The sequence below is a fragment of the Candoia aspera genome, chromosome 10 (genome assembly GCF_035149785.1).
Source record: "Candoia aspera isolate rCanAsp1 chromosome 10, rCanAsp1.hap2, whole genome shotgun sequence".
NCBI classification, from domain to species: Eukaryota; Metazoa; Chordata; class Lepidosauria; order Squamata; family Boidae; genus Candoia; species Candoia aspera.
In genome coordinates this window covers 14920119-15496834 of record NC_086162.1, presented here as the reverse complement: position 1 = coordinate 15496834, position 576716 = coordinate 14920119, and the positions used below count along the sequence as shown (strand labels likewise).

Sequence of the window (576716 nt, the reverse complement as noted above, 5' to 3'; positions counted from 1 at the left end):
AGCAGGAAGGCAGAGATTAAACCAGATGGATGGATTAGATAAACTAGAGGGGGGAGGGGAGAAAGAGAGAGATCATGGAAGCCAATAAAAGTTAGATATCTAATGTGGTCACTCGTCCTGATGGAGACAACCTCCTGACCCAATGCCACCATCATTTTGATGGGCGGCAATGTGGGGCTGGACTCATGGCTTTCTACAGTGGCCCTCATGACATCCATGAACAGTTCAAAGAGTATGTGGTACATGACAGATGGAACATAGACCATGTGGATGGGCTGGCTGGCTTGATTAGCATTCACCTCCTAGATCTCCAGGTCAGGAGATGCAAAGTAGAACTTGTCACATAATAGTTTGGCCATGTCATAAGCATCTCTGACTATGTCTGATACATCGCAGTGGGGATCAATGCCGCTAATATGCTTGGGATGGGCTGGATTGGTGCTGCTGTCAAAAATCAAGGTGTGTTGGTTGAGTAGCATGCAGATAGAAATACAGCTAAAATAAAAACAATCAAGGAAGTACTGGATGTTTTAGTTGGAAACCAGGTCATCACCATACCTTTAAAGCCCTACATGGCATGGGTCCATGTTACCTGAGGGACCATCTCATCCCCATTACATCGACCCATCCCACCCAGTCAGGCAGAAAGGGCATGTTGCGGGTCCCATCTTCAAAAGAATGTTGACTGGCGGGTCCCAGGAAGAGAGCCTTCTCTGCCATTGCCCCCGCCTTATGGAATACTCTTCCCCCAGAGGTGAGGCGAGCCCCCACTCTCCCGGCTTCCAGAAAGGGGTAAGGACCTGGCTCTGCCATCTTGCATGGGGCACGAGGAGGGGTAACCAACCCTGGGTGTGGTTGGTGCCCTGAGGATGCTCCCTGGAAATTAAATTAAGAACTTCTGACATCTACCTCTTGGAACATATTATTTATTATAAAGATTGTTTTTATTGTATTGTTTTATTGTATTTTAACTAATATTTTATCCCTGTTTTATGTACACCACCCAGAGTTGCTCTCTGAGTGAGATGGGCAGTGAATAAATTTGATATATAAATAAAATAAATAAATAAACCTCCCTATCAGTTAGATATCTAACTGATCCCTAGCTAAAGCTTAGACCAACCAGAACCCAAACAAGCATTTCTATGCCAGAGGAAGTTCATTTCCAGAGATGAATTCATTAGTTTTTTGCTGTTGTGGCATGAGTTTCTAATATTGCCAGATTTAAAATAGGCGTTTTCCTTCCTTGCTTGAATATTCACCAAGGCAAACATAGCTTTCATTAGCAAATTTGTTGAGAGATAAAACACAATCCTCCAATTATGAGATCAAATCAGGAAAAAAATAATTAAGACAGAATGACTCAAGCTGTTCCATAGTTCTAGCAAGCAGTGGCAAGTATCTGTTTTTCCTGCATTTGTATCTGAATATTGCTGCGGCACAAGTAAATACCTGACGTCTTGTACGCATTCCTTCAAAATAAACATCCTTTCGGCTTCAGCGCCACCTGTTTTCACTGTGGCCAGGAAGCTTGGAGACCACATTTGCACAAAAAAGAATCAATAACCAAAAAACAAATATAAAACACAGTTGCTGATCTGTGAAACTGTGTACAACCTGGATCTATCAGGAGTAAAACAGAACTGCAAAACTGTGACTTCCCAAAGCCTCACAGCCCCTCCAAAATTGCCATCAAATTGCAGTGTGGAAAAAGGGAGTGATTGTTCATTAATTATACTGAATATAATTCAATGTAAATGTCATCAAGTTTACTTTTGTCCTGACTTCTGGGGAGGAAATGGCGAACTGAAGATGGCTCCGCACAACCACGGCGGAATGAAGAGCCGGCGAGTAGACCGGCTCTTTGCAATTCCTCTCCAGACAAGGAAAGGACTTGAGATCATCCACAAGAACTCCAGACAGTTGTTCCTCATGAGGAGCCCACAAGACAGTGGTCTCCAGTGGGTTTAGAGATCTGGGAGATGAGGGAATAACTAACTTGCTGAAACCACAGTTGGCGCCTTCAAAAAGGACACTGCATTTACACAGTTCCTATTCTAATCACTTTTGGAAACTGCTTATTAACTGCTTTTCAGTTATTAGGAACCTTTGGATCAACGAGTCTGAAAACACCAAGTGAGTTTCCTTCAATCTTTAGCAAAAGAAGTTTTAAACACAAGGTTAAGGACTTTTTTTTTTTTGGAATAAACAGCAAAAGGGTGATTAGAACTTTGATTCTGGAAAGTAATAAATGAATTAATGGTCCAGATGGATTTGAAATAAGATTTTGGAATTCATTATAAGAATCCTTCCCATGGGAAAATGCTTTTGTTTTGAATTCTTTAAAAAAAACATGATAGGATGGGACTTTGAAGGTTGAACACTAGAGGGAACTAGGAGGAACTAAAGATTACAATTAAAGGAGAAGAACACTTAAATTTGACTTACAAATACAGAATGAAGCAAAATATTTTAACATTGGGTATATTGAGGGATACTGACAACAAAGATCTGCATAGTTAAAGCAATGGTGTTCCCCGTAGTAACATATGGCTGCAAGAGCTGGACCATAAGGAAGGCTGAGAGAAGGAAGATCGATGCTTTGGAACTGTGGTGTTGGAGGAAAATTCTGAGAGTGCCTTGGACTGCAAGAAGATCAAACTAGTCCATCCTCCAGGAAATAAAGCCAGACTGCTCACTTGGAACAATATTAAAGGCAAAACTGAAATACTTTGGCCACATAATGAGAAGACAGGACACCCTGGAGAAGATGCTGATGCTGGGGAGAGTGGAAGGCAAAAGGAAGAGGGGCCGACCAAGGGCAAGGTGGATGGATGATATTCTAGAGGTGACGGACTCGTCCCTGGGGGAGCTGGGAGTGTTGACGACCAACAGGAAGCTCTGGCGTGGGCTGGTCCATGAAGTCACGAAGAGTCGGAAGAGACTAAACGAATAAACAACAAATATTGAGGGATATTTTTGAACAATGGACCCAGAAATTAAGAGTGTCTGCCTCTACAGATAGACAGTGTTTTAAAGATGTTATGGAAAAGGAACAAGTTTTACCTGACAAGATTGAGACTGATCTGAAAGTAGATTTGAAGATGAGAGGCTACAAGAATGATATGGAAAAAGATGCCACACTGGACATATAAAAGAAACTGGCTGATGTCTTAATAATTAAGAGAGATATACAAATAACAAACCAAGAGAGTGACCTGGATAATTTTCCTATATTGAATTTACAAAAGAGGCTTGTTAAAGTTTTGAAGAATTTTGTGAGAAGAAGCAAAGAAAAACTGAAAAGAAATCAAGTTCTAGGACATTAATTGAGGGGACTAAAGCTCAAGATTGTTAAAAGTAAAAGGAAGGAAAATAAAGTTGGTTTATTTGATCAAGGTTAAAATAGATACGCAGTTATCTTTGGTAATCCTTAATGGACTTTTGCTGACATTGGGACTGAAATGACAAAATTTTTAAGGATTTGTTTGTAGTTAAGAGATGGGATATGGGAAGAAGAGATATTTTTGTTGTATTTTAAGAGAAGGTGGTAAGTTACTAAAATTGTTTATACTTGTTCTGACAAAGGGGGAAGTCATTTCTTTATTCTTATTTTTTTCTTTCTTTTCTATTTTTCTATTTTTCTCTTTTCTGTACCTTCTACAGTACTTTTTCTTTTTATTCTTTTATTTTTTTAGTTCGTATTCGTTTTTATTGTTGCAATTATAATTTTTCATAAAAAACTACTATAGATTTTTTATTATTTAAGGTATAATTTGTATCCACTGCTTCACACCATCTTAGAGTTGCCTGATGCCTTTTCTAGCTACTGTTTGATTGGAAATATAACAAAAGGAGCATAAACCATAACTACTTGCAAGACAAAAAAAAACCTGCTTTTGTCCCATCACTTTTTTTTTTAAAGAACAGCCTTGCACAATCAAAGAGTTTTCAACTTGAAAAAAAGACAAAAAGAAAAAACTTGAACTGGACAACTATCTCTATTTATTCAGAACATCCTCCGAAGCCTGGTCAGAGAAGAAGCATGAAGGAGGAGGAGGACTCAGAGCTCAACATCTGTATTTACACGGTGGCCAACTAGAAAGCCAAGGACCTTCTCAGTCACATTTTCTGCAACTTAACTACAGTTGGAATCATGTACAGTGGTAACCCAGAATATTTCAAACCAGTTTGTTTAACAAGCCATAATAACCTGGTTCTCACATAAACTTACACCATAAGACTACACTTGGACTGCACACACAGCCAAGGAAGGAAGAAAGGAAGGTAAAACACATTTGGACTTCCGTACACCTACCCTGAATCTCCCTCTCATCAGTTTTGTTAGATGAGCCTGGGATTTAAACGTGAAAGGGAAGAAACTCGTTTCAATCTCCTTTTCCCACAATACGTGAAGGTGTATCCATCTTGATGGTGCCCTATATTTCTTCTTCTAAATGAAAGATTTCACATGACATATTTCCTTGCAGGGGTTTTCCCTCACTTTTAGAAGCTGGGTAGAAATGACTCACCAGACTTCAACCCTGCCACTAAAAGCTTTGGAGCTCCCCTCTTAGGTGAGAAGATGATTTGACTTGATCTCGTAATACTGCATCCTTGGTAAAACATTCATTAAAAAAAAACATTGCAAGACATCATGGATCAAAAAGATCCCTGAGATCCAAATTGGCAAGATAGTAGCGTTTGCATTTTCTGCACTGAATGAGGAAAGCGCATCATCCACCTCCCACCCTCCTTACTTTCTATAGAGGCACTATAGAGAGTGTGTTGCCCAACTGTATTTCCATCTGGTTTGGAGGCTGCAGTGCCTCAGATGGGAAGTCGGTGCAGAGGGTGGTGAGGGCAGCAGAGGGGATAATTGGGATTTCACTTCCTCCCATGCAGGATACAGCACATGCACGCTGTCTGTCCAGAGCCTGAAATATTGTCAGTGACCCCTCCCACCCTCATTATGGCTTGTTCTCCTTGTTACCCTTTGGGAAAAGGTTCCGCTGCATTCGATGTAGAACAGCTAGATCAGGTAATAGTTTTGTCCCCTGGGCTATTAGACTCCTGAACTCTTAATAATCCCCTCTTATTTCATTGGGGTACCTGTTGTATGCAGGACTGTGATGTTTATTGGGGATAATAATTAGGGGAGTCAAATGGTTAAGAATATATATTACATATTATAGTAATTATTTTTTGTGAGCCAACTGCAATGAAATTTCATTGTAACATGCACCTTGGTGTATATGGAATGACAATAAAAGTTTATTCCATTCCATTCCATTCTGTCCTTGTGGTGACAGGAGAAGCCAAGTCTGGTTTCAAGGGTATTTGGAGCCCCCTAGTGTGGCAGGAATCCCTGTTCCCATGGTCTAGGTTTCTCCATCCTTTGGTGGACTTTGTAGGGAGAGCTGTGTTAATCTACAGGGAGAAAAAAATCTAGCATCACCTATTCTGACTAACAAATATTAAAAGGCATAAGCTTTCATGAGTGGCAGCTCACTTCCATCAGATACACAGAGGGACTAGAATCAGGCTTATGCTTTTTAGTAACATTTTAAGTCAGAAAAGGTGCTACCATATTCCTGATTTTTTTCCCCATCCTCTGGTGTATTTAGTTTTACTTTTTGACTTTCTGATTTGCTTTTTTTCATTATATTAGTGTGTATTCAGCTGAAGAGCAAGCATTTGTGTATCTTGAAGAACCTCTGATGCAAAAAAAATGGTACATAAAAATAACACATGCTTACAACCAGCTTAATCTGCCAAGTAGCAATTTTTATATAGATAAGAATGACTACATCTGTGCACAAGACAGGTAATATCAGGGTTGAGGAAAGTTTATCAAGGGACAGAGAAATTTTTAAAAGCTCTTAGGAAAGAAACTTCAATGGAATGGCCTTCAAATCAGCATAATGGAAGCTAAGCATGCTTAACCGTCAGTATCCATTGGAAGAAAAGAAAACATGGGGAACTAGGGGAAAGCTGACCCAGGGTGTGTAACAGGATATTCTTGAAAACAGCATAGCCTGCCAACCAGTTGGAACATCAACCAAGAATCTACCATATTGCAACATTTGGTCCCTTTCATTTTATCTTCATTAAAAAATAACATTGCAAGACATCATGGATCAAAAAGATCCCTGAGATCCAAATTGGCAAGATAACAAGCTTGCATATTTTTAACTAGTCTGGAGCCTTCTTCCACCTTTGACTGTTCATGTGGCTTCAAATCTTTTTTTTTTTAGAAGACAAGTGGCACTTAGAGGGGTGAGCACTATTTCTGTGGTCGTAAAAGCCACACTAGACCATGTGCAACATGTCAAGGGCCACACTTCAAAACAGGGACAGAAGACTGTCCTGAAACATTAGAATGTAGAATATATTTGCTACCCATTAGTAATGATTAATGTGATTGAAGGGGAAAACATATTCCATATATGACTGTACAGTAATCATGTCAGCAATAATTAATTAAATTAAAATGTAAATGAAATGAAATCAAGTTTAGTTTTTATTCTCAGCCCCTCTACCATCTCAGGCAATTTCCAAAATTAGTGGCAGAGGTTTTGAGACAGGAAAGTTTGAGACAGGAAACTTTGGCATAAGCCTTAAAGTAAACTTAACGCTTTAAAAAAAAGTCCTCTAACCAGCAGAAAAGCCCAGCCTTATTTACATGTGCATATCAAAAGTATTAACAACATCCCTACCAACAAAAGATAGCCCATCCTGTCTTCCATTTTACAAATTGGACAATAATGTTAAGTAACAGATTAGGCATATATAGTCAACAGAATCCAGTTTAGATATGATTGGAATGCATATTGACAAGACAGAAAATATTTTCCTAGTTACTTCTTCGCAAAATATTGCTTGGTCCCAATAATAGTCCTTGTTCTGGTGTTACTTAGACACACAAGTAAATTACTACTAACTGGACAGTGCTCTTGAAAGAGCACCATGAAACTTTTAGCATCCACAGAAGCAACTATAGAGTGCAAGTTCTAGGAGCAGGGGTCAAATCTCAGCTCTTCAGCACCTTGGAGAGCTCCCCACAAAGTCAGAGGTTGATCTAATTGGGTCCAAAGAACTTAAGGTACCTTTAGTAGTAGAAGTGGTATCAGCTTCCTTTTCGGGCACCAGGCACCATCTCACTATGGCATGGTCACTGCCCCAAAATACATTTTAAAATTGCCTGAATTTTTGAGAGACCATCAAAGGCTATGTGAGAATCAGGAACCTGAGACTTTAAAAGCTTTTCATTTAATTTTGGACTCTCAGAGATGTCATTTAAGAGTGTTGAATACCTCCTGCCATCTCTACACAACTTTATATTCTCCAATCCAGTCTTAAGTGGATTTGCAAGTAAGATTAATCAAGAAATTAAAATGTCAAGCTTTGTTGTATGTTCTGTTTAGAGACCAAATGAGAATGGTTTGCAAACATGCATCAAAAGAATTTCTAGCAGAAGATGATGAAAGAATTGGTCAATTAACCAGTCCTCTACCTTATCCATACTGAACTGAAAACATGAAAGAATCCCATACATTTGACACACTAATGATTTTTTCTCAAGAGTTTATAACAGGCGAGAACAATCCATCAACTACACGCAGCACCTCAGTCACTTTTCTGATTTCCGAAATAGGCTAAACCAAAATTCTGAAAATCTTTTTTACATTAGGTGGGGATTCTAGAAAGATTTTAAGTAAAAATCCTTCTAAATCTCCCCAAAGTGTTTAAAAACTCAAATCTGAAAATGCTGGTCTCACATTTGTTGATGTCAAAACATCTCCCACTTTATCTTCTGCAATCTCCATGCTGGACACAAACAGGAAATGTAGTCCTCAGACTGAGAAAAACCCTCATCTCTCTATAAGAACACTAAAGGGCAGGAAAAAGCTATACAGAAAAGCATCTTTCCATTTTTGCTCAGTTTGTCTAGGTGGGATTATTGAGAATTGCAACATTTAAGAAGAATTCCAGGAATTGGCTTTAGCAATCTTGACTGGACTGCAACAATCAATTCAAAAGGAAAAATCCAAGGCCATGGTGGAAATAAAAGGAAGAGAGGATTTTTTATTTATTTATACTTTTTTTCTGCTTTTAAGGGCCTTCAGAATTGATTTGGTGCAAGGCTATCTCCTTTTTTTTTTTACTCAGCTATCCTTTTGCTGTGCAATTAATCTGACTCACTTAAGTGAGACAAATACTCTCACCAAATAAAAGGGAATCTTACATTTTTTGCCATACAAAATAATTACCCCACCAGAAGCATCCTTGAAACAGTTAAACACAGACTTTATGACCATATGCCTATCATTATATTTTTAAAAGCTAATGCATCCCTGTTTTTAATCCTACACTGATCCAAAATCTGAAGGCACCAACCCATTTTGAATTCTGTCCACAAATATCAATATCACATTTCTGGGTTTCCTCACAAAATGGAAATCTTCAATCCAATATTCTAAAATCCTATTAATGCTCTCCCTACCTATCAATAGAAGAATCCAGATTTGCTGAGCTTTGCTCCTGGTGTTGCAAATGCTGTAAGTGTATACATGACTAAATTTGAAGAATTTCTTGGCAAACCCAATGCACTGAATGAGGTCTCTGCTATCTTCCTCATATAGGAAGACACAGTTCTTTGAAAATCCCTCCTCAAAATTCTCAAAAAAACATCTCTACACTTACGGTTAAGCCTGAAGAGTTATGACCATGTATATGTGAATAAAGAACCATGAACGAAAGGGTTGTGCCTTATGCTGATCCACTGCTGATGTCCTGGAAACATTTCTGACCTATCTTGTGCAGCATCCTGAATGTCTTAGCATTTAGTACTATTCTCCTCTTAATGAACAAGGATCATGGAAAATCCTCAAATTGAACACCAAGAGGAAAACTTAGATATTGTCCCTTTTTTCAGCAACTACAGGAACAGGAAATTGGGTGCCTTCTAGATGTTTTGGAAGTCAATCGCTATAGTCTGGCTTGGAGTAAAAGGAGTTGAAATCTAAAACATCTGGAAGGCATACATCATCGGCTTGCCTGCCTTGCCCCAACAACTTTGACTGCAACTTCTCAGCCGTTTTTTAGTCAATGCGTCATCTCCTCTAGAATGGGAGAGCCTGTTTATTCACTTCAACACTTCAAGCCAGTTCCATTTTAGTGTGGAAGCAGTTCAAAATGAAAGGAACAGAAGCAAACAGGCACAAGAGAGAAAATGGGCATGGTGGTGTTGAAATAATTTTAAAGAATTGTTTTCAGGTGGAAATTTGGCAGTTCCCTCTATCTACACTTTAAACCGCAATAAATAACAGAAATCTTGAGAGAAAATAAATGGGTAAGAAGCATATGTATCCGTTTTGGTGCTTTATGACATCATTTGCCAAACTGCTTCACACTGGAATCTAGTAAGCCACTTAGAACTCCTGCCACACATTCCTGGGCACTTTGACAAAACGTAAAATGAAGTAAAAAGAATATTATAGAAAAAGCACTTTTTCCCCTGACACATAAAATCCCATTTCATCCGTGGTACATAATGCTGAAAACACATCTCCCATGATCTCAGAAAGTTAATTTTTTCATTTCATAGGATATGCTCTCAAGCTTTTAAATGGCAAAGGAAACCCATGTACACTAGTTACCATTAGTTACCAATACATTATACTTGCAATAGAATACATTATACATGACAAATAATGTTATGAAAATAATCTAGAGAGAAAGCAGTTAACCAAATTATTTTTAAAAAAAACATTTCCCAGAACCAGGTTGGCTGAGTATCCTGAGAGCTATTTTGCTGCAGTTCAGTTTCAAGGAACAGTGAGATTTCAAGCATTTCCCCAACCTTTTATTGAATAACTCCTTTCCATGTTATATTAAAAAGAGTTTTTAAAGCTTTTTCCTTACAGTGTTCTTATCACACAAGATGTGAAAATGCGTACGAGGAGGGAGAAAGTTAAAACTCAAAATCACGAAAAGGCAGTCTGATGCCTCTTAGATATGTTGAATCATGACCACCATCTACTGATGCTCTTTAGAAGTTTTGGCTTCAACTGCCACAGCCTGTTGTTATTGGACATTCTTGCTGGGATGTTCAGAGAAAGGCCAAAACTTTTGGAGGGAAAGTTCAACAATCCAATTTTCAGTTCCATTCAATTCCTTGTAAGAAAAGTAGAGGAAAATTACAGCTTTAACTAGTATGCAGAGTCCATTTTCCCAGAATTACTAACTGGATGACTGTCAGAAAATCTCAAGTGGGAAATGGGATGGACATGTACAGCGAGGGCAGAAAAACATCAGACTTCAGTTATAAAAGAAAACATTCTGATAAGGAAAGACTACACTTTTCTTCCAGGTCCTACCTGTAATAAAACAGCATGAATGAAACTAAGCAGGTGTGGTCTGAGGGAGAACATCTTACAACCCAACGGTTCAGCTCACCCCACCTTCGGAGCAGTAGATCAAAAAAAGTATCTGGCCAACAATTACTTCATTCTCTAATCACTCTGCTTTTGCTCACTCAAGAACACCAACTAAATTCCTAATTATGTAATACAGACCCTTCCCCCACTCCCCCTGAAGCAAAAACCAACAACTTAGTGCTGAGGGACTGTAAAATATCACTGGAAATCACTGAGGAATATCCACAGTTTGTTTGAGAACATGATGAAATATGCCAAGACACAAAATCCACTTCATTTATTCCCTGAAATGTTCTTACGTTTCTGGCATTTGCATCTTTAGCTGAATAAATATGAGCTATGCCACCGTAGTGTGGAAACAACAGCAGAGAGAGAAAGGGAGACCATACAATTCCCACTTGCTCAGTGCATGTGTTTTTCCAGACAACTGTATACATATGGCCAATCACACATTGGTAAAGTGATAATTAGTGGCAGACTATTATGAATATTTCATTCTCTTTCTTCCTCTACCCCCTTAAAGGCCTGTGTCAATTAAGGACAAACTTCTGAACATCTAGGAATAACTAGAAGGCTCTTGTGGAAAAGAATATTTGAACAGCAGCAGCAGCAGCAGTTAACCCCTCTTTTTTAATTCCTCTTCTAGACACTGAAAGAGTACAAACACTGCATAGGAAAGCAGGTAACCATGCTGAGATCCAAATGAAGAACAGCAGCAGGCCATCTGGCCTGCTTAGGTAATGGTGTTGCAAGTCCTTATCATGCAGTTAGCCTATCATTTTGCCATCGCCTCACACCTTTCTCAAAGGAACACATCAGAATAAGATCCGAAAGAATCACACATTCCTTTCCACATTGTCCTCATGATTTTGAGCACACGGTTCCTCATTCCATGAAAAGCACACTGAACTTACAAAGCAGAGCCAACATTCCTCAAATAGCTGGAGAACATCAGCAAGGAAGAAAAAAATGATGGTCAAAACTTTTGGCCTCAGAAAATGGCCATAACATAGGGTTGTCTTTGGAGATGGCCCAAGAACTTCGGTTCATTCAGCCTTCCAAAACCTCTCTACTAGAGCTCATTCCCATGCCAACACCACCATGGTCATTTCTTCTTTCTTTCAATTTTATTTATTTATTTATTTATCATATTTATATGGCCGCCCATCTCACAAAGTGTAAATGATTACCCAAAAGAAAAAATAAGAAAATGAGAAAAGACAGAATGGATGGAAAATAAAATATCACTAAATACAATTTACAATTGTCATTAAAATTTAAAATTCACTATTTCATTGATTAAATAACTAACTGAATATATAAAACTAAACCCATTATATCATCTTGAGAAACAACTGTAAATCACTGCAAAACTCTAAATGTTAAGATTTGTTTTGACATCACTGCTGTCATTATCTAAAATAAATGCATATGATCTTATAAAAAAGAGAAACATTTAAAAAAATAAATATTAAAAGCAATATTAAATTTCAGATTCTCTCCCATTACACCCAACTGTGGATTACATCAAATTAGTTATAAACATTAAAACCATACTCTGTGTATCTGAGTTTGACTTATTGTGTGACTAACATATATGGAAGCCATTCTTGGTTAAATTTAGTCAGACTTCTATTCTGGATGTATACCGTTAATTTTGCCATTTCTGCCAGTTCCCCAAGTTTGGTTTCCCAATCTGATATTGTCAGCAAAAGTATCTCTTTTCCAACATTTGGCCAAATTTTTCCTTGTAGTCATCAGCATAAATCTTAATAGATTGTGATATTATTTATTTATTTGTTCTGGGAAGATTCCTAGTAGGAAAAAAAAAAAAGAGGTTTCAATTCAAGCTTTGTTTTTAAGATTTTTTGAATAATGCTGTGTATTTCTTTCCAGTGCTTTTGGATTATTTTTTTAATATGACCACCACATATGATAAAATGTTCCTTCTCTATTGCAAAATTTCCAACATTATTATATGATTTGTCTATTTTTGCAATGATGGAGTTATATACTATCTGTAAAACATTTCATACCAATTTTCTCTTAAATCATAGTCAGGGTAAATTTGATTGAATTTTTCCATAAGTCCTCTCATTGTTGCAATGTAGTTATTTTTTAAAAATTTTGCAATCACTTTATCATACAGCATTTTATTTGCTCTGTCTCCATGTCACATTTTAATAGCAGTTTATTTAAATATGTTCTAATAGGCAGTCCTGATTCTGTACAAGTGTTTCAAACCACTGTGATTATTTCAACCATCAATTCCTTCATTTCTACTCCACCAACCCCTAAAACGTAACAACCTGTCTGCCCCCCCAAAAAACATTTAATAACAATAACTAACATTCAATTCCCCCCAGTCACCATCTTGAATATGAATGAAAGAATGTATATTAATTTACTATAATATGCATCATTTATAAGAATATATATGTGTCTGTGGGTGTAATTTTTAATTTACTATGCTAATATGCATCATTTATAAGAGTGTCATCACTGTGAAGTCTTACAGCAAGAGGCACCTAGTTGACCTTTGTTGATCTCAAACAACTATGCAGGCTCTGCTTTGATTAGTAGTTTGTTAATTTATTGATTAGTTGACCGACCATATCAAGATACAACATAGCATTGGATATAAATATACCAAAGTACAGAATATTCAGGAAAGTGCATCATCTTTGTAGCAGATCCCAATCTGTTCTATGCAATGGGCTCTCAGCTGAAGAGCTTTGACCATAAACTTGGTAGTTCTGCTGACTACATATTTATTAGTGCCCTGAAGGAAATTGGACAATCTGTTGTTGAGGTACCAATAGGCTGTTCTGTCAAATAAGGATTCTAAATACCAGGTCCTTGCTGGGGCATATAATTGGCACTCAAATAAGACATGGGCAATATCTTCTATGTCTGGAGCTCCACACACACACTTCCTGTCATAGTATGGCACGTGGGGGAATTACCACTTTTTACCATGAAGTCCAACAACTCAAACCTTTCTCTGTAAAGGGCTGTTCCTTGATACTGTGTCAAACCCACCGTCGGGTGTTTTTTTATCTGAAGTATAGTTTTATTTCTGGCCAACCATTTTAAAGATCGGATGCTTGCATTTTAAAGATTTGATGTTTGTGATATCAGTTTGGGCACTGATATCCAAGATTCTCTGTTTAAAGATTTCCTTGGCCTGATATCCAGCCGAAAGTAAATAGTGAGTTGATACCCCGTGCTGTGAAATACCTTTAATAAGTTGGCTTATCCAGGTGTGGGCTGACCCATAGCTATCTGTCCTTCTAGGTACATTTTGGAAAACCTTAGGAGAATCTTTCACCAGTAGTTAAAGATTTTAATTGTTGAGTAGCTATGTGTGGGATAGATTTATTTACTTATTTACTTATTTATTCGATTTCTATAGCCACCCATCTCACAGGTGCCTCTGAGCGGCTTACAACAATAAAAACTATAAAACAATTAAAACAATTTCAAGTAAAACAATTAAAATACAAAATAAATATACACAGCCACCAAGTAAGCAATGCATGGATGTCAATATAACCAAGAAACAGGACCATTCACACACTTGGGACCCCAGGCCCGGACACATAACCAAGTCTTCACGGCATTACGAAAGGCCAAAAGGGTCGGGGACATCCTGATCTCTGTAGGGAGAACATTCCAGAAGGCAGGCACTACAGCAGAGAAGGCATGCCTTCTAGTCCCCCCCAACCGACATTCCTTGGCTGACGGGACCTGCAGCATACTTCAGATCTTGCTGCAAGGGCCAGTGTGTTCTTGTCGATTCCCAGGATACTTCTGAAGAAATGGGTCAGGTTTTGTTCAAGTATATGGGCCTTTGACAGGCTTCAGTCTTATTCAGAAGGGTTTGGCCTCCATCTTGCCCACTATTGGTTAGTGCTTGAATGGGAAAAGAAAAGGAAATCTCAGTGCTCCAGAGTAGACTGAGTAGGAAGTTGAAACAGTGTTCCAGAAAAAGCCAATGGCAAAGTACTTCCATACTATTGCCAAGAAAACTGAGTGCCACACAAAGAAAGGTTTATGTTTTAATCCACTGAGAAATTTCATGTTTCTTTCAGAGTTTTTAAAAGGTTCAGGTCGGTCCTACAAGTACGGAAGCTGATGATTCTGAGCCAGTCAGTATTGCTGAGGCCAATTCACCACAGGAGTTGTGGTTGTGAAGAAAAGACAAAGGGCCATGTCCACTGTCTTGAACTCTTGGGAGGTAAGGCAGGACAGAAATCTAATAATAAGGAAGCATAACATGGTTCATTTGTTTCTCCTTAATGTGATGTGTGAAACCAATTTCCCTTAGCTTCAAATGCTATGGTCAATGCAGGATTTATTTCTGCATTAGAAACTAGTTCGAACAAAAGCACTTTTCACTTCCTCGGGCAAAAGAATCCATTATGCCTCTTCTCTGTCAATTCCAGTGATCTGCTTAAATGCAACTGTTAAGGATGAAGCAATTAGAAAATGCTTTAAAAGTCTTAACTTGTCCCCTAAGAGTTCCAAACTTGTATGGAGAAAGCACTTACAAGTAGGAATTAAAACAAACTAACAAAAAAAAATGCTACCCAGAGCTTGAAGTGGCTTCAAGGAGCCAAGATAAATAAGGGACTTCATCGTTAGCAGATGAAGATAACCACACAAGCAAATGGAAAACCCATGGGTACGCACACACAGTTCTCAAATACAATCCACATAGTCTCCATTGCCTTATCCATCCCTGCCACCAGATGCAACAATTGGCTGAAAAGGAGGTCAGAGAAGATGCTGAAATGAGCTAGATTTGCCAGGATCTGCTACCATGAACCCTTCGCATTCCATGACTGTTTACTCTGGGGATCCTCTTGCAGGAGAAGAGCATCAGGGAAGCTCTTGAACAGGATTTGTGGTAGGAGGAAAACAGCTCTACAAGTACCCCTAATTTCACCTGTACAACTTGGAGGCTATGACATTAAATAACAAAACCCAAAACTGTTTGTAAACTTCTTTTAGAATGGAAACACGAACTATTTTTTTCTCCTTTGGTGCGGAGTGGGAGCAATTTGAACTAGCAGCAAAGAAGATGAATGCTATAAATCAGGGTTCCTCCACCTTGGCAACTCTAAGCTGTGCGGACTTCAACTCCCAGAATTCCTCAGCCAGCAAAGCTGGCTGAGGAATTCTGGGAGTTGAAGTCCGCACAGCTTAGAGTTGCCAAGGTGGAGGAACCCTGCTATAAATAATGCATTTGTGTATTCAGAAACTTTCCCAAACCTTAAGTTTGTGTGTTATTCCCCACTATCTTCACTATTCCCAAATACACAACTCTAAACCTAGACAATCTTCCTTCTGGAAACATGCATTTACCTTGCATGCTTCTGAAATAGTGCTTACATCCTGCTCAGTGAACCCAAAGCTCTGCAATGCTTGTGTTTATAGTTTCCTCTCAAGCTCAACCTCTATGCACCTTTGGCAAAAAAGAATGGCCTATGCCACAGTCAAAAACATTGTGCATGCCACCACACTTACCCATCATATGATTTATTTGGTGATGATTTAGCATATTGTGTGAAGACAACCACTGTGGTTTATCAACCATGATTGATGGCAGGGAAAGTTGGGATCAGCAGGCACTGTTTCACTTATCTTTTTTTTAGACATTATTTTGATTTTAAAAATTAAACTAAACAGAAACCAGGTAAGATGTCCCTAGCCTCAGATTTACAAGAATGCTTTCAGATTCCACAAATATCTCCTTAAGCAGGCAAAGAGGGCTTAATCAGTTTATGATGAACCGGTTGTGTCTATCAATACAGCCTTTTTTATGAAAGCACCTACCCAATGTTTTCAAAATTCACATGTGCCACTGGCCCCTCTCAGATTGTCCACCCTTGATTTATGGCTTGAATGTGGTGTGTGATGTGCAAATCCTATGATTACACTTAATTCCAGCAGGCCTGGAATGGGAAGGGGACTAGCCACTCCTGGGGATGGCTAGCGCATAGAATGATTCTAAAAGGGCCCATTATACTCACAGATTGACTGAGAACTTCTGCCATCTAGATTCTTTTTACTCTTATTGTATTAATTGTATTTATAATTGGCTGAATTTTAACTCTGTTTTTATTGTAAACCACCCAGAGTCCCTCCTTTGCGGGGGAGATGGGCGGTGATAAAAATTTGATAACTAAATAAATAATTCAATAAAACATAGTGAAAGAATCCATGACTCAATATAGAGTAATGTGTGAACTTGCCACCCTACACCCTCATCCATGCTTTTACTTTGAGCAACAGATGAAATGGATGAAATCTGGTCGTTCCTAACTCCAAAAACAAGGTGCAATCACTAAGGGACATGCATATCCTTCATACCTGAATGCTGCAAGATTGCTCTACCTTCCTCATAGTAGTAATCATTACCTATTGATTTATAAATATAAACATTTATACCCTGCTCTTCAGCCTGAAGAGCTCAAAGAATGGTTTGCATTATAACAACATCTAAGCAGGCATGGCGCAAAAGGAAAGGGAGATGCAAAAGGAAAAGCAGAAAACTCGAGAGATGTCTTAACTGCTTTGTGAATTTCAAAATGCCCTTCAGCAAGGGAAAACAGAACTGCTTGCAGCACAGGATAATGTTAACGGCAATGCTATTTTAGCCATCTATCTACCATGGGCAAGCACTCCATGCTAATCACAGCCAGTGGACAAAGCCACCTATTTTATTCTAGAGATAACACAAGAAGCAGAGAATACTTTTGCTTGAAACGTGGAGCAGACATACGTGTTCTGGAAGTTCTCCTGAACTATTTGGGGTTAGACATGGTTCAGCAGCAACAAAATAAAATCCAGAGGAATCACAGATAAATTCTGCAAGGTGAGTAAACCAAGGCTAGTGTGCAGTTCCTCAGCCTCCCATCTTCCCCTTAGCAGCCACCAGCATGGCACAGCCCACCAGCCGAACGAACCATTCCAATCTTCCCAGCCCATTTCCTTTCATTCCTTCCCTCAGTCACTGCTGATGACCCAGCATGACATAGCTCACTGAGATCCTGCCCTTCATCTTCAGAGTCAGAAAGCACATTTCTCCCCCACTGCCTTTACAGCCCAAGAAACTAGGGGGGGGGGTCCCTTCTGAGATGTTTGCCACACCCACATCCTTCTGTAGGCTAAGCTGCTTCTTGTCCAACTGCTCCTCTGGCTGAGCCTCTCCCCACTGTCTCCCAACGTCATTCCCACATACCATTACACCTTCTTTCTATTCCCTCACCCATCAATGTCCTTGGCTTTTCTGCACTTCCCCTCTCCAAGCCACTTCTGCTTGGAACATCCAAGTTTAGGCCCACGGTCAGAACAAAACAGCATCATTCTGTGGTGTGCATAGACCCAAACATCCATATTTTGGCTCAGACATAGACCACCTAAAACCAGCTATTCTGCGCATGGAACAATTGCTGCACAAAGCATTTTGTGCATCCCTATTTTTCTTGTCACTACCTCTCCAAGTGGATGACACTAGCAGCTCCAGCAGAATCTATGGTACACTTGTACAAATCTTCTAAACCCCCAGATATCTGCTATTCTGAATTCAACTCTTGTCAGCCCAGGTCACCCAGGCCAATGACACAGGATTGTAGAAGTTACAGTCCTCAACATCAGAAGTACACTGGGTTTCCTAACCCTGTTCTTAAAATACAAGCAAGAGAACGGGCAGCATAGAAATTACTAAGCACCACAGAGACCAGTAACCAGTTTTGTTGTTAGCAACTTCCAGCAGAAGATCTTTAAAGAATGTAAAGCAACAGACATGATGATCTTGGAGCTGAGCCTTCAAGATAGTCCCACGCAGAAAGCAATGGAGAATTTCTTCCTTAACTAGATTAATTTCCTACATTTCCTTCTCAGAGCTAAAGATGCTTGTAGCTTCTCCATTCTCTGAGCCCTTGCAAAGACTTAGAATAGCAATGAATTCTGAATATTGCACCAATTTGTTTAAAGCACAAGGGCAACCCTTGGCATACTATGTACCAGGACATTCCTAAGAGAGGGCTCCACTGAGCTATATTTTTCAAGAAAACAATAATCAAAGCTAGTCACCTCCCTCCCCAACCTTTCCCCTTCCCATCAAAAGAGAGAAAGAGAAGCAATAAGGTTCCATGGCTGGGTTCACACATCACACCTAGGCATAATCGTTTTACCCATGGTTTCTTGAACAAGCCACAGTTGTTCAATTATTCACATATTACAGGAAGCCATAAATCATAATCTACCAATTACAATTGCTGGGTTTGTACATTATGTTATGCTAAAACCAGACCAACTAACATCATACAAGAAGAAAAATGAGTTCAATTATAAACCACATATTAGTACTCAAAAGACAAGATATACGTTTCAGGATCTCCACAGACTCTTTGCTATCTGTCAGTCAGTATTTCCATGATCAGATCAAGACCCACTCTAAATAACTAGTTAATCCAATATTTCAGTCTAGATTTCCTGAAATATTCCATGTAGCATAAGAAGGGGGCAGTTATCAACACAACACTTTCAGAAATGATACAGATTTTATCTGCTTATGTAATTCTCCTTTTGTGAGTGATTCCAATTTTAAAATAAGACTACCAAACCACTGGCAGTAAATTTAAGTACAACATCTCCTGCCCAAATTAGGGATACATTCTAAATCTGCCCATCTCAGTGTCACATGTCACAGAATATCCCAGTTTTCCAGTTGTTGTTTTATGGTTTTCTTTTAAAGCAAAACCTGCATTTGTCACAATAAAAATCTTTGTTGTACATAAAATTCCCCAGTGCCTTTAAAACTTTAAGTTAAACTCACATAAGTGGCTGAGATAGAGATAGAGATACACACACATATATATATAGAGAGAGAGATAGGTGAGCAAATATTCCAACTTAAAAAAAATCTTGGGGGAGCTCTCTAGACATCTCCTCCTGCAGATTTCTGAAAATTTCAGAGCACACAATGCCAGATGCTAAGAGAATCTCTATACTGGTAGATTCCATTTTGGCAGATCATATCATTACAATCTATAGCAGACTTCTTTTACTGTCATAATGCAAGTACAAATTAAGCTTAGTTATAAAATCTTACTGAACCACACAACATAATTACATGTTTTTCTGAAATAAACCAGTATGTATCTCTTCAGACATCATCAAGGGGATGGGCATCGGCAGTTGTCTTTTGCTTCAGACTTCAAGAGGTAAGTCAGTATGGCACCCATGGGCACAAATGGCCAAACCTCTTTTGGCATCTTAATTTATTTTAGATTCTTTTAATTTAAAAAACAATTAACGGGTAGTTGACATGTTACAAAATAAAGCATCAGCATCTAGTAAGCTTTATTAGTCACAAGAATGCCTCTGGGCCCCACATAAGCAGTCTTTGAAAATAAAACTGGTGCAAGTCTCCAGCCCAGAACTTTGTTCAGAACTATGCCCACCTGTATCACCCAAATGTCGGGATACACTGCAATGACTTGGGCAATATTTTGAATTGAAATATTTTCAGTATTTCAGAATAATTATTTGGACATCCACATCATCCATTTGTTCAAATTAGGAGTGTCTGTCATGGATACTTTAATGTAGCTTTCAATGAACAGCTAATAAACAATTTTTGGGGATCAAGCACCTACAATATACTTAATTTTTAAAAATTGCTAAGTATATCATACCACCAAGCTTACCAAACATTAACGTTATATCCTTGATCGGTGCAAAAATGATTTGCTTTAAAGGCTCTACTCTTGTCTATTGTTCTTCCTCAAGAGGGAGACGCAAGATCTCCAGGGCTAACCTTTTTGCTGTGATTCTTCAGAAGGAAAAGAAAATCTTTTCACACATTGATGACACACTGAGTTTAAAAGTTTTAGGCCTTTAAAAAAAAATTAAAATCTGAAAATATACTGTACCTCTGAATACCAGGTTACAACCCTGAGAAATATCACTAGGAAGAAACAAAGTCTGCTAAGAACACTAATGCTAACACAAAAACAAAAAAACCCACCACCACTGATAACAATAATTCAAAATCAACATGTCAATATCTTTCATTGTGCAGTGAGTGAGTCCTGCATACTTTTGCAGACCATGTTGTTTTGTGCACAGCTCAGGGAATGGCCAAGATGCAAAACATCTCCACAGTGGTTTATTTTGGGTCCTGCTCAGCAGTGAAAGTTCTCCAGAAGCATCTGCCCTTGGCCCAACCTACTTGAAGGCCAACAATCAAGACAGCAAATAGCAAGGGCAGAGACCACAACATCTACAAGATCATTTTATCTCAGCCTAGCCTGACTTGCCTCCCGTTCAGATCACAAGGAGAGTTGTAAGCCAAGTGGCCTGAACATGTGCTAAAGGAGTTAGCAAGCAATTAAAAGGATGATTTAAAAAAATAATAATAATGTGATGGTGATTTTTTTTATGTTAAAGTACACATCTGCCTCCTAACTCCAATTTCTCCAATTTCTTTCTTCTTTTCTTGGCTAAACCCCAACCATGTGCCACTTTCTGTCATCTCAAGAGGCCTTCAGGGTTGAAAATGTGAAAACCCTTTTGTTAGAACGGTGGGTGCTACAAAGCGTATAATTAAAACAAAAGCAGATTGGATTTATGCCCCATTACTGTACATGCATTTAGCTATGTTTGCACAACATGCTTAGCCATACATTCACCACCCAGACTGGATCCATGGAACACACAAGGCTAAATGGTGGTCAGTTAGTTTGTAGTCTGTGCGCTTGACAAAAATACTAGTTTATAGGTGTCCAGTAAAAGCCATGTGCCAGGATAGCATCAAGCAAACTAATGTGCTTGCATTGTTTTGCAAACAAACAATGCAAGTTTATAAATGAAACATCTGAGGGACTGCCTCTCCTTGATTGTGTCTATCTATCCCATCAGATCCAGCAAGAGGGCATGCTATGCATCTCATCTACTTGAGTGCCATCCTCCTCCAGAGGAAACCACACCCCCACCAAAACTGGCAGGGCAATTTACTGTATATAAACAGGGAGCAAACCCCATACTCCTTTGCCCTGTTGATGTTACCTAGTCAGGTAATGAAACGTCTGCAAGCCAACAACCAAGCTCAGAGAGCACCAAGGACTTCACAGTTCAACCCTGAGCTACAGATACTCTCTTCTATTAGAGTTGTGGGAAAATAGGAGAAGGGAGTGCTATATATGCTCCTCTCCAAAGGGCAAGATAATAAATATGTATTAAAAATAAACAAACTATAAAAACCAGTGAGGTTGTAATCTTATGCACTCTTTCCAAGTAGCAGACCCTAGTAATGACCATACTGGATAGGTCATGCCATGTGCTAAATCCAAAACACTCGTTGGGTTTACGGACATCTAGAACCCAAACAAATAGGCCAAACTGTAATTTATTGTGATGGACTGGTTCATAAAACTTATTAAAATAATAGCGGGATTGATTTCCCACACAGCATTGGACCACGAACCTCTCCAGTCCTGTTTTAGCCTAATCTAGCATCCTGTGCAAAACCAACCAGTGGGATTGACTTCCAAAAGAATCTGCCAGAAACAGCACTTCAAAAATTCCATTCAAAGCAGCAGTTACCCCACACAAGGCTAGAACTAACATCAAGAGCAACAACAGAGGGAACTCCAGGGTTTTTCAAGATAGACAGACAGACAGACAGACAGACATTCTCATTCTAAGTAGTACCCTTTGCAATAAGCTGCCTGCCAAGGAGGAAGCAGAAGTGCAGGAGGATTCCTGTAAAAAAGACCAAAGCATTATGTGGCCCAGCCTCTGTCGGCAATGACAAACATCTCCTCATGGAAAGCCTGTGCATATAAGAGCGGGGCCCAAAACAATGCTTTTATTGTCTGGCACAGGAAATGTGAAAGCCACAGATAGGCACTCCCTTGTATTTGTTTTTCATCGCTTTGCGCCCTTTCTAGGCAGCTTCCGATGATCCACTTTAGAAAGCATCCTATGAAATAACCACAAACCCAGCTGTCTTGTAGCACAGGAGAAGTCCCTAGTGATTCATTCGGATTATGGCCTCACCTCCCAGGACCCACGGGGTGCCCTCTGGTTCTCACCGAAGGCCAGCCTCCTCCTCCTTAGATGATGGAAGAGATCTTCCCTTCACTACACCTTCCCCCCAAAGGGGCTCCACTGAAGACCAACAGCAAGCCCAGCATCTGGCATCCATGTGGCACAGGCTCCACTGGGTTCCCTCCTCTTCCTACGCTAGGCCACACAGTCAACTTGCTTCTCTTCCCCTTGAAGAGGAAGGGCAACCTTCCTCCCCACTAAGGGCTGCATTCCCTTGAGAGCAGCCTGGAGAAATAACCCTGCCCATGGTGAATGGGCTTGGGCAAGCAAGCAGGAAAGGCCAGAGCCAAAGCCAGTGGGCTATCCATTCTGGCTCTCACCTCTGCTACAGCAGAAATGGACAATCTTTGCCCTGAGGCTGCCTGTGGTCCTCCAAGGTTTGAAGGACATCTAGAGGGCTCCTGCAACATTAGCACTACGTTTCTATTTTGAATGTGACCGACAGGGAAAATTATTAAATCAGCAGCTCCCAAACCGTGCGCCACAGTGAACTCACAGGGGCTCCATAGGATATTTTAGATTTCTGAGGGAAACAGCAACATTCAAGATTAAGGATGCGAAGAACCAAGAAAATTTGGGAACCTCTGCATTAAATATATGGGATGAGAGCCTACTTACTGGATGTAGTTAAATTAATTTAATGTAATTCTAATTAAATATATTCAAGCTGAATTGACTATATTTTTTCTTCTTGTTCTACCTATATTTTGGAGTTGTATCAGCATGCCACCCAAAAACTAGTGGTGGCCTTTAAATCCAGAAAAGTGTGTGCTCCTGTTCTATAGGTGTCAAAACGTTCTCACAACAGGGAGTACTGAGACCACATGATGATCATGACAATGATTTATCTATGAATCTGCTTCTCACTGACCTGGATCACACATTATGCTAAACCATAGTGTGCTTAGCCACAATTGGTTGAACATACCACAACTGGCAGGGTAGACACAAAAACAATAACTGATGGTTTAGGACCCACAACATCTGGATTCACACAACACATTCAGTGAAAACTAAACAGACCCAGTTATAGCTCAGCAATATATGTGAATTTAAGCCAAGAGTAAAAATGTGGAAGCTTACCTTAAAAGCCAGACAAGTTCCTACTTTCTCAGATGAATCTGTCTTTAAATCATGTACAGGTAGTCCCCACTTAACGACCATTCATTTAGTGATGGTTCAGACTTACAACAGTGCTGAAAAAACTGACTTGCAAGCAGTCCTCACACTTAGGACCATCACAGCATCCCACAGTCATGTGATTGCCATTTTCAACCTTCCCAGCCAGCTTCCAGCAAGCAAAATCAATGGGGAACCGAGTGATTCATTTAACAACCATGTGGTTCACTTAATGACCGCAGTGATTTGCTTAACAGCCACCACAAAAAAGGTTGTAAAATCTGGTCAGGTTCGCTTTATGACCACTTCACTCAGCAACCAAAATTCCGGTCCCAGTTGTGGTCGTTAAGCAAGGACTCCCTATAGAAGGCCAAAATTGGCATGTTACAGATCAAGCTTAGAAACTAGCTAGAAGCTGATGCAGGTGGAAGATCTCAGATACCTACTTAGCTAACCTTGACTCCAGTGAAAGCCACAGATCTATTATGACTAAATGATGGAGAGCGATCTGAGCCACAGACCAGAAGCTACAGAACAAACAAGTAGTTAAGACCCGAGGAGAACCCGGAGGTGATCTGGAAAGCTACTCAGAGCTCAATGAAAAAGCAGATAGGATTGAGCAGCAAGCAGAAGAACAAGGATAAGAGAATCCACCAAAGGCCAGGAAATGGTTGCTCCTTGAACAATATTCAGGAAGAACTGGAAATGCTCATCTACTCCTTCCTGTTTGGGAGACTCCAATGATGGATGGGCTAATCCAGTCCAGCCTTGAGGGTACTTCACTGAGACTTTGTCACTCACCATCAGGGGCTCACTATGTACTGTACAGGGAAATTGTTTTGAGGTAGTCACATAGAAAATCCTCCCCCTCTCCCATGCAGGACAATCTCAAGAATTACCTGGGCAACCAACGTGCACACCTCCACTCCATATCATTTATGCCAATCTACATCAGCACAGAATGTTCACCTAGGAGAGCTTTAAAAAAAAAAACTCTATGGGCAAGAGTTTTTTTCGCTTCCTCACTTCACAACTCAAATGAATGAATCATGACGTGCCAACTTCCATCAGGCTTCAAGGTCTCAATGTACCAGACATCATGTGACTACTGTCTGAAGAATTACAGTACAAAGGTGCCCACTAAACTTAAAACTGCCTTCATGCTATGCTTTCTAGCCACCAAAACTCAGAAATGAGGTAGAGAGGGCTGGGGGACTGGGGGACTGGGCAAAACACCAAAATCATTTTGTGTCCAGGGCAACTGGACTGTACCAGGGAATACTAGGACAAGCAGACAGCAGAAATGTTCCCAAGCTGCAGCGTGCCCAGCGCCTGGCCAGTTCTGCAGTTTGTTAGCTTGCCAAGCAAGCCAGAAGGATCTTTTGTTCTCTTCCTGATAATGAAACTACTCCAGTGCCAAGGAGAGGGCAGAAAAGACTAAAGCAGAATCTCAGCCTGGCCCTGAAGGACTTGTTTCACCAGGGATAGCCAGAAAAAGACAGAGAAAAGCAGCCTATTTGCTAGCACAGTGTTTCTCAAGCTTAGCAGCTTGAAGATGAGTGGACTTCAACTGCCAGAATTCACCGGCCAGCATGGCTAGCTGGGGAATTCTGGGAGTTGAACTCTACCCATCTTCAAGCTGCCAAGCATGAGAAACACCGTGCTAGATTCTAGCAACTAATAGGAAGATCCTGCCCATCAGGACAGGACAGTAGCAATACTTCAAGGAGGGAGAAGCTGAATTGAGTGCTAATATGTGAGAGAGCCAGTTAGTCTAGTGGATAAAGCACCAGGCTAGAAACTGGGAGACCGGGAGTTCTAGTCCCACCTTAGGCACAAAGCCAGCTAGGTGACCTTGGGCCAGTCACTCTCTCTCAGCCCTAGGAATGAGCAAATGAGCCCTAGGCAATGGCAAACCACTTCTGAAAAACCTTGCCAAGGAAATTACAGGGACTTGTCCAGGCAATCTCCGAGATTCAGGCACAACTGAACGGAAAAAAAAAATGTGGGAGAGACTATGACAGTAGAAGATGAGCACAAACAGGCTATATCCCATGGTGATCTTCTAATTTTTCTTTTTCTTTTTGTAATATGATCTTATGTTTAAAAAAATTAAAAAGAAAAAAACTAATACAAACTAACAAAGGAAGAAAAAAAGAAGAAGGAAATTGAAGAGAAAGTTACAAGTGCAAGAAAGGGAAAAAGAAAAAGAAAAACAGAAAAAAAATCTGTTTTTTCTTCTCTTTTCTGATCTTCTAATTTTTTCTATTGATTATAAAACATTTATCACATTCATCTGTTCAGTGGGTTTGCAGTGCAGACTAAGCTACGCTTAGGGTTTCATGTAAGCCTAGCCAATGTGGTTCTTAAATTATGGCTCATGGTTTATTGTGTTGTACTAACCTGGTCAACTGTAGTTTCTTTAAAAAAAAACTCCAGCCGAAGAAACCAGGGCTCAGGGCAATGTGTAAAGCTTGTCATGCTTTCTAAAGAGAATTTGGATTCAAACTGTGCCAACTCTGGGAAGAAGTGAACAGAAATTTCATGAGATGCTTGGAAGAGCTGTTGCCTCTCCAGGGACTCCAGCATCCCATAGCATTGTTCTTCTCAGATGTGTTCACCATCAACTACCAAAATGGGAACTGACATCCCATTCTGAACTGACCTGGAAGGCACCAAACAGGACGAGGATTCGAAGCATGAGCTAGACTGACCAGTCCTTTGAACTGACCCAAGGCAGCTTCCTTTTGGTTCTTAAAAGGAAAAACTGGGACAGTGGCAGAGAGTGTGCTGGATCCTGCTAGAGAAAAAAACAGATCCAAGTACAGAGGAACTCACAAACTTGTAAATTCAATGGCTGTCGCCCAGTGGGCGATTGTATTTTTATCCTGTGGCTTTCTGTGTTCCTAGACTCCTTCCAAGAGAAACAACACACATGGCCAAAGGGCAGTGTTTATTTTTAAGGGATATAACATTTTTCCTGAGGGTGAAATTCAGGGGCTACAGGAAGCAGAAGAGGAGTAAGGATCTTCTGCAGCATCCACCCACGGGAAAATTTGTTCCTTCTCCCCCACTCTGAATAAATATTTAACACAAACAGAGAAATGGATTCTTTTGTCTTGCAAATGTCTGTTCTTTACTGGAACCCTCTTAGTCCTAAGCACTTGTTCAGTGGCACCAGGAGCAATGGTAAGCCAGTGGAAGAGAAAGAATAATGGTTTTTTAAAGAGTTATTTTTCCCCAGGCCTCACAAAAGCAGATCTATCAAAAAGGAAGGGCCGTGCCCATCAGAACAAGAAATCAACAGCTTGTGGGCTAGATGATGGCTGTATTTATACAACACACTAAATCATGGTTTGCTTAACTTAAGCCATAATTGGCTGAGTTCACAGTACATGCTAAGACACAAGCCACAATATGACTCAGCAAACTGTGTGAACTTGACTGACATATTGCATTAGTCACACTTAAGGGCAAGATGTGTTTCCTTACATTAACCAGGACACAGGCCATTCTTGAGAGGGTATCAAGGCTTAAACCTTTTGCCCACCACTTGCACAACCCTCAAGTCAAGAGCAAGAACACAGAGTTTGACTGCAACCACAACAAAGGGCAAAGAATTAGCTCCATCCCTGTTCCCCAGCATTCCTCATATGTGCATTTGTGCAAGAAAAATCCATCTGCCTAACATAGTATATAATTGCAGTCTGCGAACCAAGCCTCTGTTTCCTATTTGCATGCACGGAGAATGAGCCAGTTCAACTCGCAGACTGTCAAATAGAAGGCTGCCCACCAGCTATCCACCACAGCCTGCCAAATTGCAGACATGACCACAGTCTGGTGTCCTCCAAATGGCTACCTTGGGAGTACACTACCAGCATTCCCAACACAGAGATCCAGAGAGCATCCTGTTCAGCAAGGCCAGAATATACAATCAAAACTAGAACAGATAATCAAGTATAGCTGGGATAACCAATGTAACTTTGAGAGGACCTTTAGAAAGATGCCTTTTTGGAGGTCACGCCACCCTGCTCACTGGGCCATGCCACCCTGTTCACTGTCCTGGCTGCCAAGAAGCAAAACTTTTTCTCTCTCTCACTACCCACCAGGCCACTGACCTATTCCCCAGACTTTCTATCTGATCCTCTCCAAGCTTGAGGCACTATCCAAAGGCTTAGCACACAGTTGAAGCTACTATGGACCCAACCGTCTTCCCTGCTTGGGTCAATTTCTTTTTCTTTTCCTCAGTGCAACTTCCCTTCCTTGGATTGACGTGGGGAGCTAAACCCAAGATGTGTCTCTTTCAAGCAATATATTTTAACAGAAGACTGACAGCCACCTTCCTGCTTCCTATAGTCAAGTAAACTATGGAGGGAAAGCTTTGATTCCCTCCTCTTGCAAGGCAAGTATTTGGAACAAAAACAGCCTTAAAAAAACCAACAACTATCTTTCACAAAGCCCAGGGCAAGCCCAGTGCAGCACCAAAAATGTTGCACACGTAAAAATCCCAGCAGGCAACGAGTTCCCCAACTCCAAATGCTGGTTAGGAAAGCCAAGTCCCAGCTCCCACCCTGCCTTGCTGAATCCCAGTGGTGAAGCTTTGGCATTCCCAGTTTCTGCTGCCACTCACTTTGTTCCCTCCTTCTGCAGCCAACTACTGTTCCCGAGACACTTTTTCCGCCAGCCATAGGGGGCCGAGCACCACCGCATGCAGCGGATCAGCGAGCAGGACGCTTTGATGCAGAGGATGCGAAAAGCAGGAAACTAGCCAACCGGGCAAGCTGAGGGTCATGCTGTTCCAGGACACAAGAGCCTACGGCTCACCTAAATGCTTGTTGGCTCATGGCCCACAGATCAAAGTCGGCTTGTGAATGCAGATCTCCTCTCCCCCCTGCCCCCAGACCCTTTTGGTCTTTATGCAGCCCACTGCTGCCCTGGCAACAGGTTAGCCACAATGACAACAAAACAAGCTGAACGAGAGACTCCCACCCCTTTCGGGGCTGTTCCAAGCACTGCGCAAAGCACCGAGAAACAGCATTCTTGAGAAAAGTGACTGGAACTCAGCAAAATGTGATGAAAAGAAGCTGTACGCTGCAGGTTACAAAGCTCGGCGTACTACTAATGATGCAATGGGTTAACAGCAAGGCACATCAGTCTGGGTTCACAGACCATGCAAAGCCTTGGTTTGTTTTAATTAGGGTTCACTGAGCAAAGCACAGCTGACACAGTAAGCAGTGCATTAGACACAACGGCTGGGTCCATAGAATATATGAAGCTAAAACCAATCAAACTGCATTATGGCTTAATAATGCCATGTGTGCCTCCAATAAACATTTCGGGGTGTTCCTACAATCTCTCAGCATTCTGTAGGTTTGGACCAGCTGGACTGCCATTTACATATTTTGAAGTCAAGTGAATCTCCTTTCCCAAATTCCAAAATAAAAGAAGATTCCATAGCAGTTCACAGAATCACAGCCAGTATGGATTTGTTCTTTAACATGGTGTGAAAAGTCCATCGGAACACTGTTGGCCATGGCTCTGGTAACTCATGCTGTCATTAAAAAGGGCTCTGCTTGAAAAAAAAGTTTTAAAACAATAGGTCTAATGTATTGGGCCAAACGTCTATCCGGTTTACACTGTATTTCTCAACCTGGGCAACTTATCAAATATATGGACTTCGACTCCTGGAATATTCCTGCAGCATGGCCACTGCTGAGAATGCTGGAAGTCAAAGTCTATACATTTATAGGTCCTCCAATTGAGATATACAGCAGTAATGCCAGGAAGATGAGAGTTTCAGACAGAGTTCCTCCCAGCATGAAAGAATTCAGATAGAATTTCTTCCCCGTACAGTAGGATGGGCTTTGCATATTCTACATTACTGTTAGGTCTGACACTCTACGAATTCTCTACCCATATGTCAACTGCAAGTTCAAGGACCTGTGGTTCAAACCTATCTGGAGGGTGCCAGGTTTGAAAAGGCTGACCCAGTCCAAATTCTTGGTTCCAAACCATAGACAAATTGCTGCATCTGGGAAGTCCATCATCATTTCATAGGATCGTAGAACTGTGGAGGTGGAAAGGTTCAGAAGGATCATCTAGTTCAACCATCTGCAGTGTGCAGGAAAACCAACTGAACAATGTTCAGGTGGTGGCTGTCCAGCCTCTTCTTAAAAATCTCTAAGTGAAATCCAGATATCTGCAATTCGTAGCCACTATTTCTGGTCCTAGTTCTTGTGACAATGGAATATAGCCATGGACCATCTTCCCCGTGGCTCCCTTTTATGTACCTGGAGACTCTTCCCATCTCTCCCCCATGTCTTCTTTTCCCCCAACTGAACTTCCTAAGTTCCTTCAGCCTGTCCTCAAGTCCTTGCATCATCTTTGTCATCTTCCTTTAGAGCTGTTCTAACCTGTCAATATCCTTCCTGAAATGTGGTGACCTTCTCCCTAACACTTACTGCTCTTCAGAAAGGAGGTGCTCCTCAGAACAAGCAGAGGCAATGTTTATGTTTATATATACTGTGTGTGTGTGTATGAAACTTTTAAACAAGAGAAAAACTAATACTAATATAAAGGAAGGAAGAAAAAAAAAAGGAAGAAACCAAAGAAAAAGCAAAAAGTGCAAGGAAAGAAAAGAAGTTGAAGAAAAATAGGAAGAAAAAAGATATAAAGTGGATCCCGATATTCTTCACAACAGTTATAAGTACAAATATATTTTAACCTCTTTCTCTAAAGTTACATATTACTCTTCTTTCTATAATCTATCCTAAGCATCAAAATCATAAATCACAAGTTTTTTTTTTCATTTTTACGCAAAAAGTCCCTAAGACGCTTCCAGTCACCAATAAATGTAGATAATAGATCTTTTCCCTAATCATAATGTTTTCTTTTTTTCTGTTGGAGACCCTGGGGATTGGGGGGGGGGGGAATGGCAATTATCTTGAGACATTAAGGCAGCCTTTCTCAACCTTTTGACCCTGGAGGAACCCTTGAAATATTGTTCAGGCCTTGGGGAATCCCTGCACATTCAGGCTCAAAGAGAGGCCAGAAGTTACAAAATTATTATATTTGTTTCCTGTGTGGGCCTGTGTATATGCATTAACAGTGTTCTTAAGCTAAAAATAAAGAATGAAACTTACTTCTTTAATGTGAAGTTGCCTGAATTTGAAGTAATTTTTTAAATAAATCATGATCTCCCAGGAACTCCTAGTGACCTCTCACGGAACCCTGGGGTGCCACGGAACCGTGGTTGAGAAACCCTGCATTAAGGGGACAGGAGTCCAGAAGCAGGCTTTCTCCACTGTAGCCCCCTTGCTCTAAAATAGCCCACCTCCTGAAGTCAGCATGGCCCCTTCCTTACAACCATTTAGGAAGGCTGTGAACAGTGTCCTTTCTCAGAGGGCCTTCTCAGGAAAGTACACAATATGACTGATGGCAGTTCTTCAAGCAGGGGGTTGGACTGTTTGGGTGGACTTATTTCTATTTGTTTTGTGTATATTGATCGCTTTTATTTTACATGAACCAATAGTCAGATGTAAGCCACCTAGAATCACTAGATGAGGCTGCATACAGATAAAAGTACATAAACTAATACTATATAACTTGATACAGTACTGTATAAATAATAAAACCAGAAAAGTCCAGAACAACTATAAAAAGGTTTAGAACCACTTTTGAAGGATGGAACTCCCATGTTAATCACTTTTCACCAACTGATTCTCCCAGTCGGATACATTTGACTTGAATCAACCAGCTTTATCAGATAATCATCTTTCTGTGATTTTGTTTTTACTTTGTTATTATTTTCCTTTAAACCACACTTCATTTTGCACTGGTTTTAAGTGGTGTATATGCACTGGAAGGATGGGATATAAATTGTCATGTAAATAAATAAACCCCTTAGATCAGTGTTTCTCAACCTTAGCCCTTTTAAGATGTGTGGACTTCAGCTCCCAGAATTCCCTAGCCAGCAATGCTGGCTGGGGCATTCTGGGGGTTGAAGTCCACACATCTTAAAAGGGCTAAGGTTGAGTTCTGGAAGTTTAAGTCCACATATCTTAAAATGGCTAAGGTTGAGAAACACTGCGTTAGATAGTTCCCATAATTGCTAAAAAAAATTCACTCCCCCCAATAAATCAGAATTAGCAAACATGTCACAAATTTGGATTTGCAGGAGGATAGTTTGCAATGCTATTTGTTCACCACTATGCTACTTCTCAGTGCATCTGACAAAAACAATCAAAGCACATTTCTATCCTGGTTTGTCAAACTCCATCGACGTTTTAAATGTATTTGCTACGAATGTGGGGGGGGGGGGGCTGCTCTTCCTCCTGATTCTAAAGCATTCCAGGTTTCATTCAACTGCAGAGCATAGCTCACACAAAATATAGGCCATTCGAGTAACTGTCTGTTTGCTCCTCCAATCACTCCCGCATAGAAGTCTGCAATAAAACAATTTAGCATTCAAATCAGAGCACCCCAAGACAACCTGTGGCATGGGTATTAAACACTTGCACCTTCTTATATTCTGCACAAACCTTAAATGCATCCCTTTCTCTTTCAGGTCATCCTTAACCCAGAAGTCAGCAGCAAACATTTAGCAGCCTTCATATGCATGACTAAAAGCAATCTCTTTTTCCGAAAGTCAACAAAGTACCTCTCAAACACAGTAGGGACTTCCTTCCATCTGGCCAGTTTCAGAAACACATGGATTCTGGAACAAACGGCATAGATATTGTCCCATAAGGTGGCAAGAAGTTTTAATGCCAAAGCAGTGGGATTTCTGCATAAGATGCTTGTTACTAAGTGTAGTTCAGAATGGAGTCTACTCTTGTAACTAATTTGCAAGCTGCTTTATACTGTAGGGACTTATTATCTACGCACTCAATATTGCCTACATCTGGAATCCTCCACATGGTTTAGCCACAATTTCCATCAGCCCCCAAAATTGGCAAGGCTGACTGGAACAGGCAGTCCAAAATATATGGTGGATACTGCATCATTTTTCCAGATTAACACTAAAAAGCAGAACCACTCCAAGAGCAGAAACAGAATTCTTTACCATCCTTTATTTCTACCCCCAAAACCCCTGGCTTTCTAGAGCAGAGATGTTTACAACTCATGGGCCCCAGATGACGCTGCCAGACCTCTCAAAAAGAAGCTAACAAAAAATATGTTTTAATGTGGGAGAAGGAGAAAACTATTCAACACAGGACTGGAAAGCAAGCATATTCACTGGATTTAATTTTAATGGGTTGCAAATAGGATAGGATCAAATGTCCTGGTTTCACCCATTAGTTGTCATATTGTGGCCCCCACCATTACAGGTTAAATGCAGCTTTGGCCTCAGAAAAGTTGCATACCCCCAGCTACAGGGCCTCAAAATATCTTTTCCATCATTTGCTTGATTTATGACCTGATATCAGAGTGGTGCAGTGCATTGGATTCAAAGGCAAGCAGTTGCTTTGGAGAACCTGGGCAGATGTGTAGCAACTGGGCAAGAATTACACCAACATCATGACTTTAATTCTTGAATTAGAGGTAAACACTGAATCTAGGAAACTTCAGGAATTTCCAACTGCTGAGTTCACAAAGGTAGAGTCCTTTCAACTGTTCCTTTCAGGGCATCTGGACTTGGTTGCTGTTTATGAGATAAGCTATCAATGGACTCCCCACTTTCTCTTGGTTGTTTACATCTAACAAGCCTTCCATTGCTCTCCCAGCCTCCCCACAATCTCTCACAGCAGCTACCTATGTGCTTCCTGGCCAGTCACAAAACTCCCATGTCACATCACTGCTGGAGGTGTACCAGTTGCTTGCATGTTTCCAAGTGCAATTCCAAGTGCTGGTTGATACCCTGAAAGCATTATATGGCTCTGTGTATCTATAGAATCTGAAAGCAAGTTCGGTGTAGTGGTGAAGGCACCAGGCTAGAAACTGGGATACCGTGAGTTCTAGTCCCACCTTAGGCACAAAGCCAGCTGGGTGACCTTGGGCCAGTCACTTTCTCTCAGCCCTAGGAAGGAGGCAATGGCAAGACACTTCTAAAATCTTGCCAAGAAAGCTGCAGGGACTAGTCCAGGCAGTCTCCGAGAATCAGACATGATTGGATAAAAAAAAATCTATAAAATCTACCTGTCTGATCTGGACAGCCAGAGAGGCCCTACTAAGGATCCCCATCTATTAGAAGGCATGGTATCAGGCAGGGCCACAGCAAGCATTCACTCCCATGGCCTTCCAGAGACTGGAAAACCCTGGCTTTTCCAGAATGCCTTTGGGGACTGACTGTGAAGCTATAGGCACCTATATACTTGTTTTAGTTTTAATTATTTAATGTAATGTATTATTATTGTCACTATTACGATTATCGTTTTTTTTTTTTTACCTGTAAACTGCATAGAACCCTCTAAGATTGAAGTGGTGGGCCAACTGCAGTTTAAACAAATAAATAATCCTGGGAAAAGGTGTGGCTGCTTTAATGAGTTGCAGACAGGTGCGCCACACACTCCTAGCACTCTCCGCAGCGGCTTTTTGCCCAGGAATCCAAAACGCTGCACATCCCTACCGGTTATACCAGGGGAAGAAGCAGAAAGCTTTAGCATGCAGACCACACACAGCACTGCAGAGCGATGGCCCTTTCCCTGCACTGTTGTGATGACATGTCTCAGCCAAAAGAGCAACAAGGGAAATGGAAGCACGTATCAACACCAATGTGTCCCTTTGTTGCCAAGATCTTACTGGAAAGTAAATTCTGCTAAACCCACTCCCAAATAAAAAAGCTTATGATTAAAACACTAGAAATCACATACACGGACTGAGACGAAATGGAAAACTGATGTCAATAAATTATTGCCAACTTTTCTTGCTGTTCCACTGACTGATTTCTTTCAGAGGTAGTGAAAAAAAGTGAATGGAAATTTCCAGGGTTTCACAGTGCTTCTGTAACACAATTTTGTGGCTGCTGCAACCAGCCCCTTCTGCAGAAGCTCGTCCAACACCTTTGTGATACCTCAAATGCAAAACGGGCAAAAGAAAAACTAGTAAGTCCTTGCCATATATTTTAAAAAGAGCACAAGGTTTCTTGACGAACAAGGCCATGAGGGAAAAAAAGAATCATATGCAATTTTCATTAATTAAATCTGTGTAAGCTACCATGTTTAAAAAGCTCCTTGTTTCCCCAAAGTGCAGACTTGGAGGCAAGCATCTTAGAGAAGGCACCAGCATCCTTTTTTCACTTGCCAAATTCAGCTTAAGTATCTGGAAATAATATTCAGAGTAAGAACGCTTGAGGTTTAGGTTTAAAATCAGGGACGCCCATCTGATGTACCAAACATTTGGGGAACAGTTCATGTCGCTGGTCAAAGCTCCACCTTTGAGCCATCACTGGCATGTTTAAGCTGCTGCTTTCTGCATTTTGCCTTTTCTCAGCCCAAGCGTCTTTTCTGGATGCAGGCAGGAGGCCTTCTACAACTGTACATCCTTGACTCTGCTGCCGTTGTCAACTCCTAACCGAAAACATGTGTCTGCAGTCAGCAGCACCCAACCATCTGCCTCCTCCATCCAACTGTGTAAATGGGCTTTGACTTTTCAAAACCCCTTTGCTACAGACCCACAGAGGAAAGAGCCTTTCAGAAATGCCTTCCTTTCTTTTATGTTTTGAATTCAAATTACCCACTCCCCTAAGAATAAACCCATTTGTATTCAATTAGGCTCTAAATTCCTACCTGGAAAAGCTTTTTAGCGGATAACAAGCCCACTGATGAAACAGGCTAAGACAAGACGAAAAATTGCGGGTTAAACCGCTGAGCTGTCGATCGGAAGGTCGGCGGTTCGAAACCGCGCGGCGGGGTGAGCTCCCGTTGCTCGTCCCAGCTCCTGCACACCAAGCAGTTCGAAAACATGCAAATGTGAGTAGATTAATTGGTACCGCTTCGGCGGGAAGGTAACGGCGTTCCGAGTCGTCATGCTGGCCACATGACCCGGAAGTGTCTATGACAACGCCGGCTCCAAGGCTTAGAAACGGAGATGAGCACCGCCCCCTAGAGTCGGACACGACTGGACTTTACGTCAAGGGAAACCTTTACCTTTACCTTACCTCATACCTTCCGCTTGGATCCAACAGCTCTTACCCTGAACTGAGGAGTCCTGATCCTCCAATTCTACTCATATGAGGAGCTGGCCAAGACCAGGATTTAGCACAATGCGCAAAGCAAGCCACTATCTGCATCTTCATCCTGTGAGTTAGGAGCAAATGCAGGAACCCCCCCTTCAGGAGATCCAGACATTGTAATGGTTAAAGAAGAATCAGCTAATTCAAGTAATGGGTGGAGACAACAGAAGTCTGGAAAAATCAAATGCCGATAAGCTAACTGGAAGCGTGGCTTTTCCCTCTTTGGTAGATTTTTCATAGCCTCATAAGAGGAGAGGGCAGTCTCCATTTTTGTCTTTGGCCTCTGTGTTTTCTCTTCTGAGGCTGCCTGAAAGCGAGGTAAGGGCCAGGCCTCCAGCCAACAGCAACTGGGCTGGAATCTAGAGAATTTGGACAGTGAGCTAAGATCAGTAGAGATGGTTGCAGTATAGATTCTGTTTTATTTCATAGCCTGAGATCTGGACTGGGTGAATTTGCTCTCCAGTGGGTATTGATATGAGCTCATGGGACCAAAGGAACAAGTCCTGAGCTTATGGTGACTACAGTCAACCTCTTTAGAAAACCATTGTTCATTCTTTCTTCCTTTCATTTTCCTTTGCAATTTTCTCTAGGTATATCTGTGTTTCTCAACCTGAGGAACTTTAAGAAGGGTGGACTTCAACTCCCAGAACTCTCATGGCTGGCTGGAGAATTCTGGGAGCTGAAGTCCACACATCTTAAAGCTCCCAAGGCTGAGAAACACTGATCTATAAGAAAGATCTAGAATTAGATCTCTTAGAAAGATCTAATAGTGCTCATTCTGGGACAAGGCTCTAACCTTTCACACATGCCTCCTGCCATGTCAGGCTACTGAAGAAAAAGGCTGCCACTTATCTTTTCCCTGGTAAACCAGTGGCAGAGAGGACTTCTCTGGAGTAGAGTAGCTGGTGGCAGCATACCAAGCCAGCTGTCCCCAGAAGCTTCAGGGAGAGAACCACAGCTGTGGGAGGAGGGCTTGGAGACCCCTAGTGGGAACCAGTGAGGGCCCAACCGCCATTAGGTAAAGGTAAAGGTTTCCCTTGACATTAAGTCCAGTCGTGTCCGACTCTAGGGGGCGGTGCTCATCTCCGTTTCAAAGCCGAAGAGCCGGCGTTTGTCTGCAGACACTTCCGTGGTCATGTGGCCAGCATGACTAAACGGAACGCCGTTACCTGCCCGCCAAAGCGGTACCTATTAATCTACTCACATTGGCATGTTTTCGAACTGCTAGGTTGGCAGGAGCTGGGACTAGCAACAGGAGCTCACCCCGTCACGCGGATTTGAACCGCCGACCTTCCGGTTGGCAAGCTCAGCAGCTCAGCGGTTTAACCCACAGCGCCACCACGTTTTCCAACCGCCATACCCGCACCCCATTACAAGGTTGATTATGCTTCTAGTTCTTAAAAGAGAGAGGGGAACAGGGTTTCAAGCCCCAGAATTAGCCAGCTTGGCCAGTGGAGGTTGATGGGTAGTTTTGAAAAATTAAACACATGTTTCAGTTTAGATACGTGATCTACAAGCTTTAGCTCCGTTTAAGGTGCTTAGAAAACTCTAAGCCTTTATATTGTGACAAGCTGTTTAACTGATCTGTGGATTTAAGGCTGGCTTAAGCAGCTTAAACAACTTCAGGGCTTGGACATGATTTAATACGCTAAAATACGATCTGCTCCCCTCCCTAAAACTCTCCAAAGTTTAGGAGAAAAAAAAACTCACAAAGCAAGGGAATCCCAAGAACAGCCCAACACGGAGCGATCCAACCCATGTATTCATTAAACATACATGGATAGTTCACACATCATGATTTATCTAACCATGTTTCAGTGAATAGGACACAATTGGTTTGGTTCACACACACCAAGCCATAACAAAAACTAAGAGCAAAATCTCTGTGTATGTACTACATGAAGCCAAGATCAAACTAACCACAGTATGGTTTAGTAGTGGGTAAACTGAGTCTATATGCAATGTGCCTACTGCAATCATCCACAGTACAGTCTGCTTGATTTTCACTTAAGTGTATTTGTAAATGGCCATTTATGGCTTAGCACAATGGATGAATGTGGGGAGTGGGGAGGGGAATGCTATGCAGATCCTGGAAAAAAGAGAATTCTGTATTACAACATTGTGGTGCAGCTCTTTACCTGATCTATACTAATGTCTGAAAAAAGGCAAGCGTGTTCTAAAATGATGCCCAATGTCTGAAATAGCAAAGCACATCTTTGTGAGGCTTTGAGACTTTCTAATTGCTAACCCTGTTGAAGTTGGATGACCCAAGGAAGCCTTTCCTCCACATTTCAACCCAATTTTCTTGACTGGCCAGTATAGCCCAGCAAAAAAACTATGGCGGAAAGGGAAAGGGGACAACGCTTTCTGCAAAGCTTATTGGATGAGACTGAGTTAATCAGTATCTCTCAGCCTAATCTATTTCACGTGGCAGTGGTGAGGACAGAAGAGAGGAGGATTATATACATCACGGTGAACTGTTGTTCTCCTTTTTTTAAGCGTAACAAGCCATTTTTAAATTTTCTCATCCATAAGGACAAAAACACGCTCTTTGAATTAGCACTGCATTAAAAAATGTTAGACATTTGTAGGGTAATAAAAGAAACTGAATTAGAAAAGATTAGTTTCCAAACTTTCAAAATCACATTCCGGTTAAGTCTTTAGAAAGGCCAGCCTGTCATTTTTCTTGCATTATTGGGAAAACTTAATGCCTGTGATCAAATGAGGGGCTACACCAGACAGCAGATTTTAAAAAACAATAGGAAGATATGGGATTTGTTCTGCTTCCTATTAACTTGAGCATAGTGGTCACCATTCAGATGTTCCACCACTAAAATATCTTTGGATCAAAGCCAATCCACTTCCTTTAACCCAGACGGATTTTTTATTAGAGGTAGTCCTTGATTTACGACCACAATTGGGACTGGAACTTCCGTCGCTAAGCAAAGGGGTTAAGTTACTCATGCCTGATTTTACAACCTTTATTGCTGTAGTCATTAAGTGAATAACATGGTCGTTAAGTGAATCTGGCTTCCCCCATTGACTTTGATTGTTGGAAGCCATCTGGGAAGGTCGCAAATGGCGATCATGTGACCCTCACGATGCTGCAACCATCATAAGTGCATGCCTGTTGCCAAGTGCCAGGATTTTGATCACGTGACCACAGGGATGCTGCAACAGTTGTAAGTGCGAGAACCAGTATTTTTTTCACTTTTTTCAGCACTGTCATAACTTTGAATGGTTGCTAAACGAATGGTCATAAGTTGAGGACTACCTGCAATGTAAACTTGATCAATGTAGAAGATGGAGAGGGGGCAGAAGTAATAAAAACAAATCCAAACCCAGGTATATTCAGGCTACAGAAGACAGGCAAAAAAAATTATATATAGCTTTCCCCAGCCTCACTACATCTTTCCAGAATTAATTCCCAGCATTTCCCAGGCATTGCTAAGGATCCTATGAGTTCAAATCTTCTGGTGGGAAAGAGCCCAAGGTGACTGGGGAATTCTGGGAGTTGAAGTCCACATAACTTAAAGTTGCCAAGGCTGAGAAACTGGTCTAGCGTGTTCTCAATTTTTTGAGCACAGTGGGGATCTGCTCCAAAAGTCTCAGCAGACCACCTAAGAAACTTCTTAACTATCAGTGTGATTTACAGCTAAGGATTTAGTAACCTGCAATTCAGCCAAAACAATTATTCAACTTTTGGTGGTTGGGCACCACCACCAGCATGGATGCCAGCAGCTCCTTGCTGGAATAAGGCCAGTTTTTTTGTCCCATGCAATTTCATAGCAATTTCTGCTGTCCTGAGCCTCCAGCTTTCCCTAACCTAGTGACCCCAGAAGCTTGACATCACCCTCAGACTGGAGACAATGGCTATTTTTGTTACTATGACCAAGGATGAAGTAGAATCTGGGTCTTTCCACTCCTAGCTCAGCATCTTAACCACTACACCACATAAGCTCTCAATTATACTCCGATGCATAAAAGGCACTTACTCAACAGGAAAGGCTCTGGTAGTCACTGATCTCACCAGAACAACCTAAATAATTCTACCCAAATCCTCCTATACTGGTTATGTGATGCAGCTACAACAAGCAACAGAGCAAAACAAAAGTTCTCAGAAGTTACCAAGAGCACAAATATGTGTAACAAGGGCGGTGGCAGTGTAATGGCAATGCAGAAGACCATTGTATTGTGTGACATCTTTTGATTTCTCCTTCTTATTAAGAAAATGCTTGGAGTTTAGAGTTCGTTCTGAGCTATGTTTAACCTGCTTGTTTTTCACCCTTGCTTGAAAAGTTGGGGGGAGAAGAGAAAACCCAAAGATTGTTTACGTTAGCACTATCTTATCTGTATAGCTCCTGGATTATGTCATAAACAGGTGCCCAGACCTTGGGAACTTATCTAGTCAAGGTCGAGTGCTGCAGTCTTTGTTCCATGGAAACAGGGTCACGTGGTTTTAGGGCCAGACTTTGATAAAAACCTTAGGATTGACTCTTGAGTTTGGAGCTCGCTCCCAGACCCTGGTACTACTGGGTGCTGTGTGCAAAATTGGCTTGGGAACCTTCTGCACAGACTTAGGGCTGAGTACTCTGGAAATCGAGCTGCCCTGGGGTATTCTGCTGCCATTACTGGGGGCTCCTGACAGCCATTGGGAGATTGGATATTGTCTGGCTTGGTATGTTATGGTTTTTCTTTATATTATGCTTTTTTATGCTTCTGTTTAATCTGCCTAAATTGCGTTTCTGTTAAATCTGTTTGCTTAAGTTAATAATAAAGCTTAAAATCTCCTTACTGACTGGTGTGGTCATTGCCTCTGGATCTAAAAGAACCAGTTGTCTGGGCACCTGATCAATGCCTGGACACTTGGCAAAACAGGCGAGGAGAAAAATGAGCAAAACGGGACAGACTTTACCCCAAAGATGAATGAGCCAGGGGAAATGTTCTACATTCTTCCCTCCTGAACATGAATAGCCACACATTCTAACTTTCCAATCAGATGGAAGTTATAATAAATATGGCAGGATAATATTATGAAAGTGAAGTTGCTCTCTTGTTCTTTGCCCAACAAGAGAAAAGAGAGAACCTGAAGAGCCAACTTTTGCAAGGTTTGAATATTTGGCCATTGGCAGTAAACCTTACTAGCCCAGTCAACCAGACGGAAGCCTGGGCATGAGTCTTCTCCATTCTCATTTATATCAATTCCCTTTCAGCAGTGAAGTCAACTAACAGCTGTGGCCCCTGAATAATATGTTCTAAATAATTCCTAGTCAACCGAAGAGTGCACGGATCACGCACAGCACAAAGCTATGCTTTAGTTAAGCACTGCGGGTGAACCAGCTACCGTGGTTGGTAAACCATAGTTTATGGCCTAGTGTTACGCATAACCTAGGTCACTATGGCTTGTTCATTCATCCATGGCATAGCTTGATATGGGGTAGAGAGTAAGGAAGATGACCTTGATGGAAATACGTAGGAACCGTTGCCTACACAAAAGGGGCTAAAACATTTTTAAGTTTCAGAATAGTAAGATAAAATTTGGAAGATGCTTCTGTAATTCCCTGAAATATAAGGAGGAGGAGGAGGAACAGCACAGCAAGATTCTGTTATTACTTTATCTCAATAAAAGTAGTTTTAGCCTTCCTGTGGAAGTCTGGTCTTCCTAGTGCAGTCCTTCTCAACCTTTTGACCCTGGAGGAACCCTTCAAATATTTTTCAGGCCTCGGGGAACGCCTGCACATTCAGGCTCAAATATAGGCCTCAAGTTACAAAATTATTATATTTGTTTCATGTGTAGGCCTGTCTATATGCATTAACAGTGTTCTTAAACTCAGCATAAAGAATGAAACTTACCTCTTTAACGTGAAGTTGCCCAAATTTGAAACAATTTTTTAAATAAATCGTGATCTCCCAGGGAACCCCTCGTGACCACTCGCACAACCCAAGGGTTCCACAGAACCCTGGCGGAGAAACCCGGACCTATTGGGACTGACATATGTGGATCTAGCCAATCATGCTGCATAAATCCTTTTCCTCAGTAAGAAAAATACATCACCTGAAGACATATGACCCAATCACCTGGTTGAACCTTCTTGTGGTCTGCATGCAAAACCATCCAATAACTCAAGTACACTAGCCAGTTTCCTGGGGCAGCAGCAGATATGTAGGATATAAATGCAACAGATTCACAAATAAACATCAACATCATTTCTGAAACCACTTCATAGAGCAAATCTGTTGAACACCAATCTGAAAGGTATGTTAACAGAGTAGCCCAGAAACAAGTACTCAACTTACAAGGATCTAAGCTTCAAAAGGAATGTAGAGAGCTGCATTACCCCACACAAGATTATGTCTGGATTCTCATGTCATGTTAAGCAATGATGACTTGTGGTCTCTAATGTTGTGGAATATGTAATCCAAGCAACTATGGTTTAATCTATGATTAAAACCAATCATGACGTAGTATAACATATGGATCCATCAATGCATGGAACATCACTCTTCCTGCTAGAAGTTCTCCAGGGTTTCAGGCAGGTATCTTTCTCATTACCTACTACAGACTCCTACTTTAAACTAGAGAAGCCAGAAAGTAAACTGGGATTTGTGACCATGAAGTATGCTGTCTACCTCTGCATTTTCCATGGGCCTTGATCACTTAGCACAGGGTGGGGCTTGAGGCTTTAATCTGAAATTAAAGCAAATTTCTAAACTGCAATTAAGCGTGCAATGTTTCAAAAGTTGCAGTGCAATTCTTCAATCAAAGATGCATTCCTAACCAATAACCTGCCTGTAATAACAAGGCGCACATGTTATTTATAATGCACACACAGGCAATAATGCATTAAAGCATCCTTGTGGTAACACAATCAGTAGGCTAAACGGCTTATAAGCACATGTACTAGGTAAAATTGCATATACAATGCAAAGAGTCATGTACTCAGAAATACATATTTTGACCTAATAAGTTGCAAGTAGGTGACCAAACAGAAGAACCAACATTTCCAAGTGAGAAATGAAATATTTGACAATATTTGTTCATCCCTATCTTTTCCAGAGATCATCAAAGTGCTAATACTCTTTTCCTTTTCTAGCAAATACAAAACAAAACAGGAGAAGTCCTGCCACACATTTTTCCAGCACTTCTGGGAAGTTTTGGTGACAGTGTCTCAGTTGGTGACTGCAAACAATAAGAAGCATTCTTGATGTTGCTGTTCCAACCCCACCAGGGCTAGTTTCACACTTCACACTAAGCCACAAAGTGGCTGGTTTTGTTTCAGCTTAGCAGGTTGTATGAACCCAGCCACTGTGGTTTATAGTTTAGTATGAGATATGAACCTAGCCAAGTATGATTTGTTCAAGAAACCATGAGTAAGCAAACCATGCCATAGTGTAATACATATGAACCAGGTTATACTCCTCTTTCACCACCAATATTCTGGCCCAAAACCATATTAGAAAGTTCTTCTAATCCCTAGAAATAATTTTCTAGGGGTAGAAAAAGCATCACCAACTTTTTTCTACCAAGAGTTCAACCCTATATTATTAGCTAATCCATTACATCAGTATCAGATAAATGTTAAATATTCTTTCCAAAATTAATATAAACATGAAGCACAAATAGATAGCAACTGGCTCTCTAGGCCAGTGTTTCTCAACCTCCCCAATTTTAAAAAGTGTGGACTCCAACTCCCAGAATTCCCTAGCATGCTCCCTGGGGAATTCTGGGAGTTGGAGTCTACACATCTTAAAGCTGATGAGGTTGAGAAACACTGCTCTATGCCTTTAGCAACCAAAAAAAAAAAAGATGCAGGTTTAGAAATTAGCAGATTTTCCTCTTGTCATTCTTCCATTACATAACACGGCAATAAAGAATCAAGATGTACAAAGCCAAAAAAAAAAGTCACAGCTAGTACTTTTTTCCAAATCTGTCATGACATGTTTGCTTTTGTTAGCAAGCTGCATTCCAAGCAAATGAAAAGCACTGGGAATTTTGCTCTTTTCCCAGTGTTCCTTAGAAAACTGGGTTTCCTGGGACATGCTTGAATTAAAGAAACATTCCTCACATTTTTTGTTTTTTTTCTTAATTGCTCAAGTGGCCACTTCCTTTCCTCCACGCCTCCCCTGGAAGGCTGACCCTCTCAATGAGCCTTAGAAATTTAGAAAAGAAAAACAAAAATAAATGCACATGTCTGGCATGAGGGAATGCAATCAAGAACTGAAGGTCAAACAAGGTTCCGTTTCCCCATGTATTTGTTTCTTTGCAGGATACACATCAATTTACCAGAACTGTACATTTCTCCAGTAGATCTGTCACCTCATTTTGAACCCAATGAGCATAACAAAAGGCTCAGTACAATACCTTTTTCTTCCCTTTCCAGTTGTGACTTTCCCCTCCCCCTCAGGAACCTGTCAAGATCATGCCACCAAAAGACCTCAAATCTCCCATTTATGGTGGGGCAATTGGCCTGGTCATGGAGAAAATCTATCTATATGGTCACCAGGAATCAAAAATGACTTGATGGCACATAATCAATCAATCAATTGGCCTGGGATTTTAAAAATAGAAAATATGAGTGTTTTGCTTGAAAACAAAATTCCAACACTCCAAAACGCAAAAGAGATTTCCACCTCCTCCAACATCATCATCATGTCCCCTGTGGGCCTTGTGGTCAGGGACGGGCAACCTGCAGCCCCAGAGCTAATGCAGCCATGAATTTCCTTTTTCCAGATTCGGATATTCTCTCAGTCCACGCAATTGGTGAAGAAGCCATTTAATTGTGGCAGAACAAATATAATCATTAAATGAAGAAGAACTGGCATGGTTTCTTGGCATTTTGAGCTGAGAAACAACACAAAAATTGTAGCACCAGTCCTAAAATGGCCTTAACATAGTTTTAAAAAGCAATGGAAACCACCAAACTTCTCTTCTCAAAAGATAGTCCCAGAAAACCTGAACGTCTTTGTCCTAGCCACATACATGCTTTTTACTTCCCCAGTCTGTCACCTGCAGTCTTGCGCTTTCCCAGAAAAAGCTGTTTAGTCCTGGAACAAACCTGCAGACCAAACAATTTCCTAGCCTTCTCCCTCCAAACAAGAGCCCAAGATGTAGGTAGACCTCTAGGCATTTTGATGGAACTGGAATAACTACACCATGTCAAATTGCACTCATACAAATTCAGGAGCACCTGGTGAAAGGAGAAGACAGAACTTGCTTGGGGTATGAATTTTGGTTTTACAGGGATAAAGCCAAGACCCATGTTTGGGACTAGAGAGGGGATTGCAGATCCTCTGGACCTCCAGGAGTGAGAGGAGGATTGGGAGATATCTCATTAATCTGAGTTCTGATGAGTGAGCTGGGAAAATCCTGGCTGGAACACAAGTCTCCTTAGAGGTGAGGTGGACTCCTGGTGACTTCATGGACACAACTATGCAGTTTTATTGGAAGCAATACAAAAGAGGCTTGCCACTAGATCTTCCACAATGTTCCTTCCCTTTTCCAGCCTGGCTAAAGGCCTGGGATTTTCTCCTGATGGTCTCCTATCCAAGTACTACACTGACCTAATTCTGCTTAGCTCCTTCAAGATCAGCTAAGGTCAACTAGGTGAACAGCTGGAATAAGAAAGATTATGAAAGGCAACAGAAGAGACAGAAAACAGAAGCACTCCATCCAGCTTCTCCCTCCATCAAGGGCCCACCAAGCAACAGCCCTTCCATCAGCAGCAGACATGGAGCCAGAAATACTCCATCAACTCTACTAACCAGCTGACTGACTTTGGTCCTCCTTCTCTCTGAACTTATTTTTTTAATGTCATCTAGTTCTTATAAAAATGTTGGGAACTTCCAAATGAGGTGGTTATTTATGTTGCCTCATCCTGAATATTACGGGTATGTATACATACAGTACCTGTAAAAATGCCAGGGTCTTTTGTCTGCAACCTTCCTATCTTTTCCCCGCTCTCCGTTTTTCCCCTTTTAGTGCAAAACTTCTGTTAAGGTGGAAAAGCTGTGCAAAAAGCTGGCTGGTAGCTTTAGGAGAATACCAACCTGTAAGTACCTTGTGCAACATTAAGTCTGTGTTCACACAACGCACAGGCTAGAAACCAGGAGACTGGGAGTTCTAGTCCCGCCTTAGGCAGGAAAGCCGGCTGGGTGCCCTTGGGCCAATCCCTCTCTCTCAGCCCAAGAGCCAATCAGGCGTGGTAGGAGAGTTCTAGTCCCGCCTTAGGCATGAAAGCCAGCTGGGTGCCCTTGGGCCAGTCCCTCTCTCTCAGCCCAAGAGCCAATCAGGCATGGTATGAGAGTTCTAGTCCCGCCTTAGGCATGAAAGTCTGCTGGGTGCCCTTGGGCCAGTCCCTCTCTCCCAGCCCAACCCACCTCACAGGGTTGCTGTTGTGGGGAAAATAGGAGGAGGAAGGAGTATTAGGTATGTTCCCTGCCTTGAGTTATTTATAAAAATAATAAAGGTGGGATAGAAAATAAACAAACAAACAAACTTGGTTACTGAATTAACTTATTTTCTGGGCTTGTACAAAACAAAGAGTCATAAACAAACAAAGCTGTTAAAAACAGCTGAGATTCACTAAATTTAGCATGTTGTGCAATCGCAGGGTAGGTAACTATGAGAACAAAGCCTACAAACTGGAGCTAAAATTTGCTAATTTTCTTCTTGCCAATCTCACCCATTTTTCTTTTTTTTTCCTTTATTATTTTTCTTTTCTTTCTTTCTTTCTTTCTTTCTCTTTCTTTATTTAATTTGTCCCCGCCCATTTCCTCCAATCGGGGGACTCTGGGCAGTTTACAATAATGGATTAAAACCACCTTTTTTGCATTTTACCTTTTAGCTTTCAAGCCTGCAGGCAGGAACCAGCTTGATTTTGTTAATATGATGCAATTATTATTGCTAACCATTACTCTCATTTAAGAAGAATGAGGCAAAAATACTTTTCATAAATAAACTCGCTCAGGAGCAAATACAGCAGTAATGCAAACTTGGGACTTCTTGCTATAAGCACAGCCTGGAGGACAAAGAAGATAATATATAAACGTAATAACACAAGTCCAGTATTTGAAACCAGATCACCTCCTATATTAGGTTAATGGTAGGGGACTCCAGAGTGACAGGCTTTACCTGGGTTTTAGTTTCTGATATTTTAGGGGAACTAGACATGCCAGATCTAGACTGCAAAAATCCAGAAAATCACTAGATGGCATTAAAGAGATGCAGAAAACTCAGTTGCTCTCTAGGGGTGGCCTGGATTCTTGCCACCCAATCCACCAACCAGAATCAGGGGCAAAATAGCAGCTGGTAATGGAGGATAGTGTGCACAGAAGCCTGAAGGCCCAGCCAAGTCTCCTTTGCATACATGCATATGCCAATACAAAGTTTGCACACTTGCAGATGGCAATAAAAATATATGCTAATCCAAACTCAGACTGCTTTCTTCCACATTTGAGTGAGCACAGCCCAAAACTCTGACACAAGGCCTGCTTTGTACCACCTTCCCTACCCTGATCTATTCAAGATGTGCCCATTTACAATGCCCACCTTTCTGCAAACAGTATTAAGAAAGGGTGGTGGCTTGAGCTGCACTTCTTTAAACAGGGAGTGACCCACTGCAAGAACCTGAACTGGATAAAACAGCCTTGAGGATTTACTACACTTTTTAATTAAAAGGGTATCCATAACATTTTGGTAGGCTAGTGAAAAAACTAGAACTTCCACAGGCCTAAGCAATTTGACATTGCATGGTCTCTTCTGGCAAAGAGCTGAGACGCCTGGGAACAGAGGCTTCCCCGTGAGATTCATGTTTTGGGGCACAACAGGCCAGCAAGTCTTCCTGACCCAACCAAGCCATTGCCAAAAGGCTATTGCTGCCAAACTCCAAGACACACAAAAATGCAGCCTGTGATATTGTGCAACCATGTTCAAGTTCACATTTTCCTAATGCTTCAGGGAACAGAATGCATGCCCAGACAGCATGAAGCAAAATCACTGTAATTCTATCAAATATAATAACAACAACAACAACAAAAAGAAATTCCAGCCAGGGCCCAATCCACCTCCAACTGAAGTCAAGACTCCCCTTGTTTGGCAATGCCAGGTGAACAAATATCATCATTAAAGTTGTTTCAGACATTGTGCTAAGCTACAGAGTGGCTTGTTTCAACCAGGCTTAGCATGATCCAGCCACTGCAGTTTAAACCATGGATTATAGCTTATATGCAACAGAGTCAACTGCAATTTGTTGAAGAATCTACTGCTTATCAATCTGTGATTTAGTGTGTTGTGTGAACCCACCCAATAAAGCACATGGATGTTCAATGCATGGCTACTCAGCAATTCCCCTTAATAGGAAACCTTCTGATTGTTATATTATAATATGGAGCTTCAATTCCTTAGAGCTAATTCTACCTACTGTTGCCATCTGTGATTCTCTGCCAGGGTCCAGCTGATCTTTAACAGTTACATGACACACAGAAATACTAGTAATATAAGAAACTACATTGCCACACTTGCATCTGCCATGCATGAAACAAGGCTGCTTATTTATGAGATGTATCTGCCATGCAAAATGCAAGTTGCCATGCATGAAGCCCAGATGATTAACTATGAGATGCATTACATCACACTGGCTCTTGGATTGAGAAGGAGTGATTGGTCCAAAGATTCTCCAGAGAGCTTCTGTGGCTGATGGGAACTAGAACCTGGGTCTCCCCACTCCTATCTAGCACCCCCTAGGCCACAGCACAAGGGCTCTTGGGTTGAGGAGAAGGACTGGCCTAAAGTCCCCCAGGGAGCTTCTGTGGCTGATGGGGGACCAGAACCTGGGTCTTTCTGCTCCTGGTCCAGCACTTTCACCAGTATATCACAAAGGCTCTTTGGATTCAGAGAGAGGTACTAGCACAACATCCTTCAGAGAGCTTCTGTGGCTGAAGGGGGACAAGAACCTGGATTTGCTACTCCTAGTCCAGCACCTTCCCTATAACTGAACGCTGTTTCAGCTCTTTGGCTGAAACAGAAGAACTGGCCAAGTTACCCCATGAGTTTCCCCTTGATCTTGGCTCTCCCTGACCCTAAAAAGCAACACCAGTCTTATGAACCATAAATCATATGATTCAACATTTCAGAATTTTAGTTATCTTCACATGGAACTGATTATTTTTAATGAAGATTATATCCCTATCCTCCCAACAACACCTTGAAATATCTAAACTGGAATTTTTCCAGTTGGCCCAAGGATACCCACTTACCTTCACTGTTGAGTAGGCATTCAAATCTTGATCAACTTAGCATTTAAGTAATTTCCATATAAGTGACTTACAGTGTTTTCAAAGCATCACCCAACCAAGGGATATAAAGCTGGTCTGCATTACTGTAATTTTGGCACAACAATGACTAGATGGCTTTAGAAGGCACAAGAAATTGCTACTGTGGAAATGTTGTCTTGACCCCACATTCCACAAAGGTTTTGGGATAGCACATCCCAGCATTTCCAGAAAACATGAATTTCTAGTGGGGATTGCATTCCAATGCTAGATACACTGCATAGAATTCTAGGATAGTCTGGTGCAATATTTCCCAACCTGTGCACCTTCCAGATGTACAGATTGCAAGTCCTGGAATTCTCAGCAAAGTCACTGTAGGAATGCTGGTAGTTGACATTCACATTAGGGTTTCCTAACTTGTGCACCTTCCAGACAATCTAGGGTCCTGATTGAGGGACTGAGTGCCAGCAAGTCATTTTTGACTCCAAGCAACCACATAGATACATTTTCTCCATGACAATTTATCCCTAACCTGTTCTTTCAAGTCTCCCAATGGTGCGCTCATCACCACTGTAATGGAATCCATCCACCTTGCTGCTGGTCGTCCTCTTCTTCCCTTTCCTTCCACCTTTCCCAGCATTAGAGCCTTTTCCTGCCATATATATAAGACTAGAGAGATTAATTTTTGCTAGTGTGATGCTATGTCACTACTGAATCTGATTTGGGCCTCTTTTGGTGAAGAAAAGAGAATATCCAGTGTAGCACAGATGCTCACTTAGCGACAGCAACGTTAAGTATCTCCCATGGCCTTAAGCGACCAGCATCAGCAGCCAGAAATAACAATGAAGACACACCTGCTAGTCCTACCTCTATCAAAAATGTGTTTATTTATTTATTAATCAAATTTATATGGCCGCACATCTCACGAAATTGATTCTGGGTGGCATACAACGATTCAGTAAAACAGTAAATACATAAACGATCGTTACCTAAAAACCATAATATAATAATAATTTTAAAACATTAAAAATGATAAAAGCAGAACTTTTAGAAATGATGGCGGAAGAGGTAGGAAGCGCAGGGATGCAAAGCCTCTCTATGGGCATTTAAAAGGCAAGCAAAGAACAAAATATTACATAGAAGGAGAAGGTAAAGAATTGATGAATGAATTACTCCCCTCCTTTCTAAGAACTGAGGCCTACAGACATGTGAAGGCTCACAGAAAAATTACGTGATAATTGGAAGAAGAATTGGGGGGGGGTAGCATTTTTCTCCTAATATTCGTCTTTTTTGTGGGCTTTCACAACTTTAGGCACAATGTAAAGGAATAAGAGAAGGATTTGTGTGCAACTTTTGTCCACCAATTGGGCTGGCTTGGGGTATAATGCATTTTGACGTAAGGGTTCCACTTGCTACCCAGCCTGGGAAAGCAAAATGTTTTGGCCAGGCCTGAGACACAACCAAGCCAGTGCCCAAACCTTCAAGTGAAAAATATGATTAGGCACAAGAAATGACTGTTCAACTTATAGGAAAGGCAGGCAGTAAGTGTAAAAGCTTTTGGAGACGCTATAAAGTAGGGGTTCACAAAGTCTGGGATGCAAGCAACTTAGAAGATGGTTGCAAACGTTTCTTAAAACTGATTATGCCTTCTTGAGCAAAGGAGAGAGAGCAAACTCAGACATGGGTTGTGAGAGATGACTAAAACCATGGTTCTAGACATCTACCAAAACCATCTTATACCAAAACCAAAGTCCCTCTTTGAAGGGAGATGGGCTGTAGTATAAATCTGAGAAATAAATAAATAAATAAATAAATAAAATCTTCTATCTGTTGGCAACTTCTCCATAGCATGTAGCCTTTGTAGGGTCAGGAGAAGTACACACAAAATGCAGTGTTTGAAGCCATTATTTTAGATTTCTAGCCTTTCTAAATGGAAATATTTTTGTTGCATGGTTAGACGAGGTGAGCAGTCTATCAATGCTCTTGTTAGAAGTAACTCTAAGTCATGAAAGCATGATGAAAATTATGTATCATTAGGTTTCACAAGTGTTTGTGTACCCCAAAAATGACTTCAGTGTGTTATTTGTCAGAAAGCACTGTCCACTGAGAGGATGAAGCCAAAGTTATATCATTGTTTAATTGGTGATATAGATGAAAATGTAATTTTTAAAAGAAGAGGTATAGTTAGTTAGTAGTTGTCCCACCCTAACCCCAATGACAGCATTCATTTTTTTCACGGGGTTGACACACATTCATTTCTTGTTTGGGGGGAGTAGCATCACAAAATTTGAGAGATTCTGCTCTAAAGGGATTTTAAAATTATAATATTCCCCTAAAGAAGGGGTTTGTTCAAAAGCCAGCCTTGGAATTCATTGAACATGGCTGCCCTTAAAATCATTCACTAAGCAGCATTAGAGCATTAGCAATTACACCCTTATTGGCTGTGAAAATTTCACACTGTTGAACATCCCTCTCTTCCCACTGTTAACAAGCAATTCCCTATCTCTAAGGCATCAACACAGCAATTACAAACACTGCTAACCATTGCTGGATTACTTGGTCACTGAAATGTTCCAGCCAAAGAGCAGCTTTAATCCATCTGAATGTCACACTCAAGTAAACAGCATAAAATCCATCATCAATAACTTGTGCAAAAGCATATTCTGTTACTACAAGGGCCAGTATGTTCCCAGTAACATCTGACACCTTGGCAAGGAGAAAAATCATACTGTATGAACAGTTGTAAACTTTCAAAAACATGCAACACAAATTCTTCTTACTAAATATTTTAATGGATGAGGGTGATATTAAACATTTAAGTATTTTGAACTGCCCAACAGCTGAATACAGCTTGCAAAATTCCTAATGCCATGACGAAAGCTCACACACAACCCTTGTACTTTCCCATTCCCAAGCAGTTGTAAGAGTTGGTAGCCTCTGCTCTTAAATTAATCCAAAACTGACCACCTAAACTGTGCTTAATTTGAACCACAATTTGCTCCATCAGGCTAAAGATTGTTGCAGGAAACCGAATTAGCAACAGGTACAATTTATGCAGGCCAGCGATGGAACCAGACCTCTGAAACACAACTAAAACCTTTCAAATAACTGGCCGCCATGCTAAAAGTAGAGGCAATGGTGGAACACCCACGTGCATTAGGGCTGGTTCTCCAAAGCCCAGTTTAGCGATACTTGCAAATCCGCTCCCTTTCTCTCGCTCAAGTTTTGCACCACTACCCAGTGTGGCCCTTGTGCCAAGACGTTTACTAGCACTCTCCTGGTTTACCAGAAACACAAAAAAATGCTGGAGCAAGACCAATCAATGAATCACATGAATTTTTTCAGATCCAGGTTAGGAAGACACAAAAGCCTAGGTCTGGAAACTAAAGAAATAAGAGACTTATAGGGTGGTTCATTTTGCTAGGAAGTTTTCCAATGTGAAACAGTTAACAGACGGGGGCGGGGGCGGGCGGGGGGGAGACGGGGGACCCACAGAATTTCCTATACAGAGAGTCTCATTAATTCAGTAAGTGACAGTTCAACCCTAAAGTTACATCTGCCTTGACTATTGTTACGCAATCAAGAGACCAATTATCACCCAGAAATTGACCGGCCAGATTGTATACTAGGGCGCCCTTAAGACTTTTTCTTTTTTTCTTTTTTTTTTTCCTTTTTGCCTCACACAGAGAACAACCCTCTGCAGTCAGTCTGCTACAATCAGAACACTGCAGCCACCTTGGACCGCAACAGAAAAATCTCAGTGTGGATGGCTAAAGATAGATAAGGCAGGTATTACAAGAGATGGGGTTGCTAAGCAAAAATTCCCAGGCACTAGCTGGGGTGGGGTGGGGGGCTTGGAGGTCCTTTGCCTGCAAAGTAAGATGCTGGAATCTGCCTCCCCACCCCCGACCCCCAACTCCAAAACCTAAATGCCATCTAAATGTCAGTCAGCTCTCATCCATGGAGGGGCTGTAACTGGTAAAAATACAGATAAGCCCACTGAGGCACAGGAGACATGCTGTTCTGGGCATCTGATGTGCAGGGACATCTATCGGGAGCTGATGGTGCCATGCTTTACAGCTAACCACATTCTGCCGCAACCCAGAGCCTTTAAAAGGGGGGGGGGATGCAAAACTAGACGGAAATGCCATTGCTCCATTCAGTTCCTCGCATTCAGTGCCATGGGGAGGAAATCATCTTTAGCTCCCTCCAAGAAGCAGACCAGAGGTTTCACTCCCCCCTCCTCTCCACCTGGACACCCCCCCCAGATGCAAAGGCCTCTTTCTGATCGATCAACTAGCAAAACATAGGTTAAAATTCTGGATGCACCCACTGGCGATGCTAAATCCATGTGTGTCTCTTTCTGGCAACCTCACTGGAAAGAGCACCGCAGCGGTGAGCAGGCTCCAGGCAAATGTTATTTTTACCCGTTCCCCCCTCACACTCACACACACACAAACACTCCACCGGACACAACTCGCAAGACCTTTGGAGCCCGGGGCAAGTTTAGCAACAAAGATACAGATGCAGAGCTGTTATATCCAACCGCTCAGCCCTCCCGCAAGTTAAAAGGCCTGCACGCCATCCTCTTCCAACCAGATCGCCCCGGAGATCCCCTTCCCCACCACGCAGGCCTTCCGGCAGCAGCCCCAATTGCAGGAGGCAGTGAGAGGGTTAACCGCCCGCCAATTGACACCGCAAAGGTTACTTCAGGCCCTGAGCAAGGCTGGATCCCATCAGCTGTGCAGCAAAACCCACCCCAGGGAATAGCTTCTCTACACACACATCCCCAGAGCGACCCACAGGCAGGACACCCCAGAGGCAGAGCGCATTCCCAAATGACACCCCCACACACACACACACTTCTTCACTAGCAAAATGGAATCTGCCCCTTTGGGATTCTTCCCGAGCAGAAAACAGCCATCGCAATCGTGCAAACACACCAGCACAGCCCCAGCAGGAGGGCAGGCAGAATAAACAAGAAAGCACCGCTCAGCTCCGTTGCCTTACCTTTGCTGTCTAGCCGCACACAGCGCCTTCTCTGGCATTCTTCCCCCTTGCTTTTTTTTGGGGGGGGCGTTTGCTGCCTTGTTCCCCCTCCTTAAGGAGGTATGTTCCCCTGATCAGGCGATGCTATCTCCTCACTAACACCTGTTTTGGGCAGGCGGGTGGGGGGAGGTCGGAGAACAAAATTATTGTCAGCTTGCTAGAAGACGAATAGACGGGTCGCTCTGGCTGGCTGTTAGAGCCGATTCAAAACAAAATCAATGCAGGGGGGGGATACCGGGGGAGGGGTGGAATCTACAGACAGAACCACAACAGCCCAGCCTGCTTCATAATGGGAGATCTCGCAGTTTGTGAGCATGCTCCAGCTGGAACCAACCCTTGGCTGTTATTCTTCGGAATAAAAATAATCCACGCCGCTGAAGCAAAGGAAGGAGGGAAGCAAGCGAAAGCTTCCTGACGCTGCTGGACAGCAGGGAATCAATCCCGCCCGGAACAGCCGCGGCATAATTGGATCGGCCGGTTGCTCTGCCTTTTTTTTTTTAAAGAAAAATAACTAATAATTTTAATTGTCTTGCTTTTTCGGTTGTTATTCTAGAGGTGATGGTGACGGTGATGATAGCAAGCCTTTGCACTCTGTTTCTCCCCCCCCCCCTTTCTGTGCTACTTAGGCCTTTGAAACGTGGTTGGAGCCTTTTAAAGCTACAGTACACGGATTCGCGGGAGGGGGGGTCTGCTTTAAGGGGAGGGAGAGCGGCTCGGAAGAGCCAAGCCAGCGGGCGCCACGAAGGGCACCGTGGGTGGTGAGGGGAGGAGTCACCGCTCGGCCCGCCCCCTTGGGAAGTCCGTCCCGCAGATTCCGAGGCGACTTTTCCTTTCTGCTGGGCGCTTCCCGGATCGCGGGCACTGGGTTTTGCATCCGCCGTCCCTCTTCTGACCGCTCCAGCACCCTTTCCTTGCCACACTGGTTGCAACTCTACCCAGCAAAGGCCTTGACGGCCTTCCCGCAAACACGGTCAACTCAGGGGCTGCCTTAACCCCAGATACTGAAACACAAACGCATCAACCGAGTGGTTCACACGACACTCTAACCACAGAAAAGCACCCAAGGGGGAAACGAATGGAGTTTCTCATGGAGTCCGAACGAAGCCGCAAGTTTTGTAACGTGTGAACGCAGACCCTGACCTCGCAGGGGATTGCTTTCCCGGAAGAGCGGGGCGTGGAATCGCACGCTGGAAGCAGGTGGACTATGTCACCTCTTATCTCGGAATAATTCCCATGCGGTTCAGGCCAGGGGCCACATACACACGATCCTGTGGTGCTTCACAGATTAACATGGGTGTGGGCTACTCGCACGCGCCCAACTCCTTTTAAAAACTAAATATTGTGGCACATATTTGTGAACTGTAGGCACCAAAATTTACGACACAACCAGGCACAGTCCCCCATCTACCTATCGCCCACTGCATTTAACGTAACTGACTCCCAAGAAGACATACACAGGAACCCATTATTATATCTGCAGGTCTTCAAGGTGCCGCGGGATCCTGCCTTAACCACACTTAGCAAGGCGTAAGTCTCACGGCGGGCGGCACGACTTCCCACTTCCAAGCAGAAGCGCCAAGGCTCGTTCAGACCAGCCGCAACCGCACCGCGACTACCTGCCTACTCTCCGTACTGCGCATCACACCTTACTTCCGAGTAAACACCCATATCTGATACAGTCATAATAACCCTGTATTTCTGGAAAGGAAGTTTTGCTGAGCATATTTGCAAGAGATCTCATCTGGCATGACAGCCTTCCTCCCAACACGTCATTTTTTTTCTGCACACCTTGCAGTCCGACGGGGCATGTCCACTCAAAAGTAAGAGCCCATCAGAACTCAGTGGGACTCCCTGGCAGCTAACCAGGCGCCTGAGGACTAGCGCCTTACGAACAGCTTAGACCACGATCTAGCGGACCGACTCGTCCGCGGCACGCGCAGGACCCTGCCTCCCACGGCACGCGCGGAAAGAAGTGGTTCCTAAGCTACGCGCGGGGACGCTACGGGGTGGAAACACCCCATACACACCGCCCCTTCCCCCCATTGTCCCCCAGACCAGATCTCGCCACTTTTCCTCTCCCCTCTTCAGGGAAGGGGCTCCTTTCTTTAGCCAACCGGATCCCGCTACTCACCGCGTCCAAAAGGGAGGCTCGGAGAAGCAACCGGCCACGCTGGGCGTCCGGCGCGGCTTTCTCCCGCCCCTTCGGAGAAGGAGGAGAAGGCGCCGCCGCCGCAGCGCTCCAGACGCTCCCAGTCTGCGGGCCGGTCCAGCGAAGAGGCTGGAGCTGCGCTTCTCCACCGCGACCCCCGAGGCGCGGGCTCAGCGCTCCAGAATAAGGCCGGGGAGGGGCGAGCCCACCAGGCGCTCGGCCGCCGGGGAAACCTGAGCGGAGTTGCCGGAGGAAACCCTCTGCCGCCGCCGCCGCCGCCGCCCCGCTAGGGCGGGCGCCTCAGGAGGGCAGCCGCGTCGCCCTCCCCGCCGGGAGCCGCCGACCTGCCGGCGAAGAGGAGGCATCCTACATCTAGAGGCCGCTTCAGCTACCGCCCCTTCCAGGTGCCGAAACGCGGCCCCCCAAGCTGTCGGGGGGAGACGCCTCCTGAGCACGTGCAGAGCGCGCCGTCAGCCTCCGAGCTGCTGCGCGGGCAAGCTAGAGCGCGCTTCCGGACGAGCGCTCCCTCAGCCCCAGCGCCGGGAGGCTGGAAGATCCCCCCCAAGGACCGCTGGACCGGGGTCCGAATCCGTTTTCGGCTGGGAATTTCGTCCCGGGAGGAGAGCCGAGACAGCGGCTTCTGGGCGCGTGCAGACTGCCCAGGCCGCCACCCTTGCGGGGATGAAACCACCCCGCTGCGGAGCGAAAGCCCCGCCCCTCTCGATCGCCGAGCGAGCCCGGCTGCCGAGGCTCGCTCGGCGATCGAGGATGCCGAGCCGGGGCGACCGAGCGGCCCCGCTCTGCCCCGACCCTCCCGCCTCCTGCAGGGAAGCGGCGCGGGGTTGTGGAGGGGGGGGAGATTATCCTATTTCGCGTCTCGTTGCTCCGGCGAGCCGGCTGCGATCGCCAATTGGCTGGCCGGCTGCAACCGGAAATGCCACCAGCCTGGGCTCTGCTGCTGCCCGGAGCTCAGCAAAATGTTGGCACCGCCGCTCCGCCTCTGGCTCACGCGACAACGCCCTCCCCCCGCCCCCGTCCCCGTCCACACAGGCACGCACCGTCTCGCTTGTCTTCCTCTCGGGTCCGCTCAAGTCCGGTTGGTGGGTGAGTCCAAACGGGGAAGAGATGATCCAAGCGCAGGGCTGGCTAAAGCTGCAGGAAACAAGGGGGAGTTTTTGAAAAAGGGGGGCCATCAAGTCCCTCCGACAACCACCTCCCCACTTCCCCGCTCCACTGCCGGACAAGATTTGGGATTCTGCATTAGCCAAGGAATCCCGAGTAAACCAACGTCACGGTGCTGGAGGCAAAGCTTGCGAAGTTGCGCTTGTTCCCAACTGAGGTCAAACTGGGCAAAGCTGCATTCACCTCTGCCTAAACCGCGATGTGAGTTGGGTTGGGCTGTGTGTGTATTGGGAACCCACTCCCCCATCACAGGTAAGTGAGCAAATCAAAGCTGAGCATCAGAGGTGAATAAAGCATACGGATTAACAGGGTGAAGAGCTTGGCTGATCTCAAAAGTTTAAGCCAGGGTTTCTCAACCTTGGCAACTTTAAGACAGGTCTTAAAATTGCCAAGGTTGAGAAACACTGGTCTAAGCAGTGTAAAGTCTGGTTGGAACTTGAATGGGAGAACTAATTTTAAAATCCAGAGTGAAAACAGTAGCTTCCCCTTTCTGTATTTTGCCAAGAAAGCAACATGGTGCTTGACGTAGCTTGCACCCCTCTGTGCCCACCCCCCAGTGCCCTGACTTTACCTAAGAGCCCCAATGATTAAAGATTGAGAAAGCATCAGGAAAAGTGACTGCAGCTTCAGATGAGGAACAACTTTTAGTATTGGCAAGGGTGCCCACAGGGTATGATCAAGAAAGTCAAGATGGCAGCCACAGGGGTGGCAATTAAAGCTCCACCTATTTTCAGTTGCACTGTGGCAGGTGCCATCTTGACTCTTTTGACCATACCTTGTGGACACCCCAGAATGTTGGAAAGATCATGCGGTCAGGACCTTCAACTATGACTGGAGGAAAACGCTTCGGTTCTGAAGCTGGGGAGGGCAGCCCTGTTAGGGTATAAGGAGGAAAAGGAGGATGTTACAGTTGGTAAAAGAAGGGAGGGGGACAAGAGAGGAGCAATGGCAGCAGAACGAATGTGGCCTTCCCAACAAATTATATACAGTAAATATGATTGATAAATAAATAGTTGAAACAAAACTGTTAGCTTGAAGGAAGTCTAATAATTCCCAAGGGAAAACCATGCACAGAGCATCTTGGTTAATGAATGTGTTTCAGGTGTCAGTCAGAGTCAGCTTTGGAGTCTTTGCTGAAATCCACCCTGCTTTTAATGTTGGTTGTGAGGCACTGAGCAAGTTCTTGAAATGGACATGTAGCAATCAGTGAACCTCATCCTAATTTGCAGCATAGATTTGGTCTCTCCTTCTGAGTTCATCCTGGTTTAACAACCTGCCTTTCCCAATGGTATTCCATAAGTCATTGACAAAAATGAGGGCCTGATTCTTAGCAGGCTGGGGGTAACAGAGAGAGACTCTGGGGGAGACCCCAGATAGTGGTAAGGATAGATTGTTGGAGAAGGGACCTTTCAGCCCGCAACAGACTGGATTCATGACACACACAAAACCAGAATACAGGGTGGGGCTTGTGAAACAGCACACTGTGTGAACTTGACAACTGTGGTTTCCAGAGGCTATTTATGGCTGACTGCTGTCAACCCAGCCAAGTGTGGTTTAATGCATATGTCAAGGAGGAGCTATGATGGCATGTGGGAAAGACCTTGGGAGACAGGGCCAAGAGACACTGCCTAGGGAATGATCAGATTAGGGACAGCATAGCCCGCAGCTGGATAGTGGGAGGGGCAAGAGGCTCAGAAGGGACCCTCCATAGTTTCTTGAGCTGTAAAGGAGATGGCGGGAGATTTGTACTTTCAGACTTGCAAGTTTCTGTTAATGCAGGTTATAATAAAGTAGAATTAGCTTATCTGATTGTGTTTCCTGTCTAGTTTATCCTGTGAGGCTAACAGGAGCAAACATAATCTAAGATGTATGTAACTGCATGCACCCAGTACTTTTGCTAGTTTTGTAGAGTCTTAAGATTGAAGCAATCGATAAATTTCATAAATAAAATAAACATAACTGGAATGTGACATAAAGCAAAGCATCAAGCAAGCCATCTTTTCCTGGCCTCTCCAGAAGCTGAAGGGGTAGGACATGGCAACTGTATTTATAGAGAAAGTTGGCTTAATTGTGGTTTATTGAAGAACTGACAAGATGCTGAGCCAAAAACCATTGTTTAACAAATCACCATAGCTAGAATCACACAATATGCTAACCCCTAAACATGTGAAATATATTTTGCCTTACAGTACTTTGTGAGCCCTAACTCCTGAGTTTCCTTTTAAAAAATTTTTTTTTATTTATTTATTATTCAAATTTTATTACCGCCCATCTCCCCCAAAAGAGGGACTCTGGGCGGTTTACAATAAAATTAATACTGTAACAGTAAACATTAAAATCCCCTAAAAACTAAAAACATTACAAATGAAAAAAAAAAACAATATGAATAAATATAGAATCCAAGTGGCATTTTTAAGAGTAGTGTACTGCTAAATTTGGGAGTTGCCCAGAGCTCTGGATCTGCATTCAGAGCAGAAATTCACAGTCTGAAGCAAGTGGGTGGCCTCTGAAAATTTTGACTGTGGTGCCCAGAGGCCTCCCCAATTTGTAATTTTTAATTTTTAATATGACAGAAGGGAAAAATATTAAAAGCATAATCACATATAGTTTGAATAGCTTTTACCCCAGCCCAATAATCACTTTTGGCTGCCAACATACCACTCACATCCCAGTGCTACCAATCCAGGCTCTTGCCATTTACTTGCCTAAAATGTCCACTTAAGGGCATCCTTCCCTTGCTATGCCCATTAGCTCCGAGTAGGTTCTGTTGGGTTCATACTTTGTGCTAAGCTAGGGTTTGGGTTGTTGTTGTTTTTTAAATGGCTTGCTTATTGACTTCAGGACAGAACAGCTGGATTCATACATGGTACTAAGACAGTTTGGTGTAGTGGTTAAAGCAGCAGGATAGAAACCAGGAGACCATGAGTTCTAGTCCTGCCTTAGGCACAAAGCCAGCTGGGTGACCTTGGGCCAGTCCCTCTCTCTCAGCCCTGGGAAAGAGGCAATGGCAAACCACTTCCAAAAAACCTTGCCAAGGAAACTGCAGGGACTTGTCCAGGCAGTCTCTGAGAATCAGGCACGATTGAATGGATTAAAAAAAAAAAACTAAGACATGAGCCAGATTTAGAAACAGGTTGGATAGTAAATTCCATTTCAGGAGAAAAAGAGATGAAGCCACCAGAGACTTTATAGCTCTGAAAAGTGGCCTATGAAAGAGTCCTTGAACACTCCCACTGTTCTGGGTGGACACAATCCGACATCATGCATGGAAATACACTCCTTAAGGTCTGTGTGCCTGCACACACACTCCCATTTCCCACCGAGTTTTTGGATGCTTGATTAACAAAGCACAAACACTCAGAGATGTCATGTAAGGGCAGTGAAAAGCTTATCCAGGAGTTTCAGCTATTTAGAGCAGAGGTCAAAAAGTTTGAACACTCTCTCCCCTGCCAGTCCAGTAGATGATATCAGATTTCACAATACAAGAAGCTGCTTGATAAATGTCAGAGCATCTAGCTTATTGGTCTCAGCTGCAAGCTGCTCTTCCAAAGAGCCAGACCAAGTGCCCGGGATCCTTTACCTAGAAATATCAAGGTTTGCTCCAGAGTGTTTGCATCTACAAGCAAATCCACCTTCCCCAGAACTAAGGGCCTTCTGCAAACAGATGCTGATCATCTGATTAATTTGGCCCCCAAGCCAAAAGAGGGTACATGTTTCAGGTCTGCCTCTTCTAGGAAGATCATCATGCCTTTGCCATAAACCTGTGGCTCTTAGAAATCCTAACAATGAATTAATGTGCCCCCTCCTGCTGTACAATGGCTGGCTCTTGGTTTATGGCTTGGCACACTGGATAAGTCCTGCCAAGTGTGGCTTATGCAACAAACCATGGCAGAATCCATTGAACAAACCCAGCCAATATATTAAAAGGGTAGCTGAGGGTTGAAACAGAAGCTCCTTTAAACATATATGTTGGTATGAACTTGGTCTGTGCCACAAATATCTCTAAGCAGATGCGGGTAGGTGTAAATGGCCTAATTCTTTTCTGATTCTTCCAAAACTGCCAAGGCCAGTTAATGAGTTAAATTAACCTGAGTTACCACCTTCCTCTCCTAGGTCCCTAGTAAAGAAAGTTTGCTCAACAGAACAGTAGGGATCTTTTGAACCTCCTCTCTGAAGTCTGCAAAATCTCAAGCTGCCAAGATGCAATTTAACCACAATAATTCACCATGGAACTTGGTCCCCCTGACACATGCAGGGATCCTTGTTTGCACTGAGCTATAACGAGCAAGTGGTTCAGGCCTGTAATCAGTTCCAAGAAAAACAACCCTAAAAATTAAAAGCAAAACTACTTTAGCACCCAGGGAGGCAATAAAGCATTGTGATTAAATAGTACAAGGCACAAGCTGAATCAGGCTGGAAATAAAATTGTATTACAGAATATAGAAACAGTCTGAGCTTCCTTATTTCTTCTCATTTTCTTACTGCGATTCTTTGGCAACCTCAAGGAGAAATTCCAGCCTTAACACTTTGTCAGAAATGTAGTCAAATCAGGCAAGGAGGTTAGAGTAGAAAGGGAAGTTTCAAAAATTGTAAACCAAAAGAAATTCAAATGAATTTAGGAAAAAAATACTATAACAAAGGATGCATATTACCCTTCCTTCCTCATAATATAAAGATTGCAAACCTAGATATATTTGGGACTAAAATGCTGGGCATGGAACAATACTGACTTCTGAGTAAATGTGCCTAGAATTGCACAGTAGGATATTTTCAAAACACTTTCCTCAAGCTGTTCTGGATATCAACTTAAATTCCTAATTAGAATATAGTGCAACACCCTACTCATTTAGACATTTTTAAAAAATGAACTAGTAAGGTAATAAAACTACACACTGCCAACCTGGACTGAGCTAGAGATGCAGTGTAGGCCTGAACTGGTGCCTGGAGGATGTAATGATCTGGATGGGGCAAAAGTAGCTCAGATTAAATCATTCCAAAAAAGATTACCATTTGTCAGTAAACATCTTGGCACTGTGATAACAGATGTCAGACCACCCACTCTTGATCCTTCTAAAAATTATGGTTTGAGACTTGGGGGTCCTCTTGGACTCTCACCTCCTGCTGAAGCAGCAAACAGAAGCCATGGTCAAAGGGCTCTTTGATGGGCTTTCGTTAGTGTGCCAGTTAAAACCCTACCTTGACCAGGATGATCTAGTCCCAGGTATTCACGCCCTGATCAGTGCCAGAGTAGAATACTGTGACACAGTCTGCATGGGGCTGCCTTGGGAGACGACCCAGAACCAGCCACTGGTACGGAACTGGTCCATCAACAAGACTGTTGATGGGCTTGCCCCATCAGTGTAGAATAATACCTGTTATTCTGTAGGAGAATATAGAATATACAGCATATAGGAGACTTCTGGACCTAATTCAAAGCATGGTTGTTAGCTTTGAAGCTCTTCACAGTGTAGGCCTGGGTTATATCAGGCAACACTTTGCCAAAACAGATGGAGGGTTCGTTCCCCATCCAGCCCCCTCTTCAAGAGGTTTATGGGTTGTGGACAAGGTGAGAGGGCTTCTCAGTGGTGGCTCCCACAACACCTTATCTTTGGAAGCATGGGGGCCTCCAACCACCCTTCCTTTCTGGAAGCAAGTTAAAGCAACACTGTTCTGGTGAGCTTTTGGTCTATTGTTTTGTTTGAATGACCATACAGCTCCCAGTTGTTCTGTCTAAAAATGTATGTCTGTTGCCATTAGCCTTCTTCAATTCAGCAGTATAGCTCAGGGTAGAGATGGGTGGTACTGAAGCGAGGAAATATTTGGGATCATATCTTGCATTAAGCCATTTTTAAATCAACAACAGTTGACTGGGTTTTCGCTATAAGCCAAACCATAAAAGTTGGTTCATAGGGCACAAAGTTTGGATAGGGCACCATGTTTAGATTCATGCCCTACATTACACCAAAACCCATTTAGCCACATTAGTGCCAAAAAGCTAAGGTAAAACTAAAGAAGCCAAATTATAAATTAGTGCAAGATAGACACCAAGCTGTGCCATAGTGAATGTGGATTTTGTTGCTATTCATCTGAGCGAGCCATAAATTCTTTGGTGATCAAGTGGCAATCAGGCAGAAATTTCGCTCTTTTCCATATTTGATCCAGAGAGATGACCTGTATATATACATAATTCAAAGCTTCCATGTGAGATTTGATTGCCCTGCTTTTATTCAAGAAATCTTAACACAGGCAGAATGTGGCTTTGCAACTCTAACCTTCCTGTTTTCTCCCTGCTTCTTGCATCTTTTTCCTTCCCCCTTTCCAGAAAAAGACAGTGATTGGGAAGGGAAAGAAAGAACTTTTACACAGCATATTTGGATTGCGAGGGCCTGGAGACCCCTATCCGGAATCACCTCCAGAAAAGCTGGCCCAACTCCTTCCAAGGCATACAGTATTTCAAATAATGTTCATGTTCCTTTCCTTTTGTCCCCCTCTCCCGCCCGCCACCCCCCAGCGAAGGGCAGGATTCCAGAACAGAGCAGAGAGACCAAACATAACTTGGCGTGGGAATCCCATTTTCCCTTCCTGCATTTGAAACAGCCTTGTGGGATTCTCCCTCAGGAACCCTGAATGGGGTTCTTTGCTTGTAGAAGGCAAAATAAGATTTTGGCATGTGCACACAACATTCCTGCTTTCTTTGGTAGTATTATTTGGCTTTATCTCTGGGCCAAAGTTGGAAAAAAACAACCACCCTGAAGCTGGAAGTGGTAAATATATATTTTCCTCCTTTTCCGTTTCCTCTTTTTTTCTTCTTTTAATCAAAACCTCACTCCCACTCCACCCTCATGCAATCTTTTTGCTGGATCAGGAACTGCAGATGTGAGTTCAACATACATCCAAATAAGAAACAAGTCACAAGAGGAACCCAGCTGAGTCAGACTGAAGACTTTTCTGCTCCAGCATCCTGTTTCACACAGTGGCCAGAGAAAACCTACAAGCAGGATGTGAAAGCCATCATCTTCTTCTGCTGTTTTGCTCTCCAACAACTGGTATTCAAAAACATCCTGCATCATGCAGCCTGCCTTTGACCCTGGAAATTCCTCTCCTAAACAGGAGCTAACAGTCATAGGTAAGTATCATGCCAACACAAGCTGGTTTAAGCTAGGTTTGTTAAATATACCACATGCAGCTGGGTAGGTTCACTCTTGAATGTGAACCATAGGTGCACAAGCTTCTTTTCAGGCAGGACAGACTGTGGATGATGGTCCAAAAATGAGATGGAGTGATACAAGAAGCTAAATCAGATTCCATTTACAATCTCTATGTCACTAAAATTAAATGTAATTAATCAAGTACAACTGATAAGTTCATTTCCTCTTTGGGTCACATGAAGAACTGCACTTTGGAAGTGACTGTTGAAGTGGCTCTGAGCAGGTTTATCCAAGGTTTTTGAGGACCACGTGCCTTAAACTAAGGGTCTGCCACAAACCATGATTTCCAAATAATGGCCTAGTACATCCAGTATGCTAAGTCACCAATGAGCAAGTCACATTATGAACCTAGTTGTCTTCTCCTTGTTTAAAGGTGTATTTTAAGATGACAACAATGGGACTAGGTGGATCTCAGCTTCTTTTCACCACTTCCTTTTCAAACACCTCTCTTCGCTTTATTTTAAACAAGTGGCACCACACCAGGTACCATTCTTCACTTTTTAAAACATTCTCATCTGTCTTAAAACTCCCGATAGTCTCCAACAAAAAATACTATACTATACCATACATTATATTATTATAATATTCCCACTTGAGGCACAAATGACCAGGCTCAAAACAAGATTGGCCAGCTCCTGTAGACATCACAGCTGATGTGGGTGCACACAGGAAATGCACACACTGGGGACAATGCGTACAGAAGGACATATAAATTTTGTGTAGGCATCAGCTGATGCAAAATTGCATCAAAAATGCAACATCAAGCAAGCCAGCATGGACAGATTTACCCCTCCCCTACTTGAAGTATGGAGCTGATAAATTAAACCTACTCCTAGACTGAGCATTGATTCTAGTTGCTTCATTTTCTTGTGCCTGAATGCAAATATTGCAGAATGTCCAGGATGCAATGCTACAGCTGCATATTGAGTTCAATTTGACATCTCTGCCTGGGTCAAGGCCTGCCGGAGAAACTCATTTTCACAATAGGCCTATGGCTTCGTTATGTGCTGCTGAGACACTAAACCAGGAATGGACAACCCACATACCTTTTCTTGGCCCTTTGAACCACCTCTTGACTATTTACCGTTCCTGAAAATTGGCAGTACAGTTTCCTGCCACTTTGAGATACAGAACACGACAGTGATATAAAGTAATCCTTAAAATAGGCTTAATGTGGTTTTAAAAAAAAAAAAGCAGTGCCTTGCAGATTTGCCCAGCCACTCTGACCATCAGCCATGGTGGTTGAGAAAGGATAGGATGGTATCTAAACAGGGATTTACCAGGCTGATGGATGATGGGAATGGAAATCCAAAGCAATTGCAGGATGCCAATCTGAGAAAAGATGACAATAACATAACTCCAAGTGATTGTCTTCCTCATGTCTTCCTCAGGAGAAGTCTCATGGGCCATTTCAAGGCCTTAGTGCACCACCTACCCAGTATTTGAATACGTGTCATTCAATCACCATCTCTTGGTAGCTTGGATGAAGATTCCACATATAGCTATATTGGCTCTGATTTGATGAAACATTCAAAACCATTCCAGCCTCCGTTGACTTCTCCCTCATGATATTAATGCAATACAATTCTTCCTATGTTGATTTCTGTTTGACTAGCAAAATATTATGGTCATGCTCTTATTTATTGACAGGTCAATACAGAAACAGTTTGTGTGCCATGAATCACCCAGCCATCCCCAGTCAATGGACTGATTTTTATGTACCACCAAAGGCCGTGGGATAGGAGGACAGAAGGATTGAAATGACCGCCAGAAGGGTGTGCCAAGAGAGACCCTGTTTTTGTGGGGCCTCTTCAATATGATCACAGATGGGTCTTTTGCAGAGATTGTTTAATTTCAGGAAGAACCAGATCTATCTGAGGCAAAATCTATCCCTTGAGTGTTAACTGGCTTGGCCCATTAATTCAGTTGGGAGCTAGACTGAAATGCTAAACCCTTGCAATTGGTTTAAGCAAGCAGGTCATGGAAGCAGCACCCAGGCCACCAAAATCTGAAAGGACAGGGATTTGGGACCCTGAAAAGGATGAACGTGTAGCCCAGCATAGAGTAATAGTGCAGCTGGTTGGTGATAGCTACCAACTTGGACTGCTTTAAAAGCTGATTTGACAGTTTCATGAGGGAGAAGATTCCATATGGCTACTCACTGGGATTAGAGGCAGAGGCCTGATTTGTACAAGATGCATGGCTGAGTCAAGGATAATCTTACTGTGCTGGGCAAACCAAGACACTCAGGCATTACCCCCCAAATCCCCTGAGTACCAGGATTAATTACAGGATAATTCACCCTAGCCAGGCTTCCTAGTATTATCTGCATCCGGAAAAAAGACAGTTAACTTGAGGTTAATTCTCCCTTCCAGTCTCCAGATATGAGCAGCATTAAAACAAAATCTGTTATAAAAGAAGAAGAAAAATATCTGACTCCAGCTTCCAAACTTGATGCTGCTGGGGCAGTGGAAAGATGCTGGGTGGAGGACAGAATGAGCTGAAGACAAGTCAACAGCCATCCATGCTCTGTCTTCTCATAAACATGACAACTTTAACATAAACTGTCAGACAACAACACATTGCATACATGACACAGTCAAACAATCAACTGAAAAACGGTAATCCATTCATTCAGAGTTGAGCAACATTTTGGTGGTTAGGGAGTGTGCAGTTTTTGGGCCGGGTGGCTCTATAGGAGAGGCCAATCTTCTTCCCACCACACTGGATAGAGAGAGAGAGAAAGAGATGAGAGACAGAGAGAGTGCAAGAGAGCAAGAAAATGATAAAGATAGATTTTATTTAATTTATTGATTTTATTTTTATCCCGCCTTTATTATTTTTATAAATAACTCAAGGCAGCGAACATACCTAATTCTCCTTCCTCCCCCTATTTTCCCCACCACAACAGCCCTGTGAGGTGGGTTGGGCTGAGAGGGAGGGACTGGCCCAAGGTCACCCAGCTGGCTTTCGTGCCCAAGGCAGGACTAGAACTCAGAGCCTCCTAGTTTCTAGCCCAGCACCTTAACCACTAGACCAAACTGGCTCTACAGATACTACATTAATGTTTCTGCCAACTCCGGAACAGGAGAAAACCATGCTTCCAATTTTCAGCAATTATTGCTAGAGGTTGTTTTTCAGGCCACAAAAGGGGGCTAGGATAATCCATGGCCCTTCAGCCTCAGGTCCTCCATCTCTCTTCCATTCAGTCACCACCCATAGAATTACAGACAGTTTTTTGCACACAAGCAGCTGAGCAAGTGGGGGTGGGGGGAGCCCAGGGAAAATGACTTCTGCACAGCTGTTTGCCACTACCAAATCATCAGCGTTTAAAAATACACTAAGCCACCCTCAGCTTTAGCTCACCAAGGTCCATCTGCATTCTGATCGTTTACTCCGCCATTTCATTCCTCCTCTGTGATCCAGAAAACCTTGGAACAGAGAAACAGCACTTCAACTGCAAGGATGGAACGATTTTTAAAGACAGAGAATGCCAGAAATCTGTGAATGAAGCCAAAAAAAAAAAAAAAAACCCAAACCCTAAACTAAACTATCATCAATAGTATTTGGTTATTGTTGCTATTGTTATTTATACACAATCTTCCAGATAGTTCTGGATTTGCTACTTTTAACTACTGGATCCTTCCCAAGGATCTAGGATTAAAATATGGTCATAATATATCTGCTGTTTGTTGCAGGTAATGCAACTTATTGTAACTGCTGTGTTGAGATTCTGTCCATTCCTATTGTGTCCAAGGGATTTTCCAGGTGTTCTGGTGTGCCACTAAGTGCACCAATCACTATTGGCATTTGATCAAAAAAACCAAAAACAGAGATAAAATTATGCTGCAAACCAAAGGAATATCAAGCTCACTTTCCAATGCTATACAAATATTACCTAGCTATTCTGAATTAGTAATCTTATAAACAGCCCAGATATCAAATGCTATAGCATGATAGTATCAATCAGAGATAAAACGCCTCCAGAAAATATGATCAAATTATTTCTTTTGGCCGTACAACAGACAGACCCAAGAATCAAATTGACCTTAGGGGAAAAACAAAGAAACCAACATCCACCCCCTTCATTTATGACCACACTGATTAACATTAGTCTCCCATCTTTTCATCAATTACAGTAAGATCTGATTAGTTTCCAGCTTAATCTGATTGAAGCCTATACAGTAGGTCTAGGTGAAATTGAAGGGAAAAAAAATCAGAGTAAGAGTGCTACCAGTAACGCTAGATTTTCAGGCCAAAGAGCCAGTTTGGCGTAGTGGTTAAGGTACTGGGCTAGAAACTGGGAGACCATGAGTTCTAGTCCTGCCTTGGGCACAAAGCCTGCTGGGTAACCTTGGGCCAGTCCGTCTCTCAGCCATAGGAAGGAGGAGGCAAGGGCAAGCCACTTCCAAAATCTTGCCAAGAAAACTGCAGGGACTTGTCCAGGCAGACTCGAAGAATCAGACATGATTGAACAAATTAAGAAAAAAAAAAGGTATTGAAGGAACTGCAATTGGCTAGCGTCACACATAGTACATACTAAGCCATGATCTGAGTGAGAATGGGCACAGTGAAAGTTTTTTTCTACCCCAGTCTAGATCCATCCCATCTATTTTGCTAATATATGGAGCTGCCACCCACCATATATTTCTGTCCCCGATGGAGAGTAACTCAACTGTAGAATCATGCCTGTAGCATACTGGGGTATTATTGGGTTAGTAGCCTGCCTGTGATCTAGTATTGTCAGTCAGTTACCTCAGACTGTGTCTGTATGTTGTAATTCCTGCAGAGTACCTGGAGTGAATTCTTTTACAGCCGTGTTTCTCAACCTTGGCAACATTAAGATGTGTGGACTTCAACTCCCAGAATTCAGTAAAGCAAGCAGCAGAAAAACATACTGATTATCTATCTATCTAATTTGTCCCCTCCCATCTCCTCCCATTGGGGGACTCTGGGAGGTTTTCAGTAATCAGTTAAAACAACAACAATAACATCCACAATATAAAATTACAATAATAGATAGTATAAATAAGAATAAAAAATAAAAAAGTCCAAGTGGCAAAAGAATCTAAAGGGTGGGAGGAGCGTTTCTTAACCTTGGCAACCGGTATAATCAGCTGGCTGGAGAATTCTAGGAGTTGAAGTCCACACATCGTAAAGTTGCCAAGGTTGAGAAACATTGGATTTTTGTTGCTTTTTCCTTTTTTTCCTTTTTCTTCTTTTTCTCTTATACACAATGCTATTTTTTTTTCCTTCTAAGTCAATAGGTATTGATGTATATTTGCTGGTACAGATTAGTACCATGCTGAAAATTTCTCCTGCATTTTTTTTCTGTCAATACTTACTCAGTTTGACCAAAAAGAAGTGCTTTGGAAATTTCTTTCAGTGGAGAAGACAATTTCAGTGACATTTTCAGATGCAGTGTTGTATGCTTACCCTGATTTAATTATAATTGTGTGTTTACTTCCTGCTTTTCATTGTAGTTGCTTACTTCCTTAAGTTCAATTCCTAGTGAAGACATGAGGAAGAAACTTCTCCTGATGGGCTTTTTCAGATCCTAAAGCTGGGGTGGTGAGGAAGATTTCAGACTGATAGAAATATGTGTAAGAGAAAACCACTCCCTGCAGTGGCACCTACTGCCATCTACAATAGATTAATAAAGGCAAAACAAGAGAAATTCGGAAGAAATTCTCAAGCATCCTGAAAATGAACTAGAAAAACAGAAGCCTCTCTTACAGAGGAATGTTATTCTGAAAAAAAATGCAAGGAAGGTTTCAGTCTAGTATTACTGCAAATGAAAAAGCAGCTGGGAGTGGGGCAGTGTGATCTGGAAAATGACCAAGATAAAAGGATATGGACATCCCACTCCAAGCTCTGATCAAATCAGAGCCATCGTTCCAGCAGCTGCAAAAAGGAAAAATAACAGTCAACACTATCTTCCATCTTCGGCCAGCATGACTTTGAAACCTATTCATTGGAGGAGTGAGTTCCATGGCAGAAAAGGGACATTCTAACTTGCATAACATTTTGAGGTATTTTACCCTAATGGCAGTTGTGGGCTGGATGACAGCCAAGACTCAGCAAGTAAACTTAAAATAACAAAAATTACAGATCAAGTGAGAGGAAAACACCTAGCTAGTGCTCCAAACATTGGCATCAAGTTTTGTAAACATGCGACAAGGGGGAAATATTAATATTACTTAATATTGGTTGCTTTTCAGAAGACAAACGGACAATGCATGCATCCCTTCTAGCATTTGGAACACTCAATGCAGCCTTCATTACTATGGAAGGGATGGAAGGAGGATGGTATAGTCCTCCAGGATACCTATATTTGAATGCTTCTCCAATGATGATGATGATGATGATGTGTGGGTAATCTACAGTTAGATTCACATCCTAAGCCTGGTGGAAACTTAATAATTCAAGTCCTAACCAAGGACCTAGGAATTATTAAGGTAGCTTCTAAGAATATAGGCAGTTCCAAGCAAGGTAGGTTTTTTGTAAAATTAGTGTTCAGGTCCAATAAATGCAACATTTCCAGATATCGAGGGAGTCCTTTAGGTATTGCTCTGAGGGCTCCAGTCACAACTGGTATGTCAATGGATTTCTTTTTCCATAGGTGTTGAACTTTGACCTGTAACTCTTGGTATTTTATTATTTATTTATCAAAACAAACAGGGTCTAGTCCAGGCAGTTGCCAGGAGTCAACATTGACCCGAAGGGACCAAAAAATAATTTAAAAATTAGAGAACCAGCTGAGAGCATCTCAACCAAGCTATGGACTTCATTATTTTAAGAACAACTCCTCCCTCAAGTCCAGCTCAATCCTTGGTGACTTCATGGATACATCCATGTCATTTTCTGGACAACAATAAGGATGTGGTTTGCCACTGCCTAATTCTGGGATGGTTTTACAACTTCCCAGTCTAACTTACAGCCCTGCAATTTCCTGGTGGTCTCCCATTCCAAAACAAATTTGGTCCAAAATTTTTACATTGGGAAGGTGCAAAGATACCCTTATGTTTCCAAGCCTTTAAGGACTACATGAACCTTATATATTGATATGTGTATATGTATAATTAGATTTTGATCCTGTCTTTTCTCCAGCAACTCAAAGCAGCTTACTGGGGGTAGGTGGGTGATCTCCTTCCATTCTATTCCCCAAACAGCCACCTGGGCTGAGAATACCTGGCTCAAAGTCACCCAGTGTGATTTCATGGCTGAAGCTGGATTTTAGTGAGAGCTTCCCACTCACATTCTCATGGATGTCAGGCTGTGACTGCCAGAAGCAACATCAAGACCAAGAATCTGAAGACAGCAGCAGTGGCTGTCAGGGTCCACATCTTCAGCACTCGGCTTTGCTTGGGAGAAGATTCTCAGACATGAAGTGGCTAAGTTAGACTCTTCACCACAGCCAAAAATGAACACTTAACATGAGATGCTTGCCCTCTGCAAAGAATTTAGTGCCCTTATATATCCATGTTTCAGAGTTGACCCTCAACCTTTTTTCTCTCAACTTCCAAATCAAAGGAATCTTGGAGGTCTGCTTGGTAGCCTTGGGTTGGCTGAGCTATCTTCATGGGACCACCATCTCTTCCACTGGGTTCCGTACAGGTGCCTGATGATGTCAACTTCTGAAGATGATTTTGGAAGGAGGCAGTTGAGATGGTACAAGCTTGTTTCACAGCCCCCAAGAAACACAGAGACATGGCTGGTTATGAACTGATATTTGCTGAACTTTGTGGGGTTGATTTTTTTATTCTGTTGGGAGGATCGGTGTTTCTGAAGAAGCAAATTTCCTATTTAGTAGAGTTTTGCTCTCCCCTCATGTTCCATCTAGGAGTATGAGTGAGCTGCACACATTCCACTCTGGGTCATACAAATGACCCAAGGAATGGACCCATTGCCAACATCTTGAGCCACTGCCAAACCGCCCCTCCTGTAGGGCTGCATTGGAGGATTTTTCCCCACAGTACCCAGCTAGATGGAGCCCATTTTTAAAGCTGGATCTTTCTCTCACCACCCCAAATTTCGTCCCATTGGGTTCCATTTTCAGACTATTATCCTGCTGAGCCCTGAGCCCTGTATATAATTTATTTACAAATGTATTCCACTAGGTTGGAAAGAAAAGGAAGTTAGCAGCAGGTAGATGAATAATTACCAGGCATTCGTGACCTCCTATATGCTGTAGCAGATGACTTGGTGCACCCATCTCGATGAGCTTTAACCACAATGGACGGAGTTACACATTGTGCTAAGCCATAAACCATAGTTTAAAAACTACAGTAGCTGGAATTGCATGTTCTGCTAAGTCGGGGGTTGTAGTCTAACATAAAACCAGCCAATCATGGCCCAAATGTCCAAACAGTGGAACCTCCTTCCCCTCCATATCACTTTCATTTCCCAAATCTAGTAAAGCAGTGTCACCCCAATCCATGTTTGTCCTCATCGAGCCCATCTCAAAATGCCAGGCTTCAGCATTTCCCCTTGAAAACAATCTTCTCAGTGATTTCTTCTGCACTACAGCTGAGGTGGTAGCGAATTGATTCACCAATTCAGCAACAACAAGCATATGGGATAACACAGGAATGGAGCAGATCTGGGAATGGCCCAAATGCACGTGTGTGGGGGCCCCTACTTCGCCAAGGATGGATTTCTCTGTCTGCAAGAGAAAATGGCTACCAGATAAAAGAGCAATCAGCATCGGGGATAAGAGAATAACATCAGATTGATCTTGCCTGTACATTTGATGAGAAAGTAAGTTACAGAGCAAGGAGAGGGAAACTTCCAAAGTCCAAAGTTACTGTGGTGGTCTACATTTTGGATCTGGGCCCATGCAAGCAAGGGGATTCGTCCAAGGCTGCAAAAACAGGAGAAAAAAAATTGGCAGCAGTTTCCTCTCTTTAAGCTAAGAGCCTGCACTTGGTAAAAATGGCTAGATTTATTCCTTAAGTCTATTAAAAAGTATCAATTGTCAGAAATATCTTTCAACTCCTTTCTGAAAACCTGGTGTTTGTTACTAAATGTAATAATGTAGCCAAACCCTTATCTTCATTAATAGCCCTTTGTAAAAAAACATCCCTGGGAACACACAAATGCACACTTTTGCACTTGCCAAGAGACCACATGAACAGACAGTCTTAATTTGCAAGGGGACCCATTTTAATTTTCCAGCTAAAACAGTTACATTAACCTAACTCAGCTTCCCCAAAGCTTTGATGCCTCTCCTGTCCTGCAGCATTAACTTTTAAACTCGTCTTGATGCCAAATTTTCAGTGATGCTCATGCTACCTTCAAAGAAAGGAGTTGCTTTCTGGTTTGATCATGGCTGTTGGGCCTTTTTAAAAACATTTCCTAATTTAAGCAACAGAACAGTGATTTCCCTAGACAGTTGGGGGGGTGGGGAGAACCAGGGACAACACAGAGTAAGGACCGCCAATGAAACCCACCAATCTGTGATTGGTGGGTTGGTTCTCTGTGCCATGGCAGCACATAATAGCGTTCCAGTAGCCATGGCAGCTTCTGTCTTGCCTCACTATAAATGAGATGCAATTGGGAAAACCTTCCAAGTTGTTTCTCAGTTGCAGTGTTTGGGCCACAGAGCCATCTCGCTCAGCACCAAGGAGCATCTTATTACACCAAAGCAGTCTGTCACGCATAGACACTACACATTGCATCATTATAAGAAGAAATTATTGCTATTGCTGTGGCTACTGCTAGAAAAGTATTTAGAAAGAAGTCTAGAAGCCCAGCCCTGCAGACCTTCCCTCCCATGTTTCCTAGTAGAGAGCTGAGGGCCCAACCTTACCATAATGGATATTGGTAATTAAACTTGTTGGATTTCAAAGCCTGAAAGGACTTTTTCCTGTGAGCTCCAAGCTAAACCACCTTTGGCTGGGTTCACACATTACTATACACCAGGATTTACAAGCCACAGTAGTAAGATTTGGTTCTCAGACTGATACAGATTCAAAGAAATGTAAACAGCCAGCTGTGAGCTTACCCATTGTTAGTGAACCAATCTGTCTCCCTGCCAGATTGAGGAAGGCTGTTGGAAAGAAAATCAGAAGCGCTTTGCCCAACGTACAAAAGGATATATTGGTTCTAGATGAGGAATAGTTCAGCTGCTTGAATTCTTGCAACCCCATCCTATTCATCTTAATAAATCCTGCTAAGGAGACCCTTCTAAGAAGCATATTTGGAAAATAATCATGTTTGGTTTTAGGCAGCTGGAAAAGAGCAAAGGGCATGACATAATGGCTGGGTTCACATGTTGCATTTGAAATACGGTATACCCTTCTATTTTTCAATAAATCATTTCAATGCCAATAATCTTGACAACTGCCAAGATATAATAATAATAATCTTGGCGAGTAAAGTATTAATATCATACTAAAACTCTACTAAAACAGCCTTTGATGTTAGCCTAACTGCTAGTTTAAAATCTATTCATACTAACCTGGGTAGCATTGGACTCAATAGGAAATGTTTCTCAATTAATATGCATGGGATCTATTATTAGGACAAACAGCACCAAAAAAAGGAAAAACCAATGACTTGGATCATACAATGGACCAAGGTTAGTCAACATTAACAAAAAATATGCTATTGTTAACCAAAACATAGGACTGTTCTTCCAAGCACACTAAGTGATGGACTTAGTTCTTTGCATGCTTTTGAGCCATCTACAGAAATGCACTGTGGTGTTCTTTGGTTGATCTAAATGTTTCTTCAATTTTAGACTTCCTTTTTGGCCCCCTGATGTTCTTGGGGGAAAAGAACAAATGACTGTATGAATTAACAGTCATTCATTATTATTTAGAGATGAATACTGTGATGCTCAAGAGCAGCAAGTGATAAAACCAAATCATCTTTGTTTTCAGACAGCTCCAAATGTGCCCAATATGTCACAGGGACATAATTCAGAGTCACATTTGTGTTCCGCATGCCCTCCAAAGGAGCATGGACTTCACTGAACAAAACTGCTGGGAGGCATACTTCTGTAGTAGGAGATCTCTGCTTGAATCAGGAGCATCTCCAAGGAGATGATGTCCTAGTGGCAGGAGTGGAACAGGCTCTTTGCTCAACATTTTGAAGACCCAGTCTGCCAAAGATGACAACCCCAACTATGACAGACCCAAAAACATTGCTGTGTGGTGTGATCCTCTTCCAGAATACCACATTCTTTTCCTACTTCTTCATCCCACCTTCTATATTAGGCACTCAGAAGATCATCGTGAGAATACTAAGTCCTGGGTTTTCTTTTGTTTTTTGGTGGGGAGATCACCTCCTTTATTCACCCTCTCAATATCTAGCTTTAACTTCAGTATACCATAGGGTTTCCTAAGAATATTTATATTATTATCTGAAGAGCAGGCATACCCAACGCCCCTATGCTGGGTTAAAAAATTACAAACTGAAAATCAAAGTACTTTGATAGATATAAACACAATGAGTATCAGTTGTCCTGTTCCCCATAAAAAGACTATGCACATGCCTAAGAGCATGTTTTCATGTATCAAGGGCTACACAGCTCCAGGTAAACTGGGAGCACCATCAAACAAAAGCTTTTGTTGGATGCTACAAACCACCTCCTTTTGACTTGTCTTGCTGCAGCTCCAGCAACATGCAACATTTCCATAGTTGTTTCCAAGAACAAGAATTCCAAAAGCAGAGAAGCCATTAGACGCAGCAGATGCATTAGAAGTTTGAAGGAGGGTGCACATAAGGATAGCGACCAGCTCCACCTTTGTTCTGGGCCATCGTCCATTTAGCGTCTCTCTGCATTTGTCAGAGCAGCCTTGTTATTACTAAATCATTCCAAAACCAATGTTTGCTCACTTTAGTAAGCTAATAAAGGACAGTCCTGGCTGAGCAGAAAGAGGACAAGAGGGAGGGAGGGAGGGGGAGAGAAAGAGAAAGAGAAAGAGAAAGAGAAAAAGAAAATGTAATAGATTGGTCCATACTTATGCCACCAATTGGATTAGGGACATAATCCAGCTTTAATTAATTAACAAATGCGATGCTTCCAGCCAAAAAGAAACTAAAGGAAAAAAAAACTTGTGGCTTTAGAAGTACTGATGCTCCAGCTCCAAGTCATGGCTCCAACCTTTTAGAAAAGTAAATTCTCCTATTTGGGGGAGAGGAGACTCAACATATTTTTAATCTTTGGAAACTCGCTTTCCAGAGATAATATGCCAGTGTTTGGGGGTGGAGGGGGTGGGGAACAATTTTACAAAGTCCACCAATAAAAACTTTTATAGCCAGAAAGGAGTTTCTTGAAAGAAAAGCAGACCTTTTCACAGAAATTCAGGCCAGAGTTTTTTAAAAATACATAAAAAGCTGTTGCCATAGGCAAGCGTGCTTGGGCACTTACCAGCACTTCAGGATTTGCATGGATCCCTTCACCCAAAGTGCACTATTATTTATTCATGGCATTTCTATTTCAACTGTTCTCTGAAAGCTCAGGGCAGTTTGCATGAAGGTCTTCCCTAATTTTAGCTCAACAACTTCCCCATGAGATAAGCTGGGCTGAGAGGCAGCAACTGGCCCAAAGTCAGCCAGTGATTTTCCCTGCTGAGGGTGGTTTTCCCAACATCCATCCAGCATCTTGACCACCACACCATCCAGGCTCTCTTAACCACTGCTACCATTTTTATTTCCTGCAAAGTAACTAAGAACATCAGATGGAGACCTGCAGTCCCTCCCCAACCTAGTACCCTCCAGATGGGGTTGGATATCAATATAGCCTAATCTATATTGGCCATGCTAGGTAGGGATTCAGGAAGTTGAACTCCAACACATCTGAAGGCACCAAGTTGGGGAAGGTTGGCTTGGGGGCCCTGGCTGAGGATACCATGATCCTGAAGTTCCCCATGAAGGCATCTCTCTTGTTCAGTAACTCTAAAATTAGATTACACAGATGTGTTTTATGCTGATTCCCAATGATTCAAAATGCCACTTCTTGAGTTGGCATGACACTCCAATATTGCTTGATGTTCAAGATGTTGCCTTTTTTTTTCTTTAAAACCCTAAAGGTCCTTGGGAAAAAAGGATACAAGGCAGAGTCACAGAACAAAACACTTGGTGTCCCAGAAAAATAAATGAATAAATAAATGGAATGGAATGGACAACAAGAGTTGATGAAACAAACCATGGTTTGAGAGAGGTGATTCCAGCAATTCAAAAACAGAACATCTCCCTGTGCCTAATGGGTGATTTGCCACTGAGTTTTGACCACCCTCTGAATTACACAAAGCAACCCAAAAGAGCATCCTGGAGAACCACACGTGGCCTGGATTAAGCACAATCTGAAGTCTAAGGAGTGGAAATTTAAAATCTAAGGGGCGAAAAGCAATTCATTATTTCCCCCCTCCAAAAAAGCCCCCTCCCCACCAAAATAACTTGCCATGTGCTGGCCAGCTGTTGGAGAAAACAAAATGAAATGCAGGAAGGGGTCAGGAAATGGATCCTGCCCTGGTTTGCGAGGCATAATTTGAATCTTTTACTAGAATCCTCCTCCTCTGTTTTGTTGTTGTTTTGTTGCCATTGTCTTTGAAAGAGAGAGGGGAGGAAGAGAGGAAATCTTGTTAGCAGCTAATACCCATGAAGTCATCCAGGCTGCCTTCTTGAAAGTGCTGTAAAAGCAATAATCCACTTAGTACCTTTGACACAGCCTCCAAATCAGGAAAAACACATCATCACAGGCTGCCCCAGAAGTCATCATCCTGGGAGCACTTTAATTCTCCTAAGCAGCATCTCCACATGGAGGCGGCAAGAGGAATGGAAGACATCACTCAGGGCTCACTCCCCGAGCAGGCAGAGGAAGGTTGTATCTCAAGCAAGACGGAACCACACAGAGGCTCTGCTCCAAGGGCCTTTGAGTCCAAACATAAACAGGCCTCTTTAAAAAAACAACAACCCTCAACTCTAGAACCTCTCTCCTGTGGTGTCTTCTTCACTATCCTTTCATTGCTGGACAATGCCATTCTTCTCCTAGGCATTTTAATCCATCGATGAGTTAACGTTAATCTGGTTTTAATGATCTGAGCACCTGCATGTGCTTTAATTATTGAGTATTTTATTTACTGAGTCGTTTAGTTGTCCAGGATCATACCTGATGATTTGGGCCAGGGCGTGTAGGACAGCTACACATTTTTAAGAGTGAAAAAAAAATCAATGAACAAGCAGCAAATAAGTCATACTGGTAGGTGTGAACTGTTAGCGCTGCACTCACACATCACGCAAAGGCCTGATTTGCCAAACCATGGTTTATTGAATAAACCACTCTTGGCTGAGTTATTTCAGTGTGCTAAGCCATAAACTAGAGTTTATAATCCACAATAGTTGGGTTCACGGCAGGGTTACAAGAACCAGGCTGCACAAATCCAGAAGTTTTCTGCAGCTCTTAACTGCCATCTAGTGGCCATCCGGGAGTGTTGCAGCCCAGATCAGTAGCTCTAATTCACATGTTGCTCCAGCACCAAGGACATTGAGGCTCAGAGTGGTACGTGAACACAGGAATTGTATCATACTAAACATGAATGCAATTAAAACCTGACATTCTTGTTTCAAATAGCTGTGAAGGAGCCAAGCAGCCTAAGTCAGCAAAGGGTAGAGAAGCAGAGGTTAACTTTTCCTTCTATACCATTTTCAACAGTACATTTTCAACATTTATCTGTTTCCCAAATTTTCCCATGTTTTTTTCCTATTAAAAAAGGCTTTTGCTTTTTTTACTTTCATCTTGACCTGCTTAATTTATTTAGCTCTGATTCTTGAGAGGAGGAGGGGTAGAGGGGCAATTTTAAGTTAGATCCCAGGTCATAATTTTGAAATACGTTCGGAATAATGATCAAGGTACTAGTTGTTGGCAGGAAGTGCTGCTGGTGACCTCACCCTTTTTAGATCTGGGTAACTGCATTCTGCTCCAGATAATTGCAGGAGACTTGTGGCAAGACCCCAATTAATCTGCAGAATTCGGGGTCCTCAAAGAAATGCGTTGGTGGTAGGTTCAGGACAAGCACGCTAAAAAAGGAATCTTTTGAAACACAGCTTATTTATGGAATTCGTGCTCTATGCATGCCTAGCTTGGTTATCCATTGGCATACATCACTTTCAGTAGCATTAAAAAGGATGAAAAAGGGGCATCTGCCAGGAAGGTCAAAAAGTCAAGATGGTGGCCACAACTGTTCTATCGAAGCCCCCTTTTTATTTGCATTGGGACACATGCAAAAAAGAGATGGGCCCTTTGATCACATGCTTGGGGGTTATCATCTTGACTTATTTGACCCCAATGCCCCTGGGATGAGGGGTCTTTCACTGGCTGGCTCAAGACGTTGCTCTAAGTCAAAATGAGACTTCTTCTTTTTAGCACAATCTATGAACCCAGCCTCTGCAGGATTAAGCTCAGCTGAATTATCACAATCCTCGCAAGAAGTCTGCAAATGCTCTCATTGTCTATTTCTATTTTTCTACTTCTCCACCACTCCCCAGTTTTCCTGAGAAGAAGAAGATGGGTTTTCTCCTTTACTCCATGTACCATCCCAGAGTATTTTACCAAAATGTTCTTCTTCTTAGGAAGAGGAGGAGGAGACCCATTACTTGTCCATAAAACGGGAGAAGGGAACAAAACGCAGGAGAAATTTCAGGGCAGCAACAGTCTTAGCAAAAAGGATAAATACAGCTTACTACTTTTTCTACTGTATTGTTAAACAAGAACCAAAAAGTGCTGCCCTCTGTTGGATGCTAGAAAAAAATAAAGCTTTTGTTAGGTGTGTTTCAGCAAAGCTCCATGCTACTTCTTGATCACAACTGCAAACGTCTAGACCAGTGTTTCCCAACTTTGGCAACTTGAAGACATGTGGACTTCAACTCCCAGAATTGCCCAGCCAGCATGACTGGCTTGGGAATTCTAGGAGTTGAAGTCCACATGACTTCAAATTGCCAAAGCTGAGAAATGCTGGTCTAGGAGGAGAGCAGCGTTGACCTATGGTAGCAAAAATTCAGAAGGGGTCTGGTAGCACCTTTTCCAACTAACTCATTTTATTCAAAGGCATAAGCTGCAGCTCCCAAAAGCTGGTACCTTTACATAAAATGTGTTAGATGGAAAATTTGGAACAAAATCTGTTAGTTGGAAAATGACAACATTTGTTTGTCATTCTGATCAATCACAACTCATGTCTGGTAAAGAGAAACAGAGTCTAAAGTAGTCTAGGAGGCTGATGTGATTTTTCTAGTACATTCAATCAACCCTACCATATGTGGAATTTCTTGCCACAAGACACAAGCATTTGTCACGCGTCTGTGACTTAAACGCCGGAGTGAGGCACTTTTCCCAGAGCATGCTATACCATGGTTTAACCATGGTTTAGTAAATAAACTGTAATTGACTGGGTTGGGACAGAATGCTATATTAAAATCAAACCACATCAGGGCTTAAAACAAGATAGAATCTATTGTTGCTTCAAGTGGCCCAATGCTCTCTTCCAGCAAGTCTGGATATTTAATTCCCATTTTGCACCACATGCCACCTACTCTGGAAATTTTTCCATGAACAATCCCTTCTCCAAACAGAAAACACACCCCAAAGTTAGAGCTGAATCCTCTCCAAGTGCCACCTTATTAAAAACAACTTCGCTTTCAGAAGGCTGTCCTAACCCAGCCACTTTTACAATGATGGTCTATTTCTATGCTCAACATTCATCTACTTCACGGAAGGATTTTTAGTCCACTACCATCAGGTTCCATATCAAAAAGAACAGAGATTTATTTAAAAGGCTCCACGTAACAAGGCAAAGTGGTGAAGAATTCCTCTGAACCACTACTTAAAAAAGAACACATACCGTTATTCCTATGCCAAATATCTTTTTAAAGAAGATGGGCAACACCGTGTAAGTTACTCAGGTATTTCACAATATACCTGGAAGGCCATTAGCGTAAGGAAAAAAAGCTGGGCACACATCCTCCACCACAAATGCATGTCAAGTCTTGCACACGTAAGTGGATTAAACCAGCTTCACAATTTTTCTTAGAAATTTTTAAGAAATGAAGGCACAAAAGTGGTAGATTTGCCTGAATGTAAGACAGGGGAAAGAGAAGGAGGCTTGATCACTTCTGCATTCATAAGCATGAGAGCCCACACCTACAGTTCAAACCAGGAATAGTGATCTTGCTTGCTTATTTCTCATGGCACTGTGTAACTCTTCCACTTGGGAGGTATGGCACTCTTGAGAAGTTTCAGCTGAAGTCACGGTTTGGAAGTGCAAGTGGGGCAATCAAAGTCCAGGCATAAAGCAGAAGCCCAACCCAGCTTGATGAAATCTTCACCCAGACAGCAGTCCATGGGCTGGTCAGCTCTTGACGGCTTTCATCAGGCCTGGGAAAAAGACACATGAATATCAGACATTCAGCTAACAGACTCATAAAGATTCTTCCTGTCACTTGCCCACCATATCCAACCTTGCCCACCATATCTGTCCTAACAGCCAGGAACCACGCTGAGACAAGGAACAGGTCTCTAGTGTTTTATTGCTGCTGCATAACAGGAAAATCCTAACAAACTGAAGAAGCGTGGGAAAAACCCAAAGGTTAAGGCGGGCCTGATCTGTGTCTCTTGGAATGGCCACCTAATTCCTCAGTGCTACGCATGCGCTTTACAGCCTGGATGGGAGCCCCCTGCTCGCCATCCTTACTCATGACAATATCCAACCTTCTGTCAAGTATAGATGTTCCTCAGGGTGACACATATGGTTCTCCCAATGTTTAATCACAGCAATCCTCTGAGGTTGGAGAAAGTCTGACTCTAGGACAGCGGATGGGTTTAAATCCATGTCTCTCCCATCTCCTAGAGATGACACATCTACCCATACTAGGAAACTATCATTCCCAACTGTTCAAGCTCACATTGGAGCTGAAAAGCCATGTGCTGGCACACCAGCCAAAGAATCTTTGTAGCTTCTAAGGCAAAAGCATATATGCAGAAAAGAACTCTATGCACAGAACAAAGCACATTAAAAGGAGTTGTTTCATGCACCAAGCATGAATGAAACCATCTTCAGCAGGCTGCAGCCAAGTCTGCTACAGAAAAGTACATTGTTCACATCCGATTATTTGCTGTGTTCTTCTAGGGTGCAGCTAAAACAGAAATCTATTTGTTCCAGCATCTGTACACAGCTGGATAGCAACTGCTCTCTAAATACAGCGCTGACGCACTATCGCTCATCAGATTCCCAGGCCCACAGAATGCAATGGTAACTTGTACTGGAGACTCATACATCAACTGTAACCTTCATGCTCAGCTCAGACGCCTGTTCTTCCAAGTCATTCCCTAATGCCTTCACTGCTACACTAACACAGATTATATGGAACTACCATTTAGAACAGTGTTTCCCAAATTTGGTAACTTTAAGACATGTGGACTTCAACTCCCAGAACAATACATTTAAGTCCACATGTCTTAAAGTTGCCAAGCTTGAGAAACACTGATTTAGAAGCTTTTGCATTTTCACTCTTGCGAATACAGTAGCTCAAATCGATTAATTGGAATTCTATTTTCCAGTCACACTAGAGCAGGGTTTCTCCACCAGGGTTCTGTGGTTCCCTAGGGTTCTGCGAGAGGTCCCAAGGGGTTCCCTGGGAGATCACAATTTATTTAAAAAGTTATTTCAACTTCAGGCAACTTCACATGAAAGAGGTAAGTTTCATTCTTTATTTTTAGTTTAAGAACACTGTTAGTGCATATATACAGGCTACCCATGAAACAAATATAATAATTTTGTAACTTCTGGCCTCTCTTTGAGCCTGAATGTGCGGGGGTTCCCCAAGGCCTGAAAAATATTTCAAGGGTTCCTCCAGGGTCAAAAGGTTGAGAAAGGCTGCACTAGACTACCACACCAGTTATAATCCCATTTCATATCAGCCAAAAGCTATACTACCAAGAGACCTATTCTAGCAGAGTGCTTTTTTCAATTTGCTGATGCATTAAACTGGGCCTTCTCAGTAGCCACTGTATAACTGCCATCGAAAACAGACCTGGTATAACCTAGTGGTCTTCCATCCAAATCTTAACTAGGGCCAACTCTAATTACTTGTGGTTGTTGTTTTTGAGATTATCTTAGGTCATCTAGATGTTAGCTAGGAGAAGCTTAAAAAAACAAACTGTACTCAAGTCCACCAGGCATTTTACAATTCCCTCCCTCCCACTGTCACACACAAACACACACCGCTTTAATACAGCACACTGCATTCCACCAGGATAGATGTGGATAAGATTGCACACATTCAGCATTTATTAATCCTAAAAACAATTTCAAAATTCCTAAGCATGCAACTCCAAACGAGGCTGGCTTTATTCATTTAGTCGCTCCTTCAGAAGAGAAAGAAAAGCCCATTCAAGGAAAGCTATGAGGCCTGGAGCTGCTACACGCCTCAAAACTCACGGTTCCAAAGCAAACATCCAGGGCACTCCAACTCACAGAGCACAGCCTGTGTCCTCAAAGGCCTCCTTGGAAGTCCAACGAAGGGGAAACAAGTATGGGAGAAGGGCCATGGCTCAGAGGCAGAACACCAGCCTTGCATGGAGAAGATCCCCTAATAACTCTAGGGGTGGAAATCTCCTGCCAAAACCTTGGAGCGCTGCTGCCAATCCATATCCATTAGACTAGTCTAGAGCAGGATTTCTCCACCAGGGTTCCGTGGCACCCTCAGGTTCCACGAGAGGTCACCAGAGGTTCCCTGGGAGACCACGATTTATTTAAAAAATTGTTTCAAATTCAGGCCACTTCACCTTGAAGAGGTCAGTTTCATTCTTTATTTTCAGTTTAAGAACACTGTTAGTGCATATATACAGGCCTACCCATGAAACAAATATAATAATTTTGTAACTTCTGGCCTCTCTTTGAGCCTGAAGGTGCAAGGGTTCCCCTGAGGCCTGAAAAAATATGTCAAGGGTTCCTCCAGGGTCAAAAGGTTGAGAAAGGCTGTTCTAGATGGAGCACATCATGCTAAACCAACCTGTGGTTTGTTTGTTCCTGCCTGTGCTTCTGCTGCAAACCCAGCCGCTGTGGCCTGTAAACTGGGGCTTGGCGCCTAAGCCCAGCCAAGTGGAATTTATTCAGGTAACCCTCAGTTAAACAAGCCACAGCTTAGGGCAAGGTGGGAACCCAGCCAAAGCCTTGGTAAATGAGTAACCGCCTCCCGGAAGACTTTTTCCTGCCTTCTTCCCAAACAAACCCAACCCAGTGGGGGAGGCAGAAGGGCCTCCACACAACCCGTGGGGCCTTGCTGACCCGCACCCCAGTAACGTGGCAAGGCCAGGCCGTTCCCAGGGCCGTCTGCACAGTAGCAAAACCAGCCTGCCTGTGGCAGAAGAGCCACGGGGGCTCTTCACCCCACTTGCAGCACCAGGCCCATTCCTGGCCCTTCCCTTTTTTCCGGCCTGGCTCTTGCAGTTACACACTAAGCCTGACCTTGTACACGCTCTCCAAGGGAAAGCAAAGTCAAGAACACAACCCCAGTTTGGCACACAAGCCCTTCTCTAGTTTGTTTTCATTTGGACAGGGCAGTGGGAGCCAAGAATTTGGCAGGGCAGCCTGGATTTTTGGTCAGAGCAGTGTCACGGAGCAGACCACGTTCCCTCTACACACACACCCTCCCCGTCAACCCTGCTGAGGCATCAGTGGCCAACGCCAGCCCACTGCAGAGCTCCTTGGCATGGCTGCAGGTCTGGGGACGCGACAGCAAGTCGTGCGCTAAAAATAACCAAAGGGCTCAGAGATAAACTTCTATGCAAACGAGTATCGTGGTCTTCAGCTCCAGGAAGAGACAATGTTGTTTGCAACCACCGTCTCGCCTCCCCTGCATTCCCCCCCCCCATGTCCCTCAACCCAAAATGCTCCATTCTAGGCACGGCTTGCCAGCTTGTAAGCAGCACCTGCCCCTGCTCCCCCAGACACCGTTGAGTTCATCTGAGGAGAAAGCGTTTTTCTCTTCCCAAAGCTTGACTTGTGCCAAGCTGACACATCATGCTGGTTTCCCAGGCAACAGGGAGAAGGCAAAGCAGGAACACTGGAAACCTGAAGGAGCATGGAGCGTCCTAAGAAGCCAGGATTTTTTCTTAACAGTGATTAGTGGAATAAGGCATAGCAGGTTGATTCGCCCAACATGCTAGGTTATGCTGTGAGGGTTTGCACCTCACATGAAGCCCAATCCAACCAGATTACGGTTCGACATCTTCTGGGTACCATGCCTCTCTGTACATCCTTTTCCTAAGCTTAGGAAAACCCATCCTATTTGGGTTCTAAAGAGTCTGTTTACTGGGAACGCTCAGTCAGGGCCAGCTCTACAAATGACTGCCTCTGGAAGATTCTAGATCAGGGTTTCTCCACCAGGATTCCGTGGCACCCTAGGGTTCTGCGAGAGGTCACTAGGGGTTCCCTGGGATATTTATTTTAAAAATTATTTCAAATTTGGGCAACTTCACATTCAAGAGAAAAGTTTCATTCTTTATTTTCAGTTTAAGAACACCGTTAATGCATATATACAGGCCCACCCATGAAATGAATGTAATAGTTTTGTAACTTCTGGCCTCTATTTGAGCCTGAATGTGCAGGGGTTCCCCGAGGCCTGAAAAATATGTCAAGGGTTCCTCCAGGGTCAAAAAGTTGAGAAAGGCTGTTCTAGATGCAGGAAGGCAAGGAGCTAGAAGAGGGAGGCATATGCTATGCTGCCTGCTCTGCAACCTCTACATTACTCTGCTGCTTATAGGAGATGTCCAAACCTCAGTGTTGAAGGAAAATTCCATCTTAGGTGGCTTTCACACTTGGAATAGAAAAGAGCACCATCTCAAGGAAGCAACATCTCTTCATCATTATTTTAAAAACTGACAAGTTCATACTCTGGATACACACTGTTGGGGCCGTATCCAAAACCACACTAGAAGTCCACAAAGAGAGCACTAGCTAACAGGTGCTCAAAAGGCTAAATCCCAGAGCATAATGGTTCTGGACCAGTTGACATTTCCAAACAGCCTTCAGATAGCAACCCCCCCACCCCAAACACAACTCAATTAAATTAAAGTTGAAAGTTACTTGAAACAGATGGAACTGGAGCAGAGGAAGGACAGTGCCAGTTGTACGCACCTATACCAGTTGGTAAGTGTCATCATGATGTAGAGGGAGGCCAGGAGAAGGCAGATGTGGAAAAAAGTATAGTTGTAAGGCACTCCATCCTCTTCGTTGTCATAAGCCCGGTGCACCCCACCTTCAATGTTCGTGTTTCCACCCCCTAGCATAGCTGGGCTTTCTTCTGTTAGCATCATCTTGTTCACTTGCTCATGGTCTGAGGAACGGAGGCTAAAATCAAAACAAATGAGACCTAGTAGGTTTATCTACAGTCATCCCTCCTGCTCACCCTCCGTACAATCCATTATGCACTTATCAATGGAGAAACTCTTCGGATCCATTGTTTTAAAGCTTATGGACTCTTTTAAACCCAGCTTTGTCAAGAGGGTGTCATAGGGCAAATGAAGTTCCTATTGCCTGCTTTAGAAGCAAGTATTTTGGGGCTGGTGGGGACATTTGGTATTTTGAAAATAGCTCATGGGAGCTCTTTTGAAATTGCTACCAAGGTGGATCCAACCGGTCACCAAACCTCCATTTACCAGAAAGCAAACACACATGAATAAGGATGTGTAAAACTCTCAGAATTGGGAACAGAACATTCTGGAGAACTTGGAAGTGTTCCATTTCCAGGCTATGCCACTCCAGGGGTGATTTGATGGTTTCTAGAAGTCAATCCTCCAAACAAGAAGCTATGTGTGGTGTACTGGAGGGATCAACCCCAAAACAGGACTGTAGATCACCTCAAACCCCTTCCAGTTTGGAGGCTTTACTTAAGACAACCACTCCTGGAATGGCTAGGTCTGGAGGAGATTCAGTGTAGTCTGAAGGGGAATCTGAACAGTCCAACCTTCTATAGAATGTTCTATTTCAGGATCTGTGAATACTGTATATCCTTACAAATGAGACTGATCATCACCAAAATTCCCAAGTCACACCCCTGGTAACTCCATATCACCATCACCTCTTCAGTTTTTCTTTGCCTTTCTTCCTCCTGGACAGGTTGACATTTCCAAAGCCCCAGGCTACATCCCACCATTGCTATTTCCAAAGAATGTCTATAGGGACCATGCCAGGTCCACAGGCATTCTTGTCAATAAAGACAATGCTAGAGTGTGAGAATTTATAGCATGCCAACTTCCCATTTCATTATGTCTCTTTCCTTTTTTTAATCTGTTCAATCGTGTCTGATTCTTGGAGACTGCCTGGACTAGTCCCTGCAGTTTTCTTGGCAAGGTTTTTCAGAAGTGGTTTGTCATTGCCTGCTTCTTAGGGCTGAAAGAAAGTGACTGGCCCCAGGTCACCCAGCTGGCTTTGTGCCTAAGGTGGGACTAGAACTCTCAGTCTCCCAGTTTCTAGCCTGATGCCTTAACCGCTACACCAAACTGGGTCTATCTCATTAAGTGTATCTAAAAATAAATGGCAAGCAGATGGGGCATGGAACCAGGCACTCCCCTGAGATATCACAGTGTGACCATCAGTGTTGTATCTGCACATCTGTCTCACCCCAGAGAGAGGAGGATGAACATCTAGCTCAGTAGAGGAACCACATGGGGAAAGAGCACAAATCCCACACAACCTAGTTTTGCTCCCATATCAATAAACACTTCATGTGATACAGTTTTGTCCTCGGCTTTTATTGAAACGTGATTAGATGCACCAAGAGAATTGTCTTTATAGGGCCAGCATGTAAAAAGTATAAATACCCACCAGGTTGGTTAAAGTTTTACTTTCAGGGAAGAGACTACAAGGAGATTGTCTTAACCATTTTAAACCCTTTCAAGTCCCTACTCTTCCAAATAATCTGTGCTTAAGACTGCTCGGAATACCATGAATAGCCAAGAAAACAAACAATTGGATCACAGAGCAAATCAGTCCAGAATTTTCACTCAAGGCACAGATAGTCAGGCTCAAATTTTGGACGTATTATGCAAAGACCCAGCTCCCTTGAGAAATCCGTAATGCTGAGAAAGGAGGAAGGAAAGAGAAGAACGCCAGCAGCAAGTAGATGGACTTGATCACAGTGGTGATGGTTGCACCATTGGAAGACCAGAAGGATCATGTTTGGGGACAGATCATCCTGGAGAAGGTCTACCTATGTGGTGGCTCAGAGTTGACATCGATTTGATGGCATATATTCAATCAATCAAATCAACGTAAGCAATTTATCCCTCATGACCAGCAGAGGGAGTCCTCAAGCTGAAACAGAGATGCTCAATGTACAGAAAACATCTCTGCAACGCATTGTCAGGCACTGAACAATATCACGCTTAGCCACAATGTGATTTGTTTGGTTTGGCTTAGGATGCAGACATGCTGATCTGCAAACTAGTTGATGGATTAGCACATTCTGTGAACCTAGTCAATTTTGCTATATTCAAAAACTAATGGTTAAGCAAACCCAGGCTTAAATTCATGCAGGTCATTGGATCAGGATTCTCACCTTATGAAGAGGGTGCAGAAGACAAATATGATTAACCCTACAATGCTTGGGGCATCCCACCATTGAGTTGGTTGGCCATTCACAGGTTGAGCAGCTGTACCATTCCCTGCCGTTCTTACCAAGAGAGTTGGATTGCAGTGTTTGTCTATGAAAAGAAGAGAGAGAAAGAAATCCAGTGTGCATTTCATTTCAAGCATGACAGTGGTCTGCTCCTCAAATACTCCCAGGCTTGCTGCTTGACCAGGTCCTCCTAGGGAGTGAGGTAGGAATGCTTACCCACCTACAGGACCAAGTGTAGGCTTAGCCCTTTTCTCTCCCTCCAGCATGAATCATGCCCCCTTTGTGAGATACCTTTTTTTTTCCAGAATTGGGCACCACGTCTGAATGTAGATGACACAAAACTGGCAAAAACTAATGGAAGATGCTTAAAAGTCCAAGAATCCAGGAATGTCTTTTAGAGGAATTAAATGAATTAAAACAGGTTCTCCCAAGAGCCAAGGCCATGAAGATTGGAAAAAGACAGATGGTTGGTCAAGAGTCTCTTACATTCTAGAGTCCTAATTTCATGGATGGGATCACACTTTGCACTAAGCAAATTGAGGAGTTTTGGCTTAAGAGTACTGGTAAACCCTCTCACCGTGGATTGCAAAACACAGTTTACCACAGGGTAAAATCAAACAACTATGGTATATTCTACAACTGCAACCCATGGTTTGGCACAATGTACACAAATGTGGTCTAAGGGAAACAGGCTGATGAACCAGATGAATCTCTTCTCTGATCCAGCAAGGACCTCCTTAGATTCTTCAGCTTATGAAATAAAGAGCTGGGCAAATGGCAAATGGAACTCAGGGAAAAGAAATTCAGATCCTGGCTTCACCTGTGGCATTTAGTCATGATTTAATCATGGTTTATTGAGCAAACCACAACATACTAAGCCCAAACAGAACTACACACATTATAGCTGGGCCCAAAGTGTTAAGCCAACTACAGAAGTCAAAGCAGAGATCAAGCATATGTTTACTTGTGGCTCCACAATGACAGAAGGCTCTCTGAGGTTTAGGCCCAAGCTTGTTCTGCAATTGTCCAAGCATTCCACTGATTCAGAAGATAATGTTTTACAGGGTTGATGAATTCTCTTGGCTTGATCACGTACCATGTCAGACATTTTTATTTCAGAAGCAGGTTCCATCTCAAAAAAGGCATGAAACACTCAAAAAGGAACAGAGCAACACTGTTTACCTGGTACGTTGGCCAAAGCCGACCATGTGACATACATGGTGTAGAGGGTAATGATGGAGGCTTGGAGAAGGCCAGAGTGAGGCTGAGCATCCTGTAGAGAAGCAGCAACTCTTGTTACAAGTACTGAAAAGCAGATTCAGGCCAAACCAGGGCCAAACTGGACATGACAATGTAGGTACCTTTGCACTAAGATCATAGTTACTTATTTATTTGCTCTACTTGCTGTCAGCTAGCAACTGAAGGATCCCCACCTACAAGGAGAGAGCCCCATGGTAGGCACTCTTAGTGATACCTCTTCCTATGGAACAGCCTGCTCCCTGTGGCAAGGATGGCATTCCATTCTCATGGTCTTCCAGAGGCTGGTAAAATCCTGGTTTTTAGAAGGCCTTTGGCGATTACAATGGAGCTCCTGGTGCCTAAATCTGCTGTATTACTTTTAATGATCAAATGTAACCTGTATGATTTATCACTGTTATTTTAAGTGTCATTAATATCTGAAAACTACCCTGAATCCACTTACAATTAAGGTGATGGAAAAAGAGACAAATAAATGGTTCGCCATACTTTCTGAGCACAAGATCTTACCTGGACTTTGGGCAGTATGGAGACCACAGACACCACAATGCAGAAGATGAGGTTCAGGCTGATAAAGACCTTGCTTTCGGTACAGCCATCTGGTTTGGTGTAATACACGTAGAGTAGCACGACAGCAGCGATGGAGACAGCATAGAACAGAAAGGTGAAGAAAAACAAAGCTAAGGAAGAGGAGGAGAAAAAGAAGAACCATCAGATTGGCAATGTAGAACTTTCTGAAATATTTACTCAACATGCTGAATACTCATCCTGATTCACCCTTACTTCACAATTGCTGGATTACACCATCATATCAATCATTTCTTTGTTTTTAGCTTAATGGGTTGTGTGAATGCCACCATCACGGTTCATACATCATGGTTCAGGCTTAGCAAAGGGTGTACAACCAAAGCCCACAGCTCCATGCAGCCCCTGAAGACCTTGGATGTGGGGACCCTACAACAATTGTCTTTGATATTTAATGCGGCAGAAGGGAGAAGGTGACTGAATACCAGGGAAAGAGCCAGATTAACAGCATTGGATTAAATCAGTGCTTCTACCTAATGCTTTTTAGTAATATAGGAAAGATGTGGACTAAGCTGCTGTCTTAGCCAGGGGAGCATTCCCTGCTAACAGTAAGGATAGTACCTTCCAGTTTGGGGGTACTGGGGGCAATACGCCACAAGTGCAACCATACCCTACGTCCTTAGTTTTACCCTAAGCATGCCCCTGCTATTCTATGCAAGCTAGGTTCACTAATCTACAGTTTACATTGCTAGCCAACATTCTGTTGCCTTCACCCCAACAGCTAGGAGGTACATGCAGTGTTAAACACCCACTTAAAAGTTTAGTTCAAGCTATGTCCCCCCGCCCCTTATCTCATGCCTTTAATTTCTTTGGTATACTATTTCTTATTCTTTCTCCATGCTATATGTAGAATTACTCACAACAGAGAGAATAACATGAAGGACATGCATTAAGTATGTAACAAAACCCAACTGAGTTCAGTTTCTCTCCTAACCCCACCCACTCTGTCCTGGCCCCTCTTACAATTCAAATGTAGCCCCCAACACTGCATTCAAACAGCACCTGTAACCCTTTGCCTGAAAATCAACTTTGCATCCTGCTTAAATTTCCCCCACATCAGGCTTCCAGATGTGCTGAACCAGAGTTCTCTCCTCTTCTCCCAGCACATCTGGCTTTTGTCCATATTAGCTGAGTATTTGAGGAACGCCAGTCCCAGCAGATCTGGAGCATCATGGTGGGGAAAGCCAATTCCTTCCTTCAGCCATCCACACTCGGAGCATCTATTTTCAAACCCAAACGAACAGGTGTAATCTGTACAGACCTGCATACCAGGACTTGCTGTTGCCGTCATCCGCATTGCGCAGCCAAATTTGACTCCAGGAGTGAGCAAAATCAATCAAGAGGATGAGCTGGATGAGGACAAAGAGGAAGGAACCAACCACACCAAAGTAGAACCAGACTTCATTGGGGAGAAGCACAAGAGACACAAGATCACTCCTCAACATTCTCTCAAGCCACGATCCATCAGTGAGATAACATAGCCCACAAGGAAGTTTAAATATATCACAAAGGCCTGGGGGATGTGCAAGCTTTAAAAATAATTTGGAAGCAACGTGTCAGCCTTAAACAAATTATAACTTCTCTCAGCCTTAATTTCTCCTGTTCCCTGTTCCCCAAATTGGCGTACACTAGGCCTATACAACATGTGGGCCACCAAGCAGCCTTGAGTGGCTTGCCAACATTTTTTAAAAAGTAGTAAATTTAGAGCTGCCAACGGAAGAATAATGAAATTCCTACAGTGGAGGAATGGATTGTGAAAATGTCAGAATTTGCAGAAATAGCAAAACTGACCTGTTTGGTCAGAGAACCAACAACAAAAACTTTTTTGAAAGATTGGAAACCTTATATGGACTTTTTGCTGAAAGTAGACAAAAATGAATTGATGATTTATGGATCTGAAGATTAAGAAAGATGCAGACTAAATGAGGGGGTGAGGAGATTTGTAAAATAGTTAAGAGGGAGGAGGGACAATAAGATTGTAATTATCTGTTGAACAGAAGGTCAGAAGTAATTTATATAGTTCTTAACTTTAGTTTTGTTTCTTTTCTTGCACTTTTTTCTTTTGATTCATCTTTTATTATATGAAAATTCTTATATATATATAAATTTTTAAAAGAGTAAAAACCATATAAATTTTGAAAGAAAAAAGGAAGGAAAGTAAAGTAAAGTAATAAATAAGCAAAAAAAAAAAGTACAAAGATAGAAATAGAGACAAGGAGGAAAGAAAAAGTTATAAAGAAGCAGCTTCTGATCTTCTTAACAGCAGTTACAAGTACATTCATATTTTGTCTTCTCTATGGTTACAACATAATTTCCTTCTTTCCATAGTCTACCCTTCCTAATCACCAAACCCATAAATCACATTCCTTTTTTTTTTAATCAGAAAGTCCATAAGGGGTATATTTTTTCTAGTCACCATTTTTGTATCTCCATACATCTACAAGCTCCATCATATAAAAAAAAACTTTTGGCAATTTACTTGTGTGACCTTAATATCTTTCTCAGAGGTTCTATTTTTTTGTGGGTAAACCACTCTGTTCCAGTCTCCCATTAGGCACCAATTTTCATATGGTAAGTCCAGTAATTTAGCCATAAGTCCTTTATAAAATGTTGCTTTATTTTCATCTGGGGCATAGATCCTGAATAGCAAAGTCTTAGCCCCATGTAAATTAACTTCCACCCCCACATATCTACCACAGTCATCAGTAAATATCAATTCTAGTTGTAATTGAGAAAACTTGTAATCATTTTTTTTAAGCAAATTTAGAGCTGCAGTTGCCACGTTGCCACCACTACCTCCACCTTCTAGCAGGAAGTCTGTGGGACTTCTGGTATTTCTTTGTGGCCCACAAGGATTTTTAATTCATCAATGTTACCTTTTCCCCTCAACAGTTGTGCTGGCCTGGTGTATGCCAACCTAGGACTACTCTAAGAGTTGCTAGTGGAAAATGTTTACTTATTTCTTTGGAACATTTATATGACCACCCAATCCAAGCAATGTGACTCTGGGCAGGGTACAAAATAATTAAAAAGAATTACAACAAACCACTAAAATCCATACGTACCACTAAAGCAAATTAAAACAATTAAATGACACTCAGCCAACCATATATCAAGGGAGAGATCATTCCAAACGGCTTTGCCACTGGTATGTCAAAAGGGATTTGTATATCAAAAAGGGCTTGAGCATTGATATGTTACTCCTCAAAGTATTTTAATAATTGCACAGATTCATTTTCTGCTAGATGTTTTTATGCAGTTTTACAGGTTACACATTATCTCTATCTCTGTATATATCTAAGAGCCAGTTTGATGCAGTGGTTAAGGCACCAGGCTAGAAACCAGGAGACCGTGAGTTCTAGTCCTGCCTTAGGCACAAAGCCAGCTGGGTGACCTTGGGCCAGTCCCTCTCTCTCAGCCCTAGAAAGGAGGCAATGGCAAGCCACTTCTGAAATCTTCCCAAGAAAACTGCAAGGACTAGTCCAGGCAGTCGCCAGGAGTCCACACTGACCCAAAAGCACACATGCGCATACACACTATATCTAAATTCAATTTAGAGATGTATTAGGGACATCTATACCAAAGTCCACACCAATCTAGAATGCAAAAAAATGCAGCCTGCCAATATCTCTTCTGGGGTTCCTAGAGTGGATCTTTAGGACCCCTTTTTCTGGCATTTGGAGAGGGTTAAAGGAGCAAAACAGGGTCTTTAAATTCTTAGAGATGTTTAATCCTGTCTTCCAGCTATGAACAACACAACTGAATGGGGAAGTGTACTTTAAGACAAAATAAACCTGGGAATGCCCTGGGTTAAAACTGAGCCTTTTCTGCTCTACTACTAATTAAGTGTTCAACTTTGCACAAAATATCACCCTTGACCAGTTAAGTGTGTCATGCTTACAGGGCCACAGCCTCACCTAAGCTATCTAAGAATTAGCCCAAAAATACTGATATTGGTAAAAGCAGGTAGAGGCACTTAGTCCCTTCTCTTAAAATCCAGAGCTAGTCTTAAACACCATCATTCATCCCTGAGACTCTCCCTTTAATTAAGACAGTGCATGCCTATAAACAGAATTTTGCATCACAAATCTATTTTAATAGAAAAAAATGCTTTTTTTTTTTTTACCAGATGTGAATTTTCCATCAGGAATATAGAAGGCTCCCACAGTTATTCCAATCAGTATCAGGAGCTTGAAGAACCAAAACCTGAAGTTGGCAGCAAGAAAATTTATCTTTAGATTTGTAGAAAAGCTAAGTCAACCACGGTTAAGGCACCCAACCAGCAATCATGTCCTATATGACACAGAAAACCACCGCTGGCTGTGATTTGATCAGTATCTCAGCATCCTTTGCTCTCACTAATACTTCCTGCTTTATTTTTTCATTTTCCAGTAATGTGCAACATCCACCTCCCGGACCCAAACAAATCCTATTAGATTTGGAGCTACTGCATGTTGGGCAAGCAAAGACTAATCCTTCCTTATTTTTACACCTCCCCTTTCATTCCAGCAGGTGTGAAAAAATAAACCCCAAGGAGCCAGAAATTGCTGTAAGAGCAACGCTTGTTTTGCAGACATTCCTAACAGTATCATTTTCCTAGAGGACTAATTATGATTTAGCCTTGAGTTAGCCATCACTCCAGGTTCACACCACATGCCAGAACTGAATTAAGTCAAGCTAACCTACCACAAGCCATTAGTTCCAATTTCAATAACATACCAGACTATATTTAAGGCAAGCTGTAAGAAAACGTGATTAAAGACTGTGCTAAGGAACAGCCTGGGTTCAGAGACTAAATTGAACGATAGTATGAGCTAGCATGCTATTAAACCAGGTCACTGATAAAGCAAGGTTACTTTATTTTGAGAGATGATTTATTTATAAAGCTTACATGGTCCTATTTCAGGGAAGGCACGAAGACATTTAACACTGCCTTCCTGCAAACTTGTACTCTAGATTCACCTCTGAAGCAGCACCTCAACAGGCAGTGCTATAAAATATGGGAACTAGCGGGGAGAAACAAATTTCAACACACAAAAATACATGGAGAAATAAGTGTTTAATCAGCCTTTCAATTCCGGGTTCCAATTGGGGGGGAAAAAAGATTCTGTAAAATAGTCCATTGATCTAGCTGTTTTTCATGAGCAGTTTATTTTATCCTGCTTAGAGTTTTGAACTGAAGTTGACAATACACAATAAAAATTGACCCAACTGTCTGTACAGGGAAGGCCAGCTTCAAAAGATGAAATGTTTTTATCTATTTCTTAGAATTCCAGTCAAGAAGAATAGAGATCTAACAAAGATGGTCCTGGCAACATCTAGGAGAGAACAACGCTTCATAAAATGTTTTTTAAAAAAATCTATTAGAAGTTTGGAAGGATCAGTGGAGAAAGTTATGGAATAGGGGGGTGCCAGCAAGAAGATGGAAGTAGAAAAGCAATGTTTCAGATCCTGAGGTTAAAGAAACATGTCTGTGTTTACACACATGGTGATCCTATCACGTTCAGCTTAATGTCCTGAGATGACAGCTACAGAAAGACAACCTTTGGAATGATGCCCGAGCAAAAAAATAAGCCCTTGAATCATAGTCAAAATCAATATTGGTTCTGCGGCTTCATTTCCCATTTAATCATAGACAAGCAAACACACAAAGTGAAATTGCAAGTTGAATCAAAGGAAGGCTCCCAGAATAAACTCCCAGATTCCCTGATCTGGTTTGCTGTCTGGGACAAGATAAAACCTAAGTGTGAATAGCATCACCCATGCTAATGGCCTCACCCGAATCAAATCAAATCAGATCAAATCTTTATTACGGTCAAAGACCAGCATAAGGACGACAGAGTACAGTCAGTTAAAAGCATAGAAAATACATTAAAATCTAAAGAATAATATAAAAGCTAATAAAAAATATCCCTTCTCACCTCTATGGGTGGTATGTGTCTTCCTCAACCTCGGGTCCTCTGCCAGAGGCCTGGGAGTTGGAGAGTTCCGCACAGTATCTTAGCTGTTCCTAGCACTGCACTCTTCTGGACAGAGAGCTCTGGTGTGCGCGCGTGTGTGTGTGTGTGTGTGTGTGTGTGTGTGTGTGTGTAGAAGCATTAGATGAATATAGGGGAGCATAAAGGTTAGTATGTCTATCAGTACAGAACATTCTAGCGTGACAAACTAGATGCTCATTAAGACTAGTTTATGGCACTGGTCATCATCTGACGAATTCTGAGTGCTGCTGTGCAGAACCTGGCAACACTGCGTGTTGTAGCAGGGTTGGAATCTGACAGCAGCAGGGAGGTGTAAAATTGACCTGAGCACCCTGGGTATTTATGCAATAATGGTAAGATGAGGCCAGTGCAAATGTCTCTATAATACAGGCACTGGAGAAGCACATGCTCTGTGGTTTCTATGTGACCAGAGTCACCGGGGCCTTGTCTCCAGGTAAGGAATCTTCCTGTATTGGCCTTCAAGGACAGCTGAGGGGAGGGCATGACATCATGCCAGAGTATTCAATTTCTATATCAACTTCATGGTGCCCCCTCTCCACGACACGAACTTTCACTCCCCCAAACTTGCCGGAAGACACAATGGCCTCACCCGTTCTGTATCGAAGCTCGGGGGTCCTTGCTGCTCCTGACACAGATCATCAACAGGGCAAAGAGGAAGAAAAATGAAGCTGTGGCAAAACACATGCGGTACACTGATTTGAGACCCAGGAAGGCCTTGCAGTCAACTTGGATGCCCGCAGGCGAGTTGGTTCCTGCACAGAATCCAGGAAGCTGGTCAAAGGAAAAAGAGACTTTAGACAAGCCCTAAGCTTTAACACAACAGCTACTGATTATTACCTTGCATGTTTCTCAATGTTATTTTTCAATTCATCAAGAAAAGAACTATTTCAAAGGACAACATTATAACATTGGTAAAATTCCCCATATTATGTTATGGACAATACAATGGCATATTTAGAACCAGAGAGAGATTCACATTCGGACCAACTACACATCCCTCAAATTATCACTTAAGAGAAGAGCCTCTTTCCCCATTCTCACAGGAGCCATGAGTCAGAGATGGAGAAAGTCTCCAATTTATGAACCCAGGAGGTAAACTATATCCTAAAGAGGGGAAACAATCCAGGTGCTGAGATTTCTGTAACCTCATCCTATCCCCTTTCAATAAATCTTGTTAAAGAAACTTGGGAAGGCTCTTGCTTTTGGTGGAGGTGAGGTGGCCAAATTACACCATCATTTTTCCATCTTTCCCTGGCACCTTGCCCTTCCATTCAATTCCAAAGAACAAATTCAGGAGGGCACTCCTCCTCTGGGCTTTTTCCCCATTGGGAAATCTGGGCAGCCAGGAAAGCTATGGGGCGATGAAGAAATATACAACCCAAACCAGAAAACAGTAGCACCCTTCACCCATTTGTTGACTTTGGCAATAAAGGTAGCTCAAAAACACCACCAGGAGAAACTCTAAAACACAGCAAGAATGGGATGGCAAACCTCAACCATCGTTCACAGGGAAGAAAACACTCCTGGAAATGGCAGCCAGATTCTCATGCTCTTTTTAATAGTAAAACCCAGCCAATGAATAGATGGCCCCACAAGGAAGACATCATACAAACCACTTAAAGAGCAGACGAACAGATCACAAATGGGCTTCTTTACCAATTTCCACTCCCGTCTGTTAGGAAGCTAAAACTAGAGCTCGGCACCCTATAGCAGGTGAGTGGAAGGTTAAAGGACCAAGAGGCAGTTTGCATATTTCTTGGAGCTGTTGAAAGCCCCAAGAAGCTTATTAATGGCATAAGGAGAAAGCTTTATGAATTCATTAGCTTAATAAGTATCATGTGTACATGCATGAGGGAAGGGGAGGAATCATTATGGTCAATTCTCAGTGCTTGATTTGTGACACCTTTGAATTGTGGTCAGAGCAGGTCAAGGAGCAAGGACACCTTAGGAGTAGACCAGCTTTTGATAGCATCAGTCAACACTGTGCCCTCCAGGTATTTAGAATTTCCCATCCTATAATCCCTAGTTAGACATGCCTACATTCAAGGTCATCATCAGTTCTTTGAACAGGAGACAGAAATAAATAGGAGAGGGCAGCTATCTCAGTAAGGGAACTGTGTGCTCTATATTCAGCTCCTGTTAACTCATAGGGTCTGGCATTCTAATTTAAGCTGTCATTTCCAAACACTCTTCAAAGAAATTCCTATGGGGAGGGAAGTGCAATATCCCAATATGAAGTAACTAAGGTTGTCTTCAGCTATGTTCAGTTTAATGCAGAAGTTATGGTGCCACTCTCGGACTGGGAAGATCCAGAGAAGCTTCCATTCAACCATGGAGCTGACTGGGTGACTTTGGCAAGACCTTTTCTCTCAGCCCAACCAACCAACCAACCAACCAACCAACCAACCAACCAACCAACCAAGGGGCTGTTGTGGAGATAAAACATCTAGAGTTCCCAAAAAAAAGACAGGATATGAACATTATGTACAAAGGAATTACCACCAGTGGTCTGTAAGACCTTTCAAATGCACAATGCTCCATTCCAAATACCGGAAGTATTCCAACACAGCCAACCATTCCTAAAGAATTCTAGAAATATTATGAAATGGAGTTGTCCGGAGCTCAAACCATTTCCAGAATTGAAGCGAATACAGTATCTGTAGCTCAGGGTTGAACTGTGGAGTCCTTGGTGCTCTCTGAGCCTTGTTGTTTTCTTGCAAACACTTCATTGCCAGACTAGGCAACATCTTCAGTGTGAACAGAGAGCAAGGCCCTCTCCCTGTTCGCACCAAAGATGTTGCCTAGTCTGGCAATGAAACGTCTGCAAGAAAACAACAAGGCTCAGAGAACACCAAGGACTCCACATTTCCAGAATGATCAGAACAGTGTTGGAACCTTCCAATAATGCTGGAGCGATCCATTTCAAACTTGGAACAATGGCTACAAGGTCAGAATGTCTCACACGGCCCTAACGATTATTATAACTGTTAAAATTACATAGTATGAACTCAGTTGAATGAGTTCACCGTGCGCCACTCACCTTGTGCAGCTCTGCCTCCACTCCTGGAATTATCATTATGATGGACACCAACGTCCCCAAGAAGAGGAAAAAGGTGAAGCTCAGGCGCGTTATAGTTGAATTCTTCGTAGAGGGGCAACAGCCACATAATAGACAAGGAGCTGAACCACAGAGGCATGATGCCTGCCGAGAGGGAGAAGCAGCCACGTGAGAAGGCAAAGAATCTTTTTTTTCTTACAAGATCACATGCATCTATTTCAGGTATCATGATAAACTGTGGTGATATCAATATTACTGTTAATATTCAGAGTTTTGTTGTGATTTTCAATTATTTCTTGAGTAGTTGCATATACTCAATTCATAGTTTAATCAATGGAATAATGAATTTTAAGTTTTATGACAACTGTAAATTCTCTTTACGATATTTTTATTTTCCATCCACTACATACTTTTCCACTTTCCTCTTTTTTTCTTTTATGTAGCCATTTATTTTGTTCCTCAAATGTTTTAAAATAATCCAAATAAATAAACAGAGACGTGGTCATGAAAAATGAATAATTTTGAAAAGGGACTCCACAGAGAAATTATCACCGTTATTTTGTTTTTGCTTCTAGGATAACAAACCTCCCAAAGCTACTGGTAAGCAATACAAATTGTGGTAAATAAAAATGCCCAGAATATAATTTAGAAACAAAAATATTTTTTCTTTCCCAGTTGGCGGCGATGTCCCTGTGGAGAGGAGGGAAGAGTTGAGGGAAAAGTCCAACTAAACAAGCTGGAATGGTCTTTGCGTGGCTCACTGTGCATCTTGATCCTTTCTGCTCTTCATGACTTCAAGATTACGGGCATGTAGGCTTGATTCAAACACCACTTTAACCCTTACTTTAACTATGACTTACTGAATGGGCTCACAGATAATGCTAAGGCACAGCCCGTGGTTTATAACCCACAATGGTTGGCCTAGCTTAGTGCCAAAACCAAAGTCACCTGCAGAGCTTTGCAGACTCTGCCAAGCAAGAGTCTGCAACTAGCCACTTCCTTTTTACATACCTCCAGCTGTATTTCCTGAGAACTCATTAACCAGCTTTCCTCATCTTCATGCTCATCAGATGGGCTAGACTACATGTTATGTCACTAGCCCTCCCAGGCAAGACATTATGGAGCAATTGCTCAGCACATGGGGTACATCCCAGGCTAAAGACAGCAGGTACACTAACTGCATACTGAGTCCACCAAGTGACATTCATCATGTAACCAAAATGGCAGCATCCATGTCCAGGAGGAAAGTCTTAGCTGAGGGGCAATGCCAACCTCACACATCAGTTGGGCCTCAGCCCCAAATCTTGCAGTAGGCGACCTGCTCAGAAAGTGACCTGGTACTGGGTTGTTTTCTTCGTTCACCGTGAGCCAATCCAAACTTGAAGGGTACCCACGAGGAGACAACCTGGTGACTGCAGAAGTATCTGAGAACTAGCAATCACAGGGTCACTGCCAATTGTGCTGCTGGGTTTGATGGAGGGGCTATGCAAGGTCTGCCTGGGGAGTCCCTTGGCTCCTTTGCAGAAAGGCAATCCATAGGCATCGTCAACAGCACAGTCCCAGGGGATGGGTACTGGCAGAATTTCCAAGGAGGCCATGGACGGGAATTCCCCTCCTTTCCCCAGCCGAGCACACATTAAATGCAGGAGCTGTTTCACTGGCATCACGGAGTGCCAGAGCAAAGGGGCACATAGCCATGCTCTCTAGATAAGTCTGGTTAAACAGCAACTCCGCAGGATAAGTCACACAAAATGCCAGTAGTTGAATCACACAGAGTAACTAAGACACAGTGAAAATGCTTCTTCTTATTCCTTTATCTTTCTAAGTTTGCTGCCTGTTGTGTTCCTAGATAGGTTGAAGATATAGTGTAGACCCATGTTTCTCAACCTTAGCAACTTGAAGATGTGTGGACTTCAACTCCCAGAATTCCCCAGCCAGCTTGCAGTTTTCTTGGCAAGATTTTGGAAGTGGCTTGCCCTTGCCCCCTTCCTAGGGCTGAGTGTGTGTGACTGGCCCAAGGTCACCCAGCTGGCTTCCTGGCTAAGGCAGAACAAGAACTCATGGTCTTCCGTTTTCCAGTAAACTGGCTCTCTAACTCTTACTAAACTAGCCTTAAATATCTTCACACTAGCCATCCAGATTTTAGCCTAGTGTGTTGTGTGATCCCAACCTGTGTGGTTAGCTTGTGGTTCAGCGGATCATGCAACCTTGGAAAAACTACAGCTCAGTTACCCCCAGACAAACCTGTCCTATGAACATGGCCATGATGTGTGAAGATACCTAGCATTTAAGGAAACCCTAAAAGGGCCGAATTTAAAATGTTATATATTTCAGCACTTTTAGGATTTCTCTTTGTCTTATCTTCTATTTGCTGCATTTTTTAAAAAAACTGCTCTGCTCTTTTATTGCATTTTACACTTCTTATTACTACCATTCTGGCCCAAATGGTTCACTTGCTTTGCAGAGAAAAAAGCATGAATGTTTTTTACTCAAATAAAATACAGTCAAGTGAGAAATGGCTGGCCTAAAATGCCACATAGTCCCCATTCGATCCTGGGACTTTTTTTTTCTCCATATGCTTGACCTAGGTGCACTCCTCTGAAGCATCTACAACAGCCTTTCTCAACCCTTTGAACCTGGAGGAACCCTTGAAATCTTTTTCAGGCCCCAGGGAACCCCTGCACATTCAGGCTCAAATATAGGCCAGAAAAAATTATATTTGTTTCATAGGTAGGCCTGTATATATGCATGAACAGTGTTCTTAAACTGAAAATAAAGAAACTGACCTCTTTAATGAAGTGGCCTGAATCTGAAACAATTTTTAAAGTAAATCATGATCTCCCAGGGAACCCCTAGTGACCTCTCGCAGAACCCTAGAGTGCCACGGAACCGTGGTTGAGAAACCCTGATCCACAGTGACATTCTTGAAAAACAGGACTGACTCAAGATTATATAGCTAAAAAACTCAAAATGTCACTTGTAAGTGGTGAATGCAAACAGTTCAGTGAGGCTGAATCCTTTTCAGGTTCTTTTCCAAGACAACAGCCATTAAGGGAACAAGGCCCAGCACTGCTTGAACCGGGCCATTTTCATATTTTAACACTTTGGAGGGTTTAGATATAGTGCAAAACCAGAGTCAACAAATACTTGGCAAATTCTAACTGACATATATGCTCCTTTCAGGCTCACACTTCCCACTGAGTTACTCCAACTTTGACCATATAACAGGAACAAAACCTTTGTGCCATGCTATATTTCTAAATAGCCAGAATTCAGATCCTTTTAATTTGCTTTTCCCCTTTTTTTTTTCTACTACTGTTTAAACCATCTAAATGTTTTATTTTGTATTTTTGGATATCAGTTTTTTTCCAAATTGTAAAGATTTTTTTTAATGTCAGCTAGAGCTTATTAAGTAATAGTGTGGATAAAAATGCTTTAATGGACTCCCAAAAGTTCTCCAGGTTGTGGCATTCCACTTCGTTGTTACTTAACAGCAAATTATTTTTTGCATTGGTGTTACAAGAGTTCAGGAACTACGTATGTCCTCTCTTGATGCTTCCATACAGCACATCCTCAAAATAGTCACAGGCACGCAGCAATTTCATTGCCTTGCCTTTCCCTTTACAAACACTTTCAATGCAACTGTCTTAGTCATAATTTAGTATATTTCTTAACCCAGGAAAACATACAAGATCCTGATTGGTTCAGTCATTTTAGCCTGTCCACAGTTGCTTTTAAAGAAACTTCACAAGTTTCCCACATCTCCTAATCACACCTTTTGCAACACAACAGACTTTCAATCAGCTGATACATTTCTATCTCTGAATTGTCCAATGCTAACACACATTCGGAGCCAGTTTGGGGTAGTGGTTTGGGCACCAGGCTAGAAACCAGCAGACTGTGAGTTCTAGTCCTGCCTTAGGCACGAAGCCAGCTGGGTGACATTGGGCCAGTCACTTTCTCTCAGCCCTAGGAAACAAGCAATGGCAAACCACTTCTGAAAATCTTGCCAAGGGACTAGTCCAGGCAGTCGCCAGGAGTCAACACTGACTCGAAGGCACCCCCCTCAAAAAAAAAAATGTTTAAGAGCTTTTCACAAAGCCTTTATCCTTCACTGATTTCAATATGAGGACATAAAACCATTCACTCCCACTTCACTGAGACTTATTGCTGTATTCTGGGTACAAAGAAGGACAGGTTTGAATCTCCTTGCTTCTAACAGGATTCAAGAAAAATGAACTGAAGCAGATCTCTCCCACTGCTTTTGAATCTTATTTGGCCAACATAGCTCCCCACTTTGAAACATGCATGACTGGAAAGCAGAGGGCAATTTTTTAAAAAAATGAATGCATGCAATTGGTACTAGAAAAAAATCCTTCACAATTTGCACAGAGATGATCCCTCATTTATACCACAAACCTGGCCTCTTCAAAGACAGAACCCAGATCCAAATCCACCCTCAACTACTAAAGCTTTCTAAGTGACTCTATCAACCCACAAGGTTGCTGTGGGGAAAAGATTTGGAAGAAGTGTAACCTATCTGCTCTTATTAGAGAAAGTGCAGCATATAAATCTGAAAACAGACATCAGATCAATCTGTTTGAACAAGCTGAGATCTGACTCTACAAACATGAATCTTGCTAATAATTTACTAGTAATAATAATCTATCACCAATTAATATACATGAGGCTTCACACACCGATCATGCCACAGTCTTACACAGATTTTGTCTAATTAAATTTTAATAGATTCTTGGCAACAGGGGTGTGCGTGTGTGCTTGCGTGTTTTAAAGGGCTTTTCCTGGAAGCTTTGGAATATCCACCAATTAAATGCTTCTAAAGTTTGACACCAACAGCACATTTATTCAGAAGTCCATCCCACTGAATTCAATTCGGTTCACGCCCAGATGACTTTCTGTGAAGTCATACCCTAAGTGTGCCAACACCGTCAACCGCCTCCTTATAACGTGGTGTTGCCTCATACCAGTCTTCTCAATTCCACTCTCGGTTTTGGTTTCCAGGGCACTGTCAACATCCCCCCCCCCAATCTTCCAACAACATCACTGCAAAGATTACCATTCACATAAACTACATTTCCCAAATGCCAATTATTAGGGCTTTTTAAAAAGGGTTCCTGTACCATGGACTGGGGGAAGAAGTTTCAGAGGGATGAGCAAAGTAGCAATCTTCATGTGTCCATTGTTTCCCCCCCCCCCCCATGTTAGAGAAGCAAAACACAAAAGGTCTGTGAAAGACGCTTTTAACTCATTGCTTAAAAAAGGAATGTTTGTAGGCATATCCTATTGACCCAAGGAAAAAAGATCATACCTATTAACATCATTGTACACCTACTTTCTCAAAGATATGCTGAATATCTTCAGCCTGGTGGGAATTTATAGTACAGCAGTAGCAAGCAGCCCACCTCAAATTCTACTTGATGCTCATTAGACTTTACATCAGTGTTTCTCAAGCTTGGCAACTTCAAGCTGCGTGAACTCAATACCCAGAATTCCCCAACCAGCACAGCTGGCTGGGGAATTCTGGGAGTTGAAGTCCACACAGCTTGAAGTTGCCAAGCTTGAGAAACACTTCACTCAACCCACTACAAAGTTATTGAGAAAATGGACATCCAGGGCACCTTTGGATTCAGAAGGGACTGAGGTCTGAAGATTACACTTTTATCACCCCAAAGCTAAGGATTTGATTGCTTTCCCACCTAACCACCTTCAGAATCCAGAGCCCTAAAATGTTTGGTTGGAGCGGAGCAGGGAGTACAAGCCTACAACTGTGGTTCATTCAAGAAACTACAATTAAGCAAACCATGGTTGCGACCAATCTGGGAACCCAGCCTCCGCATTCATCCACTTCTCCAAAATAAAGAGACGTCAGGGAAGACACCACGGAGCTCTCCACAAGCCCCGAGTCTCCAGCGGTCGAACAGCCTGCGAGTCTCCTGACTCGACACGCAAAAGGAACTAACCAGGAAGTATCGCTTGGTCCTCGAAGCTCCACTTGCGGGGCTTCGTCTAACAGCCACACCGGTTGAACTGCTTCCTTTGAGTTACTGAACACTGAAAAGGACCCTGCAACCTTTCTCCGTGGGGCGTGAACGGAGTGGGGGAGCAGGAAACACTATTTCAGGAGGGGGAAACCAGGCAAAAGAGACAACTTCTAGCCGGCTTCCGAGTAAACCCGGGCAGGATCAGAGGGGGACCCAAAGCAGCGGGCTCACGAGTAACCGGGCGGGGGGCGAGAATGGCGTCGGTCTCAGATCCCGGACTCTCCCTTCCCTTTTTCTCCCGGGCCAACCCCCGCCCGCCCAAGATGCCTGCAAGCAAAAGGGACCGAAACGACGCGCCGCCGTCTGCCCGAGAAAAGCTTCGGGAGGGTCGGGCTCCCCCGACGGAAACAGGGACACTCACGCAGCTCAGCAAAGAGCAGACCCCCAGGCACGCTCCCATGTCGCCGGCCGCGCCCGCGGAGACCTCCGCCTTGCAGACTCAGCTCCGTCCGGTGCAGTTCCTGAAAGCGATCAAGTTCGCGACTCGGCGTCGCTCCGACAGCAACCTGCCGAAGCCACTCGGCAATCTTCGGCTGCCTTCGCCTCCCTCCCACTCTTCGCTGCTGCTGCTGCTTTCCAGACTCGCTGACCCCGCCCCCTCGCTCTGGGGCGGGGCGCATAATTAAACAGGAGGGGTTACGTGGCGAGCCCAAGCAGTTGCAGGAAGGCGGAGAGTGGTCTGATGATTCGGCTGCTTGGGAGGCTTTAAATGTAGACCTGTCAGTCAGAGGGGCGTGGGAGTCGTGACGTCCTTGGTCCGCCTTCCCTGCCGGGCGGGGTATGCGCGATTGGCTTGGAACGATGCCTCGGGCGGTGGCTTGTTCGGGGTTGGTGCTCCTCCGGTGCACGTGCGCCGCAGCCCCCTTCCGGGTGAGGATTTCCCCCACCCACCCTCCCTAAGCACCGCGGAGTAAAGGTGCTTTTTAAAGTTTGGTCTGTCCGTTGCATGAGTGAGTGGCCTCTTTGCATAGGACACCTGCAGATAGGAAGCGGCTCCTGGAGTGATTTGGGACCACTGGGTGTCTTCCAGCCCCATCTCACAGGGTTGTTGGAGATCAAAATAAGGACGGCTGCGGTTGCCACTTTATTCTGAAGGAATAGCAGGATGAATGTCTAATGAAAATAACCAAATGGCAGTAATACTTTGGAAGAAGAAAAGTGGGTTTTACTCTATGTTGCCGATTGGCAGGGTACAGACATCGTGCTATGCCATGGCTTGCCCCATCAGTTCATACCACTTGTTAAGTTGTAAATGATGATTGGCCAATAATCTATGCTGAAACCAAACCATATCATGGTTTGTGCAACGTGTGAGCCTAATTGCTCTGTGGGAATGCAGAGAGTGAAGACAAGGTGGAAGCCATGATCTGGTCAACTGAGTTTGGGCTTAATGTGTGATCCTAACCAATTCTGATTTGTAAACTATGTATTTGGTTTAGTGGGATGTTCAAAGCCAGACAACTCTGGTTGATTCAGTATACCATAGTTCAGCAAACTATGGCTTAATAGAATGTATAAACTCAGCCTGGATGGTTTTCATCTGGGATGACTTACGTATGCATTGTGACATACCAATTGCTGGAGGAAGCAGAATCCTTGATGTAATTCACACATCATGCTAAGCCTTAATGTAGTTTGTTTGGAGTTAGAAGACTGCTGTTGTGGCTGGTTCACATGACATGCAAGACACGAGGGACAACAAAGTGCAATTGCAGCATTCACAGAATATGCTAAACTCTGACAAATATACCATGACTTAACATGAAATTCTAGTTCCCACAGTCCATTATGCTACAAACTAAAGAATTAAGACTCCTTCAAGCTGAGTTCAGCTCTTGGTATCTTCACGAACACATCCATGTAGCCAAAGGTGGTTTGCCATTGCTTTCTTCTGTCCAAGTTCTAAAGAGATCTAACCCAGCCTTCTTTTCAGGAGCAGGAAAATTTAGCTTGGGGGTTGTCCCCTAGTTCTGCAGATCACAAACCACCCAAATCTCTTTTAGCTCAGTGCAATGTATTGTGTGGATCCAGCCTGTCTGTAGGCTGTCAAGCCATGTATCTAGTAAGATAGAGCTATTTTATTTGTTTGTTTGTTTATTTAATTAATTTATTCACCGGCCATCTCCCCACTACAGGGGGACTCTGGATGGCTTATCGTCCTGCTTTCCATAAAAGGTTCTGAAGAAAAGAAAAGTTGACCCTTTGACAATGACAATTGAGCAATGCCATACACATCCTGTTTAGGAAAATCATCTCTGGTGTTGGCACCATAGTAGAAATAATAATTTTTGCTTTAAGACAATGGTATTTAATATTTTGGGGGTTGCAATACTGCATTTCTGTGACACCCCCCCCCCCCCAGTGAATTATTTTGTTTGCCTTGTTTGGGCAAGAACTAAATATGCTACTTACTTTTAATAATTGTTAACCTACAGGTAGGTTGCAATTTGTGCAAGTTCAAATAGTGTGAAATTCAATTTAGTGCAATTTATAAATTGATACCAGGTCGCATTTAATGTGAGCCAAAATTCAGCTAGTGTGAGGCTAGCTCGTGTGCAGTTGAGGCTAGTGCATGCGCAGTTGCCATTGGGTTTTTAGACACTAATTGCGCATGCAAAATGGAGGAAAAGAAAGTTCCATTCAAGGAAATCTCAAGAAGAGGCTCATTTTGAAGAACTATAGTGGAATACAGGAGATAGGTATGCTTTGGATATGGGTTTATCCTCTTTTGCTGTTATACAGTTTTTCATTAATGTATTAAAAGTTATGTTTAAAAAATTTTCATTGCCTATTTCTGTCAAACTGGAGCCATGGAAATACCACTTTGAATAGTGCAAATTCAAATAATGCGACCATTTCATGGGATTCATTAACCGCGCTAATTGAGACCTACCTGTATACAGAGTTCTCAGACTTTACAGTATAGCAATTGCTCACTATGAACTTGCACATCTGAGAGTTACTGCTCACAATGATTAAAGGGATGTGAATTATCAAAGGAGAGAGCCAGCTTGGTGTATTGGTTAAGGCATCAGGCTGAGAGACCTTGGGCCAATCCCTCTCTCTCAGCCCTAGGAAGAAAGCAAGAAAACTACAGGGACTTGTCCAGGCAGTTGCCAGAAGTCAAGACTGACTCAAAGGTACCAAAAAAAAAAAAAGAAAGGAGTGAACAGATACAAATTGTCCTTCTGTCACGCAGAGGAGCACCTTCACCCTTACAGAAATGTTTAAACCTGGAAGTTACTCTTACAAACAGTCCTGGTGAACCCAGCCCATATTCTTGGACTGGGTTCATTTACAGCTTTCAGGGTTTGTTTTACATATAATTTGTGGAACAAGTCCTGATGTGCACAGAATGCTAAACCCCAGTTGGCAAACCAAAGTGGCTGGGTTCATACACTGCACGGAGCCAGAACCAAGCAAACCCCATCATAGTGCAGCAGAAGGGCTGCCTTGTACAGCCATAATGCAGGTTGGTTTTGCACGGTTTGCGAGCCGAGCCATTGTATGGATTTGCAAACCAAGGATTATTCTTAACGTCCTGTGTGAACTTAACTGCAAGCTGTTTGCTATTAAACCCAACAAAGAACCGTGCAAAAATTAGTTACAGTCAGGCTGAGCAACTGAAGACTGAATCAGAATGGGCAAAACTGATATAACAAGAAAAAATGCCAGGCTGAAAAAAAAGAAAAAGCAGGCAAGGATTTCATGAGCAACGTGAGTTGCTGAAATTAAATAAGATTGCAATAGAACTAAGACTGCAATAGAACTGGCCCAGAGAGTGCTGATCAAGCCCAAATCCAAGTCCTTTCTCTCTCCTGCATAAGACTTCTCCCTGCAAACTGCCCCCAAGATCTCTTCCACAGCTGCTGGTGCACAGCCCCCCAAACGCCAGGCTGCTAAGTGAATTCTGCTTAGCTGCTGGGACTATATTTAGAGTCCTGTGAAAGGGGTTAGTGAGTTGCCTGGAGCCAGCACAGTATCTAAAGAGGATGTCAATATAACAGCAGCAGTCAGGGATGAAAAATAGCCAAGAGCTTTAAGTAAATCCTTTGGAATGAGCTGGGCTTGGGGAGGGGGATGTTGTGCTCTGCAAAAATCGCAACCAGGACTAGAACAGTGGGCTGTGGGTTGACTTCTCTGAAGAGAGGGTGAAGACACATGCGCGGATGGGTCCCAGAGGAGGAGGAGGCAGGCTCCAGCCATCCCTGTCTCTATTACCTTGCAGAACGCACAGCCAGTGGGAAAAGGAGATTTGGAGCAATAACTCACTCACTCATTTGATTTATATCCTGCTTTTCCTCCACTCACAAGAGCTTGTGCCTCTTAATAAAATGTGTTAGTCTGAAAAGGTGCTATCAGACTCCTCCTGATTTTAGGATTTTTTAAAATGTTTTTAAAAACATTTTAAAACATTTTTAATGCTCGCATTTTGGAAATCATAAAAGACATGGGATAGCCTCTCTCACTGGCAGCACTACTTATAGCTAGTGTGAATTCATGCATAAAAATACCCAGAAAGGCCAAGAACAAAAAAGCAGTTTCAATGTTTTACCAGCTGACTACCAGGATATTAACAAACCAATAGCTGAAAAGTGGGATAACCTTCAATATTGCTCAGAACCAAGCAATACTTATGCACTGACTCTTTTGCGTCTTGAATATGGTATATATCAGTTTTCTTCAGAGGTGTTTGGGCTACTGATCCCTAGACTCTCATTCAGATGTTCCTGTTGGCTGGAAATTTTGAGCATAACAGCCCCCCCCCCCGATATCTGGAAGGACCACACCAGGGAAACTTTGTTGGATCCACACATATTGCTGGGCCGTAGTTGAGCTTAACCTCCATTTATCAAATAAACTTTTGTGACCTATAAACCATGGTTTACAAATCACAAGGCTGGGTTCACACAAGGTGCTAAGCCAAAACCAAACAAACCATGTGACAACATAGCACCATGTGTGAACTGAGCCATGCAGATGTGTTTGGAATTTCAGCTTCCACCAACCACAGCTTGAAGGGCCAAAGGCCAAGAATTGTGGGGAGCTGTGGCCCAGAACATCTTGAGATCGCCTGCCCTTCTTCTAAAGGAGAAGTTCTCCTTCAGGACCTTGGACAGTCCCATCAAAGCAGCCACTAGGTTTGCCACATGATCACTCTTAAGTGTAGCTCCAGGATTTGCTGCTTTTGTGCAATGGAGATACTTTAAAGGCAGGCCTCTGGCAAGAATACTACTTAGCGGACTGATTACACTGCCCGATTTCATTCAGGCTCAGGAAGTCATGGTGAGAGTGTCATAGGCAAGGAGCCCTTTGATTGGGTCAGCCCCAGGGACTGCAGTCACTGCTGGTTCCAGGTCAGAGGCCTTGGGCCTGGCGATCTCTGGTCTCAGGGCCCATATCTAGTGCAACTAAAAATTGCTCCCTTGGCTTCCATGATGCCTCTGTCCTTCTAAATCAGGATCCTTTTTTTTCTGGAAGTCTGGGTCATGGCAAGTCCCATTTTATTTAGTTAGTTAGTTAATGATGAGAACCAGTTTAGTATATTTCTTAACCCAGGAAAACATACAAGATCCTGATTGGTTCAGTCATTTTAGCCTGTCCACGGTTGCCTTTAAAGAAACTTTACAAGTTTCCCACATCTCCTAATCACACCTTTTGCAACACACCAGACTTTCAGTCAGCTGATACATTTCTGTCTCTGAATTGTCCAATGCTAACACATCTTCTGAGCCAATCTGGGGTAGTGGTGAAGGCACCAGGCTAGAAACTGGAAGACGGCAACTTCTAGTCCTGCTTTAGGCACAGAGCCACCTCGGTGGCCTTGGGCCAGTCTCTCTCTCTCAGCCCTGGGAAGGAGGCAATGGCAAGCCACTTCTGAAAAACCTTACCAAGAAAACTACAGGGACTTATCCAGGCAGTCTGAGAATCTGACACAATTGAATGGATGTTTTTAAAAATTACCCATTTCATCCAAGGGTGCATGGTGGCACAGATAGCACTCCCTCCTCCTGTTGTTGAAGTCCACTCGTCTTAAAGCTGCCAAGGTTGAGAAACACTGGTTTAAAGATTTGTAGTCCCAAGGACAGTCCTCGAAACCTGAATGCAAAGATTAAACCCAGGAACTGGGAAGCTCCAGTGGTATCCTTCCAGGAAATTGCCCTCCTCCCTTAAGAAATGTTCGTTTCTGCTCCTCTCCGCCCTAGAGCAATTTTGGAGAAGCCATGGGGCCATCCAGCAGCTGCTGCGCGGGCCCTGTGTGAAAAGAACATGGCTGTGCAAAAATAAAAATCGATAACCTGTTGCTCAGTAATGACAGTGGGGCAAAGCAGGGGGTGGGTTTGCTGAGGAGAGAAGCAAACTAAATACAGCCTTGGAGATTAGGAAGGCTGCTGCCTTGCATCAAAATGCTCCAGCAGGGAGGTGAATCTACCCCCCTGGCAGCTGAAAACAACCATGTGTAGCAGAGGCAGGCTCCCAGAGTTGTGCCAACTGAGAGGCAGGGCAGGAGGAAGACCCGAGAGGAGAAAAGGGGAAGATTTATGCAAGGCTGATGGGAAGCCAGGAATTCAGCTTTCTTCCTTTGAAATAGAAGGGGAGGAAAAGGCAGGGGGGCTATGCCAGCTCAACTGGCAAAGGAGAGCAATGAAATGCATGCATGCCTCCCTCCTGCACCCCCTTCTAAGCAATTGGTAGATCCGGCAGGCGTTCCAGGCAAGCAACTCACCGCCGTCTGCTGATACCCAAAGCATCTTGCAAATTGAGGAAGAGGGATGTTTCAGGAGACCATGGAGACTGACTAGGCATGGTGGATGCACATGCTTCGAGGCAGATTACATGAATTATCGTTCTTCTCCGACTCCTCAACCTTGCCTGAGAGCCCTCCTTGGAGATCAGCCCTTCCATTTCTCCACAACTCCCTTGGTAAGTATGTCAGCTTGCTGCTGTGTCTTTGGTGTGGAAGGAGGAGGGTGGACTATGACATACACTTTCCATGTAGGAAGGAAGGGTGGACTATGGCAGGGTAGGTTACAGGTAATTCTCAACATTATCCATCTGGTTGGCTAGATGCATCAAGGAACCAATCTGTTGATAAGCCAGGTAGTAGGGTGTTAGCATCCTTAAGGCTGGAAGAACAAAAGAGGATGATGAGACAAGGTGGGAAAGAATAGGAAGGGCTTCTCTGGAAAAGCATGGGTGTGTAACACAAGGTAATGAAACTTTCCAGAACACAGCATTTGACTCCCCAGCTGCATCCATCTCGGCGGCCTGGGTGCATTACGAGGTTTAATGAGCATTCTGTAGAGATTCCAAGCCGACATGCTGCAATTCCCAAAGGGAAGCAGGGAAGGGCTGCAAAGCCTGAAACCTCTTCAAGGGTGAAAGGGAGGGAATGGAAGGTTTGGGCACGGTGGGCAGGGTAGATTAGCAGGGCTCATCTGTTGCTGCTACCCAAAGGACATCAGAAGCAGGGTTCTTGTGACACCTTAAAGGCTAACCATTTCTAGTGCCATGAAGATGGATTGAGAGCATCAGCTAGGCAAGGCTGGGATTTGCTTGGCAGACAATGGCAGATATCCTGTTGTATGGGTCAGTGTGGAAAAATGTCTCCCTGGATGCTTTGGATTCACCTCAATGGGCTTTTCTGCAATTGGGTACTTGATATTAACCAAAGGTTGGAAAGTTGGGGCAAATTGAGAAAGAGAGACCATTGTGTGAGTTCCAAAAATTAGACAGGTAGCATTTGATATCAAGTCCAGGATATTTTGTGATGATATGTAAAAAGGCAAGGCAGCCAGTCAACAGAAACTTCTCATTTAAATCTCAATTCTTTCACATATGTACACCATGCAGGGTGGGTTTACACACTGGAGTAAGCCCACCATATAGCTTATCCATTCTTGGCTTGGCGTGCTGTGCTGTGCTGTGTGAACCCAACTGTAATCTCTTGCTCTCTTACCAACAGCCAGCCTCTGGGAGACTCAAATGATCCAGCACCCAGCGCTTTTCATCCCATAAATGTGCATTTCAGAAATCCGCCCTCCACCCACTCGTGCCCTACTTAAGCACTTCCAATTTCTTCCTCACTTTCCAGCTTTTCTGCTCTAGATCTGGAAGGGAAGCTTCAATTGCAATCATTAGAACAGTGCTGACATATCCAAGCCTCTCCTTGGGCAAAGGAATTTGCTCCTTCTCCTCATCTTCCTGAAATTGAAGCCCACCAATTAAATTGCATAATCCAAATCTATGACGATGCCACCTGGGTCATAGGTGATAGGTTTCATCTCTGGCAGATTAGCTTTTAGAGTGCAGGGTGGGTATGGTTTCTTTTCTTTCCTTTTTTATGTCTGTCTGCAGGAACTGTGACCTTTTGCTGCCCCCAAGGACCTTGTAGCAACAAACCACTTTAAAATCAGATCAATCAGTTGCAGGATGTTCAGACAGCAGACTCAAACAGCAGCTAATAAAAACGAAACACCCTGCTTTGTTCACAGAATTTTACAAGAGTGCCAGGTGATGTCACCTTTCATTTGTGCCCTTTTGTATTTCCCACCACTTCCTTCTTTTTTCCTTGTGCTTATCAGAAAAATCAAATTAAGCAGAGAAAGATGGAACAGCAGCCCAGCCTTTTTGATTGCTGGCACTAGGGGCTATCTGTAGGAAAATGCCAGCAGTTTTTGCTGTCCTCTTAAACCTAGACCAAAATGAGGCTATGATGACCCCTCCCAAGACTGAGTTCCACAATCGGGGTGCTGACACAGAAAAGGATGTGATCTGTGGCCCTACCAGCTTTAGCTCTCATGTCAGCGGAGGATCCTGAAAGGGCCTGTACAGTATAGGAAGGTAGCAGTACCTAATTGGCCTTGGCTTTTCTAGAAAACTAAGTGGAATTGGACCTGGTTAATATTTGGAGGAGAGACCACTAGGAAATCCCCACCCTTTAGATTGGAAAGTTGTGGGAAAGTGTCCTGGAAGAAGACAGTGGCAAACCACTTCCATAATGTTGCTGTGAAAACTGCACAGAAGTGCCTATGTAAATCACCAAAAGCTCAATTTGAAGACATTTTTCCTGTATGGAAAGAAGTGACTTCTCACTTATCTTGCTGACAAAGGATGTATGGCTTTATAAAGAGGGATTGGCACACTGAATAGGACTCTGAAAGAACTTGGAAATGCAAAAGCCGCTTGGCTCAACTCCCTGCAGGTGTAGGAAATCAGTTGGTGCAGCATCTGGGATAACAAGGGATCACCTGTCCTCTAAGTTTTAAAGAAGGAAAACCCACAAAACAGTGACTGGGATGACAGATTGCATGAAGCCTTATGAGTCTGTATGTTTTATTTTTTGTCTTTGGCTTAGCCTGTTGGGTCAAGCCAGCTATAGTGGCTTAGAACCATAGATTATACTTTAGGTTTTGGGGGAGGGAGGGTGTGCCTTCAAGTCAGTTTTTGACTCCTACCTGGACAAGTCCATGCATTTTGCTTGGCAAGGCATTTCTGGGAAGTGGTTTGCCATTGCCTCCTTCCTTGGGCTGAGAGAGAGTGACTGGCCCAAGGTCACCCAGCTGGCTTTGTGCCTAAGGTGGAACTAGAACTCACAGTCTCCCAGTTTCTAGCCTGGTGCCTTCACCACTACACCAAACCAGCTCTCCTACTTTTATACTACATGCAGATCAAGTCCCTGTGGCTTCCTGAGCAAAACAAGGTTAAAAGCAAAAATATTGCTTAGTACAAAATGTGATCCCAGCCATTTATTCCCCTACTTATATCATGTGAATCTCTTCCCTTGTGTTTGGTCTATATCCTGCTTCTTGCTGTTTGACTCTTGAAGTGGAGAAGACACATACGGCTTGTGATTAGTCAATATTTCACAACTCTTCACCAAAAGTGTGAGTTCTTTCCATTGACACCAAGTCATGTGAAAGATCTATCAATAAACATTCATCTCAGCTGTCTTCTTCACTCATCGCAAAGGATGTAGAGAAACCAGAATAGGTTCAGAAAAAGGCCAATAAAGATGATATGAAACATGGGGGGGGAGGGAGGGGGGGATCCTATGGCCTGGAGGAGAGGGAAAAACACAATCACATTCTTCCAACAACCACCAGATGTCACTGCCACATTGTGTGATGACTGGAACACTTGACTCCCACTAATTACAACTCGTATGCTTTTGCAAAGAAACCTATTTAATGGTGCAAAGTGTTCAGTTCAAGGGGAAAAGTTGTGAATGAATATTCTGGCGCTTTTCTACAATTAAACATTCAGTGAAGCGTTATCTCCCTCCCCCACTCCCCATCTCAGGTATTTGCCCCCTCCCTTCTGTGCCAGTTGGTGCAGATATGTGCAGATGTTTCCAGAGGCTCTGCAAGAGTAACCTTGGTATTCAACAATAGCCCAAACAAGATGATTTCACACTCCAAGCATGCTCCCCCTCCCTTGTGCCGCTGACTTGCAAGTTGACACGTGTCGGTGAAAGACACATGGCTGCGATTCCGATCAGGTGTTCTGGGAATGTTTGATTGGGGAGCTGGACACATCGCCATTTATTCTTTCCACTCTCCCCAGTGAACTGGCAATCAATCCGGTGAAGACACCTATTTCTCTTTAATGCCACAATCACTTCCTGGGCCAAAATTAAGGGAAGGTGAACAAGCAGGTTGCATTCATGAAGAGAACAAGCAAGTCCATGTTACATTTCCCACAGTGAAGTTCTTGGTGCTCTCTGAGCTTGGTTGTTTTCTTGCAGATGTTTCATTGCCCAAGTAACATCAGTGTCAGTAGCATCATCGTCTCACACTGATGATGTTACCTAGTTGGGTAAACATCTGCAAGCAAACAACCCAAGCTCCAAGACCACCAGGAAACTTCACAATTCAACCCCGAGGTACAACTATTCACTTCTGTTTCCCACAATGCCCAGACTGCCCATGAAGCATCACTCAGGAGCATCTTCTTAAGCAGTAGCATCTCTGGGTGCAAAATTCTCAGACTCCAGCACAAGCAGGCCCTGTTAAAACGTGAGGATTTAAGAGCTGCTTAGGTAATGCAAAATGCTGGTATGGACCTTTGCTGGTATTTCAAAATACTTTTAAGAAGACTTTTTTTGAAAAAATTGACTATACAACAGGAAAGTAAGTGCTAACTTTTTAAATGGACACTGGGCATTTGAGGAGTAGTCTGGGAAATCTCAGAAAAGACAAAGTCACCAATGGCCATTACAGCCAAGGGCTTTGCCTCCTGTGGCACAGTCCCCTTTCATGAAGCTGTTAAAGACACACTTCCTTTGTCAAGAGAAAAGGGGCAACTTCCCTTGGAACATTAATTTGCAGACTACAATTCCAAGCAGGGCTTTAACAGCATGCCAAAAGCAGATGGTAAAGTGCCTAGAAAAGGAGGGGGGTCGAGCATCTGTAGGACTGTCTGGGGAAAGAACAGCTGAAGAGGATCTTCTTTGAAGTGGTGGGTGGCAGCAGCTGGCAGAGTGATCCTTCAAGGTTTTCCCTTCAGCTGACTACCCCAATTATCTAGTTTGGGAGCAGCGATTAGAATGCCAGCAGTGCACACACTCACTCACTCACTGTTAATAGGACTATATCACAGAAAGCTCCCATATTGTATCATCTTCTGGGTCTGTCTAGCCCAGCATCATCTAGATCGGTGTTCCCAACCTGGCCAACTCTGTGATGTGTGGATTTCAACTCCCAGAATCCCCCAACCAGCATGGCCATTATTAAGAATTTTGGGAGCTTAATCCACACATTTCAAAGTTCTCCAGGCTGGCTAATAGTGATCTACACAAAGGTTGAGAAACGCTTGGTTCTCCAGATATTATTGACCCCCAGTTCCCACCACAACAGATGGTTTGGGAGGTAGGATGTTTTTCAGCTTTACTTAGAGGTGTTGTTGCCATTAGTAGAAGAGAATTAGGTTTAGATCAGGTGTGGATAGGTTCCAGAGTGGAAAGATCTACTTGGTTTTCATTAAAACCATGAGTTCCTCCAACCAGAACAAAGGGTAATAAGAGATATAGGGAGGCAAGCATGCACCAAAGGAAGCCATGGTTTGCCTATGAAGTTTTAATATAATGGTGTGGGATTCAGGTCCAACCCAAATCAAATAGCCAGCTTGATTCAGAAAATTAATTCAGTTCATATCAACTGACTTCAACAAGTCATTTAATTTGATTAAATAAACCAAATCATCCATCCATATCAGAATGTTGATTCAATCTGGAGGTTTGGTCAAATCACTTTTCCAATAAAATCTCCCCAAAGAAAGGCTTTGTATTGTCCTAGCTTTTGAAATAAATTACCATTGGCTGACTTAATAAAACATGTTAAGCCAAAACTGAAGAAACCACATACTAATTCAGGACAAAGTTCCTCTTTAACAAGAGCTGTCCAACCCTAATGGGCATGCTTCAGATGTGTATGGCTTGGGTGAATGAAAACTTTTTTTTTGGCTGGGTGGGTGGGATCTGCTTTACAGCTACCTTAGCTGAGATACTTGACCAATCTAGAGTTCCTGATGTCATTTCAGGGGAAGTATGACTGAGGTGGAGCCTGTGCTGGATTTTGCATCATCAGGGCGCACTGGCCGAAGGAACGCCTTGCCAGACATCCTGGGCTCACCAGCTGGCGTCAGCCCCACGGACTTGCCCTTGAAACTGGCAGAAATGTCTATTAACTCAGGTAGACATCCAGCTTATTCGCTTGACTTCCCATATCATTGGAGCTCTTTGCCAATGGAGTAGTTCCCTGTTTCTTCATGTGCAACATTTTTATAAATGTGCCATTTCCTGGACTGGGAGGCCTTGCTCACAGTCACTCATGCCTTGCTCACTTCCTGTTTTGATACTTGCAATGCGCTCTACACAGGGCTGCATAGAAGATCACCCAGAAGTTACAACTGGTCCAGAATGCAGCTGGCATGCAGTGTTGGGCACCCCTAGGTTTGTCCACATTACTCCCCTGTTCTATAAGCTGCACTGGCTCCCAGTTGCTCTCTGTGCAGGGATACATCCTCATAAAAGAGTTTCCATCTCATTACCAGCCTGCTGCTGAGGCAGGCCAAAGCAGGCCAAGGTGTACTGGCTTGAAAGTAGTGTTTTCCCTGGGAAAAGAGACCCTCCCGACCAGAGTTCTAGATCACATGGAAGAGTCATCTTTGGACATCAGTGGTTTGCTGGGGTCCAGCTAGCCTGCTGCAAGACTACCTTCTTTTCTCCAGTGGCTGGGCTCTGTGCCTCTGTGGCTGTTTGTGCTTCAGCTGCTAGAAATTTACCCAGCAGCAACTTATTTGCGGTTGTGAGATTTGGTACAGAGACAACTGACCTTATGAAAGACTGAATGTGTGTCCTCTGTGGGGTTGGTATTCCCTCTGGTAAGGAGAAAGCAAGAACAGTGGCTGATTTGCTCTATCCCATCCTATGCTTAGGACTAACCATCAGTGGCAACAGCAAAATAAGGCAATGCAGTTGAGCAGAAGTGGTGAGGGCAGCAGCAGAGCCCCCTCTTCCATTCTCACTAGGGCAAAGAGCATGGGAGGTGCTTGTGGCTACCCACAGAGAGCCATGGAGGTGGCCTTCAAGGGAATATTCTGAAGCCATTACAGAAGCAAGGGCAGGAGCATTTCTTGAGCTCTGGAAAAGGAGGTAGAATTTGGAAGACAGTTAGGCTGGCTCCTCTCTAACTCAGTGGGATATAAGAGGAAGGGAAGGTAAAACACAAGTAGACTTGCAAGATTGTGGTACTTTAGCCCAATGTTCCCCAACCTTGGCAATTTTAAGATGGGTGGACTTCAACTCCCAGAATTCCCCAGCCAGCCAAGCCTATCTCAATAAAGCCTATCTCAATAAAGCAGTGTTTCTCAACCTTGGCAACTTTAAGATGGGTGGACTTCAAGGCTGGCTGGGGAATTCTGGGAGTTGAAGTCCACCCATCTTAAAGTTGCTTAGGTTGAGAAACACTGCAATAAAGTATAGTTCTAGTCTTCCTGTGGAGTTGGTTTCTTGATCTGGTCCACCTCATAGGGCAGACCCTATCCTGCATGGAGCTCAAAAGCCTTATGGTCACTTGACAAATTAACTATGGTGGCTTCTTCTTCCCCTCTTCCTGTTGCTTAGGAATTCAGCTGGGGGATGGAGGCTACTCTTAGCTGTTCCCTGCCAGCAGCACAGAATGCATGGGGCAGTGGTGTGATGACCTTGGCTGTGTTTCCAGTTCTGTGTAATAGAAGAAAGTGCTCCATGTTGCCTAGTCAATTTCACTGGAGCCCCTTCCTCTCATATAGGGAAGAACAAACAGCAGACATGTTGAAACTGACCAGGCTAGAAGGTGGCAAGAGCTGCTTAGTGTGGACAGCAGCAGTGACAAGTCTCATTGATGAAGCCTGGCGAGGTTAGGCTGTGAGGGCAGCCCTTTTCATGTCTAAATGCTTTCCACCCACTTCAAAAATAGGAGAAAAGCCCATTTACATTGTGATGTGGGTGAGTTCTGAGCTTTCTACCAAATACATCTATTGCTGAATATGGGTTACACATCTGGAGAGCCAAGATTCATGGCCAAGGGCTCCCTGGAGCCATCTCTGGCATAGTGTTTTGTGAGCACTTCACTAACTGCAGTTGATCAATAAACCACAATTAAACAAGTCATGGCTTAGCACAATGTGTGGACCAAGTCAGTAGTGTCATCTCCTAGTCACCTACTAATACTCTTTATATTTCCCTGCCTTTCTTTCCTCAGACAGATCACAAGAAATGCAGTCACCAGCCACAGAGCTGCCCCCACCAGCACCCCAAAGTCCAGAGTTGAAAGATACCTCTTAACCCTTCCTCCTGGAAGTCAGCTGAAGAAGGAGAAGGTTCCTAAACATCCAAAGAAGTTTGCCTGGAGTTTTATGGGGTTGCCTGGCAAAACCTGTCTTACCATCCCGTGGCATGAAGGAGGGACACAGGAGGATGGAAAAAATAAGCAACCATACATTTTATAAAGACCTGGGTAGGACCTTTAGGGACTTCTTCTTCAGAGGGGACTTGAGGAATTGCAAGACAGAATGGAACGGATTGTTGTTACAGAGTTAAGTTTGTTTCCACAGCTCGGATGAAGAGAGCAACAGCGAGCAGGAAGTCCCATCAAGTTGTCTGGGGTCATCTAGTTCAGAACTGTCTTGGTTGGAAGCTGCAGGTTCCCAGAGTTTCAGCCAGGGGCTTTGTTGAAGCTCATCTGGAGATCCCCAGAATTGGGCATGGGACCAGCTGTGTGCAAAACAAAGGCTGTTCCATTGAACTTCATCCTTAACTGTGCATCTGCTATGGATTTGGGGATCCCAAACATTATTCAAAGATCCATGGGCTGTTTTTATTTCTTAACAGTTGTGTGCATTTTTCACAGTATGCATCTGTCACTGTGATGTTTGGGGGCAAAGCCTTCCTTTTTAGGAGATTCCACATTGGTTTCACCACCAGGCCTAGTGGTCCTTTCTACAAAAACACTTTAGAGGCAATGTTTCAGGTGAGAGGTCAGTGCCCCAGCTCCTCCCACCCTTGTTGCTGAATCCCTTTCAAGGGGGGGAAGTTCTTTCCAAAATGATCTGCCTATTTTGGAAATTGCTCTGGCTTGTGGAATAAAATGAAAAGCATCTCCTGTTAAGGAAACCAATGTGGCAGTTATTACCAAAGGTGCTTGTCATAGCCTCACCTATGAGATTTTCAGGTCAGTACATTCCAAATATAAAAATTGAACAAACAACGTATATTATCTTAAGAGACCACTTAGTTCTCACTGGAATTAGATTACTGAGTTTCGTACTTTGGGAGGGGTGCTCTTGTAATGGAATTCCAACTGATACCTTTTGATGAACAAAGTTTTCAGTTAATAGGTGACGAAGAAAGGTCTTCCATCTTGCTACTTGCAGCAGTCTTCTAAGTTACTATTTTTAGAAAAGAGCGGGGAATGGCACATATGGATAAAATAGCTTTTGCTAAAAACCAAGCACCATTGGAAGACCTGAAAGACCAGGATAGGGATAGATCACCATGGAGAAAATCCATCTATGTGGTTGCTAGGAATCAAAAATGACTTGATGACACATAATCAATCAAACCAAACCCCCTACTATTTATTTACTTATTGAGGCTTCTACTCCCAAGTGACTGAGTGGCTTCTACTCCAAGATGCAGTAACAGGATTAAAAGCGCTCTGTCATAGCCAGTAATACTCCCGAACAAATGAATAATAGATGCCTCTTCTCCAGAAGGCAATAGGTGCACTGTTGGAAGACCTGAAGGACCAGGTTGGGGACAGATCATAATGGAGAAAATCCGTCTGTGTGGTTGCTGAGAGCTGACACCAACATCATGGCCTATAAGTGAGCAAGCAATCCTCCCCAGAAGGAACCCAAAATCATATTGATCACTTGGGTGAAGATAGGTCTGATAAAGTATGGCAGCCACCAGTAAACAATTGAATTGATGAGAGCGAAGGTGACGTTTTCAGGAGTTGAAGATAAACGAAGCACAGAGTTTGTACAGTCCCAAGTTTTTTTTATAGCTGCTGCTTCTAAAGAGGAGCGGCATTTATCACCATCAGGTAGGCATTAAGACAGGATATATTTAATATATCTCATTCATAATGGAAAATAAGTGCAGGAGAAAAAAAAAATCCTAAAAAATCAACTGTGTTCAAAATCACAACTTAACTTTTTGGGGGAGGATGGGGAACGCACATTTGCCCATTCTCCTGGAGTTAAAAACCATCCATGTCTAGTGAAGATCTGTTTGTGCAAACCATACTCATTAAATGTCCACCATTCAGACAACCCTCTGCTTTTACTATCTTAGTTCCAGTATGAATCTTTTTGACAAGGCCAGATACCATGTTAAGACAGGCTACTCTGCAGGCCACTTCTTTTCATTGTTGTAAGCACCTTTACTGCAAATTCAGGATGTAAAATACTGCAAAGATTTGTATATTCACGGACCTTCTGCATGAAGTGTTGCTTGGCTCAATCTAAGTGATTTTCTGCAGCAGCTGTTTCCCAACCTGGCACTGTCTAGATATGTTGGACTTAAAAACACCTCCAAGAATCCCCAGCTGCGCATGCCAGGTTGGAAAAGCAGAATCTAGATCAGCGTGCTGGCCGGGGAATTCTGGGAGTTGAAGTCCACACATCTTAAACTTGCCAAGGTTGAGAAACACTGATCTAGGGCTTATTTTTATCCGTTGAGTAGAGTAATGTGATGACATGGCATAACAAATAGATGGTGCTGTTCCTCAACCACTTTCCAATGACTTGACACAGTTGGGACAACCTGGTGTTTTGTCTTTCTTGACAAAAACAACTTTTAGATTTTTAATATTTTGGATTTTGTTCTTAATACTGATTTTACCCTGCCATCACTTAAGGCTGTTAATCTTAAAACTGTTAAGCTTAAGGCTGTTAATCTTCAGATGTGGGTGGAATGCAATTCCCTAATTTCTAGTTAGCATATCATGCCTGTATCCTGTTTAATCATGTTTCATTCCATTAGATAAAACTGGCTGTGTTCAGGCCACATGCTAACCCATATTCCATGTTTTGCACACTGCACAATCTGGGTTCACTCAACATGCTAAGCCAAGACTGCATTAATGTTGAAGGATATGGGGTGAACCAGGTCAATATGGGCTAGTGCAAAGCGCAAACCCAATTGCTGACTATACTTGCAAACCCAAAATGTCTAGCACACATTTTCATCCACCCTCTTCATCCTATTTAACCAAAGCTCTTAGAGCTTTTTCCACTGAGCTGCAGTGCTCTCCATTCATCCTTGAACCAGCAGAAAACTAAAACAGCATAATATTTCTTGCTGCTCCCTGTCCTGCCTCCATGGCCACTGTTTCAAGTCCACATAGTCACCTGAGTTTCCCTGCAGGTAAAGGGTAATAAAGCCTAATTGGTTTGACACACCTTTGGGGTCACCCTTGAAATAAGGGGAGTTAGAATAAGGGGGGGAAAGCTACTGTGACATTGATACAGTTAAAGGTGACTTAAGTGTATTCTCCTGGGCTGGGTATAAGATGAAGGCAATGACACAAAGACACAGAAGAAAAAAGTTGTCACCCTAGTTAGGTGAAATCAGTAATATGCCCTTATGCTTCCAGGGTCATCCTAACTGAGGTGGCCAGTTGATGGCACTTGTAACCAAAGTTTCTATACAGGTTGTCCTCACATAACAACCATTTGTTTAGTGATGGTTCGGACTTACGATGGTGCTGGAAAAAACTGACAACCAGTCCTCACACTTACGACTGTTGCAGCATCCCCGTGGTCACATGATCAGAGTTTGGGTGCTTGGCAAACAGTTTGCATTTATGACCGTCACAGTGTCCCATGGTCACTTGATCACCATTTTCTACCTTCCTGGCAGGTTTCTAGTAAGCAAAATTAATGGGGAACCATGTGGTTCACTTAATGCCCATGGTGATTCAATTAACCACTGCAAGAAGTCATACAATTGGGTCAGATTCACTTAATGACCACTTTGCTTAGCAGCCAAAATTCCAGTCCCAATTGTGGTTGTTAAGTGAGGACTACCTGTAATCACAGGATGGCAGCTGTGGGGGATTTTGGTGGCACTGCAAGCAGTGGGAGAGATGTGTACATTTTCATGCAGCAGGTTGCACAAGCAGAGCTTTGGTTGCTGGGGGTGGCTTGCACGCAGAAATTAAGTTTTTTTGCTTGACTTAAGGTCTAGAAACATGAGTGATGAATGCAGGGATACAGCTGCAACCTGCTTGCTAGTCAATGTGCGTGCCTGGGAAATAGTGTAGTTAAAGAGCAACAGGTGAGGTAGAATGTAAGACATCACCCCATGTGTGCTCATTAATCCATTACAGAGGCTCAACATTAAAACAGACATCAGTGAATACTGAGCCATGAACCAGTTTTTCCAGTGAGATGCTGTGACCCAAAGGCCCTTTGAGTCTTCCCCCTCCTTCCAATTACCAGGTTAGTTGCTGTTCAGATTTATGCTCAGGCAGCAACATTGTGTAATCAGCTTGTTCAGGAGAAGTGTGTTAAAAAGTAACCATGCTGGAAGACTCGGAGTAGTTAGGAGCTGGGGAGAGGAAATAAAAAAGCTCTGCCTGGGCTTGCCAACTTAGCTGTGCTTCCCAACCGAGGTAGCCAACATGCTCCTACCGAAACCTTTCCCAAGCAGGTGTCCCCCAGACGTATTTCTCTCACCAGTTCCTGCAACATGCAAAGGCACAGATCCTAGGGCACGTTACTTGCCCAACAAGGTCGCTTTGTACCACTGACCTCCCCATGGGCTGTTTTCGCAGGCCTGGCTCCAGGCCTGTGATGGCTCGGGAAGTTAGATGGCCTCTCCTGATTCCTTCCCCGGCAATGTCCTTTAGCAGTTCCACTCCAATCAGCTGCAGAAAGAAGCTCATTCTGCTCAGGCCAATATTCACCTGACACAGCACATTGGTTTGCATTAAAAAAAAATTTAAATTGAATTTAAAACTTCCACTTTTGGCATTTAAGCCTTAGCTGTGCAGGAGCAAGGTTTCATGGGGTGTATTTTATGCAGTGGGAGCACCCTGAATCTTCATGAACTGAAGCTGGAATAGCTCCAACTACTGTAATACCATTTTTTCTCTGCATTGTAGAAGCAAGAAATCGGAGATTTTGAGCCAGCGCCCTTAGTAGCTGAGCCCAGCGAGAGTTCCAGCCACAAATTTAGCTCTGGTTTCTCAAGGAAAAGAGATAAATTGAACCAGAGGGGCCCACTGGTGATGAGGCAATATTCCATAGCAGGCAAAATAATGGGGCATGTGGGAAGCACATGGCAGAGCTCCTGATAAAGAAGGCATCTGGAAGTTGGTTGGAATGTAAGCTGACCTTCTCTTCTGTCTGCCCAAGGGACAAAATGTCGAGCTTCGAGGGCACCAGGGCAGCCACCATCTTGACTTTTCTGACCACACCCTGGTCAACTCAAGTAACTAAAGAGAAGCCTCATATTCTGAGCAATAAGCCATCTGAACCGCATCTAAACCACAGCAGGTGACTTTGGAGGTTACAGTGAGACACAGGCCTACTGCCAGCAGAACCCACCTGCGTTGCTGCAAAAATAAAACTGGATAAGGATCAAAGCAAATATACCAGTTACGCTCACCCCCTGCAGAGCAGCATACAGGGCAATTATTCAGTAGAATAAACATCTAGTGGTTAAGGTGCTGGGCTAGAAACCAGGAGTCCATGAGTTCTAGTCCAGCCTTAGGCATGAAAGCCGGCTAGGTGACCTTGGGCCAGTCCCTCTCTCTCAGCCCAACCCACCTTACAGGGTGGTTGTTGTGGGGAAAATAGGAGAAGGAAGATGAGGTATGTTCGCCGCCTTGAGTTATTTATAAAAATAATAAAGGCGGGATAGAAAAATAAAATAAATAATATTACGTGGGGCCCTCCAGATACCACCACACTACAATTCCCAGCAGCCCAAACCAGCATAGCCAGTGGCGCTGGGAATTATGACCAGCCATTTCCCCCCACCCCCCCGCTTTGGCCCTTCAGAAAAAAGCGCCCACTGCCGCGTTACAGCCCCCGTACCCACTCCTCCCCTGTTGAATCTCAGCCCGTTGTCAAACAGGCAGGACTGCGCCGGCGAGTTTCTGAAGCAAGGAAGGAAAAAAAGCGGCTGCACGGTTAGAGAGACGCGGCCGCAGCTTTCGCCAGGGTAGGGCGACGATCCCGCGAAGGCGCCGGCGGGCTTGGCAAGACCGCGGTCGCATCCCGAGGCGAAGCAATGCGGCAGATTCCCACAGCCCTCGCTCGGGCTATTTAAAGAGACCGGCCGCGCCTGGGGGGGCGGCGGCGGAGGGGCGGAGGGAGGGAGAAATAAAAGGCGAGCCCCGTCGGAAAGCGCGCGCGCGCGCAAGAGAGAGAGATCGAGAGACAGAGCTTGAGAGCGCGTGCCTGGCCCGCCCGCGATCGCATTCCCGAGCAAAGACCCATCTTCAGGATCGCCATGGCGGAGGCTTTTGCAGGCGTCTGGAAGCTGGTCGAGAGCGTCAATTTCAACGACTACATGAAAGCTCTCGGTAAGGGCAGAGATTTGGGGCGGGGGGGGAGCGCACCAGACCTGGCCTTGGAGAATAAAGGTCGCGCTGGTGGACGGCAGATGGGGTGGCGCCTGGTCGCGGCGCGCGCTAGGGTCCTGCTAGGATTGTGGTTCTCGTGGTTATTGCTGTTTCCACGGGGGAGATGGTCTCCGGCCGTCGCGGCGTTCGTGGGCATTTGTGAAAAAACGGGGTGCGGTTTGGCAACGGGGGGGCTGGGTCCCCCATTTCGGGTCCCCCCTCTCCGCCCCATAGCCCAGCGCATACTTTCAGGTTCGTAATTATTTCATTATTTATGGGAATCGTCTCGGTCCGGAGACTCTCGGGGACGTGCAGATTCCAATGGAAGAATAAACTCCCTGCTTATCCAAGGAATTGTGGTGAATGCAATTCATACAACGGATAGACAGGTGCTCCTGGTGATGATGGCACCACAGAGGTCAGCCCCCAAAGCAGTGTTTTCTCAACCTCGGCCGCTTGGAGATGTGTGGACTTCAACTCCCAGAATTCCCCAGCCAGCCTTGAAGTCCACCCATCTTAAAGTTGCCGAGGTTGAGAAACATGGCCCCAAAGGGCTTCTGCAGAAGCTGGGTTTTGACAAGCCTTTGCAAGGCCATGAGAATGGGAGCCACCTGGGGGGGGGGGGTGAGTATCCCAGAGAAGGCGAGCCCCCACCATCAAACCCCTTCCTAGCAACCTCCAAAATGGGAGTCTTCCTTTTTGAAATGGAACTGGGTGGGCAGAATCTGGAAAGCTGGGCTCTTTGGTGACAGCCAGCTCCTTGGGTTGCACTTGGAAATACTCCAGCGGCCAATGCAACAGCTGTGGGGTATCGTGGTAGTCATGAGCCTGACCAGTAAGCCCCAGGGGCTGCTGTGCTTTGCGCTCCACCCAAATGTTCCCCAGGTGGTCTTCAAGGCAGTCCCACGTAAAGTGAATGAGAAATGACAAAGGCATGAGTGACCGTCCCTGGTGTAATGCCAGGCATGTGGATACAATGCAATGACACCTTGGGATTTTCCATTGCTCAGAGACAAAGCAGTTAAGTTTGTTGGGTTGGATTTCAGTACCTTAGGACTTCGCATTACCTTAGCAGTGAGTTTACACAAGGAACAACTGTGTGGCAGATTTAATCTGAATCTTCCTTTTGCCAGCCAAGTGCCTGGGGATCTCTGATTGCTCCTCCCCATCCACTCAGCATCTGGGAGCAATTTTGCAGGAGAAACCGCATGAGTGCAAAGCCTGAATCTCACTGAAGGAGAGGGTGTGTTGCAGTGGGGTGAGCATTGGGATGTGTCCTTTTCTGCCAGAAGCTGATTTGATAGGGCAAGACACTGAGCTGCTTCCTCATGAGAGCCCTGGAGGGCTTTCCTGCAACTAAAGTGCTTAGGGGGCAGATGTGCTCAAGTGCTGCCTGAGCAGAGGGTTCCATGCTGTGAGAGAAGAAGGTGTGGGAGCCTTGTGGGTGTTTGCTTGTGGAGCTGGCCTGGAGCCTGGTACAACTCCCGCCCCACCCTGGCTATCTGGGCCTGATCCTGCCAGAAGCAAGAGTCTTGTGACCTCTTAACTCCTGCGTAGCCTTGGCTTTAAGCCAGCTTTGTCCAGTGCCTGCCGTGGGCGCGGTTTTCAATTACTTTTGCAGATAGAAAGGATTAAAATTCCAGCATCTGCCCCATTTCTTGTATGCTGAGTAAGCGATCATTAACCAGGTGGTCCCTGTATGGTCAACAGACTCCATAGACCTTATTTCTGCCTAAAACAAATATAGGATGGTTGTGGAACAATGAGGAAACATTTCCATTCATCCCAAATTCTCTTTGTTACATATGTATCCTGTCTTCTGTTCAGCAGCTCCAGAGAGGAAGCAGCCTGTTTCTTAATTTTAATTTTTCCTGATGATACTCTTGGGAGGTGGGTGGGATAGAGAAAGAATGACTGGCCAAAAGACCCTCAGGGAACTTCTGGGGCTGAAGGTGGACTAGAACCTGGGTCATCTTGACCACTCTACTGCATGGTCTCTCTCTCTCAATTTTCATAACTGAAATGTAACTCTTCTTATCACTCTACTCTGGGTAGCTCCATTAGCTCCCACTGGTGCACTTGGCTCATTTTAAATTCTGCATTTACACAGGGAGGGGAGAAGCTTTTAGCTGATCATGCACATTCTTTTATTAAAATTTAAAAAAAAGGAAACCAAACCTACTGCCATAATATAACTAGATTTTTCCATTAAATTCTGCTGAGTGAACCTAGACATCTGCCAGAAACTGCTAGGGTTATAGTAGAGTTCACAAATAGAGCAATGGGAATGATTTATGATGGGGAGGTATTTGCAACCTGTCTGAATCTGCAAGGAAAACGCTGGCTATCCATCAGGATCTATATGACAGTTGTCATTCCTTTGTGTCTTTTCAAGCTTTCATGAAGCAGTCTATGCTAAAGCTTTAAATGGAAAGTTTACTTGGCAGTCATGCTATATAGGTAGCATAGTAGAAAAGAAATCTTAGATGCAATGACAAGGAAGCATACCCTCTCACTTTTATGAATCATAGTAACTGACAAACAGTAGGTTAAACTGTGAGAGGGGAGGGAGCTTGCTTGAATCTGTGACTTTTCTAGGACTCAGCCTCTGAGGAGTTCCAGTACCAATGTATGCACCCAAATGTTCAGAATTGCACTTATGCTACCTCACAAGCGATCTCACTGCTGACGGCCAGGGAACTTCATGGGTTTATTGGTACCTTCTCCAGCTGCCCAGTGCAGGGAAGGGATAAAAATTGGCATTTCAGCCAGCATGCCCTCTCCCCTATTTGTACCCATGGAGATGGAAGCCTGTGCTGGCAGTGCTCCAAAAGAAATGCCACAGTATTGTCTTTGTAGGGTTTCCTCGATACCAGCAACTAAGCCAGAAGTCTGTATTTATAGCTTATTTTCAACAATCTTGAATGTGGATCCCTTAAATAGGGCTGCACAGCCAAAGCAATAGGAATCTGATGGCTGTTCAGTGTTTGCAGGCCAGATATGGTAGCCCTGTATTAGCCAGAACTTGGAAGATGAGATGAGCCATCCTCCAATTTGTATAGAGCAGTGTTTCTCAACCCACGGTCACTTGAAGATGTATGGACTTCAACTCCCAGAATTTTGGGAGTTGAAGTCCACTGGGAGTTGAAGTCCACACGTCTTCAAGTGGCCATGCGTTGAGAAACACTGGTATAGAGTCTACATGCACACTTCATCTCCACCAATAAGAGGTAGGCCATACTTCCTTATCTGGTGCCTTCTCTGCATTATTGGATTTCATTGCTTGTAACCCTCAAGAGCAGCATTGGGAAGGGATATTGCTCAATGGCAGAGCATCTTTGCACGTCAAAGATTCCAGGTTCAGTCCTCAGGATCACCAGGTAGAGCGGTGAAAATCATGCCAAAACCCTGGGAAGCTACCACTAGTTGGTGTTGCCAATATCAGACTGCATGGACCAGCAGGGTGAGACAGCTTATTATCCTGGGCTATGGGGGGTACAGTTTGAGAACTGAGATCTAAGAGCCCCAGTTGGAGAAGACTGGACTAAACTTTTCTCAACTTTTTTCTAATGGGATCTGAAAAGTCAGGGGAAGGGCAAGCTGCTACAGGCCATACTGAATTATGTTTCTGGGCTGCTTCTGCTCCCCTCACTCAAAAGCATTTGGATGTTCTTTTCTGCCTGAAGGGCAAAGGAGAGGACATCAAGAAGATGGGTCAGAACCTCCAATATACCACCTTGGGTCACTTAGCCGTTTCCCCCCCCCCGGTTGATGATGCTGATTAGCCTCTAACGAAGGACTTGCCCTTCCCTTCTGTCATGGAATTATTTTAAGCAGGGATACAAGGGAATGGCTCTGGGGCTTTGGGCCTGCAAAGCCAGGGTTCTCCTCCTGAGCTTCACGCCTTCCACAATGATGATCTGTGGTTTTTAGTTCTGGAACTGCTGTTGCCTAAGGAAACTTCCATTTCAATAGCAAGGCTGACACGTTAAAAAAAAAAAGCAAAGATACTTTCTCCCTCTTTGGTGAATGGAGAGGTCAATCCTCCTCATAGTCAGTGTCCTCCCCTAATTTACAGTACTTTGTTACCCTACTTTTCCTCTGAAGTGGCATCAAGTGCTCACAACAAACACAGGTCAAAGTGGGAATTTGCGGGAGCCGAGTGGGAATTTGAACTTGGATCTCCCCCTAGTCAGGCTCTTGAATTGTGCCCCTTGCTACTTATTGGCCTAGAGAGGCTGTGGGCCCTAGTAGCGTAACCCTTATGAGGGTTAGAATACTGAGCATTTATCAGTGAATGGGTAGAGTCACATACATGAGATGGGTGGCTCTATAAATTGAATAAATAAATAAATAAAGGAGCATGAAAGAACAGCTACTTCCTGCTGAATAAATCCTTAGATCAGGCAGCAAAATGCAAGAGGGCAAGTCCACACCAAAGGAATACTAAGTACTATAAAAGGGCCTTTACATTCATCCAAAGAGGCTCTCTAGATCACACATCTTGCTCAAAGAGCTTATATCAGATAATTATATGCACACACAGAGACAAGATGTCTCTTCGAAGCTCTCTCCATTAAATGGTTCCATGCCAGGAAAAAAAAATTGGCTTGGCAGCTGAAAGGCAGTCCGCTTTCTTTGGGTGATTCCTTTCTGCTGCCTAAAATAATCTCCACCTTCAGTTCAGCTCTGCTTGGATCCTGACAAACAAAGACTTTGCTTTTGAGAGAGGGAAATATTTTTTCAGCTTTTCAGGATCTTCAGCTTTGCATCAAGAAGGTGAATTTGACATTACAATTCCCTTACTGAAAAGTTAAGATTGCTGTTGGCTGCTTTACACATGCTAAGCGATGGTTTCTTTCAACTATGGTTAGATAATCTAGAATGGCAGATTTACCAGCCAAACCCAAAAAAGCCATATTAGAGTTTAACATATTATGAGAGTCAAATTATTATGGCTTAGGGCAATACAAGAGCCTAGTTCCTATGTTCTGTAATCATGATTTATGATTTAGTCAAGCCATAGTTAACAAAATCATGGCTGAGTATGGTATTTGAGGCCAACTAGCTGCAGAAAGATCTCCCTAGATAGACCAGTTGGGTTCCTTTTTTTAAAAAAAAAATTATAGAATAGCTAGGAAGGGACACTTCAACCTAATTTAAGTAGAGTTGGACAACTCTGTGATTAATTTGCAGTAGTTAACAATGTACCCCAAGAGTTCCATGTTTTTAGGCTGCCGAGTATTTGGTTTTTACTGTTGGCCTCTTTTTCCTTTCTTGCAGAAGTGAGCTTTGCCACAAGACAGATTGCCAATTTTACCAAACCCACTACCATTATTGAGGTGGATGGCAAACAGTTTACCATCAAAACCCACAGCACTTTAAAGAACACAGAGATCTCCTTCACGCTGGAAAAAGAATTTGATGAGATAACAGCAGATGACAGGCATGTCAAGGTACAGTCTGGTCACTAGGAGTCTGAGCAGTGATCCTTGCCATGCCCTTTAGGATCTACTGATAGTCTAGACAAGAACATCAGCATCTGCTTTTCACCAGGACAGATTGTTATCCATCTAGCTTAGCACTGACTGCTCCAATTAGTGATGTTCATGTGCTCTTTTGCCTTATGGCCCTTCCCAAAGAATAGTGGTGATTGCAAAAATTCCCTGCCCCACAGCACCTCAAGACAGCTTACAAATAAATTGGAATACCATGCACTATATTGTATATATTGTGCTTATCGTATTGTTATTATGTGCCTAAAATGCATAATACAATAATGTTTGGGGAAAGTAAGATCTTTGTTGGTAGATGAAAATTGTCACGAGGCACATCTCCCTCTGTATGAGCTTTCCCCAGGTGGAGTACAACTGAGAAGACCTTCTCCTTGGTTGTCCTTTGTCTTATTTTAGAAGACAGGATACCTGGAATATAGTATCCAATTATGGCTTTGATGATAGATGGAAGACTGAGCTGGGGCAATTTGTACTTCTCTCTTTTAAAACCAGGAGATGAGATCAATTCATGGAGGACATGGCTAGAAACAGTTCTTCTCCATGACAGTTTTTTTTTTAGAGGTAGTGCATGATAAGATCTCAAACTTTATTATTTTCTTATGGGCTTCAGGTTGGCTGGTGCTAAAATTGAAGGCGCTAGTTTAGATGAATGTTTAGCCTGTTCAGAGTTCTGTTCAGCCTTTTCAAATCTAGATTGATGGAGTATTGTGCTGTGAAGCTTTGTATGTAGGGTTCCTTTCTATAAAGTTGCAGCTGCAAGAACGATCAAGCAGTACAATGTCTGTTTACTGAAGTCTGAAGCTGTAGCCCTTGGTGCATTTTATCTGAATGTCCCGGGGTATTATATGCCCTTCCTGGATCAAGGGTTTATTCCTAAATAAACACTGAAACCAATCTTAACTTGGATACCTATTCATGAAACTGAGCTGTTATCAGAACTTAGATAAACTAAGCCCACCCATATGGCTTCATGGTCCTTAAAAGGAGCTTGTGCTACTGGTTTTTTAAAAGTAGTTCTAAATGACAGCCTGATATACCAAAATCTTGTAATGATTATTTTTACTGGCTTAAAAGCATAATTCCAATCTCAAACACTGCATAGCTGGAACTTGACAGAAGAATCTTCATTAGTGCTCAGCCTTGCCAGGGTATTTAAAATGGTGCTATAAAATATTTTTAAAAATTAAGGTTGCAGGAGGCCATAAAGGCTTATGTTTTCAGCAATAATACATTATTGTATACAATAAGAAAGTCAGAAAATAGTTTCAAAGTAGTTATTCCTTTGAAATAGTAGCCTTTTTACAATTAAATTGCATTCAGTATCTCACTAGTTCCATTCTTCTGAAAAGGCATATGTATCAAGGACTTGCTAAAGTGCATTGTTAAGTGGTAGACAGCTCTTTTGAGAGCATGGGTGTTAATGGAAGTATCTTGTGGGCGTACTGGCTAGGGAATTCTGGGAGTTGAAGTCCACATGTCTTAAAGTTGTCAAGTTTGAGAGACACTGAGCTAGAGTGATGCTATAGAAGTATGGTTCCCTGGGAGATGTGGCTGTAATATAAAGTCCAGTGAGCGGTAGTAACTCTAATCATCTAACTTCCAAAACGACATTATATGCTGCAGCTAATTGCCATTATTGTGGCAAATGAAAGGGAGGGGAATAGTGGCTGGATGAAAAAGGGTTTCTTGTAGGGAGAAGGGGTTATAGCATTGTCTCATGAATCCCTCCTCCAAGCCCTTCCATTTCTTCTAAGGATCCTTTGACTACTCATGGAAAGTTTTACTTCCTTAGCTAATCCTTTCTATTGTGTATTGCTGCAGGATCTGCAGCAATTCTTTTTCTGGTAATTGCTCCATCTTCCACTGATGTAAAAGGAGGAAAGATTAGTGAGCTATTGAAGTAGGGAGAGGCTTTTAGATGGGTTCATGGCAGAAGAGGAAGATATTTATTGTCCTCCTCAGATAGATAATTGTGTTTCCAATCAGGCGTCTCTGAGGCTGTTTTTTTAAGTTAAGAGTAACCCAGTTACATATCATTTCATACAATATGCAGTTTGATCCAAGCAGCCACTTATAAATATTCACTAATCTAATTGGGCTTCTGCTTTAAGAAAATGATATGCTATAAATGATTAATGCAAATACAGGCAGAAAGATGGGCAAGTCACAACTGAAGACTCAATTGTACTTTTTAAACCTTGCATAATCCCTTTTTCCATTCATAATGCCCAAGTTGTCTGGCTATCAAACAAACATGATTGTTTCTTTCTACAGTCCGTTGTGACACTAGATGGAGGGAAACTTGTTCATGTGCAGAAATGGGATGGAAAGGAGACCTCGCTTGTTCGAGAAATAAAGGATTCAAAACTAATTTTGGTAAGAGTCTCAACATATCTTTTCCTTTCTTGCCAATTGGTGACCTCTATTGGAGGAGGAGGTTCACTTGCGAATTGTTCAATTTGGTTGTATCAGTGATGCCAAAGCATTTCTAGACAATGAACAATCAACTAGGATTAACTGGAGATTCTGAATTCTTTCTCCTTTTGAGGGAAATGTATAAACCATCAAGGGGAATATAAAACCGAATACTGCAGCATGGAGCACCGTTTTACTTACCTGGCAATTCCCAATTTCCAGATATTTCAGAAACCTGTAGTGTGCAAAATGCTTCAAAACATCTGGTTTTGAGTGATAAGCAGGTTGTTTAGCCCATTTTAGAAAGTGTCTGGACACCCTTTCAAAGTGGTCTGATTGAATCTGGGTCTTTTTCACTTGAAAAGCGTTTCAGACTTGAAACCTTTTTCACACTCCTGCCAGAAATGTCTTCAGCATCTAGGAACACTTTTGAGCACAGAATCAATAAACTGTTGATTAACAGAATTGATCAACTCTGCGCTTAGAAACTCTGGGGAGGAGAATATAGACTTCTTGCAGAAGGAACTAGAGTAAATACTCTTCATACCTAGACAGTTTTTATTCCACTACAAAAAAGGCAAGGGACGATCCTTTATCCATGGAGAAGTACTGCCACAGGGCTGACCCAGCCCTCTATACCATAATTTGGCTTATTTTGATTCAGTTTAGCACGCAGAACAAGTCCATCTCATTTTGGTTAGCAAAATAATGGTTGATGCCTTTGTAGATTGGACAGACCAAGCCTGTAATGATTTTTACAGATAAGGTGATAATTATCTTTCCCAGAGGCAGATTTTGTCTTCCAGAATTTTTTATCAGGTAATTGTCTTATGTATCATCTTCTCTTTCAGACGCTGACAATAGGTGATGTGGTCTGCACTCGCACGTACCATAAAGAGAATTAGAGTTTCTACCTCCTTCCTGCTACCAATTTTTCACTGCCAAATTGCCAGTGGGGTTTCCCCCCCCCCCCGTTTCGTACACTTACTGACATTTTGGAGACCGTTCAGTCTCTTCACAAGTGTCAATCACTTTGCTCTTTGTGGAGGTGTGGGTGCACACTTTTAATACAGAAGAGATCTTTAAAAAAAATGGTAGAGAATAATAAAGTGAAGCAGTTGTTACCTAAAAATGCCTAGTTTAGTTTCCATCTACTTGTTCTGGTTTTATTGGGATTATGACTATGTTTATTTAAAACCCCACCTTTCCATCGAAATGGAAGGGTAGGGCCTACATATCTACCTCACTGAATATTTCTTGTAATCTGTTAAGAGTCCTTAGGGATTTGGCAGTCTATAAATATAATTTTTGTCAAGGGAGGCAAACCTTCATAGCTGCTCTGCAAATCAGCAGCAGAATGCACTTTGCTCGAACCTATATTCAGCAAAGTGCCCCTTCAAAGACTTAGCAGCTCTACTACAAATCCCAGTTTAAAAACTTTATGCGGCCAAGTTAAACCTTATAAGCACACACTACTTCTCGTACCAGAAGAGCGGACAAGGTTACACTCTGTAGAGGCTCATGTCATTGATGCCAATCGCAGAGTAAGAAAATACGATAATACACTGGCAGTGGTTCGCTATGAAGAACTTCCGAAGGCACTATAGGCACGAACAATTTTTTTTGGCAATTACAGTTCTTGGAGCAATTGACAGTTACATTTCTGAGAAATGGTATGCTGGAGGCATGATCTGAACACACTGCAACCTTACATAATCTCTGATCAAAGGAAGGTTAGCTACATGCCTTATGTAAATTGCCTAAGATTTCCCAAAGGCAGAAATACAGGATGTAACAAAAACATAAGCTTCAGAGTTGCCAGGAGAATACAGAAAAGCTGCCACTCCAACAGTTATGCCACTGGCTACACCCCTGCAGCCTTAGTAGCTAAAATAATGTAATGGGGGGTGGGGGGAAATGGTAAAGTCTCCTTCAAGTTAAATTCAACCCCTGGTATTTCATGGACTTGTCCATGTAGTTTTCTTGCCAACAATAAGTAGTCACTGTATTGTCACTAATAGGCTGCTGCCAGGCTGTTCTTCAACTTCCCAATCTAGCCTAGGGCCCTGGAATTGCCCAACAGTTTCCCATCTAAGTAACTACGCCCTAAAGTATAATGGCCAGTATAAGGGAAGCATGCTGCCCCCAACTCCATTTATGTGAGCCCCACTTAGTGATGCAATTCCTTCTTTCTCCTTTCCCCTCTCTCCCACTTTCCCAAAATAGTTCTATTAAGGCTCACTGAGGTCTGGAGTCTATATTTCACCCCTTAGACCCACCCAAAGTATGGGAAAAATAAGTTGCAAAATGCAGCATCATCCACTCCAACAGTCATGTCAGTGATGACACCCTTGCAGCCTCAGAAGCTAACTCAGTATAATGTAAGTGAAGTCCCAGCCACAAAAAATGCTGCCCACCTTTGTTTTTAAAGCATCACAGTAGGAAATTAAGACAACTGGAAGTCCTCTTGATTTATCTCTGCCCCTCCCCAAAAATCCAAACCTACAATAAAAAAACCCCACAAACAAAACCTTTATTCATTGTTCAAAGGTAAACACTTGGCTCATTTCTCAGTTTTTATGACAAGTGCTCCTGTACCTGAGTTCTTCCTCCTACAGCATTACTGGACAAATAGGACAACTGAATGCAGTGGTGTGATTTGTTCTTCAACAATGAGTCCCTGTCAAGCCAGAGGGTACATCCACAGCTGCTTCTGCTGGTAGGCAGACACTAACTGGCAGATGCTGAATCAACACACAGCTGTTTCCCTAGTGAGGAAATGCACTGACTGCCAACCCCATACAGGTTTCTGCAAGACAGCTCTGGGTTGCTCCAAAGAGGCTGACTGAAATCCAGGCGTGAAGAAATGAAAGAACAGAGTAAAATTTAACAAGAATAAAGCCAACTTCTGGGTGAAGGAACCACCCAGTGGCAAGCGGCTCCTTCCTTTCTACGTTATGGGAGAAGACTAGCCATCCTTGTGATAAGCCTTGAGAAACAAAGTTGATTTTCAAAGAAGGAAAACCATTTTATCCTAACACATCCTACTGGTTCAGCTCTTTTTCCAACTAATGGCCAGAGGAAATGGAAGCCACAACCCGCAACACCCGCAGCCCAGAGTCGGATCCTCATTCCTTGTGCTTTTTCTTATGATGCTTCTTTTTCCTCTTCTGAGATGGACTGGTTTTTAACTTGTGTTTTGCTTTCTTCCGAGCTGGCTGATTCCCGCTGTCGGAATTGGTGCTGTCAGAAGCCTGCAAGTCTGCATTCTTACGTTTCTTTCTTTTCTTTTTATCCTGTTCGGGGGAAAAAAATCTCATGTGGATTCTGTGCGACAGATTATGAGCAAATGTATCACTATTATGGAGCTACTTTTCTTTGCAGTAATAAGGTTTCTCCCCCCAAAAGCTAAACAGAATAGAAGCCACTGATTGTTGCATAGAACACAAGCTAAATGTTATGACAGGGAGGGATCTGGGCTTAGAGTACTTTTAAGTTCACTATGCATTTGCTGTTTAGACAGTTCTGTTACGTTAGCTGGTTCTTCAATAGGATATCAGCTACACAGAAAGCAGTTTCAGCTGTTTCATCTTCTCCTTTTGCTAAGGGAAGTTCAATACCATACATGTATTCACACTCATCTGAAAGTATTTGAACTGAAGATAATAAAATATAAAGGAACCATCTCCTATTATAGCAAGGTGTTGTTCTCCACATGCACACTGCTTCTTGTTGTGGGGAAAAAGTGGAAGCAGAAGTGTTATGTAGGTCACCTTGAGGTCCTGAATGAAATGTGGGGAATAAATACATAAATATTAAGGCACTGGCCTTCCTTCATCTGAATGTTGGACACGCTGCAGCAATTCCAAGTCCTTTCAGTAAAGAACTGCGTCTGAAGACAAACTTTTCATGCATGTGCACGATACATAATGCATTGAGGGAAAAACATAACTAGCACCTTTTCAGAAAGTTATAGATGAAGCATTCAAAAATTATTAGAAATACTGACTTAAACTCACTGCAAACTGCCTGGGAAAGTCATAAAGGTATCTATTGGAAGCTGACACAATGTAGACTGGGGATTACGCTTGTCCTTGCAATGCTTAGTTTCAAACAAGTCATTTTCTCCCCCTTTGAGTCACGAGGAAGCCAAAGACACCTTCTATTTTAAGTCAAACAGCCTATCATTTCCAAAATCTAAGTATTAACACAGATAACATTAAGTTGTAAACAAGCCAGCTTCAGCATAGTGATTATGAAGTGTGTTGGGTTCCACAAACCAGATTTCTGATTAAAGACACCTCCAATGCTGCTGATATCCAGCATTACTTCAGAAATGTAAATCCCCTTTTAAGTTCTATCAAAAAAATCCAAGCATGCCTTTTCAAAAATGGCTCATTTTATTTGGGAGAATTGTATTGAAAAAAAACGAAGAAATATATTCTGGAGATATGGAAAACTACATATGAAAACGTGTTCTAGATTTACAACTGTCATCTAATTATAAGTTAAGCAAGCTCAATTTGTGTACAGAAATTTCAGTAGATACTTCATAGCTTTTAAAGTTGGGGCTCTGGAAATGCTACAAGTTCTTATCTATTCAACTGCATAGCTCTGTCAAGTCACAACTGACATGCAGAGTTTTAAGAAAATGAACTTGGTACCTTTTTCCTTTTCTTCACAGAGTGGTGGGCTTTCTTCTCATCTTCTGCAGGGACTGCTTCATCTTCTGGTATAAGGGTATATTTTGTCCCCCCTGGCTGCATGAAGCAATCTTTGGCAAAATGACCTGCAAGAATTTATTTATAGATAATAGATAGAGCAAGGCAACCTTTTTTAGATTCCTCTTCTCGTTTTCCTCAAGATTTACACATGAACTCAAGGGGCTATTTATAATTAAGTACTTAAGTCTCATTACATTTATGTTCTTCAGTTTCAAGGAGAAGGATATATTATCATATGGGATAAAAATACTGCATTATTGTTGTTTATTCGTTTAGTCGCTTCCGACTCTTCGTGACTTCATGGACCAGCCCACACCAGAGCTTCCTGTCGGTCGTCAACACCCCCAGCTCCCCCAGGGACGAGTCCGTCACCTCTAGAATATCATCCATCCACCTTGCCCTTGGTCGGCCCCTCTTCCTTTTGCCCTCCACTCTCCCTAGCATCAGCATCTTCTCCGGGGTGTCCTGTCTTCTCATTATGTGGCCAAAGTATTTCAGTTTTGCCTTTAATATCATTCCCTCAAGTGAGCAGTCTGGCTTTATTTCCTGGAGGGTGGACTGGTTTGATCTTCTTGCAGTCCAAGGCACTCTCAGAATTCTCCAACACCACAGTTCAAAAGCATCGATCTTCCTTCTCTCAGCCTTCCTTATGGTCCAGCTCTCGCAGCCATATGTTACTATCATATGGGATAAAAATACTGCATCCCCACAAATAAAGTTATATCTCCTTAGTTTCTCAACTTCTTTTAAATCCCTACCCACTAAAAACCACTGAAAATACACAAGAAACAAAAAAATAAAATTTTAATCTCAACATACCTGGACAACCACACTTCTTACACACTGTGTTCAAAACAGCTTCTAGGGTGATCTTTTGACTGGTATAGTCTTTAAATGTGGATTTTTTCCGTGCATCTTGACTATATGGAAACACAAGAATTTTCAAAAACAAACACCATTAGTATTGGTAGGGAAAAACCTTGGTTCCAATAAGAACAATTACCACATTCTAATTGACTTTACTCAATTAGAATTACAATACTCTAATTGGTATTAAAAGATAGCTTCCTGAATTGTCACTGTTTATGATTCCATCTAACTTATTGTCCATAATCAGAAATCCATGCAATCACAAAATTATTACAGCAACATTTATTTATCACCCAACTTCTCACAACTCAAGGCAGTTTACATAATAGAAAAGTACATTTCATAAAAGCATACTAAAAATTATAAATGCAGCCCAGGACCACTGTCTACACTAGTGTTTTTCAACTTTGACAACTTTAAGATGTCTAGACTTCAACTCCCAGAATTCCCCAACCAGCACATTTTAAAGTTGCCAAGGTTGAGAAACACTGGTCTACACAAAAAGCCTGCCGCAACAAGATGGCTTTCACTACTTTGCGAAATCCGTTTCTTGTGTAGTTAGACCACCTATTTCTAACAGAAATAGTGAACTCATTTGCCAACTAAAGACACTTAAATAGTTGAAATGGCATCATTTATACACAACAGTGTGGAGTCCCACAGTCTGCATAACTACAAAAAACTCTAAAAATCATCCAAAGGTGGGAAGAATCCAACAACTTAGTGTGGTGTAATCACACTTGTTAAACATAAAATATTGACTGGCTGTTGTAAGGGTGGGCAAAAAATCAGCAGAAAGGGAAGTGGAATGAAGTGCTTTACAAGAAGGCTGGATGAAATATTGAACATGAATCCTCCACACATTTGGTTGCGGGGCCACTTGGTGATCTCTTCTACTGAGCTCAAAGCAACTGTTGGATTTTTACAATTTCTTATCCAACTTCATGATAAGCCATGCTAGAAGGACCTTTGGGATAGAGAAGAGAGAAAGAATAAAGGAATGCAGATTTCACTTACTCAAGAACAACATTATTGGGATCTAAATCCTTTCCAGTTCCTTGATTAACAACTTTCATGGAAAGAGATAGTTTCAGTTTGTCATCCTTCTTCTGAAAACACAAGGCAATACATTTTGATTTTTGTTTAACTCCCAGACATCCAAGACAAAAATTGATGTAGAGGTTATGACAATCACTTTGAGGTACTGTTCTTTCATCATAAATACATATTAATATAAATACAAGATAAGCTATTCACAATGAGTTTTGGGATATTATCAACCTATCTAAGATTTAAGGCAGAAGTTAACTAGATACTTCAGATTGGATATTTTGTGAAGTATGCAAACAACTTTGACATTCTGAGTTGCATATAGCTGAAATAAATTTAGAGAATGGCTCAACTGCCTATTTTGTCCAATACTGAGTAAGTTTGTTGCAAAGGTCCAGAGTAGAATGTAATATCCAATAAATATTTTTGAATTCATTTAAGTTGTCTTGTAATCATAAGTCAGCATCAATCATAAATCTCAAACTAGTTTCTCAATTCCACGTTTATTTAAAATTCCAATGAAGAAAATAATAAGCTGAAATTCTATGTGTACCTGGGACTAAACCTTATCCTATTATTATTATTATTATTTTGGTAAATGACCTCCAAATTTAAAAAAATACATCAAAGTAAAATCTAATAGATAAAATACTAGCATAAAAAAGATAACACACAAAAATGTGACATACACTGCTATAATGCTGCATTAATTACTTGTGCAAGTGTAAATCTAAAATATTAAAGTAATTTACTTCATAACGTAAAATATATATGTCATCTAAAAATAAGATAGCTAGTATGTATTAAATCTAAAGTAGAAGACTGTGGTATCATTCCTCTTTAATAAAAATATATGTATAGTTTATGCTAACTGTGAAATCTTTATTTTGTAGACATTCATAAATGGAGCAGCAAATTTACCTCTTTTCCTATAAGTTTCACCCACACCTTTTCTCCAACATCTACCATCTCTGAGGGGTTGTCCACTCTACAGTTTGACATTTGGCTTTTGTGAACGAGGCCTAAGGCAATAACATAATAGAAAATTTTATTTTCTGGTAGAGATCAATAAAAGAATCTTCTAAAAATACTGCCTATGTTCTACAAAGAAACTAACATTTCTATTCATTTTCCCATGATATAAGCTTTGTGTAAGCCAGCAAGGCCATCTGGGAATGGGTACCCTTAACACTTGTAAATGAAGAAGTAACACAATTCACTATGCTAATAAAAGGATTTTAACCAAATAGCCACCATACAATTAATCAAACCTTGTTTTTGAGTTCCTGGAATTTTTATAAATGCTCCATATTCTGTCACAGAAGCAATCTGTAAAAAAAAAAAAAAATACTACTCACAAATGAAGCAACATTCATTAGAATATTGTCTCCCTATCCTGCTCCCAGTAACAGCAGCCAGCACAACATTGTGAGTTCTGTCTATCTGATACTAGATAGATAGATCTCAAGAGGACAATTGATCTTTTAATTTGGAAATATCAGAGGGAACACTTACACAAAGATGGCTCTACTACTGTGCTCTCTCTTTCATTGTATCTTATCCATCTCAAAGTCTATTTCTGTATTCTTTAAGCTGAAATTCTATGTATACCTGGGAGTAAACCTTATCCAATCTAGCATGTATAATTTCTGAATATATTTGTTATTTATATTAAAAAAATATAATATTCAGCACCAAACCACCCCCTGCTACAATTCTGCAGTATTTCAAAGATGTTATTCAACATTACCAAAGTCATTTATTTTATCTAAGTTCCTAAATCTATGAATTAGAGACATCCTATTCATTTCTATGGAGGATTTTTTAAACAATGGAATCCTGTGTGTGTTCACTGAAAAAAGTGCCATTACATTTACTAAGCTTACTATCTACTCAACCTATTTAGGCTTAAAACCTTGTTAATTATGTTTTGACAATTAATACATTTTTTCTAAAATGTGTTCCATCTTATCTGAAAATTAGCTGTTTGGGAACAAACCTCTCCTTGGAAAACAGCATAGAGTTCTGGAAGCTCTTCCATTGCTTTCAACTACCACAAAAGGAGTTAATAGAAATCTTTGGGTCAAGTTTCGTCTTGTATATTCTATATTATCCCTTGGCAGCTCTTGCACTGAAACAGAAACAAGCAAAAATAGTGGAAACACATTACAGCTAACACACAGTCAGTCTAAATAGCAGCTATGCATGTTCTAATTCTTTCAATATTTCACATGGTGATATTTCATCAAAGTCCTAAACAAAGGTTTGCAGAAATCCAATTTGGTCTCAGTTATCACACCTTTCCTGCACTGGGGGGGTCCAGCTTCAAGCCTGGGGATATACTTATGGTCTAAAGAACCCCAGGTGCAACAGACCCACACTGAAAAATAATGAATTGCAAGAAATTGGAAGTCCACATTAAAATCTCACATCTCCTGAGAAATAAGACTGAATGTCAGCTGGCCTCCATCCCAAATTAGTGCAACCATGATGAAAATTTAATCCCCAAGAAGTATGTCCCTGTGAGTGGATCACTGATCACTGAGTTGACCAAATATCATCATCATGATCTGGACTTATTGCCTGATTAGTGGGACTTAGGAAGATATGGCTGTGAGCCAGGCAGGAGGAAGTGAATTCAGTGGAGTTCACCTGTCAGATGTAAGCAAAACCATACACACAAAGTTGTGAGTAAAGCTCACCAAGCCAAGGAATAGCTGTGTTTATTTAGAGAGCCAGTTTGGTTAAGGTGCTGGCCTAGAAACCAGGAGAGGGTGAGTTCTGGGCCTCCCTTAGGCATGAAAGCTGGCTGGGTGACCTTGGGCCAGTCCCTCACTCAGCCCAACCCACCTCACAGGGTTGTTGTTGTGGGGAAAATAGGAGGAGGAAGGCATATTAGGTATGTTCGCTGGATAAAAAATTATCCAGCTTTTTTTACATATAACTCAATATAACCTTGAGTTATATGTAAAAAAGGCTGGATAAAAAATTTAATAATAATAAATAATAATAATTTGTGCTCCTAACAAAGCAGAGGACAGACGCAAAATACAGCAAAAACTGAAACAGTAACGTGGCAGTCTTTAAAAGTAAAGGCTAAAAAGCCTTTACACTACAGTAAAAGGAGCCTTACCTAATAATATATTATAATTATTATAATTGAATAAATCTATACATTAAAAATGACAGGTGAGGATTAGTTAAACCCACTTCATTGGAAGCCATGAAAAAAGTATTTTAAGAGCTTTCCCAAAACTCGATCGGATCCCAGAACCAGGTGAAAAAACGCTCTGAATCCGACACGGCTCCCGAATGGCGGGGTCCAAGCTCTTCTTTTCCATTCCAGTCAACGTTTACCTTGCTGCTCAACCCGCTCCCCCGGCAGCGGATGATGGGAGCCGTCCTTCATACCAGTTTCTGGTTCACTATTGGACTACAACTACCATCACCCCACCAGAAAAACCGTGAGGACAAAATGACGGGCATTGTAGCCCATCCCCTAGAGAAGGAGCCAGCCTGAAACAGCCTCCCCCTTCCGTCTTGCCCCGACTCGCATCTTACCGCCGTCAGGATACGGATCCAGCCTCCAACGCAACCGCCGTCTCCCTTATCCGCCGCCCTCAGATTCCAGCGGCCTTCTTCCCACTTTCAGCCAATGGGGAGACAGAATGAACCTAGGGTCGAGCGAGAGTCTCGACCATTCAGAGTGCTCCGTGTTAAGTATGTGTCCTCATCGTCTATGTCATGGCCCTCCCTCTTCTCCAGCGTCTTCCACCAACCGGCGTCGGGAAGGGGGTGTGCGCTTTGCATGAAGGCGCCAATGGGGACGAGGAGGGCGTGGCCTCGGCTCTATCGGCTCCTCTCGGCGGCGGTGAGGGAGACGATGATCGACCCGCAGAAACGGAAGGCTCCCGGGCCGGATATGGCTTTGGTGGCGGCGGCGGCGGCGGCGTCTGCCGCTAAGAAACCCCGCCATGATCTCATCTTGGGGCCGGGTCCCGGGGCTGGGCAGCCGCCTCCGGGCGCCTTGCTGCAGGCGGTGAGTTTCGTGGGGGGGGGGTGGCTTTTCCCATAATCGTTTAATTAAACGGTATTTCCTAATTCTTATGTCTTTCTGCTAGCCGTTTTAGAATTTTATTTTGCATTATTTTCAACTTTATTTTTTTCTTAAAATTAGGTTACCCAGCTGCTGCATTTTTTGGTGGAAGATATAAAAATAACAACAGTGTATTAAACTTGTATGCCTCCCGACTCCGAACGATGACTCTCCTTAACCTCATTCCTCTATTAAACATGCTAACCGGTTTACACGTGTATTTGTTGCTCTTTCCCAAATGTCACTGTTCAACTTCCTGCGTGTGAGGTGTATTTATTTATTTATTTATTTAGGATGTTAATGCACGCATTAAAAGCACGGTGGATAATATAAGCAAACGGTTAAAAAAACAGTGAAAGGTCTAGATTCCATTTTAAGTTATTTTGCAGTTATTTTTCATCACTTCTGATAAAAAGAATGAATCAATATGAATATATATATTGTATTCTGTATAATAAAATACAATATATGTATTCTGTATAATAGAATACAATAAAGTATTCTATTCCAAATATGACAGTGTGTGGGAAAAGGGTTTCCATCTGGTGACGTTAAGGCTTTCCCCAGAATGGGTCCCTCAGTTTGATATAATGTTGGCACTGGGTAGAGCCATTTCTTATATTTAAGATTTAGAGATTCAGCACTCCTAGAAAGTCATTGTGTCTTTAACAGAAACACTGTTCTGTTCGCTGCAGGAATCCAAATTCAAGCATTCTAGATGGGTGGCTGTCTGGCCTCTGCTGGAATGCATCTCATGAAAGGAAGCTCACAATCTCTCTAATTAATTGGTTTCACAGTCAAACTGCTTTTATTCTTTAAAAGCTTTTTTCCCCCTAATATTCCATTGGAATCTGCCTTCCTGAAAGTCATGTTTTTATTCTGTATCTTATTCTCTGAAATGAAAGAACTGCTTTTGAGCTTTTTCTGTGTGATGCAGAGATGTTGGTATTAATAAATGTGTTCAGATTTTTTTAATGCAGTCTTCCCTAATTCATTGTCTCCAGATGTGTTGGACCTGCAGCTTCTGCTACAACTTTAGCCATAGCTGAATGTTTGCATTTTCTAATGGCTACAATATTTATCTTGTTTTCTTAGCATTAAGTAAGAGATCTCTGAGCCATTTCAAAATATATAGATCAATCTTCTTCCTGACTTAATTTTTTTTCTGTCAGCAGTTCAGGCTTATTTATATCTTTTTTGGACGTGTTGCATTTCCCTTCTATTTTAGGGCCCTCCAAGATGTTCCTCCTTGCAAGCACCCATAATGTTACTTTCTGGGCATGAAGGAGAGGTTTATTGTTGCAAGTTTCATCCTAATGGAGCCACCTTAGCCTCAGCTGGGTTTGACAGGCTGATACGTAAGTCGATACTATGATTTTTTTTAAAATGTAATAGGCTTGTTAAAGTTGCAGATTAAGTTATAAATTGTTTTCTTAGAAGAGCCACTCTGTTCTAGTGAGAATAAATAGACACATGCCTCTTCTGAGATGATTTGTACCATCAGTAGTTTTTAGCAGACCCTTCTTTTTTGTCATTTACAAAAGAACACTTGACCTTTTTCATTTGTTAGATTAACCAAAATTTTACTTTCTCTGTGCTTTCATCTGTTGCTAAATATGTCAGCTTGGTACAGGTGTTAACAGCATTTTCAATACTTGTACTCTGACGTGTGATAATACCTGCCTAACCACAGACTGTGTGTCTTAAAAGCCTTTGATTTGAAATGGTTGTTTGATATGGTCCAGCTTTTCAGGGGAAATACTATGCTTAGGCTTGATCCTCCCTCTCATTGCAGTCCTATGGAATGTATATGGTGACTGTGATAATTATGCCACTCTGAAGGGCCATAGCGGAGCAGTTATGGAATTACATTACAACACTGATGGCAGGTTGGTGTTTAATATTTTTCTTTTTTTACGTTTTGTAGAATATGTCGAAATATTTCACAACTTTTGAAAACGTGTAAGTAATCAACTCCGTGATTTGGCTAAGAAAACTCAATAGGAAAGCAGAAATCTAGCTTCACTTCGTAGTTATAGGCTGTGTTTTACTGTTTCCGTGATTCGCTGTTGCTTTTCCTGTTTCCTTTGAAACAGATCCTTGAATTTTTTTAAAAAAATTCTTTGTTACTTTAATCTACAAATAGCTAGAAAAAAAGAGAAAATACAAAACAATATATATTAAAAAAAACAGAAAAGAAACTAAAAAAGCACATGTATGTACATTACAATCCCCACACACACATGTTTTGCAATAAGTGACTCAGTTTTTAAACAAATTAAACCATGCTCATAGCAAATCATGTTCTTCATTGTTTACATTGGGTTGATAAACAGCCAGTTCAAAGGCTGAAAGAAAGTACATATTTTCAATACGGATTTTAAGCCAGACTAACTCTTAAATCCAAAGTTGTTCATAGGGCAATAAATACCAAGTTTCCATTCAACTTGGATAATTCATCTTAACATCTTTAAACCTGATTTCTGTTCTCAAAATTATATTAATAATGCTTTGAATATCAGCTTAAAACATGACTACTATAAAGACAAGCCAAAAGCATATAAGGAAAAATTTATTACATCTCAAGCATGAAGAGCTCGAAACGCGTTCTTCATAAACTCCTACGGTAAAAGAGTGCTACATAAGAGATTATATTCCCAAAGTTTTCAGTTGTTAGGCTTTACTTCCTACCCATCATCTCTTGTGTAACAGTTGCTTGTTGCATGGTTACCTACAATTTTGAGCAATTGTAGCAAAAGATACATGACTGCCTTTTCCTTCTAATACTACAGGCAATATTAAGGTGAGTCCCCAAAGATTTTTGTGTTCCTCTCTAGTATTTTTCTCTTACCTAATGGGCAATTTTTTTTAATGTGATAAATAACTTTAAGCCTTGAGAAGCACCAGCTTTATAAGATTCATAACCATTGCCTTCTTTCTCAGCATGCTGTTCTCCGCCTCCACGGATAAAACAGTAGCAGTATGGGATAGTGAGACAGGAGAGAGAGTGAAAAGACTGAAAGGACACACTTCATTTGTCAACTCCTGCTATCCAGCAAGACGTGGACCTCAGCTGGTCTGTACAGGCAGTGATGATGGGACAGTGAAGGTCAGAATTGTTATTATACTCTTGCAGAATAATAGTGAGAGCCAGTTGGTGTAGTGCACTTAGCATGTTTATGTATAAAACAAAACCTTTTTTTTTCCTTCTCAGCTCTGGGACATCAGGAAGAAAGCGGCTGTTCAGACTTTTCAGAACACCTATCAAGTATTAGCTGTGACCTTCAATGATACTAGTGATCAGATAATATCTGGTGGTATTGACAATGATATCAAGGTCAGTTGACTTGGCCCAGTAAGTCAAGCCCCATAGATCTGAAAACTGATTTTTTCCCCCTCTTTCATTTATGACTGTAAAATAAAACCGGCAGCACCAGGAAAAATGTGTTAAAGGCATAGATGGTATGGGGGCTTTCTAATTTCCTCTGGCACTTGAAATGTAAATTCTTTTGTGAGGTTAAGTAGGTGGTGCTAGGTCTCTCTGTTATTTCAAGTTTTTTCTAACAGCAGGAATAGAAATAGGTTTGGCTAGGTGCCCCATATGTAGGCCATGAATAATGTTCTGTGCGGGAGCATCACTTTTCACACCTCTAAAACTGTGTTTTGGATTTTGTTCCTAAACATGTGATTTTTTTAAATAGAACCAATTATTTCTGTTGGTTTTCCCTTTCAAAAGTAAACTTTAATCCAAAATAATGTTGGAAGGAAATCCCTGTGTCTGGAACATCGGTGTAGGCGAGGCTCTTTTTACTACAACTTAATGTGACACTTTTAAGGTCTCATTTTCGTTATGGTCACTACTTCTTCATTTCTGGGATGTCTTTCAAGTGTGAAATGCCTGTGTTCACATTTCTTAAAGGTATGGGACCTTCGTCAGAACAAGCTAACTTACACAATGAGAGGACATGCGGATTCTGTTACGGGTCTCAGCCTAAGCGCAGAGGGCTCTTACTTGCTTTCCAATGCGATGGACAATGCAGGTAATTACTTCTTTCTTATGCTCTGTCCTCCAGGCATGGTATGCTCAGCAGTTGCTCATTAGTGGCAAGCATAGGAAAATGTTGTACATTTATTTATTTAAAAGGTTTATAAGGCTGCCCGTCTTGTGAGCTGCCCAGAGTTGTGTTTACAACAATAATAAAACCACAAATAGTAAAAACAAGAAAAAACAGGCACCTCATCTATCATCACCATCCATTCAACAATACAATTCCTGGGCTTCAACCTTACTGTCTCAGTGCCTGGGGGAAAAACCAGCACTTAGGAAGAGGTTCCTAGGCTTTGAGTTACAAAGTACCAGAACAAAGGACAGTGTTTCACTCATATAACCTGAAGCTACTGCGTCTTTATACTGGGTGTATTCTTATTTCCTCCTTTGGAGCTACTGGAGTAATAGCAGGTAATCTAACTATCAGAAGCTGATTTGCAGATACACTGTTTTCTGGGCAACTGAATTTTCTATGCCATTCTTATCATCTTAGCCAATTTTGGTTAGAAACGTGGGTGCTGCATGTATAATAACATAGCCATGCTAAGTAGCCAGACCAACAGCACCCATGGTTTAAAGGCAACAATGGTCTGTGGACAAAAATTAAGAATGAGAGATAGAATTGAGGGGGAACTTTCTGATGGTATCCAAGGAACAAAAGGAAAAAATAAAGAGCAGTTAAAAAGAGATAACCCTGCAAAGTTTGCTATGCGACTTCTTGGCTCAAAGGAGAAGCAGTTTTAAATTACCTTCTGTCCTAACAGTCAGGAAACCACGCTGAGACGAGGAATAGGTCTCTAGTGTTTTATTACTGCTACATTAGACAGAAAATCCTAACAAACTGAAGAAGCGTGGGAAAAACCCAGACAGATAAACCCCAAAAGTCAAGGCGGGTCTGTTCTGTGTCTCTTTGAATGGCTGCTCAACTCCTCAGCATTACGCATGCATTTTCCCCCCTGGATAGGGGCCCCCTCCTGCTCACCATCAGTGCTCATGACATCTTTGATTGAACGTTTCCTACAAATAAGAATGGGCAAATCAGAGAACGGATTAAATTCGGCTCTAGTGTTAGATTTGAGTACTTGGCCTTAAGATTTCCTCACAGGGACCCTTAATCTTGGCTGTCAGGGAAAATTGGGATGATGATCTAGATGTTGTAATTTTGGTTGATGTTATTGTTATTGCATTAAAATTACAGTTTAGCAGCTGGCTGGCAATTAAACTGCATTGTGAGCCAATATCTAAATAATTAGCTCTGGTTGCTACATGTTGGTTTGACTTTGTTCTAGTTCGTATCTGGGATGTTCGACCCTTTGCCCCCAAAGAGAGATGTGTGAAGATACTCCAAGGGAACGTGCATAATTTTGAGAAGGTAAGTGAAGTGCTAGCTGAAACATTGCTTGTTTATGACTGGTACTTGAAAGTTGATTGATGAATAAATGGCTTTTAAAATTCAGAATTGCTGCAAACTCTTCAACACAAGGCCTGTGTTGAAGATTAATGTGTGGGGTGAAATTCCAATTAGAGCTGCTGCAAAAGATCTTCCTTCCCCCCAATGCAGTTGTAATTGTCTATAAATTAACTATCTTGACATTCACCATCTATTTCGTGTAAGATAACAAGATGCTGATAGTTCTGGCAATCAAATATGCTATACTGTATAACTGCAAACTAAGGTTTCACAGGAAAACCATTCCTGAAGTATTGCTAATGTCGGAAGCCCTGGTAGATTTCGTTTCAAAAGAAAAAAAAAACATGAAATATGCCTGGAATTGGACCATGGTTTTTGTTTGTTTGTTAGAACCTTCTGCGATGCTCCTGGTCATCAGATGGAAGTAAAATAGCTGCTGGATCTGCAGACAGGTAAAAATCTGCTGGTTCAACCTTTTAACATTTAAAAGCCCCCCTCTTGTTGACATTCAGGAGGATGCTTAAAACTGAGCTGTTCCAGAGAGTGCTCTGGCCAGTCTCAGTTATAGTGGCCACCTTTATTTTTTTTCTATATTTTATTCAGTTACTTGGCTTTTGTGGTTTTCTTTATTTGGTTTTCAACCAATTTGTTGACTTCTTATGGATGTTTTAAAGTTTTCTATATTACATCAGGTAACCTGCCAAGAGTTGCTGGATTGCAGCAGGATTCCAGTTCATGGAATGAATAAGTAAAATCATGAATCACTTTCACACGCACTTGTTAACCCTCAGCTCTAAAAGTTAGAGCTAAACTAGGCATGACATCAATAAATCCATTGTCAGGATTTAGCATCCTTCCAGTATATTGTAGTGATAGGTATTGTAGTATTTTTATTAGCAGACTCTGAGTAACTAAAGACCAGGTTCATCACATCCATGATTTAACCTTTTGGTCACTGTGGAGAGTTACCATAGAAGAATACTTATAAAAACCTATAAGATGCCTGTATATTTTCCCTTCTGTCACATTTACACTTATGGCTGAGACTAGAGTTGAGAAAAATACTCACTGATACTACAACCTGTTTTGGGCCCTCATTGCTATTTTTAATTTAGGGGAGGAAAATAAATATAAGATTCCATGTACATCAGTGCAGGGCTAATTTTAGGAACCCCTTCTACCAATCAATTGCACCTTGTCTGTCTGTAATTTTCTGCTGTATAGGCAGGATCTTTAAAAAAAAAAAAAACCTAGCAGGGCAGTTAACAGTGATAATTAAAGTGAAAGGCTCTTCAGCAGCTGAGAGTAAAAAATTGAATATACTGCAAAGATGATAAAAAATTGAATAAACTGCAAAGATGATAAAAACAGTAAACTGAGTTAGCATTTAAAAGCAACAGGTAAGATTAAATGGTCTTTGCTGATATCGAAAGATCGTGAGTGCAGGCATCAGGCCTTCTTAGAAACAGCATATCCAAATTGAGGTCTTGCTTACTGTCACCAGCCCAACAGGAGAAAGCAAGATTGCTTATAGAACGACTTTTGTGGCCTTACTGATTTTGAGCTGGTGTAGATGCCTCACAGCAGTTTGGGATCTGTTGAGAATGTTTCAGAAACTACTGGAATCTGTCCATAACATTCTGCGATCCAAAATTTGTGTAGTTGCAGTTAGTGTGTTCTCTAAAATAATTTGTAGTGACTTGGCTAGATGTGATGGTAGAGTATGAATATATTTATGTATTTATCAACTTCTATGCTACCTCAATCACCAGGGTAACTCTAGGCAACTTAGGATAAATGTTTTAGCCTACTTCATTAGCTTGGAATTGGCAGTTTAGCTTGGAAAGAGTCTCGTGGTTTGCAGATGAGTTTGATCTCATATTTTTTCTGCATTAATGAATCAATAAAAAAAGGGAACTTAATTGCAGAATCTCCTACTAGCCACGATGAACTCAGCCTTTAGGTACAGGGCTACATGTGGCCCTGACAAGTCCTTGCAGGTAGCCTCTCAAGCCCCTTCCTACCAAACTGTAAAGTTTAATGTGACAGAAGGGAAAACAATTTAAATAGGTGGTGAATAATCATCTATGGATTTCATTAAGTAGACTTGCATTTCGGGTTTTATCTTGGCTCTGTCCCTTTCTTTGTCTCTGCCCCATTCATTTTTTTTGCAGTGTTGCACTTGGCACATTGCCTCATTTGTACCCTATAACAGATTTTTTTTTTTGTAATTTACACAGTAGCACAATTGCTAAAGTAGCAGACCATACTAGAAAAGAAAATTACTGAAACATTTTGTTAGTAAACGTGTATGGGTTGCTCTTATTTGAAAAGACTCAGTTGCTTATTTACAAAAAGTTACACAGTAACCTTCCTTTTAATTTGTGTGTGTGTGCCAGAAGCACCTACCAAGGGCGCTTCTGTATTGAAAGGATTTGCCGGTGATGTCACTGTTGCCCGGGGGACACCCGAGGGGGCTCCTTTCATGTCCTTGTTATTTTCCTTCGGAAGTGGTACCTATTCATCTACTTGCATTTGCATGCTTTCGAACTGCTAGGTTAGCAGGGGACAAGTTGACGGGAGCTCATTCCGTCACACGGCTCAGGCTCTCGGGTTTCGAACTGCTGAGCTGCTGACCTTAATGGGCCTCTGACTCAGCGTCTTAACCACTGAGCCACCGTGGCCCGTCCTTTTGATTATAATGCACATGATTATGTTTTGATCTGCAGGACATAAAATGCATAACAACCCATATACCTGCAACAATCTTGCAGCAGGACATTTAGATTCTTTGATTCCAACTCCAATTACACAGGATTGTGTTAAGTAGCTGTAATTCACTGGCCGGAAGTCAACTTCTGAGTTCAGCAGGTTAGGGTCATCCTGGAAACAGCTTAACTTTCTACTAACATGGCAAATTAATACTAAAATGCAGATCTTAACATTTTTTTTAAAAAGGATTCTATACTGCTGTTTAATGTGGATAAAACAGCATTTCTCTACAGTACGTACGCAGCAGTTTCTGTGTTGTGTATTCTTTGAGATTCAGTTAAAAGGGAATTGATCTCTTACATGTGGGGAGGCTTTTATTTCTGTTTTGTTGTCATACACAGGTTTGTTTATGTGTGGGATACGACCTCCAGAAGAATCCTCTACAAACTGCCGGGCCACGCGGGTTCAATAAACGAAGTGGCGTTTCATCCAGAAGAACCAATAAGTAAGTCCTTCCTATGCATGGCCAGTAAACTTGAAAATACATACTGATTTTTCAAAATTGTCCTTTTTAATAGTCAGTTAAGATACCCTGAGGGAGCCCATCTTCCCTGCCGTCCCCCTGGTTCATAGCTCTGTTAGTTGTGCCTTGATGCTTATGCTACAGATATTTAAAGAAGTACCTTAAACACAAGATATTTAAGGTGGGAAAACACGAGCCCAGAATGATTAAAATGCAACCTTTCATTTTCCTTTAACCATCAGTACTTTAACCATTGTATTCCTTTCCATCAGTACTTTCTGCGTCTAGTGACAAAAGACTGTATATGGGAGAGATCCAGTGAGGAGGAGCAGAAGAGGGCCATGGATTAATTCTGAAGATTTGCAGAACTGGATTGCTTCCAACCAATTTGAATTGCTCTACACACACACAAAAAGAAGGTCCATGAAGAGACTGCAACAGTAATGTTTCCTAGGCAGCGTTAAATAATCAGCTGCAAGATCCCTCCTTGAATTCTTGACCCATCTTTACAGACGCCTGAAACACACGGCAGTCCAGATCCATTATGTTTGATGGATGTACGGATTCTTTATTTTAGCTTCAAAACATGCTCATTTTTTAAATCGTTTTGACCATTGTAAAGTGGGGGAAGAAGCATTTAATATTGCGCTTCCCTAAGATTCATATGTCATTTTTATATTAAAAAATGAAATGCCTTGTAAAACTGAAGGTGGAATTTATTGACATATGCGCCTTTTGCCAATATATAATGGTCCAGGGGCAGAAGACAGGGCGGGATGCGGCGAAGTTACTATACAAAATAACTTACAGTGGGTAGAAGTATGCTGGTGATATTTCATACAGATCTAATTAAGATTGTTTTTACTGGATTTTTTTCACTCAAGGGATAGCTTAAACTGAATTGCAGAATCACTTGTCTGCTCAACAGTGAGTATAACCCAGCATAACCCATTCAGAGAATGATTAATTGATAACAGCGATGAGAGATAGTGGTTGTATTCATTCATTTTGGTTCTTTTTGAGTAAACTGCCTTTGCTCTTTCAATTACGGAAAGGGTGGGAAACTTCTTTGAGAATGTTTTGAAATATCTTTTTAGAAAAGAAAAGGCTTATTTGACAGAACACATACAAACACATATGCCGGTGTATGTTTGTTCTCACAACACCAGCTTTGGAAATTATGCTTCTCTTGAGAATGTAAAGATACAAAGGAGACATAGCTCCAGATTTCTTGCTGAAAAACAGTTGCTTTTTCAATCGCTATCTAATTCAACCCAACTTGACATGATTAGATCGACAGTGAACTGAATGAAACATCCGTGGGGCTGAATCTGTTTTCTGCGTAGCAAAGTAAGTTGTCTGTCCTGTTAGCTTATGGGCATGAACCATCTTTTCTTAATTTATACTTGTTTATGAGCTGCAGCCAAATTGGGCCACCGATTTGTGCGGGAAATCCATCTTTTTTTTTTCTTTTTGGCATGGGGAGAACTTGTGCACTCTTGCAACTATTTTCTCTCGGCTCCCAGGATTTATAGGGCATGTTCGGTGCTTGAGTTATATATTAAGAAGGTGGGATAAAATTATTATGACTATTGCTTTTGTCTCTCTAGCAATTCTGCCTCACGTGTGATGCCCTTATGTCTAGAAATTAGGTAGAAAGGGTCTCTGTTTTAGTGCCCTGAGTTTACATATGGTTTCTTGCCATAGTTTGTTTACTGCTGACTTATTGAGTAAACCACAGCTGGTTTAGTTCAGACAGTACGTTAAAGTGTGAACCATGGTTAGGATCACACAATGGGATTATTCAGTTGCTCATGCCCAATGGCTGGTTCCACTGTCGAACTGTTTTTGTTATTAGGACATTTGCCTTAACATTCACCTGGAATCTGCCTTCCTATAACTTCAAGGATATTCTACACTCCAGCACGGTAAGAAGCAGCATATGGCTGCCTTGTGTATGACACCTCTTTCAGATACTTGAAGATCATACATTTACCCCCAATCTTAACTAAATGTACCAAGGACCCTCTATCTTTAAGAGTTAGTTTCCAGGGGTCTCGTTGCCTTTAAACCTGTTTCTGTTTGTCTGAATCTGTTTGAAAGTTCTGTCCAGAATGGGACACAGCATTCAAAATAAGGTTGGACCAATGAAGATTAGATGAGAACCATTCTCAAGGTATGGAAAAAGATCTATTGAAGGCAAGATAGATGATGATGATGATGATGATGATGATTGCTGCTTGTGTTGATCGTTGAAGAGCAAGAGTGGGTCTCCTGGGGTATGTGACTAGAGCAGAATTGGGTTTGTGGGTTCTTAAATTATGGGTAAGTCTTTTTTGAGTTCCAGTGCATGCTGGGGGGCTTTGGGCCCCACTGGCAATTCCCCTTGCAAAGAACAGATGTTTGTTTCTTAAGGAAGAATTACATCCTGTCCTATCCTTACAGCTACAGGGCATCCACTGATGTTTCTCTTGCCTTTTCTCGATAAGAAAGCATCCAAAGGGAAATAAGGATGTAGTGAAAGAGCCTCTTTGTTAATCATCACCCAGTAGCGGGGCTTTAAAGGGGGGTGGGTGGGAATGTCCCTTGCAGCTCCAGACAAATGAGTGAAAAAGGCAGGGAGTTTGATGTTGATCAGAAATGACAGTGCCACCTAGATAGGCTGAAGCATTGCAGCTTCCTGGGAGCTTTTTCGCGTTACCAAGAAATAACACCCAAGGGAACATAACTAGTTTGGAGTATTCGTACGTGGAGGAGAAGGCTGCTGCATAATTCTAATGGGAGTGATATGCTGATGGTGTTCAAGTGGTGCTTTTTTTAGCAACCCTTCAGAGGTGGCTTTGGGAAGTGCAAAAGGGAGGCTTATGATAGATAATGATAGAAGAGAAAAAACTGGAGAAAAATCACAAAATATAAAGACCTGCAAATAGAACACCTGTGGCAAAACAAAGCAAAGATAGTACCCATAGATTACTATCTATTGGGTGCAATTCCAAAACATCTGGAGCACCACTTGAACACCATCAGCATTGACAAAATCAGTCAATTGCAAAGGCAGCTTTACTTGGAACAGCTGACATCTAGCAACGATACCATTAATATTATTAAACAACAGCATCTGCCCAACCCAGGTCCTTGGGAAGGACTCAATAGGTGGAAAAAAATACCAAATCCAGTCTAAACATCTGGCTGTGTGACCAACCGTAGTAGTAGTAATAATAATAATGCATATGATAATACTTTGATTAAACAACGCCACCTATCGGGGTCCCGGAAGCGTGCCTTCTCTGTAGCACCACTTGCCCTCTGGAACGAGGTTCCCCCCAAGATTCGAATGGCTACCACCCTACTGATGTTTTGAAGGGCCCGAAGACATGGCTCTTCGCCCAGGCCTTTGGTGAGGATGACTGACACCCCTTTTCTTTTTCTTTGTTCCCCTCCAGGTTTGTTATCTCTGCCATCTTTGTTCTGTTTTTGTTTTGGGCAGCATATAAATTAAATAAATGAAGGAAGGAAGCCCCAAAGCCTCAAGTTTCCTGTCCCCAGACGAGCCAGATGAAATGGGGTCTGCAACAGAAGAGAAAGTGATGTCCCATCTTTGAGAGGAAGGGGAAGGCCCATTTCTTCACACCCCGCTTCTTATCCTCAGGGAAATGATTCGGCTGGGGTGTCCTTGTTAGTCCCTTTGCCCACTCCAAAGTGGGGGTATGATCAGTGCTGAAATACCAGCTCTGCCTGCAGCTTTATTCAGTTTCATTAGCTTTGCTGCCAGAGCGAAACCCAGGAGACCAGCTCCTTCCTTTGCTAGGGTACCCTGGCAAGGTAGCTGCCTTTCCACATAATTAACCAATATAAAAACATAACAGCCAAACAATAAAATGCAGGCAGTGTGCATCTTATTAATTAAATCACCCAGACAGGGACTGCTGGAGTAATTAACTGCTAAACAGCAGAAGGAGTTTGTGCTTAAGCAATTTGTGTTAGGAGGAGAGTCGGAGTGTGCTCAGCGTGGCCCAATCCCATGGCAGGATTATGCCGAGGCTGTGTTGGGCCTCAGTGGTCATGCAGGGTGAAGGGGATGGGAATTGTAATCCAACACAATTTGGACGTGACCAGGTTGGGGATAGCTGCACTATAAAGTTGTAGATGTCCTGTGAGTGAGGACATTTTTGCTCATTTGCAAAATGCTGTTGGTGCAATCAGATAATGCTATATAATACAACAATAAATGTGACCTGCAACAAAATGTTACAGCATAGAGTACTGGCATACAGTAACTGATAATAAGAGCCTAGCAATTTCCCACTCCCCGAAGCAATTCCAGCTCCACATTTCAGTGAACTTAACAGCTGCATTCACACATAAGCCAGGATTTATTTTAAATGCCATTTGTTAAAAAACTAGGAACAAGAAAGTGCCAGTCTTGCAAACAAGCAAACCAATCAGGGCCAGGGGGAAAAAAATTCCTGCTTTGTTTTCTTCAAATCAAATAGGCGTAGCCGGAAAGCATTATGTCTTCGGTATGTTTGTTTTTAATGTGATTGCTGTATCAGATCCATGCTGTAATACCATTTAAAGTCCCTTTGTAATGGGTGTGTCATATCAGCTCGGAAGGAAGGAAGGAAGGAAGGAATCAGACAAGGCTTTGAGGATTTGTCATCCAACCAGGGACCACGATTTGGTATTATTGTGAAAAAGGAAAAGAAGGAAAGCGTAAAACTACAAAAACATACTACAGGTAGTCCTTGCATAACAACCACAATTGGGACTTGGTTGCTAAGCGAAGCAGTCATTAAGCAAATTGACCCAATTTGATGACATTTTTTGCAGTGGTCATTAAGTGAATCATGCAGTTCCCCATCAATTTTGCTTGCCAGAAGCTGGCCGGGGAGGCTGAAAATGGCGATCACGTGACCATGGGTCACTGAGACGGTCGTAAATGCAAACCGGTTGCCAAGCGCCCAAACCGTGATCCTGTGACCACAGGGCCACTGCAATGGTTGTAAGTATGAGGACTGGTTGTAAGTTGTTTTTTCCAGCACCGTTGTAAGTCTGAACCATCACTAAACAAATGGTCATTAAGTGAGGACTACCTGTAACACATTAGGGCTTCCCCTTAGGTGCTCAAACCTCTTGATGTCAAAGCACCCATGGATTTTAATGCCAATAAAGTCTATGTTTTCCACCAACGTGTGCAGCTGACTGTTACTGTTGCAGCAAATGGTGTTTTGGAATGCAGTGCCCTATTTCAGTTACCAAGATGAGCAACAGTTTTCACCGGACTTCCGTGAACCTGTGTGCTTGTCATGAACGATTCAAGTGCTGGGACAATTGTGGGAACAGAATGAACCACGGATGAATGCAAGACTAGACACTTGCTGATTGCTGCAGTTTTTGACAGATTTCTTAGCAGCATTTATTTTATTAAGCCCTCCTGGGACCCCCAGTTCCTTAGAAGGTGGGGCAACCTTTCTCCTGTCTTCAGTGCTGTTTTCTCTTATTCAAAACTTAGAAGGGAGAAACAATACAAGCAGCCTGGTTGCAGAGAGGCGTCTTGGCTGTTGTCTGAAAAAACAGCCCAGGAAATCTCCAGGGCTTTACATCAATGTGCAATCCCGGCACAGAGAAAATTGTTTTCTTAAACAGCTGCGTGGTATGAAAGGAGCCATTTGCTTAAGACATTTTCCACTCTAAATTAAATCTACCCAGGGATCTACATAAACTGTGTTGTGTCAAAAAAAAAATTTTTGAGTGGCAGCCTAACGGATCCTTGGGGTGTGGTCAAAAAAGTCAAGGTGGTGGACATGATGGTGCAATCAAAGTGTTATTTGTTTTGTTTGTGTGCTGTGCTTTGATCACACCATCACAGCCACCATCTTGACTTTTTCGACCACAACCTGCAGACACCCTTGTTGTTGGCTTGCCTCTTTAGGAAGGGAGTGACCTGGAGCCATTTCTGCCAGTGGCTATCACCCCATCTTGTGGTGGGGAATTCCCCTGGTCAACACTGCCTGTGTGCCATGGGCTCTTCCCTGCCTGTCTGGAACCTGCTCCTGAATGCCACTGGGCAGCCCTTCGCTGGATAGCCCTTCCTCTCCAATCTAGCCGCGTTCTTAATTAAATGGTGCTCCTGTGAGCTCTTACTCAGCTTTCCTTCCTAGATGAAAGCTCAAGACAGGAAGGAGCAATCAATCACCCACTGGCCTGTTTGCAGCTCCCCCAGCCCTACTTTTATGACCCTGGAGCACCCCAAAATTGTGCTGCCAAACAGTATGATAGTTTTTAGAGGCTTCAAGCCATTTTTAAAGCATTTTAAGCAATTCCCTGCATCTATGATCATGCCTCTGAAAGATTTAACTCACAATCCCCTTCTCTTCCCCTCTCTTCCCCTCTCTTCCCTTCCCCTCTCCTCCTCCTCCCTTGCCCTCCCCTCCTCTCCTCTTTGGTAAAGACTGCCCCTTTTCCAAGCCAGATGACTGGACCAGGGTTTCTGAACCTTGGCAACTTTCAGATGTGTGGACTTCAACTCCCAGAATTCCCCAGCCAGCCTCAGTTCTGGGAGTTGAAGTCCATGCATCTGAAAGTTGCCAAGGTTCAGAAACACTGCTCTAAACAATGGCTCGTAAGCTACAGTGGCTGAACTCACCTAACAGAAGGAGAAGGTGAAGGAGGAAGATGACCTATAGGCAGGCTAGAACAGGGTTTCTCAACCAGGGTTCCATGCAACCCTCGGGTTCCGTGAGGTCACCAGGGGTTCCCTGGGAGATCACGATTTAATTAAAAAAAATATTTCAAAATCGGGCAACTTCACATTAAAGAGGTCAGTTTCATTCTTTATGCTTAGTTTAAGAACGCTGTTAATGTATATATCCAGGCCTACACATGAAACAAATAGAATAATTTTGTAACTTGTCTGTATTTGAGCCTGAATGTGCAGGGGTTCCCCGAGGCCTGAAAAATATTTCAAGGGTTCCTCCAGGGTCAAAAGGTGGAGAAAGGCTGGGTTAGAAAACCATGCATTTAATCCAGTTTGTTGTTTAGTGGATGCCTTGTCTGGAGTATTTCAGAGACCCGCTGTGGATGCAAATGCGCATTTAAAAATTATCTATTGTCTAACATCAAGACTGAACAAAAGGAATGGGGAGGAGGGGATCCAGACAGATGGCACTGCTCCCCGCCATGCACATGTGCCTTCTAAACCAGCCTTGTGACTACTCATATGAGCAATATGGAAATGAAATTCTGACAAAAAGAGGTTTTCTTCAACAAGCCAATGAACAAATCCAGTCTAGAGCCCTCTGAAGAGCAGGAGCAGACACAGGCTGTCCATCAACGGTGGTCCCCAAGGAACTAGCACACGGAGCAGGCACTGCACAAAGCTAGACAGGTCAGCTTTTATTGTCTGAGAGTCTGCACAATGAAGCCTATGTCTAAAAAAAGGAGCTTCCACCCCACCATGGGGGGGAAGAAGTGGGGAAAGGGGACAAACAGTAGGATGCCCCCGTGCTGAAGACATCTAACAGATGGTAGACCTGGAGATATCCTGGCCAGAGATCTGCTAATGGACAAATGCAATGCAAGCATTAGCGCACTGCAAACATCGGGATGCTCCAGGGACACTCGGGAGATGGTGTCTTGAAGTCCCTGTGAAATCAGGTTGGCAGCTTATGAAAGATGGAACTCCATTTGCACATGGGCCTCTCTCTCATTCTCTCTCTCTCTCTCTCTCTCACACACTCACCCAAAAGTGAAAGAAATCAATGCAGTATCTCATAGAAATGAACACTCTTTCTCTGCTTGCAAACACAAAATCCCTGCTTGTCTGTCCATCAGGATTCACAAGACAGCTTAACAGCAAAGTTCAAAAACACACACGCAGACACACACCATGTGCAAGAATGTTGTCTAAATTAGGCCATAACTGGTTCCAGTAATGATTTCAACCCCCAGTGGTCTCCTCAGAAGGGCTCCATGAGCTGCCTTGGGATTTACCCCCAGGAAATACAAGTGGGACTGGTAAAGGTGGCTTCTCATCCATTCTCAAGGACAGAGGGTGGCCAAGTCCTCTTTCTCTCTCTCTGGTTTGCTTGTCATTCAGACTCCCCCTCACCAACTTTTCCTTTTTTAGGTGATCCTGCAAGCCTGAAGTTGCACCGGCAATCCTACTGCAGACCACCAGTGTTTTTCAACCTTGAAGACTTTAAGATGTGTGGACTTCAACTCCCAGAATTCCTCAGCCACTGCAGAAGACCATTTATAAAAATAATAAAGGTGGGATAGAAAATAAAAAAAATAAATACAATAAATAAATTTCTGATTTGTATTTGCACTACAGAGACAGGAGAAGAAAGCAGCAGGCAACCTACACTTCAGGTTCCCATTTGAATACCAGCCAGAACCCCAGGCCTGAGTAGAGAGAAGGTCACTTTCCCACTGATTCTCCAAAGGGCCACAGCATCAAGCACTTGCCAAGGTGTTATGGCCATCTGAGAACTTGACATGTTCTTCTTCCTTCCTGAAGTCATTGTGCCTTCATGTCTGCTCTAGAGCAGAGCCAGGAGTGGGTTTTGAAAGATGGTTTTTTCCAGACTGATAAAGATTCAGGAGACTGTTACATACACAGTCAGCTGCAAGCTTATCCATTACCAGCAAAAGGTCTTGCCAGTTCTCCAGTTAGAAGACAGCTGTTAGAAAATCAGAAAAACTTGTCCTACTATACACAGGAATAAATGAATGTGTGTATATATATATACTGTATATAGTCTAAATTTGAAGAGTTCAATTGTTGGATTCCTTGTAAGCTCATCCTATGTATCTCAATAAATCTTGTTAAAGAGAACTTTGTGAGAATCGTGCTTGGAAAGAATTATACAGGTATTCCTCACTTAACAACACCAATTGGGACTGAAATTTCTGTTGCTTGCTAAGTGACGCGGCCATAAAGCACAATGTCACATGAAGGTGCTGCTTAGTGACAACAATTCTAGCAGTCCCTGGTTACCATTGTTAAGCGAATCACCATGGGTTGTTAAGCGAATCACCATGGGTTGTTAAGTGAGGACCTCACATGAACTTGACTTGCAGTTTCCTGTCAGCTTCCCCATTGACTTTGCTTGTAAGAAGCCGGCAGGGAAAGTCACAATCACGTGACTGTGGAGTACTACGATGGTTGGAAATACAGGCCATTTGCCAAGCACCTGGATTGCGAATGCATGACTGCAGGGGCACTGTGACAGCCAGAACTTCAAGGACTGCTCATAAGTACCACAAACTAAAGATACCCAGGCCAGCGGTAGCACTTATGAAAGCAGGCCCAAATCAAGAAAGTTTGGTGAACGTTACCTATCTTTAGGAAGGGGTACATTTATTTCTGCCCAACCCTATCTCCAATTAAATAATTGGCTTCATTGATCATAATCATAACCAATGATTCATAACTCATTTATGTATCATTTTAGATGGTCCTGATATCACCAAGTTCGAGAAGCCTTTTACTAAGCCATACTGTGATTGCTTAGTTTCAGTCTGGCATGCTATGCAGGCTCAACCATTGTGATTAATTCAATTAACCATAGTTTACTGCAATATGTGAACCCAGCCAGAGAGTTAATGATGCTATATGTTGCTATCAGTGGCATTCATGTTACTCAAAATGTGATCTTTTCACGTTGATTTTCATTGAGATCTAAGAAAACTACACTGACCCAAACTCATAAGGCCAGGGAACAAATCATGGGTTATTTTAACATAGACCAGATTTAAATGTGGTTGGATAATTGGCTCAGCACATTTTAGGAAGGTCAGCCTTAACATATGTGAGCCAGGCCATCACCCAAAGTTGTAATGTGATTGCTAGGGGCATAATACAGTATGTAAAATGAATACAAAAATTCTATTTAGTTGAGTCAGGTGTTCTGTGAACCTAGCCGTGGCCAATGATTTTCCAACTGTTGGAAATCACAGTTTTTCAACTTTTGAACTATCAATGAGACAAGTTTGTCATGAAAGGGAGTTCCAGTACGAAGGCTCTACCATTTATATTCCTTTTCTTTCTCCCAAGAAACTCCTCCAATATTCTAATAATAACAATAACAATCTTCTGAAATAGATGGGCTGAGAGAGACAGAGAGATGGAGAAGGGAAGAGAGATAGCAAACATTTACCACCCAGTGAGGGCTACTGGATTTCAGCTGCAAACATATGGGTGACCACAAAAATGTCAGCAAAGAGTTCAGTTTTCTGTAGTCCAGATATGATGGCCCTAAGCTTCGCAGCCTAGCGGGGATTTGAATCTGGACCTTCCCAATCCACATCTAGCACTCTGCTGTACCTCAAAGACAGAAATCTGGCACACAGAAGTTCAAGGAAGTTCAGGTGCAGCCAGTTCACAAGAAAACTGGAGCGTCAGCAGGAATATGTTAGTTCTAAATCTGAAATAGTTCCGTGGCTGCATTTTTTTTGTAGCCTCATCCCCCTTATCTCAATAAATCACTCATGATTTTGTGATATGTCCAGTTCTCTCGCTTACCTGCAAGATCTTGGAATCGTGCAATCAAAGATCTGCCTATGTTGTCTTACTGTGGTTGAGTCTGACCAATTCTGTTCTGATGGAATCCATGATTCCCCCAAATTTCCATTCTTTATCTCGCTATTGTTGGCTACTCGTGTCCAGGAGCTGTTACACAGGGTGGGACGGACACAGGGTCTGGTTTTTAAGACTGAAGCCTCTGTCTTCATCTCCTGTGGCTCCCCTAGTCATTGCTCATCCAACTTGATAAGAGTCTGGCTGCACATTGTCCTGACAGCTGTGGCAACACAGTGCTGAGTTAATGGAAAGAGGGCCTGGTGGGCGCCCTGAAGATCTCTGGATACTGAAGGGGTTATGGAATTTCCTGGCTCCTTTTAATTACTTCCTCCTCGCAGTCAAGTGGCAGGCACTCATTTGCATAGGTTTACTCCATGCTGACTTGCAGAACAGGCAATAAATAAATAAATATCTCTCTGCAGCCATGGTAACCCAAATGGCCAGCTTCCCATCTGAGCTGCCTTTCTCCAACAACATGCCAAGATGAGCTCTCTCCCCACCCCCATTTTGGAAAAAAAATCAGGTTGGTGAGCCGTGTAGCCTCTGCCAACCCTGCCACAGGGATCCTGAAGATCATCTACACATTTTGGAGGAGAGGCATCTAGGGCTTCAGGGCCGGCAATGGAATGGCTTCAGGATGTCTGCAGGGTTTCTTCTTTGCTCTTCAGCCATCTTTTCTTGTTTTCCTTTATTTTTTATATTGTGTTGTAACTATGTTGAAATTGAATAAAGTTCTTAATTTTAAAAAAAAGGATGTCTGCAGAGGGGTCAGAAAAAGAAAGACGGTGGCCACATCGGCAGGATCACAGTCCTACCCCTTTTTAATATGTGCTGCATGCACAGTGCATGTAAAAAAGCTACGGGGCGTTGATTGAGCGGTCATAGCTGCTGCCTTGACTTTTCTGACACCCTTACGTACAGATGGCACATACTTTTAGGATTTCTAAAAGCAATCTGATGTCTCATATCTCCTTCTGAACTGGTCTGAAATTTCGCCTTTAGTTATATGAGATAAAATAAATAAAACTGGTGCTAAGCTTTCAGGGAAATAAGATCATCCCTGTCATACAAAAATCTAGATGTTTGGCCTTTTAAGCTTAGTCCTTGCAAACAGATTTCAGGCTTGCAATGGGTGATCCAATTTCAATTCAGTGCAGGTGGCTGTCCATTGCTTTCCATGTGCTAAGAACACAAACTGTTCATTTTCCCCATCAGTGCATCCATTACTTCCATCAATGGCCTGGCCATTAAAACTTATTGAGGGAGCTCAGCTCTGCATAACAAAACAACCCCACTCAGCATAATATCCAGCTTTTACCTGACTTCCTTTACTGTCAGACCAAGACCAGGGTCAGCATCTGCCAGTGCCTGTCTGTCTGCCAGACCCTCTCTCCCATACTGTTGAGGATTGCCTATCTTTGATCGAAAATACTGGGTGTTGGTTGTGCAGAACCAGAGAACAAGGAGCTAATGCATCTGGAGGAACTGAGATATATGGCAGTTATTCTGAGATTCATTTCTTCACACCCACTCACAAGTTTAACATGGGGATGTATTTGCCATATTTTTCTTTATCTGCAAGGGAGATGCAGTTTCTGCATGTGGTTTATTTGGCTGTGGTGATTTTCCATCCTGGGAAAGAGGGGGAAAAAAACACATGGCAATTGTTTTGAGCAAAGCAGGCTTCAGAAGAAAGCACCAAGAATGATAAGGTTTTTCTACGCTAGAACCTGGCAACACAAACCCTAAAATGTATAGAAGTAAAAAATGAGAATTGCCAGGGTACTTGAAAGCAAGTCACAATAAGAGGCAGAATTTGCACTGTGTGTTAAAAGCACCCGATGCCAGCACCAGAACCAGGATCTGACAACAAAGCAGAGTCTTAAGCCAAGAGAAAACCTTTGCTTGATCAAAACATATCCAAGTTCTGAACTTATAGGGCCAAATTTTCAAAGCAATCCATGATCAAGTGAGGACCTAGCCTTGCCAATTCTAATTCATATTTCCCAAGACAGACATCTTAGAGAATTAGGAATGTACTGTGGCATAAACCAGCATTCCCCAACCTGGCACCCTCCAGATGTGTTGGATTATAATTCCATAATTCCCAGGGAGGATTAGATTGGCTGGGGAATTTTGGAAGCTGCAGTCACAACATAGCTGGAGGGCACCGGGTTGGTAAACCCTGGTTTATGCCACAATCAATTCCTAGTTATCTGAGATACTCCAAATTGTCTATTGAAGACTAAAAATGGCAGAATTCACGTGCCTTCCCAGTCAAAACATGCTTGTTTGGCTTAGGCTCAGGGTGTTGGGCAAACCCAACCAACAGTGGGTTTAATCATTAAACAGGGCCAAGCAAACCACAGCTTTGAGTCTAGCCAATCTGTAACTAAAACAACAGCAGACAGATTCTTTGTTTATCCTTCCTTCCTTGTCATTCTCACTTTGGGCAGGGAACTTGTTCAAGGTGCAGCAACAATGTTCTTTTTCTCTGGTGTAACGATGGAACATGTGCACCTGTATGTGCATGGTTCTGCTCTCCTTTGCTCTTTGTGGCACTGTAGAATGAGCAGTGTATGCCCTGCTGTGGGTCATGGGACCCAGAGCCAGGAGGCTTAGACTGGACCAGTCAACTGCACTCGAAGCCACTGCTATAGGAATGAAATTAAGAATTTCTTCTAGACTGTTTTCCTCTGAAGCCCTTGGCCAGATCCAGCCCATTTGTGAATCTGATGTTCTTTGGCTGACTTTTTTCACCACACCAAATTTGGTCCCATTCTGTTCAGTGTTTGGAGAAATATCACGCTGACAGTCAAAAAGAGTCTCCCACCGACCACCAACCCTGGCAGGACAAGCTACGGTGTATAAACAGGGAGCAAACCCCTCACTCACCAGCACTGATCATGCTGCCTAGTCGAATCATGAAACATCTGCAAGCAAACAGCCAAGCTCGGAGAGCACCAAGGACTCCTCCACAGTTCAGCCCTGAGCTACAGAAATTATCTTCTATTGCAACAAGAAACTCATCCTTTCTTTCTGTCCTTGGGGAGGTGGGGGGTGAGAATAAAACAAGTAGAAAAAGAATTTGCAGGGTCTCAAGGCTTGAAGCTGCAACAAGGTCATTTACCAACCTAGCAGAGTACGTTTAAGTTTGGTTAGTCATCCTTTTTGACTAGGTCCTTGGCAATGCCTTAGGACAGGGTTCCTCAACCTTGGCCACTCTAAGCTGTGCAGACTTCAACTCCCAGAATTCCCCAGGGAGTTGAAGTCCGCACAACTTAGAGTGGCCAAGGTTGAGGGACCCTGCCTTAGGGTGTTCCCAATTCGGAAAGACTGGGGGCACCGGGACTCCCACCACTTTCCCAGCTGTTGGGACGTGGAGTCCCAACCCATCCTACAGGCATCCAGTTGGGCAAATCCAGCCAGCGCGACTGCAAATGTGTTGGTGCTCCAGCTGCGCCCTCGACCCGCTGCGTTTTCTGTCGAGGGAAGCCCGGGACGCCCACTGCCCAGCCTTTCCTCCTTCCAACTTCGCCCGACTCTGCCTTCGCGGGCTGGGGGACCCGCCGCTGCCGGGAGGGCGTGGCCTCTGGAGGCCCAGCCCCTCGCTCCGCGGCGTCCGCCTTCGTGACTGGACCGCCGACGAGAAGAGGCGGGGAGGGGCTCGATCCCTCGCTTCCCCCCCGCGCCGAGGGCGCAGCTGGGGAGCCACGTGGTGGGCCGTGGGTGGGCCGCTCCCCCCGGCCTCCCCTCTCCCGCCCGATTGTCCGCTGGCTGCGGTGCGGCTCCAGGTTGGTGCGACGCCGCCTTCCGAGCCGGCAGCGGACCGCTGCCCGCCCACTCGGAGCGGCGCAGCCCGTGGGTGTGTCGGCGGAGGAGGCGGAGAAAACAATAGAGCGGAGGCTTTGAGCGAGGCGGCTCTTCTCCCCCGCAGGCAACGCGGGGCCAAGCCCGGGCAGCGCGGGCCGCCCCCCGCCCCTCCCCTCCCCTCCCCCCCCCCCCACCCGGGGGACGGAGCGCGGGGGCTGATCCTCGGCAGGAGGACGGCGCTTCGGCGGGCGCGCGCACGATGGAGCAAGGGTGCCGGTTCCCGCGGGCTGGGAAGCGCCGCGGCGGGGGGAGATAGCGCCTTCCGCGGCTCGGCTTTGCCCGGCGTCGCGCCCGCGGTCCGAGGGTTGGCGGCGGCAGCAGACAAAAGGCGGGCGGGGACGAGACGCGCGCGAAGGGACCTCTCCCGCCCTTTCGCCCCGCAGCGATGGCACCGGCCAGCCGGCCGGTGACGCCGCCGCCGCCCTCGGATGCCCCCTGAGCCGGGGTTGTCCCTGGCAACGAGAGGCGCGGCGCTGCTCCCGACGGTAACGGCGAGAGGCGGCTCCGGCGACCCGGCGGCGACCATGGGCAGATGCAACGGACGCTGCACGCTGGTCGGCTTCTGCTCCCTGCAACTGGTGAGCCGGGCGGGGGCCCGTTGGCGCTGGGGCGGGGGTGACCTTGCTGCCCGGCCCGGTTGGCAGGAGAACCGAAAGAGGGGAAGGTCTTCGGGACGGGGCGGCCTCCCCCGCCGGCCCTTTGTGGAGACGCGCGGTTGGGAGTCGGGGTCGCCCGAGGGGACGGCGGGGAGCATCTCCATCGGGGGCGCGGGGCCGGCGCTTCGGCGACGGGGCGAAGCCTTCCCGTCCTCGGGCTCAAACTTTCAGTCGCTTCGACGGGATTGTGGCGGGCGGGGGCGCCCCTCCCCCCGCCTCCAACTCGGTCGGGCGAACTCCGTCGCCGAGTTCGCCAATGACAGAAGGTCACCGCGGTGCAGAAATGGCCCGCTTGGGCTCTGCGGGGGAGAAAGCGCCCCGTTTCTCTCGGCCCCGCCCTGTTTTGATTGATTGGCTGGCCAGAAATCCAGTTTCGATCAGGAACCGAAGGGGAAGGAATGAATCCGGGAACCAGAGAGGAAGAAAGGATATTTGAGGATTTAAATTTAAAAAAAAAGCAATCGTGAGGACACTCTAAGATGCTCATACAAGTCATGATGAGAAATCAGGATTCCAGGGGAGAAGAAAGTGTATCAGTATGTTTAATGGCAAAAAAGCTGCCCATTTTTCTGGGGTTCCTCCTGACCTTTGTCTCCGCTTTCCGTCCCCCGGGTTGAGTTTTATATTGTAAGCTGCGCAGGGCAGAGATCCTACCCCGTGATGCTTTTTATGCAGCTGCGTTTCCTCATAGCAAAGATCTCCTGATGAAGTTCGGCCTATCTTGCACAAAGCAGGAAATGGGAATATTCAAAATGTGTGGTGGTCTCTTTTGAACTGCAGGTGCTGGGCTGTTTTTAGCTTTTATAAGGGCTTCTATTTAAGAAACAGTTCAGGATGCTGTGGTTGAAGATGACTAGGAGAACTGATCTTTCTCTTTACAGGAAATTTTAATGCGATGCTCAGGGTCAGTGCATCTGCCAAAGTGGTTTTGTTTTTGCTATTTTGAAGAATGCAGATTAGAATAGGCTCACATGAGTAATTTTGTACAGAGATCCTGAAAAGAAATTACAGAGGAATAACCGAAAAACACCGCCCCCACCACCAAAAACAAAACAAAACCCAAGAGCAATAAACAAACAGGTCTACAATTATAGCGGATTGCTATACTATATTGCATAAAAGTTAACATAAGAGTTATTTGCTGCTTTGGGTCATGTTTCTACTCTCCAGTTTTATTTGTGTAGCAGGTTAGCTTGAAAGAGAATGTAGTGTAACCCTAATTCCATACTGTAGTGTTACATTCAGGAGCATTTTGGGCATAGCTTTGGTGTGGCTTCGAAGAAACTAAACGTGGTTATCTGCAATTCTCATCCACTGTATAAATTGTGAAAATTAGCGCCCTCGGGTACAACAGTAACCCTCTGTGTTGTAGGCATTCTCCCATCAGTCCAGCTTAGCACATGGAATGCATGCTCTTCCCCGTGCATTTGTGACCAGGGTGCTGTTGCCACCATCCCTGAATGTATCCATGGAGGCGGAATGTCCAAATGCTACTTATAACCATACACTTGAACACCCACTGGGAAAAATCACTGGGTTGGTTTTCCATGTTTAGGATAAACACTGTGCCATAGCTCAGTGGTTGAAAAGGTATTTTGCCTGTTGATGGACCTGGACTCAAGACCCAGTGTTTCCAGGTAGGGTTTGCATAGACATCTGTGTGAAATTGTGCAGAGCTCTTGCTAGTCAGGGTATGATGATGATCAGTAGAAGCCGCAACATCATCTCATGCATAATGATATCATTGGGCAAATGATTTGTTCAACTTGTTTTATGTGATGACCTCACTGTGCATATGCCATCACTTGCTCACCTCCACCCTTATATGTTCATGGGCCAGAATATTCAGCATTGAGTAGCTGGATCAGTCGCTGATTCACTGTAAGCCTTTTTTTTTTTTTAATATTCCTGGTCACTGCTGTACGGTTGGTGGGTTCAGACAGAACATTAAACAAACCAATCCAAATGCAGTATGGCTTAACAATGTGTGAACCTAGCTTGTACATGCTTTGTAAATCAGAATCAAACCGTAATAGTCTGAACAAGCTCTACGATTGCCTCATCTGTATCTTAAATAGGTTGCAGTATTAAAATTACCTCTAGATTTCTGGATTTCATGGAAACTGCACTCTGAGGATGAGCAAATTTTTATAGTTTGCTTCTGCTATTATTCCAATCTCTAACCCAGTCCACACAACATGCTAAGTCATAGTAGATGGCTTGGCTTAGCATGTTGCTATTGCGGCTTGTAAGCTATAGCTTTTGCCTTACCACGTTTTGTTAATCTGGATAATGTGGAGGTGTCATGAAAATTTTACTAATATGTATCCATAGATGTTTGTTATTAGCCATAGTGACATCACATATATCATGATGTCATCATGCAAAGGACATTAATTATATAATTTGTAACAGCTGTGATTGACACAAATGACATAATGTACATCATTTGCATGGTGATGAGACAATGCACATGACATTCTTTCCCTGTCCCGTTATGGACACCCCTTTATTTTTCCTGTAAGTCTTGAGTGCACAACATTTTTCAACCTACCCTTGGCCTTAGGAATTGCACTTAAAAAAATAGGTTGGGCCAGGACAAAAACTATTGAATCTAACTAAAATTAAATTAATGAATTATAAGGTAAAGGTTTCCCTTGACATTAAGTTCAGTCGTGTCCGACTCTAGGGGGCGGTGCTCATCTCCATTTCAAAGCCGAAGAGCCGGCGTTTGTCCGTAGACACTTCCTCCGTGGTCATGTGGCCGGCATGACTAAACAGAACGCCATTACCTGCCCGCCGAATTGGTACCTATTAATCTACTCACATTTGCATGTTTTCGAACTGCTAGGTTGGCAGGAGCTGGGACTAGCAACGGGAGCTCGCCCCGTCACGTGGATTCGAACCGCCGACCTTCCAAACTGCAAGCTCAGCAGCTCAGCGGTTTAACCCGCAGCGCCACTGTGTCCCTAATGAATTATAGTTATGGTTAAAATATAGTTAAAATCTAAAATGAATGAATTATAGTTATTTTGTTTTACTTTCCTTTGTATTGCCCTTTTTTATCCTGCTGTATTCAAAAATTCCAGTTCAGCATAAACTTTTGAAAGGGATCTGATGGCCGTATCCAAGGATTTGGGAAAGGAGGGCTACATGCACCCCTGAAGTAGGTCCAGAGACTCCAGACGAGCAGAATGCAAATGCGAGAAGACCTCTTGTATTACAGCAAGAGATGCTTTAAAATGCAACGTGTTCTGCACACTGTTGCAAGAGTCTTAATAGGGTGAAGTGACTGTTAGGCAACTCATGTTTTATGCAGTTGTTCTCTGTGGATTCTGCTTTTAACCGTTTTAAATTCAGACTGGCAAGGTGGAGAAAATACATTCTATTCTTTGCCATGTTTTTCTTTTTTTTTGATGGCATGCTTCAGTGAACCAGTACAGGTTGGCTTTGTTCCCAGGAACCAGCTAAAGGAAATGGCCATAGCAGGCATGGACTTGATGGGGATGTGTTTGTCCCAGTCAGCAGCCTGTCATCCCAGCACCCACTTTTCTACAGTCATCAACCAGATGGCTCTGGGGAAAACAGCAAGCAAGGCACAAAGAGCTTGCTTTCTTGTACAACTGATGGCCAGGGAAAGTCAGATTTACACATTACACCAACCCCAATTTACAGAATAAACTACAATTGGTTGAGTTTGCACAGGAAGAGAAGTCCAAGGAGGCCACTTGTAGTCCCAAGGGTGTAGGACTACTCTTTTTCTTTTTTGCAGCCCACCTAACTTCTGCTGGTTGCATCACTGAATTTTAGTTTCCTTTAATTCTGAGTTGATGAACAGTGAAGCTTATGCCAAAAATAGACTTAACATGGTTAAGTAAATAAGTCCTACCCTCTCTGAACACCTTCCCCCTCAATCCCTGCTCTTGTACATAACACTATCCTACTCATGTTGCATCATCAGTATACTGCTTGTGGTACTCAGCTACCAAGAAGTTAGCCACCCCCTCATTAAGTCAGCAACAAACAGGACACATTTTGGCTTAGTGTGATCTGTGTATCCAGCCCGTTTCCACCGTTTGCATACAGCTGTCACAGCTCAGAACCCATGATTGACTGCTGTGGCAAAGCAACTCCATGCAGGGCTTGTTATATCTGCTGTTTGTAGGCTTAAGGCCATTCTCTCACAAGTACCGTGGGAGGAGCTGGTCCCACTGCAGGCTTTTCACAGCTTCTTTTGCACCCCCTGTTTATCAGTGCAGCCCCACTTTCACAGGATGTCAGCTGTGCTTGATAATTGGATCTGTCTCTTAATGTGAGCCTCTTCTCTGACTCATGGGTTGACTCATTCTTCAGGTTTTGGAGCCTTATGGAAGGCAGCGGAGGCTTGACAATGCTCTGCTTGGCCTTGATGCCTTTGGGGGGAATTGTAAGAAGTTTACATAAATGTTCCCAGTTTGAACTTGAAGGTTTATCTTGGTGCTGGTGGGTGAGAGCATGAGAAGTATCTTTTGAGGCCAAATTTGGATCCAGTTTAATTTAACATTCTCTGATTGCACACTGGCTGACAAGATGCATCTGAGAAACAGGAAAATGAGGGGAGAGGACAACAGCTGTCTTCCAGGGTGGCTCCCTTGCTGCTGACACTGGAAGGATGCTCTGATTCTGGGGGTAGCATGCAGCCATCAAAATGAGTAGTAATAGATTGCTTGATCATCTACTCATTTGTCTGCTGTCCATTTAAAAGTATCTAAATTGCTGACCATCGTGGTGTCTGGTGTTAATGAATTGCATAGGTTAACTACATGTTGTATAATGAAATAATTTGCAGATTGCACCATCTATCTTGTAAATAGGCTATGAACCTTTTTGCTCAACCAAGACGTGGCTGCTCTCATTAATGCTTTTGTTAGCTTGGCTACTGTAACACATTCTTTATTGGGCTTTTCTTAATTATTATTCCTAAGTATCTATTTCTCTTTGGGATAGTACCCAATACCTGGAATGAAGCTAGTGTGAGTAACTCTAATGGATATTTGGTTTTTAACACTGGCTAACCTGGAGAACAAACTTTGTCTATTATGCATTTAAATACCATGTGAGTGTGTTATTAACTTAAATAGCGCTAGGAATGATGATTTGGCCAAACGCTGCTCAAAGAGCATCACAGTGGCTGGTCTGCATACTGTATTGCCCTAAACTGCAGTGTGGTTTGTTTGGGTCTGGCTTAGTGTCTTCTGCAAACCCAGCATCTGTGGTTTGTAAATCATGCATTATGATTTAGTGTGCCAGCCAATTGTGGTTGACTCAGTAAATCATGAATAAACAAAACATGCATTAATGTGAAACATTTACCCAATCATATATTAATTGTGATCTTAGTTCTCTGAGTACCAGCCTTTCTGTAGCCAAGAGGGCATCATGCTGACACAAGAAGGAAGTACCAGTAGACTGGAAAAATTGTTCCAGAATTTGTTGTGTTTGCTTCTGATTCTGATTTTTGGTGACTGATACATGATGTTCATCTCTTAACAACCTAGCCTGGTGTTTCCCACCTTTGGCAACTTCCCAGTGTGTAGATGAAGTCCAAGCAGCATAACTATTGCTGAGAATTCTGGTAGCCAAAGTCTACACATCTGGAATTTGCCACAATTAGATAAAAATGATCTAGCCTGTCCTGTGCATGAAGTGGGTGCTGGTTTGCTTTAAATAGGACACCTCCCCTATGAAATCATCCATCTAGGCAATAGTGGACTGCATTTATCACTCTCCTCCTTTTTGCCTTTGAGTAGGTTCTAGGGAAAGAAATGAGAAAGGAGAAGAAGTTGACAAATTCATGTTGTGGTTAAATTATTAAACGTACAAGGTGGTATTGGGGGAGTCTGTCCATCAGTTTCTCCTTCACTCAATAAATGACTCCAGTGTGTTTCCAGCCACACAAACTTCTGTTTCTACAACAGCTTTCCAGTCAGTAGCACTTTCTGGAACGCCAGGTGACATCATGATACAGTCACAGGACCTTCTAAGAAGTTGCACAGAGAAGGAAGGCTGTGTAAAATTAATATGCAAGGGTTTTTTGTTTGTGTGTCTTATTTAAGATCTGTATGATGTAAAAAGAAACAAGCTGTTAAGATACTTGAGAATGTTCCATTAGAACTCACTTCCAAGTAAAGTTTGGAGTTGATATAATCAAATACCTTAAGCAACTGTATATGGCCATTTGCAAAGGCTTTTCAGATACTCATGGGAACATTTAATATTAACATAATATCCTTTTTTCCCCCCACAAAAATCACAAAGGGTCAACTTTTCAAATTACATCCACTTATGTCAAGAAATGCAATTATCAGCAGTACCTTTAACAAATCAACATCCAACAGTCAAACTTGCCTGGAATGATCTTTCCCCCATGCTTATTGGTTTAAAATGTGGTGGCATCATCCATGAACAATGGCTTCATCTGTTGATGTCAGATGTGTCTATCTTTACTTGAGTAAAATTATAAAACCATTCCAATTTCCACTTCATCAAAAACCAGAAAATTGAGTAGAAGAATACAGTCTTGCTCCACACTACATAAGCTGTTGTTCAGTCCTCTGCGGAAGGTCTTTAAAGTCAGTCATGGCCGAGGAAGGATATGTCTAGGTAGACAATGAAGTGGTACAGCTTTCCCAATCACCTAACTGAGGTGTCCCAATGAAATTATGCCTAATGGGTCTGTACATGCAGCCTAATGCTTCTCCCAGATTTCCAGCCAATGTAATAGCTCTGCAGGCAGAATTTCAGCCAATCCTCTATCCCTCCACAATCATTTTTGGTAGATATTCCTGAGGAAGGAAGAGCACTAAAGAACAATCTCTTCAAATTGGTGCTAGTGGTCAGGAAGAGAAAGTTGGCCAAGTTCAGCAGTTCAAACCTCTGAATGGAATCTGATCCCCATGACTTGGAATTTTTAAATTGGATCCCTTTTCCAAAATGAGTTGACAATTCGAATCAGGTTTCATGTGATTAACAAAAGACTCCCGATTTTCTGTTCTGATCTCATGTATGGAGCACAAGTGGGATCCTCTTTATACAGACATCCTCACACCCACACCTCTATGTTGATTTTCAAATTACAGTCTGTAGGAGATTAAGGTTTCTCAACCAGATTCAGACCCCAAATTAAAATGGGCTAATTCAGTTGGCCAAATTGGAGGAGACTCCCATAGAGGTTGCCATATTGATCAGGGGGCAGAAGGCGGCCTCTTGGCTCACTGTCTTTGTGAACCTCGTGAAAGCTTCTGCATCAAAGTGGATGGGTGGGCCAAGAGATCATGAATGTGGCATTACTAGCTTTGCCTCCTAGCTTGTGGAAGGAGGGGAGGAAGGCAACTCTCTATTCTTCTATATGTGAATTTTCAATTACACAATTAAATGCACAATTAGGTATAATTACTAGTGCTCAGGAACCGCAACTACTCGTAATAGGCATGTAATCTACTGCAGTCACTCTTTATACTGCCTAGCCCCTCTCCCTAATGATTATGGAATGCTTCCACATTTGCATTGTTGCTATGGAAATCACGTTTCTGACAAACGGCATTTGGGTTGGAAAGCAGTAGCATTTCTTTGCCGGGGACCAGAATTTTGCAATAATGAAAAGGGCCACATTGGGCTCCTGGGAGGTATCTGTAGCCACAATTTCATTTCAAGGACTAAGTTCATCTGTAGCTCTAAGTTATGGCTTGCTTAAGCATGGTTTCTTGAATAAACCACAATTGGCAGGACTCGCATAGAAGTCTAAGGCTGACATAAGCAACCTTTGGGTGATGGGGAACAGAAGACTGTTTTGGGAGGGTCAGGATGGTACTGGGCAAAGTGATAGTGGTGGCTAGGACTGGCATTTGTGGGCAAAGCCATGATTCTCTAGTCTGAGGGCATTTTTGAAGCTTTGTTTTCACCATGCTGAGTCTATTTTAGTGTTTAATATAGAGCTGTCATGTTGTCCTGCCTCAATATGATGGGAGATAATGCCACTTACTTTTCAGACCATTGTGGTCAGAGAAAGCTGTACACTTGCAAAAAATGGATTTGGAGGCCACATGGCCATGGGCCCTCAACTTGCCCTTCCCCATATTAAACTATAAACAATGATTTATAGACCATAATGGTTGTGCTCATACAATATGCTAAGTCAAAACCAAACAAACCACATTCTGACTGAGCTCAGAGTATAATAGAGCTGAAGCACTAAGTAGAATATACAACTCACTCCCCACTGAAGATGAAGGCAGCAGGCTAGCTAGGGATTCAAGCTATGCTGCCCCACATGTTGTTCTCATGCTGTGGCTTCCTAATGTTTGTTTCTTAAGATAAATGCTTCACTGTGCCTAACGGTAGGGCTGGTCCGGAGAACAATTGCTTTCTGAAAAATCCTCAAGGAAACAAGTATGCTGAGCTGCCCGTAATAATCATCCCAATTTAAAAAACAAGTAATGAATCCCATATACTGAAAAAGTTAATTAAGAACTGCTTTCCACTCTTTAATGCAGAGTACCAACTTCTAGAAGAAGTATATAGAACAGCTGAAACCTCACAATTATGACATATTCAGTTTGTCAAGAGAGAAAAGGACATTAAAACAGATCTCAAAAGCTTTGACTTTTCTTTTAAGTTACAATATGAAGGACATTAAAAAACTGCCTTGTGCTGCCTCTGGCTGTTGTGTGAACCCAACCATTTGTGAAACCAGAATGAACAAATCATGATTAACAAAATGTTTGATAAATTGGAAATAATTGATAGCTGTTCCTGGCATTTTTTTAACTGAAGTAAAATAAAACCAAAAGGGTAGTGGGATGATACATATGATTTATTTATTTATTGTGGGGCAATTCAAAAAAGCCTTTGCAAACACAGAAGTGATTTGAAGGGCTGAAAAAAACATTCAAAGGGAAATAAAAATACAGAAAATAAAGAGGAAATGCTGATCCTACTGCAAGAGCTTCACATTTCTGAAAAAAAGGCTCATTCTTGCAATTATCCTGCTTCTTCTGATGCCTTACTTCTAGGTCAAGGGTCCCCAAACTCTTCAGCTCATCAACCCCTTCATGAAGTTTCAGATTGTTCATTGACCCCCCAAACATCTATTATATGAAAATAATTTAATAAATACTACTTTAATAGTACTACTACTACTAATAGACACAACTCAAGGCCATTCTTGCTGGTGATCCAACCCTGAGTAACACTGTCTTGCCGTTAACCACCTCACCTTCAGGACTAGGGACTGGCGTGGAGCTCTACAGAGACCCCAAAAGATTAATTGACCCCAATTGACCTTCCATCGTTTATCAACCACCTATTGACCCCCCACAGACATTTACTGACACCCTTTTGACCCCCAGACATTTCTCAGCCCCTTGGATAGTCACATCAACCCTTGGGGTCGATATTGACCACTTTGGGAACCCTCTTCTAGGAGGTAGCATGGCACTCATTCAGTCCCGGGTGACCGTATAAATTCAGCTCCTTGCAATGCGCTTGAGTAATGTTATGTTAAGAGGCATCAGGATGTCTATCCAGCCCTGTGCCTTTAAAAAAAAAAAAAAGATGGGATTTGGAATCTTATAGCTGCCTGAGGATCTGTATCTGCAGGTGAGAGTTATTTGAAATAGCAGAGGTTTGTGGTTACTTGACTTTTATGAGAAGGAGGTTGAAGTTTGACCCTGACATTTAACCAAGCAATCCCATTCCCGTGAGTTTAAAGGCCAAGAGGCTGACACTTTAGCTCCAAGCGAAGAGGGGTTTTGCCCCTTTTAATGTCCAAATTCTAAGGGCAGTTGTGTTTTATGTCTCTTCTTTGTGTGCATCTGTTTTTTAGTACATAGTTTAAGCTGTCTAAAGAATAAGGTAGCACTGAGTCATCTCTGCCAATGGCTGTCATACTTGTATGGGAGAGAGCAGGAAAAAGTTGAAGCCACTGAAAGGAAGATTCTCTAAGCCTTCTGGAGTAGAGATCGTGTTTTACCGCCTCACTTTTTTCCCTTGAGCAAAATTAAACCAAAAGTTTTAATGCAACGTAGTGCAGATGTAATCCTGTGATATTGCCCCCATGTGTATTTTGGGGGAGATGGCATTCTGACTTTGGAGCATGAGAACCGATTTCTTGTGAGATTTGATAATCTCCTAAGATTCCCCCCCTTTTTTTTTATTTAGGAAGGGGGGATCAGTAAATGCAATCTTGAGCATCACAGTTATGATGTTGCTGATCCCTGACTTGTCATGATCATGAAGAGCAGCTGTTTCTTTGAAGTGCTGTGTAGCCTAAGTCTTATTTGCTTGCTTATTACTATATTTATATTTTGCCTTTTTTGTAGCCAGGCAAGCTGACCGACATGGCAGAGGGTGGGGGATCCCTCCTCATTTTATCCTCTGAATAATAACCTTGCAATACCTGAACCTAGCCTAGGCCAAGATTTTTAATCATGATTTTAAAGCAGCCTGATCGGTCTGGTTCACACATAAACGCGAAGCCAACTTTGCCAGAACACCCAAGGCATTGCAGTAATTCTTTCCTCTAAACCCTCTAACTACACTCAAGAGCTTTCACAGAACAGTCAAGAGCAGAGCTACACTGGATAAGTTGCTGTTATTGCAGATACGTAGTCTTCTAGTGGAGTATACTTTATTGATTAGTCGATTGACATATCAAAGCATAGGCATCAGCCATAGCAGGATACAATAAAACAAAACAAGGTGAGTTACAATAAAATGAGATTAAATAGGCTACGGTGTGATAAAATACAGTTGTAATTTCCAGTGCCGGAGGATGCAAAGCAGCCCCAGAGCATCACCAAGCCACCACCATGCTTAACCGTAGGCAGAGTGTTCTCTTCAGCGTATGCTTCATTCTTCTTCCTCCAGACATACCGCTGATCCATCAGGCCAAAAAGTTCCAGTTTTGTTTCATCGCTCCACAGAACAGAATCCCCAAACGTCTGTGGCTTGTTTATATATCTTGAGCATATTGGAGCTGACTTTTCTTGTGCTTTTGGGTCAGTAGTGGTATACGTCTTGGAGTTCTGGCATGGGAACCTTCTACGTTTAGTATGCGCCTTACTGTGCTCACTGAAGCCTCAGTGCCTGTTGCCACCAAGTCTTGCTGCAGGTCTTTTGCAGTCACTCAAGGGTTTTTCTCCACCTGCCTTCTTAGAAATCTGGTTGTAGCCATTGACAGCTTCCTTTTTCTGCCCCGTCCAGGTAGTGTCACCACTGTTCCTTTAACTTTGAACTTGCGAACTATACTTCCAATGGTGTCTCTAGGGACATTCAGTGCCTTTGCTATCTTTTTGTATCCCGTTCCTTGTTTGTGAAGGGTGATGATCTCTTTTCTTACCTTTTTGGACCATTCTTTTGACTTAGCCATACTGTATTTCTACCATGCAGTCAAACATGACACTCAGCAAACCCCTAGCCACTTCAAGTATTTCATGTGTTCCAGCTCAAGCACACCTGGTGCTACTAGTAAAGCCCTTGATTAGTTGCATCAGGTGTGCTTGAGACAACACCTGTTTTGCATACTGTATGTGTGCTGTTGTGACGGATTCTATTCAGGGGGTTTGAATAATTTTGAAACTGGAGAAGTCATTATAAGTTGCATTTTCAGTTGAATTTGGGGACACCACTTGAAGCATTTGTTGTGTTGAGCTATTTCTATTGCTTTTGTTTGGTTTGTTCATTGCAAACAGCTGAAAGTCTGTACATGTTGACGATCAACCTGATTTGCAAATGGGGGTTGAATAATTTCAATTACAACTGTAGATAAAATGTAATAAGGTAAGATAAAGTAAGGATAAAAGGTAAGATAAGATGGTATGAGATAAAACAGAGTACAAAGATGTGTAATAAGATGAATATTACATTTGAAAACAGTATGTATCTAGGTGAATTCATCATCTTTGCATGCAACCCCAGTGTGTTCTATAAAGCATGTTCTCTGTTGGACAGCCCTGACTATAAACTTAACAGTTCTAGTGGCTACACATAGGTAGCCTTCTGTAGAGCCTAAGAATCTAGCCATACAGTCGTGTGACAATACAATGACTTCTTATTGTTGCCAAGAAAACTACATGGACAAGTCCATGAAATACCAGGGGTTGAATTTAACTTGAAAGAGACTTTACCGTTGTTTCCCCGTTACATTATTTTAATTTTAAGACCTGCTAAGGACCAGATGACTTTTATTGTGTCCTGATACTTTAAAACCATAGAACTCAAAGAGAGTGTACCTTCTTTTTCACACGACTGTAGATGTATTTGTCCCAAGATTGAAATCTTGAGTTTTCTTTCTTCCATCCTCCATTATAATGAATTGTTTGAAGCCCATTTTTCTAGGTTGGGCTGTACTGACGTAACAGTCTTGCTGGTCCCAGGATCTTTGTTTCCCACCTTGCCAACTACAACTCCGACATAATGTTTGAGTTCACAGAACACACTAAGCCAAATCAGATGAAATCGGATTATAGTTGAGCCTGAAATGTGGCTCTGCCATAGAGATTGGCCAAAGTTATTCAGTAGCTCCATGACTGAGTGGGACTTGAACTTGCAGCTTCAGCCCCTGAAATACAAGGATGGAGAACAGAAACCTTGAAGATGCCCATCAACAGTGAGCACCTAGATAGAGCACCCTGATTGCAGTTTTCCTTACTGGTTGTGTTCATACAACACAAGTGGGTTCCTGCAATACCCTTTTTATTGAATTTGCCCAAACCTGAACTAACCCAATGGCTTGGGTTAACACAGAACATTAAACCACACACACACACACCCTCCCTAACTAAGGTTAAAATTAACCAAGCTTAGCATGTGTGACTGCAGCCACTGATTTTATAATTGACTAAATCAATTTTGTGTGCACACAGCCACTGAACAGCCATATTTTAGCCTGCCATGTTATGCCCATATGGTTAGTTTATGGTTCAGTGTGTCATGTGAACCCAGAAAATTGGATTGAGTGAAGGCATGGTTCTGTTTAACCATAGATTAGTGTATCGTGTGAACACCATCAGTATTTGGGACCTTCCATTTCAGAACAGCAGAAGTATCAGCAACAGCTGAAATAGAAACACTAAAGGGTACTATTAACTGACTTCCCCAGGGGAGTAGCAGCTTTCAGAAGGTGGCTTTCATAATCTGAGACATGGCAGTAGGGAAAGGATCACTTCTTACGGTCCAGATTCCTGCTTCTTCCCTGATGGCTGCTAGCTTTAAAAATTAGTGGAAGCATGCAGTGCCATTAATACATCATTTGTTTTAGCTGTGTGACAGCTTGCATGTTGTGTTCAAGAAAGGCAACATGGGGTGACAGCACTGTAGGCCTTCAAATGCACTGAGTGACTTTTGATTTTTCAGGAACAGCTGCACAAACAAGAACCATGTGAGGATCAAGGAAGCAGGCAAGATTTCTACAGGAGTTCCCTGTTCGGGGTGAAGGAAATGCAACTCAATAATCCAAATAGCCCTAAGTGTTTACACCACCCTCTTCAGAAGCATAGCAATTTGTGTGTGCATCCAGACAAAAGCGAATAATGCATAGACTTGGAATAACCACACTTCGCCTCCAGCTTCTGGGGGAAGTTTTGAATCTCCACCATGAGAGATGAAGAAAACTTTTTAACCAATGCAAGATAGCCCAGTGAGCCACGGGAACCATCATTCAGTGAATCCTGGATCAGCATGTCCTATGAATGCATCCTATAAAGATAACCAGTATCCCGACTTTGGACCCCTTTACTGACAGATTCTCTGAACATGCTATCCCTTTTCTCAAAAGCAGAGGGTGAAACGTTCCATGCCCAAAAGATTGGGTTAATTGAATAAACTATGATTAGCTACATTGTGGAAACACAGCCATAGTATTGTATGAACCCAGGCCATTGAATTAATTCAGTCCAGTTAACCATCCCTCCACCCAGCTTGCATCTTCCACTTTGCAGTTGATGAGAACTGCATTCCCACATTAGCCTTGGACAAAGCTCCAAAACTGCTTCTCCCTTTATTCAGTTTGCAGCAAGGGGGCCAGAAGAAGACAATTGCATCTTGGTGTTTTCTTCCTCCAGCTTTCTTTCTCCATTTGCTTTGTACCGGGAGAGACTAATAAAATAAAATGCAATAGATGCTTCGGAGGCAGGTGGACCCAAAGATATAAAGCAGCTTTCTATATGTGGCTGGAATACTGGGGAGTTGTTTTTTTTTTCAATCTGTTCAATTATGTCTGATTCTCAGAGACTGCCTGGACGAGTCCCTGCAGTTTTCTTGGCAAGATTTCAATAGTGGTTTGCCATTGCCTCCTTCCTAGGGCTGAGAGAGAGTGCCTGGTCCAAGGTCACCCAGCTGGCTTTGTGCCTAAAGCAGGACTAGAACTCATGGTCTCCTGGTTTCTAGCCTGATGCCTTCACCACTACACCAAACTTGTTCTCACTAGGGAGTTACCTAGAGTCAAAAAGGAGCATCCTTGCCATTGCTTTTCCATAGCTTGATGGGCAAGTATTCCATATTAAGTGGGTATATTACCATTCATACACAGACATCTCCACCTGCTATTTAAGTGAAGCCTAATTGTCAGCAACCTAACTGCTGTTACTAAAGAAAGCGATAATCAGGAAATACATCCATCTTCATTTAAACCCAATTAAGCTATCAGCTTGTGCCTTCCCATCAAGATTGCTTGGTGGTGGTAATGCCAAATATGCAGGCAGAATGGTTTCTAGCAGAAGATTCTTATAACAAAATTAGCAGGTGCTCAATTATAGTTACTTGTTTTGCAGTTATTTTTTCCAGACTCTGAAAGTTGTGGCAAGGATCCAGGCCAGTTATCTGTTGGCCAGTTTGGATATTGGCTTTGTTTGTTGTGAGGTGATGGGAGCTGAAGTCCAACTTGGAGGCACCAGGTTGGAGGAGGCTCTTGTTGAACTTCTCCAAGAGCTCAGATCTGAAGAGAGAATCAAGGTGTTATGAAATGTACAGATGGCATCTCACTCTTTTTACACGTTCTTGCCCTGGAGCCTTATTTCCTCATTGAGGAGGTCTGGGGAACTGCTGGATTCACACTCCTCCCTCCCTCCTTCCCTTGTAGATGTGTTGCCCAAACTCTAGAAAATTGATGGTTAATACTACTCCCACAGACAAGAGATCTTGCGAACCCAAGATTGCACACGGACTCTCCGTGGTGTTACCAGAAGTTTCACTGTTTTGGAAATGTTACTTCTGGTGCAGCTTAATTAAATGAAATCCCCACTGAGCCCAAGGCATATGGCAAATGAAATCACATAGTTCAAGGATAATGGCCCACTGGGATGCAATTAATCTCAAGGTTGTTTTGGTGCTCAGCAGTGATAGTCACGTGGACTTGGAATATAAAGAGGTGTAGTGTTGCACAAAGGGTTAGTTAAATGTTGAGTAGCCAGATGAGGTATCTCAAAGGCCTTCACTGTCAGTGGCTTTCCAGGATCTTGGGTAATAATTTTTCTAGACCTACCTGAAGATACTAGGGATTGAATTTAGTACTTTCCTCTTGCAAAGCTGGTTCTCCCAAGGTCTCCTTGAAGCCACCAAGCCAGTGAAGGCAGACTTAAGGCTTAAGAACAATTGAAGTACCATATAGCCCTTTCTGAGCTGGTGCTCTCCACATGTGATAACAACATCCATCATTCCCCAGCAATAAGAGTAAAAATAGTTCTTCAAATGTCCCTAAGTCAGGATGCTTTAAACTGGGTTTCACCAAGAAGCCATCATGCACTGGTCTGTCATAAGCCATAATAGCTTTGCATTTCTTACTAAGCCAAAATCAAACAAACCATATTACAATTTAGCATGATGCATGAAACAGGCTGGTGGATTGGATAGAAGAGGAAGGAAACCTTTAGATCCAGCTCACCAGATCCAGCACCTGTAGAAACACTGCCTACTACCACTGACCCATTGTCATGTTCTGATAGTATTTTCCACAGGATTCTATTTATATGTGCAACTGCCAGTTTCCAAGCAATGAGAAATCAAGTTATGCACTTGCCTGCACTCTCTGCTGCAGAGTTAGAAAGGAAGTCAACAGTTATCTGGAGATGCTAACATTTTATTGCTTTCTGAATCTCACATTCCCTTTGCCCCTGACCTCCAATGTTAGATAATCTCACAACTCTGCTAATACTCTATGTACTAATGATTATTTTGTGTTGCTGTAAGCAGAAGCAGGCCCTGGCTTGGAACTGACATAGCATTTCATGATCTTCTGACTCTGTTCATCATTCTGGGGTCTCCCAGATGTGCTGAAGCAGCAATTTACCAGATGTGTTAGACTATAACTCTCACTAGACCGGATCCCCACAGAGCCACATATGATGGGAGCTGTATTCCAATAGCAACGGTTGTGGAAAGCTATAATATGGTAGACCATTTTGTGGTGTCAGAGATTAATGGCCAGCTTTTTTTGCCCTAGGCCCCCAGAGGTGGAGTACATGATTCATAACTGGTCTCATCTCAAGGAAATGGAAGGTCCACCAAGGAAACACACTGGCTCTTGCTTCAAAGGACTCTGGAATTGGAGGGCATACAGTGGCCTGTGTTCAGAAGGACCGTTAAGAAGCCAATTAGCCTAATCTAGAAGGCGAAGTTACTTGCACAAGTGATTTATGAGGGTTGTCATGCTTAAACTAGAGTTGTGGGGAGGGGAGGGGAAGAAATGTGGAGACAGGATCCCTGCTGACAGGTGTGGTTTAGTTCAGAGGCTTGCAGTGAAACGTTGGCCTGAATTCAAGGAATCTGCCTTGTTTTCAATTTCTGATGAAAGCTTTTGAGAGAACTAGCCAAACCACCAATCATCCAGGGGTATTCCTATCTTATCAAGGTTTTCCTTCTCTGCTGTTCAACTTGAGGTTTATTTCTGTCCCATCTGACTTCCGATGTAAACCCTCAACCCCAGAAAATACTGCTTTATGGATGGTGCACTTGCATCAGAATTGCTGCTGTGCTGAACTTGGCCTTGAATATCTCAGAAACTTGCTTCCTCTGTGAAAGTGGTTTTGTTTGGCTGCAACCCTATTTTCAGAATGCTTGAGAATTTGTTTTCAAATTTTTCCTGGATGTGTTTTTGAGCTGGCTTGATGATTGGGACCGGGAGGGGGTATGAATACTGGCCTGGCTGATTTCTCTTACACGTTTCTGGCTGCCTGCCTTTCTCAGTTTGAGAATGTCCTGTGAGAAGAGTTCCCTAAAGTTCAAATTTTAAAATGTGAAGTAGAGTGCTCAAGAGATGATTGTTCGGTGAAAGACAAGATATTCATGCACATCCTTTGATCACTCTGTATAAGTGCAGGAAGGCTATGCTCCTGATGAGAATTTTACTTAATTTATCCTGATGGGAAGGTTGTCAGTGAAGTCCATTTAGACCTGGACCCCCTCTTTGTTCACCAAATCACAGCCACCCCCTCACCTTTTAAAAATTATAGCCCTGGCGTACAATCCTTGAGTTGTCAATTCAAGTCATGACTGCCATGGCCTAAAGAACGAGAACCTTTATGTTTCCAAGCTCAATTCATGCTTTTCCAAATAGGATCAGAGAAACATGGAGCGGTGTTGCCAATGAATGACACCCATCCTGAGCAGCAGCTTATGTTCCTAAAATAAGTTGTCTTGGATTCAAAGGAACAAGCTCCTGGGGAAGTATAGAGGTTTACCACTTTGGAAGACTTCACAAAAGACACTAGCTTCTGCTGCTGCTCTTGGCAATTGAAGTATTGACCCATTTGTGGTCCTTTCCACTGTGCAATCTGCCAGTGTAAACACCCTCTTCTTTGGTTTGTGATGATTCCTAATAAATCGCCCTGCTTTGGAATATATTTCTGTGACAGCAGCCAATGAATCATGCCAACATCCCTGTCAGTTGTGACTAATAGCCCATAGGGTATCTTATTAATTCTGTGGTAGACTTTGCTGCTTTCTTATTCCGTGTAATGCTGTGCAATGAAGAACTCTTTGTCTTCCTTTATGGTCTCTTGCAGGTTGCCGCCCTGGAGAGACAGATATTTGACTTCCTGGGTTATCAGTGGTTGCCAATCCTGGCCAACTTTTTACACATTATGGCTGTCATCCTGGGTGTCTTTGGCACCCTTCAGTACAGATCCAGATACCTCATGCTGGTAGGTATCAAGTCCTGCTCTGTGTTTTCTCTGCTTCTTTTTCCAGAACAGGGTTAGAAATGAAGCACTGGTTTGTTGATTTATGCATTAAACCTATCATATTGCCACTGCCAGTCTCTCAGCACCATGAATGCATAAAACTAGACATCCAATCAGAGATATTTCAATCCAAATTAAAATAATTGATAATTAAAAGCCTGGATAAATGATGTGTTTTTAGAGCCCTCTCAAGAAAACAGTTTGAGAATCATTTGATGACAGGTAGTCCTCAACTTATGACCATTTGTTTAATGATGGTCTGAAGTTACAGCGGCCTTGGAATGGCTGTTTTACGGACTGTAAAGCACTTACAGATGTTGCACCCCCCTTCCCCCACAGTCACATGCTTGCATTTCAGGCGCATGGCATCCAGCTCACATTTAAGACCAGTCGCAGCATCCTGTGGTCATGTGATTGTGTTTGCAATGTTTTTTGCCATTTCCAGCAAAAAATGCCCATTGGGGATGCTGGATTCGCTTAACGACCACCGTAAAAATGGTCATAAAATTGGGTTCAGTCACATGGTGACTTACGACCACAATGACTTAAGATGGAAATCCCGGTCCCAATTGTGGTCCTAAGCGAGGACTATCTGTAATACCAACTAGCTATTAGATAGGAACCTAATGTGGGCCAGTAGTGTCCATAATCATAACCATCACATAGAGTGCACCATGACGGGAATATGGCAATATTGTGTTAAAGTTTCTGTCTTGTGTATACGCACACCGTTGCTTACTTTGATGAGAGAAGGAAGTAGGCCAGCGTTCCTTAACCATGCCAGCCATGCGAGCAAAGCCCAACACTTTTTATGTGCGTCACATAATACATGTAAAAAAATTATTTGTACAACAAAGTGGGGCTTTGATCATATGGGTGCAGCCACCACCTTGACTTTTTTGACAGCCCCCTCAAGACCCCTGCACATAGGTTTGATACAGTTGGAATTAAAAATATAGACAACTGGAAAGTCCTATTAAAGAAGATTGAAGAAGGTGGGTCTAGTCTATGAAAATTCCTAAATCTGTATTTGTCTACCACAGGTAGATCCATGTTTTTTTTCCTTCAACAGCAACTAACCAACCTCCACTTTCTTTACATTCTCCAAAGCTTTTCAAAAGTGTAACTCACAAGAATTGATTAATACAGCATGATATGCCTCGCTGTTGTTCACTTGGTTTGTTTTTTGCTTGCAGTGAGAGCCCAGCATTCTAGTTTTGATTGATAACTTGGTGTATTGCATAAACTCAACCAACTGTGGTTTATTATATAAAACATGATTAAGCAAACCATGGCTTAGTATAATGCCCAGACCCACTCTGGTTTTGGAAGGTAGGCTTTAACGATTAAGGAGATCCACTTGTGTTAGGCATCTTCCTTAAGATTCATAAGCTTAAGTCTGCAGGTGCCAACTTTTGCTAGTAGGAGAAAAATGACTTCAATGGATGGGGTGTTTCTGCTGCTGGATTTGTTTTAGGGGCAGAGTGATGGAGAACAAGCATACACCTTCGGGATCTCCAGTTGTTTGAACAGCTTTTTCCATTGAACATCTTTAACGTTCAACCCTCCCCTTTCTCTCCCCCACAGTATGCTGTGTGGCTCATCCTCTGGGTTGGCTGGAATGCATTCATCATCTGCTTCTACCTGGAAGTTGGACACCTTTCACAGGTAATTACCTCTCTAATCACACCCAGAATTTGCCCTTCTCGAGCCATTGGTCCACCCAACAGCTTTCCATCCATCACCTTTCCAGCTGGAATTGCTCCATGGGATAGAGATTAGAATTCAGGAGAAGATCACATGTTGTAAATGCTGCCATGTTCCTTTCAAATAATCTCTCCTCCCTACCCTCCCCCACCCCCCCACCAGCAACTTCTTCCAGCGCTGACATTGCAGAGTAGAATTGGCACAATACTGGGAGAGCGCTGGGATACTTGCTGGGTTGCTCCGTGTTATAAATAAATGAGGATTTGGCCTCTAGGTGTTCAGGCTGTGTGTTCTTTCCCTATCTCGCTGGGGCGTTTCTCTTTTATGGAACGCACAGGTTTTGCAAGTAATGGCAAATCCCTGTTTGAAATGCAGTGCTCACACAGCACATTGGCAGAAGTGGTTCTGTTTGTAAACAGATGGGTTGATCCACAAGGGAAGATGGGGACTGGGATGGAAGAAATTAAAACCAGGCTGTACTTGTGCTGTAGCAGTATGAATGCAGCAGGGGTGGTGGTGGTGGTGGTGTCGGTTTCATCCAGATGTTCTTCCCTTATTAAATTGTGTTCCAAGGAGATAACCGTTCTGAATTCAAAGCACGCTTTTATCAGGGATAGGCAATATAGAGTCATGGATTTCGTATTGTCCCTCATTTTAGGAAATGAGGCATCTCTGCCTCTTTGTAGAATGGGGAATGCCTCTTCTAATGTCTATTCCAGTGTTTCTCAACTGTGGCAACTTGAAGAAGTGTGGACTTCAACTCCCAGAATTCCCCAGCCAGCCATGCTGGTCTATTCCAACCCTGGCCTATTCCAAGGACAACTTGTTAAAAACCATTGCTTATTTTACTAATATTGTTATCATCATCATCATCATCATCATCATCATCATTTAAACAAACACTATGCCATATAATTCAGTGGGACAATTTTTAGTAACCAGAAAGACGGGCGGCGACAAATGTGATAAATAAATAAACCGAACCAATTTGCTACTTTGGGGCTAGAGCAGTATGTCCTATCGTCTCCCGTGGGTTGAGGGTGACACAGCAGTTTAAATTAGGGGTGGGCAAGAAATATTAATGGACAGTTCCAGGCCCTACTTCTCAAGCCCATAAACAAATCAGAATGTAGCTGTCTGGAGTTTTCCAGTTTTGCGGCACAAGAAAAGATGAGTGTGCCTTCGTTTCAAGGGGGGAAATATTTGCAAGAATATTTAACATGGAAGCTTGCTCCCACTGCAAGTTAATCAGGATCAGATTGCGATGCATATGAAAAAGAGGGTTTTCATCATTTTCCAGAGATAGGAAGGCTGCACTAGATGCTGCTATGTAGCCTCACTATTCACTATCAAGGAGATAGAAGAGTGTTAAAGGAGCAAGAGATGCCTACAGCGCATCATCATGCCTACGGCGCATTAGTTCTCTCCCCGGTTTTGACTATTATACATTAAAGTCTGCAAGCTGAGCTGATTGGCTGGTTCTCAAATAATTGTGTGTGTTGCCATCCTTGGCTCCTTTCCCGTTTTGGTCTGAGCCTGTGGATTACATGTTTGTCAAATATTTATACGTTTGTCGAATTCTCTGGTTGGTGCCCAAATACCATAGTAATACTGATATTTGCCAGTCGTCTTGTTTATATATTCTATTAATAAGGAGTAACCATATTGTTGAAGGCTTGGCTTCTTGTACCCTAGCAAATATCTAAATGAGGATTAAGTGCCTAGAGATGTTCTAAACCTGAGTTATCATCACTTTTGCTTCTCAGTCATGCATGCTGGGACTGATAGGAGTTGTGGTCCAGTTTGTATTGGACTGCATCAGATTTTCAGGGCAACGTCATGGAGAAAATTGCTCTACATTTTTTCCCTGCCAGTTCTTATTCAATTTCATGAAAGAGAATTTGTGTTTGAGATTTCTTTCAAGATTTCTATAAATTTCTTAAGGATGGAATGCACTTATTTAGTAACGGGATGACCACACGGTATGTGAATGCCCCATATTTCATTGCACCATCTTCTCTCTGGTAGTCTGTAGCTTGCCTGACTTCTCACGGTTGCTTAACTCCTAATGGAAGACATCAGGGGGGAATTCCTCCCATGAGGGTTTTTCAAATTGGTAAGTGTGGACGGCCAGGGAGACTTCAAAACTTTCAAAGAGAAATTGGAAATAAATTCTTGAAAATAAGACAGAAAGACTGAAGCCTTTTTTGCAAAGAACAAAAATTATGAGAAATTCCTCGGTAGGTTTCAACATAGCAGAGGTCCTCCCAGAAGTTTCACATGGCATTGGGACTAATCACTTCTCTCTTCTCAAATCCTTTGACTGCCATATTGCAAGGGAGGCAGATGAGAAGATAATGTGCTTTGATTTAGATTTTAGGTAGGTCTTCCTTTAGCTGTTGAATACACAAGGATTCTTCATCTTTACAGTGGTCCAAACATCACAATCTGAATTCATCTTTCTCCCATTTCTGTAGGACCGAGACTTCATCATGACCTTTAACACGTCATTGCATCGCTCGTGGTGGATGGAGAATGGTCCTGGTTGCTTGGTGATCCCAGTGATCAACTCCAACCTGGCCTTAGAAGACCATCACGTCATCACAGTCACTGGATGCTTGCTTGATTATCAGTATATTGAGGTGGTGAGCAGCGCAATGCAAATATTCCTTGCGGTAAGTGGTGTCAGTATCTCTCCTCAGTTGGCTCTTCCTCTCCATCGCTTGTTAAAACAAACAAACAAAAAATGAGGCAGTAAAAGATTATTCTGCCAGTTTTTGTTGCAGAATTCCCACCCGTTTGAAGAAAAAAAAAGTTTGCTGCTGATCCCCTTTTGATCTAGAAGATATCAAATATGGACAACATGGTCACCTCCCTTTGTGCTCTTCAGGTTTTCTGCCATTTTTTTAGTTTAAAAAAAACCCCAGATATTTTAATTTAAAAAATTAAATGGGAAGCTGACATTCTGTAAAGTAAAATATTGTATCACCAGTATCACTCTGTCAGTCGTTGTCTTCTCTGGAATAACATTCCCCTGAAGTTCAGATCAGCCCTTATCCTCCTAGGTTTTTGAAAAGCTATTAAGACTGACATTTCCAGCAGGGTGATGGTGAGAACAATGTTACTTACATTGTGTGCCTGGACCGATTTCCCTAAAAACCTTGCTGATTAACATGGCAAAACCTGGAATGAGAGCACAGGGCCAGAGTCCAAGAGACATAGGCCCATGTCCGCAGCCCCAGTCCCATTTTAACCCTCACATTCCCACAAAGTTTCCATTCCATTTGGATGGTATTGGAAAGCAAAGGGTTTCTAAAGCCTCCCCGAGACGTGGTCCAAAGTTTGCTTGTTCTTGCCCTTTACTAGCTATTTACTTGCTTATAGTGCAAGAACAGAGAGGATGAACAACCTCCAGTCCAGTTTCAGCTAAGGAGAGCAAAGTGGCAGGCGTGGGAGAACAAATCTCAGGGTCGCCATTGCCAAAACCACTGATATCCTGGGAACAAATATGGTGCCTGAGAGGAGAAAAATTTAAAAACGAAAAAACTGTTGTCTGGAATTTAGCTCTGAGGCCAATCTGTGTGTTTTGTTGGGAAATCTGTGACTGAATTTTATTTTTAAATTTTGCTTGCTGAAGGGTGCATTTCCTTGCTTTCAAATAATTAATTCATGTTCCTCTCTTTTTTCAAACATGTATTTTGAAGCTTTTTGGATTTGTTTACGCCTGCTATGTCAGCAAAATGTTTATGGAGGAAGAAGACAGCTGTAAGTATCCAGTTACCCCACTGAATAAGTGGCCATGTTGCCCCTGACTGAAATGTTAGAGTGGTGCAGAGGTGGTCTATCACTGGTGCTACCAGATTTATAAGAATTCAGTCAACTGTGAGAGGACAGCAAAGAATTTTTTGTGTTCCACTTTTTTGCTGCTTAAAGGTTGTCCAATTTTTCTTCTCTTTTTTCTTTCTAAGTTTTTGTAAATCTTAATATATGATGCTGTTTCAGTACAGTGATATTTATACATACAGTATTAATTGAAGAGATTTGACATTCTGTGGTTTAGATGACTTAGACCATTGCAAATAAAGGAAGAAGAAATATTCTATCTATATTAATTACAGTTTAGGAGGTCAGTGTTACAAGGCGGTCCAAATTTTAGCAGCCCGGATCTGGTCATTCTCCTTGCCCCAGCAACGCTAAACAATTTTTTTTAAAGAGGGTAGCTGTAAAGGTATGTAGAGAAGACCTTGGTGAAGGAATAGACGAGCCATTAGGGAAGGACAAGCGGCCACTCCATCTTTGGAAAATGGAAAGTATGAGAAAGAACCTCAAAATAACCCTGATTTGTTTCTGTTTGACATAAAGTGGAGCAGAGAGAAACTGATGGGCTTTCCAAGATTCTCTTATTATAACCTCAAAAATAAAGTAGCATTCCTGGATTCCCTGCTGTGTATGTTTCCTGACCTGGCCTACCCCAACATCAGTCTTGAAAGCTTCTCAGAAGTTCTCTCTGCCTCCTCTTACGACAAACAGAATCAAGGCAAGGTTGTTTGGCACTTCTTTCTCCTGATTTCCACTTTTCCAGGACTGGCCAGTCCAGATCTGCTCACTGTCACTTCTTGTATTCTTTTAATAGAATTCTCCTGAACACCTTCCCAGATGCACTTAACAAACTAATCTCCCTGTAGTTTTAGCATTCGCTCTTGTTCCTTTTTCCTTTGTAGGGGGGGACAATAACAAGAGTGGCCCTACTGTGTGGCACAGACAGATGCAGTCTTCACACACATTCCATAAGCTAACCACTATTTTAACAGTTTTCTGGTTACACCATCTTGAGCTCTTCTGATTCATCATATTTCCTTCAGTTTTTCCCTCTTCAGCATATCACTATCATTTCCCCATTTTGATCCCTAAAATATATCCTCCAGCATCCCCTCACTTCTACTTCATCCTAAATCATCTCAATCACTTTTATATTTAATTTCATTCACTCTGATGGAGGGCCCTTGTTCATCCACTTCCAACACCGATTTTTATTTTCCATCAAAATCGTTCTGTATTTTCTCTGCCTCTTTTAATCTTTGCAGCTGTTCTTTCTGTGTACATTATACAATATGATTAATTCATCTTCATTTTTTTCCAGCACTCATTCTCTTATATACGTTTCCCTCATCCACAGCTTCTTTCACTTCATTACTCCATCGAGAATCCTTTTTCAAGCGTCCCATTAAAATAAATTCACACACTCTTGTGACACTCAGGAATAGAATCTTTTTTACACCATTCTGAGCAGTTGCCATGTTTTCTTTTTGTATGTCTATTTTCCATTAATTAATTTCCATTAAACCATCTTCTCATGCTTTTTCATGTGGGATTTGTACTTCATTCTGGTTTCTTTCACTTTTTCCTTTTCTTCCATATCCTTGACTTTTCCAAGAAAAAAATTAAATAAATATTTCCTCTTGAATCCTGAGCCATTTTTCCAGACATATTGCCCTGCCAGCCAGAGGCTGATAACATGGCCTGATAAAAGTCCCAACAGCTGTAGCAGAAAATTAAAACCTTGATGTGAAATAAGGGAGTTCCAATCTAACGTGATAAGTGGCTTGCATGTATTTGAATCCTGGCAGGGGCTCCTAACAGCATGGGAGCTGTGTGGTTTGATACCAATGAACTTTATTAATAAGCTTTACACATGAAAAGACCTATTCACGAGTGGCAAATTATAAGCATTGGCACATACTCTCTCTGGCTCTGTGGGCCAAAGCTGGTCCTCTTAAGGCTGTGTTCCTTCTCCCTCTTTCCCCGCTCCCCATGGGTTTTGAGAGAGCTTTGGTTTTTGACATTCATTGATTTATTTTCAGATCTAATAAGACACTCCATTAAAAAGATGAAATGGCAGCCTTGGCTGCAGCAAAATTAATATGGAAAATACATTAAAAGCATATTTGAAAGGCTCAGACTATACAGAAAGAAAAGAAGATGGGTGGAAAATATCAACATTGCTGTATATTTTGCTAGATATTTTGCTAGATAAAATATCTGTTTTATCACTACTGGGGTGGGGCAGGGCTTGAGTGCCTTCATTTTATTTAAGCCACATTTAAGCCTTTATTTAAGACCTTTAAGCATAGGTCTGAGCTACCCTCAGGATCAGTTACTCCTCAATCTTCCCCCACCTTCACTTAACCCATGTGGGGAGATTCTGGATTCCCCTCCTTGGCCAGTTAAGGGGGATGGGCCAGGAAGCCTTTTCAGTAGGTGACTTGTCTTTGCAGAAGACTGCCCCCAAGTCCATGGGACCCAATGCTGCTGTCCTTTTGCAGAACAACTAACGGCTCAGCTGACTCTGTAAGGAGGCTTTGGAGATTAAGAGTGATATCTGAGATGGTTTTTTAAAACTGTGACTTATGCTCTGCTATTTTTAGCTTTTCATTGTGTTTTTATGATTTGGATGTCAGCCACTCAATGTCTCTGGAGCAGAAGGGAATGCAAATTTTGCTAAATAAATAAATCAGTAAATCTAATTGGATGCCATGAAAAAAACTGAATGGTAGACTTACCACACTTCCTCAGACCAGGGCCCCTGGTCCTTTACTATACAATGTAGGTAATTTTCACTGAAGTAAGTTCCCCAGATTGCTTTCAGCCAGCAAGGCCTAGCAGAGGCTTTGCACAAAGTGCTAAACTGGCTTAGAGTTAACCTTGGTTAATTTTTTTTAATGGCTTTGTTGCTTTGCATGTTTGTGCAAATCCAACCTGCTCCTTGGTGATTTGAGGGTTCAGTGACTGGTTTTGAAATTTCTGATGTGCCCATCAGTGCAAGCAAGCAAGCAAACAAACAAACAAACAAAAAATGGGGGTGGAGTGAGAACTCCTAACCTGGATTTTCTTCCTGCACACCAATAATTGAGGGAAGAGAGCAATTGTTAGAAAAAATCTGAGGTTCATCCATGAACATCTGCCTTGGCAACTTAGAGGGAATCTCCTGTTCCTTTACTGCAGTGTTTTTCAAACTTGGCAACTTTAAGATGTGTGGACTTCAATTCCCAGAATTCCTCAGCCACCATGCTGGGTGTTTTACTGCAACTTTCTCTAATGACTTCCTTTGAATAAGATCATGGCCACTTCTTTGTCCCGCTGTTTGTCAGAACAATTGCCCCTCTGTCTTTTCACCCCACAGTTGATTTCATTGGAGGGTTTGATTCCTACGGCTACCAGGCACCCCAAAAGATGTCACACCTGCAGCTACAGCCTTTGTACACGTAAGTGTCTTTTATAAATTGAGACTCAGAATCCCCACCAGCCCTCTGGAGGAACTGCAAGAAGACTCCCGCCTTCCCTACCCAGGTGCTGGGGTGGGGGGCAGTGGCCTCTCTTCCCAAATGGTACGGTATTCTTGCAATTGCTCTGACTCTCCAGAAGTGGAGGAATGATTGGACCCTGCCTTTACGAGTAGATGTAATGGTACGTGGGAATGACCTTGGGAGACAGGAGGAAGAGCCGCAGACTAGACAATGGTGAGATAAGAGACAGCTGAGCCTGCAGAAGGAATGGGGGTGTGGCAAATGTTTCAGAAGGGACTCTCCCTAGTTTCTTGGACTGTAAAAGCGAAGGGGAGAGATGTACTTTGAGATGAGATGTCAGCCTGGCGAGGTAGTCCCTGCAAAAAGCACACCCAGAACTGCTAGCTCTGTCTTTATTTTAAGGGTACATTAACAGAATCTTGCAAGTCTGAAAGTACATCTCTCCTAGGGTGGAGGATGGGCAGTTTGGGGATGTGCTGTTTGCAGGCCTGTGTGCCATTGTGCAGTCTCTTGCAATGGTCTCGGAGCCTCCTCAACCCAGCAGATAAAAACCCATTTCAGTTATTTTAATTGGTGGTGGGGTTTTGGAAAGGCATGATTACCATTTGGGGGGCGAGAAATATCCTAGTACCAATAGAAGAGAATACCTGTAGCTCAGGGTTGAACTGTGGAGTCCTTGGTGCTCTCTGAACTTGGTTGTTTGCTTGCAGACGTTTCGTTGCCCGACTCGGCAACATCTTCAGATGTTGCCTATTCAAACCCCACTCCCTTCTAGCCCCGAAGATGTTGCCGAGTCGGGCGACTGCAAGCAAACAACCAAGTTCAGAGAGCACCAAGGACTCCATAAATATCTTAGTGCCAAAGATGCTGCTTAAGGTGTTACCTATATTAAGATCCCCTGCCCCCCAGGCAAAAACTGCAGATCATAAAACTGCCTATGAACTGCTGCTGAATTCCAGCGTCATGATGTGAAGAGGGACTGGGGGCAGGCAGAAAAGTATGGGTGGTGGGGCCTCAGTTTTCCCCCCACTTACACAGTGGGAAGGGTGTCTTCAGCTTGTGAAGAGCAAAGTGTGTTTTTGCTTCCCATTTTCCTTCACCCAAGACAGTTGGGCTCTTATAGCTCAGTAAACCATGGTGTGTTGATAAAGCAAATATGGGCTGAGTGGAGACAGTATGCTAAGCCAAAACAAAATCGGTTAGCGTGATGTCTGCACTCAGCCACTGTTGGTGCTTCTGTCAAAGCAGTGGTAGGTGTTAAACTCTACTTTAGCATTGCTTAGATTTCAAGGACATCCTTTTCTCTAGTGCAGTGTTTCTCAATCTTGAAAACTTTAAGATGTGTGGACTTCATGCTGGCTGGGGAATTCTGGGAGTTGAAGTCCACACATCTTAAAGTTTTCATGGTTGAGAAACACTGCTCTAGTGGTATAGATGAGAAATTAACTGGAGTACAGGTAAAAGTTTCAAACGGGATTCTCACTTATATCCCCCTATTTCTCCCTGCCCTTGTTTTAGAACATACGAATATTAAACTAAATAGTTCCTGGTCTGTCTTTGTTCTTGGTTCATTCTGAGACCAGTCCGTGCTTCTACAATGTCTTCGAAGCATGTTATGCTGCAAGATGGAGACACAGTCTTACGCCACTGCTCTTTTGTTGTTCTTTTTTAGCTCTGGATAATTGCTTCCTTGCCCACCTACAGTGAACCGGCTTTTGGGAACGTTTGCAACAGCAGCAGCGACGACGCCAAGCGAGCAAGATAAATGGAGTTAGGGCAAGGCGTTTTCAAGGCAATTGTCAGTTCTGCTGGAGATAGGGTGTTGCCTGAGCTCTGCTTAGGGACACCTACAGTGACTCCCCCTTGTCCTTCTCATCCGTTAATGCCTTTCATTTGGTAGCTAATAGAGGAACCATGCACCCGTTTGGGACATGTCAGCAAAGGCTGTTTCTCCAGAATGGTTCTGGTGATCGAAGTTTCTGCTTAAAAAGACTCTGGAGCCAAAAGAAGCTCAGGAGTCCACCTACTGGCCAGCCTGTGTACTGTCACTGGTTCACCCTGGCAAGCCCTCAAAGCTTAAGGGGATATATTCTTGTTTCCAAGAAGAGGAGGAGAATCCTTTTCTAAGCAAGATCTTTTTTTCAGATTTTTGTTTCGTTTGTTGGTTTTTCTAAAAAAAAAAAAAAAATCTGGGACGCTTCTGGTCTGAGCAAATGGCTTTCAATGCGTTAATCCGTAGGTTGCAGGACCTTGCAATAACGAAAAGGAGTAAAGGCATAAAGCCAATGGAAAGCGAAATAAAAGGTGGGTAATGGAAAGGAAGGGTTTTTTAGGGTCTGAGATATGTCACATGTCCTCCACCCTTTAGTAAATATTTTCTGGGCAGCTTCCTCTTTGAAACTGGGCGTTGTGTGATCGCCTGCAGATCCACTTCAGAAGCATTCCGTTTCTGATGAATAGCCAGAATGTTCTCTTCCAACCCCAGCTTTCAGGTTAAGAGAAGGAGAAAAAAGTGGGGGGGTCCCACTCATTTCTGGCCCTGAGCCCACTGACGGTGTGGCCCTAAGAGGAATCCCTGAAAAACCAATCAAAATGAACATCAAAGACCAAACGGAGATGCTTCTGTAGGCAGAAACCGTTCCTTAGATCAAAAAGATAAAACCGAATGGATGTCTTTTTGGACAAGCGTGCTTTATTTCTCTTTCTTTAGATGACACCCCCCCTTTTCCACTCAAAGGGACATGGCACGAGATGATAACTTCTCAACTCTGGATGTGGAAAAGTTTTTGATCACGTGGGAGTCATCTTCCTAGCTAGGGGAGGTGTGGTGGCTGAAGATCAGGGCACAAACTCTTTTCGTATCTCTTTGGGATCCCTTTTGTAAAGGGGTGCAGGTCTCTCCCCATCCAGAAGTACAGCCCCCTGTTGGCCGCCTGTTGTTGAAGGTCATCAGATCAGTGGGATCCAGAATTGCTTCTTTGGGGTGGTGCTGTTGTAAATCTTAACCACTGATGTTCACCCATTCTGCCTTCACTATCCTATCAGTCTCTTTTTGAAATAGCATCAGCTTGTTCCAAGCTGGAGATTTTGCCCAATTCTGTGGCATTAAAGTTAGTTCCAATGATGACAGAAGCAGGCAACCTTTTTTAGTCCTCGGGCTCTTATCATAAGATCCGTCATGGCATTTTGCAGGATTTCCACAAAGTTGTCCTAAGATCTTGTAAATGGGCCCTGGAATCTCATGAGATCCCACATAAAGCTGAGGTCTTGCAAAATTTATGGATCACGTGAAGTTTCAGCACTTTCTGTTTTAAAAATTAATTTATTTTAATGTGGAAGGGCATGAGAATCTTTTGGAGATGTGGTGGATCCCCTGGGAACCCCCAGTTACTACACTGCAGTTCTAATCTGTTGTTCCATATTCATAACATGGCAATCACCGGATGAGCCCCACTTCTTTCCACCTTCATGAGGCAAAAGGCAGGCATACATCCTTGCAAATCAGCCTTCCATTTTGCTCCTCTCTCCCTTGTAGAACTATCCTTCTACATTTTAAATCAGTGTTTTTCAAACTTGGCAACTTTAATGTGTGGATTTCAACTCCCAGAGTTCCCCAGCCTTCTCCCTCCCAAGGCAGGAGTTTGTCTCTCTTCTGAGGCCTCCTTTGGCAGCCCCAATAGTTGGAAGAGGGTCTTGTGTTACTCCTGTGCAGAAGTCTCTTCCAATACTCTCAGCCCATGGTCATGTCTGGGGTGCAAAACTCTTGGTTAAGGTGATTCCACACCACCTTGCACAGGTTTGCCATCTAGTTAGCTGTTGGTTGCATGATCCTTATGTTAAAAATACAAATTGCTCTGAAGATAGATAGGAAATTTTTGTAACATCTCCTAACTAGTCAGTTGGGCTTCATGCTAATCAGAGTTTTTCTGAAAATTGGGAGAAAATAGTTGTTTCCCTCCTCTTCTCCCCAACTCCCCCAACTTAATCCCAGAGTGGCATGTGTCCACAAAAGAAGGAGGGCAGTTCCAGAGGCCCAATTTCATTACTTCAGAGAATATGCCTTTGGCATGCAGACAAAATATGCATTCCCCCCATGAGACAGAGGATCCCTGCATTTCTGCAGTGTCTTTTTTTCACACTAGAGAGAACTAATGGAATTATTGACCAGGCACTGTGAATGAACGATGAGTGCAGATTGAAATGTGGTGTCCTAAGACCTTTTGCTATTTCTATACCAACAATAGGGAACTTCACGTTCCTGAGCCTGTGCTGATAACCTCTGAACTACGTCTTCCCATAGAATCTGTTAGTGTGGCCATGGGGGAAGGATGGTGGGAGAGATTCTGCGGCATCAACGTGGTCAGAGGTTTCCCATTCTTCCCCATCCCTACTCCACTCTCTTAAACCTTTCCTCTGAAACTGTGACCCTGGATCTCACTTAGGTGCCAGCAAACAAGCATAATTTTATGCTGAACCACAGTCCGCACATGCTTTTCAATGTCTCTGAACATGAAGTCTAGCCTTAATCATGGAAGCTCCTGAATCACTTGGGCCAATCACTGTTTCTCATCTACCCAACAGGGTTGTTGTGTGGAAAAAAGGGGGAAGGGAGTGCTCTGTATGCTCTCTTGGGAGGAAGGTGGGATGTATATAAAATAAAATGTAACTGTTACCTACTGGGATGGCTGTCTGCCAGATTTACTGTGGATTATTGAAAAGCTGCTTGAAATTTTCAAAGCAATAGAAGGTCAATACGCTGTCATACTTCCCTGGTTTCCTTAAATATATCTGGTGCAATATGCTTGCTGAAGTATTCTGTTGGAATAACTCTTCACAGAGTAGACGATGGCTCCTGGATCTGAACAGTCTAGAGCAGTGTTTAAGATGGGTGGACTTCAACTCAAGTTGAAGTCCACCCATCTTAAAGTTGCCAAGTTTGAAAAACACTGCTCTACTGCAAAACCCCAAACCTTTGATAACCCATTCCCTACTGATTAAAAAATCTGTGGTTCTGAGAAACATGGAAATGCTGGACCATGGAGGGCAAAACAAGGTAAGACACTCACCTAAATGATGCTCTTGCAGAAGGTAGGCCATAGGGATACAACTTGTGGCCCATCAGGATGTCAGATAAGACCCCACTTTCCTTCATCCAGAGTCTACTGTACATCAGCATTAAGTCCCCATACAGGTAGTCCTCACTTGACCACCACAATTGGGACCAGAATTTTGGTGGTTAAACAAAGTAGTTGTTAAGTGAATCCAACCTGATTTTATGACCATTTTTGTGGCGGTTGTTAAGTGAATCACTGGGTGTTAAGTGAACCATGTATCGTTAAGCAAATCGCATAGTTCCCCATTGATTTTGCTTGCTGGAAGCTGGCTGGGAAGGTAAAAAATGGTGAGCATGGGACGCTGTGATGGTCATAAATGGAAACTGGTTGCCAAGTGCCCAAATCATGATCATGTGACTGGGGATGCTGCGGCGGTTCTAATTGTGAGGACCAATCATAAGTCTGTCCTAAGTCTGAACCATCACTAAACAAATGGTTGTTAAGTGAGGACTACCTATAGTGCTGCCCCACCCTTTATAAATGAGCTCTGTGCATATGAGAGAAAGAAAATGGGTTGGATATTGGGGGAAAGCTCTTACAGTAGTTACAGAGTTACCTAATTAAATGTAACGGAGCAATAGTATTAATATTAATGAGCAGTTAATATTAATTAAATTCATATTGACTGAATTGTTAATAACTGAATTTAATGTTCATTCCCTGCCCGTTTAGGGAATCCTTGTAGGAGGTCCCTGTCATGTTGTTCAAAGGCTGGCACGGCCTTGGTGTTTATGAAAGTTATGCAGGCTCAGTATGGACCTTTGTGATGAAGGACGGTAATTTTCTCCTCCCAGGTAGACCATATCCTCTTTAATATTCCTTCCTGTTTATTTTTTCTTTCTTTTTAAACCTTAACGGCTGCAGTGTTCAAAGGCAGCATTGAACAACCTCGGCCAGCCTTGGGAAAAAAAAGCTAAGCAAGATTGAGGTTGGTGGATGGGAGACCACCTGGACATTCCAGAGTGGTAGGCTTGATTAGAAAGACAAGTGTCCTGGACAAAGGGACAGAGAACTGCTTCTGTACTGCTGCCAAGAAAATTACATGGCTTTGTCCATGTGGTTGAGCTCAATTCCTTACCGTTACTAAGCCTCACTATAGAAAACCACCTAAACATTAAATGAGGTTATGTAAGATTACATGGTAGACTGAAAAATAAAGACGTTTGCTCATACAGCAACTGGGAGCACCCTCCCTGAGGAACAAGATGCTTTATCCTGCTCAGCCTTTGCGTCTGGGTAAGCCAATCTGCAAATTTCTCCAGCTGCCCAATACAGCACACAAACACAAATGTTTAATTCTGTACAGATTCAAAACTAGACCCATGTTTTAAATGCTTCCTTTTAGAGCTTGCAGGTTAATTTTGACATATAAATCATAAGGCAAATCAATAGCAAAATGTAGCTTTCTACACCTATTTTTTTCTCCTTTCTTCTAAAACGTCTAATATGAGAAGATCCCTAATTGGGAATTGAATGGAAAAGGAGAGATGGAAGAGATAGATGTAGGCAGTCCCTTGACTTTGGCGGTGTAATCCTATCTTTGTCTACTCAGGAGCAAATGCAATTGATTTTGGTATGCTTCCTCTGTGACCACTTGAAATCTTACTTCATTAGGCATATGAGGAAGATTTTTAATCAACTGATGAATTGTTTCATTTTGCAGATAACTAGCTCATAAACTGGGGCCACACATTGGGCTAAATTATGGTATCTGGAATAAACCACAATAGCTTTTTTTGTACATACTAAACCATAAATTGGGGAGGAACAACTTTTTGGTAGCTGAGAGCCACACTGATCTCTGGAAGATGGATTGGCGACCGCTCAGTATGTTACTTTCATCAAAGGTTGTTAGTGTTTTTGGCTTCAGTGTCCATCATCCCCAGACAGCTTGTTCCACGGCCAATCCCTGCGTGAGACATGCTCCAAGTATCGGGAGGGATTGTCCCTGATCTAAGTAAGTAAGCCATCATAAGCACTGCAAATCTTGAAAGCCTATTCAAGATAGGCACTTCGGGAATTTGTCCTGTTCCGATGTGCACATTACTGCAGGTTTAAAGCACACTCTGGATTTGTTTGTTGTTAACACAAAAAAACATCAATCTCCTTTACCTTTACTTCTCAGCTTGTTTCAGACAAGTGTGGCAGTTCTCTGGGCAGCAGCTAGATTACATTCATTCATTCATTCATTCACATTTGTCACCACCCGTCTCCTGCCACCAGAGGAGGAGTTATATATATGTAAATACTCTTTTGAGAAGTTTGAAGTAGTTTACAGGTATAAGAAAATGGCCTTGAATCATGTCAGAGCAGGGGTGTCTGCAGGGGAAGTAACAAAAAGTCAAAACAGCTACAGCTTTTCTCCCTCCGCCCATCAAAAAAGTGGGAGAAAATGAACAAGAGTTTTACCCCCTTAGATTGCCTATATATAGGTGTAGAGTACTTGCTGGAAGTTTTATACCTTCCTCCTGATAATATTTATTTATTTATTTACTCGATTGATTGATTTATCTAGCGGCCCATCTCACATAAGTGACTCTGGGTGACTTACAACAAAATAGTTAAAAACAATAACATACCTAATATAAAATAAAATAAAAAAAACATAACAGCTGAGCTTCATACATAACTATTAGCAAAGCCAAGAGACGGGTTCTATCACACACCTGGGGCCCCAGGCCCGGGCACAAGACCAGTTCTTTAGGCCAGCAGGGTCCTTGCTAACCTAGTATCAGGTGGAATGATGATCCTCTGGTCAGGTGCCATGGCAGGAAAGGCTATCCTCCTGGGCCCTGCCAGCTGACACTCAGCCCATGGCTCCTGGATCATACCCCTCCTTCTGGATCAGGTGGAATGAGTAGAAACAACTGGGGGACAGACAGTCCTGTAAGTAGCCAGGTCCCAAGCCATGAAAGGCTTTAAAGGTAACTATAGGCACCTTGCTATTAATCTGAGAGATTCTTGTTCCTAGGATGAACTGTTTCCAGTCTGTCAGACTGTAAAGGGGAGACTCTGACCCTAAGGCACTGTAGTCATGCATTTGATACCTTTCCAATACATATGTTACTGACACAAAAGTATGCTGAGCCTCCTCTTCTGAATTTTGGGCTTTCTGTGCTAACCAGCTGCTCTTGTAATTGCCCAGGACTCCCAAATGCCTGGCTTCACAAATTGCACCAAACCATGCCTGTTTAACCATGGATGACTGAATTAACCACAATTTATTCAATCCTAGTAAGGGTTCATAGTGGCTGAGTTCACACATTGCCAAAAATAAGCTAATTATATTATTCTTTAGGGCAAGCTCTAAACCAGTGTCTCTCAACCTTGGCAACTTTAAGATGGGTTGAAGTCCCCCCTTCTTAGAGTTGCCAAGGTTGAAAAACACTACTCTAAATGATGGCTTATAAGCTACAGTGGCTGAGCTCACCTAACACACTAAACCAAACCTAAAAACATGGCTTAGTCTGCTGGGTAAACCAGGGCCACCTCCCTATGGGGCATTATACTGGACTAAGACTTCAGTTCTGACGAACGAAGACCCACTCCATCAATCTGCACAACAAAATGGGAATAAATAAGACACTCCTCTGCTTTGGAGTCTTCAAAGAATCTCAGATCTGAAGGAGTCCCAGGTCCTCATTTACACAACAGCTGGCACAACACCTACCCCAATCCAATGGGCAATCCAGCTGGAATCAAGTTTGGGTCTTCCTGACATCTCTCTTCCAATTTCCCATCTAATTTTCTTCCCCTGTAAAAGAAGTTTCTGGGTTTTTTGCCTCCTTCTCAGCAGATTTTAGCATTCCTGTCTGAACTCACCTTCCCTTTGTGAGGGACCAGAAGCTCCTGCCGTTGGCTTCTTTCTTCTTTGCTACTAAACATTTCCATACCACTCACGGCAGTTTGCAGGTCCGGATTTGAAGACACTCCATGGGAAGAATTCCCTGTTGCTGGCTGCCTTGGGTTTTAACAGGAGCGAGGGAAGCCACAGAGGCTGCAGGAGACAAGATTAGACTTGCTTCTTCTCATCAGACACATAATAATGACCATAAATGGAAGAACTTCATGCCCCAACCCACACAAATTTCACTGCAATGTTTCTTGGGGGCTCTGGAAATCAAAAGCAATCTTTCCCAATAATTTGAATGTTAAATGGTGCAGAAGATCTTTTTTATTATAAAAACCGGGAGGCAGGCATGCTGCACACCCAAATGCAAAACTGAGATTGAGAAGTCCATGAAGCTTGCAGCATGGAAGTTATATTTTATATGTATAATTATTGATATTATTCTGATTTTATTGTATTTATACTGTTTTATTGTGAACCACCCAGGGTCCCCCGAGTGGGGGAGATGGGCGGTAATAAAAATATGACAAACAAATAAATATCATGCAGACCATGCTATTGCCCAAATGAGGCAATTTGCGCTAGTCATATCGTGCCATGATGATTATTGTGTCTCCTGCTGGGTTCCTACAGTCTGTGTCTTTTTACTTGGGAATTATTGTGGGCAATCCAGATACGCAGATTCCGTGCCACTTTGAAACCCGCTGAGCTGTGGAATTCTGTGATTCCACAACACACAGTTTTCAGAGTTGTGCTGTGTTTGAAACTGCAGTACATTTAGTCTTGTTCTCATAATGCTCTAGCTCCATGAAGCTTTTCCTCATTTGCAGGAAGTCTTGCTTCACTCTGCCTCCTGGGCTTCAGCAGCTCTAGCAGGTCTTCCAAGGGGAAAGGTGGCTTGTTGGTTAGTTTGATTTATCACTCCCCTTTTCTTCAGGAGCTCAATACATAGCACTCCCTGCAATTTTTCTGCACAACAACCCGGTGACAAGATAGTAATTGGCTCCAAGTCATCCAGTGAGCTTCCATGGTTGAAGGTGGACTTGAACCTGGGTCTTCCTAGTTGCTAGTCCAATACCTTAACCATTGAACCATGCTGGGTCTCCCATGTTCCAAATCAAGTTTGCAAGCCCTATGTGTAATGGTATGTGGGAAAGACCTTGGGAGATGGGGCAAAGAGACGCCGCCAAGGGAATGGTCAGATAAGAGACAGCATAGCCCACAGCTGGATAGTGGACAGGGCAAGAAGCTCAGAAAGGGTCCTCCCTAGTTTCTCTGGCTGTAAAGGAGACAGGTGGAGAATTGTATTTTTATTCTTGCAAGATTGATGCTAGCCTTATTAGGTAGACCAGACAGGAAACATGACCAGATGAGCTAATTCTACTAATTTGTAAAGCTACATTAACAGAATCTTGCAAGTCTGAAAGTACAAACCTCCCATTACACTATGTGAGAAGGACAGAGGAGAACCTTCACCCACTCTCCTTGCCCATATTTCAGACCCACGATGTGATTTAAATGCTCTTCTTTCTGCCCAGATGACAGTTACCATTGAGTTATTGTTATGTGTTCACTCAAGATCTCTCTTCCTTTTATTCCCACACTAGCAATCGTGTAAGGCAAGTTGAGCTGAGAGAGAGTGACGGCCTGAGCATGGATTTAAAACTGGGTGTGTAACACTACTGTATACCACACCGGTTGGATAGGTTTGTAGCTCCCTCTAATAGTATCCGCTCAGATCTTTTTGCACAGATCAGAGGAACAAACACAATTGGAAGTAAGAACACAGATGTGCATGTGTGCACTTGTGCAACAATTTTTTTTTTCTCTCACGGAGTTGGAGTAAGATTTGTTGTAGTAGTAGTTATTGTTATACTGGGGACTGGGCAATATTTGTTGCTTCTTGTTCTTGGCTTTGCAACATCACCGTCAGCAAACACAATAATGATTTATCTTCAAATTGCCTTTGAGGGAGTTGGAAGTAGAAACAGCAGCGGTAAGCACCTGAGTCTTCAAGGGTTTGATCTACTAAGGCAGGGCCTGAAAAATTAAACCTAGGCTGGTTTGATGGGATTTACATGGCAGGCACTGACCATGAGACCTTGATGGCCTTCCAGAAGAGCCTGAAGACCTGGCTGTGCCATCTGGCCTGGGGATCAGAGAGTGGTGTGGCGCCCATAAAATGGCCATACTGTTCTTGAATGTCATGAGTGCCGTTGAGCTGAAGACATCAGCACAACGGCACACGTGACAATAACGAGGAAGCAGAGGAAGGGGCTCAAGATAAGCATAGCACGCACAACAACAACCACAGACTTCAGCCGGAGGAAGCAGCCATCAGAACACAAAGGAGAAAGAAGAAAAGACAAAGGCTAAGCGGGTCGCGAGGCACACCCAAGCTGTTAGCACAAGCGCAACGGAGATCGCCCAGCTGACAGCAATCACCGGCTGAATGAGGAAACCGATGATGGGCGATCCCGGGGCACCAGCTGGGGCCTCGCAACCCTTCACCTACCGGCAAGACAGCATGCAGGACAAAGGGGGGATGACGTAACCCAGGGTGAGGGGCGCTGACCGGCGCGGGGTATTTAAACCCCGCACCGGCGCGCTCCTCTCACTCTCAGCTTTTTTCGCAACTGACACTACCTACGAAATAAACCGGAACCTGCTGTCCTTGGAATCAGCGTCTGTGTTTTACTCTGCGGTAGGCAGTGCATGACATTGAATGACTCTGCTCTCCCGCTGACTGTATTGTAATGTTTTATATTGTTCGTATGGTTGCTTTATTTGTTGGATTTGTTGGTATTATGTTTTAATTGTAAGCCACCCAGATCACGAATGTGAAATGGGCAGCTATATAAATTGAATGAATGAATGAATGAATGAATGAGTGAATGATAAATAAATAAATTCGAAGAATTTTTCTAAAGCCCTAACTGGCTTAGATTTAACCTATGTAAAATTAAAACAGCAGTGTCTGCACGCTCTGCTTACCATCAACTCAGTTCTCTGGCCTCATACAATACAGAAGGCTTAATCATGTCTGTGGTTCTGTGTGTCATGAGAACACAGCCAAAGTCTGAAATCAACAGATACCTTTTCCAGTTAATACCATGGACCAGTGTTTGTCAACCTTGGCAACTTGAAGGCATATGGACTTCAACTCCCTAGACAGCAAGGGGAAGGCTGGCTGGGGAATTCTGGGAGTTGAAGTCCACACGTCTTCAAGTTACCAAGGTTGAGAAACGCTGCTCTGGACAATAAAAAGAGAACTACTGCCACCAGATATAGCCAAAGGAGTGCATATATATGTCGCCTCCCATGTCTAAACACACCTCTTTCCTCTTTCCTTTTTCTTTATTTGTTGTTTATTCATTTAGTCGCTTCCGACTCTTCGTGACTTCATGGACCAGCCCACGCCAGAGCTTCCTGTTGGTCGTCCACACCCCCAGCTCCCCCAGGGACGAGTCCGTCACCTCTAGAATATCATCCATCCATCTTGCCCTTGGTCGGCCCCTCTTCCTTTTGCCTTCCACTCTCCCTAGCATCAGCATCTTCTCCAGGGTGTCCTGTCTTCTCATTATGTGGCCAAAGTATTTCAGTTTTGCCTTTAATATCATTCCCTCAAGTGAGCAGTCTGGCTTTATTTCCTGGAGGATGGACTGGTTTGATCTTCTTGCAGTCCAAGGCACTCTCAGAATTTTCCTCCAACACCACAGTTCCAAAGCATCTATCTTCCTTCTCTTAGCCTGCCTTATGGTCCAGCTCTCGCAGCCATATGTTACTACAGGGAACACCATTGCTTTAACTATGCGGGCCTTTGTTGTCAGTGTGATGTCTCTGCTCTTAACTATTTTATCGAGATTTGTCATTGGTCTTCTCCCAAGGATTAAGCGTCTTCTGATTTCCTGACTGCAGTCAGCATCTGCAGTAATCTTTGCACCTGGAAATACAAAGTCTTTCACTGCTTCTACATTTTCTCCCTCTATTTGCCACTATCAATCAAGCTGGTTGCCATAATCTTGGTTTTTTTGAGGTTTAGCTGCAAGCCAGCTTTTGCACTTTCTTCTTTCACCTTGATCATAAGGCTCCTCAGTTCCTCTTCGCTTTCAGCCATCAAAGTGGTATATCTGCATATCTGAGATTGTTAATGTTTTTTCCAGCAATTTTAACTCCAGCTTTGGATTCCTCAAGCCCAGCATGTTGCATGATGTGTTCTGCGTACAAGTTGAATAGGTAGGGCGAGAGTATACAGCCCTGCTGTACTCCTTTCCCAATCTTAAACCAGTCCGTTGTTCCGTGGTCTGTTCTTACTGTTGCTACTTGGTCGTTATACAGATTCTTCAGGAGGCAGACAAGATGACTTGGTATCCCCATACCACTAAGAACTTGCCACCATTTGTTATGGTCCACACAGTCAAAGGCTTTAGAATAGTCGATAAAACAGAAATAGATGTTTTTCTGAAACTCCCTGGCTTTTTCCATTATCCATCGGATATTAGCAATTTGGGCCCTAGTTCCTGTGCCTTTTCTAAACCCAGCTTGTACATCTGGCAATTCTCGCTCCATGAATTGCTGAAGTCTACCTTGCAGGATCTTGAGCATTACCTTACTGGCATGTGAAATGAGTGCCACCGTTCGATAGTTTGAAGATTCTTTAGTGTTCCCCTTTTTTGGTATGGGGATATGATTTTTTCCAGTCTGATAGCCATTCTTGTGTTTTCCAAATTTGCTGGCATATAGCATGCATTACCTTGACAGCATCATCTTGCAAGATTTTGAACAGTTCAGCTGGGATGCCGTCGTCTCCTGCTGCCTTGTTATTAGCAATGCTTCTTAAGGCCCATTCAACTTCACTCTTCAGGATGTCTGGCTCTAGCTCACTGACCACACCGTCAAAGCTATCCCTGATATTGTTATCCTTCCTATACAGGTCTTCCATATATTCTTGCCACCTTTTCTTGATCTCTTCTTCTTCTGTTAGGTCCTTGCCATCTTTGTTTTTGATCATACCCATTTTTGCCTGGAATTTACCTCCGATGTTTCTAATTTTCTGGAAGAGGTCTCTTGTCCTTCCTGTTCTATTGTCTTCTTCCACTTCCACGCATTGCTTGTTTAAAAATAATTCCTTATCTCTTCTGGCTAACCTCTGGAATTTTGCATTTAATTGGGCATATCTCCCCCTATCACTGTTGCCTTTGCTTTCCTTCTTTCTTGGGCTACTTCTAGTGTCTCAGCAGACAGCCATTTTGCCTTCTTGGTTTTCTCTTTCTTTGGGGTGTATTTTGTTGCCGCCTCCTGAACAATGTTGCAAACTTCTGTCCATAGTTCTTCCGGGACCCTATCTACTAAGTCCAGTCCCTTAAATCTATTCTTTACCTCCACTGCATATTCCTTAGGAATATTAGTGAGCTCATATCTAACTGGTCTGTGGGTCTTCCCTAATCTCTTTAGTCTGATCCTAAATTGTACAAGAAGAAGTTCGTGATCTGAACTACAGTCAGCTCCAGGTCTTGTTTTTACCGACTGTATAGATGTCCGCCACTTTTGGCTGCAAAGGATGTAATCAATCTGATTTTGGTGTTGTCCATCTGGTGAAGTCCATGTAGAAAGCCATCTCTTAGGTTGTTGGAAGAGAGTGTTTGTTATGCAGAGTGAGTTGTCTTGACAAAATTCTATCAGCCTATGTCCTGCTTTGTTTTGTTCTCCCAGGCCATGCTTACCTGTAATTCCAGGTGTCAATTGACTGCCCACCTTAGCATTCCAGTCTCCCGTGATGAAAATAACATCTCTTTTAGGCGTGTTTTCCAGTAGGTGCTGCAGTTCCTCATAGAACTGCTCTACTTCAGCTTCTTCAGCATCTGTGGTTGGGGCGTATATTTGGATCACTGTGATGTTAGATGGCTTGCTCTGAATTCGAATTGAGATCATTCTATCGTTTTTTGGATTGTATCCGAGCACTGCTTTAGCCACTTTACTATTAATTATGAAGGCTACTCCATTTCTTCTGTGGTCCTCTTGTCCACAGTAGTAGATCTGGTGGTCATTTGATGTGAAGTGGCCCATTCCAGTCCATTTCAGTTCACCGATGCCCAAAATGTCTATCTTTAATCTTGACATCTCACCAATGACCACATCCAATTTGCCCTGGCTCATAGATCTTACATTCCAGGTTCCAATGGTGTGTTGATCCTTAGAACATCGGATTCGCCGTTCACCACCAGCACCGTCGGCCGCTAGCTGTCCTTTCGGCTTTGAGCTAGCTGCATCGTCACGTCTGGGGCTAGGTGAACTCATCCTCTGTTCCTCCCCAGTAGCATTTTGACCATCTTCCGACCTGGGGGTCTCATCTTCTGATGGTATACCGACATATCTCTGGTTGTACTGATCCATTTAGTTTTCATGGCAAGAATACCGGGGTGGGTTGCCATTACCTTCCCCAGGGATTGCATTTAGTCTGACCTCTCTGTCATGACCTTCCCGTCTTGGGTGGCCCTTCACGGTTTAGCTCATGGCATCATTGAGGTGCTCAAGCTCCAGCACCACGACAAGGTAATGATCTTTTGCTGAAGTTTTCTTTATTAAACAGTATATATTCTGTCAATGTTTTCCAAATCCCAAGTAACAATATTTTTATCTCTGTGCAATTTATTTCAAATAAAATATAATTTATTTTATTAATTTTGCAACTTGATTTGTTATCAAATGAACCATACAACTAAGATGTTCCAAGATTCTGTAGTGTTACAGGGGCATATTTCTGTTGCTGTTTTGTTATTCTAGATATCAAGGGCTAATTAGTAAAATTGCCAATGTGGTAAAGACACCAGAGCCCTTGTTAGGAATGGCTTCTTTTGTTTTAATCCTTCCTTTCTTCCGACCTGGGGACTTCCTCTTCATGTATTAATTGTTCGTCGTTGCCGAATTTCAAAGGAACGGTCCCTTTAACCTCGACGCATATTTGCAGAAACTACAAGTCCCAGAATGCACAGAGGCAACGGAATGGTTGCGTCTTTCATATCCGGGAATAGCAATGCAAGGCGGGAAATAAAGTCCACAAGGTCGATCGTCTGTATTTATACGAAGATGTTTCCGGCGGGACCTTTCTTTCTGTAGCTCCGCGCCGCCCAGTTTTTAAAAAAGTCACAGAGGTGTACCACAAGCCGAATCTCGTATACAGGATAAAGTTGACTGTTGACACGGCAAGTAATCCTATGATTTGCTTCACTATGATGCATGGAATAAATCACAATTAAATGGGTCCACAGAACACGCTAAAGCATAACACAGCTGGCAAACCACAATATCTGCGTTCGCACAACAGGGTAAGGCACGAGCAAGGAAATCATGCATTGCTTGAGCATATTACTTGAAGGATTGGAGGAGGAGGAGAAAATACCAGTTGCACGCTTTAATCCACAAAAACTTAATGGCAAAAGTCTCGGACCTTATCTCTGGTAGGTTTACTCCAGTCTGGATCCTCTAGATGTGTTGGGTCTGCAGTTCCTTCCTTTGAAAGCATAGTTTTGGAAAATAGGGTTATATGGCTGGGGAGTTTTGACCTTTGCTTTGAAGCGGCCCAGCAACAATTCACATGTGCTAATGTACTGAAACTAGAAAAAATGCTGTTTAAAAGAAATAAGCCAGGTTTAACTTTCAACCGGGCAACTAATATTCATCGGAAAGTCCTACGCGTTCCAGTTCCGTAGGAAAGGCATTTGGACAGCATTGATTATGATTTGTTATGTTTTCACCCTTTGTTGTAATCTATGATTCCAAAGGTAAATCAAGTGAGCGCTGCCCTCTCCTTCAGGTGAGAAAGTTAGTTTTCAGGAGAAGGATATGGAAGCCTAGTCTGGATGGCATTTAGCTAATGTTTTCAGTTTTAAAAAAAAAAAGGTGGGTAGGTGGGTTGACAGGCTGGCTGATAAGCTGCTTATCCATGTCGATTCCATATTTGCAAAGCAGGGACCTGGCAGAAGGTTGAAGGAAATTGAGAGAGACCAGGCCAGTTTATTAAGAGTGGCAGTTGAACTCTGCACATCTGAGGCCTCAGGAGAAGCTGGGCATTGCCCCAACATGCTCCTGAAGAAGCTTGACTTTGTCAAGCATGGATGGTGCCATCCTGTGATTGCTACTCAGAAAAAAGTCTCAACTGCCCCCTTGGTGAAGGAGTGAAGTTGGGTTGAGCAGATTCCTTTTGCTGCCAAGAACGTGGAATGGACTTCTGTTGGTGTAGGAGCAACTGTGTTTGTGGGTTGTTTATAAGAAGGAAACAAAGCTGGAGCAGTTCTTGTTCCAGATAAAATAGCTACGGTGTTCTCTGTTGAGTCTCCAGGTATGGCTATGTTCACATGACACACTTAACCCGGCCCTGTTACAAGCCAAGCAGCTGCGTTTGTACAACAGGCTCTCCTTGGTTCTTTTTTATGTTTTAGGTGTATCACATGGTGGTAGCCCAACATGTTTGGTTTATTTATTTCATCCAATTTCAAGGCCGTGTGATTCTTTCATGATGCTGGGCAACTTCCAAACAAAAAATAATGTGTGTAAGAAAAAGACTGACTGGAAGAGCAGGACCCCAGTTATAAATCACCCATAATAGAAGGGGGCTGCAGAATCACTCTGTCCCCAAGACCTGGGAAAACAGCCAGGTCCTCAACAATCTTTTGAACGATGTAAGGGTGGGAGCTACATAAATCTCTGGGGGAGGCATCATTTCAGAGGACAGGTGCTACAACAGAGCATGCTTTCTGGGTCCTGCAAGACGACACTGCTAGGGACCTGGATGCACCCATCCTGCTTGACTCCTACTGGGCAGGCAGAGGCAACTGGAGATATGTGGTCCCTCGGATGTCCAGGCCTTAAGCCACAAAAGGCTTTAAAGATGCTAACCAGCACCTTGAATTGTACCCAGAAGCTAACTGGAAACCAGTGTATGTCACAAAAGAGCAGAGTCACATGCACATAACATGGTGCTCCCATCACTGTTAGATATGAAAAACACGAGAACTGGACCAGAGATTTCTGAAAAGGAACTTACTTTATTTGAAGCGGTTTGCAAAGCGCGGTGGGCACCTTGACCAGGCTACGCAGAGTCCGATCAAAAGGAAAGATGCCACACCCAAAATTACAAATACACACTTTCTTATACCTTTCCCTGTCCAGCCTCCCCCTTCTCCTTTCTGGCCTGTTTACCCATTGGCTGGGCACTCAGACGCACAATCTTCCGACCGCCTCATTCCCTGGACCCCTCTATCTTATTTTGCTTATGCTTGTAAAAGCCTATTTTGAAGCATTTGAAACATTCCAAGGTTTTCACACAGTGAAATCCTCATAGGACAATATCTCATATGGTTACATTTACTCTATCTCCTTGCTTAGCACACCCTGGAGGAGCCTTTGTTCATATGTCTCCTCTGATGGTCAGTGTTAGGCTAATTAGTTAGAGACCAATTGCTTCCCTTTGTTTCTTTTGAAAGAGTTCTTACTTGTAAGCCACCTCATTGGCCCAAGGCTTTTACACATTTAAACCTTTACCTGTGTTAACTGTCTCTTTCTGTCTTCATGTTAGTTTAATTATTTATCATTGTGTTACTCACTAGCTTAAACTTTGCTATTAACTAATATTAGTATTTATACCTTAAAATCTCCCCCAACCAAGATCTATATGATTTTGCCTTATAATATCAATAATAATTGGTATTATTATTTTTACAAATTGTATTATTCCATATACCACAATCCCCCCTTTTAATTTTTATCAGTTTGTTCAATTTGTAACTCGAATTGTTGTAAAACGTTTCTTGCCTCTAGATATCCTTGAGTATCGTGGCTCCCCAAGCTTTGGTACATTATTGATTTTGGAGGCATCATGCTTTTGATTGTACTTTGGACAATGCTTTTGATAAGGGGGATAGGATCCCCATCATTAGAGCTTGTTTCCAACTACTGAATAACACCCCCCCCCCAAATCCCTCTTGTCCTATATCTAGGGCCCCTTTCCATCCACCAAACCAAGAATCCAGCAACCCTGCAAGGGAGGTGTCTACCCCCGAACCCTCAGCCAACTCCCCAGACAGTGCAGCCAGACCCTGCAAGGCCCAAGCAACAGTTCCATCGGGGGCTGTGCTGCCCGGAATAAAGGCACAACAGCTCCCCCCCCAGCACCACACAGACTCCCCCTTTCTCTGCCAACAGCACATCCAATGCCATTCCACTCTCCCAGGCCACCCCACTAGTGGCATCCACCCATTCTGCAATACCCTTCACAACATCTCCGGTACAGTTCATGAACCCCTGTTGGCCACAATAGATGTAGTTGATCCAATCCACATCCCCGTGGACCGTAACCCACCAAAACAGAAAGGATTCAAATCCCACCAAAATTTGGCCTCTAGCCCTGAACTCATCCGGCACTCCCCTAGGCACTCCCACCCTGTCTATACACACTTCACTGTCAAATGATCCTCCCGGTGCATCCCTCTTATTCCTTCTGGGTTTTAAAGTACCCCTTTTAAATGCAAGAGTAAATGGAATGGCCACTTAGCTGCTGCTCACAAGCAAGCTGGCCAGCCTTGTGCTTCAGCTGCTTAGAGAAGTTTGCCACAGGCCGTTTTCAATTTCCCAATTTCTGAGTTAGTACCCCATTTGCAACCCCTTTGTTTTCGGAAGCAAACAAAACAAAACAAAACAAAACAAAACAAAAGGCTTCTTGAGGTTGGCAAACCTAAAGCTGGAGCTTTCTCTTCCCCCGTAAGACTTTATATTATCTCAAAAGGGGAGAGCCCCAGTCTTTCGGATGTCTGAATACTTATTCTCAGGAGAGCAATTGGCAAGGCCTGGGGCCACCTCAATTTCGCCTCCTGAGCCAATTTTGCCACTGCCCTCTTTAAGAGCCCATCAGCCTTTTCTAAATGCATGTCCACCATGAAGAGTTGTCAACCCACACAACCAGCAATTAAGATATGTAGCCTGACAAGCTATTTTCTGAGTTAAAGCTATTAAGGTGTTAAATTTTTCACCCTCCTTCAATAGTTGTTCATCAGTCCACTTGTGACTCAGGCGCCAGCCTATAAGGCTAACAAATTCAAACCAGTGGATTAACCATAGTTCCTTACTACAGGTAGGCTGGATTTCAGAATTGTATCTTAATACCTTTTCATATGAAAATATAAATTCCCTATTGTTCTAAATTGAGTGCATCTTCAAAGCTTCCCTTGAACCCTGTGACTCTCTTTTCCAGGTTCAGGGACCCGTATGGTCATCAAAACTACAAGGTATTAGACAAAAAAGTTCAGGCGCATTTTTTCTTTTTCTGCACAGTTCAGTGTCCAGCAGTATTTGGCAACACCAGTGTCTTCTTTAGGGTTTCTCCCAACTCAGTTGCTGACTCCCCTCCGTCTGGTTTAACTCGATTTCCAGACTTAAAAGGATGCGTCTGCTGTTCCAACAGTTGGACTCTGTGTTCCTGTAGATAGGGAGACAAGGACAAGACTTGCGCAGATAACTGTTTCAAATGCTTGCAGACAAATTTCTTCCCCATGGCATGCATGTCTCCTACTTCTCCACTAAGAATTCCAAGATAGAGTCACCCATCTCAAATGGACTGACTCCTAGTCTTTTCTTAGGAGCAATCCAGAGACTTAGTATTGTCACTAAAAAGGCCTGTGTCCATGTTAATGCTGCCTTTGGTCCTAGCCCCTCCAAGTGTCTTTTCAGCCTATAAAGAAAGCCTTTCACCCATTCTAAGAAACAGTTCACCCCAGGGCCACCCCCCTTTGGAGGTTCCCCTGGAGTTGAACCTGGTTGGTCTTTGGGTTGTCCTTTTGGCATACCACATATTTCTCACACACACCTGTTTGGCTTTCAAAAAGATTCCAGGACAAATAAATATTCTAGACACACAATCCCCTAAAGCGTTTGTCCCATGTGACTAGATTGGTAAGTGTAGTTTTGGGATATATCTAAAAACTATTTTGGATAAAACTAATTTTTCTGCCCTAGCAAAACACCACCCTAAGTAGGTAGGCTAGCCATCTCTTCGCCACCTAACCCAATTGTTTAAATAACAAGTCTTTTCCAAAAGCCCCAGAATTGGGTCAAGACTTTCACAGCCAGACCACTAATTTTAACAACTTCATTTCTCTTTTTCAATCACAAAAAGAAAGCATTGACATAAGAGCTCATCTAATGTTTGGACTGTTTCCATAACCAAAATTGTCAAAACAAAAACAAAAACAAAAATTCAGATAGATCATACCAGTCCATGGAGGCTCTACTAAACCCATATATTGTCCAAATTTTTTTCTCCCTTTCCTGTTTTTATATCATCATGTGCTATGTTGAGGAGTGATTAAAATTTAATCCATATAAAATTTATAAAAACACACACTTTTCTAAAAACTAGAATGGCAGGGGCAGAGCAGAGTGGAGCTGTGAGAGCAAAGGGGTGCCCCCCCCTTCTCTGAGTCATTGCTTCTCTGAAACTGCCCACATTTCCCCCCCCTACAGCAGCAGCTGCAGAAAGAGAAATCTCTGAAACTTAAAAGATTGTCCCTGATGTGTGTAAAGGCACTGCAAAAGGAAGAATCCTAAAAAGATGGGGGAGTAAAGGATCTTCTGTAAAAGCATTGCCCCTCCCCTCTGTCACCCTTCTGTCCCCTCATCTGGATCCTCAAGCCTGTAACAAGCAGGCAAGAGGCAGACTGAAGGGGGAAGTTTGGGTGAGACTGGGCAAATAATGAAACACACATACACCTCAAACAATTAAAAAAAGTGGGAAAGGATTGACAAAAACCTTTCAACTTTCCCATCATATGCATTCAAATTACATAAATCACAACACACACACACAAAACCTAAGGAATAGACTCACACAATCTCTCAACTCTCTTTTCACAACTCAAAACAGTTTCTCAACCTTACATGTATGCGCACATTCAGACAAACATATGTTCTTAAAAAGAAAACCGCACACCAATGCCTCAACAGGCTGTTGCCACATGCAATCCATCACAGCCCTGCAAGAACACAGAAGCTCCTCCTCCCTGCCTCTCAGCCAGGAGAAAGGAATGCTTTATTAAAAGGGCGATAGCTCCCATCAAGATGAATCTAGCCGCTCCCATGCCTATTGGAGACAATCCACACTCAACTGCCCTATTGTGATTTAACTCCCTTTCCAGAGAGCTTGCGTCTCTCCAGGGCCTTTTCGTGCCTGTCTGTTTCCCGAGCCCTCCATTCCATGGGATACCTCCTCGACCCAATCTTCCGAGAATTCCCCTGCCTCCCCCTCTTTGGGGCCGCAAACCTTGAGTTAAAAACAAGGCATTTCATCTTTCTTTTTCTCTCTTCCTCCTGGGGTTGCCCTGCAAACACCCTGTTCATTTATGGGCTCTGCCAGAATATCCTCCCAACCTTTCCCTTTTCTGTCCTATTTCAATAACCATCCTCTGTTCCTCCAGTGTCGGGAAGACTGATAACAAAGTCTGAATATCTTGTCACCTTGGATTGTGGGTTTGCATCAATCCAATCCACAGACTCTCAACTAAATCACTGACACTTCATCCATCCAACCTTCCATCCACATACAGTTGCCAATCCTCAGCTCTCGTTTCCAAATTCGAATTAAGCAAACAACACAAAACACAAGGCTTGTGTTCCTCAGTGTGACCTTTGGTATACCCTTTGCATAATTGTTACTATTTCTATCCCTTCTGGCAACATTAGTTTATTGTTACTGCCCCATGGGTAATCCAGCTTGCTTCTTCCTCTGGGGTTAGGATAACTTTACTTAAGCTCCTGTAAGTGTGGTGTTATTACAGGGAAAAACTTCTTTCCCTTTAGTCCCCTCTCTAACCATATTTTTCCAAAATTGTGTACCACCCCATAGGCATTCTTTCTCTCAAGTCATCTCAACATCACAAGTTCATTCTTATTTCTCCTTCACTTTATTTAATTCACTTTTACTCAATTCCCTTCCACACAAATTAAAGTGGTCACCTACTCACAGCACTGAACACATGGCACAATCAAATCCCATGTCCCTCCATTCACAGCAAATAACAGACGGGATGGCATAGCCAAAAATTTGGAAGACCCGCAGCCTGGCCAGAGCTATGGATTTCCAAAAACTTGACGCATTCCCCTTTTACTGCGGAGGAATTCAGTTCTATAAAGGGACAGACTCACATTTAACTCCTTAAGGGACAAGCTCACATAGCTTTTCTCTCCTCAGCTCAGGACAGATGCCCATGCCACATACACATACATGAGCACACACACAGACTCTCTGCACCATTTCCCTCAACAAATATACATACCAATACACAGGCAACTACCTACAAACAGAAAACATTTTCCGCATACTCATACTACTCTCTGACAGTCCTGAAGGACTCCCAGGATTGATTTCTACCAGTTCTCTTCTTCCCCGCCATTTCCACACCTATACTTTCCTCATCTCTGAGTGGCGGCGTCCTGCTGTGTTCCCTTTGTTCCATAACCTCCCTTATTGTTGCTACCCTGATCCTGCCCTTCTGCTTACGTTTTTCACTGTTTCTTTTTGTACATAGATTTTCTGCGTTTCCTTTAAGAAATCCTCTATATTCTCCTCAGCCCATCTTGGTTACTGCCTTCTCTCACCCTGATCCTTGATCAGCACTAGCCCCTCTCGAAGGCATTCCTCATCGCTGCTGTTCTCTTTACTTACAAAAATGCCTGTGGGCGGGTCTGGCCCTTCCCAAGACACATGATACTAGACTTCTACATAAGGCACCTGGTCCGTGAGACCATTCCCTCCCACATAGTCCTTTAACTGAGTGACTTCTTTACCTAATTGCCATTTCTTTACCATTTTTCTATAGGGTTTCTTTTCCCAATTCTCCAACAAGAGTCCGAGCGGACTCTTTAGGTATACTTTGAAGGGACCGTTCCTTTCCTCCGGAACTTTTAGTGTTGCCCATATTTGGTTATCGCCTTCCTTCACCCGGATTATGGGGCCCCTTCTCGATCATCTGGTTGTTTTACACCCAAAGTAGAGTACTCCAGCCCACGCTGGATGTGCTTTTCAGCAATTTTAAGCCTCTGACTGTCGGGGGTAAAACCGGGCTGGCCTCCCAGCAAGCGCTGGCTAGTTTTAAAGTCCAACCTCAACCTATGGCATCGAGAAGAGTTTCAAGAAGCGTTCCCAATCGTCCCAGAGCGGACACAACAACCTCGGGAGTTACCCAGAAGGGAATTTACCGCTGCCTTTATTGGTTCCTCAGCCTCTCCCTTCCCAGTTTTTCCTCGATCCAGTTATTCACTTCCGCTTCTCCCCTTCTCCGGCCAATCCCCTCTCGGGGGTATGGAACCGCGGCGTTTCGGGGATCCACTCTCGCTCCGCCTTGCCAGCCTCTGAGGCCCTCGGGGCGTCACACACACACACTTTCACTGGATCTCCGAACCTGGAGAGACCTACCCAATCCCCCAACCGCCCAGGTGTCTTAAAGTGGCGCTCTGTTTCCACCAAGTCTACTCACCTGGGTCCACGCGTGGAGTTTCCCGGCCTTTTACAGGGGCTGCAACATCACCCTTCTGACATCCCTCACCCTTCCTTTTTCCTTTTCAGAGTGCTCCGATGGTCCGTCCTTTTTGTTCGTTTGGCTCGAACACCTCTGCTCTCAGGCCGGAGTCTCCACGTTCCGCCCTCCTGGCTACCTAAAACCGGGTAGGACGCGTCTTCCAGGAGGTCAGGCCGTGGCTCCCATCCGGCCCCGAGGTGCTGTGCAGAGCCCCACGTTGGGCGCCAATTTGTTAGATATGAAAAACACGAGAACTGGACCAGAGATTTCTGAAAAGGAACTTACTTTATTTGAAGCGGTTTGCAAAGCGCGGTGGGCACCTTGACCAGGCTACGCAGAGTCCGATCAAAAGGAAAGATGCCACACCCAAAATTACAAATACACACTTTCTTATACCTTTCCCTGTCCAGCCTCCCCCTTCTCCTTTCTGGCCTGTTTACCCATTGGCTGGGCACTCAGACGCACAATCTTCCGACCGCCTCATTCCCTGGACCCCTCTATCTTATTTTGCTTATGCTTGTAAAAGCCTATTTTGAAGCATTTGAAACATTCCAAGGTTTTCACACAGTGAAATCCTCATAGGACAATATCTCATATGGTTACATTTACTCTATCTCCTTGCTTAGCACACCCTGGAGGAGCCTTTGTTCATATGTCTCCTCTGATGGTCAGTGTTAGGCTAATTAGTTAGAGACCAATTGCTTCCCTTTGTTTCTTTTGAAAGAGTTCTTACTTGTAAGCCACCTCATTGGCCCAAGGCTTTTACACATTTAAACCTTTACCTGTGTTAACTGTCTCTTTCTGTCTTCATGTTAGTTTAATTATTTATCATTGTGTTACTCACTAGCTTAAACTTTGCTATTAACTAATATTAGTATTTATACCTTAAAATCTCCCCCAACCAAGATCTATATGATTTTGCCTTATAATATCAATAATAATTGGTATTATTATTTTTACAAATTGTATTATTCCATATACCACATCACTGCCTGTGCCACTGCATTCTGGAGCAGCTGGGGATGAGTGATGTCATTCCCTCCCTCCAGGGGGATGGGGAGCAGTAGTTGCCCCCCCTTTTCCCCCTGTTAAGTTCCAGCAAGAAAAGATCGAGAGCCACCTGTATCGCTATAGTGTCCGGAAGCCTTTTTTTTTGCTTCAGTTAAATCAGTTAATTTAAACCAGTTTTTCAAACTTGGCAACTTGAAGACGTGTGGACTTCAACTCCCAGAATTCCTCAACCAGCATGTCTGAATTCCCCAGCATGCTGGCTGGGGAATTCTGCGAGTTGAAGTCCACACATCTTCAAGTTGCCAAGTTTGAAACACTGAGTGAAACTAATTCTGTGTTCACTTTTATTTTATTTTTTAAGTGCAATTGTCATCAGGCTTCCAAGCTTTGCCTGCATCGCTGCGGGTAGGGAGGGACTGTTTCCCCTCTCGGGTTTCTCGACATCGAGGCAGCTGTCCACCCGGTGCCCCTTCTCGCTGGCCACGGGGGTTCCTCAGCTCGCTCGCACCGGAGACGGCGGGTGGATTCCGTTTGCAGCGCGTGGCGGGAGCGCACCGTTCTTGCAACGTATTGTCTGAACCAGGCGATCAGCTTTCCCTCTTCTGTGCTGGAGCGCTGCATATGTGAATGCAGCATTCTTGATAACCCGCGTTGGGGGAACTCCATCGGTCATTCACCCAGCGCCCCCCAACCCAACCTAGTCTTGTCTTGGCAAGCCCATAAGCGGCATTTTATTGCCCGTGCGAAGAATGCACCGAGATCCAGTGCAACTTCTCTCCCCGCGGCTCAGAAGCGCCCAGGCGGTCGGAACAGACCCTCCCCGAAAGACCCTCCCCTTTCCTTTCCTTTCCTCTCGCTTTCCCGGATCCCGCCACGCCGGGGGTAAAACTCCGTGGCGCCCGAGGTTCTCCGCGTCCGGCCTCAACTTCCCAGAATGCAACGCGCCTCCCCGAGTCCCCAGTGCGCCGCCATGTTGTTGAAGTGAAAGGCAGGGGGAGCGGCAGCCAGAGCTAGACGCCGGGGGGAGGGGGGGGCCGTTGAGATCCGTCTTCATCCTACCGTTCCGCCCGTGAGTATCCGGACCGAAGTGGGTTAGAACGGGACCCCGGACCCCAGGAGGCCTGGTGGTGAAGCTGTATTGGGGTTAAGGCTTCGGCCGAGGCGGCGAGGGCCCTCCGAAAGGCGGCCCTGGGCGGGCATTCTCGCCGAGGCTCTTCCTCGCGCCTGTTCCTGGTACATGTTTTCGAGTCCGAGCAAGGCCTCTATTGTTGTTCCAGGAAGGGGAGAGAAAGGCGAGCCGCCTCTTCGGGGGCGGGGGGCCCCGGGCATCTCCCCCGTTCCGCTGTGCTGATCCTAAGAAAAGATGGGGGTTCCCTTCTCTCCCCAGAGATGATGCCACCCTGCGGCTCGGCTTTATTTTATTTTTCCTCCCCTCCCCCCCTCGCTTTTCGTTGGGGGAAGGGAGGGGGAACGCTTGGCTGGCCTTTAGATACTATTTCCAATCAGCCCGGAGGGTCATTGGTGGTTTCTTGAGTGGGAGGGGGCTGTTCCTGGCTTAATCGAACTCCACCGTGCTTTTGAAAGGAAGGCGGGGGGGGGGCCTGTAAGACAAGGGAAAATAACTAGGATGGGGAAGGCGGGTGGGTGATGCCGAGTTAACATGGGCAGGGGTCCTGTATGCAGGAAATGGGATACGTAGGTGACTTTTGCACGAGCTCCTAGGGTAAAGTTTATCTGTTTGGGGGTGTGTTTGTGTGTGTCATCAGTTATGCTTTGGGATGGATGGTGTGCTCTGTGTTACAATCAAAGATTTTGTCGTCCTTCATTGCAAGCTGTGTCTCTGGGGAGTATGTAATGGGACTTGCTTTAGACTTAGATACTGTTTAGGGTTAACAGGACAAAAAAGGTGCTCTGGATCCTCCCCCCCCCCCATTGAAGGGGACTGAAAAAGAAAATAACAATGATGAAGATTTTTCCTCCTTGGCTTATATAACTTTTTTTTTAAAATTATGCTTTTGTCCGTGAGGGAGCAGCAACAGGAGGCTGTTTTCTTCTGTTCCTAGGCCCTCGGCTGTTCTCACTTCAAGTTAGTTTTGGCCAAGCAGTTGGGAAACAAAGCAGTTAGGGAAGAGGACCGGGTGGCCTATTGTTATAATGTGAATTTGTCTTGTGGAAAAGTCATAGCAGTATTTTACAGTCCAGTCAGTCCATATTCAGGAGTAAATCCTGTTGTACTTACCAGATATTTGTATAAGCAGGAGGAGATGTGTGTGACTTGTCAGTTTTTGGTGTTTAGATTGCACTTCAATGATTTAAAAACATAGCCTGATCCTGTGCATGTTTGTTCAGTAGTGATTTCCACCGTATTCAGCGGTGTTGACTGTCCATGTATGTGTGTGAGGAATTATATCCTATACTAGTCCACTATTTTGGATTGTCACCCAGTGTTTTTAGGTTGCATAATTTGAAAGCAGTTTGAGGGAAAACAGCTGGTTTCTAGTTAAGCCATCAAAACTAAAGACAGTTTTGATGGCTTAAGAGAAGTTTAACTTACAAGTATTTAGACTAGAGGTATTTAAAAAAAGATTTTCCTGCATGGGATCTTCAAAGTGTAGTTTTGAATTTAGATGTATTGTTTATACACAGTTGTTTCCTTCTTACCAAATTGATTTTTGAGTTTATTTCAAGCTGTTCTCTCATACACACACACACACACACACACACACATGTATGTGTGTACTATGTCTAGCTTCACATATTGTGCTAAGCTGTAAAGTGATTTATTCAGTTTTGGCTTGGTGTCCTGTGTGAATCCAGACAATGTTGGTTTGTTCAGTAAAATATTAATACACCATGGCTTTTTCAGTTCCAGTCCCAACTTAACACTGGGTAATATGTAGCAGGCATAACTTTTTATCGAAGAGTGCATTAAGAAGCTATATGGTAACTGGAAATAAATCTCACAGGAAACTGAATCAGAACCAAAAACAATTTAGGGACTTGTGGTAGGGAAATTGAAGGGGCAGTGGTGGACATGAGACCTGAACATCCTGAATTATAACATTCTTAAATGAAGCATTTCAAATTGTACACCAGGACTTTTAGCATTATAAATCTTTTTGTGTGAGTGAGAAATGGAGGTAGTAGCACTTCAGTGTTCATTTTCTCCTAGTGGCAATGGACTTTTGATAAGAGATAGATTGATAAGCTCTAGATGTTTTTGTCTTCAGTTCTTAACAGGCCGGTTTACGGCTGATGGGAGTTGTAATCTGTCAGTTTTAGAGTGCCTGTTTGAGGAAAGTTTGAGTATTCTCTGGACTATAGGGTTAAAACAACTCCTGTAATTTCCAGGCAGCAGCATCCTTGACATTCTAGTCCAATATACCTGGAAGGTACTGTGACAGGTAAATCTTACCTAGATACTTTCTAGACTTTTCCAGGAGTATTAATTCCATTACCCTGTAATCATCTTGATCATTCTGTAATACAGAAGTCTAACTAAAAATATACGAGGGTGTATTGTAATATCCTCATGTAGTAAGAAGGAGTAAGGACTTGGGCTGAATCAGCAGACTTCCACAAGAAGTGAAGAGACAATTGCTCAATTGTCTGAATGATAAGGCTCAGTGTCACCTGTTTCCATGAGGTAATATAAACATTTTTACACTTAATTTTTCTATGATGCTGCTCCCCATTTGCTCTTCAAAACTTGTCATGCTTACTCATTTTGCAGATGCTAGATAAAAAATCTTGAGTTATATATTGCTGAATGACTGTTACCAATACGGATGCTTGCTAAGATTCTGAGGAGAAAGTGACTAACTCCTCCATCAAAGTTTAGCCTACTGTTTTTCCATGTAGCTCTGACAGCCTCCATAGTCCTTTCTTCTCATCTTGTCTGTGGTCCTGTGTGATAAGTGTCGGCTAAGAGATAATATCTGGTCCAAGATCTTCTGAGGTTTGGGGCTGATTTAAGCCTGGATTTTTCTGACAAACGTTCTAACCACTGCACCGTATTCTTGAAGTTCTCCAGAAGTCAGAATAGAATTGGTTTTCTTAACAATTTTGGAAGCAACAATGCAGCAATAAGACTGCATGGGACTGTTTCTTCTCTCTCCATGTTCATGAAAAGAACTAATACTATAAACCTCCATGCGAGTAGTTGACTGATAGGGGAAGGTGTGCAGAAACATACACCAGTGTTTCTCAACCTTGGCAACTTTAAGATGGATGGACTTCAACTCCCAGAATTCCCCAGCCAGTTCTCCAGAACTCCCATGCTGGCTGGGGAATTCTGGAAGTTGAAGTCCACATATCTTAAGGTTGCCAAGGTTGAGAAACACTGGCATATACTCACCAATATTTTTTTCCCCAAGCACTATTGACTTGGGCCTGGAGATGGAGTTATCTACATGCTGAAAATATTTTTTAATTCCTGGGAGTTCTTAAGAATTGTTATAATAGTTGCCATAGGCTTTTCTTTTAATTTTGAATATAGAAAAATAACCCTTCTACACTTAACATTTTCACCAAATTCTCACTGAAGAATTTGGAATGCTGTTTTTCACCAACCAAACTTGGAATGCTCTCTGTTGCTACTACTATTCTTCTTCCTCTCCTCTTCCTCCTCTGTTTTAAAATTGTAACTTCAACCAGTCACTAGTAAGGTAGCCTTTTTTCATATGGATTTCTCTGTATACCTTGAGACAGATGGATTGACAAGGAGCATTAATGCAATGCAAAAATATTGAATGCAACGTAGTGCAAAACACTGAAGACTTAATGTTTAAATTAGCTTGAAACTTTTAAAATTACTTTTTAAAGTATTGCAAGATAAGCTTTCAAGGCCCATGTGCAGCACATAAACCATTTGTAAATATTTTGTATCTCACTTTTGATCTAAAAGGTTGACAAAGCAGTTCACAGCATTTAAATTTATAACACAGATTAAGACCACAAATAACAAATAGCTTGCTATCACTAAAAACAGAGAAATAACCAAGGATGCCTAACAGTTTCTAGCCTGACTCAGGCTTGTGAAAAAAGCACTAACCATTCTCCTCTTACGTTAGATTTTTTTTTTCTCATTAGCCCAATGCCAGACTTGCCCTGGATCCTGTTAACTCCATGAGGATATTTGGAAATACAGTAGAATCAAATCCCTCCTGAAATCTCAAGAATCCTACACAGTTGCTTCCTTTCCTCTGTTTATCTTTCTTGTTGCTCCAGTAATGGCCTGTGGAATGGGCCAGTGGGTGATGGGGAGAAATGACAATTTTTGATGATCCTGGTAGTGGGAACACAGATTTTCCTCTGTTATATAAGGAAAGAATAGCTCTGATGAATCGGGCCAAAGACCCATTTCATGCAACTTAGTGGATTCAGGAAAAGGTAGAGAGGCAGTCATTCTCTCACGCTCTTGTTCCCTAGAACTGGTGTATAAGATAACCTGCCCTGGATTCTGAAAGTCTCATATAGTTAAGTTTACTATTGATAGCCTAAATCTCCATGTGTGTCTCAGAACACATTTCACTGATACGCCCTTTAGAAAACCAGAAAGGTATGCAATTCCATTGTAATATCCCTATAGAGTGACAAGAATTGTGGCATCATACAGGGTGTGAAGATGCTTCCCTAGATTTTATTGAAATGAGTGAGAGGTCTGCTGAGTGCAGCTCTCCTGTGGCTTGTCAGACCCAGTGTGAGCATATTCTGGAAAATGCTATGCTCAAACTCCTGGACCAGGGAGCTTTGAATGTTATATGCACACCTTAGCTCAGTGGAATATCCTGAAGTTCAGCTGTGTTTCAGAGGAATAACCACCTGAACAGAATAAATGCTAGCTCCTTAATTGTATCCATGCTGTTTGCATGATGTGACTGTTACTCGTTTACCAATTAATTTTAAGAAACAGGGCATTTCTCAAATTAAATCTTTTCCCCTAAAAGTGCAGCAGCAGAATACTTTGCAGATTGTTTTCCCACTTTGGAAATCCCCCCCACCCGCTCCCTCTATTTCTTCAGTTATAGGACTGTTAGTAGTAGCAGCTACTTTGTGGCTTTCCTTCCCAAGGGCAATTTGGCTGGCTGTGCTTCAGAAAACTGATTACAGTAGTACTGATTTCAGTGGGTCTCTAAATTTAGAGATTGCAGTATTTGCTTTGTGGCTTCATTACCTTTTGTTGCTGTTGTTACTTTGTTACATTAAGACACATTTTTTCTATTAAGCTAGTCTGAAGAATAGAAAGCCAGCACATGTATTTTATTTATGTGTTAATTACAAAATTTGGCAGTTATGCTGCAGCTTCTTTGCCATCACTGTAGGACAGGCAGCAAGTTTAAACTGTAAACCGGGGAACATTTTCATACTTGGAAATAAACAGGGAAGAAAAATCCATTGTTTGTTTTTGGAGCTCTAGCAATGACAAAAAATTCAGTTATACTTAAATGATAGTACTGAATGCAGATCGAAGTAATTTTATTTAAGTAAATACTCTCATTTGCCCATACTGTGTAAATAAGTTGTTACTATCTTTATATAAATAGCAAAACTGGAAGCTTTGTAACTTTGGTATCCAAATATAGGTTGATTAAGGCTGCAATCCAGAGCATGCTGGATTGTCTTTTTTTTTTCTTTGCGATTATAGATGTGTGAAAAGTATCAGTATATGGAAATAGGATTTAAACTGCATTTTTTGAGTAAGGGCTGTTTCACACATGCCCCTTTAGCACTTTTGCTTGTGAATAGATTAGGCAAGACTGAATCACCCAAACTCTTTTGTCAGTGCACGTGTTTGATTTCATTGGCATGCTCCCTATCCATTACTCTTTTGCATGCCAGAGGGGAAGATTTACTTTCAGTTTTAAACAAACCATAGTTTCTTCTTTCATGTGCTCTTTAATTCTTGTTAGTGAAAATGAGCCACGATCAAATCGTATTTTAAATTTGAACTGTGTGAGTGCTGCTTTGTGGAATCAGTTCATATTTTCTGCACCTATTCAAATAGTTTCTGCTCTGATGGAGAACCTCCAGTTTTTTCCCCAATTCTGCAATATCTACTGTAACAAAAGGGGAAAATTATTAATAATCACAGGACTAGAAAGAAATCATATGAAGAATACCTTATGTGAATCATATTGAAATATAAATAAAATCAGATGTAGTTATAATCTCTTTTCTCCTCTTTGCTCTGTTTGTCCCTGAATGTCCAGGCATGATTCTTAGCCTTGAAAAAGGTACACACCCCTTTGCCGCACCACTGTTTATTGGTACATGGGCAAGCTAAAGAAACCTTTTGATTTGTATAAGCACTTCTTTACTTCATGCACAACCAGGAGGAGGAATATCTTGGAACTCAGTTTCACTTTTGCCAATTCCTGGTTTCTCATGATTTAATTAGAAATGTGTTATTTAATATAGTACTACATCATTTCCTATACAAAAGATGTAGTTTAAAAATAAATTCTGGGTCTTAGAAGCCGGCTACAAACTCTGGGTTGTTTTGGTAGTTAAGTGTATGTATTTTAAATCATAGTGTCTGATTTGCATATAAAGAGAAACCAGGTGTGTTCTGAAATGGTTTACTTCTCCTTCCAATTTACTTATTTGCAGCAAACTTGCATTATGGCTTAGTGTGATGTGTGGGTCTGATGTCAGCTTGATACTGTTCTAAGTGTGTGTGTATCCAATTTTTCTTTCTCATCCAGGAGTTTAGGGATGTGTGTGTGTGTGTGTGTATGCGCACATCCAGTAATGCTTGCTTCAGTGCACTTTCGGGAATGCCCTGTGAAAAAGTAAACCAGCGTAATGGTGTGGGTGGGATTTTGTTTTAGGATTCCTTGATATGGCTAATCTGTATTTAGCAGTGAGTTTTGGAAATGGCAGGCTCAATTGAATTAGTGTTTTGAACCTGTCTTCCCTTAGGTACTGGTGGAATGAGCGTTGCATGTGTTTTGAAGAGAAAAGCAGTGCTCTGGCAGGACTCTTTCAGCCCCCACCTGAAACAGCACAGTCAAGATACAGCTAATCCCAACATGCCTGTTGTTTTGACATCTGGAACAGGGTCCCAGGCTCAGCCACAGCCAGCTGCAAATCAAGCCCTTGCAGCAGGGACCCACTCCAGCCCTGTTCCTGGAACCATAGGGGTTGCGGGTCGCTCCCAGGACGACGCGATGGTGGATTACTTCTTTCAGAGGCAGCATGGTGAGCAGCTTGGGGGAGGCGGAAGTGGTGGAGGCAGCTATAATAACAGCAAACATCGGTGGCCTACTGGGGATAACATTCATGCTGAACATCAGGTAAAAAGTTAAATATTTCAGAACTGAACAAATGAGCTAAGCGGGCCTTATGGTAGCTGCATGCAGTGAATGTTATGAAAATCTGTTTATCTAATTGATCATGTTTCATTCTCTTGCTTCTTGCGTTTCCAAGCTGAAGTTCTTCTGCTTAGGGTACCGTAAAGTAACACGAAATTCCAAATACCTTTTGATTCAAATCAGAATATTCATAAATTGTTTTAAGCTTGTTTAATTTGTTCCTGTGTCAAAATTGGGAGAACGGTATTGTCTTCTCTCCCTCATCCTTTTCTCTCCTTTTCAGATACGCAGCTATTGTTAATCTATTTGAAGATTATAACATTTATGAAAGCTCTTAAAACATTGGTGGCAAAGATGCTTAATGTTCCAAATTTGTGGAATGTTTACAGTCTCCTGCTTGTTTGGTCTCATATCTGATGGGACTGGGGAAACAAAATTAAAAACCAAACTTTCCTGGGACATTATCCGCCCCCCCAGCTGCTAGTAGATATTTTTAAGTAGCTGAACTTTACTATTTATCCAGTAACCAATTTAGCCTTCAAATTAAAGTTAAAACATCTATCTGGTCACCTAAGTAAAGCCTTTCATTTGTATGTGCTTTTCATGAGCCTGTATATTGTCTCAGAAACTAAATTATATGTATACAGTAATTATGTCTTCCTGAATCATCTGTCAGAAGCAATTGAAATGGGAGTGTTTTTCCATCAGCTCTTTTTTTTTCTTTTTGAGCCAAATGGAAGGGTGGTCACAGTGATTTATAATGTAGGAAGGAAATAACTGCTGCTATATGCCTTTGTTCTATGTGCTTGGAATGCTGTATAGAACTTCACTGTATTGTATTCATATATAGAAGGCTGTCCTGTTTGAGAGGAATATGGGGGTTTAGCAGACAGGGTGGAGCTATATTTACTTTTTTGTGTGTTGATGTTAATTTAAAGGTAATGATGTTCACAGCTTTCCATTCTTCCTTATTTTTTTTAGCATGTTGACATTCTCAAGATTGGCTTCAAGTTTTCACTTTCAAACATTCTCATTAAAATTCTTCTTTTTAAAAAACAACCTTCCTGAACTAATGAGGATCTTGAGCAGATTCAGTGTCTAAAAATATGGAGTTTGGGTCAGAGTTGAATGTCCAGCTCTTAACATTTTTGTGCTTGTGGGACATCAGTCACCTTCTTTAAAAGTTGACAGACATTGAGGGAACGTGTGAAGTGTGACCGTGTTTTGAGAATTACATTTTCTTTTGGTGAAATTTACTCTCTCTGGATTTAATCTTGTATATGAAGAGCTCTGCAAAATGAGTTACTGCCTTGTCTTCTGGTGAAAATGAATTGTGCATTTTTTTGAGAATGTATATCAAATAGTAGTGGCAGTTGCTAAACATCCTGTTAGAATTCTCAGTATTTTTGTAGCAGAAATCATACATATTGACTCTTCAGTATCCAGATTCCAAACTGCTAACTTGATAGTTTCTTCTCTGTCTTCTGTACTGCTTACATTCCTACCATTTTGTGAGATAAGGCTCATATGCCTCTTCTCATGGAAGACTTCAGTTAGCATATTACTTTGAAAGAAGTTATTATTTTGATTTGTTCCATCTGAACAACAATGACAGTTAACATCAAGCTGAAATAACTGTTTATGTAGCATAATTAAGATGCATACATGATCACTAAAATTAACATTACCGCTCAAATTGCCAGGTGAAAGAGGAGTGTCCTGACACACTTTCTAAAAAGGGATAGAAGCCATGAGATAATCTGCTTTCTCTTTAAGAGCCTGGGAATTAGCAAGATTCTTAATAGGATAAACCTTTATGCATGACCTCAACCCAGAGTTTGATGAGGAGGGCTAAAGCTGTTATCTAGCGTGTGGCACGGTGTGGTTTAGATAATAGTGTATCACAAAATCTGTGGTCTGCCTTTCTGCCTGCCCTCTTTTTGGGGAACTTTCCTGTCCTTAGGTCTGTTTTTCCTATAGCTCAAGCAAGTGCTTTCGTATCAGCTCTTTTACAGGATTTTCTAATAACTTTAAAGAATATTAATTTCTTCCAGCATTTGGCTGTGCTTATGAATGAAATGAAGCTCAGGTCCTAATTTGAGAACTTAATTGGAAAATGATTTACATTATGCACTGGTTGCTTAAATGTAAGAATCTGCTGCAACTGAAGCATCTATCCTGAGTTGTAGAATATTTCATCTCCCTGGGATGGGCTAGAAGCAGGCAAATGCTGCAAGTGTTTATAAAATGCAACTATATTTTTATGAAAGCATGTTAAATTTAAAAAAAAAGCCTGATGTGGAAATTCATATATCAAACCTTTACTTATTTAAAACCTTGTATTGCCTGTCATGCAAAGTATCCTCAGGCAATACACAAATTAAACTTATTAAGATGGGATATGCCATTAGCTATTTTAAATGGCTGTACTGTGTATAGAATATGGAAATTAAAACTTTTTGGACATGGTCCTTCTGAAATCACTTTTGATGTGTAAACCCAACTATAGCCTGTTGGGGATGGCCAATTATTTTGCTCATAAACCAGTTTTTATTTGGTGTCTGATAGCTCTGCCAAAATTTAGATGAGGGTGAATACTTAGCATAGATTCACTGTGGAAGAAAAAAGGACTTATTTTTGTTTAAGTTTCATAATGCAGCCCTATGCATGTCAATTCAGAATTAACTCCAGATGACTGTGTGGACAGAGAATGGAATCTAAACAAGAGGTCTAGAGCTTTTATTTACTCACTAATTACCCACACTGACTGTAGATGGGTCAACATTCCTGAAAAACACTAGATTGGGAAAGATTCTGGTAAGCTTACAAAACTTACAAAAAGTTTTCTACAACCTGTCAGCAGTAGCAGGAGGATAAAGAGGACAAGGGTAAGGATTTGATAAATGACTTGACCCACATATGGTACAAAACAGTAATTACAAATCAATCCAATAAAATGAACCCAGAATCTATTAAACAATATGCACGCTAAAAGAGCCAACAGCAATAGAATGCAACAATATAATATAACAATATTAATACTAAAACAACTGCATACATAATGACTTTTTAACAATACCCTGGAGTAGGACTGAGTATATGCATCAACAATAGTTTATAACAGATGTAACCTACAACTTTCTGCTAAATAAAATTAGGGTGGAACAACCGGACAGTACACTAATTCTCTGATCAAATTTAAAAAAAAATTAAAACCATCAGATTTCCACAGAGGCAAAGGGAGATGATTACAGAGTTACATGATCAGGTTCCTAAAGACCCGGAACCTGGAGACTGTGACCATGACGTGAGGAACCATAAAATAAGGGCAGCCAGTGAAGGGCCTAGTGCGAATGAAGTGTGAGAATGATGTGGAAAGTGGCACTGTTCTGTACTAAGATTATGGGACAGAGAGAGGAATCAGGAATAGCTGTTAGGAGATGCTTACAGTAATCTAGGCCTGAGACAACCAGGACATGGACCAATAAGGCTGTAGTGTCTTTATCAGAAATCCCCAGATCTCCCAAATAGGCATTATGTGAAAATTAGCAACCCTGAGAATCAGTAAATGGGCACAAAGTCAGCTGATGATTCCAGTGTTATGGGATCTTTTATAAAAGTGATGTTTTCCAATGGTCTGGTAGAGAATTTGCAAATTTGGAGTTATTTCTTTGGCAGTATTTGAGCTTTGTTAATTTTTAATTTATAGTACTTTCTTTTCTCATGATTTGTCTGAGTCTGATTTTTCTTGGAAAAGTTTGTGAGACATACATTTTTGCTTTACCTCTTCACACAAGACTAAAATAATTTTTCCAGATTTTCTGTAGTTTCCTAATCCTCTTTTGGCATATATTTAACTATAGCCATCTACCAGTTTAATAACTTTCAGCTTTCATTACCAGTTTTAAATGTTTTTAAAGGTTTTGGTTTGGTTAATCTTAATGTTTATAGCTGTATAATTAATAATCAATCATAGAAGCCTTCAACAAGTGTTCTCTCTAAATGTGTGACTGGAGGCTTTATCAGTTAAACTTCCAGTGACCATTGCTGAAGTCAGCAGTCTGAGGGCTTTACACTAATACACCTTTCACATAAGATTTACTGTATTAAATTTATCCAGTTAAAAACAGTTGTTTGCTATTTTAGTTCTTAATCATCTTGTCAATCAAGGCTTGTTTCTAATAATTTGCCTGATTTTTAGATGCAGATTTGACATATACTACATTTAAAATTGACTTGAGTTTTTTTTTTGAAATTGTCTTAAAGTAAAAGTATAGAGAAGTGAATGTCCTGGCATAAATACGAATTATTACTAATTTTGATTTTTCATTTTTACCTTGAGAAAGATATATCCTGTCAGTGTTTTTAAAAAAGACTACAAGGAAGGCTTAAGTACAGATAACATAATTTTGTCCTTCTGCTTACAGTTTTGCCTGCTCATCTGTTGTTGCCCCAGTTATTTAGCAGAGAGTTCTAAAACTAACACAAAATAAATCCCAAAGCAAGAATGATACAATATTTTGATTAGCTTCAGCAATATAAAATAATGAGCAGGTTTGTGCTAGTGCTCACAGTTTATCAGCCCTTGACAAAGAAAGGAGGAAAGTAAAGAATCATATTTCACATTATTCAGTTTTTAAATAATACCCTTAAGTAGAACTGGATTTGAAATTGAAGCACACAAAATGGGGATGGGGGACTCCTCTCTGCTGTGGTTCTGTTTAAGCCTCTTTCTCACCCTGAGGCTGCTGTTGACCCCAGAAGTGTATTGCAGCTATCTTTCTGTAGAAGAGTAGAATTGTTTAAAGCTGATGTGGGAGTTACCTCTCAGTAGTGTGAGTTAAATCTTAGTAGGACTATAATCCATAAAATTGGATACTATCATTAGAAGGCCCTGTTAGCTTAGGGATAGAGCTAATGGAGCATTCAGCTCCATATCTGTATTGGAAGAATCTCAAGAATACAAAGTTGCACAGTCCTTCTCTTTTCTGATGCCAATCAGAATATATGAGAAAAAGCTACGTGGAACCACTGCTCTGGTCAACTTATATTGTTGTGGTATATGAAAACATTATGAGAAGCTGCATGGACGTGTTCATGTAGTTGCCCGGAGTTGAGACTGACTTGAAGGTGGCACACAGACACACACATAAAAGTTATATTCATGTAGCACACACATGAGAAGGAAATGACTGTAACATTTGATGTTGCCTAAGGTATCTACTAAGACAATCAGGGCATCTTTAATGTGGTATGGATTGCATAGTTAATCTGTATAGTTGCATAGTCTGAATCATTAGAGGTTGTTTTTTAGGGGGTTGCAGACTTAAGATACAGATCACACTTGAACAAATACTCATTCTGAGTTCTTCTTTTTATGCTCCTTGTCCCTACTCTTCTTTTTTTGCTCCTTGTTTGTGGAATTAATACAAGTAAGATTAGGGTAAATCGTGACACCCAGGCAACTTATTTCTTTGACTATTTACAGCAATAAATACAGTATGAGGAATTTTGGGATACTTCTATTCGTGAATTCTTCTGGAGAATGCTGAGGCATAGGCTCAGATACTGTAAACCATGTGTAATGTGATAATTGATATGGATGGTTTATCCTCAGTGTAAACAGTTTCATTAGTCATGTTGACTTTGTATTTTTTTATGCATAATTCTTTCAGTGACACCAAAAAAAATGTGTCCGTTGTTACCAGCTGAGAAGGTAGCTTATGGAGGGAAAGTGAAATAAGACAATCATGTTGTGTTTCCTTTTAGCTGAAGTGCAGGAGAGATTTCATTAGATATAATTTCAGTTTAGAGAAAATTAGAACATTTGATAATTATGGTTTTAATTACTAAATGTGATCCAGAGTCTCTTGAGGTATAATCATAAGCTTCTATTTAGTACTGTTTTTCAAGAAAGCTTTTGGGATTTGTGAACTTGAAAGAAAGATATATATTCTATAAACTTGAATATTTTGTTTAGTTATACTAGTTTCAATTGCATTTTCTTTTATGTTGGCTAAAGATTGTTTTAGTAAATCTCAGTGTTTTGTTGTGCCTTACCTTCCTGATAACCAATCATTTTTGTTTTTGCAGCTGTAATTTTAAATGTATTTTTATGCAAGTGAAATACAGATGCTTATGTTCCAGAGTTGCTGGAAACTCTGCTTATATCTTCCAGTTTTTCAGTTTCTCTTACCCAGGTTTTCTCTTGCCTCAATAATAGGTTCGATCTATGGATGAATTAAATCATGATTTTCAAGCACTTGCTTTGGAAGGAAGGGCTATGGGGGAGGTAAGTAGATGTTTTTTATTCTCTTGATCTTCCTCCAGTAAAGCCAGTGCTGTTCCTTGTCTCCATATGAGAAATGACCTGATTTAGGCTTAAATTTAGAGATAGAACTAGAGATGATACTCTTGCACTACTTTTGGTAATACTATCTTTGGTCCAGATGTTATACTAGTAATACTTTATTAATTAGCCAGTATGCCATATCAGCATACAAAATATAAAACACAGAACAGTAATGAGATCATATGTTAAAAATAGAATAAAAGAAATAAGTAAGAGAAAATGCAAGTCACATTTCCATGTCACCCCTACAATTTACCCCAATCAGATCCATACATGCAGTTCTCAGTATGGCCCTTTATTTTGTTCAAATAAAGGGCCATATTATATGTCATTTTTGGATTCTCACCATGCATGAAGTATGTTGTTTTAATACAAGGATCCCAATAGGCTGTTCATCTAATGTGCGGTCCAAGATACTGATCTCTCTCTTAGACAGTTGACATTCAGATAATATATGTGTTATGTCTTCTTTCTCTGGGGCTCTGCAAATACATATACGTTCATTATAAGGGACTTGGTTAAGCTTTCCATATGTAACCATTGTGGGCAGCTGCTCAAATCTTGTTCGAGTAAATATCCCCCTAAGGTGTTTGGGCATTTTTGTGTTTAAGTACTTGGCAGTTTGGAAGGTATGTTTATAGTGGCTCATCCATTTCAATGTGCCAGCTGTCCAGATGTTATATTTTTTCCTTTCCTTTTTGTAAAATGACTGCATATTTACAACACTACATTTATGACCCTATAGGTTTCCTGTTTATTTTTAATTCATGACAGTAGGGTGTGTGATCCTGTGAAGATATTGCTGACTGTACAAATTGCACTGACCCTCTTTGTTGTTTGGTTTTGAATGCAGACAGAAGCATTAGTAAGCCAGAATTTATGACATAATTTATTGTGTATGAACTTGGCCAGCTGTGGCTCATTCAGTAAACTTTACTTAAGCAAACATGGTGTAGGTATGATATGCTGAATGATTATAAATGCTACTTTTCTAAATATTTATCCCAGCCTAACCTGAGTTTCTTCAAATGATTTAGAATGTACTTCTGCCGTCTCTGACTGTTGGTCCTGCCTTGAGGAGCTTATTGGAGTTTTAGTCCAAAACTTTTGGAAGTAGCCAGATTGGGTAGGACTAACCAGGTTCATGTATATATTCTTCATTCCAAGTACAAGTATTGACCCTAAAACGGTGCCTTTTATCAGATCTCACCCATTGGGCTCAATATTTTATACCTGAATTAGTGGTGGCTCTTTCAGATATCAAGGGAGTAGAAGATAGAAAAGACTCCTCTCTTTATTGTAAAAGAAGTAAGGAATTGAACCTGGGTGTCTAGACGCATGAAGTGTATATCATGGAGTAGCTGTTCCTTTCTAGATGAGTGCTTTCTGGAAAAAAGCGCTTGCTTAAACCCTTGTTTAAAACCTTCCTTTGGCAGAGTCCTAAGTCTCATGTTGTCTTGCCATGTAAAAAATTAAGAGGGCATAAATCCTTGGAAAAGAGAGTCAAAGCAGTGGGGAAGAGTGTTTTATCATTTAGTGGTGCTGTGGCTTGATTCAGTGTAAAGTAACAGTGTAATTTTGTTTTATTGTATGGAATATGTTCATGGGGGTTATTAAAGAAGATAGCAAACTCCTTTATAGCAACATCTCAAGGGAAATCAGCCAAAGTCCAGCTAAATCAGTTTTGAGTGCACACTCTTCATTATTGGCACAGAGACTGTCAGTGTTGCTTAAATAGTTTTTTAAAATTTCTATATGATTTGTTCAGTAAATAGTACAATTAAACAAAAAGCCCTTCCATATCACTTTTTAAAGAGTGTAACAGACTTCAAGGATATCTTGAGTTAGTAACTTCTGGCAGCAGACCTTTTGAGGGGCATTTCCTAGGGTGCAATTCCATAGACGGTTGTAGAAATAGCCAGGGATCATGTTCCCTTCTATGCATTTCCACAAAGAAGGGAAAACACAAGCAAGGCGGCCCTTGAAGGTTTAAAACAAGAGAAGTAGGCTGCTTGAAGCTCTGTATTATACGTTATTAAAACTTCTAAAACATTGTTGAGGTTTGCCTGCAAACAGTGTGCCAAAAGATCACCAAATTGCCATATGCCTTAGTTACATGAAATCCAGAGACTGCCGCTGTAAACGAAGTAGAAAGTGGGCCGCTGAAATGCAAATGTTGTTTTCTCTTCAATTCAAGTGGATAAGACACATACAGTATTAAGAAATGGAGGTAGGTTCAATGTGCTTGTTTGCAGACTTTTTTTTATTCCTGTGGTCAGTCAGACCACTTTGCCTTGTAAAAGCAGCCTGGGCCATGTAGGGAAACTGAATTAGGGAGAGGCTTCCTTATCCCAACTAACAGATAAAGATTGGCTTTCCTTTGAAGCATCTCCACCCAGACACTCTATGTGGTCAGCCCTACCCTGTAAAAACAAAGTTTAACGCTGATAAGAAGCAGTTATGCCTAGCTCCAACAGGTCTGCACTTCAAAAGGTTTCTGTGGTTCATGACTGAGCAGTTCCTCAAGATGTGGTAGAGGAAAAGGGGGCTTTGAGGAAAAAAAAGGAGTAGCTTTCTCCCTTTCTCTATGAAAGAATGTGTTCAGAGTTTTCAAGTAGCTTGTCACTGAAGAAACCCCTTATTAGAGGAGCCCTTTTATTACTTTGCCCCCCACCTCTTCTGCCCCCTCCACTTTAAAATTTGACCACGTGATCATGTGGACCTCCAGCATAATCTTTCCAATAAAGGAAATGATCAGACCATTATTTATTTTAACACTATGTGGATGTTGTAAGGACTTCTGCCCTGGAGAGAGAGTGCGTGGTAGAATATAAGCGTAACTCTTTTGACTTTAAATTCATATGGTTCAAGAACTTGGGGGAAATGGTTATGTAAAAGCTTACAGAAGCATATAGAACCTTCCTTTCTTCCCTCTTTCCTGACCGTTCTTGCCAGCTAAAGCAATTGAATGAAATGGGTTAAACATGATAAAATTGGAAGCTAGGATGGCTCCATTTCAAAGTATTGTAAAACATGTTCAGTGATAAGTAAAAAGAGAGCATGGTAGAAGTTGGGATAGGAACAGATGTGAGTAAAATGAAAGGGAGCAAAGATTGGGATTTTTTCCAAGGTCCAGGAAGAATTTAGTAGGTGAATGCCTTTGACAGAGTACACATAAGTGATGTTTGCACCAAAGAATAAGCCAGAATATGGGAGAACACATTTTTTTTTTTAGGAGTAAGTAGCCTTAGCCCTAACCCTACAGTTTTGCTCCTTTTCTGCATGCAGTAGGGTAGCGGGAGATAGTTCTACGCATCTGGAAGTTGGGCAGTGTAAAAAGTCAACTGAATGGGATTTATAGCTTGTTGCTTTTAGACATGCCATGATTCCTCAAACATGAACTAATCTTGATTGTGACCCTGACTTGTAAAAGGGTGCCAGGCTCAGTTTTGGTTGGTTTAGCAGTGACACTGGTGGGATGTACTAAGATGAGTACAAATCAGCTGATGTGCTGTAGGGTGCAATTTCTCCAGGGTAAGCCACAAACTTCCACAATTTTGATAGCAGTTGCTTTTAATTAAACCTTGGTATCCACCCAAATGTCTCTGGTTTTGAAACACTGTAATCAGTCAGAGGTTGTGGGTGATTGGTGACTTGGGCCACGGGTAGTTAATCTAATGGTGAAACTGCCCTGCCCATTTGCAACATTTGTGAAAATTCTAGCCATATTTATTTTTCCAAGCCTAAATTGTACAGGCAAAAACGGAGATGAAATGCTGCCATATTTGTGGTTTGTTTGGGCATTTTGCCAGAACAGAGAAGATAATGGCCATTGTAAACGTGTTTGTTGTTTCAGACTATTTCATTTTAGCTACCTGAAGTTTTAATGAGTGGAAATTAATTAATTGATCTGGCTGCATTGAAAGTCAAGAACCTGAGTTATTAGCAACTTAATAACTTCATTCTTACAAAAAATTGTCTTAGGGTTGAGTCTTGAGTAAGTCGACTAAAACTACATTGCACAATCTCCTGTGAGAGTAGGGTGGATTTTTAACTGGAAAGCAGAAAGATTATAGAATGCTGAAGTATGGAGTGCTCTCTGTCTGGTGGTCTAGTAATTCCATTTCCTAATCATCCTCAGTTTTTCATTATTAAAATATTTTTGTATCTCTGTTCCCCCGAGTCTGATAACTACCTTCATATTGCTGATGCCACTTTGGCTTTGTATGACTGGCATTCAAAGAACTGAGGTTGCTTTTAGTGTACACAGTGGTGCTATTCACACAAAGAAACTGGATTTTATTATAAATACAGGTAGTCCTCGTTTAACAACCACTTGTTCAGTGGCCATTCGAAGTTATGATGGTGCTGAACCAGGATACTTACGACTGGTCCTCGTAGTTGTGGCCATCACAATGCCCCCTCTGTTATGTGGTTGCCATTTGCAACCTTCGCTCCTGGCTTCTGACAAGTGAAGTCAGCGGGGAAGCCATCAGGAGGTTGCAAATGGCAGTCATGAGACATCGTGCCAAATGACTGCGCGGGATTCGCTTAACGACAGCAACCGGAACTGCTGTATTGCAGTCACGTGATGTCACACTGTATGAATACGTTGCTTAGTGGCAGAGTTGCCAGTCCCAGTTACCATTGTTAAGCGAGGACTACCTGTAATTTTAGCCCTGTGTCTACAGAGGATCTTGCACCAGTGCTCTTTTATGCTATACGATTTTGTGTCTCAAAAATTACTCCATCTAAGGAATTTTAACTTCACTTCCACTTTGGTATGCTACTTGGTCAGTATTATTGGACCTTTTTTTAACAGGACAGTGTGAGGTGGGATACAAATTACAGTGAAAATTGGGCCAAAAACAGCTAAGATACTAGCTTTGGGGATGTTGCTCTCATTAATCAAGTTGGGGGCATATTTTATTCCTTAGGGTGAAAGTGAGGATAAATATGCAGCTTCCTTGTATATGCAAATTATTAGCAAATTAAATTAAGCGATAATGGAAAGAGAAAGCAGGGCTCTTGGCTATTTTGATAAATACACGAATATTTCACAAATCCACGAATATTTATGAAATCTTTAGAGTGCTATAGTAACAATATCTTCATTTAAAACAGAGAACCCCCAAAGATCTGAAGGACTGTATTACACAGCTTTAATTGGCTGGCTTGGTTTCACATGCAGGTGAATAAATGAAGCTTTGATATTGGCCTTTCTAAGATCCTAAATAATAAGAACAATAAAGCAACTTTGGTTAATAAGAGCATTTGAGAATATAATAGGGCAGAAGGAATAGACACTTCATCTGGATTACAAGGCAAGCTGTCTTTCTGTTTGCCAAATGAATTGTCTCTCTCAAAAGGTTATGGGAATGGGATTTACCACCAGCTAAGCTTATTTACAAAAGAAGTCTGTCACGTCTGTGTAAATATTTTCATGACAGTCCTCACAGTTGTGGTAAAGTGTAGAGCTCTTGGGACAAGGTGCTTCATTGCACAGGTAATATCCTAAGCACCCAGAACCATATAGGTGATGCTATTCAGTTCTCTGTAGAACAAGGGAAAGCAAAGTTGTCATGGGGCTACTGGTTTTCCTATTGGGAGCATTTGGAATAGGATAGTGACATTTCATTTTAAAAAGCCTGGTAGTTATTTATGTATGGTGGTTTGAAATAAATGACAATTTAAAATTAAAAAGCTATCTCACCAACTAAAACCTACTGACCAACCAGGAGAAGCCATAGGATTGTTAGTAACAAATCCTATTTCTCATAACCACGTGGAGCCGTGTTTCTCAACCTTGGCAGCTTTCAGATGTGTGGACTTCAACTCCCAGAATTCCCCAGCCAGCCTTCCCCTTGCTGCCTAGGGAATTCTGGGAGTTGAAGTCCACAGTTCTGAGCGTTGCTGAGGTTGAGAAACACTAATGTAGAGTATCCCCAAATTGTACACACTTGCATTCACTGAAAAATAAAATAGTAACTTGCTGAATGTATATAATAGAATATTTTCTTTGTTCCGCTTCAAGTTTTAAACTTTGACTGATACGGTATACATTTATACAATGTAGTTTATATATGCCGATACTCAGGAAAAGACGCTGTTCATACATCTGCGTTGCTACATCATCACTGGATACTTGGCTTTCAGTATCACCATGGTATCCCTCGCTCTGCCCTGCCAAATTCTTAGATGAAAGCATCCCACACTGGTTACTCCTGCTCGGAGGGCTTACAGGGCCAGTGTTAGATAGGACTGGTGCGTCTGTGTGCCAGGGATGTCCTGTAGTGAGACGTCATTATCATAGTGATCACTCCTTCTAAAGCAGACTCAGCTGGTATTGCACCCATAATGGGGACCCTGAATAACAAGAGTAAGGTACGGGTAGTCCTCGCTTAATGACCACAATCAGGACTGGAATTTAGGTCATTAAGCAATGCGGTTATTAAGCGATCTGGACCTGATTTTACAACCAGTTTTGCAGCAGTTGTTAAGTGAATCACAGTGGTCAAGCAAACCACATGGTCATTAAGCAAGTCACACAGTTCCCTACTGATTCTGCTTATTGGAAGCTGGCAGGGAAGGTTGAGAATGATCAGATGACCGTGGGACACTGCAACTATTGTAAATGGACAGTGGTTGCTAAGCATCCGAATCGTAATCACATGACTGTGGGGATGCCGTGATGGTTGTAAGTGTGAGGAACAATTGTAAGTTGTTTTTTCAGCACCATTGTAACTCCGGATGGTTGCTAAATGAACGGTAGTTAAGTGAGGACTACCTGTACTGAAAAGCTCAGAGAAACCAAAGACTTTGCAAAGTGTAAAAACAAATGCAGAAAGTTTAAGAAAGAAACTAGAGCAGATGCAAGACGTCCCAGTGAAGACTCATGCCTTGTATCCCCGTAATGCTGAATAACAGGAGGAAAAACATGGAAGGTTTATGGGATGAATGGACTGGCAAAGCATGAAATGTGACATGGTTGGCCAACCTCCTGAATGGGAGACCCCACAGTGTAACATTATGCAGTCTGTATTGATTATACACACCTGATTTAATATGCCAAAATCTTAACAAGTCTGAAATAGAGCATTATAATTTCATATCAGTTTACTAGGAATGAGAGTGTTTGTGGTTCAGTGTCAGCTGCTAAACTGTATTTTAACCAATGGGGAATTGAACTTGGCCAGAGGGTGGGAGAGAAAAAGAAGGCAACTGTCAAGCAGTGTGATATTGGGAAGCTCTGTGTTGCTTAAAACTTATTACTGAATTGGAAAATATCACTTCCTGCACAGTGGTTGTGTTTAGCCTTTTAATTGTTGCTCCTTCCAGTATGAGCATGTAGTTATACAGTCACACCATTACTGTATGTAAATACTGGCGTATGAAAATGACTCTTTGGCCTTAAATTAGTTGTATGTTCTTATGAGGCATTACCGTCATACTGCTGCTGGTACATTTATTTACCAGTTCCCTTTTATAAAGCATTTCCTCACTAACTCTGCTCTGACTGTTTGTTTTTTTTGAAGACAGTTCCCTAATTGTACCTCTCTCCCCTGCTTCCAGCAGTGTGTCTCTCCCCTACTACTCAACTTTGTTCCACCCAACTCTGCCTCACCTTATTATTATTGTTTCTCCATCCTAGTGCACCTAATTAAGGCCCATCAGTCATTGACACTTTTGTAGAAAGTGGAGCAAAGGATATTGCCAGGCCTGCTGTGCCTGACCTAGACCTGCCCCAAACTGGATTATTATGGTGATCTCCTGAAGATGTTGGCCAAGAATGTTTATCTTCTCTTTGTAATTCAAGGAAGTATTGCTGCCTTGTTCCTTGCAGGAAGAGAATAGTAATGATTTTTTTTTCTTCTGTCCAAAATTAGGTCTCTTTCTCTTCCAATCCCCCTTACCTGTTGCTTTACCTTGCTTTGAAATGCTGGATGGCAAACATACCTGACACATACCCTTCAGATGTGTTGAGAGGGCAACTTCAGAAGTCCCAGCAAGCACACCCTTCTGGGAAGTTGCAGTACTAACATACTTAGGAAAGTCTGCTTCATATATTAGTTACATGAGGAAGGGCAACAGAGAGATGAGAACTAGGTATTATTATAATGCTTCTATCTTAATCCTAATGTTCCAGGTCCCTTTTTACATAGCTGTATTTCTGATTTTACTTTGCAGCAGCTTTTGCCAGGGAAAAAATTTTGGGAGTCTGATGATTCAAGCAAAGATGGACCAAAAGGAATATTTTTGGGTGATCAGTGGAGAGACAGCGCTTGGGGAACATCAGGTATTTTGAATTACCATGGTTGTAAATAATTCTGGAGTATCTTTCTGTTACTTCTCTTTCTCAGCTAGACTTCTCTTCCTCATGCTTCCTTATAACACTTTAGTGCATTTAATTAAAAGTATTTTAGGGGGAAAAGGTCCATAACTGCAAATTATTGTAAATTAAGTATAATTTTATTGGTTAATTGGGTAATACAGCATAGTGAATTATCTTGGCTGCACTTTTTAAAGGAGTGGAAAAGAAAGTCAGGGCTGACCATGGCCGTTGATGGGTGATATTTTGTGCTGTTAAGGACTACTGTTCCTTAAAGGCAGAATGAAAACCTTTCTACATTGGATGGTATTTTTATCTGGAATGCACTTCAAAGATTACATTGCACCACCTTGGAATAGTATATTGCTTCCAGTTTGTTTTGGCCACAATTGAGAGTGCTGGTTGTGACTTTGAAAGCCGTAAATAATTTATGGCCAGGATATCTGAAACACCCTGTTCTTTTATATGAGACTGCTAATCATTTAACATCAGTGCTAGAGGCCCTCGAGAGCCAAGGTTGATGGGTACCTTTGGTAGCAGCACCTGACTGTGGAACACCCTGCCAAGAGGGAAAAGATTGGCTCCTTCCTGTCTGTCATGAGTAAGGATGGCGAGCAGGGGGCTCCAATCCAGACTGTCAAGTGCATGTGTAGCACTGAGGAATTGGGCAGCCATTCAAAGAGACACAGATCGGGACCGCCTTAACCTTTGGGGTTTATAGGTCTGGGTTTTCCCACGATTCTTCAGTTTGTTAGGATTCCTGTTAAGTACGAGCAATAAACATTAGAGACCAGTTCCTTGTCTCAGCGTGTTTCCTGGCTGTTAGGACACTGTCTCTGCTTTAAATGAGCAGTAAATACTTTTCTGTATTGTTGGACATGAACCGTTATGTAATGTTTTGTCATAGATGAATATTAGTGTTGCTCTCAACTTTTACTGTATAGGAAAATGTCTCTCTGTCCTTAAGTTTCATGCTAAATTTTAGTAGGTATTTTTAATTGAACATCATCCGGTGTGACTTTTAGAAAAAAAATGAAATTGGTAAAATTAATGATGCCTAAAGAATAAGGTAGAAAGTAATCATATGTTATTTGCTGGTAGCAGATTTCCCATTTGAGAGATGGTGACTTGAGAGTATTGTGCTTGTTTTTGTTGCAGATCATTCTGTTTCCCAGCCAATCATGGTTCAGAGAAGACCTGGTCAAGGTTTTCATGTGAATAATGAGGTTAATTCAGTGCTGTCTCCACGATCAGAAAGTGGTGGGCTTGGAGTTAGCATGGTAGAATATGTGTTGAGTTCATCCCCTGGGGATTCCTGTCTCAGAAAAGGAGGATTTGTAAGTAATACTAGATCATTTACGGCATTGCTATTTCTAAATCACAGTTATCTGTTTGGGATATATCTGATGCATTGTCACTATATTTGGAGCAGTTTTGCGTTGATCATAGTCTAAATGCCCCAAATATTATGTTGGTGTAGGGAAACTCAACAGAGCTAGATTAAAGCGGTAGTTAAGCTTATAAGTGATATTTAGATGTATTGATGTAGAATTTTTCAAAATCATTATAATTGAATTTTCTGATACGCTATCCTTGTTTAGTTAATTGTGGTTGATGCAAATTTTGGTAACCCTTGATGCTTTACACAGGGGCCAAGGGATGCAGAGAATGATGACAATGATAAAGGCGACAAGAAAAACAAGAGTACATTTGATGGTGATAAACTAGGTGATTTGAAGGAAGAGGGAGATGTAATGGACAAGGCCAATGGTTTGCCTGTGCAGAATGGAATTGATGCGGATGCAAAGGATTTTAGGTATGTAAGTTTGCATGTGTAAGTTCCTCTCTTCTGTGCTATACTGTACAATGAGCAGATTGCGCGCTGGGCAGGGCGGCAGTTCATAATGCCAAATCATGGCTAATATTATCTGTCTGAGCAGAACAGAATCTCTGACTTCAGCACCCTTTCTTCTCCCAAGACGTATTCAATTCTAATTTGCTTGATTCTTGGCTTGCCACCTACTACACCAGGAATTGTGGATTAAAATAAATTTTAATCAGTTGCTAAGCATGGTGATGATAAGACCTGGCTTCTAAGTTGGCTTGCTCAGAAGCTTTAAGTTTCTTTTCAATCCTAATTTAAAGGTTGTTTTCATTGATGTACAGCAAGCCAGGAAAATGAATTGGAGTGCTTCTTTATTCCTTCTTCCCAGAAGGAGAGGGTGCATATGTACATAGTTTAACGTTATGTACAAATATAGCCAAATATGTCCAGTTTGATCTCAGGAACTTTGTAATGCATCACCAAATTACTAGGCTTGGACTTTAAAGTTGGTATTGTAGAAGGGACCGGGTAGGTTTTTCTCTTGTTAGTGGTGACTCAATATGCTGGGATTGCTGGTTGGGATTCCTGGAAACTGTGGTTCCAGGGCTGTTCTTTTCCTTTTTCTCTTGGGAGATCACATAGTAGTAGCTGTGTCACTGGATCTTCAATTGAACAAGATAATTTTGCAAGGCCTTGTTGTGTTGCCTTCATGTTACATTGTTACAGGTAAAAGTATCCTATGAGAGAATTCCAATATGGGACCATGTGTGAGTTAGAGAAGTTTATGGTACAAAAGAGGAGAAGCCATTTCAGAGGATAACACATCTTAGCTCAGGAGAATGTGTTATAAGTATGCATGTTCCTATGGAGATCTAATTAAATTAAGCGTATGGGGAATATGTAGGACCAAACTGAAAACACCCCTTTCCCCTTCTTCTTCAGCCGGACACCAGGGAACTGCCAGAACTCTGCCAGTGATGTGGATCTTTTAGGGCCAAACCAGAACGGATCAGAAAGCTTAGCCCAGCTAGCTAGTACTAATGGTGCTAAGCCTGTGGAGGATTTCTCCAACATGGAGTCACAGAGTGTTCCCCTGGATCCCATGGAGCACGTTGGCATGGAGCCACTTCAGTTTGATTACTCTGGCACCCAGGTACCTGTGGATTCTGCTGCAGCAACTGTGGGCCTATTTGACTACAATTCACAACAACAGGTAGGTACTACATTTATTTACCTATTTGACTTTTTCAGCCTTCCCACCTTATTTCAATCTGGGGCATGGATTTGCACACACACAATCCCAGATAGCTGAAATAGTCCCGCGTATTCACGACCATGCATTTTTGATGTGGATTAAACGGTTGGATTTCCCCACCCTTTTTCTTCAATAAGCTTTCCTTCTGCTCTGGACATTTGTGTTTCAGGCCTGTCTACTGATAATGCCATAAGATGAGACATAAGATATCTACCCTATGTAGGTAGTCCTCGTTGAGTGAGCATTGCGGTTACGACAGTGATGAGAAAGCAACTTTACGACCAGTCCTTGCATTTACGGCCTTCACAGGTCTGTAAAGCAAAGGAAAGCTGAAGTTAGATCATAAGCAAAGTCATGGTTTCACTTGGTGGCCACATCACTTAATGACAAAGTTGCTGGTCCCAATTGTGGTCGCTAAACAAGGACTACCTGTATATATTGTATTAGGATACAAGCATCATAAAAGTATTCAGGGCAAGGAACTGACTAAGTAAATGAGTGTCAACGTTGTTTTGTAGCCAAAAGCTTAGGGTTAATGAGTGCTGCTTTTATCACAAAGTTTTCTCTACAGCTAATAATTCTGTTCTTCTATTACAGTTCGCCTGTTCTGGCCCTATGTGATATGCAGCATTATTGTGGCAGTAGCTACAAGTACATTCTTAGAATAGGGAATTTAGGCAAATAACCGTTTGATAACAGTGAACTGAGCTGCCATTCAAGAACCTGCATTCTAGTCAGTTTGAGATTGGCAAACGGGAAAAGAGGAAGGCGACTAGAAAGAGAGTAAAGCAAGAGGGAGTGGCATGAGGCCTTCCATCAGCCTTAACCAGCATGGCAAGTTTTAGGCATGAGAAGAGTTGCAGTCCAATAGGATCTGCAGTGCCCCAGGTTGTTCCTCCCCATTATAAAATACAGGTAGTCCTTGTTTAGTAACCACAGCTGGGACCAGCATCTTGGTTGTTAAGTGAAACTGCGACTGTGCTTATGATCTTACTTCAGCTTTCCTTTGCTTTACAGATCTGCAAAGGTTGTAAATGCGAGGATGGGTCACAGAGTTACTTTTTCATCATTGTAACTCTGAGTGGTCGGTGTACAGGGCAGTTGCTAAACGAGGACTACCTGTATCTGTCAGAGGGATAGTGTTATGCGCAGAAATGGATTCTAGGTCAGATGGTAAATACTGTCCTGGCATTAAGAGCATTGGGGTAAAGTTGTAAAATTAATCTCTTTTTTTGTTGTTTATTTCTCAGCTGTTCCAAAGACCGAATGCACTTGCTGTCCAGCAACTGACAGCAGCCCAACAACAGCAATACGCATTAGCAGCTGCCCATCAGCCTCACATAGGTAAGCCTTCAAGTCTTGAATGGGTAGAAACCTGGTCACTTTCTCTGCTACATTCAGCACTTTGTTAATTAACTCTGAAGATGGTCACTTCATTTGTTTCAAAGAGAATGCAAGGATAAAGCAGAAATGATTGTGTGATTTTACAGGATCTTTATTTCCTTACCTTTCTCACGTCTGGCAGTGATGATGCTCTTGCCCTCACTGAGACTGAGAGTCTATAATGAGAACTTTTATTGGAAGGACTCGTTACCTCTGAGCCAGACTTGAATTAAGCTGTTTAAAAGATGGAAAACGAAGAACAGCCAAAATCTGAATGATAACTTGGCACAAGATTTTTGAGATTTAATTGGACACTGTCAAAATGCCATATTTTGCAATCATATGAGTTTTCCTTGATTTTTGAGATTTATTTGTATGTTTGAGGTCTTGGGGTCCTTCCTGGAGGTCCGACAAGAATGTTGCCAACCCTTGGTTTGAATAAATTTGGCATCTCCCCCTCATTTCTGTAGTCTCTTCATGGTATTGAATTTGGGGAAAAAGCGTTTCTACTCAATTTATTTGAAGTATTTGATGGTAGACCAAAAATACAGGCCTTGGCCAGTGATGACAGAGATTATTTGGTAAATAATTAAATCCTGGGTTTGATCCAAGTGCTGAATGTGAAAATAGTGACTGTCTTTAAGGTTTGCATTCTTCATTGAATTTTGAATAACACAATTTCCCATTATTACATCCTCAACGTTGTACTATTTATTGCTTAACTCCAGATTAGGTTTTTAAAATTTATGTAACATAAATGTTTCCCAACATGCTCATCATCTTTTGCTTATTTGAAATGTAGATATAAGGATGTCCCTTTTTTCCTCCACCCCTTTCAATCATGTATTTAGCTATTTAATACTCTTTATATTGTGGATTGGAGTCCAAAAAAGGGTTATTGAGATGCCTGAGACGACAATACCCATCTAGAGCTTCTCTACAGCAGTTTTGTACTGTAGAGACAAGCTTTATCAACTGATCAACTGTCTGTTTCTTTGGGAGCACAATTGCCTTGGAAAAATAAACGTGGTTTGTGCACATGTCCTCCCTCTCCTTGCTATTTTTTGTACCTTGCCATCGTCTCATTCCCGTGGGTTTCAGATCTGATTTTTTATTTTTAATATGGCTCTGCAACTTTCTGAATTCCTCTGAAGAAAGCTCAGAATCTCATGTGTACATATGTACTATTTCCTCTAAATAGAGATCAAAGTCTTTTTGCCCTTTTAGTTTTTCCTCCAACTCATTCCTAGGCTCCTCTGGAATGAATATACACATAAAAGTAATCATATGCACCTTACATTCGTTATAGTCAATGTTTTGGAAACTTTTCTTCAGTGAAAAGTCCTTTTTAAAGTAGAAAGGTAGGATAAAATAAATCGTATGTTTTGTTAATATTGCAACGTCTGTCTGATAAACATGTTTATCTGATAAACAGATAAGAAATCTTACCTGATTAATTGTAATGTTGTGTTTTTTTAGTTGAGCATGTGTTTCTTTATGAGAAGTACCTTTCTAAAGCAAAAATAAAAGGAAATAGTGGTATTTTGTTTGTACACCAGGGCCGCAACAGATGTCATCTTAGAAGATATTTTCCCTTTCTCTCTCCTTTGTTGTAGGCTATGAGCCTTCCAGGAGTCTTAAAAATAACCCTAACCCTAACCACATTTTAAAGTTACACTCTTTTTATAGTAAGTCAAAATGAGTAATACCACAAACATCGCAGTATTTCTTGTCAGAAGATCACTGCTGATGTTACAGCTCGTCTTGATGCCTCGAACCCTTTTGCTCTGTTCGATCACAGACAGGCTGCTCCCCCCCCCCCATCACCTGCAGACCTGGTTTAGTAGGGTTGCAGTGCTAGTCAAGTTTGTTTTCACTGACAGGTATGTTTTCAGCAGGTTTAGCTCCTGCTGCCTTTGTGCCCAACCCGTACATCATCAGTGCTGCTCCGCCAGGAACGGATCCCTACGCAGCGGGGCTTGCGGCAGCTGCGACTTTAGGTGAGGTGCTTCACAGTGCTCTCTGCTCTGGGACAGAAACCCCCAGATATGTGGGGCTGCAAGGGGCCATCCTGCTTATGTCGCACAGAATTAGCTCTGTGTCTTGAGTCACAATATCCTTCCCAGCTTGCTGCCTTCCCTTGCATTGGATTTCAGAGTGGCAGGATGTAGAAGGTTGCTTGGGGGGGGGGCAGGAAAGCAAAACTGACCCCACAGATGTTGTTTGGCTTGCCCAGGCCCTTATGCAAGTAAAAACTGAGCGCTTCTACAGAACCTGACCATTGTGCAATGTTGGGTGTTTGCAGAACTATGCTTTTGGTGGTTTTCTTCTGCCAGTGGATGGATGGAAGTTGATCACTGTATCAAAAGTTACCCTACAGACTGGGCAACCTCCCTCCCTATATTGCTATCAAAATAAAAGGTGGGATAACCAGGACAGGTAGTCCTCAGATACTGACTGCATTTGGGACTGGCAACTCCGTCGCTAAGCGACACAGTTGTAAAGTGAAAAATCACATGACCACTCCCTACTTACGAAGGCAGTTTGTCAGTTCTGGCTGCAGTCATTAAGTGAATCACTGCAGGTCAATAAGTGTGATGTCACATGACTGCAGCTTGCGACTTCCTGCCCTCAACTTTGCTTATGGAAACTGGCTGTGAAGGTCGCAAACGGTGGTCATGTGACTGTGGGGTGCTGCAACCATCGTAAAAGCACACTGGTTGCCAAGCGCCTGAATCGCAGTCCGGTGACACTGGGGATGCTGTGACCGCGGGGACCCTGCAACAGCTGCAACTTCAAGGACTGATCATAACTCTCCTTATTTAGCGCTGTCGTAACTTCAAACGGTCGCTGAACATCAGTAAGTGAAGACTACCTGTGGTGTGGCTCTCAGCTCCTTGGAGGAGGTGTGAGATTAAAACATGATAAATAATAAAAGAATAATAAAAGCTGAAACTGTTTTTTCCCTTTCTGGCTCTTTTTCTTCTTTCCTGGCTTTCTTGCCAGCAAAATTAACTAACGATCGGTTCCCTGTCTAGAAACAGTCAGTTCAAGCCAATTGCGTCCATAAATTCAAAGTATATTTTTCAGCCTGCTATGGAAACTGTAACTTGATGCTTTTCACACTCAGTTAATTACTATCCAATCATCTGAAAAAAATTACAACTTATCTCATAATTAACAGAGGGAGTAGGTTAAAATTTAGAATGATAAATCATGATTCAGGTTTAAATGAGGTAATATTAAAACTTCTCATTTGTAACTCTCTGCTTTCTGAATATGTGGGTTTGATTTAAACATTAAAAATATGTTGTTTAAGTGGAACCTTTATATTAACAAGGATTGAATAATTATGTAACATTGCATAAATATAGTAGTTTCAGTGAATTGGAAAACAGTCCATCATTTAATAAGTTCATTGTTGTCAAACACTAGTTTGAGAATTAGAAAACTAACGTTATACAACGCAAATATTTTTCTTGTATTTCAAAATATGTAAGTTACTATAATTAATATAGTAATTAATATATATTATTAAGCAACCAGATAATAATGCTCAATTGCCTGTTTCCTTTCTTTTTTTAATATAATAACACTACTCTGTGTGAAATTAGACAGAAGACAAAGAGAGGACATAAATACAGCATAAAAAATGTGTCCAAGCCAGTTACAGTGTGATATTATAACCTGGATGTACATGTTACACTAAATCATAATGTGCTTTATTTGACTTTGGTTTAATATGTTGTGTGAATTCATCCACTGCTGGTTTCAAATTATGATTTAATCAGTGTTTCCCAACTCTGCAATTTCCAGGTGTGTGGACTTCAGATCCCAGAATTCTGTAGCCAGCATGGCCATTGATGAGAATTCTGGGGGTTGAAGTCCACACACCTAGAAGTTACCATGGTTGAGAAACACTGATTTAACCCTGGCTAAACAGATCCTTCTTTGCTTGGCATCAAAGCCTTGCCAGGCTCAGTTGAACATAAGTGAATGTAGAGTGAGCTCCACCAATGGATCGCCTGTTTTTAGAGGTCATTAGATGACCTCCTAGCAAATGCAGCATTGACCTTCTGCTAGTTCTTAATACCTGGACTGGCACATAAAGTAGAGTTAGCTCTTATCAGGGCCTTCTATGTCATGACAAGCCTTTTGAACTTAGCTTGATAGCAAACAGGTGACCATTCAGTCTTCTTCAGAACAGGTGTAGTATGTTCCCTGTGGGTTGCCTCCAACCATCAAGCAAGAATAGCAGTTATCCAGAGATTGCATTTGCATGTTATTGTTTCTGTATGGCAGTGTTTCTCAACCTCGGCAACATGAAGGTGTGTGGACTTCAACTCCCAGAATTCCCCAGCCAGCATTGCTAGCTGGGGAATTCTGGGAGTGGAAGTCCACCCACCTTCATGTTGCCGAGGTTGAGAAACACTGCTGTACAGCTTATAAAGAGCTCTCTAATATTAATAAAATCTTGTTCTTCTATTCACATTTTTCTCATGCAAGAGGGGTCAGGCCAGCAAACTAGATGGGTATTGGGGATATTCTTGATTAATCATCAGATGGAACCACGTGACTCTGATGCTTGATAAACAGCAAATGAGTGCACAATACTCTGTAAAGGAAGAAAAGCAGTTGGAGCACTTAGATTGGGCCCCTGGGCTTCTGAACCGAAAGTACAGAAATCTCAGGTGAAATATATCTGCCAATAAGCAAGTACTTGGTCTGGGTGATAAGCGCTATTACTTTTGCCTAAAACTGGGAAACTTTAGAAAATTGGGGGCAGGGAGGGGACATCTTCCCGCTTTATCCCTTCTCCCCTTGGGCCAGATAGGGTTCCACACGAGCCCCCAGCCCTCCGTTGCTCTTGTTCAGTTAATGACAGATACCTTGGAAGCACAAATCCCTGTGATGCTACTAGTAAAAGATAACGCCAGTCCTTTGTTGGTATTTTAGGGCCTGCTGTTGTCCCCCACCAGTACTACGGAGTAGCTCCCTGGGGAGTCTATCCCGCCAGTCTTTTCCAGCAGCAAGCCGCCGCCGCCGCTGCCACAAACTCCTCAAATCAACAGACCTCTCAGCAGACCCAGCAAGGGCAACAACAGGTAAGACGCATCACCTCGCTTCGCCCAAAGACTGCACGTTCCCACCGTAGTGTGATCCGGTTGGTGTGAGACTGTTCTGGGAGGTTTCCTGCTGAGCAGTCTTGTTTTGGAGCCAAGTCTGCAGTGGTGGCAAAGTGTATAAGTAGTTCCAGGGCAGAAGCTGGTAAATGGGATTTGTGTGTTGGTCTTTGAGTTTCGGAAGGGAGGAGGACTCGTGCGTGCGTAAGAGAGGAGGAGAGGCAGAGGAGGGCGATGGAAATATGGCCACGAAAGGTGGTAATGTTGGCAAAAGTACTCATTAACAGGAAATTCCCAACTGGGTTCATGTATCACATTAAGGCATAATGTGGTTTTGGTGTTGTGTATTGTGTGAACTCAGCTGCTGGGTTTGTTAATCATGGTTTATGGTTTAGAGGGTTCTGTCAATCAGGCTTCATCATACCCTGTTTGAAGTTATGCATATATATCCTCAAAGCTATGCATATATATCCTCAAAGCAGACTGTCTAGATTTTGGGCATGGGGGATTGGCAGAATAGCATAATATATTTGTTTGCAACAGAACAGTTGTCTGTCAATATGGTTTCAGCCACGCAGAGGATAAGGAAACAGCGTTTGGTTTATTTCGCCAAGTTAGCTGAGCTCAAAGGTCTGGCCGTGATGACACCCTTGCCCTCACTGAGAACACTGTTGAGTAATGAGAACCTTGCTATGTACTCAGATGAGCTGAGCTGGACCTTCTTAAACAGCACATTGCTATTGTCAGGATGTGGAATCCAGCCATCAAATGATGGGATCTGTAGTAGTAAGCTAATTAGCATGCTTGCAGTAGAAGTTAGGAATGCGGTTTGTAGGCTGGTGGAGACGGTGGGGCCTCTGTTCAGAGACCAAGTTAACCTGCAGTACCGTTAGAGAAATGTACAGCTGGCAGTAGAGGAATGTAGAAAGCTTCCAGAAGTAAGGAGGGGCAAAGGGGGCTTTTGTATCAGTACTTTGGCAGGCTTTTCCAGTTTGAGTTTTGAACCTATTCTGCTCACTGCATTAATAAAGATTTCTTTCATATCTCTCAATGGCTTGTGATTAAGATTTCCTGATTTAATGACAAGGACCAGGATCATTACAGCTATTATGTTAAAAGAGTTTACAATTTCTTTTCTGCCCAATGAACATGGATATATTATTCATGTTATTCTCCAAAGTATTTACTTAGGTATGTGTTTTTATAAGTTCCCGTATAATTTAAAAATAGTTACAAATTGTTACCACAATGGCTTACTATGTAAAACTGAAATAAAATACGACTTTCTCAATGTGGTACCCATGAATTTAAATATATTCCTTATATTTCTTGCAGCCATCCATTAAGACTAATTTTAGATAATAGTGACAAGTAATACATTCAGTTAATTATGCCCAGCCATGGAAGTCTTCATATACTCAGTGGTGTCATTTCAGGCTATTAACGCTCCACAAAAAAGCTCCATTTTCAATTGTTTTTCTGAATGAAATCAGGAAGGGGGTGAGTCAGATTTCTACTAGGTGGCCATCCCAGAGAACAGGTGCTGCTGCTGAAAAGCAACACCTATAGGTTTGTCCCCCCACTTGCCAAAATTCCCTTGTGGCCCAGCACGTTCTCTGCCCCACCTGATTTATTTTATTCTTTTAAAAAAAAATAGCCCTGAGAAATGGCTCGCCGTAAGGTAGAGTGGCGGCCTTAAGCGTAACCTGTATTTCTAGTGAGACGTTCTTAGAAAAGAAGATTGGGAGGCGATAGGCCAGAGCAAGGACAAAGGTCAGCTGATATGATGGGACCGTCATGGGAAGTTAGGGGGAACGATGAGGAGCAGTTGAGGAAACTGGTGTTTATATTTGCCCATGTCCCCATGGGGACCATTTTCCGAGAATGCCCGTAACATCCTCTCAAAATTCCAAATGTGCTCATTGCTCCCCTTCCCCAAAAGGATGGATACCCCTGATAAGATGCTCCGTTTAAAATACAGCAAGTATAAGTTTAAATAGGACTGTTTTTAGAAGCTTGTAGAATCATTGGTTTCTGAATGTTCACAATTGATTAGCAAAGAGTGTACACATTTTGGTTGGCCAATAAATGATTCCTGTAGCCAGGGAGGCCCAACTTTGCCTATTCTGCAGAAAGAGAGCAAACTGTCCATTTCTGATTTGGCATATATAACATTTAATGGAGGTGTTTTAGAGGGAAGGGATGTTCCATGTTTGTTGCAGCTTATTGTTTTCAGCTCTTGGTGCTGCTGATAACCTGATAATCTACTTGGTTTTCTCCAAGGTTCTCCGTGGAGGAGCCAGTCAGCGCCCTTTGACCCCAAATCAGAACCAACAGGGACAGCAGACTGATACTTTAGTGGCTGCAGCAGCAGTGAATTCAGCTCTTGCTTTTGGGCAGGGGCTGGCAGCAGGAATGCCAGGTAGGAGCTTATGGTTCCCATAAGAGCGGAAGTAGGAAGAGGGGATTTGGACTGGACTAACACAAAATACAGTGTTGCAAACACGATTGCCTATAATTATCTCACCTATCTTCATAGGTTATCCAGTCCTGGCTCCTGCTGCCTATTACGACCAAACCGGTGCTCTTGTGGTGAATACAGGGGCAAGGAATGGCCTTGGAGCTCCAGTACGACTGGTAGCTCCCGCTCCTGTCATCATCAGTTCCTCAGCTGCACAAGCAGGCAAGTCTTACTCAGATACTCTCTGTGGGAGAACAGAGATTCAACGCATATCCATTCTTAACAGCTTTATGAAACTATTAGATGTACAGGTAGTCTTTGACTTATGACCACAATAGGGACTGGAAAATTTGTCATTAAGTGGTGTGGTCATCAAGTGAGTCATCACATGACTGCACCTGATTTTACATTTTTTGTGGTGGTCGTTAAGTGAATCACGTGGTTCCCCATTGATCTTGCTTGTCGGAAGCTGGCTGGGAGGGTTGCAAATGGCGATCATGTGAACGCAGGGTTCTGAGTGCAAGGACCAGCTGTAAGTCACTCTTTTCAGCACCATCGTAACTTTGAATGGTCGCTAAATGAATGGTCATAAGTCAAGGGTTACCTGTAATGGGTATCAACATCTGGATGGAACAGTGACAGTTGTATAGGATTTAAAATCCATAGAAAACATGAAATAATGATATTTTTAAATGTGGAAAAGACATATCCTGCCTAGCATAGCTGTGAGTAAGAATGTATAATACCTGTGCAATGAACTGGGCCCAGGCATTCTTTCCTACTTATTCTCCCATGCACACTGAACTAGCATTTAGTTTCTATGCATGTGAGACTTAGGTCATAACATACAAGGCAGGGATTCTGGTTTAAGCGTTGAACATGCCATCTTCCAACCTTGAATTGGCTGTATTCACACATTATGCTTAGCTAGGGCTTTTTAACTGAGAGTTTCTTGAATAAGCCATAGTGACTAGATTTGCAGATGGTGCTAAGATATAAGGGGGCAGGTTTGCAAATCACGTTACGCTAATCCTTCTCTCTGTGGCTTAATATCACATATCAACCAGGCCATTGTTTTGTGCTTTGTTTTAGCAAGCTAGAGTTTGTTTTAAACCACAATTCCTGGTTTACATGTAAGTGAATTCTAAAGTGCCACACTGGGAGCCATTCTTAGGCACTAGTTCTATAAAGCTATTCTGTTTGGAATGGGGGCAATTCCAGAGCTGATGACGAGGGAGGTTATTGATGATAGCTCTTGCAAGGACGTCCAGCAAAGGTGCCTTCTTCTTTGCAAATTCATTAGAAAGAGAGGAGGGTAGGCTCTTATATGGAAAGCTGCTTTGCTATCATAGCAAATCATTTAATTTGATTGCCGGTGTGATACACGAACACTGTTCTCCAACAGTTTAGAAATTACTGGTCCAAGTGACACATAAAAATTATTGACGGCCTTCCCTGGAAATGAATTTGGGTAGATAGCATTGCTTAAAGTAAATGCTATATTGATTCAGGCTGGGTGAGGTTTCTCGTTCTTTGACTTGTTATTTTTCTCCCTTCCCTTTCCGTGTGATAGCAGTTGCAGCTGCTGCTGCTTCAGCAAACGGTGCTGCTGGTGGCCTGGCAGGAACGACCAGTGGACCATTTCGACCTCTTGGGACTCAACAGCCTCAGCCGCAGCAGCAGCCCACCAGCAACTTGGCGTCCAGTTCCTTTTACGGCAACAATTCCCTAACTAGCAATTCACAGAGCAGCTCGCTCTTTTCTCAGGGCTCTGCCCAACCTGCCAACACTTCCCTTGGCTTTGGGAGCAGCAGTTCCCTTGGTGCTACACTGGGGTCTGCGCTGGGAGGCTTTGGAACAGCAGGTAGGAGTGGCGCCTGTCCTGAAGTGGAGAAGTAATGGCATTTTATGTGTTGCTACAGCAGGGGAGAATAAGAAATTGATGTAGGTCAGTCCTGAATAAAGCTCCCAGTTCTTAATAGACCCAGCAAAGATCCTTTAGGACATGACCCTGTTTACGCATTGTACTAAAGCCACTGTTTGCTCAGGGTACCACAGGAGTTGTGTTCACACAACACAGCCATAATCAAACAAATCACACAATCACTTAGTGCAGTGTGTTAACACAGCCCATACTCCAGTTCATTGATATCTGTATATGAAGGGATATTATTGCTGTATTTATTTATTGTTTGCATTCTCCTCGCGTTTCATGGTCTTCCCTGTTTTATTTAAACATCCGCCTCTAAAGTATTATATTAAAATTGTGAGTAACCCAAGGTTTCCCGGTAAATTTTGTTCCACATCCTAAATCCCAACACTTGCACCATTATATCCCACTGGTTCTTTGCTAAATTGCTGAGAAAGTGGCTTGTATTCACAAGAGTCAGCAAAAATGAAAATCTCAGAGAAATACCATCTCTCTTTCAGTAAACTCATCCCTCAGTTCTAGAAATCTCATGTGAGAAAGCCAAAATGATGTCTAAAAATACAAAAAAGTTCGCAGGATGCTGGTATTCCAACAAGATTTTGCAAGGTTTTGCAAGGGCTACTGTTGTGCAAAACCATCAAAATCATGTAAGATTTAAGAGTTTTTTGGATAATCATTTTTAAATTATTTAATGTGAGGAGTGCTGTTTGAAGCTTGGGCATCTTCCTATCATCCCTATTTCTGATAATTTGAAAGAATTCCAATAGCATCTGGAGATAATTCCTAATCGTTCAGTTTTGCTTTGATAATTAGACCCAGAGGTATTTTCCCTTGATAATATCCACCTCCTCCTTTTCTTACTGATGCAGCCTTTCGTTCATCTCTCTCCTCCATTCCTTTCTGTTTCAGTTGCAAATTCCAACACAGGCAGCGGTTCTCGCAGAGACTCCCTCACAGGCAGCACTGATCTCTATAAGAGGACATCCAGCAATTTGACTCCTATAGGACATAGCTTTTATAATGGCCTTGGATTTTCCTCCTCGCCGGGTCCAGTAGGCATGCCTTTGCCTAGTCAAGGACCTGGCCATTCTCAGACTCCTCCACCATCCTTGTCTTCTCATGGCTCCTCTTCAAGCTTAAACCTTGGTAAGGACGCTGCTGTTCTCACAGGTTAAATCTGCTTCTTGGTTGAAGCTGTGGCTGCCACTCTGTCATTGGTTCCCACCTGGCCCACTGCTTGCAGGAAACTTGCTTTCCTCCAGATGGGTTGAATGACAGCTTAGGGCTGGGGAATTCCGGGAGTTGAAGTCCACCTATCTTAAAGTTGCCAACGTTGGGAAATGCTGTTGCTAAGTGATAGGTCCTGATTATGGTTTTTCTGGGAAAGTAAAAGCTGCTCATCTGCTTAGATCACTTGTGTAAAGCTCATTCTGTGGCAGCAGAGGTATGGTACAAGCTTGGTTTCCCAGTTTTTTCTCTGGCGGAGCTTTCCTGCGGGGAGAGGGCTGTCTCACTGCAGCCCTCATCCATTGGAGACCTTTAAAGTTGGATGTAGAAACTTCCAGTCATGCCAGTGGTGCCAGTAAGGAAAGGGGCACAAGTGGCTCAAAGGACAGGAAAGCCACAGCTGCTTCCCTTTTATGACTACAGCCAACCACTGAGTGATCACACGTGGATTTCTTTCAGTCAAAGTCTTCCCCCCTCCAGTTATAGCCTGGGGAAAATGACTCCATGTGTTGGCGGCTTGATGCGTTCTTGTCAGCCCCATAAGCTACCCTGGTATTTTAACATTTCATTTTTTAAAAAAAACTTGGCAGGAGGTCTTACAAATGGAAGCGGCCGCTACATCTCTGCCGCCCCTGGAGCTGAAGCCAAGTACCGAAGCGCCAGCAGCGCTTCCAGTCTCTTCAGTCCCAGCAGCACCCTCTTCCCGTCCTCGCGTTTGCGCTACGGGATGTCCGACGTCATGCCCTCCGGCCGCAGCAGGCTGCTTGAAGACTTCCGTAATAACCGGTACCCGAACCTACAGTTGAGAGAGATTGCTGGTCACATCATGGAATTTTCCCAGGATCAACATGGATCGAGGTGAGTGGGGAAAAGTAGCAGAGGAGAACTGTGAATCTTTTGTAGAAAAGGGTGCCTGGCTTTTTTTCAGGCCAAGCATAGTGTGTGAGTTGCATGCTGCAGGATGACGTTCCCAAAGTTGATGGAACCAGGCAAGGTCAGATTGGTTTATCTTTTACCTTTACCTTTACTTCCTTCATCATCTGGTTTTTGTTTTGGTCCCTTTGAGTCAGTCTTGACTCTTGGCAACTACACAGAAAAATCCACAGCAGTATTCTTGACAGCATTTTCCGAAGGGTTTGGCATTTGCTTTCTTCCTAGGGCAAAGAGAGAGAGAGAGACTGGCCCAAGGTCACTCAGCTGCCTTAAATGTGGCTGATATAATTACATGTTTTATCCTCTTTTCACATTAAAATTATAGTTTGAATTTTGAAGTGGCCTGGTGGAACCACTGGAACCGGCATGTGGCTGAGATTGTTCATTCCTACGAATGTCCAGAAATAGTTTATTTAAGGAAAAAGGGACAGAAGGGTGTATAAGGCTCCTAGCTCACAGAAAAAAAATCAAGTAAAATAACATTCCAACCTCTTCTAAATTAATAGATGCATATATAGAAAGTATAATGAGCTTTAAAAGGAAGAAAATCCAGCAGCTTCCAGAATTCTAATTGTACAATGATTTTTGTACTAATTCATGCTAAATCATTGGATGCCAATCACAAACCCGTTTTCAATACGTTGACGAATTTGCAAACTTCTGATAAATTATACTGTAGATAAATGCAATGCATGTGGTAAATAATAAAATGAAGTGCTTTATTTTTTTCTGATATATTTTTATTTGTGGGAGAAATGCAGAAGATAATTCTGCTAACCTGATCTCCCAATCTAAGTAAGTCCTTTCAATGCTCCACCAGTTCCTGAAGTGTCAGAATAAACAACTAAGTTGGTTGGGAATTCTGGGAATTACAGTCTATGGAAAATAGGTGGGGAAGGCTGAACAGAATATGGTCTGCAGATCTTAGATGTTTTAGATATTTATTTCATGTGGCCATCTCCAGAGTTGTGCAACAAACAGAATTTTCATCAACCATATTTTATTCCAGGTGTTTGTTTTCTTAATGAAATCCTTGGGATCTCCTACATAGCAAGGATGCTAAGATATAAACTTTACCTCATCCTTGTGTCCTGGCTGCGAGGAGAGGAAACTAAGCCTTGCAAGGGGAGAGTAATGAAAGTGAGTTAGCTGAGAAAAGACAACTGAGGAAGATAGGCTAGCACTTGGCGGGGTCTCTCTCAAAAGAAGGCCACGTCCTATTCCCTTTTTACCCCACAATGCAGGATATAGACTAACGGCCAAGTCATTAGAAAGTTAATTCAGAGAAATGTTTGGCAAAGCGTCCTAAGAGTTAAAGCAGTTTGACCTTCGGACTCACCTCCTAAAGAGGTTATGGACTTTCCTTTGTTGGATGTGTTCAAGTAGAGGCAGGACAGCTGTCTGTCATGGATGCTTGAACTGAATTCCTGCACTGAGCAGAAGGTCGGATGGGATGACTTCTGGAGGCCTCTCTCACTCCTATGATTTGATGATCTTGTTCAGGTCCAGTTTTCCTTGGGTCCATACAGCTGCTCCCTCACACAACTGCATGCGTTGCACCTATTAGAACACAACGTCTCATCATTTAACTAGATAGAGCTTGGATAGCTGCATTCTGGCATGTAGGTAGATGGATTCACAGGTTCATTTTCTTCTGTCAAATCAAATCTTTAATATGGTCATAGACCAGCATATTTTTGTCTGTTTCGTCAGAAGAGAGCATACCCACCACAGTACAACATACTGCTGTTCCGGCCAGAAAGAGCAGCATCTGCAGAGCTAAGGCAGAATGCCATTTTACAAACGAATAGCTAGGGTAATGCACATGGAAACTTAATGAAGGATGAAGGCAAAAAGTGAAAAATGAGAGCACAGAGCCTTGTGAATGCCTTGTTGGTCTGGTGTGCAGTCATTTGCTTTAAAGGTCCCTGACCTGAACTAGACAATCTTATTTATTTCAGCCATTTATTTAAAAGTACAGGTAGTCCTCGCTTAACAACCGCAGTTGGGACCGGAATTTAGGTTTGCTAAGTGATGCGGTCATTCAGCGAATCTGGACCTGATTTTACTACCATTTTGTGGCGGTCGTTAAGCGAATCATGTGGTTCTCTATTGGTTTTGCTTATCAGAAGCTGGCTGGGAAGGTTGAAAATGGCTATCATCTGTCCGCGGGACCCTGCAACTGTTGTATGAGGAACAGTCCTAAGTCTGGTTTTTTTCAGCGCTGTTGTAACTCGAGACAGTTGCTAAACGAATGGTTGTTAAGTGAGGACTACCTGTAATTCTTTCCCAATGCCCAGCATGATCAACATCTTCAGAAGAGTAATATAAAGCAACAAGACAGTATAATACACTGGCAACAAAACTGAGCAAAATTATCTGAAAGATTGCCAGAAAAGAAGAATCTTAAAGGAACTTGGGTCCTTGGTGCTCTCTGAGCCTTGTTGTTTTCTTGCAGATATTTCATTGCCAGACTAGGCAACATCTTCAGTGTGAAAAGGGAGTGTGGGCTTTGCTCTCTGTTTACTGTATATACTGTAGTTTGTCTGGCTTGTGTTGGTGGAGGTGTTCTCTCCTTGGGAGTTCCTTGATTGGGCTGTTGTTTGCTGCTTGGTTGATTGACTGAGTTAATAGTTCCTTGATTAAGGTATAATGTACTGTTTGATTGTTCTAATAAATCCTAATGAGTTTTAGCTATAGTATTTCCTTAGAGAGAAGCCCTCAGACTTTAGGAACCATTTGTCTCTAAAAGCTCTTGTCTAAGGAGCTGTCCTGAGGCAAAGATAGCAAGGGGTATTTTTATACAGAAAGGTTTATATGCTTCAGCATCCTGGTAGCAATTGGTGTCATTGGGTTTATGCTTATTTATATACTACTAAAATTCTCGTTTCTGTTCATAACGTTTAACTGGGCAGAACGGTGTGTCATAAGCCAACAATTTTTGAACCAAGGTACCTCAAATGGGCTAACTTACAGAATGCGTCCAAAATCTGAGACCCGTGACTCCAGTGGAACTGAAATTTGGGAAATTCTATAAAGCATTTTATGACATTAAAATTACCATAAAACATTTTATGACGCAATGCAAAATGTCATAAAACATTTCCTGTGGTTAACTCCTGACGTTTGACTATGCTGTATAGTTCAATATGAATAACATGGGCCATTTTCAAGGCAGATACATCGCTGAATATATCCCTGAATTTTTAAGAACTTTTCCAGTGAAGGCAGTACATTAGAAGCTCTGCCATTGTTGAAAGCACTGAGGAATTTGATAAGGAAATATCTCTGAAACGACCCAACGGGTCACAGGTTGTCTAGTTTTGAGGGAATTGCTGTATGGAGGGTAATGAGTAGCTAGTCTAGTAGAAAACCTCAATGCTGTTTATCTGGTTTGTGTCAGGCAAATGCTAGGCACAGCTATTTTAATTTCAGTTCAGGTTAAAAAAATACAGTAGCAGCAATATGAATTTCTTGTTTAACTGTATCATCTCCAGGTTTATCCAGCTTAAACTGGAACGTGCCACCCCAGCTGAAAGGCAGCTTGTCTTCAATGAAATTCTACAGGCAGCGTATCAGCTGATGGTTGATGTGTTTGGAAATTATGTAATCCAGAAATTTTTTGAGGTGAGTTCTGTGTGCAGGGCTATTTCCATAGAAGGCATTGTTTCCATTTGGTTTAACCTCAAATTAAGTGGAATGATTCAGGAGTTGGCAAACTTTTCAGGCATACAACACTGCCTCCTTCCCAGCCCAAATCTCATGAGGTCATGATGATGTCACCTTGTGAAATGTCAATGAGAATGCAGAAACTTCATGTGATTTGGCAGTCCTGCAAAATTTTGGCCATTTAAAAACAACAACATTAAATTTGGTGGTCCTTATTTGCTCTGATTGGTTTTGATGAACTCTGGAATATGTCTTATTACTGCTGTCATTGCTTCTAGTTTGGCAGCCTAGAACAGAAGCTCGCCTTAGCAGAACGTATCCGTGGCCACGTCCTCTCCCTGGCTTTGCAAATGTATGGCTGCCGAGTTATACAAAAAGCTCTCGAGTTTATTCCCCCAGACCAGCAGGTAATTGTAAGTTTCCATTTTAATTTTACTTCTTGATGTTACATGTCAGTGTTTCCTTTTGTTTAAAACTCACTTAGGTTGGGCTTTGTCTTTGTGGGTTTTTTTTTTCCTTTTAGTGGTTGTGATGCATCTATTCTGTGACCTGTGTCAGTGTGAAAACAGTGAAGCACTCCTGGGGAACGCAGGGCGAGGGTTGGTGGCCAAGGGAGATGCTGTGTGTGCTTTCCAGATCACATTTGCCGGCTAGTGAAGAAAACAATAACCTTCTGCGGCCTTTGCTCCCTCCATTTTCTTGGGGGAGGGAAGTAGTGATCGGCAGCTAGGAGTAGCTACAGTTGGAACATTCCTCTCTTGAGATGGCCCACAGGCCCACAGCACATTAACCAGAGTCTTCTCCAGTGATCTCCAAGCACAGGCGCATTTCTTTGGGAAGGGAAATAATAGGCCCGTGCAAAATGTTTTGAATTCAAAACATCCTGAATTTGAAATAGTCTGTTCCAAGTTCAGAGCTGCTTTGTGGATGTTCTTCTGACCATTCCGGAAGTGTTCTGAGTTTGAAACCATCCCATTTGGAGCTTGAAATTGAGGTTTTTGGCAAAACACTTCTGGGGTGATCCGAGCGTTTCAGGTCATTTCCAGTAAGACCAGAATCACCTGTTTTGAGCTCAAAACATGTTGGACTTGAATTTGTTTGCACACCACTAGTGAGTCAGTTCCTGGTTATCAGAAACAAAGAATGGGAGAAGTTTCATTTTGCCCAAGATCCACAAGAGTTCTGCTGAGCAGTGCATCACATCAGCTGGTTCTTAAGGCCTGGTTCTTACAGCGCTGGCTGGCTGTGGTTCTGGTGGTGCTTTCTCTTTGTTTCTCTACCCCTCCTTTCATAGAACGAGATGGTCCGAGAACTGGACGGCCACGTGTTGAAGTGTGTGAAAGACCAGAACGGGAATCACGTGGTGCAAAAATGCATTGAATGTGTGCAGCCACAATCCCTGCAGTTTATAATTGATGCATTTAAGGGACAGGTAAGTATGTGTTTGTGTGTGCGTGTGACAGAGAGAGAGAGAGAGAGAGTGTACACAGGCATCAGGTGGCAGGGGAAATGATTTAAAATATTGGGAATTCCATCTTAAGTTAAATGGCAGGTTGATGATCAAATGGCAGATCTTTTAAATCTCTTGTTTCCTCCAAAGGTCACCCTAATGACCTGGTCTGCGCCCTTTCTCTGCTGCTGTCTAGTAGCCCAATGTTCCTTCATTTTTAACTGGGGACTCTTACTGTTGTTATACCACCAATATATGTGTGTTGCTTCATAGACTAACTGGGAAAGGGTTGGGGGAAGCAGAGAGCAAGGAAAGATGGAAAGTTTCTTCATACATAAAAGTGTGGGTGGGGATATGTATCTCCATGTTCTGCCCTGCAATGTTTACATTCCAAATATTGTCCAAAAGTCATTGAGGACATTGTGGATCAGTTCTGTTGTACATACTTGGATTGAAATTAAAGATTTTGCTGAAAGGCAAAAATCATAACAACGAGGTAAGTTTTGAGAAGGCATTGAAAGTTGAAGGCTTGGGAATATATCTCTCTCCATAAAGAACAGCCAGTGGAAAAAAAGTAGTTGGATCCTCTGGCAAGACTTTGGGGCACTACGGGTGAGGAACAAAAAAGTCCTGTGAGAAAGCTAAAAGTATTGCTGTGTTCACATAACCCTGTGTGAAGTAGGCCAAAGCTGCCTTCCCTTTTCCAGAACTGCAGGGAAATAAGGTAGTTCAAGATGACAACGTTTTGAAAGCTGGAATGACCATTTTTCTTCCAACTGCACTATGCCACCAATCAATCTTAACATCAGGTTTTAAAATGTACAAAGAATTGAAATAATTCAGTTTCACAGCTTTTGAAGCCTGGCAGTGAATGATAAGTAGCGCATATTGAATATTTGACATGCTACATTGGCCTGTTTGTTTTTTGTTTTAAATTTAGGCTGTTCTGAGTAAGGATTTTTACCTTTTCATCACCTCTTTCTGTTGAACTCAGGTGTTTGCCTTGTCTACCCATCCATACGGCTGCCGGGTCATTCAGAGGATCCTTGAACACTGTCTACCTGAACAGACCCTCCCTATCCTGGAAGAGCTTCATCAACACACAGAACAGCTTGTGCAGGTAATATATCAAATAATATATGAAATTAGACAGTTTTCTGGAACTTGGGTGTCTTCCAGATATGTGGTCAGCTTTCGAAATTCTCAGCAATGATGATGCTGGATAGGCAAATCTGAGAGTTGAACTCCTCACTTCCAGAGGATACCCAGATTGGAGAAGGGCAGAAAATACAGCCATTATGGTATGCAGGTAGTCCTCATTTAGCAACCGTTTATAGTTATGACAGTAATGAAAAAGTTACTTTACGACCAATCCTTGCATTTATGATTTTTGCAGGTCTGTAAAGCAAAGGAAAGCTGAATTAAGATCATAAACACAGCCATGGTTTCACTTAGCAACTGCTTTGCTTAACAACCAGGTTGCCAGTCTTAATTGTGGTGCCTAATGAGGACTACCTGTACTGGCACCGGGAAAATGCAGCAGCTGGGTATCACACTCATTCAGCCCAACCTACCTCTCAGGCTTGTGAGGAAAAATAGGAGGGAGCATTACATACATTGTATTGAGTTCCTGAATGAAAGGTGGGATACAAATTTGTCAGAGAATTGATGAGAAGGTAATAGTTTTGGGATTCCACTTCAGATGGGAAAATTGTAATTAGCTTGCTTTGATTACAACCTGGCTTATTACAAATATAATACTAAGTAATTACAATCGGGTTTTAAGGATGTTTAACACAAAAAGGGTTTTAAGAGTTAATCTGCCGTTGTCTACCCATACAGGATCAATATGGGAACTATGTTATCCAACATGTACTTGAACACGGGCGACCTGAAGATAAAAGCAAGATAGTGGCAGAAATTAGAGGCAACGTGCTTGTACTGAGTCAGCACAAATTTGCCAGGTATCATTACCCCTTTATGTCTATTTCTAAATAATTAGCTCTAGGAAAAAATGAAAACAAAAGTGAGGTGGGGGAAGATTCTGTTTAAGTGTACATTATACAGAGCGAAAAGCTACACTTCAAAATAAAGTTTCAGAATTCATCTTAAAGGCAAAACATTTATTAGTTTCGTTCCCCCCCCCAAAAAAAAATGGTATCTTCAGATCTCTTTATTGGGCAGTTACATAAAGCAGAATATGGCTTTGGGACCGTGGGGAGAGACACAATGAATTCTGCATGAGCAGAACTTAAATGCAGTGGGGGAGCAGACCAAGGTGGAAGGAAGGAGGAGTAGATTATTACTTGGTGCTGCGTTGCTTAGTGTTATCCAGCACTGCCCTCATATGAAACATAATTCAAATCCATGGGAATCTGAGTGTTTGCACCAACACATCCCTCCAAATGCGGGCCGAATCAGAGTGAAGAATTACCTTACTCCAAATGGGGCAGCTTCTGTGCAGTGTAATGTAGCTCTTGGAGGAGGGAGAAGTTTCTACTACCTTCAGAAACTAAGAACGTCTAAGAGCAGTGCTGTTGATGTGCAAGCAGTGTGTAATGTGCATTCAGCACCTCTTTAGAACCAGGATCTTCACTCTGGCCCAGCCAACCTTTTTGTACTTGTCAATTCCGAACACCTTTAGTGGCAGGTGAAGAAGTTGGAGGTGGATACATGCTGTATTCTGAAGCAGTTGTTTTTGAGGTGTATGCAGATAGGAGCTGTCTGCATTATCTCTAGATGCTCCTGATATCAGTGAACCAACATTAGTGAATGCATTTTGAAGCTTGTTTATAGAGGGTGAGGAGACTGCATACTCTGTATCTCAAGCAGTCTCAGGGCTAAAACTCAGTCCTGACCATTTCTTTCAGTTTCCCAGTCTGTATTCTTAGGTAACAAGGGAGATACTATTCAAATGTTTTGTAATTCTTTCCTCTGTGGGTGTGCATATTCATACTTAGAGGTGCATGAAATGGTTTGCAAGATCCACTGATAGGGATGCCTGTTGGGCTGCCTGCAAATAACCTGTAGCCTTTCTGACTTGCTGCAGCAACGTCGTGGAGAAATGTGTCACACATGCCTCTCGCACTGAGCGTGCCATGCTGATTGATGAGGTGTGTACTATGAACGATGGCCCTCACAGTGCCTTATACACCATGATGAAAGATCAGTATGCCAATTACGTGGTTCAGAAAATGATTGATGTGGCAGAGCCAGCCCAAAGGAAGATCGTTATGCACAAGGTGAGCTGATGGCCTGGATTTGCCCATTCTAGTTAGCTGGAATGGAGACAGTGCAGAAACAATGCAAACGCAAGGAAGTCTCCTGGCTCCTAAAATTAGAATTGTAGCAGAAGCTTTCATGAATTAGTCAAGATAATCCTGGAAAACCTAGGCCGTAATAAGTCATTTAGTTTTAGGAATTTCACAAGTATGTTGCAACTCTGAGCATATGTATTACAATTGACCTTGCTTTCATGAATGTTGAAGTATCATTATAGTCACTGAACCTATAGGTTAGGTTCAGAATTTGTTGCAATAGTGAGGCTTGTTTTGGGAAAAATGATCCACTGGCAAATTTCTATCCTGAATCCTGCACAGAGATTCCAAGGTTAATCACCTCCAATTTGGTTTAGTTTTACCGTTCTCTGAATTCACCCCTACAGCAGGTAATGGCACTCTTATGTAGGAGGACAGAAATGGTTATTGCCATTCATTGCCTAGCTAATTGTTTGCCTAAACCCATTCTGTAGCAGCTTGATTTACCCCACTGTCAGACCATTTATCTATTTCAGGACCACTTCTGTGATCCAGGATGATACACAGATCTGATGATTGGAGCCTCCTAAGTAATTCAGCAGTCATAGTTTCATGTGCATGTACTTGTGAACCATTTGTTCTTAAATTTCTCTACCCTCATCCCCTAGATCCGACCACACATCGCCACTCTCCGCAAATACACGTATGGAAAACACATCTTGGCCAAGCTGGAGAAGTATTACATGAAGAATGGGGTTGACCTTGGGCCTATTTGTGGACCACCAAATGGCATCATCTGAAACGAGCTGCAGAAGAGAATTTGTGACTACCTGGAATTCACAACCAGCAACCTGTCATGTTCCAATATATACTCTGAAAATACTCATGGTTGCTCAACATAGATATTATGAGAACTACAAAACAAAGCTAGTCAACAAATTTAAACAGGAAAAAAAAAAAAGCTGGGAGGGGAGGAAAAAAGACCCTTTGTAAATTTCTTTAATTTTATCCTGCATAACATGTACTAATTATTTTTTTAAATTGCCCTGCTGTTTCAGTGGTGTATAGAATTCTTGTACATAGGCAACAGATGTACATGGAAAGCCACATTTTTGTTCACTGATGTAACTATTTCAAATATGGAAACTTTCAAGGTGGCTAATATGAAATTAAAAAAAACAAACACATTTTTAACTCCTCTACCTTACAGGAGAGCTTTTTGGAAACAACTGTTTTGTTCTCTTTTAGTCCAAACTCAAGGAGAAGTTTAAAGTTTTAGTTAAATTGCGTAGATCTGCATTTAACACTGTTTATAAATTAAAAAAAAATCAGTTTGCTAAAGCTTCAATTTAAGGTAAGTTTTTAAGTTTCACAAACTTTTAAAAATTCCTTTTTCATAGTACAGTGTGCTAAAGAATTGAGCTTAGCAGTCAACTTTGGGGGAAAAACATGCACACCAAGAGAGTTTTTTAAATAGCTGGCTGGTGTGTGGTTACTGCCTACTCCAGTTCTTCTGTTAACAGGGAGGCAATTTTTTTTAATTATTTAGCATGTAGAAAAAATCCAATTCAACTTTGGTCTTGCTTCTATAAATATATAGTGTATACTTGGTGTAGACTTTGCATATATAAAAATTTGTAGTATTTTCTTGTTTTGATGTCTAATCTGTATCTATAATGTACCCCAGTAGTGGAACATACTTTTGATTGTACAATTGTACATTTGTAAACCTCTGTAATGTAAATGTGGAGAAGTTTGAATCAACATAAACCCATTTTTGGTAAGAAAATAAATTAGCAAAACCTGTGCATTTCAGTGTATATTCACCCCTTTTATGGTCGTAGCATATAGTGTTGTATATTGTAAATTGTAATTTCAACCAGAAGTAAATTTTTTTTCTTTGGAAGGAAATGTTCTCTTTATACAGCCTGGTTAATGTTTAAAAGAAAATGCTTGGTTTTTTTATTTGTCACCTAGTCAAGAGAGTAGCAATCCTTTCTAAATGTTACACACAAAAATGATTCAGTTCAAAAATAGTGTTTACTTGACTCTTTGAAAAAGAAAAGCAATGTTTTACTTATTTGTGGCAGTAAAAAAAAAAAAGACACCCCCCCATATTCCTTTTCAATCAGAGTCCCCCTTTCACCTTGTAAAGTGTGAAATCACTTTGCCTTTTTGTACAGAAAATAAACTGTATTTTGCATTTTGTCTACTTGTAAGTGAATGTAACATACTGTCAATTTTCCTTGTTTGGATATAGAATTGTAACACTACACGGTGTACATTTGAAGAGCCTTGTGTATATTTCCAATGAACCTTTTTGCGAGCACACTTGTAACCATATGTGTATAATTAACAAACCTGTGTATGCTTATGCCTGGGCAACTATTTTTTGTAACTCTTGTGTAGATTGTCTCTAAACAATGTGTGATCTTTATTTTGAAAAATACAGAACTTTGGAATCTGGATTTGTGTTTCGTTTGGATATTTTCAATATAGTGCACCAGGACAAAATATTCTGACCGACTGACTGTCTTTCTTTCTGACTCCACCATGTGCTCATGCAGTGCTTTTGAAGAACTGATAATATGGGGGGGAGGGGGTATTTATTCTATTGCTTAGCTCCCATACAGACCTAAACTAGAGTTTGTTTAGCCATGGCTTGTATACTAAGACACAGCTAGCTGGATTCACCCATAACCTGAAGCCATAAATTAAGCTTGCAGGTTACAGTGTAAAGGTTTGCATAGGATTCTGAGTCAAAACAAAATAGTCCAGATTATGGATTATGTTAGTTCTTGTGATTGCATGATGGTTACATAATGAATGGCAAATGGTGTTTTTTGCTGAAGATGGTTATAGGCAGAAAGGACCAGGTAACGTGCTCACAGCTGAGCAGATGTAGGGAACTTTGCTTAAACTATCGGTCTTTCCTCTAGTGATGGGGTTATTTTAATCAACAAAAGAATCTTTAATGCTTTTCTTTATGGGGCCGGGTTCTGAGCGTGGACAGAAATACTTGAAATACGGTAATGATAAGCCATGGTGTTTTGAACAAACTGTAATAGCTTGATTCATGTGATGCTAAGCCAAATCCAAACCACATTATGGGAACCTGATTTAGGGTCTACTCAAAAGTAAATCCTGTTTAGTTCAGTGGTGTCTACTCACAAGTTACAAAGGATAGGACTGCAACAATCACAGAACTCCATTTGTTAAGAGTTCTATAAAATGTGTAAACCATTCTAAGGAAAGATTGATTGCAGCTTATCTACAATCTTAAATAAAATGCCCTATGTGGGGGGCAGGCAATCAACTTACTTATTTGAAGAGTTCAAGTGGCTAGCTGATACATTAAAAAAAAAATGAATAGCATTTAATCTACCCATAGACCCACAATAATCTAGCCTTTTTCAACAATGTTTTCTTGCATTACCTCACTGTAAAAAGAATGGGTATTTAAAGTACAGCATAATAGCTTTATTTTAGTCTTTCTTCAGCATGCACTTTAAACAGAGAAACAGTTGTGGGATCTAGGTGCCCAGTTTAGACCACTTGAGGGAGCTGCAACCTGTTTCATAATTCCAAGGAGGTTTGAAGTAAAGCCAAGTAAAAAAAATTGCAACACCTCAAATAATTAAGGCTTCATAGACTAGAGCTTGCTTTTTCAGGATTGGATTGACCATGTTCACACAACATACTGAGCCATCCTCCAACAATAACCAAGGTTAAAAGTAACCAGCATAGAATTTGTGAAAATGCAATGCCCTGATTATGTTGTTTGAACACAGCCAAAGAAACAGGGAAATTATAACCTCTCCTAGGTATGGTCTAATTTGATTGACACATCATGCTAAATCATAACTTCTGTTTTGGACTTAGTGTGATACATTAACCCAATTGTTGACTTGAAATCTATGGTTTATGGCTTAGTGTTATGGGTAATTCTAGCTATTGTGGCTTACTCAAGCCACAGTTAAATCATTCCTGTGTTTAAAACTGGCTTGTGTGTGAATGCTTGTTTGAACACAGATGTTACATCTTAAGTGTTCAAAGAGAATGTTGAAACCAGGTTAAATTCACCTTGCATATAATATTTACTGCACATTTTACCCCTATTTGTATAATCAGCTCCTGACCTTTCAAGATGATCAGCCTCGGAGGCAGCAACGGTGTCTGCAGGTCCAGCAAAGGGTGGAGGAAGAAGCGATTGACCAACGTTACAGATGAGGTGGAAGTTTCTTGATGAATCCCATTCCGATACTAGTGTTCATAAGGAAAATGCTCAAAGTCTGTGGTAGGGTGATCTTGCCAGTTTCTTTACATAACTGGCTTGAGAAATTTGTACGCCTTTCTCTCCTGATATATAATGGGAGTGCAAGAGAAAACACTATTTATTCTAGTTTTTATAGGATAGTATGCCACAAAGAATGGCTCAGTTACCATGGCACTACAAATATCCCACACTCACGTGACATCACAAATAGCTTCGGGAACCACATATAAAGCAACAGTTGCTGCCACTCTCAGTACAAGCAAGCCAGGAAAAATAATTACCAGAGGTCCTCTGGTATGCAAGCTGGATGGTTCCTGCTCATCACCCATGCTGCCTCATAGGAAAGGGCTACTCTCCATCCCCCATGATGACACACCTAGCCATGCAACAATGACCAATGTCAACCAAGTCTGTGATGTCCAATCTATCCACTCATCCATCACATTCATGCAACATCACCATGCAGGCAGTTGCTGCAAGTGTTAACAGAAAACCGCAATAAATCCCAGAAAAAGCCTCCACCAGGGGCTGTTCCACCACACAGCCAACACAATGGAGAGAAAGATAGATGGACTTTCTTCATGAGCCTGGCCAGGAGTAATTGTTGCCGGGCTTCTCCCTTCCAGACAAGACACCATCAATGGCAAATCCCTATGACAAGTATCAGAATGGAATGGCCAATGAAGCAAGCCCTCTCCATGAGCCTGTCTGGAAACAACCCTCACTGGACTCTCCCTCTGTAGAAAAGATTCCATCAGTAATTGTTCCTCCTCATAGCTATCATCTGGGGATTGACAAAGAGCCAGGTCTTCTCCATGAGCCTGTCTTGAACCGTCTACCAGTGGATTCCACTGAAACAGAACCAATTCCACCTGTGGTCAGTCCCCTCCGCAAGTGTAGGAAGTGGATGAATAGATGTCTGGGCCCTCTCCATGAACCTGTCTGGGAACAACCACCTTTGGGCTCCTCCCTCTTCCTGCAGACTCCTGCAGTACCCATTGAATTTGGCAGTTCTCATAAAGAGGAAGAGAGACAGTTGTATCTCCATGAGCCTAGTGTGAAGCAACAACAATCAGCTACCTCCCTTCCAGAGAAGACTCCCACAGTAGCCACTGATCCTAGGACCTCTAAGAAGAGTATAGCGAGATCGTTAGGCCCACTTCATGAACCTGTTTGGAATCAACCACCACTGGGGACCTCCCTTCTACTACAGACTCCACCAGAACCCATTGAATCTGGCAACTATCAGAGGATAATGACAAGACAGCTGAGCCGTATTTATGGGCCTAGTTTGGACCAACAGTCATTGAGTTCTAGCTTCGCAGAGCAAACCCCATCAGTGGCTGTTGCATCTGGCAGTCATGAAAAGGGGAAGAGGCAGCATCTCACCCCTCTCCACGAGCCTGTATGGTGTCGATTGCCATTTGTCTCCTACCTCCTGCAACGGGTTCCATCACCACTGAACATTTCAACTCACCTCTATCAGAAGAGGACAGAAAGACAACTAGATCCTATTGATCCATCTGGTTCCTCTCAACCTGAACAGACACCATCATTGACTATTGCACCTAACAGCTGCCAGAAAGGGATGAGGAGACATTTAGGACCTCTCCATGAACCCCTCTGGGAACAACCACCACTGGGCTCTTCCCCCCTACTGCAGACTCCACCTGAACCAATTCAACCAGTTAACTGTCACCAGAAGGGGCAGGGCCAGCTAGATCCATTGCATGTGCCAGATACCTCCCAATCCAAACAGACTGCTTCAGTGACCATTCCACGTTGTAGTAGTCATCTTGGCAATCTCCATGAGCCTACCTGGTGCCGACTGCCCTTGGGCTCCCCTTGTCTAGAGAGGGCATCATCTGTAGGCATCATACCTGGTAAAGGCCAAGAAGTAGGGGGAAGACACTTAGGTCCCCTCCATGAGACTCTCTGGGAATGATTACCATTGGGATCCTCCTTCCTTAAAATGGGCTCCATCAGTGGCCAACTCCATCAAACAGAGAGGCTAGATATAAGTAGGCCTTTCCCAACAGCCTGGTTGGGACCACTTGCCATGAGTTCTCTCCCTCCTCCCAATATCATCAATAGCCATTAGATCTGGGCCTTTTTTTGTAAAAAAAAAAAATGAAGGTACCCAAGCAGTGACTTGGCTTGTTTTCTTTTCTTATTTTCCCTCCACCACTCATACTTTTTGTGCCACTTTTATGAGACTGTAACCCATTCCAGCTGCGACGTTTCTATAATTTAAGCCAGTGTTTCTCAACCTTGGCAACTTTAAGCTGTGTGGACTTCAACTCCCAGAATTCCTCAGTCAGCATGCTGGCTGGGGAATTCTGGGAGTTGAAGTCCACACAGCTTAAAGTTGCCAAGGTTGAGAAACACTGGTTTAAGCTACTGAATTTACCATAAGAACTATAGTGCATGAAGCAGATTGCTCTGTGTTAATAAGAAGATTGTCACAAAAATTAGCATGATCACAACCATGAATATGTAACATTGCCACTACTTTTTGAAGAACATACAGCCCTGAAAAGGGTTCTTCGCCTCCAGTTAGCTTGCAAACATAAGAAACATAGCTCTATGGGGTCTTTTCTTGGAGCCATATGCCCACCAGCTATCAAAGTTTTCCTCAAAGCAATCTCTGTAGCTCAGTGGTGGAATGTATTTATTTATTTATTATTCGAATTTCTATCACCGCCCATCTCCCCCCCACAAAATGGGACTGTATGCTTTGCAGAAGAAGATACCAGCTTCAGAAGATCCCAGTCCTCAGCATCTCCACATATAGCAGGACAACACACTTCTGAAAACATGGAGAGGGCTTGCCAATCAATATAGGACTCTAATAAGGGTTTGCCTCATTAGAATACAGCTTCTTATGCGCTGGGTGGCAGCTCAGTGGTAGAGTGCATGCTTCAGATGTAGAACATTCAGCAATTCCACAAAGGGTTCAGAAATACACTTGTCCAAAATACAGGCAATATTGACTAAATGCACCAGTGTTCTATATCAGATATGTTTCCTGTCCTCCAACGTTCAGGTGTTGAACACGGATTCATCAAAATAAGTGCCTATGCATGAACTGTTTTTTCCCTCCCCTCCCAAACATTTATTCTTCAAGTGTAGATGCTTAGTAAACATGAAAAGTACTTATGCAAAGGATGTCACAGTTGTAGTTGACTACAAGCTGAATATGCATCAGTAGTGTGACATAGGTGCAAAACAAGCCAAAAAATTTGCAATAAAAGTGTACTTTCCTACATGTGGGGATTAATAGTTTCCCTGTATTCCACATTGGTCAGACTCTAGCTTAAATATTGTGTCTATTTTTGGACATTCATTTTGAGAGAGATTCAGGGAGAAACTGGAACAGGTGCAGAGAAGAGTTATGAAGATAGTTAAGAGGGCTGGAAAATAAATTTAACAAGGAAAGGCTGAAGGAACCAAGAGTGCTGAATCTTGAGAAAAGATGACTGGAGGTGGGGTGTGATGGGGATAAGAAAACACTCTCCAAATAGCTAAATAGATGTCACACAGAAGAATCTCAAGAACGGGGAATGCAGGACGCAGGATAATTATTTCAACTAACAGGAAAGCAGATTCCAGCTGAATATTAGGAAAAAAAATAACTAAGAACAGTTGGACAGTTCACTACACTCTGCAGTATCCAAGCAGATGTTGGATGCTTATCTGCTAGGTATGCTTTAAGCTGAATTCCTGCCTGAGCAGAAATTTGAATTTAAAGGCCTCTTCCAACTTTATGATTTTATAAGAGCATGAAGAATATACTATGCACACACTATTTTGATCAAATGTTGTATTGTTGCATTGGTCAGTGAGCCAATCAGTGTGCCCTTCCACAAGCAATTTTGTTTCTTGAATTAATCACAAGCATTCTGTAACCATTTGTAAACATACTCAGGAACCCCATTCATAGTAATAATTACCATAGCAGTCAACACAAGCAAGTCAAGGAAAAACAGGGATCAGCCCAAGTCCATCAGTAACCAATGATTATCATTGTAATTCCTATGGTTCCTGCTCATCATTGATATTGCATCACAGCAACACTCCTCCAGCACCCATGACAACACACACCTCCATGCAATAATGACCAGAGTCAGCAAAAATTGAGATATCCAAATCTATCTCATTATCAGTCACACTCACACAACATCAACATGGTAGCGATTGATACAAATCCTGGATAGCAAGCCACAATAAATCTCAGCAGATTCTCCAACAGTGGCTATTCTAAAATCCACCTACTGAAAGAATTAAGAGGCAGATAAGGTCAACTCATAAGCTTGATGGAGATTGTCATTAAGTGCTACCTGCCCACAAGAGATACTATCAACTGTCACTCTCTGGAAACCAGCAGCAGGAAATGAGCAGAAAACCAGATTCGTTTTATGTGCCAGCCTGGGAACAAGCATCACTGAGCTCTTCCTCCCTGGAAAGTGAGTCATCAGTGATTCCTCCAACTCATGGCAATCCAACACAGAATGACAAGGAGCGAGGTGCTCTTCATGAGGCGGTTTTGGAGCAACAGCCTTCTGGAGTCCCTTTGAACTCTTCCAAACTAGAATGGATTCCACCAATGGTCCAGGCACGACACAAATGTCAGAAGTGGATGGACAACATGAGAAATCCTTTGCATGAGCCTGTCTGGGATCAACCATCACTGCATTCCTCTTCTCCAGAACTGCTACCACCAGTGTTTATTCCATTGAGCAGTTGTCATAAGGAGAGGGAGAAACAGCCAGATACTTTCTACAACATTGGCTTGGAACCACAACCACTGGGCTCAGGACAAACTTTGTCAAGGATTACTTCATTTGGAAGTTCCAAAAATAGGAAAGAGAACAATCTAGGCTCTCTCCACGAACCTATCTGGAAGCAACTATCATTTGACTCTTCACCTTCAGAACCAGTTCCACCTGTAGTTATGTCACCACCGAGCTGTCAGAAAGGGAAGAAGAAAGAACCAACATCTATGAATAATTTGGGCCAACAGCCTTTTGGCCCTGTTTTCCCAGACCAACCATCACCAGGAACCACTGCATCTGAAAGCCATAAGAAGGGAAGTCATGTAGGCCCTCTTCATGAACCCATTTGGGAGCAACCACCTTTAGACTCTTCTTTACTTGTGCAGAATCCATTAGTGGCTGTTCCAGCTGCCAACTTTCAAAGGGAGTGGGAGAAAGACCCCCACTATGAGGAACAACTGCATTCTTCTCAGCCAGTGACTTCCAGCAGCTCTCAAAAAGGGAGGAGACTAAGGAATCACCCCTGGTCTCCATTCACTTTCTGTAAACTCCAGTAGTGATTATTCTGCCAAATGCCAGAACACAATAGACAGACAGATAAATCATTTTCATCTGCCAAGTTTCTCCTGGACAAACCAGAGTTTATCAGTGGAGAAACATCAAATCCATCTTTTGGCCCTTGTGGCTGAACACATATTGAATCCCTCCCTATGAATGTGCTAGGGTATAATTGTCATTGAGCTCCTATCTGCTTAAAAGGACTCTGTCAATGACTCTGCCCTTGGAGAACTGCTGGAAAATTTTGGGAGAAAAAGTCAGACTTTTCCCATGCAATATGTCTCCTTCAGAGAATTCCACCAATTGTTGCTTTAACTGGCTTCATTAAAAAGAAAAAGAACATAATTGAGATCTGACTTTTCTTGCTCTCCCCTTTTTTTCATTATCCCTACTTGCTATGCTATGTTTATTAGGTTATGAGCAATCCGCGAAGAACACATTTGACAGTTCAAGCATACATTTATTTTAAAAACTTGCATACTGCCTGTCATAAAAGTTGACCTCAACAGATTGGAAGAGAAGCATTCTTCTTAGTGCTGTACAAAATGTAACCTAATTTTAAATACAGAGATAGATATAGATATAGATATATAGATATATGGACATATAGATATATAGATATATAAAAACCCTGATGTGTTAAGAGTATGACCAGACCACTGAGTATGGAGTATTAGTATTATCTCTCAAGGCAAAAAATAATGTCAGGTACTAACATGTGGTCTCATTCCTGGCAAATCTCAACAAGAGAAGTTGCCTGTGGAGTCTGTGGTGCTCAGTATGTCCCTCAAGATAGCTTCTATAGCTCAGTGTGGATTGTAAAGATTTCAGAAGAAGGCTGCAGGTTCAATCCCACATATCAAGAAAGCGCTGAAAAAGGTGTCTCTCTGAAATCCTGGACAAGTAATGTAGACCGTGCAGATGTGCCAATCCCCTAAGATTCCATTTGTACTGTCAATTGAATGAGTCAAGTCAAGCAGTCAATTTTATTCACTGGGTCAAGTCAATTGACTCAAATCGATTTGAATCATCAAATGGAATTAATTAAGTTCAAATCAGCCACTGGAATTGGGAAAAGGTGAGCCCAGCCTCTGCTAGTGCCTGGTGAATCCTCCAATCCATTCAGAGTTGCTTGATTTTGTTAGACACATCAAATTAATTCTGCAATTCGATCTGACAATTTGGTTCAAAGGGAAGATTTGATCAAATTACCTTTGGATTATGTCTTGGATTGAACCTTCTTCCAGTTGCAGTGAACAATACTCAGTGAAATGGACCTATCATCCACCTTAGGAGAAGTCAGCTTCCTGTGGTCTAACCTGATATACTCGGTTGTAACAAGTAACAAAGCAAATACTTTACATGAAAAAGACTCAGTGTAGAAATTTGTTTGAAATGGATAAACTATTAATGTAGATAATAATTAGATGCATCAGTATGTTCTTCAATGACTAACATGTGATTTTATTGATTGCCTATAGTTATTTCTTCTGGATCACCTAAAGTGGTTCCAGGACTGATGCAAAGGAGAACCAGTCAAGAGGAGGAATAAGATGGGGTGGACCCTGGGGTTCTTGAAGAAACAATCCAGGTAGCCACTCCTTTCAGCACCATTCCTAACATCAGAGGTATCAGTGACCCTGTACTTTATCTGGATCCTTCCTTTAGTTCCAGATAGTTCAACATCACTTGTGGGATTCCAAAACCAGAGGCAAAAATGAATGAAATGGAAAGCCCAAAATATCTTAAAAACATAATGTAGCAATACCATCAGGCATCAAGCCATTTATCAAATTGTAGTTGTATTTTGGGCTTCAACTCCTGTCATCTCATTTACTGGCTATCCTAGTTTAGACTGATGGGGATTATAGTCTGAAAAAGTAAAGGGCACCAAATTGGAGAAAAGTGGTAGAAGCTGTCTTGACAGTTATGTTCTATTGATGAGCAACCAATAGCTACCCCTATGGCCCCCAGACATTTGTGACCCCTGCCAGAATGAGCAGGGCTACAATTTTTAATTTAAAAAAAATATTTTTCAAGGTAGAGATCTTAAGAGGCAAAATGGCCAACAAGCCTTTCAAAGAATAAAGGTACCCATAGCAACTAAAAACCAGAAGAGGTTTGAAGAATTTGGCTCCACCCACCTGTGACATCACAAAGTCACGATAGCTCCCTCACAAAGAGACAGAGGAGGTCTGGTCCCCAGATGGAAAAAGATGATCAACCCTTTCTCAAGTTGCCCAGTCCTTCATCAATCAAATATTAGGCACTTGTGGTGAAACTGGTTCAAGTTCACGGGCCATCCCAGGCATCTAAAGTCCATGAACCGCCTGTGGGTTTCTTCAAAGGCACACCTATGCAAAAGCTGCCGATTTAACTGATATCCATACTCAAAGAACAGATATCTGGTGTGGAACTAGCCCAAGGATATTATATCAGAAATCAGGCAAGCAAGGCAGTGGTGCTTGTTTCTCCTATGAATATCCTACAGTAAATACCATGTAAAAAAGGACTTGTACACATCAGTGAAATGAAAGAAAATACTGCTTTACTCTCTCTCCCTCATCTATGTGTGTGTTTCTCTATTGCACTGCACAGTTGGTCAATAGTCTCTCAGTGCTATGAAGGACGGTGCTGGGCAATCTTTGGACATGATGGGCTTTCACCCAACTATGACATCACCCATAGTTTCAGGTTTTATTACCAGAATTCCCAGTACAAACAAGCCAGGAGCTTCCTAAGTGGGCTGGTAGCCAATCCTTCCCATTGCAAGCTAGATGGACATACTACATCATAACAAAAGACTGCCAAATAGCCCGCCTTCTCCCATGATGACACATCTATCATGCAATAATGACCAATGTCAAGAAAAAGTGGGATGTCCAAATCCAACCCACTTATCACTTTCAATCATATAACATCACTATGTTGGCAATTGATGAACATTTTGCATAAGAAGCCGCAATAACTATAAAGAGGGATCTCTTCAGTGGCTATTCTACAGCCCAAGTCCTGGAAGGGCCTCACCAATTAAGAAGAAACACTCTCAGTGGTTGCTCTCCCCAGTAGGTGACAGCAGGGGATGAGCAGAAAGTCAGGTCCACTTCATGAACCTGACTGGGATCAACCATCATTGATTACTATTCCTACTCATGGCAATCTGGATATTTACAAAGAGCCATGCCCTCTCCGTGAGGCTGGTAAGGAGCAACAGCTTCATGGAATCCCCTTGGAACCTTCCAAGCCAGAAGGGACTCCACCAGTGGCCATGGCACAGCACAGATGTCAAAAGTGGATGGACCAACAGATAGGCCCATTACATGAGCCTGTCAATGAGCAACAAGCATTTATGCCATCATGTAGCTCTCAGAAGGAGACAGAGAAGCAAAAAGACACTTTGCACCAGCCGTTGGGCTGTGTTTCGCCAGGCCAATCTTTGTCAATAGCCACTGCACTTGAAAGCTATAAAGATAAGCATTCAAGCCCTCTCCCTGACCCTGTTCAGAAACCACCATCTCTGGATTCGAGACCTGCAGAATTGATGCCATCAGTGAATTTATCACCATGTAGCTGTCAGAAGGTGAGAGAGAAAGAGTCAGATACTGTCCAGGGCTTGGGACAACCACCTTTGGGCTCTGTCTTCTCAGGACAAATTTCATTTGCACCTGGAAATTCTGTAAAGGAAAAGGAGAGCGATCCAGGCCTTCTCCAAGAGGCTATCTCAAAGCAACCACCACTAAGCTCTTCTCTAGTACAGAACCCATCTTTGACAGCTTCATCTGTAACCATTCAGAAGGAAGGAGAGAAAGATTCTTTCCATGGGCAGCCATTGGATTCCTCCCAATCAAAACAGATTTCTCCAGTGGCCATTGAATCAAACAGCTTTCAGAAAGGGAGGGAGAGACAGGTGACTCCTCTTCCTGAGACTCTCTTGAAGAAACTAACTGTGGGTTCTCCCCACTTCATTGCAACTCCATTAGCATATATTCCACCTGTCCATTCTCAGAAGAAGTTGCAGAGGCAGGTAAACCCTCTCTCTGGGCCAGGCTCTTCCCTTCCAAAGCAAAATTCTTCTGTAGCTGTTAAAGATGACAGCTCTCAGGAAGAAGTGAAGGAAGAACTAGGCCCTCTTCAGGCACCTGTCTGGTACAGACTGAACAGACATCCAGTCCCTCTCCATGAGCCTGCCTGGGATTAAAACCATTGGGTTCCTCTTTCCTAGAATGAACTCCACTGCCTATTCCATTTAGACTCTGAAGGAAGAGAGTGGGAGAAACAGATCTTTCCTATGAGCCTGGCTAGAAGAATGTGTGATGAGGTCTCCTCCCTCCTAGAACCAATTCTATCACTAGTGGTTCCACCTGGTCTCATTAAAAATGAGCATTCTCGAGCCCTGAATGTGCTTGTTTTTTCAAACTTTTGGTTCTGTTACTTTTAGTATCTGTCGCCTACACTGGATTGCAAGTCATCCTGATGGAAGCCATTGCATTAACTATGTAAGTGCTTCAAAGATAAAGTTAATAGAAATGATGCAAAGTACCAGTGATGCAACACTGCTTCTGACTAAATGCATTTGTGTGCTTCACATGTTTAATGTGCATCTATGAGCACCTTCAACAGAAGCACCTTTGTACATCTTCCCTTGTTTTGAGTTACTGCTTTGCAGAAGGGGTCAATATACCAGTTCTTCAAGAAACATGGCATCTTACCATGGATTACAAACAAATGCCAACCACGTGAAATGGGTTCAGAAACCCCACATCAGATATAGTTACTCCGGCTCCCAAAGGAAGGAAGCCAAGGAAAATGGTGATCATCCAGGATCTATTAGTTTCTTAGTTTAATCACTAGATGTGCTATAATTTCTGCTCATTAGTCCTGTTGCACCGTAACAAAGGCCTTCATCCCCTTGATGACATGTGTCCCCATGCAACAATAACCAATGTCAACAAAAACTAGAAATGCCAAACTACACTAATCACACTGCTCACACTGATGTAAATATTTCAAGGTGACACACACACAATGACTTTTGGAAGATTATTCCACAGTTGAGATTATTCCATAGCTGAGTTGCCAGAATGGAGAAAAAGAGAGTTGAAGGCTGCTCGTGAGCTTGCTGTGTGTTATCAGCAGGACTCACCCATCTTCATTTGACACCATCTGTGGTCATTCTTTTTGGAAGCTGTCAGCAGGGGATGAACAGAAAGCTAGGACCTCTTCACGAACCTGTCTGGGAAAAACCATCCTTGGGTTCTAACCCCCTAGAAAATGTTCCCTCAGTAATTGTTCCACCCCATGGGAATCCAACAAGGGTTGCCAAAGAGCCAGGCCCTCTCCATGAAGCTGTTTGGGAACAGCAACTTTCTGAAGTCCCGTTGGACTATTCTAGGCCAGAATGGACTTCAGGAGTCATGGCGCAGCACAGATGTCAGGACCGGATGAACAAACAGATAAGCCCTCTTCATGAGCCTGCCTGTAACCAACCATTGGGTTCTTTCTCTCCAGAACTGGTGCTGCCAGTTTTTATTCCACCTTGCATCTGTCAAAAGGAAAGGGAGCAAAGGTCAGAAACATCTCGTTTGGACCAAAAGCCATCAGGCTCCTCAGGTTGGGAAAGCTCTAAAAAGAGGAAAGAAAATTATCCAGGTCCTCTCCATGAACCAGTCTGGGAACAATCACTGTTGAGCACCTCCCTTCCAGATGCATTTCCACCAGTGCTAGTATCAACATCTGGCTATCAGAAAGGAAGGGAGAAAGAGCTAGAAACATTATGTGATATGAACCCACAGACTTTTGGGCCTGCCCTCTCAGAACAAACCTCATCAAGTGTCAGTCAACCTGGAAGTTCTAAAAAGGGGAAAAGGAAGTACCCAGGCCCCCTCCATGAGCCCGTTTGGGAGCAGCCTGTCCTGGACCAACCATCAACGGGCTCTTCATTCCTAGTACAGATTCCATCGATTGCCATTCCAGCTTCCGCATGCCAAATAAGGCATGAGAAAGACTCTCACTATGAGCAGTCTTCTCATTCCGCCCAATCAAAGCAGACTCCACCATCACCCAAGGTACCCAGCAGCAGTCAAAAGGACAGTGGGAGATACTTAGGTCCACTTCATGAGACTAACTGGGAGGAACTACCAGTCAGCTCTACCCCGCTCCTAAAGACTCCACTAGCATCCATTCCACCTGGCAGCTGTCAGACAAAGATGGAAAGACAGGAAACCCATCTCAATGCATTAGGTTCCTCTCCCAAAAAGCAGCGTCTACCAGCAGCCATTGTACCTGGGAGTTCTGCAAAAGAGAAGGAGAAACAGCTAGGACCTCTGCAAGCACCAGTCTGGTATAGACTGAACAGACATCCAGTCCCTCTCCATGAACCTGCTTGGGAATAAAGGCAACTGAGCTTTTTCTTCCAAAAATGGACTCCATCGATAGTCAGCCCATTTAAAAGCTGCAAGAAGAAATGGGGAGAAGAAGTTAGGATCATGGGTGATGGGTTACCTTCTTTTAGATTCTAGAATCAGCTACAAGTGTCTTCGTTCCACCGGTTCTGGCATTAAAAACAATGATATCAGGGTTCCAAAGTTGCTGGTTTTCTCCTTTCCTCCACCATCCCTAATTCCTGTGACATACTGTAGTTACATGATTGCAAGGCTCTTCTGTGAACCGGAAGCAGACAGACCTTTAAAATATTTGTAGACCTCAGTGCTGGAAAAACATCTTTGGCACCACCTTCCTCGAGAATCTCAATCCAGGAAGTTGCCTATGGGTTCCATCTATGGTGCCAAATCCCCGGTGGCAGTCTCCCCTGAAGGAATATTGGCACTTGGGGGTGGACTACAAGCTCTGCAGCAGGAAGTCCCTCTTCAACTCTTAGCATTTTCAGGGTCAGATGATGGTAGTCAGTGCAGAGAATATAAATCAATGGACAGACTCAGGAGGATATAAACCAGCATCCTCATTATTAACATACAGGAAGCTTGTGAAAATTGAGTTGCTAAGCAGACATTCCACAACTGAGGAGCCAACAAATGTACCTGAGGTGTATGGGTACTGTTTTAAATTCTGTTGTTATCTGTATAATACTAAAACTCTTGTGTCTGTTTGATACTTTGTAACCTTTAACTGGGTGAAACAGTGCGTCATACGCCAATGATTTTTGAACCAAAGTACCTCAAATGGGCTAACCTACAGAATGCATCCAAAATCCAGGACCCATGGCTCCCATGGAATTGAAATTTGGCAAATTTTATAAAACATTTTATGACATAAAAATTATCATAAATTTTTTTATGACATAATACAAAATGTCACAAAACATTTCCTGTGGTCAACTCCTGATGTTTGACCGGGCTATGCAGTTCAACATGGGCTACTGTCAAGGCAGAGACATCTCTGAATGTCTCCCTGAATTTTTAAGAACTTTTCCAGTGCATTAGAAGCTCTGTTGTTGTTGAAGGCATTGAGGAATCTGGTAAGGAAATATCTCTGAAACAATGAGCCAATGGTTTGTGGGTTGTCTAGTTGCTACTATGATTAAGTATACACTCTGTGTGTGTGTGTGTGTGTGTGTGTGTGTGTGCATTCTATTAAATAAACAGAATACACACACACACACAATCTTCCTGTGGTTGAGCGTTGTCATATCCTTTTGTAAAACTTTTAGATTTGCTTGACTTGAAGCAGCATAAGCCCTTGTAATACAGCAATAATGATTCTAGTTTGAAAATGGCTTATTATATTGCTGTGTTAAGATCTATAAACCCACAGCTGTGGTAAACTAAATAAACAAGTTTGCATTCTGTAGGTACCCATACAGACGTACATACCCATAAACACACACACACACACACACACAAACACACACAAGACCCAGCCTTATTCCAATAAATCATACAAATGAATCCTTAAAAGCGACGGTCAGCCTATGGAGCCGCGACGTGAGCCTGCAGCGCGGACTCTGCCCTTTCTCATGCCTAAAGGGCGCTGCACGCGCTGACCTTTTGGGCAGCCTGGATGGACGTCTCTTCTCCCCTAGAGTACCACAGAGGGCAGGAACGACCCGCCGTTGTGGTCCGGACAGGAAGCGCTCGCGTTCGGGCTGGAGCGGAGCCTTTTGGGGACTGCAACTCGCTACCGCAACGGCGGAGGCCCCGTTTGCCGGCCGGGCGCCACGCTCGGAGCTGGGTGGGGAGCACGAGCCGACGCTAGAGGGCGCCGCAGCCTCTCCGGCTCTCGCTCCTGCCTCCTCCCAGCCGTTGAGCGAATGGAAACGGATCAGGAGCGCACGTTTCCTGAGCGGGGGAAGGAGCGGGGCGCGCTCTGATTGTTACGGTCCCGGCGGCGGCGGGCGACTCTGGGCTGGAGCCGGAGGGAGGAGGCGTCCGAGTCGCCGTCCTTGCAGCTCGGGCCGGCCTCCGCCCTTCCTACTTTGCTGCATCCCCCGCTCCGGCTTCGCGCTTGCCTCTCGCAGCCCCCGGCTCGCCGCCCGCCGCCCTCCTCCTCCCCCCCCCCCCGCCGCTGCGTTGCTCCGGGTTTCTGGTTGCATCGGAAACAAAGGAAAGGCACTTGCCCCCCCCTCCCCGCTCCTCCCCGTCCTTCCCCTCCCCTCTCCGTCCCTCTGGACTCCCGACGCGTCTCGCAGCCGCGGGGGGCAGCCGGATCGGCCGTGCCTTCCTCGCCCAGCCGGAAGAAAAATGCCTCGGCTGCTGCCGTCGAGGCCCCGCAGCCCGGCAGGGTTGCCGCCGCCGCCGCTCCTGCTGCTCCTGCTCCTGGCCGGCCACGTCGCCCGGGTGAGTGACATCTGCCGCGCCTTCGGGGCACCCCGGGCCGGCTCTCCCCCGCCCAGCGCCGGGCAAGCTTTGGGGCGCTCCCGCCGTCTCTTCCAGGCTCCCTCGCCTCCGTCCCGCCCGGATCGCGTCTTCCGCGGGTGGGCGAGCAAGGAGACGGGGGAGGGCATTCCTCTTGCCTCCAGGCCGCTTTTGGAAAGAGGGGGATGCTGAAGCGGCGGTGGGGGGGGGCACATCGCTGCGAGAGTCCCTGAGCGACGGGGCGGGGCGCCTTTTCATGAAGCGAACGCGGGGAGGGTCGCGGTGGGGGGGTTCCCAAGGCGGTGAACCCGTCCCGGGGCGGGGGAGCCTCTGGGCATCCGGCTGCCGGGGGCCTTGGACCGCCGGAGTCGGGTCTCAACGGCGCCTCTGCTTAGGGGCATCCCTCGCTCCCTTGGCTGAGCGGGGAGGAGCGCGTGGGTGGCTTGGAGGGGGCGGGTGGAGAGGAAGCGGGTCTGAGTTAGCAGCCGCTGCCGCCGTTTGCAGTGGGGGGGGACCGGGTGGCTTCTCTCATGGGCGCGCGGGCTTTGGCGGAATCGGCCGGTCTCTCGCACGCTCCCTTTCTGGGGGTTGCACCCGGCTCCTGCACCCGAGAAGAGGATCGGGCTGGCTTGCTGGAGGGCACCGACCCGCTCCGAAGCAAGTCAAGGGAGTGTCCGGCTCCCGGCGTGAATGTGGCTGGTAGATGCTGGGCGAATTGATTTGGGAAGAAAGCGGGGGGCGGGGGGTATCCCGTCAGTCTGTACTCCCGGGTCAGCGTGTTGAAGGTTGCAGCTTTGCTGGAGAATTGCTCTAGTTGCAAAAGTCTTTATGGGAGGGAGAGGAGGAGGAGAAGAGATTATCTCCCCCCCCCCCATTTGATTGCATAGCTTGAGTCATTTGAATGGGGTCCAACCACGCCAAATGGTCATCTCCAAATCCTCAGCTGCCGGCTCTCCTTCCTCTGACTTGCTACAAGCCCACCTTTCGGGAGGGTGACGGGAGGGGGTGAGAGGTGGGGGGGGGAAAGGTGAGCTGTGATGTCATTTGAAGGTCGACGGGTTTGCATAAAGGGGGCATTTCTTTTCCCCTTCCCTTCTTGCTTTGCGCTGTAGCACGGGTGTCTCGTTTGGTTGCGGGGGGGGGGGGAGAGGAAAGGATTATGCATGGGATTATATATAGAACGATATTAACTCATCAGCTCAGCAGGTCAGATCTGCAGGGAAATATAGGGAGGGATGGGCTGGGTGGGAGCACACCGTAATTCTCTCTGCTTTCCCATTCCATCGTTGTTCTGTGCTCCAGGAAAGTAAAAGTAATAAAAGAGAAAGTGCCTCCCATATAGGATTTCTCTTCCAGAGTTGGGAAAGGAAACCCCCCTGCAGAGGGTGGCTTGGCCTATCTTTTGCCCACCAGCAATCTTTCCGTTGGCCAGGGGTCCCAAGTTACCTCCCCTCCCATGTTTTTAGGCCTCCAAAGCCTGCGGGGGGGGGGGGGTGGCGTGGCTGGTGTTGGGGTGACATCATCAGAATGGGTGGGGCTGAAAGCATCTGTCCTTTTACACTTGGGGGGGTAGGGTTTAATATAAGAAGGGTGTGTTAAGCCTATTGTTTTGCTTTCTCTGCCCCCCCCCCCCAAAGAGGGGTAAAAAAAATCACACTTCTTGAGGCATGGAGGATGCCCACATTTGATATATGCTTTGGGTGTGGGGGAGTTGAGGATATCATGAATCCTGAAGCAATTACATTATTGAACAGGTACTTTTTAACAAGGGGGAGGGGTTGGTTATCAAAGGCACTGTTGCTGGCTAAGGATGATGGAAGCAGTAGTCCAAGACATCTGGCAGAACAGCAGATTGAAGAAGGCTGGTCTAGACAAATGCAGTGTGGCATCACTGTGAATGGCCTGGGGAGGAGACCAGGGCTCAGTGGCTGAGTGCACACTACATATATGCAGAAGATCCCAGATTCTTTCTCTAATAGCATATAATATAAAGAGCCAGCCTGGTCCAGTGGTTAAAGCACCAGGCTAGAAACCAGGAGGTTGTGAGTTCTAGTGCCGCCTCAGGCATGAAAGCCGGCTGGGTGACCTTGGGCCAGTCCCCCTCTCTCAGCCCAACTCACCTCACAGGGTTCTTGTTGTGGGGAAAATAGGAGGAGGAAGGAGCATTAGGTAAGTTCCCCACCTTGGGTTATTTATAAAAATAATAAAGGCGGGATAGAAAATCTTTAAAAAAAAGAAGATCCGGAGACTGGAGACTCCTGAGTTAAAGCTGATCTGGGCCAAGGCAGCATGCTATGTTTCCATGCATCCTTCTGCCCTGATTTCATGATGTTGGCTGTGGTCCAAGTTGTTGGCCAGTGTGTTGCCAAGATGACATCATGTTGTACATTGAGCTTACCTAGATGTTGGGAGGGCTTTTCAGTAGCAGAAGCTCTCTGCCTGTCCTAATCTCTGTGGCTCCTGAGCCTGACTGATGTGCCTTACTCACACCCAGTGAGGTCACTCATTCTCAGATGCTTTCAGGATGCTGATGGGAAATCCAGTGGGGAAAATTCTTTAAACTTTTTGTAGCTACTTTATTGCTGCCTTTGGCTGCTGTTGTGCCTGCCTGAACTTCCTGATTCCTTTGTCTCAGAATAAAGTTCCTTTAACTCCCCCCCTGCTTTTTTTTTAAACTGTTCAGTCGTGTCCAATTCTTGGAGACTACCTGGACAAGTCCCTGCAGTTTTCTTGGCAAGGTTTTCCAGAAGTGATTTGCCTCCTTCCTAGGGCTGGGAGAGAGTGACTGGCCCAAGGGCACCCAGCTGGCTCTGTGCCTAAGGCGGGACTAGAATTCACAATCTCCCTGTTTCTAGCCTGGTGCCTTAACCACCACCCCAGACTGGCTCTCTACATAGTATTCAGGGCTGAAAAAAAGAAATGGAGGGGGGCAAAGTCAAAATTGGTTGGCTCCCCTTTTTCTTTCTGATAACCTTTTCCCCATTTTTGAGATTCTTTTCTCTTTTGTTTTTTCTGCCATTCTTCTTTCACAACAGCAGCTTGAAGCAAAGGTTGCAGCAAAGCTTTCGGCAGCAATCTGCAGGGATCTCTTCCAACAAGTTTTGGAAATTAGACAGGGTTGTGGATGGCTTGAATGGCTTATTTTGAAATGAAACAGTTGCCTTTGAAACTCATCGGCATATGTAGGATAGGACCAGTCCTTTCATCCAGTGACTCCCAATGACTGGGTTCACACGGTACACTTAATCCTCAATCTGGGTTAATGTAGCAGAGCTACTGGGATCATCTAGTATTTTATTTATCCATCAAATTTATATGGTCACCCATCTCACAAAAAAGCGACTCTGGGTGGGTGGTATACAACAAGATATTGTGCCCAAACCAGTAAACCATATGGCTTAAGGTAATAGTCTGTTGTTGTTTATTCGTTTAGTCGCTTCCGACTCTTCGTGACTTCATGGACCAGCCCACGCCAGAGCTTGGTAATAGTCTAGTTCAGCCTTTTTCAACCTTTTGACCCTGGAGGAACCCTTGACATATTTTTCAGGCCTCGGGGAACCCCTGCACATTCAGGCTCAGAGAGAGGCCAGAAGTTACAAAATTATTCTATTTGTTTCATGGGTGGGCCTGTCTATATGCATGAACAGTGTTCTTAAACTGGAAATAAAGAATGAAACTGACCTCTTCAATGTGAAGCTGCCCGAATTTGAAATAATTTTTAAAATAAATCTCCCAGGGAACCCCTGGGGGCCTCTTGTGGAACCCTAGGGTACCACGGAACCCTGGTGGAGAAACCCTGGCCTAGTTTATACCATATCCTGAGACAATGGCTGGGTTATCATAGCCCACAGAGGCACGAACTAGCAGTCCTGTTTTAGCCTAGGCCAGTGTGCTGGGAGAACTATGTCTTGCTTTATTGCTGCTGCTTTCATCTGGAGGGAAGAGTCTGAATATTTTTTTCATTGCCTTTTCATGCTGGTGCTCTATATAGAAGGGGCTTTGTTAAATCACGTTGTCTCCCTCTCTTCCTTATTGCTGAAAATTGTGAGACGGAATTAAAATGCAGAAAAACAAGGCCTGATTTGTAAATGACCTCCCAATGTTTATGGGTTAGCAAGGAGCTATTTGTCAACCAGCGATCGGGTGGGGGAACCATTTGGTTGAATTTCTGCAGGGTAAGGGAATACTTCAGGTCGACTCAGCCTCCCATCCTTCCAAGGTCGGTGAAATGAGCACCAGGCTTGCTGGGGAAGGTGACGACTGGGTAAGGCAATGGCAAACCACCCCACTCTATAGTCTGCCAAGAAAATGTCTCAAAAGCGGCGTCCCCCAAAAGGGTCAGACATGACTCGGTGCTTGCACAGGGGACCTTTCACCTTTTTTTCCAAGGGAATACCAGCTGGGTTCAATGAATCATGCTGAATAGGGCAACTAGATATGGATTGCAGAAATCCAGGTGACCGCTGAAGCAGTGAACTTCTTTGTTGCCATTTTGAGATCCTCTGGAGTTATGCAGCCCAGAACTGGTACTGAACCGTCATGTGGTTTGTTGGTTTCGGCGTAGTGTGGCATGTGAATCTGGCTCTTCTCTAGAGATTTTTCAGGGATGGGGCTGCCTTATTACCAACAAACCTTTTGACTGCCAGTTTGGCCCCCATTTTAAATCCCCTTCAGTAGTCTAGAGCAGTGTTTTTCAAACTTGGCAACTTTAAGACGTGTGGACTTCAACTCCCAGAATTCCCCAGCCAGTGCTGGCTGGGGAATTCTGGGAATTGAAGTCCACACGTCTTAAAGTTGCCAAGTTTGAAAAACACTGCTCTAGACTGATCTGAGGCAGTGTAAGAAGAAAATATACCACCCCCCTCAGAGAAAACTAAAAGAAAATTCTGCAAGATAGTCTTTTTATAGCATGGGCAAGAAAAGGACAATCCTTGAATATGTGTGTCATTAGATAAATTTATTCTGATAAATGTTGGTTGCAACATTCTCAGTCTGTATAACAGGAAGACACTTACTGAAAAAAGATTCAGCATACAAGCTGCAAAAGATTAAAAAAAAACAATTTTTAACCTGCTTATCCAAATGATGGTCTTATTTCCTAACAGTCCATTCTCTGCGTAAACAACTTTATCTGTTCAGTCCTATTGGTTTGATTTTAAGCATGCACACAGGCAAATATTTATAGGAATTTGCTTACTCAATTAGTAGACCATCCATTTCCCAGGCATGTTTTTCTGAAAGTTTATCAAAAAAGAAACACAGACTTTGACCTCAGTATAAATTGTAGGCTTTAAAAAAATATCTCTTGCAATCGCTTCTCAGAGCTGCTCACAAATATCTCAACTCCACCAGAATGTAGTAAGAACAAAAAAACATGTCATTGGGAGGGGGCACAAAAGACAAACGTTGAGCAACTGGAAACCGATGACTGGGGAGACCACATCAAGTTTGCAAAGGCATCCCGGAAGGATTCATCCGCTGTGAAATTCCTGGTTGAACTGGGCAAAGGAAACTATTTCGTCAGCAGCTGTGGAAAATGGCTATGGTTGGGTTAGGTCAAATTTCTACTGCCCCTCCAGGTGTGGTGAACACTTGCTAGGTGCTAAGCCTATGGGGCTGGATTTATTTGGTGTCTTAGCATAATGTCTGAGCCTAGTCATTGCCATAGCTTAGTTGTATTATTTATAGTTTGGGGTATTTTATACAGTTTTAATTTTTGCACCTTTGCATGGTTTTAGTTTTTGTTTAGGAATCTTGTATGATTTTATGGGCTTGGGGTTTCTTTCTTTTCTTTTGTATTTCTCTATGAGATTGCTTTTAAATTAATGAAGTGTGATCTAAAAACATATTAGAAATAAATGAACTTGCTTTATGACTAGTGCAATATGTGAAACCAACTACTATGGTTTATTCAGTAGACCGTGGTTAGTGCAGGTTATGAACCCCATTTATAACGCACATCACTAGCCTTAGCCATTTGAAGAAATGTTGAGAAGACTATGGTGTCCATGTATCTGTGGAATGGTACCTTCTTCCTTCACTTTTCTGAGCTTTTATGTCTCTAGATGATCTATAGCTCAGTCACACCTTACATATTTTACCTTTCAAATGCTCCTGAACTATAATTCCCAACATCCCTTACCAAAGGCCATGCTTCCTGGGGCTGCTGGGAGTTGTAGTTCAGCATCATCTGGAGGCTTTCCACATTACGTTACAACAAATTCTCCAAACCGGGTGTCTTCCAGACTGGTGGACTTCAACTCTCAGAATTCTCCTGTCACCATGGCTGTTTTTGCAAATTCCAAGAACTGAAGATAACCCATCTTGATGCCAAAATGACAATGCATGTGTGATGACATCATCATGCAAATGCCTCTTTTACATATTTGCACCCTGACATCTGATGCGATTATGTATATTGTGAAATTTTCATGACAACATCCTCACATATATGTCATCATGCCCTCACCCAATGCTAATGCCCAGATTACAAGCCAGATCACAGATAATACTGGCCTGGTTAACCTGTTGGCTTAATCTAATGTTAAGATGCTTTCTTTGAGTTGGATTCAGACAAGTCATGCTTTGATTATTAGCTGAGGTATGTGATTAACTATGGTTGGTGGAATAAGCCACCATTAATTGAACGAGACAGCATGCTAATCCATAAACTGTGATTCACAGTCCACAGTAACTGGATTTACATGTTGCACTAAGCCACAAATAAGCAATCCACTTTAAGGCTTAGTATGATATATCAACATCACCACTAAAATCTGTAGGACTTAATTTAGTTAGAATTGACTCAACTCTTGTAGATGTTCCCTCTAGACATCTGAGTCCAGCCTTGTGCATCTAGAAATTCTCCATGGATAATTCCCAGCACTATACAATCTATGCTATAAAATTTCCCTCCCAATTTTTTCCTACTGTGGCGGAAATTGCTCTTGTTACCCGCAAGATCCTTTTCAAATTCCAAGCACCTCTTCTGGAAGGTCCTCCAGAAAGACTGCTTCAACATAAAAACCAATTCAGTGTATTTCTAAGGAGCCTGGTTCTCATGACTCACTGTCTCTGGGCTGAACTAATTCTTAATTCTAGCTATTGACTGGGTTCACACCTCATGCTAACCCATGACTTGTTCAACCATATTTAATTGAATGAACCAGAAATACTTGAGCTCCTCTAACATGTTAAACTAAACAGATCAAAAGAAGGTCTAGTGTAATGTGCTGAATCCAACTATTGTGTTGGGAGTGAAGTGGCTTAGATGGTTTTCAATGGTGGTTTTGCAGAAGTTAATGAGTACACAATTGCTAAGCAGGTTGAATATCAAGAAATAAACTTGGGTGATATTTTTAATGGACCTTAAATAGCTTCTCTTTTGGTTCATGTATTGTATGTGGAGTCAAATGTCTCTTTTTCTATTCTTTTATAGGATATATTGTTCAGATGAACAGCAGAAGTGAAATATTTTGCCCAGGGAAAAGCACAAATCTTTGGCTGCATAAATGATCAGGGTGTGGCTAATTCCTACCCCATTTTTTAAATTCCTTGGAACTGGCTTATTTGAACCTCAGCCTCTGCTCTCCCTTCTGTTAAGCTGCATGCAAGCCATTCTCTCTCAGCTATTATGCTCTGAGCCTGCAAGCAGATCCTGGCTTTTCCACCTGCTTTAGGTGGAATCAAGGGCTCCCTATGACTTCTACTGTGCCAGTTCAATTATATCATTCATTTATCTATAGACCAGTGTTTGTAGAGTCTGTGGTGCTCTCTGAGCTTGGTTGGTTGCTTGCAGACATTTCATTACCCAACTAGGTAACATCATCAGTGCATTGATGATGTTACCTAGTTGGGTAATGAAACGTTTGCAAGCAAGCAAGCAAGCTCGTTATTGTTTATTCGTTCAGCTGCTTCCGACTCTTCGTGACTTCATGGACCAGCCCACGCCAGAGCTTCCTGTCGGTCGTCAACACCCCCAGCTCCCCCAGGGATGAATCCGTCACCTCTAGAATATCATCCATCCACCTTGCCCTTGGTCGGCCCCTCTTCCTTTTGCCCTCCACTCTCCCTAGCATCAGCATCTTCTCCAGGGTGTCCTGTCTTCTCATTATGTGGCCAAAGTATTTCAGTTTTGCCTTTAATACCATTCCCTCAAGTGAGCAGTCTGGCTTTATTTCCTGGAGGATGGACTGGTTTGATCTTCTTGCAGTCCAAGGCACTCTCAGAATTTTCCTCCAACACCACAGTTCCAAAGCATCGATCTTCCTTCTCTCAGCCTTCCTTATGGTCCAGCTCTCACAGCCATATGTTACTATGGGGAACACCATTGCTTTAACTATGCAGACCTTTGTTGTCAGTGTGATGTCTCTGCTCTTAACTATTGGATCGAGATTGGTCATTGCTCTTCTCCCAAGGATTAAGCGTCTTCTGATTTCCTGACTGCAGTCAGCATCTACAGTAATCTTCGCACCTAGAAATACAAAGTCTTTCACTGCTTCTACATTTTCTCCCTCTATTTGCCAGTTATCAATCAGGCTGGTTGCCATAATCTTGGTTTTTTTGAGGTTTAGCTGCAAGCCAGCTTTTGCACTTTCTTCTTTCACCTTCATCATAAGGCTCCTCAGTTCCTCTTTGCTTTCAGCCATCAAAGTGGTGTCATCTGCATATCTGAGATTGTTAATGTTTCCTCCAGCGATTTTAACTCCAGCCTTGGATTCCTCAAGCAAGCTCAGAGAGCACCAAAGATTCCACAGTGCAAACCTGAGCTACAGCTATTCCCCTCTATTAGATCAGTGTTTTTCAGACTTGGCAACTTTAAAATGTGTGGACTTCAACTCCCAGAAGTCTGGCTGGGGAATTCTGGGAGTTAAAATCCACACATCTTAAAGTTGTCGAGTCTGAAAAACACTGATCTATAGGAAAGGGGTTAGGGCTACACTCAAAACACTTAACCACATCAGCTCTTGTTCTAGTAACTGCCTTTGCCCAACATGCTAAGCTGGCTTACTGTTAAAATTGGTTAGTTTCTGGGCAGCTTAATATGTTGAGCAAACCCAGTTGGTTTGGTTGGTTTATAGTTCTACCTTCTGTGTCAACCCAGAAAATGAGTTAATTCAATAACCAGGTTCTGTGTGTTGTGTGACTGCAACACTGTATCATTAGCAGCAATTGTTATATGTATATTTTATAATGTATCTCTTTTAATTGATACTTAATTTTTTATTGTTTTAAATTCACTTGTAAACCGCCCAGAGTCATTGTTGAGATGGGTGGTGGAAAAATGTGATAAATAAATAAATAGCCAGAAGCCAGAAAGTAGTTTATTTGTTGTGGGTTTAGCCAATGTGTGACTCAGCTATCATAGTTTGCAATCCCGTTCCTGGACTGGGGCGTGGGGGGGGGGCTCTGCTCTCAGCCACTTTTGCCTTGGTCACTTCTTGAATAGATTACTTTAGCGCACTTTACGTGGGTCTGCCTTTGAAGAGCATCCAGAAGCTGCAGGTGGTGCAAAATGTAGTGGTGTGGATCAGCACAGGTTACACCTTTGCTCTGAAAGCTGCACTGATTGCCAGTTTGTTCCGGCTTCAATTCAAGGTGCTGATAATGACTTATAAAGCCCTAGATGGCATGGGACTGGGTTATCTGAGGGACTGCCTGTTCCCGGTTACATCTACCCATCCCATCAGGTCTGGCTGGAGAGGCGTGTTATGGGTCCCATCCATGAAAGAGTGTCGTCTGGCGGGACCCAGGAAGAGAGCCTTTTCTACTGAGGTGCTGCCCTGTGGAACATTCCCCCGGACCTTAGATTGGCCCCAACTCTCCTTGGCTTTAAGAAGTCTTGAAGACATGGCTGTCCCATTGCACTTGGAGGTCTGGTAATAATGGAGAGCTCCTACAACGGCTGTGTTGAATGTGACCTAGTAGCAGATTTAGCCACTGATTATGGTTCTTTGTTTTAATGTGGTTTTATTGATGTGTTTTAAATGTCCCTACAGTTGTTTTAACCTGTTTCTATTTGGTTGTTGTTTTTTAACTGTTGTGAGCGGTTCAGAGATGCGTGGCTATACAAATCGAATGGATGAACGAACGAATGTTTCATGTCTTGGAGTACTGCGAGAATTCCACCATTGTGGCTGTTTCAACATTTTACAGATATAGATTGTATGATTCTAGTCTACTGTGGTTTGCTTAGTAAATTGGAGCTGAACAAAATGTGTTTTGGCGTGACATGTGGACTTAGTCACAGCTCAGACTGCACTGAAGGGGAACCTTAATATGGTGGGTGAAATGGCAGAAACCTGCCTCTTAGGGATGGCAGTTAGTACTGTAAATTGTGAACAGGGAATCTTTTATACCTTTGATGTATTTTTGTGGGGGTATTTTAGTGCTGGAGGGGGAGCCTCCTAGTGGGTGATTCCTTGCATTTGCCGCCTGAATTGGTACAATCCAGTGAGAAATGCTGACACCCCCCTGCCCATTCCATCACTAAAGGATTATGTGACTTAGTTAGAGGGTCTTTTGTACTTTGCGCCCCATTATAACCACCCCATAGCAGCAAAGCATGCAGCGTTGCCAAGGAATATGCGGTATAGCAAAGGACTTCTGAAATGGGATATTCCAAGTGCTTTTGAAACGGGAGATTTTCCAAGCCCCCCTTTAAAAAAAAAAAAAGACAAACCCAAGATGTTTGAAAGAGAGAGAAAATAAAATAAAATAAAAAGCATACTGCTTTAAGTTGTTCTTTGGTTCTTATCCCAAATTCTGAGGACCAATTAATAGCATGTTTCATTTCTTGGGAATCAAATGTATACAGTTTTGATTGATTGGAACTATCTTCTGAAGTCACTCTGGGTCAGAGAGACTATAGAAGCACCAGATGAGATCCCATTATCTCTGGAGTTCCTGCCAGATGACCTCCACTGATCTTTTGAGGCACTTCTTGGAAGATGTGTTAATAAGTATGGTAGAATGACATTGGCCATGTTACATATCACACTAAGCCCAAAATTGGCTTGCTTGTTTTGAGCTTAGCATGATGTACAAATTCAGCTCTTACAGTTGGCATCACGTGCAAATCAAGACGTAATGACCTGTCTGGTAAATTGGAGTTAAAAATTGGGGTTTTAAACAGCCACTAGGTTTACACAGCGTACTAATCTAGGTTAAAGGGGGGTTGGGCTGTTTGTGAGTTGGTTACAGTATTGTATAAACCTGGCCACTGTCTACAGAACTACACTACCAGGTTAAGCGATAATCTGGCTTATTGGCTGGAGTGCAAAACCTTTTGTGAGCCTGGCGACTATGTTCTGTTCCCTGGAATCAGGATTTAGCATAATGTGAACCAGCCATTGATTCTTCATCAGGCAGGGGGCTGGAACACATATAGACTGTACTGCATGTTTTAATAATTTGGGTTGGATTAAAAAACACTTAAAGCGCCATTGAAGGTTCCTGTCTTTTAAAAGTAGACAGGCATTTTAACAGAGGTGTCAATATTAGCCTTATGCTGAAGTGTTTGCTTAGTCATAATAGCCAGAAGAAATTCCATGGTGACTGAGAGAGCGAGCGGCTGCTGGGGGGAAAAAGTGCCTTGTGCCTGCCATAAACCAAACACGCTTTATAGGAGAGAAACTCTGTCTTCGATAGCGAGTGGGCTGGAAGTGAAGAACTGAGGTTTTGTAGCTCATCTGAAGGGGTATATAAGTCACCTGAAGCCATATATACAGTTTGGCCCTTCCAAAAACTCTGTGTCAGCCCTACTAGGTAGACCAAAGCAGGGAATCAACTCCACTGGAAGGCTAAAACTAATTTTATTGAGTTTGGCTATAATAACAGGATCTTGCAAGTCTGATTGTTCTGTCCTTGTTTAACGTCCACATGTTCAGCAAATGTTTGAAGTTATGATGGTGCTGAAAGAGGGGGAATTACGACAGGTTCTTGTAGTTGCAGCCGTTTGAGTGTCCCTGCAGTCACGTGATTGCGATTTGGGTGCTTGGCAGCTGGCTTGCAATTATGAAGGTTGCAGCATCCTGTGGTCATGTGATTGCGATTTGGGTGCTTGGCAACTGGCTTGCAATTATGCCAGCCGCAGCATCCCCTCAGTCATGTGATCGCCATTGGCAACTGGCATGTATTTATGACGGTTGCAGCATCCTGCAGTCACGTGATCGCCATTTGTGACCTTCACTGCTGGCTTCCCAGAAGCAAACTCAATGGGGAAGCTGGCAGGAGGTCGCAAATGGCGACCATATGACTGCGGGATGCTGCAGCCGCACAAGATTTGCCTAAAGATGGCAACTGGGACTGCCACAACTGTCATCATAAGTTGGTGGTCACGTGATATTGCGCTTTATGACCATGTCGCTTAGCAAAGGAGTTGTCAGTCCCAATTACTATAGTTAAGCCAGGACCACCTGTACCACCACCACCTCCTCATGGTTCAGTGAATTAGGGAGGTGTCTGCCTGGGCCACTTCTGAATATTATCCTGTTGCTCTGGACTTAAAAAATGTTTCATCCCCCTTTGCCTAGGTAATGGAACTGTCTATCTCCATCAAGGTTGTCTTCTATACTCTCTGCACTCTGTGATGCCCTGATCGCCCTTTGGTGGGTCCACTAAATTGCTGGAAGCCCCATGAAAGACGTGCCCGATGCATTTGTAGATGCTTCTTCTGGCTACTGAATGTGCTGGAGGAAGTTGTTGGGGCAATGCGCAGGTTCGCTTTGCTCTTTAGGAATGGGAGATCCGTTGCTTTGCCGGGCAGTTTCAAAGGAGGACTCTGCTTGCAGCATCAACCAAGCAAAACACTCCTTCAGAGCTCTGAATAGCTTTGTTATTTACAAGGATGATTTAGGCTGGGGATTTAATCTCTGCCCTTTATACAACCTCATTCTTTCTACCCAACAATATCTTCTCGCCTAAGAATTACACACTCATTAGGTTAAAAGATATATAATGAATAAATGAATTCGGGGTATTTTAAACATTTCTTTCCCTCTAATGATCCCTCTTCTTCCACGCCTCCTCCGTTTGATACCTGTTTCAGCCCGAGGGTTGCTAGGTAGAAATGAATGGCAATTGAACCATTCCAGGTATTGCTTTATAAATATGAATGATGCGTTCCATAAATGAGAATCTCCATTTCAGTTCTTTTTTGGCACTTATCCGAGGAGACCAGACTCAGCCTACAGTTGCACAATGAAAAGAAAAAAGAAAAGGAATGGAGCGAGAAGCAACAATTATGAAACAAAAGGCAGTTTTTAAAAACATCTCTGCCTCAGTAGATCATCAGGCCAGTTCTTCAAGCCTCATTGGCTTCATGGATTATTTAACCATGAAAAGAAATTTGACCATGAAAAGAAAATAGGTACTCAGCTGACTGCTTTTCAGAAATAAGGGAGAAAGGCATTCTTAAAATCTTGGCTTTTTAAAATTAAAACTCAGTGCACTTTGGAAATTGCTTTCATCAGAATTCTGAACATATCTGTTTCTCCAGTGCAGAGTCCTGAGTGAAAACTTTAGAAGAAGAAGTGATTTTAAATTCAGAGTTCTCCTTTCAAGGAAATGTAGCATCTCATTTCTCTTACTAGCTTCTCTTGGTCACTTACAAATCCAGGTACTGCTTTCTTTCTTGTCCTTGTTTCCGATCCTAAAATATCACCTGTCCTTGGCGGCAATGTTAATTTTCCAGTAAAGTTCACTCAAGTCCGTAATTGATTGCCATATGATGTTTCAAGTTTTTTTGGTTTATATTTAGAATAAATGAAAGTAAAAACTAAAATGTAATATTTATGATTTGCATCCATAAAGAGTCCCCTTTGTAGAGACCAAGTATTAGAACAACAAAATTCAATATACTTTCTGTAGTGTAAGGGATATTTTCAAACAAGGTTTTCTTGGAAATAATTTAAACTGGGATTGTTACAAATGGCTCAAGTTTTTAAGAAAAAAAAAAGATGGCAGGCGTATTCAGACCTAATAGAAAACCAGATTTCTTGAGAATCCTGCTGAATCGTGGCTTGTTCTGGATTAGATTTAAGGTGGCACAAACCTGTTTGACTCCTCTTGTTGGCCTTTCCTAACATGGTGATCTCCATGTGTGGGATTACAACTCCCATCATCTCCAGCCAACCAGGGCAGTCTGAAAAAAAATTAATCAGAATTCAGGAAGAAAGACCCCTCCTTTTCTAGCTCCTTCACCATGCCCCTAAGGCTGTATTTTCTGCTTTGACTGTCAGAAGCAAATAAGTAACAGAGTGGCTTGCTAACCTCTATTTTGCAACTTGTATTATTAGTCTTAATATCTTGCTCAGATTTAGGTCTTAGGCAATTGGATGTCTGACTCACTCCTGGACCAATTCAAATGTTCAGTTCTATTCAAAACATCAGATTCTTTCAATTCAAAATGATGTTCCAGTTTGAAACATCAAAATGATTCCGTCTGAAATGTTCTCAGCTCAGTTTGGAAAAAAGATACTCTTGCACCTGTGCAAAAGCAATAACATTATCACATTATTTGAACTGTTCTGATGATTCAGTTCAGCCTTGGAAGTACCTTAAACAAGGAAGTCAATTTTCCCTGGACATCAGGGACATTTTTCTAACTGTAACCATTTGAGCAGTAAAACAGACTGATTCAGAACACGGTCGCCTCTCCTTTGCTGGAGCTGTTTAAACAGAGGTGGGAGGGTCATCTGTCAGGATGCTGTACTAGTGGATACCTACACTGGACAAGGGGTTGGACTACAGGTAGTCCTTGCTTAACGACCACAATTGAGACTGGAAATTTGGTTGCTAAGTGAAGCGGTCATTAAGCAAATTGACCCAATTTTACAACCTTTTCTGCAGTGGTCATTAAGCAAATCACAACTGTCATTAAGCGAACCATGTGGTTGTTAAGCAAATCATGCAGTTCCCCATTGATTTTGCTTGCCAGAAGCCAGCTGGGAAGGTAAAAAATGGTGATCACATGACCTTGGGATGCTGCGACGGTCATAAATGTGAACCGGTTGCCAAGCACCCAAATTGTGATCACATGACTGTGGGGATGTGGCAATGGTCATAAGTGTGAACACCGATTGTAAGTAGATTTTTTCAGAACCATCGTATGTCTGAACCATCACTAAACGAAGGGTCATTAAGCGAGGACTACCTGAAGAAGATCTCCAAGGTCCCTCCCAATCTGTTCATTTGGATTCAGTCATTTGATCTGGTGGTTTGATCCAATTGTCATCAAATCCCTGAACTGATTCTTTGCACAGCCCTGTGAGAGGGTGCCTGCTCTCAGCTACTAAAAGCTGAAAGTGATTTTCTACAGGACTGAAACTAGAAAAATGGCTTGGTGGGAGACCTTGGCACTTAAATGCAGACATGAAGCTCTGCACGAGCTCTGAATTTCTGAGCAAGACCTTTGCACATCTATAACCAAAAGCTTACTTTAAGCATTCAAGACAAGGAAAGGAAATAGAGTTTTCAAACATGCCTTCCCTCTTTCTTTTTGTCTGTGAACTGTGATAGCAGCCTCGCACTGGAGCTGGTAAAAGAGGTTTCCATAATTTAACTGCTGAGTGTAGCATATTTGAATGTCCTCATTGGATATAGCGGTTTCAGTCAATCGGGGGCATTGGTAAATGAGCAGTAAACATGTCTAAGTGTGAGATGAATGTCTTCACTTTCTCCATATTTTAGCCAAGCTTTGCCGATAGCTGTTTTTGCTTACAATTTTGCCATCTTTCTCTTCTTAGGTTAATGGCTTACAGAAGCAAAAGAAAACAGTTTTGGGATCCTACTGTGCTCATTAGCACAAATGTTTTAATTTGTGTACCAAACCAAGATGAGGGAGGGGTTGTGGGGTACTGCAGGGGTGGACACATAGTTTTAAAATTGAGGGCTGCAGTCAAATGGAACCCTTTTGGAGTTGATAGATGATAGTTCAGTTATGCCATTGCCTTGCCTTTTTGGTGGAATTTTATGCAGGGTGGGGGGAACACTGGTCATCATCTTCTGTTTGGAGCCTTCTCGAGGCCTTGATCTTAGTCCTGAGCACCAGTCACTCCATGTCAGGCTCTGCCTGCTACCCAGTAAAAACACAGACGCTAGAGTAGACTTTAGGTTCTGGTTTTATTTGAGTATAGAATGCATGCCCTTAGAAAGCTGAGAGCGAGGGGAGCGCGCCGGAACGGGATTTAAATAGCCCGCGCCGGTCAGCGCTCCACCCCCCCTCACCCCAGGTGCGCCCCACGAGCCCCAACAGTTCATCCTTGCCAGGTGAGAGGTCGTCCAGCCCCCTGCGCCCCAGGCATCGCCTCGATCGCCTTCCTGTGCGGTGATGATCCATTGCCGGGCGATCAGGCTTCTAATTCTTCAAAAGCCCGGGTGCGCCTCTCCTGTTTGGTTGTCATTCAATTTCTTGTCAGTTACCTTTTATTGTTGCTTCCTGGGTTGCCAGCCTCGGTCGTTACATTGTTTCTTTAGACTCATTACTGCTTTTTGTGTTTCTCTATTGCCCTTGCCTTATCAGCCAGGGACCCATATTCTAGTATTGTCATGCGAGCCGTTGCGATAATCAAGCCGAGGGTTTGGAGGGATATGCAGTATGGAAGTTGCGGATTAGCTCGGGAGCCTGGATGTTGCAGGCAGTGACCCACTCAGGGTGTGGAAAGTGTTTCCATTTTACCAGGTATTGGAGGGAGCCCCGCAGCTTGCGGGAGTCGAGTACCTCCTTGACCTCGAAATGTTGCTGTCTGTCTATCATAACTGGTGTGGGGGGGGGGGAGTGCGTGGGTGCCACCGGGAGGAGTCACTTGCCAGCTTGAGTAAGCTGCAGTGGAACACCGGGTGCAGCCGCTTTAAGTTATGGGGCAGGTCCAAGCGCACCGTGACTGGGTTCACGATTTGTGTCACCTGGAATGGCCCAATAAATTTGGGGGCTAGTTTCTTGGACGGTTGCGGTGATTTAATGAATTTGGTGGATAGGTAAACCAGGTCCCCTACCCGAAAAGTTGGTTGTTGGCGCCGGTGCTTGTCTGCCTGCAGTTTGTATACGGTTTGTGCCTCTTTAAGCGCGTCCTCTTTCTTGTCCGGGGTCGCTAGCGCTCCTGTCAGCCGTCTGGGAGGGTTGGGTGGCTTGTGCGGCGCCTTCTGCGTTGGTCTGGACGGGCGATCTGTCGTTCTGGCCTTGAGGCGTTCAGCTGCCCGGTGGCCCGTCTTCCCACACCTGACACATTGCCCGCGGGCAAACCGACGTCGCTCCACGTCCCATGTCGAGCCCGACTGTGGAACTGGCCCTTTCCCGCTGGAAGGGGGTCTGTCTTTCTTGGTTGCTAGCATGAAGGTGCGCTGGGCGTGCTCAGCCTTCCCGGCAAGACAGATCCACTTGTGCAGGGAGTCTGGATCATCTCTGTGTAGTGCCCATTGCAGTACCTCCCGGTTGAGGCCACGCTTGAACATGTCGATCACGGTGGCCTCAGACCATTCCGTGATTTTGCCTGCGAGGACCTTGAACTCGAGGGCATAGTCAGCCGCCGTTTTTCTTCCCTGGTGAAGCGCTTGAAGTGTGCACTTGGCCCTTTCTTTCGCCAGGGGGTCCTCAAAGTAATGCTTCAGCTTGGCTAGGAAGTCGTGGAAATTGGCCAAGGCTGGGGCTCCGGACTCGGACATCTGCACGTACCAGTCCGCAGCCCTGCCTTGGAGCTTGGTGGCCACTGCCGAGATTTTGGCTGCTTCTGTGCTGAAGTAATGGCCGTATTGGGCCATGTAGTCCCTCGCATTCGTGAGAAGGAAGGACAGTTTCGTAGGGTCCCCGTCAAATTGTACGGGGAAGTCTTTGGCGAACCCCCCAATTTGCGGGACCCTTACCTGTGGGTGGTGAGGGATGGCTCCCACTGGCCTGGGGCCACGAAGCCCTGCGACAGAGTCTCGTGCTTGGCCCCTTCCGCTCGGGGTTGTTGGTGGGGTGGGTAGGGTGCCCCGATCCCCTCTTGCCCCCTGTGCCGCCTCAGTCTTGGAGCGCTTGCCTACGATCGTTGCCAGGGACTGGAGCATGTGTTCCAGGTCTCGTACCTTGGCTTCCAGGGCCGTGACCTTGTCTGGCGTGCCCTGGTCTGCCGATGTTGGGAACTGGAGCAGGTGTTCCAGGTCTCGTACCCTGGCTTCCAGGGCCGTGACCCTGTCTGGCGTGCCCTGGTCGTCCGACGTCGGTGCTGCCGGATGCTGTTCGGTCTGTAGTCTTGCGCCTTCCTGCTCGGGCGTTTGGGGGTAGCGGAGCCTCCAGGTGGAGTAGGGTGTTCCCATCCAGGGTCCTGCTCCGCCGGCCCATGTGAGGAGTTGTTGGTCCCTGACTTTGTCTTCCGTCGGGGCTCTCCCGTCTGGGTTGGAGCTCCAGGTCTGGAACTGGGGTGCGGTGTGGGCAGGGAGGGTGTCCATGTCCCATTTCGGGTGCGCCACCTCCAGCAGCTGTCGGGTCGCCTCTGCCTCTTGCGGGCCGTCCTTCATGCCTCTGGTGCGAAGCGCTGGCTCCATTGCTGTCCCCGGTTCCGTTTTCGCCAGTTGATCTCTCCCGCGGAAAATTTTCGTCCGGTGGAGCTTGGCGACTTTGGTTTGGTGACTCTCAGCTTTATGTCAGGCTCTGCCTGCTACCCAGTAAAAACACAGACGCTAGAGTAGACTTTAGGTTCTGGTTTTATTTGAGTATAGAATGCATGCCCTTAGAAAGCTGAGAGTGAGGGGAGTGCGCCGGAACGGGATTTAAATAGCCCACGCCGGTCAGCGCTCCACCCCCGCTCACCCCAGGTGCGCCCCACGAGCCCCAACAGTTCATCCTTGCCAGGTGAGAGGTCGTCCAGCCCCCTGCGCCCCAGGCATCGCCTCGATCGCCTTCCTGTGCGGTGATGATCCATTGCTGGGCGATCAGGCTTCTAATTCTTCAAAAGCCCGGGCGCGCCTCTCCTGTTTGGTTGTCATTCAATTTCTTGTCAGTTACCTTTTATTGTTGCTTCCTGGGTTGCCGGCCTCGGTCGTTACATTGTTTCTTTAGACCCATTACTGCTTTTTGTGTTTCTCTATTGCCCTTGCCTTATCAGCCAGGGACCCATATTCTTGTATTGTCATGCGAGCCGGTGCGCAACGGCGATCATGACACTCCACTTGTCACCATGGCTTTGTTCCTCTTCAGCTGCCCACCCGTAATTCACAAACGGAAAGTGGCCCAGAGGAGTTTCCTGCTGGTGTCTTCCTGTGGGATTTAATGGAAGCTTGGGAACCTAAGGTGGCTTGCACGGTTTAGCTCTTTTGTAACTAAGAATATGAATCTTGCGTTCAACTTCTAGTAAGTTCATCAATATATCAGTATAGTTTCCTTGGTGACAATACAGTTGTGGCTTGCCATTATCATTTTTCAGGATGCTACTTCACAAAGCCAATAGCTCTAGGATTCCCTGGAAGTTCCCCAACCAAGTGCTGACTATGACTGATCCTGCTTAGTGTTTGAGATCATCCACAACTGACTAGGAAGTGGCCACCCACTGAGGTTCTACAAAGGTGACGTCTCCTTCAAGTCAAGTTTAACTCCTGGAGATTATATAGAGGCATCTATGTAGTTTTCTTGGCAACAGCATGGAGTGGTTTGTCATTGCCTTCTCCTGAAATGAATTTTTGACTTCTCGTACAGCCCTGGTATTCCCAAGCGGTTTCTCATCCAAGCACTAACTAGGCCCAACTCTAGTTTGCAAGCACCAGGGTTGGCATGGTTCTCTCTCTTCCCAAGTATACTATACCTACCTTCCATGTGAGGTTGATCATATATTAAGATCTGCCACAAAATCTGTGACCTGGGTCCCATTTTTGAGATTCCAATTATTCCACTTGTAGTGGCTTTCCCACCCAGAAGTCTGTTTCATGGGCTGGGTTCATATATCACATAAAGCCAAAATGTAGGGTTTTTGTTTTGCTTGGGGCTGAAGATACCAAGTGAACATAGCCACGTGGTTTATTCAACAAAACATGGATATGCAAACCATGCTTTGGTTAATGCAGTTTTCAGATATAATAACAAATTCAATGGCATTTATCCATTTTGGTCCTATAGGATTGTACTCTTCAGCTGTGAATCTATATTTGATACAGATTCAGATCGATATATAATCGTCTTGAATTTTAACTTGTTTTTATTGTAAACCACCCAGAGTCCCTCCTGCGGGGTGGGGAGATGGGTAGTGATAAAAATCGAATGAATGAATGAATGAATGAATGAAATATTTGCTTGCCTGAGCATAAATCCAAGTGAATCCATTCATTGGAAGAAACTTTTATAGGATTGCACTGTTGGACCATTAACCTCTCCAGATTGCTCTAAAAATGTTGGAGCAAAATGTTTAACCTTGGCAAACCCAGAACTCATGTTCTTGAATGAATGCATCTCTTTGAGCTTTGTTTAAGGTGAGCATAAGAAGTTCTTTCAGCTGTGAAACTCAGCACTCAACATCCTCACCAGAACTTGGACTTTCTCTTCTGTGGTTTAACAACTGTCATATTTACTATCTGAAGCCTCTTTCTTTTTCATTTTTTTCCCCACCTGGTCCATGTCTTTTCAGTTTTGTAAATGTTCAAATCAGCATGACTTGCGATTCAAACCAAATAATGATAGAAATCACAGTAAAAGCATAAAATAACATGGCCATGTTCACCAACATTTGAAAAGATTTCTAACTGATCCGGTAGATCAGTGTTTCTCAACCTTGGGAACTTTAAGATGTGTGGACTTCACTCCCAGAATTCCCCAGCCAGTTGAAGTTCCCAAGGCTGAGAAACACTGCAGTAGATGATTCAGTCTGGTGCTAGCTAGGTCTCTTTGGAGACAGGTCTCCCATCATGGATATTCAAAGAATGGAAATCAGAAAGGGTTCAAAAAGCTGAGTCATATGAGGGAAAAATGGAGAAAAAAACCCAGGTGCTCAGCTTGGAGAAGTGAAGATTGCAGACTTGAGATACCTGCAGGGCTGTCCAGAGAAAACAGCAGCTCTGGTAAATGGCAGGATGAAAACTAATGAGTGGAACAATAAGGAAGCTGTTGTGGAGGTAGAGATGATAGGAACTGTAGATTAATAAGCTAGTTGAATGTTGTTGTTTATTCGTTTAGTCGCTTCCGACTCTTCGTGACTTCATGGACCAGTCCACGCCAGAGCTTCCTGTCGGTCGTCAACACCCCCAGCTCCCCCAGGGACGAGTCCGTCACCTCTAGAATATCATCCATCCACCTTGCCCTTGGTCGGCCCCTCTTCCTTTTGCCCTCCACTCTCCCTAGCATCAGCATCTTCTCCAGGGTGTCCTGTCTTCTCATTATGTGGCCAAGTATTTCAGTTTTGCCTTTAATATCATTCCCTCAAGTGAGCAGTCTGGCTTTATTTCCTGGAGGATGGACTGGTTGGATCTTCTTGCAGTCCAAGGCACTCTTGCCACAATTTGTTATGGTCCACACAGTCAAAGGCTTTAGAATAGTCAATAAAACATAAATAGATGTTTTTCTGAAACTCCCTGGCTTTTTCCATTATCCAGCGGATATTGGCAATTTGGTCCCGAGTTCCTCTGCCTTTTCTAAACCCAGCTTGTACATCTGGCAATTCTCGCTCCGTGAATTGCTGAAGTCTACCTTGCAGGATCTTGAGCATTACCTTACTGGCATGTGAAATGAGTGCCACTGTTCGATAGTTTGAACATTCTTTAGTGTTCCCCTTTTTTGGTATGGGGATATAAGTTGATTTTTTCCAGTCTGATGGCCATTCTTGTGTTTTCCAAATTTGCTGGCATATAGCATGCATTACCTTGACAGCATCATCTTGCAAGATTTTGAACAGTTCAGCTGGGATGCCGTCGTCTCCTGCTGCCTTGTTATTAGCAATGCTTCTTAAGGCCCATTCAACCTCACTCTTCAGGATGTCTGGCTCTAGCTCACTGACCACACCGTCAAAGCTATCCCCGATATTGTTATCCTTCCTATACAGGTCTTCCGTATATTCTTGCCATCTTTTCTTGATCTCTTCTTCTTCTGTTAGGTCCTTGCCATCTTTGTTTTTGATCATGCCCATTTTTGCCTGGAATTTACCTCCGATGTTTCTAATTTTCTGGAAGAGGTCTCTTGTCCTTCCTGTTCTATTGTCTTCTTCCACTTCCGCGCATTGCTTGTTTAAAAATAATTCCTTATCTCTTCTGGCTAACCTCTGGAATTTTGCATTTAATTGGGCATATCTCCCCCTATCACTGTTGCCTTTTGCTTTCCTTCTTTCTTGGGCTACTTCTAGTGTCTCAGCAGACAGCCATTTTGCCTTCTTGGTTTTCTCTTTCTTTGGGGTGTATTTTGTTGCCGCCTCCTGAGCAATGCTGCCAACCTCTGTCCATAGTTCTTCCGGGACCCTATCTACTAAGTCCAGTCCCTTAAATCTATTCTTCACCTCCACTGCATATTCCTTAGGAATATTAGTGAGCTCATATCTAGCTGATCTGTGGGTCTTCCCTAATCTCTTTAGTCTGATCCTAAATTGTGCAAGAAGAAGTTCGTGATCTGAACTACAGTCAGCTCCAGGCCTTGTTTTTACCGACTGTACAGATGTCCGCCACCTTTGGCTGCAAAGGATGTAGTCAATCTGATGTTGGTGTTGTCCATCTGGTGAAGTCCATGTATAAAGCCATCTCTTAGGTTGTTGGAAAGCTAGTATTCAAGCTAGTTGAATACCCTATTGGGAAAGATCACTCTCAAATTCATTGCTGCATATGCTTCTTACTGGAAATAAAATATAATTATTTCTATAGAAGAATGGCTAATTAATTTGTGGGAGTATGCATTGATGTCAAAAATATCATCTTTGAAGAACAAATCTGATTCAGGATTCAGTTTAACTTGGAAGCCATTTGTGGATGAGAATTCTGCATACGGGCTTGTGCTGCATCTGAAGTTTGGGATACTTAAGATAATCTAAGCTTGGGCTGAGAGAGAGGCTGGCCCAGAGTCACCAGGGACCTTCCTTGGCTGAAGGTGGACTAGAACTAGGGTCTCCCCACTGCTAGTCCAGCACCTTCATCACTACACCACGTGGTCTGTCACCTTGAATGCTCATGGGCAGCAAGTTGGAGACAATTGATCTAATTTGAAAATGCAGCTGGGCCACGGAATCTTAGTCTGCTACCATCTCCATCAGAAACAAAATGAGCAAGACTTTTTGTCTTGGTTGGATATGAAAAGAATGTACTGAAAGCACATGCTGATACATTCCATTAAACTGCTCCTTTTTAAACAAAAAGAAAGGCGAGTGTCTTGTAGCCCCTCCTATGGAACCATTGGGAAGCACAGGGCAGCTTTCCAAGGCTAGCAATTAAATCAGGATCCTTAAATAAACAGGAGATGCTGAACTCTCAGCCACTCTACTCTCTCCCCCCTTCTACCCCACCCCCCCGTCCCCGGAAATTAAAATGGAACATATTGATCAAAAGTGCTTCTCGTAACCCTTCCCTGCTGCAAATGATGATGTTTACTCTTAGGCTGTTGAGAAGTCTCGTTATAGAAGGTCTACACAACTCACAACTTTTGGGCTGCGTAGGGATCTCTCTCTGTCTGTGTAAGAGTGAGAGAGTGAAGAAGAGGCTGGATCCACATATCACCCTAAGCTATGGTTTGTTGAGTAAGCAGCAATTAGCTGGGTTCACACAACATGCCAAGACATAAATAATGGCTTGCAAATCCTGGTGGCTAGGTTGAAACAACATGCCAAGACAGAATTAAACAGATTGATGTGGAGGCTTAGCTTAAGGTGGGAATCCAGCTGGAGAGAGACAATGAATAAATGAGAGAGCAAATGAGAGATGAACATATCACCCGCAGTAGGGAAGCTTTAGTTAAGGGCAGCAATGGTACCGTGCGATGCCGCACTGCATCTTCATTCATCTTATATGTGACCAAGTGCAATGATGATAGAAAAATCTTCTGCATTTGGTAAATCTGATGATCTTTTCCAACCTGTGGGTGTGCATGCTTGCATGCCTATCTGATGTTTGGCTGAATTCTCAGAGCCTGTAATTCTCAATTTGAGGACACCTCCTTGCTCTTGGTTGGCTTCTAGGTTGAGTTCAAAGTGTGTATTTTTAGTCAGTCTAGATATTTATACATTCTCCTTCAAAACAGAACAGCACTTTCTCAGACTGGCTTTAAAAGGGAGCTAGGATGTAATAGAGGGATGGCAAATGGATACAAAAGATGACAAAGTGGGTGACTTTGAAAAGAAGTTGCATCGTCCAGTGGACGCTGGCACAATCCTCATGTGCTTCCTGTGTTTATTTGTAGCGCCAAGCCATAAAGTTGGCTTCTTTGATTTTGGCTTAGAACATTGTACCTAAGTCCAGCCACTGTGGTGTGTAAATCATAGTTTATGGTTTAATATTATGTATGAAAGCCTTTATTACTTTGATATGTAATGTTTGCTTGATTTGAGGGATTCCTTACTTGTTCACTGCCCAGAGTCTGTATGATTTGTACTCTACAAATAGTATAAAAAAAAAAAAGTAAATCATGCACTTGCAGAGGCCAGTCCTGCCTCAGCAATCCAAAGCTATGGGTCTTGAACACCAGTTGGCGAAGAACAGTGGTGGAAGAGAGCTTTGACCCTTTTTTTCTTTGGGGTCATGGTGCTGGAGTAGTGCAGAGAAGTGGCAGTGGTATGTTAGTCTGGGTGGAAGGTTTGAAGAATATAGTACAGGTAGTCCTTGACTTATGACCATTCGTTTAGCAACTGTTCAAAGTTACGACGGTGCTGGAAAATGTGACTTATGACTGGTCCTCACACTTACGACTGTTGCAGCATCCCAGCAGTCACGTGATCAAAATTCAGGCGCTTGGCAACCAGAATGTATTTACAACTGTTGCAGCATCCCAGGGTCATATGATCACCATTTGCAACCTTCCCAGCCAGCTTCTGACAAACAAAAAGCTTGATTTGCTTAATAACCACATGATTCACTTAACGACCATGGCAAAAAGATCATAATCACATATGACTCACTTAATGACTTCCTCGCTTAGCAACAGAAGTTCTGGTCCCAATTGTGGTTGTAAGTTGGAGGTTTGGAGTATCTGAAGAGGTGGAATGCTGACAGAGCATGAAGCAAGAAGTGTAGCAGATCTCTGGTGGCCACTGACAACTGAGGGAGGAACTTAAATTTCCAGCCTCTCCCGGACCAGGAGTCTTTTTCTCAGTCTCAGGAGGGTTGGTTAATTCCCTTCAGGGAAGCCTCAATTTGCGGGCAGAAGAAGCAGACAAGACTTCCAAAGAAGGTACACACGACCAAGGAGCGATGGCCGAAGATGTGGGTCAGCAGCTGTCAGTGTAGGACTGACCGTGAATCATGAGTTTCCTGGTCAGACTTTGTTGGAGGGACTCTCTAGTCTCTATCATTGGGATTGCTCTGGTGGTGGGCTTGGATGAGTGTGATTTTCTGTTGCTTGGTTCCCTTTAAATACAATTTGGAACAAAGTTGCACGGTGAGATAATGTGGCATCTGGGTTTCGTTAGAGTGAAACTTCTTGAGTTGCTTCTGGCATGAGAACGTTGAGACATTGTGGGGTTTGGTATTGAAAAATAATTTAGAGCTGACCTTGGGGAAGGTATGAAAGAGCCATTACGGAGGGACTTGGAGAAAAGATTACTCAGTCCTAAGAAAGATGGAAGGGTGAGAAAGAAATTAGTATATAAGATGGGACACACAGAACTTGGAGAGGCTTTCAAGATTCCGCTATTACATCCAGAACAATAAAGGAGCATTTCTGCAGTCCCTGCGGTGTCTGCCTCTTCACCTAACCTGTCTTGAAGGGCTGACATCAATCTTGCTACCTAATTGCGTCTGCCACATGCTGCCCAGCATCCCTTTCTAAAGTGACTTCTTTGTTCTTAGGAAACAATGATCACCAAGACCATCTGAAAGTCTGCTCTGTTATTATGTCGATGAAGCTTCTCCGTCATCCAGGTGGAATTGTCCATAGATTGAGTCATGGCAACTGGATTTCTTTCTTTTTAGTTGAAACGTTGCCCAAGCAGCTTCTTCAGTCTGGCCAGTCTGCTCTGTGAAGAATTTTTATGGCATTTGTCTGATAAAACTGCTGGGAACTGAGCAGTGGCCCTGGCAGTGATACGTGTATCCTGATAGACCAAGTGACCTTTTTGTTTTGGGAGCTGCACTGGTTACCAGTTTGCTTCTGGGTGAGATTCAAAGTGCCTGTTGTCACCTTTAAGGTTCTGTACGGCTCTGGACCTGGTTGTCTAATGGACTGCCTTCTTCCATGTTCATCTGCCCATTAACCTGATTGGACAAGGTCAGCTTTGTCTGGGTCCCATTTTAGGAGATTGTCATCTGACAGGGCCTCAGAAGTGGCCTTTTTCAATAGGTGGCCCCAAACTTTGGAGGCTCCACCCTGTGGAGTTTTGGTCAGCTCCACCCCTCCTGGGCTTTAGGGAAGCTGTCAAGATCTATTTGTTCAGCCTAGCACAGGGGGAGAGTCAGCTTTGATTGATGGTGGGGAATCACAAGCACGTGACTTCTATATTTTCTGCTTTTTATTTTGATTATGCCTCGAGGTTTATTGGGGATCCCCCCCCTTTTCTTTTCTTTTTTTTCTTTGTGGATGCTTTTATTTCATGAATGAGATTGGTAGCCACCTAGAGTCCCTGGGGTTGGGTGGCATAAAAATGCAGTAATAAATAAATGTCCATTTTAGGAGTTTCCAAGGTGTATTTGATATGCTACTATATGACTGACAATGATGCTCAGCTTGATGGGCCCTTGGTCTGATTTAGTGGGGTAGGAATGGGCAACCATGGGCCATAGGATTTGTCTCACCTGTGTGTTAATCATGTCTGGAAATTATCACTAGACTTTGTTTGGCCTTATAGGCAACTATAGGTTTGCATTTAGGCTGTGCAAAGCCTTCAAGAGGGGCATTTTGTAAAGAACATTAGTGAGGATCAGTGTTTTTCAAACTTGGCAACTCTAAGATGTGTGGACTTCAACTCTCAGAATTCCCCAGCCAGCATGGGAGTTGAAGTCCACCCATCTTAAAGTTTGAAAAAACACTGGTGCAGATGATGCACCCTTTCTCCAAGTGTTAAAGCAGGCACGTTCTTCAGCATGCCTATGCTCCTGTTTTGACAGCTGTCCCTTACTGACCTCATATGTTCATGTTTGCACAGCCATTTTGCTTCTCTGGATGGGCCAGTGGAATTGTTGTCTGGGCATACACACATAGGTGCAGACAGCTGGGGAGAGCCTCTGAAGCCTCTACATGAGTTTCCTGGAGGATGCAGCTGCTTTAATGCTCTTCGGTCAACACAGTTCGTGAAACGCCCTTTTGAAAACTCTGCATAGCCCAAATGAATATATTTCTGTAATACTGTGGCCCTAAAGCCTAGCTACCCCCCACCTCCAGCCCTCATAGGTTCTGCCTCTTCATTTACAGGAGCTTGGATTGGAGGGAGCTCTGTTCAGTCAGCTCAGTGAGAAGAGTCCTTTCTCAGATCTGTGCCCAGGAGGCATCATTTAAGCGGCCATTTAAATTCACAGATTGCCCATTATGAACAGTAATGGTTCCTGTCAGATGAGCCTTCAGTAAATTGAACTGGAAAGGTCACTGCTTTGAAACCCTCCTGCCCGTGGCTAGTCAGCCACCAGTTCTATGTCCCATGGGGCATAATCCCAGGGAATGGTTATCTCCATAATAGCTTTTGGTCTCCCAGCTTGTTTATTTTGTAGGAGAACATTTAATTAAACTCATCAAATAGAATGGCCTGTGAACAAGCTGGCCTAGCTCAGTGCCTTATTAGTGTGGAGGGTCCAAAGTTGCTGGCAAAGAAGCCTCCTCTTCTGTATTAATGCTACGTTCCATGCTTATCGCTGAAAGCTGCATTTGTTACATTCAAATCCGCTGCAATGTCTCGAGTCAAGTCTTGCGACCTCACTTGTTCTGAGCAGATGGATCTGCATGCAAAAGATCCAAATGAGTCCACAAGACCAGAGGTTTGTGAACTATGCTGGTAAGGTGCACAAGGAGCTTCACTGGACTGCAAACTAACATGTTTTAAGGGTTGTGGCCCACTTGCAGGCAGCATTGTTCAAGGAGAGTAAAAAATACAAGTGGGCAAGCTTGAGGTATATCCATGATTTTCAGTTGGCCATTTAAGGCTTCCGTCAATCCATCCAGCACCAACACAAAGAGAACAGTCAGGCTAATCTCACTTTGAACATCCTAATTGTTGATTGACAATTTCTGGCTCCATAAGCATTAGAGTTTTGATTTGAAGATTTGATTGATTTGAAGATTTGATGCAATCATGATTCAGCTGAATTACCTCTTCAGACCCAATCTTCAGACTGAATGGTCAAATGGCATTGAATGGACTTGAAATCTTTGAATTGATTTAGCAATTCGGTGGACTTCTACGCATGTACAGTTTTTATCAAATCAATCTGATTCAGCTCTTGAGTTGATAATTCGAATTGATTCAAATCAACTTGTCCAATCAAACTGATGATTCGCCTTGGATCTTAGATGATTCACCTGCTCATAAGCAGCACGTGCTGGCAAGAAATTGAGAGCAGAAGTTGCTCTACTCTTAATCAACCCCTTGATCCGGGAGTCCCACCACGATACCTGTGGAGCCAGAATTCCACAGTCCTCTTTAGTGGTGCCTCCCAGGCCCTTTGCCTGACCAGACGTCTACATTTTCAAGATTTTTTTAGTAAAAAGAAAAATGGACTGAGAAACAGAGGTGCTGCAAAACAAAACATCATCTAAGAATGCCCCTTGGCCCCATAGAGGCCCCTGTGGGCATTCCTAGAAAATAAAAACGCTAAGCATCTGCTAGCGCTCAGGGCTTGGTTTCAAAATGTCCTCATCTGAAAAGAAAAACTTGAAATCGTAGCCATCTGGGACAAGCCACGATGGTGTCGTGGGCATCCTGACCTAATCATGCAAATGATGTGATTTGTACCATTTGAGTGATAATTTCATGATGCATGCGATGTCATTCCTTCCCCCCACCCCCACCCCCATCCCCCCCTGCCCCAGATACAGTTGTAGTTAACATTCCTAGTTCCAGGGGAGGAAATGGTGGGGAATAACATCATCAGTTTGTCTGCTGGATCTAATATGTTTCTTTTTTTCCATCTCAGTAAATTGTTGGTTAATGGAGTCATTGATTAAATGCCCCTGAGTCAAGGAGCTAAAGGGAATATCTTATTTGGGAAACAAAACCACCCTTCCTTCCTTCCTTCCTTCCTTCCTTCCTTCCTTCCTTCCTTCCTTCCTTCCTTCCTTCCTTCCTTCCTTCCTTCCCCTAATTTTTGCAGCACAAAGGGCTGCCTCTTCCTTTCTTCCTGCATCCTTCTGATCAGTGTGTTCTTGAAAAGTGTATGCTCCGAAAATGCCATGAGTTAATGATCAGAAGGATCTGGGTCTTTGGCAAGACATTGGCATTGGTAGCAATGGGTGGCACTTGCCCTCTTGTTGTTCCTTGATGAACCCTCTTTGCTTTCTGGGGACATTTCTCCTCCTCCTTGATCTTCCCAGAGTTAGAGGAATAGGAATAGGAGTGAATTGGCAAGGGTTTTGCTGAGCTTCTCAAGCAGTTCATTGTATCTGTTAATCAAGTGGGAGGGTGTCAAGTTTGGTTTTCATCAAAGATTTGTTTGTTCCTGGGGGAGGGGGCAAATAACCTCTTGCTCAGCAGAGGAGCAAATGCCAGATGGTTGCAATATTATGCGGGTGGGCAGCGTGAACAATAATGCAGACTGTTCTGCTGTGCCACTGAACTTCTTGTCCTGCCTAGGTGTAATTTTTAAAAATCCTTTGCTGTTAAAAAGAAAGAAAGGGCTTCAAGAGGAAAGCTCTGTGTACATTATGGGGATATGTAACTGCTTTGGTTATTTTGAAGTGGGATAAAGGTTGAAGAAAGTTCATCTGGTTTGCTTTAAGGATTTGATTGAGGCTATTTGCCTTTAAAGATTTGGATTTACTGTTTTGAATTGGCTTTGTTTTTTGGGTTTATTAAGATTGGGATTATTAAAATTGTTGTGCTATTAAGTATGATAGCAGACAACGTATGTGCTTTTTAATTTGATTCTTATTATAGTAGACAGAAATGTATAGACTAGTGGTAGGAAGGGAATAATTAAATATGTTTTATCTTTTGAAGGGGAGAAAGATGTTTAGGGGGTTTATATGAACTTATTTTTCCTTTATTTTAATATAAGGGGAGGAGTAACTGTACTTAGTGACTTTTATTATGTGTTAAAGTGGAATGATTTATAGAAATAATGTGGTGTTTTGGTTTAATATAGAGTAAGAGATTGATTATGGAAATTTTTGTATATCCTTGCTGTTAAAAGTCGGAAGCTACATCTTTTTGTAAATTTGAAAAAAAAATCTTGTGTTTCTGCATTTTTAGTTTTTTTCCCCTTTCTTTGTCATTTTTTGTTTTTTTGTACTTTTTATTCTCTTGAAACCTAATAAAATTTACTATAAAAAAAGGGCAAAATGGGATTCTGTCATGCAAAGCACATGCTGCTAGCTTTTTGAGGGACGTCTTCTGGCCTCATAAAGGGTCTTTTATTGGAAGATGGAAGCCTAGGGCATTGTTTATTCCTCAAAAAACAAAAGTTGGGTTAGTTTGCGGCATCTTTTTTAGAATGAGGGGTTTAGCAAGGAACAACTGGTAAATGGGTCTTTTGCGATTGGCCAAATTCACAATGGCAGCTGTTTTGTGGATATTCAAGCCTGCCTCACAGGGGGAAGTCTAGTCTATTGCTAGTGAAGTTAATTGAAATAACTTGTTCCCCCATTTTTTTTAAAATCCAAACTAAAGGCAGCAAATAAAAAAAGGCACTTTAATTATTCCTTGCTAGCAAAAAAGAGGCTAGCAGTAGAGGCTGTAGCCTGTCTGCTCTTGGTCAGTAATTGGCAATTATCAACAGAAAACAAGCTGGATGGGCTGGCTGACCTGCTTTTTGCCCGCAAGCAAAGGACAAAAACTCCCTTTGCAGCATGTGAGCATGCCGAGTGATGGCACGACGCAAGCCCCACCCTGCACGGCAGTGGTGCCATGATGCAGGTACGTAAAGGAAGGGCTTGAGCAGTGATCTCACTGCAGGGAGTGGCTTGTCATACCTTGACCTACTTTGCTGCAGACACAGCAGTCATTTTGTGAGGGAGCTCTTTCTTAATACTCCAGACATGCCCATCGGCTTAAAAAGATTGCCCAACTTCATATACTCCCCTGGAATAGAATTATGGGCCCCTAGTTCTTAATTATGGGCCAAAGAAGGACAGGACCTTAAGGAGGGAAATTTCCTAGCAGCTTAAAAAATCCCAACCAACCTAAGGAACAGCAGTGACACCAACACTGAACACAGTGATTGGCATTTTGCTGCCTGTGGCAAAATAGCTGTTTTGGCTCCTTGAGGACTAGCAGAAGGACAGAACCAAAAGAGAACATAGTGGATGGGTTGACGGGTGAAGCCAGAGATCCAACACAGTGCATTTTCTGAGATGTGAAGATCGTGCCACTAATTCTAACTGCTTCTAGGAGAGGGATTGACTTGTTACAACAGTGTTTCTTAACCTCAGCAACTTTAAGATGTGTGGATTTCAACTCCTAGAATTCTATAGTGGTCGCAGGTTTGATCCCTAGCCTAGGAATGGTTTTTGCCCCCTCTGTTTGGGCATTCACTCCTCTCTGGACTTGGCTTGGAGTGGCACAGAACCACTTCTTGTGGTTCTTCCCATCTTACTGCTTGTCCCAGGACTGGTTCACTTAGGAGCTTAAGGATCAGCTTGTCACTGGAGCTATTAAGACAGATTAGTGGTTACTTTCTGCAGGGCTCTGAAATTTGCTTACACGTGCCCTTTTGACTGTTCTGCTGAGGACCTTCAAGTACATTATACCCTTTGGTTAAAGATACCATTACTGTTGGATCAGGAGCAAAAATGAAGGATTGTGTGTGCACAGTGGGTTTCCACAATCGCCATTGTGATTGATTTTCTTCTTCAGAGTCTTACCCAATTTGTCTCCAGTCCAGCATTGATGGATGGGGCTGCTTGAAGCACTGATTCCCGAAAGGAGGCTGCTGCCCACTCATTTTACCTAATAAAGGGGGAGACACAGGGCTTTTGCAGTGATCCTGGTCTCTATTTAAGCCAGCCCTCTCTGCAGCCTTGAGGGTGGCTTCCATGAATATTTCCCTTCACAGCATGACTTGAGCTGGGGGTAACTCTTGCTTCAGATGACTTTGCCCCACGACTGGTCCAAGCTAGTTTTCTGCTTGAGGGGGAGTAGCAAATAAACCACCTTCTCCCACTCATTAACATTCTAAAGTTGGCCACGTTATTTGGGCAAGGGAGACAGAAGAGTCCACACATACCATTCCCTACCCCTTGCAGTTGAAATGGAGTAATGACAATAGTATATGGCCAGCTTTGCTTCTACAGAGCTTCCTCAGGAAGGTTTTTCTCTTTCTGTCCGGTGCTGGAAAGATGTGATTTTGAGAGTTGAAAGAACCAAGGAACTACCTTATCCACCCCTCATGACACATTCTCATATGAGAATGTTGGACCCAGGTATCAATGGCAGTTAATTTCCTCTTGCAATCAAAAGAAGAAGAAGAGAACTTCAACGCCTTTATTTTGGCTCTGGAGATGCAGGCTGTAAAACACAGGTGAGAGGATGTGGTGAAAGACGAGCTTGCTAGAGCCAAGAGACAGATTCCTTGGACTGATGCCATGGCATTTAGGGGAGAAAGGAAACAGACAAGAGTTTTCCAGTCACTTCTCTATTACATTCATTATAGTTCATCTTGGACATAGTCCAGATGCCTGGAGGAGGGATCGCTCTGGAGAACAGCTTGAAGTGTGGCCACATGTGGTTCAGCAGGCCTGGAAGTAAGTGTGTGTGTGTGTGTGTGTGTGTGTGTTTCTATACCAGCATGTGATGAATCTTGGGATGCAAATCTGAGATTCACTGTTACTGAAGATTTACAGGCAGGGGGTGTTATCCCTTCTGGAAAACAAAAGACAAGACACCAGCCAGATCCTTTAAAGATCTCAAAAATCCTGAGTTAAATGCAGAGAGTATTTGTTCTCTAAGTGGTTTTCCCCCATCAGTAATGTTAAGATTTGTTGAAGACCTTGTGATCCCACTTATCCTGTAGGTGAGAGTTTCTCAACCTTGGCAACTTTAAGATGTGTGGACTTCAACTCCCAGAATTCCCCAGCCAGAATTTTGCTGGCTAGGGAGTTCTGGGAGTTGAAGTCCACACATCTTAAAGTTGCTAAGGTTGAGGAGCACTGCTGCAGGTCGATAATGAAAACTATGGGCTTGAGACTTTTTCCCATGTTGGCTTTATGTTGGAGGGTACCCGTTCCCCACATCCATAAGTAGAGCACCCAGAAACAGGAATTGGTGTGTCCTAAATGTCAAAATACTTCATTCCTGGATAAAGTCTAGGAGCACAGTTCTTCCTAGCAACATTAACACATGATCCACACTAGATTGGTCAGGATTTGTGACCAATAGAAGAAACAGTTTTAATGATAGAAGAAACAGTTTTAATGATAGAAGAAACAGTTGGGCACCAGAGCAGGGGATGCAACGGCAGTAAGGATGGTGCACACTCTAGCCCAGGGTTCCTCAACCTTGGCAACTCTAAGCTGTGTGGACTTCAACTTCCAGAATTCCCCAGCCAGCAAAGCTGGGAGTTGAAGTCCACATAGCTTAGAGTTGCCAAGGTTGAGGAACCCTGCTCTAGCCCATGGACTTTAGTTGGGCCATACAAAGAAGAGTGCAGGAAGAGGCTGTGCAAGGACTTGGCCAGATAGAACTTCTCTGCTTCTTTTGTATACCTGGCATCTTGTCTTTTTTGATCCCATGTGGATGCCCGCTGTCCTACATGATGTTTTGGTAAAGCTGAAATAACTTTTCTATGGGTTGAAGACACATCACTAACTCAAAGGCAGTTTTAGGTTTAAGCCAGTTATTACAGAAGCTTTTTTTAACCTCTCTGCAGTGGGGGAGAAGAGGAGGTAAGTGATAGAAGATGCATCCCGACATTGCAGTGCAGACCTCACCCTTTATGTACTTGTGTCCATGATGCCAGTACAGAAGGGTGGAGCATGTGATATCACAACTCACTTTCATCCTGATGGCATCATCCTGGTTAGGAATGGACCTCTATGTTGTAGCTCAGGCCTGTTGCCTGGCAGTCTGGGGTTGTTCACAGTGGCTTTCTTTGCTAGGTTTCCATTTTAAAGAGGAAAATGTTCAATCCTGGCATGTAACTCAGTGTTGTAGATCTGAAAAGATATGTTTTCTTGGAGCTTCCTTATTCCAGGGCCAGTTGAGCCAAGTTGTTTAGGTGGCATAGCCCTTGGCGCGGTTAAGGCTTTATGTTAATCCATAGTTTTCTTAATCCTGGTTTATTGATTAAGCTACAGTTGGCTGGGCATGCACATTGTAGTGTCATGATGGCTTACAAAACATAATGACTGGGGTTGTTCAACATACTAAGCCAAAAGCAAACAAGCTACATTACAGCTTGGAGCAATGTGTGAACTCAGCTGTAGAAGAGGATCAAATTACCATCCCTGGTTGTCTGCCATTACGCTCTGATGATAGCAATAATTGAAAGAACCAGTGACCTTAGCAGCAGAATTAGCCGGAGTTCGGTGAAGCCATTTGGGAGCTCCTTTATCAAAACAACCCCTTTGAATTAATATCATCTCAGGTTAGTGTCTATTTGAACGTGGATTGCAACTAATTTTTGGTTTTTAGACTTGGGGTTCTTTTGACCTTGGGCCAGGGAGATCCAGGTTCAAATGCATTCTCAGCCATGGAAGACTTTGGGCCAGTCCCTCTCGCTCAGCCTAGTCTATCTCACAGAGTTGTTCTTGGGAAAAATAGGAAGAGGGAGTGCTGTGGATGCCGCATTATATTCCTGGAGGAAAAACAAGATATGTCTCTAATATGTAGAGATGATCTTAAGAGTCATATTTTGTATGGATGAGCCAGGTGCAAAGTCCTATTCATGCGTTTGTGCCTATATTAGACAAATGGGGTGCACAGAGCTTGCAAGGGGTAGCAAGCTTTGATTTTGCTGCTGTCATGGCTCCCCTTGACTTTTTTTGACCCCCTTTGGAGCAGGCTGTGCCATTGACTCCAATCCTTTATGTTGAGCACACCGCTAGCTGTGACACTTACACATCCAGCAGAATGAGGTGGAATGTAAGTGTGTGCATGGATTCCGTACAGCTGGGACTCTGGTACAGGCTGTGTGGTATATACCATAAATATTTTACTTGGCACCTAACTTGCCTCCTTAACTGTAATTATCTCAGGCAATTTCTATGGAACCCGCATTTTCCATTCCACCCAACCTGGAAAGATGAAGCTGGGATTTTAAACAAGCTTAAATCATGATTTAATATCCTGACTTACTTGAAAGCTTATGAGCATCCTCTTCTGATCCAAGATTAGCCTCTGCTTAATTGCTTCTTCAGCCAAGATACAACTGCCTGGTAGAATAGTCTTTGTCAACTTTCGGCACCTTCCTACTCCCAATCCAGACACAAGTGTTTACTGTGAAGATAAGGTTAACTTTCCTTTTTCTCTCCCCCCACCCCATCTCCAAGAATTAACTTCCCTCTTGATTGTGGATGGCTTTGGGGGTTAAATGGCTCTCTCCCCCTTATCATGGCTCTCTCCATTGCATTCCCCTCCCCAATTCCTATAGAATCCTAAATCATTTTTAACATCCACTCCCTGGGTTCAGTCTCTCCTTAAGTGGCTGGTCTGGTTTCCTGCCCTTGCCTGTGTTCTCTCGCTTCCAAGATAAACATTTCTGAAAGCCATTTTGATTTGGGAAGGAGCTAAGAAGATTCAAAAGAGTATAAATAGAAACTGTATTGTTTGCAAGCCCATTGTTCCTTAATAGAGTTATGGATGTGCATGTTTTGGGAGGGAGGGAAGGAGGGGGCCAGAATGATGGGTAGACACTTATGCTATCTTTGGAAAAAAAAAGGTTGTACCTGGTGACCTCAGCTGAATGCTTCCATGTGCCAGGCCACCATTTACCACTAACGTTGGCAATTAAGAAGTAAGTTTTGCCCCTCTAATTCTCCTACCAAATTGCAGCTCAGGTAGAAACAGTTTTGCACTTGGAGTCAATTGGTTTAGCACTTTGGATGGTACCAGTAAGCGCTTAACAGGTGCAGGTAATTGAAGGAATGTGCGCAGCCATCCCAGCAATGTTGCAATGGGGTAGCCTCCCCTCCCCTCCCCTCCCCTCCCCTCCCACAATGATTATGAGTTCACAACTGGAGACCGGCTCCAGTTCCATTCATTAAAGATTAAATCGAACAAACCTAGATAGGGAGGATGAGATTGGTGGTGGCTTTGGAAAGAAGCACTTGGCTTGGCTCCAGTTTCAAAAACCCTGTCCATAACCAAAGAAGAAACAATTAAAGAGTAATGAATATCATGCAGTAACTTAGCATGTACTTGCAATGGAATATGGGAGAGGAAGCTGGGTGGGGAGGGACTACCTGGGCGAGTCCTTTGCATTTGCAAATGGAGAGCCTTTAAAAAAAATTAAAATTAGCAATGCTTATCATCATCGGCTGTCAGACACATAAAAGGCAGGCATTCTTTACATGCATATCTTTGAACTCATTTTATTTTAAGAGGCACCTACCCCGTTCAGAACCTAATGTATGTATTCCTGCCACTGCATGAACATTTTCATCCATGCTTATTTTTTTAAATACTAAACATACTTCTTTATTTCTCTTCCAAAGCTGCCATGATGATGATGAGTATGATGATTTACATAAACAAAACAAGAAGGTCCTTAATTTATTGCAACTGATCCTATGCATTGCTGAATTAAGTTCAGCTGGGAGGAAAAAAAAGGAACAGAGCCATTGGAATGCGATTCATTTCTTTCCTATGGATTGTGTGGGCAATTCAGTAAATGTCTGCAGCTCCCCAGCCTGTTTTCCTTTATTTCCAGGACCTCCTTCTATTGTTCTGCTAGCATTTGGCAGGGCTATTTTTGCATTTTTCTTTCCCTTTTGCAAAACAAGAAGTAATATAGGTGTATAAAGCTTCCCATATGCTCAAGAGAACAACTGTATTCTTCTTTTTAAAAGCAATCCCTCCCAGTGGGGGAAAATGGTGTTGAAAATTCTGGACCTGCTCCCTTGAAAGATGTTACTGTATTATCATTATGCTACCCTTCTGTGGCTCTTGGCTGCTCTAAAAATATTTATTTCAAAAAGCATGCCTCTCTTCCCCTGTAGAAAAGTTGACATTCTCTGCTATAAAGCTAAAAACATCCTCTCTAGCTGGTAGAGAGACTTCTTGGCTAAAGGGTGCAAATTCGAGTCATCTAAGTGAGCTGTGCTTTTGTCCCCTGTCTGCCCCTCTCTTGGAGGGTAGGGACAGATGATTCCAGCATGCAGTTGATCTCCTAGGCCTTTTCCTTCTTTACCTGCTCCGTGGAGAATGGACTGTGATCTTTCTAACCCTTACAGCAGCCATCCTTAACTTCGAGATGTGCTGGATTGATACTCCCACCTCCTGAACGTACATTGCCAGATTTTTCTACAGTTTTTTTGATGGCCTGTTTCTGTTTTCAGGAAGTGGCATAGATAGAGGAACATTCATGCAGCTGATTATCTAGCTCATTCCAATCGAACATAGGTGAATTGATCTTCCCTTCCTTTCCTTTCTCATTTCTGCTGTTTCTTTCCCTTCCTTACCATCTTGGGTCTTTTGTGCAGCATTCAAGCCTTTCTTGACCTTTTGAGTTTTAACTAGTAAAACAGAAGAGATTGGAACATCACTGGTTGGGAGAGTTGACTCTTGTTTCCTACTGTTTATATTAGGATTGCAGAAATTGGGTTAGTTGAGCATCTGAAGGTCAACTCTCTGGAGAATCTGTCAAAAGGATTCATGTTAACTCACAGTGGCAAGTCCCAGTACTGGGGTAGAGGCCCAGTTATGGAGCATCTGTCATAGTGAGCACTACTGAATGGGTTTTTTCCTGATTGCTACTCCAGTGCAACATCGCTGGATCACATGTGGAAAAGCAGCTGTTGTGATTTTTTTTTTCCTGAGGAATGGGTGGGTGAATTGTCTCCCTTTGCAGTTGGCCAATATTTGTGAGGAATGGCCATTAGAATTCAATTGTGTATTGAACAGCTGGAAGAATTCCAACAGCCTTCTTGAACCTGGAAACCTTCCAGCTACATGGATTTCAACTCCCGGAATTCAGTAATGGCCAGCTGTATGGGGAATTCTTGGACTTGAAGTTTAATACATCTGGAGGGTGCCCAAGTTGGGGACAGCTAGAATAGGAAGCAGCTATCTCCAGGCTAGCATAAAGCTATTATGGAATGGGTTGCATCTCCTGCCTTTGACATCATCAGCAGGTAAGAAATGGACCAGTCTGGAAACCAGCAAGAGGACATGGCCAGATAGCAAGAAAGGCGTCTAGCAAGTACAACTCCCCATCTGGGCAGGACATCAAGGGCAAGATATGGTGAGTAAAGGAATGTGGGAGAAGATTGAGAAAAGGGGGTAACAAAAGAGACAGGGTGGTGGAAGGTTGACAGAGCTGACTTGGCAAAGCAGCCTGATGAGGTGGAAGAAAGAGAGAGGTTAGGAAATAGGGGAATGAGCCAAAAGGGGTAGAAGCCAGAATATTTTGAAAAGAGAGAAGACTGTTTGTTAGAGAAGGGGCATCAACCCTGCTGTCCTTGAACATACTGTATGTAGATACCACCTCAGTGAAAGTTCTCTAAGAACAAAGCCACATTCCAAGCTTTAGTTTGCCAGTTCAGATACAGCTGTAGCACATCACCATTTCCCCACAGTATCCTATTGCAGAGCAGGTTTAAATTATGGCTCCAAATTTGAATCTAACAGCTTCTCCTAAGCCACAGCTTCTCAATAGACCTAAATGGAGATAGTTCTCCAGACTATAGATTGGATCATTGGGAATTAACCCTGACCTTGAATGTTCCTGATTCTTCTTACCTCTTTTCATGTGCTCTTCCTGCTGTAATCGGGCTCTGGTTTATGCTTCTCTGCAGATTGGCGAATGATGATTTGTATCAGATGAGTGTGGGTCACTTGGTGGCCAGTGGCTTTAATTTGGAAGTGGGATTTATTTTGTAGAGATTCAGAGTACGCATCCTCTTCCTGCTGAAGGAGTATACTAGGAAGAAGTATACTAGGAAGAAGTATGCTAGAAGGAGCCACACTCTACAAATGTAGGTAGGGTCCAAAACAAACACTAAGGTGGATTTCTTTTTGTTTACACTAAGCTAAGTTAAACTAGATTAAAATTAAACATATTCATTTGTTAGAAATATACCATTCCTTTCTACCAGGAATGCAAGGGGGCACACCAAACACTTTCTTTTTCAGTTTTTTTCCTCCACAACATACTTATGAGTAGGTTGGGCTAGAAGAGCATGATGGCCCCAAAATGCTGCACTGATCTTCTTTGGTTGAGGGGGAACTAGAACCTGGGTCTCCCCACTCCTAGTCCAGCACCTTAACCATTACACTCCACTGGCTAAATATAGTCAGCAGGATGATTCTTTAGTCATATGTTTAATATTTTCATCCTTCAGCCACGTTCAAAATTAGAATTCAGTGTTGTCTTCTGCACCCAAGGTGTGAGGAGCTGTGTGTTCCCAGGAGCTCAGATTTTACCCTTCTTGAGTTTTATCATTCTTTACTGGGTTCCCATTGGTGGATGTGGTTGGCTGAGTGGATGTGCAAGGATCAATTTGGCCTTTGGCTATGATAAAGATTTCCTTCCTTCCTTCCTCCCTCCCTTCCTTCCTTCCTCTTACACGCTGCTCCATTTCCAGAGACCCTGAGCTGCTTACACCCTAATACAATAGGATTAAAAAACAAAAGAAATGTAAACAAATGATCAGCTAATGTGCCACCATTCAGTGTGGCATAACTTCAATTGTTCTCAAGTGCTTTTCTGAAAAGCCAAGTTCTTAACTTTTCTAAAATGTACCTAGGAAGGGGGTAGACAGAATATTTAGAGTTACAAAGGAGAAGAGCATTGCTGAGACATCTCCACTATGAGGTCCCTGTAGGTGGCGTTCCCTTGGTGGTAGACCCTTAGTAAACCTTTCCTCCTAGATCTTACGGATTGGCAGATTAAATCTACAGGTGGTCTTGGAAATATCCAGCCCCTGAGCCATGTAGGGTTTTAAAGGTGACAGCTAGCACCTTGAATTGTACCTGGAAGCTAACTAACAGCCAGTACATCTCCTGGAATAGTAGTGACACAAGAGCAAACCTTGGTGTGTCGGTAACTACCTGGACTGCTGTATGCTGACCCAGCTGGAGTTTCCAGATGGTCTTCAAGGGCAGCCCCATGTACAGAGAACTGCAATAGACTTCTCCCTTCCTTGACTTCCATCTACCCTGTCCCAGCCTCCAACAGAAATTATGTTGACTGATGCTCCCAGTCTCATTGCCTTCTTGATATCAAGCTGTGCCATTGCCCCGGCCTCTTTAATTGGTTGTTTTTGTTTTTGGTGTAGAACTGAAAGGAGCTCCTGCTTTCCATTTATCCAAAGATAATTGTTTTGGGTTCAGAGTAGTAATTCAGTTGTTTGCTAAGCAGCAATTAGGAGGCTGGGAGAAGGCTGCATGGAGGCTGGTGATGCCGTTATTATCAGTCTTGCCGGCTGGCTAGCATCTCCTCTTAGACTGGCAGCAGGCCAGCACTCCCCACCACCGCCCGCGGAAATTTACCAGTATTTGTTGGCAGCGGTGCTGCCGTGGCTGGGCTAGTAAATCTGGACAAAACAAGTCGGATCAGAGCTATGTGCACATGGAAGGAATTCGGATAGATGCAGGATTCAGGATCAGAAAAGTAATGATTTCATAACCTCTTTCCCTTCTGACTTCTCCCTTCCCCTTCCTGCTCTGTCTTCTCTCTTCCCCTTCCCCTTCCTCCCTCCCCCTTTTAATTTTATCTTTCCCACCCAATCCCTCCATTTTTCCCATTATAAAGGGTGCCCTGGCATTTATAGATGTGGAATTGGGTTGGCAATTTGCATGCTGTGCTACTGAACCCAGTGAGAATAATGGGTGCTTGTGTCACTAAGTAAAACATTCAGTGTTCAGGATGGTATGGAGTGGTCGTGGAATTAATCAAGCTTGACATCTTCAAGGATGCATCTTGCAGAAGCTCAACCTTGAGAAGGGAGGGAGGGAGGGAGGTATAGCCCTCCTCAAGTACCTGAAATGATGTCACACTGAAGGTCAAGATCTGAAGTGTGTCATTCCAGAGCAAGCACACAAAATAATGGATTTAAGTTACAGGAAGGCAGATCCCTGATGAATGCTGGGGGTGGGTGGGGGGAGCCTCCCTAGCTGTTCAACAGTAGAGTAAGCTGAAGCCTCCCCACAACAGTCACACAATTCTGGAAATAAATAGTGCTGCTTTAATAAGTCACAGATGGCATTGCATGCGTGGTCCTGCATGTTCCAAAGCACGTCTTCTGAATCAAATCCAAAGTATTGCATAGCCCTAATCCCTGGTAACAGGGAGTAGGATCTAGTGGTCTCTGGGAGTAATATGGCTTGGTGCCTACCAAAGGAAGAACGTGATGGACAGTTTACATTGAAGACAACTTGAGGAAGAGGAAAAAGTGAGCAGGGGTCAGTGATTGATGAAGGCCTTAAAGTGAACTGGGCAGCCCATTTCTGTAGACCCTGAAACCCCATAAGATCGCAATATGGTGGAAGAATATTAAATACAGTGGTGTAATTTTCATAGCTGACTGTGGGCTTGACAGGGATTCTTCAAAGTATGATGCAGAGAGTTCTCTTTAGCAAGATTTGTGGAGAAGAAAGGGATGTGTCATGAGTACTGATGGTGAGCAGGAAGGGACCCCTATCCAGGGGGGAAAACTCATACGTAGTACTGAGGAGTTAAGCAGCCATTCAAAGAGACACAGATCAGACCCACCTTAACTTTTGGGGTTTATCTGTATGGGTTTTTCCCACGCTTCTTCAGTTTGTTAGGATTTTCTGTCTAATGTAGCAGTAATAAAACACTAGAGACCTATTCCTCGTCTCAGCGTGGTTCCTGACTGTTAGGACAGGATGGGGTCGCAAAATTCCAGCCAATATATTTTCGTGTAAATTAGGGTGGAGACTTCTTATTCTCTTTCTAGCAGTCTTTCTATGATCTCACAAATAGGTGGCTCTTTTCGCTTATAATGGAGAAGTTTGCAGCTGGCTGTTTGTATGGTTTCCTGAATCTTTATCTGGGAACCAGTGATCTGCTCATGGTTGATGCTAAAAGCTAAGCAGGACTGAACCCTGCTGGAATTTTTATTTGCATTTATTGTCGAATGCATAGCCTGCCTTTCTCATTATTTCAACACTCAAGATGGCTTACACTGTAATCATAAAATACAAAGTACAAAAGAGAGCAAAGTTAATACAGCTAAAATCAAAATTAAAATCAGTCATTAAATAATTAACAGTTAAAAACTTGGTGAAAAAGAGCGTTTTGTTTGTTTTGATTGTCTTCCTAAATACCAGAAGAGTATTTGGATGAGGGACCATGAAGAAATCCTAAGTCTTTAGGTAAGACTGGGAACTCAAAGAAACGTCCCAGAAGATGGGTAGTAGCACATTGCTTCCATATTGTTGTCCAGGAAAGTATATTCAAGGTGCTGGTTCTGACCTTTGAAGCCCTTCATGGCATGGGGCTGGGTTATTTGAGGGACTGCCTCTCCCCGATTACATCTGCCTGTCCCATCAGGTCTGGCAGAAAAGGTACGGTACGTTGCAGGTCCCATCTACTAAGGAGTTACAACTGGCAGGACCCAGGAGATGAACCTTTTCTGCTGTGGCACCCACCCTGTGGAACCTCACCCCCCACAAGATGAGATTGGCTCCATCTTTGCCAAACTTCTGGAATTTCCTTGAAACCTGGTTGGGTCAACAGGCCTGGGGGTCGCAAGAGAACAGTGATCTGATGAGGTGGCTCCATTGTTCATAATCTGATATTCTCTCTTTTCATAATAATATAATTTTTTGTACTTTTTGTATGTTTTTAAAATGGTTTTTTATGGTCTGTTTGTACACCACCCAGAGTCACATCACATAAGATGGGCAGCCATATAAATATGGCAAACAAACAAATATGGACGTATCTGTGAACTGCACTCGAGGGAGATGTTATCTTTTTAAACTCCTCTATTTTCAAAATAAGAAGAGGAACAGGTATGCCAAGATTTCCACCCTCCCTGAAAGAAAAAGACTGCCATTTATTTATTTGATTATTTAAACAATTTATATAGATGTCTGTCTCAGCGAGGTGACCCTAGGCAGTGTAGAAAGCTTAAGACCAAAAAACCATAACATAAATTATAAAAATCAATACCCCATCCAGCCCTGCAGCTCCTGGAGATGTTGTCACATTGCTGCCACACCCCTGTGACCTTTGATAGCCAAAAAGAAAAAGGAAAAAAAAAAACAGCAAAGTAGGGCTATGGGTTTTAAAAGAGGTTGACTCTCCTGCCTTAAAGCTTTGTTTTAAGTGCCATTAAAACATCACACCTTCTTCTCATCCTTCAGGCTTTTGTTCCTGGTGTCCCTTTCTTACTGGAACTGCATCCTCTTTTGTCCCCCTTGTCTCCTTCCCTTCTGATCCCCGCTTTCTTCAAATGCAAGAGATGGGTTGCCATGGGAACCGTTTCCTGGATAACAGGCAGTGCTCCATCGATGCTCATGCACGAGCTGCAGGAAGCCAGTGTCTCGAAATGGGCCGTGAATGCCGGGGGTTTGTAAGAGTACATGGGAGCCCTCTGCCTTTGGTTTGCTGGCTGACCAGCCAAAGGTGTCGCTGAATTGAAACCCCATGAGATGATACCATTGGGAGGGGCCATTGCCGAACATCTCAAGCTGCATGTGAAGCTGCTTAGGGAGGCAGGATAGATGACAGGATCAGCCCCACACTTCTTTGATTTTGCAAGCAAGGAGACGTGCCATAGCACTGGCATTGTTTGAGCTTCTAAGCTCATTGCAATGATGCTCCTTCTCTGCGTGCAATTTTATTTCAACTAATATAGAAATATAGAAGGCTGGTTTATGTCAGATCATTGGTTCCTTCCTTCCTTCCTTCCTTCCTTCCTTCCTTCCTTCCTTCCTTCCTTCCTTCCTTCCTTCCTTCCTTCCTTCCTTCCAACTTGGAGCCCCTCAAATATGAGTTCAAAGCACATGTATGAGAAAAAAGAGGTGGCTTTCCCCCATGGATCCTTCTGACCCCCCCAATGTTCTTTCAGCATCTTTCAGGAGGGTGTCCTGTAGATCCCCAGACTTTGAAAGACTTTTCAGCCTCCAAACAAAAAAGGGGGAGCAGAGATTCATCCATTTTAAAACCATAACTCATCAATGGAGACTATAGTACTTGGAGACCTGTCCCTTAGGAAATCCCACTGTCTCCTAACATTTTGGAAGAAGTTTGCCAAGGAAAGAAGAAGAAAAAATGTGCTGTGGGCAGTTCTCAGCCTGCAAAGATAGTTTTGCAAACATAATGTGTATTTTGGCCAAGTGTCCCTCACTTCTATCAACTATGTGTTTTCTGGTGGACTTTTCCTTGGTGGTGATGGCTGACATGGAGGGGAAATGCAACCTTGTTTATTCCTGTTTCTACCCCAAACTACATTCAGGGTAAGTGGAACAAATATTTATAGATTTATACAAATAAAACATAGGAAGAGACAGACAGGGGTTTTTTTTTTCTGGTGGAAAAGTTTGTGAACATCTTTGTCATTCAGTGGTACTTTCCAACACTAAGATTCTGGAGAAACAGCCCCCCCCCAGCCCCCTGAAACTCCCAGCTGCTTGAATAGCTGGCCTTCTGGAACATTCATGGAGGGGTGTGTGTTTTTTCCAACTAGAATTTGACGGGAGACAACACTTAATCTGCCTTCAGAAGGTTCTACGGTATATTCAACCTGCACACCTCCAAGTAAGACTCGAAGTTTGTTTCAAACTTTGGAGAACTGCTGCTAAGCCATCTAGGCAAACTCGGGATAGGTTACTACTCCCTGGTCTGGATTGCAAACCTTCGGACATCTGCCAGAAGGCAGCAAAGAGATAGTTCTGTTCTGGATCGTTGCTGCCTTCTAATAGTCATCTAGATACTTTTTTTTTCTTTCTTTTTTCATGAGATCATGTGCCTTTATTTTAGATAATGCTAAGTAGTGGTGACCTCAATATAAATATGACAGGTTAGAGTTTTGTAGTGATTTACCATCATTTCTTAGGAAGATACAATGATTTGAGGTTTATATATATTCAATTGATTATTTAATCAATGGAATAATGAACTAATCAATTTTAAATGTTAAATGTTATGACCATTGTAAATTCCCTGCTTATTTACTGATATTTTGTTTTCCAGCCACTATGCCTTTCCTCATTTTCTTCTTTCTTCTTTTATGTAGTTATTTTATTCTTCGGATGCTTTAAAGAATGTTTAAAAAGTCAAAATGCTGGCTGTGACCTGATGATTAAAGCCTGCTCTTTTCCTACGTGCACTGGGAAATGCATTGTGACTCACATAAAAAAGGGGTGGGGCCTCTCTTACACAGCTGTAGTTGCCATCTTGACTTTTTTGACCCCTCCCCCTCCAGTGGATGCCCTGGCACCCTTCCCATAACACTTGGCATTTTATTTTATTTTATTTTATTTCATTTCATTTCATTTCATTTTATTTTATTAACTTTGTACACCACCTGACCCCCAGAGACTCTGCTACTATCCTGGCTGCTAAAACTAGTTCTAAATGAAGCAAACACACACTGCTGGCCACAGAAATGGGTTGCCCACTTTAAGATGTATCATCCTGTGATTTTAAAATGGGTTCATAGTGCTGGTTACACAACTTTTCATTGTGAATGTTAAGGTTGCTGGCCAAAATGGACAAGGTATGGAGGTCACAAAGAGATCAATAGAGTGGCCATTCAATTCAAAGCAGCATGCCCCCAAGGAAGCTGTGGGTTTGGATTTGGGGGCAAATCGCTCCCCGGTGCCAAATGGCATGTCCTTCCTAAGGCCAAGGGTTTCAGAACCATTCGACTATCACACGGAGGTCTGCAGTTCAAAGAATCTGCATGCCAAGATCCCACTACTTAGATTCAAACCCTTTGGCTTGCCTATAGTAGCTCTTTATATCCTGGGCTTCGTACCAACGTGGTTTGCTGCTGAGCCAGTAACACCAAAGTCTTTATTTACAACAATATAATTAAGCTGTGGCACCGCCTTAATTGGATTGCAGTTGTCAGCTTCATTTAACACTGTACTAGGATGCTTCCTCCCTGCCGTGTGGACCGGAATCCATAAGGAAGATCAACATCATAATTTCCTTTGGTTTCCTCATTGGTAACTATGGTTTGAGCATTACCATGTGGAGGAGCTGATTAGTTTTGATGTACAGAAAGCAAACTAATTGGGCTATGAAGCAGGGAAGCATTAATTCTCGGTGCGATTGTGCCATACTGCTCCAATCATAATGACTCTGAGCTTGACCCACATTTATACATGGGACTGAACACAACTGTCTTGTCTGCAGGGAGGGGCCCAAAAAGTCAAGAGAGCAGCATTTTCACATGGGTCGCAGGCATGGCACATGTAAGAAAGGAATGGGTGCAGCTGCCTCTTGACTCCCCCCATGGATGCTCCTGAGCAACAAAAAAATCCAGCTCTAGCCTTCCACCCTTTCCAAAATATCCCATGTGAATAGACTTTGGAGAAAAGAAAAGGATACATGAACTGCTCAGGTGGTAATTCATACAGCGACAGTTGTATATTATTTTTGCCATGCATCTAGTGGTGGTGGTGGTATTATTATTATTATTCTAAACATCTGGCAGACAGTGCGATCAACCATAATAATAAAAATTGCAAGTAGGCAGCAGTGTAATGGCACTAGACCATCTATTACTTCTGGTTTTGACAGATAGGAGTGCTCTGGGAGAACAGCCAGTAGTGGTTCTGTAGTTATCAAAAGATACTTGCTTAATTACTGAGGACATTGACTGCAAGTAAACCACAACTCATGGTGATCTTATGGAGTGATCTTGTGGTGTATCCCAGCTCCCAACAGGCCCAAGCAGAGGAGAAAGACATGTCTTTTATTTTGCCACACTTCCAAAGTGCTCATATTTTTTTGTGTTTCATTGCATCTTGTGTCAAAAGCTGGGATTGTGATGTGATGTTGCTCAGTTTTCCAACCAGCCAACTGTGCTGTCTTCCCAGATGCACCATTCCTGTAGTCCCTGAGAATGTTTCAACCTCATTAAACTGTTTTGCAGTGGTCATTTAGAGCTGGTTTCTATGCTTTCCTACAAATGCAAATCTTGGGGTGTTCTCTGGCTCACTCATACCTCCCTCTTGTGAGTTAGGGGTACCATAGGCAGGGGGAACTGTGGTTTATCAGGGAGGGGTCCCAAGGTATATCCTTGCAATTGCCTCTCCCCATGTTTCCTCTTCATGCTGGTTATACATGAAGGGACTTTAGTTTTCTCTGAATGCATCTTTTTTAAAATGGGGCATTCTTTTCACACTTATTTTCCAAGCCAATGGTACTCTCATTTCTGAAAACCAACTGCTTCCCAATGTATGTGAAAACTTCTCCAGCTAGTGTGTTGTGTATATTTCAGAGCTTGTGCTCATTGAGGCAAATAGTCTGAAAAGTTGTTTCTGGAGTTGTGCCAGGAGCTTTTTCTGGTGCATTCACATAAAAGAGAAAGAAAAAAAGGAAGAAAGAAAGGAAGAAAGAGAAAGAAGGATGTCGAGAGAGAAGAAAGGGAGTAATAGATGGCTTAGTGTTCTTTGCTTGCATCACTTCCCAACTGATTACAAAGCTGCCAATGTTTCAGTGCAAATAAATCAGGAGAGCGATGCCAATGTTCCTTTCCTTTCCCATGTAAGTGCTGCACTGTGATTCTTGCCCCACAACAGGGACAGTTCCCTTATTGATGCTCCGATCTTGTCTCAAGTATGATGTGGCTATTTCTCAGGCTGCTTTGGCCTTCTTTTCTTGGCTTTAGCTTAATATTATGTACTCCAGGAGAAAGGTTTGAGGACGTTCGGCAGTGGAGGAGAAGGGACCTTTGCTCTGGGCCATTTGGAATTTGTCCAGCATGGCATTGCCCAAGATTTTCTGGAGAGAACCTACCATCCAGTTCTGTTGGGGTTTAACCCATTTGTCCAGCTCACAAACCTTTACTTTGTATCATTCCCTCTTTCCCTCCCTCAAAACAGGCAAAGGGGTTGAGGTATATTCCTGGTTGAGATAGATTAAAAGACTTCGGATATTTTTAGTTTGGAGAAATGCTAACTGAGAAAGAGGCATGCATGGTATGGCCAAAATCTGGCCAGTCATCCATGGGGGCGGGGGGATTGGGATTGGGGTGGGGAAGGCAACATGATTGTGTGGACATCATTCATTGGCTGAGTTCAGTACCAAGGTGGAGATCATAGTAGGTATCATACCTAAGTTGAATTTCCATGTTCAGCGGCAGGAGACCATGGATTATCCAAGTTTGGTAACTGGGAGTTACTGGGAGTCGGGTGGCATATAAATTTAATATATTATTGCCATTATTTCAGCCTTTGTCCACCTGATGTGTTTTGTTCACTCCTTGGCAGCTTCTATACAACAGGTTTCACCAAGTTAAATGTATCAACTATGTTTGTACAACATGCACAGGCATCCTGTTCGTGTAAAAAGCCCCAAATTGTGGCCGCAACTAGATGATCAAAGCTGCACCCTTTTTTACATTTACTGAGCTTCTTTGTGACAGTGTGGAGGGCAGACCCACATGGCTGGTGCATGATTCAGTGTCTTGAGCATACTCAGAAAAATGGGTTAGCTTAGAAGCACAGTGTTTAGCGCACAGTCTGTTCATTTGCTCTGTACATTCTGGGCTGAAATCTTCTCAGGCTCAACCTCCCAGAAGGTTTCTTCTTCTGAAAACAACGCTTTTGTTTTTTTACTGTATTCTGTATTTCTGTTGCACATCTTTCTATCATTCTCTTGCCATGCTGCAAAATACCCAGTGGGAGGAGATGCTCACAACCTGGTTTTGCGGCATCAAATAGCAGGGTGGGAAGCCAGGCAGGCTCCTGTCTATTGGAAGGAGATGACTTTCCCCGTGAAGGAGCATTCACACACCACCTCTCCACTTGTCACTTGCTCCGTGCAAGAACACTATTGTTTTGGTGCAAACTCCACCAACATTTGCTTCTACTTCAAAAAAACCTTCAGAGGTGAATTCTTTTTTCTCCGATTGAATGAGATTGAGCAGTGCGAAATACTGGAAGGTGGTGGGGTGAGGTTTGGTGGGTTTTGGCATGATGCTAATTCTACATTCTGCCCTTCAGTGACAAGTTGTGGTCCCTAAAAGCGCCTACATTCTACTATGCTTAAATACTCCCCAAACAATTCTGGTTGACCATCTGTAGGAACAGGACGTTGGACTACAAGGATCTGTGATCTTACGTTCTTCAGCTGTAGCGGGGACTGCATATTCTTGGCTGTTGCTAGGCTTTTCCCTGTAATTACACGGCATGGTAGCAAACAATGTTTACTTCTCTATTTATAGCCATAAAGGAAGGTTGAGGGGATGGGTTTGCGTTACTTAGAATCTGAAAGCTATTTCAGAATTGGAGAGTTTGAAGGGAGCTTTGAACACCAAAGGGACCAATAATTCAGGCTTTAGCAATTTTGGCCTCAGACCTTGAGTGCAGGATGGAGCTGGCTGGCCAGGGAACCAACCCTGAATAAATTACAGGTCCAGTCTTTAGGATTTAAGTTTATGGCTTTGGATCTGCTTGTTCCTCTTGCTGATTTTATTCCGTTTCTTCCTGACAGTATGTTTGAAACGAGGTCAGCTGCTACTGTGGCATCAATAGCATTCGCCCGTCAACCATAGCTCCTGAATCAGGCAGGGGTTGTGCTGATTCACGTCTCATGTGAACCAAGGTTGCATTTGGCTTAAGAAATTGTGGGAAGCTGCCATTGTGGTTTGTGGCTTCGCGTGTGGGGTGAATCCAGTAGCTGTTATTGCTTTGGATGATGGTTACATATTACATGTCTCAGAGTCTTATGGCTGATAACCTCCTCATAGCTTGCGTGGCCAATTCTTGTTTTGTTTTTTCTCCGTTTTTTACAGCTGATGTTGCCTAGCCTTTTTATGGATTAATTAGAGGCCTGGATGGGTACTAGAACAAACCAGGAATAAACCAAGAGCCACAGATGAACCATAAGTTCCCATTCACGCAACACAGTAAATCAGAGTTGCCAGCAGTAAACCATGGCTGCAAACGACGGTGTACTGCCTTTAAGCTAACCATTGGCCATTCCCTAACACACCCACCTGTTGGCACTTCACACTAAGATGAAAACAAATTAACTAGATGGTGGCTTACAGAGATATGTCAGTGCAATGGGTTGCACTGAGGCTGGCTTTCCTTTTTGCAGAAATGGCCCCACTCCAGAGATTAAATCGGCTGAGAACGCTTTCCCAATTCCGAGAACGCTTTCCCAATTCCAGGACCTTTTTTGGTGGGGAGTGGGGTGAAAATGGGCTTAAAAAAATTTTTTTTTTAAATGCTGTGCAATAAAGAAGGGGAGTAAAAAGAAAAAAAGAGGAAAAGGTTTTGGATTTCCTCTTGGCTGTGTTTTGTCTCACTGGAAAAGTTTGTGTTTGCCTGGGAGAATGTTAATGGACTGCGCTTGGAAGGGAGCAGCATATGTTTAAAAGAATGGCAACTTTGTTGTCAAATGGAAAATGTTCCTGTCTAAAACATGCGCGTGCACGAACACTACCCCGCCACCCACCTCCTGTTCTTGAAGAAGCCATTCTCACTGGCTAAGAGAGCTTTCTTTAATGCCAGTTTTCTTGGATGGTGGTAGGCAGATTTAATTTTGCTTGAGTATTTTTTTTAAAATGATCTCCCCACCTTCTTCCCCTGCTGCATTTATTGGCATGTGTGCAGATGTACGTGGATCTTGGTTTGAGGTGGATCTAGGGCTGCTTTTTTCTAAGTCCATATATCTGACATTCCAAAACTGGAATGTGCTGTAGGCCTTCTTGCCCACCCAAGACATCTATCCTCAGCTTCCGGCTTACATGAATGATTTCCCACAGCTGTGGTGGATATTTTTCTAAAGAGCTTGCTTATTATAGTTTTGGAACCTGAGAATTGGCAGAGTCTTGTATGGAATCTACTTTCCTGTTGATGTTTGATGTGCAAGATTTGGAGCAGATGGATCCCAGATAGGGCTGACCAGTCTTTGCTTGAGGAGGTCCAGCAGTAGCAAATCCATCTCTTCTGTAACTTTATACAGCTAAACATGGTTATAAGCAAACAAATAAAAATGGTTCCTATGCTCAGACTTCAAGGTGTTTGCCATAATGTTTAGTCTAAGCCTCCCCTCCTGTATTTAATCTAGGGGTGAGCAACATTGTGCCACAAATAACATACATGCCTACGGACTCCCACCTTGTCTCCCTAATCAACCTAGTGTAGGGAGCTAGAGAAGGAATGGGGAACATCCTCACCAGGGAGCCTTCTGGGCCTTTGGTGACGCTTCACCCACAATAGCAGCCATTCTGGAAACAGACAGGTTCTTCCACAGTCATTTGGGAGAGTGTTCACACTGTGCTTTCAAAATCCCCAGAGTCCCACCAGTCCACAAAAGGCTGTCTACCCTGATCTAGACATACATAGGATCGTACTGCAGTTGAACAGGGCTAGAGAAAAAAAACTTAAATTCTTTGCAAACCCTCAACATTAAAAATTGCACACCTTGCAATAAAGAGGGTGCCCTTGGCATTTCTTTGGTATCATATCTTTTAAAAAGTAGAGCTACTGTGGGGCAGGGAGAAGTCTGGATCAAGTTGCACAAGGGGTGAATGTTTAATTCTGCCCTGAAGCAGAGAAGTCCATGGGGAAGAAGTAGGACAAATGATGAAGCAAATATCTTGACAGCATGACACAAATATTATGACAGCATGACTCCACTCCTTTTGTATATATATTGCGATATTGCCTGCATGTACAAAAGGGACAGAGCTTGTGGCAAACCCATTGTGATTGAGCATCTTCTGGAAACATGGTTGCGTTCTCCAGCCACCTCTATCTCCAACATGCAAATGTCATTGTCTTGACTAAGATTTCCCACATTTCAGTTGACTTTCTGCTGGTGGGACACAGGGAAGCAGCTACTACCCATCAATAATTTTTTTAGGGCCACCCCATACACATCAGGGGCTTGATTCTGATAATCCCTCCTTCCCCACTCAGCAGCATTTGAGAACAAAGAAGCAGATAATATTAAATGCAGTATTAGCATTTTCCCTTTTTGGTCGAAGCACCGCAAAATTAAATCCAAAGCTACTGCAGTCAGTCGTAATGAATGGCGTTCCATCAAATAGCACAATGCAAGTAAGAAATGTACGAGCGGCCCTCAGGAAACCAAAAACTTTTTTAGCTTTCTATGGAACTTCTTGGAAAAGAGTCTAAGCAGCTACAAGTGTCACTGAACAGCAAAGTCTCAAAAATAACCCAGCAACTGAAACAGAAGTGTCAATTTCTGATAGTGGTTTCTGATGAAAATCTGATCTGCTTTGTGTACTTATAAGATTTAGATCAGCCTTCGATCCTGGAGGAACCCTTGAAATATTTTTCAGGCCTTGGAGAACCCCTGCACATTCAGGCTCAAATATAGGCCAGAAGTTACAAAATTATTGTATTTTTTTCATGTATAGGCCTGTATATATGCATTAACAGTATTCTTAAACTAAAAATAAAGAATAAAACTTACCTCTTTAATGTGCAGTTGCCCAAATTGGAAATAATTTTTTAAATAAATCATGATCTCTCGGGGAACCCTTAGTGACCTCCCATGGAATCCTAGGGTTCCACAGAACCCTGGTTGAGAAACCCTGGTTTAGACAGTGTAATGGTTAGAGTATTGGCATAAATGTCTGGGATGAGATTGTCATTTATTTATGATGGACACTACTGGGTTATTCTTTCTGAGATGAAGCTACCTCTGAGGCTTTTTATGAAGATCAAATAGATGAAGAGGAGAGTGAATGATGTAAGGTAGCCCAAGGTTCTTGGAGAAAGAAACTTCTTTTAATTAGCAAGCAAAATAATAAATGAAACCTGGAGTCCATGCTTGTGTACACACAACCCACTTTGTTAGGTCAGTTGTCAGTTTCAAACTTAATAGCTGCATTTGCACAACATGCTGGGCTGGCTTAATTTATGAGTCAATGTGTTGTGCAATCCTAGTGGATGACTAACTGTAAGGACCAGAAGGAGTGGGTTGTGTGAACATAGCCGGTAAGCCAATATGTCTGATTCCTCAGAAAGGACCTTAGGTCAGTGGTAGAACACACCATTTGCACAACAAAAGGCTTTCCTCTTGGATAAGCAGCTCTCATCAGAGGTTTGGACTGTTTGTTTGCAGAAGATGTATGATATTAGGCCAAAGTCTGCATAACATTAGATCAAAGCTTGCATAAAATCAAGGCAAAGATCATAAGTGCTTCTAGGATTGCAGGTTAGTCATCCCTCTTCTGCACTGATAAATTGTACTGATAAATGATAGGTATTCATACAAGGTCCTGATTTGAAGTCATGGATTCAGGTGACTTCTTGAAGCTAATCAGATCTTTATTTTAATTTTATTTATTTATATTTCAAATTTTGTCACGGGCCATCTCACTCAAAGAGCAACTTTAGCTGGTCAGTACCTGGATGAGAGAAATGCTGGGACCTCTCTGTTTACTCCCTTAATTGGTGGAAGAAGGAAGGCAGAATCTTAACTATAATTAAATCCAACAACCCCAAAATTTGGCTTGGCTTTGGTGGTTAGCCTGAATTCTTGCCGTGTTGAACAGGATGCTGTTCTCTGTTGGTTTAGAGGACAGGGCAAGAAGCAGTAGAAGAACAGTTGTAAGGAAACAGATTTCAGCAAAATATAAGGAGAAGGTTCCTAACAATAAAAGCTGTGAGCAGTAGAAGATGCTACTTTAGATTCTTCTTCAGAGGAAACATTTAAAAGTCCCTGGTGCCCATCTCTCATACCCCATACTTGCCAAATCCTACAGTCTGTTCCAATTCTGTGATCCTTTGCACCGAGAAGAATCAGTATAAAGCTTTTGATATTGAGTCTCAGAAACATGCAGGATTCAGTGGGACATCTTGCAGCTTTCTAGTTGTCTGCAAGTCACCTCCACCCCCCTGCTGTTGAGAACAATCCCCACCTTTCTTAAGGCTCAGGAGAAGTCTGCCTTTAGCTGTATATGCCCATGAAAAGATGTGCTCTGGTGATAATATATTTTGGGGCCCTTTGTTAGTTGAATTAAATCGTGCCAGTGCCATGGACATTGAAAAAGGAGACCATGTTATTCCCGCTTTGTAAAAATATCATAATGGGAAAGCAATTTCTTTGTGGCTTCTAAGAAGATGAGTGTTGTTCTGACACACTGAGTATTACTCATACATACATTATATGAAACAGATTGGTGGTATTTTCTTTGTTTAATGGCTTTGATATATCTCATTGAAGTGGTGATGAAATCTATGGCAATGTTCTGTATCAGTTCAAAGGGTTCCTTTGTATACAATGCTAGCAGGGTATAGTGATGGAAGTAACCCTTTTTCTTGGACAAGGACATTAATTGTCTGGAGTGAACATTCTCTGCCAAGAGCCCCCATTGCTCTCTATGAGCAAACACACCATTTCCAAGATCACTGCTTGCACAGTTGTGTGCTTGCCCTTGCAAGTTGGTTAACAGTCATGGCACAAGCTAATTTCAAGAGCAATCAGCAGCGTGAGATTGTGCTATGCTCGATTTTCCTTGCTTGAGAAGTCTTGAAACGAATGCAGGTATTGTCAGCCAGCCAGAAGACAATAGAATGAATTGGAAGTAGAGGAAGATGGAAGTTCATCAGTTTATCTGCTGAAGCTCAGTTGCTTATTCAAACGAAAAGCATTTGGTTCTCATTTTCTTTTAATTGATTGCAATTTGCCGTGGTAATGGCTTCAATCAAAAGGTGGGGCATACCGTGTTAAAATAAATAGCTCAATGTTTCCGTGAAAATATCTACTGCCAACTCGCAGGACTGTGTTTTTGAAAGTGGAATCCTAAGTGTAAATATGGGCAGGGTGAAGGGCACTTTGTTATTGTTGTTGTTGTTGGGTTTTTTTTAGAAACGCAGACACAAAACGAGATCCTTGGGGAAATGAATTGCTTATGGTAATCCAACATTCCAATCTCAGAGCTGGGAATAAATCTCAGAGCAGACTGATGCAATTTATGCCAAGAGCTGAGGGCCTTACTTGGAATGGCCGTCCAGCTTTAAAGCTGGGGAGGGGATGGGTGTTTTTACATCTCTTCCCTGAAGGCAGAGCTGAGCCAGTTTGGAAAGAGCGTGTTGCTAACAGGCATGTGATGAGCATTTTATATGATGCCTGAATAAATCCTGAGAAATTTAAGAGCGTATGAACACATTTTCTCTATTTATATCCATTTTATTTATATCTCAGTTTAAAAGTTGCTTTTCTAATACTTGTTTTTTTTCCCAGCATTTTTTTTAAAAGCAATGCTCCTTTTAGACCAATTGCTTTATTCATATGACAAGGGCTGATACTTTTTCTTGGTCCAAGGTCACACTTAAGGTTTTTTTTCCCCCCCAAAGCAGTGACATCACAGAAGCATTTTGCACTCGGGTGAGCTTTGGGTATTGAGGGAAATTAGTGTGTTAAACTTAGCAGAGGTTTAACATACCTGTTTTAGTCTATTTCATTAAAAAAAACAAAACCTGGTACTCATACTCCTGAATACAGTAGACTCTCAGTTAACTGGAACCCAAGCAACCGGCACTCTCGAGCAACTGGCACAAAAACCGAACTGGAAAAAAACCGGCATGCTCAAGCAACCGGCAAAAAAATCTGAATCTCTCTGCTGTCATCTAGTGGGTATTAGGGTTTAATAGTAACTCCCAAGCAACCAGAAACTACATTTATCCAGCATCTACCAATCCCCGTGGGTGCTGGTTAACTGAGACTCTACTGTATAATTCTTTTGCTGTTGACTTTCTGCTTTGGTTTTCTTGGTGGAAACTCATTTTGTTCCTTCTTTAGCAGCATAGCTAAACAAATCAAGGTTGGCTTGATTAGTGTGCAAACTCAGGTGAGGATTCTGGCTTGCTTCTCCATTTAATGAGCTAGGAATATAAGCTTGGATTTGATGTTGGTTTACAGGTCCTGGCTTCTTTGGGATCAACACACCAGGATTGCCACTTGGTGACACACATATTTATTTTCTATCCCGCCTTTTATTATTTTTATAAATAACTCAAGGTGGTGAACATACCTAATACTCCTTCCTCCTCCGATTTTCCCCACAACAACAACCCTGTGAGGTGAGTTGGGCTGAGAGAGAGGGACTGGCCCAAGGTCACCCAATGGGCTCTCATGCCTAAGGTGGGACTAGAACTCTCATACCAGGCCTGATTGGCCCTTGGGCTGAGAGAGAGGGACTGGCCCAAGGTCACCCAGCCGGCTTTCATGCCTAAGGTGGGACTAGAACTCACAGCCTCCTGATTTCTAGCTCAGTACCTTCACCACTAGACCAAACTGGGTGGGGTTGTGATTGTGTGGTAGTGGCCACCAGCTTAGCTTTTTTTTTAAACCGCCCCCCCATGGATGCCCTTGAAGGAGAGTCTAACTCCCAAATTAATTATTTTTGTCCCGTGTGAAGTTCTTAATATCTGTGGCTTCTGAGTGCATACAGTATAGTGAAACGTAAACTACGCAAACAGTTGGGTTTGCAGTCACACACACACAGACAAAAGCAAACAATTTTTTGTTGGTTCAATCTTTATAGATTTCATTATTGGCAAAAGATAATGAAGAAAATTAATTTACTTTTCAGTTAATGTTTCATACATGCTTATACCATGCACTTTGTTTTGCTTTCAAGAGTGTGTTTCTCAATTCCAACACTAACAAAAAAGGTTATGCCAATAAAGGGGCAACCTCAGGAATAAGATCTGGTTTTTCTGAACCCCTAAATCTGGGAAAATTTTGGATGGGGAGGGACGCGGTGGCGCTGCGGGTTAAACCACTGAGCTGCCGATCGGAAGGTCGGCGGTTCGAAACCGCACGGCGGGGTGAGCTCCCGTTGCTCGTCCCAGCTCCTGCACACCAAGCAGTTCGAAAACATGCAAATGTGAGTAGATTAATTGGTACCGCTTCGGCGGGAAGGTAACAGCGTTCCGTGAGTCATGCTGGCCACATGACCCGGAAGTGTCCTATGGACAACGCCGGCTCCAAGGCTTTGAAACGGAGATGAGCACCGCCCCCTAGAGTCGGACACGACTGGACTTTACGTCAAGGGAAACCTTTACCTTTACCTTTAAATCTGGGAAAATTTTGGATGGGGAGAATTTTGTAAGTGTCTTTTTCCTCTTTGTACGATTGAGATTTGCATAATTTTTGCAGGGGCTGTTTGAATTTTCTTCCCTTTAATTAGAAATAGTTCTTTTGTAAGGGAAAACCATGTATTCCCTATTGGAAAGCAAGCTTCATAACTGGAAAACAAGGACAGAAGGACAGAGACAACTTTGAGGACAACGTAAAAAATGTCTAGCAAATTAGCCAGTCAATAGACTTAGCTGACAGACCAGAACACTAGTCATTATTATGTAGGATATTCTGGGTCTGTGAAGCACTGTAATGCATAGGATGTTGGGGTACCATATTTTCTTAAAATAGCCAAAGCTAGGAAGGTGTGGAAGAGACAGAATATACAATCTGTGTTGTCAAAATATCCACAAGCAACTGGATCTGATTGCTGTCAAGTTGTTAGGCTACAGGAGCTACCATTTCTTTCTTTCTTTTTAATATTCATTTGATTGGACTGTTGTTATTTAAAATACAGTCTCCCTTCCCTTGGAAGTATTTACAGGTTTGTATTACTTCAAAGCGAAACCAGCCAGAGTTGACTACTTGAAAGAACTGAGTAGGGTGGTCAAGGTCACACAGTTGACATTAAAGAATTGGAGAATATCTCTGACTTCCAAATGAGGTTCCTTCATCTCAATCTCCTTGCCTTCCTCTGAAGCCTAGAAAGAGATATGAGAGCACAGCCATTAGGATGGAGGAAACGGTTACTATGGTTACTGTTGTCATGTCAATGACTATTAGGATAGTATCCCAGCAGGATTCCTTAGTTCATCTAACTGTGCCTTACAGTCTATTTTTATCAATATACCTTGATCAGGTTTTTCTGCCTTTTGCTACATTGGCAAATAAAACTCTGCTAAGATTAGTTTGATTTCTTATCAAGATTGATAGGAATTATGGCATTTTTTTCTTTGCAAAAGTAATGTGCAGGATGTAGGCTTAGTTGTTCTTAGGGGGAAAAAAACCCTATGGAATTTACCATTGATTTCAACAGGTCTGCACTAAACCTGGGTCAAGATGGATCGACCCAGGGACAGTTCTTGGGAAAGCACACCATATCCTTATCACATCCTTTCTCAGATTGGTTCACCCCAATAAACCTCATTATTCCCAATCAACATGGTCAATTAAGAGTGATGGGAGCTGTCATTCAACACACCTTGCAGAAGGCTGGGAGCTGATGATTATTGAATGCCTGGGTGCTGGAGAAAGTTACTTATTCTGATCCAGAAATATACTCAAATGGGAAAGACACATTTATCTTACCCCATGTAGAGTAGATAGCTATTTTTGATTATGTCAATAAGCCTCTGGGTAGCTGAATACATTTCTCTGCTATTAAAGATACCTCTGTTGCAGTGCCTGTCCTGTGGAACACCCTACCTCCTAAGATTCACTTGGCCCCAACCCAGCTGGCAATTTGTAAATCTTAGAAAACCTGGATGATCCGTTGGGCATGGAGTCTTGAGGTTGGGTAAACCCGTTGATGTGATTTCTTTTATATGATTTGTGTTTGTATGGGCTGGGCCAGATCGTCCTTGGGCCCCATTATATTATTATTGTGCTATTATTACTATTACTTGTTGCCTTTGCTTTTGTTGGTTTTTATCCTGTGCTCCCCACCCAGAGTCCCCATTGTGAGATGGGCAGCTATATAAATCAATTAAATAAATAACCAGACAACCTCAACTTTCCGGAATCAAAAAAATGCTGAAAATGGTGGCTAAACACCAGGCTGGTGATTTTGCTGTCTCCACCACACCTTCGTGTCCACTTAGAGCAGGAGTTTGCACTGTTTGGGATGCCACAGCCCTCTAGAATGATAAATAGGTTTGTGTGGTCTCCCTTGAGAAGAAAACCAACAATTTCATTGAGGTTAGTGTTGGACAGGATAGAACTCTTACCATTTTGTGTAACTTGTGTCATACTGTCTTGACTTAGGGTTATTTTTATCAGCATAATCAACAGATGAGTTATCTCTAGCTTTTCTCGTGCCATCTAACAAAAGGGTTTCCATCTTAAAAGGCCTGAGAGGTAAAACAATGGATAAAGGTACTAAACTTCACTATCTTCTACAGATAGCCTAAAGACAACAGATCCACTTCTACTTGTCAGAAGTTACCAGCCAGCAGGAAAGCACCTCCAGTCATGGTGTTGGTGGAAGTTTTTAATAGATGGTTAGACCCATGGGTTTCACCAACTCCCAAAACTCGCTCCAGGCTTTGCTCCTCACTTCTGCCTTGGAGCTGAAAATACTCCTAATAAAAAATTTGGACTCAGACCAGAATATTGTCCACAATAGCTTTGGGAAATGACCTTTGGAAAATTGCCCACCACTGCTCTGAGAAATGCGGAGCAGTATACTTTAAAGGTAGCCCATTGTTTTGTGTGCAGAATATCCCACATTCAAGGCCTGGCATCTCCAAGAAGGGCTCCCAAAAGCTCAGCTTGAAACCTTGGAAAACTCTTGCCAGGAAAATGCATTATAAATACAGAGTGATGTCAGAATTCAGCAAGAAGGGGGAAAAGAGAGAGACTGGTATAATGTCTCATTACATGATTATTTATTGTCTGAAGACTAAACACATCACTTGAAATGAAGGATGGCTTCTTAACTTGCCTGATGTTGAAGCTGTGCAATTTATAGAAACATGCGCTGCTCAAATGAATACACAGGAAGAACACTTGGTAATTTTTCACTAGGTGAATTTATAATCTCTTGAATGGTATCCCACTGGACATATTTAGGATAGGCACTGGTTTGTCATAGGCCCTAGAGCAGTGTTTCTCAACCTCAGCAACTTTAAGATGTGTGGACTTCAACTCCCAGAATTCTCCAGCCAGAATGCTGGCTGGAGAATTCTGGGAGTTGAAGTCCACACATCTTAAAATTGCCAAGTTTGAAAAACACTGCTCTCTTAAGGGCAAACCTTCCCTTGTCCCCTTGTCTTTCCTTTGTTTTGAACAGTGCAGTGTCAGCATCTTTCTGTTCACGTGCTCCCAAACCATAAATATTTTAGCATGATGGTGCTACAGTGTCTGCCAGCACTACCAGTTTTCCTGGTTGATGGCCAGGTGAGATTATTAGAAGGATGACCAGACTCTGGACTGACTTCTTGGCACTGATGGACTGCAGCTTTTCATTTTCCCCTTGAATTATTTAGTGGCAAAATCCCAATGCCATTTAAGTTTAAATAGCGATGATTCAGATACCCAATTCCAATGCTTGTTGGCTATTGTGGTTTAGTAAAATTACTGGCGCTTTTGCTGTTAGATGAGTCCCAGCTTTGAAATGTGAAATATGAGCAATACAGTTCATCTGCAGTCAAACGGTGCTAGGTGATTCCCTAATTTTTGACAGCTTAGGGATGTATTTCCTGCTTGTGCACTTCCAACCTTTCTCCAGCATTTCGTCCTCTTCCCAGCCACTGCATCACTTGTGCCTAACTTTTCCATATGGCCTGGGTAACCTTCAACAATGTGACACCCTCCAGACATTTGTGACTCTAGTTTCTGCCTGCCCCAATAAGCATAGCAAATCGTCAGCACTGATAGGATGTAGTCTATAATATTTGGAAGTTCAAAATTTGGGGAGGTTGTCCTAAATAAATGCTGCCAGTCAGAGCAGGCAGTATTAGGTTAGATGCACCAGCAACCTGTGTTTGCTTATTTATGTGTTAGATTTACATTGGGCCTTTCCTGCAGGAACTCAAAACAGCATACACAACAGTAACCATGATCTTGTGGGGTAGATGATTGAGAGAGATGACAGATCCACTGATTTGGAGGATTTTGAAGATTAATACTGTATACCGTTGAGGCTAGAGGTTTTCCTTTTGAGGTTGATGGACGAACAGTTGGAAAAAAGTTATGGAACTTTGTTTTTGTGCATGATAACTGCAGCGAGATTATTTTATGTACAAAGATGGAAAGATTCAGCACTACCCGCAATGGAGGAGCGGTTGGTGAAGATGATGGAGCTTGCTGAGATGGCTCACTTGACTTCTTTGACCAGAGAAAAGACAATATCTACGTTTATTGCTGACTGGAAACCCCTTATGGACTTTTTGCCTGAAACAGGAAAAAATAAACTTATGGTTTATGGTTTTGATGATTAGACAGGATAGATTATAGAAAGAAGAGAGTTATGGTGTAACCATAGAGTGAGAGGTAAATTTATATTTGTACTTAAAACTTCTGTAAAAAGATTGGAAGCAACTTCTTTGTATCTTTTTCCTTTCTTTTCTATTTTCCTTTTAGTTTTTTTCCTTTCTTGCACTTTTAGCTTTCTCTTTGATTTCTTTTTCTTACTTTATATTAGTTTGCATTAGCTTTTATCTTCCTTTTTAATTTTTTTTTTTTAATAAAAATTAAATAAAAGAGATGGCCCAAAATCACCAAGTGAGCTTTTGTGGCTGATAGTAGATGGAGAACCAGAGTCTTCCCAGTTTCAGTAACAGCTTAACTGTTACAGCACGCTGGTTTATGCAAGGCAGTTGCTTGTGTAAGCATGTTCAGATGGAGATGCTTGCAGATTTCATCTGAATTCTGATAGGGCAAGATTCCCTAGTGCAGATTTCAGACTTTTTTTCTGCTAAGCATGCAAAAATTGTTTCCAGTGTTTCTGCTGTTGAACTTTTCTGGTGAAGAACTGCATAGCTTTACTTTTATATAATGTGCTGCTTCCCTTCCTAGATCCTTGGGTTCTCTTCTGAGAAAAAAATATATACTACTGATATAAAAATATGCAGCACTAGATGAGGGGGAGATTGACAAAAATGTGGTGCCTTGTTAGGGCAGAAGTACATTCTGCTAATGCAAATCTGCAAGGGCTTGAAACCCCATTAAAGCAGTTTATGAATAGTTCCACACCATTAAACCAGCAACGCTTTACTCTGGCAAAAATTAATTATAACATGCTTTCCAGGTTTTCTTTTGAATGCTTTTTTTTTTTAAAATATAAAACGTGTTTTTGGCAGAGTTCTAAAAACAGGAAAATAGCCACCACACCTAGAATGAACAACTATCAGTTCCCGGTGTCTTTTCCGTCTATTTTTATCATGTTTTTCAAGGGGAAAATATATAATAAATGACATAGAGATGAGTGATCTTATGCAAGCTGCTTGACTTTGGCTATCAGTATTAGCTGATTTGATGAAATTCATGCTGAAGATGATTATCCTTCACTGCCAAAGAAAATTGTGCTGCTTGCAATTTATGAGAGTTGCAGTCTAGTAAGTACAGAGGATGACAAGAGAAAGGATATTCAGTTCCCTTGAGTAAAAGCAACATGGTCCTGGATGAATGATCTGTAGCCCATGGGCCTAATCCAGTCCATGGTGGCTCTTCATCTAGGCTTCAAACCATTTAGGCTGCTCTGCAGAAAGTTGCTGATATCGGGTCCATGTGAATAATAGGTTTATTTCTTGGCACCTTTGATCTCTAGGCTCAGCAGTGGCGGAATGAAAACTTTGAACGGCCCATTGACATGGAAGGCTCGGGGGATGATGACTCCTTTGAAGATGAAGAGATAGAGGAAATAGAGGACTTCTATTCGGGATCTGGCTCAGGATGTGAGTATGTAACTAAAATGGAAGGAATTTGTCATCTAGTTGTGGCTCTGATTTAGCTTGTGGTGCTGCTGTTCTGATTAATAGAATAGATGGAAGGGCAGAAGAAATCCTTGGGTTGAATTTTTATTCTCTGTATATGTGGGCGTGAATATTTGGATAGTCTGAGGAAAACTAATTGCTTTTTTGTTTTCATCGGAGAAGAAAGTTTCAGGAGAGTTCTAAAGATGTTGGGTTTCCTGGCACTTTCTTTGGCTATGAGATGGATGAGAAGCGTCTGTAATCCCATAATCTCATATTATGCTAAACCAACCATGGGATTTGTATGGCTTTTCGTTAGGATGTGGTGTGAACTCAGCTAATTGTGCATTACAAAATAAACCATGGTTTAATGTAGTCTGGAAACCTGGCCAGTGCCTTGTCTTTCATGGTGTGCTTATTTTTTCAGAAATCTGTAGAATGAAGGAGAGATAAAACACCCACCCACGTGCGCACACACGCACACTGGAACACCATCTGTTCCCTCACAACCATCAAGTCTCTGGTCACTCCTATAATCTCACTGGAAAAAGTTCTAAAGAAATGCTTAAACTCTTTCAGAAGCATTTTTTAAAAAATGAGATACCTTTTTCAGAGGAAATAAGCTTTTGAGAAATTTGAGAGTGGAATTTGATACAACAGGAGTAGGGAGCAGGTAGAGGCAATCTGTAGAAAGCCCCCTCCCCGATATTTGCACTTCCCCAGAGCACACTGAAATAGGGCCAACAATCCTGTTTTTGTTGACAAGATAAGGGGCAGAGTAGGTATGTGACGTCTCTTCGAAGCTTAACTCACCTCTTTTAGTGCTTGAATCCCAAATTGGTGAGCTCACTTCACTCCTGGCCATGTCATCCACAGTCTTTGAAGGCCCCTAAAAATCGAAACATCTCTCCCCAGTTACAAAAATGTTGCTTACCCCTAATTGTACAGCCTAGTAATGGAACAGCTACCATGTGAGTCCAAGAAAAAACACATCTTTAAAGAATAGTTGCCACGTAAAGACAGCTGAGGCGGCCACAAGGGGGGGGAAGTCAAAAAAGTTGACATGGCAATGCCCATGGGATGGAAGTCCTGTCCCTGTTATATGTGTGCCATCTTAGCTTTTTGGCCCACATTCTCCCCATAAAGACCCTGGAGAGGGTGCTGACAATGGTTCTGATACACCCTTGCATGCTTTGGATCCAAATATTGCACAAGTTCCTATCACCCGGAAAGTCCTTTGCAATTTTCACTGAAAGTCAATTCTGTTACTGCAGACAAAATTCTACAGATTAAAAGAATATTGAATAATGCCTTAGGATTCATGGAGATTTACATCTCTTAGAGGGCAAAAAAAGAATGTTATGAGAGTACAAATCTCTGAAGATTAACAAGGGGTAAATTCCACTGAATCCAAAAGAATGACTTCTGAGGAAACATGTAGATAATCGCAGTGCTATTGTTCAGCTCTGGTTGTATTAACATGGAAAATCAAAGCAGGTTTTTAATTCTAACTAAAATAGCAGGAATGGCCATTAAAAGCCAAATTGGAGCAATTGCCATGCTCCAATTTGCCATCTAATATCCATAGTTCAGTTTACATTCAGTTCATGGTGCATTGTTTTGATTCATTCATTGACGTTAATTATTTCAAAGAGATGGAGTTTTCTCTAGAAGCAAATCATCTAGCAAATCTGGATGCCATCAGATAGGAATGAAAGGCAGATCGTTGGTAGATTGGGGGTATGCCTTCCAATATATCTAATGGAAGACTGGCATGGCTTCCAGATTCTGCTGAGCTACAACTCCCAGCACCCCTTGGCATTCCGTGTGGGCTGTGGTGGAACTACGGCTTAATATGTTCTGGAGGACTACAGTTTTCTCCATCCATATAAGATAGATCTTTGTTGCAGTTTGTTTCAATTGCACCGTTGCAGTTGTTATAACTGGTAATATTAATCAGCTTGAATAATCCACTATTCCAGGTCATTTCCTTCATTAGCGTAACCTTGAGTATTGTCATTTTCTAGATGGTGCTCCTGTTCTCTCTTGCAGATTTCAAGCAGGACCCTGGATCCAAGACGGTTCTGAGGCTCACCACAGATTCACCCATCCTCCTTGCTACCACCTCAGCGGTGTTGCCTGTCATGTCTGTGCAACCAGTAGCCACCCCTTTGGCACCACTCCCTACTGAGGAAGTTATCTCTGACTCAGCTACCAATGGTCACTACATTCCCAGAATTTCAGAGGCACCAGCAGTCACCATCTGGAAAGCAGTCGGCATTACTGCTGCCACTGCAGCCCATGATGTCGCTACTACTACTGCTTCTACCGTGGCTACTACAGCCTCCACGACAACGGTTACCTCTAAACCAACAACTGTCCTGAGGGACCTGCCACCTGTGATCACAATTGTTGCCATGACACAGTCAATGATGCTTGAAACCCCAGAGGCTGCCACTGTAGCCAGAACAGAAGTGACAGCCTCTCCCCTGGGGACAACCAGTGGGACGAAGGTCAGAGATATGGCCAAGCTGAGCACTTCACAGGAGCCAGATGTTACGACAGTGCCCCAGCCTCCTACAGCAACACCAACAGAACCTGCTCAGGTAGACATGAAGCTAGGAAAAACAGTTCATTTGGCTGTTCCTGTCAATATGGTGGCTTCTGCATGATCCAAATCATAGTCTCTCAAGGATAACTAAAGATAATGTACAAGATCATGATAACAGTCCTTCTGGTCTGTCTGTCTGTCTGTCAGTCAATCAATCAGTCATTAGCTTCCTCCCTTCCTTTCTGTCTATTTTTTTGTCTTTCTCTCTTTCTTAGTTTAGAAGCAGTTCAATAATGTTGGGCCCAATTGGTTTTGAAGCCATAGCTTTAACGCTGCCATTTCCGCACAAATGTCCATCACTTCCTTTGTTTCTTCTGTGTTTAGTCCTTCATCTGATCATAAGGACGTGGGATGGAGCTTGCGTATGCAAAGGAGGAGTAAATAAATAAATAGTGAAACCGGAAGAGTCATAAAGGCGTGCCATAGCATTTTGCTCCTAATTTTCAGGAGTTTCAGCATTTTCTGTTAACGATTTGAATGAAGAAGTTGAGGGAACGGTTATCAAATTTCCAGATGACATCCCACTGGGTGGGATCGCTACTCCTACCCTAGAAGGCAGGAATAAAATTCAGATGGGTGATTTGAGAAGTGGACGGAAAGTGACAGCTTGAAATTTCGCAGAGATAGATGTGAAGTCCTTCACGTAGGAAGAAGGCTCAGCTGCAACGGTATAGGGCGAGAAATACCAGGCTGGGTAATAGTGTGTTTATGAAAAGGAACTGGAAACTGTAATCACAAGCTAAATGTGAGTCAGCAGTGTGACATGCTTGCTAAAAAGTCAAATGCAGAAGTATAGTTTCCAAATCAGGGACAGTGTGTGTCGTTGTTCTTTTCTGTTCTGCATTGGTCAAATTCTGCCTTGAGTAGTATGTCTAGATCTAAGCACCATGTGTTAAGAAACGTTCAGGAAAACTGGAACAGGTACAAAGAAAGGCAACAAGAATACCCAGAGGTCTGGACACTGAGGCTTGCGAGGAGAAGCACAGAGGGTTGGTTTTGTTCTAAAAAAAAGAAGATAGCAGTGGAGGGAATACGGTCGTGATTTTAAAAAGATGCTGTGAAGAAGAAGGTGAAGGCTTGTTTTCTACTGACCAGAGCGCCAGGTACAGAACAAATAACAGGAAGGCAGATCCCATTTGGATGTTAGGAAAAATCTAATCTTAAAAATCAGTTCAACAGAGGAACCAATATTGTATGAGGATAATTAGCTCACCCTCACTAGATGTGCTCAGACAGACATCTTTGGGAATGCTTTGAATTAGAGCCCTGGTTTCTAATGACTTTTGTTCCCTCTGTGGGTCTGTAAAACACACCACTCATTAGCATAGGGAGGAAACACAATGTAGAATACATCGCCCAGGTTACCTGAGGATCCACCTCGTCCCAATTACATTGATCTGTCCCACCCGGTCTGGCAGGAAGGGCATATTACGGACCCCGTTGGCTAAAGAATTTCAACAGGCGGGGTCGAGGAGGAGAGCTTTTTCTGCCATTGACACTGCCCTGTGGAACATTTTGCCCCCCGAGCTGAGGTTGGCCCCCACTCTTCTGGCCTTCAGGAAGAGCGTCAAGACCGGGCTCTGCCAACTAGCTTGGGGACCCAAGAGTGGTAGGCAGCCCTGGGGGTGGTTGGTGGCTTAAAGAAACTCTCTCTGCCTTTTAGTGTTCCTCTTTTATCTTTTTCTACCTTTTGTATTTTTATAATTTTTTAAATTACTTTTTATTTGTGAGCCGCCCAGAGTCACTCTTATAGTGAGATGGGCAGTGTATATATTTAATGAATAGTAACAATTATATATACTGTATGTGTGTGTGTATATATATATATATATATATATAGAGAGAGAGAGAGAGAGAGAGAGATACCGAAGTTACCACACTACTAGAATACAGACTCTTAAACATGATCAAACTAATTGTAGAAATCCCACTTCTGTTACTTGTCTACAACTTCTCTTCATCAACTCCTCCTCACTCTCTTGAATGCCAGTTTGGGAAAACAGGGAGCTGATGAGGGAAAAGTGAGAATGCCATGGAAGAATGCAGAGCTAAGTAGCTACAATATTTTTTTAAAGAAATGTAAGATCTCCACTGAGCACCAGTTTAGTGTAGTGGTTAAGGCGCCAGGCTAGAAACCAGGAGACCGTGAATTCTAGTCCCACCTTAGGCACAAAGCCGGATGGGTGACCCTGGGCCAGTCACTCTCTTTCAGCCCTAGGAAGGAGGCAATGGCAAACCACTTCTGAAATCGTGCCAAGAAAACTGCAGGGACTAATCCAGGCAGTCACCAGGAGCCAGCGCTGACTCGAAGGCACAAAAACATATAATAAATATATAAGATCTTTACTGAGTAACCAGGAACACCATCAGTGAAATCTGTAATTAACCTGACTAATAATTTAGTTATTTACCTGTGTAGATAATACTTTAATGTCTCATTCCTTTGTGTATGGTCTCCATGGCAACTTAGAAAGGGAATTTAAATATAAAACAATTGAATGAACTGTATCGCTAAAGAGGAACAACACAAATCAAGGAAAAAACTCAAGGAATGAACACATCTAGATTTCATACTGCTAAAACTTGGGAAACCAAATGTCTAAATGAAATTAAAACTGGTGCTGTGTTAATATATTTATCAACAACTATTAGGTCATTGTGAGTCAGTGGGGAATGTTGGTGAAGGGGTGGTTGAAGGATTCAACCTGGGAATGTGCATTACCTGGAACTTTGATTAGCCAATCCTGCAGCACTTCAAGAGCCCAGATATCAGCTCCAAAGTTCCTCCCATGAGCCTATCATTGGCTTGCCTATGGGAGAAACTAGTTTTTCCTGAATCAATTATATATTCTGGCTATGGCATTTTCTAAAAGGAAGAGAAAGAGGAGAAGGTCGCACCAGCCTATAAATGCGGCACATCCCTGAATGAATTGCTTGAATCACAGCCATAGATGGCATCCTTTTTAACAATCTGGTGGTTGGCGATAGGACAGGTGTTGCTGCGAAATCTGATCTCGCTCTATCCCCTGTTTGGAAAAAAGAAAAGAAGAAAAGGGAATAGTAGCATTTCTTCGCTATTGTTACATATGAAAAAACAGTGACCAGCTGTGTGTAGGTGGGAATAGGTTGAGGTGAAGGATGGAGTGCAAGAACAGGGTAGTGCCAAACCAAGGCTAAACGGGGGCTGGATTTACTCTTCTGGGTTCTTCCTGTAAGCTTTCTCTCTCTCTTCCATTTTGTCCTCACCACAACCCTACAGTAGAAACCTGATATCACTCCCTGAGCCTTATAGCTGAAGTTAAAATTCAAATCTGTGTTTCTCCAACCCTTGCCCCATATTCTAGTTTCATCACCAGCTTTCTCTAGTCTGCTACTTCCTGATGTTAGATGAGAAGGATTGAATAGGAATTGTAACACACCTAAAGGTCACCAGGTTGGGGAACGTGGCAATCAATCAAACTGCCCAGAGTTGCTGGGAGTCAGGTGGCATATAAATGCAATAAATTATTATCTTTTTTGCACAGCCAGATGTTCAGACTGGATTTGGCATTTTTGTCCACCTATCAAGTCCTTCCCAAGGACCTGGGATAGGCAGATGTTGTTTAATAATGTTAAAGGCATTGTCACAGGATGTAAGCTGTTCCAAGTAAAGCTGCCTTTTGCAATTGACTGATGGTGATTATTATTGTTGGTTGCACAGTCAGTCAGATGTTTACACTGGGTTTGGCATTTCGGTCCACCTACTGAGTCCTTCCCAAGGACTTAGGATAGGCAGATGTTGTTTGATAGTGTTAAAGGTACCGCTGCAGGATGTTAGCTGTTCCAAGCAAAGCTGCCTTTTGCAATTGACTGATGGTAATTTTGTCAATGCCGATGGCATTCACGTGGTGCTCCAGATGTTTTGGGATTGCACCCAAGGCGCCTATTCCTATTGGTATTCCCTTTGCTTTCTTTCGCCACAGTCATTCTACTTCTATTTGCAGGTCTTTGTATTTTGTGATTTTCTCCAGTTCTTTCTCTTCTCTTCTGCCATCTCCAGGCATAGCAATGTCCACTATCCAGACTTTCTTGTCCTTTTTATCAACAATTGTTACTTCTGGAGTGTTGTGTGGCAGATGCTTGTCTGTTTGAATTCTAAAGTCCCAGAGGAAGCACTTTAGCGTCTTCATTTTGTGTACTTTGTGGTCCCACCAGTTCTTGCTTGCAGGCAAGTGGTATTTCTTGCAGATATTCCAATGCACCATTGTTGCTACTTTGTCATGCCGTTGTTTGTAGTCAGTCTGTGCGATCTTCTTGCAGCAGCTAACTAGGTGGTCCACTGTTTCTTCAGCTTCTTTGCAGAGATGGCATTTGCTGTCTGTTCCTGTCTTCTCAATTCTGGCTTTGTATGCATTTGTTCTTAAGGCTCAGTCATCTGCAGCCAGAATTAGCCCTTCTGTCCCTTTCTTCAACTTTCCTGCTCTTAGCCTTTGCCAGATCTTGCTGTTACCTGCTTTGCCTGCTTTTTTCTTTTGTGTGTGTGTGTGTGTGTGTGTATACTGGCCATGTAATACTTTGCCTTGCCATGTCTCTTTTCTATTCATTTGGTCTTTCTTGTAGGCCAGTTTGGTCTCTTTGGTATTCAGTAAGCCTTCATGGTATACTAGCTTCAGTGCATCTTCTTCACTCTCCTTCAGATATTCTTCCAATGCCCCCTTTTCTTCTTCAACTGTCGGGTGTACTTGCAACATTCCACGCCCACCTATGCTCCTTGGTAAGCAGAGTCTGTCAATGTTGCTGCATAGGTGAAGGGCATGATTCATTGTAATTATTTTTCCAGTCTTCCTATCCAGGGCTTCTAGTTCAGCTTGAGTCCAGTCCACTATTCCAGCTGTGTGTCTAATGACTCAAAATGTCCAGGTGTTAATTGCCTTGATGGTATTTCCTCCACTGAGTTTGGACTTTAAGATCTTCTTCACTCTCATGATGTATTCGCTACTAACCTTCTTCTTGACTTGAGTGTGCTTGATGTTGTCAGCTTGAAGGATGCCCAGGTACTTGTAGTGATCTTCATCCAGACTCTTGATGCTATTTCCATAGGGCATCTTGATTCCTTCAGTTTTCACTATTTTTCCCCTGTTGATGGTAAGGGTGGCACATTTGTCCAGTCCAAACTCCATTGCAATAATTTGGCTGCTGCTACTGCTACTATTGTTGTTGTTGTTGTTGTTATTTCTACCATCCTGGCTTTCAAATATTCCTGGCTGTGATTCCATAGGGGTTTTCCTCCTTTTCATCAATGTACCTGGGAAATTTATGTATTTAAACGTTCATTTAAACCATCTTTTAATAGCTTTCTCTTTCGTTCTTGTCTGTCTGTCTGTCTCTTTCATTCTGGGCTGTACAAGGGTTTCCCAGGCTGATACCAGGAAAATAAAAATCCACCGCTTGGATTTTTTATTCTTTATTCTTTATTTCTATTTATAGTATTTTTACTGTATTTTATTTTTTGTATTATTCTGATGGCTTTAATCACTTGTTGTAAACTGCCCAGGGGCCTCCGATGGGAGGAGATGGGCGGGGATAAATCAGATAAATAAATAAAACAAATAAACAAAATAGAGGGAAAATAAGACATTTTGCAGCATTATGAAAATACATTGTTACATCACCTATTTATGTTTCAATTTCTGTCATCCCTTTACATCAGCTATCTCTAAATTGGGCATATTCAAGAGGTGTAAACCTGAACTCCCAAAATTTCCTAGCCATCACTGCTGAGAATTTTGGTAGACGAAGTCCACAGCCACTCGTATTAACCTAGGCCCCCTCCCTTCCAACATTTCAAGATGGTATTTGCCCACATTTGCTTTTTTATGTATAACATCTTCTGTCCTGAAGCTGCCATCCAAGCAGATTTGTTTATCTTAAATTATCTCTCCTAGGCATTTAAGATGGACCTCCACCAGACATCTCAGTCTGCAGATCTAGGCACCCTCCCTTGTTTTCCCAAACAAACTCATAGGACAACTTCCTTTTTTTACATTTAGAAGACTCAATTTGTGGCAGGCATGACTAAATACAGAGGGGGAGGTGGGGGCTAGCTCAAAAGGGATGAGTCTCTACCTCCCTCTCCTGGCCATTGTCCCTAAAGGCAGCAGAGTGGATTCCACAAAACCGTCCCTAGTGAAAATTGTCACCTACCTGCTATGTATCTCATTACCAACCCCGGGGGAGATAAATTGGAAAAGAGGCCATATACAGGTAATCCCAGGTTTAAGAATGTCCCGGTTTACAGACAACTCCTAGTTAAGAATGGACTGCCATAAAGACTTTTATATTAAAAATTCAAGTTAAGTACAATGTTTTGGGTTAAATGCACAATACTACTTTGTGTATTATTGTGTTTAAGATGTTTTAATATATCTGGAAGTGTTTCTTAAGTGTTTTATATGCAAAGAAAGGTAAAATATATACTATATACTAAGACAAACATTTGACTAACTGATGCTGTTCTGACTTACATACCAATTTGACTTAAGGACATACTTAGGAACGGAACTTGTTCTCAAACCAGGGACTACCTGTACAAGGAAGTCAATCTGTTTTCTCAAAAGTGCAAAGCTTGATCCAGGGGGATGGGGGGGAAGTAGTCTTGGTGAAACATGTCAGGTAGCCATGGGCAGTGCAATATTTGGGCGGCGTGTGTGTGTGGGAGGTAGGGAAGGAAAATCTGTAGCAGAAGAATGCCCAAGTTAAAGGCCATTTAGGCTCATGGCAGGAAGAGGAATACCTTTTTCTTTTTTTCATTTCACTTCCTTTTCCTCTTCCCATGAAGAGGGTGAAGGCATCCATTTTGCTTCGTTACACCCAACACCACCTCCTCATTTTGAGATTTGAAGGGACAATGGATGTACCTCAAGGCTTTTCTTTCATCCCCTAAACAGGGGAAACAACCTGGGTTGAAACCTTTGCCCCACCTACTCCAGGATGCTCCAGAGCCACCTGCAGCTTGTAAGCTGTAGGCCAGCCCTGCCAGTGGACAAGTGACATCTTGCTCCTAAGCCTGGCCAAGTGCTGGAGAAAAATGCACTGAAGGAGTGGGGCATCATGTCATCCTCCTGCCTTGTCTATGCTTCTTTTTCTCTCTCTTGCAGGCAGAACCCATGGGAATGACCCTTTCCACAGCCACGAATAATGAATTTGAAGTTCCTGTCAGTGGGGACTTTGAAATCCATGAGGAGGAAGAGGCAGCTCAGACCGAGCTTGGCAATGAAGTGGTGCCTCTGGTCACCCCTGCAGCTGGTCCAGGGTTGAGAAAGAAAGTGGAACCGGGGCTCCTAGACAATACAGTAGAGTCTGGAAATTCAGCAGCACAACTCCCCCAGAAAAACATATTGGAAAGGAAAGAAGTGCTCATAGGTAAGATGTATACGGATTGCCAATCTGAGTCCATACCCGTGTTTGAGGGAGAGAGTGGAATTGCCTTTGTGGAAAGCAACTTCAAATGCATTGAGAGCCAGAGGATTGGTTCCCTTTCATCAGAGTGTATGACGTGCCTTTCCAGAGGGCCAAAAGCAAAATGTTGCCTTGAGGAATTTACATGTACTGTATTGGTTAGTTCCCAGACTGATCACGATTCAAGAGACTTTATGTAAACAGCTTCTCCACTATCCATGAAAAGACCCACCACCTTGCTGGACCACTGGAAGGTTGTTAGAAAGAAGTTCAGAAAGTCTTCACTCTAATGCGTGTGGGGATACAATGGTTCTTAACAGAGAATAGTTCAGTGGCTAGAATTTTGGTGACCACCTCCCATCCTTTAACCTCAATAAATGTTAAAGAAGACACTGAGAATCACAGTACTTGCAACTGAGGCAGCTGCCAGGCTATCTGACACTGCAAACTAGAATATAGCACGGGGGGAAAGAAAGCAGAGGAAGGAGAAATAGACAGCTAAAGAGAAAAATGCACATACCTGAACTTCCACTATTGTGGTGGTGGTGGTGGTGGTGATGATGTTGATGATATAATTATTATTGGGTAACTTTCTAGAGATTTCTTTAAAAACAGTTCTGTAAAAATCCACATTGACCTGCCATTCTCAACTTTCCCTAAATCAAAAAGCTTTTCTGTGCAATTACCCCATATGTGCATAATGTTTAGTATAAATATCCCATGTCGTACCACTTTTCCTTGGGGTGAAGATCACTTTAATTCAATCTGATTCAGAATCGATTTGGAGTCATTCAGTTCAAGGATCTGATCTGATCTGATTTGATTCAAAAGCTAGATTTGATTCAAAGTTTTGCTCTGGAAACACACCTCTAAATCAAACTTCGCACAGCCCTTGTTTTGTACTGTATGGACTTCTTTCTTTTTAGGTTTGTTTTCCTTATGCTGGTTGTTAAAACAGATTTTCCCTAAAGTTCTCCCCCCACCATGCTTGATTTATTCTGCATCACCTTGCTCTTATTGTATTTGAGCCTGCTTGTGCTGTTTTTATTGTTGTAGCTATTTCTGTGGTCACTGACCATAAATAAATACAAATAAATTTCAATGTTCAACTTTCAAAAGGTTGCTGGACTAGAATGGGCCAGGGGTCCAATCCAGCAGGGCACTGCTTATGTTCTTATGTACATCCAAGGCCAACCACAATCATTCTCATAAGCCTTACAGAATAGGCTCATCTAACGCCCTGGTCCAATGCCTGGGAGAAGAACCAGTTTTTTCAAAGCTTTACCGAAGGCTAACAGGGTTGGGAGCATCAAAATCCTTCTTTATAACAAGTGAAATATAAAATATGTCAGAGGTGTCTGTGGTGGTGGGTGGGATGATAAAAAAAGTCTAGTTGGTGGGGACAAGCATGCAATCAAAGACCCACCCCCTTTTTATGTGTATGGCATGTTAAAAAGAGGGTGGGGCTTCAATTGTGCAGTTGCAGCCACACTCTTGACTTTTTTGACCCCTGCCTCTGTGGACAGTCCTGGTACCCACCCACCGACCCATCCATCCATCCATCCATCCCCTGGCTTTTAACACTCAAATATTTTTTTAAAAATTCTTTTTATACAAAAGGTAAGCCAATACAGACCTTGCTAACTTTCTTCTGTTGTCCTTTTGCAGCTGTGATTGTGGGAGGGGTCGTTGGGGCCCTCTTTGCAGCTTTCCTGGTGATGCTCTTGATCTACCGGATGAAAAAGAAAGACGAAGGGAGCTACACGCTGGAAGAGCCCAAGCAGGCAAGTGTCACATACCAAAAACCTGACAAGCAGGAGGAATTTTATGCATAGACTGGAACCTTGAGTGCCTCGCCATCTCTGTCTCAATGCTGTCCTTTTTTTAAAAAGAAAGAACAACACAAACCCACTTCTGATTCACCCCGTCTCTTTCTAATCAAGTCTGTCAAGTTTCACCAGAAAGATTGAAGAAACCCACCATTTTAAAAAGGGTTGCACATTTTTAGAAGGCAACAGAGCTGACTCACATTGTAGCACAGGAGGTCCTGAAAGGAACGCCGATGTTGGGGACCCAAGAGGTAGTTCTTTTGGCTGTCTTGTTTGGAGGATCTTCTAGAATTAGCAGGAAGTCCTGGATTCATACCTAACTCAGGACTAAAGCACTGATTTTTTTTTAATTAAGTGGACACTTTTGGTTGTCAGTTGTGATACTCTTCAAGACAAGAGTTTGACTTCGTGTGCTAGGAGATGCAATATTTGACAGACCAGGCTGCTCACAAGCCATCACCTCTTCTGACTGAGCAACTGTGCTGGAGTTGACCCTTGGGACTGCGTCCTTAAAGATATCACCTGGTCTGCAGGGGCACTTCTTACACTTGTGTCTTGCTTCCTTTCTTCCTTCATCTCGTTACTGTTCACAGACAAGAGACATCAGATGCTACCTTCCTGTTGCAAGCTCATCCTAAGCTTGCCTTGGTTTCCAACTGAAGCTTGTGCCCAAATTTATTGGGATTCACTGTGACATTAAATCTTGACTAGCACAGTATTGCAAGCCTAGGCGAGTGGCTGAGGAACATTTTTCTAAGATACTGTTCATGGGGAAGAGATGGCAATACCCATTTTTTAAAAAGTCAAGCTATCTTCTAAAATCCTGTAGGAAATAGATAATGTTTCACACATCTTGATGAATGGTGTGGTCATTTCTTCATTGGTGGGGAACTGGGGGGTGATTATTGGGAAAGCCAAGAGTGGAATGACGCGAGCCCAGATCTTTGGTTCCATGGGACTCTGTAAATAGGTGGATAAAAAGATAAAAAAAGTATATACACAACTTGAGTGGGGGGAACTCTGATTCTTCTGAAGCAGTAAGTTGTAGAGTAACAGCAATCATACAAGAGAAATGTTTCATTAAAGTTTGTTAAGCAAGTTCAAGTTTTCATAACAACTTAGGACAGGTGACTGTGCTGACCCCAAAGAGTTATAAGGATGATGTAAACCCCAATGTGAACAAGGAACAAGGTAAAAAATGGTAATTGATCCAGATAATTGGAATGTTGGATATCATGCAATAAAATCAAGTAAAGGAAAGATCAGTGTTTAACCTATTGGAAGGTGAAGTCAGAGTAACAAATATATAGTAATTGTTTGAAAAAAGACATATGAATGATAAATGTGCTGTAATTATGATGTCAGTGACAGAATGTTGTTGTAAGATGCTTGTGGCTCTTGGTAGTTGATAATTCCTGTTGAATGTTGTACACATGCACCTTGAGTAGAGTGCAATGACCAGAAGCTGTGATCATATAGTTTGGGGTTGTGAAGAAAGTGGAGAGGATTTAGAGTTGTATAATAACACAATCCTGACAAGTACATAATATGGACAAAAGCTGGGAATTATGTTTCACTTTTCAAAAGCAGAGAAAATAATAAACATCAAGGGTGCAGATAAGTAACTTCCAGCATCTAAAAGTCTGTCAAAGCCATGGAAGGAAAAAATAAGAGTGTTGTTTTTTGAAAGACAGTAATTTTTATTGAATTTTTGAACCAATACAGTTAAGGATAGTAGTAGTACTAGTAATAATGCAAGTAATAATGGTTAAGAACCAAATTAATACATTTCATTTCATTTCAACCATTTTGAGTAAATTATATAACTAAAAATTAAACAGCACAAACTAAAAAGGAAAAAAGGAATGAAAAAATATAAAATAAAAAACACTAAACATTGTGAAAAAATTAGTACTTTTCTATTATGTCAGAGTAATAGTATTGTGTGATATTTGTTCAAATTGTTACAAATCAGTTTTTAAACTTTGTGTTAAACCTGGACTACCCAGAATCATATTGCCCAATATTGCCTCTTCATTGCTACAAAAGTTAGTTCAAAGGTTGAGAACACACAAATTTCATTGAGCCACTCTTTACAATCTGACAGATGTCTCCTTCTAGGAATATATCAGAATCTCTTAAAAAAAAAAAAAAAGACAACACTTCAGATGGGGTATATCCAAAACTTTTTATAGATAGACAATTTCCAAACTTTTGGAATGTAACTTAACAGCATATTAACATTCGTAAGCTTGAGGAAGAAAGAATTAAGCTGGTCAAAACAAAACAACAGGCTAGAAACCAGGAGACCGTGAGTTCTAGTCCCGCCTTAGGCATGAAAGCCGGCTGGGTGACCTTGGGCCAGTCCCTCTCTCTCAGCCCAAGAGCCAATCAGGCGTGGTATGATAGTTCTAGTCCCGCCTTAGGCATGAAAGCCAGCTGGGTGACCTTGGGCCAGTCCCTCTCTCTCAGCCCAAGAGCCAATCAGGCGTGGTATGATAGTTCTAGTCCCGCCTTAGGCATGAAAGCCAGCTGGGTGACCTTGGGCCAGTCCCTCTCTCTCAGCCCAAGAGCCAATCAGGCGTGGTATGATAGTTCTAGTCCCGCCTTAGGCATGAAAGCCAGCTGGGTGACCTTGGGCCAGTCCCTCTCTCTCAGCCCAAGAGCCAATCAGGCGTGGTATGATAGTTCTAGTCCCGCCTTAGGCATGAAAGCCAGCTGGGTGACCTTGGGCCAGTCCCTCTCTCTCAGCCCAAGAGCCAATCAGGCGTGGTATGAGAGTTCTAGTCCCGCCTTAGGCATGAAAGCCAGCTGGGTGCCCTTGGGCCAGTCCCTCCCTCTCAGCCCAACCCACCTCACAGGGTTGCTGTTGTGGGGAAAATCGGAGGAGGAAGGAGTACTAGGTATGTTCACCACCTTGGGTTATTTACAAAAATAATAAAGGCAGGATAAAAATAAAATAAATAAACAATAAATAAAACCCTATTTACCACATAATATTACAATCATTTGAATGGGGAAATGGAGAAAAATCCATCCATTCCACCCATTCAGCATCTACCTATGGAACTTGCCTGCAGTTCTCCAACGTGTGGCTTAGAAGAATCAGACAAATCCTCTAATGTACAGAGGGCAAGGACAAACAGATGGGGTGGGAGCAATAAATTCACCCCCCATCTCTCCTCCATGCAATTATCATTGGGCATGTCTGAGTGGGCGATCGTTTGAACCCAATTTTCTTAGGACCCTTGTGTGAGATGGCACCCCGTGACCTCAGTTTTTTTTTTTAAATTCAGCATTTGCCAACTCTGAGCTTGAACAAGCTAAAGGGGGTTAGGCCTGGTTAGTATTTGGATGAGAATCCAGTCAAAAAACTTCTGGGAAGAAGACCATGAGGGAAACAACTTCTGAATTCATGCCAGATTCAATGATCACCAGGAGGAGAACCTGACTGGAGAGAGACTTTATTTGTTGAATTTAAAAAAAAATTAAAACTGGCAAAAAGGAAAATACTGAAATAAGGTGTGTGTGTGTGTGTGTGTGCATGTATATGCTCATACTTAAAATATGTGAGAGTATATGCATATTTTTATTTTCACACCATATTAACCCACCGTAGGACAAAGAATTATTCCATTGATGGTTATGGACCATCATCTATCAGTCCAGTGTGGGTTGGTAGAGGGATGTTTTTTTGACCTCTCTAGGACTGAGAGCAAGTTGCTGCTCCAGAATGACTCAGCTGGCTGGGTGCCTAATGGAGGACTAAAACCTGGGTCTCCCTGTTCCTAGTCCAGCATCCTACACCAGTGTTTCTCAACCTTATCAACTTTAAATCTTATCAACTTTCCCCATGCTGGCTGGGGAATTCTGGGAGTTGAAGTCCACACATCTTAAAATTGATAAGGTTAAGAAACACTGCCCTACACAATAATGGTTGGCTTGCTCTTTCTCTCTCACTCCCATCCTCACCCCCTTTCTCTATACACCTGATATTGTGTGAAGGTACAGAGTGGTGGTGCCTGCTGTCTGAAAAGGTTGCTGAGCTTAGCAGCCATTTGGATTGTTCTGAAAACCATGGTTTAAATGAATTAGCAATGTGTATGAATCCATTTTTGGTATTCTATAAATGTTTCAGCTGATTCAAGAGTCATTTTTGTGTGTTCCAATGGGTTGAGTGAGATTTATTCCGCAGAAAATATGCAAAGGATTGCAGCTGTAGATATCAAGAAGAAATAGGCTTCATTTAAAAAATAACTGTTCGATGTCAGGACAATGGAAAATTGTCTCTAGAGGTTTTGAAGGAGATTTTATGAGCCTTATAACAGTGGTGAACAGAAAAGTCACACAGTTTAGTTGTAACAGTTGAGAGGGAGAATGAACAGGTTTGATTTAATGGTTTTATTCTCACCAGGAAGGAAGGTAAATCAACAGGGAGAAAGGGAAGGAAAAACAGAACAAAATATTATGCTTTTATTCCCCTCTAGTGATGAAGATAAATGTGGCTTTCCAAAAGAAAACAGAAATCTGTTGGGTTCTTGTTATTGCCTGACTCAGTGGTAGAATTAGTTGGCATTTTGCCTCTTAAGTAATTCATAACCAAAAGATTTGATCTGGAGGAGTTGAGTGGTCTGTTTAAGCAAGAGCTTAGTTAAATAGGTTCCCTGTGATGGTAAAAAGAAGCTTATCTTCCCCTTTGACAACTTTGAATATGCTGCTCATGAGCTATTGACTTGGTGTTACACTATACTGCATAAGCATCCCTCAACCAGCACTCAATCTATAGATGTGTTAGATAACAATTCCCATCATCCCCAGGCAGTGACACCACATGACTATGAATTATGGTGTTCGCATTCCAGTGTATCTGTAGTCACTGAGTTGGGGATGACTGTGCTAGATTTTCAAGTTCTGCAGTGAGTAAGCCCAGTAGTCAGTCCAGCTCAGCCTCTCCCAGTCTAGAGCCTCCCACTTATGCTGGGACTTCAAGCCACATAATCCCAATTCCAATTCGTAACATATTTGGAAGGTGCAAGAATTGGGAAGCCTAGTTAGTGTTCATTGTTCTTAGAAATAGTCTCTAAATATTATTATTCTGGTATGGAAGAATTGCAGTTGACATTGTTTTCATTTGGGTTTGTGGATATTTACTGCCAAATTTTAATACTGCTAAAAGAGATTAAAGCGGAGTCCTTGAAATTCATGATTTGCCAAACGGCTTAGTTCTAAAACCTGCAGGGGCATCTTGGGGTGCGGTTAGGGTTAGGGTAGGGTTAGGGTTAAAATTGAAATCTTGTGATGAGTGAGAAAATAAGATTTTTTAAAAACTAAAATCAGGCCAATAAAAACCCTCCTTAAAATCTTCATTTTATGGATAGAGTTTTCTTTTTTAAAATATAAAACTAGCTAAGATTATTACCATGCCAGTGACACTGAACATTGCAATCAGTGACATCTGATTTTTCCTATGTGAGTTTGGATTGGGCACCATGAAAAGAGGGCCTTCCATGGAGTAGCCATGGTTTATAGTTTTGCACGATACATGGATGCTATCTGTTGAGCAGAGTCAACTAACCATGGCTTTGAAATGTGAACCAAGTATAAAATTCTGACAGACTTTACAGTATAGATGTTCAGTGATCAAGGAAAATGACAGACTCCAGTATCTTATTTAGCATCTAAATCAGTGTTTCTCAATCTTTAAGATGTCTGGACTTCACCTCCCAGAATTCCCCAGCCAGCCATGCTGGCTGGGGAATTCCAGGAAGTGAATTCCACACATCTTCATGTTGCTAAGGTTGAGAAACACTGATCTAAATAAACTCTGTCTGGAAACTGGATCAACAGTCTTATGCACAAGTCTCACTAAACTGAATTTCAGCTTCCAGCTAAGAGGGTATAGCCAGGGTGCAAAAGAAAAAAAAAGTCCACCAGAGTATCAATCTTGCCCCTTCTCATATTTTTAGAGGGATGGGGAGACTTAAAGAGACATTTAATCCTTTAAGCTCCTCCCCCACTCATTCTGGATCCTGATCTGAAGAGTGACCTTTGATGTCCTGTGCAAAGCCTAAGGTAGCTTTCAACTGATGGAGCTTGCACATCTTTTGGGTTATAGGAAAGACATTTCCAGATTATGTTAGACTTATTACATTACTTGCTACAATCAATGTGCTGTTTCTCAAACCAGGTAAAGCAGTGGCATTTCCTAGCAATTGACTCCCTTAATCATTTGTTATTGGATATGGTTTGGCTTTAATGTTGCTCAGGCACTTTTGAATTTCCCGTTCTGCAAGGTTTTTGATCCAATGGAGGGACATTAAGATTATAATTATCTGTTGAAAAGAAGGTTGGAAGTCATTCATATATTTCTTAACATTACAGGTTTCTCTTTTTTGTCTCCCTCCCTCCCTCCCTCCCTCCTCTCTCTCTCTCTAGATTTGTCTTTTATTCTATGATAAAAATTTTAATAAATATAACTAAATAAATAAAAAGGAATTTTGAACCAATGGAATCTCACAGGGAGATCCATGGGATATGGTCAAAAGAGTGAGGATGGCAGCTGAGTCAGTGCAATTGAAGCTCTGCCTGCTTTTTATGTGTGATGCACCATAATGGGTGCTATCTTGATTTTTTTTATCTTTGTCTTGATTTTTGTATCTTGAGCTTGATTTTTTTGACCCAGCCGGTGGACACTCTTGGATTCTCACCTAAATTATTTTATCCAAATCTGATCACTGTATCCAAGTATGATTTCTCTTTCTCTTACCAAAAATGAATGGGAAAATGTGTTCTATTTAAAGAAAAATGGGCTTTTCTTTGAGATCACAAAAGGATTTTTGTTTTTAGGAAAGGATCACCAAGCTTTCATTGCATATCATAGTGATGTTTTTGAAAGCAAGCAAGCAAACTTTGGTGAACAAAACAAGCAAATGAAGAGTCCACTTGGATTGGATCCAGATGTAATAAGTTTAATCCTTTGAAATCAATGGAATATACATTAATTAGAACTACTTTAAGTCTGATGTGAGACCCAGTTTGGTGTAGTGGTTAAGGCACCAGGCTGGAAAGCGGGAGGCTGTGAGTTCTAGTCCTGCCTTGGGCACAAAGCCAGCTGGGTGACCTTCATGAAGCCAGTCACTCGCTCTCAGCCCTAGGAAGGAGGCAATGGCAAACCACTTCTGAAATCTTGCCAAGAAAACTGCAGGGACTAGTCCAGGCAGTTGCCGAGGATCAGACACGATTGAGCAGATTTAAAAAAAAACACCTGATGAGCTCAAACATTCTCTTCCTTTGTGAAAAAAGTTTCTGCTTTCTACTTTAATTTCAGAGTGCTTGAGAATTCCTGTTGAATTTCTCTTGATGGTGCTTTTGAGCTAAAGTTAGGGTTGGAGGTGTCAGAGGGTGTTATTACTGTCTATCCATACCTTTCCATTGCTACATTTGCTCTGGTTGTCTACATTTCTCAAGCTTGGGGGGTGACAGAAACCATGGAAGATACACCTTCATGTCTCCTCCCTTGAAATGTAATGGAACTCAGAAAATATCAGCAGGGTTAGAAATGCGTGCAAATGGGGCTACTGTGTGTATGTGTGGGTATACTTGTTTCTGTGTTATGTGTGATTATCTACACATGGACACATACACAAATAGATGCCACGTGTGCCAGGTATGTGTTGGTATATGTAAGTTTAATTGAAAAGATTTACATAACCAATACAGATATTCCTTACTGATAGCCTTCATAAAGATGAAACTCTTGTAAGACTGGACATTGTGAATATTGCTGAACTGCAATTTGCCCTCACTGTCTGGCTCTGTTTGGACCAGTCAATTATGTGCCCGTATATTCCTATACCATGCGCCCCCTCCAGCATTCAGCCAGATTTTTGTAGCCAGTGTGCATGGTTGATCTTCATGAGGTTGCCTGGGGTATCCTTTCCCTTTTGGGGTTTTGTCCCTAAGTATGCCAATGTCTTCCAATGGATGGTATCATTTTGGCACTCTAAACTCTGAATCTCTACTCTTCAAGAAGACATTCACTATTAGTCTTTTATAATACTGTCTATAAGTAGGGCTCCAACCTGACATTTTTTCTTCCTTGTAAAAGAAGCCTCCCCTCCCCCTCTCCCTCCCCCTCCCCTCCCCTCCCCTCCCCCTCCCCCTCCTTCTCTGGATGCATTCAGATGTTTTCTGGTAGTCTTTCTGAGCTGTTTTTTGGTTTTTTTTGAGATTGCAGAAGTCACTGCTTTCATTGCTTTTCTTGTGTGGAACTTCCTATCACACAGCATCCCTGACTGCCCTTGCTTCTCAACCTGAAAAAGTTCCTTTGTTTTCCTCGAGGATTTATCTATGACAGTGTTTCTCAATCTCTGCAACTTTAAGAGTGGACTTCAACTCCCACAATTCCTCAGCCAGCATGGGTTTTGCAGCCCACATATCTTAAAATTGCAGAGTTTGAGAAACACTGATCTGCGTTTCACCAGGTAAAAGAAACCTAGGATGTGTCTGACTTAAGGCTCTTAGAAGTTTGGCCAGCTTGAACACCTTCTCTAGTTTGGTACCTTCTAGATGTAGAGCAGAATACAGCTCCCAGAATTTCCACCAAGATAACCAATGGCTGGGAATTCTGAGGGGTGATGAACCAGATAAGAGACAGGAAGCTTGTGGTCCTCCAGATATTACTACATCTCAGCAGCCTCATCTAGCATGGCCAATGATGTGAGATGCTGGGAACAACATCTGGAAAGCACCAATTCTTTGCCTTCAGGCTTCAGCAACCAAACATTCAACTGTGTTGAGGCTTAATTTGTGCCTTGAGGGCTGAGCTATTTTGGAACCTGAGAATAACAAAGGAATGATACCCTTCTGCAGAAAAACTGTAGTAATAAAAATGTTCCTTCCTCCCACCTTCCTTCCCATAGCTCTGCTAAAGGAGCTCTCTTGCTCATTGTGCAGAGTGAGACCTTGGGACTCCTGCCCTCATCTCTTGCTCTGAACACACCACTAAGAAATCTTCTGGAAGAACTGCCTTAAATCTTACTCATGACAGGACCAGCACAAGGGACAGCCTATCACTCTGGTAAAAGATTTAACCTGGAGAGGAAGCCTTATGAAGTCTGGCCTTTGAACAAATTGCCACTTCTCCCATTTGGTAGTGTCCTCAACTTCAACAATGTATGCGTGAGCTTAGTTTCTTTTTAAATTATATTCAGCATTCTAGTCTGGTCTGAGCTCTGTGCTTGGGAGGAATCACAGCTCAGCAGCATAACCCCTGCCTTGCATGGAGAAAGTCTCAAGTTTTATGATTAATATCTCCAGGTAGGGCTGAGAAAACATCTGTTTGGACAATTGCTGCCAATCAGAATAAAAGCCCTGAGATAGATGACTCTGGAAGACAGCATTTTTGTACTCCACTAAGGTGTGTTTAGATGCGGAGAATCTGTGATCCATCTAACTGTGTGTTGTGTGAGCGAGAATCAGAAATAGCTTCTTTATAACTGACAATCAGAATAAGAGCAAAAAATAGTACCATATTCATACAACTGTTTTATACAACTGCTTTTTTTTCCTAAAAAAACAACAACCCTTTTATCAGCAAAACAGCTTGCTTGCTGCAATGACTTTGCCGTTGTTTGTGTCTCTCAAGACAAAAATCCAACCTACCAGTTTTGTAAATATGAAGCAAAACGTGTATAAAATTTCAGAAAGAAAGTATTGGGACATCTATCTCCCAATTGACTCCCAGGAAGAATCGAAACAGCAGTGGAAATCTTTGACACAATTTAGATAAAATAGCTCAAGTGATTTTTTTTTAAAAATAGTCTTTATTAAATTATTTACACAAATAATACAAACATAAAATGACAAATCAACAATAAACATAAAATGCAAAAACAAGAGAAATAAAAAAAGAAAGAAGAAAGAGAAGAAGAGGTTTAAAAGAAAGGAAATGGATTTCCAACTCCCTAAGTAATACAATATTGTACCCTAACTAAATAATTTCTTTTCACAATTCACTAATTTGGTTACAATAATTCCTCAGTTCTGTTGAGATTATATAAGTCAAATACATAATATTTACATCTTGTATTATATTCATATGTTTTACACATTTACGTTAATTTTTGGGTTGATTCTACATAGTTGAAGAAGGGGGTCCAGTCATTTTGAAAATCTTCCACATTTTTATCATTTAGCTGGTCCGTAAGTTTTGCCGCCTGCGCCGGATCCAGGGATTTAAATGTCCATTCTTCTATTGAGGGGTCAGTTCTTCCTTCCACTTTGATGCATACGTAATTCTAGCTGCGGTGATCAAATATCGTAAAAGTTTTCCATGTTCGTGTTCCAAATCCTTGTCCATGATGCCCAAGAAATAGAGTTCCGGTGTTCTATTAATTTCTTTAGTCAACATTTTACAAATTATATTGTGTATAGATGTCCAAAATTTTTTCACCACCTTACAAGTCCACCACATATGATAAAATGTTCCTGTTTCTTTTTTATACTTCCAGCAGACATTTGAAGTATTCTGAAACATTTTGGATATTTTGTCCGGAGTAATGTACCACATGTACATCATTTTGTAAAAATTTTCCTTTAAATTATAATTTAAAGTAAATTTCAGCCCTTTGGTCCACATTCTTTCCCAAACATCATAGTCAATGTGATGTCCAAGATTTCTCTCCCATTTAATCATACATTGCTTAATTTGTACATTTGCCATTCTTATTTGTAATAACATTTTATATATTTTGGAAATCATGTGGTCATTGTTGGCATAAACTAAATTATCCCACCAGGTTAAATCTTTTGTGAATTTGTAACTTTGGGCATCAATTTTAAATTGTTCCTTTAATTGAAAATACAAAAACCATTGGCATGGATGTCCTTCATTTTCCAATTCATCTCTTCTTTTCATTTTATATATAGCCCCTTCAAATTTTATTAGGTCCAAATATCTTAGCCATTTGCAAATTCCTGTTTTTTCTCTCCTACTATACGCTTCTTGCGGGGAAATCCATAATGGTAGAGCTCAAGTGATATTCTGTGCTATTAACACTGGGGAGCAAAGCATGTAAATATTTTAAGGGTCTTAAAGCAAAACAAGAATGTATATAACTTCTAGAGATTAGTACCGAAGTGGCTATTTAGTGTCTGTTTAAAAAAAAGGAGGGTGGATGACAGACTTCTTTTAAAAAGAACCACACATATTTAATTGTTTTTGACCAGAGACAATGGCCAAAACTTTTAAAAGTTATTAAAAATATTTTTTTTGCCAATGTAACACTGTAATGGTAATGTCTATTTTTTTTTTAAATTACTCCTGTGTTGTGCCCATTTATAAAAAGGAGCCAAAATAAAACACAAATGCTGACTTGGAGTCTTTGGTTGTACTTCTTTTTAATGCTTTGGGGATTAGAGAGAGGGTTTGTTTTTAAGTACTCTTTAGAACACCATCCTTCTAAGATGAGTTTGTTCCGGCAATAATGGCCAGGCTGACTAGGAATTCTGGATTTTGCAGCCTAACCAGTTTGGCAGCCATTAGCTTGGGGGGTGGGGGGAAACCCACTGCAGACCTATACCCACTGATTTGGGGCTTAATTCTAGGTAGACATACAAAACTACATAGTAATTTACCAGGAGGATTTCTCATGGTTAACAGAGCCACTGTGCCATGAAGATTAATGTTTCAGAGTTCAAATACTCAGATGTGAAAATGCAACACATTAACTAGTCTTGAAGGGGAATAAGAATGGCTCAACATGTAATTTGCAGTAATCTTCTCTTACAACAGCAGTTGCTTCCAGCTGGGGACAAATTGACTTAAGAATTTAAGTCCAGGTTGAACGAGTTGTTTAGATTGTAAAACTCCAGGGGTAGATGATTTATACCCCAGGGTGTCGAGGTTATGACTTTGGAGCAGCTGACTGTAGCCTCTTAAAACTCTTAGAAAACATATGAGCTCCATGACAGCAGAGATAAATATTGCCATTTTCAAAAAGGAACTAGCCACAAATCAACCATCTGATTTCCATGCCAGGCAAAATTCTACAACAGATTATTGAGAGGAAAGGATTGTGATCAGGTAGAAATTGATACATTGATCAGTGGAGCCAACATAAGCATGAATTGTATCAAAACAATAGAGTGTAATTTAAGCAAAGCATTTGTTAAGGTTCCACATTGTTTTTGGTAGGTTGGAAAAAATGTGAATGGACTTTTGGTGAAACCACAGCTGTTTGAGACAACATAATGTGTTTATAAAACCTTTCCATCTACTTGGAGAACCTATTCTTCATTCACCAACATTTTTTATAAATTATAAAAAGTATAGAGGGGATGTTATACAACTTGCAAATGACACAAAGCAAGGAGACATAGCTATTACCAGGAAGACAGGCTGTGTTCCCACAAAGCCTCTATTTTTATCTGATTTGGGGCTTAGCATGTTGTATCAGTCCAGCCATTGATGGCTTATAAACCATGGTTTATCACTTATATGAGCACATCTAATTGTGGTTTATTCAATAACACATGGTTAAGCAAATGCGTGAACCCATTAACAATCAAGATAGAAAAAAGAATATTGAAAGGCTAAAATACCCAGCCCAAAATATTAATATAAAATTCAATGGATCAATTCAAATTAAATATCAAAGGGGATATATTTAGGAGAGGGGAGATCTGATCCAAGACCAGTACCCATGTATGATTTTGAGTTTGATTCTGCTGCAGTCCCTGTTGCAACCTTAGAGCAATCTAAGGTCCAGATCACAGAAAACAGAATTTGGTTCTGTGATGTTCAGGTTGCAGATGCCTATGCCAAAATCTGAATGTCAAATTTTAATTAAGACCTTAGCGACTGGATTATATCCAGAGAATGTGAATCAGGATTGGGGGAGATATAAAACCAAGTCTTCTGAAGAATATTGAAAGAGCCAGTTATGTGTAGCCTCCATTCAGCATCACATCAGAAACTGATTTCTAGGAACCTTTCCAATATTATGAATGGGATAGAAAAACCTAATTGGTAGTTTAAACCCCAGAATAAAGATCTGCAGATACTCAAGAAAGGGAATATGGAATAATATTTACTTTTGTTTAATTAATCAAGCTTGCCTTGTGTCAAGCACAAATGCGAACATTTGGTTCTGCTATTCAAGATCGCAAACAGCAAGAACTCCAGGGATGGACTTTTATGAAACAACCTATCTTGAGCCTGCAAAATTAACCTCAACTGTACTGTACTCAGAATATTTCTTTTGTTAGGTTTGCTCAGCAGAGGGAGCAGTTGGGCCAGGGATAGTAACTGACAGGCAGTCCTAAAGGAGGCTTGAGAGAGATGGTGAAGGAAAAGAGAAAGGAGGAAGGGCCCAAGACTGGGAGAAACACAGCCATTATATTTAGATTTCCTTTTGAATTCCAGAAGCTACATGTTCTTAAACATTCTTCAGTATTTTAAAATGGCTATTGCTCAATAGCTCTGATGCACTTGGTAATGATTTTAGACCAGAGATGCACATTTTATTTATTATTTAAATTTCTATTACCCAAAAGCCTTGTGTATGATCCCCAGAAGTCCCCTAATAACAGCCAATGAATTACCACTTGCAATGCTACCAATACATGTGTGCGAGAGGGATAGAACCTATTAGTTGCATTCAACTAATGCACATTTCAACATATTTGTTGAAATATGTTAAATCAGATATAGCTTTTTTCTTCACTCACTTGCTTTTAGAAGTGTGGTCCTCAAGCACAAAGCTAATTATTGGTTCCCTCGTACGCACTCTGGATTTAATGGTTAGGACAGTGTTTCTCAACCTTGGCAGCTTGAAGACGTGTGGATTTCAACCCCCAGAATTCCCCATCCAGCAAGGGAATTCTGGGAGTCTTATGATGATTGGCTTGGTTTAGCCGCTGTGGTTCTAAACATGGTTTAAGGTTGTGTGAACTCAGGCTTAGTCTGAGACCCTTCTCTGTTGTGGAGCCTGAACACCTATATTTCATCTTATGGGGATGGGGGGGCAGTTGTTACCTTTTCATTCAATAGGACTGACAAACCTCCAATGCATTGAGCATTGGAGTGGGCTAAGTTGAAGACAGTCTGCTCTCAAGAAATTACCCCCCCCCGCCACCAATTTGTCATATTCATCCTACCCCACCAATGAAAATGCCAATTTCATTTAATTCCATCTGAATACCAGAATCAAGCTTTGGTGATGCAGGTTACTGAAAAGAAGCTCATGTCCACTGATGCTTTGTACAATTATGCAACAACAGCAACAATAAATCTTTATTTTGGTCATAGACCAGCCTAGTACAATTATACTAGGCAATTCCTAGACATTGGGATAGCTCAGTGGCAGAGCACTTTGTATGGAAAAGGTCTTGAGTTTGATCCCCAGCATTTCCAGGTAGGTAAGAAAAAAATATCTGCCTGAAACCCTGGAAAGTGAGTGCCTATTAGGGAACAATGTAGCTGAAAAGGAAGGAATACATCAAACTGTTGTCTATATTCTTAAAGCTCACTCTCCTGGATTAGAAGAGCTCTGTCAGAAACACCCAGAAGACAGAAGACAATCCAGCAAGCCACAAAAAAACTAATCAAAGTTGAACTCAAGAAAGGTTGGCATGCTGTGTGAATGCAGCTACCAGGTTTGAAACTGATTTGACTAAGCCTGTTCCATGAACCCAAAAGTAGTTTTCTTGATTCGTCAAAACTTGCTCTGGTGGGGTGAATTCCTGTACTTAAAACTAGGCCCCACTTTCAAACAATCTCCTCTGATGCATCTTTCTCATTCAAATCACAAGAGATGTGCAGTGTGTAATTCTGCACTCACAGAGGCTGGGCTTTTGCCCTCGAAGATTGGGACCTGTGAAGACAGAAGTGGGTCATGTTTTAAATTTTAAAACATGAAGCCAAATTTTAAAGCAGGAACGGAGGGATAGCCAAGGACTGTAATGGGGAGTGGGGGTGGGGACTGAGCTTGTGACAGCCTTGAAGTAGGTGAGATCACCATTTCTAGTGGCTTTTGAGGGAGGCCGAGGAACATCTTCATATTTAGAGTATGTGTTAATTCTAAAGGGAGGTTTGCTGCTCATGGGCCTTTCTGCTAATTTCAGAAAACCATCTGGAGGCTGCAGAGAGAGCAAGGATTACCTGTTGCTCCTCCCCAACAAAATATTCTTTCTGTTTTATTTCTCTCTCTCTCTGCTGTTTGTTACTATGTTAATGAGAGAAGTTTGTGAGGTAGCCCACTCCCAGAGAAATGCCACCATGATCTCCCCACTTTTACATGTTCTTTTATTCATGCAGAAAAGAAAAAAAAGATCAGTTTATTCTCTTGATTAGAATCCAGGTGCCTTATTTACATTTTGTCTGAAATTAATTCAGTTGATTCTTTGAAATGCAAATGCTTGGAGCACTGTCGCTGAAGGAAAAGTGGAGATTTGTCCTCTGAGAAGTGACAGGCTGGGTAGAAATAATTGGCAGTTCAAATATGTGTAAGCAAGTGCATTTAGGATTGTTGCAAAATCCTCAAGAAAAGGAAAAAGAGCAGTTGGTGTCAATCATAGGTTGCAAATGTTTTGATTAACAAACCAGAAATTGCTGGTAGATTTCTCCCTGTAAGTTGCCTGCTCCATCATTCAATCAATTAATCAATCATATGGAAATGTATGTTTCGAACAACCTCCGCCACATTACAAGCATGAAATGAAGGGTTGTAATGCTTCTCCAAGTAGCATAGCTGGGATATTATTTGCTCCCTGTAACTTCTGCTGATTTCTTGTATTGTCTCTTTCTTGCAATCTAAATGTAAAATAGTGAGAATAGCCAATTTAACTGAGAGTTTAAGAAGAATCCTCATAGATCCATGGTTCTTGTGTTTGAGATCCCATTTCTCAGCCAGATCCCTTTACAAAGCCCAGGAGCGGGCCATGAAGGTAAGGGAACTCTCCTGTTGTTGCAACTCATTTGTCTGAGATCCTATGGGCTGAACATACCCATAATTTCTTCAACTGCAGATATTAAGTCTGTAAATGCTATTACATATGTAACTGCAAAGAAACGAAGTGGGAAGGCTGTGAGCATATTCTCCATTTCTCTGTGCTACTCTAAAGCTATCCTTCCTTCCAGAATTATGGGGATATCTATACAGAATACATGTTAACACTATAAATGTGTCAGAATTTAAGCAGACAGGTTAGTGAATTTCTAGTTCTGTTTCCAATTAAGAAGTTGGTGTTGTTGTTCTGAAGTCTAGCATTCCAAATTGTGTTTGTACAAAAGAAAGAAAAGAGAAAGGAAAGGGGGTGGGTGTTGCAATGCAACTGATTCACAAAAATTTCTCGGAACAGTTAATTCCTCAAAAGGAGGAGTTGGTAACATCCTTTGAAGAAAGAAGACTTCTGCAAAGTAAGTAAAAGTCCAATCCACAATCCAAGATCAGCAAGCATATTAAAAATTTACAAAAGGCAACCCACAGCCAATCAATTAGCAACAAACATAATGTTAATACACTTAAATCACTTTGAGCAATCCATAATGTCTACAGATGGCTATTAAGCTACACTTGGCAACACTGTTTGTAACTTCAGCACATTTAGCTTGTAAGAGATGGGTTGATATGAGTTTCGTTCCCCAAGTTTGCTCTGAAGGAAATGTTACAAACAAAACAAAGACTTATAAAGTGGGTAGTGCTATAATAAATGTCCCACTGACACCAGTCCCACTAGCTGGCATAGGCTACACCCTGAGTGGCAAAGACCTTACCAGATTTCACCTCTAAACATGCCTAACATTAAATTCTTCCAGGATTATCTGAAGTAGGAAGCCGTTGCCAAGATCCAAAGTAAAAATTCAGCCAGATCTGCTGACATACCTTTTATAGTTTCATTGTATACGTACACTCTTATTCATGTGACTGTGTATCTGCTTATATATGCTCATTTAACACTCGAAGTTTACTGCCTCTGTGTTGTCAATAATTCAACAACTGATAGCATTTATGGTTTAGTTAAGCAGCAGATTCAAATTATGTAGGGCTGACTTCTCTCTTCCTTGTATTTTGTAGAGAGTAACGAAGATGACCTTGGTGAAGATATGCAGATTCAGGATATCTGAAGCAATCAGATTCTGTAGTTATAGCCAATCTCAATAAAGTAAATTTAGCCTTCCTGTGGAGGCTAAATTTCATGCTCTGGTCTACCAAGTGAGGCTGACATCACTCTTGCAAGTCTGATTGTGCTGTGCCTCCTCCTCCTCCTAGTTCAGTGCATTAGGGAGGCATCTGTCTGAACTGCTTCCAGATGTTCTGGATTTAACAATGCTTTAGCCCCTTTTGCCTAGGCAACAGCTTCTGCATATCTCCAACAAGGTCATCTCCCTTATTCTCGACACATTGGCAGTACGACATAGAGTTGGTTAGTTAGAATAACACTTAGAGACTTGAGTTACAGAGGCTGAAAACATCACGCAGGATAAACACTGGAGAAAAAGAAATTCCCCCTCCTTCAAGGGGCAAGTGGAAGCCACGTAAAACCCTGTACATGGGACATGATATATAATATCTGTGTTTCTCTGCTCTGAGAGCTTAAGGGAAAGTGGGCAATATATAGCCTTCTGACAGCATTATATAAAGACTTGGTGACTCTCATACATCAAAGCTGCAATGGTACCTTTCAAAGAATGTGTCAGTTGTCTCTTCACACTTTGAATTATGGCTGTCTCTCCCTTGCAGTCTTATCATCTGTAAAGCAATTACCTTTGTATTTTGGACATGGTAGGAGAAAAGCTGTGGTAGTCTATGGTAGCAAAAAATCATCAGGAGTCTGGTAGCACCTTTTCAGACTAACAGTGCCTTTTAATGACATGTGTTAGTCTGAAAATATGCTATGAGATTCTTGATGATTTCTGTATTGGGGGTCTCTACTAGCATATGTTCATGCTCACATTGTCTTTGATCTACATTCCATAGAAGTACTATATACCCATAGGGCTCCTGCTGTTGGCTTATTTGAGTTCAACAGACCTGTGACTCACTGTAACTTGCTAGTTTTAGAACTAATAAAATGATTGATAGATCCTTTCCAGTTGGTGTTTCTTTGGATGAGTTTTCCACCACAGAATGCTCCCTATTTTGATTTCCCTACAGAGTTAGCAGCACATGTTTGAAGCAAACCTTTTTATTATTGGATACTCATCAGTTTTCATTCATTCTTAACCACTGAATAGCCCATTACTTTTTTCTGCATTGTCTCATCTTGTTCCTACCAGTTAATTCATAGGTTATCTAACAGAATATCTTTTTCCCCAGATCATGTTCATTCAGAATGATGCACAACTTTTCCCCAGGACTTCCCCTTCAAGCAGCAACCATCTCTATAGCCTCTCAGCCTTCAAAATACTGTCAATATTGAGAGAGCCCTATGCAAGATGCCCTCTGTGGAGAGGGTAATTGCCCCAAGCTGGGATCAGTCTCTGAAATTATTCTGAAGGATCAATACTTTTCATTGAAAGCAATAAAGCATCATAGAATCCAAGAGATCTTTCAGTGTTTCTCACATGTTCCCTTTTACTGGTTGGTGGACCTCAAAGGGGAAAAGGATAGAGGGAGAAATATATTGCTGTAGGATGCAATAAAACAAGGGGGAGCTCAAAGCAACATTCTTTTCCCAGCTTCTCTGAATCTTAATTAGGGTCTCCACTCTTATGGCCTGTTGAGGGGAAGATCTGGGAGACTCTATTCATTTCACAAACCCCACCCTTGTCTTTTCCTAAAGTTAGCCAAATCATGCTTCCAAGTAGCTTATTACGAAATGATGAAGAGGGAGAGAAAAAAAAATGCAGACACCTTCTCCAAAACACTTGGCAGAACACAGTGTATAAGTACCTGGCTGATCTTTCAAATATTTATACATGTGTAAAAACCTGTTTACAGGCTACCCCCTTGTTCTCTCATTCAGTTGCAAACTTCAAAACAAGAAGTAATAAAGTATTGTAAAGGCACTAGCCATACCCATGTTTTTCAATAGGCTGGTGTTGCCAGGGATGATAAGAGGATAAGGTTAACAACATTCAGGAACGTTGTGATCCAAAGTAGCATGATGTACTCAGGAAATGCCAACCAGAGAACCTGGTTCGTTGCTTACCATGGGAGTATTCTTATGGAAAGAATATACTTTCCTATTTTTTATACTTCCATAGTGAATCAGTGGCTAAAATACATGTATCTCCAGGTTGATGGTTCTTGAAAAAAGTTTGCTATCCACAAAGCTGCATTAATTGCTGCCCTTTCACAGATCTCTCCTTTTCAATCATCTGCAACATTCCTATCTTTCCTGAAGTATATGCCTCTGCTTTTCATACTCATAATTGCATTGCTACTTTCTCTTTCATTGTTTACTTTATGGAGAGGAGAACCAGGGCCACTGGGTCCTTGCAGAAGCCCTAGGGGACACGGCTAATGGCAAAAGATGCTGGGAGTTACAGATCAGTAACATGTATACTTCCTATCCTTGTTTTATATACTGTATTTAAGACTTCTATGACCCATCATGGAATGTGATGCAACGTACAGCACTCATTCCTGAGGAAATCTGATTTTTTTTTTATCATAGAATCATACACTTGGGACTTTGGAGATCATCTAGTCCAACTCCCTGCTCAGTGCAGGATCCACTGAAGCATCTCTGAAAGATAAGCATCCAATCTCTGTATGAAAATCTCTAGTAAGAATTTACCAGTTCGTGCGTCAGCCTTTTCCACTGGTTTCACATCTCATTCAGTCCAAAGTTGATGTCTAGGTTGAACCTTTTTAATCTACTGGTTGTGGTCCTGTCATCTGGACCAATAAAATCCACTCCCTCTTCTATGTGACAGCCCTTCAGATATTTGAAAACTGCTATCATATCTCCCCTCATTTGCCTTTTTTAGGTTAAGCATACCCAGATCCTTTAAGAATGTCCTCAGAGGGCTTGGTAACCAGACCCCTTTTCCTCATGGTACTCCTATAGTAAGAAAGATGTTTGAATGGCTTGACAATATTTGCAATGATCTAATTAAACTATATCCAGGTTTAATTTATACGTGCTTTTGTGAGTGTGTGTATTCATATGTTCTTCCATTTTTAGCAGGACATCTAATTACAACTCTACTTCTTCTGTAGTTCTTCCATGGCACAGCTTTTTCATGAATGTTCTTCAAACCTCTCTCCAGCAGTTACGTGAAATCAGGCAATCTTTCTCACTTACCTGGCTTTCCAGATAACATCTCCTCCAACCCTATAATCATTTTTTAAAGATTTCCTTTCACACTCACTAAGAAGCTTTCTAACAACAATTGTTCCATTAACTTTATATGCAGCTGTTTAATTCTGCTTTTCCGAACTCAGAAACTGGAATAAGTCAGTATAGTGGATTAGGAAAGGGCACTATTTATGTCATGTACAATGCAGATGATGCCCTCTGATGGGATCTGCCAAAATAAACCTAATCCATGAAGCTGTTTGGGTGAAATAGGATTCTGAGACAGGGAATAATAGGGAAGTGCCTGATTGTGGAAAAGAAGCAAATTCTGGTACTCCATCCTTGTTAGAATGCTTCATGAGATCCCACCAGCCACGGACCCATTCCTCCCTGTCAGAAAATAGATTCAAGGCTACAGGTTCAATCCTCAGCATCTCCAAACAGGCTGATTCCTGGTTGTGCACTTTGGGAGAACAGATGTAGGGTTCTTGAAATAAGTGACCCACTGTTCTGCTTGTGCAAGGAAACCAGAGATGTTGGAGAAAGAAAGATAATTCCCATTTTCCTTTTAAAATGGAAAACATGCTTTTTCCTCTGCTTCTTTGAACATACGAACAGGTTCTTCTCTGAAACTAGATTAATGGGAGCAGTTTGTACTGGAAACATGGTGCTATGAATTGCCAGAGGAATCGATTGCCATCTCTTCTGATGCCTTGAGATATTTCTTTATCATTAAAAAAACCCCCACACATTTTCATTGTTTTCTAAGTGTAACTCTTCATACACCTTCACAGTCTGAGGAATGTTTAATCAAGAAATAAATGAGAATGGAATATATTTCTTCTCTTTCTGTTCCACAGTCTTCCAGTTCAAACAGAAACCATTTTAACAAAGGTCTGTTTCAGGCTGTGCACCAACTTCCAGCAGGCTCTACATTTAAAAGGGACATTTTCTTTGAAACAGAATGATTTCTCTGCAACATCAAGTCTGACAGCAGTCCATTCCCCAGGTCAATAAGATAGTCAATAGTCCTGGGGTTCAACTATATATAGCATTCTGGGAATTGACAGAAAACTTCCAGCTAATTTCTTTCTTATCTATGATTCCCTTCCCATCAAATCTCTTTCACATAAAGACAGCCTTTTACATTTGCACGAACCATTTTTACTCAGTTCACCCATGCTGCTTAAGATATCACAAGGAGCCAGTTCCAGTGGGAAGCTGCGCTACCTCCAGGTTTTGGAGAATTGCTAGGGTAGAAGTTTTAGGGGTGGGGGCACTGATGGTTATTCACAGGCTTGAATATTCCTCCAAAATCCTTGCCTATGGGGTGGTCCCCAGTGTTTTCCTTTATCCAAGTGACTCAATCCTCCCTGAAAGCTTTTGCAGACAATACAAGCAAGCAGCATAAGAAATGATCTCTTGGGTGTGCCAGATGAAACCCCCAGAAATTCATTTTTGATGCTGAAATTGTAAAGGCTAAATATGCAAATAAGTAAAATTTCATAGTGGCATCATATGACCGCGCTATTCTTTAAATTCAGATAATTTTATACACTGGTATATTTTGGGGAGGAGAAGAATTTGGCTTGTTTTCTTTTTGTCCGTGTCATTCCTTACTCTTCCAAACTTAAGTTTCACAATTTTTCTCTCATTATCTCTAAAGGATAAAAAAAGTCTTCTACAGGAAGTCTTCTGTTGTCTGCCATTTTATGTCCCCAAATTTGATACCACTGATGTTGCATCTTGATGCAAGATGTGGGGCCCCACCCATTGCTTTGGGGGAGCATAAATGGCAACAACGAATGTGGAAGCAATAACATTTTAATATTTTTTCCTTAAAAGAGAAATTTAAAAAACCTACCCTGAACAATTTTTGGAGTATTTCATATAATTCTCCCATCCCCATTTTTGGGACCAATGCAACTCAACTTGATAATTTGGGCCCACCCAGACACTGTTGGTTTTATTTAAAAAAGTTATTCCATTTATACCCACTGCCTCATTTTTATTTAAGATTTCCTGTAAAATAAGCCCTAATTCAGTGGTAGAAGCACTGTCTGTAGGAACTTGTCTTGTAGAGGGGGAGATGGGAGGGAGGAATGATATATTTTAAATATTTCCACGTAGCTGTGGTTGAGATCCTCAGAGGCCAGGACTGTAGGTTTTATACCCCCTGAGGCTAGGTGTCAAACTTCATTGACACTCTGGCATGAAAATTGGCCTTGTGGTTTGGCATAGCCCCAAGTCATTGCTTGTCTAATTCATGAAACCACCACAAAGATCTGATTATGTTTGGGAGAAGAAGGTGTTTATGATAAAGACTTAGGTACATCATGTGTACTGTGAATTCTTGGAAAAAGAAACTGGTTTCAGAAAAGTCCACACTCAGCCAAAGGCTATATTTTGAAGAACTGAACTGACTCTCTCTTCTTGTGCTGGATTCAGAATCCATAAAGCAAAGGTGACACCTTTTATGGACTGATGCTTTTGGATCTTGAACAATTGCTTGCTAAAAGTCAACAGGTGAAGAATGTTCTGAGAGCATGATGTAGGGATGATCTATCCATCTCCATAGAATGAAAACTGGTGAACATCTGTCAGAACTGGACCTTTCCAGATGGGCAGCTCTGTTGTTGCATCTGCTGAAGTGCAAATCCAATGGCACTGACTGTTCTTCACTTCATTAACTACTGACCACACGGCCCAACAGGGTGGAGATAGAGGGTTAAGGGTTTACAGTGTGTTTCCTCTTTGTCTATTCTCTATCTGCATTTTGTCAATAAGATTGCTAATCTACTTCTTTCTTTCTTGCCAGGCATGCACACAGAACATGTCCTTTGACTTTCATTCTGGTAGTAGTAAAGGTAAAGGTTTCCCTTGACGTAAAGTCCAGTCGTGTCCGACTCTAGGGGGCGGTGCTCATCTCCGTTTCAAAGCCTTGGAGCCGGCGTTGTCATAGACACTTCCGGGTCATGTGGCCAGTATGACTCACGGAACGCCGTTACCTTCCCGCCGAAGCGGTACCAATTAATCTACTCACATTTGCATGTTTTCGAACTGCTTGGTGTGCAGAAGCTGGGACGAGCAACGGGAGCTCACCCCGCCGCGCGGTTTCGAACCGCCGACCTTCCGATCGACAGCTCAGCGGTTTAACCCGCAGCGCCACCGCGTCCCATGTAGTTAACTAGGTGGTAATGCATTTCCTGTAAAAAAAAGACCTCCTTTCAGCTATAGTCATAAAACCTGCTTCAATAATGATTGCTTAACTCAGATTCCTGCTTTCATGAATGTTCCCACGCACATGCTGAATGCTTCAGTCTTCAATAGGTCCTGACACATTGGGCGAGCTCTACCATTAGCCAGAGTGAGGAGGGTACCTCAGGTGGCAGATTTTGGATGTGATGAATGGGCAGCTGTTATGATTACATGTCATTGCCAGACTTTGGGTACAAATCATCCTGATATGTTTGGGGATGTTGATAACAATTGTGTAATGGTATGTGGGAAAGACCCTGGGACTTGGGGCGAAGAGATGCTGCCTAGGGAGCATCCCTTCTGAGCCTCTTGCTTCGCCCACTATCCAGCTGCGGGCTATGCCGTCTCTTATCTGACTGTTCCCTAGGCAGCATCTCTTCGCCCTGTCACCCAGGGTCTTTCCCACATACCATTACAAATTCTGGTAGATAGGTATAGGATGATTCTTCAGGCACCCAATTAGTGTATAAGTATTTATGGATGTCTACAGTTGGTATATAATCAGCAAAGTGTGCTTGTTTTCACCCACTAGACCAACAGAAATGGAAGCTCAGTGTTTATTATGGGACTAGCCACAAATAAGGGAAAGTTGGCATGGAGTTTTTGTTTACCGACACTGACTTGGAGACATGCAGTGGAAAGCTGAGTTCCCTTGTTGAGAGCATTCTTAATCTACATGATCAGAGGATTCATACCCAGAGTGGCGTGAAATTGTTCCAGCAGGTGGAGACAAGTCTTTTGGCAATGAGAAATGAGCATTTTTCTATTTGAAATAACTTCTAAGGTATTACAGGTATATCCCTTGTTTCAAAGTAGTGGAGTTTTATCAAATTGCTGTGCAGTTGGATTTGTCTTTTGCCAAGCCCAGCAGCATGCTTAGGATGGGTTTTATTCTCATGTCAGTTCAGACACTGGGAGAACCAAGCTATAAAAATCAATTCTTCTTTCACTAGTTTTCATAGGGGGAAAGTACCTTTCTCCTAAATTAATTATGACATTAACCCAAAACAGAATCACTGGGTTCCTTATTTATTGTCCAGTATAAAATGAAAGAGCATAGCTCTATGGCAGAGCCCTTTAGGAGATGTCAGGTTCAGCTCAGAACATTTCATTAGAAGGATCAAATAGAAGGTACCTGACAAAATCATTGCTTTTCCTAAAATCCTGGGTAGATATGGTCAGTCAGAGCAGACATGCCTGGGTTGGAGAAACAAATACACTAATCTGGAATATGGCAGTGTCCTGCTCCTAAGAGAAAACACAAGAGAGAGGGAATTGATAGTTCACAGCTCGTTCGTATGATGGGGCAAGTTCTTTCATCTCTGTTTATTCCCATCCTTGTTTGTTGGTGTGACATAACCTTCTGTTACTTCAGCACCATTTGAGATGTGTTCGTATTTACTCAGGGCTATTTTTCTGTGGTTGGAAGGAGGGCAAGACGCATCAAATCCAGTTAAATATGGCAAAGGATGTTTGGTCTGGCACAAAGCTATGAAAGCTTCAGCATTTCTCTGCGAGGCTCAGTGTTCATTTGCATACCCCTGTGATTGTGTGCCCAGTTGAGATGCCCAGTTGAGGTGAGGACAAGGTAGGCTCCAGCCAATTACAGTTTCCTGGTGTATGAAATGGAGGCTCACAACTCTTCTGTAGACAGCACAATCTGCAAGACAATTTTGGTGACTTAGTGCTGCCTGGCTCACATACCTCAGGCCTCCCACACCTTGCCACCATTCCTCCCTCCTTGGATTCTGCCATCTAAGATGGTAGTACCATTCGGCTTCACTAAGCAGGACTCCAAGGCCAGATAGCTGCAGTCCTCTGTGAAGCCTCAACAAACAGTGCACTACAATATAGACCTGTACATTATTATATGTACTTGGCATTCCTGGAATATAAATATATCAAGCGAGCATTTCCCATAATTGCTACTTTTTAGCTCTGTTTGCAAAATACACTTAACAGACCCAAGGGCTGAGGCATTGGTGCATGTTAAACCTGATACCTTTACTGTTGTTGGTTCGGGTGCTATGAAATGGGGCCAATTTATGGGTTGGGTTAATTTATGGTTCAGTGTATTGTGCAAACTCAGAATATGGATTATTTATATAACCTGGTTAAACATGTGGGGTGAAAACAGCAATTCAAAGCTCATTGACTTGCCTTTGGCATCATTTCATATTGACTTTGTTGTTGATGTCCTGGTCTTTGAGGACAAAGAGTTGGGAGTTGGGAGGGAGCAACCAGTCCTTCAGCCTCTTGTGTTCCCAGTCTGAGTTTGGGGCTATAGTGTGATCCTATTGGTCTTTTGCGGAGCAGGTTACATCACATCCATAGTTGAGAGATATGTGGATCCTGACAAAAAGGTGTATCAGCAACTAATAGTAACCTAGTGACATTGGAAAATTGTTGGGCTGCATTAGGATTAAATTAGCGTTATGGATCCAGATCATAGGAAAACTTCAAGACACTTCTTGAAATCATAGAAGAACTGCTAGGTGAGCAAAACATCTCAGTGAGGTTATAGAATGAACTGCGATCTAACACAATTTCAGAAAGGTTAGTAGTGGATATCAGTGGCATCTCGGGGAGTATCAAAAGAGTCAAGATGGCCACAACCACGCAATCAGAACCCTACCCCTTTTTTACATGCATCACATGATAGGCAAGATATGTAATGTCATGCATTAACATTATTTTCTACTTGTTCCCATTTAATCTGATTAATACTAGTTTGGGTTTGAAATTTGGTTCGAAGGAGAAGGGAAATCTGAGGACCTTCTCATAGGTGGTATAGGGTGTTCTTCCATTTATTGAAAGATGATGTAGATAAGGGGTATGTGTCTGATTGTTTGGTCTTTCAGTCAGGCAATCTTCTCTCCCAGCAGTCAGCACCCTCCCTGACTTCCCATGCTACAATTAATCTGAAAAGGAGGTTTGAAAAGGAAATATGAAAGAAAGGAGCAAAACAACACCCCTGGAAAGAACTAAGGAGAGAAGATATGCTGAGAGATGCTAAAAACACTGTGACCTTGAAACCTTTAACTAGGAAATAAGGACAAAACCCTGTTGTGGTGCATAGGCTGAATTTCACTTCCTGGTTTGAAATCTCATCTCTGGACTGCACACTTCAAGTACTTTACAGAATGGATATACTGTGCAGCACATGAAGCATGAAGCTGCATTTTGGGGTTTTTTTGAGCCCAAGATGAAGCAAAAGTACTTGGCCTTCGAAACGAACTTGATGTTCTGCAGGCTTGCAAAATTGGTTGCTCTGCTTGGTTCTCAGTATTATTTGAGACTCAGGACTGAAAATAGTTTTTCCTATAAAGTGGTCTCAAAAGGGTCCTTTAAAAAAAAAGAGAGAAACTCTTTTTAAAGAAATGTATGGATTTATTGTGAGTTTTTCAGTCGGGTCAAAAGCTGGGTGCTAGACAGGAAAAGAATTTGGTTTCAAGGAAGGTTAGATGCTTTGGCCAACCCAAACTAAATGAGAGCTGACACAGAACGGCTAATAATAAGTCAAGCGACAAGGTATCAATGCTCTATTTGAACCCGATTAAAGCGGTCTCTTTCGGGAGTGGCTTCAGTTATACTGTTTTGCTTTGGGGTCAGATTTACTGAAATGGCTTCTAAGAGCAGAGTCTGAGTATTCAGTCTGTGAAGAAAGGAGGAGGGCCCCTTCTGCTAATAATGGTTATCAGTCCACTTTTTCTTTAAAAAAAAAATCAAACAAAGCTGATTGACTTTGGGTTTCTAAGAAAAGCAAGTGGGAATAACACTTAGCTTTTGTGTATTATTATTACTACAGTAAACCACCTGGAGTTCTGTGAAACAGGATGAGATATATAAATACCACAAATAAATACCACATATGTGCATACATGCATACACATACAGACAAGCAATCTTTCTGAGCAAAGTTGCTACACAGCTGTTCTCAAAAGTGAGAAAGGCTTGTTAGAGATATTAGACAGCCACAGAATAAATAAGCTTTTCTTTGGGCCCAGTTGGGGTATTTCATGAACATGTGGATTTTTCCAGTGTTTTTTTTTTAATTTATACCCACAAGACTCTCTCTCACACACACAATTGCTCCTGCTGAAAAACGATGTATGGGTTGTGTTCTTTGAATCTAGCCAATGAATTGATATTGCTGTGAAAATTCCCAGACAGAGGCACAAGAGATGTTGTAGGAGGGGGGGAAGAGAGCTCCCCAATAAATCATATCTGAGAAAGGTCACTCATAGGAATATCAAGGGTTGATGAATCTGTCCATTTTGGTTTATCTCCATTTCAAGGGTAGTGGGTTTTTTTTTTTGCAACTTTGTAATATCAGTATCTGTTTTTCATTTTTCCAGTTGAAAAATGGATTAACCAGAGTTAGCCTTAAAGTTTAGCATGTTGTGTAAGGTTGTATTGATCTAATTAAAAGTATTCTGTGAACACAGGCTTCAAGTGCTTAGAATTGAAAACTCAGGAGGTCCATGATGGATAATTAAATGTCAACTGAAGTAGAACATGAAGAATGGACAGTCTGAACTTAGAACTCTGATTACTCAGAGGTGTGTTCAGCAGGACCATGCTTCCAAATAAATGCAACTGTGGTTCAGACCTGTTTCTTCTGAGGCTGTTCCTGCATGCCTGATTTAACAAGTGAAATTAATATCCTAACCATTCATCTGCATTCAGACCAGACCTTCCTTCCTTCCTTCCTTCCTTCCTTCCTTCCTTCCTTCCTTCCTTCCTTCCTTCCTTCCTTCCTTCCTTCCTTCCTTCCTTTCTTTCTTTCTTTCTTTCTTTCATATTTTGTCACCGCCCAAATCACGAAGAGCTACTCTGGGCAGTTTTTGCAAGCTACTTGTGCAAAAGGAGTGTTGTAGAATCCATGAGCTGGAAGTCTATTTAGGCCAGAAGATCCAACCCGACACGTATGCAGCAATCCAGTTTAAAGGATCCCAAGCATCCATCTTTCCAGGAAGCCTCTTCTTAAAAATATCTGCTATCCAGGAACATTATTTGCCTAGGTAGCTGGTTTTGCTGCTCTGGAAAAATGGGTTTTCCTGACATTCAGCTGAAATCTGCCTTCCTGTGCTGTAAACCCATTAGTTTGTATCCTACCCTCCATGATGACAGAGAACAGGTTGTAGCCACCCATAAAGCAAGTACAGCTGTTGACCTCAAAAAGGTTCAGCACCATCGTTCAACTAAAAATAATCCTCCTAGAAGATCCTTCTAGATGAAGATCCTTCTAGAAATGCCCTCTGGCACATCATGGGAATTTGGAGGGAGGAACTCCTGGACTTACCTCTAGAAAAGGGCACATTGCCTGATCTACTGTTAAGCTTTTGGCATCTGCCTCAAAATGAAAGAAATTGTTTTTCCAAGCACATTTCTCACAGAGATTCTTTAGCTAGACTTACTCGGAAGAAACAATATGGGGTTACAAGAATTCTGGTAAATGAATGGCTTTTGATGAACTGGCAGTCCTCTTCAATCTTAATTGGGCTGCTTATAAAACTATCTCCTGAATCCTTATCAGCCTGGAAATTGGCTATCACATCTGCCTACAGTTGTCCTGTGTTATTGTGTCACCTCTGGGAGGGAAAAGTGTTCATGTGCACAGTATGTGTCATAGCCAGTTTGGATGAATTCATATCAAAGATGGAAGGGATAGAAAGGTGGGAGAAAGAGCCAAGGGAGATCTGAGCAGGGACATGATCCCCCAAAGTAGCTCCTTCAATCTCTTTTGAACCTGCAATTTAGGAAATACCTCACAATCCTCAAGCCTGTGAGAACAGACTTCTTGCTGAGCGATAGAGCAAATAATAGAATGGTGCAGAAGTTCTAGGCTTCTGAAGCCAATTTAGTGGCCTGCTAGAACCACTGAATTGGAGCAGAGCTTATACACAGCTTAGAAGCTGGCACAGAAAAAGATTATCTTTAAAATAGCTTCAATGAGCATGCCAGAGAAATACAGGTTATGGATCTTACACATTCAGCCCTCCCAAGCATAAGGAATTACACACTCAGACATATTAGGTTAAGATAAATAAAAGAATTCTGAGTTTATTGTTGCTTGTTCTGTTACATCCATCTTCGTGAAAAAGATGACGTTCCTTTGTTCTTCTTCCCTTTATAAATACTTAGTTTTGCCCTAAACTCTCAGCCCTACAGCTGCTAAGAGCTGCGTGGAAGAAAGGGGAATTCCAGGCCCACCACATGTTGCCCAGAATGGAGAAGAACAGCACACATTTGTGTGCTTGCTTCTGGTAGAGAAGAAGGAAGAGAGAAAGAAGAAGTGGGAGTGGCAACAAGCAGCTTCCTCAGAGTTGCATTGTGGGACAACTCAATTTACATGCTAATTCACATGCAAATGAGGCATGCAGAAGTCCTAGGCTTCAAGGCTGACTTCCTTGAGATCATGCTGTCTTAAGAAGTACCAGCTGGGTTCTGGTGGAGACCTCAGCTGTTTTTGTATAAAGATCTTGAGCAGAAGACAATCAACTTCTTCAAGTAATGTTGATGATAGCCTTTCCTAGTACTTGTGCTCACAGAATTGCTCCTGCCTACTCACTTGGGCTTCTAGATCTCAACCTATTTTTGACCACGCTCTGCACCCGCTGCTCTAGGTTTCTGGTTCTGCCTTTGCTATTTTGAACACTGTACTAGACTTTAACTGAACTTGTTGCCTGACCTCTGTTTTGAGTGTCTCTTGCTTTCTGACTTACTGGACTACCTTTTTTGCTTGTTCCCTGTTTTGGACAGAGCATCAGCTGATGTGTAGCTTTCCATGCAGTAGGAAGATCTGATCACTGACTGCCATGTGTTGGTAGTAGAAAGGAAATATATATGAGCAACTGCTAGGGCAATAGCTTCTTTCCTGTGGACAACCACACATTTTTTGTAGCTCCACAATCTGATGTCATTGCAGAAAAGGCCTTCTGTCTAATATGCCAGCTGGTTAGGCTCAGAAGTCAAGAACAGAAGGAACCAGGCCTCTGAAGCAAAGTTCAGCGGCAGAACACCCAACTCCAACTAATGCAGGTGCTTTCAAGACATACAGGAGGTTGCTGCAGATTACACCAAATGGTGGGACTTGTTCTTTCTTAGTGCTCTCTTGAAAGTTCATACATTTTGTTATAAATGGACATGGGAAGAATCCAGGAATGCACATTTTCCTTTGGGTAAATAAGATGCCATGATCTTGCTCTTTGAAGCTCAGGGGAAAATGATTTGTGTTTTGATACCAAACACACTCCCTCTTTGCCTTACCCATATCTATAAATACCGATATACAAAAACTGAAGCCGTCTTGCTGTGTTTTTAAAATGTTAATGTTCTTGTATATCACGGGTTCTAAAAAAAAGTAAGTTTTTTTTTCAAAGTAAGAACAACTATAGAGAGTTCATTGACAGGAAGCTGTGAATGAATCCCTTTCATGACCATATATGCTTGTCTATACCAAAAGAGCCTTGTGTACAGGGCAATAGTGTACAGTTCTGGGAAAAGGGCACTTGTACATTTAAAGTTCACTTTGTTCCCTATTAATGTTGCTATAGAATGTTTACAGAGGAATGAGGACTATTTTAAATTAATTGGAATAAAATTTGCATTATCTACAGCAGGGTTTCTCAACCAGGGTTCTGTGGCACCCTAGGGTTCTGTAAGAGGTCCCAAGGGGTTCCCTGGGAGATCACGATTTATTTAAAAAATTATTTCAGATTCAGCCAACTTCACATTAAAGAGGTGAGTTTCATTCTTTATTTTCAGTTTAAGAACACTGTTAAGGCATTTATACCGGCCCACACATGAAACAAATATAATAATTTGGTAACTTAAGGCCTATCTTTGAGCCTGAATGTGCAGGGGTTCCCCTGAGGCCTGAAAAATATTTCAAGGGTTCCTCCAGGGTCAAAAGGTTGAGAAAGGCTGATCTGGAGGTTGTTCAAGTATACTTTTTCTTGAGTGACTAGTGTAGATTTATATACAGTATGCTTATAAGATGTATCCATGTACATTAGATACAGGTTGGAATTTGGGGGGTGGGATTTGTGGGCAAAGATAGATGGGTAGATGAATTTGCTAAAACTTTATGGGGAAAAGGAAGAATCTCCAGCCTTTTCTCAAGGGCAAGACTCCCTCTTGGTGTTAACACTAGCGCTGCACTTTTTTTTTTTTTTAAATCGTATGGCATAGCAGTTTGGTGTTCATGCTGTTTTTTTTCTTGCTGGGAAATCCTTGTGAGGTCCAGCAGCCGGGGTGCGCCATGAGGAGGCTAGTCTACATTGCACCAATTTGGGCTGAGAGGGAGGGACTGGCCCAAGGTCACCCAGCCGGCTTTCATGCCTAAGGCGGGACTAGAACTCTCCTACCACGCCTGATTGGCTCTTGGGCTGAGAGAGAGGGACTGGCCCAAGGTCACCCAGCTGGCTTTCATGCCTAAGGCGGGACTAGAACTCTCCTACCACGCCTGATTGGCTCTTGGGCTGAGAGAGAGGGACTGGCCCAAGGTCACCTAGCTGGCTTTCATGCCTAAGGTGGGACTAGAACTCACAGACTCCTGGTTTCTAGCCCAGCACCTTGACCACTAGGCCAAACTGGCTCTCAGCACTGCACTGAAAAAGCCCTACTGGAGACGTTTTTACCTGATATCTTTCCTTGGCATTGAGCAGAAGCATGAGAAGCCACTAGAGAGATGACTTGAGCATTAAAGACAGGATAAAAAAAAAAAATCACACACAGCCCTTGACCACCTTGTATTTAAAAAAAAAGAAAAGAAAAACACGGTCCAGAATTCTCTAAAATCCTGTTTTCTTTTGAAAGAAAATTCAAAAGCAAATTCTTTTTTTATCCAACTGAATGAGTACTAGTAGGAAAAAAAAAACAGCAGAATATCTTTGCTTGGACCCAATTTGCAGAGGCTGATGTTCTAACTTCTAGTCTAGAGATTTCTGATCTTTTGAGCAATGGATGAGGAGGAATCTGTCATCTTCAGGGTTGGGAGGGGGACATTTGTGCTGTGCGTAGAGGGTGTGGTCAATCTAGCATTGACATACCCTCCCAGGACTACAAACGCATTTTAATTCAGCAGTATAAGGTCAACAGCATAAGTTTCCAGTTCAGCCCACAAGGCTCTGATCTGGGGTTTCTGCCTCACTGGGGGCACATAAGCATGTGTTATCAATTGGGCACAGTGATTGGATTGGATTAACACTGCCATGGCATATGACTTGAATGTGGGATGGGGCCTTGATATGGCACAGCATAGTAGAGACTAGGCCCCCTTTTGCTCTTCCGTGCTTTACCCCTGGTTCTGCCCCAATTGAGAATGAATGAAACCTGTTTAATAGCAGTTTGTCAGCAGTCCATGTTTCCTGAATCAGTATGATGTCATAGCAGGAGAGGAAGTCAGTAAAACAAGGATCTCTGCTGGATGTATTTTCTGTGCTTTTCAATTTACTGTACCCCACCCTCCTTATGCTGGTCTTTGACTGTAATAAAGAAAGATTTGAGTTTTAGCCTAGAGATTGGTAGTTTTTTGGCAGCCAGTAACCCCACTTAACACTTTTTTGGGGTGGGGGGGTAGGGTCACATGGGCAATGATGCAAGGTTAGAATAGTTGTATCAGCATGCAGACAACGTGGTTGGCATGCAGTTGTGTTTCTTTTTTTTGTAACAACAAAGTCTTGCTGGGTTCTTGTTCTCTGAGCTTTGTGATTTTTCTGCAGATATTTCATTACCAGGCTAGGAAACGTCATCATCAAGCTAGGTAACATCTGGGTCAAACCCAACAGTTCAGTCCAGAGCTAGATATATTCTCTACTACTTAAAACAAGTCTACCTTAACAAGTTATGCTACATTTTCCTGTGGTTCCCGTCAGTGGAGTTGCTACAATTCGGAGAATGTGTGCTGAAGACCACCTAAAAGTGGTTTGGGGCCATAGGTGGTGCTGGTGCTGTAGAAATGTTCTCCCCTATTCTAGAGAGAAATGTATGTGCTTGATGTGATGACTTTTAACATTCTCTTCAGTTTTCCATCTGTGTTTAAAATAAGAACATGCAAAGTACAAGAAGGAGCATCATTCCATGTAGACTGGACAGGCCGTTGATACATTTTTCTAAAATGTCAATTGTCTAATATTATTTATGGGGACCAGAATCAGCTCTCTGCTCACCTTCTTGCTACTGTTTCCCAACATTGGTGCCTAAGGCAGTTGCTTCGTGCTGTCTAACTGTTGTGCTAGTCCTACGTATTGGGATCCCTCAGAAAAATTAAGTGCAGGAGCTACCTCTCAGAGGTATAACATAGAACTTTCCCCAGAATCCCCACAAGAATTTTGGGATGGGCAAATCTTCACCTTTGATCCAACCAATATATTGGTGAGCAGATAGAAAGGAATGGCAACAGGTTTCCAAAGTACATGATGCGATTAAGAAAACACAGTTACTTCTGGTTACCCTTTTTGGACTTTCTGCTGACACTAGGACTGAAAAGGTGATGTTTTATGGATTTGTTTATAGATAAGAGATGGGTTATGAGATAAAGAGATAAATGTTTGTAACTTTAGAGAAGGTGAAGAGTTACTAAATTTGTTTATTGTGATGAAGGTTGGAAGTCACTTCTTGAAAGATTTCTCTTTATTATATTTTTACTTTACTTTACTTTACTTTTCTTTTTGTTTTTTCTTTTTCCTTGCACTTTTTACTCCTTCTCTGTATTGTCTTTTTCTTTTTTTAAGTTTAGTTTGTATTAGAATTTACTATTATAATCAACATTCTCAATAAAATTATATATATATATATATATATATATATATATAGAGAGAGAGAGAGAGAGAGAGAGAGAGAGAGGGGTGCTGCGGGTTAAACTGCTGAGCTGCTGAGCTTGCTGATCAGAAGGTCGGCGGTTCGAATCCGCGTGACGGGGTGAGCTCCCTTTGCTAGTCCCAGCTCCTGCCAACCTAGCAGTTCAAAAACATGCCAATGTGAGTAGATTAATAGGTACCGCTTCGGTGGGCAGGTAACGGCGTTCTGTTTAGTCATGCCGGCCATATGACTACGGAAGTGTCTACGGACAAACGCCGGCTCTTCGGCTTTGAAACAGAGATGAGCACCGCCCCCTAGAGTCGGACACAACTGAACTTAATGTCAAGGGAAACCTTTACCTTTACCTTATATATATATATATATATATAGAGAGAGAGAGAGAGAGAGAGAAACTGTGGCCTCCTGACACAGAACTACTTCTGAGGTTATACATTTTCCATATTTTCATGCATAGTATTTGTGGAAGGGTGTCATATCCCAACTGTGTGAAAAGTTTGATATTAGCAGTGAAGGGGATCAGCTTAGGTTCAAATCATTGATTTGGTTTGAAACATTAGATTTGATATGATTCAAACTTTGACTCGAGTAATTTTTTTCCCAAAGCAATTTTAAAAAAGTGCACATGCACAAAACTTTTCTAAATCATCACAATTATAGGGAAGCATTCAGCTTAGCTTTTCAATCAATCAATTCACCTTAGAAGCTCATCTTGAAAGAGAAGTTTTCACAGTTCTAGTTGATATTACTATGGAATCTCTCTAGCCAATGCATTTCTCTCTCTCCCTTTCTATTGCTGTATTTCTTCATAACCCATCAGGAGGAATGTTTTGATTGAGAACAGCATTATAATGTGAAACTCCACTGTCATTTTTGGATTTTCAGCTTTTTTATTTCCTCTGTTTCTTTCCCTCAGTTCTCTACTTTTCAAATCAATCCACATTTCCTAAAAAACCACCAGGCATATTAACAAAAAACGAATAAGAGCGTTGCTGATTCCTAATGCCTTTTAAAGAAACATTTATTTATGCAACCCTGCCTTGGTCCCCAGTGTTCCAGAGCTTAGAAAAGGCCATTGGCTCAAGACAGTAGAAACAGTTTACTTACTGTGGCAGACCTTGGGCCAGATTAAAGCTGGTGATTGGCAGATAAACTCATTTCTTCAGCTTTAGTTGACTGCCTTCACTGTTCAGGGCTCAAATTCCCTGCATTCCAAGCCTGTCGCTGGTCTCTTTTACAACTTCCCACTTCCTAGTCTAGCAATGAAGCCGTTGTGGCAGTTTCAGGTACTGGGAAAGGCCTAGGGACCTCTCCTTGTCAGTTTCCATCCTTCCACACATCCTTTCCATCTCCTCCCTCCCACTCCCCCATCATTCATACATCTTAGAGGTTGGCCTACTGCCTTCCTGAGGAAAGGCCCCTTAATGCCTCAGTGCCACCACTGAAACAATCCACTTTGCTTCCATCCCAGCAGCCATAATGGTGCTCATTGCTGGCTTCTTATTCTTGCCACTGCTTCTTTTCCAGAACCAGGGAGCTGATGGGGTCCCTCCTCAGCTGAGAGGTGAGTCACAGAATATCTTAGCTTTTGCAAAACTTTGCCAGGTTAGAGCAGTAGTATGGAAGGGAAACACAGAAAGAGGCAGCGGTGTGAATTTTTGTGGCTTAGTTATTTATATGACATAACCCTTCCCTTTTCCTAGGCTATCGCACTATAAGGCTTTGTTCCCAGCTGATGCTTGCATCTTAATTTTGGACCCCCACCCTCACCATTAATACAGCATCATGAATTCTCCAGTGCTCCAACATTATCAGAAATGCTGGCTTTAGGATCCTGGTCCGAGAACTTCTGTTCTCGACCAGTTCTTCCAGTTTAGGAGTGAACCGAGTGCTTCTGTAGAATATGTAGAGATTGTACATGCACTTCAATCCCTCCACTCTCCAGTAACTTGGCTGCAGAGCCTCCTTTTGGAAGAAATAATCTCATGAAGCCCTGGGATTTTATATTTGATCCTGGAGCCTTTTCTGGCTGGAGGATTGCAACCTCATTCTGCTTCTGGAGAACCCGTCGCTGCCTGAGATTCTCACAGGACAACTAAAGTGCGAGGAACGATAATGCCACGGTACAGCTCAGTGCAATAGGTTTCCTAGGACTATGACCAAGCTACCGATGTCCTGTTCAGCTTTCTCAAGTGACCTCCTGTGAGTAGAGGGTAGAAGGAGAGCGACCTGTCTCCTGAAACAAAATCGACTTTCAAAGATTGCATCTAATGAGATACAACGAAAAGGTGTATCAATGGAAGAAGAAAGGGGTCTGTCAGGAGAAAGAAAACTACCTCACTCTTTAATCCATGCAACTCCTTGTGCCAGGAAGCTTTTTGTACAAAGGTGATGGGTAGATTCTTTGTGGAAGGTAGCTGATCCGAGAATGGATTGGAAGAAGGTCTGAATGCAGAGCAAGCTAGAATGTATAACAGCATTTCTTTACGTACTGATGCATTTTTAGTTCCGTTTTCCACAAAAGTGGAAAAGCTGGGTTTATCAATGGCTATTAGGCACAGCAAGCATTTCTCTCTCTCCCCTCTTCCTAGCATGTTTTCAGTGTTATTCCTCGCTTACAGCCCTGAATAATTTCCTGCTCTTAGGTTTGCAACCTCAAAGACTGGATATCCAAGAAAAAGAGATGGGGAGAAAGGAGGAAACAAAGCCAACTCAGACCCCAGTGGTTAAATTATAGTTTTGTTATGTCTTGCCAAACTGACAACGGCAGTCAGTTCAGGGATGATTGGAGGAAAAGCAAAGGGAGCTGGTCTTTCAGAAGATGTAGGTGGATTTGCCTTGATACACACCCTGTTCTTGCTTCTTAAAATCAAATTTTCTTTATTTGCTTACCATCTCAAGGGCACACAGAATGGAGCAAGTGTGTGCGATGGGTAGTAAAAATATTTTACTGCAGCGTAAAGACATGATGGATTCGTAAATATTTCAAAAGCTGGTTCGCAAGAGGATTCAACATTGGGCCAAAATAGCCCCCACTCACCCACCCACTCATGACTGTTCAGGCTGCTGGGTGTGAATTTCTGTGATGTTTGGAGAGAGGTATGAATCAGAGGGTACAGGCAAAAATACCATGGTGGTCTTGTTTTTTTCTTTCTCGGCAAGACACCAATGTCAGGAATTTATTTATTTATTTGATTTCTATAGCCAGCCATCACAACCAGTGACTCTGGGTGGCTTACAATCATAAAAACATAAATCAATTTAAAAAATACAAAATAAATATATATGGTTGCCAACTAAACAATTGTCATAGATGTTAATATAGCCAAGAAATGGGCCCTTAGCACACTCAGGGCCCCAGGCCTTATGGAAGGCCAACAGGGTCAGGGTCATCCTGATCTCTGGAGGGAGGATGTTCCAGAGGGCAAGGGCTACAGCAGAGAAGACACACCTCCTAGTCCCCATCAGCCGACATTCCTTGGCTGGTGGGACCAGTAGCCTGCCCAACCTGCCGGACCGAATTTATAATAAAGTCTTGTGATCAGGTCTGAAGGCAAATCAGAACAAAGGCAGTGCCTCCATCCATAATGTAAATCCCAGAAAAGTCATCCAATCTGACACTTCAAGTCCTATTAGAGCGAAGACAATGCTTCCTCTAAGAAAGGAATGCCCCAAAACCTTCAATCCATCCTAAAATTTGGTCAAGGATTTATGTGTAACACCGCTGAGCTGTCGATCGGAAGGTCGGCGGTTCGAAACCGCGCGGCGGGGTGAGCTCCCGTTGCTCGTCCCAGCTTCTGCACACCAAGCAGTTCGAAAACATGCAAATGTGAGTAGATTAATTGGTACTGCTTCGGCGGGAAGGTAACGGCGTTCCGTGAGTCGTGCTGGCCACATGACCCGGAAGTGTCCTATGGACAACGCTGGCTCCAAGGCTTTGAAACGGAGATGAGCACCGCCCCCTAGAGTCGGACACGACTGGACTTTACGTCAAGGGAAACCTTTACCTTTACCTAAAGTGAGTGTTTGAATGCTGAATATTCAGAAGGATTGAAATATTTACCCCAGTGGGTTTGGTTTATTTTGGAGGGAACAGTCCTAAAGAAAAGCACTCCGTTATTGGAGACCTCTGATGTGCCATAAGCCCGCTGCCAATAGACCAGCAATAGAAAAATGGGGAAGGGGGAATTAGGTCAGGTGAAGAGTTTACATACACTGTATTTCCCAGATTTGGAGTGTGGTAGGGATCTTGGATGGTTTTGGATAAAAACCATCTCCTGTTCTGCCCACAGCTCCATGTCTACCACACCCCATTTTAAGATGTTCCAATGTCTGGATTTCCCACTATTGACCAAAATCAGCAATAAAGGCTGATGTGGAGAGAGGAGGAGGAACTAGTACTGGGATTTCTCTTAGCAAGAGAACGCTAGTTCTAACTTCACAGGGGAAAATACAACATACGCAGTAGTCTACACTAGAGGCCATAGGACTGTAGCATAAAAGGAGCAATCATAGGAAGAGACTGTGTGGTTTTCACTGTCATATGGAAAAAGATCATAAGGCTAGAATCCTATCTCCACATAGCTGAGAGTAAGCCCAGAAGAATTCAGTGGGACCTACTTCTGAGTTGTCATGTTTCTCATTTTTGAAAAAAGTTACTCACTTCTCTCAAATAGGTGCCCAGTGCAGGACAAGACCGACAGATCTGGTGTTCATTGTTGACAGCTCCCGAAGTGTGCGCCCCAATGAATTTGACAAAGTCAAGGTTTTCATGTCTCAAGTCATTGAGGCACTTGATGTAAGCCCTAATACAACTCGGGTTGGAGTCATCAACTATGCCAGTGCTGTCAAGAGTGAATTGTCCCTCAAAACTCATCATACAAAGGCCAGCCTGCTACAAGCAGTTCGCAGGATCGAGCCTCTCTCTACTGGGACCATGACAGGCCTGGCTATGCAGTTTGCCATCAACAGAGCATTCAGTGAAGGGGAAGGAGCCAGGGTGCGATCCCCAGAGATCAACAAGGTGAGGAACGTCTATAGATTGTCAAGAAGCTTGCTTTCATTTGCTTGTTGCCCTGTGGTTTTTGCAACTCTTATGTTAACCTAGACCTTTCTGTCTCTCTTGTTTGCAACCTGTGTTCTCAGGAGCACTGGTGGTCCTCAAAGGGTGCTTAAATTGTGGGTGCTTAAATAATTTAAAAAAAATGGTTAAAGTTTAATGAGGTTTTGGCATTCCAGTTGGAAATCTCATAATAGTTCAAGCAGGGATAATAATAATAATACCTCATGTCATCATACAAGATTTCAACCATTTAATTGCAGGGCAAATGGGAAGTGTGGAAACCTAATGTTCTTGACATGTCGCATAGCAACTAATGGTGGTCTCCAAAAGACATACAGTATCCTTCCATCCTAGGGGCCTCATCTCCTCCTAGCAAGTTAATGTAGATAGCTGCCTTTCCAGTGTTATGAACTAATAGGAAATATGGGTAGAGTTCATAGCTTTATGTGCACCACATCTAAACAAGCCTTGAAAGGCCACATGTGGCCTGCAGGCCTGCAATTGAGCACTCATGCCCAAGAGGGATATAATTTTATCCTTGAACAAATGTTTGCAGTCATTTCATTTTGCATGTTTGATTTCATAACATTTCTCTCTTCTCACAACTGCTGTTCTGCTTCCCAGTTACCTAACTGACGCTTAGTTACAACTCAGAGTAACAACCTTTTGAAGAAACGTCTCCTCACAAACTCCTTCATGAGGAACAAAGATTGCCTTCTTCCATATGTTCCTTCCTGCTTGCCTTGGTCATCTTCTGAGGCACCACTTCTGATCCCCTGGCCTCATACAACTAGGCACAAGGCCATGAAGCCTTGTGCTTGAGTTTGAGGAATGGATATACCTCAGCCTTGTGGGATGCTGTCAACAAATTCATCAGGCTGTGACACTCTGTTGGTTGAGATGAGATATAAAAATGTGGTTCTTTGAAGAAGGGAGTTGGGTTTAACTGAGTAGCTCTTTGGAGTGTTTAGGTTTTATGCATGAATGCCCTTTTCTATGAACATTTCATTCTTTGGGAGTTTAAAATTTGCTAAATATAGTTGACTGTCATCACCTTGAATTTCACTTACAGGTGGGCTAGAAGCTAAATATATACCTGTTTCTAAACTCAGGTTTTCTTTAGGGAGATCATAAGTCAGTAGTAGAACAAATCTCTCCTGTGGGAGAGATCATTTTTGAAATGCTAAGAAAGTCAAAAAAAATCTCCCTTTCATGTCCTTAAGAACTTAACTTTTCCAGACAGATACCTTTTATTGCTATTGTTTTTGTGGTTGTGACTGTTTCTGGTGCAGGAAAAAAAAAGTTATCTCAAATAGAAGGCCTTTTCAACTTCATTAGAGGAACCTTATAGATCATGAAGACCTTTGCCCTTAAGGACAGAAATGGTAGACCACAATTTAGCTGGCATCCCATTGTTTCCAACCAAACTGAGTTTCAATTTCACAAGGTGAAAGGAACAATTCTGTTTGTTCTCTTTTTATTATAAAAGTACAGTATGTGCAATATGATCTCCCCTTTCTATTTCCAAATATTGATTCATGTCAAATCAATGCACTTGGGGAACTGGATGCCATGCTCTGATTCACAACTACAGATGTTCATTCATCATTTATAAGAAACTTTTGTGCATAAAGTTGTATGTGTGAAGTCTTTTTATAGGTGTTTGATTAGAAATACCTAAAAGTGGAAACTGATTATCTCATTTTCCCATCTGTCTTCATTCTATGCACGGAGATCAAGACCAAATGTTTGTTTATTTGAGATAGTCTCTTTTCTTTTGCTGTCCCTGGGTAACCATGGCTCTTTTTAAGTTCTATGATTTAAATCTCTAATTCCTAATGAAGTCATTCCTTTCATTTGGGGTCGAGGCTCAGAATCTCTGGTCTGCTTAGAATGAGCAGATCACTCAAGATCTGATCCTCTGCTTTGGCAGTCCAGGTCTGGCTGGTCCAGTATTTTGTACATTTTAAATAATAATAATAATAATAATAATAATAATAATAATAATAATAATAATAATAAAAAATAGAAAAAAAACTTGCCAGATGGGGAAGAGTTTGCACTTGCTTTTCTCAACATATGACATGGCCAGGAAATCTTTTCAAGCTTCCTTGATCTCCTGCATGCTCACAGCAGTGGAGAGTGCTTCCTAGGGAGATTTCTTTGCAAAACTTCTTGGATTACATGAATGGCTTGCTGCAGGCAGAAAGGGTTTGTTAGCACAGATATGAGGTTGCAAACATTGCCCAGTCTTGATTTCTTAAGACAAGAGAAACGTATAAGAGATTTTACAGCTCCACCTATTGCTGAGATTCACAAGCTACACCATTTGGAACACCCCAATCAAATTCTGTTTCTCAAAGTGGTATTTGTATAACCATACCGTTAAGACATAGTTCTTTGAGGGCATCTCATTTTTCAATTGGTTTAACATATTTCCTTAATGTTTGGCTCATTGACATCACAGGGAAGCATGCATGATGACTTCACAAGGAGTCTGTGTGTGCTTTAAAAGTTAACAGACAGAAAGAATTAGTGTAATGGTACGTGGGAATGACCTTGGGAGACAGAAGGAAAAGCTGCCAACTGGACAACGCATGTAAAAGATTTCTCAGCCCACAGAAGGATAGGAGGCATGGGAAGCACTGCAGAAGGGACCCTCCCTAGTTTTCTGGAGAGTAAAAGGAAAGGAGGGGAGAAATACTTTCAGTCTTGCAAGATTCTGTTAATGTAACCTTACAATGAAGATAGAGTTAGCTCCTGATTGTGCTTCTTAGTCCAGACTACCTTGAAGGGCTAACAATTAGATCCACATCCTTTACAAGCCAATTGAGATATTCCTTGATAACTCATTTCTTCAGCAGCTGAATGCTTATGCAAAAATACCCTGGTTGGTGCCCTACTTTCAAAATCTCTCAGATTGTTCTTGCATTTTTGCTACTCAGCCCTTAAGAAAAAAACCTGGATGTAATTGAGCATATAAATCAGGAGCATTGTGTCATTTAATACTTCTGCAGCAGAAGCAATGAAGATATCTCCAAAGCAAATGATTATCATGCAACTGAACTAGACAGCCAAGCACTCATATGAAATAAAAGAAATTTGGATCTCACCCTTTCAGATCTCTTTCTTCCCCTCCTGTTGTTCTTCAATTGATTTAATTATTAGAATACTACATCTTTATTCACCAGGCCTATATCCAGCAATTTGAACAGCTGTAGCTGCATTTAACACTGAACATAATAAGGCTATAACAGGTTGAAACCCTGTAAAAAGAAGAGAGGATACTTGAACTTTCAGAGAAGAGGCATAGAAATATGCTGAACAAGGGGTGTCAGGTATGCACATGGCCTTTTACAGTTGTATGACAAATATGTAGGTAAGGGGGATTTGCAGCAGGAGTCAACTGCATGATTGAAGCCCTACCCCTTTTTATGTATGACACACATTAAAAAGGGGTGGGGTTTTGCAGCTGCCATCTTAACTCTTTTGCCCCCTGCGCCTTGTCTATATGTGAGAATAAAATAATTTTTTGCTGTGAGATATTAGGACACCATCCTTCATTTGAGGATTCAAATATCCAGATGAAGTTTATCTGGGTAAAAATGAAAAACTCTAAAGAGCTGGAAAGAAAAGAGAACAAAGTAATTTTAAGATGAGGAATACTTGTACCTGATTCTGTCCAGAAAAATCAAATTGTGTTTCAGAGAAAAAAAATAAAGAATGCATATGTATTGTTGTGAAAAGGCTGTTTTGGATTTGTTCTGACAAAATCCCTGCCCCCATCTCTCTCTCTATTTTTTTTTTCTCTTGCTTATTAGTTTATTCTTTCTGACATGCTGTATATACTCTCTCACTTGCCTTATTTTTCACTTTTCATTCATTCAGTTGGTTAAAAAATATGGCTCTCCCTCCTGGCAATCAAGCAGCGCTGCATTGTATTCTTGTTCATCACTTTTAAGGCACAGATACATTCTGCTCTTTTATGATGTACTCTGGGGACCCTTCCCTGTTGCAAAGTGCCTTTTAATAAAGGAGTGGGAGATGACTGCAGTGTTTCTCAACCTTGGTGACTTTAAGATGTGTGGACTTCAACTCTCAGAATTCCCTAGCCAGCAAGGCTGGCTGAGGAATTCTGGGAGTTGAAGTCCACACATCTTAAAGTCGCCAAGATTGAGAAACGCTGGACTACTGTATTACAACATCTAGAGAATAGGATTCTTTGTTTCTGTTTGTGGTTGAGATAGTTGAATACAAGTTATTAATCCTGTTGTGTTTGAGAAACACCACCAGAGGGAGGACACACATCCCTTGTTGTGGGTCCAGTTGGACAAATCAACTGAGTCTTCACTGTCTCATTCTCAGGTAGCTATCGTAGTGACTGATGGACATCCCCAGGATGGGGTGAAAGATGTCTCAGCAAGGGCAAGAGCTCTCGGGATCGAAATCTTTGCCATTGGTGTGGGCCGTGTTGACGTGCATACCTTGCGACAGATAGCTAGTCAGCCCTTGGATGACCACGTCGACTATGTTGAAAGTTATAGTGTCATTGAGAAGCTGACCAGAAAGTTTCAAGAAGCTTTCTGTGGTAAGTTCTTAAACTTTACTGAGGAAACACATACAAGGAATTGTCCTTTCCCAACTACAGGATGTTTCTATGTATTTTGTTGTTAAAAATAAGCATACGATTAGAAATAATTAGGAAGCAAAGAAAACCCACACCGGCCATTTCACAAGTGACTTGGTTTATGGCAGCTCACCCAGCCCTAACACTGTATATTACGGTCCAACATTGTGGGAGATGCTATCCAAAGCATCTGAAGTACATGCAGAGTTCTTGGCAATTGTAAAGAAGGGGCTTGTCTTTGCTCAGCCCTGATATTCCCTCGTAGTCTCCCATCCAAATACTAACCATGTCTGATCCTACTTAGCTTTGGAGATTAGACAAAATCAGCTGAGTTCTATCACCTGCTAAGTCTAATAAATTAAACTGTTCAGTGATGTGTCTCTTGCCTAGGTTCTGGGGGATTATACACCTTCTTTGTTCAGGAGTCCTGAGACATGTAGGGGGAATGGGAATGACTATTGGACTTCTGGGAAGTGCATGTTATCATGATGAGGAGCCTCCCTATGCAGGTAGTCTCGAAGGATGCATGTGGCTCATGGGCCATTAATTATTGATCCTGGTTATACGATTATGAAGAGAGGAACATTCAGATTGTTTATAATGTTGATTCTAGGAGACCTGGACTGCTAACATTTCTAGGTGATTTGCAAAGAATAATGAAACCATAAGCTAAAATCTGACCCTGCTTGTTTACTGTGTTTATTATTTTATTACTTTATAGTTGTGTCAGATTTGTGTGCCACCAGAGACCATGATTGCCAGCAGATCTGTGTCAGTACAGGAGCCTTGTATACCTGTGCTTGTGAAGTGGGTTTCACTCTTAACAGCGATGGAAAGACCTGCAGTGGTAAATAATTTTTGTTTAATACTTCATAAAGGGTTATGGTTAGTTGATTCCAAGTCATGGAAATGCATGCCCAGTTCACGATGTGTAGTATACATCACTGTCCAAGTTAAATATGCATGTAGACATGCTCCTGCTGTTCCTTAACACCTTGTGCTCTTTAGCAGATACTCCAGGGTGAAACACATTCCTGTGGAATTCCCTTTCTGGATCCCTTTCCTGTTGTTTCTCCTTGGAAATGATAAAGAAGATTGTGTTTTTGCTTTGGCAAAACCTGTCTCCAGAAAATTTGTATCTCCAGATTCATAACAAAAATCTTAGTTAAGTCTGTCCAGGGCCAGGTGTCGGTTTCCGTTAGACCTTCATCATGGTTCTTCTACCATGCCTTTCCAATGGAATAGGTTATGGGTGGCCCCAGATCCTCTCTTTTAACCTTCTGCTAGCGTACCCACAACAATTCATTACATTATGTAACTTCCTGACAATCCACGCAAGAAATAAGAGGATTGGAACTGAAAGCAACATCAGTGCCAGAGTTGGAAGAAGGAGAGAAAGGAGAAGTTAGTGCCAGGCTATAGTCAACTGCTTCATGATGCCACCTGGATTGATATCCTTGGGCCTGCATCTATTAAGGGTGGGGATAGAGAATAGCTTTGAAGATATTAGGATATGATACAATAGAGGCATCATTTTCATACCCTTTAATCCATCTTTCTTGTTGTTGTTTTTTTACCTTTAGGCCAACTGTGGAATTAAACTAACACACTGGGCAACTGTTTTTGGCCAGGGAATTCTGTAGTGGTTGTCCTACAAGGGCTGCAGAAAATGTGGCAGTGAAAGAACTATCAACAGGGCGGCCGGGTCAATATTTTCAGTCCTGCATTTTTTAGAGAGACACATACATAAAGACTATGTGTTAGGCTTCCCAGAGGCTTGACAAATTTTAATGCTTTAATTGTGCGAAACAGTAAACAGTGCCCTTCTGAAAAATCACAGTGCTGACACTAGATGAGGGTCACATGCAGCTCATGGACCACAAGTTGCCCACCTATGCATTAAAAACAGAATCCTAGATAGTGAATGCTTGCATTCATGTGACGGAATACCTCTTGAGTCCAGATATGAGCCTTTGTTTATGGGAACAGGTAGTCCTCACTTAATGGCCATTCAGATAGTGATGGTTCAGACTTATGACGGTGCTAAAAAAACCGACGTACAACCTGCCCTCACACTTACAACCGTTGCAGCATCTCTGTGGTCACATGATCACAATTTGGGCGCTTGGCAACCGGTTCTCATTTATGATTGTCATAATATCCTGCAGTAACTGTTTGCCATTTTCAACCTTCCCAGCCAGCTTCCAGCAAGCAAAATCAATGAGGAACCATGTGACTTGCTTAACAACCACGTGGTTCACTTAATGATGTGGTGATTCAGTTAATGACCACCACAAAAAGGTCATAAAAGTGGGTCAGATTCACTTAATGACTGCTTCGCTTAGCCACCAAAATTCTGGACCCAATTGTGGTCATTAAGTGAGGACTACCTGTATAGCATTTGCCCCAATTCTATGCTTCTTAAAGTGTCATCTTCATTGGATTTTCATGCAGAGGGAAAATAGTTAGGATCCTGCCAATAAGTCATAATAAAAAGTGACTGAAAGTGACTTACTCATGGACCTATTTCCTGAGTAATTTGTTCAGGACCCTGTTCATTACCCCAGCAAAAATAACTCTGCTTGGATCTGTTGTGGAATCCTTAAATAGCCTTTCTGGACAAGCTTCTAAAAAGCTATCAGAGCATTCCGATTACCTAGATAAAACTTTGCACAGGTTGTGCTTGGCCAAACAAGAAACTACTGAAATATACAGACTTGTTGCATAACTTCAGAATCAGATCAGAGAAGTTCTAAGAGGAGTATCCAATCACTGAAGCACAACTCATTTTTTAAAACAGATTTGGAAAGGCTCCATAATACTCCCTCCTCCCCCAACAAAGCAGGCGCATTCAGGGTCTATGACATGCCATTTAAAATGCCTTCTCCATATTTTGCTTTGAGGATAAAGTGTCACTCTGCTAAACAGCCAAAGAAAAGAAAGAACACACTTTCACCCATGAATCTTAGCTTCTGAATTTCTCTTGTCTTGTGTATATCTGAGCAACTCATTCTTGAAAATAGGAGGCCAAAGCAGAAATTACAATGCTATAAACATAAGTGACTTGTTCCGCTGGTTTTAGTGAGTGCACTCTGCTCCAAAAATACAGATCCAGCTCAAAATACTTGTTAAAGTCAGCTTTCAAGAAATGTTGTCATTTAAATTGAAGAGGTGATTCTTTCAGCAGTGGCTTTCTTCCCACTTTCTGTTTTTCTTTTTCCACAGCGTGTAGTGGAGGAGCTGCCACGGATCTCATCTTCCTGATAGATGGGTCGAAGAGCATTAGGCCTGAGAACTTTGAGCTGGTTAAGAGGTTCATTAACCAGATTGTGGATTCTCTGGAGGTGTCAGATAAAAACACTCAGGTGGGCCTGGTCCAGTATTCTAGCTCCGTCAAGCAGGAGTTCCCACTGGGACAATACAAGAACAAGAAGGATATCAAAGCAGCAGTGAGAAAGATGTCATATATGGAAAAAGGCACCATGACTGGCCAGGCTTTGAAATATCTAGTAGACAATTCCTTTGCCATCTCTAGTGGAGCAAGGCCCGGAGTCTCCAAGGTGGCTATTGTATTTACTGATGGACGCTCCCAAGATTACATCAGTGACGCAGCCAAGAAAGCTAAAGAATTAGGTAAGTGTTTGGAAATTAGGATCATGGTTTTATTAGAGCTAAGCTTAGACACAATTACTTCAATCTCGTAACTTGAAAACACTGTAATATATCACGGAGGATGATTATACCAGTCCATTCCCCTTTCTCTTCCAGAAAGAAAGACTTCCGGGGCTTATCAACCCACTATTGTCTATTGCATCGAAATCATGCAGCTATGATTTAACTATGTTTACAAAGCTAGATGTGAAATTGACAAAGCAAGGAGATACATAACAAAGTCATTTGCCTGATGCAATACCTGAAAATAATTGTCAGACGATAAGGTGATGGCCCCCGGCGATGAACAGTCCAGATAACTGCTTTTTATTTGTAATCCCTCTATGTTTTCCAGACTTCTTTTATCATTACACACGCACACAAAAACTTGCACTCTGAAGGGAAAGACAGTATAGCAGCCCAATGCCTTTTGATCAATAATGCTTTTATCATGCTTCCATGAACATGGTAAGACACAGATGATTAGCTCTTGTTTGTTTCAGGCTACAAGATGTTTGCTCTTGGAGTGGGCAATGCTGTTGAAGATGAGCTCAAGGAAATTGCCTCTGAACCAGTGGCAGAGCACTACTTCTATACAGCTGACTTCCGAACCATCAATCAAATTGGAAAGAAGCTGCAAACTAAAATATGTGTTGGTAAGTGAAATTGTGCACAGGATATCAATAATGCACCACTGTGACTTTTTGGTTTGACACATAATTGCAGACTCCATTCATATAATGACTAAGCTAATGGTTCCTCTGTTATTTTGTCTTGATTTTTCTAGGAATCACTTCTGTCCTGATAGCATCTTCTGGCATTATTGATACTGCTTGCCTCCATAAGTTTCTAAATTAGTATCTTGTGATCATGTCTCCTGTAGGTTCTCCATCACCTGATGGGTGGCTATTACAGAGAGGGTTTCTTAATGGTGGGTCCTCATTGTGGGATGCTCATTCCAAAGTGGTTCACATCATGCTTATTGTATTGTTATCACCTCACACCTATCTATACATTAAGATCTTCAGAGCAGAGGCTTCCTGCTGGTTCCCACAACCACTATAACTCTCAGCGGAGTGATAGCATCATTTCCCACTGAGGATCATATGTGTGCAATTCATCTCTCATGATCCCCACATGGAAGAACTGCTGCCAGTGCCTTTACTCTATAAATAATTGGAGGAAGGAGTTAGAAGTCCAGAGGCTTTACCTATATTTGAGGAAGCAGTCTGAACTGCCTGCTACCCCATCCTGCCCTCAAGGCGAGTTTTATCCCATTCTCAAAGATGAGGACTGTCAAAACAGGACCTACTATTAGGTAAAATTAAGCATCTGTTTCAGGCAAAGGGAAGACAGTGTGTTAGAGGACATAGCAATGGACGTCAAATAGTCTGTCTAGTGTCTTCCCAAGCTGTTTTCCTCAAGGATGGTAGAGAACACGCTCAATACCAACACTGAAGTAAGCTTAAATTGCTAAACTGGTGAACTTCTCCATGTAAAGTGATGGTGGTGGAGAGTCTTGTTCTTTGTTGCGTCTCAGCTTGCAAAGTTCTTCAGTCTGGCCCTGCTCAGATGGTAGAAATAGTCAATCCCTTCAAGAGTTATTTGAAATGCTCAATTAATCCTCTTGAGGGTGGTCCAGCAATCACTTGAACACTCAAAGGGCTCAATTCATTTTCTCAGCAAGGATTAGCCTGCTCACCCATCTTGAGTTAAAATATACCAGTGCTCACAGTTAGTTTCTTTCTGTGAAACAGTATTTTGCTTGTCTCTCTAAGTAGGGGCTAGAAGAGGGGGGAGCAAATTTCCAAAGGTGAGAGCTGCAATTTGCTCCTTCAACCAGCTGCAAATCCACAGGTAAAGTTACCAGATGAATCAGTGTGTCAGAGAAAGGGGTAGGGAACTTTTCATTGTTTTGGAAAGGATTTAGGGGTAGGGATTGGTGTGAGAAACCTCTGGAAGTCAACTTGTTCCCTTTTCCACTCTTAAAAATGAAAGCACATATCAAAATGACCTAAAATTGCACTCCTGAAATTTAGTTGCCGAATGAGAACTAAATGCAATTTGGGGCTCTTTGAGGGAAAATTGGAATGGCTTGCTTTCCCCCACCAAAAACTTCCTGGTGCTGTTTTACCCTTACTTTTGAAAAAAAATAAAATACACAAATCGTGCTGCTGAGAACTGGCTATTGCTGAATTTCAGTGATGCAATATTGCAATCTTGGGGCCAAAAATGGAGTGCTCTGGAGCTGTTTGCAATCTACAATCACAGATTAGTAGACAAAATATGTTTCATAAGCTTCCATCATTTCATAATGCTCAACCAGGAAGACCTTTTTCCAATATTTAATTTACTGAACCCCTTTGTCTTGCCTCCTCCAGAAGAAGATCCATGCGAATGTGAAGCTATTGTCAAATTCCAGAGAAAGGTAGACAACCTCATAAAGGCATTGACACGAAAACATATCCTTTGGGAACCACCTGGAATAGAGTTCATTCGGGAATCTTTTTGGCTTGAAATGGTTATGGAAAGCACAAACTTGATTTACACCAGATGATGCACTTGTCCAGTGTGCTTGGGATTTGAATAGGAGGATAATTCTGGTTCTTCCTATGCAATGAAGAATGAGCTAAGGCTGCATGTGTTGTTTAGCATTATTTTATGCGGTCCTTGACCTTATTTCAAAAGCAGCTTTCTGCCAACAATCCATGCAAGATCCAGTTACTCGTATCTTCTACTGGGGATAGATAGATGATAGCTAGATAGCTAGATAAATAATAGATAGATGATATATAGATAGACAGACAGAGTGGGGTGGGGAAAGAAACTGATACTAGAAAGAGAATGGGGAGGTCAGAAAGACAGAAGGGTGCCATGTTCATCCCTTCCCATTGTTTGCTTAAGTGACTTCCACTCTTGGCAGACATTAGAACCTTGAGAAGATCATTCTCAAAAGAATGTGATTTTCAGCAGAGATTGAATGTTCATCCTTGGACCGTATCCAGGGGATATATGAAATCTCTGGGATCAGCAGCAGGAACTTGGTGGTGATGGGGGAACAACTGGACAAACCATTTTTCAGGAATGCTGATATTTCTATTTTGCTTAGAGCAGTGTTTCTCAACCTCAACAACTTTAAGATGTGTGGACTTCAACTCCCATGCTGGCTAGTGAATTCTGGGAGCTGAAGCCCACACCTCTTAAAGTTGCTGAGGTTGAGAAACACTAACTTAGAGGATTCATAGCTGTATCCAACAACTTTGTTTTTTATATCTTTGTTTTTGTACAGTATTTCATGATTTTTATTCAGTACATCTCATTAACATAAGTATTGAAAAGATGTTCTCTTCTTTCTATGTATATTATTCCTTAATTTTTGCTCACTGGAAGCTGTATCAAAAAAGCTTGCCATTCTGGAAAACAAGATCACTGTTTAAAAAGTAGGATAATGTGGCTCCTTCCCAACTTAAAATGAATATAACAGAAGACTTCTGCTGATACAGCTGGACAGTTCTTTGATGGTACACAAGGTCCAACGATTGGAAGTGTCTTTGTTTTGGGAGATGAAAAAGTTGAATCTTTAGCATATAAATCATAGCAAAAGGTTATAGGTTCTTGTTTATTGAATGACGCTAAACATTCCTTACCTCACAGAATATGCATGCATTAATTACCTGGAGAACTGTTTTAACCAAAGCTTAATATGTATATGTATTATGTTTTAATGTATTCTTTTTGCAAGTCCTGTGAATGCTAATTGGGATTTTCTGTATTTTGGGGTGGGGGGTGGGGGTCCATTGGGACCTTATTTTTTAGAAAAATATAATTCGACTTCTGTGACTTTGAATGTTATGATTTTTAAAAAAATAGTAAATATATAATTCACTATGAAATACCTACAAGTAGATGAAAGGATTATATAATACTTGGTAGGGTACATTAGAATAAGATGCATCTGCTGCAAGCCTGGAAAAAAGAAGGTGAGTTTAGATATCTAATAATAATAACAAGAACAACAATAATAAAGGCTGACATTTCTGCTCATAACAGCATAACCCCTGATATTACAGGTAGTCTTTGACTTACAACCATTCGTTTAGTGACCATTCGAAGTTACGATGGCGCTGAAAAAAGTGACTTGTGACTGGTCCTCACACTTACGACTGTCACAGTGTCCCCGCAGTCACGTGATCAAAATTTGGGCGCTTGGCAACCAGCACGTATTTACGACAGTTGCAGTGTCCTGGGGTCACACTATCACCATTTGTCACCTTTCCAGCTAGCTTCCGACAAGCAAAATCAATGGGGGAAGGACTACCTGTAAAAGGTCACATCTGGAGTTTTCTACAATGGATTCATCTATGAATGTATTTACAATGATGGCAGTTATGCTGCTGACATAATCCCTTCTAAGGTTACTAGGAATGTCCACAGGATGTGGTCAAAGAAGTCACAACAGTGGCCACGATGGTGCCATTGAAGCACCACCCATTTTTACATGTGATGCACATGAAAAATGGGTAGAGTTTCAGTTGCACTGCTGTGGCCATCCTCTTCACTTTTTCTGGCCACACCCTGCAAACATCCCTGAATATTATTATGGACTACACTCTCAGCAAACAAAAACGTCAGTCAAATCAAACAGGAAGTGCAGAACATTGGTTTCGAAGGAGACTCTGGTTATGATGTTTTTGTCATCTTTATAATGTCACACAATTCACATTCTTCTCTGCCAAGGCAGAATGTGATCTCTCTGTAGGTAGTATTGAAGCTACAGGCCAGTCTAAGCCCAGCCAGGGATACTACCATTCCTGTTGGCTTTAGAAGACTAAAATATGAGTCCCAGGCCACGCTATCTATCTCGCATTTGCTGATCACCACTGCACCCCTCCCTGTGTGAGCACAACTATTTGAACTTCATTTTTTTTCTTTAAAAGGATTTGTATCAAAATCTTTATACTGGAGGATACATAAAAGGCCTTTTCAGAAATATCATGCTTAAATGAATGGTGTCTTGTGTAGGAAAAAAATAAAGGTCACTGAAGACTTAATCCTGGGTTTTGTGGCTTTTGCTGATCATTTTTCTCTTCTTCATATCTTAATCCCACTTTTCTGATTAAAAAATTAAAAGCATACCAAAGTAAAGTTGTGGCGTCAGGCTCTGTACATATATGACCATAAGAAACTGATCCATAGCTTTAGGCTTGCAAATCAAAAAGGTAAAAAGTCACCAATGAATTGCAGAAGATCTCAGGTGCAATTCACAACATTTTTGTTTATATGGTAGATGAGCTGGGACAGGAATCCAAATCCTAAGCTGCAAGGAACATGTATGCCTTTCTCAAAGACATACAGGTATTCCCTGGAGATCTCCAGCCATAAACAGTATTCTTAAATGTAATAGAAAACAAACATGAAATATTGGAAAACAGTCATATTAACTATATGAACTTAATTAAACATCTGTTAAATTTCCATCAAATCAACTTCAGAGTTTATCCTACCTACCTTTTTGTCCTGATTCCACCTACATTTTGGAGTGCAACTCCCAACATACCACCAAAAAGCATAATTTTGCACCTGGCTTGAAAAAAGTGAATCCTTAAAATAGGAGATGAAAAGACTTCTGCCTGGTTGGTTTTGATCTTTTCCTATCCACCCATGCCGTTTTGGGGTTCCCTTAGTCTACAGGTAGTCCTCGCTTAACAACAATTTGTTTAGTGATGGTTTGAACGTAACGACTGTGCTGAAAAAACTGACTTACAACTGGTTCTCACACTTATGACTGCTGCAGTGTTCCTGTGGTCACGTGATCACCAGTTTTGGCCTTCTCGGCTGGCTTCCGGCAAGCAAAATCAATGAGGAACCGTGTGATTCACTTAACAACCACATGGTTCACTTAATGCCACAGTGGTTTGCTTAACAACTGCTTCAAAACAGGTTGTAAAATCAGGTTGGACTTGCTTAATGACCACTTTGCTTAGCAACTGAAATTCCAGTCCCAACTATGGTTGTTAAGTGAGAACTACCTGTATAGATAAATGCATCAGTATTTTACCAACTTTATGGTCAGAGTTTTCATCCGCTATTCTCATGTGCACATAGAACATGAACACAGTAGTAATGGAAGCATATGAGACCAAGATGACATACATATACCTGCTTATGTGAAAGTTCTGTTTCCCATGAGGAGTGACCAAGGAGGAACAGAAATCGGTGTGATTTTTGTTTGGAGGTGAGATTTACTGAAGTATACAATTTAGCCAATCTGTTAAATTTATTTGCTGCAGCTAATATGTTCCAAAGAGAACTTGATGTTCTGTTTTACAGCTATGTCTAGACAGTAGTCGTTGGAAGAGACTGTATTTTGAGTTTTAACCTGTTTTAAGAGTGGTGTGGCAAAAGGAGGGAAGGAGAGGAGAGGAAACTTCTGAAGCTAGAGCTATTCTACGTAAAGACTGGAGCACCATTTCCTGGCCTTGGCATCCTTCAGATGTGTGGACCAGTTCCCAGGATTCTCAGTGATGGCCCTTCTAGTTGGAGAATTCTGGGACTTAAAATCTTTATTTCTGGAGGGCATCCAAACTGGGAAAAAGTGGATAGAGCTGAACATTTAGCTGAATTCATTTAAGTTTTCTAAGTTGTGTTCAGGCAGGGAGAAGAGTGGTGAGCTCGCTAAGGCATTAGAGGATGAACCATGATGGATAATGGAGTTATGGGCAACATGGCACATGGGCCATTTCCTTCCCTGCCTCCACGATGGCTTGAGAGGAGATATAGAAAGTCAAGACTTGATTGGCTGAAGACCTTCAGGAAGTATTCAGCTTGTGTGCATTCTCAAATAGTTTGCCTTCATAGACATTATCCATATGCATGGACATATCGTTAGGCAGAGTGAGATGGCTTCCTCAGTTGACAGCAGCTTATGGACTTGGGCTGTGGCAACATGGGATGGAATGATAGCAATCTTATCAACCCTCAAAGTTCCTTGTTGTCTTTAGGAGAAAGCTGTGTCCTCATGCCTAGTGAAATAAGATGTAACTGCCAACTGGTGAGCTTCTGCATATGGAATTTGAAACTTGTTGCAAAGATACTGGACCAGCCATGATTTATGTTTACTTCTTTCTGGTTAGAATCAAGATGTTTCTTCAAGGTCATGAATATTAATGTTTGGTCAGCTTTTCATGTACAGGGCAAAACATATTTACAGCCTTAAGGACCCAGATAAATTCCCAAGCACAACATACAATGGTAATTTTATGAGCCAAATCTGCTCATAATTAATCCCCTCTTTTCCACTTGTACCAGTTTAAAATATGAAAAGTTGCATTCTTGGCTCTAATGTTAATTAGACAGTAGACTAGGCAACAATGTTTGGCAATATAATTAGACCTTATGAAAAGATTCAAACCAGCTTCGAATGCCAACAGTAGAGAGATATGTCCTTCATTCCAGACACATTCTTAATCTTTTAATTACACAATCCACAGTAATTATGTAGAAATAAAGGTAGTGTGTGCAATGTTGAATTCATCCATATGTTGCTGATGAGCAGGCTGTGATTTATAAATGACTGCATCCTAAAACATATTGATTTAAAATGCCTGTAGAATGTGCACCCCTTACCAAGTATCAGGCTTTTCTGAGTTACAAATGACCCCTCTATAATCCAGAACTTGCAGTTTGAAAGACAACCTTAAATAGGCTATGTGCTGGTTTCTGAAGAAATGGTGTAAATTGTTTGACTGCATCAGTTTTTACTTCATAAGAAATTTATCAACAAAATGGAAGACAAGTCAAATATATCTACATGAGGCTGCCCTTGAAGACTACCTGGGCACTACAGCTGGTCTAGAATGTGGCTTGAGTAGTGATGGGCCCATCATGATCTGCTCTTATCATACTGCTATTAAGAACTACACTGGTTACCAGCTGGCTTCTGGATGCAAACCAAGATGCTGGTTATCACTTCATGGCATAGGATCTGAATATCTCCAGGACCACCTTCTCCTAATTTGTTCTTCCCATCCAGTAAGATTTGGTCGAAAGTCTATTTCAGGTCTCCTCACTTAGAAATTGCTGCCTTCAAAGGCCTCAGAGGTGGGCCTTTCAATTGTTGCCCTGCCTTCTTTGAAATATCATTCCCCCAGAGATCAATATGGCCCCTACCCTACTGGGTTTCAGAAAGCCATCAAAACCTGGTTTCTTTTTTTAAACCAGGCCTTGGGGATCTGAATGTTGTGAATTGCTTCCTTCTGTAATCTGCACTTTAATGAACATAGAGTTTTTTTTATCTCTGGAGCTGTGCTATGTTTTATACTATATAAACATATATGTTTCAGTAATAGAAATAATCAGATGGATTGTCCCTTTCATCCAAGGCAGTAAACTTAATCAGTTGAGTAGAATCAAAAGAGCTACTTCAGTAGTTAGGGCCTCCTCACATACTCTTGATTTCAGGGATCAAGAAACATCAGAGAAAAATAATCACTGCCTTTGGATGCACTGAGGAAAAAGGGAGGGAGTTGGAAGAAAGTTTCCTGTGAATATTCAACTGTCCCCCAGGGTCTCTCTGACTGGCTGAATTTGGTCAGGAATATTCCCAGTGCTACTGGAGCTTCTGGGGATTGAACTTGAAACCATCTATAAAGAAATCATACACTCTATCAGCAAGGTCCAATCTTTTCTGAAAATCACTTGCCAGTTCATGGTGGAAGTCACCATACTTCCAAGTCTCATCAACAAAGCTTCCTTGAGTTCATGGACTCAAACAGCTCTTTCAGCAATGCAGGTAAGCTTGAACGATCACTCAGCGTGGCTTGAAAATTGCTCTTTGCACAATCCAAATTTAACTGAACTATATTTTAAGCCACCAACTTCCTGGTTTCTTATTGCACGTCTTAAATCAAGATGTTACAGTGTCTGCTAAGTGGAATGATCTTTCCCTAAGATTTGACTGGCCCTGATCCTGTTGGCCTTCAGGAAAGCTTTGAAGACCTGGCTGCTCCCTTGGGTGTTGGGGCCAGGATGTCAGATGAACTTGTCCTGCAAGGTGTAGTGTATGTTGGTGTATTCAGACTGTGTTTTGTTCTTGTTGTTGTTGATTTTGGGCTGTTTGTCATTGGGGACATTGTAATTTTGTTTTTATTGCTGTATGCTGCCTGGAGTCACAATGTTGTGAGTTGGGTGGTCGTATCAATTCTTACATAAATAGTAAGATAAACTCCTGGTGACTGCATCCCTGTAGTTCCCTGGGAATGGAAGTGGTAAACCACTTCCCTTTTGAACATGGCATTGTTGTTGTTGTTGTTGTTGTTGTTGTTTTTAACTTCTCAGCCCAACCCCTAGTCCTGAAGTCAGCTAGGTGCCAGCCATGCAATTTCTGTATTTGGAGACAGTTAATTCCTCTTTATTATCATTGCGTTTGGCTGAGCTGCCTTTGTTTCTCTTTCTATGGCATCCTAACTCCATTATCTTTTACCATTATATCCACTGAGGCACATTCATTCCCGTCTTCATGCTTTAATAAGCTTTGCATGCAAGAAACGTAGTGCTCATATAGAAAAGTAAAACGTAACATAATCTGCAAGACCATCAAGGCTAGCTGTGCAAAAAAATTCTTCCCAAGAGCATTAATATAAATAAATAAACAAGCAAACAGTCCTCTACAGGTTGCTTTTATAATTAGCTTTGCAAATCACTTTCCTTCTGAATATCTCCAGTTTCACACTAACCACTAGATGGTACCCTTGGAATGTAAATCAAACTGGTGCTATCTTTTTTTTCCCAGTTCAGATAAACCGGCCTCCATCTCCTGTTTCCTTTCTGCCAGACTCCTAGTGATTAGACCTGACATTGACAATAATTAAGAATAACACCACTTAGCCTTCTGTCATTTGCACTGAATCAATAAAGGTGTTTTGGGGTGTGTGCGCATGTGAACCTGGGCATCATACATGCCTCCTCCTTCTGTCTTCCTGCATCTTTCAACATGAGCTGTTCCCTTGCTCTGCTGAATGAGAATTTCCCAGCTGCAGCAGTGAATCAGAGCAAAGCACAGGACACATGAGAGCCTCAGGAACTTATAAGCAATTTATTGATTCTTTTTTGATATACTCCATCAGAGGATCAGGGAACGTTCCTTCTAGTTTTCTTGCAGTGTTTTCGAATCCCAAATGTGCATGGATGGTGGCCCTTGATTTTGGGCAATGTCTTGTTGGTTGGAATGTTTTTACTCCTCTTTCAATCTCTGCTCAACAACACCTAGGGATCAACTACATATTACACACGTGTGTGTGTAAAGTCTAGCTTCAGTTGCTTATTTCAGTTCAAATAGCATTAAGCTGGGCCTCTCCCTTTCTTTTCCTACTTGATTTCCTTTTTTTGTTTTTTTACCTTTAATCTTTTCTCCTGCATCCTTCTACTTGAGATCTTGTCCTTTTGATCCAGTTTCCTCTTGTCATTTTTGTTGCTTCAACAACTGAAGCAAGAGTAGTCAAAATTTGTGATAGAGGCTGAATGTGTTTTGTTTCCTCTTTGGAGGAGACAAGGCCCACAGTGGGCAAGATAAGTGGGCTGGCCATCTCAAATATATGAACAGACCTAGGAATTACTTTCTTAACTTTTATCAGGGGGTGGCTCTGTTTTTGTTTCTGTTTTTAATGTTAAGTTTATTCTAGGACTTTTCCATCTGAAAATGGTAGAAAACTGCACTTCTAAGTTGTGGCAGCCAGCTAAACTGTAATCACTGAATGATCAACTGTGATATTAAATATTGGCAATGTAATGAGAAGGAACCCAGGGAATGATGTAAAAGTGGAATGGAGATCATATTCCACCACAGGTTGGCATGTTCATCAGAGAGGGGGGTCAACAATGTTAAAATTGTGGGTGTGGCTGGTTGATCAAAGCCCACTCCCTTTTAATACGTGTCACATCTATCACACCCATGTAAAACGGGGTGGGCTTTGATCACCCTGGTTTTGCTTGCCACTTTGATGCTGCTGATCCCATGTGGATGTCCCACCATAGGCTATCCACCCCAGAAATAAAGCTTTCTTGGAAATCAGCCTTCTTATAACTATATATAACTCAATAACTGTTACTGTATTTCTGAATAAAGAAGTACAGGATTGTGCTGCATAGCTGCTTCTGTTTTTTCATCTCGTTCTCCTATTTGGAATTTATCTTTATTCCAGTAAAGTCTTTTTTTTTTTTTAAACATGCCATTGTTTTCCGATTCTAAGCTTGAAACCTCTTTGCGGATCCCCCCCACCCCCAATCTCTTATTTGCTTGGAGCCAGAGGCTGAGGGTCCTGATGCATCAGACTGGCCTCTTTAGGAGTCAACATAAATCAGCCACCTGGGGCTGACTCAACAGAAACTCAGGAGGAGAAGGTCCAGGAAGAGTTAGGTGATGAAGAGCCAGATCCTGGCAGAGTGGCCAAGGACATGTTGCCAGCTTTGGGGAGCTCACCAGGGGTGCTCCGCTTGGCTCATTGAGAAGCAACTGAAGCTGCATCTGGCATATTTCAGAACAGCTACTTGTGGCTGGCCCTTTTTCGGGAACAACTCATTAATCTGGGACGTGTGTTCTTGTGTTCCTGCATCTCCCTTTGTTGCTTGACTGTTCAACTCAGACTGGCTGGCATTTGGGTCTCAGACTGCCATGGATTACAATTACATCTCTGAACCCACACTTTCCTTGGCTCTGGATTTCACTCTCTAACCACCCATCTACCAGGCAAGTCTTGCCTCCCTGTATTTTCCAGGAGCGATGTGTGCCCTTGTGCAGCGGGCTTTTTAGCTGACTTTTTATTATTACACCTCAGCAAACCACGTGTAAATCAAGCCAGCATGTATGGGCTCAGTCTGAGACAGGTTGCCATCTTTCTTTCATCTGCAGAAAAATCCAAGGGAATGATCTTTTTCCAGTGTAGCTATTATTTCCCTTCCTCCTCCTCCTCCTCCTCCTTCTTTTTGTTTTAACCCTTGGATTGTACTTTCCACTCGCTACATTCTTCTTGACCTTCTCTGCTTCTCTCCCATCCAATTTCCTTTGATGTCTCTTCAGTGTTTGATACAGTTGACCATTCATACTGCCTTATTTTTGGTTTGGTTTGTTCTTTGGAAAAGGAGCCCCCCCATTCAACTCTCTCAAATTGTTCTTTCAGAACTTTCCCATGCATCTTTCTTTTCCATTTCAGATTCTTTATTCGGATGATGTCCTGCCCCCCAGACTTGGCTCTCAGTCCCCATCTTTTCCTCTTGACAGTTTGACATCTTCTTTTAGCTTCCGATATCATTTTAGTGTTTGCTCTAGATCTAGAATGGAAGGAGAGACTGGGGAAGAGGTAATGGATGTCTTGGACTCATTTCCAATTTTAATCTGATGTGCAATGAAGCTCGGCAGTATTTGCCTTGACAATCAATGTTTTATTCACTTTCCTCCACACAGGGGTGCTTCTTTATTTTGTGTCCATCACTGTCTTTGCCATGTATGGATATTTTTGAAACCAAGCACGCTGAGAGCTATTTTAGTATTTTTATTTGGCTCAGGGTAGCTCAGGATGAATAAATATAACCAGACACATGAGGAAATTGTTTAAGGCCTGTGGTAGCAATATCCCCATCTGAGCCACCAATTTGTAGGCAGATCCAGGGAGCGGCAGGCAGTGCTATTGTATTCACATCTTGTTATTAACCATCACGATGAAAGAACATGCTGCTGAGAATACGGCAGTTGCACATGAAAGGATGCACAATCACATTTGTAAGTGGCGATACTCCTTCTGCATTGCAAGCAGCAATCAGTGAGCTTTACTTTAATACAGCCAATGTGAAGAGGACAGAAAGTTATGAGACCAAGGGAGGTATGGTTGCACGGCTTGAATTAGAACAAAAATCAAGGAAGTATTATTTCAGAGTTGGGCCGGCTTGAGGTTTGAAGGGCTGCTTAGCAAAATCCTGTCTTGAGGGGCCCTTGGCATCAGTGAGTCCCATCTTATGGCTGTCTTCCATATGTGTTTTTAAAGTCTTATGGATTTGAACAGCAGGTAACAGAACATGGCTGACCTTATCTGACCTCAGACACTAAGCAGGGCTGTGCCTGGTTTGTACTTGGATGGGAGATTACCAGGGAATTTCAGGCTGCAGGCTGGGCTGGGAAGTCAGAACACATCCCAGAAAAAGGCGCTAGCAAGGCTCTTCTATACTGTTGCCAAGATCATTGCACGGCTGTGTCCCTGAAGCCACTTGGGGCCAAGTTCAATTTAAGGGAAATTTGATCTTTATATTAGCTTATTACGGAGGCAAGAGGCAGCCTCTTGCTGCTATGTTAGATTCCTCGCCCCCCCACTTCCTAAAGCATTATGTGTGGAGAAATTAGTCTCCTCCCTTCCTCCCTCCCTTTTAATTTTTCTTCACCTTTCTTTTTAGCAGAGAGAGAGAACAAAGTCAATATTATTGACCAGACACAGAAAAATATCTCTACTGTCTTCAGTCTTTCCATATAATATCCTTTGCTCCAGTATGAAGTTTCATTGCTAACAGGAATAGGTTCTTTCATTTTGACAGGAGCCACAGACCCTTTTTTTGCCATTCTGTCTGAGATACGCAGCTTGTTTGAAAGATGCCTTTTTGCAGAATTTTCAAATTTCACTTCTGAGGCAAAAGTTCCCATCTTTGCTTTCACAAGGGTTAGACAGATCTCTCTTATACTCACACCCACACTTACACATACCCTTGGATTTTATAAAAGTCAACTTAATGAACACAAATCAATCTTCTGATATGTATCTGTAGTTGGGGAAAAAGAACAAACAAGGGAGTTTGCTATTAAATAAAATGGTGCTACTTCTAAGTGCCCTTTCTCATTCCTCCCCAGCTTTATTTTACAAGTATCTTAAAAAAAACAAACCTTGGATGCTTTGAAAATGAAAGCTGGATAGCTCTTACAAAGCACGAAAATAACTTTTTATGCTCTCACGCTGCAGTCTATGGGGTGGTGGTGATGAGAATCTAGTTAGATGAATAAGATTACAGTTCCAGTCCCCAAATGATCTGCTGAAGAATGTTATGCAAACCTAGGCTTTTTTTTGTGGAAGCTATTAGATAGACAGATGGATAAATATTTCTAATAGCTATTTAGAATATCTATTTGTATATACCTTTGAAGAAGCAGGATAGAAAGAGTATTGACACTTTTCAACTTTGGTGTTGGAGAAGCCTCCTGAGAACACCATGGACAGCCAAGGAAACAAACAAATGGATGATTGAACAAACCAACCAAGGGTTCTCACTTGAGGCACAAATAACCAGGCTCAAATCTCAAATTATATGTGGATGTTGAGTCAAGACTGACTTGATGGCACATAATCATGTATCCTATATCATCCATCTCTGTATCTGTATCTGTATCTGTATCTCATCTATATATCTATCTCTATCTCTATCATCTATCTACCTATCTCAGCTCTATTATCTCTATCTATCATCTCTATCTCTATCTATCTCTCCCTCTCTAATCACAACTGATAAATGAAAGGAAAGGAAAAAGAAAGAAAGAAAAAATGACATGGTAACCATAATGAATAACAATCTAAACAGAAAAGCTTTGCACCAGGATAAGACTTAGGGATCCATTCAATCCCTCAGACCCCAAAGGATTCCAGAAACACTAGAAATAAACTCTGACTTTGCTCAGGGAACAAGAAAAAGATATTCATGGGGGCCAAAGAGACACTGCAGGAGAAAAGCTGTGTTAGTCTATGGCAGCAAAAATCAGGAAGGGTCTGGTAGCACCTTTTCCAGCTAACACATTTCATTCAAAGGCATAAGCCTTTGTGAGCTATCACTCACTTCATCAGATGCACAAAAGCTTATCCCTTTGAATAAAATGTTTTAGTTGGAAAAGGTGCTACCACATTCCTTCTGGTTTTTAGTTCCAACAAGTCATTTTGGCAAGGGGGAAAAATAGATGCAAATTTACAAAATGAACACATGAACAACAAAAGAACAAAATAAATGTTTGAATTTGAGTTTTCAGGGAAGTGAAAGAAGGTTTCAGTTACTCCCTCCATCCCTACCCCAGAAAAGAACGTTTGGTGTAGTGTTTAAAGGCACTGGGCTAGAAACTGAGAGACTGGGAGTTCTGGTCTAGTCTGGCCTTAGGCCCAAAGCCATCTGGGTGGCTTTGGGCCAGTCATTCTCTCTTGGCCCTAGGAAGGAGGGAATGGCAAACCACTTCTGAAAAATGTTATTAAGGAAACCTCATGGACTTGGGGGTACGAATGCAAGCGAGGTCACCTATTATTGTCGATTGTTGTTTTTATCTTGGTTGTACTAATATCAGGTAGTCCTCGTTTAGCAAGGTACAGGTACAGGTAGTCCTCGTTTAGCAATTGCCTTGTTTAGGGATCATTTGCAATTACAACAGTGATGAAAAAGTAACTTTGTGACCAGTCCTCACCTATACACTGTTTTAGGATAACCACCCTTTTGCTAAAAAAAGAAGAAACAAATGTTAAACTACAAACAACCAGAAACATATCTGCACTTGTATCTACTACATCAAGTCCAACCCCCAATGGTTTTTAACGTGCAGTCTGTTCCACGTGTGTATGAAGCTGAAGCTGGTTGTGAAATATATGAAATGTTCCAGAATTAAGAAGACACTCTGTAAAACAAGAAGCAATAAATGGAAAAGAACAAGAGAAAAGAATAAAAGAGCTGTCTTTTGTTTCACTCTATTTTTAAGCCGGTATGCACTCATCTGACGCAACCAACCTCATTAATGCACTCTTCACTCCCCCCCCCCCCAGATCCTCCTCTTTTTCTCTCATTTCACCTCTTCTCTTCTGAAATGGTACAGCTGATGGATTGAATGCAATTTTCTGGAATTGATACTTGAGCACAGCTGAGCAGGTCTGATGGGTTGCAGGAGCAGACCTCCGTATGCTGTGCCACCAAAGGGGTAATAAATATACCTGTAAGTGCCAATAAAAGAATAAACCAACAAGAGTTGAGCAACATTTTAAAAGGCTGGATGCAAAAATCTGGAGGGTATGTTGATAAAAAGATCTACTACTTTCTACTCTTGGGTATATGATGCCATGGGATGTAATTTCCAGTATGCTTCCTCCCCCACCTCTTTCAAATTATCTTCATAAGGGCTGCTGTAGCAATGGATTAAAATGCTAATCTTTTATGCTTGGTCACAATAAAAACAGAGACGTGGGGGGTGGAGGTAGAAATGTATCACCGTTTCACTGATGGTTTCTTTGAAGTCTTCAGGTGATCTGAGTTACAAGTTTAGCTATTTGTTTTATGTGCCTGGACTAGACACTTTCCTTAATTGATATCTTAAGCAGGCACCTAAACAAGACTTTGATCTAGGTAATAACATGCTTTATCCCAAACTACAAGCCATTTATGGATGGAAAATCAGGCTTTTTATGTACAATCTTCCCAGCTTTATAACATGCTGCAATCTAGGCAATGATGATCAGTGGCCTCCATTGGTGATTTTTAGGAAATCTTTGGCAAAAGCTCAGAATAATGTGGCCCTATCGTGTGAGGTTGTAAGGATTTGACTTATACTTAGGCAAAGACATACGCTCTGAGCTTTAAGTGGCTGGTTCTGGGAAACAACTCTTTTTGGGTAGAATCCGGCTTGAGCATTTGCTGCTAACTTCCAAGGGTCTGCTAATGGTGTGAATGAGATAATTCATGCAGAGGTTGTATGGACACAATTATTCTTCTCCTTTCTCATACCCTTTCTCTGCATATCTTGCCTTTTAGACCTGCAATATTCATCCAGCACTTTCAGAGCCTTTGGGGTGAAAAAGCAAAGCAAGCGTGCCTCAAATCAGTGCTTCCCAAACCTTTTCCTTCATTACCCCAAACTGCTTATCAGAAAGTCCTTTTTACCCAATGTAGGTAAAACACTTCAAGTCAATCTAATGGGTTCGTATGTCCTTACCCAAAGAAAAACCTCTTTTACCCAATTTTGGGCAATTTACTCAGGTTTGGGAAGCACTGCTTTAAATAATAAAGAGACATAAAGTATATGTTCCTGTGTGATCAGTAAGACTGGCGAAGGCATGTTTGCAAATACACACAGTTGTACTAGTTGTGTAGCTTCATGATTGGTGTGCAAAAAGTCCTAGATTTGATCCATGACTCCTGCATTGCATTTAGAAGATTTAGGTAACAAGTTTTACTTGTATTTGTCCATCCATCCATTCAGTTTGCATCCTGCTGGATCAAACAAATTCACAGCAGCTTACAGCAATCCAATAAAATATACAGTCAGTTAAAATATCCCTGCTAAACATCATTTAAAATAAACAATAAACAATATCACTTTATGGCTGGGCAGTGTTAAAAAAGGGGGAGTAGAAACAACAGTCAAAACTGTGCATGCCCTGAACACAGAAAGCATCATTACACCCGGCTGTGTTTTCACAACTCAGTCTGGTCTGTTAAAGATCTAGTAACAGAACAGGCTAAAGATAGTTATTTTCAATTGGGTTGCAGAGGTGACTTTGGGGGTGGGGGCAAGGGCCAAAAGTGCATTGTGACATAAACTTGTTCCCTTAGGTATTTGCATGCAACATGGTGATGCAAGCGTGAAAAAACATCGCAACTCAACTTGTAGCATCAGGATTAGGAACAGATACCTATAGGGCGAACTCAGCCCTTTGGGTGGCTTTATGGTTCAGTGGGCTGTAGGAAGCCAGAAAATGGATTATTGCAGTAACCAGTTTAAACATATCGTGGGAACACTGATATACAACATATACATAGGTATAGATATATCAGCAGGAATCCTATAGTTGTCACCCAACCCTCAAACACTCCCGTGTTTGTTTTTCTGAATTCTGCATCTAATCCTCTGTCCCCTAAATAATTCTTGGAAACTTGAATGGTTACAACAATTCTGTAAACTTCCCATTGGCTGAAAAATGCTGCCCCCCCACCCCACTTCTAGATACTGGGTGGTAGTTACCTATTTGGCTTATACAGTTTGCCACCAACTGGTACTGACTCTGAGCTATTTATATACCTAAAACGTTTAACAGGATTAAAGCTATAGAAGATAAACAAAAGCAACAATATAACAAAACATCCATTTCATGCATCAGAACAATATCAAGGAAATAAACTATCCTAATTTCAGGGGGTGAGGAAAAAGTGCCTTTCCCCAAATCTTACCATTAGGCCAGCGTTTCTCAACGTTGGCAACTTTAAGACATGTGGACTTCAACTCCCAGAATTCCCCAGCCAGCAAGGTCCACATGTCTTAAAGTCCACATGTCTTAAAGTTGCCAACGTTGAGAAACACCACATTAGGCATTTAGAGGTAAGACCCCTGTCTGTCTGTCTGTCTGAAGGGACCAGGCATATTGCAATCATTTTTTTTCGTGTCAGAAGCATCTACCGAGGTGCTTCTGTATCGAAAGGATTTGCCTGTGACGTCACTGTTGCCCGGGGGACACCTGAGGGGGGTCCTTTCATGTCCTTGTTATTTTCCTTCTGAAGTGGTACCTATTCATCTACTTGCATTTGCATGCTTTTGAACTGCTAGGTTAGCAGGAGCTGGGACAAGTTGACGGGAGCTCACTCTGTCACGTGGCTCGCGCTCTCGGGTTTCAAACCGCTGAGCTGCCGACCCTAATGATCCTCTGACTCAGCGTCTTAACCACTGAGCCACCGTGGCCCCTATTGCAATCATTTTGAGAAGGTATTTTCCCAGCAGCAAGGTCCATGAGCTGCTATTTACTGTATGGATCTTACCTTGTAATAAAAATGGCTGTTTTTCCCTCTCTTTTCATGTACCCCATGAAGGGCACCAAATTCTTACCATCTCTTCCCTTGCTGGAAATGTTACAAAATGGCCAAAAGTAAGCAACTTTGTAAAAATATGTTCGAGCAGTCCAACTGGATTTCCCCTTTTGTGATGGATTGATTTGATATGAGCTCTCCATCCAAGGTGTTCATGACAGAGTAAATACATTCTTCCTTTGACCATGTTAATTGTTGGGAAATAATGAAATGATATTATTTCGGGGAAGGACAGATGAGTCAACCTTTTCCTTGCCTGGCACCTTCCAGCTGTGTTGGGGTGGTTCTCAATTTCATAGTTTTATAGTGCCATTCTTTTTCAGTCTGCAAAAGATTTTTGGAAGGGCCTGAAATTTAGTTTTGAAAGAATACACTTTGATCCCCCTGATCTCGAAAAGCGGCATGGATTTGGACGTATACCCATTTGTGTACTCCCCATCTTTTTGGGGGTTAAAATTTAGAGTTAGACCAAATTCGAATGATCTGCAGCTTTTGCTGATTCCTTTCAAAACACAGCACAAATGAAACCCCTTGATTCCCTCGCTTTTATTCCCCCCCTACCATTGCCTGCAACATGCAAGGAGGTCTCGAAATCAAGATATCACCTCCTAAGCATTCATTCCCATAAACTGGCTTCTCCTAGCTATTAAGAGCCATTGTTTTCTCTTTTCAGGAAGAGCTTAAGGCCTATGATTGTGATAAGCATAGTATTTGTGGCTGGAGTGCATTTATTTAGCCCTGATTGTTCAAGGACCTCTTGGGTAGATCATATCACTTGACACACCTCTCAGTCTCCCTCCTAGCACATAACTCCACAATTATTTCCTTATCCTGTACTTCAAATTACCTTATGTTTATGCACCTGGAATGCCTGACAGACAGATGGGAGCAGTCACCTTAACACTCTGAACAGAGTTTTGCTTAATGTAAGCTCAATGGACAATCATAATGTTTTTGTGTGCTTCATGAAGTGGGCTTCCATCCATACAACCTTATCAGCCAACAATCAATCTGTGGGTCTTTATGGTACCACACAAGATGCTTCCCTTGTTAGGTTTAATTAATAGAGCCCTTGATTGAAAGCAGGAAGGGGGCATTGTTTTCAAAACAATGTATTTGGCTGTAAAAAAACAAAAAAAAACAAAGATTCAATCTCTTTCCAAAGCATTGTCAGCAAGCTGTTGTGATTAATTAGGTCTCATTTTAGCCAGTTCCTAATTCTTCACATATTGTGGAAAAACCTTGCAAGATGATGCTAAGTCTGGCAGGGCAAAGGGCAACTCCTAGGCCTAAGGGTTTCTTGGCCAAATGCCAAGAGAGTGGCATTGAGTGGATGTGGCATATAGATCTGCCCAGAATGTTTGGATTTTTTTTCCCTCTGTTTTTAAACCTAGTCCTTCTCTTCTTCACTATTATAGACCTTAGGAATAATTTTCATGTGCTCCTCCATCTTAAAATGCTAAGAAATGGAAATTTGAAGGGTTCTCCAGGGCTACCAAAAAGGAATTCCTGGAATCTTGTCTGGTTGGCCATGATCGATGTCATGATGTCATTATGTGACTTAACTGATAAGCTCAGCTAATAGCATTTCAGGCTGTCAAATACTGTTCTCCTCTAAGAAATGGCGTGCCATTTTAAGTTGGTCGTGGACTTCTTTTCATAGGATGTCTTCAAGCATTAGTTTGGTAAAAAGTTTGGGGATGGCCAGCGCCCTAGAGTGACTTCGCATGGACCTACTACACTCACGGTCTGATAAAGAACTCTTGCCCATCTTGATTCCATTACCTTCTCACTTTTATTGTATTTATTGTATTTATAATTGTTTTGGTTTTTAACTCTATTTTACTGTAAACCTCCCAGAGTCCCTCCTTGCAAGGGAGATGGGCGGTGATGAAATTTGGTAAATAAATAAATAAAATAAACATTGGAGTGGAGGTGGGGGTATGTAGTTTGGATTCCTGTGCTAAGTAGAGAGGGTTACTTGAGGACACATAAAGCTGCTTTCAACTCTGAAATTCTGTTGGTTTAGTCTTGGTGCTTGGGGCTTGTGACCTGGATCAGATGGGGCAATAGGGGAGCAAGCATACCATCACCCAGACTTATAGACAGTCCTTGCTTAGTGACTTACTCATTTAGCTACTGTTCACACTTACTATGGTGATGAAAAAGTAACTTTATGACCAATCTTTGCACTTATGACCTTCCCAGGTCTGTAAAGGAAAGGGAAGCTTTGAAGTAAGATCATAAGCACAGTCGTGGTTTCACTTAGTGACTGCTTTGCTTAACGGCTGAGTTGCCAGTCCCATTTGTGGTCACTAACCAAGTATTACCTGTACTAGAAATTAGGTCTATACGAAACCTTTGGAAGAGCACACAAGGCATTGAAGGGAATCAGACAGCTAGATAGGACAGCCAACATAGTGAAGGACAGATGCTCCTGAAACGGAATGTGTTGAAGGCTGTTTTTTTCCCTTCCAAAGCTGAATATGAAACTAGAAGCTGGGAGGCCATGAGTTCTAGTCCCGCCTTAGGCACAAAACTAGCTGGGTAACCTTGGGCAAGTCACTCTCTCTCTGCCCTAGGAAGGAGACAACGGCAAACCACTTCTAAAATCTTGTCAGGAAAACTGCAGACTTGTCCAGGCAGTCAGTATGAGTCAACACTGACTCAAAGACAAGAAAGAAAATAAATAAATAAATAAAGAAAGAAAGAAAGAAAGAAAGAAAAGCAAAATTGAAATGAGATGAATGATTCTTGTTAGACTTGGGAAATCAGTTTTTTCCCCCTAAACTCTACTCTGAGATTGTTAGGGCTGTGTTGTTTTCCTCCAGTCCTCCCCTTTCTTCCCAGATCTAGTGAGAACGGTTGGTAGAGGTGGAAAATGTGATGAGCATTAAGCAATTGATGCCTACCATGCCAGGTCTCAAAGTAGAAGGGTGTCTCTCTCCCCTCCTCAATTAATGTCATTTATCCATCCATCCATCCATCCATCCAGCATGGATTCCATATCTTTATATCCACTCCTTTTCTCTCTACCATTTAGCCAAGTTTGGATGATCTCCAGAAAGCTAAACAGGGTTGGACCTAATTGGATGGGAGACCACCAGCAAATTACAGGATCATGGTCTAGGCTGGGACATTGGAAAAGCATCCCAGAAGAAGGCAGCGGCAAACCACTTTTGTATGGATGCCAGGAAATTACATAGACGTTTTATGAAATCATCAGGGGGAAACTTTACTTTTACCGAGAGGAAGACAGTGGCAAATCTAGGAAGAAAACATTGACCAACTGTTTTTGCATTTTTGCCAGGCAGACAACCTACATGTGTCCCTGAAGTCCTTGGGAACTGAGCTTGACTTGAAGGAAGTTTTATTCCTTTTCTGGCCCACCTACCTTTTGACAGGGCCTTTGCTCAAGAAACACACCATCTTGGCCTGAAGTCCTTCCATTTTCTTGGATGGACATTTCACAGTGCTTGAAAATCCAGACAGAAATGTACGAAGGCAAGACAAGTCTGTAGATCACAGAGCTTCATTAGATCTTTTGGAGAAGTTCCACCATTGTTCCTTCCAAAGCTACCAAGAAGAAATGACTTGCTACTAATCTAATTTTAAATCAGAATCAGAAACCACATTGGTTATTATTTTATAGGATAAACCCAATTCTCATGTAGAAAAAAATGCCTTTCAAATATTTGTCTGCCTGTTGTCTGCTGCTCTTCAACACTTTTGCTATAGTGTTATTATTCCTAAGCAGATAACTCATATTTCTGTTTCCTCCTGACTAAAAACTGTGGGGAGGGCTAGGGGTTCATCTGTTTGATGTGCCTTGGAACTTTACCGTTGCTCATTGTTCCCTCCATTTTTCTTGTTAATTATTGTTGTTATTACTTCAGTATGTTGTTCAATCTTTTATTTGATAAAAGATTGCATTGGCCTGCTCTCTTGTATGGCTGGTAATGATTTTTAAAATAATGCTACAACACTATGCATGGTCGATGGTGGTATCTCAGTGATTTGTGTGTGGGGTGTTGTGTGTGTGTATGTTTATGTGTAGGGGAAATGCAGAAAGCAAGCCAACCTGCTGGAAGCAGAAGGACCTTTGCAAAGGAATTTAATCCTTTTTTGCAGCTTCTCAGCACAAAGGCTGGCAGCTCATTGCACAAAGTAAAGCATGATTGTTTTCCCAGTGTATGGTGCTAATTGCCAACTGCCTGGGAAATAATAGTGGTGTGAAGATGAGATTAAGCAGGCAGCTTAGCATTAATCCATTCTAGAGTAGCTTGTTGACATACTGTTGAAGTTAAGTCTTAAAAGAGGACATCCTTAAAGCACACCATTGCATTGGGAGGCCCAGATGAGCAAACATAATACAGTAAATTAAAAATGAAAGGGATGCTCAAATAGCAAAAGTGGAAAAGGTTACAGGTAGTCCTTACTTAACAACCATAATTGGGACCAGAATTTTGGTTGCTAAGCAAAGTGGTCATTAAGTGAATCTGACCTGATTTTATGACCATTTTTGCAGTGGCCATTAAATGAACCACTGCAGGTGTTAAGTGAACCACATGGTCATTAAGTGAATCATGCAGTTCCCCATTGATTTTGCTTGCCAGAAGCCAGCCAGGAAGGAAAAAAATGGTGATCACTTGACCACGGGATGCTGCAATGGATTTAAATGCGAACCGGTTGTCAAGTGCCCAAATCGTGATCACATGACTGTGGGGGACATTGCAATGGTCATAAGTGTGAGGACTGGTTGTAGGTCATTTTTAGCACCGTCGTAAGTTTGAACTGCCACTAAACAAATGGTTGTTAAGCGAGGATTTCCTGTATGACATATCGTCACCATCCTTCAGTATAAAAAGGCCACTAAAGACTGGACTGAATATAACAAATCATTCTAAGATAAACCATGGAACCTTTAGGCTGTACATTGTTCACCACGGTTGAGTTCATGCAACACACTAAAACTAAACCCAAGTTTATGAAACACAGTTGCTGTGTTCAGGGAAGATGCTATACCTGAGTAATTAAACCAAATGATGGCTTCACCAAGACATTGGCTGGGTTCCTACCATATGCCAAACCACGAATTGTCCAACGCAATTTAGCCTCAAGAAAATTCAGCCCTTGAAAGGAACAGTTCTTTTTTTTTTTTCTGATTTTTTGTGGTGATATGCCTGCAAATGAATCTGGAACTTCTCCCACTTGCCAAACAGAAGCTGTACTGCTCAGCCAGGGCTCTCTCCAGTCCATCCCTTGATTGGCATTGCTTGTGACGTCTGGTCAGGTTTTAGCTTTCTTAGATTTTTCTTCTTCCTCTCTCTTTGAGGCGTTAGAGTGCAATTATTCTTGTAAAAATGGTTGTTATTGTATCTGAAAAGTATGGGATGCTCTTCACTTGGATCTCATAGTTGTGGGCAAACTTTGGAAAAACATTGGAGGTGGGAATTCCGTGGACAGCATTTGTAAGGAGAAATGGAATGTAAAACCAACCCATAAAAATAAGTGACCACATATGATTGTTGAAGCAATCTGCAGTGCAGGGTTAAAGCAACCAAAAAAAAAAAAAAGGCCATGCAAATATATGCGATGCTCAGTGTTGTCTTGTCTATCAATAGTTATTTACGATTCCTATGCTTTTGAAGTGTTAGACAATTGTAATTGTGGAAACATCGTTTAAAAGAGGCTGCTACTCATGCTAAAGGAAAAGGCTGCATTTGAAATGTACGAGAGCGGACAACAAAGCTTTTCTTAAAATTCTGGTTCTTTTATAAGGTGGCGAGAAGTTTTTCAAAGCGTTTGAGCAAGGGCCTGCAACTCAGTGCCTTCTAGAAATCTGGGACCATAGGAGTGTTTTCATCGACACAACACATCCCCTTCCCTTGCCTTTGCCTACTGTTGATGATGGCAGTATGACCCTGGTCCAATCCCCCACTCTGCCATTCAACGTTTGTGGGTGATTGTGACCCAGCTGTCATTCTCATTTGAACTTAGCTTGTGTGTATAAATTCTGGGAGGGACGCAACAAAGAGCGGGAGGGAGGGCTGTACCGAGCAGGGCACATAGAAGAAGATCTGGGTATTTTAATGGATCACAGACTGAACCTGAACTAACAGTGTGGTGCGGGTGCCAAAAAGTGAAAGACAGTATTAAGCTGCACCAACAGAAGAGTATCAATAGAAGTCATTACACCTCTCTATTCTGCTTTGGTCAGATGACCACACCTAGAATATTGTGTCCAACTCTGGGCACCCCATTTTTCGAAGGATATTGAAAAAGTGAAGAAGGTCAAGAGGGCAGCAACCAAGCTGCTACAGGTAGTCCTCACTTAATGACCATTTGTTTAGTGATGGTTCAGACTTAAGATGGTGCTGAAAAAACAGACTTACAACCAGTGCTTATGCTTACAACCACTGCATCCCCGAGGTCACGTGATCACAATTTGGGTGCTTGGCAACTGGCTTGCATTTATGACTGTTGCAGCATCCCATGGTCACAGGATCACCATTTTTGACCTTCCACCTGGCTTCTGGCAAGCAAAATCAATGGGGAACTGCATGATTTGCTTAATGACCACATGGTTTGCTTAATGACCACCACAAAAAAGGTTATAAAATTGGGTCAGATTTGCTTCATGACCGCTTTGCTTAGCAACCGAAATTCTGGTCTCAATTGTGGTTAAGCAAGGACTTCCTGTAAGGGGCTTGAAAAGAAAAAATTGAGAGGAACAGTTGGAGTTATTGGGTATATTTAGCCTAGAGAAAATAAAACTATGGGGAGACATGATGGCGATCATTAATTGGTTTGCTCTTCTGATACTTTCAAAACATTTTATAGCCAGAGGGTAGCTGGATAGGCATGGATATTCTTACAAGTACACCATTAATAATGGTGCTTATTCTCAAATAAGTTGAGTAGCCATCTAAAATGGTGCATCAGAAATTTAAATCCAGGGTCTCAGATATGTTCTACTGAATGCAGTGTCTTCATTGAGTCACATTGGTAATTAGTTACTGTTGCTCCAAAGCATGCTGCTTAGAGCCATTGAAACTGAAGTAGCATCTAAAGCTTATAGATAAATTTAGATGAAATAAAATTCTTAGCAGACCTGTACAATGCTTTGGATTTGAAGGAAAAAAAGAGATTTGGAAGCACCTTCTCCCCCCTCCCACCATTTGTACCTCCTTAAACCAAATGCATCTTTTCCTGGAATTTGCTTGGCAGTTCTGAATGTGGCCTGGTTCACATATTGCAATAAAGAAACCATCATTGGCTGCATTCTCAGCACACACCAACCCACAGACCATGTTTTGGAAACTACAATGATGTTGAGGTCAGCTTCAAACACTAAATGAGACCCCAATATTATGGTTTAGGACTATGTGAATCTAGCCTTTGCCGCTTATAGTATATTTTAAGCAATTGCAGAAATTGCAATTTCACTGACTACCAGGAGATGGAAACAGCATTCCATTGCAAAATTCCTTTTAAGATTTTTTTTCCCCTGCTTTTATGGATAATATCTCAGATTAAGTTGAAACGCTTGGGGAAGCAGTGGACCTTTCTAAAGAGAAATGTTGAAAATGAAATCTAAAGAAAAAGAATCTCTCTTAAATATGGAGTTAACATTTGAAAAGAGATAGAGAGGGATGGGGATGGGGAAAAAAAACTGCTTGATTGTGTTTTCAGGAGGCCGTCAAAGGAGTTGTTTCATTCCAGTGTGTAGATTTGTTTGCTCTGGGGACAATCAAACCTTCTTACATTTCCTGTTTGCACCTTAAGGAATGCCAGGCAGGAAGCAAAAAAGCTTTGGGTTTGCCTTCATTTTTGCAGCAAGAGTAGCTGCTGATAACAATTGTGCAACCATCTCTGTGCTTGCAAAGAAGGTGTTGGCATGTTGGCATAAACCAGATAGCTCCTGAACAATGGTTGGCCTTGCACCAGATGCTTACTGGAGTTTGACAGTCCTTACACAGAGGACCCTCTTTGATGTCCAGAACCACCACCACCACCACCCTTCTTTTTGGAAATGAGAAAAGGGAATGTGGAATGGAAAAGTCAGCCCTTTCAAACGTTCTTAGAAATGGAAATAAAGATATTGGAATTCCCTGGCAGCATCTTGTCTCTAAAGTAGATTCATATTACTGAACTTGGATATATTATGCTGAATACACTCTGCTGTTCCATATATTAATCCCATTTTGATTTAGGTAGACTTCCCTGGAAATGCTAATAAAAGGGAGTATGCAAATATTTTCAGTCAAGCAATGTATTGGATATGGTTGTATGGCACAAAATCTGACTGAGAAATTCAAACTATCTTTGGATTATGGGGCTGGATTGGAGCAGCGGAGTGCATGGGGGGTGTCCAAAGACTCAAGATGGCGGCGACAATGGACCAATCAAAACCCTGCTGCTTTTTTATGTGCAGCGCCATATTCAAGCACCAGGAACAGTGGGGAAAACTTGGGCAAGCATGATCCCCCCTTAACTTAGCTCTGCTCTAGCTCCAATTTCTTACTGCTTGCAAATGACACAGGAGAGAACGTTGGACATTCATCTAAACTGGATTAAAGGAAAAAATAATTAAGCCTGTTCCTCTCAATCCTGGGGTTCTTGTCTGCGCTTTGCAATGTGGTAAATGTTGGGTGTTTACTTCAAAAAAATGAGAGCTGTTTGGAATCTGTTACTGTAGGACCTGCTGATCACAGAGGCTCAAGCCAGCTGTGCTTGAAGCATTTCTTGCAAGATTCATGGGTAGGAAAACTGGTCTGGATAAAGTAGAATTTATAACCTGACATATATACTGTATATTTGAATGACTTAGAGCTTGTCATTCTTCATCTCAGTTGAAGAAAGTTGTATTTTTGTGCCTAAAGAGCTATTTTTTAAGAATAAAAGTGGCTTTCTTTAATACTAGGAGCAGCTGTATGTGGTTTTCACAGATATTTGCTTCTCTGCATGTGTGTGTCCTGAACAGATTTTTCTTCATGCAATTTCCTTTGGTCCACTTAAAAAAAAAAGTTAATGAAGCTTAATTGGGTCTTGGATGGCACCCAGGGTTCACGAAGTGTGAATCAGTAAAGTCTGCATAAGACGCGGAACCAAATAAGTTCTCCACCCCTATTTTAAACAAAACATCAGTGTTGATACAGAATGGGCTTCTGACCTTCTCAGATGAAGAAAGGAAATAGAAACGATAAGGAATGGCCAAATATTTTGCTATCAGAAGCCACACATGTTTTAAAAGGGGCATCCTCTGACCTTGTAACCCCTTTTATTTTCATCAATGTCCTGTCTTTTGGAGGGGGGGAGAGCACAGATCGAAAGAAACTGGTGCTGCTCTCGCTTGCTGCCCTATCAGAAGCTTGTGGCCTTGGTGTGATCTGCCAAAAAGAAGTTATGGTTCTGTGTGGTCCATAAGTCTGGAGTACAGGTATTCCTTGCTTAACAACCATAATTGGGACTGGAATTTTGGTTGCTAAGCGAAGTGGTCATTAAGCGAATCCGACCCAATGTTACAACCTTTCTTGTGGAAGTTGTTAAGTGAATCACCATGGGCATTAAGCAAACCACGTGTCCATGAATCATATGGCTCTCCATTGATTTTGCTTGCCAGAAGCTGGCTGGGAAGGTCGAAAATAGTGAACATGTGACCACAGGACACTGCGAAGGTCATAAATGTGAACCGGCGATTTGTCAAGTGCCCAAATCGTGATCACATGACTGCGAGGACGCTGTGACAGTGATAAGTGTGAGGACTGGTTGGAACTCATTTTTTCCAGCACCTTTGTAAGTCCAAATTGTCACTATAGAAATGGTCATTAAGCGAGGACTACCTGTAGATTATTGGGGTCCCCAATAATCTACAGGTAGTCCTCGCTTAATGACCATTTGTGTAGTGACAGTTTGGACTTACAAAGGTTCTGTAAGTAGATAAGTGGATTAATTGTACCCTCACACTGTCAGTTCACTCTGAAATAAAGGACTTCCCAGAAAGCCGACTGTGGAATGAACACGTCTCAGTAAAAATGAGTGTGGGAACCTGCTGAAAGATGGCCAAATCAGATAACAGACTTTTGTGAAAAGATTTTCTAGAATTGTTGCCCAAACTGAAACAAAGAAGAGACAGAGAGAAAGAAAAAATGGGTCAACACATGTCTTTCCATCACTTCTTATCCTGTCCAAATATATTGGCAGCCCTACCAAATTGTGTCATCATTTCAATAACACTACTTGGATCAACAACACCATGGATTCTCGGCATGCTTGCAAGCTTCCAAAATGTCAGATTTGCATATTGTCATTTTTTAAAAACTCATTCTGACCATATCATAGATTTCTTCTCACAAGAGACCCAGGAAAAAAAAGAACAATTTCCCTGGATGCTGGCAATATTGAAAGCTTTTAGTTCAAAAGGAGGAGAGGTTTATCGAGGGCTATTTGTCTCTATGTCAATGTTGCCTCCATTTTGGCCCAAATACCAGTTGGAGGGGAACACTAGCAGGAGAGGGATATGGATTAGGTACGGATGCATGTTCCAGAGGCAGTTAGTTGGCCATTACAAGAAATAAAATGCAGGACTAAGACAGGTCTTGGCCTGATCCAGTAGGGATATCCCTATGTCTCAATGTTCTAACACATTTTTACAGTGGATCCCCCATGAACAATGGTCTATGGATATTGGTGACCCACTCGTCCTGAAGGAATGTCATAAGGCTCGGAGGGTAGAATTAATCTTCCAAGTTTTACTTCATTCAGGTTCTCCTTTTGCCCACTTCTGGTTCTTTAGATCTCATTGCCATCTCAGTCTGTGGATGTTTTTCAAAAGTCCATACAAAACTTTTCAAATGCATTTCTCATATTTTATACATTCTTGTATGCACTAGCATGCAATATTTTCAAGCCATTTCCAGCTGTTTTTGATATTCTTTTTATGCAATAGGTTTCTCACTCGTTTGTTTGGAATTCCCCGTAATATATCCAATTTGGGGAGCAGCAGGAATATGCATCACAGATTCAGAAAATGGTGAATGATTAAAGGATAATTTACATTCTGGTGTGGTTTAGGGTTTGAGACATGGCTTAAGTTTGCTTTGAATAAGAATGGAATTTTCAAGGTTTTCAAGAAAAGATTGGACAACCGTTTTTCCAAGACGGTATGAGGATTCCTGCCTTGGGCAGGGGGTTGGACTCCATGGTCCCTTCCAACCTTGCAATTGTAATTCTATAATTCTAGCTTTTCTCTTCTCTTAGCGTGGGCTACTCCAGCTCTCTTCTGCCACATTCTGTTGTCACATGCATCCAATGAACTTCTATTTGATGCTCAGCTACTAAAATGATCTGCCTATTTGTATGTAGGCAGAGACAGTTTTGATGCCTGATGAAGGACTTAATTTGGTCAGAGTGCCTCATAAGTCAGCATTCCCTGCATCTACGCCTGTAAACACAGCAAATTCTTTTGGATGGCTATTAAATGGATGTTGGTTAAGACAGTGAGCAACAGGGTCCAGGGCTATGTCACTCTAAACTAGGTGAACATTCATCTGATCCAGCAGAGATCTAGTTATGTTGTTATCCAACATGATAACTCACATATTGGTCCTGTACCGAATGTTCCAATACGCTGTTCAGCTAGTTTAATGCAATCGTGCTGAGCTTTAACAATCCAGTTTCATATAATTGGTTTAGTAATATATCTTAGAAAAATACTTGGCACTGAATTACACGTTAGCAGTTAAGAAAAAGAATGTCTGTCTGTCTGTCTGCATTCCATTAAGATTGCTTAAATCAGTGCAAACTCCTGGCTTTATTGTTCTTTCTATGTGCAATTAAGAATTAAATTGAAATAAACAAATGTGGCTCTTTCTAATAACAGAAGGTTTGGCCCTGCTCAGCTGCAGACTTGGTTCTTTTATGTCATTGAAATCAATATAGAATATATATTTCTAGGCTTCCCAGCAGCTCTTTTAAGGATCAAGTGATCAACATTTGATAAATGCACTGTTCCTTGGGCCTTGGCAATTACTGATACACAGCATTTCTGAAAACCAATGTAATTAAATCTGTGAATGCAACCAAATATGCAAAGGTTGCAATGGAAGGAAATGGATTTTGTCCCATCAGGAAAGGAAATGCAGTTGGGATACAAAGTGTAGGTAAGTGCTATGGAGAGCAAGAAAGTCAGGTATCCCTAATGGAGGCAAACAATGGATTTTTTTTCTTTCATTGTGTTATTTGTTTGTATCATTAGATTGTTAATTATTTACTCATTTCAATTATAGGCATTAATTTGTCATTCATTTGAAGTACTGTTGTTTCCTTCCTTCCATGGGTGTACATGAGGGCAAGTTGAGTCGCACAACTGATAGAAATTATGTAATTTGCATAATTTATGCAGTGATGTCACAATTCATACAATGTCATCTTTACTTGCACAGAATGCTGCTTCCTTGCCTCCTTCCTTCCTTCCTTCCTCTGATTTTGGTAGAAACGTCCTGATGATCTCTATCCTTCATTGTTCCAAAAACCTCAAAATTTATTTATTTATTTTCTATCCCGCCATTATTATTTTTATAAATAACTCAAGGTGGGGAACATACCTAGTACTCCTTCCTCCTCCTGTTTTCCCCACAACAACAAGGTGAGGTGGGTTGGGCTGAGAGGGAGGGACTGGCCCAAGGTCACCCAGCCGGCTTTCATGCCTAAGGCGGGACTAGAACTCTCATACCACGCCTGATTGGCTCTTGGGCTGAGAGGGAGGGACTGGCCCAAGGTCACCCAGCCGGCTTTCACGCCTGAGGTGGGACTAGAACTCTCCTACCATGCCTGATTGGCTCTTGGGCTGAGAGGGAGGGACTGGCCCAAGGTCACCCAGCCGGCTTTCATGCCTAAGGCGGGACTAGAACTCTCATACCATGCCTGATTGGCTCTTGGGCTGAGAGAGGGGGACTGGCCCAAGGTCACCCAGCTGGCTTTCAGGCCTAAGGCGGGACTAGAACTCTCCTACCACGCCTGATTGGCTCTTGGGCTGAGAGGGAGGGACTGGCCCAAGGTCACCCAGCCGGCTTTCATGCCTGAGGCGGGACTAGAACTCTCAGTCTCCTGGTTTCTAGTCTGTTGCCTTAACCACTGGACCAAACTGGCTCTAAATATTGTATTGCTGCATGGTAGCCAGCACAAACGAAAACAGCCTCCGGTGCAAGGTGCCATTTTTCTCTTGGCATACCCTGGAGCAATACAGTGCCTCAGTTCATACATCATAGTAACCCAATCCTTGCTTTGTGGAACTGTGATTTATTAAACGGATCACCTTTGGCTGGATTAGCATAGGGCAGTTAGCCATAAGCCATGGCTAACCAATCACATAACATATTAAGCCAAAACAAACCACACAAAGGCTGTAGCTTTTGTGGCAACTTCAAAGTACGGCTTCAGCTGAGCACCTGCTAGTATCTGACCCACACTAAAATATTCCCATTCTTACTGACTCTTGCCAAATTTGCTCCAATTGCGTGCAGCCTCGTGTCAGGGGGTCCCCGGTGTGGATCCCTGTCTTCATTTTCACACCCATCCCAGGACTGAGTTGGATCCAGACTGATTGCAAGTGACAAAGTGTGCTCTTTTAATTAATTTCCACTTCAATTTGAACTAATTAATGGCTGACTAATGTATCAACCCACATAATTATGTATCAAAATAAATAATCTTACAAGTGAAATGAGGCAGCTGCGTGCAAAATAATGAATCTGCCCTCCATGTGAGCGAGCCCCCACTCCAGGCTTCCAGTGCTGGAAATAGCTGTGATCCTTTGGTTTTTCAACAAATGAAATTCAGATCTCTGTGCTGTCGCTTGAGCACTGCTCAACGTTCAAAGAAGCTTACCAGTTAACGATGAAGATGCTTGTATCCTCTGCCAGGGAATGTTCCCCCTCTGTTTTCGCCATCTCCGCTGAAAGAATAAGAAGAATCAGAAACATCTCGGAAATAACAACAGACTGTTACAACCACACGGCATCACCATAGCACATAAACCAACTAAAGCTCTTCAAAACATCTTAAGTAACCCAAGAGACCCAGGAGCCCAAGAAGAAAATACAGGAGTTATCTACAACATTGTGTAAGGACTGTAGCAGCTGCTATGTAGGACAGACGGGCAGAAGACTAGCAAAGCACATCCACGAACACCAACTAGCAGTCAGAAGACACGATGGGAACTCCTTAATCTCACAACACACGGACAGACTCCACCATAGTTTCAGCTGGGAAAGTTTCAGCATCCTAAACCAAGCCAAATCCAAAAACGCTAGAGAATTCCTGGAAGCCTGGCACTCAGACAAAGCAGCCATCAACAGACACATAGAGCCAGTTTGGTCTAGTAGTTAAGGCAAGGGGCTAGAAACCAGGACACTGAGAGTTCTGGTCCCGCCTCAGGCGTGAAAGCCGGCTGGGTGACCTTGGGCCAGTCCCCCTCTCTCAGCCCAAGAGCCAATCAGGCGTGGTAGGAGAGTTCTAGTCCCGCCTTAGGCATGAAAGCCGGCTGGGTGACCTTGGGCCAGTCCCTCCCTCTCAGCCCAAGAGCCAATCAGGCATGGTATGAGAGTTCTAGTCCCGCCTCAGGCATGAAAGCCGGCTGGGTGACCTTGGGCCAGTCCCTCTCTCTCAGCCCAACTCACCTCTCAGGGTTGCTGTTGTAGGGAAAATAGGAGGAGGAAGGAGTATTAGGTAGGTTCACCGCCTTGAGTTATTTATAAAAAATAATAAAGGTGGGATAGAAAATAAATAAAATAAAAAATAAAAGTAAACAACATTTACATACCATTCAAAAGAGACAATAGAAAAGCAAAAAGATCAGAACACCTCCTTGCCAGCAATCAACACCCAGATATGCAAAAATCAACACTAGGATTAACACCGGATGAACTATCAAACAGCACAAGACACCCTAATCAAGGAACTAGTAACTCAGGCAATCAACCAAGCAGCAAACAACAGCCCAATCAAGGAACTCGCAAGGAGAGAGCAACACCCCCACCAACACAACAGGGCAAGCCACGGTATATAAACTGAGAGCAAGGCCCACTCTCTCTTTGCACTGAAGTTGTTGCCTAGTCTGGCAATGAAACGTCTGCAAGAAAACAACAAGGCTCGGAGAGCACCAAGGACTCCACAGAATTTGTTTCCCGTATTCTTAATGGGCTTCCTAAGCTTTCTGCTCACTGCCCCTTCTTCACATTTGCAAGTTTTGTTCTAAATAATTCTATACTTTTCCACATTTATCCCATCATTCTCCTTCAGCTGACTTCCCATCCTAAGGAGCAGGAAGGGTCTATGGTTTTCATCTACTTCATTGTCCTTCTGTCACCAGGCAAAGATGCTTTTATTCACTCAGGCCCTGCAGTAGAGTAATAGGTTTTTATTTTAAATCTTCACACCAAAAGAAAGATTTTTAAGCAATGTCTGTACTTTACCCCTTCATAGTTAATAACTTTTCTTTTTTTCTTTTCTTTTTTTTAAATGGGGATTTTAGTATGTTGAAAGCCATCCTGGGGAAAAATCTGTTTTAAAGCATGATATGCAATTTAAAGATAACCCCAAAAACCCCAAACAAATAAGTGTGTTATGAACCATTTTCCCAAACCTCAAATAATAACACGATATGACAAAGGACAGAGATTTATAAAGCATAAAACAGGCTTCAAAAGGAAAAAAGGAATTAATTCAAAAGTTGTAATTTTTTTTTATCAAACTACATGCATGAAATGCATTTACTACTCTTTGAACTATTAGGACAGGAAAAACACAGCACAGAATCTGAATCCTAGTAAAATTTGACATGCTGTTCAAAAGCAAGTCAATGTATTTTGTTTTTAAGTTTTAAACCCCTTAACATCCCAGGATCTACATATTAAAAGTTCCTCTTCCTTTCCCTCCATTAAACCTTCATATTTTCTGAAAAAGTTACTGTTTGGGAGGTATGGCCAGAATTGAGAGGTGGCAGGGCTTTTTTAACAATGGCACCAATATTTTTGTACATAGTTACAAGTAGTCCTTGCTTAACAACCATTTGTTTAGTAATAGTTCAGACTTATGACGGTGCTACAAAAAGTTACTTGTGACTGGTCCTCACACTTATGACTGTCACAGTGTCCCCATGGTCTCATGCTCACAGTTTGGGCACTTGGCAACCAGTTCACATTTATGACCGTTGCAGCATCCTGTGGTCACATGCTTGCCATTTTTGACCTTCCCGGCCACCTTGTGGGAAGCAAAATCAGTGAGGGACTGCGTGATTTGCTTAATGACCATGTGGTTTGCTTAACACCCGTGGTAATTTGCTGAGCAACTGCTGCAAAAAAGGTTGAAAAATTGGGTTGGATTCGCTTAATGACTGCTTTGCTTAGCAACCGAAATTCCGATCTCAACTGTGATCGTAAAGCGAGGACTACCTGTACTGAAAGAATGTGAGAGACATCTTCAGGGTTTGTTTTACAGTAGTCCCTTTTTAGTTGTATATATGTGACAGCAACGTTGTTTGCATTTCTTGAGCAATCTGAAGATTTTAGTTGCTGCTCCTTGATTATTTTACCATAAAGAAAAACACTATTTCAGCACCCTTCCACCATTTTATGTATTGCTGGGTAAGCATTATTGGATACATATATTTTGTGTGGGTGTATAGGCATGCTGAGGAGCAAGTAGCTATAATTTCAATAAATGAAAATAAATCTCTGTGCTGGAAAAGCATTCCTGGTCCGATCACTTAAATGTCACGTCTTTAAAAGAATCCCTTTGTGATTCTCACCTTTCTCTTCGTAAGCATCAGGCCACAGAGAGTTGACTTGATCTTCATCCCGATCAAAACTATATGGCCATATGGAATTCCAATTCTACACCATCTGGGTTGTCATCAGCCATCAGGTGTGGTGTTCATTACACCTGTTAGAAAGAGTAAAGATGATTAAATAGCAATAAATAAATAAATCATATTCTCCTTGCCACACCATTACATTTCATCAGGATGGTTTGCTTGTCCTGTTTGGCACTGAAATCAACATTCCTGCCCCCTTTCTGTTCCAGCGTGCAAAATGAAATTTTGCATACAGGTAGTCCTCACTTAACAACCATTCATTTAGTGATGGTTCAGATGGGGCTGAAAAAAATGAATTACAACCGTTTCTCACACTTATAACTGTTGCAGCATCCCTCCAGTCACATGATCATGATTTGGGCACTTGGCAACCAGTTTGCATTTATGATCGTCGCAGCATCCCATGGTCATGTGATCATCATTTTTGACCTTCCCGGCTGGCTTCTAGCAAGCAAAATCAACAGGAAGCTGTGTGATTTGCTTAATGACCAAGTGGTTTGCTTAATGCCCACTGTGACTCGCTTAACAACTGCTGCCAAAAAGGTTGTAAAATCGGGTCAGATTTGCTTAATGGCCACTTTGCTTAGCAACTGCAATTCCAGTCTCAATTGTGGTTGTTAAGTGAGGACTACCTGTAATGTGAAAATATGGATAGGGGAATCCTTCTGTAGGTGGAGCAGATGCTTTTCATAGAATCCACCATCTATTGCAGCATAGAGATGCACACATTTAATGTTTAGACTTTCCTACCCTTTTTAGGGCTTCCAATAAAACAGAAGGAAGTATCCCATAATGCTTAGCTAATGCAGCATTTTGAACCAGAGGGCTGATCGGACATCTTACTGCCCTGTCCCAGAGGGAATCACTTAGTCATAGGTGCCAGTGACTTCCTCCAGCCATGGTGGTGTGTCCATGGAGGCATGCCATGAAGTCTGCTGCCTTCTCTGTGGCATCATGGTGGAGGATAGACTACTACAGGATTAGGCAATGAATCTCCTCCATCGCTGTCTGCAACTGTCCCCTGCTCTCCTTCCTTCTCTTACTCCAACAGGAAAATGTGGAACATGACTGGATATGAGATTTCAGAAAATGTTCTTTTATGGCACTGAAGGAAAATTGGCAGGAAAAAACCACAGACTTTCTCTGCCCAGCATTATTTGACTTTGCTGATGCCACTGCAACTGTGCAGCCACCTTCACCTTTATTTTCTACTCTGTGCAGTGCCCCAGTTCTCACATCATCCCAGTGGTGGGTAAACGGTGACCAGCATCCCCCAAAAGATGTTCCCCAATATTAGTAAACGTTACTTGTAAGGTTGCCTTTTTCTTCTTTCACCTTTGAGGCTGGGGAAAAAAGGAAGAAGGGTTCCACTCTACTTTTGACACAGTCTCCTTGGTTGGTTGGTCTGAATTTGCTGTCTTAGCATTTTAAAATGTGGACAGACTTTAACAAATTGTCTTCTGGCTTTGCAATTGCCATTGATCTTTTAGAAGAGGTACAGCATAGATTTGATCTCACATTCGAAAATGGGTGAAAAATACCTGCCCAGAGATGAATAATCACTCCCTGAGAAGATTCATGTGAAACATTATCCTCCAGAATTGTCTGTCTCTCTCTGGAGTGCAGTAACAAAGAATCCACCAAGAATGATTTGTACGATGAAGCAAAGGACACCTGAGACTCTTCTGTTTCAAAAAGGATGGAAACTTGTAAAAACATGTTGTTAACCCCACTGTTTTTGTCTAAGAGATATATTTACAAGAAGATTGCCAATCACCGGAGGGAGGAGACAGAACAAGTGTGACACTTGCGATGTCAACATAGCTTACTCACTCTGTTTTCTAGGCTAACCTGCCTAGATATTTCTTGGAATGGGGAAAAAGGTTCATCCAAGATACCTAACACTAGGACTTCCATTTTAGGTCCCCAAGGGCACACTCTCTAAACAAGGATATTCCACAGCAGTTATGGCTAAATGAAATGTGAATGAAATGCGAAATAGCATATATAGAGTTCACATAGAGCTCAGTTACCAAAAAAGGGGAAAGGTATGATATGAAAAAATATGACCCAAACCCACATAGCCCAAAGTGTAGATATGGGGATCTTTTGTAAGAAAAAGATTTGAAAATTGTCAAACGTTCAACAACTGAAAATTGTCAAAATGGAGTCATATGTATGTGTAACCCGCATGGAGTAGATTTAGGCTCATCCAAATGTTTCACACTTTGCCAGTGGGGTTGGGAAACACACCACTCACAAGGTGTTGCTGAGATACAACTCCTGACATTCCTCCTCTGTTGATGACAGTAGATGTTGCTGGAAATTGTAGCTCGCAAGATCAGATTCCCCATCCTGAGCTAAAGGACTTCTGTGAAGAGATCGGGGAAAGGCTTCTGATTCAGACTCCAGAGCTGATTAACAGTCACTAGACCTTCTCGCCCTCCTCCAGCATGAAATGCTTCATGTGCTCTAGCTTTGGGCAAATGATTTGCTTCGAAAGAGGCTGTTTACCCTTACTTTGTGAACCTAAATGGTCAATTCACAAATGCCTGAAAAAGATTGTCGGTGAGAAAAAAGCAGGGCTGTTTAATGCAGGCTGAAAAAGAAAGAATTCCATCATGTGGAAACAGGGAAAGAAGCAGATGGCTTGCTACACAGAGGTGTTGGAAAAGAGACAGACACTGGTTTGTGTTATATATTGTGAATGAGGGGAAATGAAGTTCAGAGATCAGCCTTTATGAACGTGGGAGACAGATATAAGTACTGCAGTGACAGTGATTAATAAAGGGCTCTGCCTGCAGTGCAAAGGAAATTTAAGACCAGCGGTCAATGTAAGAGTAAATCAATGGGTTTACATGCCAAAAAACATGGGACATGACAACACTATGACAACACATCAAGGGCAAGTAGAGAGTCTTGGATCTTTGTATTTGGACATCTAGTTTCAAGACTCTGCATGAGCTCTACCGAGACTTTATCTGGGCCCAAAGAGCATGTAGCTAGAAGAGATAGCACATAGGAAGTCAAATCCAAATTTATTTGCTTTTTCAAGGAAGAGGTATAACTTTCCCAAAGTGCAACTGGGCCAATGACTCACCATAGAATGTTTTGTTTTAACCAAAATTTAAACTGGTAAAGTCTCAAGCAGGTCTCAGGAGAGACACAGCCACGTTCCAACTGAGAGACAAGGTTTGCAGGTGACAGAGGGACAGGAAGAATCGTTTTCAAAAAGTTGGATTGAATTACTTCCCGGATAAACATATCCTTGTATGCACAGTGTTGTGCACCATAGAGAAGCAACCACAGAACTTTAGCTTTGAATAATTCAATTGCTGCAAGCCCATAATTATTACCTTCATGGCTTGCAAATCTCATAATCTCATTGGAGGCTTTTTGTGCTCTTGTTGAGAGCTCGCTTCTTTGGTGATTCTAAGAGAGTTGGAAGTGAATACCTAGATGCTTAAGATGCTTAACCTGCTCAGTAAATTTATCCTTCATTTTCCAATGATAAGAACAGCTAAAATGCTTTTGGGTGAAAACTAAGGCCTTGGTCGCTGGAATAATTAATTTGTAAGTTACCCCAGGACAAAAGAAGGCAAGTGATTCTAGGCCTCTGTGAAGACCCATTTGGGATATAGGTAGAAGAGTGGCATTGTCTGCCTAGAGTAGGATAGAAATAGGCCAGTGGGTAAGAGCTGGGGGATATAACTTGAATTTAGTAAGGGCCAAAAAAATCAATGATATAGAAATTAAACAATGGGAGGGGGGAACAGCGTACATCCCTCCTTAACTCCTTCTGAAATGGAAATGGACCAGTTAATTCCCATTGTTCTTGCATCGGATTTCCATAAATGTGTTCTCATGCAGCAGCATTATCAGTCTAAGACGCTCAATAGAAAAGGCAACAAACTTCTTCCCTCAGGCACTCAATCAAAACCTGCCCTCAGGTCAATAAAGGCAGCATAAAGAAAGCATCTTGGGGAGCTTAAGATACATCTCAGCCAGACAGTGTACTATGGTCAACAATCAAGCGGCCCAATCTGAAACCTGCTTATTCTGTAGCCAGGATATTCTCCCGAATTGATCAGTTGGCAAATTTGTAATAAAGATGTTTCACATAAAGCTTGCTAATTATATATCGCAAGCTAATCAGGCAATAGTCAGCTGGATTGTTCTTATCGCCTTTCTTAAAGATTGGAAGTGTGATGGAATGGCCCCAGTCTTTAAGTAGCTACAAGGAGTTATTGATAGTTGTAAATAAGGGGGCAAATACAGAAGCCCAACAATCAGGATCTAGTTTCAAGCATTCTGGGAGAATTAAGTCCTGTCACTTTACTGTGCTTCAACTGGGAGAGCAATAGAAGAATCTGTCAATTTGAAACTGTAGGCTAACTAGGCCAAGGAACTATGGTTGATATATGAAACTGGTTGTGGTAGCACATGGCCCAGGTTTCGGGTGCAATTGAATTACTGGAATTAAAACTAGGTCTACATGGGAAAAAAGATGCCAAAATGGGCTATGATTTTTGTTGTGAATTGCTTGTTGGAACCTTTTCCAGGTAACTCTGCATTTCTTTTTAAGGAGAGACTTATACTCCTTTTTCAATAAATATTTTCTTGGGAATGTGGGTCATTATAATGCCTTTCCTCTAGGTGGAAAGTATTTCATCCTTCACTGAAACATATTCCTGGTTAAACTGGACTTTGGAGAATTTTAATAAAGTAATTCAATCCAGGGCTAGATCTTGACTACAGACATGCTACATATATAGTACATCTGGATAAACATATTCTCTAACACTTATTGAGAATAAGCTTTTTCTGATGGGCACCAGTTTAGCTCTGCTCCTGACTTCAGAATCAGAAAGACAGTTCAGCTCGTTGAATGAGATGCTTTCCAGGCCATTCAGACACTTCAGGATCAAATTGATGTGCTGATTCATTTTTAACATCTGAACCAAACTGGATTGTTTTTTCCAAATGGGGTTGAATTATCAAACAAAACTGGAACCATGTCACAGGTGAGTTGTATGGCCTTGACCACATGGCCTAACCCTGGGCATGTGGTCCCTTCTCAGCAGAGGCCGGACTCTTACTTCAGAAAGGCCTGACATTGTAATACACCGACAGTGGTAAGGCTGGTGGAACCAAAAGGAATGAGTGGCTGATAACTGGTAATAACCTTTAATGGGAATTAAATGGTGGAGGGAGAAAATGTAGAAGCAGTGAAAAACTTTGTATTCCTAGGTGCAAAGATTACTGCAGATGCTGACTGCAGTCAGGAAATCAGAAGACGCTTAATCTTTGGGAGAAGAGCAATGACCAATCTCGATAAAATAGTTAAGAGTAGAGACATCACACTGACAACAAAGGCCCGCATAGTTAAAGCAATGGTGTTCCCCGTAGTAACATATGGCTGCGAGAGCTAGACCATAAGGAAGCCTGAGAGAAGGAAGATAGATGCTTTTGAACTGTGGTGTTGGAGGAAAATTCTGAGAGTGCCTTGGACTGCAAGAAGATCAAACCAGTCCATCCTCCAGGAAATTAAGCCAGACTGCTCACTTGAGGGAACGATATTAAAGGCCAAACTGAAATACTTTGGCCACATAATGAGAAGACAGGACAGCCTGGAGAAGATGTTGATGCTAGGGAGAGTGGAAGGCAAAAGGAAGAGGGGCCGACCAAGGGCAAGGTGGATGGATGATATTCTAGAGGTGACGGACTTGTCCCTGGGGGAGCTGGGGGTGTTGACGACCGACAGGAAGCTCTGGAGTGGGCTGGTCCATGAAGTCATGAAGAATCGGAAGCGACTAAACAAATAAACAACAACAACAACAACAACAAATGGTGAAGATCCTGTACAACTTCTTTAGCCTGCTACCTGAGCACCATAACTTACAGTAGCTTATGGCTTGCTTTGCAATCTTAGGGTTGTTAGCAGGGATTCTTTTCCTTTGACTGCTCAACCAAAATGGTCAGGAGTTCTATCTCCTGCTCGTGCTAAAAGCATTGGGATTAGACCATATGCGTTCTCTTTGGAAGGCCACCTGATATCTTATGCTCTCCAGCCAACAGAAGGAGAAACCTGGGGGGAATATTTGAGGGAATACAATTTTCCAAGGACAAGCGGTTATTTCTCAGCTCAACAAAATTTCTCCTCTCCAGTCTGAAGTAGATATTTTGACAAGGCAGCTGAAAGCCTTTCTCTTTTTTTCCCCTCCCCTCCCATCACTTAGGGGATGAATATAAATGGAAAGCCCTCTGTTAATTACTGCAATTTGATTGACATCAACTTTCATACATTTTTCTTTTGTTCTCTTCACATTTCCTAGTTCAGTCTTCTCGGTCACATTGTACTCTTAAGATTACTATTTGGGCTGCAATTAGAAGAGCTGAATCCTGGGAAAGGCCACTTGCACAAAACTTTTAAAAGTTTTTTTTTGTTTCAACACTATTGAAAGACAGCTTACGAAAACAGGCACAAGAAAAGTAAGTTGTGGGAAAGAGAATGGTTGGACAAGGTCTTTTTTTATTGTCCCCCTATATAGAATCACTTATATGTGCACTTTTGGTCACTTCTGCACCCAATTTCTGCTGATATAATTGGATAATACTATTGTAAGCCAGTGAGTTACAGGGTTAATATGTTGGACTGGGACTGGAAGCATCCAGTTTTAAGTTTCTACTAGATGAAGGAGCTTACTGGGTGCTTTGGGACAATAATTCTCCCTCACTGCACCTTATGTCATGGGGTTGTAGTTAAGAGGTGGACATGAGCAGAGCCCCTTATGTATGACACCACATGTGCAATAATAAAAAAAAAGTGCACCAAATCACCATCACTCTGGATATGTAAAATGGACCATCAAGTGTTGAAACTAGCTTATTCACTCCTTTCCTCCACAAATAAGTTGCAAATTGATATAGACTGTAATCTGGGTGGTTTATTATTCATATATATTGTGATTTTCTGTTAGGAACCATAGTCAGAACCAGCTTTCTTCCATTAGATGTTCTCTAGATATAGGAGACAACTCTTATAATCTGTGGCCAATACAGACAGCCACTGTGTTGGGTAGGGATGATGGGAATCCAAAGCACATTCCTCTGGAGGCTACCAGGCTGGTTTAAGCAATACCATACTTTAGAAGGAAGTCCCATTGACTCAACTAAGGCTTGCTTTCAGGTATAGGTAATTAGATTTGCCTCTATTAGAAATGTTCAATTATGTTAACCTCATAGGAACATTTCTATAAAATCATGTCGGGATGGTATTTATTTCATGCCATCTGGATTGATCAAATGTGTTGGAAATGCTGGCATGGTGGCTATTATGTTGCATGAATGAAAAACATATGTGATGTCAGTTTTCAAAAGATAAACATATTTGGAAATAAATATCATTTTTCTATTATCCCTATTATCTGGAGTAGCGTCTTCTTCCTTCATCTATCTCTTTCTTGAGACATTTTGTTAATGCTTTGTGTGCAGAACTGGTAGAAACTTAATTTGAACCACAAGATTAAATGTTGCAAGGACTGACTGGCTGATAAGCCCTGAGAATCCATGTATATGAACAAATTAACAAAGTGGTGGTGGGGTGAGTAGGTAGATGAATTGCAAGAATTAGAAATAAATTTGGTCTCTATGAATTATATTTTGAAATAGGATGGTTTCATATCGAATATTAGAAAGACATTAAAATTATGTACATGCTGTATTGTGCATAATTTACATTTTTCCTTCTTTTGAGACTGTAGTTTTTCTTGTCATTCTGTGTTATTTTGTGTGTGGAAGAATGACAGGTCACTGTGTAACTAATAACTAATCCATAACCCCAACTAAATCTAATGGGATTAATTCCCAGGTAGATGTGCCTATGATTTCAATCTAGAAAAAAAACCCCTAACAAAAACTGGGAATTCTTGGAGTTTTGTCTTTCATTTTGTCCTGATAACCCATGTTTGTACCCCTTTAGGGTCAGGAAAATTAGCTTACAAAGAAAGATAGATGTGGGAATTTGCTCCCAGGAAATAATTGTCACGTTGTTCAAGATGTCTGTGAACAGACCTCCTGGATCCAATATCACGTCCAACTTTATCAAATGAGTCACACAGCACCTTGCCTCCTTGGTTTTCAACCTACAAGAACTCAAGCCCCAATATTTCAGTCCCTGAAATACTAATCACTGTCTTTTAAAGCATCATTAATTTTCTTAGTCGATGGCACAGCTAGGAGCCTTGAGTAGTCCAGGTTTTATTTAAACCTCCAGACATTCCAATTCTCTGCTAAAGAACATCAAAGTTTGTCCCCCTCTGGTGTTTATACCAGCCTAGATGGCCCCAACGTGGAACTCTCCATGGTCATGTTTTCCCTGCATAACTATGGCTCTGCTTTCCTAGTTCTTCCCACAGACTTTGCTTAGAACATGACAATATACCATCAATTAAGGCAAAAGGTGAACTTACAGAATGTTTGGCACACTGTCAGATTCCTAAGCTAGTTTCAATACAATGACAGCATGAACAATTGAGTGAGATTTACCTAGAAACTTTACTGACCCTCATCAAGATGTATTCTTCTGTATAATACCAAGAAGGCAGTAACAATTTATAAAACCTTCATAAGCCACTTGGGCTTCTTGGAATGAAATTGAAATTGTACTGATTCCTGGACCAATAGCTTCAAAAACGATATTAAAATGAACACATGAATAAAAGAGATCTAGAGGGTGACTTAACCTGTGGGCAATTTGTGATTTAAGAAGAGCAAAGAAATCTTGTACATAAGATAATGGATAATGAGTCCATTTCAAGGCATCAGGATAGTGGTATACTCATTTTATTCACTGATGAAAAAATATGCTCTTATTAGGAAATAATTAATTTAAGGAAGCATTGAAGGGTGGTAGAATACATATACATATACATTCGCCTAAACACATATTGTTTTTGTATTTTATTAATCATCTTATAAGCCTCTGCATTATCTTATACTCTTTTATCTTACTCTTTTATCTCTATTTCACCTTACTGTATTTTATCTTATTTTATCTCACTCTAGTCTATTTTATCTTATCTTACTGTATCTTATCTGCCTTATGTTACTGTATTTTATTGTGGCTGATGCCCAAGTTTTTGTTATGGTCAATTGACTAATCAATAAAGTTATACTACTACATATACATACAAATACAGTACATATACATGCATATATACATACACATACATGTGTGTGTTTGTGAGTGTGTGTATAGAGTAGCTCAAGTAAGAAAATCAAGGCATATTCATGCATACAGATCAGAAGGGAACTAGAGAATCTAAAGGATCTGGAGACATGGATCTGGAATAACGCACTAATCTAAAAGAAGTAACTGTTTTCCCCATCCAAGAGGATTCAAAAGTTGGTCTTCCCAATGATACATTTGAAACTAAGTAGAGATCATCCATAGGTAGTCCTCAGGTCACGATGACTAAAGACAATCATTTTCAAGGCAAAATCCTTTACATGGCCAGACTGTTCTGAGCCAACATATGACTAAATATTGCTGCAAATATTCTATTACAAATTGTGTTTAGCTTTTAATGATTCACCGTAACATGCTTGATTAAAAACCTGCCTGAGTTCTAAATCTAATGAACCCTAAACTTTCACATTAGAGACATTAATTATGTCAGTCCAAGTGGCGTCCCTGCCTGGCACAGTTAACCTGTTTTATTAAGAGAGACTGGAGGGGTTGCTGTGGAGGGGACAAAACCAAGTGAACCTTCCCTCCTCACTGAAGCAATAATGAATGTGATGTCAAGATCAGTAGCCTTTTTTTGCTGTGCAGCTGAACTGTTCAAGAATACACCATATGTGGCTAAAATATTATGAAAACAGTGTGAACAAATGGTGTTCTGTACAAGTGAGCTGGGAAAATCCATTGCAGTGGGACTGGGGTCCTCACTGTTAAGGATAAAGGTCAATGTCTAGTGTTATTCATTTGTTAAAATCCCATGCATTTCATTATTCACATTCCCCTTTTGGTCATCTGCCTCTTCTATTTGGAGAAGAACTGGTTGGAATGTCATAGAATGCTCTCCAGGTAGGCATAGTGGCTGTGTTCACACAATATGCTTTAACCAGACCAATGAAAAACCTAGGTGCTGCATGCACACCCCATGCTAAACTGGGTTAACCTTAAATTTGGTCAGTTTTTTTTTTTTTGTGGATTATGGTATATGCATGTGTGAACCAAGTTCAGCCGATTAATTTATCGTTTTGTGGTTAATTTAGTAACTAAGTTGTGTGAGTGCATCCCATACAAAAGGGTGAAGAGCGTCAGGGATGGCACTGTGCCACCCCTCCATCCTTGGCTGTAACATATTCACCCAGAAAGATGGCAGAGAATAAACAATGACATCCAGATAAATATAGTTTTGTCAAATACGTGTCCATTATTTATGCCTCAATTTTACTTATTTGCTAGATTTATATCCCACCTTTCTCCAGGAACTCAAGAAATACTGAATGGAGTTTCTCTTTCATGAAACTGAACAGTAAACTGATAGGAAATATGTATGTATGTATTCCTGGTGCTCCTTTTGACCACATTTGTAAAAGAAGGAAATGTTGTGCTTCTGTTTCTGATCGAGAATTCATTCTTACTGTTTGAGGTGAAGGAAGATTTCTATTTCCACCTCAAAAATCTTGAATTATAGTTCTTCCTCTTTTTTTTTCATGTATAAATTATGCTTGTGTTCCTCCTCTGGTGAGATCAAGCATACTTGGCAAATGATATTCCCTAAAACGTTTAGCGTACACATGCATATCCACAAGTGCACTCAGTTGTGCATAACAAGTGGTACAGAATCCAATTATGCTTTCATTACATTGTGTTCCCTATTACACTGATTACTAAATCTGCTGAAACTAAGCAAAAAAGATGGCTAGTTAGCTAACTGTTGCTCAACATACATTCAGAGTCCTTGTTTTGTATGTTAAACATGAGCTGCTGCATTGGAAATCACTACTATAACGATAAAAGCCTTCAGAAGAAGAGGTTGCTATGGGACTTCATTTGTAACAGAATACTCACCATGGCTGAGTACTCACCCTAGCATTTATTTTCAAGCCTCCAGTCTCAGAAAAATTAACACAGAAGTGTGGAAGTTGTGGTCCTTCATATTTACCTGGACTTCAGTTTGCAGGGTTTTTATCGATTAGCTATGTCGGCTACATATGTTGAAAGTCCAGAAACATCTGCAGCAGCCTTTTCTGACCTCACAAAAATGGCCATTCTGGTTGGGGAGTTCTGGGAGCTGATGTCCATACATCTGGAGAATGCTTACTTTGGGGGAAAAGCTAATTTGTATGGTCACAAAATTTCCTGCATGACATAAAACAAGGATTGATACAAGTGTCTTTAAGTAAGTTGCTAGAGGGAGTCCTAACTTAACAGGGATAAGAGGAAAGGCTTCCAGGTTAAGTACTGGGTATCTCCTACCAAGTGGGCCAAAGGAAAGCAGGAAGAAAGGAGACCAGGCAGTCTGTAGGAATAATGGGAGAATTAGACAACCTTCTTAAACAATGATCTAGTGAAGCCAGAAGTAGACCAGTAAAAGACTTCCAGCTCAACGTATCCTTGGTTCACTTCATTCTTTGTCTCTGTGTAATCTTTAAAATAATGGTGTTCTTTTCCTCCATGAAAAAGAAGTGGTTTTTCAAAGATATTATTCTCAAGGTGAATGAAGTTCTCTTGGTGGTTTTTATGTCCAACTTTTGGAGGGTGACAAGGACAGCAATGAAAGAGGGCATGGAGCTAGCACACTTGCCTGCACTCTTCCTCTTAGGAATCACTTGGGCAGGGCGTCTATTTTGGGTTGGAGACCAAAGCAAAACAATCAGAGTGGGTAGCAAATAAATACCACTTCTACCAAATATAGAATGGAAATAAAATGCATTATTCCAAACAATGCATAACATTCTCATGGCAAAAAAAAAAATGCTTGCAGTTTTGCCCAATAATTCGATTGCATCTGTCAGCAGAATGAATGCTGTCAGATCCCTTTCAACCTTGTCAAATCAAACCAGCTTTTTTCCCCTTTCCTTCCTTCAGGACAGAGTTGAAACGAAACAAAACTCGATTGTGGCATAACATGACATAACATATTACGCCTGCAGAAATCAACACCATGACTTATTGTGATGATCTGGTTCACTCAGCTTGCTGGGTTTTCTGTAATAGATTACACAATCTAGTCCCCAGGGTTAGGACTCTGGTTGTATAAAACCAGATTTCTGTGCAATGCTATGCAGAAAAAAAAATCCTTCTCTAGCTAGGCTGATGGGAATTAAGAGTATAACAACATCTGGAGGCCACATCCATCCGTGATGGAGAGAGAGAGTGAGAAAGACCCATGTGCATTCAAAAGCTGAATATTCATAGATTGAGACAGGACTTGTTGCCAAGGGCTCTCACACTTCTTCCTCCATAAGTCTTCACCATCAGCATAAGACTGATGAATGAAAGGTGAAAGAAGTAAATACTTGATTCTGCAGAGATGAAAGTGGAGATATTTCTAATTGATCATTTACATTGCTTATTCTTCCTGTTTGCTTCCAAAGTTTTCATCCTCTTGCCTTGTGGCAATTTGCATAATCATATTCCTATGTCTGGAGCACATAAACAACATTAATTGCTAAGGGAAAAAAAATTCAAAATCCAGTGCAGTGAAGAGATATATAAACAGATTTGAATGTCAATTTTTAAACTACAATCGGAGGAAGAGAAAAGGATGTTGGTTCTACCAAATGTGGACTTGACTGCTGCAGGCTGGAGATGGAAAGGATTGTGCTTGCACATTCCTCCCTGTCTTTCTCCCTAATATTTATCTGCATTTGAAAAACAAGTAGGCCAATTTCTTTGCTGACATGCCTTGAGGGGAAGGGGAGGGGAGGCAGGAAGAGAGAGAAAGAGAGACACACAGAGTATTGTGATATGAACTGTGTTATGATTTAATTGTGCTGCATAGATTCATGGATTTGGGGGCTATTTATTGTTAATTTGTTTTTTAGTTGCTGCATTGTATTCGGTTTTTATTGTTAATTTGTTTTTTAGTTGCCGCATTGTTTTCAGCAATAACAATAAATTGTTATTGCTTTGTTATGAACCAGTAGGAGCAGTGATTAAAAAGCTCAAAAAAGTCCAACCTTGGTCTCATTAGACCATAACACATTTCCCCACATGATTTTGTCAGACTTGATGTAGGTTTTTGTGGGCTTGGATGTTTTTCTTTGAGCTTTTTGGCCATAATTCCAAAAAATATGTTTGGTGCAAAAACAACACGGTGCATCACCAAAAGTAGACCATACCCACAGTGAAGCATGGTGGTGGCAGCATGATGGTCTGGGGCTGCTTTTCTTCAGCTGGGCTTTAGTCGAGGTGGAGGGGATTATGAACAGTTCCAAATATCAATCAATTTTGACACAAAACCTTCAGGCCTTTGCTAAAATGCTGAAAATGAAGAGGAATGTCACCTTTCAACACAACAACGACCCAAAGCATACCTCCAAGTCAACACAAGAATGGCTTCACCAGAAGAAGATAAAAGTTTTGGAATGGCCCAGCCAGAGCCCAGACATGAATCCAATTGAAAATCTGGGGGGTGACCTGAAGAGGGCTGTGAGCGGGAGATGCCCTCGCAATCTGACAGATTTGGAGCGCTTCTGCAAGGAACAGTGGGCAAAGATTCCTGAGGCAAGATGTGCCATGCTGATAGACTCCTACCTCGAAAGACTGAATGCTGTCAGAAGATCAAAAGGTGCTTCAACAACATATTAGTTTAAGGGTGTGCATACGTATGCAACCACATTATTCTAGTTTTTTATTTTTATTTTTTCCCCCTAAAAATTTCAGTTTGTTTTTCAGTTGAATTGTACAGCTTGTATGTTATGTTAAAGGTGGAAAAAAGTCTGAATTTATTTATCTTGGTCTGATTTTTTTATATCTCAAAAACCTGGCATTTTAACAGGGGTGTGTAGACTTTTTATATCCACTGTATCATCTCTCTCTATATATATATATTATCTATCATCTATCTATCTATCTATCTATCTATATCATCTTCTATCATCTATCATTATCATCATCCATCTGTCTGTCTGTCTGTCCAGCCATCTATCATCTATCAATCTATCATCTATCTCTATCCAGCCAACCAATCAACCAGCCAACTGTCCAAAATATAACAGCAACCTCATCCATTATCTGAGATGCTTTTTTAGCTAGAGATACCAGGCTAGCGAAATCTGGGATCACCTGTGTGCAAAGTTTGTGGTCTCCTGATGAATCACACTAGAATATGCTACTTAAATCGGCTCTGCAAACTATTTGAAGGGACATGTCAGGAAGCTGTTTGGGCAAGCGCAGAATGCCCTCCTCAAAGCAGCCCTTTCTTCTGGCTTCAAAGGTTTCCCCAGCTTGTCTCTGCTTGCATGGGCCTGCTCATCTGCTTGAATTTGGTGGTAGTCCTGGCAGAAGAGTTGTCCACTCATGCATGAACATGTGCTGCCATCTGGGGAAAGTCCTTGAAGCAGCCTTGCCTTAACATTTCAACACTCTTTGGATGTTGAAGTGTGTCCTTTGGATGGACACACTTGACACCCTTTGAATGGCTTATTCATTCCTACTATCTAAGGACATTGTGGGAAGCAGAACAAGATGGGCAACTCAAAGCCAATTCCTACTCCTAATCTTCCATGACGATAGAGAACGTGTAAATAACAGACTGCCTCACTGCAAAATGAAGTTGCTGAGATGGCTTGTTACACACTGGAAGCTTGTATTTGTAGAGAATAAAGTTTACACACGCTACAGGGTAAGCACTACACTATGTGGATAATTATCTCCCATATGTAGGGAAAATATCAAGATGCACATTTAAAAAAAATCTGGGTATAATTATACCCCTACGTTCTGATGAGGATTTGGTAATGGGGCTGTAGGAATTCTGCCAATGCATATGCTGAGAAATAAGTGCAAAAAAAATAATAATCCTTGCCTGAAATCAAGAAGCTGTGAACTAATCTGGCAGGAGTGCTCTGAAAAAGGTTTCTTGAGTCAAGCAACAGATATCCAAATGCTGGGATTCCAAAACTGTATTTTATTGACCCCCATGGTTGGAATTTTGCCTGCTTGAAAGAACACCAGGCTTTAATAAAAATGGTGTTCACAGTTTAGTTTCATTTCGGAGGCTGCCTGAATTGGATTCAGATGGTGTTTTAAGCAAAGTGGCACCAAAATCTCCTTTTGCAAAGGAGTTTTTATTTTATTTTTCTGTCTTATACTAAAGGATCACAAGAATTTCTTTTGAACTTTTCTTGGTGGTTTTTGAGCTGGCTTTATGGGTTGGGGGTGGTGAAGGGCATGGCCTCCGCTTCACTGCGTGTTACTTCCTGTATTGTATCTTTTCATCATTCGGAGGCATTCCTGGCTGCGCTGTTTCTCCCCTCTCAGAATAATTCAAATGGGAACCGTCCCTTCTTTTTGAGGATAGAAGAAAAACATGAAGTACATAAAGTTTGGAATGTATTCGATCATTCTGTCCCAAAAATTGCAGGTACAAGCAGATCCTGCACATCAGTGTAAGTGGGCAAACATGCGCAATTAAAACCAAACACAAGCAAGAAAAGAGGGAAAATTAAGATTGCCTTAGCTATCACTAGAAGGTAGCGTCTCTTCTTCGTCTCCAGATTTTGGAATGGACTTGCATTCTCCTTTCTCTCCATTCTCCTTTAACTCTCACAGTTGTCCAACTTTTACAACTGGGACATCCTTCCGGCTAGGGATCCAACAGCTAAGAATAACGAACAGTTTAGCAATCCAGATCGGTGCCTGGTGGATGCAAAAAATGAGGGCAGTTTCTGACTGTGCCTAGAAGAATCAGAGGGTGGCTGGATGCCTGTTGGTCGCAAGATTGGTGCTGAGGCTTCTCAAGCTAAGCAGAAAGTAGCCCTCCTCGCTGGGGCATATCTTCACATGGAGATCCCAGGAGACAATGTAAAATCCTAAAACATGAGATCAAGCCCTATGACAACTTTCCATATCTGTCCGTCTGTCTGTAATGCCTTCCCGGCTGTCTGTTGGTCAGACAGATGAACAGATGGATGGACAGACAGATGGGCAGACAGACGGACGGAGGGAGGGATGGACAAACAGACAGATGGACAGAGGGACGGGTGGAGAGACAGACAGGTGGACAGACAGACACACTTTCCCTGTGCTTGGGAAAGAGAAGGAAGAACTAGAACTAGAACTAGAACTAGAACTAGAACTAGAACTAGAACTAGAACCAGAGCCAGAGCCAGAGCCAGAGCTAGAACCAGAACCAGAACCAGAACCAGAGCTAGAACCAGAACCAGAACCAGAACTAGAATAGAGCCAGAGCCAGAGCTAGAACTAGAACCAGAATGAGAACTAGAGCCAGAGCCAGAACCAGAACTAGAACTAGAACTAGAATAGAGCTAGAGCTAGAGCTAGAGCTAGAGCTAGAGCCAGAGCTAGAACCAGAACCAGAACTAGAATAGAGCCAGAACCAGAACTAGAACTAGAACCAGAATGAGAACTAGAGCCAGAGCCAGAGCCAGAGCCAGAGCCAGAACCAGAACCAGAACCAGAACCAGAACCAGAACCAGAACTAGAACTAGAATAGAGCTAGAGCTGGAGCTGGAGCTAGAACTAGAAATGGAACGAGATCCAGAATTCTGGGACTTGAAGTCCAGACATCTTAAAGTTGCCAGGGTTGAGAAACACTGCTTTAGGTAATGCATACCTGATTTTAAAAATGCATCTGAAAAAGTCTAAAAAAAGTCTCTAAAAAAACCGGCCTAAGACACAGACGGGGTAGCATAATAAAACTCATATAAATGTAGACATAGACCATATAGAGACAGATGATACTCCAGTCCAGTTCCATTTATTAGGCATTAAAATGCTAATGTGTGTAAAACGCAAGGCACCTTGGTAGTGTTTCGCTACAACCCATGTCTCAGAAAGACGGGTGGCCAGCTCAGTTAATTAACATTTGGAGGAATTTACTGGTTCTTACATGAAAACCAGCACCAGAATGCAGAGTATCACCCATTTTAGGTGGCTCAGATACCACCAGATTACTTTAAAGCTCATCCCATATGTTCTTCCCCCACTAATTAGGGAAATTGGATGGAGATCATTTGCATAATACATCTGGAGTTGTAATTCATTCCTCCTCCCCCAATCCCCTTATTTACTTACAACAGCAGGCAGTTCTGCAAATTTCCTTTTAGAGAGATCCCATTGCCCGTCCCTAGAAGACTTTTTAATGTTACTGGGTGGCAAGAGCAGGGGTGGAAATTTTGCAAAACAATGCCAGTACAAATGGAAAATATTTCATCCTGCGGTAATCAGCTCCCTCTACGCCAAGCTCAGCCTATTCAGATCATTCCTTCACTGAAAAGGCAAATTGGCTAAATGGCACGTATTGCATTATCTTCTTGTAATAAGTACCCCAGCTCATCTTACAATACCTCCTTCCTTCCTTTTTTTTTCCTCGCTGAAAAATATAAAGCAGGGGTATAATTTTCAGCAATGAGTGTGGGGAATAAAAGGGGGTGGTGATGGGTAGAAACATCCGGATTTGCTAATGCAGCACCTTCTCCACTGACCCATAGAAACAATGCCTGACAAATCATAGAAAATTGGAGTCCGGCATAACATTAATGCATAGTGCCGTCCCTTCGGATGGAAGGAGTCGTATGTAATGCAGTTTCCAGAAAGGGAGCTATGTTAGCCTCCCTCAGCGAAAGCGAGTCGTCACAAAAGCTGATGCCAGCATGAATCTCTTTGGTCCTTAAGATGCTGCAGAGCTCTTTCTGGTCCATTTCATGGAGAATCCATGGGTTCTTATTAACCGTGCTTCCTGCTGCGGTAGAAACACCTCCAAGACTCTCCATATCCGAATTACCTTTCGGATTTGGAATCTCAGATGATTTTGCCCGATTTTGGAATGGATGCCATTCTCTTTTGGATAGCAGCCTCTCTGATTTTTGCAGGGCTTTTGTTGGCTCAAAAATGTATGCAAAAGACGTGATGGGGATGGAGCTGGATTGAGACCAACCGTGTAGTTTGGTGGGGAAAAACAATGCAACATGGTTCCTTTGGTATAGCTTTCAAAAATTGTAGAAAACAAAGACTGGAAATAAGAGTGGTAGGTCACAAGTAGCGTAAGGTGGTTGGCTTTGTCTCAGCAAGGTGCTTTGGGCCTTGAAAGTGACATGATTGTCCCTGACAAGGCATGATGTGTGTCTCCTCAGTGGGGCAGTTTGCATCTTCTTCTAGGGCAGAACCAGTAGCCCAAAAAGGCTCCAGTAGTTCAAAGAAGCGACTACTGGAACAGTTAGAACAGCATTACCAGAGCATCATGCTCAGAGCTAGAAGTCTCTTCCCGCTACTAGAATTGCTAGAAGAGAGGCTCAAAGTTGTTGGAAGTCCTGGCAAATCCAGCATGCCTCATTAGCATGTGAATTAGCATGTAAATTGAGTTGTCCTACAATGCAACTCTGAGGAAGCAGTTTGTTGCCACTCCCACTTCTACTTCCTCTCCCTCTCTTCTTCCTTCTTCCACCGATCAAGCAGGCAGCATGCTGCTTTCTTCATCAGGGCCATGTGCTTGGGCCTTGATGAAGAATTCTGCCCCTTTCTTGGCAGCTGTAGGGCTGAGAGTTTAGGGCAAAACTAAGTATTTAGAAAGAAAATAAGAACAAAGGAACTTCATATTTTCCACCAAGATGGATGTAACAGAACAACAAAGAATGAAGTCAGTAAGATTCTTTTTACTTCTTAACTTAATCTGTCTAAGCATGTGATTCTTTATGCTTGGGAGGGCTGAGTGTGTAAGATCAATAACCTATGTTTCTCTGACATGCTCCATGTTGAAAATTATCTAAGATGATTTTCTTTTTCTGTGCCAGCTTCTCAGCTGTGTTATAAGCTCTGCTCCATTTCAGTGGTTCTAGCAGGCCACTAAATTGGCTTCAAAAATGATGCCCAGTGAAGCCACATGGCAGCTTTGCTTTTATCAATGTAGCTCTGAAGGGATTCTTTGCAGGAAACTTCATCAAAGCAAAGAAGTTATTCAGCATTTTGGGGAGTCCTTGCTGAAACCCAGTGCATTCAGCTAGAAAAGGATGAAGGCCAGCTGAAATGGTAGGAAGTCTTCTAAAGGATAGACAGGGTGTTGGAGAACCACCTCAAGAATTTTCGTTCTAGGAAACAGGTGCATTTGTACCTGGCCATGTCCCCATGGCTTATGCCACAAACTCTTAACATTCCAAATATGCCCATAAATGCAAAAAGGCAGGCTATCTTTGATCAAGATCACACTAAGTGATGGTACCACTCTATGCTGCACTGGTCAGGCCTTACCTGGAATACTATGTCCAGTTCTGGTCCCAAAAGGTTGCTGAGGAACTAGAAAGAGTGCAGAGAAGAATGGCAAGGATGGCAAGGGGCTTGGTGGTTAAATTCTACAAAGGGTGGTTAAAGGAACTTGGTATGTTTGGCCTAAATATAGAGGGTACAGAGAATGGCCTTGAAGGACAAGAAGAAGAGCTGCTGCCAAGGCAATGGTCAGATAAGATGGGCTTGAGCCCAGGTCAAGAAAGTAGTAGCAGAAAACATCTCAGACAAGCCCCTCCCTAGTTCACATGAATATAAAGTGAGGGAGCGGGAAGCACATTCAGACTTGCAAGATTATATACTATAGCAGTTACAATAAAAAAATATTCCTGACCCATATGGCATTGGTTTCTTAGTCCAGTCTACCTTGCTGTGCTGACACTCAAGAAGAGAAAGCTAAGGAGAGACATGATAGCAGTCTTCCAGTACACAGAGGGCTGTCACAGGGCAGGGGGTGTTCATTTATTCCCTATGGCACCTGAGCGTAAGACAAGAACCAATGGGTGGAAGCTTAACTGAAAGAGATCCAAACGTTAAATAAGGAGCAATTTCTTGACTGTGAGAGCTATGAAGCAGCGGGACAGCCTGCCTCCTGAAGCTGCGGGTGCTCCATCACTGGAGGTTTTCAAGAAAAGAAAGGACAGCCATTTACCTGGAATGGTATGAGGGCTCCTGCACTGAGCAGAATATTAGACTAGATGACCTCCAAGGCCCCTTCCAGTCCTAGGATGCTATAAAACAGGTAAACTGTCTTAAGATATTATGACTGCAGCTGCATTGCAGCCTTTGTATACATCCTCCCTCCTGCTCCCATCTGTCAAGAGAAAGCACCCTCTGGAACCAAAAAGATTGTTTCGGGAGAAACCAGGATACCCCTTTGCTGGGAGAAATCAGAACAGAAGATCCTACGGTTTGTTTCCTGTGACAGGTTCATTTACAACTTAGAAATACCCATAGCTTACGATGAAGACCCCTACCCATCAGGCTTTCAAATTTGCCATATTTTGGCATGTGCCACAGTCCAAACGATCACTATGCCTTTTAGATGCTATTTAAAAAAAACATGACCACTGAAGCACATTATATGTGCTGTTTTCATGAATACATCATTTTTAATGTGCACATTTATCATGGCCCAAATAAGGAGGATATGTTTTGGTCTGTCTTGCCTTCCTCAAGTGGATAAATAAACCCCTTTGTAACTGTGTGTGTGCATTTGCGTGGCATTTCTCCCACTCTTCCACTTCGGTTTGTACTTTTCTGGTTATTGGTATCTCTTCTAACTTAATCATGTTTTTGAAATGCAAGGATGGCTCACATCACAGCTAAATCCATATCCACCTGGCAGTTTTATTTCCCCGGTTGAACTGTAGTTCCTTTATTGCGTTAACACCATTTGTTACTTAAATAAGCCCACAATTGATAGTAGAGCCTGGAAAAAAATACTTCCTTTTCAATATGACAGAGAGAAAGATCTGTAAATCCAGAGTTTTCCTTTTAATTAATTAATTAATTAATTAATTAAATAAATTTATATAGCCGACTGCTGTGACTCTGGATGGCTTACAGAGTTAAAAACCAAAAAAGCAATACGGAGACACCCACCCACCCACACACAACATCATTAAAAACAATAAAACTATTAAACCACCACCACCCCAAAAAAAAATCAAACCCCATAATTGCGGAAGAGTGCCATTCATTTCCTAGAAATATAATCATTTAACAGGCTCTCCATCTACATGACCAGATCCCCAGGCTAGATGACAAAGCCATGTCTTCAGGCTATTCCAGAAGGCCAACAAGGTCAGGGCCAATCTGACCTCAGGGGGAATGATGTTCCAAAGGGCGGGCACTGCAGCAGAAAAGGCTCACCTCCTGGGTCCTGCCAGATGACACTCATAGACGGGACCTGCAACATGCCCTTTCTGCCAGATCTGATGGGATGAGTAGATGTAACTGGGGTGAGGTGATCCCTTAAATATCCCAGCCCCATGCCAGGATATTTGAAGATATTTTCCCCTCTCCTCTTCTTCTTTTGCTCCAGTACAATATGATTCAGTGGGGAGACCAAGAAACTTAAGAAGCTGGCATATAAAGAGTTCAGACACCGGATCATTTCATCCATGCTGTTATTTGCACCAATATCCTCCCATCTACGTCTTCCAATTGTGCTGGTACCAACATGGTGGTTGTCCTGCCTGCTTTCCTAGAGGAAAGTCTTATATTAATAAGAAGCCAATCCTCCTCCTCCTTCTCCTTCACCACCACATGCCCCGGGAAAGAAACACTGGCCGGCTTGCAATTTCATATTTTCAAAACCAAGGAGGAATTGTTCCACCCCCGCAGCAATCTGCATCTTATGATCTTTAGTTCTGATGTGCAGTTTTGGGAAAAGTTTGCACAACATTGCACACCCTGATTGGGACCCCCCACCCACCCGAATTGCATTTTATTAAGGTTTGCAACAACACATGCAGAGGGAAGAACAAGCAAATAACCATTGCATTTATTTATTTATTAAGCATATTTCTGTGCTGCCGCAATCAAAACGTCTCTCAGCAGCTTGCATAGGAAAAAAACACAATATAAAACGCCTAGCACAAAAAAAATTTTTTTTTAAAACAAACAGCAGATGCAAATATAACAATACAAAGAAAAAAAAACAAAGAAAGCTGGCAAAATCAAATCAAATTGGGAGAAAACTCTCCGAAACAGCTCAGCCTTCAAGAGCTTTCAAAAGATGGGCAAAGAGGCAGCCAGCTTGATCTTCAGGGTGATGTAGACTTGAGATTAACCAAATGTAAAACTGAAAAAATGGAGAAAGAAAAGGAACAGTAATTGACAGATACAATATGTCCATCCCTAACGCTCAGTATATAAAAACAGACTTGCCTGCCCCAAAACCCAGTGAAATGCACAGAATTTAAAATCCTATGCCTACTGCTGATTTGGAAATGGGATCTAATCAACTTATCATTAAAGCAGGACTCTGTAAGTGCATACATGCATTTCTACACATCCTTAGGGGTTTGGATAGCTGTAGCATCCAACACAAATGTTCCACGGTTCATTTTAATGAGGAACAAGTTTGCATCAAAACCGGAATTAGTCTGTCACTAATTAATTATCACTTGTCAAGCAGACAACACAACACATGGCAGTTTTAATTCCCGTATATGTTTACAAAACGAGATCCCACCACGTTTCCCCTTTTCTTCTGTGCATTGTTGTTAAGCAATAATAATGATAACAAAAAACAAGACCAAGAATAACAAGCAAAGCTCACCCCGCTACCCTCCGCTGGACCTGGAGGCATTCCTTATTGGGAATAACTCCCAGTGAATTTTGCTCTTTGAAATAGATTAGCAAAATGTACTGAATGTGAAATGACCTTTTTCTAAAGAAAAAAAAGTATTCTGAGATCATATAGCAGGAATTGGGATGTAATGACATTTACTAGAGGGATATAAGGTCTCTTGCTCTAGTCCAGGCATGGACTATGTAGGCGTATGGAGCTGTTTCAAGAGAAGAGTGAGCAAGTCTATGACAGGGAGATTCAAACGCATCGTTGATATAGTGAAGCAAAAGATCAATAGTTAAGGAGCTCCTAATCTGCAATTTATACCATGTATGGCCTGCATGGTATACTTTCAATTACATATTGATTCACCTCAGAAGCTATGGTCTCTTCGAAATTAAGAAAAATCTGACATTATGAAATTACCAGAAATAGTCCAATCACCTAAGGGTGGATTTGAGTTAAGGCCTGCTACCGTGAACCAGTAAATTATTCCAGAATGAACACAACTCTTGAAAGTGACTGAGTGGAGCACATCATGTGGTGTAATAATCAATTTACTCAATTTTCCATAGGTGAACTGCTGAATCTAAACATGAATATAATATTAGTCTGAATGTTTTGGGAACTAGGAATCAAGATCAAGATGGTAAGAATGGCCTTGAAGGATAAGATGGACGACTGGATTAACAAAGCCGGTGTGGCTAATGATTAGTGTTATGTTAGAGATGGGGAAGTTGAAGTTCAAAATGCTACTTGACCATGAAGATCCCAGATTGACTTTAGGTTCGTTATTCTCTCTCAGTTTTCCCTACTTTATAGGTTGTAAAGCTAAAATGGAGACTCATGTATTCCATCTTTAGTTCATGGATAAATGGTGGGGCATAATAGTCCAGCATCTTGTTTTCCAAAATTGGTTGACCAGATACTTCCTGAGCAGTGAAAAAGAAGACATCTTTGCCATAGCGTTTTCCTAGCACCTAGTTTCAGAGGTCAAATTCCTTCTGTCCTGAAAGCAGAGCTATTGTAACTAGTAGCTTGTAGAAGACCCTTGGCTCACCACAGACCAACCTATCAGCATGGTGATTAGTTTAAAAAAAATATGAGAAGATGACTAAAATATTACAAAGACTAATGTTCTTGTACTTCATTTTGTACTTTGCCCTTCTTATGAAAACCATCGCTGGAGTGATTACACCTTTCACCACCTTCTTTAATTTAATTTTCTTTAAGTTTAATTCACTGAAATACATAAAGCAAGTGGTGTTTGTGAGCAAGGATTTTTGGCCTTTGTGGTTTCATATTTTCAGCGCTGAATCTGCAAAGTCTGTGATGGCTGGTCAATAAGGAAAAGAAAACACACATTATTTGTTCTCCTTCCCTGCAGATTTTAGAGTTCTGAATTGGCTGTAGTTGTTTTGAAATAGAACCAGAGTGTTGGGAATCCACCACAATTCCACCTTTTAAAATATATATATATATTTTTAAGGTGGTCTCTCATTTCATAGCTTGTCAAAGGAAGTTACTTGGGCACACTGGTATGCAGTCTCCAATACATCTTTCAATAGCAGTTAAAAAGAAACAGAAATTCAAGCAGTGGTACTAAATATGTTGTTCTTCTGAGCCAAATTCAAAAGATATGAAGCATTATTATTAACTAATCCCACAAAACAAAATGTTTTTATGGATTGTTTTTATTTTTACTCAGCAGCTACTTGGAATACTGACTTTTTTCCCCCTCAAACCACAAAAGAAATAGGAATTATGTATGGAATTATGATGGCTAACTGTTAAGTTCCTTTTCAAAACCTATATTTGATTAGCTTATCTCTTTTTCAATATATGTGTAATAGGAGCATGGGCATGCTCAGGGGAGGTCAAGGAAGTCCAGATGGGGGCCACAACATCATAATAGAAGCCCTGCCTCTTTTTACATCTGACACATGCATGATGCATGTAAAACTGAGGTGGGGGTTCAGCTGCACTGCTACAGCAGCCATCTTGACTTTCTTCACACCTCCCTTGCAGTTGCCCTTCAGTGGGACCATTACTTATTTCATTTGTCAAGTGGAGATGTAGGCTTCCATGCAGCACATGGTTGAAGAGAAGTTTCTTTCTTAATGGGCAATGGGCATTGATCTTTGGAAGATCTTTAGCTCAAATGATCCTTTCATCTTGGGTGGGGGGAAATGTGATCATTATGAAAATATGCAGCATTTGTTTCGTGCCGTTCATTTGCATGCGACAGAGAGAGAAGGTGGGAGGGGAGGGAGATGGGTATGTGCTACCTTCAATCCAGATCACATCCCATCACCCGGGCAGCAAAATTAATACTTTGCCTGGATGTTTTCAAAGGAAAAGATTAATCAAATGTTATTATAGGTTTTATACCCATGCCTCAATTTGCATTTTTAAAAAGTATGATCTTTCCTAGACCCTGAATACTGCTTTTTGTGTTTACCACTTAGATTGATTCACTGTTTGATAGGTTATAATTAAAGCAGGCACATTAAGGATTTAACAGTGCTTCTTATTGTTAAGAAGGATTAAAGGGGAACCAGGGTTTACTCTCTCTTTTAATTACTTTGATTAACAGAGAATGTGGAAGTCTGAGATAGAAGGCTTTGTTTCTGACCTTGGAAGAGCGCCTTTGTCTCTTTGGGGATCCAATCAATTCCAGTGGGACCTCTGTGAACTTGAGTCTGGACAGTAATGTTGGTAGCATATTTAGGAAAATAGAAAATTGTACTTTTTTGTTTTTTTCAAAAGTGAGAACACAATAAAAGAAGCTAACGATGCCATTTTGATAGATCTTTTGGGATGTGCTTTCAATTGCTCTTATGGATTTTATTATTTCAGGGCCTGTTCACATGATGTTCAGAGGTAGTATAACTACACTTTTTACCTAAGGACTGTTGTAAAGTTGCTCCTCTAACCTCTGCTTCTCTAAGTTGTCTAGATCCAGGAGGAAGGCTGCCCCCCCATAAATCCACCCCCACGAGAGATGTAAAATAGGGATACCAAGTAGGTGAGATGTCATTTATGGAGCTTTATTTATTTATTTATTTATCAATTTTTGCCACCAGCCATCTCCCCACAAAGGGGGACTTTGTGTGGTTTACAACCAGGATTTTTCCCGTACTGGGCAACTGTGTCCAGCATACAAGCTAGTTATACAGCAAACCTTGGTTCATATGTTGGGTTGACATAGCCTCAGTTTCTCCAGGGAGACTCCCAATGAAAGATATTCCAAATAGTCACAAAAACAGTGGGAGGTGGGGCTCTGCCCATCTATGGCTTTTGCACCAGTTTTGGCCTATCCTGGGTAAAGAGATAGACAGAGAGCCAGTTTGGTCTAGTGGTTAAGGTGCCGGGCTAGAGACCAGGAGACTGTGAGTTCTAGTCCCGCCTTAGGCACGAGAGCCTGCTGGGTGACCTTGGGCCAGTCCCTCTCTCCCAGCCCAACTCACCTCACAGGATTCTTGTTGTGGGGAAAAATAGGAGGAGGAAGGAGTATTAGGCATGTTCACCACCTTGAGTTATTTATAAAAAATAATAAAGGCAGGATAAAAATTAATTAATTAATTAATTAAAATAAATAAAGAGGTCTTGGTGACAGTAACTCATGCCCATCTAACCCCCAAAATACACTACTGCGATATATTTATTATACATGAGGCTCCCTTTGAAGACTAGTCAGAAACTGCAGTTGGTACAAAATGCAGCAGTCTGCCTTGTGGCAGGTAAGAGACAGTATTCTCCTATAACATTGGTGTGTAATGACTCTGTAATAGTTACCAATAGGCTTCTGGGTACAGTTCAAAATGCGGATTTGACCTATAAATCTCTACATGGCTTGGTGACCAAGTACATTCAGGACCATCTGCTTGAAATAGAGCTTCTCATCCTGGAAAAACACATCCCAGGGGGATGCTGAGGGTTCCCCAGGTGAGAGATTTGGGGCGCAGAAGCCAATGCTTCTCAATTGTAACCCCAGTCCTATGGGATGGTCTCTGCCATGGAAAGCCATAAGATGCCTTCTGTCCCAGTATTCAGGAAAGTATTGGAAACATAAATGTTCAGTAGAACTTTTAATGGTTAAGATCGCTGTTCATTGGGGATGGCCAGTAATATTTTTAGTGATAGATTGCTAACATTTGGATTGTTAAATTGTTTGGTTATTTTATGCTGTAAATTGATATAGGGAATGTGGCAGCATAAAACACAATATGCAAACCAGCAAATAAATAAATTACTAGTTGTAATCCATGATGTCATATCTTCTTGTGGATGCAACTCAGCTATCTAATGATCATCTATGGACTCACTATGATTTAGCTACCAATCTAAACAGCCTTTTCTGAACCACTACCACCACCACCACAATTCAACACAGTGTTTCAGGTGAGCCATTAACCAATGTCAGACAGATCTCTATACCCAGAAACTGGGTCCATCTGAACAACGAGAGACTTATGTAAATGGATCAGTTATGGGGATGGTATGGCACCACTAGCTGCTTTTTAAAACTCTATTTGATTTTTGAACTTTATCTTTAAATAGTCAAGAAACAAAAAGAGCTGGTGCTGTAATACTTTCTGGCTTGGCAACCATCCACCATAAACACTTCCAGCCATTCCTCTCCCTGTCTTTTTGAATTTATTTTAAAATGCCCTTGAAATTGATTGGTGCTGCTTCAGTTAATTTCTGGTTTTAAATGGGACACCTGGGCAGGGCTGGCTCTCTCCAAGATGGCAGACTGTATTTGTCTCTTTCTCCTTCCCGGCTATAAAGGAAAGAAAGATAGAAAAGAAAACATGCTGAGAGAGGCACAGAGGATAAAAGCAAACCAAAATAATTGTCAGCTTCAAACTTTTGTTGGCTGCCTCCCCTACATTCATGCCCAGGAGCATTAGAAGTGCCCTCTCTTTCCTATCTCTTTTTCCTTAGCAAATCTCTAATCTCCAGACTGTTGTATGTTCAGGAAGAAAGCATTTGGCTGTAGGCATAATTTTAACCCAGATGGAAGTTTTGGCATCTTTTTCCTCTCATTTTCTGCGTTGAAATGGCATTTTCCCATTTTAGGAAACAATTGAGATACATTGGAACTGCTCACAGTGATATGCCCCCAGTTATGATATCATCTGATCATTAGGGGGCACCCCTCATGTCAAAACCTGGAGTCTACCTTCAGTGTTCCAGATGGTACAAAGTAAACTAAAAGGTAAATGTTCCTGTTTAGGTGTGGGCTTGGGACACTGAAATATAGGGTATGGGTAGTCCTTGCTTAACAACCCTAATCTGGATCAGAATTTCCATCACTAAGTGAGGTGGTCATTGGGCACTAAGCAAGGTGGTCATGTGAGGGTGCTGCTTAACGACGGCAGTCCCAGTAGTCCCAGTTGCGGTTGTTAGGTGAGGACCACACTGTTGTTAGGTGACTTCACACTTCTCCTGCCCTGTGCCGCCTCTGTCCCACTGCCTCCTCCCCAGCTGGGCCTGGCAAGCTCCCTTTGGCAGACAAGGCTCTGCACTGCCCTGCCGCACTTGCCTCCTCTTCAACTTCTTCCTCCTGCTGCTGGCCCAGGATCCAGGTGCTGGGCAAGGGCACAGCCTTGCGCAGCACCAACAGTCGCCACCTTTGCACAGAGAGCTGCCACCTGCACTACCGCCCCACCTTCTCCACTGGCTCCATCCCGCTGCCTCCTGCCCAGCCAGGCCTGGTAAGCTCCCCTCAGCAGTTGCGGCTCCACTGCCCTGCTGTGCTGACCGCACATATCCCAGGGCCATGCCCTCGCTCAGCACCTGGATCCCAGCCCAGCAGTGGGAGGGAGAACACGGTGAAGGTCAGCTGGGGTGGAGGGGGGTGGCAGGCTCAGACAGTGGCAGAGTGCAGGACAGCCAAGAGGGCAAAGATGGGGGGGAGAGATGGACAGGCAGGTGGGGGGAGTTGAAGCTCATGCTGCAGTCATAAATGAGGGTCAGTTGCCCAGCCCCTGAATTTATTTTATTTTATTTTATCTGATTTGTTCCCGCCCATCTCCTCCCATCGGGGGACTCTGGGCGGTTATGAATTATGATCATGTGACTGCAAGGGTGCTGCAACAGCTGTAACTTGAGGACCGGTCATAACTACCATTCCTTCGGTGCCATAGTAACTTCGAACGGCTGCTGAACGAACGGTTGTTAGGCGAGGACTACCTGTATTTCTTGTTAGCAATTGACAAATCGAGCTTCTACCTAGCCTGAGGCATCCTAGTGAAATGGAAGCTTCAGAAATAGCAGACAGAAAATGAAGGCTTACGAAGGCTAATACAGCAAGTGCAGCACTCACAGTAAACATCTCTACATGCACAGGAGGAAGGCAATGGCGAACCTTTCCTGAAAATCTTGCTAATAAAACGTCAGGGACTTGTCCAGGCAGTCAGCAGGAGCCAAGACTGACTCGAAGGCACACAAAACAAAACAAAACAAAACAAAACAAAACCAAAACCCAAGCAATACAACACTCTGGGATGGATCTAGCTTCAGTCTTTCAGGCAGCTTTTGATTCTTGGTCAGGATTAGGAAACAAGTCCATCAGAAGTGCTTGAAGAGTGAAATTGGATGGCTTTGCTGACATTTATAGAAGGGAGAAAGGAAACTTTCAGGTAGCTAGAAATAGTGAAGTTAAAGGATAGATGTCCATGAAGGAGAAATTGAGAGTGGGGCAAAATAAGGTTGAAAAAATTCTACAAAATATGAAAGGGGACAAAAGCTAAAAATGGGTTCAGTTGGCCCATTACGTGATATAAACCAGGCTGAACTACCAGTGACAATCGGACTGCGTGAATCCCCTTTTCTCAAAGCCTTACGCATGGATACTAGAGTCTTCCAAAATTTGCTACCGGTTGTAATGTTTCAGGTGACAGATAGAAAGAGCTATGAAATATGCCAAGAACTGTCATACTGACTACATTAATATAGTTAACTTCGGAAAATCAAACCTACTTTTTATCCTAGCCCAAAACTGGGATACTGTTGGGGGTGTCAAAGATGAGTGTAGCCCACAGATCCTACAAGCTGCACATCCTCAATAGAAGATAAATAGAGAAAAACTAGATAAACAGTTGGAATAATACCTGGAGAAGGGTTCTGGAGAAGCAACTACAGTTATTTCCCCTCTTCTTCCTCCTCCTCCTCCTCTCCACAGGGAATGAATGGAAAGAATGACAGGATGTGCAATAGATGGAATATGGGGAGAATTAAAAACAGAGAATGATTAAAAGTAAAGTCAAGGCAGCAAGACTGTGAACATTTATAATTTGCTAATTTTGAGAATTAATCCTCTGCTTTCAGTTTCAAGTACTGTTTCCAAAATGAAATGAAATGTAAAACAAAACCCAACAAACCCAACAATTAAAACTTCAAATAAAACAAGCAGTAAAATAAAACTATCAAAGAAACAACTGCTGGGATTGCCTAGTAATATTTCTTTTGTTGAAATGCAGAAGGGATAATGTAGAAGTTCACAGCAGATGGAGTCAGTCAGGACCTATTTAAAAAGGGGGGAAACCCATAAACATAAAAACAAAATCTAAATTTGGCAAAGGCTTAACAGAGATGCACCAGCTGGACTTCTCTATAGAGGATATTTCAAAATTACAATGTTAAAAGCCCCCTCTGTGGGTAGTGGTAGTTTTAGAATTAAGAAAGAGTTTTAAAACTTTTGCAACATTCTTCTAATCAGAATCAGGATTTTGATAGGCAAGGAGGAGCTTAATCTTTCTCTCCTGCTCCACAAAGTTCCTATCTGTATCTGACTCGATGTACACAGTGACAAACTTCATACGTCATTCATTGCCCCTTAGAATTGCACCAGCATTGGCAGCCAAACAGCCAAATTATCAGTATAGACCAGTGTTTTCAACCTTGGCAACTTTAAGATGGGTGGACTCCCAACTCTCAGAATTGAAGTTGAAGTCCACCCACCTTAAAGTTGCCAAGGTTGAAAAGCATGGGTATAGATAAATAAATGGAGACTAGAAGAGCTGGGCACAAGCAGCTGCCTGACTTGGAGGCAGAAATATGGACAATTCTTCTGACTTCTCCAGAGGAAAGTGAAATTCTCCAACCATTTCTCAAGGTCAAGGCAGTGGTGCCTTTGCTCTCCTAGCAGTGCTGATGCTGAAAAAAGCTCTGTGGGAGAAGCTTCTTCTGCTTTCTTCCTTTGGGGTGGAAGTGTGGGAAAACAGGGAGACTGCAGAGGGTGTAGGAGATAGGAAGCCAGGGAGGTGGCAGATTGCTGGAGAGAGAGCTGTATTGAGGATGGACAGGACCAGCAGTATCCAAAGGGGGGGCTGAATGGATCAGTTTGATGAAAGCAGCATCACATTATTGTGATGCAATCCTGCCCTTTTATCTACTGTACGTATCACGAAATTGCATGTATGTCTCAAAAGGGTGGAGCTTGCAGCATGACAGCATGTTGCAGATGACCACAAGTCAACTTTCATACATATAGACCTCAATATCCTATCATGAAATAAGAGCAAGGCCACCAAATTGCAGTTGCAACCTATGAGCATTGCTCCAAAATTGTCCTCTCCTTTGAAATGATTTCCAAACCAAATTTTCTTTCTTAAACTGAATGAACCCTAATAGACAAAAATTCTGGATAATTTCTTTACCTAGTGCTAGAATCCATAGCCAAGTGCAAGATTTATCAGCCAACTGTTCTTCAGCTTTTAGAATGTTCTTTTTAATTCACCTTTCCTTCCCATTATTGTAATCTTTCTTTCATCTTTAGGTTGCTAAGAATATGGGCCTCCTGTACAAGTGTGCAGTTTTTGAAATACATCAAAGAGAACAGGTGTTAACATTGCGGGACTTCTTAAAAAAATCTATCTCCTCATTTTCTCAGATCATCAAGTAGGAGGACCACTGAAATCATAGCATCTCGTTTATTCATATTTTAAAGTCTACACATTTCTGTTGATGTAATTCCAATGGCCCTGTACTAAACTATTCAGCCCCAGTAGGGTTTTAATTAAAATTTCATAAGATGGTTGATGTACCACATTTGATCACCAACTGATCCTTGCAATCATATCCGCTTAGATTGGACAATGAAGCTGCATGCAAGCCGCTTCTGTTTCTGAGCTCATTACAAAGTAGTTATTCAGGGAAGTTAATTAACATGTCCATGGATGGATGTACATATTTATCTCCTTGCAAAAACATGGGTTCTCTGGGTATCATTTGCCTGTTCAGGCTTTTTGTTCCTGGAGCGCTCGCTGCAGGAGCAGCCACGTGGGCGTTGTCCTCCCCTAATGCCACTCCAGTGTCTTTCCACTGGAGCAAAAGCAGGATATGAAAGAGTCAAATTTACAGAAAGACCATCATCAAAACCCCACTGCTATAAGAGTGGCATACACAGAAGAGTGTTTTTGCTACCCAACTATTTCTTGATTACCCTGTCTGTTTTGCTTATTTATTTATTTAAATTTATTTAGCCACCTGTTGCACACAAGTGACTCTAGATGGCTTACAAGATTAAAACAAATAACTTGTTGCCTTTGTCCAGTCTGATTTTTTTTTTTTACTTCTGCCTACAAACCTGGGATTTCCTGATGATCTCTTATTATCCAGGTCTGGCTCCTTTTCATCTCCTAGCCCAGAGAAAGTTGGCCAGGCACTGCCAAAGTCTGATACCTTTCTTTAAATGTTTAAAAGCTGTATGATACAAACCAGCTTTCCACCTTAACTAGTATCAACCTGCCTTTATGCCATTCTGCCAAGCCATCAGTGGACAGTCCATCAAACTCAGTGAAGGTACCTGCCAGGTGGTTCCAGTAGATAGAAGGTTAAGACCAACGCTAGAATGATGATGAAAATTGCATTGAAATTAACTTTCAGGAATAAACGCTGCCCACTTTTAACCACAATATTGTGAAATGTGTATTTTTCTGTACCACTCTTTAATTTCCAATTTATTGTTAATAACCCCATCAGTATTTATCCAAGAAGCAATTACCGCATTATTAGTTGACCTTTAAGGCATAGTGAAGTCCCTGCTTACATGATGGGATTTATAGTTCCATTTTAGTATGGTAAATAAAAGGTGCGCACAATATATTTGCAGCCAATCAGAGATTGTGGCATTAGCAGAATCAGAAGTCTATCTGATCAGTAGTTTCAATTCTGAAGGAAAACTCCCTGAAGTTTTCAGTTCTTCACACACTCCCTCTTAGAATTGCGAACCCTCCATGTGCCTGCCAATAATCTTTGTGTTGATTCATACATTACATTAAGCCATGATTTGTTTATAACTATGGTTTGAGAAAAAAGCCATAAGCGACTCATCTATACAAATGTAAGCCACCAAACATGGTTTATTAAAACAATGGCAGAGCATAGCCCGAATCACACTGGACATTGTTACTTAGCACAATGCATGAAGTTATGTTTTAAGAAGATCTGAGAGCCAGTTTGGTGTAGTGGGTAAGGTACTGCACAAGAGATCAGGGGACCATGAGTTCTAATCCTTCCTTAGATGGGAAAGCTGGATGGGTGATTTTGGGCCAGTCCTTCTCTCTCAACCCAACCCACTTCACAGGGTTGTTGTTGTGGGGAAAATATGAGGTGGGAGCATTATGTACACTGCCTTGAGTTGTACAAAATATAGGCAGGCTACATATCTAACCTAAAAATAATCTGGAGGCCTTGAAAGTTCACCTGATCTTTTAGCAAGTTGGCTTGACTGAATAAAGATATTGCCTGACCACAAGCTCTGAAACTCTGCTGCTGCCACTGGTAAAATCACAATCTTTCTTTGTCCCTGTTATGGCCTTTTGAGCACATCTGATTCACATTCTGTGAATGTGGTTGTCAGGATTTTTGTGATTAATAACATGCTTCCACATGTTCCTTCCTTATCGAGCAATTGATCTGTAACTTCTTTTTTAAATTCCACACAAACAAATGTTCTCATTTGAATGCATAATTCTCAACGTATTTTCTTTTCCTTAGAAAACAAAACCCCAAAGCATTTGAAAACTTTTTGCTACTTTCTTTATTGAGGAACAATATTTATTGGAAGCTGAAATATGGAGTGTTACTAAATTCTAATCCAGTCTCATAATTGTGGATTGAATCAGGTCATGCTCTGGAATTTGCAGTGGGTGGATTCCTCAAACATCCTGTCATATGTTTCGGAGGATGGTTTTGAATACACCTTCTACCTTTCACATGCATATTAGGCTGTTAAGCAAGCTGCACAATTCCATGAAAGGTGCTACATGAATCCTGAATTCTCTGAAACTCCCTTTTGCTTTTGAATGTGAAGTGCTGCACATTTCTACAGCATATAACTTAAAACATGTAATGGTGCTTTTTTAGAAAAAATAAATAAATTGGGGATATCAAAATTGACTGCATTGATGAAGCACACATAGGCAAACGTGATTTATACCAGAAACATTATGCCATCGCTCTAGAGATGCAAAAGTAGGGCTATCAGATTTGGGCTGCAAGATCCAGATGACCACCTTGCTGCCATCTAGTGGCCATCTAGATTTTTTTGGCTCCAAACAGGTAGTTTTTGATAAAAAGGATGATGCTTTGTATCCATCTGAGGAAATGGCCTCTGGCCTACCAAGGCTTATACTACAAGAAACAGATTATTTTTTCCGTTTTGCTGGACACATTTTGTTGCTATGGCTGTCAGATTTACAGGATAACCCTTCTGAACTTTTAACAGCATGGAGTTGCTAGATTAGGAGATTCACTCACCAACACACCCAGATCTGCTGTTTCTGCAGCAAAACAGAATCACTCTGGAAAGCCTGCTTCTGAAAGTTGCTAAAAAACAGACCTGGCCCGCCTTGTAGGCTAAATGAAGGATCTGCTTCAGGAACAAATAGATAATTGGGGCCAAGCTTTCACCAATGTTCTTCTGATTTACTACCTGGAACAGCTGGTTATTCTGTCTCATGAGCATATTTCTTCAGAACTGCTTGCTACCCCATCAGCCTTCTTACATCCATTGCTCGGAAGAAGACCTCAGAGCAACATATTTGGAGAAAAATCACTTGTTCCTGAAGTCACTTTGTAAGGCACTTTTAAAGCCCTTCATGAGAATGCCCCTTGGCCAGTGTTTCTCAACCTCAGTGTCTTAATGGTGCTGAGGCTGAGAAAAACTGCTCTATGCTATTACAAATTCAACCATGAGTCAAGGATGCAGATCCACTCCATATATACATACACACACACATACAGGTGTGTGTCTGTATGTGTGTGTGTGTGTGTCTGTCTATCTATCTGGAATATATAGGTAGTAAAATTTTTTGGCATTCCTGTTTTCCCGAACCTAAGATTCTAGAGCAACAAAAAAGTAGATTGTGTTAATGTGGCCTGAGGAATTCTGGGAGTTGAAGTCCACATAACTTAAAGTTGCTGAGATTGAGAAACATTGCTCTAGGCAAAGTGGCTGGCTGATGGCCACAGAATGAGAGGCAGTCTGCTGCCACTGAGAAAGGCATGTGCAAGAGGGAAAACATGGTAGCGAATGGATGGATCAGGCCTCAACCTCAAACAACATATTCTCCCTCCATCTCAACTGTTGGGACTTCTTAGGTCATCATGGTTAAAATCTTGGTGAGTGGGTTAGAAAGTAGGAAAAAGAACATAGCTGGAAACACTGGGGTCCTCTAAGGTAAGGCAGGAACAGCATTCATGGCTGAATGAAGGAACTAAGCAGGGCCAGAAACAGACCTGGGCAGGTTCTAAACGATGAGAAGTTGAAAAGGCTCTATTTGGCAAGCACTAACTGAAATTAAGACTGTGTAACAGCTGAATTTGGCAAGAATGCCATCAAGATGCATTACAAATCCATGATGAGATGGGGAAGAGCCCTCTGTGAATAGAAGGTGTGAGTGCACAAAGGACCAAAGTATATCTTAATCAATTAATGTGGTCATGTCAGCTATACAGGAGGAGACTTCCTACTTCAGATTGTACTGCAGTCAAGAGAATTGGTCAGAGGATATGGCCAGATTGTAGGAGAAGGAGACTTTCTGCAGGAGGAACGTTCTGCCAGTTTTGGGGAAGGAATGTCTCACCCTTTCCCTTGTTTTCCAATTTGTTTCATCATAAGGTCTCACATGTAACCTTTCCGGACAGTGAGAACTATTAAGCAATCGAACAGCTTGCCTCCTGGAGTTGTGGGTGCTCCATTGCTGGAGGTTTTCAAGAAAAGATTGGACAACCATTTTTCTAAGATGGTATGAGGATTCCTGCTTTGGCAGGAGGTTGGACTAGAAGACCTCCAACGTCCCTTCCAACCCTATGATTCTAAGGTGATGAGAAATTTACACTGGAATATTTGAAACAGAGGGCAATGGTATCTAGGGTGCAAAAATTCAACAGAGCACTAGATGGCAGAAAAAACTACAGAAAATTCTGCCCCCTTGATGCCCTCAGCTAGTCCTTGAAACTCACATATGGTAGCCCCAGCCTTTTACCAGTTCAGTCCATCTAATTCCATATTGTTTACACTGACTCCAATATATATGAAGACATACGTATATCTTTTCTCCAACCATGTGTGGAGGTATCGTGTATTGACCGAACTAGGGTTTTGGTCCTATTGTGAGTAAACTGGCAGTTTTCTCTTTTAAAAAGAAAAGTTAGTCAGGAATTATTGTTAATCAATACACTGAACTTTCTTTTTGAAGAAATAATAAGGACAAAGAATAACGAATGAAAAATATGGGGCTTCAATGCAATAGTCTTTCTCTCTTCTTCCAAAGCCAGTAAATAATAATTCCAGTGAATCAAATCAAAGCTTTATTACAGTCATTGTTTGTTGTTTATTCGTTTAGCCACTTCCGACTCTTCGTGGACCAGCCCACGCCAGAGCTTCCTGTCGGTCGTCAACACCCCCAGCTCCCCCAGGGACGAGTCCGTCACCTCTAGAATATCATCCATCCATCTTGCCCTTGGTCGGCCCCTCTTCCTTTTGCCTTCCACTCTCCCTAGCATCAGCATCTTCTCCGGGGTGTCCTGTCTTCTCATTATGTGGCCAAAGTATTTCAGTTTTGCCTTTAATATCATTATATTACAGTCATAGACCAGCATATAATTTCAATGGCATTTCCTATCACCTTAGCAGGGAACTGATCTACTTGTTCGAAGTGGCTTTTAGGACCCTGATAATTAAGCCTCCACTTAAAGATATATTTGTGCTCCACACGTCAACGTGAACTGTCTACAAAGATTAATGATGAACATGCTGTCTATTTTCAGTGCTAGGCTGTGATTTCACTGTTAAAACTGGCAACCTGACAGATGGAGGAACAACTCTGAATTACAAATTGTCAGCTCTGCGGTCCTCATGGTCCTGCTTTTGGCCAAGCAAGGAATACTGTTAGTTCTGACATCAATACGTAGCCGATTAAAGACTCATATAATTATAAACATAGCCATTTGTGACAGTAAAACCAAGATTCATCATATTCCAGAGAGCAAGATGGAGAGGAAGAAAGAAGGGTCAGAAATACAGAAAGAATTCAAATCCATTAACCTTCAACACAGCTACTGGGATATATGTACATGTAGGGCACTATCCAAAATTAATTTCTGGCTTTGATGCTGGAAGGATTGTCATATATGAAATTTCCTTTCCATGTCTTCTATTTCCTGGACCAGGAGTCCATGAGATGTGTTCATGGCAAGAGTCAAATCTGAGATGCTGATAGTCTTTGTGTATCCCAATTAAGATGCATTCTTCCATTCTCGTGAAGCATTCTCTCAATACCTCCATCTTGAAATTGACACTGACCAGCAGATTCATGGCTATGCCATTGGACAGTTTTGTTTGGATTGTTTGACTTCTTCTTTCTTCCCTTCTTTTATTATGAAGAGTTCTGAAGAACTGGAAAGTTGCATGCTCTTTATCTCAGTTAGTCCTTAAAGGGGCTGATCAATTGTAGTTTTGGATCTCTTGTTCCCTCCTGGGTCAATAGTTTCACTTTCTGCATGTATGTAAAGGTGGGGGGAAATAATAAACAATGAAATCAAATGATAATGAGATGCAATGCAAAAATTAAAGTTGAAGTGTATGCAAATGCATAGCTGCTACTCAATAACATAATCATTTAAGTGTAAAGCTAAAGAAATAATGTTGATGAAGATTCTCAGTCATCCAGGTAGAATTGTCTGTAGGTTGAGTTATGGCAACTGGATTTCTTTCTTTTTGGTAGAAACTTTTCGCTGCTTGTCCAAGCAGCTTCTTCAGTCTGGGCAAAGGTTGGTGAGGGGACCCCATATATGTCCCCTTACCAACATATATGGGGTCCCCTTACCAACCTTTGCCCAGACTGAAGAAGCTGCTTGGACAAGCAGTGAAATGTTTCTACCAAAAAGAAAGAAATCCAGCTGCCATGACTCAACCTACAGACTAAAGAAATAATACAATATAACCAGTGCTGAGCATGGATGTCACACTGTTGTCTGCATGGTTACTGAAAGCAAATCCTTTGTAGAATGTCAAAAATATAGTAGGATGCTCTTCATACTAAGATACCTACAGTATCTGTGGTTTTGCTGAAGAACCTTAATTGATTTTGTTGCCTCAGGATATGTATACATTGTGGGCTGTGACTTGAATGGGCACTGGCGGAAGAGGACTCCAGTGATTAGTTTTACTACATGTACTGTTCAATACAAGATTTCTTTGAAGCAGTTGCAGCTGGCTAGCCACCCCCATGGTCTAGGAACAGCTGAGATCAAGCTATAAAAGTCCCCCTGTCACTTCAGGCTGAGTCCTTATTGCAACACACTTGCAACTGGAAACTGCTCTGCACTACAACACAGATTTTAATGCTTCCTCAAATTTGGTATCACAGCAAATCGGAGGTCACAAGCGTGATATTCACCTAGAGTGGGAAGGGAAATATTGGGGCTTAGAGAACATTGCAGTAGTGAATATATGTGTATTTCTTGTTGTTTGACAATACTAAAGAAATAGTAGCTCTATTGCCTACGTGTCAGATCTGTGCTAAAAAGGAAAAAGGGATGCTATTCAGATATCAGAATGGCAGACGATGGACCCAAGGGTCAGTTGAGAGCTGCAGTGGGACAGGAGTCTTCTAACTATCTTGAGAAGTTTTGCATAAAAGCAGCCAGTGGCATCTGCAGGGAGAGGATAACAAGATGGCAGCTGCAACTGAAGGACTGAAGCCCCACCCTGCCTTGTAAAAAAGAGGGCAGGGCTTTGATTGCATTGTCACAACTGCCATCTTGAATTTTTTGACACCCCATGGATTCCCCTGCTTGCAGGTCTTTGTTGGCCAGTTCACACGGGCTTGTAGACCATTTGACTGTACTCACTTGAACCAAATAGTGGTTTAGATGGAGCTTCTGATAATTTGCTATTATTATTTCCATCACTTCTCCAATCAAATTCTGTCTGTTGTTCATGAGTCTACACTACATAAATGAACATTTGAAATCATCCCTCAATTTACATGCAATTCTGAGATTCCAAACACAAACAGTAGGGCCAATTGCAAGATAAGCCAGTGATGATCTTACTGTTAATCCTGGGAGATATCATGATTCTAATTATATTCAGTGCTGTGCTGCAAAAATTTTCAGCAGTATTGCTTTTTTTTTTTTTTGACAAGTGCATTGCCAAATTCAGGACAAAAGGCTGAAAGATGGCTTTGGAAATTAGTTCCAGAAATATAAATTAGTTGCGTTTTGAGCTGAATCTATTTTGTGCCAGGCCTAGTAGATTCTGTTTTTCCAGTTTTGGGATTTTCAGTGGAATGGCCTATAACGGTGTCCCATGAAAAAGATTTAATCAGCTTCCCTAAACATCAGCATTTTTTGTAAAAATCCAGCAACTGTGCTTTGCTAAATGCCCTTTTAGGAGGTTGAAAAAACAAACAGTTTAGTTCCCTGTATTTTTGTTACTGTTGCATTATTTTTCTGAAAGGTTTGATATACGCTGTTTACTCCCTTTGCCAACAGACTTCATCAGCATTGCTGGTCAAAGAGAGATAAGATAGCTTTTAAATGTTAAGAACTCAAGACAGCATCAAATCCTGAACTTGGATAGTTTAACAGTGGTCAGGTCAAGGCAGGTTTGCCAACTCTCCAAATGTGACTGTCATCATTATGGGATATTGCTGAGAATAACAGGAAAGGGGTTGAGCCAGGAAGAAAGGTCAGCTAGCAGATACTGCCTCTGAGCTGAAACTCATAATGCAATTGGCTAACTGTATGGCAAATAAATAAATAAGAATCACAGTAAACTCTGCTTAGAAGGAGAGATACTGAAGGAATGACTGTCATGTCCCCTGTTGCGATGTATACATACATCACAACGGGGAACATGCCTTTCCGATGAAGGGAAAGGGGAAGGAAGGAATCAGTGCTAATCCTATAAGCACTGAAAGACAAAAACAAATAAAGGACAAAGGAGCATACCTTTGCCCTGACCCGGGAAGCCATCATCCTATCTCCCTGACATCTCTGCATTACCGCGGGGGACACACCTGCTCCGGACACAGGAAGAGGACAGAGGCAATCAGCGCTAATCCCCCCGATCGCCCATCGAGACTCCGGAATTGCCCCCTGATTGCCCATCGAGACTCCGGGTTCACCATCGGGCAAGACTTCGGGACAATGGGGGGTGGGGAAGGATCAGGTCTGCACCGCGGGTATTTACCGGCTACCTCGCACACCATGTGCTCATTCCCGTCTTTCTCAGTGTATGCATTCTATTCCTAATAAACCAGAAATCCTTAGCCCTGGCTAGTGAGTCTGTGTTTTTATTGGAATAAGGGCAGCCATCACATAAAGATGGGAATCGAAAAATAATTTTCCGCTAGCACCATTCCAGAGTTTGTCTGTGAGGGATCCAAGCTGGTGATGGAAAGACTCAACCCACGAAGAGGTGGCTACCAGAGGACCGGCAACGGGTCACCCAACTCCACGGCACGAGCGATGGGTGAGAACCCTATTCCCAGACGGTACGAAGTCCAGGAGGGTTCGGGATCAAGCTCAGAGGAGGAGGAGACCGGGAGGAGCAGGACACTTGAAGCCACCAGAGAGTCGCAGGGTGAGTGGGTCACCCTGGACGAGATGCCGGGATCCCTGCCCGGGACGCTCGGGATGTCTAAGAAACCACAGGACCTGCTGTCCTCAATGACCGCAGGAGCTGAGAGAAGGCGCCGGATCGGATGAACCGAAGAAGGCTCCCAGACAGCTGAGCGGCTGAGGATAATGGAGGCGAGGCTGGAGTCAATCGAACAGCTGTTCCTGAGATGGTCGGTGGTGTGGGAATCCCAAGGAAGGGGTGAGGTGGAACCAGGTACCAGAAGTTCATCACCCCCCCCCTCCCACCCCTGAGACATGACAGCTGGGGAGAGGAAGGAGATGGCAGGAGGCTGAGGCAGCGCCGGGCAGAGTTCACCTCGCGGAACCCGCCAGGAGGTCATCTTCCCCCCTCCCCCCCTGGAGACGCGACCGCTGGGAAGAGGCTGGAGCTGGCACGAAACGGAGGCAACGCCGCCCAGAGTCCGGCTTAGGGAATCCCCACACCGAGACCGGAGAACCCCAGCAGCCCGAGGTACGCCCAGACGACCAGATGTGGTTTGGAGCCCACCGGGAGCGGGGGTGAAAGACTTCGGGGTCAAATTCAACGGGGACCCAGCAACATTATCCTTCTTCCTGATGAACGCAAAGAACTACATGGAAGAATTTGGGCCATATTTCCGCTCAGAAAAGGGCAAAATTAATGCCATTGCGAACAAACTCAAAGGAAGGGCGGCTGACTGGTATGTGCAGCTATGCCAGGCAGATGCCCCAGAGCTTGATGACTTCGACGAGTTCCTCTGGGCACTAGATCTGCACTTCAGAGACCCCTTGGAAAAGGAGAGAGTGAAGAGGTCCCTAAGGGGAATCAGCCAAGGGCAACGATCTGTAGCAGATTATGCCATGGACTTTAAAGCAATGGCTGGAAAGGTGGAGGACTGGTCGCAGTCTACCCTAATTGAACGTTTCAAAGAGGGCCTGAACTTGAACGTTCTGAGGTGGGCATTATGCAGAGACGACCCAAACACTCTACATGAGTGGATACTGCTGGCCGGTAAGGCGGAAAATGCCCAGGAAACCTTCCTACAAGCCAAGAGGGCGGCGCAACAAGCAGCGATGGTAAAGGGACCCCGAACCGCTGCAGGACTGGTGAGACCAGCACCCCAACCCTGGAGAGAGGAGAGGGAGCGACGGTTCACCAAGGGGCAGTGCCTTTGATGCGGGAAAGAGGACCACAAAGCGGCAGCATGCCCGAAAACAAAGGCAGTTGACAGGCCAGGAAAAATGCCGGGCAAACCACCCACGGTACCCAAAAAGATGCCAGTGGCCAGTGGAGAGATCAGAGCAAAAGAACTACCTTACTCCATTGAAGAGGAGGAGAGCGACCAGGAAGAACTGGCGGGAAACGCCAGCCACCTGCCCTGAGAAGCGCCAGAGGGCAGGTGGAGGAGGAGAATGGGCACAGTGACATCTGGGTGAGTGCCAACTGTCCCACCCTGTACGTAAAAGTTAAGCTAAAGTCCATTGAGAAGTCAATTGAAGTCTGGGCCCTAATAGACTCGGGCTGTTCTAGGTGCCTAATGCACCCGGACGTGGTTGCTGATTTAAATCTCCCCTGCTTTCCACTTCAGCACCACATAGTTTTTACACAATTGGATGGTTCGGCGGCGGGAGGGGGCCCGGTCACCCAATTCACCGGAGAAGTGGTGCTGCAGTTAGGCAGCCACTGGGAGAGACTGAAATTTGTTGTGGCACCGGTGGGCCACCCTTTAATCATCTTAGGCATCCTGTGACTGGTACGAAGAAACCCATACATAAATTGGGAAACCAGGACGATCACGTTTACAGACGGCTTCTACCAAGCACCTACAGGGGACCAAATTCCCCATGCTTTGGTGGGGAGGGCGGAGTCTACAACCACACACCTGGCTGCAGCGGCCCTGGAAGGCTTGCCAGACAGGTACGTGGAGTTTGCAGATGTGTTCTGGGAGAAAGAAGCAGACAAACTCCCACCCCACAGAAAGACTGACTGTGTGATAGAACTGGTCCCCAACACACCCTTGCCAAAGCCCAAAATTTACGCAATGACCCAGAAAGAACTGGCAGCATTGCGGGAGTTTGTGGACAAGAAATTAGCACGAGGCTTCATCAAGCCCGCAAACTCGCCAGTTGGAGCCCCAGTGTTGTTCAGAGAAAAAAAGGATGGGACATTAAGTCTCTGTACGGACTACCGCGGATTGAATGCAGCTTCCATATCCAACAAATATCCTTTGCCCCTAATCAAAGACATATTAGCACATCTGGCAAAGGGGAAAATATTCTCTAAACTGGACTTGCAAGAAGCCTATTTTCGCATATGCATATGAGAGGGGGATGAGTGGAAGACGGCTTTCAATTGCCCACTGGGGTCATTCCAATATAAAGTGTTACTGTTTGGTTTGGCAGGGGCATCAGGGGTATTTATGCAATTGATTAATGAGGTCTTGCACGACCACTTGTTCAAGGGGGTCCTTGTGTATTTAGACAATGTATTGATATATTCTGAGACTGAAGAGGAGCACGAACGCTTGGTTAAGCAGGTGCTCGGTAAACTTCGCAAAGCCGAGCTATTTGCCAAGCTTTCTAAGTGCGAGTTTCATAAATCTCAGATAGATTATCTGGGCTATAGAATCTCTGAGAGGGGCATCGAAATGGACCCTGGGAAAGTCCAGGCCATCCTGGCATGGGAGCGCCCGCGCACTAGGAGGCAACTACAAAGTTTTTTGGGATTTACTAATTTTTACAGGGGGTTCATCAAGGGACTAGTGGAAATCATTTTGCCCCTAACTAATTTACTCCACACCAAGGGTTTGGGAGACACGCGCAAAGCACGAAACCCAGGAGCGCTACTTAACTGGACACCTGAATGCCAAAGGGCTTTTGATCACCTCAAAAGCCTGTTCACAGAAGAACCGGTTCTACAACACCCCGACCCCACCAAGCCCTTTGTAGTCCAAGTGGATGCCTCCAATTTCTCATTTGAGGCGCTCTTGCTTCAGTGGGATTTAAATGATCAGCTGAAGCCTTGCGCGTACCTCTCCCGCAAGTTCTCTGAAACAGAGCGGAGATGGCATGTATGGGAGAAAGAGGCTTTTGCCGTCAAAGCTGCCTTAGAGGCATGGCGACACCTCCTGGAAGGGGCCACTTGCCCCTTTGAGGTCTGGACAGACCACAAAAACCTGGAAGCGCTCAGTACCCCGAAACGCCTCAGCCCCAAGCAGGTTTGCTGGGCTCAGTTTTTCAGCCACTTTAATTTTAAGCTGAAGTTCATACCAGGAAGAAAGAACTTCTTAGCTGACGCTCTCTCTAGGTGGCCCCAGGATGCCAGTCAGGCATCAGAAATTGTAGGTACTGTGTGGACCAACACACAGCTGGGTTGCCAAGCTGTCATGCGCAGCCAAACTGGAACACAGTGCACCCTGGCACAACCGCCCGCAAGGGGAGGGAGACGCATGTCAATTTCATCGCAATTGCAACAGCAGTTCGTACAAGCCTTAAAAACGGATACATGGTTGCAAACTAATAAACACAATGTTTCTTTTGTAAATGATTTGGCTTGGAAACAAAATAGCTTGTACGTGCCGGAGCAATTGCGAGCAGAGGTTCTGAGCCATTCTCATGATGACAAAACGGCAGGGCACTTTGGCTTTGTAAAAACGCTACATCTGGTAAGGCGACAATTCTGGTGGCCTACACTTAGGAGGGATGTAAAAGAATATGTCGCTGCTTGCCCTACATGTGCTATGGCCAAGCGAAAAGTGGGGAAGCCCCAGGGACTATTGCAGCTGGTGGCAAGCCCCTCCTGCCCTTGGGAAGAAATCTCAATGGACTTTATCGTAGACTTGCCACCCAGCCAGCAGAAAACGGTCATCTGGGTGGTTAAGGACTACTTTTCGAAACAGGCACATTTTATCCCATGCGCCTCAATTCCCTCCGCTCAACAGCTGGCACGCCTTTTTTTAAATCACATCTACAAATTACATGGTACCCCCTCCCACTTGGTCACAGATAGGGGTACACAATTTACCTCACAATTCTGGAAAGCATTTTTGAAGTTGATTGGCACCAAGCAGGCATTGTCCACTGCTTGGCACCCCCACACGGACAGCTCTACGGAGATCCTTGACTCCACCCTGGAGCAATTTTTGCGCTCCTTCATAAGCTACCAGCAAGATGATTGGGTAGACTTACTCCCCTTTGCTGAGGTGGCATATAACAATGCAGTGCACCAAGGCACGGGCTACACCCCCTTCCGGATAGTCTATGGTCGAGACTTCGTTCCGATCCCAGAGTTGCCACAGCCAGCTGCCCCGCCTTGTTCCCCAGATGACTGGGCGGCTCAGCTAGCCAACGTTTGGCCAATCATTCAGCTGGCTCTCTCCGAAGCCCAAGCAACCTACAAGCATTATGCGGACAACCACAGGGCTGCGCAGCCAGACTTCAAAGTGGGAGATAAGGTCTACCTCTCCACTAAGTTCATTAAGTCACTGCAACCCTCAAAGAAGTTAGCCCCCAAGTTCATTGGCCCTTTTCCAATAGTGGAAATAATCAACCTAGTAACTTTCAAGTTAGAATTGCCACACAACTTGAAACGCATACACGCGGTGTTCCATTGTGCCTTACTGAAACCGGCTATCTCCTCAAAGTGGCATAACGAAACCCCCCCGCCTCCTCCCATCATGATCGATGGGCAGCAGCACTTTGAAATAAAGGAGGTCCTAGATTCCAGAAGGCTACGAGGCACCCTTCAGTACCTGGTCCGCTGGAGACATTTCCCCCACCCTGAGTGGGTGCATGCCCGGGATGTCTCAGCGCAACGGCTAGTCACACGCTTCCATGCAGCATATCCTTCCAAACTGGCACCTTGAAGTTTTTTTGGGGGAGGCAGTATGTCATGTCCCCCGTTGCGATGTATACATACATCACAACGGGGAACATGCCTTTCCGATGAAGGGGAAGGGGAAGGAAGGAATCAGTGCTAATCCTATAAGCACTGAAAGACAAAAACAAATAAAGGACAAAGGAGCATACCTTTGCCCTGACCCGGGAAGCCATCATCCTATCTCCCTGACATCTCTGCATTACCGCGGGGGACACACCTGCTCCGGACACAGGAAGAGGACAGAGGCAATCAGCGCTAATCCCCCCGATCGCCCATCGAGACTCCGGAATTGCCCCCTGATCGCCCATCGAGACTCCGGGTTCACCATCGGGCAAGACTTCGGGATAATGGGGGGTGGGGAAGGATCAGGTCCGCACCACGGGTATTTACCGGCTACCTCGCACGCCATGTGCTCATTCCTGTCTTTCTCAGTGTATGCATTCTATTCCTAATAAACCAGAAATCCTTAGCCCTGGCTAGTGAGTCTGTGTTTTTATTGGAATAAGGGCAGCCATCACAATGACTCAAGGAATCTATATGACTCACTTTTAAAACAGCTGTGGGCTAGTTACAGCCTTTGCCCTAATTTCAAAAACTTTTTGCAAGGAATTAACTCAAATCTTGGGAAAGAGCACACTTCACTTCTCTGGAATCCCGCTGTATCCACAGGAAATAATGTATAAAAAGGAAGTCACTTTTGACTCTGGTCCCACTGATGGACTGCTTCAGCCCTGACCATCATTTTCATACCCGGTGGCCCCAAATAGTTTATGCCTGCAATGCTGCAACCCCTTGAAAAAGAATTTTTTTGCCCTGTTCAGAACTTCATTTGAGCCCGCACTAGATGGAATGAATTAGGTTCTTTAATATAATCAGAGGCCAATAGAAATAAAATGCATCCAGATTGTACAAATTCTACATGCGAACTCATTATGTAAGCCAAAATTAAATTTTAAGCAAGCAAGCAAGCAAGCAAGCAAGCAAGCAAGCAAGCAAGCAAGCAAGCAAGCAAGCAAGCAAGGAGGCTAGCTTTCACCAGAAAATGGATCAGTTTTATTTAAATATCTGCTTCCTCATCTGAAATAAGGGCAAAATAATGAATAGATTGCAATCCAAGCTCTTCCCTTTCTGAAAACGCACCACGGAATGGCTGGATTGTGCACTGCAATGATGCAATGCTGGTTTCATCACTTTGGCAAAAACATCAGATCCCGTGGATGCCTCTAACTACAAGTGGAGCATCAGCGGAAGGAGAGGAAAGGTGAACCCTGCTATTTCCCAAAATTTTCTGCCAAATGCAGTTATCGTTCTCTGCCTTATGGAAAAGCAGCCCTGTTAACAATGCTTGGTTGCAGGGCCAGCTTTCCTTCTGACTGGCTGCAGATCATGGGTCTCCACTGAGGGGGAGAAATGATGAAATGTTGGTGATCACATCATGACATCAACGCTGTGACTTATGTAATAGCATCAGTCATTGGGGCATGAGTACAGAAGTGTGTCATCTGCACAACGATGACTCCATGCATGTGGCGTCAGTCTGACGTCATTGCCTTTTGCTGCAGCTGCAGCTGCAGGTTAGATGTACTACCTTAGCATCTTCCAGATATTTTGGACTACAGCTTCTGTAAGCTTCACCCATCACATTCTGTAAGCTTCACCCATCACATTCTGTAAGCTTCACCCATCACATTCAATGGCATGGGATTCAGAGGTTCACTTGTATCCTTTATCTTTAGGAGGCTCAGTGGAACCAAAGGATCTGGTTCCCAGGAAATTGAGATTAAACCTGTCCTTCTAGGTGGTCAGTTCTGCAAAATAAACCAGCTTCTTTAGTGTGGAGTCCTTGGTGCTTTCTCAGCTTGGTTGTTTGCTTGCAGACATTTCATTACTCAACTAGGTAAAATCATCAGCACTCAAGTTCTTTAGTGCAAGGAAAATGTCCAAACTCATCCAAAGAGGTTTCCAGTTCTGTTTTTTTGCAAAAGGAAGCCAAAAACACTCCTTCGTCTCATCAATGGTGTCAAAGACCAGCAATTCTGACAAAATCTAAATAGAGGCGTCTTCAGTAAACTTGTTGAAAAAAGCCACAATTGCCTGGATAAATGGCTGAGTTCATAAACCTGCATGTTTATAAATGAGTTCAGAAGGTGCCAAACAGTTGTTAAGAATCCCAATTCACAAAGAGAAAGCTGGTGATAACTACTTCAAAGAATTTATTAGCTATATCTAGCTAGTCTATGTTTTTCCTTTCTTGCCATCCATTTTCAGTGGTAGAGAATGCCAACCAAGTTCCTTTAAAACATGGAGTTTATCTGGACAAATGGCTACTTTGGGCAAACATGTGGAACAGCACATTAGACCGCAAAATTATCTCCCTTTCTTTTCTTTTCTTTTAGCTCTGTTTCTGACTTCAAAATTTTGACTGCCAACAGACAATTCATCCCTTATGGTGATACTGTTCAAACCAGCATACGGCTGGGATTACGGTTCCAATGTTGGATGCAAGTATGTAAGTTACAGCATTGATGGTTTGATGTCATCACACACTGTGGTCCTCCAAAGTTTGGATGCATCTCCCAGAGCTTTGCTAAATCATAAACTATGATAGAATGGATAAATTATTCAATATTTGGACAGTGATGAATTGGAATTAATTAATTCTTGTCTGGGCTTGGCTCACTTTTATATACATTTCTTTTGGGAGGTTGTTGGCTTTCACTCAAAGGTCGCCAGTCTAAAAAATGGGCCCCCAATTTTGAAGACTGTGGTGATATATATGAGTATATCAGGCTGGGATTGTAAGGGATTTTTAGATAGGTTAACTGCAGCGAGTCTTTTTAATGCACAACAGTGGAAAGATTTGGCATTACCCACAATGGAAGAGTGGATGGTGAAGATGATAGAGCTTGCTAAAATGGTCAAATTTATTTATTTATTTATTTATTTATTTATTTATTTATTCAAATTTCTATCGCCGCCCATCTCTCCCGAAAAGGGGACTCTTGACAGCCTTGATCAAAGAAAAGATACTAATTAACTTTAATGCCAATTGGAAACCCCTTTTGGTCCTTTTGCACAAAACAGAAAAAAAATCAAATGATAATATATGGTTTTGATGACTAGAAAAAATAGTAGATGATAGAAAAAATCAAAGTTATGTTGAAACCATAGAGTAAGAATTTAATTTAAATTTATACCTATAACTGCTGTAAAGGACAATTGGCAGTCATTTCTTTATATTTCTTTTTTTCTTTCTTTTTTTCTGCACTCTTGGTTCCTCCCTTCCTTCCTTCCTTCCTCTTAAATATTAGTGTCTGTTAGTTTTTATCCTTCTTGTTTAAAGTTCTAATAAAGTTATTGTATATAAAAAAGAGTTTGTAAAGGACTTCTTGATCACAAATGGATGAAGAGGTATGGTTTGTAGACTGCTATGCTGTTATTTCTTCTGCCCAAACTTTTTAATCATTTAAATAGCCCACTGTGATCATCTTAACTTAAAGACCGCCAGCTCATTACATTAACAATAACTTGTCTGTGAGCTAATGAAGTTCATGATTTAATAGCCCCCCCTAAACACCTCAGCTGTTCCTCTAGAATTATAATAGTCCACAGTAAGTTATTGCTTCACATAAACAGGAAATATTCTCACATTACATCCACACAATGTTCAGAACAGAAGTTTTTATGAAAGGCCATTGTGGAACTCGCTTGGACCCAACTGAGTCTGTGAATTGAAAAGAGTGTAAATATAATATACTGTAATTACAGTATGATATAACTGATAATATGCTATGTTCAATGCAAGGTGATATACATGTAAATAAGGCGTTCTGCTGTGTTATGGATTTCAAGTGCAAAAGTGCATGGAGAAGAATGCAAGAGGCTGATGAGGCACAATAAGGTGCTTTAGCTGGTTAATCATTTTGTCCCTCATCAGCCAAGCAGATGTTCTGGGAAGCCTACTGCCATGCTCTCACATCAAATTTTCTCAGAACACTTGATTGGACTCGCATGCATGTTCTGTTCAACACGTGTCTTCTTCTTGCGAGTTGAAGGAAAGGGAGGGGGGAACATCTTGGCGTGTGAAATCATTTTGTTTGGACTATTGTGCAATGCCAAGATCATCTGCAAAGAACATTGGAGACAGCTGCACATGCTTACACTAACTGGCACGAGAGGGAGGGGGCATACCTGAGTGGGGGGAGATTTTGAAGTCACTGAAGATGTTTAATGGGGAAAAAGTGTGGGCTTTTCCATTTGCAACTTTTTCTTCTGTCCTGAATGCTACCACCATTAAAGAGAATTCTAATTGATTACTAATGAGTTGGATTTAATGGGAAGTTGAGTATTCCAGTCATCACACCCACAAGGAAGGAGCCAGGGTACTAATTTTTCCTCTTTACTGATGCCACAGCAACTTGGATTCCTTCAGTGATACTCCATCTCTGAAAATGAAGACTCTGTTTGGCAAACACAGAGCCAGTTTGGTGTATTTACTCAGAGATGGTGAGTTCTCCTCCTGCCTGAGGCAGAAGATGGCAGTGGCAAGTCACTTCTGAAAATGTTGCCAAGAAAACCATAGGGACTTGTCCAGGGAGTTGCCAGGAGTCAGGACTGACTTGAAAGTACCCACACGTATGCACCCACCTCCGCACAAAGGAACAACCATGCTAATTACTAGCTTCCGATCTTTCTCCATGACTTTGCTAATTTCCTGTTATCCTGAGCACAATTTTAAAGCCTTTTGCATTGCCATTTTCACAAGTATCAAGTGAAGGATAGGACCAAGCTGATTTTTGTGAGGACATCTGAATAAGAACTCTGACTGAACCTTTTCCCCCTCTCAGCAGGTTCTCAGGTACTTAACTTACGCTATTTACTTACTTTACGCTATTTACTTAACTTACGCTACTTACTTAACTTACGTTACTTACTTAACTTACGTTACTTACTTAACTTACGCTATTTACTTAACTTACGTTAATTACTTAACTTATGCTATTTACTTAACTTACGTTAATTACTTAACTTACGCTATTTACTTAACTTATGTTAATTACTTCTTCAGCAAAGGATCGTTACCTTGTCGTGGTGCTGGAGCTTGAGCACCTCAATGATGCCATGAGCTAAACCGTGAAGGGCCACCCAAGACGGGAAGGTCATGACAGAGAGGTCAGACTAAATGCGATCCCTGGGGAAGGTAATGGCAACCCACCTCAGTATTCTTGCCGTGAAAACTAAATGGATCAGTACAACCAGAGATATGTCGGTATACCATCGGAAGATGAGACCCCCCAGGTCGGAAGATGGTCAAAATGCTACTGGGGAGGAACAGAGGATGAGCTCAACTAGCCCCAGACGTGATGACGCAGCTAGCTCAAAGCCGAAAGGACGGCTAGCGGCCGACGGTGCTGGTGGTGAACGGCGAATCCGATGTTCTAAGGATCAACACACCATCGGAACCTGGAATGTAAGATCTATGAGCCAGGGCAAATTGGATGTGGTTATTGGTGAGATGTCAAGATTAAAGATAGACATTTTGGGCGTCAGTGAACTGAAATGGACTGGAATGGGCCACTTCACATCAAATGACCACCAGATCTACTACTGCGGACAAGAGGACCACAGAAGAAATGGAGTAGCCTTCATAATTAATAGTAAAGTGGCTAAAGCAGTGCTTGGATACAATCCAAAAAACGACAGAATGATCTCAATTCGAATTCAGGGCAAGCCATCTAACATCACAGTGATACAAATATACGCCCCAACCACAGATGCTGAAGAAGCTGAAGTAGAGCAGTTCTATGAGGATCTGCAGCACCTACTGGACAACACGCCTAAAAGAGATGTTATTTTCATCACAGGAGACTGGAATGCTAAGGTGGGCAGTCAAATGACACCTCGAATTACAGGTAAGTATGGCCTGGGAGAACAAAACGAAGCAGGACACAGGCTGATAGAATTTTGCCAAGACAACTCACTCTGCATAACAAACACTCTCTTCCAACAACCTAAGAGACGGCTTTATACATGGACTTCACCAGATGGACAACACCGAAATCAGATTGATTACATCCTTTGCAGCCAAAGGTGGCGGACATCTGTACAGTCGGTAAAAACAAGGCCTGGAGCTGACTGTAGTTCAGATCACGAACTTCTTCTTGCACAATTTAGGATCAGACTAAAGAGATTAGGGAAGACCCACAGATCAGCTAGATATGAGCTCACTAATATTCCTAAGGAATATGCAGTGGAGGTGAAGAATAGATTTAAGGGACTGGACTTAGTAGATAGGGTCCCGGAAGAACTCTGGACAGAAGTTGGCAGCATTGTTCAGGAGGCGGCAACAAAATACATCCCAAAGAAAGAGAAAACCAAGAAGGCAAAATGGCTGTCTGCTGAGACACTAGAAGTAGCCCAAGAAAGAAGGAAAGCAAAAGGCAACAGTGATAGGGGGAGATATGCCCAATTAAATGCAAAATTCCAGAGGTTAGCCAGAAGAGATAAGGAATTATTTTTAAACAAGCAATGCGCGGAAGTGGAAGAAGACAATAGAATAGGAAGGACAAGAGACCTCTTCCAGAAAATTAGAAACATTGGAGGTAAATTCCAGGCAAAAATGGGTATGATCAAAAACAAAGATGGCAAGGACCTAACAGAAGAAGAAGAGATCAAGAAAAGGTGGCAAGAATATACAGAAAACCTTTATAGGAAGGATAACAATATCGGGGATAGCTTTGACAGTGTGGTCGGTGAGCTAGAGCCAGACATCCTGAAGAGTGAGGTTGAGTGGGCCTTAAGAAGCATTGCTAATAACAAGGCAACAGGAGATGACGGCATCCCAGCTGAACTGTTCAAAATCTTGCAAGATGACGCTGTCAAGGTAATGCATGCTATATGCCAGCAAATTTGGAAAACACAAGAATGGCCAACAGACTGGAAAAAATCAACTTATATCCCCATACCAAAAAAGGGAAACACTAAAGAATGTTCAAACTATCGAACAGTGGCACTCATTTCACATGCCAGTAAGGTAATGCTCAAGATCCTGCAAGGTAGACTTCAGCAGTTCATGGAGCAAGAATTGCCAGATGTACAAGCTGGGTTTAGAAAAGGCAGAGGAACTAGAGACCAAATTGCCAATATCCGCTGGATAATGGAAAAAGCCAGGGAGTTTCAGAAAAACATCTATTTCTGTTTTATTGACTATTCTAAAGCCTTTGACTGTGTGGACCATAACAAATTGTGGCAAGTTCTTAGTGGTATGGGGATACCAAGTCATCTTGTATGCCTCCTGAAGAATCTGTATAACGACCAAGTAGCGACAGTAAGAACAGACCACGGAACAACGGACTGGTTTAAGATTGGGAAAGGAGTACGGCAGGGCTGTATACTCTCACCCTACCTATTCAACTTGTACGCAGAACACATCATGCGACAAGCTGGCCTTGAGGAATCCAAGGCTGGAGTTAAAATCTCTGGAAGAAACATTAACAATCTCAGATATGCAGATGATACCACTTTGATGCTGAAAGTGAAGAGGAACTGAGGAGCCTTATGATGAAGGTGAAAGAAGAAAGTGCAAAAGCTGGCTTGCAGCTAAACCTCAAAAAAACCAAGATTATGGCAACCAGCTTGATTGATAACTGGCAAATAGAGGGAGAAAATGTAGAAGCAGTGAAAGACTTTGTATTCCTAGGCGCAAAGATTACTGCAGATGCTGACTGCAGTCAGGAAATCAGAAGACGCTTAATCCTTGGAAGAAGAGCAATGACAAATCTCGATAAAATAGTTAAGAGCAGAGACATCACACTGACAACAAAGGCCCGCATAGTTAAAGCAATGGTGTTCCCTGTAGTAACATATGGCTGCGAGAGCTGGACCATAAGGAAGGCTGAGCGAAGGAAGATCAATGCTTTTGAACTGTGGTGTTGGAGGAAAATTCTGAGAGTGCCTTGGACTGCAAGAAGATCCAACCAGTCCATCCTCCAGGAAATAAAGCCAGACTGCTCACTTGAGGGAATGATATTAAAGGCAAAACTGAAATACTTTGGCCACATAATGAGAAGACAGGACACCCTGGAGAAGATGCTGATGCTAGGGAGAGTGGAAGGCAAAAGGAAGAGGGGCCGACCAAGGGCAAGATGGATGGATGATATTCTAGAGGTGACGGACTCGTCCCTGGGGGAGCTGGGGGTGTTGACGACCGACAGGAAGCTCTGGCGTGGGCTGGTCCATGAAGTCACGAAGAGTCGGAAGCGACTAAACGAATAAACAACAACAACAATGTTAATTACTTAACTTACGCTATTTACTTAACTTACGTTAATTACTTAACTTACGTTACTTACTTAACTTACGCTATTTACTTAACTTACGTTAATTACTTAACTTACGTTACTTAACTTACGCTATTTACTTAACTTACGTTAATTACTTAACTTACGTTACTTACTTAACTTACGTTACTTAACTTACGCTATTTACTTAACTTACGTTAATTACTTAACTTACGTTACTTACTTAACTTACGCTATTTACTTAACTTACGTTAATTACTTAACTTACGTTACTTACTTAACTTACGCTATTTACTTAACTTACGCTATTTACTTAACTTACGTTACTTACTTAACTTACGTTAATTACTTAACTTACGCTATTTACTTAACTTACGTTACTTACTTAACTTACGCTATTTACTTAACTTATGTTAATTACTTAACTTACGTTACTTACTTAACTTACGCTATTTACTTAACTTACGTTAATTACTTAACTTACGCTATTTACTTAACTTACGTTAATTACTTAACTTACGCTATTTACTTAACTTACGTTAATTACTTAACTTACGTTACTTACTTAACTTACGCTATTTACTTAACTTACGTTAATTACTTAACTTACGTTAATTACTTAACTTACGCTATTTACTTAACTTACGTTAATTACTTAACTTACGTTACTTACTTAACTTACGTTACTTACTTAACTTACGCTATTTACTTAACTTACGTTAATTACTTAACTTACGCTATTTACTTAACTTACGTTACTTACTTAACTTACGTTACTTACTTAACTTACGTTAATTACTTAACTTACGTTACTTACTTAACTTACGCTATTTACTTAACTTACGTTACTTACTTAACTTACGTTAATTACTTAACTTACGTTACTTACTTAACTTACGCTATTTACTTAACTTACATTAATTACTTAACTTACGCTATTTACTTAACTTACGTTACTTACTTAACTTACGCTATTTACTTAACTTACGTTAATTACTTAACTTACGCTATTTACTTAACTTACGTTAATTACTTAACTTACGCTATTTACTTAACTTACGCTATTTACTTAACTTACGCTATTTACTTAACTTACGTTAATTACTTAACTTACGTTAATTACTTAACTTACGCTATTTACTTAACTTACGTTACTTACTTAACTTACGCTATTTACTTAACTTACGTTAATTACTTAACTTACGTTACTTACTTAACTTACGCTATTTACTTAACTTACGCTATTTACTTAACTTACGTTACTTACTTAACTTACGCTATTTACTTAACTTACGCTATTTACTTAACTTACGTTACTTACTTAACTTACGTTACTTACTTAACTTACGCTATTTACTTAACTTACGCTATTTACTTACTTTACACTACTTACTTACTTTACGCTACTTACTTTAAGCTATTTACTTACTTTACGTTACTTACTTACTTTACGTTACTTACTTTATGTTACTTACTTTACACTACTTATTTACCTACTTTACTGTATTTCCTTACTTTACTCTTACTTACTTTACTATAGTAACTTACTTTACTTACTTTACTATTTGGGCAGTTGTTGGCTACCATTTTTAATTTCCTACATTTTCTCTTGCCCTGAAACTCCACGTTGCTTCCGTTCGGTTCTACATCTTTCTCTCCATCTGTAGCTTCGCTGGCTGCCCATTCTTGCCCATTGAAAAAACCCTTGAGAGAAGTTCCCATAGGACTGAATGGAAGAGTAGGAAGCCACTCTTCCATTTGGCCAGCAGGAAGACTATTCGGTACTGAAAGGGAAAACATTCAGGGATACTTGTTGGGCACCTTAGAACTGATTCAATGCTGGAGCACCACATTCCACCTGTTGCACTTCACTGAAATGCTCTTCCCCACTGAACGACATTTCAGAAGCAAACCCTTTTTCATCAAACTGAATGAGAACTGGTTAAAAAATTCTCATGGGCTTTTTCTGCATAGCCTTAGATAGAATCCTCTTTGTACTCCATAACGCTTGTTTAAAAAATCAGTGCTGCCTATTTTGAAACAGTTGATTTACAGCTAAACCTTGAACACATCTTTCTTGGTGCAAATGATTTTCTCGTAAAGTGCAGCACACTTTCAAAGGCATGGAAAAGGCTGATGGTTGCTATGGAGCTTTCTAGCTGCTCTCTGTGAAGATTCCCATGAGACAGATGACCCCACTTAATTAAAGGGGGCTTACTGAGACAATATCTTTTGGTCATGGAGGTGGGAAGAACCTTCCGATGTTGCTTTGGCAATGCTGGGCAAGGTCATAATAATAAATTATTCAGCCAAATGTTATCATCCAGGGAGATCTTGAGAAATCATCTCCAAGAGGCTAAGCTAAATTGTGTATATCAAGATCAATTAATAACAAATCAAAAGAAAACCAAACATTGCAACTATCATCACCAATATAAGAATTTCTGTGTCACTTCTGGTGACCTCTGATTTTGGGGCAGAACTGAAGAGGCAGAAGATGGCACTCAAATCTGTTGATTTCTCCTCTGAGGTATTAATTTGTGTCACTTCTAATTTTCATTCCATTTTTTCATTCCTGTTCTGTGTTTTAAAAATGTTACTGGAGTGAAAGATTTATCTTTTTACTGTAGCAAAAAGGAACAGACAATGTGTCTTATGGCACCTTAAAGATCAATGCATGAGAGGCCACTTTGTCTAAAACCTATAGTATCCAAAGGAGTACATATAACCTCAGGATTGGGGAGAGACAGGGAAAATAATAAGAATTGAGGGCAGAGGAAAATAAAATGCTGTGATAACCACCTTCATGATGTTACATTGACCACCAGGAGGCACTGCAGATCTGGTTTTCTCTTTCACTGGGACTCTTCAGACACAGGTAGCCTGATGCTATTCTGTGTGGTTCAAATCCTCCATCAGGAATTGAACTTACAAACCTTTGCATCTTAGATGACTATACTATATACACTGGATTAGCTTTAGGATTAGCTTTAGGATTAGTTAAACTTTAGTTATCCAGGTCTTGGTGCTCAATGGTTGCAGGAAGATGATTATTGACAGAACAGTTGCTGGGGGTGATGTAGGCATGTTTTGCACTGAGCTGATTAATAATGTAGTGTAAAAGTTTGGGTAGCATGCACTTGTATTCTAAGCATATGCCCCTCCTGTATCTCAGTTCCACTTTTGCTGTTCTCTGTGCTTCTTGACACTTTTACCACATCACCTCTAAACCTTACATCTACCATCCCCAGCCTGGTGCCCTCATGATGGGTTGAAGCTGATCATTACACTTGGATACAGAAAGATATGTACTTGTTATAAATAGTCTACAATGTGTATCAATAATAATAATAATAACAACAACAATAATAAATTTCTAGAAACTAAAGCAAACACTGTCTCTCTGGATGTGTAGTCAATTTCATGATAGCAACTTGGCTCCAAAGAAGGACGGTTTCATTCCCCAGCTGAGGCTTCTGTGAATGCAGAAAGCAGACTGCAGCAAGCATGATAATGCTCACGACAACCCCAAGCTTCATGGCAACTTGGATGAGCCATTTCTGTTGATCTGCTGAGAAGCATAAACATTCCTTTTTACTGTCCTTAACTGATACCTTGAACATTAAAAGAAAAACACATTACTGTTGAGGGAAGGGAAGGAGTAATCCCCTGAAACCCTCAACTAACAGCTGTGGCTCTATTGATGTTCCATGTGCAAACGCATGTGCTGAGTGGGTACCAGTCTGCTGTAAGTCCCCCTGATCTACAATGTAGCATTGCACATTTATTGACCAGTGCCAAAGATGATCTTCAAGAGAAGTGAGGTTTATTGATTCATTTTCTTGTTGTTGGTCTTTTTTCCTGCAAGCTACTGGAGTGGTCATGATTTGTTTTCATCTCTCACTTCTAGGTATCTATTGATTTAGGAGAAAAGAAATGTGAAGTATGGTTCTTCAGTCTGTCATTGCTGCATTTGCTAAATCGCTGAATGCTTTGCAGGCCATATTAAATTCATAATAAATGAGATTTAGAACTCTCACAAAAAAGGCCAAGTTTGGGTCACCTATGTATGATCTACCACATTCACTAGAGGCATCTACGTTAATTTATTGCAAGCTGACACTGGCACATCTCGCTAACTCATCATGAGAACTGTAATGTATGAACATGAGTAGAGGGCATGTGTCAAGAAACAAGGCATGGTTTCTTTTAATCCAGAATTTAACTTAATTGTGATGACATGACATGAATAAATAAATCCAGAATTTGAAAATACAGTTGTTGCTGGCATATTGACTGCAACTCTAGCTTATGGTGACGTATAAATCTGTTTTGTCATTTCCTGGTTTATTCCTGGTTTCTTTTTGAGCCCCACTGAAATCTCTAATCAACCAGAAGAGATGAAAAGCAAAGGCAGCTGAGAAAGGAGGTAGAACATTCTCGGAACTAATGAAACAAGCCATAATCAGTGGCGTTTGTTACAAGCTGCAGTGATATCAATATGATGACACATGCGTCAGATGCCATTGCACAACTATAGTGATTATACAATGATGTCATGATGTCTGACACAAAGATAAACGGTGTCATTTGCCTCTCTTTGGCTGACCTCATGGACACCACAGACAATATGGTCTCTGCTTGTTTATGCAACAAAATGAAAGGGAGAGTATCAGCTGGGTACAGTGCTAGCTAAGCTTTCAAAAACTGAACTGCCCCATCTGGTACTAATATCAGCAGTAAGTGGCAGTAATAATAAATGTATTCACCTTGTGCCTAAAACTAAGCACAGTGGAGAGAGAATAAGAACAGCAACTTATACAGACAATGAGGACTCTAGTGTGTTAACAAAACTGCATCAGATGCTAAATTGAGAGAGACAACAGCTGCTTTCTTTGATAAACATTTGCTAAAGTCCTACAAAGTTTCTGAAATAGTCACATCAATAATAATAATAATAATAATAATAATAATAATAATAATGATGTTGTTCATAATTCACCACAAAATATTATCTACTGATCAGAGAACAGCATACTATACATCAGTATGATGTAGCATAAAGAAATAAAAAAGCCCTAAATGAGGCAGTATTATATTTCAATTAAAAACCCATGAAAATGGTGGCTATGTTTTTTAATGGAATCCTGTTAATTAAATTGTTTTCTCAGGATCCTTGAGTCTCATAAAAAGTCTCGGCAAAAGATGAAAAATAATAGTGGAAATAAAATTGGACTATTTATGTAGTATGGAGAATTAAAGTCCTCTTGTTTCCATTGTGCATTTAGATTTCCAGAACTAAATGGGTATGAAGCAATTACATTCTTTTCCCTTTCACTGGCAAGAAGATTATCGTTTTCACTGCAGTGGAATGTATGGGGCATTTCGTCGTTATGGTATTTCCCTTATTTGAGCTCCATTGTTTGCTGGGCACCCTTCTTAGAAAATGACAACTCTTAATCATTTCTGGCCAGGTTCCCATATAATCCTTCCAACTCCTTCGAGTGAATACATTTTCCAAAAGCAGTTTTCAAGAAGTTGGCAGTGTCACTGGGGAATAAAATATAGTTGTGAGCATTTTTAAAAAAAAATCTCAATATGTATTTACCTCAAAGGAAACAGAATCTCAACTTTATGAAGATGGTTGTTTCAAGCTCTGGGTATCTTCTCTGCCCCACATAACATTTTGGGGAATTTCCAAGCACAATCAACTTGATGGGTACTATCTAATGTCTATGGGCCACAGACAACCTTTACCCTTTTCTAGCAGTGGGGATCTGTGGGTGGGGGTAAAAAAAAATGGAGAATTGTGGGCATTGGAGGGCATCCAAAGCTGGGAATGGTGCCTTAAATGTTAATTTAATCTTCCAATGTCCCTTTTATCCCACTGTCCAAAACTTACAATAATGCTCCATCATAAAAAAAAAAAAGAACAAGTAACATCAGAATTCAGGAGTAATAGAATGCCAAGGAGATTAAACATACAAACAATAAAAGAAGGAAACGGAGAGAGCAAAATCTATTCACCCTTATGGGTGCCATTGTGCCATCTAATGAAACTGTTCTTTTTTTAAACAGGCTTTTTTTTCCTGCAGCCAACGGATCCTTGACTTTCGGCTTATTGTTTGTGTCTAGCTTTCTTTATTACTGTCCTTATTCTTCAGATTTATGCGGCTGCTTCTTTCATTGCATTGTGCATGTGGTACTGTCTTTTATGGCTGGATTTAGTCACGTTTTAAAATTGTTTTCCTGCTAGCTGGCTCACCGTTTTAAGAATCTTTCCTGCTGCTGAGCTAGTCTTTCTGGATTACACCAGGGCAGTGTGGGTTTTTGGATTTTGATTCCTCATTGTGAATTTTAATTGCCACATTATGCAATTGGCCTTGGGTGGTTCAAGGCAGAGAGATGGCATAGAAGTATTAGAAATAAACACAGTACGTAAATAATGAATAAACTTTACTTGGGCAGTGACCAAGGCCCCACAAAACTTTTTTTCTGTTGTTACTGGCATCTGCATTAGAGTTGTAATGTCTATAACAGAGGAGATTGAGAAACAGGGATTTGGAGAAGGGAAAATATGCCAGAAGGATTCTTTGCCAGCCAGATTCCTTCTTACTGGCATTGCTTCACAATCATCCCATCTAGGAGAAAATCTGAAGGTGTTTTAGGCTCTGCTCCCACAGCCTACTTAGTGGTCAGGTTTAATATGATATGGGAACATGAGAAAGGAGCTAACTGACCCTATCAACTAACCCTCAGGGATTATATTTAGTCCCAAGGAGAACCAAGCTTTTATAGAATTAAGTTAAATTCCCCCAGTCAACTGTGCTATAGCAATTGGTGACTAGGGGTTCACTAACCCTTAATTCTCCTGAGATTGAGACAAAATCCTAGACTTGCCCTATACAAAAGAGACCTCACTGGGAATTCTGTCTCTATAGCTGTTTTGGTCTTCAAACTCGAGAAATGAGCAGAACAGGTGGAAGGCGGGTAAGACCATCATAAAACTCTGTGCAATAGGGCTACAGCCAATTTTTTATTATTGTTGTTTTTCCAGAATTCTTTTCAACTCCAGCTCAAGGGGAAAATGGGGTAGTGAGGTAGAAAATCTCCTTTGTACAATTGGAAGGATTTTAAAGTCATAATTGCTCCAACACAAACCTGGTCGTTACTGATTGTATAGCGCGGGAACATTATGTTAAGTCTACTAAATGGAAGAGAGAATGTTATTCATGTTGTGGGAACAGGGTTATAGGCTCTTGTTATCCTAAAAGCAAGGCAAGATCCTTGAAAATTAGGCTCCCGCATCTGGGCTGCAAAACTCTGAGTGGCAACTAGATGGCAGCAAAGAGACCTTTTGGTACAAATCAGATCAAATCAGATCAAATCTTAAAATAATATTTAATTTTGATTTTAGTATTTTTATTCTTAATTATTTTTAGATCCTATCATACTTACTGTTTTTCTGCATACATATGAATGTAATACTGTTATTACTAGATATTTTGATTGTATCTGGCCTTAGGACTGTAATAAACTTGACCTGATCTGATTTGACCTTTTGGTACAGAACGTATTTCCTCCCAACCCAAAAGACACCCCCCAAAAGGCATAAGCCTAGGGGTCAGTAGAAGTTATACTGATTTCACTTGTGACCTGGCATCATCATGCAGATGGCATGAATTCTGGAATTGGAGTCATGACATCATGGCATGAAGGACAAATGGTATATAATTCCTGTCATTTGTGCAATGTTGTCATGATGCATGTGAGGTCAATTGTTCTTCCTTGCCCCCTTCTACAGACACGTATGGATGTACAGATCACTTCTAGTGTCTCCTCTCCTTCTGGAGCTTTGTATAATTGCCAGTGTGCGCTCTCCCCTCATGTGCCAAACATCTCTAAGAGTTCACACGCATCATCTTCATCATTTTAGGACAAGCTCATCTCACTGCAAACTATCCTGTTTGGATTTTTCCACAAGTGTTATCAACCATATGTTGATGCTATTATATTCCTTGCTTGGAACTTACGTGCTTAAATTATCTCTTCTTTTCCCTGTAACCTCCTCTGGTTTGGGTCCAATCAATTTTTACCCCCAAGTCATTGCTTTGCTTTCCTTTCCCCATCCCCTTACCTCCAGCACTTGTGCAGCAAGAACTACTTAGCTTAAAGCCTTATATCCACATTTCATCACACTAAATCAATGTACCATAAGAGAGAAGTTTAAAACCAATCTTTTATGCATCACCACTTACAAAGACGAGGACCATTACAAGTAAAATCAATCAATAAAGCCTGTAACTCTAAAGTAACTCCGGAATTGAATCAATGATGCTTACGAAGTAGAATAGAAAGCAGTACGCATGGGGGTATGATTGGAGGCTTGTATATTAAAGCAAACAAAACCATTCTGGAGTGCTTTTCTAAGATATTCATTATTCCTTTCCTGGGCTTTTCAATACAAATATTTCATTGCACTGAGACCAAGAAGTGGGAGGCACCAGAGAGTACAGAATAGGGTCACAAGCTATATGGCAAACATAGGAATGAAACGCTTTGCAAAATATTCTGTCCAATAACTTTTCTGAATTCTGCATCCATTCCCTTGGAGTGTGGGTGAGGGTGGGGGAACTCGTTTTCTTGTGAGGGAGATACAGTTTATAGAGCTTGCTCCTATCACTATTTTGTTTTAAATTCAGTGGAGTATTATTGCAAAAGAAACAGATGCTAGCCATGCCACCAATGCCAGCTAAATTGCATTATGATCTTTTTGCAGCTAACATGACCTGAGTATGTGTTATAACAGAAAGTACTTAAAAAAAAAGACTAAAGTGATTAAAAACATACAAATCCCGCATCATTTAGAGAGCCATCTGTCAGGATGGGACAGAACAATAACCGTAATTCAATTTAGCAGCTAGCCTAATCTCTTCAGATACACGGCTGCAGAATTGATCTTGGGATCATCTGTTTTATTCACTGGGTTAAATTTAATCAAAGTAGAGTTTTATTTTATTTTTTTTTAACTTTACTTAACTCATAAGATCTTTTTAGGGGCATCTCAGTATTTTAAACATTCCTTTGCAAAGATTGGCCCTGTGAGTAGAGTTTAGCGAGGGAATGATATTTGTCTTCATTTTTGAAATATTGATAGCCCATTCACTATGTATTTGCTGCAATATATTAAAAGCTCAAAGAATTATAGATCTGTAAAAAGTAGTTGCTCATCTTTGGATTTGCTGAATTTGTGGATATTTCTGCCAGTGAAAGTTTCTTGTGGCTCTTAGTGATATATAAAGGAAACATGTTTGGTGCTGTTTCATTTATTTCATTACATCGTGTTGGTCTAAATTTATTCCAGATTATTCTTTTTGTTGGAGAAGCTCCTTTAATTTTGATATCCTGGTTGGTAAAGTTTAGTTCTCAGATTGCTGCAGAGAGAATTATATGTGTTATCCGTTAGGCATATGTAACATGACTGAGAACATATCTGCCAGGAACTCCTGGATTGATAAGTAGGTTATTTCGCATGTCACAGTATGTTCAAAGGGATGGGGCTTTGCTTGCCCTGCCTTGGCTGCCATCTTGCCTTTTCTGACTCCCTCTGTGGACACCATTCTGCAGGTGGTAACTTTTCAATGATCAGCCTCTGGATAGATTTCACCCACCCAGGCTGGCTTTTTATAAAAATATACAGAATAAAAATATACAATGCTTCTTTTTCCTGATGAATTGTGCTTAACTAACAATGGCTACCTGAGCTCAGGTATGTCTCTGTATCCTTACTTATTCTGGCTGACTTCTACATTTTCCCCCTTGCCCTTTGGTTCAGATTTGCTCTTCATGTCTAGTTACTGACTGGTCCCACATTTCCAGTTTTTTATTTATTTTATTTATCATTCACATTTTGTTACCGGCCATCTCCCGCAAGAGGGACTCTGGGTGGTTTACAATAAAATTCAAACCACAACAATAAACATTAAAATCCCATAAAAATAAAGCACGTAACAAATATAAAATACAATGTAGATAAATATAAAATCCAAGTGGCTCTAAAGATTTCAAGCCGGTGGGAGGGGCTCTAAGGTGCAAGCCACCCCCACGAATGGCTACCCACCTTCCCGCCTCAGAGCCAAGTCTTTAGGGCCTTCCTGAAGGTCAGGAGTCAGTTTCCTAGTTCTGGCTCTTAATCTCTTGTTTCTGGCTCAGCCCAGCCAAAAGTCCACGTCACATCAACCCAAGATCCAACTCAGAGAAATAATAGAACCCAGAATGTTATTTTAGCTACAAATCTGAAGAGACAGAGTGTGTGTGAGAGAAGAACATTGTACATTATTAATGTTAGTTGCTCCTGTTCCTTGAATCCTTTGAAGAACATATCCCAAGAATGCACCCAAAGTATTAAATACATGCATGCAAAGGGAGAGACTTTCAGTGTGGCTACAGATAGAGCAGATCCATGCCTGTTTTTACCATCTGATTACTGGAAGCCTAAAATCAAAAGGGAGCATTCATAAAGTGTCACACGGATTGGTTTCAAATGGTGATACAACCCAATGGCTGCTGGAGAAGGATGCATTAAATATTTCATGATTCAGCATTTATTATTTATCTCACTCCTTTTCACTGCTTAGAGCAATACACGTTTCCATGTGGCCCTTCCTATGCTTGGAGAACCAAACTCACCTCTTTTATTTTAATCTTACCAAGAAAAAGAGATTAGGATTAATATTAGTGATGTGTGAATGTATTTGTCCTGAGAGCAACATTTTTGGGAAAGTAGACCAAGGACTCAGAGGGGGAAAAAAAAGTGTTTCAGAGCACTTGTAAGGGATTGCAAAAACAGGAGTATTGAATGACTCTGCACCTCCAAACACTTTATGACTCTTCTGCCCCTCTGAACTCCTTTCTTCATTTAATGCCAAAATTGTCTGGGAAAGACAGGAACCGTATACAAAGCACGATAGTGGGTCTTATAACTAGCAAGTAGAGCTTTGTGTCTTCCCTCCTGTGCCATTAGTATTTTGTCTGATGAAATGCAAAGGTGTCAGCTATGCTACAGTGGCCATCAACTAATATCATAGACTGTATCAGTAGCATCCCAGGGTACGTGTGTGTGTGTGATGTGACAAGAATTGCAGCATTACGATACAAGCCTTATCTCCTTTTTATGGGCCATTGTGGTGTCTCATGCATGCTCAAAGAGGTGGAGTGTCTGTCACAACATCACAATGCCACTTCCGTTATTCCAAAATAAGTCGAGAGTTCATATGGATGCTCCTGAACTGTATGTCAAAACCTGTTCCACAGTGCATGATCAATGAAGTTAGAAACCCACAGACTTCAATAAGGAGTTTTAATGCAAGAATTAGGGGCAATGTACAGAATCTTGGAATCTGTGATAGGAAGCTCCAGCCCTCTTTTAGTAGTGAGTTCATTATGGTAGAGTCTCTGTGAGCACTTTGAATCTCTTCTTCCCAGTTCTTTTTGCAAGCTGGACTAAGCTGATGTTTATGAGAATGAACAAATGAACTTCTTGCTCATCTGTGGTTTGTTTATGTCTAGAGCTCCTCCCATTTTTTTTTAGCCTTCTCACAATTTCTCACATCATAGATGGGCAACCTGCAGCCCAGAAATCCATATATAACATCTGGTCTCTCTGTTCACCTTTCTCTGAACAACTTGTTCCAAACAGCAATTGCCACTGCTGTTAGCACCACCAGTAGAACTGTAGTGGGTTCGGTCAACTCTTCCTAAGGACTCAAAGAGATTACAGTAGTATTCATAAAGAACAGAGGTGTAATCTACTTTCAAAGACAAGAAGAAGGGGGAGTGTCCATTCCTTCCCAAGAGTTATAAGTGATTTTCCCCCATTTCCCATGCTGATTGGAAATACTCGTTTTCACCTACAGATATGGTAGAGCACAAAATGTACAGACAAGTCTAATTTCTTTGTTTTATTCTCCAGTGATGAAAGATGGACAGGTCCCTGTAGAAATGGAACAGGTTTAAAACTTTCCTTCAGCAATAGCTGGGCCCTGAAGCCCTGTTCCTTCGGTTCTGTCTGGACTTGTTGTTAGCTCCACGACTCAGAAAAATCAATCTTTGTCATTCAAGGGAACTTCCTTTTTTTTTTAACAGCCGCGAGCTGTTCCCCCAGTTCTCTGGCAGGGGGAAGCTACAGATTGATCTATTGATGGAATTGGCACATCCAGGGTAGAATCCTTGAAATCACTGGCTAGGTTTATACAACACACACAAATTAGGTCAGTTTAAAACCTAGCTGTCTCATTACAGAACTTGCTAAGTCTGGTTAGCTTTAACTTTGGCTAGGGGTATTTTTGTTTGTGTGTGTTTGTGTGGCTTAGTGAGAAGAACATCATTTGATTAGTTTATGTTTCAGTGTGTTGTACAAGTTTAGTCAATGAGTAAAGTCAATAATCAGGTTAAGCATGTTGCGTGAACTCAAGGAAAAGATAGCAAAGCCGAACTGGAGTCAGAGGCAGCAGTATGATCAAGTTGGAATGGTGCTGGTAAAAACGGACTCTTCTTGTGTTGGAGCTTGTGAGCCTCAGAGAAAAAAGCCTACTTGGAAGATGATTCCGTCTTGCTCTGGGACTTTCCATCCAAGGCCACAGACTTTCTTCCCCTCCCTTCGCATGAGGAAGTTTGAGGCCATAACAAGCACATCACAGTGCCCTCTATTTTGCACGTATCTACTTGCCATATAGACGTTAATGTTTTTTTCAGAGCTCTATACAGACCATATTCAAACTTGAATGGAATTACAGGTGGAGCCAAAAACTGGGATTCCTGATCCTCTCTCCCTATTTACATACAAGCACACAGGTGAAAGTGATAATTATACAGGCAGAATAATTAATTAATGAATTAACTGCCTCCATACTTAGGAGACATTGTGAGGGAGGTGCCTGCCACCCTACTGAAAAGAGAAAACACCCTTCAAAAATGAGAGATGTGGCTAACAAGATTGAGTGAAGCAGAGTTCATGTAATTCTGCCTTTATTTCTTTGGCATACCAGATCTAAACCAATGATTTTAGTTTAAAGAGAAAGGCCTTTAAAAAATGGAGAATGCTGTCATTGATGTTACTTTCCCTTCAATTTTAAAAAGAGTGCTCTTTTTAATTTCTTTTTCAATAATCCCTTGAAAGTTTTGATGTGAAATATTCTTCCATCCTTGGTAATTGTTGTTCCCTCTTATTATTTTCCCTAACAAAGATACAAACATGCTCATTAATCCTTCTTGACTTTAGCTTTGAGTTTAAAGTAAATCCAAAGAGGGAGATACATCTCAAAATACTGCATAAAGAATAGGTATTCCTCAGCTCATTTTTATTTTACTGATCTAGCCACTCGAACAAATATATAGGTAGACTTTAGTTGTAACAGCGCCTTCTAATTCTATGGTTTTGTTTGGATACGTATCCCACCTTTCTGCCTATCAGTGGCATCCATGAGGTGTGGGGGCGTCAAAACAGGCAAGATGGAGGTTGCAGCAGCACAATTGAGCCCTGCCCTTTGTAAGTGTGTGCAACATTTATGCATGTACTAAAAAGTTGGCTTTGATCATGCTTCCATGGTGCCATCTTGTCCATTTTCACTTGCCCCTGCAGATTCTATGGCTGCCCTCAAGGCATTCAGAACAAAACATATTATAGAAAAAAACGAATATAAATATATACTATAGATATGCAAATATCAACAATTAAAAACTTCAAAGTATTATTCAAACAAATCAAAATGCCTGTTGGAAGAGAAAAGTCTTAACTTTTTTCCAGACAGTGAAAAGAGAGGGACTGAATGCAACTCCCAATGGCGTAGATGTCCATCTGAAAGTGAAGAATCTTGAAAAGGGCATCTCCTGCCAATCTGAATACCCAAACAGGTTTCTAAGGGCATAGGCATATCTTCAAAAAGCCAAGCTCTAATCCATTTAAGGTCCTAAAGATTAAATCAGCTGTACTCCCTGACCAACAGTGCTGTTCTTTCAACAGGAGTAGAGTATGAACCTGGTTTGGGGGATTAATTTCCAGTGCCCTGCTGCCTCCAAAGAGCAACATGTTTCTTAACAATAAAACAGCTCTCCTTACACAGTCAAACTTGTCCAGTTTTCCCTATACCATCCCAAAATCCAGGCAGCAAAACAGAGCCCTAGAATTGCCTGCTCACTTCAGTGCATTCTATGTTCTATGTTTGATGTTGTGAGCATTAAGCCATGCACACCTCTGGTCATATCAAGAACCCTTTTTACCCTTTCATTCAATCAAGGTGTTGTGTTGATGTCTGTTTTCATCTTGCAGGGTTTCATTTTTGCTTCTGCATTTAAATTATTAAAGTGCTTGGAACTGCCTTGGCAGAAAAGTCATCCATGGTGCAACCAGTCAAATTAATAAAATAAAACAAGTAAACAAGCAAACATCAACAAACAGAATTTGAAATTTGTTTCAACTTTAAAATTTTTTATTTAATGTTAATAGCCAGGCTTTTCTTGGTAAAAGAAGACAGAACTCCGAGCTCAAAAGAATTCATTCCCAGAACTGGGAACCAGAAGAGGGAGAGGCAGATCAAGTAGCAATGGAGGAGGAGAAGTGTCAGAATTAACATCTTTCAAAATATGCTTCTTATACTCTCAGAGCTGGTTTTTAATAGGATAAAATAATCTGTTAATCCCCCATATCTTCTTAAGAGAAGCTACTTGACATTTGAGAAGCCAAAAGAAAAGAGCTTTTTAATATTAATCTGAAATGCTGGTTGAAAATGTTCTAATTTTAACTGAAAATCCTCTTCATTGGGAAAAGTCTTATCCATAATCTAGAATTATGGGGTATTATTGGGTTGTATTTGCTATGGAAATCAGGAACTCCAATTTTTGTCTGACAGAATTATGCCAATTCCAGAGCCAGGGAGCAATGAGGAGAATTTGCTGCATCAGCTCCCAGAAGCATTATGAGCATTACATACAGCCTCTCCCCACCTCCCACCCCACCCCTAATCCCAAGAAGTGGCAAGATGATATGCAAAATGTTTTGACTATGAAGCATTCAAAACACATCTATTATTGGCTCATTATTGCTATTTCACATTCACTAGAAGGCTCCTCCAATGCTGTTCTGGAGCACTGGCTTTCTTGACTTCCAAGGTCAAAATATACTATTGATTTTTTCTCTAAGCTACCATTTTGTGTCTGGATCCACAACTCCACCACATGCTATGGGTTTGCACTAATTGGGGCTTTAATAAAAGGAAAGTAGATTCTACAATCTCAAAGTCTCACCTCTCCTAATTTGATGTTTATTTTACAGTTGATACTAACAAAACCTGTGCATTTATGAAACTGAAAAGCAGCCTTGTTGGTTCCTTCCAAAGATCCATGTGGTCAAGTAACTCATCAGTAAGATGATGAATAATTCCCTCTCCCACTCACCCTTTTACAAGAAAAGGACTTTGCATGTGTAGGAATTCCTTAACAGGTAAATAAAATAGAACAGATTAGTCAAATCAGAAACCAGATTTATTATGATCAGTTCTCTTAAAGGCTGGAAAGCTGGCAGAAATACCTGCCAATCTCTATCTGACCGAGTACTTCTAATATATGGCTATTCGTGTTTGTTTACTGTGAGTGTCTCAAAGTCCTGCATAGGCAGTGATTTCTTGCTGATCTTCTCTCTGGCTTGTTATTCACTGCCTTGCTTTAGAAATGGATCAGTTTAGTGTTGAATAAATATGCATTCCTGTTACTTAAAGGCCTTTTCTCAAGTTTTCAACCAAGGATGAGTAATGAATCATGAATAAGTTATGAGAGTTCTCATCTAAACCCCTGAAGTAAAGCTGCTTTATTATATGATATACTAGCTGGGCCAGGCAGAGTAACACTACCAATAATGTTAGCAGAGGGAAAAAGAAGAGGAAAGAAGCTTTCATTTGGTACAGAAATAGCTAAAAGTCGAGGGCCACTTAACCTACCATGTTGACTCTACAGTGATGGAACATCCTATTCCATTATGCTAAAAATCATATTCCCTTTGAAAAATCTGGGCTAATGCCAGATGAACAAATCCTGAGATTTTTTTGCTTGCTTGCATCCATCCCAAAAAGTGGATTTAGAGTCCTTGACAGAAACGGTCAGACCATCTACAATTGCTTCTAAAATTCTGTTCATCTGAATTTCTCCTTTAATTTCCTCCCTGATCTTGCTTTGAAGTGGCACTGGTATATTAGACATCCTTAACCACCAACCTATTTTGAGCCTCCTTCTGTCCAGCCCACTTCTGGTTTATTTATTTATTATTCACATTTCTATCACCACCCATCTCCCCCTAAAAGGGGGACTCTGGGCGGTTTATGATAAAATTCACCTTAAAACCTAACATCATAAAATCACCAATATTGAAATAATAAAAATATAAATATAAAATCCAAGTGGGTTTAAAGATGAGGTTCATGAGAAAGGAGAGCTTGAAACAATCCACTTTGAATTAACACACTGTCATTGATTTCTCTACGATGTGGCAATAAGTTGTATTTCAAAGATCCATCATTCTCTGCTTGGAACTGTTCACAAAGAAGTATGAAGTATATAAGTTAAAATGAATCAATATTTGGGAGAAAGCTGTCTGCAAAATTCAGTATGTTAGGAAAAGTTGCAGACCGCAAAAGTGGTTTTTCTAACACACTAATGCACAAACACACACACAGATGCATTTATATGAAGAAATAGAATGGAATCACACAAAAATCTCTGATAATACAGCTATGATTCTGAGTAATCAACGTATCTGTTCTGAGCAGAGAATGCAAAGGAGAATGAGTAAATTTCTCAAAAAAAGAGCTTTGGGTGGCCGAGCTGAACAAAGAAAGTAGCGGTTTTTCCTTGATCTGTGTGATTTCTGATGTGAACTGATCTCATGTACATCTCTGGTACTCATGGATTTTTGATCTCCCAAATGTTCCAACTCATCAGTATGGGAGTGTATTGAGAAATGTATATTTTGAAGAGGGCATGTTTAGCATGGAAAAGAGAAGAGCAAAGAGGAGCATGATCATGCTACTCAGAATGGCCATTGGTCTTAAATGAAATGAAACATATTTAATATAATTAATTTCCCCCTTCCATCACATTTAAAATTAATTCAGGAATAAATTTAAAGAGATTGCTGGGGCCACAACCAAAATGTTCATGAGAAGCATGCAGTCACAACTGCATGATGAAGTTCAGCCCCTCTTATCTGTTTATTCATTTTTTGTATTTATATCCCACAGCAACCCAACAGCTCTTGGGGGCATGCATACATACAAAGAAGTAGGGCAATGGCAAAATAAACAGTATATATGGATAATAGAAGTTTAATCAAATGTAAGCAAGAATGGCTTCCACTGATCGATCAATTGATTATGTGCCATCAACTTGTTTTCGGCTCCTAGCGACCACATAGATCTTCTCCATGAATGTATGGCTTCCATATATATTATATAACATGCAGCAAAGCAAATACAAATACTTAGAGTACATTTTCTAAAGTTTATATTTATAAACACTGTAAATCACTTGGAGTACAAAGAAGGGGGAAGTCAGAATCCAAAAACTATTTTTACTAGGTTTTTTTTTCTGTACTTATTTTTTTTCCTTATTCTTTTAGTGGAGTTTTTGGCACTAAGCTCAAAGATTTATACTCTTCTTCATACCATAACTCAATGTACTTTGTCTGGTATAGTTAACCTTTTTTTAATGTTATACTAAGCATTAATTGTATAACCCTAGTTATATTAATCTTTGCCCACTTATCAATATTATATCTTTTGAGATTATGCCTTTGTTTTAAATAAATGAATAAAGGAGTAGGGCTTTGATCACACAGCCATGACCACCATCTTGATTTTATTTTATTTTTTACCTGCCCATGGATTACTCCTGCCCTGGGGCGTCAGGCTGTGCATCTCCAGCTTAACATATGGGATCCTGCATTTCAGTTTAATGTTTGGAGAAGCTTCTCAATGGCAAGAGCAGTTATGCAGTGGGTTTATGTTTATAAAGGGCTGGTGGACTCTCCCTGGCTTGAGAACTTCAAGCAAAATCTGAGGTCAGGGACTCTGGGGATAGAATAATGGATAGGCTGACCATATTTCCTTGAGACAAAAATGGGACATTGGGATGGCAAAACAGGGCAGGGCTGTGCGATGGGCTGTATTGGCAGGCAGGAACTTCTGCAGTTTTCTTGGGCTGGGAATCTTTGGATTCCTTTGTTTGCAAGAGGCAAGGCTGGGCTGGAGAGTGTAATGAGCAGTTGTCCCTGACAAGCCATTCCTCCTCTGGCTGTGCTTTTACGTTCTTTTCTTCCTGCCGTTTCAAGGCAAGAGCCAATTGGCTTGCCCTTTGATCACCGCCTATCAGCTGATCCTGTTTTTTTCTTTTTAGGTTTCCCGCCGGGTTGAGCTCTGTGGCTTTTTTCCTGCCATTTCTGCTGAGCTCCCCCTCCTTCCACTCAAAGTCAGACTGCATTCTGACAGGTCGTGGGAACTTTCAAATTTTTAAGTAAGGTTTTTAAGAAAACGGGACAAAATGAACATGTATATTAAAATGATGGGAAGGTCTGGAGATGTTAAAAAAAAGGGACTGTCCTGTTCAAAATGGGATGTATGGTCAGCCTAATAATGGAGGCAACTGTCCCAGACTGCACACCAAAACATGGTTCAGTTTTTGATAACATGAGATCGTTTGATGAATGTAATTCAAGGTAGTAAAACAAATAACGCCAAACGTCATCCCTAAAGTTCTTTCAGCGTTCTCATCTTCCCCATCCTCTCATGTTTATAGCAGTGTTTCTCAACCTTGACAACTGCATGATGTGTGGACTTCAACTCCCAGAATTCCCCTGCCCACACTGGTTTATAACTTAACTTAACTTAATTAAATTTAATCAAATAATCAAATAATCAATTTAATTAATTAATTAAAAGCAATAAAAGGCGGGATAAAATTAAATAAATAAATAAGCTTCAAAGGTTGAAAACCCTAGAGAAAAAAATTGCATTCATCAGGTGTAAGGAGAAAGCCAGTGGGTGGTGCTGTTCCAGGCCTTTTGGAGTCTTTTCAATGGATTACTTGCTGGATTACTCTAAATCCAGATTTCCTGCACTAACCCATGGGTGTTCAAGTAAGGAAACCAACCCACAAAATTCCTCCCTCTGACAGATGTTATCCTCTTTATGCACCTTTTCTTTGAAACAGAAGTTTCATGGAGAACTAGGACAGAACCAGCTGAAGAGTAAACAGATGCAAAGTGGCACGGGCCAAAAATAATTTGATTCACCCATCTTTAGAGCAAAGATATTGTGGATTAAGATACAGATAATTAGATCACAGGAATGGAAAGATCAAGGAAGGACAATGCATTTCTGAATCTAACAGTGCAATCTTCTCTTTGTCCTCCAAAACAAATGTCATGGAGATCCATGGGATTGAAGGAAGTGGATATACTATTGCAGCAGACATCTCTCTTGAAATCAAGGGGGAAAGATTTTGATGTTACGAGTAACCTGTTCTTAGGACACAGTTCACCTCCCTACTACATCTTTCTATCAGTTCGAAATTGTTACCATGACAACTATATTTTTGATAGTTTCACATTATTCATGCCAGAGGCCATAAAGTGATACATACAGTATCTGCAATAAAGTGCTGAAAGCCATTTGCAAACACCCTCCTGAGCAAAGCATGATTCACGTTGTCGGTGAAAAACATAACTACTACAAAAGCACCTGATGGGCTGACTTAGGTGCAGATCTGAATAGACAGGACTTCTGTGCAAAAATCCCATTAGACTATAATGCCTTTCACTCAGACTTATTTTTCCTTTGGGATTAGTGAAAAACATACTGTCATGTTCATCGTTCCAATGTTACCACTGCATCGTAACGTTTGGCATGTCATTTGGCTGATGCGTGTTTCGTCTGGGAGGGGAGGAGGATTCCATCTCGTGGGATTGTTATATGTTGGCAGCTGGATTGGAATGTGTTTGGGTTATCTCGTGTGTTCAAGGTTTCTTTCCCAGGACATCGGCAGAAACGGATACCAGCACCTGGGGGGGGGGGGGGGGGGAGTTTGAAACGGCCGGGCGAGGGGAGGGATTACGTTTGAGCCGAGGCTTTTTAGTTTGTATTTGGCGCGCTTTTGCTCATTCTCAGCTTTCTCTGTATTTGCATACTATTCTTTAATAAATCAGATATCATTAAGTTCCTGCTTGTGAGTCTGAGTCTATTAGGGTAGGCAATCCTTACACATACTGTGTTAGCAAGTGTCTGTTGAAACATTCAGAAAGGGCTTGTTTTAGCATTTGTGTCTACGCTCAGGAGGAAGTGGTGAGATACAGGTACGAGATGAATTCAGGCCAAGCTTTTATTACATTCTTACGAAAATATCTGCAGTGAGCAAATTACTGTGCAGGGATGAAATGAAGCAAGGTGCACCTGTCAGTCTCCTCCCTCATTTCTAAAGTAGAGGGAGCTACTACTAGCTGAGGAAGTAGAAACCTGGATTTTTATGAGAACAGCTTTGTGAGAGTTGCCAAAATGAATTCTATGAGTTACTTCCGTTAGGATCTGACTTTCTAGTCAGAAATCCAGATACGCACAACTTTGATCGAGAAAAATGAAGCCGAAGAGAAGTGCACTACTTCTAGAAGGGTAGTTGTCTACAAAGAAAAAGTTAAAGTTGCACTGGAGAATTTTTTTAAAACTTACCCAGGGCATCCGCATGGGGGTGGGGGGTGGGGGTAAAAGAATTCAAGATGGCAGCTGTGACTCTGCTGTCCAAGCCCTGCCCCCTTTTTACATCTCTCTTTCTCTGTAGATGCCCCTGAATTCACCTCATCAAGTACAGCATTTGAGAACATTAGTGTAGAACAAGGATCCTTGGAGAATTATATGCAATAAGAGAGATTCAGTCAAAGCTCAGTATGTGAGGGAAAGTTGTGAATGAATATGTATTTTTTTAACCAAAGATTCATTAAAAATCTATAAGGAACAAAAGAAAATGGTGGACTGAAATATTGCCTTATTAAGATGGATATTAAAATGGACAGGATTTATACTGATCTGCGTATCTCTACTCTTAAATTACTCAGGGACTGCAGAGCACTGATTCCTACTTAAGACCCTGACTTAATTCAATAGGTTCAGTTCCATTTCTCTGGCATTCCTGTGTATATTTTATGCTTTCCCTTAATGGGGTTTTATTATGCCCTATATATTTCTTCCTTTTCCTTTGTTTTCTATCATGCTCACATAGCATGGTAGCCTCAAAACTCTATGACATTTTCTTAAGGCCACTTTTCTTCCTTGTTACTGATGTCTTTGATTATTCAAGCCCATGGACACTCATCTTTCCCCTGAACAACACCAAGTTAGAGAAGGCAACCCTTTTGGCTTTGGAATTGGGAGTTGGGGTCCTTGGCCATCTGTACGGCTGTGGTTGGGGAAAGATGGTTGGGAAGACTCATCAAAGATACTCAGCATTCATGCAAACAGGCATTACCTTTGTCATTCATTAGTCACTAAATGGCCTCTCTTTCTCTTCCAGCTCTTTGACTTCTTCATTTTTATTATCAGGCTGCCATTCATTCTGTTGCTAGTACATGACATTCTTGAGCGTTTAATATTCTAAGCCAAATGTCAGCTATGTTTAATCTGTTGGAGATTTATGCATGGAAAAGCTTTGACAGCTGCAGTGACTCACCGTTTGTTCTAAACAGGGTGAAACGAAACTTAATTTTCAGGCCAAAGGTGACCTGATAACTCTGAGACAGGCAGGCTGAAGTCAAACAGCAGGTTGTCAGACCAGCAACAAATGTCTGGTCAGGAGGTAAGCAAAGGTTGAATGGGATGTTTAATTAACCCAACAACAAATGGTGCTCTCCTGCTTATCCAAAGCTAACCAAAATCCTGCAAGTGCTTTCCTTCATCCCTGGTAATAAAAAAAGGCAATAATAACTTAGATAGCAATCTGCTATCCTTTCATGGCATCAAAAATGTGCAGCCTGAGGTGGTCATCCCACTCTCTGTAACAATAAGACTATCCGGGGACAAATGCCTTGAGTATCATGTTGCACAGATTGAAGGAAATCAGCAGCTAAGTGCAGATGTACAGTATCTCCATGTCTTGCATCCAATTGGCTCTTCCCTCTCCCCAAATTTTCCAGGCCAAAAGGGTAAGTTGCAAACTGACTCAAAATATTTTGCTGACTCAAAACATCTTCCTGCCTTGGGTCCCTATACTTTTTAGGGTTGCTCTGAAAGTTAAAAAGTATATGATTACATATCTGCAGGATAGCTTCCAACAGAAGAAGAGCTAAAAATAAATGAAAAAGCATTGCATATGTTTAAGTGTAGACACCTGGCAAATTAGGTGGAAGTGGAAAAAAACAGATAAAATCAGGATGCATTATGAAAACCTGAAACAATTGGTCCTCTATTGCAATAAGCATTTTAATTAGAGTGGGCATATGATGATGCTTTTACGAGCTATCTAAAATAAAATCTACTTTATGGATAAATTTTACTATTGCCTTTGTTAATTAAACAGCATAAGAAATAAATGAATTCAGATATTCCTGAATATATACAAGGATCTATATACCTTTTTACCTAAATACCTTTTGTCATGGAGGTTCTAGTGGTTAAGGCAATGGGCTGGAAACCAGGAGACAGAGTTCTAGTCCAGCCTTAGGCATGAGAGCCAGCTGGGTGACCTTGGGCCAGTCCCTCTCTCTCAGCCCAAGAGCCAATCAGGCATGGTATGAGAGTTCTAGTCCCGCCTTAGGCATGAAAGCTGGCTGGGTGACCTTGGGCCAGTCCCTCCCTCTCAGCCCAACTCACCTCACAGGGTTGTTGTGGGGAAAATAGGAGGAGGAAGGAGTACTAAGTATGTTTACCACCTTGGGTTATTTATAAAAATAATAAAGGTGGGGTAGAAAATAAAATAAATAAAAATAAATAAAAATATACAATTATGCCACAATGGAAATTATGGCTGAACTTCTATTAAATGATCAAATCATAAGTAAAATTGTTAAAGAATAAGTAACCTCCATGCTGAATTGCAAGTATCAAAATAATGTATCTATAGTTATCAAGATACCAGGGCAATATCCTTAAGAAGAGCCGTTGGACTGTTGTTGTTATGTAGAATTGTTGATACTCTCTGAGTTTGGTTGTCTGCTTACAGACATTTCATTACCCAACTAAGTAACATCATCAATGCTATGTCCCAAGAATAGGTCTACCATACTGCAGAACCACTAGATGGTAACAGAGGGATACAGCAAAAGTAATTCTTTGGTCATCTGGTGATTGTCCAGATATTTTCCATCTCAGAACTGACAGCCTGTAAATCAGCTATCTCTTCCCCTTTCCTTGGATTGTGAAAAGCAATCAAGGATATCGGTTAACATGAGAGGAAAAGACTCTTCCAAGGTCCCCCAGTATGCTTTATAGCTCAGCTGCTCAATGTTAAAAAATAAAATGAAACTAAATTGATATCAACTGGCAATGCCAATCCAATACAAATACAGTAGCTGGAGAAGTTGAAGTAGCAACAGACTTTATTTTTCTTGGCTCCAAAATTCCCAAGGAATGGTGACTTCAGCTATGAAATAGAGACTTCAGCTACTTGCAAGCAAGAGTATGCTATAATTAGACAGAATATAAAAGTGCAGAGATATCACACTGGCAACCAAGTTGTCAGGGCTATGGTTCTTCTACCTGTAAAATATGTCTCTGAAAGCTGGACCATCACAAAAGCTGAATGAAATGAATTGTTGCAGATACCTCTGATTGCAAGACCTTATCACTGAATCCTAAATTAGTAAAACTGGATTCCTCGTCAGAAGCATTAATAATGAAGCTAACACTTAAATATTTTGAACACATAATGGGAAGCAAGAGTCACTGGGGAAGGCCTTGATGCTTGGAAAGATCTAAGACAATTGAAAAAGAGACTGACATCAGAGAAGGGAGCTCCATACTATCACTGATGACAGAAGCATCGCTTACAAGTATTCAGAGTAGTTACTGACCAACAATCCTTGTTCATCAGGTCATGAAGATTTGGAAACAGCTAAATCACTTGAACAAATCACATGTCTCCAGCCCTGATATAATCGTTTAACTACTATACCAGGGGCTCCCCAAATTGTTTAGTCAGATGTTGCCAGATGACAAGTTCAACAATTGCTGACAATTGACCATATTGTCTAGAGCAGCCTTTCTCAACCTTTTGACCCTGGAGGAACCCTTGAAATATTTTTCAGGCATTGGGGAAACCCTGCACATTCAGGCTCAAATATAGGCCAGAAGTTACAAAATGAATTATATTCGCTTCATGTGTAGGCCTGTATATATGCATGAACAGTGTTCTTAAATTGAAAATAAAGAATGAAACCTCTTTCATGTGAAGTTGCCTGAATTTGAAATAATTTTTAAATAAATCATGATCTCCCAGGGAACCCCTTGGGACCTCTTGCAGAACCCTAGGGTGCCACAGAACCCTGGTGGAGAAACCCTGGTCTAGAGGTTATAGTAATTGTATTCCCACTGCATTTGGGGACCCAAGATCAGGCTCTGCTGTACAATGCAGTTCAAAAGTTCTTACTGTTTCAGCCCTCTTGTGTTTAAAAGAAAATAATCTATACCTTTCAGCCCACCCCATTCCTTTCTGCTCTGAATAAGGAGCTCCTGAGTAGAAACTGAGTTTGTAAGATGTCATCCGATACGTTTAGAGCAAGGTTTCTTTGAAAGTCTACAAATTTTACCTGTAAGGAGAACTGCTTTCTAAGCCTCTGGGACCTAATTATGTCATCTTACTGGAATTATAAAAGCCTGTTTTGTCCTTCTTAGTCTTTTCCAATTTGATTGATAGTCTGTTTTATTCCTTTGTCACAGATTAGTGAAGCTATAAAAGAAAGTTAATAGAGAAGGCAGTGCTATAAAAAAATCAAAATATTGGAGAGACCAAAACATCACAGTCTGGGAATGCTACCATAAGTCACAGATTACAGGTGCCATTAAAAGATAGAGACCATGTTCTCCTAGGAGGTTGTAATGAGAACAGTAAATGGCAAATAATTAATCCCAGTTAATGACAAAACCCACAAAATATTGCATGGTGGAGGAATGCTATTTGCCTAAACATTTCCTTACTTCCTTAAATCAATCATAGGACTGTCATGAGAATAATAAAATTATCATTTCATTGCCTAATTCATAAAGTGCCTAAAATGGTTGGTCGAGTACAAAGGTGAAATTAACAAAGTATTATAATAAATAAATAAGAGGGAAGAAAGGAAGTGCATATTATCAGCTAGATCATGGTATAATGTCCCAGTCTATATCAAATCTGGGACATTTTAATTATCTCTCTCACGTGTATGAATTTTAAAAAATTCAGCTTCCAGATTCCTGAAACAGTAATGTTGAGCTTGAAACAAATGTGGCTGCCAGAACCCAAACAGGCTTTATTATTTTATGCATTTTATATTTGTTACAGTCACATCATTCATTCTGTATCTCTTGCATTACCACTTAATTTGTTTTTCATTCCTCATTGGTTTTATTTCAACATTGATTACAACAGAAGATTCATCCTGTCCTTTGGTTCTGGCATTTTCCACTGAAATGGTGCTGTAGCTGTGCATGAAACATGCCTGGTTTTGGACACACTGGACAAAGGGCCCCTCTTTTTATAGGGAGCTGAAGAAGCAGCTGGTATCATCTAAGTGTCATGAGTGCCGTTGAGCTGAAGACATCAGCGCAATGGCACACATGACAATAACAAGGAAACAGGGGAAGGGGCTCAAGATAAGCAGCCATCAACTTACAAAGACTAAAGAACAAGATACAAAGGCTAAGCGGATCGCGAGGCACACCCAAGCTGTTAGCGCTAGCGCAACGGAGATCGCCCAGCTGACAGCAATCACCGGAGGAATAGGAAAACCGATGATGGGCGATCCCGGAGCGCCAGCGGGGCCTCGCAACCCCTCACCTACCGGCAAGACAGCATGTTGGACAAAGGGGGGTGACGTAACCGCGAGTGAGGGGGCGCTGACCGGCGCGGGGTATTTAAACCCCACACCGGCGCGCTCCTGTCACTCTCAGCTTTTTTCTACCACTGTATCTACACTACGAATAAACCAGAGCCTGCTTCAACGGAATCAGTGTCTGTGTGTTACTCAGAGGTAGGCAGTGCATGACACTAAGCTTCTCATTGCTTTTTGTTACAATTGAACAGTTTTCTTGTTTTGTCATTCCTGGGACACTCTTAAGATCCCCATTTCCTACACGATGTCCCTAGGATATATTAGTTTCAAGACCTCCAAAACTTTCTTTTAGGATAGAATTATACACAAACGAATGTACCACTGACAGACCATGTTGAAGATAGAGCATTCTTCAGAGAATCTATCCATGTGGTCACTAAGAGTCAACACCAACTTGATGGCACTTAATCAATAAATCAACCATTCAATGGAACTTTTGGCAACTTAAGGGCTGATTCACAGTTTGCATTCTTTGTCAAAGGTTGCATACCCAAAGTGGTTGGGGCTGAGGTCCATTTTCATGGAGAGATTGATTCTTTAAGGGGTAAAATGATTGAACCTCTGCAAGGTATAAGACTCCTCTTTTGCCACTTAACCAAGTTCTAAAGAAGGCAAAAACCAGGAGTGAAAGTTTTGTCCCACCCCATGTGAAGAGATCTGCAGGCCATGAAAGGAATACTGGTGGGCTGCATACGGGCCCTGAGCTACACACTATTTTATTTCCTGCATTGGTAGGTATTGATCAGTCTTTAAGTAAAGGCTTACTAAGTGGAATCTGATGTCAGAAGGAAGGATTAATTTCAGATGGTCTAATTGCTGAATTTGGGGCTTGGTTAAGTTTTAAACTCTAGCTTCATGAACACTTAATTCCTAACCATCATGCTGGAATAATTTCTACGTATCGCTCTCTGATTCTTCATTTTGGATTTTGGTTTGGCCATTACGTTCTTTGTTTTTGAACTACTGATTCTTGATCTGCCCCTTGAAACACCTTTTGGATTCTGAAGACTCATCTCTTGTGATGAACCTTGACCTGACTTCTGACTGTGTTTACAATTCACTGTCACTTGTGGTTGCCTTGCAGCTTCTTGACTAAGAAAAGAATTGCTTGATGCCCCCACTAGCTGTACATCAGGGCAGGGGTGTATCATTACTTTGGACAAATCCTGAATCAGATGGACTGCTTTGAAAGGTTCTGTTGCACTGAGACAAAACACATTCTCTTGGACATGATCAGAATTGAACTTCAACATTCATTCTCAGCATCAGAACAGCTCAGCATCCTTTCACCAACAGTGACCAAAGAGAAGCTCTCCAAAAACCCATAAAACCTGCATATTTTGGTTTTTTGCTTTTTTTCCTCTCTTGACCTTTTCACAGCATCAAGGAGACTTCTTGTGCTGGTCAGTGTAATGCAACAACCCCTCTCTTACACAGCAACAGAATGCTGTGTCTCTCATCAGTTCAAGAAATCCCTCTTATGAGAAATGAATGGCAGGAATGTTTCCCCCATTCTTGAATTTCAATGGTCTCTCTTGAAATGAATTGGAAATGAATGGTGATGCATTTGTTTCATTTTTCATTGGTTTTAAAATGAAGTGAAGCCTGACAGCACATGTCTCTTCCTTAGTGTGTTTGGAGGCAATATTATTGCAAACCCATGTTCTATTTATAACTCAGCTTTTTAAGGATGAATGACCAAGATTTGCTTTTGGTGCAACTCATTAGATTTTTGAAAGATAAAATGTGCCTTGTAGCAACCTGAATGGCAATTTTTGCCTTTTGATACTCCATCACAGTTACTTCAAAAAGTCAACTGCTTCACTTTTCTCCTGATTTGTGTGTTTTTGAGCAAATAAATTGAACTAATATTGATGTTTCTAATTCTGAAAAATTTGATGAGGCTCCTCGACTGGGGCCAATTTCATTTGCTTTTGAAGGTGACAGCCAGACATATATTTTCTAATATACTGGCGCCATGTAGACTAGGTATAAAATCAATGCTTCATGCTATGTTAAGAGTGGCACAGAAGAAAGATAAAACATACCCACAAGTTTAGAGCAAAACTGTCAACAACTTCAAAGAGCTTTCTGCTGCACTTTGCTATATTAGAAGGACATGTTAGGATATTAGAAGATGCTAAACATATAATTACACACATTCTTGACCATGACTACTGACTTGAGCAAGACAGCCCAAACTAATAGACTTACTAGTTGGATCTCCAAGGAATATTGTTCCTTTTCATTTTTTTTTTAACCATGTCTGCCTTCCAGATGTTCCATTCCACTTCTTTCTAGATTGCTCATTCCCTTCCAAAAGATTTCATTTTCCAATTTCATTTCATGTCTACTAAGCATATTCAGTTTTCTCCTTCCCTCCCTCCCTTGAGTGAATTGCCTCTGTAGTTTTCTTTTCCTGAAATTCTACTTCAGTCCTCTCTTTTCTTTGTAGACTGTGGTGGAAGAGGTGGGTGATTGTTAAAGTCAGCGAGCACCTTTCTAATGCTCAGATCTTGCTGGGGATTTTATTTATTTATGTATTCAATTCATATTGCCACCCATCTCAAACTAGTGATTCCTCATAAAATGGGCATTCACAAATGGTCAGTGAAGCTGGTCATGTAACACCTTCTTATCAGATAGTAACCAGTAACATATTCTTCCACCACTCTGTTTAGACCCCAAGATGTTCCCTAATTTCTCAGGTTATATTCCCTTCCCTTCCTGCCTCATCTTGCAATTTTTGGTGGTTGGCAGTTATAAAATACAGCAATAAAATGTTCCCAGTAAATTAAAACTAAGTTAAATTAAGATCATACAACACTGACAAAGGCACAATTCACTCCTCTCTGGTGCAACTCAGTTTCAACTAGCTTCCCTTGCCTCCAATGGGCAACCATTGTAAATATGGGTATATGTATTCTTGTGCATGTGTAATAATGTGTTTATGTGTGTAATATATACTAACATACATGATTTATTATTATTATCAGTCCAAATCAACCCACTGCAGAAGGAAGGCCTCTCCACTGAAGGTTATAGACTGACATCTACCACTTTGGTCCACTGCAGGTTGGTGGGGAGATGTTTTTTGACTTCCTAGTCATTAAGAGTGACTGCCCCAAAGTCACCCAGCCAGCTTCTATACATAAGGGAGGACTAGAATATTAACCACTAAACTGCACTGGCATATCTGTGTTTGTATCTGTGCATGTATTTTTCTCCCCCATTCAATCGTGTCCGATTCTCAGAGACTGCCTGGACAAGTCCCTGCAGTTTTCTTGGCAAGGTTTTCCAGAAGTGATTTGCCATTGCCTCCTTCCTAGGGCTGAGAGAGAGTGACTGGCCCGAGGTAACCCCGCTGGCTTCATGCCTAAGACAGGACTATAGTCTCCCAGTTTCTAGCCTGATGCATTAACCACTATACCAAAGTGACTCTCATGCATGCATACACAAATGTATATGTGTGTGTGTGTGTATATACACACACATAGATACATTTATATATTTTAATATTACAGCCTCATCAAAAGTAAAGTTAGGTTTGGAGTCTGAAGGTTGATGGGCATAAAAGAGGTATTTATCAGCATCCTGGTACTCACTGACTTCTGTTATATAGGGATAACCATTTGAAAATAAGTCTACTATTAGGAGAGATGATTTAAAAAGCAGAATGAAAGGTCATCTGGCAGATCTGAAAGAGGTAAAAATCATCAGGATGCAGTATGTATATGAAACCAGTGACAAGAGACCAGTGCCTCAAGCCATATTCTAGCTATCCTGAACCTTTTTTGCACTTCTAGCCTGAAGCCAAATTTACATAAATTATATATTTTTGTGAATTTGGAACCTGAGCAACATGATGTAATATTTAGAAATTAAACATATAAATCTGCAAGGTTTTTTTACCTATGGTCAGAACTACCCTGCCTCTGGTAGTCCAAAACCATTGGAGGTTGTCTTTCTCTCTCCTGAAACATTAGGATAAAACTGACTGCCAGTCGATTCAGGACAGAGAAGAAAACATTTTCCTTTGTGTAATGCATCATTACCTTCTATATAATTCAGTGGCATAAGATGGCCTCTAGTTTAGAGTTGTTTAAGGAAATTCATGAGTAGAGTATGTTTGATGGTCTGAGATGATATGCCAGAAACTATTACTTGATTGTTTGAGTCAAACACTTCTCTTAATACCAGCTCTATTAATTAGGCCTGTGCAAATCAGGCCCAGTCTGATCTGATTCAAACTGTTGACTTGTTCCAATTTAATTTATCTATTCATTTGGGATGTCCAAGTTGATTTGGTTCAAACAGCCTGAACAGGGCCGGTTCCATTTCATTCAGACCGGCTCAGATGCTAAAGATGCATATCTGTATCACAGGCATCTGCAGTAAACGGATGACATCAAAATGACAACATACATCTGGTGATGTAAATCCTGTCCTTAGGGACCACCATCCCAACTTGCACAAGTTGTGATATTTGCACCATGATGTCATGATACACTTTTCATCACTTCTCCCTCTTTACTTCCTGCAGACATATGTGGTGTACACATAGGGAAGTCATCTACATTTGACCACACTGCATTCCCTCTGTTTAGAGTCCACTATATGTTTTGAATCATCACTTCTGTTCAGTAGCCCAGTTTGATTTGGAGGTTCAAATTGCATTGTAATTCCACACTGAATATTTACTTAACTCTATTAGTGATGCTTTTATATGGTTATAAAAGGCACAACCCTAAATATTGTAGGGCCCAGTTTTTTTTTTTCTTTTGGGTCATTTAAGGTGCCAATGGGGCTGGGTGGGTGGGTCACCATAAAATTGTGAGTTGTTTTCTTAAAACCCAAATGAAAGTGCTGCATATAACTTGCCTAATGTCTGTATTTTTATACTCAGCCTTACCTGCTCATATACCACTTTCCCAAATATGTGGCTTTTTTTTCTATTACGAAAAATATAGTTTTACAAATATGCACTTTTTTCTCAATATTTTTAAAATTAATTCAGGAAAAAGAAAGAACAATAAAGCAAAAACAAAGAGAAAGGAAAAGAGTACATATATATACAGTACACACACACACACAAAATGTGTCCTGACTTAAGCAAAAAACCACGCTGAGACAAGAAATTAGTCTCTAGTGTTTATTAACTGCTACTGTAGACAGAAAATCCTACCAAACTGAAGAAGCATGGGAAAACCCAGACAGATAAACCCAAAACTCAAGGCGGGTCTGCTCTGAGTTTCTTTGAAGGCCAGTTCAAGCCTCTAAACTATGCGTGCGTTTTCCCGCCTGGATAGGGGCCCCCTCCTGCTCACCATCCGTACTCATAACAAAATGTTTATGTATGCACTTTCCAAAAAGTATATGCTTTTTGGCATGCAACTTGCCCAAGCACGCATATTAACATAAAAAGGTATGAGCTGATACATATTTTGAAAAAGATGCTTGTAGGTTCATTACTTATGTATCCATCTATGCTACAATCACAACAGCTGGTAATAGCTGGCTGATTTTGGCTGATCCTGAAATAGCTGAAAAGGATCAGGATTACTGCAGTGCGCTCTAAATGGGGCTGCCCTTGAAGACCATCTGGAAGCTGCAACTGGTTTAGAATGCAGTGGCACATGCCATTTTGGGTACCCCGCAGTTCACCCAAATAACACCACTGCTGCATGAGCTGCACTGGCTCCCAGTTCCTTTCTGGGTGCAATTCAAGGTGCTGGTTATCACCTTTAAAGTCCTGCATGGCACAGGGCCAAGTTACTTTCAGGACCGCCTCTCCCTGAGGGTATCTGCCTGTCCTACTAGGTTAGATATGGTGGGCGCACTCCAGGTCCCCTTCCTTAAATGTTGCCACCTGATGGGACCACGGAGACACACCTTCTCAGTGGCTACCCCAGCCCCTTGAAATAACCTTCCACCTGACATGTGAGGAATCCCTACCCCTTTTAGCCTTCTGGAGAGTCATGAAGACCTTCCCCAAAGTGTTGGGCTAGGATGGGGGTTGAGCTGGGAGGCTGTTTGGTCTGGCACCTTGGGGGGTGGGGAGGATACTTTTGTTTTTAGTCATGTTTTTATGGATTGTTGTGAGCTGCCTAAAGTCATTATATGAGACAGAAGGCCATATAAGCCCTGTAAATAAACAAACAAACAAACAAACAAAAAAAAATACACCAGCACTGGTTAGTACCTGGATGGGTAACTACCAGGAAATTCCAACACTTTAAACTAAACTGCAAAGTCCTAAAGACATCTAGTAAGAAACCAGCAGCAAACCATTTCCCGTATCGTTTCCAAGAAAACCACAGAGCTGTATCCATACCGTCACTGGGAGTCAACCTCCAGGGGGGGTGTTACCTTTCACCACGCTGCAGCTGATTCCACTGTAGCAGTTCACATCATTTTGCTCAAAAAGAAATTCATGGCAGATTCATTTTACACCCTGTGCAAGAGTTTTGTTTTTTTCTGCTGTAGTCAACTATTACAACTTTGCCCCTGGCAACAGATTTCCCAAGTCCCTTTCTAATCTTTACTGTCAGTATATTTTCTTTCTTATGTATTATCCTTGGTTTACAAGTGAGAAGAGAAGAGAAGAGAGAAGTTTTTTCCTTGCATAACTTATCATTTAAAACTTGAAAGAGAGAGTAAAAGATGGCTGAATGGATAAAATGGGGGACAAATGTGTGGTCATAAAAATAACATGCTTAAAATGTTTCTTGCACTCTTCCAAAGGATCAAAATGCTTAACTCTGTATCAGGCAAAAGTGAAATTACCTAACCAAAGAAACCTGTGGATTTCCGAGGTAAATGCTATTTGGTGTGTAACTCACAATAGAAAGCTTATTCAAGTAAAAAGAGAGGAAGGGGATGAGTGGGTGGAACTCACTAAATGTTCTCTTCAAGGTTATTGTATTTAATAAGATTTCCCATTTATTGCCTATGTTATTCTGGGCTAATTACCCGGGTGCCCAAATGTACCTCTTTTCAATCCAGTTAATGCCCTTTAAATCAATTCATATTTAATTAACATAACTGGCTGATTAAATGTAAAGAGAATGCTTATTTCACACCAAATGTTCATAGCTCTTCTTTATTATTAGGTGCTTTGGAAGGATAATTGACACTGATAGGATCAAATCTGACAGCTTTATAAAATTTCCTGCTTCTTGTGTTAGCACAGCTTTGCTTACCCTCCAAAGTTTTTTCAGATATTGGTTGAAGGAAGATTAGAGTTGCTATGTAAGGAAAACGCAGGCTTGGCCATGGCCATCAAGCACAGCAGGGTTGGGAACTCGTGCCTTGCAGATGCAACTTGTAGCAGCCCAACCAGCAAGGCTAATAGGTGAAAGACTCAGGTCAGACACGTTTTGACTTTAGTCTCATGGTGAGAGACAGAGAAGAGGGTAGGTTTAGCCTTAAGAAAAGATGACCATGGAGGGACATGATGGAACCATTAATATTATAATAGCTAGATGCAATCTGGGGCAATATAAACATTTTGTAAATAAACTAATTAACTGACCAGCTTACTTTTCAAGCGTCCAAGTGGGTGTTATGCAAACAAAAGCCAAGTTTCATCCTCTATTTGCAGGAAGGCAGATTCCAGTTGAAGAGTAGGGAAAAAAAGTCTCAAGAAGAGCAATTCAACAGTGGAAGCACTTCCAGTGAAGCGGGGAGGGGGGGTCCTTTCGCAGCGTGTATTCCTTTGCTTTATTCTTTATTGTGGGTTACATCACCCAACGAATGATCAAGATAAAAATACAATGAAATATGGTAAAAGCACAAGAGACCCGTGCAATATCCAGCGACCCCACTGTGGGATGTATGTGTTTAAAGAGATCTAGCTTAACCACATCTAAAGAATTATATGTGATCCCATCACAAAAGGGGATGAGTAAAAATAACCCCAGAACCATCTTTCCAAATGAAAATTACAAGTCCAGCATGTGATCCGTGTCATATGTCATCGAATAATATCCTAATGGCAATAAGGTCCTGAGCTGCCCCCAACAATATTGCTCATTGAATGTTGAAATCATTCAAGCCAATAAACTTAAATTTTTTTTTACTGTACTAAGAAACATGGACACATACTTCAATGAATGAACAACCTCCTCAGGCCTTAACTACTGCATCAATTAGGGCATCAATTGGTACAAAATATAGCAGCACATGTTAGTGGATGACATCTTCAATTTGCATATACAGGTGGTCCTCATTTAGCAACTGTCTCACTTAGCACTGTTTACAGTTACAACAGTGATGAGGAAGTAACTTTGTGACCAATTCTTGTATATATGACCTTTGCAGGTCTGTAAAGCAAAGGAAATCTGAAGTAAGATCATAAGCACAGTCACAGTTCAGAAATCACTTTCCTTAAAGACTCAGTTGCTGGTCCCAATTGTGGTCACTAAATGAGGACTACCTGTAGTATTTTTGTTGCAAAACTACCTGTAGTATTTTGGTTGCCAATAGACATCAGAGTATGATTCAAAGTGGACCAATTGGAGGTCTAGCTAGACAATGGGCCAATCAGGAACCAGCTTTCTTGGACTCTCATGAGATGAACCAATCGGAGATCAGCCTGCCAGGTTCAAATACAAGAGCCGAATCAGTTGGGTTGTCTGTGAGCTGTGGAAAGGTATACCATAAAGCAGCTCACTTTGCCTCTGAAGATGTCAGCCACAACGGTTGGTGAAATATCAGGAAAACAGAAACCTCGGCCATTCAGCCCAAAAGCTCATCAATGCTACAATTCAGACTGTTGATATTGACCTACAAAGCTGTACGTGGCTTAGCACCCAGGTCCCTGCAGGATCAACTGCTTCAAATGGATCCTAACATTCTGTGCGCTTGTCTGAGTTGTGCATGCTGTGGGTTTCTCATCCATAAAAGACTGGGGAGAGAGCGAGGGAGGAGTTTCTTTTTTTATGACAGCACCTACCCTTTCAAACAGCCTCCAGCCTGAGATCCAGATGGCACCCTCACTGCGCTTCAGGAAAGCTTGAAAACAGAACTGTTTAGGGCTTTTGAGGGCTGACATCTGCTTGTTGAGTGCCTCATTATATTAGAAAGTATTTATATTAGTTTGAATGTTATTGTTGGTATAATTTATATGGTTTTATTGGTTGCTTTTTTTATACTGAAATTTTGACTGATTGTAATGTGTTCCTGCTTTAACTGTGTGCTGTATATAAGTTTTCTTGTCCTTGGAAATATGGTGGAATAGAAATATGGCAAGGAAATAATTACATTTAAAAAGTAATAAAATGGCGGCTAATACAGTGCTGTCATTAAGAGCTTGCAAGTGTAGACATTTGATGCCCAATCAATTGCTGAAATCCCCATCTTGACACCTGAACATGCTTCTATTTTTTTTTTTTTACAGCAGTGCATCAGAAAGAATCTCTATCACTTTCTTCTTTTTTCTGTTTATCCCATACATAACCTAAGAATATTGTGGTTTGAATTTTTTGCCTGGATTAACCACTAGTTGGGGTACTTCCCTCATATATACACAAGATCTCTCCGAGGGTTTGCTTTCTAATATTTATGCTTGAGACAGTTACTTATAGATAAGAATGAGTGTGTGGCACTGGAAATGCAGAAGCAAATTGACATTTACCAAATTACAGGGGAAAATGCTGCTTTCAGTTGGCATTAATGTTCTGAGTGAAAGTCATTTGCAACTCCATAATGAAGGGTGTTCTCTTGATTGTTTTCTTGCAGATGTTTTGTTACCCGACCATTTCTGCCTTTAAATCAGCTCACAGCAATGACATTGAATGGAATCTATCACAAGGCGGAGGGCAGGCTGATAACCTTTGATTTTAGGAGTTGCATTACAGTGGCAAATATTATCCATTTTGCCAAGGACCAATTCATGCTGGTACTTTAGGCAGGTTTCTATACTCAGGGTAGGGTAGCAGCAGTTTCCACTGTTAAGTAGCAGCTTATTTTTGAAAAGGGACATTTAGGGATCTGTCTACCTACTGGGTATGGCGTTACTATCAGGGTGGATATTTTGAACTTAGGTGGATAGGCCACCCATAGGAATGAAGTGTCCTTCCAAGTTGGCTTACAAAATTGATTCAACATCTATCACACAGCTCACTTTTAAAACATTAAATTACAAAGTCTTGCCTAGGCACATATACATCAGAAGCTAGCTACAGTGCCTACTTTTCTACTACATTCTCAGGGTGTTCTTCAGTTTTGCTCTTTTTGTGTTTCTGAGGTTGTTTTATTGTGGAAGGTGCTGCTGTAGAGTTGTTTCTTGTTAGATGTTTCTCCATCCCTTTGTAAATACCATAACTGTCCCTTCCACCTGATCTGCAAGATGAAGTTATTTCATGAATGGGTGTGTTCAGATGGCTAAACTTTCTGTTTCCCAAGATTTCAAATTCCTCATTAAAACACATCTGGGGATAAGCAGGATTTTTTGATAGTCTATGGACATTGCAACCTGATGAGCATAGACATATTCAAATCTCTGTGGGTCCCCAAGAACCGATGATCAATTAGCATTTGCCCTTTCTTGGCTGGTAGCTGAGCACAGACAACCATCAGTTCTTGCTGGCTGGCCCATAATGAATTCCCCCCTGCTACTATGCCTAAACACACATCTATTTCCCCTCCTTAAAAATATTCAATTTCTGGCATTTCTATGTCTGCCATGAGGACGTTCCCATCATTGCCTTCCATACTCCTGATGCATAAACTGCTATTCTATATTTGGAACTCTTTACATGGCTAGGCTATTTTTATTTATTTATTTTATTTAATTTTTATCCCACCTTTATTATTTTTATAAATAACCCAAGGTGGCAAACATACCAAATATGTCTTCCTCCTATTTTCCCCACAACAACCACCCTGTGAGGTAGGTTGGGCTGAGAGAGAGGGACTGGCCCAAGGTCACCCAGCTGGCTTTCATGCCTAAGGCAGGACTAGAACTCACAGCCTCCTGGTTTCTAGCCCAACTGGAACTTGAGTCAATTCAGCCATCTCTGTCATGAGTATTGATGGTGAGCAGGAAGGGGCCTCTATCCCGGGGGGAAAACGCATGCGTAGTACTGAGGAATTAAACAGCCATTCAAAGAGACACAGATCAGACTCGCCTTAACTTCTGGGGTTTGTCTGTCTGGGTTTTTCCCACGCTTCTTCAGTTTGTTAGGATTCTGTCTTATGTAGCAATAATAAACACTTGAGACCTACTCCTCGTCTCAGCGTGGTTTCTGACTGTTAGGACAATCTCCTTCAATTAGAGAGCAGGCTGCTCCTTGCAATGCAAAGCAGCAATTTGCTCACACCTCAGTACGGCTAACTGCACCTTGAGATAAATGTCTTCCTTGGTAGTTAGAGCATGGCTGACACAAGGATGGTGCAGGGCTTATAACAATAGTACAAGCCCAATGATGGTATCATGTGATAAGCAAAGGGCTCATCACAACTGGGACCACACCCTTCTTTGGAAGAGCCCCACTTTGAGATTGAATGTGAACATAGAGAACTATGGAGGCTGTAAAGCAGACTGCATTAGAGATGACTGCACAATAAGACAGGACACTCACATACCTTGGTGTGTGTCAGACCATTATGAAAATAACTCGATGCATATATAAAAGTGGGGGAAGTGAGGTGGGCAGACTGTAGGATGTCTCTGTAGTTGTTATTCTTTCTGACATTGGAATGCTGCAGCCAAAGAAACTATCTGAAAGATGCATATAATTAACCAGCAGAGTTTATTACACTTCAAAAAGGAAAGAACTAATTACATACAGCGCTGCTACTTGAAATAAAAACACTGCTTTCCTTCCAATCCAGTGCTCCAAACAGGGTGCATGTTAGGTGACAATCCAAACAAATAAGCACATACTGGGTCTCAGTTAAACCCATTGCCTGATGACATAGACACGTTTTAATGAGACATGTGGGGGAGGAAACATGCGTGGCTTTTCTCAGTCGTCTTATTTAGCCAGAATTCTTAACGGGACCACATGAACAGGGGTGGCCCAAGACATTTTGGTAGCTGAAGCAAAAGGCAAGGTATGTCCCATTCAGATTGTATATAAAAGCTAACTGAGAGGGTAGCACAATATTCTTCAACACCTGCAAAGAGGTGACATTCTTCATTGACCATGTAGGTTAGCTGAGGCAGTTCAGTACAAACTGCATGGCACGTAACTTTCTTTTCCAACACTTCCTGCCCCCTCCCAGGGTGTCCAACCTGAGGCATAGAGCTCAGCCCAACAGCCTCTCTTTATTAGAACTCCACATGTTTTATAATTCAGAACATTAACCACAGCTGATGGGAGTTGAAGCTTAACAGTTTCTGGGAATTTCTCACCTCTGCTTTGCCAGGTTGTCTGAACACAGCTAAAGCATGGGACTTTCTATAAGCTCTTGCTTGGATTGTTCCAAAACCAATTGGTCCATTTTATTTTCAGCTTTCTGCCTCCTGATGCCATGCACTTTGTAAATCCATGGTGTTCTCTTCATTTATTGCTTCTCAGGTGTTTGCCTAAAACAGCAAATGAACTTAATGGTTGTCTTCCATGGAGCAATAACTGAAAAGCATAGAGACAGTTCCAGCATGGAGAGACCAATACTGTATATCATCAAGGGTATAGGTGTCTATGCTTGTGTGTGCGTGTGTGTGCGTGTACATGCACATGTTCCAATTATAACCTACTTAGGTATAAGCAATTAACTGTGGGTACTCAAATGCATTAAGATTGAACAGCTATCATGCATGATCTGCTGCACTTGAACAGTGTTATTCACCTAGCTGTAGGAAATGTAAGCCCTGGTTCAATTACTATGCACACCAACAGAGAACTTAATTCATCCTACCTAAGCCCTGCCAAGAATAATATGACTTTAAGTTAAAATATAAAACAGTTGTCCTGAGATAAGAGGGAAGAAAAATGAAGGTAATCACCTTGCATGGTTAGATAAAGAAGGATTGGGGGGGAGGGGGAGAGAATGTTCAGCAAGGCTGAGGACCTTTAGACTTCCAGATGTTGCCCAACTTCAGGTTTCAGCATCCCTTACCATTAGATATGCAAATTAGTCTTGCAGTTTGGTAACATCTGAAGGATGATAGGTTCTCCATTCTTTGCTTATGCATGAAACATGAATGTATTTATAAGTCATCCTTGGAAGAGGAGAGTTCCTCAGACCAGTCTCTCCTTTGGCTCAAGAGCATTGGGATGAGTATCCTATTTTGAACACACTTGCTCAAAATACTTACTCCAGAGTTGGCATTCAGGGGAACCAAGAGCATGGCTTGGTCATACTTTCCTCAACTTGTTGAACGTGTCAGCTTTGAGGAGTCAAAAGTAGCTTGAAAAATCTGTCACAGATTCAGAGCTACAGTGGAAGCATCCAAATGGAAGCTGGAGAAGAGTCATGGGTAACCATAGTCAACTACTGTAAATGAAATTAGAGCTAAATAATATTAGTGTATCTGACTGCAGATACTTTTACTCTTTGATATATTCATGGCCTCTTATTTATCCAAAGAATTAACTCTATACTAATTGTGCAAGAAATGATTCCAGATAAAGATCAAGCAACAGTATTAGGATAAAGAATATCCAACCATGTAGATTTAAATAAAGTATAACCAGCTAAACCTATTGTAATTACTTCTCACCACTCACACCAACACAGTCATGATCTTGTTGGTTTAATGGGTGCAAGACAACTCAATCCCAATATGGACCTCTCTTGGAGCCTATTCATTTTCATTGTGAAAAGCATGTGTAAAACTTTACACATACAGTAAGAGGGATGAACATGTTAACTCCCTCTTTCCTCAAGGAGTGCAGTCTCTGTGCAGTCTCTTCCTAAGTTTGAGAATTTGACTTTCCAGAGTTCTACATAACCTGAAAATTCTGTATGGATAATTTCAGTTCAGCCCCGTCTTCCGATATAAGAAGTCACAGAACCCAGAGAGGCAGGCAAGTTCTCTTCTGTTGGAAGATCTTAATTAGAGAATAGATTTGGGATGCTTTAATTCTTGAAGTTCAACCAAAGGTTGGAGTAAATGACTTCTAGGGGCTATGCAAATTGACTCCAGTTTGGACTGTTGATTCAGTTTGGATCATTCATCTGATCCGATTCAATGATTCAAGCTCAATGTTTGCAGAGCCACAATGGCCTCCAAATCCCTACACTGACCTCTTTTAATCTGTAATTCTAATGTTGCTGTGGAGGTTTTCTTTCTGATACAACTTCCTGCTTTTCAGAAAAAAAAAGCACCACAAAACAATCTCTTTCTTTGTTCCTTCTTGTCTCCACAAGCACTTTATTGATTCTAGAATAATAAAATGGGTAAATGGAAGTATATCACAATAGTAAAAATGTGACAGCCAGGTGGGTAGAAAAGAAGCCTTGTTTGTCTCTCTAATGAGGGCAGGTGTATTGTCTCCCAATATATTATCTGTCATTCTAAGCTCCTGGGTGGCAAGTGACATCCTGGGGAGAAAAGAACTGATTAGATCAGGTTACCGTGACTCAAGAGACAGCATGGAAAATACAAGTATTTAATTGCAGCTTCTATGTTTTCTGGTAATGTTTGCAGAAGCTTGCCCAAGGAGGGCAGAGAACATGACAACAGGATGTTTGATTGTTTGTTTTTGAAACCACTATGAATGTCAGTCAATGTCATTCAAACTCCCAGTACATTCATGTGATGAGAATAGCAAAATTATAGCCCATTGGATACTTTTGTATAAGGGATATTCAAGTACCCAACCACGTCCTTTCACACACACACACACAGACACACACACACACAGAGACAGAGACAGAAACGCTTACTTTTTGGTGGAAGGGAGAACTGGAAGTGTCATGCTGCCCTTTTACTTTAGCTAGCAGAGTTGCTTCTTCATCTCTAAACTCAATTAAAATGACATTATTGGTAGCAGACCAATTTATTTCTTGATGCTAAGTATTTTATTTATATTAATCATTTTTGGTTTCTGGTATGTTCCATCCTCATGCCCACATGGTATTGGAGAAATGCAGTAGATAACATAGCAGTTTTGTGAATAAAGGTGAGCTAACATCTTTTTCTTCCTAGTTGCTGCCCTCTCTCTCCAGAATGATTACCTGCCGAAGTGAATACAGTACGTACATGTTCCCAACTATGCTAAAATGGCACAAATCTGTCTGTAATGGAATCAGTTCATTTCCAAATTTTCTAACTTAATTTCTTGTTTTGAATCAATGTATTTTACCTTGAAAAAAAGAGTCTGTGTGAAAATCTACTCTCATTCCCCAAATATGCACTTTTTGTACTGAAGTTATATTTTCGCTAATGATTGTCCCTAATATAGTTTGCTATTGACCATTCATTTGCCAATACATATGTTTTTGTGTAATTTCTCCCACATTTTGTTTGACTGTTTTAAAATTACACAGATAGAAGCCTATCTATCTAGCCATGTTTCCATTCATGCATACCTCTGGGCAGTTTGAATTTTCTGTTTTTGAATTTTCAGCCATGTCCAGTTCTCGGAGACTGCCTGGACAAGTCCCTGTAGTTTTCTTGGAAAGGCTTTTTGGAAGTGGTTTGCCCTTGCCTCCTTCCTGGAGCTGGGGGAATGGGACTGGCCCAAGGTCACCCAGATGGCTTTGTGCCCAAGATGGGACTAGAACTCCTGGTCTCCCGGTTTCCAGCCTGGTGCCTTCACCACTACACCAAACTGGCTCTAGTTTGAATTAGTTAAGTTCACATTCATCTGTTCTATGGCTAACTAAGATTCTGAGGAATACTCTTGATGGAGTCCACAACACACAGGGTAGGATTAAATCTCTTTCCTTTTGCATTATGACCCTGATCCAACTTTTCCTCTCCACATCCAGCTTAGTAGACTGAGTTCAGTTTCTTTGGGGTAAAACTTTGATGGCATGCTGATAACATTTGCTTTATTTACCAATATAGCAACTGAGTAGAAGAGAAGCAAAGATGCATTCCATTATGCGGGTCTTGAAAGTGAGTGAGAGACTCATGGATCCCAAGAAAAATAAAGGATAAAGGTTTTTAAAGGATAATTTTATGGTAAACGTCCCAGAGTCCCCTTTTTGGGGGAGATGGGTGGTAATAGAAAGTTGAATAATAAAGAAATAAAGAAATAATTACTTAAAATAAGCCAATGAGCCAGTGAATACACATCAAAAAAGAAGAATCAAGATCATTCCAAAATTGATGTGTCTGTCTCTAAAACCACCCTGATTTTCTGACTGAGATGATAGAAGAAGAGTCAGTGGGAATCTCCATCAATAACAAACCACTTTTTTTGGAAAACTCTCATCATCTCTTCTTATTTCCATCTCCCTACCTTCAAGAGAGGGACGTGGTGGCACTGTAGGTTAAACTGCTGAGCTGCTGAGCTTGCTAATCGGAAGGTCGGCAGTTTGAATCCGCGTGACGGGGTGAGCTCCCATTGCTAGTCCCAGCTCCTGCCAACCTAGCAGTTTGAAAACATGCAAATGTGAGTAGATTAATAGGTACCGCTTTGGCGGGCAGGTAACGGCGTTCCGTTTAGTCATGCTGGCCACATGACCACGGAAGTGTCTACGAACAAACGCTGGCTCTTCGGCTTTGAAACAGAGATGAGCACCACCCCCTAGAGTCGGACACGACTGGACTTAATGTCAAGGGAAACCTTCACCTTTACTACCTTCAAGAGGCTGGGCTTCTATCCTCTGGTGCAAGGGCTCTGTTCTGGGAATCCCAGAAGAACTCTGCCATTCCATTAGAGCCACATATCCCTTTTTTGGAATAGGCTCCATCCACTGGAGACTGAGCTAACTACGCAGATTGTTGAAAGCTTATTTAATTCTTAGGTTAGAGTTTTTGACGAAACTGTGAGCTCCCTGGAGCTATCCAAGGTGCTAGCTGGTAATTTGCCTTCCTTTATTTGGCTTAGTCTTTCTAGAAGCTGAACTTTGCTTTTCTTTACAGGAAATTTAGCTTTGCTTGTCTGGGATATATAGTAAGTGTTGGTATACTGGCACTGTGGATCTAGGACTGACTCTGTTCACATGCAGTAGGCTTGACACACTTGTTTCAGATTATGAGGTTGGTCTAAACATTCTGGTTCTGATGTTGGATCTGTGGTGGTTTTATACAAGGGAGTTATTGTTTATAATTCAGCCACAAGAGAAATACACAGTGTAAATGACTTATGCAGCATAGTTGTCTATGCTATGCAGTTATATATGTTTATGCCTTATGGCTGAATCATCCCAAAATCAGAAATGAAACTTGAAAGTAAGACAAACAGATGAAATTCCAGACTAGGCACACACCCAGTGAGATGCTCGTGGACACTGGAACTCTTATCTGAAAACTATTCTTTTTGTTGATGGGGTGCTTAGTATGGAGGCTCTTGCAAGGATCAAGCTCCATATATTGTGATTGACGTGACTGAAAAAGTACACCACTGAATCAATTTCATAGTTTTGGAAGGTGAAAGAAAGAAAGAAAAACCTGCATTCACATTCATTCAATGCTCATGAAGACTCTGCTGGAAGCCCGTTTATCCCAATATTGTCAACAATGACTTGAAGTAGCTCTTCAGGATTTCAGTTATTTTTTTTATCCTGTTCCTCCCTCTGGAAATCCATGGGGTAAACCTGAGCATATCAGAGTGCCAAGCATATGCTCTAGCAGTGAGCTGCACCTCCTTCCTAGGAGGAATATTGGCTGACGTCTCTTTCCTGCAGAATCAGATTGCTGCCTTTTTCTACTGAAATCTGAATTTTACTGCCTGATTAATGAGCTGTGCCCATCAGCTTATGGTTGCATTTCAAACCACTCTCTGTTAACAGCCTGCCGCTAAACAAAATGCAGGGACTCTGTGTTGAAGCCCATTATATTCTTCACATAAAACTTCTGGCTAAATAATGTTGGGGTGGGGGCGGGATTGGCAGAAGAGTACATTTTACTTGAAATGGAATTGCCTTCTGTGAGTTTGAGGCAGGGTTGTTCAGAATACAACCATACCTGACCCTCCCACTTGCTTTCACTTTCAGGGAAACCTGACCTTGCTTTCACTCTCAGGGAAGCACAGCCTCAGGGAAAGACTTTGTCCTCTGTTAATACATTTTTACATCAATCAGGAGCCATCCATTAGTTGAATAACTGCTGTGGAGTTATTAAGCACTATCTTCATTCTTGAAACATGGGGTAGGAAGAGGTCACATTAACCCAATCTACGTTTTTGTTTCCCTAGAACCTTAAGTTCTGGAAAACAGGGATGCAAAAAAAAAAAAAAAATACTACCTATATACTACCGTTTATTTGCAGGGGGGAGTGGATCTCCATGCTTGACTCACGGTGGAATTTGCAATAGTATAGAGCAGCATTTCTCAACCTGAGTACCTTTAAGATGTATGGAGTTCGACTCCCAGAATTCCCCAGCCACCATGGCCTAGAGAGTAGCTTAAATGAATTTCCCACCTATCTGCTTTTCTCCCATCAATTATGCAAATAGATGTCTGAAAAAGAATCTGCACTTGTGAAAGTTGTCTAGGGAACATGCCAAATGCATTTTTAAAAGGAGAGTTACATTGAGGAAAAAGAGCTTACATTGGTGGCAGTCTGGGGAAGGCTGGGATAGAGTAAGTAGAGAAGAAAAAAAGCTGGATAATAAATCTTAGCATGCTTGAAAAATTGCCTGGATCATAGCAATTCACCACTGCTGGCATAAATGTTTCTGTTAATCGGGAGGTGGGGGGACCAATAACCTTCGGGCCAGATGCAACTCCCCAACAACTTTTTAGTGTTCCTAAAACACTCCCAGATTGTGCCAATGACATTCCATGACAAAACAGTCAATTTTCAACCCTATACATTTCTATATGGAATAAGTGGGAGGCTCTAGGCATGGGTATTTACAGGTATAAGACCATATGACTTACATGCTTGTGTCCAGTGTTAAGATACAGTTACAAAAGGGTGGGGGTTTGGCTTAACAGAGTTTGCCAAACAGTCATTGGAAACTATGATGCAGTGCTTGGTGTGAGGTCTGGTCTCAGCCAATTGTAGTTTATCCAGCTAAGCATTGTTAAGCCAACCTTGTGCTAGTGTAACATGGGAACCCAGTCACTGTCTTGTAGCAAGTCTCTGGGGAGTTGTGCAGAATTTATTTCCCTTACCTTGCCTGAAAAAGCTGAGGGACCTTTCCCATGTAACAAATATGCTATACCATATCCCACATATGGGGAAATAGTGAGAACTGGGGTATGGCAGTTAAGGTGTTGGAATAGGACTGGGGAAACTCAATGTCATGACCACCTTTAATCAGGGAAATTTACTGACTTTGAACTAGTCACTATTTTTCAGCCCAGCCTACTTCACAAGACCTGAAGGAAATGCATATAATGTGGAAGGACGCCGAAATACTCGCCCAAGACCAAAAGAGCTGGAGAACCCTTACTGCCCAATATGCCACGTAGCATGGACCCGGAGGGGGGGGGGGAGAGGGCCTACTTCACAGACCCATTGTGGGAGAAAACGGAAGGAATGCAATATATACCACCTAGACTTCCTTAAGGAAAGTATGAATTGTATCTAATAAATGAATGAATGAATGCTATCAGAGATGAGGGACCTGTGGCTGCTCAGCTATCCCATCTTCTGAGACCACTGACCATTCTGGCTGAGGCTAATGGGAGCTGGAATTCAGATTTGGAAGACCAAAGATTCCCTATCATCTGCCCTATATCTTTTAAGAAAGACTAGGATATAGCAGATAAATGAGTCAGCTGCACATGTATTGAATAGAAACCTCCCTGTTCTCCAGGCCCTGAACATTGGGAAAGGCTAATTAACCAATAGCACCTAAATGACTGCCTATACTTATCAGCAAAAAACCATATGCCAATGGATTAACAATTAAACCATGTTAATTGATACTTCCAAATGCAGTGGCATGGAAGAGGCATCTTTCTACATTCTTGAACCTTTTCATTTCTCCCAAGATCACCTTTGTGCATCAGATCCAAATATTGTGGAAACAACTTTTTTTAAAAAAAAAAAATCCTTTCACAACCTCCCAGCAGAGTACATGTTTGAAGCAGCTGAGTTTGCAACTGTCTCCCGCACAGAGATGCAAAAAAAGTTTGTTGTTTTGGAAGGAAACATATGCTTCATTTAGAGAAGTAACCAACTGGCTTTACATTTAATTCCTGACCAAGTTTATGTAAAATTAATTGCATCACATGTTCTGTGCATCTTTTAATTGCAAAACCAATTAACTTTAAAATGTTCTGCATTGTAGTTCCCTTAACGGCTGCCATGCTTTCAGTTGGCTTTAGAACATCCTTCTTTTGTTGAAATTGGGCACAGCGCCATGCCTGGTTATCTCTTGTGAATCCAGCCTCCAACAGTTGAAACTCTAAAATTATTTGGGGTGGGGGGGAGGGGAGAGAATTTTTTTGCCTGCAAGCAGCTCTCAGATGAGCAAGCCTATTCAGTCTGTCCCCCTACCTCCACCTCGCAAAAGCAATCTAGAGAAAATCACCATTCATCTTCTCAATGAGCAGTGCTGAAAGCATTTCAAAAGAATAACATACCTACCTGGGTCAATAAAAGGGAACTGTAATCCATTTATTTATGGAATATTTTGATTATATTTAATTATTATTTTAAAAGCATATTTAGACTCGCCATCCTCTTGTTCCAGATAGCCAGGCAGCATGCAGAATCAAAGCAGGACATAATGTAGAGGAAGGAAAGTAATGTAATTTGGGAGAATACATTCTAGTGGTTTACTAAGCTCACTGGTGTGTTGCAATGAGTAAGATCAAAATGCCATCAAAAGAGATGGTTGGTTCAGGGGTAGCCTGAGAGGACCCATACATCCTTGTTTATGTAAGTTTACCCTCATTCTCCAGCCCTGATCACACCTGATCACACCTGTCACTCTTAAGGCAGTGTTTCCCAATCATGGCAACTTCAATGTGTGGACTTCAACTCCCTGAATTCTTATCAATGGCCATGCTGGCAGTGGCATTCTGGGATCTGAAGTCCACACACCTGGAAATTGCTAAGGCTGGGCAACACTACTCTAAGGGGATCTTCAGAGTGATAAACTGAGGTGGCCTCAGTAACTGCCTATGCAGGGAAATGTCACAGCCGCTCACAATGGATACCCCTGAGGGTTCCTTCAGAGAAATATTTATGGGGCAGCAGCAGGCTGGGGGGCTGGACAAGGCACAATCCATTTCTTACAGAGTAAAATGACTGTTTTGCATGATCCTTGCAAAGGCATCAAGTGGGAACTTGGCTGCTTCATTTTATCTAATGATAAATCTGGCTAGGTAGAGCTTCCTATGCAAGTGAAAAACCTCAGGATGAGAGTATCCCAGACCCTACATTCTATACAGACAGCCAGTTTAGTATAGTGGTTAAGGCACCAGGCTAGAAATGAGGAGACTGTGAGTTCTAGTCCTGCCTTAGGCACAAAGCCAGCTGGGTGACCTTCAGCCGGTCCCTCTCAGCCCTAGGAAGAAGGCAATGGCAAACCACCTCTGAAATCCTGCCAAGAGAACTGCAGGGACTAGTCCAGGTAGTCGCCACAAGGCCACACAGACTTGAAGGCAAAAAAAAAAAAAATCTATACAGAGATGTTTTTTCTCATAAGTGGCAGCTGGACATGGATAATCCTGATCTGAATCTCAATGAGTCCTTCAGGTACTCTAGCTTGAAAATGTTTCTGTTGTTCAGTGTAGTGAATTTTTCCATGTTTGAGTTAACAAGAGAAGCAATAAAATCAGGTGTGAAAAAAAAATCAGAGTGGCCATGACCTATTCACTGTATAGTAGAAAGGTCAGGTAATACAGCAGGCCAAGCCACAGGAAGTGTGTCGCCTTGAAAGATGGATTTTCCAAATACTGAACATAGCAAATGTTTAGAAATTCTCAGATTTAGTCCTTAACATTGACAATTAAAAGTTTTTAGAAACAGTTGTAGGAAATGGGTTCAAACTTGAGATTTGGGTGGGCTATTACCAATCAGGATAACAGGACTCTTGCTCAGAATAAGATCACTTTCTATCCATCCATCCATCCGGTCACCCACCTTTTCGACATACAACTGTTTTGTAGTACAAAAATGCTGTCACTGTGCCCTTGAAAGTTACAACCTACAATTAGTAAAATCAGTGGATTGTATCATTTGGGGATCCAAAGGGGAAATCAAGGCAGCAAAGCAAGGTCAGCGAATCCAGATAAAGGGGGGAACAGTAACACTGATCTGTTATTCAAACAATAGTTAAATGAGCAGCATGAAATTCCAAGAGCTCAGGAGTTAATATAATATTGTAGGAGCTGAATCTGATTTATAAGCATTATTTTCAGCATATCAAAAATGTTGATACACAACTTCGTTTATGAATTTTGGTGCATGTCTTAAAAATAGCAAGTTGGTGCAATTTGGGTAATGGAAATGGGTTGGAACATGTGTCTACATGAAAAATTGGGATGTTATCCAATGCAAGACAGAATAATTCCCCCCCGCCCCGTCCAAATGCATATTGTCATCCTTTCGGGTGATCCTTTTGGGTCACTTTGCATAATGATTAAAAAACTGATATCTTACATCGATAAGTTTATTAATTAGCAAGGCTGAGCTGAAATACTTCTTCCTCTAGTTCATCATCATTGCTGGGGGTGTATTTTGATTATGGGGTACAAAAGGAAGAAAAGCTTTGGAAAGCTTACCATTGACAGCAATTGTAAGAATCGGACACACTTGTCTCAATAATGGTCTGACTCATGCATCCATTGGAATACAGAATTCAGATTTACTGAAGACGTGTACAGAAAAGAGGAAAAAGCCACGACTAAAATTTCCCACTTAAACTACCTAATTAAAAGCAAACAGGCAAGCCAGAACCCCACTCCACATTCCTTCCCCTTTGCACCAGCAGACCGGCATTTCACTTCCAGATGTCTCCAGTCAATACGACCTTGAATCCCATCATTAGACCAAACACCATTCTTTCACACTCCTGTTGAATCCCTTCTCCGTACTGGTGCTTGACACGTGTTGGCTCAAACTGGCAGAGAACATGATCAACCTATCTACCAGTTCTTTGATCATGGATTCTGACAGCAATGGTGGTTCTGTTGGCTGATAGGGATCAATTTCCCCCCCGACCCCCAGCTAGCTACAGACCTAAGGAAGAAAGCAAGCCCTGTTCTCTTTCTGATTGGTGAAGCTAATAAAAAGGAAGGCACAACTGATAAGACTCTGGGTTGTTCAAGATCTACTACCAGAATTACAGCAATTAAAAATGAGCCCATAGGTGATTCTGTGAAATCTTTTCCCCTTCTATTTCAAATCCTGCTGTGCTGAAAATGTCTTCTGCATTCGTTTCTAGCTGCTCTTCCTCAATGTGATGCAAAATAAATTTCTTTTGATTTTTTTTTCTCAGGGAGAAGAAACCATTTAATTAAATTCTCAGAGATGGGCTGTGAGGTTCTTCTACTTACCTTAATTATACACATGAGAATACTATATTTCATGTGGCAACCGCCTCTCCAGCAATCTGTACCCTCCCAGCTTCATGTGTGTGAATTAAATCCCAAAGCAAAGGTCTAATTTAATTCATTAAAGAACTTTTACCATGGATTTTATTTTTTAGAGCAGGGAAAAAGGGGCAGCTAGGGAGGCTATAGGGTGATAGATGAATCATGAAAAAAGAACAACAATGATAATCAAGTTAACTCTTCTAAAATATTCTGTAGAAATTCAAAAGCACTCTGGGGATGAGGCATTAAAACAAAAACAAACTTACAGGAAATTTGAAGATAGATTTCAGCACAATATTAATTTCAAGTGAAAAAGTCTTGCTGTTGTTATTGTTGTAAGTTCAGCTCTATTTTTTTTTACCAGCTCATTGGTTTTTCTGCAGATGATGTCTCCTTCTTTGGTTCATTTCCCTGAAAGTGGGACTTCGAAAATAACCATGCCAGGCTGAAGAAATGTGGGCAAGAGAAACTTTGTGAAACCTTAATGAAAAGCAGGACTTGCTAGTTCTTATAGGAGTTCCATCCAGAAAGGAGGCATCTGTCTCTGTCAGGCTTGCTGACACAGCTCATTCCTCCTCATTCCTTTATCAAATGAGCAAAAGGCCTGGCTTCTCTCCATCACCTCTTTCATTCATTACCTTTCTATGGCAGTCTGCAAAGCCCTTTTTGATTGTTTGTTTTTTTAAAAACCAGAGGTTGCAGATGTAGGCTGCACATCTTGAAGGAGCAGCAGTCACTGCAAGCCACTTGCAGATGATGTTTATTATCTTATGCAATGAAGAGAAAAAAGTAGAGAGAGGAACTGTGAATGTATAGCCAAGGTGTCTACCACTATCAGATGGGAAGATCATTTCCATATAAGTAAAGTCTGTGCAGATCATTCTGAATCCATTCCAGAGCCACATCACACACAAACTCCCTTATTAGTCTGTTGGATCAAATTGTCATTAATACAATGACATTTAATACAATGGCACTTCAGTATGAGTCTTTTGACACTTCTTTAAAAAATGGAAAATTGCAATCCTAATGTTTGGGTGCACAAATGTGCAACAAAACATGCTAATCGCAAAACTATAATGCAATCCTATACATAATCAGGTCTTCCAACAGTGCAGCCATCGCCGCTGTAACTGAGTCCATCCCCCTTGCTGCTGGTGGTCCTCTTCTTCTCTTTCCTTCCACCTTTTCCAGTATTAGAGCCTTCTCCAAGAGAGCTGGTCCTTCGCATAATGTGTCCAAGATAGACAGATGATGGATGGATGGATGGATGGATGGATAATAGATATACCATCAGTTGGAGACTACATGAACAGACCTTTTTCGTGACAATCTGTCCCTAACCTGGTCCTTCAGGTCTCCCAACAGTGTACCCATCACCACTGTAACTGAGTCCATCCCCCTTGCTGCTGCTGGTCCTCTTCTTCTCTTTCCTTCCACCTTTTCCAGTATTAGAGCCTTCTCCAAGAGAGCTGGTCCTTCGCATAATGTGTCCAAGATAGACAGATGATGGATGGATGGATGGATGGATGGATAATAGATATACCATCAGTTGGAGACTACATGAACAGACCTTTTTCGTGACAATCTGTCCCTAACCTGGTCCTTCAGGTCTCCCAACAGTGCACCCATCACCACTGTAACTGAGTCCATCCCCCTTGCTGCTGCTGGTCCTCTTCTTCTCTTTCCTTCCACCTTTTCCAGCATTAGAGCCTTCTCCCGAAAGCTAGGCCTTTGTATAATGTGTCTGAAGATAACCAAGATAGCATTCAGAAATTAGAACCAGCTATGCTGACCTTTCAAGCCCTGAGCTGCGCTTTTTATTTGGGATGGTCAGAGAAGCATCTTGCATGGTTATCAACAGATGCACAGTTAATAGGAGTCACCCAAAATTAAAACTGAGAAGAGTTTTGGAAGGTCGTGATGGATATTTTTATGCATGGGAGTGATGAGAAAAAGATGCCAGCTCTTCCTTTCCTACCTTATCCAGATCTATAAGAGATGAAGGGGGCAAGATATGAAATTAATAGCTAGTAAACGTTGTCCCTATAACAACAACAACAACAAATCTATCTTTACACAATGCACAGCTGACCACTATAATTCATTATCACAAGGGAGGTGAGAGAGCGAGAACACGTTTTTAAAAGATTGGATAATTTTAAAATGGGTTGTGGAATTTGTAACAGCTCAAGTCTCTTCTTGGAGTGATTAAACCTTGCCCTCTGAAGCTTTCATTATTGATCGTATTGCATGAAGAAAGAAATAGCTCTGCTCAGCTCATGGGCAGAAATCAACCTGCAGGAAAATGTAAGCACTGACACAATATTTAAAAACCTGGTTCTGCCGCCTTGCTTGGGATGGGAAGGGCAACAGCTCTTCCTGGGGGTGGTTGGCGCTGTAGTGCCCTCCCCATTGGATGAGAGCTTTTCGCCACAATGAATCTTGTATTTATCTATTTATGATGATAGTCTATATTGTAATCTATGTTTTAGCGTTTTAACTTGTTAATTGTGTTGTAAACCACCCAGAGTCCCCCTTTGGGGGAGATGGGCGGTGACAGAAATTATAAATAAATAAATAAAGAAAGAAAGAAAGCTTGTGTTGTATTTGGTGTGCACTGATAGTGGCCTGGATTCAGAGAATCTGGGAAATCTATGTGGCTCTAATCATCTGTTCATGTCATCAAGCCATGGTACAGGTTTGCAGAATCGTATTCTGGCTATTGGGATCGCTGAAGGAGGCCTCAGAAGGAAGATGAACAAAGTTATGAGGCCACTTCCTTGGTCTTAAGGGCTGTGGACAGTGCATTGCTTCAGAAAACAGCTTCAAAGGGTGCAGCCCAAACAAAACAGTCCTTTGAAGTTTCATATAGACCTGGCAATCCTGTCTCTCTGACAGTCAGAGTTATTTCAGCCTCTTCTGAATGTTGGGCTTACTTTTAGAAGCTTCCTTTTTTTTCCGGCACTCTAACTTACATATGTGAATGAGAAAGGAAAGGAGGTTGTGAAATCACTGCTTTAATGAATATGCCAGCGCCCCCCACACCCCCCAAGAGTAAATGTAAGGAGATAACAGATAAATTAGACAGCCTTATTAATCAAGAGAAATGATTGTGAAATGAGAATATGAAGTCACTGAATGTACATTAACCAATTACCTGAGAATTACATTAATTGCTAACAATGGAGTAAGTACAAGCCTCAATTTAGTCCGTATTAACAAGGAGGTTAAGAGATTCCTAGATCATCTTGAGCTGGAGAATATATGGCCCACTGACATTTTAAAAGATTATTTATTTATTTGCTTTCTTTTCTTTTTTATTCCCCACCCCCACCCCCCGCTTTCTAGAAGACTGGCTGGGTTTGTACGAGATGCTAGACTAGGCTAAAGCAGGCTTGAGCGTTTTGTGGTTCAGTGAGCTGTAAGAACCCAAACATTGTCCTAGCTTATTGTGTGAACCAGGCAATCGTGTCCAACCACAACAGATTTATTTGTTTGGGCATGCCATGTTACGTGAACGTAACATTTTTTTAATTTTTATTTTTTGGGGGCACTATGCGTTATTGTCCCCTACAGCTTTGAAGAAGAAAATCATGCATTTTGTTCCCTGTCCTGGTTGGTCTGAGAAGGCATGGAGACCTCTGTTGGGTTTGCTTTCTTGCATGTTTTAATGTGACTCTAAACCAACAGGGCACTTTCAGTGTTCATTCAGTATCTAGTGACAATTTACATTATTCAGGCATTATGTGACTGAGACCCTGGAGGAGGCACTGGGCTTTATGTTCTGGACCCATCATCATCTGCCTCTTGTTGGGTAGGAGAGTCTAAAACGTTGCTTCCCAATGGGGCAGTTTCCAGATGTGTGCACTTCAACTCCAAGAATTTTTAGCAATGCTGGCCAAAGGATTTGGGGAGTTAAAGACCACCCATTGGGAAGTTACCATGGCTGGGAAGCACTTCTCTAAAGAGATAGAGGGAACATGTCTTCAAGTGATCAGTTATAGTTCTTCTGCCCTGTGCAACCAAAACTGGCAGTAGTTTCTTATGAATTAAAAGGCAGGGCTGCATCTATGTCCCATGTCCCCCATTCCCAGATTTCAATTTAATAATACTGTAATATATTTTTCAAGATAATGAATATAGGTCCAGAAGGAAGGAGTAGGGTGTACAGCAAGCCCCAATAATGAAAAAATAATGGCATGTACATGCTGACTTCATGATGCAAATGCTGCCCTTATCTACTTGCATCCTGTTATCTGATGCAAGTGTGTAAATATTAGCTGGTCAAGGTAAACCAGGTCAGGAAACAGACACCACAAGAAATACTACAGCTCTACTATATTGATATAAGTTATAATAACAGAATCTTGAAAGCCTGACAGTGCTCTCCTTCCCTCCATTTATACCATAGAGAGTCAAGGTGGGACAGTCTTGAGTTTCTTTCTCATGCCTTCCTGTTTTCCTGGACTAAGTTCATGCTTTCTTAACAATTGCTGTATATTTTCTTCAAGGGTACCTTTACAGTAAGTGGCAGTATTTGCATCATGTCATGCATTTTGTCACTTGCCACCTTGTTTTCCTCAAGGATGCCCATGGAAGGAGATAACTCTGGGCAAAAACCTTTCCCAGAGACTCTGGTTGCTGCCAACCATGGCACCTTTTTGTAAGCTGTTGAACTGTTTTTGCAGGGGTTTTGGAAATTTGGTCCCTTGATTATTTGAGTGAGCACCAGTTTGTAGCTGTTGTACCAACAATTACTTGTAGCTGTTGTACTGTTTCTTCACTTCAATTGTTTTAAATGTGATGTTGTTGTTGTTTATGGTTTTCAGCGATATCCTATTCTTTTAATGGTATGTCACTGTAAACGGCCACAGGTCTCAAGATTCAGCAGTATACAAGTGGAATACAAATTAAGTAAGAAACTAAGTAAGAAAAAGAAGAGCAGGACACTGTGTGGCATTCCACTTTTCCTCCTGCTTAATGAGCTGTGTCCTCTTATTTATTTATTTATTTATTTAACAAATTTATAAGGCTGCCCAACTCATGCACGGTGACTCCAAGTGGCTTACAGAATTAAAAACCATAAAAACACAATTATCAGCCACTTGATTGGCTCCAAAGCAACCTGGGGGCCCCAGGCCCACTGGCAAAACCACATCTTCAGCCTTCTGGAGGAGGAGCAAGGAGGGGGCTAATCTTATATTGGGGGGATATCTATTTAGAAACAAGAGAGAGCTAGGAAACTGGGGAAAGTAGCCAGGGTAGGACTTCAGTTAATGGTGTGTCACCCAGTGCTGAAGCATAGCATACAAAGGACCATCAAGGACAACCAGCACATCTCTTGGAGACAATAAGGTCACTGATGATCTGCCATCAAGGGCACCAAACGCTCTACTACTGATGGAGCACCATGCTAGGATGCTTGTTATGATGGCCGCTTGTAATGAGAAGCAAAAGGTTCTTGTATATGATGGGGCGGCTGGCACCCATATATGAATGCCACTCTGCAAGAACTAACAGTTTCTTTTTCTTGGAGAACCATCATTCTTTGCTGATGGGATTATTGACCTGCAGTAATATTATAGAGCTAAGGCAGGAGCACACCAATACGATTATAACGAATTATAAAAGTTGGATGCATTGTGGAGGTTTATTCTTGTCCTAGTAGAGCAAGTGGAGAAGAATGCAATTAAGTTTCACAACCAGAGTATATGGACAGGTGAGTTATGAGGGACAGCTTATCACAAAGTTCCTGACTATAAAATTTTTAAAAAATATCGAAATGATAGCCATACACCATAAGAACCGGGAACGTTACCTGTTTGTTTGTTATGAAATCACCTACCTTGACCTTTGTTCATTGCTCAGCTATGATTTTGATGGATTATGATCCCTAAACTGATGTTTGCGATGCTGTGAAATTATCTTCTGTCCCTCCAACAACAGCTGCATTCACAGCCAACAAACCTACATTCCTCATCAGCAGTCGAAACCATTGATGCTGGATTTACCCAACTCCTTAAATGCACTTTCAGTCTAGTCAGGATAAAAATAATCGACATTGAGAATACAGCATGATTTCAGCTTCACTTTTTTCTCCATGGTTTGAGATCCAGTTGCCTAGAGGTATTTTCTAAGTTAGAAGAGTATTTGCAGTTTTCATCTCAGCCACTGGGGAAAGGAAGCAGTCCTAGCTAATTAATAACAGAAACTTAACTCATGCTGAGAACTTACTGCTTCTAGTAGGAATATAAATCTATAGCAGTGGGCAGCAGATCTCACAATGGGCCCCACCCTGTTTAGCATTAGGAGAGAAGGTCCTTGTTGTCATGTTCCTTCAGCAGGAGAAGAAATTCTCCCACTGTCTCCTAGGTGGCTAATATCATCAGTAGTAGCTGTAGATTTTACTCATTCTACTTCTGTTACGATATCACTAATATTACTTTCCTTATTACAATCATTATTATCATTTCTAAGTCTCAATAGCAGTAATTTTGTTGACAGCTTAGCTACTGTTTTGTGCCATATGGACTGAGTGTCAACTCATGGTTTTTCCATCAAAGTTTATTGAATCAACCACCATTGATAGCATTTACACAACAAACTCTTCCATAAACCATGGCTTACAAGCCAGTTATATTTGACTTCATGCACCGTGTTAAGCCAAAACTAAATAAACTCCATCACGCCTTAAGATCTCTGAACCAGGTCAGTTAAATATAACTGGGTTTACATGTCACATTAAGGTATAATGCGGTTGGTTGGTTTTTGCTTAGTAAATTATTTGAAACTCCACACTAAGCTTTATGTCTTAGTGTGTTGTATGAACACAGTCAACTGTTTTTAATTTATCAAACCATAGTTAAACAATGGTTTAATGTGCTACATGAACACCTTCTTGATCAGCAGTTTCAAGATAGGTTTTTGTGCGGGGGTGTTTGCAGGGTGGGGAGTGAAAAAAGTCAAGATGGCCATCATGACCATATGGTTGAAATTCCTTCCCTTTTTATGTACTTCTTAATTAGCCTGACCATACATCCCGTTTTGAATGGGACAGTCCCATTTTTTAAACATTTCCCAACTGTCCCATCATTTTAATATAAATGCCAATTTTGTCCCATTTTTTAAAAACTTTGGAGCCTTATTGGGAAAAGCGGGAAAAAATTGGAATTGAAATTGAAAAGGAGGCTGACTTGGCAGTAATTCTCAATCCGGCAGGAAACCTACAGCAGGAATTGCAGGAACAGCTGACTGGCGGTGAGCAAGAGGAAGAGTCGCTGCCGCCAATCAGTGTAGTGGAAGACGGTCAGAAAGCATGCCCAGCAGAAAAGAAGCTGATTGGCTCTCAGGCCAAAATGGTGGGAAGAAAATAAAATAAAAGGGAGCACCAGAGAGGAACAGGTTGTCGGGAACAACCATTCACTAGACTCCTCCATTCCTGTCCTCCCATCCCAGCTTGCCACCACTCTCAGCCCTTCACTTCTCCAGCCTCCTCATTCCTGTCTTCCCATCCCAGCCCGCTGCTGCCCTCAGCCCTCCTGCAACCTCTCCGCCCAATGCCACCCTGCACCAGCCTCTCCGGACCCAACCACTGCCACACCTCCCCTAACCCTAACCGCTCCTGCACCTTCCCAGCTTACTGTCGATAACTTTTTTTTAATTGTCTTACTTTTTCATGAATACAGAATATTACATAAGTTTAACCCCATCCTGTTTTGCCATCCCAATGTCCCATTTTTGATTCAAGGAAATATGGTCAGCCTATTCTTAATGGATATACGAAGGGGTGGAGCTTTAATTGCACAGTCACAATCACTACCTTGACTTTTTTGTCCCCCTTCTCTTGCAGATACTCCTGCTGTTGTGTGTATATAGGGCAGGAAGGAGAAACAGTGTACCTGAAAAAGCTCAGTAGATAATATTTGAAGGCAATTTTACCAAAGGTTTACTTTTTGGATAGGGTAGAAATGAGACACACAAGCAGAGAAACACCATAAAAAAATCATTCAAAAATACTATTTGAGAAATGTTGACTCATGTCTACAAAATATTGAACATACTCCCAGAATGTATTTAAAGAGTATGGCTCAAGCCGTAAATCTTGTGAATTTCCCCCCCCCTCTTGAATTTCTGCTGTTCTGAGCTCTGTCGTGGCTCTCTAATAGCAGGAAGACATTGGAAAACATCCGCAGACCCTCACTTGAAATGAGATTTCTCCCTGGAGCTGCAGGGGAGATTTGATAAGACCAGCTGTTACCTATCTTTTCAGAAAGAAGCTGAATCGATCTGTCCTACTGTTTGTGCCAGAGGCATTTTATGATGCAGCCATGAAAGAATAGCATGAAAAGGTCTGGGGTGGGGGGTTTAAAACAAAACAAGAACAAAATAATCCTCTCTCTTTTGAATGCTTATCACTACGGAGGAGGGCTCAAAAAAGTCAGATGGCAGCTGTCAGGGTCAGTCTCGTTTTGCAATAAGGCACGGACTCACTTAATAGGTATTAAGGATTTCCGGTTTATTGGAACGGTGGCTGACAGAACGAAAAATGGGAACGGGGGTGCGGTGGTGAGGTGCCCTGTTTATACCCTCTTGCGGGGTCCTGTGCTCCTCCACCCTTCATTGTCCCCAATCCCTCTTGATGGGCTCCTTGATGGCTGTGTGGGCGTTTTCCCGGTGTCTTTCCTTGTCCTCTTGGTTCCGGTGTGTCCTCCAGGGCACCAGGTGCGGCTTATCGCTGCTTATCTGAAGCCCTTCTTTTCAGCTGTATATGAGTCCATGGGTGTGGGTGCTTTGGGTGCTTGGTTTAAGCCCTGTTTTAATTATCTCCTTCCTCTTTTCCTTAATGATCATGATCCACGTTGTGAGGCTCTTTGTGCCTTGCAACGGGGTCATGACAGCAGCCATAACTATGTGATCCAAATCCACCCCCTGTTTGAAAGTGTGTCACGTGCAACACACAGAAAAAGGGCGGAGCCTTGATCACACAGCAGTAGCTGACGTCTTGACATGGTTGACCCTCCCCTGTGGATTGTCCCTGCCAAGCAGTTAAAAGAAATGCTGCTTGGATGTGTGTGAAATCACTAACATTAAGGGAATCTGAAAACAACTCACCGATTATGCGTCAACAAAATGCTTTACCAAGTTGGGCACAGCCTTAGCAGATTCATTGTACAAGATGCTAAGCTTGGCTAGGGTTTTATAGGCGGAGGGGGTGGCTTCCTTCCTGGGTTACACAGACTCAGCCGTACTGCTTATTGTATTCTGCAAACCCAGAATGTGAGGCAGTTCAGTAACTGGGTTAAGCATGTTGTGGGAGCATAGCCAATGAGGAGTGAACATTCCACGTCTGTGGAATATTAACGAATATTTGGGGAAAAACTGAAAAACAAAATAGGGGGAATGGAAAGGGTTGACTAGTGTTATGATCAGGAATCCTAAATACTTGCAAATTTTTGTTGCAAGTCCAACCTGTAAAGGGATGCAGTGGTGCTGCGGGTTAAACCACTGAGCTGCCGAGCTTGCTGATCGGAAGGTCAGCGGTTCGAATCCGCATGACGGGGTGAGCTCCTGTTGCTAGTCCCAGCTCCTGCCAACCTAGCAGTTTGAAAACATGCAAATGTGAGTAGACTAATAGGTACCGCTTCAGTGGGCAGGTAACGGCATTCCGTTTAGTCATGCTAGCCACATGACCACGGAAGTGTCTGCAGACAAACGCCGGCTCTTCGGCTTTGAAACGGAGATGAGCACCGCCCCCTAGAGTCGGACACAACTGGACTTAATGTCAAGGGAAACCTTTACCTTTACCTACCAACCTGTAAATTAAACAGTCAGATTGTTAAATTAATGGCTCGTTAGACTATTAAGAGATCTGTCACAATAAGCATCAGACATTCATTTTTCTTTCTTTCTACCCTTTAACTTAATTTCCTTCCCTCTGCCACTTCATCTACTGTACATGTACTTCTTTTTCATTTTTCAAAAAAGGATTTCTGTTTTTATCTCCTGAAGCACTAAATTTTTAATGACTGCTCCAAGCATCCCAGCATCATGAAGTTTCAACACCTCCTGCATTTGCTGCATTTCAACCTCATCTCCAGTGGTAAAAATGACTGCCCAGGAGGAAATGCATTTCGCTTTACCATAAAACGGACAAGGAAACATGCAAAACAACACAGATCGTTTTAGAAAAGAATGAGCAATTATGGGAAGAAGAGAAGATGGGGGGAAAACATGATTAGCTGAATAATAATACATTGGCCCATGTTCAGTAATTGTCCTTTTTCATCTGACTTTTAAATTTCAGATCAATTCCTTTCCTGCAAAACAAATATATTTATAAGGAATTGAATTTGGTTAAATTCAAATGCCAATATTTAATATGAGATACTAAAAACTCACTAAAAACTCAAAAGAAGCCGCTCTTTAGAATCCACGTATGGCTTTAATTTGCTGAAATATTGTACATTGCATTAAAAAGAAAAGAAAAAGGGGGAAATGGGGGTATTTTTGAACATCTGCCTTAATGGACAAATTTGCCTGTTCAAGTGTCTCCTGATTGCAGTGTTGTAATATTTCAAGCTTTTTCTATCACAGAATAAATCAGATAAAACTCTCACCCATTCCTTCTCTATTTAATTAAACAGGCCACCTGAACACTATCCCAGAATCTGCAAACACAAATTGCACATGGAAATCAACAAGGTGTTCAGATCAGAAGCCATCATGTGAACCAACTGAGGAAAACAGAAGGAGCTAAGATATATAGGTGAAAACAGGTCCCAAATGAATAACTGCTGTTTTTCCTGCTTCTTCTGCTTGAAATAATGTTGGAAAGTCTTCTTTTTCCTCTGGGTTCTCCTCTGTCAATATTTATACATTTTTGTGCCATGAGCTGGATGGTCATTTCTCAGAGGAGCTTCAGTGAATCCTGCATTGAGCAGAGGGGTTGAACTAAATGATCTCTAACTCCCTTCCAACTCTGTGATTCTATGACTTGGCATATTCCAGAGCCTTTCAGCTTTGAATCAGAGAAAGATTGCTTGGCTTCCTGCTCAGTTCTTAGATTAGGATAGTCATGCTTTTTTCACTTGTCAACCTCATTGCTGTCAGAGATGGAAATGTCCTGGCTATCATTAGCTATTCTGAGAAATTGTGATACTTCCTGAATGACCTTCTCTTCCACCTTGTCCAATTAGTATAAATCAAACTGATTAATGACAACAATGGGATGTATTGTTCTTCAGAAGCTCCACTTCACCAACAATTTGAGCATACCTGCTGAGTTTTCACATTTTTAAGGTTCCTTCAGGTGGTATAGAATGCACACCCAACTGCTGTATTTAGCACCAAGAGTGCCAGGGATTCAAAAGCTGTAAGACCAGCTGAGAGGAGGAACATTTCAACTGTCTCTCTCTCTTTTGTCTTTTTCTTCCCAAGCCTGTTCCATTAAAAATGTGATTTGCATTATCCTTGCCTTTAGCTATGATGGAGTCAACCCGACTCCACCAAACACAGCTCTACAGAAATGAATGTAACAAATCTCTCCACAGATGACAGCCCCTCTCGGGGCATTTCTGTGTGGACAAAAAGTAATTACCCAATTGGAATTTAGCCAGAATGTAAGGATGACCATTCCTACCTTTGCTTGGTTTTATCTGTTCTCTTCTTTGCAACAGGGACTCATTCATCCAATCTGTTCTAATTGCTATAATCCCTTTGCCAAGATGGAATGCATTTCTTAGTTCCTTCCACAATGAGGTATCTCTTCTAAACTCAGTTCCACACAGACATTATGTTTGCATATGCTGGACTGTGTAAATACTCAAGGATGTGGCAATCAATCCACTAATGTTGGCCCCTCCTTGCTCAGATTATTTCAAACTTGTGAGAGAGATTGTGCATGTGAAAATATTATGGATATTGTCTTTGCGTAGATCACATATGAACAGGCAGCAACTCTTTAATCGCTGGCCTGGAGATAGGTAGGTAGGTAGGTAGGTAGGTAGGTAGGTAGATAGATAGATAGATAGATAAGGATTTTACACAGAATTAAAAGACTACAAAAACATAAAAAGAAAGTAGAAAAAAGAAAAAGAGATGAAAGAGTAAAAGAAAAGTGAAAAGACAGGAAAAGACTAAGAAAAGGAAAAAGAAAAATATCTAAAGAAGTGATGTCCAATCTTCTTCGCAGCAGTTACAAACGCCATGATTACCATTTCTACCATCCCAAATTACATATCAAGATTCCCTTCTTCCCATAAACAACACTTTTTAATCAGTAAATTCCAAATTCATTTTTGTCCATTTTCAGCAAAAAGTCCATAAAGGGTTTCCAGTCTGATATAAAAATAATAGTTGTTCTTTCCTAGAGATTCTTCCAAGATAACACCAACATCTGTCAATGGCAAACCATGAAATTATAACTATGGGATCTAAAAAAGGTTAAAATCAAAAGAATTGAAAATTGTAGTTCTGCCTTTGGTGATATCATATGAAGATATAATATATTCCTGTCATGCTTCCTGTAGCCTACAACAACTTATTTATTTTTAGATTCCTGGTTGTAAAAGTATTGTCCACCTCTGGTCTTCGTGAACATTTTCAGGTTTCAGAGAGCTTGCCTGCTTTCAGCTTGTACAAACATGAAGATATACAGTGGGGAAGGCAATAAATATGAAGTAGACATATTTGCCTTTGATCCCTTTGATGAATTTCTGTGGATTTTGGGAGGAACACTGATTGCCCACACTCCTAATAGGTTGGCATTTGTTTTGAGTTTGGGTTGTTTGAAGAAGCCAGTGTTGGCTGGGTTCATCTGCCAAGTGAAGCCAAAATCAAAGAAACCACATGATCCTTTGTGCAACCAAGTCAATATTATATACTTTTAACCAGAGTTAATCCTCTCTTGGTAGCACCCAGTCATGCTGGAATGTCTCCTTTCTGGAAGAACTTTCCTGTAATCAACTTGTACATCTGCTCTTATTTGTATACCCAAACTCTTGCATTTCATGCATTTCACATCCAGGGAAAGAAAGTAAACGAGCCATTTTAATTGGTGGAATCACTACTGCAAGGACCGGTGTTCCAATGCACCATAATACAGAGTGTAATGCTTTGTTTGATTCCATCATCCCCTGTCCACAGATAACAGTAAATCACAGAAAACCATTTATATATAACAGCAGAAAGAAAGCTGCTTCGATAACACTCCAATCACCATACAGGCAACGAAAGCTAAATTTCAAATGGTTTCCAAGCAGAATTCCAGAGCATATATTTCTGTTTGAATGCTGTATTAAATATATTTGTTTCCTCTCTGAATTGTGGTGAAAATATACCATGCACACACACACACACACAGATATTTTTATAATTCTGCAAAATGCTAACTAAGGAGACTGGAAACCACAGAACTGCAGGGTTTTTCTTTCTTTTCCCCTTTTTCTGTTCTAATTTAGTTTGTTGTGGTTCTTATTATTGTTCTTAAAGCTTTGAATAATCATTACACAAAAATACCCTGCAGAATTTAAAGATAATGAGCAATCAGAATTACTCAGCTCAAAGATACTGCTTACCCTTTTTTAAGGGGGAGGGAAGGAGGGCAAATGCTTCTTTCCCCCATTTAGAATCAGTCATTTGAAACTGAAGCCGCTTGCAGTTTTGTTCATACAAATGTTGGTACCTAAAGTTTGGAATAGTTTCCCAAGAGAGCTCCATCAGGACCCATCGTCTCTTGCTTCAAAACACCCATTTCAATTCCCCCCCCCCATGGATGTTTCTTATTTGAACCTTTCGAACCTTCATATGGATTTCCTATCTTATCTACAACACGTTTTTTGGGTTTGTTTTACGGTATTTCTTGCCTGCCACTGCTTTATTAATTTTCCTGGCTAGATTTGTTTCTCATGTTTGTAGTTGGCAATGTATGGTGAGATAGAAAAATGTTAAGTATTCTGGATTTTTGAATTTGAAGGTATGTCCCTAAAACATAGCCAGTAGTTTTAAGATATATGTCCATGTGTGAGTTAACTATATGAATGGGTATATGAACCACATTAACACTGGCCCCAACTGACTAGTTGTGGGTGCCCATCTTAAGTGTTTTTGCTTTCTGGAGATTTTCTTTTTTATTGTGATGGGGGCTCTTTTTGATTGTGTTTGTATTTGTTGTTGTATACCACCGAGAATCCTCTTTGATTACAAGCCTACTAGCAACAGTGCAGCATCTTCAATAGTGATGTAACTCTGCTGTTAGGGCTCTAATCCTTCATCATGTGGGCTGTTGCATTCTGCACCAGCTGCAGCTTCTGAATAGTCTTCAAAGATTGCCTACAGTGAAGTATGTTGATGAAGACATGAGTTATCACTGCCAGGTCCTCCAGCTCCAGGTAGGGCTGGAGCTGAGTGAGGTCCTCTTGACCATGGCATTCACTCACTTCTTAAGTTTGTTGTTTATTCATTTAGTTGCTTCCGACTCTTCGTGACTTCATGGACCAGCCCACGCCAGAGCTTCCTGTCGGTCACTTCTTAAGTAGTAGGTTGAAAACCCAAGCCACGTGCCTTCTCCTTCAGGGTGAGTGCCAATCTATCCAGAGTAATCACCAGAGCAGGCAGAGAACCGGCAGATTTCTGGACAAGCAGCAATTCCTTCTTGTTCGGGTTTAACCACAGCTTGTTTTGTCCCATACAGACCTTTATAGCATCCTGTGACTGAGTCAAAATCTTGACAGCATCTCTGGCTTGGCCCTGGGTGACAATGTATAACTGGATGCCATCAACATACTGCTGACACTTCACACCAACTTGAAAGATGACATCTTCCCGAGGCTCCTGAGACACCCAGCGGGGAACACTCAAAGCATCAACCTCTCCTTCCCCAGTAAACTGACTAGAAAAGCCTGATAAGGAAGGAGTAAAACCACTATAAATAGGGCCTCCAATCCCCAACCCCCATGGGTGATCCAGAAGAATACCATGGTTAATGGTATGTAAGGATGTGAGACATCAAGTAGGACTAAGAGGCATGCATTCTCCCCATGTAAGTCCCAACAAAGATCACCCACTAAAGTGACCAATGTCATCTCTGTTCCATAAAGTGCTATCATTGGTACTTCATGATCCAGTCCTTGCCAAAAAACATGTTGCCACATGTTGCCCTCTCTTTCCTTAACCACTTTCACTTAGCATGACTTTCTACTTAATGAAAAGTTCTTGATGACTTCCAAACACTATACTTTTGCCTCTTTCATAAACTATGATGTGGCCAGGTAATGTTAGACTCAGTATTTAATGGTCTATTGGGGATCTCTCTGCAGGGTATTATAATTATTTCAATTGCTTCTAAATGTGGAAAGTTAGGCCTATTTCTACAGGGGCGTTCTTGCTGTTTCTGTTGAGTAGCATCCTAAGTTTCTGCCTCAATCACCTGCCCTAAGAGCAGCAATCTTCACATGTCCCATGAGTGTGTTTGTGTGTGTGTTTGTAGGGAAGCAAGAAAGCAGAACTGTGGCTGTGAACTCACTTTACACCTCCATGTATTTACAAGGCCCAGAATTCCTGGATATTTCTTGAGCAATCCTAGCTTGTTAGTGAATCCTTCACTGTGCTTCCTCATTATGTCATCCCATCTTCTGTATGACCCTAGAAATTTGGGGAACACCTGTCTAATATATGGTAACACACATTCTTCTTGATTCATCCACCCTCTCAGGATCAGATGGCCCCTTTCTTTAAACATCTAATACTACCTTTGAGATGCCAGCAATTATTCAAAGAAATGCTTCAGTGTTGCTAAGCAACACTACTAAGTGTAACACCACTAAGATCACTGAGTACTTTAAGAAAACAAGCTTTTTACAACAGACTGTAGGATCCTAAGAGATTTTGGATCCTGACTGAGAGGCTGATCGTTGATATGCAGCCTCTGAAGAACTTGTTGGAATTTGATCTTAGTGTGAGAATTTGTCCCTTTTGCTGTTGCCTTTGCATTTTTCTCTGGGCAAATATGAAAACAAGATGAAGAGTTATCTTCCACTGTTTGTTCTCTAATTAAGCTAGCAATTATGAGAAGCAACAATAACCTCTGTATTCCCTTAGATGCAATTGTTGTTGTTTGCTAGTTCAACACTTTCTCCTTTCCTTCCCCACAAATTGATCTGCAAATGTCAAATGCCAACTTCAGTGGATGTCTGCTAGACAATATATCTATTTCTGCATTTCAAGTTGACATAATGCATCTTCTACTTAGACACCAGATCAGAATCAATAGCGGTTCATGCCCAAGGATTAATAAAGGACTACATGCATTAATTAATTAATTAAACACTGGAATAGTTTCTTTGCCCCATTTGTGTTATGCTTAAATGGGAGCTCATTGAATCTATAAAATGTAATAGAATTCTCTCTCACTGAAGCCTAAATACCAGCTTGTTCTAAATGCTTGCTCGTTAAAAAGGGCCAGAAGGACTTAAGTCACTGTCTAATGCAAAACACTGCCTTGAATATTGATGATGTATTCTGATAGTTCAGTATGTATTCTACCATGTAGATCTTCATTTCTTAATAGGCAACTATATTTTAATTGCATTCTATTTAACCATAGTTTCATTTGAAACTCTAATGTCAGCTTAATCCTTACACCCATTCATACAGTAGAGGGGAAACATTAGGTACTGATATGCTGTAAAACGTGAATCCCTTGAAGATAAATTCCATGTCTCAGACACAATTCTCTGCTTTTCTCATCACTTACCAGAATCAATGACAACTCGGTGAGACTTTTTTCATCTGGTATTTTGGAGTTTATTGCTTATCCTACCATCTATGAGATCCAAGTATTGTCAATAGAAGGCAGAGAACGAAAAAAGTAATCAGCCAGCACTATCTTCACTTGCAGTATCTACAAAATCAGAAGAGTTATGTCACTTTGATCCTGCTGTTCCGCTGAAGGCCATCCAAGATCACCTCTGAGTCTGAGGATTCTAGCTCTGGGCAAGAGGTACACTAGAAGACCTTCAAGATACCTTCCAACTCTATGGTTCTATGACCCATGAAGTAGGAACACTGACAATTTTAAGAAGAACCCAACAATGAGAATCCTTTATGGAAATTGGACAACACAAAGACCTGAGTTAAATGCAGGGAGTGAAAGCCATTTCCAACATATGCTTTGGAAGAAGGTTGTGGAGAAACTCCAGGAAAAGATAAAGCTGAAAGGCCAATGGCATTGCTGCTTATTGGTAGGTACCACTTGTTGATGCTAGACAGGGAAAATAGACCCTAGTACCTGAAACTAACAAAACCTTTATTTTTTTGGTTAAAACAAAGCCAGTACAGTTCTTCTCCATGTGGGAAACTAGACCATATAGTTCAGGGAGAAACTTGAAAGAGGAATAGTTTGAAAATAACCATAAGGCTTATTTGTTCCTTTTTCTCTCACACAGACAAAAAAGGATTTTTGTTGTCTGCCACTAAATCCTTCAGTATTCAAAATGGCAGAATGGCACCTACATTTTTGGAGTTAAGACAATATCTTTGTGGTGCTTGCATTGCAACGCTTTTACATAATGAATACATTCTGTTTTCTGTTTGTGTCAGTCGGTGAGGCAGTGCAAATATGTCATGAGTGCCGTTGAGCTAAAGTCATCAGCGCAATGGCACTCATGACAATGACAAGGAAATAGGTGAAGGGGTACAAGTTAAGTAGCCATCAACCTACAACGACTAACGGCCAACAAACAATAGCCAAAGGAATCACGGAGCCACCCAAACCATCAGCGGCAATACAACGGGGATCGCCCAGCTGAAAGCAATCAGCAGAAGAATGGAAACCTGATGATGGGCGATCCCGGAAACCCTCACCCACCGGCAGGGCAAAGCATGGGACAAAGGGGGGTGACGTGACCGTGAGCGAGGGGGCGCTGACCGGCGCGGGGTATTTAAACCCCGCACCGGCGCGCTCCTGTCACTCTCAGCTTTTTTCTACTAACGCTGTACCTGCCCTGCAATAAACCAGAGCCTGATTCGCAAGCCAGTGTCTGATCGTTATTCAGGGGGAGGCAGCGCATGACATAAAGCTGAGAGTCATAAACTCAGCCTCGCCGAGCCCCACCGGACGACAACGAGCCGCGGGAGGAGTAGACGGCGAGAAGACCAGCAAGATGAGGCCGGAACGGCGCGGGCAAGGAGGGCGAGCCGCGCGGCAAGAGACAGAGGAGGACCGACCAAGGCCAGAGGCACCGCGGACTCCCGGAGCCATGGACGCCCACCCAACCCGACCCGAGCCTCAGCTCCAACCCCAAGGGGAGATGGCGACGGAGGCAACCCGACCGCGGGAGGGAGCAGCACGACTTCCGAAACCAGCGGAGGACCCCGCGCCCCACATCGCACCCCAGCAACGGGCGTGGAGCGACAGCCCCACGGCGCTCGACACGGAGGAGGACGACGGAGACACCCATCAGACGGCGGAGGAAGCGGACCCGCGGCAGAGGAACGATGAACCCCGCCGGCAACCCACCCCCGAGGACGCGCCAACGGAACCGGCCCCAGCGGCGGCGCGGGCTGTGGACGAGGAGGCACGAGCTGAACTCGTGGCCATGCGGGCTCAGCTGACGGAACTCCGGACCATGCTCCAGGCGCTTATGCCCCCCGCGCCACCCAACGACGTCCCCGCACAAGCCCACACCCCGAGCGAAGCATCGAACCCACACGGGCCAGCGGAGGGCCAGCAGACGGCACAGGCGGCCGACACCACACCCCGAGAAGCGAGAGGCGGGGCCGCACAAAACGCCCGGGCCCCAAAGGACTTCCCCATCTTCTTCGATGGGACCCCCACAAAACTCTCGTTTTTTGTGACCAACGCTAGGGAGTTCATGGGGAGGCACGGACACTCCTATGACTCCGAGGCCGACAAGATCGCCGCCGTGGCGATCAAACTCCAAGACAGGGCGGCGGACTGGTACGTCCAACTGTACGAGTCCAGCTCCCCCGCCCTCGCCACCTTCCCTGCTTTCATCAAAGAGATGAAAGACTACTTCGAAGACCCCCTAGCCAAAGTGCGGGCGAAAAGCGCACTCCAAAGACTTAAACAGGGCACCCGCACGGTCCCTGACTACGCCCTGGAGTTCAAAGCCCTCGCGGGGAAGGTCAGCGACTGGTCCGAGACCACCCTGCTGGAAATCTTCAAAAGGGGGCTCAACCGCGACGTTCTCCAATGGGCCCTCTACCGCGACGACCCAGAAACGTTACACGGGTGGATCCACCTCGCGGGGAAAGCCGAACACGCGCACCGCACCTTCCTCATGACAACCACGGAAGACACAAACGATGCCGGGAAAAAGGTACCCGCACCACACGGGGGGATGGCCGGCCCCATATACCCTAAAAAGAAGTTCAACCGGGAGCCCTGCGGGAGGTGTGGCAAATTAGGGCACAAGACGGCGGATTGCTTCGCCAACCGACCGCCGACCAGCGCGCCCAAGCCCACCCCGAAAATTAGCCCCAAACCACCCAACCCGGGGCCGCCGCCTCACCGCCGAATGACCGTAGCCACAGCGACACCGAAAGAGAGCTGGGACGCTTACTGGGGGGAAGAGGACAATACCGACCCCGATCAGCCGGCGGGAAATGCTCCCCGCCTGCTCTGAGACGCGTGGCGAGGCAGGCGGTGGGACAGCAACGCGGACCACCTCAACGAAACGACAAAAGCTCCGTAATATTGGCAGCAATTCAACTCTCCACCGGAAACGGAGCCACCACGGCCGCGGCACTAGTGGACTCGGGGTGCTCAAAAAACCTCATCCACCCCGACCTAGTCGCCAAACTCGACCTCCGCTGCTTCCCCCTCCCCACGCCGCTGGCATTCCACCAGCTGGACGGCTCTACAGCGGGAGGGAAACCAGCCACGCTACAAACCGAGCCGGTCACCCTGCAAATGGGCACTCACACTGAGCGCACATCGTTCGTAGTCACGCACATCGGACGGCCCATTGCAGTCCTGGGGATGCCATGGCTCGCGAAAAACAACCTGCGGATCAACTGGGCGACCCGCACCTTCACATTCGGCGACGGCGAGTATCGAGCACCAGTTCCAGCCGGCAAAAGCAACCCCACGGTAGGACGAGCGGAGGCGACCACACAAGACAACGCCGCTAACCCAGCAGACCTACCAGAACAATACGCCGACTTCTCCGAGGCCTTCGGAGAGGCAGAGGCTGACCAACTACCCCCCCACCGCAAGACGGATTGCCGGATCGACCTACTGCCCGACGTCCCCTTACCTCGACCAAAAATCTATTCGATGACCCCGAAGGAGATGGCAACCCTCCGGGAGTTCATCGATAAAAACCTAGACAGGGGATTCATAGAGCCAGCATGCTCACCGGTCGGAGCCCCCGTCTTATTCCGGGAGAAGAAAGACGGGACCCTACGGCTCTGTACCGACTACCGGGGCCTAAACGCGGCTTCCCTGTCCAACAAATATCCCTTACCCCTGGTGAAGGACATGCTCGCCCACCTGTCCACGGGCAAAGTCTTTTCCAAATTGGACCTTCGCGAGGCGTACTATCGCATCCGAATCAGGGAGGGGGACGAATGGAAGACGGCGTTTAACTGCCCCCTAGGCGCTTTCCAGTACAAGGTACTGCCCTTCGGACTCGCGGGGGCCCCTGGGGTGTTCATGCAGCTCATCAATGAGGTACTGCATGAACATCTGTTTAAAGGGGTCCTGGTCTACATCGACGACGTCCTTATTTACACAAAAACACACGAGGAACACGTAACCTTAGTCAGGCAAGTCCTCGACAAGCTCAGAAGGGCGCAGCTCTATGCGAAGCCTACAAAGTGCGAGTTTCACAAAGAGCGCCTAGACTATTTGGGGTATCGAATCTCCGGGGACGGCATCGAAATGGACCCCGCAAAAGTCGAAGCGGTGCTAAACTGGGAGCGGCCCCGCAACAGACGGCAACTACAGAGCTTCCTGGGATTCGTGAATTTCTACAGGTCATTCGCCCGGGGGTTCGCTGAGATAGCCCTCCCCTTAACGGACCTCCTCAAAACCAAAGGGGTGGGGGACACCCGACGCGCCAAGAACCCAGGCACAGTGCTGAATTGGACTCCCGCGTGCCAGACCGCATTCGACAAGCTGAAAGCGCTGTTCACTACGGAGCCAATCCTCGCGCACCCGGACCCAGAACGGCCGTTCGTGGTCCAAGCCGACGCCTCAGACTTCTCCCTGGGAGCCATCCTACTACAGAAAGACTCCACGGGGCTCCTGAAACCATGCGCCTACCTGTCAAGGAAGTTCTCCGAGACAGAGAGGCGATGGCACGTCTGGGAGAAAGAAGCCTTCGCGGTGAAATCGGCACTAGAGACATGGCGACACCTACTCGAGGGAGCCACCCAACCATTCGAGGTCTGGACGGACCACCGGAACCTCGAGGCCCTACGAACGCCTAGACGCCTTAGCCCAAAACAGGTCCGATGGGCCCAATTCTTCAGCCGCTTTGATTTCCAGCTGAAGTTCATGCCGGGCAAGAAGAACTTCCTGGCCGACGCCCTCTCCCGACTGCCCCAAGACGAAGAGCCCGCCCCAGACACCATTGGGACGGTCCTATCCGCCTCGCAACTGGGGATGGCCGTGACCACCCGAAGCGGCGCACGGAGGCAGCTCGACGCTACGGCGCAGCCGATGGCGGGACAACCGGCGACGGAAAGAAGCCAACCGCAACTACCAGGGGGAATGCGCACGGACCTCGCCGCCGCCCTCAAAACCGACCCCTGGTTCCTGGCGAACCCCGACAAGGTAACGATGGTGCAAGACCTGGCATGGGGGGAAGGCAGAATCTACGTCCCGGACTCGCAGCGCCAGGCGATCTTGCATAGGTCACACGACGCCAAGCAAGCGGGACACTTTGGGTTCCTCAAGACCCTACACCTAACACGGCGCCAATTCTGGTGGCCCACGCTCAGGCGAGACGTAAAAACCTACGTGGCGTCCTGCCCAACGTGCGCTAGGGCCAAACGGGCACCAGGCAAACCCGCGGGGCTATTGCAACGGGTGGCAGAACCCTCCCGCCCATGGGAGGAAATCTCTATGGATTTTATAGTGGACCTCCCACCCAGCCAGAAGAAAACGGCCATTTGGGTGGTGAAGGACTACTTCTCAAAGCAGGCCCACTTCATCCCCTGCACGTCGGTCCCATCCTCACAACAACTAGCCAAACTCTTCCTCATCCACGTGTACAGGCTACACGGATGTCCCGCACGTGTGGTGACCGACAGGGGCACACAGTTCACCTCCAAATTCTGGCGGGCCTTCCTGAAGCTGACGGGGACCCAACAGGCCCTATCTACGGCTTGGCATCCGCAGACGGACGGAGCCACTGAGGTTCTTAATGCCACCTTAGAGCAATTTATACGATCATATATGAACTACCACCAAGACGACTGGGCTGAACTGCTCCCGTTCGCCGAAGTCGCATACAACAACGCCGTCCACACGAGCACGGGGAAAACTCCGTTCGAAGTAGTCTCGGGGCGCGACTTCGTCCCCATACCGGAGCTACCTCAACCCCCGGAACCACAGGTGGACGCCAGCGACTGGGGACGGAAGATCGCGGAAGCATGGCCAGTAATCACGGCGGCGCTGAAGGAGGCACAGGCTGCTTACAAAGAGCAGGCCGACAAGCACCGGCGCCAACAACCGACGTTCCAGGCGGGGGATATGGCCTATCTATCCACCAAGTTCCTAAAGTCAACCCAACCCTCGAAAAAACTGGGGCCTAAGTACATCGGGCCGTTCCGAGTCACGCAAATAGTGAACCCGGTAGCAATACGCCTGGACCTGCCACACAACCTCCGGAGGCTCCACCCGGTGTTCCACACCAGCCTCCTAAAACCGGCAACCACCTCCCGATGGCACCCAAGCACGCCACAGCCCGCACCACTTATGATCGACGGGCAACACCACTTCGAGATAAGGGACATCCTCGACTCCCGCAAACAACGAGGAACTCTACACTATCTGGTCAGGTGGAAACACTTCCCCCACCCGGAATGGGTGGCGGCGCACAACGTTAACGCGCCTGACCTGACCAGAGCATTTCACCGGGCATACCCCGACAAACCGCAACCAAGGTCAGCAAAACCAAACCCCCCCCCCGCAGGCCTCCCCCCGCCTCCCGTGCCCCAAGGGAAAGGGCCCCCCCCAAGCCCGCGACTTGGGTGGACCTTCCCCCCCCCGGGACTCACTCCCCCCGCCCCGGGCCCACGGGGTGGTGACAAACGATCGCCAGCACCCTCCCCCCGCCCCCCGGCCGCGGGGGAGTGGCAAGCAAGTCAACAGGGCAACCTGGGGGCAACGCCCAGGAGACACAACAAAGGCGACGCACTCTAAATAAGAAAAGAAGGGCCCTACCTGGAGCTGAGAAGCACCCGACCAGCCACGCCTCTCGCCTCGCCGAACTGAGCCAAACAAACAGGGTGTGGTTGGAGCATGCGCACGCCAGGTCAGAACCCGAGCATGCGCACCATGGACACACCCTGGGAAGGCACGTGGTAGAGGGAGGAGCAAAGGGAGGGGCGACAACTACTCCGGCGGGAACTTTGAAAAAAAAAAAAAAAAATGTGGCGTTTTGACAGCTCCACGGGGAAAACCCAGAAACCCGAGGGAGAACACTATTCGGAAAGGGGGCAGTATGTCATGAGTGCCGTTGAGCTAAAGTCATCAGCGCAATGGCACTCATGACAATGACAAGGAAATAGGTGAAGGGGTACAAGTTAAGTAGCCATCAACCTACAACGACTAACGGCCAACAAACAATAGCCAAAGGAATCACGGAGCCACCCAAACCATCAGCGGCAATACAACGGGGATCGCCCAGCTGAAAGCAATCAGCAGAAGAATGGAAACCTGATGATGGGCGATCCCGGAAACCCTCACCCACCGGCAGGGCAAAGCATGGGACAAAGGGGGGTGACGTGACCGTGAGCGAGGGGGCGCTGACCGGCGCGGGGTATTTAAACCCCGCACCGGCGCGCTCCTGTCACTCTCAGCTTTTTTCTACTAACGCTGTACCTGCCCTGCAATAAACCAGAGCCTGATTCGCAAGCCAGTGTCTGATCGTTATTCAGGGGGAGGCAGCGCATGACAAAATAACAGAATGAGCTTCTTTTTACTATATTTAAAGCCAAATTGAGGGACTTGCTATATCTCTCTCAATAGTTCAGGGAAAGCCTTGTGAAAACAGTCCATCAAGATAACCCTGCTATCTTCGGTGTGAGAATTAGCCATGCTCAGCATTTAGTTGACTTTACTAGATATAGAAAGTTAAGGAGGGTCAGCCCTTGTTAATAATTGGATGGGTGGCCATGTGGGAAGTCCAGGAAAGCAGGCTAGACTGGGAAACCAAAAAAGAAAAAAGAAAAGAAAAATCCCAGAAGAAGGCAATGGCAAGCTACTTCCCTATCATTCATTCATTCATTCATTCATTCATTCATTCATTCATTCATTCATTCATTCATCAGATTTATAAGGCCGCCCAACTCACACATGGTAACTCAGGGTGGCTTACAGAATTAAAAACCATAAAAACACAATAGACACCCCCTGGTGGCAGCAGACACGTTTATATCAGCCCCTTGATTGACTTCGAAGCAGCCTGGGGCCCCCAGGCCCGCTGACAAAACCACATCTTCAGGGCCTTCTGGAAAAGAAGCAAGGAGGGGGCCAATCTTATCTCTGGGGGAATGATGTTCCAAAGGGAGGGAGCCACCATGGAGAAGGCCCTTTTTCTTGGAAACCACTAGATGTACCTCCCTAACTGAAGGGACCCACAACATGCCCTGCCTCCCTGCTCTGGTGGGCCTGGTGGATGTGACTGGGGAAAGGCGGTCCTTCAAATAACCTGGCCCCATGCCATGTAGGGCTTTAAAGGTGATAACCAGCACCTTGTATTGGACCTGGAAGCATACCAAGTTTTCATACCAAGAAAACTCCATGGATGTGCCCATATATGTCACTAGGAGTTGAACTTTATTGGAAGCTGATTTTACTTCCACATTAAGAGACTTCAGCTTATTGTCAGTCTGAATTTAAATATAAATTTCAGAGGCAAACTTGGATAGAAGAACAACATTCATCCCAGATACTCGAGAATGACTTCTGGGATGACCACTCTCCCTGCCTTCTGGAAGGGGGTTAAAATGTGGTTTTGCCACCTTGCCTGGGGTGGGAGGGGGCATAGCTGATCATGAGGGTGGTGGGCTGCTTGACGGGCCCAATGATAACATCACTATTTGCCATCTTGAATTTTATATTATATATTTTGCACGTTTATATTTATATTTATATATATATAGATATTGTGTTGTTTTAATGACATTTTATTCTTCTATTTTTAATTGTCTGTAAACCGCCCAGAGTTGTTGTATATGAGTTGGGTGGTAGAGAAATATAACAAATAAATAAATATGACAAATAAATAGCTGTTCCTCACATGCCACAAGATCTTCATGTAGCTTTTTGCTTTTGTATTTAATTCCAGTTGTGATGGGAAAGAAATGTGAATCAGACAAGATAGGGAATTAAGTGAGCTTATTCTATGGACCATTCTCAGGACATATTTATGATATGCTTACCCAACTTACCTTTCATTCCTTTATAGGTAGTCCTTGCTTAACAACTGTTCATTTAGCGACTGTCCAGAGTTATGATGGCACTGAAAAAACCGACTAGCAATGGTTCCTCACACTTATAACTGTCGCAGCGTCCCTGTGGCCATGTGATTGCGATTTGGGTGTTTGGCAACTGTCGTGCATTTATGACGGTTGCAGAGTCCTGCAGTTACGTGATCACTA

The 576716-nt window shown here is 42.2% G+C and overlaps 9 protein-coding genes and 2 non-coding genes across 24 annotated transcripts; 9 read left to right on the top strand and 2 right to left on the bottom strand.

Moving 5' to 3' along the window:
• Positions 1–81416: 81416 nt before the first annotated feature.
• On the bottom strand, positions 81417–106826 carry SERINC2 (serine incorporator 2). Its single transcript, XM_063311899.1, has 10 exons — positions 106660–106826; positions 100219–100380; positions 97768–97949; positions 95306–95385; positions 92441–92578; positions 91105–91274; positions 90520–90610; positions 89278–89422; positions 86856–87068; positions 81417–82093 (listed from the first exon to the last, which is right to left on the bottom strand). The coding sequence occupies exons 1-10, from the start codon at positions 106696–106698 to the stop codon at positions 81955–81957; spliced, it is 1359 nt and encodes a 452-aa protein (XP_063167969.1). The 5' UTR covers positions 106699–106826; the 3' UTR covers positions 81417–81954.
• A 12019-nt stretch (positions 106827–118845) lies between these two features.
• Positions 118846–121161, top strand: LOC134503405 (cAMP-dependent protein kinase inhibitor beta-like). Its single transcript, XM_063312204.1, has 2 exons — positions 118846–118990; positions 121043–121161. Exons 1-2 carry the CDS (start codon positions 118846–118848, stop codon positions 121123–121125), a joined length of 228 nt encoding a protein of 75 aa, XP_063168274.1. The 3' UTR covers positions 121126–121161.
• A 6074-nt stretch (positions 121162–127235) lies between these two features.
• On the top strand, positions 127236–136359 carry FABP3 (fatty acid binding protein 3). The gene is made up of 4 exons (XM_063312210.1): positions 127236–127381; positions 132704–132876; positions 135211–135312; positions 136203–136359. The coding sequence occupies exons 1-4, from the start codon at positions 127309–127311 to the stop codon at positions 136254–136256; spliced, it is 402 nt and encodes a 133-aa protein (XP_063168280.1). The 5' UTR covers positions 127236–127308; the 3' UTR covers positions 136257–136359.
• Positions 136360–137865: 1506 nt separating this feature from the next.
• ZCCHC17 (zinc finger CCHC-type containing 17) lies at positions 137866–256704 on the bottom strand. 2 transcript variants are annotated; one of them, XM_063312052.1, is made up of 8 exons: positions 256695–256704; positions 143995–144120; positions 143267–143324; positions 142917–143017; positions 141963–142054; positions 140895–140995; positions 140016–140140; positions 137866–138647 (listed from the first exon to the last, which is right to left on the bottom strand). In XM_063312052.1, the coding sequence occupies exons 2-8, from the start codon at positions 144034–144036 to the stop codon at positions 138480–138482; spliced, it is 687 nt and encodes a 228-aa protein (XP_063168122.1). In that variant the 5' UTR covers positions 144037–144120; positions 256695–256704; the 3' UTR covers positions 137866–138479. The 2 variants fall into 2 exon arrangements, with proteins under 2 accessions (XP_063168122.1, XP_063168121.1); XM_063312051.1 differs by lacking the exon at positions 256695–256704 and adding an exon at positions 145557–145639 and having other exon boundaries at positions 143995–144126.
• On the top strand, positions 145844–155190 carry SNRNP40 (small nuclear ribonucleoprotein U5 subunit 40). The gene is made up of 10 exons (XM_063312054.1): positions 145844–146034; positions 147320–147449; positions 147887–147980; positions 149035–149200; positions 149306–149428; positions 150011–150131; positions 151429–151511; positions 151941–152002; positions 154664–154767; positions 155058–155190. The coding sequence occupies exons 1-10, from the start codon at positions 145879–145881 to the stop codon at positions 155105–155107; spliced, it is 1089 nt and encodes a 362-aa protein (XP_063168124.1). The 5' UTR covers positions 145844–145878; the 3' UTR covers positions 155108–155190.
• Positions 169456–200408, top strand: NKAIN1 (sodium/potassium transporting ATPase interacting 1). Its single transcript, XM_063312114.1, has 7 exons — positions 169456–169821; positions 187935–188072; positions 189699–189779; positions 192296–192493; positions 193523–193583; positions 196999–197080; positions 198795–200408. Exons 1-7 carry the CDS (start codon positions 169672–169674, stop codon positions 198802–198804), a joined length of 720 nt encoding a protein of 239 aa, XP_063168184.1. The 5' UTR covers positions 169456–169671; the 3' UTR covers positions 198805–200408.
• PUM1 (pumilio RNA binding family member 1) lies at positions 223626–272637 on the top strand. Of its 13 annotated transcripts, none has more exons than XM_063312050.1 (22): positions 223626–223729; positions 230584–230957; positions 237199–237267; positions 245518–245623; positions 246815–246993; positions 247306–247472; positions 248424–248694; positions 249987–250080; positions 252003–252119; positions 255076–255224; positions 257526–257664; positions 257782–257925; positions 259277–259567; positions 260543–260779; positions 261451–261718; positions 265291–265420; positions 265741–265869; positions 266757–266894; positions 267907–268032; positions 268755–268876; positions 269962–270154; positions 270838–272637. In XM_063312050.1, exons 2-22 carry the CDS (start codon positions 230595–230597, stop codon positions 270967–270969), a joined length of 3564 nt encoding a protein of 1187 aa, XP_063168120.1. In that variant the 5' UTR covers positions 223626–223729; positions 230584–230594; the 3' UTR covers positions 270970–272637. The 13 variants fall into 13 exon arrangements, with proteins under 13 accessions (XP_063168120.1, XP_063168106.1, XP_063168112.1 ...); XM_063312036.1 differs by having other exon boundaries at positions 265741–265875; XM_063312042.1 differs by having other exon boundaries at positions 245515–245623; positions 252018–252119.
• On the top strand, positions 250254–250342 carry LOC134503744 (small nucleolar RNA SNORD103/SNORD85). The gene has a single exon (XR_010068578.1). It is a non-coding gene; the product is annotated as a small nucleolar RNA SNORD103/SNORD85 (small nucleolar RNA).
• On the top strand, positions 255874–255959 carry LOC134503745 (small nucleolar RNA SNORD103/SNORD85). The gene has a single exon (XR_010068579.1). It is a non-coding gene; the product is annotated as a small nucleolar RNA SNORD103/SNORD85 (small nucleolar RNA).
• A 2448-nt stretch (positions 272638–275085) lies between the features above and the next one.
• On the top strand, positions 275086–365988 carry SDC3 (syndecan 3). The gene is made up of 6 exons (XM_063312294.1): positions 275086–275550; positions 287761–288570; positions 351677–351803; positions 353874–354427; positions 361569–361833; positions 363538–365988. Exons 1-6 carry the CDS (start codon positions 275086–275088, stop codon positions 363702–363704), a joined length of 2388 nt encoding a protein of 795 aa, XP_063168364.1. The 3' UTR covers positions 363705–365988.
• Positions 365989–388516: 22528 nt separating this feature from the next.
• Positions 388517–415148, top strand: MATN1 (matrilin 1). Its single transcript, XM_063311769.1, has 8 exons — positions 388517–388794; positions 402707–403053; positions 407458–407680; positions 408441–408566; positions 410945–411352; positions 411874–412026; positions 413752–413832; positions 414755–415148. The coding sequence occupies exons 2-8, from the start codon at positions 402802–402804 to the stop codon at positions 414805–414807; spliced, it is 1296 nt and encodes a 431-aa protein (XP_063167839.1). The 5' UTR covers positions 388517–388794; positions 402707–402801; the 3' UTR covers positions 414808–415148.
• Positions 415149–576716: the final 161568 nt, after the last annotated feature.

Excerpts from the sequence above, each read along its gene's own strand:
- SERINC2 (XM_063311899.1), bottom strand. The coding sequence starts at position 106,698 with ATGGGAGCGTGCCTGGGGGTCTGCTCTTTGCTGAGCTGC. Across the intron at positions 90,611-91,104 it reads CCATACTGCCCAAAGTCCAG|GATGCTCAGCCTCACTCTGG; the intron begins GTAAGATCTTGT and ends GCTTCTCTACAG. Across the intron at positions 82,094-86,855 it reads ACACTTACCAACTGGTATAG|GCCTGATGAAAGCCGTCAAG; the intron begins GTGCGTACAACT and ends TCTTTTTCCCAG.
- LOC134503405 (XM_063312204.1), top strand. The coding sequence starts at position 118,846 with ATGACTGAGGTGGAGCCTGTGCTGGATTTTGCATCATCAGGGCGCACT. Across the intron at positions 118,991-121,042 it reads AGAAATGTCTATTAACTCAG|ACAGATCACAAGAAATGCAG; the intron begins GTAGACATCCAG and ends TTCTTTCCTCAG.
- FABP3 (XM_063312210.1), top strand. The coding sequence starts at position 127,309 with ATGGCGGAGGCTTTTGCAGGCGTCTGGAAGCTGGTCGAGAGCGTCAAT. Across the intron at positions 132,877-135,210 it reads CAGATGACAGGCATGTCAAG|TCCGTTGTGACACTAGATGG; the intron begins GTACAGTCTGGT and ends TTCTTTCTACAG. Across the intron at positions 135,313-136,202 it reads AGGATTCAAAACTAATTTTG|ACGCTGACAATAGGTGATGT; the intron begins GTAAGAGTCTCA and ends CTTCTCTTTCAG.
- ZCCHC17 (XM_063312052.1), bottom strand. The coding sequence starts at position 144,036 with ATGGAAGAGCTTCCAGAACTCTATGCTGTTTTCCAAGGAGAG. Across the intron at positions 142,055-142,916 it reads TGAAACTTATAGGAAAAGAG|AAGAAGGATGACAAACTGAA; the intron begins GTAAATTTGCTG and ends TTGTGTTTTCAG. Across the intron at positions 140,996-141,962 it reads CCCAATAATGTTGTTCTTGA|TCAAGATGCACGGAAAAAAT; the intron begins GTAAGTGAAATC and ends GTTTCCATATAG.
- SNRNP40 (XM_063312054.1), top strand. The coding sequence starts at position 145,879 with ATGATCGACCCGCAGAAACGGAAGGCTCCCGGGCCGGATATGGCTTTG. Across the intron at positions 147,981-149,034 it reads CATTACAACACTGATGGCAG|CATGCTGTTCTCCGCCTCCA; the intron begins GTTGGTGTTTAA and ends CTTCTTTCTCAG. Across the intron at positions 149,429-150,010 it reads GTATTGACAATGATATCAAG|GTATGGGACCTTCGTCAGAA; the intron begins GTCAGTTGACTT and ends CATTTCTTAAAG.
- NKAIN1 (XM_063312114.1), top strand. The coding sequence starts at position 169,672 with ATGCCCCCTGAGCCGGGGTTGTCCCTGGCAACGAGAGGCGCGGCGCTG. Across the intron at positions 189,780-192,295 it reads AAGTTGGACACCTTTCACAG|GACCGAGACTTCATCATGAC; the intron begins GTAATTACCTCT and ends CCATTTCTGTAG. Across the intron at positions 192,494-193,522 it reads CAATGCAAATATTCCTTGCG|CTTTTTGGATTTGTTTACGC; the intron begins GTAAGTGGTGTC and ends TGTATTTTGAAG.
- PUM1 (XM_063312035.1), top strand. The coding sequence starts at position 230,595 with ATGAGCGTTGCATGTGTTTTGAAGAGAAAAGCAGTGCTCTGGCAGGAC. Across the intron at positions 266,895-267,906 it reads TTGATGCATTTAAGGGACAG|GTGTTTGCCTTGTCTACCCA; the intron begins GTAAGTATGTGT and ends TGTTGAACTCAG. Across the intron at positions 268,033-268,754 it reads ACACAGAACAGCTTGTGCAG|GATCAATATGGGAACTATGT; the intron begins GTAATATATCAA and ends CTACCCATACAG.
- SDC3 (XM_063312294.1), top strand. The coding sequence starts at position 275,086 with ATGGCAAATCCCTATGACAAGTATCAGAATGGAATGGCCAATGAAGCA. Across the intron at positions 354,428-361,568 it reads CACCAACAGAACCTGCTCAG|GCAGAACCCATGGGAATGAC; the intron begins GTAGACATGAAG and ends TCTCTCTTGCAG. Across the intron at positions 361,834-363,537 it reads AAGGAAAGAAGTGCTCATAG|CTGTGATTGTGGGAGGGGTC; the intron begins GTAAGATGTATA and ends GTCCTTTTGCAG.
- MATN1 (XM_063311769.1), top strand. The coding sequence starts at position 402,802 with ATGTCTCAAGTCATTGAGGCACTTGATGTAAGCCCTAATACAACTCGG. Across the intron at positions 407,681-408,440 it reads GTTTCAAGAAGCTTTCTGTG|TTGTGTCAGATTTGTGTGCC; the intron begins GTAAGTTCTTAA and ends ATTACTTTATAG. Across the intron at positions 413,833-414,754 it reads AAAGGCATTGACACGAAAAC|TGGAAGCTGTATCAAAAAAG; the intron begins ATATCCTTTGGG and ends ATTTTTGCTCAC.